At 41.6% G+C, this 576,716-nt stretch overlaps 4 protein-coding genes, 4 long non-coding RNA genes and 2 pseudogenes across 46 annotated transcripts in view, besides 24 other annotated features; 4 read left to right on the forward strand and 6 right to left on the reverse strand.

Moving 5' to 3' along the window:
* Positions 4,236 to 4,530: an enhancer, noted in NCBI's record as "tiled region #13907; HepG2 Activating non-DNase unmatched - State 22:ReprW, and K562 Activating non-DNase unmatched - State 4:PromP". NCBI's record gives its function as "activates a minimal TATA promoter and a strong SV40 promoter by Sharpr-MPRA in HepG2 and K562 cells {active_cell/tissue: HepG2 | K562}" and the evidence as "EXISTENCE:reporter gene assay evidence [ECO:0000049][PMID:27701403]".
* TMEM108 (transmembrane protein 108) lies at positions 4,542 to 363,926 on the forward strand. Of its 3 annotated transcripts, none has more exons than NM_023943.4 (6): positions 4,542 to 4,586; positions 12,053 to 12,171; positions 195,417 to 195,502; positions 345,903 to 347,312; positions 356,331 to 356,485; positions 362,015 to 363,926. In NM_023943.4, exons 3-6 carry the CDS (start codon positions 195,463 to 195,465, stop codon positions 362,135 to 362,137), a joined length of 1,728 nt encoding a protein of 575 aa, NP_076432.1. In that variant the 5' UTR covers positions 4,542 to 4,586; positions 12,053 to 12,171; positions 195,417 to 195,462; the 3' UTR covers positions 362,138 to 363,926. The 3 variants fall into 3 exon arrangements, with proteins under 3 accessions (NP_076432.1, NP_001129941.1, NP_001269794.1); NM_001136469.3 differs by having other exon boundaries at positions 195,421 to 195,502; NM_001282865.2 differs by lacking the exons at positions 4,542 to 4,586; positions 12,053 to 12,171; positions 345,903 to 347,312 and adding an exon at positions 91,005 to 91,300.
* Positions 7,416 to 7,710: an enhancer, noted in NCBI's record as "tiled region #9074; HepG2 Activating non-DNase unmatched - State 12:CtcfO, and K562 Activating non-DNase unmatched - State 12:CtcfO". NCBI's record gives its function as "activates a minimal TATA promoter and a strong SV40 promoter by Sharpr-MPRA in HepG2 and K562 cells {active_cell/tissue: HepG2 | K562}" and the evidence as "EXISTENCE:reporter gene assay evidence [ECO:0000049][PMID:27701403]".
* Positions 212,599 to 223,272, reverse strand: TMEM108-AS1 (TMEM108 antisense RNA 1). Its single transcript, NR_110812.1, has 3 exons — positions 223,176 to 223,272; positions 219,513 to 219,603; positions 212,599 to 214,748 (listed from the first exon to the last, which is right to left on the reverse strand). It is a non-coding gene; the product is annotated as a TMEM108 antisense RNA 1 (long non-coding RNA).
* Positions 243,531 to 244,730: an enhancer, noted in NCBI's record as "BRD4-independent group 4 enhancer chr3:132996224-132997423 (GRCh37/hg19 assembly coordinates)". NCBI's record gives its function as "activates an origin of replication core promoter dependent on BRD2, P300/CBP, MED14 and CDK7 cofactors, and independent of BRD4, by STARR-seq in HCT116 cells {active_cell/tissue: HCT116}" and the evidence as "EXISTENCE:reporter gene assay evidence [ECO:0000049][PMID:35650434]".
* On the reverse strand, positions 299,557 to 347,944 carry LOC101927432 (uncharacterized). Of its 2 annotated transcripts, NR_189053.1 has the most exons (10): positions 334,614 to 337,763; positions 331,082 to 331,396; positions 327,774 to 327,963; positions 326,788 to 326,908; positions 325,960 to 326,074; positions 325,749 to 325,838; positions 301,917 to 302,097; positions 301,317 to 301,416; positions 300,520 to 300,813; positions 299,557 to 300,262 (listed from the first exon to the last, which is right to left on the reverse strand). It is a non-coding gene; the product is annotated as an uncharacterized LOC101927432 (long non-coding RNA). The 2 variants fall into 2 exon arrangements; NR_189054.1 differs by lacking the exons at positions 301,317 to 301,416; positions 331,082 to 331,396; positions 334,614 to 337,763 and adding an exon at positions 347,814 to 347,944 and having other exon boundaries at positions 299,557 to 300,813; positions 326,766 to 326,908.
* BFSP2 (beaded filament structural protein 2) lies at positions 366,207 to 441,359 on the forward strand. Of its 2 annotated transcripts, NM_003571.4 has the most exons (7): positions 366,207 to 366,723; positions 413,468 to 413,550; positions 414,640 to 414,796; positions 416,454 to 416,615; positions 432,979 to 433,110; positions 438,496 to 438,716; positions 441,120 to 441,359. In NM_003571.4, the coding sequence occupies exons 1-7, from the start codon at positions 366,235 to 366,237 to the stop codon at positions 441,121 to 441,123; spliced, it is 1,248 nt and encodes a 415-aa protein (NP_003562.1). In that variant the 5' UTR covers positions 366,207 to 366,234; the 3' UTR covers positions 441,124 to 441,359. The 2 variants fall into 2 exon arrangements, with proteins under 2 accessions (NP_003562.1, XP_016862804.1); XM_017007315.2 differs by lacking the exon at positions 441,120 to 441,359 and having other exon boundaries at positions 438,496 to 438,720.
* Positions 390,003 to 390,052: an enhancer, noted in NCBI's record as "active region_20541". NCBI's record gives its function as "activates an Ori minimal core promoter by ATAC-STARR-seq in GM12878 lymphoblastoid cells {active_cell/tissue: GM12878}" and the evidence as "EXISTENCE:reporter gene assay evidence [ECO:0000049][PMID:35858748]".
* BFSP2-AS1 (BFSP2 antisense RNA 1) lies at positions 392,553 to 457,260 on the reverse strand. Of its 13 annotated transcripts, NR_135276.2 has the most exons (6): positions 457,053 to 457,260; positions 421,480 to 421,614; positions 414,932 to 415,046; positions 411,556 to 411,726; positions 403,549 to 403,646; positions 395,437 to 395,860 (listed from the first exon to the last, which is right to left on the reverse strand). It is a non-coding gene; the product is annotated as a BFSP2 antisense RNA 1 (long non-coding RNA). The 13 variants fall into 13 exon arrangements; NR_135278.2 differs by lacking the exons at positions 403,549 to 403,646; positions 457,053 to 457,260 and adding an exon at positions 421,896 to 422,173; NR_189059.1 differs by lacking the exons at positions 395,437 to 395,860; positions 414,932 to 415,046; positions 421,480 to 421,614 and adding an exon at positions 392,553 to 393,486.
* Positions 408,109 to 408,388: an enhancer, noted in NCBI's record as "active region_20542". NCBI's record gives its function as "activates an Ori minimal core promoter by ATAC-STARR-seq in GM12878 lymphoblastoid cells {active_cell/tissue: GM12878}" and the evidence as "EXISTENCE:reporter gene assay evidence [ECO:0000049][PMID:35858748]".
* Positions 432,902 to 433,171: an enhancer, noted in NCBI's record as "active region_20543". NCBI's record gives its function as "activates an Ori minimal core promoter by ATAC-STARR-seq in GM12878 lymphoblastoid cells {active_cell/tissue: GM12878}" and the evidence as "EXISTENCE:reporter gene assay evidence [ECO:0000049][PMID:35858748]".
* Positions 434,732 to 434,781: a silencer, noted in NCBI's record as "silent region_14745". NCBI's record gives its function as "represses an Ori minimal core promoter by ATAC-STARR-seq in GM12878 lymphoblastoid cells {active_cell/tissue: GM12878}" and the evidence as "EXISTENCE:reporter gene assay evidence [ECO:0000049][PMID:35858748]".
* Positions 435,644 to 435,803: an enhancer, noted in NCBI's record as "active region_20544". NCBI's record gives its function as "activates an Ori minimal core promoter by ATAC-STARR-seq in GM12878 lymphoblastoid cells {active_cell/tissue: GM12878}" and the evidence as "EXISTENCE:reporter gene assay evidence [ECO:0000049][PMID:35858748]".
* Positions 439,372 to 440,031: an enhancer, noted in NCBI's record as "OCT4-NANOG-H3K27ac hESC enhancer chr3:133192065-133192724 (GRCh37/hg19 assembly coordinates)". NCBI's record gives its function as "activates a minimal SCP1, AML or CMV promoter by ChIP-STARR-seq in primed H9 embryonic stem cells {active_cell/tissue: H9 hESC(primed)}" and the evidence as "EXISTENCE:reporter gene assay evidence [ECO:0000049][PMID:30033119]".
* Positions 441,615 to 441,684: an enhancer, noted in NCBI's record as "active region_20545". NCBI's record gives its function as "activates an Ori minimal core promoter by ATAC-STARR-seq in GM12878 lymphoblastoid cells {active_cell/tissue: GM12878}" and the evidence as "EXISTENCE:reporter gene assay evidence [ECO:0000049][PMID:35858748]".
* Positions 443,532 to 443,651: an enhancer, noted in NCBI's record as "active region_20546". NCBI's record gives its function as "activates an Ori minimal core promoter by ATAC-STARR-seq in GM12878 lymphoblastoid cells {active_cell/tissue: GM12878}" and the evidence as "EXISTENCE:reporter gene assay evidence [ECO:0000049][PMID:35858748]".
* Positions 453,530 to 454,030: an enhancer, noted in NCBI's record as "H3K4me1 hESC enhancer chr3:133206223-133206723 (GRCh37/hg19 assembly coordinates)". NCBI's record gives its function as "activates a minimal SCP1, AML or CMV promoter by ChIP-STARR-seq in naive H9 embryonic stem cells {active_cell/tissue: H9 hESC(naive)}" and the evidence as "EXISTENCE:reporter gene assay evidence [ECO:0000049][PMID:30033119]".
* Positions 455,182 to 455,231: an enhancer, noted in NCBI's record as "active region_20547". NCBI's record gives its function as "activates an Ori minimal core promoter by ATAC-STARR-seq in GM12878 lymphoblastoid cells {active_cell/tissue: GM12878}" and the evidence as "EXISTENCE:reporter gene assay evidence [ECO:0000049][PMID:35858748]".
* Positions 455,252 to 455,381: an enhancer, noted in NCBI's record as "active region_20548". NCBI's record gives its function as "activates an Ori minimal core promoter by ATAC-STARR-seq in GM12878 lymphoblastoid cells {active_cell/tissue: GM12878}" and the evidence as "EXISTENCE:reporter gene assay evidence [ECO:0000049][PMID:35858748]".
* MAF1P1 (MAF1 pseudogene 1) lies at positions 456,786 to 457,911 on the forward strand (annotated as a pseudogene).
* Positions 507,404 to 507,463: an enhancer, noted in NCBI's record as "active region_20549". NCBI's record gives its function as "activates an Ori minimal core promoter by ATAC-STARR-seq in GM12878 lymphoblastoid cells {active_cell/tissue: GM12878}" and the evidence as "EXISTENCE:reporter gene assay evidence [ECO:0000049][PMID:35858748]".
* Positions 507,574 to 507,693: an enhancer, noted in NCBI's record as "active region_20550". NCBI's record gives its function as "activates an Ori minimal core promoter by ATAC-STARR-seq in GM12878 lymphoblastoid cells {active_cell/tissue: GM12878}" and the evidence as "EXISTENCE:reporter gene assay evidence [ECO:0000049][PMID:35858748]".
* Positions 512,222 to 512,423, reverse strand: FAM76AP1 (FAM76A pseudogene 1; annotated as a pseudogene).
* Positions 517,788 to 518,287: an enhancer, noted in NCBI's record as "H3K4me1 hESC enhancer chr3:133270481-133270980 (GRCh37/hg19 assembly coordinates)". NCBI's record gives its function as "activates a minimal SCP1, AML or CMV promoter by ChIP-STARR-seq in naive H9 embryonic stem cells {active_cell/tissue: H9 hESC(naive)}" and the evidence as "EXISTENCE:reporter gene assay evidence [ECO:0000049][PMID:30033119]".
* Positions 538,826 to 539,065: an enhancer, noted in NCBI's record as "active region_20551". NCBI's record gives its function as "activates an Ori minimal core promoter by ATAC-STARR-seq in GM12878 lymphoblastoid cells {active_cell/tissue: GM12878}" and the evidence as "EXISTENCE:reporter gene assay evidence [ECO:0000049][PMID:35858748]".
* Positions 538,826 to 539,509: a biological region, named in NCBI's record as "NANOG hESC enhancer GRCh37_chr3:133291701-133292202".
* Positions 539,008 to 539,509: an enhancer, noted in NCBI's record as "NANOG hESC enhancer chr3:133291701-133292202 (GRCh37/hg19 assembly coordinates)". NCBI's record gives its function as "activates a minimal SCP1, AML or CMV promoter by ChIP-STARR-seq in naive H9 embryonic stem cells {active_cell/tissue: H9 hESC(naive)}" and the evidence as "EXISTENCE:reporter gene assay evidence [ECO:0000049][PMID:30033119]".
* Positions 539,166 to 539,335: an enhancer, noted in NCBI's record as "active region_20552". NCBI's record gives its function as "activates an Ori minimal core promoter by ATAC-STARR-seq in GM12878 lymphoblastoid cells {active_cell/tissue: GM12878}" and the evidence as "EXISTENCE:reporter gene assay evidence [ECO:0000049][PMID:35858748]".
* Positions 539,716 to 540,255: a silencer, noted in NCBI's record as "silent region_14746". NCBI's record gives its function as "represses an Ori minimal core promoter by ATAC-STARR-seq in GM12878 lymphoblastoid cells {active_cell/tissue: GM12878}" and the evidence as "EXISTENCE:reporter gene assay evidence [ECO:0000049][PMID:35858748]".
* Positions 539,837 to 556,425, forward strand: CDV3 (CDV3 homolog). 20 transcript variants are annotated; one of them, XM_005247588.6, is made up of 6 exons: positions 539,837 to 540,435; positions 541,190 to 541,266; positions 550,153 to 550,301; positions 552,714 to 552,873; positions 553,310 to 553,312; positions 554,047 to 556,425. In XM_005247588.6, exons 1-6 carry the CDS (start codon positions 540,196 to 540,198, stop codon positions 554,195 to 554,197), a joined length of 780 nt encoding a protein of 259 aa, XP_005247645.1. In that variant the 5' UTR covers positions 539,837 to 540,195; the 3' UTR covers positions 554,198 to 556,425. The 20 variants fall into 20 exon arrangements, with proteins under 20 accessions (XP_005247645.1, XP_005247646.1, XP_011511263.1 ...); XM_005247589.6 differs by having other exon boundaries at positions 550,156 to 550,301; XM_047448524.1 differs by having other exon boundaries at positions 540,397 to 540,759.
* Positions 540,276 to 540,385: a silencer, noted in NCBI's record as "silent region_14747". NCBI's record gives its function as "represses an Ori minimal core promoter by ATAC-STARR-seq in GM12878 lymphoblastoid cells {active_cell/tissue: GM12878}" and the evidence as "EXISTENCE:reporter gene assay evidence [ECO:0000049][PMID:35858748]".
* Positions 540,416 to 540,805: a silencer, noted in NCBI's record as "silent region_14748". NCBI's record gives its function as "represses an Ori minimal core promoter by ATAC-STARR-seq in GM12878 lymphoblastoid cells {active_cell/tissue: GM12878}" and the evidence as "EXISTENCE:reporter gene assay evidence [ECO:0000049][PMID:35858748]".
* Positions 556,426 to 564,325: 7,900 nt separating the features above from the next.
* Positions 564,326 to 565,228, reverse strand: LOC124909437 (uncharacterized). Its single transcript, XR_007096110.1, has 2 exons — positions 564,707 to 565,228; positions 564,326 to 564,613 (listed from the first exon to the last, which is right to left on the reverse strand). It is a non-coding gene; the product is annotated as an uncharacterized LOC124909437 (long non-coding RNA).
* Positions 565,229 to 566,388: 1,160 nt separating this feature from the next.
* The window catches only part of TOPBP1 (DNA topoisomerase II binding protein 1), a 61,704-nt gene continuing 51,376 nt past the window's right edge, over positions 566,389 to 576,716 (reverse strand). For all 4 annotated transcript variants that reach the window (XM_047447355.1, XM_017005636.3, NM_001363889.2 and 1 more), the window contains exons 26-28: positions 575,024 to 575,113; positions 574,686 to 574,847; positions 566,389 to 567,544 (exon numbers count right to left, since the gene is read on the reverse strand). In XM_047447355.1, coding sequence (XP_047303311.1) covers positions 567,401 to 567,544; positions 574,686 to 574,847; positions 575,024 to 575,113 — 396 coding nt within the window. In that variant the 3' untranslated portion in view covers positions 566,389 to 567,400. The remainder of the gene's footprint in view (positions 567,545 to 574,685; positions 574,848 to 575,023; positions 575,114 to 576,716) is intronic.

Here is a 576,716-nt window from a genome sequence, read left to right on the forward strand (position 1 = left end):
CAACCCATACCATGTAGCCCTAGATTTTACTCATAATCACTATAACAGAGTTGAATACTATGATTGATTATCTGCCATATGTACAGGAGGAGGGAGGAATGGCATATCATGCATTTGCAATTTTTCAATTCTGGTCTTTGCCCCACCTTTCAATCATCATTTTTTCCCCTTCTCCTGTTAAACCCAGTTAAATAACACTACTTTCTCTTTCCCAATGCTCTATGCTCTTATGCTTTCATGTGGGCTGTTCCCTAGGCCCAGAACACCCTTTCTTTTGCCCTTTGCTGGCATCTTAGTCCATTCGGGCTGCTATAGCAAAGTGCCATAAGCTGGATGGTTTATAAACAACAGAAATTTATTTTCACAGGTCAAGAGGCTGGAGATCAGGGTACCAGCATGGACAAGTGCTGGTGAGGGACTTCTTCTGGATGACAGTCTGCTGACTTCTTATTGTATCCTCACATGGCAGAGAGCAGAAGCAAGTCTCTGGAGACTTTAAAAAGGGCATTAATCCTATTCATGAGGGCTCTACCGTTACAACCTCATCTAATCCTAATTACCTCCCAAAGGCCCCACCTCCCAACATCATCCACTGGGGATGGGAGGTTTCAACATATGAATTTTGGGGAGAAACAGTCCACAACACCTGGTTAACTCCTACAACTCCGGAATTCAGTTCACGTATAATTTCTTGCAGAAAGCTTTCCCTGATTTCATCAGTCAGAATTGGTACTCCATCTCTACGCGATCTTACAGTGTTATGCGCCTCGCTTGTAACATAAAAGTTTTTATTTTGAATTGTGGTAGCTTACCTCTCTTAAAATGAGCTAAAAGACAAGGCTCATGTAGTGTGTTGATTGAAAGAATGAAACCTGAATCCTTACCTCATCTCTGCTCCAAACTGTTGTTTTCTGAAGCTTACCTGCTTCCCACGTCCAGTTTGTAATTGTTAAGACACAGGTTTTGAACCACAGGTGATTTCCAGCTTTCTTAGCTTTTTCTTATATCAGTTTGGAATGTCCAAACATTTTATTCAGTAAGACTTTTGCCCATTTACACTTGTATTGCCTATTACATGCATGAGATAGGTGTTCCTTCCATAAACCATTATCTCTCCTTGGTGAATAAGCTTGCAAATTTTGAAATCTCCATTTAAAAAAAATCAGCTTGTTGGGAGGGGCACATGAGGTCTTCAACTGTATGTATAATGCTTGATTTCTTAAGTTGGGGGAGGTACAGAGAGGTATATATTATCTACACATATTTTAAGTCTAAATTGTTTTGTGAAAATATAAAAGCGAATATTAATATTCTTAACATTCGTTATAGAGAATATAAAGAAAACCAAGTTTTCTACAAAAATGCCTTGTGGTTGGGTTAAATCTGTACACAGTCACAGTAAAGGGATAAAAGTATCAGTTATTAAAACACAGATACATAGACACAAAATGTTATCCTGCCAGGATTTGTATGACAGATGGAGACTAGAACCTTGGGTAATCTATCGGTCTTCATGAATGAAATCAATTAAGTTTAGAGAAGCTATTTATTGTCAGAGAGATAAAAAGGTAATTAGCAATTATAAAGCAGTCTATGGGGGTTCTAATAATAATACAACAATGGGTGGATTTCTGGGACTTGGCAAAATGGTGGATGGCTTATATCTTATCTTTTTCTTTCTTTTCAAATATACCTAAATCTCTTGCTGGGCAATTTCTGGACTAAGGGGTAGGAAACCTGGTTTGAGCTAACTCATATCAAGTTACTAATATATCCATTTCCCAAGACAGGAAAACCAGGTTATATGTATGAGGCAAGTAGACTGAAAAACAGAGGATGAACGACAGCCTGGATTTTTTTTTTCAAATTCACATCCTCAAGCAAGAGTCTTTGTTTCTTGTTGCTTCTTTCTGTAATAATGACACCCACAAAGAGAAAAATAAATGCTTTTTTCCTAGTTAAAAATTTACATTACTCAGTTAAGTAGCAGTGAAAACTGTCCTTGTTTTACTCAATAGATAAAGCAAGTTTACAAGGTGAGAAAAATTTCTCCCCCATTTGAATGCTGTGAAATATATTTTTAAAAGTGTCACAGAAGGAGGGAAGCTAGTTTGCAGGCTCACACATTGGGCTTCCATATTTCTGGTGTCACAAATAAAGTCACTTTTGAGTAGGATGGCTGGTGTTGGTAGAATGTTCTGAGGGATCTCACTAATTTAGTTAAAATCTAAGTAGGTCATATTCCACTACATTGAATATCACACCATAAAAAAGTTGTACAATAGTTTTCCAAGGTGCAGGCACTAATCACTTTTAAAAAGTAACAGAATTTGGTAAAACGCCAGTAAAGAGAATTGGGAACCCTTGGAATCTTTGAAATAGACTCACCTAGGTGATGGGTTGCTAGGTGCAGCAAACCACTATGGCACACGTTTACCTTTGTAACAAACCTGCACATCCTGCACATGTACCCCGGAACTTAAAAAATAAAAAATAAATGCTCAAATGGAAATCTGTTTTAGTTAAGAAGGGCATAAAACAAGTAAAGCTATTACCAGAGAGTTTATCAGTTTGGCATGGTTAACAAAAGGCAATACGTTCTTTTAGAAATATTTAGTTAATCAATTGAAATTAAACCTAGTTGTGAACCTAGCTTTTCAATTTATTCCATTGACTAGTCTTTGGAGTATTTATTACCTATGAATTATTTTTGGCCTTTAAAAATCAGTTCTCAAAAATTATGTGGAAACTTTCTTCTGTTTTCAGAGTGTGTATGTCATTAGTGATTTGTGTTGCAGAGTTTAGTTTTCCCTGTTAAAAAATGCGTCTATCGATCTAGCAGCTTATGCAGGTGTTCTCAAGCATGGATGGATATCAAATTGCCAGTAGAACTTTTTAAACCTATAGCTGCCCAAGCCCCACTTCTCATCCCAATCAGAATCTCCAGGCACAGGGCCCCACAACCTACTTCCATAAATACTTACCATCCAGCTAGGCTTGAGAACCACTGGTTTAATGACAGCAAACAAACTTTTTTTGAGGCTTTCAAAACATTTTTCTTGCTTAGACATTTCTTTACTCCTGCTGTAGCCAGAACCATTGCTGTGACAGGTTTAACATGTTCCCAGAAACTCTGAATTTTGTGCGATGCCATCTCTGATAGGGACAATGTGATGAACAATGTCTGAGATTGCTAGGTGGGCTTCACTTCTGGGGATGAGAAGCCAGAGAAGTTCAGGACACACTGACAAAGGTGAAGTTTTCTCTAAGCGACAGTTTGATCACCTTGATAGTGAGAGAGAAATGCTGAAGCAGGGTTATACCACCTGGTTTCAAGAGATGAGAGATGAAGGTTTTGGAGAATTCAGCACTTAAGAATCTTGAACCACGGCGGTACACTACTGGGTAATAAGAGCTTGGCTACGCTGAACGACAAAGGTTCTAGCTGGCCAGTCCGAAAACACTGAGTCCTTAGGTCAAATTTGAGAAATGACAGGGCCAGTGGGAGTCCTAACTTCTAGACTCTGGAATTACTGACAGAAGAATATTTGGACAGTTTTTAAGACCCTCAAGGCATATTATTTTACAACCTCTTTAGCTTATGCCTGAATTTGTGCTGTGACTGTTAGCTTCCCGGATGTTTTCTCCACATGCTTCTTTCTGAACTAGCCTGTATAGTTCTACAACAAATTGTTACGTTTTGAGAAGCAGGGACCACTTATACCACTTCTCTGGCCAAGTGTCTGGCACCGCGCCACTCAGACACACACGCCCAACCCTTTAGGATTAACGTAGACACAGTGTTCTCTTCCATGGCCATTCCGTCTCCACTTCTGGTTCCACACTCCAGTCACCAAGTTGGCATGATTGCTGCTCCATAGACCAAGGGTGGGTAATGTGGGGATTAAACACACCTTCCCTCAGCTGGTGCCCAAACTGTAAGCATCACCGGGACACCCCATGTAGCCACAGGAACGCTTCTCATCAGTGGAAGAAGGACAAGAAAGGTCGTGCAAGTTTCAAATTACGTGGAGCTGGGGCTACAGCCATTACTTTCGGACAGGTGCAATTCAAAGCGTGATCCTCCGACCAAGAGCTTCGTCATCGCCACCTGGGAGCTTATTAGAAATGCAGGATCTCAGGTCTCCACCCCAGACCTTCTGGATCAGAATCCGCATTTTAACAAGAGAGTCAAGTGATTCTTATTTATATTAGAATTTGAGAAGTCAATTGATCTGGTAATTGATCAACTGAGTGCCACTTAGCCCCCGAAAACAGAGACCCTTTGTGCCCGCCTCGCACCCGCTCTGCTAGGTAGCAACCGAACCCCCAGAGACATCGGAGCGGGCGCTGCCGAGGGCAATTTGGTGATTGGCTGGTCTCACCACGTGACCGGCGCTGAGCCTTCCGTGCGACCGGATTGGCTGTCGCGGACGCTGACGGACAAGGCCGGGGCGGGCCAGAGCCTGGTCGGAGGGGCGCGCGCGGGGGCCCGAGGGGCGAAGGCGCGAGTGCGCGAGAGCGCGTGCGCGAGCGGTGGGGCTTTCTCCTGAGCCGTCGGAGGGAGCCGGAGCGCTTCTCCCGAGGTAAGCGGCGCTCCGGGGCGTCCCCCCAGTCCTTCCCATGCTGGGTCCCGGCAAGCGGGTTAGGCTGGGCTGGGCGGGGCTCGGGGAGGTGTGGGGTCAGCTTGCCCCGGGAGCCCAGCTTCAGGGAGGATGCAGCCCCGGTTGCCTTGGTTTCCCTTTTCCTATCCTCTCAGGCACCTTCCCATCCTCCCCACTGCGTGACGGGTCTGCCCGAGGGGAGTTGCCCACCTGGCAGCCCTGCCTCCGCCTTTGTTTCCCGCCTGGAGGGTTGCTGGCATGAACCCCCTCCCCAGGTGGAGGGTGCGGGTGATGGGGCGCGGGCGTCAGGAGCGCTGGACCTGGGCTGGGGCCGAGGAGGAGGTGGCTTTAATGCAGGGGGACCTGTCACATGGGGAAACGAAGAAGAAGAAATGTAGTGTCACTTTGGCCAGCCCGAGGGACTCGAACTAATCCTGCGGCCGCGAGCGGAGCCGAATTCCTAGCGCAGCTGTGCGAAGAGCCCTCCTGCCTAGGTGCCGGCGGCCTCGCCGGGGACGGAGCCTCCGTGCTGCCCGGGAGGTTGCTCTGCCGGCTGGACCTGGCGGTTTTCACCCCAGAGTTGCAGCGAAATTGAACGCTTTGAGCCTGCTGGAGGAATCCAGAGATTGGTTCAGGGGCTATTTTTTTTTTTAAGCAGTTGGGCACCGGTGGAGCCGGTCTAAATGAAAGTCTACAAAAACCAATTTCAGATGCAGCGTAACTGATGACTGGTAAATGGTGAGGAGGGAAATGCCTGCAGTGAACTGCAGACCACCACACTGAGATTCTTCCTTAAGAAGATAGGGGTTTTTTTCGGAGGAAAGGTTGTAGTTTCTGCAAACAGGTTTTTCTGGGGGTACCCAGGAAGGTTATTACTTATTTTCAGCATGTTACTGGGTTGTGGGGAGAGGGAAGGCAGGGTCTAAACTAAACCTACTCACACGTCCTTAATTCTTTGAAAAGTGTGTGCTCGATGAAGACCATTTGGCTGCCAAAAGAGGTTTGTATGGGAGTCCGGGGGAGATGGATTGTTGCCTTTAAATCATACTTTAAAAAGGGGAAGGTATGTCCAGGAACTTAAGAGCAGGTCAAGCTATGGAAAGTATTCCCTGCCTCTCCTCCATTTCCCCAGACAGCTCATAGGCAAACATAAAAAGTCCCTTCAATTTTCCACGGGTTAACTTCTTGATTTGTTGGATACACCTGGTAATCTACTCTGTAAGAAATGGTTCAACTAACTCATTATGAAGATATTACTGTGTTCTGGACTTTCCACGTAATTTATTCAGAACTCTTTCTGGTATGAGATGGATAAGGGTCTCTCTACCTTGTCCCTTGGAGACATCCTGATACCTTCAAAGCCCTTTATAGCTCTTACATTCCCTGTACAACAACATGTTTCTTTAGGAAATGACCTGATTTCAAACCTCTAAAACACACCCCATGCCTGTGAAATGCCTACACTTGCCAAGAATTCAGTTTACTAGGCAAGATAAATATATTTTTTTAAGAGGGAACACCTAAATTTGTTAGGGGTATCAAATTCAGGTTTATCAGCCACCGGAAATCAAATTTTGTCGGTTTTCTGAGATGAATGAAAGTAAAAGAACAAGTTGCTGCAAAGCTCATTTAGAATATCACAAATGACCCTAGTAAAGTGAAATATAGGTTGTCACCTGATAGACTTCACACAAACCAAATTAGTGGGAATAATTTAAAAACTTTATCACAGTTTTTTTTGTTTGTTTGTTTGTTTTTTTTTTTTTTTGAGACGGAGTCTCCGTCTGTCACCCAGGCTGGAGTGCAGTGGTGCGATCTCGGCTCACTGTAACCTCCGTCTCCTGGATTCAAACGATTCTCCTGCCTCAGCCTCCCGAGTAGCTGGGATTACAGGTGTGAGGCACCATGCCCGGCTAATTTTTGTATTTTTTAGTAAAGACGGGGTTTCACCAGATTGGCCAGGCTGGTCTTGAACTCCTGACCTCGTGATCCACCTGCCTCAGCCTCCCAAAGTGCTGGGATTACAGGCATGAGCCACCATGCCGGCCAGAAAATTTTTTTTTTTAAGTGGCATGGAGTAGAGGGGAGAAAAGAATGCTGAGGGTGAGGTAGGTGGCATAGTATACACTTTTATTTTCAGAGGAGAGAAATTAATCTTTGTTCCATAAACCGCAAAGGGTATGCATTGTTTGTTTGGCCTGCGGAAGGGAGGCAGGGATTTTGAAAAGGTTGGGAAACACTGATTAGGTTATGCAAGGGACAACAAAAAGATTAACAAGCTTAGTCCATCTAGCAACGTACTTCAGTGACCTATAGGACAAGGTTTTATTCTCTGATTCAATAAAAGCCCACTAGTGTTGCTTTCAAAGCAGCAACAAAATCATTTCCTTTCTGTCGTTTCTGTCCCCTGGGTCAGGGACGGGGAACATAGAGAGTGAATGAGAGAGATTAGAGTCCGACCTGCATGCCTAAGCAGTAGTGTCCTCTGAGGAGGATCTGTGTCACATTGTGTAAGTATAAGAGCCTTCATATTGAGAGGGATCTGAGTACCTTCCTTAGGACACATGCTGTAAGATACAGCTGGATAACAGAGCCACAGGTGGGGGCACTGGGTGAGATCATCTGATAGGGAAGCATTGGGGAAAGAGGAGAGCCAGGAAATGTTTAATTCAGTGGGGCTCTGCTGGCTGCTTTTGGATCCTTGAGGAGGCATTTCAAGGCAGAGCTGCCTCATTGGCTAGCCTGGCTGGCTTTATGTGGCTTCCAGAGGACCTGCCATTCACAAGATGAAAGCTCCTGTGGTAGTTACACGTCTCAGGTTGTAAGCATCAGTTATGCTTGTAATGTGCTTGAGAAAAGAAGGGCTCACAGAGACCTAAATCTAGGCTGCCGTTCCTTCACTTGGCTCATGTCACCCCCCAGGGCTCCCAGAAAACAAGTTGTACCCTCCTTACCAGTAGATGGCACTGCTGCCCCTGGGAATTCCTGGAGGAGCTGAACTATGGAGCTGGCAAACCAGCAGTGTGTAGCCTCTAGTCAGAAGATTTTGAAAGGCTATGTCAGCCCTCAAACGAAATCTCAAAGAAAATAGTTCTGAAAGCCATAACTGTTTACATAAGGTAGGAATAACGTGTGTCATGGGGATTGAGGAATGGCTGTGATTACATTGACTGTACATGTGCGTTTCTGAAGGGAGAAGGCAGAGAGTAAACTGACAAGCATCATAGCATAGGCTTTAAACGCACCCGGCATATGTATTGGTTAATTAAACATAATAATCATGATTTGATCCAACTTTCCAACAACTTAATCGTTTCTAATTATTTGCATGTGAAGCTAGTCTACACACATGGATGGGACTATGGAAATATACATGTGACTTTTAAACCTGAACAGTAGCTGGTAAGTACATGCTCTGAAGACAGCAGTGAGAGTATTAGTAAAAATAATGCTGATAAAGTAGTCACTATATTTCAGGGCTGTCCACAGAAGATAGGTCAAAACAATTCTTAATTCGTTTCTTCTAAAACTTGAAAATTCCTAATGTGTTTTTAGATCTTCTTAGTTAATGTGGACCTTTCAATATTATATTAGCAGCCCCAAACTTGTGCTTTGGTTTTAATGATGTTATTAGTCAGGGTTAATTCATCCATCCACCTATTTTGAAATAACTATTCTTTGTTCTCTAGCTGTTATTTACTGTTCTTTGAGATGGGAAGGTTATAGTGTATAATGAGGGCCCCGGCTTTGACTCTGCCTGAGGTATAGGATGCTACCTCTAGGTGCAATTACCCCAGTCACCTGCTGCTTTGTGTAGTTCCCATCCTATGGCTTAGGTTATTTGAGGTTTCTTTCTGTCTCTCAAGTGAACTGATGAGCTTGTCTTTACTACCAATGCTAAATACTAAAATCCTGCTTGTGCTAGGTAGTGGTAGGCCAACAGTCCATTAATGCCATCTTATTATGTGACTAAAAATAAATCTATTCACCTTTCTGAACCTTACTTTTATCACCTGAGATTGATGAGATGGTGGATGTCTCTTAAAATCTCTTCCAAGTCTAAAGTTATATGGTTAGGTGATTCTCATAAGTTATTTCTGAAGACTAAAAATTATTTATAAAATATTTTCATACTGTGAGCTTAGGGCAAAAAGAAGTCTTGCTAATGTTTCCTCCCAGAAAAGTGGTTGTGCATTACCTTAGGATCCTAACAGTTCAGAGTAGGAAGAAACTCTTGAAGATGATTTAACTTAACCTTCTCAATTTATAGACAGCTCAGTTCAGAGTTGAGTTTCTTGACCAAGGTAACAGAGCTAGTTAGTGGCAGAGAACTAGTTAGAGGACTAGGATGCAAGCTCAGGACTCAATATAGTTTTCCCTTCTCCAATGCTGCTTTATTTCATCTGCCATCAGGCCACAGAATATGCTGTGTCTACAGGGCTGGGGCCAAGAAAATTTTCTGAGTAATTCCTTAATGTAGGGCTTTAAAGCAACAGCATGAATAGCTTTGAGTTTTGGCAGAAGTTCAAGGTCAGGCTTCTCTTTGCAGCTCATTCTTTTCTTCACTGATTGATTGTGAGCAGGATTTTTCACTGCGCATCTTTAGGCTTTAAAAACTTTTCTGCATATGCTGTTTCCTGTAAGAAAAAACTTTCATCATCCTAGAAGAATCATTCCTCAATCAGATGTTCTTAAGTTGGGTCCATGGACTCCCCAACATCTCTCTGGATAGGAGAATCTTTCATATAATTCACTTCATTTGTAATCTTATGTATTTGATCTTATACATTTCACACATAATTCTGAGAAGGAGGTCCTTAGGCTTCAAGAGACTACAAAAGAGGTCTGTGGCACACACACACAAAATAGGGTAAGAATTCTGAGTTCTTGTCTGAGGAGCTAAAAGACATTAGGGTGGAAGAGTGTTAGGGGTAAGATATGGGGTAAACTTATTGAAGTTTGTAGGAACATTTTTACCTTTTAAAAAATTGCTCACTAAATGATGCTAATAGCATTTTACCCATCTTAAATTAATAATGTATATGCGAGTATTGATTTCCATTTATCATTCCTTCCTCAATAAGTACTCTTTCCTAATTTTACCAAAACACTTTCAAATTCATGTTGCTTTATTGGCGATGACATGCATACTAAGAGGCTCCCTTCTCCCCCAATCTGACTTGATTTCCAGATGTTCAGTTCCCTTCTAATTCATGACTTGGAGTTTTTGACTTCTGAGGTAGTACACCTCATGTTCAACTCTAGGCTCCTAGGACTCACCATGATCCCAGAGAGGCAAAATAATTTACATGCTAGGAATTAAAAAAAAATCCTTAGGTTCCTTTATTTGTACCCAGGGTTTACCACAGAAATTGCTGCTCCTCCTTGGCTAATTATTTTCCTTTTCTATTTGTAATCCCAAATTCTCACTTTTCCTAATTGTTTCCAAATAAGAGTGACTGGGAGTTTGTATGTATTGGAAATAAAAATCCTTGTTTAAAACATGCAAAATTTTTGAATTTTGAAGAACATTTGCTTGAAAATCTCTTGCTTTGTGTCCTGTGACACCTTGCCTACTTTTGGTGCCATGGTGACCCATGTTGGTGAATTCACCTGCTGGCATCTTTTTGGCTATGTATCTTTTTGGCCAAAGTAATATTTATTATTGCTTTAGTAGAAGAATAGAAATTACCTTTTCTTCTTTAGAAGGTTATATTTGGGTTTATGTAATAACCTAATTATGTTATGTAATGTCAATTTTCTGCATTCTAATCTCAGTATATTGCTGAGTTATTTTGAGATTTTGGGGGCATGATTGATTTCTCTGAGCTTGTTTCCTTGTTTGGAAAATAAGGGGAGAGAGTAGGAGAGTCGTGACTACTTTGTTTCCTGTTCCAAAATCCTGTGACTCTAAGAAATTGTACCTGGTACCCAGACTAAACATATCCTAAAAAATGCTGCCTAATTGGGAATTTATTTATAATCAATTAGTGCCAGGATAATAATTCTTTATATCTGCAAATCATTTTATGGTTTTCAAAAATGTTCTCTAATCCTGTATCTATTTTCTACTCAAAATGCCAAAGGACAACAGCATCAGTATTATGTGGGAGCTGGTTAGAAATGCAGAATCTCTGGCTTCACCCATGACCTAACAAACCCGAACCTGCATTTTTATCAAGATGCCTTGAGGATGCACATGCACCTTAAAGTCCAAGAAGTTGGTGGCTCGTGCCTTTGAGAAGAAGCTGGTGCTTTGAGAGGCTGAGGCAGGAGAATTGCTTGAGGCCAGGAGTCTGAGACCACCCTGGATAACATAGTGAGACTCCATCACTATATACATTTAAGAAAAAATTAGCTGGGCCTGGTGGCACATTTCTGTAGCCCTAACTACCCAGGAGGCTGAGGTGCGAGGATCACTTGAGCTGAGGAGTTTTAGGCTGCAGTGAGCTGTGATCACACAGTACATAGTGAGACCCTGTCTCTTAAAAAAATTCTGAAGTGCTGCTTTTTTTTTTTTTCTTTTTTTTTTGAGACGGAGTCTCATTCTGTTGCCCAGGCTGGAGTGCAGTGGCGTGATCTCAGCTCACTGCAAGCTCCGCCTTCTGGGTTCACGCCATTCTCCTGCCTCAGCCTCCCGAGTAGCTGGGACTACAGGCACCCGCCACCATGCCCGGCTAATTTTTTGTATTTTTTAATAGAGACGGGGTTTCACCATGTTAGCCAGGCTGGTCTTGATCGCCTGATCTTGTGATCCGCCCACCTCAACCTCCCAAAGTGCTGGGATTACAGGCGTGAGCCACCGCACCTGGTCCTTTTGAGTCTTACATTGGCCCTATGAGAGAGGAACAGTATTTTACAGTTGAGGAAACTGAGACTCAGAGTAGTTAAGTAACTAAGTCAAGGTTACTGTGCTAGTGTCTCACTCAGAACCCTCTACTCTAAACTTAATGCTGTCTTTCTTCATGATTGGGCTGAAGTCACTTTTGTACAATGGAGTCTGGTCACTGCCCTGCAGCCCATAAGGTTAAGTGTGACTGTGTAATTGAGTTTTAGCCAACCAACAGAATGTGATGGAAGTGGAAAAGTATTGTGATCCACTTCTAGGAAAAAAAGCACAGAGAATGCTCATGCAAGCTTCTTCATACTGTTTTCCATTCTTAGCTGACTGGAATGGAGAGGACCCATAGGGCAACCTTGGAAATTATGTTTTAAACATGGCAGGACTTTTGTCAGCGTGGGTACCTGGATCACTGCATTAGGTCCACCCCACCTACATATTCACCTGTCCAGTATGCATACATGAATCAGAAATAAATTTTTATTGAACTTGAGCTATTATACATGTTTGGGTAAGCACTTAGTCTACTCTCATATTCACTTCAGCAGTGACTTGGGACTTGAAGTTCCTTTGGCCTAATGCATTTTTTCATTTTCATCTTTGCCAGTTGGTGATAGATTGGTGGTCATCCAACATGCAGAAATGAATGAGCAGTGAAAAGCAGCAGAGCCGATGGGTCATGAGGATGTAAGTGCGTTTGAAGGCTTCCACACCCTCTACTCCAGGGTAAGGCAAAGGCATTCTCTGCCATTGTTTTTCTTGCTTTTCCAATTCATAGAGGCTATTGTCTCACCTGTCTCTTGGAGTCAGTGCAATATGATGCCCTGTCTGTGAAAGGCTCCTAAAAGCCTTTATTGATTCAACTCATAGATACCATGCAAATCAGCAGTTATGAAGAGAAAACCATGACCGAGGTGATGGGATGGAATCTATGCATGGAAATATTTCAAAACAGGAGTTTTTAGTGAGTTCGTTTAGGGTGTGATTTATATGGGAGGGGCTGTTGAGCCCTCTTGAGGTGCACTGTAAAGATGGGAACAGGGCCTGATTATCATTTCCTTATAGCCATGTCATATGTTAGCTCTGGTAGCTCCTGTTTCCCTCACCTACCACCTTCTTTCTTCTTTGATTACTCTGCTTAACTTTTGCTTCATTAATCACTTTTTTAGTGAAGGAAATAACTTCTCAAAGTGTTGAAAATTCCAGATTTGGTGTATAATAGCACTAGCAAAGTACATGGTTTTGCCTGTTCCATTTTATTTTATCCAGCATCACTGGAAGTCACATGCCCATTCATGCCTCATCTATTTGCAGCCCCTAGTACAATGCATGTGGGCACTGGCAATGTTATAACCAAAACTGGTTTTGAATTTTCACTTGTGCTGCAGATTTTTGAGACCAGAAGGAGAAATTAACTGTTTGGTGTGGAAAGGACATCACATCCTTTCTGAGCTCTCCAATTTCTAGAGCTTAAACTAAAACCAGCCTCCTTGAAGGGAAAATTATGATTCATATAAATATAAGAAAAGCTGAGGATGGTTAAGAATGAGGGATAGGAGGTTAAAGAAACATACTTAACTGAAGGGTTGTTTTAAGCAGCTTGGCTCAATACTGCTGAACCTTTGCTAGATAATGTCCCATTATCCAGGCTCAGACAGAGGGCACCCAGAAAAGGCTGGTATCTTTCGGGGCCTCATGTGGCTCAGTAATGAGTACAATTTACTGAACAAAATAGACAATTAGAGGATGGAGATCTCTGGAGATTCCAATAAATGTACATCATTATTGCTCTAAAGTGATGCACATGCTTGGAGATAAAGCAAAGAAAGGGCAGCTGCAAAGTACGTCAGCAGAAGAGTCCAGGTGAGCAGCCCGATGCAGACTATAGCTCAGCACCTGGAGGTAGCTAAGAAAAGGAGCTGGTCTTTTCTAGATTTTCTCATTAAAAGAAAGGAGCTGGTCTTTGCTAACTTTGCTCAATTTCCTCTATATCCTGTATATCCTGTATTTTAAAAGTATATCCTGTATATCCTCTATTTTAAAAGTAACTAAAAAGTATAGCATGTCAGAAATAGCACTTGGCTGGTATGTTGCTGTGTAAATACTATACAAGGACTACATTGTGGAGGGAGCCATTCTTTAATTATTGATTTGGGGTCAAATAAAGTAATGCTAGAGATGCCAGTGGACCAGAGTTAGTTTCTCAACCTTACACTATTTATTGACACTTTGAGCCAGGCAATTCTTGTGTGGAGTGTCCTGTGCATTGTAGGATGTTCAGCAGTGTCTTTGACCTCCACCCACGAAATGCCAGTATCTCCCTCCCTGTTTGTGACAATCAGAAATGTCTCCAGACATTGCCAAATGTCCCCTGGAGAGCAGAATTGCCCCTGGTTGAGAAACACTGCTGAAGGGATATAGTGATTCAATCTTGCTCTGAATTTCTCTGGTATCGTATTTTAATCATTTAACTTCATTTTGTTTCACTTTCCCTATCTGTAAAATATACACACATAAATAGCTAAATAGTCTAATGAAGTAATGTACATAGTACTGTGTGACTCCTTGGGGGCTCTGTCATTTCTAAGAAGCGATATTCGTCTTCCCAAATTTCTAGGACCCAAGGGTAATTCTTAATTCTTGTGATGGCACTAACTGAGGAACAGTGGAGTTTGAAGAAGGGCGAAGGTCTGTGGTATGGGAAATAATGAAGAATGCTGGACTCTTGAGTTTATTCAAGGGCTTCATGTTCTGGTTCATTGTGATAATATATTCTGGATGAAAACTTTCCTTTGCAAAGTTAAAAAAAAGGGAAGAGTGGATGAGGCAGAAAGAAGGCTGTTCAAAAGAGCAGTCAAGGAAATTGCATTTGACAAGGTGATCTGCTAATGTTAAAGTGACTCATGTATAATTAGACCAAAGGACATAAAGAAATAGCCTCCAAAGGAAAACTATCGTCCCAAATGACTGCTAGTCCAGATCAGTTTTTGCAGACAATACAGTAAAGACCAGAGAATGTTTGGAGATCAGTGTTTATTCTAGAAACTTTTACATTTCTATTTCTTCTCTTCTTTAGGAATATGGAAAGGGATTATCTTTAATATATGCCCTTTGAATTATAAATGTAAATGTTTTAATATGACATGTTCTTTTGACAGTTTTCTAGTACTATGTGTTGGAATGGTCAAAGAGGCCATAACTCTGACCTAGACCTGAAGTGTAACCTGCATTATTTTAATTAAAAGGCTCAGTTTAACTCTAAAACAAGGCCAGTGCAGGGATTAGATGTAAACTGTCCTGGCAGGTTTGCATTCCCCCTTGCTGTGTTTCTGGTCCCTGTGATTATTAGACTTGCTTACAAAGTTTCCAACAAATGCACTGTATTTTGGATCTACTATGTAGAGAAGCCATCATGTATAGCCTTGTTTATTTGCATTCTTCATACATTTTTAGCCCTAGGTGTTAAGCAAAACTTATAAGAATGTTTAAGAAGGATTCCATGTACCTTGAAGAAAGAGGCACTTTGGTGTGGAAGAGAGGTGAAAAGTGAAAGAAGCTCCACTTTGTTAGGAGTAGGCTGGTGTTTGAATGTTGAAGTTTTTGTTCTAGTACTACTCAAAGTGTGGCCTCTGAACCAGCAGCATGAGAATCATTTATACTTGTTAGAAATGTACAAACCTATTAAATCAAAATTTCTGGGAGTGGGCGTAATAATCTGTGTTTTAACAAGACTCCCAGTGATCCTGATGGATGCTAAAATTTGAGAAGCATTGCTTTGTTAGTGGTTTCTGACGTAGTTACTTCTTACAAATGATGTCTGTGTGTGTTTATGATGGGGAGGGCGCAGATAAAGTATTTTTCCAGGTGGTCAGAACATATATAAGCTTTTCTTGTGATAACCTCTTGGATAATTTTCTCAAATGATGCCTTAAGCCTTTTCCTGCATTGTCTAATACAGTAGCCACTAGCCACATGTGGCTTTTTCTTATTTAAATTAATTAAAATTAAATTGAAATTCAGTTCTTCATTGCACTAGCCACATTTCAAGTGCTCTGTACCCACTTGTGGTTAGTGGCTACCATATTGGACATTGCAGATAGGGAGTATGTCCATCATCAGAGAAATCTGTTAGACAGCACTGTTTTAGCCTGTGAAGACCCCTGTTTGTCAGAAACTTACATTTAGAATGATAGTATGCTCTTGTTATAACAAGACCTCAACTCATTTAAAACAGAATTGAGTTTTGGGCTTCTCCATCCTGGGGAAACTTTTCAGTCTGTGACTCTATCTTGCTGAACTTTTTACCTTGCTCTGGTATCTGTCTGCTACAGAAAGTGCCATGGGTACATCTCTGACATAATCAAATCCGCAGCCTCTGAAACATTTGCCCTTTAATCCAAGGCTGCTGAGCTGTCTTTTTCCATTTGGTCTCTCTATGCCCTGACCCTTCGTGGTGAGGCTTGTTTGTGCAAGGTGTCTCTTTTGATACTGCCTAGAGCTTTACAAAGAGTCTGGAAGAGGTGGCAAGAAAATTTTCACCTCCCCTACTTCCAATTTCCAGCTTGGCTCAAAAAAAGTGTTTCATAAGAGGGTATTAATACTCAGACTTCACCGCTGAGGAATTATCCCCTGAAGAATTAGTCTCTAAAGCAAGTTTTCCAACAGACATATTACAGCACAGATTTAGTAATTAAGCCCTTTGGCAACATGGAAGAATTTTCAGTTGATATTATGTATTAATATTACCAATATTAGTTGCTCAGAAATTATAATTAGAACAAATGAAAAGATGTGGAAATATAGACACACAATTTTTCAAAGATATAAAGTTTCCTGAGCCCAAGATTCTTGTGCATAGGAGAGGGAATAGGAATAAGGAGTTTGTGGCAATTAGTAGTATTGCTGGAGTTGAGGGGAAGGAGGTGGATAGAACCTGGACTTGATCCCTGAATAGTCTTAACCCTGCTGTTTTTCTTTTGATGGATGCATTGCTTGTTCTCTTCCTGCCTTTCTTTCTTTCTCTCTTTAAAAATAGTTTATTCACTCATTTGTTTATTTGAACAGTTTTAAGTTCAAGCAAAATTGAGAGGAAGATACAGATTTCCCATATACCTCCTACTCCTCCTACTCCCTATACATGCATGGCCTCCCCCAATGTCAGCATCACCCACCAGAATGGCACATTTGTTAGAACTGATGAACCTACATTGACACATCATAATCACCCAAAGTTTATAGTTCACATTAGGGTATATTCTTGGTGTTGTACATTCTTTGGTTTTAGACCAATGTATAATCACATGTATCCATCATTATAGTCTATAGGTATTTTCACTGCCCTAAAAATCCTTCATGCTCTGCCTTTTCATATCTCCCACCCCTTTGCCCTTCACTAAACCCCAGAAACCACTGATTTTTTTTTTTTTACTATCTCCATAGTTTTGCCTTCTCTAGAATATCATGTAATATGTAGCCTTTTCAGATTGGCTTATTTTACTCAATAATCAACATGTAAGTTTCCTCTATGTCTTTCATGGTTTGATAGCTCATTTCCTTTTAGCACTGAATAATATTCCATTATCTGGGTATACCACAGTTTGTCCATTCACCTACTGAAGGACATCTTGGTTGCTTCCATGTTTTGGCAATCATGAATAAAGCTGATATAAAAATCTGTGTGCGAGTTTTTTTTTTTTTTGTGGACATAAATTTTTAACTCCTTTGGGAACATTCCAAGGACCATGATTGCTGCCTCATATGGTGAGAGTATGTTTTATTTAGTAAGAAACTGCCAAACTGTCTTTCAAAATGACTAACATTTTGCATTCTCACCAGCAATGAATGAGAGTTCTTGTTGCACCACATCCTTGCAAGCATTTGGTATTGTCAGCGTTTCAGATTTTGGCCATTCTAATAAATGTGTAATGATAGCTCAGTGTTGTGTTGTTTTAATTTGCATTTCCCTGATAACAAATGATGTAGAACATCTTTTGATATGCATACTTGCCATCTGTATGTCTTCTTTGATGAGATATCTGTTAAGGTCTTTGGACTATTTTTTACTCAGGTTGTTTTCTTACTGTCGACTTTTAAGTTTTTTATAGATTTTGGATAATGGTCCTTTGTCAAATATGTCTTTTGAAAATATTTTTTCCCAATCTGTGGATTGTCTTCTTATTCTCTTGACCTGATGTTTCAGAGAACAGACATTTTGAATTATAAAGAAGCCCAGCTTATAAGTTCTTTCTTTCATGGATCATGCCTTTTGTGTTGTATCTAAAAAGTCATTGCCATACCCAAGATCATTTAGGTTTTTTCCTGTGTTATCTTCTATGAGTTTTATAGTTTTGTCCTTTACATTTAGGCCTGTGATCCATTTTGAGTTAATTTTTGTAAAGAGTGTAAGGTCTGTGTCTAGATTAATATATTTTGCATTGGATGTCCAATTTTACCAGCATCATTTGTTGCTTTGTTGTACTGCCTTTACTCCTTTGGCAAAGATCAGCTGACTATCTGGATGTAGGTATATTTCTAGGCTCTCTATTCTGTTCTATTGGTCTATAGGTCTGTTATTTTATCAATACCATACTGTCTTGATTATGGCACTTTATAGTAGGTCTTGAGGTCAGGTAGTGTCAGTCTTTCAACTCAGTTCTGCTTTAATATTGTGTTGGCTATTCTGCGTGTTTTGCCTCTCCATATACACATTAGAACCAATTTGTTGGTAGCCACAAAATAACTTGCTGGGATTTTGATTGGGATTTTGTTGATTCTACAGATCGAATTGAGAAGAACTGATATCTTGACAATATTGAGTCTATAATGATCATGGAATATCTATTTAGTCTTTCTTTGAGTTCTTTCACCAGAGTTTTGTAGTTTTCCTCATATAGATCTTGTACACATTTTGTTAGATTTATACCTAAGTATTTCATTTTTGGAGATACTAATATAAATGGTATTGTGTTTTTTATTTCAAATTTCATTTGTTTATTGCTGATATGTAGGAAAACAGTTGACCTTTGTATATTATTCTAGTATCCTGCAACCTTGTTATAATTGCTTTACTAGTTCCAGAGGTTTTTTGTTGATTCCTTCAGATTTTCTACCCAGGTGATCATATTATATCATCTGAACAAAGATACTTTTATTTCTTCCTTCCCAATCTGTATTCCTTTTATTTTAATTTAATTTAATTTTATTTTATTGTTCTATTGCATTACCCAGGACTTCTAGTACAATGTTTGAAAAAAAAAAAAAAAAGTAGTGACAGTGCACTTCCCTGCTTTGTTCCTGATCTCAATAGGAAAACTTCTAGTTTCTAGTTTCTCACCATTTAATATGATGTTAGCTATAGATTTTTAAAATGTTCTTTTCCTTTTGGTTTGCCTTTCTTACCCATTTTTTTCTGCCCTAAATGTTGGAGGGGGCTCAGTTTTCTCAAGGGGGGTGCTATTAGCATTTTGATGGAATGAATCATTGTTATGTAGAATTTTCCTGTCTGTTATAGGATGTTTGGGCTCTCTGGTCACAAAATGCCCATATTATTCTAACCAAGTCATTGTGTCAATCAAGATGTCCCCCTACATTTCCAAATACCCTCTGATTGAGAATCACTGACTGCTAGAAAGAGATGAGTTTGATGGGTTTTCTGTTTGTTTCTTTTTTGATGGGGAGAGGGAGGAGTAATTAGAGTCAGGGAAGATGCAGGTGCTCTGAGTGTCTGGTTCATTAATTTCTAATATCACCTAATCTTTCCCCGGTGCTGGCAGTGCTGTTGGTAGCCAATATTATTCTATTGGGATCAGGAGAATCAGGGTCTCCTACTGCAAGACTTGCTTTCAGAGGCTTGATACCAACCCAGAAACCACAGGGGGTTGTCTGTGCCACAGAGAGTAGAGGAACTACTGAGGCTCCCACAAGATGCTGCATTTTTATTTTGATTCACTGCAGCTAAATCTCCTACATCTACTTGAAAGTAGACTCTTGTCTACATGACAGTGATCTACTGAGGGAAAAATCAATAAGAGAAATTTACAGACAATCCAAGGGAGAAAGGCTTTGCCAGCCATTTACTTTTTTTCTCTGTGATTGCACATATTGGCAAAGTAGCCCCTAAATTTGTGAGGTTATGTGTAGACTATTGAGAGGTCTGAGAATTGTTCTACAATTAGCAAAGAAAAGGAGAACACTTTTAGACATCTTGCCAAGGGGCCTACATAGCCTATTTTGATTACAAGAGTGGAAACTCAAGTTACTTTAAAAAATGGAAGGCTTAACTAAAGATGCACGAGAAAATAAGGAAAACAGAATTTCAGTCATGTGGCAAGTCTGCAAAGAATCTCAGGGGTTTTTAGGATGAGAGAATAGTCTGGCTGGACCTCATGGAGTCAGGACTTAGGAGCAGGAAGATTGTTCTGATCTTTTGTAACTCCAGGGTGTGTCTGCACTAACAGTGTTGGTCAGTCCATATTCTACTTTTAGATCATTAATGTGGTTCAGCATTTCCATTTTAGATTCTCTCTTGTTCCTCATGTTCTTGCTTCCATTTATCGTTCCCACAACCTAACCAATGATCTGTGTATAGACCAAACTCCAAAAGAAGAAAAGGAGTATGATAGGTTTTGTAGTAACTATCATCCTGATGGTTAAACTTTATACCATGCAATTTTAGAGCTGCTGATGCTCTCTCCTGGTCCAAACAGCTGTGATTTAAGGGTATTTGCTTTAGTAAGGGCTATGGGCCTGGCAATTTCTCTAGAAGAAGGTAATGGTGGGGTAGGCTGAGACCCCACTGGGGTAGAGCAGTGCTGGGGTAGAACATGAGACCTCAGTCTAGTTTAATTACCCTGAATTCTTAACTCTTGGAATCAATATAAATAGTATTTGTGGGTTATATAGACAACAAAGAACTGGAAGATTATTCAGAAAGGATACATGTTTAGTAGCAATTGTGAAAAAGCATGAATCTGTTTTTTTGAGAAGTCTGATTCTATCCCAGTGCTGAGTGGTAGGGAAATTGCTGGGCTGGATGATTGGGAAATGGGGAATTGTATTTCCCATACAGATATCTTATTTTTTATATCTGTCAAATTTGATTCTTATGGCCACCTGTGTGTTGCACAGGAATAATGGCTAGGTGACTTTCTAAATGTTGAAAGACATTTTGACATCTTCGACAAGTGTTGTTCAACAGCTGGGTTTGTAAGACTCCAGTTGTGATAAAGGAAAATAACTTGGCTTATTACTGTAAAAATAAGTTCCATACAAATGTTGACATTTGGTGGATTACTACCTCACATAGTGTGTTTTGTTCACTTTCTCCCTGAACTTGGAGCATTAGTTTCATTTGAGCCAGTGATTGAGTGTGACTTTATAAGGGAATGCATTCTAATACTGCAGAAGGCTCTGTCTTTATTTATGACTCTGTGTCAGGGTAAGAATGATGGTCCTGGCTCTATTTGGACCTGCACAGCTGTGAGTGGAGTGACCCATGGCAGCACAAACAGCCCGTCATTTCAATGAATTATTTAAGGCTCTTACACTTCCCTTCAAGTAGCTGGATCATGGTGGCACCACATACAGAGAACAAGTTAGTGTTTCCTTAGAGAAATGCAGCTTTTGTTGAAAGAGAGTCTGAAGAGAAGAGATTCAGCAGGGCTTCTTCAACTGCTGGTTGAGGAAAGAATGTAGTTTGTTACTGAAGGGTGATGGAGATTGGGATCAACTTTCTCAACCCAGCTGCTGACTGCTGAGGTGAAAACAGCAGAGATAAAACATTTGCTCCAGTTTCTCTTCAGACTCTGTGAAGATCCCCATCCCCTGTATTGAATTTTTAAAAATAAAAAGCAAAAAATATAGAATTGTATCTAATTGGTCTTAACATATATCCATGTTTCTTCTGAACAGGAAGATTTGTATGTAGATAACCACACGTTGCCAGAAGATTAAAATCTTCAATTTTAACTTTAAAGAAGCATTAATCTTACAGTATAAGTGAAAGATTAACTCAAATTTGTGCATATATAATTTTTCTACAAAAACAAAACAAAATTATGTTTGTTCTCATAGAATCAGGAATTAATTTGAAGCCCTTGTTGAAGATTCTTTAGCAACAATAAAGACATCTGCTCTCTCCAGGGTATAGAGAGATTCTGAAAGATGGCCAAGAGCCAGGGATCCTGAATCCTTTATTCCCATCCTGCCATAGGCTACTCCCCATGAGGTTCCTGCAGGATAAATGTGCACGGGGGGTGGTGGAGGCAGGACTTTGGATGCAGATCCCTGAGGGCCTAGGACTGAAACCCCCAGCCCTGAACTGCCCTATTCTTCCTATGAACCACAGAAAGAGGCAGCTCCTCTCAGCCTTTTTCTTTCCATGCCCACTGTTGAATCTTTGCCTTCACTTTTCAAACAAGCAAAGCTGTGGCTGATGCCATGTCCTCAAACATGACCCATTCCTATCAGCACACCCCTTTAGAGGGCCCATCACAGACAAGGAAGAAGGCAGACAGGGAGGAATATGCTTCCCTGACTATCAAAAGCTGTTTCTTTTCCACTGGAAAGAACTTACTGGATCACTTCTGAAATTAATTATTGTCATTAGAACAGTATTTACCAGGCATTAAATGTTAGACATTATTTAGAGACTCTCAACTTAGAAAATCATATTTTTACTTTGAGAGAGCAAAATCCCATATTAATACAGTCCTGGATTTTAACTTTTGGTTTCCTCTGGTGTTTCTCCACATACCCCTCCATTTTTTCCTTCCATTAACCCTGTTACCTTAAGTTCTTTAGTCTCTTTGCCTCAATTCTTATATCTTTATTTTATTTCCAGAGTTCTATGGTTCCCACCTGGCTGCAGGACAAGGTGCTTTATAAGTTGGCATAAAGACACAGGCTGATTCCAACTTCTCTTTCTGAATTTCTTTCTACTCTTTCTATGCGCAAACATCTTTTACCCAAACTGGTCCTTGGTCCCGTTCTCTCCTCCCTGTGTACAGTGCTCCTGTTTCTTTTCAGTGACCGCTTGGTAGCATTGATAGACTTTGAGTCCTGTGGCCAGATAGATCTGCATTTCTATCCTGTCCCTATCATTTTTTAGAAATGTGACTTTGGGCAGAATATTTCATTTCAGCCTCAATGTTTTTATTTTTAGAATGGGAATCATAACTACCTTATGGGATGCTTATGGGCATGGTACTTAGGGAACTGTCCTGCCCAGGTTCTATTTTCTGCCTTTTCATCCCAACAGTATGCATACGTGCTTGCTGATGAAGTTATTGAACATCAGAATTCCAGAGCTGGTCTACATCACAGTTCGTGGTTAGCCATTCTCTACCTGCCACTTTCACACCTTCCCTAACCACATCTTCCTTTGATAGGACCTAATCCTATCAGTGAGCATCTAAAGATACATTTTCCTCCTTCTACCTATGATCGTGAAAACTATGTTCATGGACATTCAGAATGTCCTGGTATATCTGCCCATATCAGAAATTGACAGCAATTTCATGGCCACTGTCTGCAACCTTGAGCACTAATTCATTTTCTCAGCATTTGTTTCCTTTCATGTAAAGTGAGATTTATCGTGAACGTCGAATGCTCTGATTGCAAAGAATACCTCTTTAAAACGAAGTTTTCCAACAGCTTTTTATTCTGAGTATCATTTAATAAAGTGCAACATGACATTAACAAGGTTGCTTAGACAAGCCCTCGGAGTTTATTTAAGTAGACTCTGCCCCATATTGATTCCCAATTATAACATGTTTAGCATGAATTAAACCTGCCAGTGTTCTCAGACAATGTGATGCTCTCCCTGCAATTCTGCCCTCGTCTGTCAGCTACAAGAGTGTCAGTGTTTCCTTGTTCATTCTATTTAAAACGTAATTCTCAACCTCTTGCTCAAATGATTTAAGCCATATGTGAAGTCTATAAATTTTGTTTTCTCAGACGACCACCTTCTTTCCCTTCTTACTATTTCTTACTCCCTTTTCTCTATTTTCCTTATTGTCTCATGTACTAAAATAAGACTTTAAATTTTTTTTCTACTCAAAGTAAGAATAACAATGCTTATATTTTTCTAGTTTGATCTACTTTTTAGTAATAAATATGGGCTATTAGTTGTGTGTGTGTGTGTATATATATATATATATATATATATATATATATATATATATATATATATATGTGGGTTTTCATGGAATTAACTTTGTCTCTTTTTGCCCATGAGTTTATTGGTGAGAAGACACAAGTATAACTGTTGGGGTTCTTCTGCATTCTTTGGTTATTCATGATATTGCTAACTGAACCTTTACTGGTTGTTTAAATTTTGTGGTCATGTGTGTTTTTACCATAGGCTCTTGAGGGAAATATATAAAAGGCCATGGGAAAATTGGTGGTATGAAAAAAATCTATCAGTATATTCTTCTCAGATACCCTTTTCGAGAAAAATTAAGATACTTTGAAAAAGATTCATAATCAGAAATATTATCTAGTTTAACTTTTTTGAATGGAGAGATTTTATAGGCTGGCAACGGGAGCTTCTGACTTTTCTTCTGCATGAGCACTGATGATGGAGGGAGTGACTGTGTTTGAGTGAATTTTAGGTAGAAGAAAGGGAGCCTGGTAACAACAAACTGTGAGACTGGTTGTATTACGTTACTTGTTAATCCTTCTGAAGGAGAGATACCAGGGCCTCTGCCCTGCATCCTTCCATGCTAGAAATATTCATAGTTGGAGGAAGCAAGAAATGCAGCCCTTGAGCACGTTGGATTTTTTTTTAACTATTGATTTTGAAAAAAAAATTGTTTTTGTAATTATGAGTACCAGGAAAAAAAAGTAAATGAGAAGAGAGATGTATAGCAGATTAAATATGTGGCTGCCTTTTTGACTTGTGTAACATCAGATATCCCACTCCACCTTCATTTTTAAATAAACCTCTCTGTTTCTTGCCCTTTCAGCTAATCAGAACTTTTCTCCTGCTCTCCCCTGTTGTCTCAGGATTTAGGAAGAGAGCTGATGGGATTGGGCTGGGCCTAGGAAGGATTGACAGCACCTCTAAGGGTTTGCTCCTGAGGAGAGAATAACTTGCCTCTTGCTCCTCTTCAAGCCTCAGACGGGAGCTCACCCCCAGCCTAGCAGTTAACATTGCTGCTGCAGTCAGGTGTGCTTTCTCTGTCCACCTTTTCTGTCTAGGGTTCCCTTCCTGTCTTTTGTTTGGCTGTGAGACGTGGTTAAGCCCTTTGGCTACTCCCGTGCCTACAGGCCCTATTGCCCTGGTTGGAAGGGATGGGGTGGGAACGCACTTGAGGGGTGAGAGGCCCCCAGAGAGGAGACCAAGAGGTGCCAAGGGCAAAGCCCTGTTTCACAATTCTGTTCCAGGCCTCCATGTTTACCTGGCTTTGCTTCTTAGGCTGGGGGACTTTGTTACTTATTAGAATTTTTTTTTCCTCAATTACATATTTTGTTTCCCCAATTAGATAAGGAGGCCTCTACAGGCATGGATCCTGCCATGTGCTTCTCTTGTATTCTTTGTGTTGCCTGCACTGTGAGAGGCACATAGCAGGAGCTGAGATATGGGGGTTTCATTGCATTAATAATGTCTCTTTGTAGTTGTGTTAGGGCTCTTACAACAAAGACTGGGTGGCTTATAAACAACAGAAATTTATTTCTCACCGTTCTGGAGACTGGAAGTCTGAGATCAGGGTGCCAGCATGGTTAGGTTCTGGTGAGGACTCCCTTCCGGGTTGCAGACTGCCAGCTTCTCATTGTGTCCTCCTCACATAGTGAAAAGACAGCGGACTGGCTTTCTGGCTTTGGATTACAAGGGCGTTAATCCCATGTGTGAGGGCTCTACCCTCATGACTGAATCGCCTCTCAAAGACGCTACCTCCTAAATGCTTCACAATGGGGGTTAGGTTTTCAACATATGAATTTTGGGGGAACACAAACATTCAGTCTGTTGCAGTAATTTGTCTTATTCATTCCCTTTACCTTCACTTACTTACCATTCTTATATATTTTTTTAAACATATATTTAGTAACTACTTGCCTGGTTCTTGCTGGAGTGACTTTTTTTTGGAAGGGTCCAGATTCTGCATACCTCCAAAGCAGTCTGCCTAAGATTGATTTGTCCATTTCTGCCTTTATTTGTTGAGTTGAATCTTAAACTTTCTCTTTCTTATAACTCTGTGAAGAACCTGCAATCTCAGGAAACATGAGCTCCACTTTCGAATGAAAGGGCTTTACTACTAGGAAATGAGAGAGGCCTAGGTTTTCTTCTTTCAGACCTCGCATAAATTGGCTGTGCGGCTGCGGAAGAGTTAGGTCGCCTCTCTGTATAGTGTATTCTCAGATAATGTGAGTTAGGCTCATAATTGGGAAGTTTAGTGTAACTCCTGTAACTCAGATTATTCTCTCTGTTACTTAGGTTCTCCATTACATACAAAAATCATTGTTTTTGTTAAAGTTGTTCTGTTCCTTTGTTCTAGTTGTTTAATGCATTTTTCCCCTGGCCAGATCATTTTTTTTGAGGAGCAAGGACAAGAGCTAATTCTCACATATCCTTGGCTACCCTTTTTCTCCCTGTAGACCAAGCATGAGAGTCCATTCAAAGTAGGTGATCCATAAATGTTTTAACCTAATTAGACACAAGCATTTTTAGAATTCAAGAGGAAGAAATTCCCTAAATACGTTAGCATTTAAGCACATCGTAGAGGTCATCTGGTTTACCACCTCATTTTTTGATCATCAGTTTATTTGTTCTATTATTCTCTCCTTCCTTTCTTCATCCCTTTTGTGCCAGGCACTGTGTGAGGAGCAGGGGATATGAGGTGAGGATAGACATAGAACTTCCATCAGGTGGAGAGGATAGACATTAAGCAAGTATTTAAAAGTCTGAGGAGAGCTTTAAGTACCAAAAGCTACAAAAGCCCATGTTGGGGAGCTGCCTTGTGGTCTGAGAAGGCTGTTATGAGGACGTAATGTTTAAGCTAAGGATTATCAACCCAGAGAAGGGAAGTAGCTTGCCCAAGGTCAGTCAGTAGCTCACACGTAGTAGAGCATGGCCTGTAGCACAGATTTCTCCCCTGCCCTGGGCTTATCCCTATGAGTTTTGTGGGGGTGCTGAGAAAACTTCATTGTTCAAGTACTTTGATTTTGCATTTCACTGGGGCATATGGCTTAGCTATTCTATGAATAGCTTACAGTTTGATAATTTTATGGACTGTTTGTATACCCCCCAAATTCATGTTTTAATCTAATCTCCAATGTGATAGTATTTCCAGGTGGAGTTTTTGAGAGCTAATTAGGTCATGAGGATGAAAATACCTTCTAGAATTTGTCCACCAATTCAACTTCTAGTATTTGTCCAACTTCTAGTATTTGTCTATGCTGTTATCTTTCTGGAAGGCAGTTTGGCAAGATACATAAAAGTGTAAAATGTGTGTACACCTTGACCCAGCAATTCAGCTTCTAGTATTTGTCTAACTGCATAGCCATGAAACGATACATGCACAGAGATACCCACTACATATTTGTGTTTGTACGAAAAAAAACTAGAAATAACCTAAATACCTATTAGTGGGAGACTTGTTAACTAATTTATTATTAGGAAACTAAATACTTATACAGGTCAACTGTGGAATACCATATGATTTTTTTAAATGATGTAGTAGTTCTTTATTTGTTTTTAATGGAAGGATATCCCTGACATGTTATTTAAAACAATTCTGATCACAGACAACATAAATAATATGAGCCTATTTACATAAAATTGTTTGTAAATGTATGGATGTATATGAACATGCAAGGCCTGTTCAATAAAATCTTAGCAGTGTTTTTTCCAAGTGATTTTTAGTTTTGTTTCGGCATTTTGCTGTGTCATTTGAATGTTTGTACAATGGGCATGTCTCCTTTTTTTTTTTTTTTTTGAGACAGAGTCTCACTCTGTCGCCCAGGCTGGAGTGCAGTGGCACGATCTCTGCTCACTGCAAGCTCCGCATCCCGGGTTCACGCCATTCTCCACCTCAGCCTCCCAAGCAGCTGGGACTACAGGCGCCCGCCACCACACCCAGCTAAATTTTTTTTGTATTTTTAGTAGAGATGGGGTTTCACCGTGTTAGCCAAGATGGTCTCCATCTCCTGACCTCGTGATCCTCCCGCCTCGGCCTCCCAAAGTGCTGGGATTACAGGCATGAGCCATCGTGCCCAGCCGGGCATGTCTCATTCTTAAAAGTCACAACAATATTTAAAACATGCATTGCCCTACTGACCAAGTGCTTGCAGCATCGTCTAATTAAGTCAGAGTATTAAATGGGTACAGAGGATTGGACATTGCTTTCATAGAGCATTTATTAACTGTATATGCCCTATAAAACTAGGGGATATGAATACAGAGAGGTGTCCTTGTTCCCTAGGAATTTAAAGTTTAGAATAATTTCAAGGCTATATGTTACTAAGTAGGCATACTGCACTGGTGTGTGGAATATGTAAGTACCCACCAAGGAGAAATTTTATAATGGCATGTGGATTCAGATTTATCACTTTACCTTGAGGATTTACCCAAATATGAAAGGAATATTAGTGATTGCTTTGCGTTCAAGGGAAGGGGTTTGGGCATAATGTGTAGACCTCCAGTACCATTTAACTGAGTGTTGCTACCAGTTGGGGCATGTATTTTTCAAAAGGAACTAGTAATTTCCTTCATTGGCAATTAATTAGGTATCCTAAAAACGTGCAATTTAAATCTGATAGCATGGATGGTGAGTCTTCTGGATGGCAGTGTTGGAGAGAAAGTCCAAGAATGCATTTTCTAGGAGAAAAGGTCACTAATTAGCTTTGCAAGTAAAATCAATGCTTAGTCATTCCTTCATCCAGTTTTTCTTTTCTGATGTTCCTTTAGCAGCATCATATTAGTTTTTGACATTGGAAAATCATAACCTGTTAACCCAATGGATAAACAATAGCTAGGAAAGCTTTTTAGAGTTTTTGATAATTTTATTAATTTTCTATTAACGTCTCATCTTTATTGTAATTTTCTTTAGGCTCAGAGAATAAAAACATCTGTCTCTAGCTAATGGACCAGTAGAACAGTCTTTGGAGCCAGTAGGATATGAGCCTGTGGTCTGAAGAATCAGGATAGATTTAAAGGAATTTGGTTAGTGACCTTGAATCTTTAATGTTCTCTGCCACACATTCTCCTCTTTTATAGTCTTACCATAAGAATTTGTGCTAAGAGGAATCTCTGGAAACATTCTAACCCAGGACACAAACTGCCTTTGAAATCTGAAGTAAATCTCATATAAAATGTATTTACACATAATTAAATTTGTTTTAGTCTAAAATCTGGTGATGTTACTTAATGTCAGTTCATTTCCACAAAGATTTATCAAGCTTCTGTGGATTCAAGTGAGAATGGAAGGAGAAGGTTTGGAGACAACACTTCTGAGGACTTTTGCCAATCACCTAAGCAATGTGAGGTTCCATATTGTGGCTTTCGAGTGAGATCATTCAAAGGTGTTATGTGTTTTTCTCCCTCTGGGCCTTCATGTGTATGAGTGGAGTGTTGAAGTGAACGAGGCCATGTTTTTGCCGAGTGAGCAGGTCCACACTAGAGTGGGGATAGAGTTCAGCATGTATGGAAGGGAGTGGTTATGACAATTGACTGTGGAATTTAAATTGGCTAAGGAGGTGAATTTGGACATGAGGAGGGTGAGGGACAGTGAAAAGCTGTAGTATCCAATGGGTTGGAGGTCTCCCTGGGGTCAGAGACTTGCTGAAGTTGTGGTATCAGAGATGGGAAACTGACAGGAGATGTTGGTGGTGGGAGAGCAACATGGAGGAATTTCAGCTAAGAAGTGGTGTGTGACCTTGGAGTTAGGGCAGAGAACAGGGACTGAAAAGCCAGGGTATTGGAATGATCATCTCTGTGGCTACTGAATTCACTTAGAGTCATGGCCACAGGAGTGATGAAGAGTGACAGGGAACCAGGAACCCAGATCTTCCCAGAATGAGGGAGAGTGGGCAATATAGTCTGATTTTGTGTGAATCAAAGGTCAGGATTTTACAGAAGAAAGGAGGGACAGTGGTATAGATGTGATAAAGATAACCCACTCTACCTCTAAGCCTTGAAGTTCAGGGAATGTGGGGAGAAAATAGTCACCACATAGGGGGGCTAGAGGTGGAGTGAGCAGTGGGATCTTGCTAATGACTATAAGTTCCAGACAGCACAGGGAAAGGGTTTCAAGCATTGGGAATGGTGGGTGATAGGGTCAGGAAGAGGAATGGAAAGAGCCATATGGTGGTAAAAGTGTAAGGTTGAGAAATGACTTGTGAGTCCTTGAGGGCTTCTCCTTGTATTCTTAACAGGGATAAAAGATATGATTAAGTTAGTCCTGATATTCCCAAGGCTATTGATTTATAGACTGGAATGGGAGAAAGGACAGCACCCAGGGTTTTGGGTCTCCCGCTGGACTCCTGCTTGAGGGGGTGGTCTTATACAGAGCACATAGGGCCCCCATTTAACCCCAGCCAGAGGAGGGGCTGCCTTGAGACCAAGCATTCATTACCCCTGTCCAGGGAAGTATAATGAACAGTAGAGGTCATGGAACATTCTCATGTTTTATTCAACTTTGTGGATCACTTCACGTATTTCACCACATAGACAGCATTCCCTTGTGCCATATTTCTGATTACTTTGTGCCCAGTGAGGATCCTTCATTCATTTATTGCTTCTTTCCTTCCCAGTTACTTGTGTTTCTTTTGTCTGGACAGAAGAAAGCGGTAATGTCTGCCAGTCTGAGGACAGAGCGTGTGTGATGGTGCCCTGTAAGACTCTATTGAATTGAGATACTGTCTGCAGGAAGGCCATTTAGTCTAAAACCAGTTATCACTTCTCCTGAGCTAAAAAGCATTCAGTTCTATCTTCTGGTCACTCCAGAAGAGATTCCATAGTACAAGCCAAAAGAAATTAAATACATGAAGTGACCTTTAATCTATATTAGGGAAATTAATATACGTTTAACTCTTTGGAAGCACTAGATTTGAAATTCAAAATGAACTCCTTAATAAATCCTTACTGTCTCCTTGTGGACAGATGCGTGGGTCTTTAATATCTTTATTCTTTATGTCACAGTCTGTTGAGCCCTAAACATATTTGTATAAATAAAGAGATTCAGGAAAGATTTGCCAAAAGGACTTAATTTTATTTCTAATTCCCCTTTCTGGAATCCTGCTTCCTTTACAAGGATATTGTACAGAAATGTGATTTTATGAAATACTTGAATTGTTTTAATACTTCACTTTTAAAGTTCCACTTTGTATGTAAGAGGACTTCTCAGATTTGAGTCACAATTTTCAAAACATAGTGAAGGACCAAATGGGAATATAAAGGTTGGTTAGAGAAATAAACCTTTTTTTTTTTTTTAATGGACAGTTAAGCACGTGATAGAGGTTCCAAAGGTAGATTGAAGTAGGGGAAGATAATGCTGATGAAATAATGGTTTCACTGGTGTCCCTTCATTCTTTACAAATAAATCTATCCTAGAGATCACTTATGCAGTATGTAAATAATAAACACAGCCAAAGTTGGTTTACTGGTCTTTTTTCCAACCAGAACTTTACACTGATACTTCCTCTCCTCTGTGATAGAGTCATGATCATCAGTCCTTTGGAAGATCTGGAAAGTCCTGAGATAGCAGGGTGAAATCAGACCCCTTCCAGCCTGTAAACTTTTACAAGGCACAACCAGGCCTTTTATGTCTTACATGGTGAAGTTGGGGAAACTATCTCACCATTTGGGAAGGCATAGATGCTAAAGTCACAATGATGTGATCCTCGAACATAGAGCTATTCAATGTGTATTTGTTGGATGGATTAAATTGTCACTGCATTTTTTTTAGCACTATGTATTCTTTTTTAATTCTGTGGACTCCAAAAGTGTGGTTGTGTGTAAGGATATGTACAAATAAACACTTACATAGGTAGCCACACACACACACACACACGCACATGCACACACACATGCACAGAGATGTTCGCATATGCAGAGAGACACCTGACTGTTGGTTCACACAGTTTTCCATTACAGAAGAATGCCTTTCCCAGCTATGGTAAATAAGTGCGGTTAGTCTGATCTCTCCACCTCTGACCTAGTTTTGATATTTTGTAGCTCTAGTTAGTATAAAAGAAACCCAATTTTTTTTTCATGTTCCAGAAACAGGTTCTTTCTTCCTAAAAATAAATGAAAGGACCTTGACATAAGGTGCATATTTTCTAATTAAGAACATCTATGCTGCATTTAATTAATAGCTTCTCAACCTTATTTCCAACAAGTTGTTTTATTCATAACTGGGCCAATTCTTATTAAATTTAAAAAAAATTTATGTCCATATGGCATTCTAGTGGTATGCGCATTTGTACATAGCATTCTAGGAATGAAAATATCATTTTAAAATGGAAATTACAATACCAGTATGTGCCTATTTCTACATAGTTCAGCCATTTTCAAGGCTTAAAATGGGTGGGACCGCACATCTGAATTTTTCAGTATAATCGTTGGGTTATTAATGCATGGCAATTTTAGTTCCGTGAACAAGGAAATACACTGTGCTGGAGTTTCTTCTTTGATGGGTAAATATACTCTCTAAGTTAAGTGTAAGGATTCAGAGCAACCACAATAGCTACATAAGGCTACTCTCTTTTGCTTCATTAGTGTGGTTTTTTGAGGATTTTATTGTCATAATTCTTCACATGTACTTATATTCCAATTACTTTACTATATTTGGTGGCCCAAACGTGACATTCCTTATTAGATTCCCATTGGTCTAAGTAATTCCCATTACTTAGACTCGTCTTTTCTCTATAGTAAAGACTTTCTTGGAGCTTGGAATTTAATTGGTGTTATGCTGGGATAACTACCAAGTTCATTCCCATTGCCATCTGGTATGAGCCTCTTTAGTGTTGTGTGTGCCTGGTTGCACAGTGATCTCTTCAGTCTGTTTTGTATTACTATATTGTTATTTATAATGTACATCTCATTTATTTTATACCTTGTTCTAGAAAGGATTTAGGATGGTTTACAAAGATTCATAAAAAATAATAACTTAAAATTTAAGAGTGTAAGCAATAGAAGAAATAAGAAAAAAAAGCAAGATAATAAGAATAGAACTTGAAAAGGTCTGAGAAAATTGCTGGCTTTTAGGGCCGATATTCATGCTTTTGCATGGACACATATATGAAGCGTTGGGCATCCTAGAAACCATTTAAAAAGGACCTCTATTCCATTACGTGATATCCTTAGTATAGGAGCAAACCATTTACCTTCCTTCTTCTATAGTTTACTCAGTGTTTGTTAATCTTTAAAAAGTTAATTTATTATACATAGAAGAGCAGTTATAATGTATATATTATTTATGAAGAATAAAGTGCATACCCTCTGCCTAGCTTAAAAATAAAACATAACCACTGCCTTTGAAGCCCCCAATGTGCTCTTTACCAATTGCATTCCCTCCCTCTCTCCCCTACTAGAGGTAATTAGTACACTAAAATTTGCAGTTATTCTTTACTTTTGTTATATTTTAACATCTCTTTACAAATGAGTGAAAATGAAACAATAATGTGCATGTTTTTTTCTGTGATCTTTGCTTCTTGTGCTCAGCACTGAGATTCACCCATGTTGAAATTTGTACCTATAGTTCATTCATTTTCACTTGGGTAAACATGTACTACTTATCCATTTCCTTATGAACAACAAACAATGCTATCAATATTCTTATTTGTGTCTCCTGGTATGACTCCCTTTTGTATGTCTTACATAGGCATATATGTGTGAGACTTTCTCTAGGTTTTAGAATTACCAATTTGTTGTGTCATGGGGATAATCAGCTGTGCATATTAAGCTTTACTAGATAATGTCAAATTATTTTCCAAAGAGATTTCTGCTCCCACTAGTGTAAGAGGAGCTCGTGTGCTTCACAGCCTTATGATACTTGGCATTGTGTGGCTTTTTGATATTTGCCCATCTGGTAGGTATTTGATGCATTCTTTATAAAGGTATTGCTAGGCCAGAAGCCTGGCACCAGAGATGAGTTATATATATCCTGCTCATCTTACTCACCAGACCTTCCTTCACAACTTCTCTCTTGTCCCTGAAGTTTTCCTTCATAGCATCCATCTAAAGCTTGACTACATCTCACCTGCTTTAGCTCTCTGAATTATGAATGTTCATCTGCTACTACTTGCTTACATTAAAAATTTAGAACACATTTCAAGTGTCTTCAGTCGTGGTTCTCTATTAATTAGCTCAACACATAAGTTGAATAATTCATTGACACTGGACCTGGTATATGTTAAGGTAAGTACTTTGCTCTCAGAGACTTTTGTCTAGCTAAGGTGGTGAGGGCCAATAGGACTGTAAACAAGTATGTGATAAGTTAAAATGCTATGAAGGGAACATCAGGTGCTGAGATGAATAACATGGAAATGAACTTTAGCTGGTGTCTCAGTTTTGTGCTGCTGTAACAAAGTAAGCTGGGTAATTTATAAGGAACAGAAGTTTACTTGTCTCACAGTTCTAAAAACTAGAAGGTTAATTTGTACAGCAGCATAGAAAAAAAAAAGAAACTGGAAAGTCCAAGAGCATGGTTCCAGCATCTGGTGTGGGTCATCCCACCGTGGAAGGCAGAAATGAGCACATAAGACAGAGGGGAAATCAGGCTAAACTCATCCTTTTATCAGGAGCTCATTTTCATGGTAACTAACCAATCCCTGAGATGTAACATTAATATATTAATGTTATATAATATATTAATGTTATATAATATATTAATATGTTAATGTTATCTCTTAAAGGTCCCACCTCCCAACACTGTTGCATTGGGGATTAAGTTTCCCACATGAACTTAGGAGAACATACTCAAATCATAGCAGATGGTGTGGCCAAGGAAGGCCTCTCAGGCAGGTGAACTTAGCTGAGACATGACCAATGGGAAAAGGTTAGCCAGGTGTTGTGACTACTATGTGTGGGGCAGGTTGGAGGGAGAGAAGGAAACAGAGGCAGCACTTCGGGCCAAGAGGTTAAAGTGTGAGGAACTTGAGGCAGGATAAAACTGGCATGTTTAATAGTTGTAAGAGGGCAGGTATGGCTGGAAGGCAGATGCTTGTTTGGAGGACTGTGGCAAGAAATTAAGAAAGAGAGAAATCTTATACCACCTCCTAGTCAGGGTAAGGAGTATAGATTTATACTTAAGGGCAAGAGAAAGCTGATGAAGGGTTCAAAATGTGGATAGGAAAGGGAGAATGATATGATCTAGTTGAAGTTTTAAGATAACTTTTGCTGATATGTGAAGATTGGATTGAGGATCATGATCGAGTGATTTTTTTGTGTGTTCAAAACAATCACAAAATTTCAAACATTTGCAGCACCTGTTACCTGTGAGGATATAAAGTGGGGTCCTTGTCCTCTAGAAGTTGTTCATAATCATTTGGGGTGGTGAAGCACATAAGAAAACCGTTAGTACTAAATGCCAAGTGAGCTGTACAAAGAAGACTTGTTACAGGATTAGAAAAGGAAGAAATAACTGTTGCCAGAAGCCATCAGGAAAGGCTTCCTGGGGCAGCTGTGAGGCTCAATATAGACAGGGAAGGATGAGTAAAAGTTAAATAGTAGGGAATAGAGAAGGCATTCCAAGCAGGACAAAACAGTGTACATCCATGTTTGGATAGAACAAAGGAAGGCTGGGAAATGAATTTAGAGAGACAGAGAAAGCTGTTGCCAGGTTGTGAGAGCCCTTGAATGACCTCTTTTCCCTAAAGATGGCACCACCAGTAGAATAGTGAACTAACACACTTCACATTTTCATGAGGATGGAGCCGATGGCTCTGGTTTAGAAGACTTTACTTAAGAATGCAATTTCTTTACAAACAATACCATTGCATTTATGATTACAGACTTATTTTATTGGTCCTAGATTAATATCTTACAGGTCTTTGCTGGGTCACATGGTTGATTTTGGTTTGGCATTGGGTCTTTACATAAGAGAACCAGTTCTTTTTTAAAATAAACTAAGAAGTAATTAGACAAATGCATGTCTAGCTAATAAAATAAGGGCACTTACTTTACTCCCTCAGGACTCCTTCGTTTCAGTGGTAGTGCAAAGAAATGGTGGAGGCAGCATGCATCTGGGGGACTTATTCAAATTAACTAGTATAAAGTCATATCTTTTAAGGTCTTACAGGAACTTAAGGTCCAGTTCAGTACAAGTCCTTTTATTTAAAACCCAAGCTGTTCTCCTCTATATTTGATCCTTTATTTAATACCCAAACTCCTCCCTTAGCCTGCCCTTAAGGTAGAATTAGTGGCATCATGTGATACTCCATTCTGGCTTCTGGCTTCCAGCTTCCTTCATTTCTTAAGACTTTATATTTACCCATCATCCTGTAGCCAGGATTGGTGCATGATCTGTCCAGGCTTTGTCTGTCTGTTTGGTCAAAGTCCCGCTGTATAATTGACTCACCTCACTCTTACGCTTCCAGGAATGTGTACATTGTTCAGTCTCCTTGTCTGCTTTTCCACAGTATTTTGTATATTTACATATTCTTTGAATGTGTTCATTTAATATATCCTATTTTTATTCACTATTTTTACTCACTAAATGTCTTTCTAAATTTCTCATCTTCCTATCAGAGCCCACTGCTGCATTTTTGCCCAGTCTTCTCTCATGGCTCAGTACCATACATCATACCTCATTCAATGGTGAGGAAATGTCCATGAAGACCCTAAACAGTACAGAGCACTTGTTTCTTTTCCTGCTTCCTCTGGAAGCACTGAGTGACATCACCAGTATAATAACAATCCTGGGTCATTGCCAGCCTTACCACACCTTTTTTTCAGATAATTCAAACATTTTGATAGCCTGCCACAGTCACAGAGTTAGAGAGACCCTCAGAGTGTCAAGTATGAGATATTGTGCCTGTCTTCTGGAAAGGTTCTGGTCTTGGGAGAGGAGGGCTTACACAAGTGAGGACAAGAGAGGAGTACAAAATGGCTTTACCAAGTTATCTCTGACATAAGGCAGTTCAACTTTGGCACTTGCAGGGCTGTGGTGTACCTGCTGCTGCTGCCTTTCTCTCCCCTTAACTTGTGGGCAGTGAGCTAAACAAACTGAGGAAATTTAAAGGTGGATTCTCCATTGGAAAAGGCTTAGAACCCTAGTGCAACCTATAAGCAAGTGCTGCAACTACAGATATAAAGGAAACACATAATAATCCCTGAAGAGTGTATTAAGAAGAGAGCATGATTTAAATCTCATTGCAACATTTCATTTCATACCAAGGACTCATTCTTTGTAACAAAGCAATGTCCCTGTCCTGGTAGGCGACCCACAGAAAAACCATTTTGTTTCTCTGAGTACAGTAAACTCTTTGCAGTGAATGCTTTCTCTGATGTATGTGTGTGTGTGTGTGTGTGTGTGTGTATCTGTGTGTGTTTGTGTGAGTGTGTTTAACAGTCTCTTGTCGTTAAAAAAGAATCGCATTCTGAGCTGAAGATGGGTATGAGGGTGCTAGGGTACTGCAGCTGCTCTGAATGTTATGTTGCCTTTAAAAAAAATTCAACATTTGCTGTCTTCAGGGAACTCCCATTGAAGAGATGGGGACACCAGACAGCTTACTAATGCAGCTCTGATCTCATTTAAGGTAGGAGCTCAGGAATTTTTGTTTGTCCCCTCTCTGTTACCAGCATATTGTACAATGCCTGGTGTGCAAAATGTGTTCAGTAGGAATTCACTTTTTTGTTTGGAAATAATTTCAGGATTTTAAATAAGTTGCAACATAGGCTATAGAGTATACCCATATACTCTTTACTCACTGTTTTAGTTTGCTAGGGCTGCCATAGCAGTGTATCACAGAGTGGGTGGCTTCAACAATAAAAATGGATTTTGTTATGATTCTAAAGGCCAGAAGTCCAAGATCAGGGTGTCAGCAGGGTTGGTTTCTTCTGAGCCCTCTCTCCTCATCTTGTAGATGGCTGTTTTCTCCATGTGTCTTCACATGGATTTCCCTGTATATATGTCTGTGTCAAAATTTCTTCCTCTTATGAGAACACCAGTCATATTGGTTTAGAGCCCACTCTAATGAAATCATTTTAACTTAATTATCTCTTTAAAGACCCTATCTTCAAATATAATCACATTCTGAGGTTAGGACTACAACATGTAAATTGGGGCAGGAGGATCATAGTTTAGCCCATAACACCCAGATTCATTTAATATTTTTCCTCACTTGCATGATGATTTGTGTGTTAAACATCTGTTCATATTCTTGTTAGCCATTTGTGTATTATCTATGGAAATAATACACAAAATCCTTTGCCCATTTTTAAAAAATTGTGTTGACTTTTTTTGTTGAGTTGTGGGAGTTCTTTCTGTGTTCTGGATATTACCCCTTTATCAGACATATAATTTTCAAATATTTTATCTCATTCTATAGGTTATTTTTTCACTCTACTGATATTGTTGTTTGATGTACAAAGGTTTTAACATTTGATGTAGTCCCATTTGTCTACTTTTGCTTTTGTTGCCAGTGCTTCTGATATCATATCCAAGAAATCACCAAGTCAAATTCCAATGTTACATTTTCTTCTGGGATAGTTTTAGATCTGACATTTAGGTCTTTAATCCATTTTGAGTTGATTTCTGGTATATGATGTAAGACAAGCGTCCAACTTCATTCTTTTGCATGTGGATGTCCAGTTTTCTTAGTACCATTTATTGAAAACACAGTCCTTTGGTGTTGGTACCCTTGTTGAGAATCATTTGACCATGCACAAGGAGTTTATTTCTGGGCTCTCTATTCCATTTCTAAGCTTACCAGATCATTAGGAGAATCCTGATGACATTTGGGAAAGAGATCCCTGCAAATGGCATCTAAAGATATTCACACAACAGTGAGGTCAATGAGGTAAAAATAATGATTAAGGACAGATTTTAGAATTAAGAAGTACTTATTATAATGAATATGACACTGCTAAAACCTGTCAAGTAAAATATGTAATAAAGCCTCAGGATAATCAGAGAATGGGTTATTCTCTGTTTACCTCAGGATTTAGCCAAAAGTGCTTTAGTTTTAAACCTTCATTAATATAAAATTATTAAGGATAATATAATATAAATTATTAAGTATTTCACAAGATCATGGGATCATAACTCTTATGTCAGTTACCACATTTAATGTAGAAAAAGGGGAACACAGAATACACGTGGCCAAAGAATACCCCACGGAAGTTATTTGCTTTTGCTCTTTACCGCATACCTTATGGTACTTTTTAAAGCAGGCCTTCTTTTTAAAATAACAGCTTTATTGAGTTATAATTTACGTATTATAAAATGCACCTTTTAAAAAATGTACAATTCAGTGATTTTTAGTATATGTAGAATGTTGTGCAACTATCACCACTATATTTCAGAACATTTTTGTCACCCCAAAAGAAACCTCATACCCATTAGCAGTCATGCCCTACCCCGTTTCCCCTAAGTCCCTGACAGGCAGTAATCTACTTTGTATCTCTGGATTTGCTTATTCTGGACAATTCCTATAAATGGACTCATTCTATACGCAGCCTTTTGTGTCTGGCTTCTTTTACTTAGCAAATGTTTCCAAGGTTCATTCATGTTGTAGCATGTCTTGGTACTTCATTCCTATTTATTTGTTTAAATTGACAGATGGAAATTGTATATATTATTTTATAAAATATGTTTTGAAATATGTATACATTGTGGAATGGCTAAATTAAGCTAATTAAAATATGAATTATCTCACATATTTATTTGTGGTAAGAACACTTAAAATCTACTCTCATCAATTTTGAAGTATACAGTACATTGTTGTTGACTATAATCACGTTGTTGTATAATAGGTCTTTTGGATTTATTAGTCCTGTCTCATTGAAATTTTGTATCCTTTGACCAACATCTTCCCAGTTCCCCGTTTTCCCAAGTCCCTAGTGTCCACTGTTTTACTCTCTGCTTCTATAAGTTCTCCTCTTTTATTATAGATTCCACAGGTAAGTGCGATTATGTGGTATTTGTCTTTCCGTGCCTGGCTTATTTCACTTAACATAGTGTCTTGTCCATGTTGTTGCAAATGACAGGATTCTCTTTTTTTTTTTTTAAGGCTGAATAGTATTCTATTCTCTCTCTCTCTCTCTCTCTCTCTCTATATATATATATATATATATATATCACATTTTCTTTATCCATTTATCTGTTGATGGTCACTTAAGTTGATCTCATATCTTGGCTATTGTGAATAATGGTGCAATGAGTATGGGAGTGCAGATATCTCTTCTACATACCGATTTCATTTCCTTTGGATATATACCCAGTAGTAGGATTGTAGGATCATATGGTAGTTCTATTTTAATTTTTTGAGGAACTTCCATACTGTTTTCCATAGTCACTGTATTAATTTACATTCCCACCAACAGTGTACAAGAGTTCCTTTTTTCCACATCCTTACCAACACTTATCTTTTATCTTTTTGATAATATTCATTCTAGCAGTGTAAGATGATATCTCATTGTGGTTTTGATCTGTATTTCCTTGATGATTAGTAATGTAGAATATTTTTTCATATTTGAAAAATATGGTCATTTGTATGTCTTCTTTTGGGAAATAGCTCTTCAGGTCCTTTGCCCCCCATTTTTTAATCAGGTCATTCATTGAGATTCATAGAGATTAGTCAACTTTTCCCAAGTAATATAATTAAAAAGTAGTAGAGTTGGAGTTTCAAGTTACTTGTACCTGTCTCCAAAGTTGAGGCAGGTTTTTTGTTTTATTTTGTTTAAAATCACAGGCACAGAGAGTTGAGTGAATCCTATTTCTTGGTACATGGAACCAAGAAATAGCATTTTATTAGACTCCCTCTTGATTATTTACTTAAATATTTATTTCCTTTTATCTTCATATTTCATTTGATTCCCCCCCAACAAGCAATCATTTTAATTTGTTTTCATGTACAGATGCTTTTCAACTTATGGTGGTGTGACATCCTGATAAACACAATGTAAGTTAAAAATGTTGATAATGTATTTAATATACCTAATTTACTGAACGTCATAGCTTAGCCTACCTTAAATGTGTTCAGAACACTTACAGTAGCCTACGGTTGGGAAAAATCATCTAACACAAAGCCTATTTTTTTGTTTGTTTTTTGAGACGAAGTCTTGCTCTGTTGCCCAGGCTGGAGTGCAGTGGTGTGATCTCAGCTCACTGCAACCTCCTCCTCCCAGGTTCAAGCGATTCTCCTGCCTCAGCCTCCTGAGTAGCTGGGATTACAGCATGTGCTACCACACCCAGCTAATTTTTGTATTTTTAGTAGAGATGGGGTTTTGCCATGTTGGCCAGGCTAGTCTCGAACTCCTGACCTCAGGTGATCCACCTGCCTTGGCCTCCCAAAGTGCTGGGATTACAGGCGTGAGCCACTGCACCTGGCCACAAAGCCTATTTTATAATAAAGTTTTTATAAATAATTTTGAATCAAAATCCAAAATTCAGAGTAGATTTTCTACTGAATGTGTATTACTTTTGTGCCATTGTAAAGGCAAAAAATAATAAGTAGATCCATCATAAGCCAGGGACCATCCATACATCTTTTTGAGTATATTATAAAATATGTATTGTGTTGTATTCATGTGTTATAACAAATCTTATCTCTCTTTTTTCCCACTAAGCCTTGCAATTTTAGGCTCTATCCATGTTGCTATGGGTACATCAAACCTGCTGCGTCTCTTTGCTGTGCTTCTCCACAGAGCATCCACCACATTTTTATCCATCTGTTCGGCCAGGGATGCTCACTCGATTCCCTCAAGCTCCCCTTCCCCACAAACAATACTGCTGTCAGCAGCTGCTTTTGATTGCACATCAACATTCCTCTGGGATATATACAAGGGAGTCAAATTGCTGGGTCATACTTAATTTAACTAAGTAGTATTGGATTGCTCTCCAGGATAGCTCTACCAGACTTCGCTCTACTAGCAGTTCTTGGGGGTTACTGTTTCCCCAACACTCCACCAATGCTTGGCATTATCCAGCTTCCTAATTTTTGCTAGGCAAATAAGCACAAAATGAAGTCTTGGGGGATTTTTTGGCCATTTCTTTGATCACCAGTGATTTAACATTTCTTACTATTTTGCTGTGATTTCTAGCAAGTGAAAACAACCCTACTGAATAGTAATCCTAACCCTCAAGAAGTCCAGACCATCACTAGTTTTCTGTTGTTGTCCTTCATCACTCCTCCTCCTTAGCACATCCCCGTGGCTTTTCCTTCTCTGCTGTAATCCCTCCTCCCTTGCACCTATCCTTTTTATCTTTTTGATAATATCCATTCTAACAGGTGTGAGGTGATATCTTATTGTGGTTTTGATCTGCCTTTCCTGGGAAAATATCAGAAAAGATCCCTGGGGAAAGATCAGAAGCTATTTCGCCCATCCTGTGTTTTGTTGCTGTGGGAAACAAGGAGATTCTCCTGCTTTGTGCCAGCAGTGAATCAAATAAGAAGTAGTAGATAATTTGAAGGGTGAGGACAAAGACAGGAGGCCACAAGCAAGTGATGTTCCTTTAAAACACAGCATTCAAGGAGAAGCAAGTGAGTGAGGCTGAAAGAGTGAGGAAAGATTGCTAGGTAAGGGGTCAGGTGGTATCTGGAGACCACCAAGGTCCAAAAGAAGGAGGAGATGATCCACAAAGGAATGTGGTGCTGAGTAATGTGGGGACCCTCGAGATTTGGGTAAGGAGGAAGGCAGGAGGAGGATTTAAGGGTCTAGATTTTTAAATACATGTACTTTTAATAAGTCCAAACTCATCAACATATATACATTAAATGTGGGCAAATTTTTTTATCAGTTATGCTTTGATAAAACTAAAAAATAAGGAACTTTTCCATAAAAGTAGGTCGTGACCCTAATAATAGTAATAATAACCCCTTCTGTGTGTCTGTTTCACAGTTTAACATTCTGCTTGCACTTCGAGGAGTCAAGGATGCCACTGCCTCATTATGCATGTAAAGAGACCGTGATATAGATGGGAAAAAAGACTTCCTCGAGGTCTTTTGGAAGTTGAGATTGGAACTTGGGTCTCAAAGCCCAAGTCGCTTACTGCTTATTTCTGTAACATGATGTTGGAGATTGGGCAGGACTGCTTGGGAGAAGCAATTGACTATAACAGAAGGGCAGAAAGGAGATAAAAGGAAGAGAAAAATTGCAGATGCAGTATGTGTAATAAAAAGTAAGCTACTCTGCCCTTAAAGTTTATGTCCTATAATCTTCCACTTTAAATTATTCTCTCAGATTTTTCTAGTGTAAATAGGTTGAGAATATTAGAACTGATTACCTTTTCAGTTCTATTGCCCAGCCATCCTCATTTGGCCAAAGGCCAACAGACAGTTTTCTGGGTTGAGATGTAGGAAGGCTTTGGCAATGGGCAGCAGTCTTTCTTAGCCCGTCTTTGCCATGGGGCTCAGTCTCTTTGGGTTGCGCCACCTTTACAGGTTAGCTGGAGTCAAGCTTAGGTCACATACGGGGATCCAGATCTGTGGATAAGCCAACGAAAGGAAGAGAAATCAAGTGCAAGGCCAAGAAATCAGAATTCAGTTACCACATCAAAGCCAGAATGACAGCACTCTGAGCTGGGAGGGCTGGGGCACTGCCTCAGTTCCTCACATGAGATAGTCATGCTAGAGCCCAAGAAGCAGATAGATCCAAGGCAAAGAGACAAGGACTTGGGAGGGCAAGGCTCCAGTTGTTTCTCATTCTTTGTCTGGCTGAGCCAGTCAAAGACTCAGACAAAGGGCAAGAGAAGTAAGCAAGTGGGTACCTGGCCGTTTGGGGCTGTGCTGGCGGTGAGCAGAGGAGGCAGCCGATGTTTTATAAATTGTTGCAAACAATACTCCTAAAGTCTTGGGCTTTATTTTTGCAGAGAGGAAAAAGGGCCCATTTAATTGTGCTTTGTTATTCTCCTACTCATATTTTTTTCTCTTTTATTGTAGTGATGGCAGTGGTGTTCAGCCAGGAGCAAGTTATATGAGGTAGGGTTCTGCCCAGGGGAGGTGCCAGGGGCAGGCGGTGAGATAGGGCGTCCAGGCTACCTGGGTGTCTGCAGAGCACCCTGGAACACCCATTTCAGTGAGTTGTCTGACCCAGGAAGGTCAGCACTCTGCTCTCCCCACTTTGTTCTTGGGGTGAAGGATGGATCTTGTGAAATCCTGAGCAAGAACAAAGGCTGACTTTATCCCTAGGAGGGATATTTGGGTCACTTTTCCTCTCTGAAGACTACTTCCACAGTTCTCAAAGTGAGAAGGCAGAAATGAAAGCACTTTCCCTTTTCTGTTTGTGCCCCTAAATTCCCCTGCACCTTCAGTCTTCCTTTGGCCAGGTAACTTCCTTTTGAGTTGGCTAGCTTCCTCTGCCTGCTGCTTAGGGATACAGGAGAGATGGTCCATTCGAGAAAGGACTCTAATCTTTGTCTTTTGTGTATAGAGTAAATAGGTACTTGGCCAGGATTCCCTGAGCTCTTGCTCCCAGGCTGACTCGTTTGCCTGTGTTCTGAGGAAACAGGCAGAGTGTGTCTTCCCAGGACAGCCCGGGGGCATTCAGAGTGATCACCCCAGATGCTGCCAGGTTTTTGTGTGTCTTCCAAACTAAGACTTTTATACAAACTAAAATTAGCCTTTGAGGATAGAGAACTCCCTAAATGGAAACATGTAGCAAAGTGGATGGAGGGATGGCAAAATGGGGCAAGGCTGTCTCACCTGCATGTTTTGGCGAAAAATGGTGGAGTTTATGGAGCTCAGTGTGTGTGTGTGTGTGTGCACGCGCGCGCGCGCACACGTGTGTGTGTATATCTCAGATCTTTGTTTTTAGTGACTCACATATGTGCTCCTGAGTTGCTTTTTGTGGACGACAGGGCATATACCTCCCTATTCTTCTCAGTCCTTTCGGACATGCACTCATTTTATATCACCTCAGGGATGGCTCCAGCCTTCCTACCCAATTCTTAAGTATTAGAAGACAGGTTACTCCCAAACAACTAGGCGGTGTCTGATACCCTTGTGGCAATCAAGTGATGCTCTACAAAGCTGCTTTGTAGAGCTGACCTGAGTGGCTAGGGTCTTTGTAGAGATGAGCTGAGTGGCTAGGGTTAGATTAAGGCTTGGAGGGGTCCAAGAAAAATGAACAAGTTACAAGGCTGTAACCCTCTGAAAGGCCACAGAATTATTAGTGATATTTTGAGTTTTAATTATTGATAGCAACTCAGTAATTTAAGTAGTTAATCAACTCAAGAATAAATACAACTTAGCAGGAAGTAATTAAAAAATTGAGATGTTTAACTGGAGGAGTTTTAAGCTTTGAAGTTATCTATTCAGTCAGAATAGTTGCACAAAATACCAAATTATTCATTTACTAAATATGAAATGTTTTTTTCTTTCTCTTTCCCTCTCTGATGCACACACACATATATTTTATCATAGTTGGATCTTGTAGGAAAAAGACTTTGAAGGGACTGATCATTTTCAAATCATTTATCCAGCGAATAGATATTGACATATTATTTTGCATGTTATTCTCTGCTCAAAACTGTAAGGGTGTTAAGATGCTTAAAACATGATTGCTGCCTTTCAGAAACTTTCAGCCATTAAATTGAGAAGAGAAGACAAACTTGCAAAATATAATAATAGTTATATAAATATTGAATTCAGCGAGAAGTGCCGGTGGTATATAATTAGGTTCTAGAAGAATGGATCAGATAGCTGTGACTTACGAAGGGGAAGACATAATTGCTGACTGCATTTTACTAAACCATTTATTTCCTCCTGGATTTGTTCCCTGTGTGTAAAGAGGGGCCTTCAACCCTGGTCAGGTGAGATGGAATATGCAATGCATATACATTTATCTGGAACTTTGTCCAGAGAATGGGTCTTTCAAAAAACAGAGTTACATAAATCCTCTCAGTGATTCTTTGGGGATTGTTGAGATGTTCGTCATTATCTTTATTTTGCAGGTGCCTTAGTCCGTTTGGGTTGCTATACCAGAATAATATAGACTAGGTGGCTTGTAAACAACAGAAATGGATTTCTTACAGTTGTGTAGGCTGGAAGTCCAAGATCAAGGTGGCAAGCTGATTCAATATCTGATGAGGGTCCGCTTCTGGTTTACAGGTAGCCATCTACTTTCTTTGTCCTCACGTGGCAGAAAGGAGCAAAGGTCCTCTCTGGAGTCCCTCTTACAAGGGCACTCATCCCATTCTTGAGAGTTCATGATCTAATCATGTCTGAAAGGCCCTATGTCCAGGTACCATCACATTAGGATTAGGTTCAGCATGTGAATTTTGGGAGGACACAAACATTCTGTTTATGGCAGCAGGTAAGGAACTGCAGGTCAGAAGGGCCCCAGCAAAGTATCATTCTGAAATGAATGACAGATGGGACAGGCACGAAGCTTGAAAGCGAGGAATAAGGGTGTGTCTTGCTTGACTGTGACCGTCTTGCTTACCTGCTGAGGCAGAGGTGCTAGGTATGCCTTCTCTTCAAGGCAGGGCCTCATCATGTAAAGGAGCTTCTGGGTGGAGGCTGAGTGCTTTCTCTATATAGCCAGAGGCCTCACTCCAATGCTTGGGGTGTGAGATCTAAGTTTTGCACAGATGTCTTCTTGCTACAGGCCAAGGCCACAATTAGGGGGAATGGACTCTTTCCACATACTTACTTGTCATCTCGTCCAAGGTAGATGCTTGATAAAATAGTGCTGTATGCTAAAGTGAGCTGCCTAAGCTTCCCTACACATGAAAAAGAAGCCTAGAGGAGAGCACAGATGGGGGACCGTTCAACTGCATTCCCAAGAGCATTATCCCTAACAGGGATAATGGCAGGATGTCCACTGTCTGCGGCCCCTTCTTTTGCCATTCTTTTACATTCATTGCTGTAGAGGGTATAAATAGGAATAAGGAACTGATGGCTATGTGAAGGTGAATTTCAAACTCTTTGAGTTGTGATTAACTTCCAGAGGCCTCAAAATAACTGATTTACATAAAGTATGATGCAGAAACTAAGCCACTCATTTACATCTTCACCATATTTTTTGCATGTAAGGACATATGTTGGTTACCTTTGGTCTTGACAATAACTTCAAGGAAGGAATGCTTTGTCTAATCCTTGTTCCTTCTTCAAGGCCCAACTCAAACACTTTCTCCCCTGGAATCCTTCCCAGAGCTCTTTAGTCAGAATTAATGATCCTATATACCTTTCCATAGCTCTTTGTTCATATCTCTTCACATATTTGGTTATTCACATGTGTGTTCATTTCCTTCATTCAACTCATATATTGTTTTTTTTTACACTCAGAAGCTGAAATTAGTAGACACTTAGTGCTACATGCTGATTGTAAAGTGTATATCTAGAGGAAAGCCAGTACAGTTCAATGTACCCAGTGTGAAGTACTTTCATCCTAGTACTTAATATTTGGATATTTTCTCCATTTTTTTTAAATACTAGGACTTGCGTGAATGAAAGCTTAGTCTCTAGATAGACACAAGTAGGGTCTCTTCACATGAAAAAGGAACTCATCCTCTTCCCCTTTAGCTCCTTAAAGCTTCTCCTCTGGGTGGCAGAGTCGTTTGATGAAAGGAACATGAACTTTAAGCTGACCAGATGGGTGATCTTGGGTAAGTTATTCTTATCTTTCCACATAACAACTTCTCGGATATAAAATGTGGATAATTACAGTTTCCTTGAACAGTTCCATAGCACAGTGTCGTCACTTCTCATGCCTTCATCCATACCTTCATCATTTCTCATCTGGACGTTTCACTGGAAGATGACTGTCCTAGCTCAGGCTGCCATCACAAAATACCATAGACTGGGCGGTTTGACAAGAGAAATTTGTTTTCTCACAGTTCTGAATGCGGGAAATTTGAGATCAGGGTACCAGTATGGTCAGAATATGGTGAGGGTTTTCTTCCCAGTTTGCAGATGGCCACCTCCTTGACGTGTTCTCACACGGCAGAAAGGGAAAGAATAAGCACTCTGGTATCTCTTCTTATAAAGGCACTAATCTCATCATAGGGGCCTCACCCTCATGACCTCATCTAAATCTAATTACCTCCCAAAGACTCCATCTACAAATACTATCACATTAGGGCTTCAACATATGAATTTGGGGGGAACGCAATTCAGTTCACAGCAATGATTGTGCCATTCCTTCAATCCATTCTTGCTATATGGAATATAGATCTGTCACATTTCCCTGCAGGCCAGAATAAAATTCACATTTCTTTGCATAACACTTGTAACTCTGACTCTTATTTAATGCTTCAGCATTGTATCTCTCTGCCTTCATGTTGGTTGGTTCTTCCAGGAAGCAGACACCAACATGGGATTAGAAATGCAAAAGATCTATTGGGGAAAGATAATAGGGAAAGGGAAAAAGAGTAGGTAGGGAAACTTTAGACTGCAATACCAAGTGAGACACATGAAAAAGAAAGGAATCAAGTACAATCAGATAGGAAGAGCATTGTACTGCAATGTAACTCTGAGCAACAAGGAACTTTTGTGCAAAGATCATCTATAGAGGAGTCCCCATTGGTTGGGAGTGGCAAGCCTTGCTTGGTTATTGGCTGGAGCTACCTTAGTAGAGCATGACCTCAGCTTCAAAGCCGTGGCAGATCCTAAAGACACCCACAGCTAGGAGCTGTCAGCTAACTCTACTCCTTGTGGCAGATTTTGTCTTGAAAATAAATCTGAGCAGCATACTTTATGACCTCTGCAGTCTGCTTTGTGCTCTCTCCTTTGCCATGCCAAGTTACTTCAACAGCCATTCTACAGATATTTGAGTGCCTGCTTTGTGCCCATAACCAAGCTTGCTGAGCAAAACCAGGCTTCTCTGGAGTTTACAGTCTACTGGGGGAAATAAATGCTAATCAGATATTCACAATGATGGTGCATAACTGCCAGCGGCACTGAATGCTCTGCAGGAAAGGAAGTCCATCTTACAGGAGTGGGTGGCAAAGGAACCTGAATTCCTTGAACTCACCCCAGTTTCTTGACTCTCTGTCGTTGTATGCGTTGTTACTTCTGCCATAACGTCCTTTCCCTGCTTCTTTGCTTAGCCAACATCATTCAATAATAACAACCATGAGCACATATTGAGGGTAGCCAAATGTCCTGATTTGACTTGGACGCTTCTGGTTGACTCCTTTTGTCATAGTGTATTAATTAGTATTGCCCTCTTTCCTGTTAAAAATATCCCAGTTTAGACAGTATATTATATGGTCACTTGTTTGCCAAGCGCTATTTTAACCTTTTTATTTATTATTATTATTGTTGTTTTGAGACAGGGTCTCACCCTGTCTGCCAGGCTGGAGTACAGTGGTGTAATCATAGCTCACTGCAGCCTCAACCTCCTGGACTTAAGGGATCCTTTGGCCTCAGCTTCCCAAGTAGCTAGGACTACAGGCAGGCACCACTGTGCTTGGCTAATTTTTAAAATTGTTTTATAGAAACAAGGTCTCCCTCTATCGTCCAGGCTGGTCTTGAACTCCTGGGTTCAAGCAATCCTCTTACCTCGGCCTCCAAAAGTGCTGGGATTACAGGCGTGAGCCACCATACTTGGCCTGTAAACTTTTTGTACAAAATACTCATTTAATGCCCACTATACGTCTAAAACAGTAACTTTTTCAAAAAGTTGCAATTTTACAGTACAAGAAGTTAAACAACCCACTAAAAGTCACTGAGCCAGTGGTGCTGGGATTTGAGCCCAGCAAGTCTGTTCCTGAGCCTGTGCTTTCAACTACCAAGCTGTTTCGCCTCTCAAGAGACATTACTTGGAAAGCCCCCCCCCACCCCCCGCCGCCCCACTCCTCAGCCTGGCTTGACTGTTTCCCATGTGATCCATCTGTATCCTGTACATGCCTCTGTTACAGCACATTGTGATGGCACTGGAAACTGTCCCTCACTCCTCATCCCCCTCCCAGCACCTCACACATACTGAGTGCTCAGTCAATCTGTTGAATAAATGGATTGAGACAGATGAGAGAGTTGCCCATACATGGCACATGGACTGTTAAGCTGGAACAGGACGTTGGGTAAGTTGTTTTCTCCTTTTTAGATGTTTTTGCCCTTGTCCAACCTTCAGAAGTTTACTTCCTCTCTGGTTTAATACTGTTCTTAGACATACTGAATTATAAGGACTGTGGACTGAAAAGGGGCAGCTTTGAAAGAAGTGTATCTCATATAGTTCTTTGTTGTGTCTAATTCATTTTGTGGTGTCACATTCATTGGGCAATTTATATTTCTTTTCATGTCCCTGAAGTAATGTTTTATTTTTAGATAGTTCTAACCCTGAGGACATTCCAAAGACAATGGTATTTCTGTTTTTTTAAAATAAAGGAATACATAATTTTTTAAAAGCACATTTTGCTAAGGGACTTTCAAAGGGACAGGACAGTCATGTAATTGGGGGGTGAAGGTGATTCTGTTCACTTTTATTCTATTGTTTTCCCCTTTCTCCTCCATAGGGGCTAGTCCTGAGATAAAGTAAAAAAAAAAGGCATATGGTAATCCATTCTGAATATGTCATATTCCCTTAGTGTTCATAGCTGAGACCTTCCATAAACTATTTCTTAAGACACTGAAGATGAATCTCTTGACACGGTTATAGGGAGCAGAGATAAGGCATCCAAGGGGTTGCTTTTCAGCTAGGAAGTTTTTGGTCATCTGTACAATGCATACCCCAGTATCATAAATGATAAGATTTTATTTTCAACCATTCTTTTTCTTGAATTAAAAAAAAAAACAGTGATTAGGAAATTTTCAACTAGAGGAAACCAAAGAACAGCATCATAAACCATGTGTATTCAGCTTCAACATTTACCCACATTCTTTTAATCCTACTACCAGACTTGCCTATCTGAATCATGAATGTTAGGCCCTCTGGTCAACTAGATTTTCTTCAATGCTTGATTTTTCCCTTCAAACAGACTTCTGTTACTGTCACTAGAACAATCAGTATTAGACTTATTCCAGCCACTCTTCCCTTCTCTCTCCCACTCTAGAGAAGAAATGGCCTCAAATTTAGTTTGGAGTAGGGTGCTGTGCACATATCTCATTAGGAAATGGTGTAGATATTCAGGTTCTATCTAAAGATAGTTCATAGGAGAAAAGGGGAGGCAAAGAGAGGTGATTCATGTGCTGGAATGATGAAGGTACCAGCGCTGCTCCTTGAAGGATTATTAGCTTTTGGATGGGTGATGGAATTAAAAATTATTAATTGTAATGGCAACAATAGCTAATATTTGACGTGTTTACTATGGTCCAGGCACTGTTCCAAGCACTTCACATATATTACGTCATTACTATATGCAAAGGTGAGGAACAAGAACTATTAACATCCCATTTGCAAATGAGATGGAACCTGAGGTACAAGGAAGTTAATTCCTTCAAGGGCACACAGCACAGGGAGATAGAAGTTCAAATATTCGTGAGATCATAGAGTGGGAGTGAATGTCATCAAGACCAGCTCTTTTATTAAGGAAACCATAGTGCAAAGGGGGAAGGGGTTTCTCCAGGACACGCAGTGAGTGGGTGGTGGGTTTGAGACTCTTTTCCAGGAACCTAGATTTGAGTGTGGTGTGTTTCAGTTATACCAGACAGTCGTCTTCACTAACAGAAGCACCTCGCGAGGCCTCATGATGTCAGTTCCCTACCTTTCAGCTTTTGTTAGGATTGACTCTTCTTTTACTATTTCTTTCTTCGAGGAATAGTTCTTGCTTTTTATATTTTTAAATCTCATCTCTGCAAATTATTGAACTTAGCTAACATTTAGAGAATACAGCCTGTTCAAAGCATAGTCCAAAGACAATGTAAAGTTAGGGGAAGAGTCTCTTGCCTCTTTATCTGAAATTCCAAATATAAAATGAATGTTTTCATTTTTTTACCCCATTTCCTCTGCCTTATAGTCTCAAAAAACTGATGGATGTCTGAAGGATAATTTCTTTCTCTGCCACCAAAGGCCTTGCCCACTATGGTGCTTATTCACTTTATTTTACTTTTATAATGGAAAAAGTTTATATACAAAGCAAAAATTGAGCACTGAAACAGATCACTGATTCTCAATCAGAGGCTACAGCAAGAGATGGGAAATAATTGTGTATAAGGATTTCCCCTTTCACTTTTAATTTTTTAATGCACGTTACTGTGTACTCAGGGGTTTTCATCTATTCAGTATGTTACAATCAATTATAGTCATTATTATTTGGACCAAATTTGGCCACCAGAAGCCTCTTCAGTCTGATTCCTTTGTCCTTTTGGCATAAACCCATTAATCTTTGAATCCTTTCTTGTATTCAGTGATAATAAGATGTCCCATTAAGGTGTCATGTTGTACTTTCTTGCTAGACTTCTTCTTTTTTGTAATAATTACTTTTATTTTTTTTTCTTTCATAGAAGAATGGTGGTTTAGATTGTATGGATTTTAGAAACTCTTGAAAAAAATTGAAAGCCATTAGTAAGATCAATGTACCATTTGAGATTTTTAAAAAAGTATTTCAGCCTTCAAGAGCAATATTTTTAGAGTGAGACTTATTTTGGAAATGGAATCTATAAGGTTTCTAAATCAGGGGTTTCTATTTTTCACTAATTTCATCTTTTCTCTTGTTCAACTCTTCTAATTTCTGTCTTTGACTGCTGAGCCACATTAAAAAAAGAAAGCACCATTATTGCTTACTAAGGAGATATCATATGGAAAGAATTCTCAGATCCTGACCTTGTCCAAGGAGTGGTGAAAGGGATGGCATCCCAAATGTTAGCTGTCCTTTGTGGCCTTTTCTGCTTCTGGAGTCCAGAGGTTCTCCCTCTGTACCTTGTGACCTATCCATCATTGAAATCAGCTTATTCGTTTCAGTGCCAGATGTGTCTGGAGTCCACCTTAGTTCCCTTCTTACTTAATCTCTCGAGCATTTGAGCTTTTTTTTTTCTTTTGCCATCTGTAAAGTGAAGCAAAACTTGTAAGTTTGAGGTAAGCATTAAATGAACAATGTTTACACTATAAATAAGGGACTTGAGGCATAGTGAGGGTTTTGTACCTGTTGAATTCCTTCTTCCTTGTGTTATATTTACTTACACATGCAGGATATGTGTCTGCTTCATTTCTATAAATATTTTTATTGTTAAGTATAAGACAAATACAAAAACCTCCTAAAATAATTGTACAGTTTAATGAACTATTACGAGATGAGCATTTTTTAAAACGTTATCCATGTGAAACAGGCCCTCTCTTTATTAGATGAGGTACACTCTGTGGTGAACAAGATAGGGTCCTGCTTTCACAGAGCTGATGATTCTGTAGCATCTGGTACTGCCAGAGATCATACATAGGAATGAGAGAAGACATTTAATTTGGCTAAATTAACATTGGCTCAAATCCAGCAAAAGACCTTGTTAGCAGAAGGTAGAGCTCTTTGTCCACTATGGTGTAGTTTGGGCATTACATGGATGTGTGCGGTTGGCCATACAACCATGAGATAACATGAGATTCCATGTCTCACTTCCATGGTTACAGAAGGATCAGCATGCTTTATAGTTTTACATCACAAAATGATTCAGAAAAATGCAGATGTTTACAAATCCTATACTTGTCCCAGAAACCTTAAACTCCCACTTGAAAAGGAAATTCAAAATGTCAGGAATCCCTGGGGAGGAACATTCAACTTTAGGATCTTGGCTCTGCTTGACTCTCACTCAGGGGTAGCCACCAGCAGTTGGGTGCAGCCCTGATAGAGATTAATGTAACTCAGCCTAGACTTCTTCCTCTCTGGGCTCCTCCCTTGTCATGTCCTCCGACTTTGACTCTGCTGTGTGTGTCCTTGACCTGCTTCCCACTCTCTGGGTCTCTGGACTTGATAGAAAGCCTTGGTGAGTTCTAACTGCTACCTCTGGGAGTTCCTCTGAACCTTACCATCCCATGCACCTCTCTTGTTCTGTCCTATTTAGATGTGATAACGCTGCAGGATAAATCTTCTGGAACTATCTCCCAGGCTTCATGCCTTATAACCATAGGCAATGCTAACTTGCTTTGTTGTATAGCCCCAGTCTGGGAGATCAGACAGTGGTTTCCACTGGCTTGGGGTTAACCACAGAGATGTCTTTTTGTTCTCTCTGATTTTGTTTCCTTGCTTGTTCTTTATGCTGATCCTTAAAAAATGTCATGAAACTGTGGCATTGTGACAATTAGCCCTTGGCATTGCTGTTTGGGAACAGATAAGGGAAGTTTCTGACATTAAGATTGGTTATGCCAGGACCATACTACCTGTCTCAGGTATCCTTCTTGGGCTCCCTGGCGTTGTTGGTTAGCTTGCTCTGGACCTTGTCTGCCTAACAGGGCTTCGGGTATCTTGAGAACAAGGACTGTGGCCATCTTTCTTCCCTGGAACCTGAGCACTGAGTGTTGTCACCTTTCCACTGTGTGTGGCAGCAGCAACCAGAGAAGAGCTGTGGGTTTGCCTGTTTTGTTGCCTACCCATCATCCAGGAGGGCAGCCTCTGTCGTGTCATTAGAGTCGAGGCCCAACTACGTGGTGCCTTTGAGAGAGCCCACTCTCATAAAGTAACTTTACAGAGAGATGCAGATGAATACTATAATCTGGGTATTGCACTCTTTTTGGCAAAGAGAAAAAAAGAAGATTGTTACTGTGTCTAGAGTGTTGAAATTGACTTTAGCGTGTTCTTTATCAGTGGGGGCCGAAACATTTTAGCCTGTTATAGGCCTTTGGAGAAGTAAAAAGAAAGATGTCTGTGGTCCTTGTTGTCATGGTATCTGTGGTGTTGTTAAAGGGACAAGGCCTAAAACAGCTATCCAGCAGTGGTAGGGAGCCTGAGAAGTGCATGCTGGGACAGGCATTGTGGGCTACAGATTGACAGGAGGGCAGGAAAGGCCCACAGAGGTGGCAGAACATGAAGGTGTTGAGTTGGACCTTCACGAATGGGAGGAGTCACAGGGGAGAGAAGAGGGCTTTGGAGGAGACCATGGCCTGAGCAAAGCTAATACACAGGGTGTGTTTGAGAAAACTGAGTGAAAGTGATATAACATTAGCCTTGAAAGAGCATGTGGGGTGGTAGGAATAGAGCAATGCTGAGAAGAAAGTAATTGAGAGGGAAGATTGCTACTGGGGCTGGCTTTTTGAGTAGCAAAGCTTAGGTCCTTGTATTCTGCTCCTAAACTAATTCTGATTCATTTTTATAGATCTGTGCTAGTAGTTCATCCACAAAGAAGGATTTGGTGCTAAGCAGTATATTCACACTGTATTTGAATACTTGACTTGGAATAAATATTGGCATTAATAACAGTTTTTAAGGATGTTTCTGATTGATAATAGACATTTGAATCGCTGCTTGCTAGATTGACTCCAAGAGCTGTGGCATTATGACAGCCTTGGCATTGTTGTTTGGGACCTCTGTCATTAAGATTGACTGTGTCACAGCCACAAATGCTGTGAGCAATTGTCTGATCCATGGAGACCTGGTGTGTTAGTCCATTCTTGCATTGCTATCAGAAAATACACAATGCTGGGTAATTTATAAAGAAGAGATTTAATTGGCTCACAGTTCTGCAGGCTGTACCAGAAACATAGCAGCTTCTGCTTCTGGGGAGGCCTCAGGAAGCTTCCAATCATGGCAGAAAGCAAAGGGGGAGTGAGCTGTCTCACATGGCCAGAGCAGAAGTAAGTGGGGGCGGTGTTATACACTTTTAAACAACCAGATCTCACAAAAACTCATCATCACGAACAGCACCAAGGGGATAGTGCTAAACTAATTATGAGAAACTGCTCCTGTAATCCAATCACCTCCCACCAGGCCCCTCCTCTAACATTGGGGATTACAATTTGACATGAGATTTGGGCAGGGACACAGATCCAAACCATATCACCTTGTCAGTGCACAGGGAGGCATGGGAAGGTCACCACTGAAATGATGTCAGTTCTCTGGTCAAATTACCAGTTTATGTTCGGTGCCTTTTCTATAATTTTAATATATTAGCATATTGAGTTTTTTATTAAAAATAAATTTTACTCTCATGTCCTTTGAAAGAAAATGCATATGAATCTTATTTTTGGCTGTAGTTAATTCATTTTTGATAGTTGTTTTTTGGTCCACTTTACTCTGAATGTGCCTCATGGACTCATGTGGTGCTCTATGGGCAGGTGAGTCTAGTGACACCAATTATAGGTTGTCACTTCATATAAATAGTAACTGAAGAAACAGTGAACTTGACAAGGACAGAGAGGAGAAAAGATGTTTGGGAGCAGGAAAAAGGTTGGCTTAATGATTGTCTACCTTCTATAATCCCAGATTAATACCAGGCTGCATGGTTCAGAGGTGCAAGCTATCTCTTGTTTTCTGATTCTTAGGAAAAAATGCTAATGGTCTGGTTGAAAACCTAGTTCATTCATAAACTGACCTGCTGAAGGCAGGTCTGACTATCTTGAATAGACAGCAAATAGATTTGTTTGCTGGCTGTATATCAGCATTTGTAAGAGTTTCAAGTTCAATTAAATGTCAATTTAGCATGTGTTTAATATGTAGAATTTATTCCTGAATCAAACTATGCAAAAATGAAGGGCTCAGCTACTGGAATTTAAAGGCAAGTTCTTACTCTGTCAGCCCTGTGGGTTGAACATAGGTTGTAGATTAAAATGAGACCAGCAAGCATGAAGAACACCTTAACAATGGAAGGTGGTGGCCAGTGGGTTTTAGAGGCATGTTACTGAAACCCTGGAAACTTTGTGGCCAGTGCCTAAGTACAAAATGAATCATTACCTGAGAGAGAGATCATTGTTTTAAAAACATGTAGATTGTCACTGTAGGATCTGTAGTCTTTCCCATTAAAACGAAACAAAAAACTTCCCTGAAATCTTTCATACAAAACACCTGGAACCAAGCAAAAGGTCATCAGGGAGCATTTCTTGAACTCTCTGGCATTTCAAGGCAGTGATGTCATTCTTATTGCTTGATAAACATAACAATTCTTCAGGAGTCTTTTTCCTCCCATTTAATTTAAAAGGGAACTATTACATAGCTGCTGTATTGTTGGGATTAAGTAATAGGGGCGTGAGGCCCTTGTATCTTTAGGATTCTTTCCCATCTCAGCTGTAGGCAGACACTTTTGGGACAAAGCCATCAGTAAGCATCAGTAAGTCATTTCGCATTACTATAAAGAAATAATATATTCATATATTGCCAAGTAAAGCTTGAGAAGTCAATGCACTACCATTCTCTTAAGAATTATCGTAAGAAATTTCAAAGGCGCATTTTTAAGAGTGGGGCAATCTCCCATGCAGTCAGCATCCACAGAAACTCATTGGTTAGCAGTTTGGAGTTTTTCCTTCCGGTATAATTTACATGCATATAGGGATATATTTTTATTTTATAAAATTAAGATCATACTGAATTTAAGGACATATATCTTACATTTTCACACATCTTATAATTTACTATGTCACTAAATATTCTTAGAGAACTTGAAAGTATTCTATTATATGGAGCTCCCAGAATTTATTAACATACTGCTTTTGTTAAATGATAGTTATCTGCTGTTTTTTACTTTTATAAAAGTGATGATCATCCTTGCACATTAGATTAATATTTGTGAATTTTTAGGGTAAATCACTGTAAGTAAAACTATTGGGTTAAATATATACATTTTTAATAAACATTGCCAGAATACTTCCAAAAAGCTGATTCCAATTTGTAATTCCTGTAGAAGTACATGAGAGTATCTATTTCAATGTAGTCTACTGACACTGTTACTGTTAAAAATATTTCCTAGATTCTTAGATAAAACATGGTATCTTATTTTAATTTGTATATCTTTGATTACCTGAGAAATTGAACTTTTCCATATATTTGTTACTTGTATTTATTATTGTCCTGGCTTTTTCTGTACTCTAGATCCTCTTTACAGGGATCTTCTGTTCAGGTAGGCTTCCCCAGTGAGTGTGAATTATGGGGCAATAATAGATTGTAACTAACCACAAACCAGGCCAAGGGACAGCTATTCTTATGGACTTGTTGACTAGATCAGTGGCTTTTATGTCTACTTAATGCACATCTGTCATAACTTTCTGTTTCTTATTTATTCTTCCCCTGACATTTATTGATTATGATGCATAATATGGTTTAGTAAGCTGCTAAGGAAACCATGTGATGGGTGGGATAATTTTTCTTATCAGGAATTTACAAATTAATTAGTATCATACTTGAAAACTTTGCATTTGTCATTAAAGAAGTTAAATACCACTCTACTTATTCACCAGCTACTTATTCAAATACTTTGGCCTAGGGAAGACTGTGAGAGGTTATCAAGTTCATTTTTCTGCCATTAGGCAAAACCTAATCAAACGAGGCTAGAAGAGGCAGTAGAGAAATGTAAAGTATTGCCTCTCCCAGCCTCATTTGATTAGGCTTTGACTAAAGGCAGAAAATGAACTGATGAAGAAATATTTCTCTGATTTGAGAGACTTCTTATAAAAAAAAAACAAAACCCAAACCATCATGGTAGCATAAGAGCATGAATGTATCATGATTGTTTTGAGCCTCTCAGAGAAAACGCATTATTTGGTATCTACTCTTGCTAATCATCAACTAGTTTGTCCCTGTCTAATAAGATGCTGAGTCTATAAAGTATGATGACTTCAGTAGTACTTGGAGCTTCCAAATTGCAAGGCATGTCTTGGGAGGAAGACGACAGCTTTTCCTCTTCTGCTAAACTGAGGCACTCTTCTCTGATACCTATTGAAATGGTAGAGATGGTAGTCAAGAGGAAACAACCCATCATTTGAGCCTTGATTTTATAAACAGTTTAGTAATACATAGAAGTCAACTTCATTCCAGATACAGCCTGACAAGGAACCAGCTATGTAAAAGATAGCAGATGTCTAGAACTTTCTTCTACATTGATTAGTTGGTATACCCAGAGTGATGTGAAACATCTCCAGTGTTTCCCAAACTCCAGGGTCTAATATTTTCTCCTAACCTCTTTTACCCAAGTCATATTTAAAAGTTTTCTTTCTGTCAAATTTTAAATTTATAATTTTTTAGTTGGACAGTTTTAAGCATGTTAAAATATTATAATAACTCACTTTTAGACTTTTAGAATTTTTTTTATTCCTTGTAACTTTACAGCTGACACAATGGCCATTATTATTACTTTGATTTTTAACCCTGTTTTTAGAAGACATGGTTTTTACGTAGTGTGATCGTAGGTTGTACTCTGTATTGTAACTCAGATTTTTTTCACTTAAGATTAAATCCTAAAATATTTTCCTAATTCATGGTATAGTCTTGATAATGTTAATAGCAGCAAAATCATTTTCCATTAAGTGAACATAACTCCTTAACCATTGCCTATTGTGGGACATGTCCATAGCTTCTAATTCATTGTATTCAGTGTTCCTTGAAGCTATATTTATATTATAATACATTCATTCATAGAGGCATCAAGTATTTAAAAGTGAAGAGCCGATTTAAGTAGAAGGAAACAGAACAAAGCTGTGTAATCATCTAAAATAGTTCACTTAGTCATAGCTGAAAAAGTTCCTCTGCCATGTCTGTGGCTTGAGAGGAAAACACAAATCCCATATTTTATATATGTAGGTAAAGTTTTTTTTTTTTTTTTTGAGATGGAGTCTTACTCTGTCACCCAGGCTTGAGTGCAGTGGTGCGATCTTGGCTCACTGCAACCTCTGCCTCCTGGGTTCAAGTGATTCTCCTGTTTCAGCCTCTTGAGTAGCTAGGGCTACAGGAGTGTGCCACCACATCTGGCTAATTTTTTGTATTTTTAGTAGAGACGAGGTTTCACCATGTTGGCCAGGCTGGTCTCGAACTCCTGACCTCAAGCAATCCACCTGCCTTGGCCTCCCAAAGTGCTGGGATTACAGGCGTGAGCCACCGCGCCCGGTCATAGGTAAGGATTTGAAAAGTTAGAACTGAAGTCCCACTTGGGTGGGGAGCTGGAACTGATGCTGTTTGCAGTTAGAACTCTTGGGACACCACACTCTTGGTAAGGGCAGTAGGAGCTTCCTCCCACCTGGCTTGTTCCTCAGGCCTGAGGTGTGCAAACAGAAAGTCCAGAGGAAGATTTGCTTCTAGGACTGGTTCTCCATCTTTGTTATGTATATGGTCTTGGCCAAGTCACTGTATTTCTCTGGGCTAGTTCCATCTTCCATAAAAATAGAAGCATTACATCAGATCTAAAATGCTTGGCAATATTCTCACTTCTGTGACTTGTAGACAGTCTATCAGCTCAAAACTGCTCTGAGTGGTCTGGAATTATGGGGAATTAATATGACTTACTGGGTGGAAGAAACTTAATTCTGATGGGGACGGAGATGGACAGAAGGCTCCAACATTTAATGTTGCTTTAAAACATTTTTATGCCTTTCTTGATATTTCATTTTTACTGTTAGGTCAGTATATCTTTCTGAATTAGAAATCTAGCTATAAGTAGAGATGGTTTTCATTCATTGAAAGCACAAATGATGTCTTTGTGGATGGCTGCAACTTTTCTGCTTATTCAACCCCCGGCCACCTAGGAACCTGCCACTTGCATTTATAACATCAGTCATGACAGTTAGGTGTGTTGACATGTGAAGCAGACACCTGGGTAGATTAACAAGGCCTGAGGAACTTGAGTTGTTACAGTTAATAGGTCAGCTGTTGTATAGATAGTAATATTATAGCCAAAGTTTCCGGTTTAGTCCTTGTTTCCAAAGGAAATTCCTCTCATGGTGTGAAGATATGCAGGTCTGTTTCTTAACCCTCTCAGTACCTGTGTCCCTTCTGATGAACCTCAATGTGAGTCATTCTTTCTTTCTCCCCTTCCCACCTCCCACCCCACCCCCCACCCCCCCCACACACACGAGATGCTGCTGACCAGGTTGATAACCCTTGATACAAATGGAAGGAATACTAGATTCATTCATTTCAGGGCTACTCAACTGTAGTTTCAGATCAACCCCTTACCAGCCCCGTGGCCTTGGATAAGTTAGCAAATCCCTCTGTTTTCTCTTCTAAAAAATGAGGACTTAGGTCACAGAATCTTCAAGAATCACAAAATTATACTTTCAGAAGAGTAAGACCTGACGCATAAATAAATACATGCCTGGCCCCAGGCATACCGATAAAACAAGACATGCTGTTTGTTTGTGGAACTTTCTTGTCTCTTGTCCCTTTCTGCACACCTCATCATTTGTTCTCGCTCCCTCCATATCGCCAGCATATGGCACCCAGTAGACTTCTTCTGCTGCCACTGCTGGCCTGGCCCCTTGCAGGGATAGTTAGCAGTTTCTCAGCCACCTTTTCCACTTGTCTTGTTTGTATTCTAGCCATCCTTCAACACGCAGGTTAAATGGCTTCTCCATTAAGCCACATAGATCCCCTCATCTAGCCTTAATCTCTTCCACCTACTAACTTCCATAACACTTTATCTTGTTTTTTTTTAATTCAGGGTATTTATTACTTCCTCTTTTGTGGATACAAATATTTCCTCTACTGGATTGTAGTTCCTCTGAGGGTTTAATTTGTATCCCAATGCCTGGTATATTTGTTGAATGAGTGAACAAATGAATGAGTGGGGAGTTAGTAAGTGACTAAGTGAATTAATTAATTGTATTCCCACTCAGTACTATGCCATTCACTAGTAGACCCTCAAAGTTCTGTTTTTCTTATCATTCCCTTAGGCCCTCTTTAGATAACTAGCTTCTTAATTTCTGGTTAATTAATGAAGAGATTGTTAATGGCTGATATACTGATACGTTGCTGCTTAAAAATTTGTGTCTTAATAGCAGATCCAAAGAGATGACTCTTTAGTTCACATAATGGAGTATAAGAGGATTATGAGATGTGTGGATGTAGTCAGGGATGGGGAGGTTCCATCTACCAAAGGTGATGGTCTCAGCCTGTGTAGAAAGCTTGTCCAAGTTACATGTATTAACTTTTAATTTATAATGCAAAACAAAAATTCTCCATAGTACAGCAAGCCCCAGCCTTTTTGGCACCAGGAACTGGTTTCATGGAAGACAGCTTTTCCATGGACTTGAGGGGTGGATGGTTTCACGATGATTCAAGCACATTACATGTATTGTGTACTTTATTTCTATTATTGTTACATTGTAATATATAATGAAATATTATAGTTATATAACTCACCATCATGTAGACTTGGTGGGAGCCCTGAGCTTGTTTTTCTGCAACTAGATGGTCTCATCTGGGGTTGATGGGAGACAGTGACAGATCATCAGGCATTAGATTCTCATAAGGAGGATGCAACCTAGATCCCTTGCATGCACAATTCACAATAGGGTTTGTGCTTCTATGAGAATCTAATGTTGCCACTGATCCGACAGGCGGTGGAGCTCAGGTGATAATGAGAGTGATGGGGAGCAGCTGTAAGTACAGATGAAGTTTTGCTTGTTCGCTCACCCGATGCTCACCTCCTACTGTGTGGCCCAGTTCCTGGCTGTCCACAGACCAGTATCAGTCCATGGCCTAGGGGTTTGGGACCCCTGCCATAGAACACTTAATAATTGTGGCAAAGTTGACAGCTGCCATCTCTTTGTTGCCTCGCAAATATTCTTTCCATTCAACAGCAGCGTTTTAATTTTTGCTGTGTGGACCATCAATCTGTAAGCTGCACTCAAGGAAAAAGACTGAGGCTCTCCTAAAAAATGATAATTGGGTCATCTTGATGTCTTAGACAGAATATTCGTATAGCACAGGTGGGCAGTGTTCAAAGGCTCACCTGTATTCACTCCTGAGGATGCAGTGGTGGTTTTTGTTTGGTTTTTACAGACAGGGTCTCACTCTGTCACTCAGGCTGGAGTGCAGTGGCACAATCATGGCTCACTGCAGCCTTGAATTCCTGGGTGCAAATGATCCTCCCACTTCAGCCTCCCAAGTAGCTAGGACTACAGGCATGCACGACCACATGCAGCTAATTTTTAAAAAATTTTTGTAGAGATGGGGTCTTGCCATGTTGCCCAGGCTGGTCTCAAACTCCTCACCTCAAGCAATCCTGCCTTGGCCTCCCAAGGTGCTGGGATTACAACTGTGAGCCATTGTGCTCAGTAGTTGTGGTATTTTAAAGTGAGACATGGAGATGAGAGAGACTCATAGGATGTCTCTACTAATTGATCAGCACAGGCTTTCTTGTCTCTTCAGATTATATGCTGAATGGCCTCACCTCATCCAAACACACAATGCTGACGCCTCTGCCTCCCCTACCACCATGCACTGTGCCTTTCCTATAATATGTATTAAAATAGATGACAGATGGTAAAGAGCAAAGCCGATTCTGTAAGCCTTGTTTTGTGGGTGCTTGATCTTTTATTTCAGTCACTGTGCAGTTTTCTGTGGATTATGTTTCTCATATTCTAGAAGACCAAGTATATCTAAATAATTTGGTATAATACGCAACAGAAGACTGTGGGTGAACTGACACTGAATAAATGATTTACTTTGAGAGAATGGAGTTTTACAAATATGACAGCCAAGGAACCAGGGCAACAGTTAACTTGAGCAGTTGGCCCCAAGAGGAAATGTCTTGGTGTCCTGGCAGAAGAGAGCCAGTTGTCTGTGTTAGTACCACAACTATCTCCTACTTCTTTTCTCTTCTGTCCGCACCCTTGCATGTCACGGGAAGGACTAAAACATGGTTAGATTGGCCATTCCAAATAATGTTGTTAAGTTCTGTAGAGGCCATGACCTGGGTCATTGTAGAAACAGCAGTCTTTAATCTGTTTCCAGAATGCAGTGTGCTTAGATAAGCAGTCTACTCAAGGTTAATATCTCTGCATCTGTGGTGTTTGGTATTTAAAGAATCAATTTAAACACCTTTTATTCAAAGAAAAATCTTAATGTTCTTTGGAGGTTAATGAATTTCAAGTATACTTGGGATTTAAGGAGTAGACAAAAAGAAGTAGATTTTTCATGGCTTAGATGTCTGGTGATGAAAACATAACTGCTTTCTAATGTTTTAATGTTCTTCCTGTGGTAATTCCAGAATGCATTCATTGTGGTTCTGTGTCATTAAGTACTGGCACAAAGGAGTTGTTGATAATAACCCAACCTGGGCACGTTTCCCAGCCTATAAGTTGATTTACAGTTACAGATTCTCTGCATGTTCATCACTCCCTAACCCCACAGACTATCATTTTTGAAGGAACTAGAAAAATAACATTAATGGCATTTGAAAGGATAACATTAGAAAATTATCTGTTATTATAGTAATATCTGTTATATTGACTACTACCTATTTTATTGTTCTACTGTCTGAATGTTAGACTTTCATGTAGAATTCATTTGTAGTTTGGCTTGGTTTAATTTTTATCCAGAGAGACATAGAAATGTGGTTTACTGTTACTTTTGAGGATGAGGTCTATTAGTAAAGAACTATGTGGCCCATTATAACCCATTACTGTCTATGTGGATCCTGCAATACACTCCTCCATCACTTTACATGAAGAACTAACAGTAGAATGCAAAATGTAGGAAAATTTGCTTTAGGTTTTACACCTCAGCCTTCTAAGTTTCAGTTTGGTTCAGTCTGAGAAAGGCCTAGTAAATCAAGGAAAGAGAAGGGCTGCCTTGTGAGGCGGTATTACAAAAATGAGAATTGCTCAGCCTGGATGGATACTCACCAATAGGATACATTACCTAAATCCAAAAGAGGACAGGTGTAGCAGCTTGTATTAGTTCTTTTTCACACTGCTGATAAAGGCATACCCAAAACTGGGAACAAAAAGAGGTTTAAATGGACTTACAGTTTCACATGGCTGGGGAGGCCTCAGAAACATGGTGGGAGGCAAAAGGCACTTCTTACATGGCAGCGGCAAGAGAAAAATGAGGAAGAAGCAAAAGTGGAAACCCCAGATAAACCAATCAGATCTTGTGAGACTTATTCACTGTCATGAGAATAATTCAAGAAAGTCCGGCCCCCTTGACTCAATTACCTCACCCGGGGTCCCTCCCACAACACATGGGAATTCTGGGAGACAAAATTCAAGTTCAGATGTGGGTGGGGACACAGTCAAACCATATCATTTTGCCCTTGGCCCCTCTAAATCTCATGGCCTCACATTTCAAAACCAATTATGCCTTCCGAACAGTCCCCCAAAGTCTTAACTCATTTCAGCATTAACCCAAAAGTCCACAGTCCAAAGTCTCATCTGAGACAAGGCAAGTCCCTTCTACCTATGAGCCTGTAAAATCAAAAGCAGGCTAGTTACTTCCTAGATACAATGGGGGTACAGGTATTGGGTAAATATAGCCATTCCAAATGGGAGAAATTGGCCAAAACAAAGGGGTTACAGGGTCCATGCAAGTCTGAAATCCAGTGGGGCAGTCAAATTTTAAAGCTCCAAAACGATCTCCTTTGACTCCAGGTCTCGCTGATGCAAAAGGTGGGTTCCCATGGTCTTGGGCAGCTCTGCTTCTGTGGCTTTGCAGGGTACAGCCTGCCTCCTGGATGCTTTCACGGGCTGGCGTTGAGTGCGGCTTTTCCAGGCACACAGTGCAAGCTGTCAGTGGATCTACCATTCTGGGGTCTGGAGGATGGTGGCCCTCTTCTCACAGCTCCACTAGGTCACTGCCTACAGTAGGGACTCTGTGTGGGGGCTGTGACCCCACATTTCCCTTCAGCACTGCCGTAGCAAAGGTTCTCCATGAGGGCCCCACCCCTGCAGCAAACTTTTGCCTGAGCATTTAGGCGTTTCCATTCATCTTCTGAAATCTAGGCAGAGGTTCCCAAACCTTAATTCTTGACTTCAGTGCACCTGCAGGCTCAACACCACATGGAAGCTGCCAAGGCTTAGGGAATCCACCCTCTGAAGCCACAGCCTGAGTTCTGCGTTGGCTCCTTTCAGCCATGGCTGGAGCAGCTGAGACACAGGTCACCAAGTTCCTAGGCTGCACGCAGCATGGGGACCCTGGGCCTGACCCACAAAACCACTTTTTCCTCCTGGGCTTCCAGGCCTGTGATGGGAGGGGCTGCCGTGAAGGTCTCTGACATGGTCTGGAGACATTTTCCCCGTGGTCTTGGGGATTAACATTAGGCTCCTTGCTACTTATGCAAATTCTGGCAGCCAGCTTGAATTTCTTCTCAAAAAAATGGGTTTTTCTTTTCTACTGCATCATCAGGCTGTAAATTTTCTGAACTTTTATGCTCCGTTTCCCTTTTAAAACAGAATGCTCTTAATAGCACCCAAGTCACCTTTTGAGTGCTTTGCTGCTTAGAAGTTTCTTCCCCCAGATACCCTAAATCATCTCTCTCAAGTTCAAAGTTCCACAAATCTCTAGGGCAGGGGAAGTATGCCACCAGTCTCTTTGCTAAAACATAATAAGAGTCACCTTTGCTCCAGTTCCCAACAAGTTCCTTGTCCTCATCTGAGACCACCTCAGCCTGGACCTTATTGTTCATATCACTATCAGCATTTTTGTCAAAGCCATTCAACAAGTCTCTAGGAGGCTCCAAACTTTCTCACATTTTTCTGTCTTCTTCTGAGCCCTCCAAAGTGTTCCAGCCTCTGCCTGTTACCCAGTTCCAAAGTCGCTTCCACATTTTTGGGTATCTTTTCAGCAACACCTACTCCTGGTACTAATTTATGGTATTAGTTCATTTTAACGCTGCTGATAAAGACATACCCAAAACTGGGAACAAAGAGACGTTTAATTGGATTTACAGTTTCACATGGCTGAGAAGGCCTCAGAATCATGGCGGGAGGTGAAAGGCACTTCTCACATGGCAGCGGCGAGAGAAAAATGAGGAAGCAAAAGGGGAAACCTCTGATAAACCCATCAGATCTTGTGAGACTTATTCACTATCATGAGAATAGCAGGGGAAAGATTGGCCCCCATGATTCATGGGTTCCACCCACAACACATGGGAATTCTGGAGATACAACTATAGTTGAGATTTGGGTGGGGACACAGTCAAACCATATCACGGGTCATGCCTATAATCCCAGCATTTTGGGAGGCTGAGGTGGGCAGATTGCTTGAGCCCATGAATTTGAGACCAGCTCTGGCAATATGGTGAAACGCTGTCTCTACAAAAAATATTTCTAAAAATTAGCTGGGCATAGCAGTGCACTCCTGTAGTTAACAGCTACTTGGGAGGCTGAGGTGGGAGTATCACTTGAGCCCAGAAGGTTGAGACTGAAGTGAGCCATCATCATGCCACTGAACACCAGCCTGGGTGACAGAGCAAGACCCTGTCTCATAAATAAAATAAAGATTCAAAAGATGGTGAAGAGTTAAGGATTTGTTCAATACCTCCAAAAGAGTATTCTTTACAACTTGAAATAAGCATGAGGACTTTGATTCCACCATCCATCCATTCCATGAAGTCTGAAACCTGGAAGCAATTTTTTTTGTAAAAATCTTTTCTGATTATAGAAGTAATGTTAATTGTAGAAAATATTGTTAAGCACAGTAAAGAAAATAACCTGTAACCCTACATTGTAGAGATAATTTTTACAATAATCATAACTGTAATCATTGTGAATCAAGCTTTATTTTGTGTATGTATCTAGATATTTATTTCTAGTTGTGTGTATAATAACTGATTTTTAGAATTGAAATTGTATTTTTATACCTACATTAAGAACATTTCCTCATTGTCACATACACATGTGAAATATCCATCATTTAGATGAACCATAATTTTCTGTGTCCTATTTTTGATTATTTAAGGTTATCTCCTAGTTTTTGCTTCTGTACATAATGGAGCAATGAAAAGAGCCTTGTATGTAAAAATGTATGTGAAAATTTCTAGTTATTTTATTATGGACAGTGCCTAAAACTGGATTTTTTTGGGTGAAAGCTCCTGATAGTTTTAAGGATTTTTGAAACATATTTCATTGTCTTACCAGCTTGCCCAGTGCTGTGTGTATCAGGCGTTTTACTCTACAAATGATGTTCCCTTCATCACCCCTGCCTTGGTTAAAGCCTTAACATTTCTTCACTGGTTTACATCAACAGCCTCTAGCCTTGACTCTCTCCAAGCACTTTCCATATTTCCAACGTGATCCTTCTTACATAGGAATTCATCACATCAGTGGCTCCTCTGTAGCCTTTACATCAAACCACATATCCTAGCATGTATGTAGAACTTTTGGGGATTTGAGCAGTCCTGACCTCCCCAACCTTCATCTGGAAATAATTGCCTGCCTACAGTCTGGGCTTCATTCCTGTTAAAATATAGTAGAAGCCGTCTAATCTGAGGCATGATTTTTAAATTTAAAAATATTGGCTAAAATAATGAGAGATTAGTATCTTAAAATGTTTATTTTACATACATCTCTTAAAATGTTTATTTTAACTTAAAACATATAGTTGGACATTGTTCACCAATCCTTTGATGTAGGAACAAGACCTTTCCTTTGAATGTGGTTCCACCATTGAAATCTACTCATTGGAATCCCATGTCATTTTTCTTGTGTAACCACACCCATAATATGTCACTTACAAGTTCCAGTTTGGGATTCTTTTAAACAGAGTGAATACAAGGGCAGAATTCTTCCAGGTTGTTATGATTTATTTTCCAGTCTTGTATGGCTGCCTCACTCCTAATTTGACAGTAATTTTTTGGGACCTAGTATTTTTGAGGCTATTCTATCTAGCTTTATAGAAGTACTAAGTCTTTTGATTCATATTCATATTCCATTGGTTTCTATAATATGATTAAGTTACGTGATTGTAATGCCAAGCACAACTCGCACAAACATATTGAGAACCAGTATAAATAACCTTTGGCACACATGCCCCTCAACTGGGAAAGCATAAATCCTCCCAGCATACTGTAGAGATGCCTTCAGGCTGAGAGCACTTGACTTGGTATGGGTACTGGTGAGCGCATCTTTCAGAAGGAGTGGAGAATATTTGTTAATTTAGGAGCTGGTTCAGTGGAGGCCAGTGAAAGAAGTTTCTGTTGTGTTTACAGTACCCTAAATATGTCGTGGTCTCTCCCTTCTTTATCTTCAGCCTGCTGCTTACTCTGAGATCCTTGCAAACTGGACTGCAGCATCCTAAGTTACTGCAGGAAGTTTTCTCTTTCATAGCCCCTCCCCTTCCAGCTAGCTGCTGCTCCTGTGTGCTCATGTACCGCCACATGCTTTTCTCTGTGTAAGTGCCTATTGTAATTTATTTGCTTAAAGTCTCCCTAGAATAGACTGTGAGTCCAGTGAGACGAGGGGCCTTGTCCTTTACCTCTGACTCCCTAGCTTCTGACACAGTCTTGGCTCTTGGAAAATATTGGATAAATGAAAATGAATTTCTTTAGCAAGTGGTATAAGCTGAAAATATACGTATCACATATCCTCATTCTAAGACACATTCAGTGTCCCTGAAATTAGAATAGGACTTACAATAAGTGTGTTCACTTTCTCAATAGCTGTTATTCAATTGATGGTAGGCCTTAAAAGTCAAAGAAATGAGAGGGCATGTGAAAAAAAGCTCAACATCACTGATCATTAGAAAACTTCCATTCAAACCCCCAATGAGATACCATCTCATACCAGTCAGAATGGCTATTATTAAAAAGTCAAAAAATAACAGATGCTGGCAAGGTTGTGGAGAAAAAGGAACACTTAAACACTGTTGGTGAGTGTAAATTAGTTCAGCGATTGTGGAAGACAGTGTGGCAATTCCTCATACCTAAAGACAGAAATACTGTTCGACTCAGCAATTCCATTATTAGGTATATACCCAAAGGAATATAAATTATTCTCTTATAAAGACGCATGCACACCTATGTTCATTGAAGCACTATTCACAATAGCAAACACATGGAATCAGCTGAAATGCCCATCAGTGGCGGACTGGATAAAGAAATTGTGTACATATACACCATGGAATACTATGCAGCCATAAAAAAGAATGAGACCATGTCTTTTGCAGGGACATGGAATGAGCTGGATGCCATTATCCTTAGCAAACTAATGCAAGAACAGAAAACCAAATACCGCATGTTCTCACTTACAAGTGAGAGCTAAATGAGGAGAACACATGGACACATAGAGGGAAACAGCACACACTGGGACCTTTCAGAGGGTGGAGGGTGGGAGGAGGGAGAGGATCAGGAAAGTAACTAATGAGTACTAGGCTTAATACCTGGGTGAGGAAATAATCTGTACAACAACCCCCCATGATACAAGTTTACCTATATAACCTGCACTTGTACCCCTTTAGTTAAAATAGAAGTTAAAAAAAAATGTTAGATCACCTCAGGGACAACTATAGTGAGCATAGTTGTTGGTGTGGCAGTGTTCTTCCATAAACACCCCTCCATGTTTCTGTCAGAATCCGCTTTCTGGGCCTTCAGTAACCAGTGCAACATTCCTTGATTTCTAATTCCTAAGGGTGGCTCAGAGTAGGGAGGTTGTGTAGCCCCATGGTTATGAGCATGAAGACTGGAGGTCAGATGTAGGCCATGCCTCTTAGGCAAGTCAGGTCCTCACTTTTCTCATCTATAAAATGGAGAAAGTCATGACTTTGGGATGATGCATGAAACCACTTAGAACTGCTTGGCATGCAGTATGCCTTCAGTATATTCTAGCAGTTGCTGTTGCTATTGTGAAACCAAAGAGTTCATAAAAGTGATCCTATAAATAATATAATCAAAGAAGTATTCATAAGATGCTTCTATAAATAATATCATTTCTGTCACACACTCCTTGCAAAGAATTCAAGGAGAAAGTACTACTGGGTAGATGTTTGATTCTGGAATCTACCATTTAACAACTGTAACATGTCTGGGATATTTTCTTAACTTCTCTTAGCCTTGATTTCTCTACCTATAAAATGGGATGATAATAATAATGCAAAACTTAGGGGGTTATTAAGCATAGCAAATTATAGGATACATGTAAAATACAGCTCCTGGCAGATAATAACTGCTCAATAAATGTTAGCTATCTCTGGCAGTTATAATTCACAGTCACAGACTTGGATATGCAAAATAGAGCTTTATTTGTCTGTAGCTGAATGTTTCTCACCTCTTGAATTTCCATTTCCACTGATGGCAGAAATCATAAATCTTGCCAATTTATGATAAATTCAGTGACTTTCAGGCTTTTTTTCTTAATCTCTAGTTTGAGTAAATTCTCAGTTGATTTTGGATTCTTTCCTTTTGCTTTCTCCCAAAGGGTGAGGTCCTGGGGAGCAGGTGTTTTTCTGATATCCATATGCTTCTGTTCAGATGTAGGGCTCCTATTGGTCTTTGGCCCTGCTGTGTGCACAGCTGGAAGTTTTCATTTCTCTTCTGCCTCCTGGGATCCATCAGGGTCCTACAGATCCCTTTGGTTCCCTGAAGCCTGGTTCACCTGCCTAATCACTGACATTTTGGGGAAAACTCTCAGTGTTCTCTAGCACCTCACAGGAGAGCCAAGAACCTGTAAGACGGCCTCCATTCATTTCCTTGCCCACACTGTGCAGCCATAGCTCCTCCATCCCTCAGGCCCCTGCTGGGTGCTGAGCTTTTCTCAGAGCTGCTACTTTCCTGGATTTCCCAGGCACAGGCATCTGCCTGAACTTACCTGGTGTTTGTTACCTAAGGATTCATCCCCTATCCACCTGGGCTTGACTTAGTGTGGATTGGGAAAGAAGAGTACTGCTTCCTTCTTAGAAGCCCACAAGAGGCATCTGTTAGTCTTTGTGTTAGTTTTCTATTGCTTCCATAACAAATTACCACACATTTTGCAGCACAAAATACTACAAGTTTATTATCTCACAGTTCTCTAGGTCAGAAGTCCAGCTTGACTCTGCTGACATCTCTGTGTCAGGTGGCATAGGGTCAAAACCAAGGCCCACTTCCGAGCTCACCAGGTGGTTGGCAGTTTCTTGCCATTGTGGGACTGAGATCTGTTAGCTGGCTGTCAGCGGCAGGTCATTCTCAGCTTCTAGAGGCTGTCCATGTTCCTTGGTCCATGGCTCTCTTCCTCCATCTGCAAAGCTAGCAATGGTGGGTTGAGTCCTTCTCATGGTTTGAATCTCTCTAACCTTCCCTTCTGCCTCGTCTTTTTTGCCTTCCTCTTCCAATGCATCTCTCTCAGTAACTCTTCTGGCCTTCCTCTTCTGCTTTTAAGGACTCGGGTGATTACATTAGGCCTACCCTCATAATTTCCCTGTCTTAAAGTCAGCTCATTAGTAATCTTAATTCTTTCTGCAAAGTTCCTTCACTGCAGTACCTGGGTTAGCAGTTGATTGAATAACCAAGCAACAGGAAACCTTGGGGGTATGTGTGTGCGTGCACATGTGTGTGTTTCTTTAGAATTCTGCCTGACACACTCTTACCCCCAAACTTCCACGACTTTCTCTCGTCCACAAGTAGAGGGATAAACTGGCTTGGCATATATTCCTTGAAAACTATTGCTTCTGCTAGAACTTCAGTTTTTGAACCTGAGTACTTTTAAAAGTGTCAAACTATTTTCTCTACAGCAAGCCTGAAGATGCTTTGGATATCTAGAAATAAAACCAATATTTTTCTCTGTTATAGCCTGTGTACCCCATGGGCAGTGGGTACAAAGAGGTCTCCCGGTCTCTTAGGGTGGTGGCTAAAGGGTAAAGGTCCTTCTAAAGGCACGACAGTTCAGTTAATCAAATGTTTATTGATTATTCTGTTGACAGTGCTGTGGGAGATCCTGCCCTCACGGAATTTATAACCTAATAGGGGTGAATGTCATTTAAATACATACTTATAATAAGTGCAGAATATGGGAAGACTGTGGGGAATATGCAGTGTTGTCAGAGCCTATAAGAGGAGGCTGGGACTTCCAATTGAGAGGTTAAAGGTTTTTTTTTTTTTTTTTTTTTTTTGGCTTAAAGAGTGGGTGGGTTTTGAGAAATAATGTTACGTATTTGTAGTCTACAATGTACTTTCTATACTGGATTTCACTTAGTACTCACAGTTCCTTTTTGTGGCAGGGATTATACTGTTTGTGTTACAGATGTGGGAGCTAAGCCTGAGAGACTTGGCTCAAAATCAGATTCCAATCATTGACTGACTGAGATTGAACCCAGCTTCACCAACTCTAAATCAAAACCATGCAGAGAGAACTGCATGAGTGAAGACAGTGAGGTGGGCTAGTGTATCATGTAGAGCTAGCCTCCAGGGTGGCCAACCATGATCCCCAGCTACTGGTACTCACACTTTTGTGTAGTTTCCTCCCAAACTGAATGGGAATGGCCTGCATAACCAATAAGATGTAGAAATAATGATGTGTGGGTTATGTCTGAGGCTAGGTTATAACAGATATTGCAGCTTGCAGCTTGCTTTATTGGATCTGTCATTCCAAGGGAAAATAGCCACCATGTTGTGAGGACATTTAAGCATCTTCTTGGAGAGGTCCATGTGGCAGGACTATGCAAGATCCATCATGAAAGCAGATATTCCAGTCTCAGTCAAGTCTTCAAATGATTACAGTCCGAGGCAACAACATGACTATACCTTCATGGGAGCCTCTGAGCGAGAACCACCCCAGTTAAGCTGCACTCAGAATCCTAACCTGCAGAAACTATGTGAAATAATAGACGTTTATTGTTGTTTTGAGCCATTGTGTTCTGGGCTAATTTGTTTCACAGTAATAGATAGCTAATACAGCATGGGGTTTAAAAGAGTAATTTTATTTAAATAACGTTGAACAGATTGTAAAAAACTTGCCTGCCAGACTGAAAACCATATTTTTTATTCTGATGGCATGAGGGAGCCACTGAAGGGTTTTGAACAGTAGAATATTTGGAAAAATAGGCTATTGGAGAGTCTCTTGCATATAGAGTATTTACAAATTAACTGAATTCTATGTCATTTGGGCCTGGAGAGGAGTCACTAAGAAATTAAATACCCCCCAAATACTTCCTGCTTCATCTTTTTTGTTCTGAAAATCTTAAAATATGTATCTGCCTTCTTTTGCAATCCTAGGAATTGTGTTTCATTTTTAATCTTTTTCTAATTAGTGGAGATTTTTCTACTTCTAGCATTCATAGAAGATTAGAGCCCATGAAAGATAAAACAGCTTATTCCAAGAGTATGCCGAGGCAAATCTGTGGGTTACCACCAGGATGAAGTGTATGTGGTGTGTGTGTGTGTGTGTGTGTGTGTGTGTGTGTGTGTGTGTATAAAATGATTACATTTCAGCCAAACACAGACATAGCAGGGAAAAGTGTGTAGTGGAAAAATTCTGATCTTGAGCCTCTGTTCTCTAGCCTTCTAGTGGAGTCAGATTACAAAGGGGATTTAATTGCCAGCAAGATCTTGATGTTAATTCAGCTGCCAAAAAAGGGATTGCTCATGATTCACCAGGTTACCCAGGAGAAATTGGGTGACACATCCTGAGTCTCTGAGAACTTTAGGTCTTGGGAGGCCTTTACCTGATCCTGGTCACTGAACCGCTATAGCCTCTAAGCCACAACCTTTTTGGAAGACTGATCTGGGTGTAATGAATACTTTCCTTTTAAGTAGATTTCCTAAATCCAAGTTTTGAGGAGGTAGTCTAAAGTGGCTCCACATCTTTGGATTTTGCTTAAACCTTGTAAGGACTGACAGATCTCCTATAAAAATGTTGTTTATAGCTGGGCACGGTGGCTCACGCCTGTAATCCCAGCACTTTGGGAGGCCAAGATGGGTGGATCACTTGAGGTCAGGAGTTCAAGATCAGCCTGGCCAACATGGTGAAACCCATCTCTACTAAAAATACAAAAGTTAGCCAGGCATGATGGTGCGTGCCTGTAATCCCAGCTACTCAGGAGGCTGAGGCAGGAGAATCACTTGAACTCGGGAGGCGGAGGTTGCAATAAGCCAAGATCACACCGCTGTACTCCAGCCTGAGCGACAGAGTGACACTTCATCTTAAAAAAAAAAGTTGTTCGTTCCTATTTCTCCACATCCTCTCCAGCACCTGTTTTTTCCTGACTTTTTAATGATCGCCATTCTAACTGGTGTGAGATGGTATCTCATTGTGGTTTTGATTTGCATTTCTCTGATGGCCAGTGATGATGAGCATTTTTTCATGTGTTTTTTGGCTGCATAAATGTCTTCTTTTGAGAAGTGTCTGTTCATATCATTTGCCCACTTTTTGATGGGGTCGTTTGTTTTTTTCTTGTAAATTTGTTTGAGTTCACTGTAGATTCTGGATATTAGCCCTTTGTCAGATGAGTAGGTTGTGAAAATTTTCTCCCATTTTGTAGGTTGCCTGTTCACTCTGATGGTAGTTTCTTTTGCTGTGCAGAAGCTCTTTAGTTTAATTAGATCCCATTTATCAATTTTGGCTTTTGTTTCCATTGCTTTTGGTGTTCATGTCCTTTGTAGGGACATGGATGAAACTGGAAACCATCATTCTCAGCAAACTATCGCAAGGACGAAAAACCAAACACCGCATGTTCTCACTCATAGGTGGGAATTGAACAATGAGAACACATGGACACAGGAAGGGGAACATCACACTCCGGGGACTGTTGTGGGGTGAGGGTGGGGGGAGGGATAGCATTAGGAGATATACCTAATGCTAAATGACGAGTTAATGGGTGCAGCACACCAACATGGCACATGTATACATATGTAACAAACCTGCACATTGTGCACATGTACCCTACAACTTAAAATATAATAATAATAATAAAAAAGTTGTTCGTGAAGATGACCTTTCTATATCGTGGGTACACTTGGCCTTGCAGGTGACCTCAGAGACTGTCATGCCTGTTTTGCTTTGCTTGGAGTTCATTGGTAGAATGATACGGTGGAAAGAATAGTAGGTTGGAGAGTCCAGAGGTGAAAGTGCTGGTTCTCACTGTGCTCCTAACTAGCTGTGTTATTTTGGGCAAGTCACTGAATTCCCCTGGGTCACACAGCTTTCTTGCCCATAAAATGAGGAAGGGTTGCAATAGATACTTTCGAAGGTTCATTCTAATTACAATACTCTATAACTTGTGATTCCTTTTATGAACTATCTTCATCAAATTTGAGGTACTGCCAGGCATAGTGGCTCACGCCTGTAATCCCAGCACTCAGGGAGACAGAAGTGGGAGGATAGCTTGAGCTCAGGAGTTTGAGACCAGCTTGGTCAACATAGTGAGACCCCGTTCTCCACAAAAAGAAAAAAAAAATTGAGGTACTGTGTATCTCTGGGGAGAGTTCAGAGTGATAAGCTAACTCTGTTTCTAAAGAGAATAGGGCAAACGTTACAACCAGAGATATTCCTTGGAAACTTTATGCACTGTTATTAGACACAAATACCCATTCATTAGTTTTCCAAGGTTTTTGTGTAAGATGAGTGTTCCTTTGTAACTGTAAGAAATATTTAATTTCTAAGACTCATAAAGGTATGGAAAACATGAGAAAGGCTGTCATTGCATGCGTTGACAGTGAGTAAGTAAGCAAATCTGTGCCATATTGTTCAGTGTGTTTTATATTGTTTAATAGCTGCAGTTTTAGTCAATTATGATTTGTAGCATATTCTTAACGTTATGCAGGGGGTGCAGCCTCCTGCCTAATAATCAGTGTGACCTTAGTTTTGGTGCAACATTAGTATATAATACGGTACTTAGGAATTGTGATTTGTAGCTATGACAGATTTTCTTTTTAGGATTGGTAAGTACAGACAGGGCCCCCTTCTGGAACCCTTACAGGATAACTGAAATCCACCAGTTAATCAGAAATCCTCTATTTTAGCTTCCACTGTAATTGCATCTCTTCTTCACCAAGCCTGTTTTGCCTGTTTTTTTCTCTTCCCTCAGAGGATCAGTGAAAATGCAATCAGATGAACAAGCAGACAAGTAAAAAGGAGGAAAATCAAGGAGCCTATATGTTCTCTGAGAGAGCTACATAAACTTAAACTCTGTTGCTTCTGGAGTTGATTTGAGTGTGGGGGAGGGGGAGGAAGAGAAGGTCACCAGGTACAGCAGCTTGTCTTGTTTGAGCATTCAGCCACAGCTTCCAACACTGAACAGACAGAAATAAAAAGTTGGTGCTGGCTATGTGCGTCAGGTAGCTCTACATCAGTCCTGCCACTGTGGACCATGTTTACACCAGTAGGTTATTTTCTACACTCCTTTCATTCTAAGAGGATTACATCCTCCATTGCTTTCTGTCCAGGAATCCTTCAATTCCATCTGAAAGGCATGTTCGTGACATTTCTAGTTGGATCAGGAATTGACTTTGACCTGTAGTGGTCTGAGGAAGTGTCGAGTTGCTGGGTGACCTGCATCTTGTTGTCACATAGCCAGAGAGTATTGTGAATCCATTGCTGATCTGTGTTATATCACAGGGCCAGAGGGATACTGAGATTTCTTGAACTAAATCAGACATTTTCTAAACTCTGATTTGAAACAGATACAAACTCCTGAACCCACTGAAGCGAGACTGTCTCCTAAGGCTGTGGTTCTCAAAATTATGTGAGCATCAGAATCTCCTATAGGCTTTGTTAAAGTCCATTTGTTGTGTCCTCACTCCCAGAATTTCTGATTCAGTAAGTGTGCAGTAGGGGCAAATATTTTGCATTTCTACCAAGTTCCCAGGTGATGCTAATGCTGCTGGTCCAGGGACCACTTTTGACAGCCATTGTCCTAAGGGGCTTCTCAACATGGAAAGATTTGAAGTCAGGCCATAGTCCTTTTGAGGTTTCTCAATCCTTTCACTCTGTTGACCCAGCTTGTCTCTGACCTACTGCCCCTTGGGTATGGGGGCCATAGATGTGTGCTCATATCCTGTCTTTCAGTTCCATAGTGCCCAGACAACCAAGATTGTGTCTGAACTATGGTAGCCATCTAGTCTGAATTTTTGAATGTAGTGTAAAAGCCAGAGATTTAGGGCAGAATTTATGTCTCCTATTGCCTTAGGAACATTAATCTTGAAAAAACAGTCTTAGGTGGGGAGGATTCTCATTTTTATCTATGAGGAATTGAAACTCAGAGTTTAAATTATTTGCCCAGGAAGTAAATGGCAGAGTTGATATTTGAACCCAGGACTCTGGCTTCAGTGATGATTTTCCTTCACCTAAGCTTCTCTTTCTCTTGGGTTCCTTTTGAACTGAAGATTTTCTTCACCCTTTCTTCTCATCATGAGTCTCTTTAATTAGAGTGTGAATTTTGACTTTAATATAGATATATGTGTGTATATATATATCTGTATGGAGGCCCATTTTCCAACAGTTTTATCAAGTCAGTGAAGTCCTCAGATGTGTGTGTATTCATATATATTAATATATATGCACAATACATTGCTTCATTTTTAATATTTTGCGTGCATTTTATCATACTATATAATATGCATCTTTGTAAGCTGCCCTGAAGCAGTTAGAAACAGGGCAAAGAATACATGTAGACCCCCAACTGTAGTCAACACATACACAAACACATTATTTATCCACCCACAAGGTGGCTTGTTCTTCATACCTTACAGTCTAAGAAAATGTCTCTTTGGTAGCTAAAGACTTGTACTAGGTTCCAGCTATGCCCTTGACTGTCATCAGTAAATGGAGTTGAAAGTGGCTTTGCTTACCCTGCTTCCACCCAGTAACTTTCTATAAAGGAGATCAGGGCATCACTTAGTTCTGTGGGGAGAGAGGTGGCAGGTCTGTATTGACACTTTCATCTGTTGGAAAACAAGAACAAACCCTGAGGGCTTTTAAAGTGTGTTCTGCAGTGAGAGTTTATATGCTTTATCCACATTAAGAGCAAGACAGTTTTTTTTTCTTTCCTAAAGAAAACAGTTCTTTTTCCATTGCGGGGGAAACAAAAAAGAAAGAAATTCTGGCATCTCTTGCTGAAGGCTGTAATGAGGCAAGGAGCTGGATTGCAGGAGAATGGTAATAAGAAGTTAAAAATGATGGTCATGGATACCCCTCCAGGAACAAAATGACTCTGGGAAGATATAAAATTGCCTGTTTTTGTTTTTAAATTATCAAATAATATGGCAAAATGTATCAGTGACCCTTACTCCATTCCCCTATCTTCTTCCTAGTTAGATGGCTTTTTTACTTTTCCCTTCACTCATGTTTTGTGAGTACAATTTTTACTGTCAGCAAAACATAATGAAGATATTTGTTAAAAACCTGTGACAACGGTTAGCTTCCAAGGGGGTCTCAGTTATGCCAACTTCTATTATTATAAAGAAACTTTCTGATGTTTAATAACATGTATAAAGAATACTAAAAGAAATTCTGTGTCGTCTAGAACTGAGAATAAGGATCATCACATGAATCAAGCATTCTTTTATCTTCCCTCAACCCTATTCACACATGGTGATTGGTCAGACAATATTAATGTACTTAGGGGCCTATAAAAATTAGAGTTATCCAGCACCTAGATATTCCAATGGGAAGCAGAATGGGTTCTATAATTAAGCAGTCAAATGTGTTTATCAATTGAGAGTAAGTTAATTTGGCTAGTGCTGCTTTAAGGGAGAAATCAGAGAATTGAAGTTGCAGAAAGATATAGTCAGTTCTGCTATAAAGTGACGTAAGTGTTCTGAGAATCACCATGCTATGCAAAATTGTGCAACAAAACCCACAGGATTTATGGTTAAAATGGGCTTAGTGGCACACATTTAAAAACTTTGTCAATAAACATTAAAACAAAAAGAAACCTAATAAAAATGGTAACACTGTTAATATGGTTAAATGGTTAAAGAACACGTAAGAAAGACTTCAAGAAGTATGTCATTTTTCCTTGAAAAAAGAACCACTAAGTTTGCTTGTGGAAGTAGACATTGGAAAGGTTGCTGCTTGTGAGTTATTATGAAGTGGTGGAAGGAGGGTTTTCCTGAAATTGGAAGGAAGGTTGTAGACAGCAATGTGAATGGATGGGTGGCTCATAACACTCAGTGACTTAGGTATCCGATAGGTGTTAGAGGCATGTGCACCTGCTTTGGTTCAGCTGGGTGTGGTTTTCTGCAGTCACCTAGTATTTCTCATGGATGAAATAATGCATAAACCCAACATTTGCATTATACTTTAAGTGTTCCCTAATATATCAGTTGTGTTGAAACAAATTCATGTTTTCAAAATAAGCATTATAGAAGAATTGACAAGTCAATCCTCAGAGGATAAGTGGAACCCTTCACCCACCTTCTCATTTTTTAAATACTGATGGTCATCTATGAGCGATGAGCCATATGAGAATGACTCTTTTATGCATGTTTATATCATATGTCTTATAAAATGTTAAATAATATTAAGAAACATAAACATGTAAAGTCCTCCTTCCAGCCCCACAAGACAAGTAATAATTTTAGGCCAAATCAAAAATATCCCATGTATCAAAATGGCCTTGTCAAGATGACATGTCCTCACCTCAACCCACCCCTACCCTTGAGTTGAGCCAAATAGAGGCTGAGTCACCGATGACTGGATGTTATTCGTTTTCTCACTGATGATTTTCCTTGACTGAGGTGGCAACTGTTGAACTGGCTCTGTATTGTTTGACGAAGTATATATATATAATCATTGGTTCTGGGTCCCAAGGCAGTTCCCAGGGTCTTGTTTGTTGATTTTCAGGATGTGGCTGCATGTACTGGACATTTCTCAGCAGATCCTGCATACAGAATGATTGATTCTGGGGCTTTCTGGATGTTCTACTCTTTTTAGGTCCACTTTGGGAAAAAAAGGGAAGCTACTACTTTCACATGAAGTGAAAGTAGCCTGCATTTGCAGGGAAGCCATGTCTAGAAAAAGCATAATCAAAATGATGTCCTTGGAGGAAGCACCTGGCTGTTTACAACAAGTGAAATCCTTGTCTTCCAATTAGAGGGGCAGCTGGAGTCTCATGTGTGCATTCAGGTTGCAAAGAGATGAGCCACTATTAGATGAGCCACCACTAACAGAACTGCTGGGATGATGTAAAGTAATAAATTACACCACTCATGTAAGTATGATAGCATCAATGTAAGCATGTAGGAAATTTTGTTTTAATTCTAGATTTAGGTATCAACTATAAAACCCTAGAATCTATGGCAAGTAGGAAATGAGGAGAGTATATTTTATCCCACATCTCATCTTACAATGAGGTGAGGCCTGCAGAAGCAACAGTGACTAGCCAGGAGATGCTGGCGAGTCATAATGTAACTAAACAATAACATAAACGCTAGAATTCCCAACTGTTCTTTTAGTACCATAGTATTGATTTTTGTAATTCGGTGAGTTTTGACCACTTACTTAAGATTCCAGGCAGCCCTCCTGTTGTTGTTGCTGCTCTCCTTTATGCCAGCATTTGTCACACTTGCTTGATTTGATTCCCTGCCTCCTGCCTTTATTTTATTTTATTTTTTAAAGCTGAAAAAAATGAGGGTTGCTTGTATTCAGGCCACGGTTACCACCAGTTGGCTTTATTTCTTTGGTCAATATCCTCTCTTCCATGGATAGAAATATGAATAAGAATAATCCTTGTACAAAGAAAACAAAAGTGCTAGCCTACTTTGTATGGAGGCCCATTTTCCAACAGTTTTGTTTTATCTAGTCAGTGAATTCCTCAGATGTATTACTCGAGATGCAAGGAATACATTGGGAAAAACACCCCAGAAAAGTAGTAGCTTCCCTTTTTTTCCCAAAGTGGACCTAAAAAGAGTAGAACATCCAGAAAGCCCCAGAATCAATCATTCTGTATGCTGGATCTGCTGAGAAATGTCCAGTACATGCAGCCACATCCTGAAATCAACAAACAAGACCCTGAGAACTGCCTTGGGACCCAGAACAAATGATAGTCTTGATAATTAAAATCTTGAATATTTATCTTTCAAGATTTTTCTTAAGCCAAATTGGGAAAAAATGGATTATGAAAAGTGCTTAGAATTAAATCCAATATTTAAGATATATTAAGTGTTCATATGCTGTTGTATAATCTTTAACTTTTCAAAATGAATTCTAAAAACCACACAACTGGAGGACATTCATGAAAGACTGTTTACAGTGTCATTTAGCACAATTCCCACACACCAAGGATAAGCTGACTAATAATAATATTAATAGCAGCAGCTAAAACTCACTGAGCACTTACTAGATGCCTGGCATCATTCTTCATGGATTACGTGGAACTATTTAATCCTTAACCCCAAGAGGAAAATGCCATCATTATTTACCCCATTTGAGGGGAGGAAACTGAGGTTCAAAGAGGTGACTCCTTTCATAAAGCCAGTCAGCTAACAAGTTGAGAAGCTGGAATGCAAAACCAGGTTATCTACTTCCAAGCTTACACTGCTAATAGAAATAAAGGGAGGAACCAGTAGCACTTGAGTTAGCCATGCCTCTCTCACTGATCAGGCAAGAAAGGCCATGCCTCTAGGCAGTTTTGTTATGCATTAAAGAGAAATAAAAATAATACATGTTTTTTCTTTCTTACAGATTTGTTGTGATAATCTTAGAAGATAGGGGGAGGAAGTGGTGTTTAATGAATATCTGCTATATGCAGGCACTATATCAGGTATTTCACATAACATCATTAGCTGTTGCTGTCCCTGTTATTGCACAGGTCTCAAATTCACTTTTGACTGTAGAGTCACTGCCATTTTCAAAGGATAGAATCATTGCCATCTGTTCTCATGTGTGAGTTTTTCTTGTTGCCTGTCTTATTCAACTGATTTCAGTGGGGGTGGGGAGTTATTTTTAAAGCAATACATGTTATTAGTAGAAAACTTGAGCAAAGGATTTGAACAGGCAGTTTACATAGCAGGAAACTTCACAGGCCATCAAGTATTGGAAAAGATACTCCAAGTCTTTAGTAATGAGAGAAATGTAAATGGATGGTCTGCCTCTATGGGCTTCATCTTCAACATCATCTCATCTCTTCTTAAAATGAGTTATCCATTTGTAAATTGCTCATTTCTCTGGGGCATTGTCTTCGTAAACATTTTGTGATGCATCAGTAATTTCAGCATTCTTCCACCCAAGAATCACAGTAAATTTGATGTTTGCCCTTCAATTTTAGCAGAATTCTTGTTGCTTGGATAGGGGCACTTTGCAAACTGATGTCTTATACTTCTTAGTGCCTTAAACTAGATCCTGTTTAGATATGTTATAACAACTTAGTATGAGTTTATTTTGGTGCAAAAAAAATTTGAAATCCATGTATAGTTTTTTCTTAATATTCATTTTTCATGAACTTTTTGAAGACTTCTTGTATTTTATTTACATAAATAAATGAATAAAATGGGGGAGGCATATTACATATGCTTTTTTTGTACCCTGGCTATGAAGATGGACTAAGTTATCTCTAAGATGCCTTCCAACTCGAAGACACTCTCCCCTCAAGGCAAATATCAGATCATCAAATCCAGTCAAGTTATAAATTGACTTGGGTTCAGCATAATCCAAAACTTATTTTGCCAAGCGCTCTTGTTGTCAACTGTATGAGATACCAGTGTACCAGTGCATTCAAAGGAAAATATATCTGTATTTTGATTTATCTGCATTTATTTATTTATTTTTTGAGACAGAGTCTAGCTCTTGTCACCCAGGCTGGAGCGCAATGGCGTGATCTCTGCTCACTGCAACCTCCTGGGTTCAAGCGATTCTCCTGCCCCAGCCTCCTGAGTAGCTGAGACTACGGGCGTGCACTACCACACCTGGCTAATTTTTGTATTTTTAGTAGAGATGGGGTTTCACCATGTTGGCCAGGCTAGTCTCCAACTCCCAACCTCAGGTGATCCACCCACCTCGGCCTTCCAAAGTGCTGGGATTACAGGTATGAGCTGCCGCACCCGGCCTGATTTACCTGCATTTAATTCAAACAGTACACATTTTGACTTGGTATGCTGAAATCGTTTTAGTGTATTCAGACCATTTCATAGGCTGATAGTTTACTCTAAAAATAGAATATACAGCATCAAACAAATATTAGTCCTCAATGGAACAAGTGAGGTTGAAACTTGATCTAATGTACCAGGAAACCATCCCATCTGAGTGATCTAGTGGCTTTTCATAGGCTAGAGCTGAACAGTTTCTGATGACTGCTCAAAAGCAAGTCAATCAGCGAGTAATAGAGTTCAGAATCTTTATTCTCTGTTTTGTATCTGGACTGTGAACAACCCTTAATAAAGAGTACATTCCTTTCTGCCAGAACTGCCCAATGGAAGACAACAAGTCTATCTAGGCTTCTTATAAAAGCCAACAGAAACCTCCCAAGGGAGACTCAAACCTCAGATCATTGCATTAGGAGCTGAAAATTAGAGTGCCATTGACTGTTGTTGCCATGGTAATCACTGCTGACCTGGCAGGTTCTTCCTCATGATAGCCTTCTCAACAGGTTCACTTCTGCTAAGGTGTGAGGTGTGTGTCTCTGTTTGTTTGCTTGTGGCAAAGTTGTCATGTTTTACTCTAAATACAAAGTAAGAAGACAGGAGCCACCAATGTCTTGCACACAATAAATGTTAAATGAAGATTTTTGGGGTTTGATTGGGTGCACCGGGTTTGGAAAAAAAATCAGAGGTGTCAGTCACTATGCTCAAAATGTCTGTGAAGCCCCCATTGCTGGCTGCTGTTTCTCTTGAACAGTTCCCGTTGCTTTTTGGAGTAATCAGCACCTGGGTAAGATTTGCAACTCTCCAATCCACAAAATTCTGTAGGTGTCCAGAGAGGCGGGAAGCTGTTTTAAAACTGTCCTTCTTTAGAATCTATTATGAGGCCTTTTTGGGGGAGGAATAGCATGGCTTCTGAGTACTCATTCTATTAGGTTGTCTGGTTTTGGGGAGTTGGTAGAGTACTAACTCTAGGTTCTCTGATTTCTAGGAGTTGGTAGAGTACTACCTCTAGGTTCTCTGATTTCTAGGAGTTGGTAAAGTACTTACGCTAGGTTCTCTGACTTCTGGGGACTGGCAGAGTACTTACTGTAGGTTGTCTGGTTTCTGGGGCCCTCCTTTGGGATTTTTATGCCCATCCAGGTGTGGAAACTACTCAATGGTAATAGTCTTAAAATCATCTTAAGATTTTCCAGTCCTGAGATTTCCCCAAACCTAAACTGATATTAATAGTCTTATCAGATTTTTGCCATGTGTTCATTGAAAAAATAATCTCCTTCATGTTAATGCAATATTTATGGAATTATTCTTTCCAAGAAGAAGGGAAAGATAACATCCAAAGTTTTGGAGGTAGTTTAAGCATTTGTCTTAAGTTTTGTGTTTGCAAAATACTCTTCAGTTGCCTCTCATTTATCCTTACAAGCCTAGCCACACCTGCCCCCAGTGAACATCTCATATTTACTGAGAAATAAAAATTTAGTACAGGTGATTTGCCTTGGGTATTGTTACCAGATTGTGTTTTTGCCCAGTGGAGAAGCAGATGCATTTAAAACTGCACTTGACACCTGAAAAATCACTGTCCCAGAAGCTACTAAGTCCTTTGTGAAATTACAATGAGGCGGCGGGCTGAACCACTGGTGGTTCTCCTACCCAGGGCTCGGCTTCCCACAGACATAAGTGAATCAGATGCCAGGGTGTTTCAGTTTACCGTAGGGGGTGTGTAAAAAGACGTAAGATTATTTACTTAGGCAGTGTAGTGTGGGGACATCACCACAGACCAATAGTAAGAAGGTTGGCCCTGATGCTGGGCTTTTTCTAATAGCATAGACTTGATCACATCATTAACCTCTCTTACCTGTAAAATGAAGACACCTGCCTTTCCTATGCCACAGGTGGTTGTATCAAATGAGGTAATGTTTGTTAACATTTTTTTTGCAGCCTCCGAAGTACTTTGGAAACGTACTAGCACCATTCTCCGAGGCCCGATGATCGTACAGTGGCTGGAAACGGCATTTTCGCATGTGCTTTTCCTGAGTCTAGGTTGTCAGGTGGATCCTTCTTAGGCTCCTCAGTTTGAACAAGCTGTCAGAGTGTATCAAAGAATACCAGATAGGAGGAGAAGAAAAAGTAACAGCTGAAAAAAAAAAAGAGGGAAAAAAGAGTAGGCACTCCCCTCCACCCACTCTCCGGTTCCATTCAGCACACTGACTTCATTCAGCAGTTTTTTTCCTGCTTTGTATGCAAAGACAGAGCCTCTCATGAGAACTTGGATGGTGGAGTATAAACACTCATTTAAAAATAAATCCAGATGTAGTTGGCTGCAGTCATCTGACAGAACCCTGATTCTCTCTTCAATAATGACGTTCATTTGTACCTCATTAATTGAGAGTTTTTAATAATTTCTCCAGGGTAAGTCTGAAGTTTACTTTGTTTTATCTATGAAGAAAGGACCCACAGAGCAAATGAATAGTGTAAATAAGTTTGCTAGGAAACATTTAGCCTGCTTGAGAGGAAGGGCCATTTTCAAATGCCTTACTTGCATCTATTTGCATCCTAACTATCTACTGATTATGAGTGATTCTAGTCATTAAAGTAGTCCTAGGAGGATTTCTTCTTGGCGATGTTTTATTAGCATTTAATTTGAACTCTAATAAAACTCCATTTTTAAAAACTTGCCCATAATTCAATATTGTCACACATCTTCCTTCCATCAGTATAAATTTGTTGTAAGGCATTATTGTAATTAATTACGTGCCCCCAAATCTCTTGCATATCATCTGGTACAATTACATCCTTTTGAAAAAGATTTTCTATTTTCCTTTAGTTTCTTAAGATTGAAGTGTCCTGACATAAATAGCATCACTAAGGCTTGGACTTAGAGAAGACCTGCCTGTAAGAAACCAACTAGGGAGGAATGTAATTAGTTATTTCCACTATGACTAGATTCCAGCCCAAGATAGAGACCAACTTCTTCTTCTAAAAACTTTAGATTTCTGTAATTGCATAAACTAGACTTTATTCATAAAACAACTTCTGTACCATGCTTGAGATACAGTGAATACTAAGTATTTAATGAATTAAGGCATGAGTGCACATCTTTTGGGTTTTCGTTTGTCTTTTGTGTAGACACCTTTTAATATCAAGCAGTCTGTATTATAATAGGAACTCTGCAAGAAGATTGTATTGAAAGCAGTGTGTTCAACCCATCTATTCACTCATTTTTCAAATATTTTGAGGGACAACTACTATGGATCAGCCAGACCTAGAGGTCAGAGGAAGTGTGTGTGCCTCTGTACATTTCACATTTAGCGTTCAAGCCCCTTAACCTTTAAAAGTGAGATTGATACACTCTACAGTCTTTGCCTCTTACTGTACTTTGAGTTGCTGTGTGCCTGGTTCAAATCCTTTCCCAGCCATCCTCCTATGGTTATTGCTTTATGCCTAACTAGACCACTATTACAACAAAGCAGATGCTCTGGGCATAGCTCATCTCTCTTTATGTTTGTGTCTAATTTTTCACTTTGTTATACTTCTGTCACATTTTGAATATCTGCGGTACTATGGATCTACACTTCTAAGTAAATAAAGTACCTTTGTACCAAAGGTAACAGCTAATATTTTTGTTATTTATCTATGCTAGGCACTCTTAGAAGAGCTAACATATGCTCTTAGAAGAGTGCCTAGCATAGATAGCACAGATAGAGCAAATGATAAAAAGCATGGATGCATGCATCTAAGAGCATCTGTGAAATGAGTGTTTTTATTATTCCCATTTTACAGGTAAGAAAACTGAGTCACACAAGGATATATTTGTGTAACACAATTTCAAAAAGGCAAACTCTTGCTCTTGTTAACGGTAAGGCCTTTTTGGCATCCCATATTTGTGAACTGTATCGATATGTTATCTCATTTGATCTGATACATCCCTTCCCATTTGCTCACATAGAAGAAGTGAAACAGATGAAGGTGAGTCTCTGCTTTCAGCAGCTCTGCAGGTTAAGGACTGTACAGCACTTGAACCCAGGACTTCTGAATCCTGATCTTGGACTCTTCCCTCAGAAACAAGCTGCCTTTCTTTTGCTGGTCTGGCCAGTAGATCTGTACTAAAGATGGGGGCCTCTCAATCTGAATGGGAGATTTGGAATCATGGGGACCTGAAGCAGTTAATGGAGGAGTGTTATAATAGAACATGTTTCATAGCCAGTCCATTTAGTCTAGGATCTAGAGTATTCCAAATAAACACCAACTCCTAATTTGTTTTTTGCTCCTGTGTTGAATCAATATCTAGAATATGCTCTTGACAGCTCTGGAGCAAAAAGCCAAGTCTCTGACAAAAGAATCAGTACTAATTGGGAAATAAATCAGAGTTTGCTATAGCTAAAAGGGAAAAACTCCCACACATTTATCTGTCATTTTGATTCGTTCTTTCATCCTATGTAGTACATTTTCAGGGTCTCAAAGAAGCTCATCTGTCTATGAAGGTGCTCATGGAAGCATCTTGTTTTACATATGATGAAAATGGAGAGAGCACTTCTTTTGACAGGAAACTTCACTTCTTGTTACTGAAAACCGTCACAACAGTCATTATGTCTGGCTTTCAGAGATTTCCTGGAGTTAGGAGAACAATAGACAGTTAAAATGGCAATGTCAAGAGCATTCTGGGGTTTTATAATGAGTACCAAGGGAAATTTTTTCTCTCGAGTTTGTAAGAAAAAAGTAGGAGGACTATTTGGGAAGCTGGGGATATGTGGAAATGAAAGGCAATGCTCTATTTTTTTAACGGAGTGTTCCTTCTAACCTTTGTAAGCTGAAAAAAATATTATACCATGGTTTCCATGTTCTTGTTATTGAGTTGCCAGTGAAGAAGAGAAGTTTCTCTTCAGTTGTCCCTCTCTGTAGGTTAAATCAGCCCCTGAAAAGACACATTTGCAGCTTTCTGTATTTTTCTTTGATTAAACATCAGTTAGAATTCTTGGATCCAGTTTTTTAATTCTTGTTGTATATGTACGGTGCTTCTGGGGCTTATGATTTCTAATTTAGCAGCAGGAGTTACTTCTCTTTTCCCTCTACCTCCAAAAAAAAAAGATGACTCAAGCATTAGGAATATGTTTTTGGGCTTATTGTATAATTCAATGTGTATTTGGATTTGCACAATTTTTAATCTTGATTTATGTAGCCCTAATGTGATTTCTAATTTTTAATAAAGTTTTTGAGGTACTAATGTCTAACACATTTAAAGTATAAACTTCATAAACAATTTATGTGACCTGCTGTTTTCATTTCTGTAGTTTCTTGCTTGCTGCTAGAGCTGTGGATGGTTTTAAAGACCCCTGTGTTAGTTACGCAGGGATACCTGAATGGTAAAAATAACCTGCTATCTTTATATTTTTTTGAAAATCTAACAATACAAAGGCAATTATGAATTATTAACATGTTTTTAAAATATGAGTAGAATATTCCTTGTTTTAAAAATTGGTCAACATTGGCCAGGCACGGTGGCTCACGCCTGTAATCCCAGCACTTTGGGAGGCTGAGGTGGACGGATCGAGGTCAGGAGATCAAGACCGTCCTGGCTAACACAGTGAAACCCCGTCTCTACTAAAAATACAAAAAATTAGCTCGGTGTGGTTGCAGGTGCCTGTAGTCCCAGCTACTCGGGAGGCTGAGGCAGGAGAATGGCCTGAACCTGGGAGGCAGAGCTTGCGGTGAGCTGAGATCACGCCACTGTACTCCAGCCTGGGCAACAGAGCGAGACTCCATCTCAAAAAAAAAAAAAAAAAAATTGGTCAACATTTTAAGATGCTATAAGGTGGAAATAAAAGTTTTCCTTCCTATTGTCTCAATCCTAAATATCATTCCTTAAAGGTAACCACTGTTAAGTCTCTGCAAATTCTACCAGAAATGACCTAATGTTCTATTTGTATACAAGCACACATACACGTATACATAAATACCTATATACATGTAACACACATCTATGCTTACATGTGTATGTACGGATACATATATGGATTCCATTGTGGATATGTTAGCATATACCTTAGACATCTGTTCACATCAGTATGTATAAATCCATTTCATTTTTAATGGCTATATTGTATTCCATTGCATTGGTTTGCCATAATTTAGCTTACCTTCTGTTTATCAACATTTACGTTTTTCCAGTTTTATCTTGTTGCAAACAATACTGCAATAAATATTTTTGTATATATCTTTTTGCATTTTTGTAAGTATATTTGTAGGATACATTCAAGGCAAGGGAATTACTGGTAAAAGAGGGTGTCCGTTTTTAGCATCACTAAATATTGGCAAATTGTCCTCCAAAATGGCTGCCCTAATTTATACTTCCATCAACAGTGTAGAAGAATGTCGTGTTTCTCCACACCCTTGTCAACACTAAATATGACAAAAATTTCAGTTTGTAAATACAATAAGTGAAAATAGTATCTTATTTTGACATTCTGTTGCTGCTGTATTTGAGGTTCATTTAAGCAAATGCTTACTGAGCACTCACTGTGTGTCATCACTGAAATAGGAAATGGCAATAAAAAAATGTCCTTGTTCTTGAGGAGCCATGGAAGTGAATAAGAAGCCTCTTTTTAGAAGAAATTCAAAGGTTGCAAAACTAGAAAAGTGGGTCTTTTGCACCCTACCAGCAGGAAATGTTGTCTATAAAAGATAGTGTCCACCCATGTCAACTTTCAGTTCTGTTGTCGGCCTAAATTGGCAACTCTCTGCTTCTGCAATAGTGGCCTTGCTTTCATTTTGGAAGAAAGTTGGCTGCAGGTAGGAGTAGAAATGCCTATCTAGTAGCTTTGGTTTTTCTCCAGGACCTGACTTGATTATCTCACTGGTTGCTTTTAGGAGAAAGCACCCACTGTTGGCTTCTGTTCTGAAAGGGCACCAGGCAAGCATGGAATCCTATCAGCAGAGCAAGCCAAGAGCTCAATAAACTGTTTATTCATTGTTCAAGCTTCTCCACCTATATGGATTATTAGAAGAAGTATTTCATCTTAGGGTACCCAGATTAGATTATAGATACTTCAAGTATTCTTTAGAATTCACTGAGGGGAAAAAAATATGGAAAGCAGCATCAGTCATTTGGGACCGTGTTGTTTCCTGATACCAAAATAACCGAAATGAAGAAACTACAATCTGTAAGTTAAAACAGCTGGTTTCCAGCCTGTTAAATAAAAACCAAAAGGTGTGACGTACATGGCAAAATGGGATAAACCTGGTTTTCTGAGTGGAGGCAGCTATTGATAATTTTACTTTTCTTATAGCTGAAGATGAAGGAGATTTGAGGTTCTCTGAGAATTAAAATTCGGCTGGAGTTAGCCTAGGGTGAGACCCTCAGAGCTGTCTGTTCATGCCATTGCCTCAAGCCTGTGGACGTTTTTTCACCCTGGGGCAAGAAGAGGCTCCAGTTTGCCCAACTGCTGTGTGTGTTCCAGGCCAGTGTCCAGTGAGGCTGACTTGGCAGCTGCCCTTTCCACAGCCAGCCAGCCAGCCCCTGAGTGTGTTTTAAAAGATAAGCGACAAAAAGCCAACCCCTTTTAGAGGGGCTGGAACAGGCTAGTAGTTGCTAGGCAAGTTAAAGTAATTCAGCGTCCTTGCCAAACGTCTGCCAGGCAAATAGGGAACTTTCAGAGAAGGGGAGTGAGATGGTGGTGTGTGTTGGTTGCCATAGGAATGTTTCCCTGATTGGAACAAGACCACAGAGTGGGGAGAGCAAGACGGCAGCATCTACGGTTCTTTCTGCTCAGGAATGGGAACCCAGAGTGGGCAGTAGAGCGGAGGCAAGCCATGCAGAGGCAGGAGCAGATGAGACCCTAGATGCCACGAGAAGCTAAACATGTGGGGAAAATAAAGAGCAGATTAACTCAGGAAAATTATATGGGGAGCTCTTATGCTACTCTGAAGATCTGAGACTCGTTGGAGAATTTACAATCCCAAATTAACTCAGGGAGAATTCCAACTAGACTCTGAAATGAATTAGATGGAGATTTAAAATAGGGCAATTTAGTGGGAAGAGATACTTAATTTGAAGGTAGGTATTTTGTATTTATGTAAATATTATGTCAGATTATGTCTTTATTTTAGCTCTTAAGGTAGTAATTAAATATCTGTTCATGAATTATAGTTTTTATCGAGTTCTGATTTATAGGGGGAAAAGGCACAGTTGACCAAATTGTATGAAACCTTGGACCTTGAAGAGACCCTCTGATGTGGGCTTTACTGCCGCATTAACAAGCACCCTGTGCATCTGGTGGCAGCTTCCAGAATGACAGCTGAGGGTCTGAGTGGAAATAAGTGGCTTTTAGCAAATGTTGAACCTCGAATGTGCTATTTAACCTCCCTGATTAATTGATTATCCAGCTCCGAAAATAAGAGGTGATATAGCTATCCCCTTATCTCAGCATGGATGCTGTTCTCATTTGAATACAATTTGGGGGGTAGGTGGGGGTAGTATCAGATCCTAGGGTACATGCTATGATAATGACAGGCTTAATTATCAGTCAGTCAATATTGTTTAGAACAAATGTTTTCTTTTAGATCACAATCTTAAGGAAACCTTTCTTTAACGGATAAAGTTTTACTTGTGCATATGAAGTGTATATATAAATTTATCATTTGCCATATATTTGATTCATGTTCAGAGGGTATTTAAAATAGTATCTTCTTCAGAATGTATATGTTGGGATTATATATTGCTGTTTCCTTCTTATGTGGTTTCTTTTTGTGGTCATGTAAAAGAAGACTAAAGGGATGTGATATTTAGTCTCAAATATTTGAATTATAGTCACTGTTTTATTTCAGGGCTGTTTCCTTCTATCAGTTCCTTTGATCTGGAACACCAATGTCATTTTTACTTTACAGTTGACCGTATGCTGGCTGACTGACATCAATTAACTAATCTGAGGCAAATTTGTAAGCCAAATGCCAAATTGTAATTTACTGGGAGAGTATAATCTAATAAGAAAGACTATCCTTGGGCTTTTCACATGGTGAACCCTAGTGTGATTTTGACAAAGAAGCCCAAGTATATACTACTATAATCTTTTTTTTAAAAAAGTGATGTTCTGACCAGGTGCGGTGGCTCACGCCTGTAATCCCAGCACTTTGGGAGGCTAAAGTGGGTGGACCATGAGGTCAGGAGTTCGAGACCAGCCTGACCAATATGGTTAAACCCCATCTCTACTAAAAAAATACAAAAATTAGCCAGGCATGGTGGCGAGCACCTGTAGTACCAGCTACTCGGGAGGCTGAGGCAGGAGAATCATTTGAACTTGGGAGGCAGAGGTTGCAGTAAGCCGAGATAGCGCCACTGCACTCCAGCCTGGGCAACAGAGTGAGACTTTGTCCCCGCCCCCCCCAGAAAAAAAAAAAAAGAAAGTGGTGGTCTTATCTAGACCCTCCAGAGTCTAGACTAGCATTGTCCAATAAAAATGTAATATAAACCTCAAGTATGAGCTTTATATATAATTTTAAATTTTCTAGTGGCCACATTAAAAAATAAAAGGAAACATGAAATTAATTTTAACAGTATATTTTATGTTGCTTAATATATTCAAGATATTATTTCAACATGTACAGTTGTCCCTTGGTATCCATGGAGGATTGGTTCCAGGACTCCCCACAGATACCAAAATCTGTGGATGCCCAAGTCCCTTATATAAAATGAAGTATTTGTATATAACCTGTACACATCCTCCCATATATTTTAAATCATCTTTAGATTACTTAAAATACCTAATACAATGTAAATGCTATGTAAATAATTGTTGTGTTGTATTATCTGTATTATTTTTTGTTGTATTTATTTAAAAATATTTTTACTGGGCAGTTGCATATGTAGAACCCATGGATATGGAGGGCTGACTGTAATTAATATAACTATTAATGAGATATTTTGCATTTTTAAAATACGAAGTCTTGAAAGTCCTATTGAGATGTGCTGTAAGCATATTTTTACACTTACAGCACATCTCAATTGGGACACTGAAGTTTCATGGACAATACTTGATCTGTACTTAGATTAAAACTTACAGTAGAAAAAGTAGATTCACATATCCAAGTCATTCCAAACATGCATATCAGTTGTCCAGTAACTGAATCAGTGTCCATTTCTAAATTTAAATTTAACTTTAATAAAATTAAATAAAATTTAAAATAAAATTTGGTTTCTTATTCACATTAGCCACGTTTTAAGCACTCAGTAACCCCCTGTGGAGTGGCTGCCATGTTGGACAGCACAGAAAGGACTGCTTTCTCTAGCCTTTTCCTTCACTTCCACATGTCTCAGATTGGAAGACCTGTGTGAGAACTCGGATGGGAAGAGAATCTCATTTCGTAAGTGTGGAACCACAGACAAAGAGTTGATGTTCTTAAAAGGAAGTTTCCATTCAGGCTATATTAGAACCTGCCTGGCAAGGAGTTATCTGTCTGGTAAACCACACTATCTCCACCCTTGTTCCTAGATACACCCCTCATTGTCTCCCCAATAGATAAAATCATGCCAACCTTGACAGTCTGCCTCCCTCAGGCTCCTCTTGTCTTCCACTCCAGGCTGGCTCATTTCCATTATGTCAGTGTATTTCCTGGTTATAGGCCCCCTTTATCTTTCTCATTGTTTCAATTTCCACATTTGGCCTTAATTTCTATGATACCTTAGTGTAGCATTCAAATGTTTAAATTCCAGTTTAGTTCTTAATTAAGATCATGTATATCAAGGTCAATGTTGTTGATTTATGTTAATTTGAATAAGAAACATTTCCTTTGCCCCTTGCTCCAGATTTCTAGAGTGGCTGGGCCGAGAAACTTTACTTCCTGTTCACCTAGGTAGGTATCTTGCTTTGGGCAAATCAGGATTCTTGAATATAATCACTCTGTGGTGAATCAGACCTGTGAAACTTAAAGAACTTATCTGTTCCCTAAAGAGGAAGAATTAAGAAATATCAGGTGGATGGATAAAGACTTAGCCTTGCCAGAAGTTTTGCCCCACACCTTGCTTGGGTCTGAAACTTGGTTGGTACATAGTATAACAGTAACTCTATCACTCATAGGTTAAAGAGCACAGAAGTCTGTCATTTTCTCTTGGGTACCTGGCACTTGCAAGGGACATCACTGATAAAATTCATCCACTCTGTTTTGAATATATCAAGTGAAAAGCACTTACATTGCTTTTTCAGGTCTGGAGAATGATGACCTTAGAATGGGCCCTTGTTCAAGACAATTCCAAGTCCTCCCTTAGCAAGAAAGTTAGCTTGGAAATTAGGAAATAAATATTTGACCTGTCGAATCATTTTAAATTAACCTGAATAGAAATGCATATTGTGTTCCTTCCTCATTACCATCAGAATCAAATCATTTTAGAGACAGCTAAGGCTTCGTGGAAAGAGGATCTTTATTGCCTGTAAAATAAAGAGGATCTTTATTGCCTTTATTGGGACTGGATGCCAGTCCCAAGTCTCTTGGCTGCAAGGACTGTGACATCAAGAAAGCCATTGAATTGTTCTTGGCCTCACTTCTCACCTGTCAAGTGAGAACATTAGACTAGATGATCTTAAGGCCTTTTGGTCATCACATAGTTTGATCATCTACTCTAATCCCATGGTTTCTTGGGTGAAGAAACAAAGGCCTGCAAAGTTACTTCCTAAGATCCCACAGCAAGTGTGAGGCTGGTCTCTGGTTCTCCGTCATGCTCTGTCTACTTCAGGAAACTTCATTGTTCACTTAGAGGTTAAGCTTGAACCAAGTAAAAATACCCAGATGGATAGCTGATTGTCTGTTCTTCCCATAATGTCATTTTGTCTGCTCATATATTGAGGTTGTTGGCCAAACACCTAAAATCCATAGGTTACCTGTTAATTTTTTGCCTCCTTAATATAGCCGGCCAGTAATTCAGGTCAGATACCTCTCTGGCATAAAGTCCCCAATGACCTCCTATTTAAAACAAAACAGGCTGGGCACAGTGGCTCACGCCTGTAATTCCAGCACTTTGGGAGGCTGAGATGGGTGGGTCACTTGAGGCCAGGAGTTCAAGAACAGCCTGGCCAACATGGTGAAACCCTGTCTACCAAAAATACAAAAATTAATTGGGTGTGCTGTTGTGCACCTGTAATCCCGGCTATTCAGGAGGCTGAGGCACAAGAATCGCTTCAATCTGGGAGACAGGGGCTGCAGTGAGCATCGAGATCGTACCACTGCACTCCAGCCTGGGTGACACAGCAAGACTCCGCACCCACACCCCCCCCCCCAAAAAAAAATAAACGAAACACTAAATTAGTTCTTTGCTGGTGAAAATGCATGGTAACAAAAGAAAAAGCAGTAGCTGGGATGCAGAGTTAAATTTGCTCAAATATTTTCCATTAAAACAATAACTACCATAAACCCAGAGTAGCTGCTCTGGTTGGAGGCCAACTTTCAAGTGTTGGAGCATCACTCACGGACAGGAAGCAGAGCCTGACTTTCCTGGGAAGGCTTCTTTTAGCTGGGGCAAACCTAGGGACTTTCATTCTCCTTTAGCCTTTCATTCAATGAAAAAGGCCAAGAATGCCAAGGAAAGGAAACTTGTTGATTGTCTATTATATACCAGGCATGCTAAGTATTTTATATATAGTGGCTCATTTAATTCTGTAACCACCCTGTGAATAGATAGGTATTATTTCCATATTACAGATCAATAAAAGTTGTGTAGCTTGTCTAGGGCTACACAATAAGTGATCAGGGATTTTACTTAGCTCTAAAATCTGATTACTTTCTAAATGTATTATTTGCAAAAAAAGTCCTTTAATATTTTTGCTTTTAGTCTTCAAAAGATCGCTGATGCAGGTTAACAGCCTCTGCTTGTTAACCTGCATCAGCGATCTTTTGAAGACTAAAAGCAAAAATATTAAAGGACTTTTTTGCAAATAATACATTTACATACATATCCACTAATCGGCATTGTTGGTGAGTGGCAAAAGGTGTGTGAATCTTAAGTCAAATTTAACTTTCAGAAGTGGTGCTTGCACTTTTTGGGTAAAATACAGTGCTATCATTTTGGTTTTTAAGAAATCCTGTTGTTTGGGCTTGTGGTTCTGTCTTTTATCCTTTGGGTAGATGAAGGGATGACATTTGCATTCAGTGTCCCTCCTGTTCCAGTTAATTGGTGCTGCATAACAAACCACTCCAAAACTTAATGTCAGCAACAACCATGTGTATTTGACTCATGAATCTGCAATCTGGCCAGGGCTCAGCAGGGACAACTCATCTCTGCTCGCCTCAGCATCAGCTGGGTTGGCCTAGAGGCTGTGGGTTAGAATCATCTGAAGCTAGCCCACTTACATGTCTGGAGCCTAGCTGGGAAGACAGACAGCTGGGCTCCTCAGGCATCTCTGTTTGTGGTCTCTCCAGCATGATAGCTTCAGGGTAGACAGACTTCTGTACCAGTTCACTGCTCAGCACATGACCCAAGAGAAAAAAAAGCAGGAACCTTTCATGATCTACCTTAGGAAATCAGACAGCATCACTCCACTATGTTCTATTAAACTGAAGCAGTTACAAAGGCCACTTAGGTTCCATGGGAGTAGAAATAGATTCCATCTCTTGATAGGGAAGTGAAAAGTTTCTCACAATCTTGCAGTGGCCACTATTGGAAGATATAGACTGCTACACAGATAAACGAGATTGCAGGTAATGTGCTGGTGCCCAAACCAGATGCATCTCTGGGCCTTTCTCTTCAGACCAAGGGAGCATATTGGCATTAAAATGGAATATAATCTATCCATTATAATTTAACTGACATAACTTATACTTTTCAAGAAAATTATCTGAAAATTTATGACACTCTATCTACTGTTAAAAAGAAATTACTTATGAAATACCAATGGATTAGGCTAATGTGGTAGATGGTTGAGTCTTTCCCTAAATTTTTCATCATTTTTGAGCTGGTGTCTGTTTAGTGTTCCTGAATTGTCATCAGGTTTCTGCTTTTCTACCTTGTGTGCAGAGGTAAACAGCTGAATATTTATGTAAACAGCTTTGTATAGAAACTTTTCCGTTTAAAACTAAAAAGGGAAGGCAATTGCACTTAAGATTGAATGTTTCCTGAAGGGGTTGTTTCAGCATTTTACAGCAGCTGCTGCCTCCTCTTTTGGAGATGAAATTATTATTCAAGACACATTTCTCAACGTTTACAAACTTAGTACACGCACACCTTATTTTATTATGCTTCACTTTATTGTGTTTTGCAATTTTTATAAATTGAAGGTTTATGGCAACCCTGCATTGGGCGAGTCTATCAACACCTATTTCCAACAGCATGTGTTTAATTCATGTCTCTGTGTCACATTTTGGTAATACAATATTTCAAACTTTTAAATTTTATTATATCTCGTATGGTGATCAGTGATCTTTGATGTTACTACTATAATTGTTTTAGGGCACTGTGAACCATGCCCATATAAGACAGCAAATTGATAAATGTTATGTGTGTTCTGACTATGCCACCAACCAACGGTTCTACTTCTGTCCCTCTCATTGGGCCTCCCTATTCCCTGAGACACAACAATATTAAATTCGACCAATTAATAACCCTAAAATGGCCTCTAAGTGTAGGAAGCCTTGTTGAAAGCCTAAAGGCCAAAACAAAAGCTAGGCCTCTTGCATCAGCGAGACAAGTTAGGAATGCAAAGCAAAAGTTCTTGAAGGAAATTAAAAGTCCTACTCCAGTTAACACACAAATGATAAGAAAGCAAAACAGCCTTACTGCTGATAGGGAGAAAGTTTTAGTGATTCAGATATATATAGAGAGAGTGAGAATATATAGAAGATAGATAGATAGATAATATATAGAGAGAAGATTAAATCAGTCACAACATTCCCTTAAGCCAAAGCCTAATCCAGAGTAAGGTACTAACTCTTTTCAACTCTCTGAAGGCTGAGAGAGGTGAAGAAGCTGCAGAAGAAAAATGGAAAGCTAGCAGAGGTTGGTTCATTAGGTAAGAGGAAAGAAGCCATCTCCATAACAGAAAAGTACCAAGTGACGCAGCAAGTGCTCATGGAGAAGCTGCAGCAAGTTATCTAGAAGATCTAGCTAAGATCATTAAACACTAAACAACAAATTTTCAATGTAGATGAAACAGGCTTCTGTTGGAAGAAGATGACATCTAGGACTTTCATAGCTAGAGAATAGAAGTCAATGCTTGGCTTCAGTGCTTCAGAGGGCAGGGTGACTCTCTTGTTAGGGGCTAATGCAGCTGATGACTTTAAGTTGAAGCCAATACTCATGTACCATTCTAAAAGTTCTAAGGTCCTTAAGAATGATGCTAAACTATTATTGCCTGTGCTTTATAAACGGAACAACATAGCCTGGATGACAACACATCTGTTTATAGCATGGTTTACTGAACGACTTAACCCCACTGTGGACACTCACTGCTCAGAAAAAGAAGATTCCTTTCAAAATATTATTGCTCATTGACAATACACATGGTCACCCAAAAGCTCTGAGGGGGATGTACAAGGAGATTCTTGTTTTCATGTCTGCTAATGCAACATTCATTCTGCAGCTCTTGGGTCAAGGAATAATTTCAACTTTCAAGTCTTATTATTTAAGAAATTCATTTCATAAGGCTATAATTGCCATAGATAGTGATTCTTCTGATGGATCTGAGCAAAGTAAATTGAAATCCTTCTGGAAAGGATTCAGCATTCTAGATGCCATTAAGAACATTCGTGATTTATGGGAAGAGGTCAAAATATCAACATTAACAGGAGATTGTAAGAAGTGGATTCCAATCCTCATGGATGACTTGGAAGAGTTTAAGACTTCAGTGGAGGAAGTCACTGCGGATGTAGTGGAAATAGCAGGAAAACTGGAATTAAAAGTAGAGGCTGAACATATGACTGAATTTCTGCAATCTCATGATAAAACTTGAAGGGATGAAGAGTTGCTGCTTATGGATGAGCAAAGAAAGTGGTTTCTTGAGATGGAGTCCACCCTGGTGAAGGTGCTGTGAACATTATTGAAATGACAACAAAGGATTTAAAATATTACATAAACTTAGTTGATGCAGCAGCAGCAGCAGGGTTTGAGAGTATTGACTCCAATTTTGAAAGAAGTTCTGTGGGTAAAATGTGGCAAACTTTATTGTTTAAGAAATTGCCACAGCCACCCCAAACTTCAGCCACCACCCTGATCAGTCAGCAGTCATCAACATTGAGGATCCTCTACCAGCAAAAAGATTACAACTCACTGAAGGCTCAGATGATCATTAGCATTTTTAGCAATAAATTATTTTTAATTAAGGTATGTACTTTTTTTAGACATGTTATTGCACACTTAATAGACTACAGTAATGTGAACATAACTTTTATAGGTACTGGGGAAACAGAAAATCTGTGTGACTCACTTTATTGTGATATTCACTTTATTATGGTAGTCTGAAACTGGACCTGCAACATCCCTGTGGTATGCCTGTAAGGAAGATCATATGCCATTTGTCTTTCTGTGCCTGGCCTATTCACTTAACATAATGCCCTCCATGTTCATGTTCATCCATGTTGTCACAAGTGGCAGAGTTTTCTTTTTTTTTCCTTTTTTTTTCTTTCTTTTTTTTTTTTTTAGACGGAGTCTCGCTGTATCACCCAGGATGGAGTGCAGTGGTGCAATCTTGGCTCACTGCAAACTCTGCCTCCCAGGTTCACGCCATTCTATCGCCCAGGATGGAGTGCAGTGGCGCGATCTCGGCTCACTGCAAACTCTGCCTCCCAGGTTCACGCCATTCTCCTGCCTCAGCCTCCCGAGTAGCTGGGACTATAGTCACCTGCCACTGCCCCTGGCTAATTTTTTGTATTTTTAGTAGAGACGGGGTTTCACCTTGTTAGCCAGGTGGTCTCGATCTCCTGACCTCGTGATCCACCCACCTCAGCCTCCCAAAGTGCTGGGATTACAGGCATGAGCCACCGCTCCCTGCCTCAGAGTTTTCTTTTTTAAAGCTGAATACTATTCTATATATATATACAGTATAGATTATATATATATGTATAAAATCTCACATTTGTGCATTCTAGTTATCTTTTAAAAATATATTTCTAATATTGCATTGTAAGGGAATGTTGGTATATCAGTCCTTTGCAATTTATTGAGGTTTTCTTTATAGCTTAGTCAGTTTTCAGAGTTAATATTTCACTAATTATTGTATTCAATATTCTATATATGTTCTATACATCTAAAAGTTAATTATGCTATTTAAATCTTTTTACTGACCTTTTTTTATCTGCTGAAGTTATCAATTACTAGGAGAGTTGTACTGCAGTTTCTCCCTCTGGTGATGGATTTGTCTATTTCTCTTAATTGCCATGTGTGATATAATAAGAAATATATATTTGGTCACTGCCCTCAGTTTCTGACACAGAGCTCCTAAAATGCTTGTAATTTCCTGAGTAATAGGGGTGCTTATTAACGCTATTTCTTTCCCCCTCTCTTCTTGCTGTCTCTTGTTTTTTTTTAAATTATTATTATTTTTATGATAAAAGATTGTTTTGTTTCAACAGCTTTAGGAGTACAAGTGGTATTTTTGGCTACATGGATGAGCTGTAGAGTGGTGAAGTCAGTCTGGATTTAGTGTAACTGTCACCTGAATAGTGTGCATTGTACTCAGCAGGTATTTTTTCATCCCTCACCCCCATCCCAACCTCCCCGCTTCTGAGTCTGTAGTATCCATTATACTACTCTGTCTGCCTTCGCATACCCATCTTGCTGTCTTTTGAATTGATAAGTCTTTCTTCCTCACTCCAAGTCCCCCCTACCTGTTTAGAGGTTGTTTGCTCTATGTCTGTCTGCTTCCTTAGTAGCTGCTCCTGCTATTTTAACAGGCATCCTTTAAAAAAAAAATCTCTATTTGAATATGCTCCAAAATTCAAAGACATATCTCTCTGGCTTTTCTATTTTTCCTCCACAAATTACACATTTTTCTTATAGTTTTAAACAATGTTTTTCTTTTCCCATCTGTTTATCAATATCTTCTCTCATTGTTACTTTCTTCCATTTCGAGGTTTTCATCTGCTATCGTTTTTTTTTTTTTCTTTCTTTCTGCAGTACGTACTTTAGAATTTCCTTTAGCGGGTCTTTCTCTCTTCTAATAGCAAACTCCGTAATAGACATCAGTGATAACAGAGATAAATAAGGCTCACTCCCATACAATATGTAATTGCAATGTAAACTAAGTACAAAATTAGAGGTTAGGACAAAGTGTTGAGAGCACAGAGAGGGGAGACTAACTCTAGAGAGTGAGGAGAGCGTCTCAGGAACAATAAGTGTACATTAAATTATGGAAGGCTATGAGTATATTCATGGAACATTCATCAGCTCAGTGGGCTGGAGCTTAGGCGCGGGTTGGTGCCAGATGGAGCTAGAGAGGTGAATTAGCTAGATGGTGGGCTGTGACGAGCCTTAAATGCCAAATTGAATGCAACAGGGAATTGGGGGAGGTTTTAGGCCGGGGACTGGCATGATTAGATGCATTATTTAGAGGTAAACTGTGTGACTGCATGGAGAGCCATGAGCTGCAATAGTCACCTGAGAGGAAGCTGAGTAACTAAAGCAAGGCAAAGCAAGGATAATGAAGAGAAGAAAAGAAATTTTAAAAGACATTCGTGCGGTAAAATCTTAACAGATTCAAAGTGTAGAGCACTGGAGGATGTACTCCAGGGACTCTAATTTGGAGGACCAGCAAGCTTGAAAGCACAGGAAGGAGTGCTCTTGTTTGGGAGTGGAGGGAGGGTGGCATTAGAGATGATGAGTTTAATGTGTAGCATAAAACGTTTTATGTGCTTCAGGACAAATGGTGCGTTGGTTTTAGAAGAATTAATATTTGAGATGTTAGGGGGGATATCTATGTGCTGAGAACTCTGCGACATTTTCTGATTATATTTGGCTGTTGTGGTCATTACTATTTTTCTTTTACTTTCTGAATTGGAATACAGATCTGGGTTTCAGGATGCAAAGTCTATTTTCTGCAATAAAGTGTAATTAAATAATAGTTGGGGTGCAGTTACATTTTAAGTCAGAAACTTGAAATGTAGTCCTGCCTTCACTGTGTTTTGCAAAATTATTGCTTCTGAGCACTGATTGCTCTTGACTGGTAGGACCTCTTGTTTTGTGTCTGTTTTTATCTTAGCACTGTTTTCAGGCTGACAAATGTAACCCAGATTGTCTAAGAGCATCTGTCAAGACAGGAGAGAAGGAAGACAGGGCAAGAGAAGAGGGGAGGGAAAAACATACTTCATTTAATTAGAAAAGTATTTGCAGGGCTTATGCTTCCTACCTGCTCTTTTTAGCTAGCAAGATCAGATTCTCCCCTGGAGATTGCTTCCTGGCCTGTAAGCCCAGACTAGGGCTTTCTTTTTGATGTGTGAGTCATCACAGTATTTCTGTGACTTATTATTTACTCACATGTAATAATTGCAGTGGGCACTACTGAGAATTGAGAGGAGCTTCTTCCCACCAGGGTGTGAAGTAGTTTTGACAGCAGGTGTGGTGTGTCAGCCTGAAACCTGAACAGGGCATCACCTTTTACCTGGTGCCATCACAGAGTGCTCCAGATTTGGGTAGGAAGAGGATCCCGTCACATCCAGGCATCTCTTGGCAGAGGAAAGGGAGCTGGTCAGGGAGTTTTGAAAACAAAAATTGTACTATAAAATGTTTTATTTGGGGAGCTGTGCTCTGGCAGCATCCTGATCTGAAATAATTCCTAGCCTTTTGTGTGGTTGGTGGTGGCTGATCCATGGAATCCTGCTGTGTCGCTCAGCTGCTGTTAAAATATTGGATCAAAGAAATGACTCAGGAGGAAAAGTGTCAAGTAAAAGTTAATCATTTCATCCTTGCTGAAAGATAGAATTTGAGTTGTTAAATTGCAGAATTAGTCCTGGAGTTTTTGTAGTTGTTGTTGTTGTTAGAAATTAGTTATGATAAGAAGTTGTATTCCTACATCTGCATAGAGACGGTGTTTATCACTAGCACCTGTCTCTGGTTGGCATCAGTAAGGCAGAAAGTGAGAAGTGGTGACATATGTGAACGCATGAACAATGCTAGGCATTGTACCTAAATTATCTCATTTAATCTATTGTGCAATAAAGGAAACTCAGAGATGCTCAGAGACTAAAGACGCCATCCGAAGTCACTGAGCAGGCACATGGCAACTACCGTTCAAACCCAGTGTAATTGTTGGCAAAATCTATACCACGCTGCCGTCAGTCATCTTTCAGTATGTTTTTCTAATTTGAAAGAGCAGATGAGGTTTCCATGATGAATTAGTTTCACCCAGGTGTTATCCCTTGATCGAAACACCATCCTGTCACGCCTGCCCCAGATTCCCAGCCTTCTATCCCCAGATGCTGTCTTCAAGTAACAAAGGAAGGAAAACATCTGAAGGGGCTCACTCCACGGTGCAGCAGCCAGCCCTACTTCATTCTTTGCTTTGAACTGTTTCTTGACTGCCTGTTAGACCATTTGTCAGATATGTTTTTAAACTATTACAGTTTCTGGCTATCCTTGTCACAAGGATAGATTACACAAGGTTCTCAGCAGCAAAGATGTCAGCTGTACAAATACAAGGATTTGGTCCTTGTTTTTCCTAGTGGTTTAAAATTGACTAAAGGCTACGGATGGGCCAAATGGGACAGCCAAGGATGGGACAGCTTGAGCTGTCAGGAAAGGAACATATAAAGGTTGTCTTGGGAGCAGGTCTCCTTGGTGCCCATCCAAAGTGGCTTCCTGCATTCTACAAAGCTTAGGGGAAAACAGCATTTAATTTACATGGAGTGTTCTGTCGTCTCCAAGAGAACTTAAAATCACTTGCTTGAACAAGCAGAATTTACAATAAGAGGGCTTGAGAACATGAATGGATAGCCTTTTGTTATGGAAACAAGTTGTGTTATACAGATTAAAATGTTAATAGTTTTGGATGGCAATTGGAACTGGAGCTTATATCTATTCATGGTTGTTTTCCCTGGGACTTGTAGATACCCAGCCAAAAGAGTAGAGTATTTTTAGCCAGGTTGTCACCCACAAAGAAAATAAAATGAAGATCTAGAACTAGGAATCCGGAGTTGAGAAAAAGAGGAACAGAAAGTGGGAGGATTGGTTACAAGCAATGACCATTTACAGAACAGGTGTGACTCATTCTCCAAGGTAGAGTTTATCACCTTACCCCACAAGGAATGACTTTCTGGAGAACCCATATTAGTCTCTTCCTTTATAAGACTTCACAGGAGAAAAAGGAGTGAAAAGGAAGAGAGACTATCAAACTTATCCAACCCAGGGCCTGTGGGCTGCATGCGGCGGCCCAGGACAGCTTTGAATGTGGCCCAACACAAATCCATAAACTTTCTTAAAACATTATGAGATTTTTTTGTGTGTGATTTTTTTTTTCTAAGCTCATCAGCTATTGTTAGTGTATTTTATGTGTGGCCCAAGATAATTTGTCTTCTTCGAGTGTGGCCCAGGGAAGTCAAAAGATTGGACATCCCTGCCAAAGGTTGAGGAAGTTCATGTATAACCGTGTATTCAGATAAGTTCTAACTTACCTGACCAATTTTTGTTTGTTAATTTTATGCCACCTTTTTGCAGTTAAGTGGATTTTGGCATAGTTGCAGGGGCCATTTGTACTAACCTCTGTTGATTTTTTTTTTTAATACTTTAAGTTCTGGGGTACATGTGTAGAATGTGCAGGTTTGTTACATAGGTATACACATGCCATGGTGGTTTGTGGCACCCATCAACCCGTGTTCATCTACATTAGATATTTGTCCTAATGCTCTCCCTCCCCTAGCTCCCCACCCCCCAACAGGCCCCTGTGTGTGATGTTCCCCTCCCTGTGTCCAAATGTTCTCATTGTTCAACTCCTACTTATGAGTGAGAACATGCAGTGTTTGGTTTTCTGTTCCTGTGTTAGTTTGCTGAGAATGATGGTTTCCAGCTTCATGTCCCTGCAAAGGACATGAACTCATCCTTTTTAATGGCTGCATAGTATTCCATGGTGTATATGTGCCACATTTTCTTTATCCAGTCTATCATTGATGGACATTTGGGTTGGTCTCAAGTCTTTGCTGTTGTGAATAGTGCTGCAATAAACATACATGTGCATGTGTCTTTATAGTAGAATGATTTATAATCCTTTGGATATATACCCAGTAATGGGATTGCTGGGTCAATCTATCTATCTGACAAAGGGATAATATCCAGAATCTACAAAGAACTTAAACAAATTTGCAAGAAAAAAACAACCTCTGTTGATTTTCTACTAACTTTTTAGAAACTCTTGTTCTTAAAGTGTTCAGAGGCCTTGTGTTTCTCATCTGTGTAATAAAGGAAGTGATATAGATGACCCATAGTGTATGATTTGTAACTCCAGAAAATAGTTATAAGTGAATTCAGTTATCATTTGATGTACTAGACACCCAATGACTAGGGGAAAATCAGCAAAGGATAGGTAGTTCTCTAGAGCCCTGTCTGGTCTTTCCTGTGTACGCACAGCTTTAAGCATTTGCCCAGCCTTGTATACCTTTAGAGATAAGGGGATCTTTAAAAGGCTGTCTTTAGTTCTTTCCTTCCCTGGATTTTCTTATTAAATTTCTGGCTGCTCTGCCATTTTGTGTTTGCTCGTTCCAACCAGTATCAAAACCTAGGCTAGCCTTGATGTTAGGCTGTCCTGATTGCTTGCCACTGTGACATCTCTTATTTCTGATAGTACCCTGGGCACTGTTTTCCATGCCCTGTTCCAAATATAGTCAGCCCCCTCCAGCAGGGCAGTGAGCTGCCAGCCCACATAGTCTTCCTCATCTGCTGAGGCTGGGGTAGGACTTTCAGGTAATGGAGCCTAAGGTGTGAGGGGGAAGAGGATAGGAGCAGTCTCTGGGGAAGATGTCACAGATTCCACTGTTGTTACTAAGATTCAGTAGGTGTTCTTTATAAATCCTTTTCAATTTGTTATATGCCATTGATCAGTTTTTAGAATCTTAATTTGGTTGTTTTTGACAACTGTGCCCACTTTTATCATTGCCCTTTGGGGAAAAGATTTGCCGAGCTCCTCATTAAGCCATTCCAGAAATCCCACCTCTTTTTCATATAATTTATAAGTTTTCTTTAAAACTTATTTTACAATTCTGACTTCAGATTAGTGCATAGACATTATAGTTGTAAACATCTTGAGTCTCTTCTATTATCTCCTACGAGCCCTGCAGGTGCAATTTACCATGACTTGGCCCTAAACCATATTGATTTAATGAACACAGTCAGCTATGTATATTCCTTGATGATCTGTTGGTAATTTGAAAGATCATATCAACAGACATTATCCTGAATGGTAGAGTTGTGAAGAATTGTGTCCTGTGAATTTTGCAATTCAGAGGACAGATTGATTAGAAAGAAGATATTCTGCTGGATAATATTTTACTTCAATAAATCTGGCAAATTTATAAGATCTTTTTTTGAGAAAAAGTCTAGGCAGGATACAGTTGTGGTAAAGAGTCTTTTAAAACCATCCTCACAAAACAGAAATTAAGTACCAAATTGGTTGCCGTGATCTCAAAGTAGTCATTTATTCCCTTCTATTTTCTGTACTCCATAAGAAGTCTTAAGCCTTAATCACATTTGAGTGATAGAAACATATCACAGTACCAGAAGACAGAAAATTAAAATGAAGTCTGGCTCTAAGAATGGGATAGAAACTAGTCATAATTCTAATCAAAAGTTATTTTATTTTCTAATTTTTAATAATTATATATTGTGATTTAAAAAATTTTAAAATATGTGCACATGCCCCTCTCCTTCAAATTTTATGTGTGCCAAGCATGGGCTCCATTTTGGCAGTGAAATGGCTGTGCATGCCACAGTAGACTAGGGGAGAGGTACTGACTATAGAGGTTCACTCCAAAAGGATCCGGCCTACCAAATCATAGTAATGTTGCTCATATCTTTTGTGAATCTAAATTATTAAAATAAAGGTTAAAATCATACCATTTAAGGGGTAAAGTTAATACTCAGGAGATCTTGAGGCCAAATAGTCTCATTTCTTTTGGGCACAGATCTCTCTAATGGTTAGGTTGTTTCCAGAGCTATGGTGCCAGCAGGGCCATTGTGGTTGAAGCAGGCCCACAGCTGATGCCTTGGATACTGAGAGCAAGGTTCATTTCCAGGTCAGTGAAGCTTGCTGAGAGCCAGAGATAAAGGATGAGGACCTGAACTATAGGGCTGTACTAGAACTCATTTAGGAACATAGACATAAACCTCATTCACAGGGATGGGGCAAGTGTGGCAGGACTGGCAAAAGAAAACTGCAAGGAGATAAGCAGGTGGTATGCAGGAGTCCACTTCAGTCACCTTAGATATACCTGGGCAAGAGCAGAAAAAGTAACCTCAGACGCTACCTGTCCATGGGATGGGCTGTATTAATATTCAGATAAGTAAGGTGGGATGAGCCTGCTGGTAAAAGGCTTTCAGAGCATGTAACTGGATGAAGTGTAAGCCAGGGACTGACCTGTGTGGTCTACCCTTTGCCAAGGAGATGTCATTGTCTCTATTCATAATGACAATTGAACAGTCCCTGCTGCTGGCACAAATACCACAAGGCCCAAACAATATAAAACAAAATATATCCACTTTTATCTTCATGGTTATCATTATTGCTATTAATAAAAAGAAAGGACCTTGGGTTAGTGGACATGACCCTGGAATGGAAGTTGAAACTTAGTGCTTGGCCCATTAAGACATTACAGAAAAAAATCATGTAATTGGAATGAATCTCATTTTCCCACTGTCCTTGGTATTATTGGACAGGATTTCTCAACCCTAATACAATGAACATTTTGGACCAGACAATTCTTTGTTATGGGGAGAAGAGGGGCAGGCTGTCTTGTGTGTTGAGTATTTAGGAAGGTCTCTAGTCTCAACCCACCAGATCTCAGTAGCACTCCCCTTCCCCATCATGACAACCAAAAATGTCTCCAGACATTGTCATATATATTCTGGGGGGCAAAATTGTCCCCAGTTAAGAACGGCTGCTGAAAAGATACAAAATAAGCTTGTGTAAGATATGACTTTGTCCTTAAGGAATTCACAAACCTGTTAGGTGAACACACCTAATATAATATAATCCATGTACATGGATAATGTGGTAAAAGTTAAATTTGGAACAGTGAATTTCTCAACTTACACATAAAAAGAGTTAAAAGCAGAATATGAGACTAGCTACGGACAGGAAGGGTGCTGAGGAGCCAGGGATAGAAACAGCATTTGAGGATGGACAGCATTCAGCATATTTAGGGGAGATGAGGAGAGCAGCTCAGCTGGAGGAACAAGAGCAAGTATGTTTGTCAAGGTCCGTGAGAACATTACCTGCTCAGGGTGGATGTGTGTGCTGGGAAGTAGAGGCAGGAGGCTGCACCAGGCTGCTGCTATCCTGGAGCACGGTTTCACACTCCACACTCCACATGTCCCTGCTCCCTAAAACATCACATCCCAGGCATAAAGTTCGTTCTAGAAATCAGGCCTTACAAGTATTAGTGATTCTACTTTTCTCCTCTCCCCATGTGATTAAGTGTGATAATAAAACACCTGCTAATACTTTAACTCACAATCTGTGCCCCCTCATTAGGGATTCTACTTGATAAGGCTGTTAGTGTAGTATAATTATAACTAACACTTATTAAGTTCTCACTATGTTCCAAACAGTGTTCTAAATGCTTTACATGTCTCAATTATTTTCCCAACAGCCCTAGTTGTAGTATGTTGTCATTTTCTCAGTTTTCAGAATGAGGAAACTGAGGTGTGAAGAGGTTATATCTTGAATATGCCCAAGATTATGCACCTAATAAGTGGCATAAACAGCATTTGAATCCAGATGGTCTGGCTCCAGTGTACTTTTAACCCATATTATACCCCTTCTCTATCCATGCTGATAAAATTGTGTATGTGACATAGATAGCAAAAAAACTACATAGAAAAAAGAAACAAGTGTATGGTGCTGAAGGAATTACTGGTTCATACCCAGAGCTCTGGCCTCTGAAAAATCCAAAACTGTCCTTGAGGCATGGGCTTATCTGCAGGGAGTTTACATTCCAGGGGTGAATTGAAAGGAAGCTCTGGGTTTGGAATTAATATCACATAAATTACTTAGATATATTCAGTATTAGGAATATTGGTGTACCTAATCTGAATCTTTTAAAATGGGAATGCTTAGATCTGACTTATTTCCAGATTTCATAGATTAATGTATTCAATTCATATTCCCCAGGATATTAAAGTACAGTGCATTCATCTGGAGCTGTTTAAAAAAGAAAAAAAAAAAGAGTGCTTTATGTTTGTATAGGTCATTTTCAATTGCATCATTTAATTTTATCATAACAGCTCCAGAAGCAAAACTGCTTATGAAGCATAAGAGTTTGCATTAATCTTTTCATTCCTTTGCCTTTTATTATTGCCTTGTATGGCGAAAAGATGTCATAATTCTGTTTTACAGATGAGGAAACAGGTACAGAGAGATGAAGCCAATTACCCAAGAAGGCAGAAACAGATTTAGGTGTGTAATTCTCCTAAGCCCCCTGGGTAGATTCTAAATCTGCTGCACTGAAATGGGCTGCAGGGGAGGCCAGACAGCCAATATGGTTTCCTTCGTACACAAAGACTCCATGCTCAGCCTTGACCACGCTGGTGTCTCGCCAGCCCCAGCACATGCCCTTCTCTGCCTTCACTCATTCTACTTCCCTGACCTGCATTGCTTCCTCTCTTCTCTGATACTCTAAGTTACGAACATTCTACAAGGGAAAGGAAGGCTCACTTTTATTTTATTTTATTTTATTTTATTTTATTTTATTTTATTTTATTTTATTTTATTTTATTTTGCTTTGCTTTAAATTCTGGGGTACATGTGCAGAACGTGCAGCTTTGTTACATAGGTATACACATGCCATGGTGGTTTGCTGTACCCATCAACCTGTCATCTATATTAGGTATTTCTCCTAATGCTGTCTCTCCCCTAGCCGCCCACACCCTGACAGGCCCTGGTGTGTGATGTTCCCCTCCCTGTGTCCATGTGTTCTCGCTATTCAACTTCCACTTATGAGTGAGAACATGCGGTGTTTGGTTTTCTGTTCCTGTGTTAGTTTGCTGAGAATGATGGTTTCTAGCTTCATCCATGTCCCTGCAAAGGACATGAACTCATCCTTTTTAATGGTTGCATAGTATTCCATGGTGTATATGTGCCACATTTTCTTTATCCAGTCTATCATTGAGGGGCATTTGGGTTGGTTCCAAGTCTTTGCTATTGTGAATAGTGCTGCAATAAACATACGTGTGCATGTGTCTTTATAGTAGAATGATTTATAATCCTTTGGGTATATATCCAGTAATGGGATTACTGGGTCAAGTGGTATTTCTAGTTCTAGATCCTTGAGGAATTGTCATACTGTCTTCCACAATAGTTGAACTAATTTACAGTCCTACCAACAGTGTAAAAGTGTTCCTATTTCTCCACATCCTCTCCAGCATCTGTTGTTTCCTTTTTAATGATCGCCATTCTAACTGGTGTAAGATGGTATCTCATTGTGCTTTTGATTTGCATTTCCCTAATGACCAGTGATGATGAGCTTTTTTTCATATTTGTTGGCTGCATAAATGTCTTCTTTTAGAAGTGTCTGTTCATGTCCTTCGCCCACTTTTTGATGGGGTTGTTTGTTTTTTTCCTGTAAATTTGTTTAAGTTCCTTGTAGATTCTGAATATTAGCCCTTTGTCAGATGGATAGATTGCAAAAATTTTCTCCCATTCTGTAGGTTGCCTGTTCACTCTGATAGTTTCTTTTGCTATGCAGAAGCTCTTTAGTTTAATTAGATCCCATTTGTCAATGTTGGCTTTTGTTGCCATTGCTTTTGGTGTTTTAGTCACAAAGTCTTTGCCCATGCCTATGTCCTGAATGGTATTGCCTAGGTTTTCTTATAGGGTTTTTATGGTTTTAGGTCTTTCATTTAAGTCTTTAATCAATCTTGAATTAATTTTTCTATAAGATGTAAAGAAGGGGTCCAGTTTTAGTTTTCTGCATATGACTAGCCAGTTTTCCCAATACCTGTTATTAAATAGGAAATCCTTTCCCCATTTCTTGTTTTTGTCAGGTTTGTCAAAGATCAGATGGTTGTAGATGTGTGGTGTTATTTCTGAGGCCTCTGTTTTGTTCCATTGGTCTGTATATCTGTTTTGGGCCAGTAACATGCTGTTTTGGTTACTGTAGCCTTGTAGTGTAGTTTGAAGTCAGGTAGCATGATGCCTCCAGCTTTATTGTTTTTGCTTAGGATTATCTTGGCTATACAGGCTCTTTTTTGGTTCCGTATGGAATTTAAAGTAGTTTTTTTTCTAATTCTGTGAAGAAAGTCAATGGAAGCTTGATGGGGATAGCATTGAATCTATAAATTACTTTGGGCAGCGTGGCCATTTTCACGATATTGATTCTTCCTAACCATGAGCATAGAATGTTTTTCCATTTGTTTGTGTCTGCTCTTATTTCGTTGAGCAGTGGTTTGTAGTTCTCCTTGAAGAGGTCCTTCACATCCCTTGTAAGTTGTATTCCTAGGTATTTTATTCTCTTTGTAGCAATTGTGAATAAGAGTTCACTCATGATTTGGCTCTCTGTTTGTCTGTTATTGGTGTATAGGAATGCTTGTGATTTTTGCACACTGATTTTGTACCTTGAGACTTTGCTGAAGTTGCTTATCAGCTTGAGGAGATTTTGGGCTGAGACGATGGGGTTTTCTAAATAGACAATCATGTCATCTGCAAACAGAGACAGTTTGACTTCCTCTCTTCCTATTTGAATACGCTTTATTTCTTTCTCTTGCCTGATTGTCCTGGCCAGAACTTCCAATACTATGTTGAATAGGAGTGGTGAGAGAGGGCATCCTTGTCTTGTGCCGGTTTTCAAAGGGAATGCTTCCAACTTTGGCCCATTCAGTATGATACTGGCTGTGGGTTTGTCATAAATAGCTCTTATTGTTTTGAGATACATTCCATCAATACCTAGTTTATTGAGAGTTTTTAGCATGAAGCGATGTTGAGTTTTATTGAAGGCATTTTCTGCATCTATTGAGATAATCGTGGTTTTTGTCATTGGTTCTGTTTATGTGATGGATTACATTGATTGATTTATGTATGTTGAACCAGCCTTGCATCCCTGGGATGAAGCTGACTTGACTGTGGTGGATAAACTATTTGATGTACTGCTGGATTAGATTTGCCAGTATTTTATTGAGGATTTTCACATCAATGTTCATCAGGGGTATTGGCCTGATGTTTTCTTTTTTTGTAGTGTTTCCGACAGGTTTTGGTATCAGGATGATGCTGGACTCTTAAAATGAGTTAGGGAGGAGTCCCTCTTTTTCTATTGTTTGAAATAGTTTCAGAAGGAACGGAAGCAGCTCCTCTTTGTACCTCTGGTAGAATTCAGCTGTGAATCTGTCTGGTCATGGGCTTTTTTTAGTTGGTAGGCTATTAATTACTGCCTCAATTTTAGAACTTGTTATTGGTCTATTCAGGGATTCGACTTCTTCCTGGTTTAGTCTTGGGATGGTGTATGTGTCCAGGAATTTATCAAATTCTTCTAGATTTTCTAGTTTATTTGCATAGAGGTGTTTATAGTATTTTCTGATGGTAGTTTGTATTTCTGTGGGATCAGTGTTGATATCCCTTTTATCATTTTTTATTGTGTCTATTTGATTCTTCTCTCTTCTCTTCTTTATTAATCTGGCTAGTGGTCTATTTTATTAATCTTTTGAAAAAACCAGCTCCTGGATTCATTGATTTTTTGAAGGCTTTTTCATGTCTCTCTGTCCTTCAGTTCTGCTCTGATCTTAGTTATTTCTTGTCTTCTGCTAGCATTTGAATTCGTTTGCTCTTGCTTCTCTAGTTCTTTTAATTGTGATATTAGGGTGTCGATTGTAGATCTTTCCTGCTTTCTCCTGTGGGCATTTAGTACTATACATTTCCCTCTAAACACTGCTTTAGCTGTGTCCCAGAGATTCTGTTACGTTGTGTCTTTGTTCTCATAGGTTTCAAAGAACTTATTTATTTCTGCCTTAATTTTGTTATTTACTCAGTAGTCATTCAGGAGCAGGTTTTCAGTTTCCATGTAGTTGTGTGGGTGTGAGTGAGTTTCTTAATCCTGAGTTCTAATTTGATTCCACTGTGGTCTGAGAGACTGTTTGTTATGATTTTCGTTATTTTGCGTTTGCTTATGTGTTCCCTTTTCTTTGAAACTTCTCCAACATCTGTTCTTTTTTGACTTTTTAACAAAAGCCATTCTGACTGGTGTGAGATGGTATCTCTTTGTGGTTTTGATTTGCATTTCTCTAATGATTAGTAATGTTGAGCATTTGTCCATATACTTGTTGGCCACATACATGTTTTCTTTTGAAAAATGTCTGTTCATGTCCTTTGCCCACTTTTTAATGGGGTTGTTTGTTTTTTGCTTGTAGTAAAAATATTGGCAACTTTCTTAACCCTCTTGAGCCTCAGGTTTCCCACCTGTAAAACGTAGTCAGTACAACCTACTACCTATTGCTGAGAAGATTTTTTTATTTAAAGAATCTCAATGACCACATCAGTATTTTCCCCTCTCAGTCTGGCCTAAGACATACCTGCTTTGAGAAATCTTTTCTTTGCTTGAAATCCTTGTCTGATTAAAAACTCCTCTGAATGCTGTGATAAATCCTATGGTGCTGGATTAAAGTTAGAAATATCAGTATGAACTCCTGTTTATTTTAATGCATATTTGGATAGCTAGCTACAGAAATACAGAAATCTTTGTCTGATTAAAAACCCTCCTCTGAATGCCGTGATAAATCCTATGGTGCTGGATTAAAGTTAGAAATATCAGTATGAACTCCTGTTATTTTAATGCATATTTGGATAGCTAGCTACAGAAAAACAGATATCTCTGTATACCTGCATTAATATACATACAAATATTTTCCAGCTGTATCCATGAAGAGCAATGAACATTCCTAGTACCCAGATTTTGGTTTCTGAATATCATTTTCTGATAAAATAGCCCAGGGCTCCTTGGAGAAATGGCTGATTCTAAGACTGGGAGAGGAAAATACAAGAGGAACTGAGAGCATCTTTTGGTGCCAGAAAGTAAGAAAATGCTCAAGATTTTAAAAGTACACTAAAAGGACACAGAAGCCAATCTGAAAGAACATCTAATGGCCAAAGCTAGGCAAATATAATAGCTACTTTTCTTGGGGAAGTTGGAAAATGTACAGGATAACTGAGGAGCCAGAGAGTCTGGTTTTGTTGTGGTAGTATTGCACTTTCATTTCTAGGAGCATTAATTAATAATAAAAAAAAATCTTCCATGAGGATATGGACTGCTTACATCATATCATTATGCTTTCATTTAGGTGATGCTAACACTGGAAAAAGTCCAAGATTTCACTGAAAAGTCTTCCATGTGTTCAGAATATAAATCCTATTAACAGGACTTCATCATGATACTTCTTAAATTACGTTCTTGATAGCAGTCATTCAAGAGAGTCTCTCAGCTTTTAAATGTGCCAGTAAGGTTTAAAAAAAAAATCCAAACATTGGTCAGGTATGGTGGCTCATGTCTGTAATCCCAACACTTTGGGAGGCTGAGGTGGGAGGATCACTTGAGCCCAGGAGTTTGTGACCAGCCTAGGCAGCATAGTGAGACCCCATCTCTACAAAAAATAAATAAAATCAGCCAGGCATGGTGATGCATGCCTGTGGTCCCAGCTACTCAGGAGGCTGAGGTCAGGGGATCACTTGACCCTGGGAGGCTGAGGCTGCAGTGAGCCAAAATTATGCCACTGCACTCCAGCCTGGGTGACAGAGGGAGACCCTGTCTCAAACAAAACAAAACAAAAACAACAAGAAAACACAAATATTTAACCTAGCTTATATAATAAGAGAAGAAAACACCTACATCAGTCAAGCTGGACTTCACTACCTGATATTGCTCCATAAAAGAATGACCAATAGGAGCTTAGGTTTTAGGCCTTACTCAGTTGACTCAGCACCCCACAGGCCCTCAGATGAAACAGTTCACCTTTCCTGTCTCCCCCAACCAGCTTTCCTGAAAAATAATTGACAAATAAAAAATGTATATATTTAAGGTATACACTGTCACGTTTCAAAATGTGAATACATTGTGAAGTGATTACCAAATCAAGCAAATTAACATCCATCACCTCATATGCTCACCTTTTCTTTGATGTATGGTGAGAACACTAAAGATCTCTTAGCAAATTTTAAGTATACAATACATTATAATTAACTATAGTTACTATGCTGTATATTTGATCACCAGAACCCATCTTATAACTGAAAGTTTGTATCCTTTGATCCAAATCCCCACATTTTTCCCAGCCACTGACAACCACCACTCTACTCTGTTTCTATGAGTTCAACTGCTTTAGACTCCACATGTAAGTGAGATCATACAGTATTTTTCTTTCTGCACTGGCTTATTTCACTTAACATAACATCCTCTAGGTTCATCTATGTTTCAGCGAATGGCAGAATTTTCTTCTTTTTAAAGGCTGAATAGTATTCCCTCAGGTATATGTACCAGATACACATACATAAGGGAATATATATATGTCTCAGGTACATATACATAAGGGAATACTATTTTTTACTCATTCATGTATGTGTACCAGATACATATACATAAGGGAATATATATATATATGTCTGGTACATATACATAAAGGAATGCTATTTTTTACTCATTCATCTCTCAGTGGACACTTAGGTTGTTTTCATATCTTGGCTATTATGAATAGTGCTGCAATAAATATGGGAGTGCACATATCTCTTTGACATACTGATTTCAGTTCTTTTGGATATATACCCAGAAGTAGGAGTGCAGGATCATATGGCAGCTCTATTAGTTTTTTGAGGGAATATCCATACTGTTTTCCACAGTGGTTATACCAATTTACAATCCCAGCAAGAGTGTACAAGGGTTCCCTTTTCTCTACACCTTCACCATCACTTGTTATCTTTTGACTTTTTGATAACAGCCTTTCTAATAGATATGAAGTGATATTTCATTATGGTTTTGATTTGCATTTCTATGATGATTAGTGATGTTGAGTACCTTTTCACATACTTTTGGACATTTCTTTGTCTTCCTTGGAAAAATACCTCCTCAGGTCCTTTGCCCATTTAAAAAAATCAGGTTATTTGGTTTTTTTTTTTTTTTTGCAATTGAGTTGTTTGAATTTCTTATATATTTCGGATATTAGCCACCTATTAGATATATGATATCAGATATAATAGCAAATATTTTCTCCCATTCTCTAAGTTGCCTTTCCATTTGTTGATTGTTTCCCTTCCTGTGCAGAAGCCTTTTAGTTTGATGTAGCCCCACTTGATATTTTTCTTTTGTTGCCTGTGCTTTTGAAGTCATAGTCATAAACTTGTAGTTAAACTTTTTTTAACCTGTATTCATCTACTTGAATAGTAAGAATAATTAGAGAATTAGAGCGTGTGAGCCCCCAGACCAAGAACATGATGGATAGCTTAGCTTTAAAAAAAGCCATTCTGTGGTTATAAAATATCTATAGAAGTTTCTAAACTGAGGTGAGATCAGAGACATGATGAGAGAAGTAGTCTGATGGCGCAGTGAACATCGATCCAATAAGTACAAGATGGCAGGAAGACTAGGCCACAGTCAAGAAGACTCCCACCTTCCTTTCCAAATACCTTTAATGCCTCCCCCATACTTTTAAGGAAACTCAGACACCTTCATTTGGCTTATACAACATTTCCTGGTCAGTCCCCAGTTTACCTCCTTTGAGCTCATTATCCCAATGTAAGTATATGAGTAATGAGTTTCCATTTCTTTCTCTTGCCATGCCTTTCTTTTCGTGGCCTGTGTACCTGCTACCCCCTCTTCCAAGAACCCTTTTTTATTCCTTTAGCTCTCCTGTTTCACCACCATTTTTTCCAGGATATCTTTTATGAACCCTGTCTGGGTAAGGGGACCTTGCTAGGTGCTCCTTTAGCATTGATCCTCTCCTGACATTGGCACTTGACATGCTGCATTGTATTTGGCTGTTAATTTTCTGTTGCCCCCTTAGGACTGTAATCCTGAGGGAAGGGAACATGTTTGTTTTGTTGTATCCCTAGCCCCTAACCCAGTTTATGGCACCAAGATGCCCAACAAATAACTTGTCGAATGAGTGGACAAAGTAATGAATGAATGAACAATTGAGCAATATTAAATATGAGCTAGCTTACTGAGAAGACTTTCCGAAGTCCACTCCAGAGATCTTTAATGGGAAAACCATCATAGAAATCAAATACAAGTCACCTTTGCTATGAAGCATAAATTTTCTTTGTAGAGCCATTTTATCTCTTACATTCTGAGAAGCCCTCTGAACAGTAAGAAGAAGACTCTTCTTCTTAGAAGAGGAGGAACTCGAGGGGAAAATCATTGACATTAAACTAGGATTTTAATGCTAGAAATAAATAATAGTAACAAAGAGCCTATTGTAACAAACCAGGCTTAATGGTTTATAACCTAATTTAATGAAGTATTTCATTGACAGATCTTACTTTCTTTTGTGTTTATATTCAAATAGCAATAGAACCATTATATAGAGTTTCTAAATATTTTAATTGTAGATTGTCATTAAATTTGTGGTATCTTGTCACTTTAAATTAAGTAGAGGTTTATTTGTTAAACATTTCACAGCACCTCCGTATCCTGAGTGCCTCACACTTCAGTTGTCTCTTTCTATGGCAGAATAGAAGAGAGCCGAGTAAGAGAATGGAGAGTTGAATGTCATGGTTGATGCCAACCAGAGTAGACCATATGCTACTGTATGCATCTACAGCTGACCTGCACAAATCGGGTGATGACGTATTTATTTGTCTGAGACTTCCGTTGACCAAAACAGCATCTGACTCAACTCCATGAATGAGCTTCATCAGTTGAGTGCTTCCAAAATGCCAGTAGAACATTCACTTTAATCAGAATCTCAAGTCATACTTTAGATACAAGGGACAGAAGAAGGTATTTAACTCTTCATTCACAGTGCCTTTGAAGAATGGCATTGGTTGCTAAGGAACAGCAATAGCATATTCTTGTGCAAACAATTGGTCTGCTGGGAATTCACGTTACTGTTTCAACAGGCTCTCTTAGAAGGAGGCAATATCTGTTTCTTTGTTTGCTAGTGTAATGGCAACGTATGCTGACTTCACTTCATCTATTTTGTTCAAGAAGTATCTCAGTTGAACCTTCATAAGGGCAGAAGAGAAGCTAGATGGCACACTGCTCTCTGTTGTATAGTGATTTGATTTTGGAAAGAAAGAATAAAAACAGGAAATCCGTCTTTATAGTTGTTTTAGAAATTGTCGTCATCTATTTGGGTTATGCCTTTGTCACATGACCCCTGTATATCTCCCCTGGGTTACCAGGGTCATGATTTCTGTTTCACAGATAAGGCAATTCAAAGGCTTACTTTGAATGGAGGAATGAGAATATAACTCTTAGAGCCTGGAGAACATGCAAACTTGCTGGAATTTCCAGACCCCTATTACCTGGAAAAACATGTTTAAGCTGCTTTCTGAAATGCCCTTATCTAAGCCTTTTAAAAGAGAACCAATTTAAATTTTTTCACTTTAAAGTGCATTGGAACACAACAAGCATTTCTGCCAGCTCTTAAAATTCATTCAGTGTAGCAATTAAGGGCGACTTAATTAAAAAACAACTGACAATATCATTAAGCTGGTGAGCAAAATAGAGCTAATTTCAGGCTAGAGTCCTACCTCTAGGCTGCAAAGAGCTTTGATTCAATGTTTGGGCCTGTTTCATTTTGTACTCAGGCCAAGATTTAACAGTCATGAGGGTTGGTTGTGTTCTCTGTGCTTAAATAGATGGATTTTCAGAGGAAATGAACACTAACCAAAGAAAATCAAATTTGATTTGTGCAGAATCAAGTAGACCATTGTGTCAAACACCATTCTAAATAAAACATTCCTCCTATACATAAAATTACATGAGGCTAACAGTCAGGAAACTCAGATTTCATCTTGGGTCCCTCATAAATTGTTCGATTCCAGACAAATGCCTTAAATTTCTTTGGAGCAGATAGACTCCAAAGTCCCTTCCAGCCCTAAAATTTCATTATATGTTAATATCTGAGTTCAGTTGGCTCAAGTGGAAGCATTTGGCAAAATTCAAATGAAAGTAATACCTACAACATTTAGTGAGTGCTTACTATGTATTAGACATTTTCTGTGTTTTATGCATTCTCATTTAATCCCCACAACATCCCTATGAAATAAGTACTGTTATTATCCCACTTTTACAGTGAGGAAAGTGAGAAATTAAGTAGCATGCCCAGGTGAGTTTTAGTCTGTGGTTAGATTAAGACAGATCAGACAAGCTATCAGGAAACTGGTTTCACCATTATCACTTCTCCTTTTTATTCAGACTCTGGTGCTAATTAAGCACTTGGCTTTTGATCCTTCCAATCTTGCCCTGTGCAGGAGCACTACATTCATTCCAGGGTTTTCAGAAAAAATCTGCCTTTGGGGAAATTATGGAAATGACTTAATGATGGAAAAATGACTTTTAGTGAATTCACAAAGAGGAACTTTCAGTGTCAAAACAAAGGCAAACCGAAGTCTGCAAATGGGCAATGGTTGTATATAGTAAGAATGATGTGTTGTCTGTAGTGTGTGACGTGATTTGATGTGATGGAAAAGGGAAGCACATATATATATAGTCACACTTTGCAGGCACTTTACACACACCATGTATTTACAAATACAAAACTTTGTATTTGTAAATGAAGGTGGTATATGGAGGACATCTCCAAATGGAGTAGTCTTAAGTTCTCCAAAACAATAAATTAGTAGACTTTTTTTTTCGTTTTTTAAAAAAAAATTTTCATGTGTTTTTTGGCTGCATAAATGTCTTCTTTTGAGAAGTGTCTGTTCATATCCATCGCCCACTTTTTGATGGGGTTGTTTGTTTTTTTCTTGTAAATTTGTTTGAGTTCATTGTAGATTCTGGGTATTAGCCCTTTGTCAGATGAGTAGGTTGCAAAAATTTTCTCCCATTCTGTAGGTTGCCTGTTCACTCTGATGGTGGTTTCTTTTGCTGTGCAGAAGCTCTTTAGTTTAATTAGATCCCATTTGTCAATTTTGGCTTTTGTTGCCATTGCTTTTGGTGTTTTAGACATGAAGTCCTTGCCCATGCCTATGTCCTGAATGGTATTGCCTAGGTTTTCTTCTAGGGTTTTTATGGTTTTAGGTCTAACATGTAAGTCTTTAATCCATCTTGAATTAACCCAAATGTCCAACAACGATAGACTGGATTAAGAAAATGTGGCACATATACACCATGGAATACTATGCAGCCATAAAAAATGATGAGTTTATGTCCTTTGTAGGGACATGGATGAAGCTGGAAACCATCATTCTCAGCAAACTATCGCAAGGACAAAAAACCAAACACCGCATGTTCTCACTCATAGGTGGGAATTGAACAATGAGAACACATGGACACAGGAAGGGGAACATCACACACTGGGGACTGTTGTGGGGTGGGGGGACGGGGAAGGGATAGTATTAGGAGATATACCTAATGCTAAATGAAGAGTTAATGGGTGTAGCACACCAACATGGCACATGTATACACATGTAACAAACCTGCACGTTGTGTACATGTACTGTAAAACTTAAAGTATAATAATAATTAAAAAAAATTATTTTAACTTTCATTTTAGGTTTGGAGGTACATGTGCAGGTTTGTTATATAAGTAAACTCATGACTAGGAGGTTCAGTATAGACACTATTTCATCACCTGGGTACTTTTTTCCTGAACCTCTCCCCACTTCCACTTTCCTCTCAAGTAGTCCCCAGTGTCTGTTGTTCCCCTCTTTGTGTCCGTGTGTTCTTATTATTTAGCTCCTATTTATAAGTGAGAACATGTGGTATTTGGTTTTCTGATCTTGCATTCGTTTGGTAAGGATAATGGCCTCCAGTTCCATCTGTGTTCCTGGAAAAGAAGTGATCTCATTCTTTTCTATGGCTGCATAGTATTCCATGGTGTGTATATATACCACATTTCCTTTATCCAGCCTATTGTTGTTGGCTATCTAGGTTGATTCCATGTCTTTGCTATTGTGAGTAGTGCTGCAATAAACATAATGTGTGCATGTGTTTTTAAGGTAGAATGATTTATATTCTTCTGGGTATATACCCAGTAGTGGGATTGCTGGGTCGAATGGTAGTTCTGTTTTTAGTTTTTTGAGGAATTACCACATCCACAGTGGCTGAACTAATTTACACTCCCACCAGCAGAGTACAAGTGTTTCCTTTTCTTGGCAGCCTCACCAGCATCTGTTATTGTTTGAGTTTTTAATAATAGCCATTCTGACTGATATGAGATGGTATCTCATTTTGATTTTGATTTGCATTTCTCTAATGATCAGTGATATTGAGCATTTCTTCATATGCTTTTTGGCCACATGTATATCTTCTTTTGAAAAGGGCCTGTTCATATCCTTTGCCTGCTTTTCAATGGGTTTGTTTTTTGCTTGTACATTTGTTTCAGTAGATTCTGGATATTAGACCTTTGTCAGATGTATAGTTTGCAGATATTTTCTCCCGTTCTGTGGGTTGTCTGTTTATTCTGTTGATGGTTTCTTTTGCTGTGCAAAAGCTCTTCAGTTTAATTAGGTCCCATTTATCAATTTTTGCTGAAATTGCTTTTGGCATTTTTGTTATGAAATTTTTGCCAGATTCTATATCCAAAATATTATTTCCTAGGTAATCTTACAGAGTTTTTATAGCTTTAGGTTTCACATTTAGGTCTTTAATCCATCTTGAGTTTATTTTTGTATAATACGTAAGGTGAGGGTCCAGTTTCAATCTTGTTTTTATTTTTTCTTTTATTTATTTATTTATTTATTTATTCTTTTTGGTAGGGATAAGGTTTTGCTATGTTGCCCAGGCCTACACTTAATTTTTCTAGTTAACTTCTTTCTCCTGAGATACTCAAAGTACAGGCTTGGTGTTCAGAAAATAGTGATTCTGTAGGTGTTTTACAAATCAACTAAGACAACCTTACAAATATTTGCCTTTTATGTCTCTGCAGTAGCTGAGATACTGTGGCGAATGCAAGGAACTATGTGACAATATATCTTCAGGAAGCACAGAATTTAGAGATACCGTACATGTATAGTATATAGGAAGAGATGAGTAGCATCAGATAACATTTAATGAATAGTACAAATAACAAGTTAGAATGTACTTCAAACTATGAGAGCAAAGATTTGTACCACAATAGCCTTTTAACTGGAATATTATAATATGGAATTCCAAAAGCTGTTTGACTTACTATTTATGTGATTTAAGCAAGTCACTTAATCTCTCTGAGGCTTGGCTATTTTTGTTTGTAAAATGGGATGCAGATAGAACCCAAACTACAAGGGTGGAGTAGAAATCGAATGAGATAACAGATGAGAAAGAACAATGCAGGATTCTTATATAAGATTGTCATTTGTGATGTACAAAAATGTCCACCTCTGTGCCTTTTAAGCGTGTGGCAGAACTGTACTGCCTTGCCTCCTTTGCAGTTAGGTATGGCCATGTGTCTTACTCTGGCCAATGAAATGTGGGCCCAAGTGGATATATGCCACTTCTAGGTGGAAGCTTTTAAGAGCCTGTGTGTGAATCATTGTTTTCCCCTTTTTTTCTCTGCCACTGGGATTGTGGAAGCCATGTGAAGCCTTAATTCACCGGGGGTCCCTTGAGTGCCTATGATGAGCAAAGCCCCCAGCTACCTGATGTTAAGTATAAAACATGAACAAGAAATTAATTTCTGTCATTTAAAGTAATGAGATATTGGGGTTGTTACTGCAACATAATTTCCTGGAACAGTCTGGCTAGAATGTTTACCAATCATTCTTAATATTACTTGAGTACCTGGATATCCAGGTTTTAGATATGTTATACATGTATGTGTCTGCTGCATGTTAGATTTGTTAATATCTTTGCTACCGTTTTTAACTTCAGTTTTCCAAAAAAGATGTTGGCCTCAACCCAGTCATGTCTTTTTCTCTTCTTTTCTGTTAAGTATTTAAGGTATCTACAGACCAGGACTAGAACTGGGCTTTTCTGTCTACTTCTATTTTTCAAAAGTTTAATTGGAGGGAAAAGTTACTGGTCAAGACAAAGTTTCTATGTAGATCATAACAATATTTGGAAGAGTGGTTGAATATAATTAAAGACAAGCTACCTTTATGTGTGTACACATACACACACATATATATTTAACAAGTCTGTAGTTATTACCACAAAATTAAACCTGAGTCTTATAAGTTTGGGAAAAGTAAACTCTTGCTCAGATTTTAAGTTCTCACTCTCCTTGACACCCTTTTCTCACTTAGAGAAAATTGGACCCATTTTAGAACATGTGGCCATAAACTGGTGCTTGAGACCCATGGAAGGAATGGTATTCTGCTTAAGAGTACTTTTAACAAGTTAAGGATAGCAAGTTCTCTTGGAGGGTGCCTAAAACAGAGCTACTTTATATTAAACTCTTATCTGCATTAAAGAATATAGTAAGCATTCAGTGTAATAGTCACTCTGATGATCCAAGCCATCAGTTATAATGAGGATTTACGTGTATCCTGTTGAATATAGCTCTCTCAGGGTGTGTGTAAGCCAGGGGAATGAGCTCCCCCGGTTCTGGATAACAATTAGCTGAGTGTGACTCTGTTGAAAGGCTGGTTAGTGCTAGCACTGCAGACTACAACATGGCCTTTTGAGTGCTTAGTCTCTTTAGACTGAACAGATTAACCCTTCTTTTTGGAGTAAAGCCTGCATTGCCATATGCCAGGTACTAGACAAGTGGGTTATCTCCTTTAAGCCTCTTAACAATCCTGTGAGTCCTTTTAACTCCTTTTTATATAACAGATTCAGACAACAACAAACAAAAAAACAGAGTTGGGTTCTGCCCTCCATATTTATCTCTGTGGTGTCTCATGTATCTTAGAAACTGGTTAGATGGGCTAGGTGTGGTGGCTCACACCTGTAATCCCAGCACTTTGGGAGGCCAAGGTGGGCGGGTCACGAGGTCAAGAAATCGAGACCATCCCGGCCAACATGGTGAAACCCCATCTCTACTAAAAATACAAAAATTAGCTAGGCATGGTGGCATGTGCCTGTAGTTGCAGCTATTTGAGAGGCTGAGGCAGGAGAATCACTTAAACCCAGGAGGCGGAGGTCACAGTGAGCCGAGATCGCGCCACTGCACTCTAGCCTGGCAACAGAGTGAGACTCTGTCTAAAAAAAAAAAAAAAAAAAAAAAAGAAAAGAAAGAAATTGTTGTGACGTAGGTCGACTTAAGGAAGCAAACCTTTTACTTCTTTCACATCTTTGACATTTGTTTCATAGAAAATCAAAAAATGCCAGAGTCAAAGAGAAACTGCCCATCATTCTGCCATGCATAGTGAAGTGTGATTGAACTTTGGCATGCAGTCCCCTTCCTGAGCCTAAGTGTGTGCAGTGTTTGTGGCGGGAGATGTGAAGGAGCACTGTCCATCTTCCAGCAGTACTTGGAGAACTCAGCATCTCAAGGATGAGGGACAGGAGATTTAATTTAGTTAAATAGTCAGTCATGAGAGGAGCTATCACAAAGTTAAATGTCCATGGTTACTGTCTCCTTTGGCCTTTCCCACAGCTGGCTACTGTCATCCAGCTGCCAATCAAGGTTTGTGAACAGGTGGCTAACACAGCAGAATAACAGCTCAGGCCATGTATATGTGTTTAGCAGGCTGTAAAAATTCCCACTCTTTCCCATTCAGGGAAAATGTCACAAGCATGCTATATCTGTTGGTGAATGTGATGAATCACCCAGAGAAGGACAGCAAAAATGCAGGCTTTCCATATAAAAAGGGAAAACATTATATTCATTGTCTCCCCACATCTTCACTCATGACATCCTTGGTTTCTGATAGATCATCCTCTATGATTCCCCACTATTGTAAGGAAGTAGGCGAGCTGCTCTGTGTGTCCCTTATCACACCAGTCGATAGTGATGAGTAGGAATTTATCACTATGATATACTTCATGGTTTTCCAACTATAAACTAGTTTTTATTCTAGTTTTGCTAATCTAGTTAGGTAAGTCTCCATGGCCCATTCCCCTGGAATTTAGCTGTTTTAAAACATTAATACATCTGTCATCTGTGCATTTCTCTTTCTTCTCTTTGGCTGCATTTATCCATGCTCTGAGTAGCTAACTTACTTTCCTCCGTTCACTGCAAAGGATCCACCCCTTTGATGACCTGATCTTTGAGGGCTCTTGCACCTTACTCAGTGTCTTTCTGGTATAATTTTTTCCAGGAGCAGCACTACAGGTTTACGTTCAGATTTAAGAAGCCCACTATGATGATGATAACCCATACGTACCTCTAACTCTGGGCCAGGGACTGTTCCACATGTTCATGTTAACTTACTTCTCATAGCCCTGTGAGCGGATATTGTTGTTATCTGCATTTTGCGGATGAGGGAGCTGAGTCACAGAGACGTTAAATGACTTATGCAAGGTCACACAACTGTTAGTGGCAGATCTGGGACTTGAAGCCAGGCAGTGTTGCTCTAGGACCTCTCTTCTTTAACTGCTACTCTATGCCCATCCTGTATCCCTTCTGTTTTCATTTTCACTTTTTCTGAAATTTTCTTCATAAACGATGTGAAATCTCTTTCTGTTTTGTCCTGCTTTGTTTAAGAGGACCCAGCAAAGGTGCAGAGAGAATGTAATGGCTTGGCTCCTGATGTCACAGCAAGTAAGAATCCATGTTGAGAAGCATGGGGAGAGGCCAGAATCAAACAGCACATGCTAGGTTCACAGTCACCTTCTTTGTTGACAGACGCCTTCTTTGTGGAGGACTACAGGATTTTCCTGTGGTGTGCTTAAGAGGGGGCTGGCTTTCTGGCCCATCTGAGGCAGAAGGCACCCTCCAGGTAGGCAGGCTTCCTTTAGGGCTGCTGCTCCTTTTGTGGGTCACTCAGCCTCAGTTAAAGTCCCCAGAGCTGGTTCTAGAAAGCGGCGCTGCTGCGAGAAGAGGAACTGACGCTGCTCAGTGGAATCACATGAGGAACCAATAGCAGTGTTTCCTTGGTTAGTGGGTCTGGGTGTGAGACTGTGAGAACATGTGTGTGTTCCCAGACCTCAACATAGGCACACCTAAGGAGCTGGCCTTGGGTCTAAATGATGTTCTCTGTTCCTCTGTCAGGAACCAGACAAGGCCTAAGTTCCACGCTGTGTTTTTGAAATCACTGAGTCCTAGGACTCATTCAGATTGAATGCTGCTTCTCCAGGTTTAGGTTAAATATTTTAGCCTTGGATGCTGGGGCCAGGTTTATTGCAATAGGGCATAGCCAGGCTGGCCTGGCCACCTTGGGCTGCCACTTTCAAATGCTTTCCATTTACAGAAAAATTGATGGAGCTTCTCCCAGGGTAGATCTAATCAGTTGGCAATTCCTTGCTGTCACTGCTAACCTATCTGTGCCTTCAAACCTCTGTTGACTTTGAGGACCTATCTGCCTACTTTCTGCAAGCCACTCAGCCCAGCCATCCTGCTCCACTTCTTATGTATCTGGTATCTGGGTCAGTCCAGCACCACCTTTGGTTCCAAGCCTTTGTCCTTGTGCAATTTTGTAGACTTCTTTGGGGGGTGGTTTAAAGATTTGATGCAAAGCATGATGTCTGACATTGATATTACACTGTCACCTGAGCCCCTGTAATGGCCTCCTAACTGGCCCTCCTGCTTACACACCCCTCCCTGCAATCTTCAAAAGCAGTTTTGTACCTATTGCCAATATGATCTTTTAAAAATGAACATTCTATCATATCGGTTTCTTGCTTAAAATCCTCCAGTGACTTCTCAATTTTTGGCATATTGAATAAAGCCCAAGCCTGCATAACCCCACATGATCTGGTCCCGCCTCTACCTTGGGCACCATTTTGTACCAGGCCCTTTTGATTCAGCCACACCAACCTTCTGTTTTAACACTTCAAGTACTTGCATTGGTACTTGTGTACATGCAGTTTCTGCTTCCTGGAATGCTTGTCCATTGATCTTACATGGCTGGCCTCTTCATACCATCAGCTCTCACCTTAACATCCTCGAGGGGCATTCTTTCATCACTCAGTCTAAAGTAGCCACTCTGTCACTCTTTCTGCCTCTTGTATATTTGTCTATTGTCTCTGTACTCTCCTTAGAAAATAAGCTCCATGAGGCGGGGACCTTTCATGTCCTGTTCTGTTGTATCTCCAATGCCTAGAATAGTGCCTGGAACATAGTAGATAGGTGTTCAATTAATAGCTATTGAATGAATAAATGATATATGGTAAGTGCTCAATAAATGTTAACTATTATTATTTTGTTAGATAAAAACAAAAATGTGAAAATATAACTGGGGTTCCATTGAGTCCTGATTCTTTCCAGTGATATGTTCAAAGAAACAACTGTGTGGCAGAAAAATATGATTAAAAATAACTTTTACTCATTCCCTCAAAAAAAAAAAAAGCCCAAAGTGAGAGGGTGTATTTTTCACCTATAACAGAACTTGTTGAAATCTTGTCTCGCCATTTCTGATACTCACAGCATTCAACACACATGGCAGCTCTGCCAACTGTGTCTTTCTGTCTGTTTGCCAACCCCCAACCAAAGAGCTCCTCGAAAACCTGGCTAAGTGTCTTCAGGTGCTGTTGTTACCTCGTTTTTGGCCCCAGTTTCTAAATCAGCATTCAGAAAAGGTCAGGAGCCACACAGGCACATTGAAACCTAGAGTGAAGTTGGGGGTGGTGGAAATGAGGTTGGGAATACTCAAGTTGATAGTTTTTTAACCTGCTAGACATATAGCAAAAATAGGGAACTGATTAAAGATATGAGTGTATTCTAAACTGAAGAGTACTTAAGACTATCCTAAATAGCTGTACTTGTGGAGCATTGAATCCTAGACTTTTTTTTTTTTCATATATACAAAAGGTTGATCTCTTTAATCTTGGTATCCCACTACAAAGCTTTGAACCCAGAATAGAAGGAGATCTCTACTATCACAAAGCTTGTGCATTAAAACCATTTGTTTACTCTATAGGTCCTCCTTTGGAACCTTATTGACTTGCTTTATTATTTTGTTTGCAACTACTTTAGGTTAGAAACTGGACCTAAAAGGGAAGGGGAACTATTAGAGACAAGGAAAAGAACATGATACTAGTCAGCCTGAGTGAGCAGACCAAGATGAAAAATGCTCTCATTACACAGTGGTAACAGTGACCCTGATTCCTAAAGTGGGAGTCAGATTAAAGACAGGAGTGTGTCCTGGTCACTTTTTATCTCTGAATTGTTTCTCCAGTAGTGGGTTCTGTCTTCCAGAGCCATTAATGCCCTCTGTTCAGCTTTCTTATGTCCAGCACACATTTGCAAGACAGATCTTTAAGATTACAGGATGTGGTCTTGGGAAAGCAGGTCTTTACTGTGCAAAATATCCAGGTCTGCCAGAGCATCTTTTCTGAGCCCTTGGCTTCATTAATACACTGCTTCAACCTGCTGGCCTCAACTGATTCATCAGGTTATAAACGGAGTTGGGAATAGAAATTATTTCCCTGGGGGATCCCAGTTATATAATAGCTGTCATTTGTATGCAGTAAAATGATTTGCAGAGTAGCACAGCTCAGAGTTCCCAGCTGCATTCTGTTTGTTTATTTCTGGCAGCATATGAAACAGTTTGCTGGGTATGTGGTTTCCAAAAGGTAACATGGACATAATAGTAACATCTGGGGCTGGGGTTTTCTCCCACCCCATATAGATTTTAGTAGGAAGTCTGCATCTAAGGAATTTGAGTTTAATGTCTGTTGCTTGCTTTCTAACTTCATGCCTGTCAGTTCTCCGTTGCTTTTACTGGCCACAGTCTTGAGCCTCTCAGCTGCCATCTCCCAGAGAGTGCCAAGCTAAAGAGCTACACATAAATATTCATGAGGGAAAGAGACTCAGAAAGCAGAGGACAGGTTGGGGAACCCTTTTTTCTGAGATGGGCTACGGGCTTCTTGCCTTACTTTCTTTTTCCTCTCTCCATCCCCCCTAGAGTAAATTAACTTATATACTGGCCATTGTCTTCCCTGTCCAGTGGGGAAGAGGCAGGACAGAGTGGAAGGCAACAGCCAAGAGAAGTGTGGGAACTACACGTTTCCCTGGGATGGCATGGTGTTGTCCAACCAACTTATGCCACTGAAGGGTGCATTGTCCAAATAGTCCTTATATACCATAGGGGTCAAGGAGGGTGTAATGAGGACAGCAGAGAATCATGAGTGATAATAGCTATTGTGGTGGACAGCAGAGGGGTAGAGGAAGGAGAGATGCTCTTGTTTGCCCTAGCCAGGCTAGTGGGGACTGTGCCTTGGAGACAGTTATACAGGGGCTCACACTCATTCCTCTAACCCCCTAAACCTTTCTCTACCAGAAAATCAGATGTAAATGAACTACAGCTGCAGCCTTGAAGACTATGGAGAGAGGGAGGATATTTTAGACCTCCGTGCCTCACTGAGAGGTGGGAGAGTTGATGCTCAGGGGCCTGAATCTATGAGTCTTCTGATAATTTTGCCATTGGGTGTAGCATCCTCCTCTTATTGTCATCTTTCTCCTCCCTCTGCATTGAAATCATCCCTAGCTACCAAGTTTCCCACAGCTTAGGCTGCTGGTGAAGGCCCCAGTTTGTTCCACACTTGGTTGTTCTCTGACAGCTACTTGTCTCAGTCTCAAGTTCCTGATTTTCGGTTTTCACAATATTCCGAGCTAGGATCTTGCCTATTTCTAGTTGCCCTTACCTAGGTTTCCATTTTATAACTTCCTATCAAAGATACACAGTCTGATTAACTCTTCATAATATTGTTTTCTCTTTGTAAGCAGTAGAATTGGACTCTTAGATCAATTTATAGAATAGTTGTCACAACCATCTCTATGTGTCTGCCTTCACATGGACTATATTTTTAGTGCCGTTTTCTACTATATAACAAGAATACTTTTATTAATCTCAGCAGACAAGACCAAGTGTCAAGTCACAGCAAGGGTGATGGGAGCCAGGATTTCTTACTGACTTGACTGAACACCTCTGACTAAGGATAGTTCTTCAGGTAATTGAACACACACCGATGCTTTAACACAGTTTCTAGCCTAGCCTGTCTCCTGAGCCTGATAATTTGAATAAGTGGGGAGTCTCTCAGCTGGACACAGAATACCCTGTGTCATATGATTGGTGGGTCTGAATGAAAATCTTTGTATTGGAGCTGGAATGGCAGGAGACAGTGCGATATAGTAGAAGCAACACTGAACTTGTAGTGAGAATCTTAGGTTTGGGAGCATCCTTACTCTGGCATCTTACTGTCCACATGATGTGGTCAAAACACTTAACCTGATGTTGTTCAGCTGTTCATGAATCCTGTGTACCAGACACTGCGCTTGGCACTGCTGACACAGTGGTGACTGTGGCAAGATCTTGCAGCTAAGTATGACAACCCTGGCTATGTTAGGGGCCTCTTGTGACCCTTGAATGAGATAATGTTAAGGGGTTCTTGTGCACCTTAAATGATAGAAGAGTCACTTCTTTTGTGAACTTTAAATGTTCACAAGAGAGGTCTCATTTTTATTGAAAAAAACATTAATAATGTACATAATTTAAAGTCCACATGGGAGAGCATTAATGTATCCAACCAGAGCATCATATTGAAAAAAGTGCATAGCTACACAGATGGAGAATGTACATTATCTAGTGGGAAAATATTTTTTACACATTTGTACACTTACAGTAACAAAGTATAAACACTACCTGCCTTTGATCCAAGGAATATAAATACTTATTAAAAATAAATTATATGAAATGCCATTTGATTCTCTTAGAAGCTATTCTTCTGTGTCATCATTGAACACCCAGAAAGACTACAGGCTTATAAAGAAACATCTCTATTTACATGGTGTATTTCTGTATCACTCTTCAGGCTCAAAAGAGAAGCAGAGCAGAGTGGCTGTAAGGCATGGATTGAGGAGAATCTTCAGACCACCCTTTCCTGGTGAGGGAGGGGCTTTGTGAAGGCTTATGTTCTCCTTTGGAACCTAAAAGGCAGCTCTTGAGATCCTCCTGAGGGACTAAATACCAAAGGGAGATTAGGCCTGGGCAGACTTAAATGCACCACACATTGGATGATTCGAAGTGACAGAGAAGAGCATTTTAAAATTATATACTGTAAGACAGATTACAGATCTATAAAAAGACAATGTCCCATTAAAAACTCCTCATGACATATTGGTAAGTGGAGAAAAAAAAAGACTATAGACTGTTTTGTGCATATCTCACTTTTTGGAAAAAGAAGTATTTGCAGGTTTATGTGTGTTTCAGTCTGTTTTGGCACCTTAAAAAACACACAGTTTATAAATTTAGAAAAAGGAGACTTTATTTTTTCTTAAGAATTATAGCTTGCAAGATGACCATCCCGCAGGCTGAGAAGCCTGCCTCTGACCAAGACCCACTTCGGAGGAGGTGCGTTTGGGATAGGAGCTTTATGTTAAACAGGTTGGCTAAACATACATGTTGAACAGGTTACAGAGGGGGCTATGAATATTCATGAAGGTGGTCCTAACACATGTGTATTAGACAAAATGCATGTAACATACACCTATGTTCACTTTGGGGTGGACACTTAACATTTAAATATATTACAATTAGGCCCTATATGTCCAAAGGTCTTTTCAGGGCATGAAGGCACCCAAGTGGGCAACATCTGTGAACCAGCCAGAATCAGTCCATGGTTGGTGGTCTTCTCATCAGGAGAAAGTTACTGAAATCAGTCTTGTCCAATAAAGCTGTATTTATGGCTGATAGAACAGGGGTTCAGTTAGCATCTGTGAGCTGGATGAGTTGTAATTGTTTTAATGTTGCTTATATCAAGGCCAGTGTTTGTAGCTGCTAGGGAAAAATAAAAACCTTGTGACAATTAAAACATAGTTTTTGTTGGAGGGTAGGGTTGGGAGGAGGGAGAGCATCATTAGGAAGAATAGCTAATGGATGCTGGGCTTCATACATAGGTGATGGGATAATCTGTACACAAACCACCATGGCACACATTTACCTATGTAACAAATCTGCACATGCACCCGTAAACTAAAAATAGAAGTTGGAAAAAAATCGTTTATTTTACTCATAAATAAAGAGTTTTGTGTCCAAAATTGGTGGGTTCTTGGTCTCACTGACTTCAAGAATGAAGCCGTGGACCCTCGCAGTGAGCGTTACAGTTCTTAAAGATGGTGTGTCCGGAGTTTGTTCCTTCTGATGTTCGGACGTGTTCGGAGTTTCTTCCTTCTGGTGGGTTTGTGGTGTCATTGGCTTCAGGAGTGAAGCTGCAGACCTTCGCAGTGAGTGTTACAGCTCTTAAAGCGGCGTGTCTGGAGTTGTTCCTTCCTCCCGTCCAGAGTTGTTCATTCCTCCCGGTGGGTTCATGGTCTCGCTGGCCTCAGGAGTGAAGCTGCAGACCTGCGCGGTGAGTGTTACAGCTTATAAAGGCAGTACAGACCCAAAGAGTGAGCAGCAGAAAGATTTATTGCAAAGAGCTAAAGAACAAAGCTCCCACAGTGTGGAAGGGCACCTGAGTGGGTTGCTGCTGCTGGCTTAGGCAGCCTGCTTTTATTCCCTTATCTGACCCCACCCACATCCTGCTCATTGGCCCATTTTACAGAGAGCTGATTGGTCCGTTTTACAGAGAGCTGATTGGTCCGTTTGGACAGGGTATTGATTGGTGCATTTACAATCTCTGAGCTAGACATAAAAGTTCTCCAAGTCCCCACTAGATTAGCTACACACAGTGCACTGATTGGTGCATTTACAAACCTTGAGCTAGACACAGAATGCTGATTGGTGTGTTTACAATCCTTTAGCTAGACATAAAAGTTCTTCAAGTCCCCACTAGATTAGCTAGAGAGAGCACTGATTGGTGCGTTTACAAACCTTGAGCTAGACACAGAGTGCTGATTGGTCTGTTTACAAAACTTGAGCTGGACACAGAGTGCTGATTGGTGCATATACAATCCTCCAGCTAGACAATCCTCCAGCTAGACATAAAAGTTCTCCAAGTCCCCACCCAACTCAGGAGCCAAGCTGGCTTTGCCTAGTGGATCCTGCTCCAGGGCCATGGGCAGAGCTGCCTGCCAGTCCCGCGCTGTGCGCCCGCACTCCTCAGCCCTTGGGCGGTCCATGGGACTGGCTGCAGAGCAGGGGGTGGTGCCCGTCAGGGAAGCTCGGGCCGTGCAGGAGCCCACCGTGGGGGGACTTGGGCATGGTGGGCTACAGGTCCCAAGCCCTGCCCCGCGGGGAGGCGGCTGAAGCCCAGCGAGAATTCGAGCATGGCACGGGTGGGCCGGCAGTGCTGGGGGACCTGGTGCACCCTCTGCAGCTGCTGGCCCAGGTGCTAAGCCCCTCACTGCCCGGGGCCAGTGCCACCGGCCGACCGCTCGGAGTGTGGGGCCCGCCGAGCCCACACCCACCCGGAACTTGCGCTGGCCCGTGAGCACCGCATGCAGCCCCAGTTCCCACCCGCGCCTCTCCCTCCACACCTTCCCGCAAGCAGAGGGAGCTGGCTCCAGCCTCAGCCAGCACAGAGAGGGGCTCCCACAGTGCAGCGGCGGGCTGGGCTCCTCAAGTGTGGCCAGAGTGGGCACCGAGGCTGAGGAGGCACCGAGAGCGAGTGAGGGCTGCCAGCACACTGTCACCTCTCAGTTTATTCCAAGGGTAGGAGTGTGTGACTTAACCCTTTCCTGTCATGGCCTTACGTCCTGTTTATAATTTGGTATCTTAGTGCCACAGAGAGTCTGTTTTGTCAGTCTTATGATCTCTGTTTTGACATTAATGCTGGCCAGTTGTGTCTAAACTGAAAAAGGGAAGGGATGTAATGAGGCATGTCTGGCCTCCCATCCCATCCTGGCTGGGAACTCAGTTTTAAGATTTTTATGGGGTTGCCTTGGCCACAAGGGGGCCTATTCAGTCAGTTGTGGGGGCAAGTAGGATTTTATTTTTGGTTTACACACTGTAACAGAATACCACAGACTGGGTAATTTATAAGGAAAAATATATTTCTTACAATTCTGGAAGCTGAGAAGTCTAAAGTTAAGGGGCTCACATCTAGTGAGGGCCTTCTTGCTACATCTTCACATGGCGGAAGGCTTGAAGGGCAAGAGATCAGGGGAGAGAGAGGGAGGCGAGGGGGATTGAACACATCCTTTTCTTAGGAACCTACTGAGAGGTGAAGCTGGCTGGGCTTCTGGGTCGGGTGGGAACTTGGAGAACTTTTCTGTCTAGCTAAAGGATTGTAAACACACCAGTTAGCACTTGGTAAAAAAAGGACCAATCAGCACTCTGTAAAACGGACCAATCAGCACTCTGTAAAACAGACCAATCAGCTCTCTGTAAAATGAATCAATCAGCAGGATGTGGGTGGGACCAAATAAGGGAATAAAAGCTGGCCACCTGAGCCAGCAGCGGCAACCCACTCAGGTCCCCTTTCACACTGTGGAAGCTTTGTTCTTTCGCTCTTTGCAATAAATATTGCTGCTGCTCACTCTTTGGGTTTACTTTGCCTTTATGAGCTGTAAGACTCACCGTGAAGGTTTGCGGCTTCACTCCTGAGGCCAGCGAGACCACAAACCCACCGGGAGGAAGGAACAACTCTGGATGCGCCGCCTTTATGAGCTGTAACACTCACGTGAAGGTCTGCAGCTTCAATCCTATAGTCAGCGAGACCACGAACCCACCAGAAGGAAGAAACACTGGACACATCCGAACATCAGAAGGAGCAAACTCCAGACACACCATCTTTAAGAACTGTAACACTCACCGTGAGGGTCTGTGGCTTCATTCTTGAAGTCAGTGAGACCAAGAACCCACCAATTCCAGACACACTACTCCCAAGATAACAGCATTAATCCATTCATGCCCTTGTGGCCTAATCACCTCTTAAAGGTCCCACTTCTCAACACTGTTACATTGGGGATTAAGTTTCCAACAAATGAACTTTGGGGTCACATTCAAACCATAGCAGTATGCAATATTAACTTTGTTTATCACTTGATGATATAGTTGTGTACTCATCTTTGGACTTTCTGTATTTCAGTAAGCATGTATTTCTTTTGTAGTCAGAAAAGTAATTATTGTAAACAAAATCCTATTATAAACAGAACTCTAAAATATCTATACAGCAAAGGGACTGTGTTGTTCATTATTTTATTCCTAGTGTCTGGACTATGCGGTGGAATCACATGAGAGAGCTTGTGAATGCTGCAGATTTCTGAGCCTCAGCCCTAGAGATGCTGGCTGATTCAGTTGTTGTGGAAGGAGATGCTGCCAGGGAAAATGGAAGCAGATTCTAGAACAAATCATACTATGGAATATTATCAAAGCTATCATTTCCCATGTAACTCCAGATTTATTATAACCGGGGACAAAATGTGTACCCCAGTTGAAAATTACCACTGTAGCCTTCCCTCCATCTTGGCTCTAGTTGTTGCTCTACCTGAGAAGAATGTATCTAGTTCTGTTTCCCCTGAGATGCTTTTCAGGCTCTGTGGGACTTAGAAAAAGCAATTATCTATCAAATACCAGATGGCTGTGTAGATTAGCCCCAATGAGTAAAAACACAGTGATGCGAACAAAAGATGGTGATTAGCTGGTTGAATAACAACAGACGATCTCAGCGCAGATGCACTGGAAACAAGGGCGGGATCAGATACTATCATTTTTATTTTCTTGGGTTCATTAACAATGCATTCATTATTTCAGTACTGCTCTGATGTTAACAGAGAGATAAGGAGAGGGGGATAACTTTTACACCACAGCTTTCTCATTTTTATTAAAATAACATTTCCTTAAAACTTCATGGTAAGAGATGACTTAATGTTGTTTTCCATCTGGTTGTAAAGAATAGTAATGTGTGCTTCCTGGGAGATTAAAAAAAAGAAATAATTCCAAACTAAGCATTTTTAGCTCAGTTTACATAACTGTTATAGAAAAACTAATATTCCCATAATATTCACATTGTCCACGTATGCAAACACAGGACTAAGTTGTATGAAACAGAAAAGACAATGGAGGCCACCCAAATGTTTTAGGCCATCATTCTGGTTCTGTTCAGTTAAAAAAACTTGAAATTTTCTAAGATGCTACCTATTCAAAGCTCTGCTGTAAACTCTAGGATCTCCCAACTCTCAGCTAAGGTATGAGTGAAGGAAGAAAAATCACAGGTTTAAAGCATGGTTAAACCAAAACTAGTAAAATGTGGTAACAAAATTTTAATTGTAAAAATACTTAGTTTAAAATGTAGCCAATATTTAGAAACACATTAACACACTCTAAGACATCATCCAAAAAAAAGCATTTAGGTATTGGTGGTGTACAAGCACTAAACATCGTTTTACTTCAACAAAGGAATGGTCAAAATATTAAAGTCAGAGTTTTAAAAAGATCAAAATCTGTTAAAATACACTGCTTTTTTTAATGAAAGAAGAAACAGATCTCCAAGGTATGATAGGAGATATATCAGTATATATCAGTTAATACATATTTCTAGGAATAGATGCCTTCAAAAATATAGGTATTGTTGCTGAATTGTGGAGGTTTAATTTTTTGGCAAATGCATTATCTTAGGTGTGGTCAGTTTGATTTGCCTACCCCTAGAGAATCAATAGTTAAACCCCGTATCACCCAGTCCATGTTCCTAACATTCAGACAAGTGATGAAGATTAGGCAACTAAAAACAGATATTGTTAGCAGGATGTATCACTGAAAGGCAAGCTGGTCATGAGTAGATATTTTTTCATTGTTTTATTTACTCATTTGTGAGCCTGGGGTCATTGGTTCCACCTAACTTCTCTCTCTGACATTTAGATAATTCACCACCAGATAGATGGTGATGGTGATGACTGGCTTTCTGTTAATCTGTGTATCGACATTATAGTTTGTCTACCCATACTAGGTACATGAAAGAAGTTAGCAAAGCTTTAGTATAAATGGATGCATGTGATGTGCTTTCAGAGAGTATCAGTTTTGCTTAAGGATGTTAGGGGCACAATAATATAAACAAGTTTTATTGCTAGTATATAATTTTAAAATTATATTTTTATTAAAGTCATATTGCCTACTGTGGAATATAAAGCAAAATATGCATGTGTCTTTAAGAGATGGAGTCTTGCTCTGTCACCTATGCTGGAGTGCAGTGGTGCAATCATAGCTCACTGCAACCTCAAACTCCTGGACTCAAGTGATTCTCCTGCCTCAGTGTCCCAAATAGCTGAATACAGGTGCACACCACCATGGGCTCAAAGTACACATTTTTGTAAAGATGAAACAGGAGATTTCAGGGACATTTCCTGCTTAGAGAGGTCACTTTCCACTGTACCTCAGGACTCCAGAATGTGGGATTAGGGTGATATATATTAGTTTACTCGCATCTTTTATTAGAGACTCTTCTATAAAAGGATTTGAGAAGCACTGCATGGGGCAGGAAGAAAAAGAGCATAAAATTTACTTAAATAGATGTCTATTCAGTTACAGTTATGAGAGGACTCCATTAAGTTACACATTTTTTGAAAAAACCTAACTCTTAAATGAGCCAAGCATACATCACTAAGTATTCTATTTAAGAGGATTCAACGTTTAGAGAATCAAGAAGTACCAGTGGCTGCATTCTCACAATTTCCTGCAAGAATGAGTCTCTCACTTATCTACTTTAGTGTCTCATTTACCACTTTTGGTGTGAAAAGTTCCCATGATTTATACATACCTAGACTCTTACTGCTAAAGATTCTTTACATACTTTGATGATAATGATTATAATGATAACCCATACATAGTGTTTAATGCATGCCAGACACTGCTCTAAGGTTTTTGCATTTAACGCTCACAGGGATGCAATTGTCCTCATGTTTTCATTTTACAGATGAGGAAACTGACTCATAGAGAGTTAAGTAATTTTTTTCAAGGGCATGTAGCTTACAAATGATAGAACAAAGATTGGACCCTGGACAATCTGGTTCCAGGGTCCTGTTCTTAAACATTACCTTTTCCTGCTTCTTACAGAAATTATTAAATGTTTACTGTTTACAAGGCTAATATTTATGAAGTCATTAGAAATGATGTTGGAAAACTGCTTTGAATCACATAAGTAGCTATTAACAAATGAGGTTCTAGTAGAATTTGACAATAATGACATGGTAGGTACCATTTGGCTAATAAAGGAAATAAAATGAAGCCCTGAAATAGATTTTTTAAATTACTTTCATTATGGTTTTGCTATGCACATCTTGTGTTAAGTAAAGAATGTTGCATGGTGCTTTTGGGCAGGGGTTTTTTTGTGCTTTTTAAAACTTTATTTCAACATAACTATGCTTACAGAAATACAGTCATATTGGTTAATAGAATGCAACTTAGGTTTAACTTATAATACACAATTTGGACCAAAAAGTTGGTACATGGTTTAAGATTTTAAAAAAGGACTTGCAATCTGATTTATTTTTATCTATTACCAATTGATATGGTTTGGCTGTGTCACCACCCAAATCTCATCTTCAATTCCCATGTATTGCAGGAGGGACCTGGTGGGAAGTAATTGAATCATGGGGGCAGGTCTTTCTCATGCTGTTCTTGTGATAGTAAATCTCATGAGATCTGATGGTTTTATAAGGGGGAGTTTCCCTCCACAAGCTCTCTCTCTTTGCCTGCTGCTATTCAGGTAAGACGTGACTTGCTCCTTCTTGCCTTCCACCATGATTGTGAGGCCTCCCTAGCCATGTGGAACTGTAAGTCCATTAAATCTCTTTCTTTTGTAATTGCCCAGTCTCGGGTATGTCTTTATCAGCAGCATGAGAACAGACTACCACACCAATGTAAAAAAGTTGAGATCCTCCATCAAATGCTGCTCAAGAAGGCAGCAAAAAGAAGGCAGCAAGAACTTTGAGAAACTTAGCTTTGGTTTGCCTCAGAAAAATAACGTTGCACTGTATAAGTTTGTAAAAATGGTGCAACAAAACATTGTAATCTTTCAATGCCAGTTTAGAAAGTTCAGTAACTAATGAATATGGAAAAGGGTTGGAGGGAGCCTATGTACACATGTGAAATTTGTAAAAGCTATCTGATTTAGATAATACTGCATGTAGGTTGTATATCTACACAAACCAAGATTCAGATCATTTCTTCAACCTGAATTAACACTATCTGTTCATCTGCTGAGGTCAACCAGAAAACTGGGCACACTAGCTGTTAAGTTTTTTTGACTTATGGAAAAAAGAAAATTAAATTTCTTCTTCAACTTTTCAGTTCAGAAGTGAAGGTATATTACAGGCAAGGTATTCCTTCCATTGTCCACATTAATGAGGTAGCATGCAATGTGGTCTACTTGGGTTTTAATTTGTATCAGCACACATATGCAAAATGGTCTCCAAAGTTAATGACCATATAGCTTTAGAAGTGACCCTAAAAAATAAAATGGCCAGGGGGTGGAGCCAAGATAGCCAAATAGGAACAGCTCTAGTCTACAGCTCCCAGCATGAGTGACGCAGAAGATGGGTGATTTCTGCATATCCAACTGAGGTACCGGGTTCATCTCACTGGGGAGTGCTGGACAGTGGGTGCAGTGCACCAAGTGTGAGCCGAAGCAGGGTGAGGCATCACCTCATCTGGGAAGCACAAGGGGTTAGGGAATTCCCTTTCCTAGTCAAAGAAAGGGGTGACAGACGGCACCTGGAAAATCGGGTCACTCCCACCCTCATACTGCACTTTTCCAATGGTCTTAGCAAACGGCACACCAGGAGATTATATCCCGCTCCTGGCTCAGAGGGTCCTATTCCCACGGAGCCTTGCTCATTGCTAGCACAGCAGTCTGAGATCAAACTGCAAGGTGGCAGCGAGGCTGGGGGAGGGTGCCTGCCATTGCTGAAGCTTGAGCAGGTAATCAAAGCAGCCGGGAAGCTCAAACTGGGTGGAGCCCACCTCAGCTCAAGGAGGCCAGCCTGCCTCTGTAGACTCCACGTCTGGGGACGGGGCATTGCCAAACAAAAGGCAGCAGAATCCTCTGCAGACTTAAATGTCCCTGTCTGACAGCTTTGAAGAGAGTAGAGGTTCTCTGAGCACGCAGCTGGAGATCTGAGAATGGGCAGACTGCCTCCTCAAGTGGGTCCCTGACCCCCGAGTAGCCTAACTAGGAGGCACCCCCCAGTAGGGGCAGACTGACACCTCACATGGCCGGATACTCCTCTGAGACAAAACTTCCAGAGGAACGATCAGGCAGCAACATTTGCTGTTCAACAATATCCGCTGTTGTGCAGCCTCCGCTGCTGATACCCAGGGAAACAGGGTCTGGAGTGGACCTCCAGCAAACTCCAACAGACCTGCAGCTGAGGGTCCTGACTGTTAGAAGGAAAACCAACAAAAAGAAAGGACATCCATGCCAAAAACCCATCAGTACATCACCATCATCAAAGACCAAAGGTAGATAAAACCACAAAGATGGGGAAAAAACAGAGCAGAAAAACTGGAAACTCTGAAAATCAGAGCGCTTCTCTCCTCCAAAGGAACGCAGCTCCTCACCAACAATGGAACAAAGCTGGATGGAGAATGACTTTGATGAGTTGAGAGAAGAAGGCTTCAGACAATCAAACTACTCCGAGCTAAAGGAGGAAGTTTGAACCCATGGCAAAGAAGTTAAAAACCTTGAAAAAAAATTAGACGAATGGATAACTAGAATAACCAATGCAGGGAAGTCCTTAAAGGACCTGATGGAGCTGAAAACCAAGGCACGAGAACTATGTGACGAATGCACAAGCCTCAGTAACCGATGCGATCAACTGGAAGAAAGGGTATCAGTGATTGAAGATCAAATGAATGAAATGAAGTGAGAAGGGAAGTTTAGAGAAAAAAGAGTAAAAAGAAACGAACAAAGCCTCCAAGAAATATGGGACTATGTGAACAGACCAAATTTACGTCTGATTGGTGTACCTGAAAGTGACGGGGAGAATGGAACCAAGTTGGAAAACACTCTGCAGGATATTATCCAGGAGAACTTCCCCAACCTAGCAAGGCAGGCCAACATTCAATTTCAGGAAATACAGAGAATACCACAAAGATACTCCTCAACAAAAGCATCTCCAAGACACATAATTGTCAGATTCAAGTTGAAATGAGGGAAAAAATGTTGAGGGCAGCCAGAGAGAAAGGTCGGGTTACCCACAAAGGGAAGCCCATCAGACTAACAGCAGATCTCTTGGCAGAAACTCTACAAGCCAGAAGAGAGTGGGGGCCAATATTCAACATTCTTAAAGAAAAGAATTTTCAACCCAGAATTTCATATCCAGCCAAACTAAGCTTCATAAGTGAAGGAGAAATAAAATACTTTACAGACAAGCAAATGCTGAGAGATTTTGTCACCACCAGGCCTGCCCTAAAAGAGCTCCTGAAGGAAGCACTAAACATGGAAAGGAGCAACTGGTACCAGCCACTGCAAAAACATGCCAAATTGTAAAGACCATCAATGCTAGGAAGAAACTGCATCAACTAACGAGCAAAATAACCAACTAACATCATAATGACAGATCAAATTCACACATAACAAAATTAACCTTAAATGTAAATGGGCTAAATGCTTCAATTAAAAGACACAGACTGGCAAATTGGATAAAGAGTCAAGACCCATCAGTGTGCTGTATTCAGGAAACCCATCTCATGTGCAGAGACACACATAGGCTCAAAATAAAGGGATGGAGGAAGATCTACCAAGCAAATGGAAAACAAAAAAAGGCAGCGGTTGCAATCCTAGTCTTGGAAAAAACAGAATTTAAACCAACAAAGATCAAAAGAGACAAAGAAGGTTGTTACATAATGGTAAAGGGATCAATTCAACAAGAAGAGCTAACTATCCTAAATACATATGCACCCAATACAGGAGCACCCAGATTCATAAAGCAAGTCCTTAGAGACCTACAAAGAGACTTAGACTCCCACACAATAATAATGGGAGACTTTAACACCCCACTGTCAACATTAGACAGATCAACAAGACAGAAGGTTAACAAGGATACCCAGGAATTGAACTCAGCTCTGCACCAAGTGGACCTAATAGACATCTACAGAACTCTCCACCCCAAATCAACAGAATATACATTTTTTTCAGCACCACATCGCTCTTATTCCAAAATTGACCACATAGTTGGAAGTAAAGCACACCTCAGCAAATGTAAAAGAACAGAAATTACATTGTCTCTCAGACCACAGTGCAGTCAAACTAGAACTCAGGATTCAGAAACTCAGTCAAAACTACTCAACTACATGGAAACTGAACAACCTGCTCCTGAATGACTACTGGGTACATAACGAAATGAAGGCAGAAATAAAGATGTTCTTTGAAACCAACGAGAACAAAGACACAACATACCAGAATCTCTGGGACACATTCAAAGCAGTGTGTAGAGGGAAATGTATAGCACTAAATGCCCACAAGAGAAAGCAGGAAAGATCTAAAATCGACACCAACATCACAATTAAAAGAACTAGAGAAGCAAGAGCAAACACATTCAAAAGCTAGCAGAAGGCAAGAAATAACTAAAATCGGAGCAGAACTGAAGGAAATAGAGACACAAAAAACCCTTCAAAAAATCAATGAATCCAGGAGCTGATTTTTTGAAAAGATCAACAAAATTGATAGACCGCTAGCAAGACTAATAAAGAAGAAAAGAGAGAAGAATCAAATAGACACAATAAAAAATGATGAAGGGGATATCACCACCAATCCCACAGAAATACAAACTACCATCAGAGAATACTATAAACACCTCTACACAAATAAACTAGAAAATCTAGAAGAAATGGATAAATTCCTCGATACATACACCCTCCCAAGACTAAACCAGGAAGAAGTTGAATCTCTGAATAGACCAATAACAGGCTCTGAAATTGAGGCAATAATAAATAGCTTACCAACCAAAAAAGTCCAGGACCAGATGGATTCACAGCCGAATTCTACCAGAGGTACAAGGAGGAGCTGGTACCATTCCTTCTGAAACTATTCCAATCAATAGAAAAAGAGGGAATCCTCCCTAACTCATTTTATGAGGCCAGCATCATCCTGATACCAAAGCCTGGCAGAGACACAACAAAAAAAGAGAATTTTAGACCAATATCCCTGATGAACATTGATGCAAAAAATCCTCAATAAAATACTGGCAAACCAAATCCAGCAGCACATCAAAAAGCTTATCCATCATGATCAAGTGGGCTTCATCCCTGGGATGCAAGGCTGGTTCAACATACACAAATCAATAAACATAATCCAGCATATAAACAGAACCAACGACAAAAACCACATGATTATCTCAATAGATGCAGAAAAGGCCTTAGACAAAATTCAACAACGCTTCATGCTAAAAACTCTCAATAAGGTATTGATGGGACGTATCTCAAAATAATAAGAGCTATCTATGACAAACCCACAGCCAATATCATACTGAATGGGCAAAAACTGGAAGCATTCCCTTTGAAAACTGGCACAAGATAGGGATGCCCTCTCTCACCACTCCTATTCAACATAGTGTTGGAAGTTCTGGCCAGGGCAATTAGGCAGGAGAAGGAAATAAAGGGTATTCAATTAGGAAAAGAGGAAGTCAAATTGTCCCTGTTTGCAGATGACATGATTGTATATCTAGAAAACCCCATCGTCTCAGCCCAAAATCTCCTCAAGCTGATAGGCAACTTCAACAAAGTCTCAGGATGCAAAATCAATGTGCAAAAATCACAAGCATTCTTATACATCAATAACAGACAAACAGAGAGCCAAATCATGAGTGAACTCCCATTCACAATTGCTTCAAAGGGAATAAAATACCTAGGAATCCACCTTCCAAGGGATGTGAAGGACCTCTTCAAGGAGAACTACAAACCACTGCTCAATGAAATAAAAGAGGATACAAACAAATGGAAGAACATTCCATACTCATGGATAGGAAGAATCAATATCGTGAAAATGGCCATACTGCCCAAGGTAATTTATAGATTCAATGCCATCCCCATCAAGCTGCCAATGACTGTCTTCACAGAATTGGAAAAAACTAAAGTTCATATGGAACCAAAAAAGAGCCCACATTGCCACATCAATCCTAAGCCAAAAGAACAAAGCTGGAGGCATCATACTACCTGACTTCAAATTATACTACAAGGCTACAGTAACCAAAACAGCATGGTACTGGTACCAAAACAGAGATATAGACCAATGGAACAGAACAGAGCCCTCAGAAATAATGCCGCATATCTACAACCATCTGATCTTTGACAAACCTGACAAAAACAAGCAATGGGGAAAGGATTCCCTATTTAATAAATGGTTCTGGGAAAACTGGCTAGCCATATGTAGAAAGCTGAAACTGGATCCCTTCCTTACACCTTATACAAAAATTAATCCAAGGTGGATTAAAGACTTAAATGTTAGACCTAAAACCATAAAAACCCTAGAAGAAAACCTAGGCAATACCATTCAAGACATAGGCATGGGCAAGGACTTCATGTCTAAAACACCAAAAGCAATGGCAACAAAAGCCAAAATTGACAGATGGGATCTAATTAAACTAAAGAGCTTCTGCACAGTAAAAGAAACTACCATCAGAGTGAACAGGCAACCTACAGAATGGGAGAAAATTTTTGCAATCTACTCATCTGACAAAGGGCTAATATCCAGAATCTACAAAGAACTCAAACAAATTTACAAGAAAAAAACAACCCCATCAAAAAGTGGGCGAAAGATATGAACAGACACTTCTCAAAAGAAGACATTTATGCAGCCAAAAGACACATGAAAAAATGCTCATCATCACTGGCCATCAGAGAAATGCAAATCAAAACCACAATGAGATACCATCTCACACCAGTTAGAATGGCGATCATTAAAAAGTCAGGAAACAACAGGTGCTGGAGAGGATGTGGAGAAATAGGAACACTTTTACACTGTTGGTGGGACTGTAAACTAGTTCAACCATTGTGGAAGTCAGTGTGGCGATTCCTCAGAGATCTAGAACTAGAAATACCATGTGACCCAGCCATCCCATTACTGGGTATATACCCAAAGGATTATAAATCATGCTGCCATAAAGACACATGCACACGTATGTTTATTGTGGCACTATTCACAATAGCAAAGACTTGGAACCAACCCAAATGCCCAACAATGATAGACTGGATTAAGAAAATGTGGCACATATACACCATGGAATACTATGCAGCCATAAAAAATGATGAGTTCATGTCCTTTGTAGGGACATGGATGAAGCTGGAAACCATCATTCTCAGCAAACTATCACAAGGACAAAAAACCAAACACCACTTGTTCTCACTCATAGGTGGGAATTGAACAATGAGAACACATGGACACAGGAAGGGGAACATCACACACTGGGGCCTGTTGTGGGGTGGGGGGAGTGGGGAGGGATAGCATTGGGAGATATACCTAATGTTAAATGATGAGTTACTGGGTGCAGCACACCAACATGGCACATGTATACATATGTAACAAACCTGCATGTTGTGCACATGTACCGTAAAACTTAAAGTATAATAAAAAAATAAAATAAAATAAAATGGCCCTTCTTAGAAGACTAGAGCAAAATGTCTAGCCATACTTACAAGCCTTATCAAAAAAAAAAATGCAACCCCTTATGAATTACACCTCAATTTTAAAAAGTAGCCTCAATATAAGAAGCAGCTTTGAAAAAAAGAGAAAAACATATAACTTAAAATATCTCGAAAACCATTATGAATATAGGTTCAAAAGATAGTTAAGAAATTAATTTTCATAAGACTCCCTTGGATTAAGGCTTATAATATATTCTAGTATTTCAAGTTTATCACTAGTTACTAAATATCAATTTTTAAATAACATGTTCTTTTTTGCTCTTTTATCAAAAGGGAAAATTCTAGCTTCATTCTATCTAATGTGGGGGAGAGGGACTAGAAAATAAATAAATTCAAAATGTTCTGTGGGAATATTGCATTTTTCAAATGGAAGAACTTCCAACTGACCAGAAGTTCATACTGCCAACATACTTTTCACTGAAACAATTTTTAATAAATACAAATACATGGCATTGAGGTTTTGAACCTAATATAGGCCTGACAGTTAAGTCCTTTTTTTCTGGAAGAAGGCCTCAAGTCCCAATCAATTTCCAGTAACAATGTTTTTACAAATCAATGTAATAATAAAGGGTTTTATTTTCCTTCATATTTTTGTTTTTAGCATTCTAGTCTTAAATACTAGATTAGAATTTAGTTCAGTTCCCCAGAAGCAAATAGCTTTTCTTTTGCAATATGAGAGAATCCACAAAAAACCTTTCCCCAAACTAATTCCTAATATTTAATATGTGTTTAAATGAATCTTTTTCTATACAATGTAAATGGTAACTTTGGTAAAATGTTCCCATGAGTTGTTAGAAAGATTTAACTAGCTTTGTAATTTAAGTTTTAAAACATAAATATTTGCAGCTTGATCTTCTTTTGATAGTGATTGTTGGAGCCCAGAATTCAACATTTATAAATTCTCATTCATGCAAACAAAACACAGACCATCATCATACAACTTACTCCTCATGTCCTGAGAGAAGAATCTTCTACTTCTTTCAGTCTTTGGCCTCCCAGTAAATTCCAATTTCAAACAACTTTTAACACAAACTTCACTCTTAGATTTTTAACAAGCTTTTCACACATACATCATTAATGCTTCCCCTAATCTTTCATGTTGTACTGGCTATTGGGCAGTTGTGTTAAAAAAAAAAAAAAAAAAAAAAAAAAAAAACAGCACTCCCAAAGCGCTTGATTTATTTTTATTTGGAGAATAAGAGACCTTTTCTCAATTGTCTTTCGATAAAGATAATACATATTAGATAAACTGTAGGCTTGAAAGTCATCATCAGCCTCGTTATTGACACAGGAAGCTGGGCAGCATAGGAAGGTGATAATTCCGTATCAGTAAAAGTATAGAGGAGGCTCATCTATGAACCATCATCCTGTCCCAGAAAAGAAGAGCCTGAGTGGTCTTACCTATGCCCCATTACTCCAGATTTCTACATTTATCTTCATCATAGGAAAAGAGAGAACTCTTCTCCAGCAATCACTAGGGGCTACATTATTCCTTGTGACTACCATGAACTTCTTTTCCATATCAGGAAAGTGTATGTGTGTGTGTTTAATTTCCCTCTAGTTGACATCTTTCTTCCTTAGTTCTATGCCTTTTGAGGACAAAATCTGCATGGTTTTTAAATTAGATCTAATGTTTAGAGTCACTTCATCACTAAGGTTTCCCTTCCCACAGCCCAGACCCAGACAGAGATTGATTGCCCTCTTATGAAGAAATCCCATTGCAAAGAGATTTTCAGGCACATTTAAATGGAACATATGGGGGGTTGTCAAGGAATGAGAAAAAGTAATTATGCTCCAAGAAAATTAAAATTTTAGCAGACGAGATTCAGAAGCACAAATTTTAGTTAAACCGAGGAGCAGACATTAATTATCATCATGTTAATCTTGGACTTTGGTAATTGCAACAGAGATTAACCAGCTAGTCAACTGAAAGTAGTTCAGAGTCCAGGCTGGAGAAATTCTATTACCAAATAGCTTAATGTGATTAAAATTAAACTTCAGCTTTTATGCTTTAGGCCCTGAAAATTTGAAGATGGTTGACATTGAAACATTGTAAATATTCAGAGAGGTCTCTTTGCCCAGAGTATGGAGTCACAGATATTTTAAGCCAAAATGGGCCTTTGGCAATAATCTTTGCCATTAAGCCCCAGATCTTCCCTATCTCATAGTCTGCCCTGTAGATCTCAACCTGTCTGGGAAACATGGCTTGATCTGCCACCAAGCTGCCATTTATCTGTCAGATGTGTCAAGATTAATAATTTCTACATGCTGGCTTTTTTTTCCAATTTTAATGGAAGCAGAGTCCTTTCTTCCCAGTGGTAGATCGATTAACCAGACTACATTGAAGGCAAGGAAGGTTAACTTTTCCCTTCAGGACCAATAGTCCTAAGTCGAATATAAAAGATGAAATTTTGTTTTGATCTAGGAAAATACATTGGTTTGATTTCTCCCTGGAGAGCTGCTCTGAATTTAAATGTGAGTAGGTTCTTTTTAAAAACCTGCTGAGTATCACCCTTCAGAGAAAGCCGCCTGAGATTCTAGTATGGGTTTATCACTGGGTGCACCTAAGCATTAGCAAAACATGAGAAGGGAATCCTGGGAATCCCCTGATCATTAGGTGATAGTATACTGATGTCACGTTGAGGTCTTTATGTCTGCTGGTTTGAAGGTTCATGATAAGGCAATTTCCTTTCATGTTTTAGTAACCTTAAACATTGGCTTATGTCTTTATTTGCCCATTGTGTGCTGGAAAAACTGCTACAGCAAGCAGACCTCATTTTTCCTTCATCCCAGAAGCATAAGGCCCAGCTAGAGGCTTGGTGGGATCCACCTCTCCTTTCGATGAAGCCTTCTGGAATTCAAGGAAGATACCTCTTGTGTAATAATAGCACCCAGGTCAAAATATGTCTTGAGAAGATAGTATTTCAGCCAGTGGTGCATCTAACTCAGTTTTTCCTCTCTGGTGCCAGCATTCTCACTGTACTGTCCAGTCCAGACATCTATATATAATAGCAACAGGTATTAGTTCTTAACTGAAGGTAGAGGAGATTTTATAATAACAAAAGTATTACAAGTTGAGTATCTCTTATCTGAAATTTCGGGAGCCAGAAGTGTTTCACATTTTGGACTTTCTTTAGATTTCGAAGTATTTACATATAACCAGTAGAACATCCCTAATCCAAAATCTGAAATCCAAAATGCTCTAAGGAGCATTTCCTTTGAGCATGATCTTTGAGTGTCACGTTGACATTCAAAAAATTGCAGGTTTTAGAGCATTTTGGATTTCAGATTTTCAAATTAGGGGTGCTCAACCTATAGTTGGGAATGTTTGTACCATCACTTTGCAATGATAAGTAAATATATAAATGAAAACAATAAATGTGTTTTCATAAATATGAAACCAATACATTTCCCTCTTCCTCTTAAAGTCTTATCTTATTCCTAAGGCATATGATTCCTAAGTCACAGTGGCCTTAGTACTCCAGCGTAGGAGATGGTGGCACTGGGGAGTGAGAAGTCTTGGTATATTTATCTTCTCCTTAGATATAGAGAAGATAAGCCTGGAGGGATCAGCTCACAGGCTTCTCTTACAGTGTGAAGAAGTTTGGAGTCAGGAAGAAGGATGATATGATGTAAAAAGAAAGGCCTGCTTCTGTCCTGGCCAGGGTAAGGATGGAGAGGAAAGAGAATGAAAAGGGGGTAGAAGACAGAAGTGAGCACAAGTAGCATCTCCAGAGTTCTCTGTGAGCTTTGATGTTGGGAGACTGGGGAATTCAGGAAAACACCACAGGCACAGGCACAAGATTCTACCCTACATTCTTGTTGAGGCAGGGAGTGGGCAGGAACCTGTGCAAGGCCCTTCAAGCCCAGGTGAAGCAGCTCAGTTTCCATAGAGCTGGGATGCTAAGGTGAGCAGCAGCATCATAACAGATGTTAGGGCCGAATGGTGCTGTGGAACAGACTCCAGGGTCTGCAGCCAGCCACAGCTGAGGGAAGCTGAACCAGCAAACGGGAGATGGCCGTACCTACTTGGGGGCATTGCAGGAAGGGAAAGACAGGGCCAGCCTGGTATTTTACCATCAGAGACCATAAGGGCACATGATGATAAGGGAACAAGGGCATTACTGCAGGCCAGTGGATGCCAGGCAGTACAGACAAAAGAACTGGCACAGCCTGCGTAACTCCCAACTCCCCACCAGACACCGGGAGGACTGAGATACCATTATATGAAGAGGGGATGCTATCAGGAGTCTGAATATTTTCTAAAGGGACTATTTAAATTATTAGACCAAATTTGAAGCTGGCTTGGATATTTACTTAGAGTAAAAGCTGTTACATCAGATGTGATCGGAACTAATTTTTAAAAAATGATTAAGGCAGAATCAGAAATAATTTATGTATATAACATTTAAATTTAATTTAATGTAAATGTACATTAGCAATATTTTAATTCACAGCCAAGACTTTTTCTTTTCGTATTGGTTTTCCAATTAGAGTTTTGCTTCTTATTTCTTGCATAAATCATCCTCTAATGTATCAGCTACATTTCTACTTGCATTTTCTTTACTGGGCAAAGAACTCTTTAAGATACTTGCGAAGAAATTTGAGTGCAGAATCTTAGATTTCTACAGTTAAAAATTTTTTTTACCATTGCCTTGACACCTAATTGAAAGTGTTGTTAAAGAAAACTTGCCTTAATTAAGTCTATTCAAATCATTCAACTTAGTTTTCATACAGACAACTCCCTTCAGTCATTTTTTTCTCATTTGGCAGTATTTTTAAATTATGTAATTAAAAGAACAAAAGAAATGGATGTAAACAGACTTGTAGACAAAACTGACTCTTGAAAGCAGACAGTGTGGAGGCATCCCAGAGAGAAACCCTGTTACCTTTAGCTTCTCAGTGTTCTGGGGAGAATCAGTAAGTATGATGTAGAAAAGGAATGAGTTAATTCAGCAAGACAGTTAAATGCAGATTAATCTCTGTAACAGCAGATGAAGGCTCAAAAGGAAAGTCCACTTACAGTTGACATCTTTTTAATTGTATTTAGTTGCATGTATTGTAGGTTAACTTTGCAAACCCGCCACATATATTCTGTAATAAATTAATCAAACCATAAATTATATAGCTAATTTGTAAAGGGATGTTTAGTGGAACACTGATTTTTCTGCTGATCATTTTCCATTATATTCCTGATCCCATGATGGTAAACAATAAGATTTTTCTTTCTTGTCTGTAGAATTTATCCTAGATTCTACTTATACACCTTATCAAAGATCTTTTAAAATATTATCTTTATTATCGTATTTGTTAGAAAGCTTGCTTCCTGCCACAAATTCTCCAGAAGTGTCTCTGCTCTGAAAATAGACTAAATAGGAGAAGATGTTTTAAGCTTCTTTCCGTGGGAAAAGTAACTTCCTAATTGGGGTCCAAGCTAGAAACAATTGTTTCCCCCATTGAATGGACATGTGGATGCTTTTGGTTTAACTACTGCATTTCCCTCTGCCTCTTACCCTGCCTTCACTTCTGCCTATCTCCAAAGATGCTGTTGTTTAACTATTTCATGTCCAGTACCTACAGGCTTCTCCCGTTCTATGCTCAGACATCATTTACCCATCTAGTAGCCTAATCTCAACTCTCTATGGCCACCTGAGTCTGCAGTGGAGCAGGCTGAAGGGAGAGTTGGTAAGCTTCTTGACATTTTGCCTCTGTGTGTCAGGTTTGTAGAGCCAGAAATTCTACAGGCCAACCCCTGGCTGTAGAGCAGGGAGCAAGACTTCAGTGAGTGCTCATTGATTTATCCAGCTGTCAGAAAACTTGCACCCAAGAATGAGCAGGTGCCTCCACTGCCTTTGGCCAATGAATTGGGGACCTTGCGTTTCTTTTCTTTTCTTTTCTTTTCTTTTTTTTTTTTTTTGAGACAGAGTCTTGCTCTGTTGCCCAGGCATGAACTCAGCTCACTGCAACCTCTCCCTCCCAGGTTCAAGTGATTCTCCTGCCTCAGCCTCCCCAGTAGCTGGGATTACAGGCACATGCCACCACGCCTGGCTGATTTTTGTATTTTTAGTAGAGACAAGGTTTCACCATGTTGGCCAGGCTGGTCTTGAACTCCTGACTTCAAGTGATCCACCCGTCTCAGCCTCCCAAAGTGCTGGGATTACAGGCATGAGCCACCGTGCCCAGCTGGGGCCTTGCATTTCTAATCAGTCAGAGGATGCAGTGTCAAAAACAGAGTTGACGTTATTTCCAGGCTGGGTGATCAAGGTAAATAACCCATTTTCTTTTGTTTCATTGTGTTACTGTTTTCTCTAGAACTAACACTGTTCACTTCATTAGGAACCGTTAAAGGTGGCTTCACAGTATTGATTACTATTTGTGATGAATTTGTGACACATTCTTGAATCTTACTTTCAAAGTACCAAAGAGAGAATGGTTGCTTAACAGAGAGAAGTGTTGCTTAACTTCCCAGAAACCATTTGAGCTGATACTACTGTTCTATTATAAATGCAACTTACATAATTTATTCCTTACTGTCCTATCTCTGAAACGTGCCTACAAAGCTGCGTAATGTAAACTGGTTTTAAAAGGCATAGCATCAGCTACTATGCTGGGGTCAACTTTTAATATCCTGAAAAGGCTTAGGAATCAAAACCCAGTTTAAAACTTAGCCCAGTCTATTTGTAAGTGGAAACAGAAATGTCAGTCTGAGAGCATATTGTGACATATCTCTGGGAAATGTGTCCTCCATTGATTTGTGTCATTGTCCCTGGAAAGAACATGTGAGGAAATAAGTCTTCCCAATCCAAATTTCCTTTTGATAAAACCTTGGCAAAAGCTTTTCTAATTGTAGGTTTCAAGTCTTTAAGAATAATTTTGCTGGATGATGCATGCTTTGAGGATATGATATTTTAAATATCATATTGCTTCCAGACATCTGAGAGTTTAACATGCAAATTAATATATATCATTTCTCCTCTCCTTCCCTACACATATGTGAATGTGTGTGTGTATGTGTGTGTGTGTTTTCTGTCATATGAAACACACTGGTTTTCTTCAGTCTGGTTTTCTGTCAGTCAGAAAACCAGACCTTGGGCAAGTCACTTAACCTTTACAGGCCTGTCTTCTCACACTATAACGTGAAGGAATTGTACTATATTTGATTGTAAGCCCTTCACAGTTGTAACATTCTTTTATTCTACTGGAAAATAATTTTGAGTCCACATGCTTATGTGTGTCCTCCATATGCAGATAACGTAGACTAGGCTTTATCTCTGAGAGCCTAAAATAATATGATTCACATATGCAGAACTGTTTTCTTAACTTTTATCTTATATTTTAATATGTAAACTAGAAGGAGAGATTTTTAAAAGATTAAAATCTTTTTGACAAAATATTGCATCTACACCTAAACTCAATCTTCACCATCACCCTTCCACTACCAACTTCAGTGTTTAGAAACCATGAGAAGTTCTGTAATAGATTGGTGTTATACGGAGCTCTTGCAGGGTTGAGAAGTAGCAGGGAGAAACTCTCAGCCTGAGTCTCCAAGGCTGTCACTAACTGATTAGCATAAAAAGTGGTCTTGGGCCGGGCATGGTGGCTCACGCCTGTAGTCCCAGCACTTTGGGAGGCCAAGGTGGGTGGATCACTTGAGGTCAGTAGTTCAAGACCAGCCTGGCCAACATAGTAAAACCCTGTCTCTACTAAAAATACAAAAATTAGCTAGGCATGTTGGCAGGTGCCTATAATCCCAGCTGCTTGGGAGGCTGAGGTAGGAGAACTGCTTGAACCCAGGAGGCAGAGATTGTAGTGAGCCAAGGTCATGCCATTGCACTCCAGCCTGGGCATCACATCGAGACTCTGTCAAGGAAGGAAGGGAGGAAGGGAGGGAGTGTGAGTGAACAGGACAACATGACTGGTTTCCTGGTTCCCATCCACTTTCAGGAGAGTTTCCTTCTAGATTGCTTTAAACTTTATGCATATCAGAGTAACGGTTGCTGCAAAAAAAAAAAAAAAAAAGACAGGAACAAATAATCAATAGGCTATTTTTAAAAATCTGATACCTCATGTACCTCTACTTCCTAGAGCCACTAAAGGCTGTCTTTTAGAGTTAATTTTTTATTGCTGCCTTGCTAAGATGAGAACCATAGCTAGTCTTTGCCTGCTTTCTTGATTCTCACACACCATTAAGATTGAAGCTAATTTGTCACATTGACACTGAGGAATGTTATTATTCAAAGCTGAGTTAAAAAGGGAATTTATAGAGAGCAAAACCAATAAGCCAAGCAGCTCTGACATTTAATTTTCTTGGAAACCTTTCCCATCGAACCAGGCGCGTCTGCACACTACACATTTGCAAAATGAAAAGTGGTGTTGTAGTAGGATAATCTCCTCATATAAATGATGAATGAATAATTTGAAAGAGATTGGATATTATAGGGGGCCCTTTCTCCTTCTTTTGTCCTCTCCCATCCTGCCCTGAAATGACATTTGTGGGTGGGTTCCAGCTTTTAGAGGTGATATGTTAAGTTCTGTTTTGTTCCTTTTTTTTTTTTTATCCTTAGGAATGGAGGGTTTGGGGAAGTGAATACGGATAATTTTTATTTATGTTTTTGGCCACCAGTTCCAGGTTTGTACTATTAAGAAAATTACTTCCTTGGACCATGAGCCCAAAGGGCAATAAACACTGTCCGTCTACCAAGAATTGCTTCAAAATCCTAATACAAACTAATTTAGGATTAGTTCAGGACACTATTGGCTTCCTAAGGTAGGCTAAGCTCACAGGAGAAACCATATTTGAGTATCCATTTAGCTTCCTGTTTTAGACAGGCTGAGTAATGCTAGTTGCTTTAATAAAAAGCCAAAATCTCAGTGGTTTGACATAATAAAAATTTATTTATTGTTAACATCCTGGGCCCAATGCAGGTTGACAGGAGGTGAGCTGGAGAGGGTTCATGTTCCGTATAGTCATTTAGGGACCCAGAACTCATCTATAATGTAGGTCTGCCATCTTCTGAAATCAGCATTTCTCTGCTGAGTTCAGTGTCTACCTGAAGGAAAGTGAGAAAGCTAGTGGATGGCGCATCATGCAGGGTAGGAGTGGGTGGGTGTGGATCCAGGCCATTAACTGGAACTCAGTCACATGGCCCCACCTAACTGCAAGGGAATTTTGGAAATGTAGTTTAGCTCTGTGACCTGAAGAAGGAAGAAGCAAGTTTGGTAAACACATCATATTGACTCTTCCTTGGTTCTCTTTCCTCTTACTACCTGTACTTGCATATGTACTCCTAGTCCCAGAGAAATCTACCTGTGATGTCACCAAGGCATTTAATTTAACTGATCTAGTGGTTTGGCAAATATCCATCTGCTTCTGTATTATTCTATTTGCTTTTCTTTGGAAGGAGATGACCTTTACATAGAGAGGAGGACTTTCCTGCTATGAAGGGTAAACATGTATAAACATGGACCCTCTTTAAATCATCGTATTTTTAAAGTGGAATTGTACAGGGAGTAAATGCCAACTGTTCATTATATACACATGGGAAGAGGGGATATCATCCATTCATCCATTACATTGGGAAAAGCTTTGAATGATTGTTCCTGTCTACCAAGTCTTTCCTCTGTGTGGTAGAAGAGAGAATTCTAGGGCTTCAGGATGACCAGAAGATAATCACATGATTTTTTAAAAGCTAGAGAGATTTCAGCTTGAATAATAATGGAACAAAGTATCACCAAGATGTCTAGTTAACAGAAGTTTACTTGACAATTTGAGACACAGTGTTCTAAAGAGATTGGTTTATGCCCCTTGACTGTATTCCAAAATTCAGGATCTAAGAAATTCTCAACTCAAGTTGGTTCTTGATTAAGGAACCATTTAGACACATGAAGGACTTATTAAAGGCGGCCAAAAGTAGGGAAGAAAATTGACAAGGAACTAACAGGAGCTATGGATTGTTTTACATGCATGTGAGTTTTTGGCTTGTATATATAAATTTTCATCAAATCCTTCAGCAAAGCATGATAAAGGCATAGTTTGGCATTATTATTGGGTATGCAAATTTCTATCCATGGACATTTTGGGACCATCAAATATGGCTCTCTTTGCTTTTGGTTGGAAGCCCGTACCCCAAGAGGGATGTAGAAAATGAAGTATTGCTTTCTTATTGATTGTAGTACTGACTTCATCTGCCAGGAAAAGGCTGGCACTGCAAGGAAAAAAAAAATCTCATCACCATGGCAACAGAAATCTTAACTTTGATATCATATGAAAAGGAAATTATTTTTTCTCTGTTTTTAAGAATTGCAATTTTGTGAATGTGGAAGTGACCTTTGATAGCAGTGTTTTCTTAGAGCATCTGAGCCAGAGGGCTAATGTCCAAGGTAAAGGCCTTTAGGACTTTTAATATGGCAATCCTGATTTTATTTATATCAGGGGAAGAAACAATACTTAGACCATGCAAGATATCATTTTCCTATCAAGAAAATGACCTCATTTTTATGCCACAGATATTTCAAGGGTAGAAGAATAAGAAATTTCATTTGCTGAACTTTCCTGGATATTGCCAGGCCCCCAGAAATGGGGTGAAGGAGGAGGTAATTAAATTAATCTATATTGAATGTTACTATCCTCTTTTCCTGCTAAGTCAGTGACCACCTTCTGCTGTCATTAAACCCTTTAAGATGGTGGAACCAGTCCTATAAAGGACATCTGATTACTCTGGTTGAGAAAACTGAGCTTCTTTAAAAACAGAGCTGTGGAGAAATCACTTGCCTTCCTGTTTTAAAACCTTAAAATGACAGTAAGTCTAATCAGCCATATCTCTTCAGTAAAGCAGCAGGTCAGGGGCTGGGTACAAGAAGAGACCTGGCATTTATTGGTCACACAGTCTGTGCTGGGCACTGTGCTAGCTGCTTGAAGTATTCAGACAATATATTTGTGTTTTTCTTCCTCGCTCTTATGAACAAAGAGGAATATTGGCTCATACGGGATGTTACTGGAGGTAATCACTGCTATATGAGGATCTAAACTAATAGTTCAAGATATTCTTTAGCCATTGGTGCCAGATATGTTATGATTTGGTCAGAGTTATTGAAGAGCTGGTATTTCAATTAAATGGTAGTTCTTAGCAAAGAAAAAAAAAGTTCCCAGAGTACCAATGTGGTTCATTTTTATTCTTAATGATTAAAAACATTAAATCATTTTTCATTAAAGTTAATTGAAGTGACAGACTATATTTTTGAGTAGTACTGTTATGAATAGAACTCAAGGATTGGGGTGGGAGGATCTATAAGCAATACAACCATGCAAAAGTGGTTCTTTTAAGAAAAATACATAGAGGGAGGCAGACTCAGAGTAGGCAATTAGTTTCAGAAAATCACAGTCCCCTCCAGAGCCTTAATACCAGGTTTTCAATTCACCAAGTTTTCTCTCTCACTATTCATTATTTTAGCTTAGTAAGCAAACTTTCACCTATGTTAGTATGAAATAAGCCCCTTCTCCTCTGAAGTTTTGAGAAATGTTTATGAAAGTCACTATATCTGGCAGGGTACGCTGGTTTATTCTATGGTAAAAATCAACCACAAAATAACAGTAGGTGACAATCATACGAGTATATTTTTCACTCATGCCACATGCCAACAAGGATGGGCTTCAGCTCTGTTTAATGTCATCTTCACTCTGAGACCCACGCAGATGATATCACCTCTATCTGGAACTCTGCCAGTTTTGTGGTACAGGTAAAGAAAATATTCTCTCGTCAATCTTGCACTGGCCATTAAAGTCTCCTTCCCAACTTCCTGCTTCTACCTAGTCAAGATTCATATGTTATCACTGCCCAGTGGAAAGCTACTGAATAATTTGAGGTGTACTAGTGTAGGAATCAGATTGGATTTTTAGAAGCTAGGAGGTAGAGGGCAGGAAACCAGTGGGAGGCTATTACAAGTGCCTGCTGCTGGACGTGGACCCTGCTGTGAATGAATCGATGGGGTAAAATCATGATGCTGCCATCCTGTTATTTAAAACCTGATTACTGATGCACCCAGACTGCTTGAATATGTCTCTGTGGTGCTGACATGCCAGAGTGGCCCAACTTCTCAAGACCAATCTTTCCAATCAGATTAGTTTCCCAGCTCTGCCCCTATCCCACTCTGTCCCAAAATAGCTCCAGCTGGCTATTTTGCTGAGATCATGTATGTCCCATGGCCAAAGCTGCACAAGCTCTGACAGCTTGAAGAACCAGTGTTTGGATGCAGGAGGAAGAGTTACAATTGCAAGGGAAGGATACACTGAGGTTTATTTCCTAGTAAGATGTAGAGGGCAAGAGTTTCAGCTTGGGTTATTGAAAGAGTAAGTCCATTACCGAAATATAAAAGCAGTTGAAATATGTATTGAAACTAGTTTACTCCTCTTATTTTGGACACATTGAGTAGGAGATTTGAGCAGTACTTTTCTGAGGAGTTGTCCAGCAGGCATGTGGGAAGCTCAGGGAGGTGTCCGTAGTTAGAGGCATCACTAATGCAGAGGTAACTAAGATTTGAGAGTTTTGAAGTAATTGCCTAGGGAGAGTGTTTAGAGGAAGAAAAGAGTGTGGAGCCTAGGATAGGCAGGAATGTCCATTTAAGAGGAGTCAGAGGAGGAGACAGAATAATGAACTGAGAGGAATGTGGAGTGAGGAGAAATGCATCAGGAAAGTGGAATGCCTAGGAAGCTAGCATTTCAGTAGCTAGCTAGGGAGGAATTACAGCAGGAAGGGGTTTTGGAGGAGGAAAGTCCTGAAGGAAACATGTTTGAATCGCCACAGGGAAGGAGAGAGGACATTTCCTGTGGGGAGTTAATACTGAGGTGGAAATGAGCGGCTCCAGGCTTCTTTGTGAGTATGCACAGGAGGAAGCGGGTGAGGCGGCCAGCTTCATGAGGAAGGAGAATGCATTGGGAAGCAAGAAAAGGTGAGATCGGGCAATGCTGAGGAAACTTCATATACTAGTCAAGAGGAGGCCTATATGGATTCCTGAAAAAGAAGTTTACACTGTGTGTGTGTGTGTGCGCGTGTGTGCGTGCATGTGTGTGTAGAAAAAGAAGCCAGTAGCTTCAGCAGAAAGGTAGAAAAATCCATGAGAAATCTTTTTCAGGAATCCATACCTGAAGTGTTTGTTAGCCTAGGTCAAAGTACATTCTTAAACTAGGAGAGAAGGCTCTAGAAAGAATTTGAGCATTGCTTTACAAAGCAACATTTCCTTTTTTATGACTAAGGGAGCAGAAGTGTGTGGATCTAATCTTCAGTGTGGGAGGCTAAACAAGAGGCAAAACTTTGTCATTAAGTCAACATAAAAAGGCTTTTTAACAGTTGCACTTTCCCCTCAGTTAAAAAAAAGCTATCAAAATCAAAGATAAATGATGTTCTTTTGGTCACTTTTTAGAAAGCCTAAAGAAATAAATGTTCAGAGATAATTCAATGAATGAAAAGCATTTATGAGGAGCCTGTGTGGTTACTGATGATGTGGGCATTTGGTAGGTTTGGGTTTTCAAGGCTAATTTTTAAGAAACTCTACATTTTTTTTTATCTTGTAGGAAGAAGCATGGTTTGATAGAAGGACAGTGAGCTTAGCAAAGTCCTGAGTTGGAATCATGGCTCTGCTTTATGACCCTGAGTAACCTAAACTTTCTTAGCACTCCAAAAAAATAAGATTGCCGATACCTATTTTATGAGGCCTATGTGAAGCCATCAGTGAAACAGTCCCATCTGGCATGTTGCTGGGCACACAGTCATTGCACAATAAATGTTCATTTCCTTTGCTTTTACTTACAATTCCAACATAGTACCCAGATAAATGACAGGGCTTTAGGTATACTTTCAGGTCTCTTTCTCATATTACTGATCAACTGGAATAAGGAGATGGGCATTTTTCTTTTACATAATTAGGCTTTTTGTATAAAAATTGAGTTTACTATTAAACTGATTAAATATAAACATTAGCTGAAATCAATCTTATTTATAAAATATTTAATTGTAAGGTTTAATGAAATACAAATGCTTAGGAATAGTAGGAACATTGATTCTTTTTTTTTTTTTTTTGAGACAGAGCCTCACTCTGTCACTCAGGCTGGAGTGCAGTGGTGCGATCTTGGCTCACTGCAACCTCTGCCTCCCAGGTTCAAGTGATCATCCTGCCTCAGTCTCCTGAGTAACTGGGACTACAGGTGTGTGCCATCACACCCGGCTAATTTTTGTATTTTTAGTAGAGACGGGGTTTCACCATATTGGTCAGGCTAGTCTTGAACTCCTGACCTCGTGATCCGCCCGCCTCAGCCTCCCAAAGTGCTGGGATTACAGGCATGATCCACCATGCCCAGCTGAACATTAATTCCTAAATCATATCAACTTCTACTTAATTTAACCTTATCTTTTTTCCCCACAAATTAGTAATATAAGCAATTTCACTGGACACTTCCTTGAGATTCTGACTTCTTTGAGTGTGTTTATGCCAGTTTTTCTGTGGACAGTTTTCTGAATTCATTAATACTATTTTTTCAAATTGCATCTCTTCTGTAGAAACTAGATTCATCCTAACAAAGAAAAATAAGTTGCCTTTTCTGGTAGTTTTTTAAAAAATTACCTTCCTGAATGTTCAAACTTACCAGAATCAAAAATGAAAACAAAAGCCCCATGATGTGTTTTCAGTGTGAAATTCCATGGTTTTTTTTTTTTTCTGATCAGCAGGGGAACAAATTCACTTTATCTAAGTTCTACCATCTCTACTGGCCAGAGAGGCTACCTAGGTGTGTGCAAAACACAACATGGGTTGGGACCAATTTCCTTTCTAATAAGGAGCAGCTTTCTTATGTTAAAGGCTTTAGATCTCCTTCCTGGTTTTAAATGCAATCTCATGAAATTGTAACTATTTAAATCCTGTACAGCAAATCCCAAAATCATAGAAATGTAAAAATTTTAAATACAGAGATCTGTTCAGATATGGCATAATAGTTACCATGTATACTGACATAGTGAGATACAGTGTCTGCCCCCCGGCACTAACACTTGACATGTGTGTGCATGTCTCTCAAAGGACAATAGATGACAGATGACTATTTAAACATCCATTATGTAAATCATGTATGATCTTAAATCTGGAAAGAACAACCTTGTTATTATTTATAAAATATTTCTTATAAACAAAAAGTTCACATCCTGAATTTTTTCACATTTGAACTTGTTAATCCTGTTTGCTCTATGTGGAAGAATAATAAAAACAATCATAATAAGAAACGACAACTAATTATACTTCTTTATAATTTAGAGGATACTTCCACATGTATTGTCTAATGTAATACTTGTAATGAGCAATCCCTGAAGGTAATACCGTGTCTCATTTTTAAAGGTAAGCAAACTGAGGCCCACAAAATTTAAGTAATGTATAATATCTCATCCTAAGGGAGAGACTAAGACAAGATCCAAGATCTCATAATTTTGTACCCTACTTTTTTTCTATCATATTTATTGCTTTTCTCTTCCAAACATTCTTCTTGACATCCTTTCCACCATTCATGGTTCATCTCAGCTATCATCTTCTTTATGTGGGTTTCCCTCTAGTCATCCCGTCTGGAGGAAATTTTTCCTATTCTCTTGTAATGCAGCATACGGTATTTCTGTTGTGGCTCTTAACCTACAGTGCCTTTGTGTTGTCATTATTACTGTATGTGTCAATTACCACTCCTAGATGGGTAAGCTCCTTGAGTCCGCGGGATATATTGTACCACTTATTGGTAGTAGACATGCAGGAAAAGTGTGAATGAGTGAATGAATGGATTAATATGAATAAATGAACCAGTGACATTCTAAGAGTCTCTGCCAGGAAGCAGTGTTGTTATGACTTAGCCAAGGATCTTTCCTCTTAGAGTTGCTAATAAAGTGGGAAAATGAGCTCAGATATAATCTGAAGTGGAGCTTTGAACACAAACAGTACATGACAAACCTATACGTGGTGAGCACACCTATTTTGCTGTGGTCTTCTCTTTACCAATGTTTCTTTAATTTCCCTTTCCATGCCAGTACTTCTTGCAGGCCACGTTAGCTCTGGGGCAATCAGATAGATATGTCTCACCTTTTTCTTTTGCTATCTGACAGTTCTTTCATTTGGAATGCTGAAGAGACTTTTCAATCTTTGTCCACCTTTTACAGATATAGCAAATCCTTTAGCTGTTGGTAAGCCATTGGCCACACTGGTCTCCTTGTCATCTTCTCATTGTTTTTAATCTTCTTATGTCTATGGCCTCCTTGACCACTGTGTTCTAATTGGAGCAGCAAGGAAATTCTTTTTGAAGGAGGTCACACTGGCTGTCCTGATACCCTGTGATACAATCATTGTAGGAATATTATATGTGCTGCTTTTTTGAGTAGGAAAAATACCAAGATATTTTGAATAGGGCTCCCACAGAGCTTTTTATCACCACGTAGCCTATGAGCTTGGAGCCTACCAGTGGTATACAAGATTGCTAATCAAAATGGAAACCAGTTAGCAAGATAATTAGAAAACAAGTACAATATTTCTTTCCAGAATAGATAGTTTCAAATGATGATGGTGGCCATGTAGCTTGATGTAGTCCTTTTTGAAAGTAATTTGGCAGCTATATCATAAATTTACATGTTTATACCTCTTTTGATGTGACAGTTTTCTTCTGGGAGTCTAGTCAAAGGAAATCTAAAGTTAATAGTATAAATGCAGTGCATCAGGTAGGGGATTGCATTCAGCAGTGTCAGAGAAACCATCACAGTGGTTTAACACAATAGACATTTATCCATCTCAAGTAACAAGAAGTGAATAGACCAACATTCAGGGCTGCTGAGTCAGCTCCATGATGCCATTGACATCCCAAGGCTCCTTCAGTGACTTTTGTCCTCTTTGTGCTTTTGTGATTGTAGGATGGCAAGTTTATCACATGTCATTCTTCCAGGTGGGAAGAGAAAAAGGGAAGGAGAACAGGCAAAACTTACCTGGAAATCCCGGGTAGACTTCTCGTTTCTCGTTAGCCAGAATTGTGTCCCTGCTACCAGTAAGAGAGGCTGAGAAATTAATATTTGGGTTAGGTACACTGTCAGGTTAGACAAAATTAGGAAATTGAGAGAATGACTATTAGTAAAACGATGTATTAGTAATGTCTTCTATGGAAATCAATGTGCTGATGATAACAAAAGTAAGATGATGCAGGCACACAATATCCATTCACAGAGTAACAGATAAACAAAATGATATAACATAGACTACTATGTAACTGCAGTATATTAGTCATAGTTTGTTCAGGAAAACAGAAGCCACTCTCTGAGGAATAGGAAACATTTTAGTACAGGTAATTAAAGGTTTTTGTATTACCTTTGGAGGGCTGGAGGAGTGAAGATCAGAAAGGGCTATCATCATAGCTTGGATCCTTTCAAAGCACAGCCTAAGGCAAGGAGTTATGAGCAGGCGGTTTATTTGGGAGGTGATACCAGGGATCCGCAGTGGTAGAGTGAGGAAAAAGGAATGGCCAACATAGGGGTGTGTTACAGAGGTTGCATTTGGTAGGTAGGAGCTTGATTCTATCAAAATCTAATGAGAAGCACACAGAGTACCTTCCAGAATTGTCCACCCAAAGTATGGAAGGTAGGAGGATTTCTCTATTGGCTCCTAGGACTTGCCCCCAGGGATATTAACTCCCTGTATTTCTGAGCTGTACACACGTATGTGGGCCCAACTAACTCCCATGGCATCTGCATTGTTGGAGAAACTCTACAACAGAAAGTAGAAATGTGGAGCCTGCACCCGAGGTAGAATACTTCCAGCATGATATGAGTTGAAGGCTGTATGGAACTGTGCAGTCATGGCTGAAATCAGAGGTGAAGCCAAGAAAATATGAGCCAGGGTACAGAGGTATCTGCTACAGCAAATTTCAGAAACTCAGACATGAGAGTCATAAGGAAGTGACCACCAAAAGTCTTACTTCCTTTCTGTAATCAAATGACTGGTCCTCTGGTTTGTTAGAAGCCTCTGACAAAACCTTCCATCTTTTGTCTACCACTACCCCATAGCTGACACTGGAGAATAATGGCTTCTCCTTCTCTTTCATCTTTCTAATGACATGCAAGTATCTTCAAATGGTGGGATTAATGCAAATCCTGAGAGAAAAGTCTCTGAGAGATGTAGTTTCCAGGCGTCATGCCCCTGAGGTACAAGAGAGAGCTCAGAAGGGTGAGCGTTGTCCTGAGTATTGATAAATGGTACCTGGCTCATCAGCAACTGATGAATTATTTATGAAGAATTTTCGTATAACTTGTTTTTATCACCTCTAGTTAAACCCACTGGCGAGAGAGGGATTCCCACCCTAGGATTATGTGGATTTTGAGAATGGCAAAACACACAACTCCTAACACTAGATAGATGTGGTCAATAGACATTTAGTAGTCATATATACTCATAGCTTTGGGAGAAGCTTTCTTTATACCATTCAGGGCCACATGGGAGTTGCATATGGTAAGAGTGTGAACAACCAGAGGCCATTTTATAGGATCAAGAGGATGGGGTACCCCCTGGTTCCCTCAAGAGGATAAAATTGATTTCTTTGAATAATTCTACTGACTGACAAGTAACTGCAAACCACTACTCAGGGATAAGCAGGAACTGCACCTGGTCGTTTGGATAAGGAGGGCAGTTTGGCCAGGGGATCTTACATGTGAACTGAAGCCTCAATTTTAGACCTTACATCATGTGAACAGCAAACAGTCTTTACTAGTTTGGGTAGAGAAAAAAAGGGCACATCTTTTGTAAAGATTAAAATTAAGTGACACTCATTTAATTATCTCATTTTGCAAAGAAATCCTTTCTCCTCAAGATTTCCTCTATTATGTGTCTTGGCATTGCTCTTCTCGAGGTGTGTCTTTGTGGCGTTCTCTGTATTTCCTGAATTTGAATGTCGGCCTGCCTTGCTAGGTTGGGGAAGTTCTCTTCCAGGAGTGGAAACACTCCTGCAGAGTGTTTTCCAACTTGGTTCCATTCTCCCTGTCACTTTCAGGTACACCAATCAGACGTAGATTTGGTCTTTTCACATACTCCCATATTTCTTGGAGGCTTCGTTTCTTTTTACTCTTTTTTCTCTACACTTGTCTTCCCACTTCATTTCATTCATTTGATCTTCAATCACTGATACCCTTTCTTCCACTTGATTGAATCAGCTACTGAAGGTTGTGCATTCGTCACCTAGTTCTTGTGCCATGGTTTTCAGCTCCATCAGGTCCCTTAAGGACTTCTCTGCATTGGTTATTCTAGTTAGCCATTCGTCTAATCTTTTTTCAAGGTTTTTAGCTTCTTTGCAATGGGTTCGAACTTCCTCCTTTAGCTCGGAGAAGTTTGATCATCTGAAGCCTTCTTCTCTCAACTCATCAAAGTCATTCTCTGTCCAGCTTTGTTCTGTTGCTGGCGAGGAGCTGCATTCCTTTGGAGGAGAAAAGGCACTCTGATTTTTAGAATTTTCAGCTTTTCTACTCTGATTTCTCCCCATCTTTGTGGTTTTATCTACCTTTGGTCTTTGATGATGGTGACGTACAGTTAGAGTTTTGGTGTGGATGTCCTTTCTGTTTGTTAGTTTTCCTTCTAACAGTCAGGACCCTCAGCTGCAGGTCTGTTGGAGTTTGCTGGAGGTCCACTCCAGACCCTGTTTGCCTGGGTATCACCAGCGGAGGCTGCAGAACAGCAAATATTGCAGAACAGCAAATGTTGCTGCCTAATCGTTCCTCTGGAAGCTTCGTCTCAGAGGGGCACCCAGCCGTATGAGGTGTCAGTCGGCCTCTACTGGGAGGTGCCTCCCAGTACCCCACTTGAGGAGGCAGTCTGTCCATTCTCAGATCTCAAACTCCGTGCTGGGAGAACCACTACTCTCTTCAAAGCTGTCAGACTGGGACGTTTAAGTCTGCAGAAGTTTCTGCTGCCTTTTTTTCAGCTATGCCTTGCCCCCAGAGGTGGAGTCTACAGAAGCAGGCAGGCCTCCTTGAGCTGTGGTGGATTCCACCCAGTTCGAGCTTCATGGCTGCTTTGTTTACCTACTCAAGCCTCAGCAATGGCAGGCACCCCTACCCCAGCCTCACTGCCACCTTGCAGTTCGATCTCAGACTGCTGTGCTAGCAGTGAGTGAGGCTCCATGGGCATGGGACCCTCCAAGCCAGGCACGGGATATAATCTCCTGGTGTGCCGTTTGCTAAGACCGTTGGAAAAGCGCAGTATTAGGGTAGGAGTGACCCGATTTTCCAGGTGCCGTCTGTCACGGCTTCCCTTGGCTAGGAAAGGGAATTCCCTTACCCCTTGTGCTTACCAGGTGAGGCAATGCCTCGCCCTGCTTCTGCTTATGCTCGGTAGGCTGCACCCACTCTCCTGCACCCACCGTCCAACAAGCCCCAGTGAGATGAACCCAGTATCTCAGTTGGAAATGCGGAACATGGGATTGGAAAATATTTGAATGAATGCACACCTGAACCAGAAAGCGAGCTCAGCCAAGAGAGAAGTTCTGAGCTCACTACTTATGCTTCTGCAGGCACTTGCTGTCCCTAGCCATCCAGCAGTCGTTCTCACAGTGGCCATGATGTCCATGGGTTAAACACCACTTTGTCCCTGGTCGGAGAAGAATACAGACTCTTCTCGTTGAATCTGAAACCCAATCCTCCCTGCCTCAACAACTGCTGCCACAACTTTTAGCGGATTTAAAGGAAAGCAAAGAGAATCCAGAGCCTAAGAAGCATTGCCCACCCAATCTGCTCTTATATCAATGACTTCCCAGGGTCAGAAATTGTATATAATGGTTTTCTGTATTACACACTCATTGTTTTTGTCTTATGTTGTTGTTTCCTCCCTAGTCCCCACATTTGTCCCAGCCTTTATTAACTATGTTGTCCAATATGGTAATCATTAGCCACATGTAGCTGTTTAAATGTAAATGAATTAAAATTTAAAATTTGGTTCCCTAGTTAAACTAAACATGTTTGTTTTAAATGCTTAGTAACCACATGTAGCTAGTAGCTACTCTATTGGACAGTAGAATTTATAGAACATTTCTATCATCACAGAAAATTCGCTTGGACAGCACCCCTTATGTTAATTTTGGAGGATCATTTGGAGGATCATTTGGAGGATCACCAATATACTAAAAAACCACCGTGTGCCTGAACTTATACCAAGTACAAAGGATACTGCAGCAGTCAAGACACATGAAATTTCTGCCTTCCCAGAACTTACATTTTAATTTACAAAGCCTGTATCAAAGTGTCTGTGTATATCCACAGCTTAAGCCTGGAAACAGATGGCTAGTTGTTTATTAAATTTTAGACTCATCCCCACTCTGATTTCTTTGAGGTATAGCCAATTTTCTTCAACTTTTAGACCTGAATTTTAGACCTCTAATTAAAAAAAAAAAATTTATACTTTAAGTTCTGGGATACATGTGCAGAATGTGCAGGTTTGTTACATAGGTATACATGTGCCATGGTGGTTTGCTGCACCCATCAACCCATCATCTACAGTAGGTATTTCTTCTAATGCTATCCCTCCCCTAGCCCCCCACCACCTCCTGACAGGCCCCCGTGTGTGATGTTCCCCTCCCTGTGTCCACATATTCTCATAGTTCAACCCCTATTTATGAGTGAGAACACATGGTGTTTGGTTTTCTCTTCCTGCATTAGTTGGCTGAGAATGATGGTTTACAGCTTCAGCCATATCCCTGTGAAGGACATGAACTCATCCTTTTTTATGCCTGTGTAGTATTCCATGTTGTATATGTGCCACATTTTCTTTATCTAGTCTATCATTGATGGTCATTTGGGTTGGTTCCAAGTCTTTGCTGCTGTGAATAGTGCCGCAGTAAACATACATGTGCATGTGTCTTTATAGTAGAATGATTTATAATACTGTGGGTATATACCCAGTAACAGGATTGCTAGGTCAAATGGTATTTCTGGTTCTAGATCCTTGAGGGATCGCCACACTGTCTTCCAAATGGTTGAATTAATTGACACTCCCACCAATGGTTTAAAAGCGTTCCTATTTTTCCACGTCCTCTCCAGCATCTGTTCTTTCCTGACTTTTTAATGATCACCATTCTAACTGGCATGATATGATATCTCATTGTGGTTTTGATTTGCATTTCTCAAATGACCAGTGATGATGAACTTTTTCTCGTACGTTTGTTGGCTATATAAATGTCTTCTTTTGATAAGTTTCTGTTCATATCCTTTGCCTACTTTTTGATGGGGTTGTTTTTATTTCCTTATAAATTTGTTTAATTCCTTGTAGATTCTGGAGCCCTTTGTCAGATGGATAGATTGCAAAAATTTTCTCCCATTCTGTAGGTTGCCTGTTCACTCTGATGATAGTTTCTTTTGCTGTGCAGAAGATCTTTAGTTTAATTAGGCCCCATTTGTCAATTTTGGCTTATGTCGCCATTGCTTTTGGTGTTTTAGTCACAAAGTCTTTGCCCATGCCTATGTCCTGAATGGTATTGCCTAGGTTTTCTTCTAGGTTTTTATGGTTTTAGGTCTAAAACTTAAGTCTTTAATTCATCTTGAGTTAATTTTTGTATACGGTGTAAGGAAGGGGTCCAGGTTCAGTTTTCTGCATATGGCTAGCTAGTTTTTGCAACACCATTTATTAAATAGGGAATTCTTTCCCTATTGCTTGTTTTTGTCAGGTTTGTCAAAGATCAGATGGTTGTAGATGTGTGGTATTATTTCTGAGGCCTCTGTTCTGTTCCATTGGTCTATATATCTGTTTTGGTACTAGTACCATGCTATTTTGGTTACTGTAGCCTTGTAGTATAGTTTGAAGTCAGGTAGCATGATGCCTCCAGCTTTATTCTTTTTGCTTAGGATTGTCTTGGCAATGTGGGCTCTTTTTTGGTTCCATATGAAATTTAAATTAGTTTTTCTAATTCTGTGAAGAAAGTCAGTGGTAGCTTGATGGGGATATCATTGAATCTATAAATTACTTTTGGCAGTATGGCCATTTTCATGATATTGATTCTTCCTATCCATGAGCATGGAATGTTTTTCCATTTGTTTGTGTCTGCTCTCATTTCCTTGAGCAGTGGTTTGTAGTTCTCCTTGAAGAGGTCCTTCACATCCCTTGTAAGTTGTATTCCTAGGTATTTTATTCTCTTTGTAGCAATTCTGAATGGCAGTTCACTCATGATTTGGCTTTTTGTTTGTCTATTTTTGGTGTATAGGAATGCTTGTGATTTTTGCACGTTGATTTTGTATCCTGAGACTTTGCTGAAGTTGCTTATCAGCTTAAGGAGATTTTGGGCTGAGACGATGGGGTTTTCTAAATAGACAATCATGTCATCTGCAAACAGAGACAGTTTGACTTCCTTTCTTCCTATTTGAATACTCTTTTTTTCTTTCTCTTGCCTGACTGCCCTGGCCAGAACTTCGAATACTATGTTGAACAGGAGTGGTGAGAGAGGGCATCCTTGTCTTTGTGCCGGTTTTCAAAAGGAATGCTTCCAGCTTTGGCCCATTCTGTATGATATTGGCTGTGGGTTTGTCATAAATAGCTCTTACTATTTTGAGATACGTTCCATTAATTCCTAGTTTATTGAGAGTTTTTAGCGTGAATGCGTGTTGAATTTTTGTCACAGGCCTTTTCTGCATCTATTGAGATAATCATGTGGTTTTTGTCATTGGTTCTGTTTATGTGATGGAGTACGTTCATTGATTTGCATATGTTGAACCAGCCTTGCATCCCCGGGATGAAGCCGACTTGATCATGGTGGATAAGCTATTTGATATGCTGCTTGATTAGGTTTGCCAGTATTTTATTGAGGATTTTCGCGTTGACCTTCATCAGGGATATTGGCCTGAAATGTTCTTTTTTTGTTGTGTCCCTGCCAGATTTTGGTATCAGGATGATGTTGGCCTCATAAAATGAGTTCGGGAGGAGTCCCTCTTTGTCCATTGTTTGTAATAGTTTCAGAAGGAATGGAAGCAGCTTTTCTTTATACCTCTGGTAAAATTCAGCTGTGACTCCATCTGGTCATTGGCTTTTTTGGTTGGTAGGCTATTAATTACTACCTCAGTTTCAGACCTTGTTATTGGTCTATTGAGGGATTTGATTTCTTCCTGGTTTAGTTTTGGGAGGGTGTATGTGGCCAGGAATGTATCCATTCCTTCTAGATTTTCTAGTTTGTTTGTGTAGAGGTGTTTATAGTATTCTCTGATGGTAGTTTGTATTTCTGTGGGATCAGTGGTGACTGATCCTCTCTATCATTTTTTATTGTACCTATTTTATTATGCTCTCTTTTCTTTTTTATTAGCCTGGTTGGCAGTCTAGCTATTTTGTTAATCTTTAAAAAAAAAATAGCTCCTGGATTCATTGATTTTTTTTTGAAGGGTTTTTCATGTTTCTATCTCCTTCAGTTCTGCTCTGATCTTAGTTATTTCTTGTCTTCTGCTATCTTTTGGATTTGTTTGCTGTTGCTTCTCTAGTTCTTTTAATTGTGATGATAGGGTGTCAATTTTAGAGCTTTCCTGCTTTCTCCTGTGGGCATTTAATGCTATAAATTTTCCTGTAAACACTGCTTTAGCTGTGTCCCAGAGATTCGGGTACATTGTGTCTTTGTTCTCATTGGTTTCAAAGAATTTATTTATTTCTACCTTAAATTTGTTATTTACCCAGTAGTCATTCAGGAGCAGGTTGTTCAGTTTCTGTGTAGTTGTGTGGTTTTGAATGACTTTCTTAATACTGAGTTCTAATTTGATTGCACTGTGGTCTGAAAGACTACTTGTTATGATTTACATTCTTTTACATTTGCTGAGGAGTGTTTTACTTCCAGTTATGTGGTCAATTTTAGAATAAGTGTGATTTGGTCCTGAGAAGACTGTATATTCTGTTGATTTGGGGTGGAGAGTTCTGTAGATGTCTGTTAGGTCCACTTGGTCCAGAGCTGAGTTCAAGTCCTGAATATCCTTGTTAATTTATTGTCTCATTGATCTGTCTAATATTCACAATGGGGTGTTAAAGTCTCCCGCTATTATTTTGTGGGAGTCTAAGTCTCTTTGTAGGTCTCTAAGAACTTACTTTATGAATCTGGGTGCTCCTGTATTGGGTGCATATATATTTAGGATAGTTAGCTCTTCTTGTTGCATTGATCCCTTTACCATTGTGTAATGCCCTTTTTTTGTCTTTTTTGATCTTTGTTGGTTTAAAGTCTGTTTATCAGAGACTAGGATTGCAACCCCTGCTGCTTTTTTTTTTTCTTTCCATTTGCTTGGTAAATCTTCCTCCATCCCTTTATTTTGAGCCTATGTGCGTCCTTGCACATGAGATGGGTCTCCTGAATACAGCACACCAGTGGTCTTGACTCTATCCAATTTGCCAGTCTGTGTCTTTTAATTGGGGCATTTAGCTGGTTTACATTTAAGGTTAATATTGTTATGGGTGAATCTGATCCTGCCATTATGGTGCTAGCTGGTTATTTTGCCCATTAGTTGATGCAGTTTCTTTGTGGAGTGGATGGTCTTTATAATTTGGTATGTTTTTGGAGTGGCTGGTACTGGTTTTTCCTTTCCATATTTAGTGCTTCCTTCAGGAGCTCTTGTAAGGCAGGCCTGGTGGTGACAAAATCTCTCAGTATTTGCTTGTCTGTAAAGGATTTTATTTCTCCTTCGCTTCTGAAGCTTAGTTTGGCTGGATATGAAATTCTGGGTTGAAAATTCTTTAAGAATGTTGAATATTGATCCCCACTCTCTTCTGGCTTGTAGGGTTTCTGCTGAAAGATTGCTGCTAGTCTGATGCACTTCCCTTTGTGGGTAACCCGACCTTTCTTTCTGGCTGCCCTTCACATTTTTTCATTCTTTTCAACCTTGGTGAATCTGATGACTGTATGTCTTGGGGTTGCTCTTCTCAAGGAGTATCTTTGTGGTGCTCTCTGTATTTCCTGAATTTGAATGTTGGCCTGTCTTGCTAGATTGGGGAAGTTCTCCTGGATAATATCCTGAAGAGTGTTTTCCAACTTGGTTCCATTCTCCCCGTCACTTTCAGGTACACCAATCAAATATAGGTTGGTGTTTTCACATAGTCCCATATTTGTTGGAGGCTTTGTTCATTCCTTTTCATTCTTTTTTCTTTAATCTTGTCTTCACAGTTTATTTCATTAAGTTGATCCTCAATCTCTGATATCCTTTCTGCTGCCTGATCAATTCAGCTATTGATACTTCTGTATGCATCACGAAGTTCTCGTGCTGTGTTTTTCAGCTCCATCAGGTCATTTATGTTCTTCTCTAAACTGGTTATTCCAGTTAACAATTCCTCTAACCTTTTATCAAGGTTCTTAGCTTCCTTGCATTGGGTTAGAACATGCTCCTTTAGCTCGGAGGAGTTTGTTATTACCCACCTTCTGAAGCCTACTTCTGTCAATTTGTCAAACTCGTTCTCCATCCAGTTTTGTTCCCTTGCTGGCGAGGAGTTGTGATCCTTTGGAGGAGAAGAGGTGTTCTGGTTTTTGGAATTTTCAGCCTTTTTGGGCAGGTTTTTCCTCATCTTTGTGGATTTATCTACCTTTGGTCTTTGATGTTGGTACCTATGGATGGGATTGTTGTGTTGACATCCTTTTTGTTGATGTTGATGCTATTCCTTTCCGTTTGTTAGTTTTCCTTCTAAGAGTCAGGCCCCTCTGCTGCAGGACCATTGGAGTTTGCTGGAGGTCAACTCCAGATCCTCTTTGCCTGGGTATCACCAGCAGAGGCTGCAGAATAGCAAAGATTGCTGCCTGTTCCTTCCTCTGGAAGCTTTGTCCCAGAGGGGCACCCACCAGATGCCAGCTGAAGCTCTCCTGTATGAGGTGTCTGTCGACCCCTGCTGTGAAGTGTCTCCTAGTCAGGAGGCACAAGTGTCAGGGACCCATTTGAGGAGGCAGTCTGTCCTTTAGCAGATCTTGAGCACTGTGCTGGGAGATCCACTGCTCCCTTCAGAGCTGGCATGTAGGAACACTTAAGTCTGCTGAAGCTGGGCCCACAGCCGGCCCTTCCCCCAGGTGCTGTATCCCAGGGAGATGGGAATTTTATCTATAAGTTCCTGACTGGATCTTCTGCCTTTCTTTCAGACATGCCCTGCCTAGAGAGGAGGAATCTAGGGAGGCAGTCTGGCTACAGAGGGTTTGCGGAGCTGTGGTGGGGCTCTGCCCAGTTTGAACTTCCCAGTGGCTTTGTTTACAATGTGAGGGGAAAAACCCGCCTACTCAAGCCTCAGGGCCCTGGTGTTGCGAAGACCATGGGAAAAGCATAGTATCTGCATTGGAATGCACCGTTCCTCAGGATACAGTCCCTCAAGGCTTCCCTTAGCTATGGGAGGGAGTTCCCTGACTCCTTGCACTTCCCAGGTGAGGTGACGCCCCACCCTGCTTCTGCTTGCCTTCCATGGGCTGAACCCACTTTCTAACCAGTCCCAGTGAGGAGCCAGGTACTTTAGTTGGAAATGCAGAAGTCACCCGCCTTCTGCATTGATCTCACTGGGAGCTGCAGACCAGAGCTGTTCCTGTTTGGCCATCTTGCCAGCCCTCCCCTGGACCTCTGATTTGAGCTGATTTGTCAGGCGAAGTGGCTTACATGTTTGATTTACCTGTAAGTATTGGCTATCATCGTAAAGTTTTTTAGGTTCTGGATGAGAGGTTTATTTGAAAGTAGTTGTTCCAGGATTTAATTATTTAAATCAATTCTGACTGCCTTTGTTTAGAATTTTAATTCAGTGAAAGGTCTAGTTCTTAATGGTTATATGTAACCACAACAGAGACAAGAAATTCATTGCAATTAAATTGTTGGTTTTCCTCACACAAAGCTCATGTTTTAATGCTCCCCTCCATATGGGGGTCAATCATATAGCATTAACATTAATAGCCTAATAAGTCTAATAATGAAGATGTGTAGCATGTTAAAATTAGCCATTAGAATTCAAACATACCACACTCAATGCATGCAACAAGATCCACAAATGCCAACACTACCCATCTGTTTGAACTAATGAGCTGTAAACATTTCCCCCACTGGTGAACTAATAAATTATAGCATGTTACAATTGAAAGGGACCTTGGAGATAGATCTTTCTGTTCCAGCTACCTCTTTCTTCATTTTGTTGGTCCTATATAAAGGTATATTATTTATCCAAGGTCACAGTTGTACAGTAAAACCCTGCCATGGCATAATAGGCCCAGAAATTCCTGTGTGTAAAGCAGGGGTTCCCAAACGTTAGTATACATCCTGGAGAGCTTGTTGAAGCACAGATTACTGGGCCCCACCCTTAGAGTTTCTGATTCAGTGGGTCTGAGGTAGAACCTGATCATTTTCATTTCTAACAAGCTCCTGGGTGCTGCTTGTGGTCTGAGGACCAAACTTTGAGAACCACTTGTGTAGACCACGTGGTAACATTACTGTGAAGTTAATGGAATGATGAAAGCCAGCCTACATAGTTAGCCAGCCTTGAGTTCTGAGGATCTAGCTGCAGGAGCCAGATCTATCCAGGTGTAAACTTGGGTTTGCCACCATCTAGTGTTAGTCATCTAAAGCTGTGTAAACATTGATGGGGATGATTCTGGATCCTGTAGCTGGCTGGGGCTTCCAGCTATCCCATGGTTAGTAGGCATTTATTTCTTCTATTGATTTGGGAAGATTGTGCTTTGGGGACCCAGCTCCCATCTTGCTGATTTCCAACTACCACCAGCTACTTCCCTGTCAGTCTTGTCCTCTCCTGAATATATTCTCCCCTCCTCTAGAAGACAAGAACATTGGCCCAACTCTTTCAGAAGCTGGAGAGCCAGTCACATTACATCCAAAACTGTATTGGGGAAGGCTTTTACAGCAGCCAGTGGTAGATCTCCTGTTGTTTAATGTACTCATTCTCAAACTCCTGCCTCACTGTCTTACCTCTGTGCCTTTGCATTTTCCATCACTCTTAACCTTCAAGGTTTAGCTGAATTTCCACCTCCTTCAGAAACCTTGTCTTCCTACTCTAGAAGATAACAACTTTTCTTTTAAAGAGAAAATAGGGCATGATTCTGGTACTTTTGCGTTCCAGACTTTGTGTGGATGTTCGTGTCATTTTATTCTCAAAACTATCTTGCAGTATAGACGTTGTACCCATTTTATTGATAGTAATGCTGAGACTCAAGAAGGGTAAGGCTTTTAAGAGACAGGGTCTCACAGTTGCCCAGGCTGAAGTGCAGTGGCACAATCATAGCTCACTGAAACTTCAAACTAGCTCAAGGGATCCTGCTGCCCCAGCCCCTTCTAAGTAGCTCTGACTATAGACACAGGCCACCACACCTGGCTAATTTTTTTTTTTTTTTTAAGGAATGGGGTTTTGCTATTTTGCCAAGCTGGTCTCAACTCCGGCCTCAAGCAGCCTTCCTGCCTTGGCCTTCCAAAGACCTGGGATTATAGGCATGAGCCACCATGCCTGCCCCATTTTCTAATTTGTTAGAATATAATTTGCTATGATATACCTTGTCTAATACAAGTGCATTAGACAAATACATAGGCAAAGCTGTCTATAGAGTGGTTTTTGACAAGATAGTCTCTCTCCATGCCATGCTGCAAGCTCTTAAAGATGGGGAGCATGTCTCATTTGTTTTTATTCTCAGCCCCAGCCCCTCCTATTAGCACAGTGCATGTTAAGTTGTGGCACTCAGTATTTTCCAAAATGGATCTCCTGGCTTACTGCTGTGTATACTGCATCTTCCTGCCCCGCTTCTCTGTGCAGTTGGCTATGGTCCCCAGCGGGGAAGGAGGTTCCTTTGGTGTAGTCTCTCCTCCATTGCCCCCACTCAGAATTTGCAGCATCAACTGTTTTCTCTCAGTCTATCTTCTCTATGAATGCCATCTTCAGGAAAAGGAGCACTTTTCTACCCTGAGAATGAATGATTTAGAGATGAGGGTGGTTTCAGCTTCATGCCAAGCTCATAGTCTGGGGGTGGCTTCCCACACCCTCTTCACTTCCCTGAACCTCATCTCTCTCCTTTTCAGTCACTATCTCCTTATTCTTCAAGACATCCCTATGAATCAAGCAGTAGGGACAAGTGAGAGGCTTATCAGAGTTAGAGATTGGGTGAAAGATCACCAAAAGCTCATGTTGCTTAAAACTTGAATTGCATGAAAGGCATTGGATCCAAATGTTTAAGAAACACTGACTCACTCCTTTGCTGTTTTGAATATAACTTGCAAATGTGGTTTCATTTATCATCCCACTTCCTCCATCTCTCGTAAAACTGTCACTTTCAGGGAAGAGAATAAGTGGGCCTGGCCTCACTGTGGCTCTAGTACTCTCTGAGGATGGAGTAAGGATTCCTGGTTCTCAACCCAACTATACAGTAGAATCACTTGGAAGCTTCCTACATTCCTTCAGGGAGTCTGATTTCCTTAATCTGGGATGTAGCATGGCATAAGCATTGCTGTGTTCCTCCATTGTTCTAGTGTTCAGTCATTGTTCTAGTGTTCACTCAGCATTAAGAACTGCTAGATTAGGTTTTTGGATTCCAAGACTTGCTGATCATAATAGCCATATTGGGAGCCTTTTAAAATTTCTCCATCCCATAACCTGGGAGTCAGAATTTCTAAGGGAAAGACCTAGGGATATATGTTTGAAGTAGATTCTGGCCATCAGCTAGTTTGGGAAATTACCAATCTTGGTACTTTCAGATATTTCTTCTAGCCTTCCAGTCATCAAAGCAAGGTAGAATTATCAACATAATGATATAAAGCTATTGTATTATTTTATGCATGCTTCCTGGAGCAAGACATAAAGATAAAACTCATTCAAAATGTTCGGAATATCATGAACTTCACTGTGGGACTAAGCATTCCTGCACAAGTCCAAACAGTGAACTTAATTCATACTCTTCAGATGATAGCTGTGTCTGTTTAATATTGGCCCAACCTACTCTTGCTCACGTATTTTCCATTTCACTGTAATTTTTATTCCAGCTGTATATTCAACAGACTGCCTGCCAACCCTGTGGAACCACTTGACATAAATGATGTATTTTGAAAGATTAAACCAGAAACACGTATTAAAACCATCTTTATACTAGCTTAAGACTTAAAGAAGTTTTTATGTGGATTCAAGTGGAATGAGAGGAACTAAGAACGGGGAATGAGGCCCCAGAAAAGCAAATTTGAGGTTAAAGGTAAAAATTAAAATTAACTAATTTTTAATCAACATGCCACTTGGTAGCAAAAAATTAAAATTTATTAATGACTATAATATTATGAATAATTTCACATGCTGAAGTGTATTGCCTCTTCAAAGCATGCCTCTTGGGTTTAAATGTTCTTTTCACATGTAAAACGTTCTGGTAAGAACTGTGCCTACTTTCTATGACCTTACCTCCCTTTCTACTGTAAAAACATCAGCACATCTTTCAGGAAAATTGACTGCTGCCCAAAGGAAATACACATAATTTTTAGGTCCCTGAATTCAATTTCTGAAGATATTTTTCAGGCATTGCAAAAGAAAAAAGAAAAATGAATGAGTTTGCTGTGTACAAGAAATAATCTTTTTCATAAGCAGTGCAGTCAAAATGATAGAACATGCTCCTTTAGTATTTGGCATCTCTACAATATCATTTAATTCCCTGACCTCAATATTCAGTCTTTAACACCAAAACCATAAAAAGGGAAGTATGATACGTATTCTTCACCCTGCACAAGCAACTTCCTGTCTCCTCAAAGGAGATAAATGATCCTAATTCACTTTAATGCCGGAAGAAGGAGGTTCTGTGTCATTCTAATAAGCCTCAAACTCCTGGTACTATTTTTACCCCATTGCTGACCTCAGTGGCTGTGGAGAGCAGAACACCCTCCCTCAACAAATGCAAATAGACTCCAGCAGCCTTTCTTGAGGAGCACTCAAGCAATTACTTCTGAGTCCTCAAGTAGAATTCACATTAATTGATTCCCTTTTGTAGGCTTTTCCTTAGCAGGAGATTTAACAGTTTTTCTCTTTTGTTTGGAATTCTGCATCTTGGTGGAACTGACAACCTCCTTTATTTTATTTTATTTTATTTTTTAGAAAGGGAAATATGAAAGAGAAGAGCAGAAAGGAGCTCTATTACAGGTGGGATTTTTTTCCCCCTTGAAAATATCCTGAGTGATAGCCTAGACTCCAGGCTGGCTGGAGGACTTGCAGAATGCAGGGAGGGATCTGCTCTGCCTCCTGCCTCAGTATAAATCCCTCCAGGGACAGGCACTCTGCTCCTCAGTTTTCTAGAAAAGTGCCCATGTACATTTCTGAATTATGAAAGCCTCTCTAAATCAGGAATTACACAGTCCTCTTTCATCTGGCTTGTAGTCTTGGCCTACATGAATTAATTGTCAGCATTTTAAAATAGGGAAATTCCATCTAAATATCCGGATTTCTGACTTTTCTTAAAAACTTAGGAGAAAATTTTTGAGAGAATTTTCTGTTTTCTTAAGAAAAACAATAGAAAAGATCTGTTTGGTGTGAGTCAAAAAACCACTATTCCCATTTGTTTTCTAGTTCATTATACTCCCTGTAATCTCACAGAACTGCCACAAAGTGACAGTTATTGTAATTGTACCCACACTGTTGATCATAAGTTCAGAGGACAGTGAAATATTTCTTGTACAAAGTATAAAAATTTAAAAGATAGACTAGGACTAGCACAGATTTCAAGGAAAATGAGAGAGAACGGCCAGGCATGGTGTCTCATGCCTGTAATCCCAGTACTTTGGGAGGCCAAGGCAGGTGGATCACCTGAGGTCAGTAGTTCAAGACCAGCTTGGGCAACATGGCGAAACCTGTTTCTGCTAAAAATACAAAAATCAGTCAGATATTGTGGTGCATGCCTGGAATCCCAGCTATTCGGGAGGCTGAGGCATGAGAATGGCTTGAACTCGGGCGGCGGAGGTTGCAGTAGGGCCGAAATTGCACCACTGCACTCCAGCCTGAGTGACAGAGGGAGACTCTGTCTCAAAAAAAAAAAAAAGGAAAAAAAAAAAGAAAGAAAGAAGAGAAAGAAAATGAGAGAGAACAACTGTTTCTTTATGGAAGTGAAGGATATTCCTGCGTTTAATATGCAAAGCATCTGTATCAAAAGAATTTGACTAAAAATGCCATTATAACCCAAACCCAGCCCTGTGGACACATGCATTCATTTGTGACTTATGCTATAAAAAAGCCTGAGAGACATTCATATTTGCCTACCTGTTGCTCATGGAACAAGATGCTCAGGCCCTGAGATAACATGATGAATATTCATTCCTTCTGTTTTCCCAGTTCTGTCTCTTGCAAATAACCAAAAGCAGCATGTCTGTACACCATTATTAGCCCAGGAGAAAGGGAGAGACATATGATGTGCAAGACACATGGTAGGTGTTTTAGTACATTTAATTCCCTAGGAGTGCTCTAATTAGGTATCAGCCCCATTTAAAAATGAGAAAGTTGAGGCTCCAGAGAAATTAAGTAACTTACCCAAGGTCACAGAGCAAAGCTACTAAGTGGCAGGCCTGCCATTGTGCTTGCACTACTCATTGAAATGCTTTCCCTGAATTACTACTTAGCACAATGACTTTAGTTTTTATTGTGGGTTGATCAGGAGTAGCCAAACAAGAGTATTCTGTTCATATTCTATAAAACTGCTATTGAGGATGCTAATGTTTGTCAAAAGATCTGTCTAATGATCTTTTCTTTGCAGTGAGTGACAGATGAAGTTTGTGTTTCTGAACAAAATAAAAAATGTACTTCTGTTTATGTAGCCAGAAACAAATGATACTAGCTATCCTTTTTGCCTTCATTTCCAGGAAGCTCCAAGGGAAATGTATTGTCCCATTCCATCTTATGGTAAAATTAATCCTCCCTTTTGCCACATTGTTTTGGACCTTTCTTCCTGGAGTCATTATTGTGCTTTGGTGTGTTATTAATTCTGTTATTCAAGTTGCATCTAGTTGTAAGCTTCCTCAGATTCCTTTTAAAGAAGGCAGAAGTATAACTTATAAATAAGACCCTTAAAATTCAATTTATACCCCTAAGAGTAATTAATAAATCCAATTTTAATATGACACTAGATTTAACAGAAGGGGCTATTTGGGGAATGGCCCAAAAGCCTTTGGGTCATTTCTGGCTTCGGGGAATCACAATTAACAGAGACAACTCTCTCAAATTGAGCTCTGGCCCAGTTTGTCTTGCATTCTGCTACTGGGCGATAGTTGCTAACTTGCACAGAGAACTTACTGTGTACCTGGCCCTGGGCCAAGTGCTTGACATGCCTTGTCTCCATCTTTGCAGCAAGTATATCTAGTACCATTCTTACCCCTATTACAGGAAATTCAAGGATCAGAGCTCAAGAAACTAGTTTACAGGCACATAGATAATAGGTTTGATCTTGAGCAAAGACCTTGACTTCTTGGTGTCCATGTCCCCACCTGTAAAGCAGGCATATGCTCCTTTCTCAATCTCCTCACAAATCTGTGATGTTAGTCACTTCTGTCCTCCCCGCCCCCACTGCAAGGAACTAGATCCAAAGGAAGGGTTATATTCTATATCTCAACCTTCCTAGTCTTTTATTTTCCCTGAGGGTTCTCTCAGGCACGTTGGCCACCAACTTAATCGAATCTTCTCTTTTCCTAGGGAGACGGAAATCTCATGTTCTGTCTTTTCTAAGCTCTACTATTGGCCTAGGTTGTTGGTTATCATCACGCTTTGTCTCACAAAATATTTTAAATCTCAATTCAACTACAGTCAATTCTTGTTATTCATGTTAGTTACGTTATATAACCGGCATCCCCCAACCCCTGGGCCACAGACTGGTACCAGTCCATGGCCTGTTAGGAACCAGGATGCATTAGCAGGAGGTGAGCTGCAGGTGAGGGAGCATTACCAGCTGAGTTCCACCTCCTGTCAGATCAGTGGTGGCATTACATTCTCATAGGAGCAGGAACCCTATCGTGAACTGTGTGTGTGAGGGATCTAGGTTGCATGTTCCTTATAAGAATCTAATGCCAGATGATCTGAGGTGGGACAGTTTCATCCCAAAACCATGTCCCCCACCCCAGGTCTGTAGAAAAATTGTCCTTCTCGAAACTGGTCCCTGGTGCCAAAAAGGTTGGGGGCTGCTATTGTATATAGTCTCCATGAATGTTGAATTATCTAATTTGGAACCATTTCTCATAAGAGAAATAGAAGGTTAGTTTCCTTTGAGCCTCTCACAAACTTTTATCAACTGATCAGTATGTACCCTTCTTTTATGTGTTTCTGATTAAAGACACCTTATTTAGTATGTATTGTTGATTCACTAACATTGAGCTTATGGCCAACAGCACTGTAACTTATGCCTGAATGAAGCTAATCTACAGCATTTTCTGTAAAAGCTACATCACAACTTACTGTGCTTAGAAACACTAAACAGCATCTCAGCACTTTGCTTGCAAGCCATATTTAATAGTAAAATCACCAACACAAAAGCATAAAAATGTAAAAAAAAAAAAAAAAGCACTAAATAGTCCATGGAGAGGACATTTGTTTCCAGTAAAGAGCTGAAACAAGAAAGATGGAGCATCACCTTGTTCATCTTAAGCTGGGAATGTATGCGTTGATTGACTGAAATTTTTTGCCACTCTATGCGTGTCCACTAATGACCATGAAAGCATTGCAAGTATTTATTTTGGGATTACAAAGAAATTTTAGGGATATTAACCCCTTGCCTGTTATAAGTTGAAGAGTTTTTGTTTTTTTCATTTTTACTTTTGCTTTGTATTTTTACTGAATTTATATGTATAATAAAGTTTATCAGTCTTTTTCCTTATTGCTTTAGATTTTGAGTCAGAATTAGCAAAGCTTCTGTACTCACAAATAATAGTAGAATATACCTGTATTTTTTTTCCTAGTGCTTTTATGCTTTTTTACATTTAAATATCTGATCGATTTGGAATTTAAGTTGCGGTATGGTGTTTGGAATGAGTATAGTTTTACCATTTTCCATATTGCTCAACCAGTATCTCAACATTTGTTAAATGCTTATATTTTCCCCAACTGATTTGATATGCTGCCTTTATCAATCCTAAATTTTCATATATCATTGGGCCTACTCGTGTGCCAATATCAAATGCTTTATAGAGGCTTTAGAGTATGTTTTAGTATCTGATAAGGCCAGCAGTTGCCCCCACACCACCTTGTTTTTTTTTCCCCAGAGATTTCCTGGCTGTTCCTCCTTACTTGCTCTTCATGTACTTGTCATTTCAAGTCAATCTGCATATCAAATATCAGAGCTTTTCATTTGGCTCTTTATGGCTATTTTCTGACACCATAGACATTTTTAATTAGAACATTTTTAGTGTTCTATGAAATTGAGAAGTATTCCTTCTGACTCAGTGCAAGTGATATATGACTGTCCCACTTAAGCTTGAGAAGCAAGGTTCTATTAGGCTCACTCTCCTTAAGTAAGGTATGGTCCAGGTTACTCATATCCCTGTGTTTCTCTTGTGCTAATAATCAGTGAAGTCCCCACCTGTGCCACTATGTCATATGTGTGGTCAAATGCTTTCCCTTGCATATTTTTTATGGTGAGAACACTTAAAATCTACTCTTAGTGATTTCCAAGAATACAATATGTTATTATTAACTATTGTCACCATGTTATACAATAAATCTTTTGAATTTATTTGTCCTAACTGAAACTTTGTATCCTTCAAATAACGTCTCCCCAACTCCCTCTCCCCAAGCCCTTGGTAACCACCGTTCTACTCTGCTTCTATTAGTTCAACTTTTTTAGATTAAACGTATAAGTGAGATCGTATGGTAGTTGTTTTTCTGTGCTGGGCTTATTTCACTTACTATCTTCCAAGTTTATCCATGTTACAAATGACAGGAATTGCTTCTTTTTAAATGCTGAATGGTATTCCATTGTGTGTATATATATACCACAATTTCTTTAACCATTCATCTGTTGACAGATACTTAGGTTGATTTCATATCTTGACTGTTGTGAATATTGCTACAGTGAACATGGACGTGCATATCTCTACATACTGATTTCATTTTCCTTGAATATATACCCAGTAGTGGGATTGATGGATTATGTGGTAGTTTTAGTTTTTATTTTTTCAGGAACCTCGCTACTGTATTCCATAATAGTTGTACTAATTTACCTTCCGATCAACAGTGTGCAAGAGTTCCCTTTTCTTCACATCTTTGCCAAAATTTATCTTGGATCTTTTTGGTAATAGCCATTCTAACAGATGTGAGTTGATGTCTCATTGTGGTTTTGATTTGTATCTCTCTGTTGTTAGTGTACAGTGATGTTGAGCATTTTTTCATGAACCTCTGGACCATGGGTATATCCTCTTTTGAGAAATGTCTATTCAGTTTTTTTGCTCATTTTTTAATCTGGTTGTTTTCTTACTATTGAGTTGAGTTCTTTATATATTTTGTATATTAATCCTTTATCATATGCACAGTTTTCAAATACATTTTCCCATTCCATAGATTGTCTCATAACTCTGTTGATTGTTTCTTTTGCTGTATAAAAGCTTGTTTGTTTGATGTAATCTGATTTGTTTATTTTTGCTTTTGTTGCTTGTGCTTTGGGGTCATATCCAAAAAATCATTGACCAAACCAATGTCATGGAGATTTTCCCATATGTCTTCTTCTAGTAGTAGATTTACAGTTTCAGTCTTATATTTACATCTTTAATCTATTTGGAATTGAGTTTTATATATTGGTGACATAGTAGTCTAATTTCATTATTTCTGCATGTTGATATTCAATTTTCCCAATGCCATTTATTGAAGAGATTGTCCTTTCCCTGTTAATGTGTTCTTGGCATCTTTGTCAAAAATCAATTGGCCATAAATGCACAGATTTATTTCTGGGCTCTCTGTTCTGTTTCATAGGTCTGTTTTTATGTCAATACCAAACAGTTTTGATTACTATAGTTTTGTGGTGTATTTTGAAGTCAGGTAGTGTGATGCCTCCATATTTGTTCTTTTTGCTCAAGATTACTTTGGCTATTTGGAGTCTTTGTGGTTCATTACCAATTTCAGGATTGTTTTCTCTCTTTCTGTAAAAAATGTCATTGGAATTTTGATAGGAATTGCATTGAATCTGTATATTTCTTTAGTTAGTATGGACATTTTAACATTAATTTTTCCAATCCATGAACATAGGATGTCTTTCCATTTATTTATGTCTTCAATTTCTTTCATTAATAGTTTGTAGTTTTCTGTGTACAGGTCTTCCATCTTCTTGGTTCAATTTATTTCTAAGTATTTTTTTATAACTATTGCAAATGGGATTGTTTTATTGCTCTCTTTAGATAGTTTGTTGTTAGTGTATAGACATGCAACTAATTATGTGTGTTTGTTTCTTGTATTCTGCAACTTTACTGGATTTGTCAGTTTTAACAGTGTTTTGGTGGATTCTTTAAGGTTTTCTATATATAATATTATGTCATCTGCAGACAGAGACATTTAATTTTTTTCTTTCCAGTTTGGATGCCTTTTATTTCTTTCTCTTGCCTAACTGCTTTGGCTAGGACTCTAGTACTATATTGAATAGAAGTGACAGTAATGGCTTCTTTGTCTTGTTCCTGATCTTAAAGGAAAAGCTTTCAATTTTACATTGTTGCATATGTTAGCTGTGGGTTTGTCATATATGGCCTTTGTTGCATTGAGTTACTTTTATTGTATACTTAATTTATTGAGAGTTTTTATTATCATGTTAGGATGTTGAATTTTTTCAAACGGTTTGACTTTTGAAATGATAATGTTATTTTTGTTCTTCATTCTTTAATTAGTAGACTTGTGTATGTTGAAGCATCCTTGCATCTCTGGGATAAATTTCACTTAATCTTGGTGAATAATCCTTTTGATGTGCTGTTGAACTTTGTTTGCAAGCATTTTGTTGAGGATTTTTGTGTCCTATATTCATCAGGGATGCTGACCTATAATTTTCTTTTCCTGTAGTATCCCTGTCTGGCTTGGGTATCAGGGTAAGGCTAGCCTTCTAAAAATGAGTTGTAATTATTCCCTCTTCTTAAGTTTTTTTTGGAAGAGTTTGAGAAGGATTGGTATTAGTTCTTCTTTAAATGTTTGGTAGAGTTAAGTAGTTAAGTCATCAGGCCCTGGGCTTTTCTCTAATGGGAGACTTTTAATTACTGATTCAATTTCCTTACTTGTTACTGGTCTGTTCAGAATTTCTATTTCTTCATGATTCGCTCTTAGTAGGTTGTATGTCTCTAGAAGTTTATCCATTTCTTCTAGATTATTCAATTTGTTGGCATATAATTGTCCACAGTAGTCTGTTATGATCCTTTGTATTTCTGTAGTATTCATTGTAATGTCTTTTCTTTCATTTCTAACTTTGAGTATTCTCTTTTCTTAGTCTAGCTAAAAGTTTGTTGATTACCACCTCTCAGTTTCATTGATCTTTTCTATTGTTTATATGGTCTCTCTGTCATTTATTTATGCTTTGGCCTTTATTATTTCCTTCCTTCTAACTTTGGGCTTAATTTGTTCTTTTATTTCTATTTTGTTGATGTATGATGTTAGTTTATTTATTTGAAATATTCTTTTTTGATGTAGGCTTTTATTGCTGTAAATTTTCCTCTTAGAACCGCTTTTGTTTTGCATCCTTCAAGCTTTGGTGTAGTATGTGCTTATTTTCATTTGTCTCAAGATAATTTTTATTCTTCCATTTAATTTATTCTTTGGTTGCTCAGGGGCATGTTGTTTAATTTCTAAGTGTTTGTGAATTTTCTGAAATTCCTCCTGTTATTGACTTTTAGTATTATACTATTGTGGTTGGAAAATATATTTCATGTGATTTAGACCTTCTTAAACTTAAGACTTGTGTTATATATAGTCTATCCTGGAAAATGTTTTATGTGTGCTTGAGAAGAATGTGTATTCTGCTGCTCTTAGGTGGAATGTTCTATATATGTCTGTACCATTTGCTCTAAAATGTAGTTTAAGTCAATGTTTCTTTCTTAATCTTCTGTCTGGATATCCATCCATTGTTGAAAGTGGAGCCTTGAAGTCCCCTGCTATTATTAAGAGTCTATCCTTTCAGATCTATTAATATTTTTTATGTATGTAGGTGCTCCAATGTTGGATGCATATGTATTTATAATTGTTATATCCTCTTGATGAATTGAACCTTTCATCCTTATATAATGATGTTTTTTGTTTCTTCGGTTTTTTTTTTTTTTACGGTTTTTGACTAAAAGTCTTTTTTATCCGATAAAAGTATAGTTACCCTGCTCTCTTTTTATTTCTGTTTGCATGGATTATTTTTCCATCCCTTCACTTTCATTTTGTATGTGTCCTTAAAGGTGAAATGAGTCTCTTGTAGGCAGTATATAGTTGAGTCTTTTTTATTATTATTCATCCAGTCATTTTTTTTTTAAGAGATGAAGTCTCACTGCGTTGACCAGGCTGGAGTGCAGCAGCATGATCATAGCTTATTGTAGTCTCAAACTCCTGGGCTCAAGTGATCCTCCTGCCTCAGCCTCCTGACTAGCTAGGACTACAGGTGTGCACCACCATGCCCAGCTTATGTTTCTTGATTTGATAATGTAATCCATTTATAATCAAGGTAATTATTGATAAGGACTTTTTAGAAGGAGTTTATTCATTTATTCTACGTTATTCCACTTTTGAATAAAAAATATTCAAATAAATACATTTGAATAAATTTATGTATTTATTTACCTTTACTCTCACACTACTCAACACTTCTGACACCAAATGTGTGAGGGTATTTCCCTACACATGAAGCAATTCTCCCATGGACACCAGCTGAGTATCCTATAATTCAATTTTTAATTCTGACAGTAGCTACCTGGAGGTAGGATTGGATCCTACAGGTTAAGGGCTCAGTCCCACAAGACTGCTCCCTACTTTAGATGTCAATCAGAAGTAGTAGGTTGTCACCTATACTTCTGACCAACTGGCTGTAAATTGGGACCACCACTACCCTCTCCTTGGGTTTGATTAACTTGCTAGAGTGGCTCATAGAGCTCAGAAAGTGCTTTACTTACATGTACCAGTTTATTAATAAATGAAATAATAAAGGATACAGGTGAACAGCCAGATAAAGACATAAATAGTGTAAAGTCTAGAACAGTCCCAAGCATAGGAGCTTCTGTCCCTGTGGAGTTGGGGTATACCACCCTCTCAGCATATGGAAGTGTTTACCAACCAGTAAGCTCTCTAAACCCTGTAGTTCTTGGAGTTTTATGAAGGCTTCATCACATAGGCATGATTGATTAATTAACTCAATTTGTAGCTCCTCTCTTCTCTCTGGAGAATGTAGGATGGGGCTGAAAGCTGCAAGCTATATTCATGGCTTGATTTTTCTGGTGACCAGCCCCCACCCAGGAGCCCACCAAGAATTGCCTCATTAGAAAAAAAGATGCTCCTATCACTGAGGAATTCCAAGGGATTTAGGAACTCTGTGTTGAATGCTCCTATCACTCAGGAAATAACAAAGGTCATAGGGGCTTTGTGTCAGGAACTGGTGCCAAGACCAAATATTAGAACAAAAGATTCTCCTGGCACTCCTATCACTCAGTAAATTATAAGGAGTTTTGTGCAATGACTAGGAGAAGGGTCTAATACATATTTCTTATTATTTTACAGACTTACTACTGTCACTTTGTTAATTGTTTCATGGTTGTTTTGTAGATCCTTTGATCCTTTCTTCCTCTCTTGCTGCCTTCCTTTGTGATCAGGTGTCTTCCTCTAGTGGCATACATTGATTACATTGATTCCTTTTTTTTTTTTTTTTTTTTTTTCACTTTTGTGGCTCCACTATAGTATTTTGCTTTGTGTTTACCATGAGGCTTACATAAAGCAACTTATAAAAGCCTTTTTTCAAGCTGATAACAACTTAACTTTGATTGCAAAATAAACCTTTACAATTTTACTCCACTTCCCTATATTTTAAATTTTTGATGTTACAGTTTACATCTTTTATATTGTGTATCCTTCAACAAATTACCATAGCTCTTATTATTTTAATAGTTTTATATTTTAACCTCCATACTAAAGATAAAGGTGATTTACATACCACCATTATAGTATTAGAGTATTCTGAATTTGACTATGCACTTATTTTTACCAGTAAGTTTTATGCTTTCATATGTTTTCTTGTATTAATTAGTGTTCTTTTAGCTCAGAGAACTCCCTTTAGCAGTTCTTGTAAGACACGCCTGGTGGTGATGAACTCCTTCAGCTTTTGTTTGCCTGGAAAAGTCTTTATCTCTTCTTTATTTCAGAAGGACAGCTTTGCTGGTTTCAGGGGTTTTTTTGGCAATTTTTTTTTCCTTCAGTACTTTGAATATATCATCCCACTCTCTCTTCACCTATAAGGTTTCTGCTGAGAAACTGCAGCCTTTTTGGAACTCCATTTTATGTTATTTGCTTCTTTTCTCTTGCTGCTTTCAGGACCCAACAGTTCAATTATAATATATCATCTGTCTTGTTTCAATTGAATCTTATTGGAAGCCTTTGACCTTCCTGTACCTGGATATTTATGTCTTTTCCCAGATTTGAAAACTTTTCTATTATTTATTTTTAAACTTTGTGTTCCTTTGTCTTTTTCTTAACCCTCCTATAATTCAAATATTTGCTCTTTTGTTGTTGCTCCACTAATCCCATAAGCTCTCTTCATTCCTTTTTATTATTTTTTTCTCCTCTGACTATATATTTTCAAATAACTTGTCTTCAAGTTCACAAATTTTTCTTCTGCTTGACCATTTCTGTTGTTGATGCCTTCTATTGCATTTTTCATTTCTTTCATTGTATTATACTTTTCAGCTCCAGAATTGTCTACTTTGTTTTCTTGTTTTTAAATAATTTCAATTTCTATTAAATTTCTCATTTTGGTCATTTATTATTCTCCTGATTTTGTTGAATTGTTTCTCTGCACTTAACTTCCTTCATACAATTATTTGTACTTTTTTTTTCTCACTCTGTCACCCAGGCTGGAGCATGATTATGGCTCACTACAGCTTGAACTTCCCAGACGCAAGCAATACTTCTACCTCAGCCTCTCAAGAAGCTGGGACCATAGGCACACATCACCATGCCCAGCTAATTTTTAAATTTTTTTTGTAGAAATGGGGTCTTGCCTTGTTGCCCAGGCTGGTTATACAATTATTTGAATTCTTTGTTAGGCAGTTTATAAGTCTCTGTTTCTTTAGGGTTGGTCACTGGTGCATAATTTTATTCTTTGGTGGTGTCATGTTTCTTTGATTGTTCCTCATCCTTGTTGCCATGTGTTGGTGTCTGTGCGTTTGAAGAAATAGGGACTTATTCCAGTATTTGCAGACTTGCTTTGTTTGGGAAAGCCCTTTTTCAGTCAACCTGTCCAGAGATTCTGAGCAGGTCGTCTGATGTTGTCCATTAGCAGGCATGCTGTTGGAGTCTTCGGGCAGCCTGGCTTCATATCTCGGTCAGCAGGTGGTCAGCCTGGTACCCGAGTGTATGGAATTGAACCTGGAGCTTAAAACTACTGTAGTAGACCTGTTATTGGGTCTATAGGCATGGGCCTGGAGCATGGGTTGCAAGGGTGGGTTGTTTTTCCTTTATGCAGTGCTTTTGGATGTAACTCTGTACTTTCTTAGGATTTCATCCCCCAAATTGTTATCCTCGTAAATTATTCTCTGAGGGACCAGACTGATGTGATTAATATTTTCTATTATATGGTTGAAAGAGGCTTCTGATGGAATCTAACTGTGGCTTGCCATCTATCCAAAGCAGCGCAATTGACCCAAGAGATTCAGCTGAGAAACCATCATTAGAATAGTAAGTTAGTTCAGTAAGGTCACAAAATTAATGTCAGTCATTTTTATATAGAGGCAATTAGGAAATATAATGGAAACAGAAATTCTATCACTGTGAAAAAATAAATATAAAATGTCTAAAAGCTATAAAACTTGACAGGACTGTAGAACTTAAAGAAAAACACTGAAGCTCTACAAGAAGACCTAATTAAGATTAATTTTTAATAAATAGCCAAATGGTGCTTCTAGTTGGGATAGCCCTGTGTAACCCAGTTGATCCCAAATCTCCTAGATTTATAGGCTCAGTTGTTTTTGATAACTGAATAAGGTGAACCTGTTCCATGTATTATGGGAAGTCTGTCACTTTTTCAAAAATCTTTAAGAATTTCCAGAGACTACTGAAGGGCTTATAATCCCCTTGATCAATATATTAAACCACAACTGTTTCTCTCTTCTCTTGTTATTGATCATTTATTTATTCATTCATTCATTGTTTATTTACTAAGCATTTATTGAATGCCTACCACATTCTAAACGCTCCATAGATACCCACTAACCATTGCTGTGGCTCCTAAGGCTGCTGCCTCTGACTGCTTGTGGGTCGCCCTTGACTTGAAACATGGTCTCTTCTCTTTCATTGCCCCTGTCAAGCATCACTAATACAAGGCTGTTTTGTGTCAGACTTTTACTGAGGTTTTGACAATACTGGTTGTGGATGAGCATTGTGGAAAAGGAACACAGATGTAGCATATTGATACAGTTTGGCTGTGTTCCCACCCAAATCTCATCTTAAATTGTAGCTCCTATAATTCCCACATGTTGTGGGAAGGGGGACTCAGTGGAAGATAATTGAATCATGGGGGTGGTTTTCCCTATACTGTTCTCATGGTAGTGAATAAGTGTCATGAGATCCGATGGTTTTATAAGGGGAAATCCCTTTTGCTTGGCTCTTTTCTCTCTTGCCCGCTGCCATGTAAGATGTGCTTTTTGCCTTCCACCATGATTGTGAGTCCTCCCCAGCCGTGTGGAACGTGAGTCCATTAAACGTCTTTTTCTTTATAAATTACCCAGTCTTGGGTATGTCTTTATCAGCAACATGAAAGCAGACTAATACATATATAGTGTATATGTGCATAAAACAAGAAGCAATGAAAAATTAAATATTAGACATCTTAACATTCATGGGGCATCTCCTGTGGGGAATTTCTCACTTTATCCTTCATCCTTAGGTCCCACCTGCTACCATCTTTTGGAGTTGCCTCTCCTGTCTCAATATTTCTTGTGTATCGTCTCCTCAGCCTCTCTAATTTCTAGACCCTTTAACTCCTTTTTCCTAGCCATAGCCTCTGGAAACTCAAACCTCCTAATTTTTTTTTTTTTTTTTTTTGAGTTGGAGTCCTGCTCTGCCGCCTAGGCTGGAGTGCAATGGCGTGCAATCTTGGCTCACTGCAATCTCCACTTCCTGGGTTCAAGCAATTCTCCTGCCTCAGCCTCCTGAGTAGCTGGGACTACAGGTGCGTGCCACCATGCCCGGCTAATTTTTTGTATTTTTAGTAGAGAGAGGGTTTCATCGTGTTAGCCAGGATGGTCTCGATCTCCTGACCTCGTGATCCACCCACCTTGGCCTCCCAAAGTGCTGGGATTACAGGCATAAGCCACCGCGCCCAGCCCCTAATTAATTTTTGTGTAATGTAGAGCACTTTATCTTTCTTTTTCTTCCTCATACAAATCACACTGGTGGTGGGGGACGAATTTGCCTAGCCAAAAAAGTCATTGAGCTGTTGTACCCCCCTCCCCCAAAGAAGAACACTTCCCAGCCCCTGAAAGGAATTCTTCTGATTTCCAGAGCAATACGTTTTGGAATACTTATGTTCTTCCTCACCCTAGCTGGATTTTGATGAGATCAAGTCAGTCTCTCCCAAATTAATAAAGCAAATAGAAGGTAATTCTGACTATAATCCCAATGTACCTTTTCTGGATTTTAATAAAGTGATCTTAAAGTCAATTTTGGAGGGGGGTAAAAAAAAAGCAATCTCAAGTAACAAGTCTTTTTAAAAAGAGTAATAATATAGAACTCACTGTACAAGTGGTTTAATTTAAACACTTATTGTTCTAGTTGAAGAATGAGCAAACAGAAAAATATAAAACTTAATACAAAGTCCAGAAACAGATTGTTGATGAAAAAACCAAACTCCATAAAATATTTGAAGAGATTTCTTCTGAGCCAAATGTGAGGACCAAGACCTGCGACACAGTCTCAGGAGGTCCTTAGAACATGTGCCCAAGATGGTTGGGTTACAACCTCGTTTTATAAGTTTTATAAGACATCAGTCAATACATGTGAGGTATACATTGTTTTGGTCTAGAAAGGTGAGACAACTCAAAGCAAGGGCTTACAGGTCATAGGTGTATTCAAAGATTTTCTGGTTGGCAGTTTGTTGAAGGAGTTATTAATATTATTTGAAGACCTGGAATCAATAGAAAGGAGTGTCTGGGTTAAGATAATTGGTGGTGGAAACCAAGATTCTCATTATGCACATAAAATGGCTGCCCTTAGAGGTAATAGATTGCAAATGTTTCCTGTTCAGTCATTTAAAAGGTGCTAGACTCTCAGCTAATCTTTCCAGGATCAGAAAAAGACCTGGAAAGGCAAGGGAATTCTCTGCAGTATGTAAATTTCCTCTACAAGAGATAGCTTTGCAGGACCATTTAAAATATGTCAAAGAAATATATTTTTGGGTAAAATACTTTGATATTTTTCAGGGCCTGCTATCTGTCATGTGATGCTAAACTAGAGTCAGGTTGGAATTTGGTATCTTGTTACTACAAACAATCTGTTCTGTGAGTTCTAAGATCACTGTTTTAATGTTAATGCTGGTCCGTTTTGCTTCAAATCCAAAGGGAAGAAAGTATAATAAGGCATGTCTGGCCCCCACTTCCCATCATGGCCTGAGCTAGTTTTTCAGGTTTCTTTGGAATTCCCTTGGCTGAGAGGAGGGAGCCATTCAGTCAGTTGGGGTGCTTAGAATTTTATTTTTGGTTTATAATATCTAAGAATAGGAAAATATTTAGAATATAATAAATGAAATAAAAAATACTGGAAGTGTATTAGTTTGTTTTCACACTACTAATAAAGACATACCCGCGACTGGGAAATTTACAAAAGAAAGAGGTTTAATGGACTTACAGTTCCACATGGCTGGGGAGGCCTCACAATCATGGTGGGAGGCAAGGGAGGAGCAAGTCACATCTTATGTGGATGGTGGCAGGCAAAGAGAGAGAGCTTGTGCAGGGAAACTCCCATTTTTAAAACCATCAGATCTTGTGAGATTTATTCACTATCATGAGAACAGCACGGGAAAGACCCACCCCCGTGATTCAATTACCTGCCACCAGGTCCTTCCCACAACATGTGGGAATTCAAGATGAGATTTGGGTGGGGACATGGCCAAACTATATCAGGAAGAAAATATGCGCAAGTATTTATATAATCTTGGACTAAGGAAGGCCTTTCTTTTTTTTTTTTTTTTTTTTTTTGAGACAGAGTCTCGCTGTCGCCCAGGCTGGAGTGCAGTGGCGCAATCTCGGCTCACTGCAGGCTCCGCCCCCTGGGGTTCACGCCATTCTCCTGCCTCAGCCTCCCAAGTAGCTGGGACTACAGGCGCCCACCACCTCGCCCGGCTAATTTTTTGTATTTTTAGTAGAGACGGGGTTTCACCGTGTTAGCCAGGATGGTCTCGATCTCCTGACCTCGTGATCCGCCCGCCTCGGCCTCCCAAAGTGCTGGGATTACAGGCGTGAGCCACCGCGCCCGGCCTAAGGAAGGCCTTTCTAACCATGGTAGAGTGTCTGTGAGGTAGGTAGAATTCTTATTAAAAAAAACACTTGAAAACCTAGAATGTTATATAACATTGATGAGCCTTAAAAACATTATGCTGAGGCCAGGCATGGTGGCTCACACCTGTAATCCCAGCACTTTGGGAGGCTGAGATGGGCAGATCATGAGGTCAGGAGATCAAGACCATCCTGGCCAACATGGTGAAACCCTGTCTCTACTGAAAATACAAAAATTAGCTGGATGTGGTGGTGTGTGCCTATAATCCCAGCTTCTTGGGAGGCTGAGGCACGAGAATCACTTGAACCCAAGTGGTGGAGGTTGCAGTGAGCTGAGATCACGCCACTGCACTCCAGCCTGGCGACAGAGTGAGACTTCGTCTCAAAAAAAAACATAAAATAAAATGAAAACATTATGCTGAGTGGAAGAGCCAGACACATATGATTCTGTTTATATAAAATGTCCAGAATAGCCAAATCCATAGAGACAATAGATTAATGGTTGCCAAAGGAGGGGAAATTGGGGAGTGACTTATAGTAAACATGGTGATTTCATTTTTGAGTGATGAAAACATTCTGGAATTAGGTAGTGGTGATGGTTGGACAACTTTTGAATATATTCCCAATCACTGAATTGTATACCTTAAAGGCTGAATTTTATGTATGAGTTATATCTCAGTAAAAAAAAAAAAATTAAAGATAGATAGATAGTTCTACTTGGGATGTCATGAGAAAACAAAAAACCTGGCATGCTAGTAGAGAATTGTTAAAGAATGTAAATTTTAAAAATTTTATATACAAATGACCAATAAACATAAAATGCAAATTAAAACATTGAGACCGAATATTTGCCTCTCGGCAGAGATGAAATTATTAATTTCTTCCTTGGGTAGAGTGTAGTCTAATGATTATTCTAATATACTAGTATTGGTGAGGAGCAATTTGGTAATATATTTATTTCAAAAAGCCTTAATTTATGTCCTTCCATAATGTGTTTCCATTTCTAGGAATTTATCTTAAAGAAACACATTTGCCATGTAAAATAAAATTGTAAAGTAATAGTAATAACACAAAGCTATTTCTGCTGCTAAGGAGAAAAATTAAATTAAAAATTAAATATAAAATGAAACAGACCAATAGAAGTGCACATTCAAAAGGCTAAAGAGATACACTCTAAAATGTGAGCAGTAATCACCTCTTATTTGTGGGATTATGGATAATATATATTTTCTTGTTTATTTTTATCTGTATTTTCTGTTTACTTTTTCTAAATAATCCATACCAGAAGTATCCTTGTAATCAGAAAATAATAGAAAAGTTATTTAAAATAATACAGTTTCAAGTGTGGCGAAGCTTTCTGGCTTGTTTTTTGTTTGTTTTATTTGGGTGTTTGCTTGTTTTGTGAGCACCTTAGCAGAAATGAGATGAGAAAATAAATTTTTTGTTTCTCCTGTGATTACAGAGATTCATGAGAGATTCATAAAAAGTCTTCAATTCTGAACCCAGATTCTCACTAGCTACCCCTATGAGCTTCCTTCAGTGGGGTGTATAGTTTCAGGGTTCGACCAGTTGATTAGTTGGTAATTTTATAACATACACCATTGTAAATTAAACTGTGGTGTATTTATCCCAAGATTTTTTCTCTTTGAAATTGGGTAAGTTAGGCATTATAACCAAGATCCTATTGAGTGGAGTTATTTCTGATTTTTAAATTATGTTCCTCAGATGTAACAATTTTCTTCTCCCAATTTCCTAGACAGAATCATGAATAAACTGGAGGATAAGCAGGACCAGATGATACCATGAAGAGAAGTTTACAGGCCCTCTATTGCCAACTGTTAAGTAAGTTGACACTGTATTTCTTCTTTCCTAAAATATACTAATGTTATTATTTGCTGGGTACCCACAACTTACTTTTTGGACGGAGACCAGGGTTGGATCGGTGAAAGAGGACAGTAAAGTTTCACTCTGCTTCATCTAGATGAAGTATCAAGCGTTAAGTCATTCTAAGATCTCTGTTTTAATGTTAATGCTGGTCAGTTTTTCCTAAATTCCAAAGGGAAGTTTTAACATCAGTTATAGTTACAACTTGGACATCAGTTATAATTTAAACTCCATTATAATAATTCTAAATTGATGTATTAAGCATAGTTAATTTGGGAATGAGTGTCCAAAAACATTATTGCCTTTAGTTTAGTATTCTTCCAGGATGACCTGCTGTAGATTCCTCATGAAGAGGAAATGGTAGGTTGTATTTTCTGTATTTTAACACATAGAACCTGTTGCCATACAGCCTTTGGCTTAAAATGTTATGCATAGCTATACATGGTTCTCAAATAACAAGTGGTGAAAATGTGACTTCTTGGTTTTGTGGTGGAATAAAGAGTGTTCAATTATGACTTTCTTTTTGCACATCACTCATGTGTTTTGGGTATAGTGCCACAAAGCACCAATTGCCATGTAGTGATTGTACTTTCTTTGGGATTAGAATTGCTACTGAATGAATGTAAAAGCCAAAACCAATTGGTGGGTTTGATGTTCCAGTTAACCCACTTAAGACAATAGGCATTACCCGCTCCAGGTCAAACCAAAGCCAGTGAGTTGGAAAATTGGGAGTTATTGTTTGTCTTGTTCTTGCTAAGGTAAATGAAGTACCTATCTTTCCTAGGCTGAGTGGCTCCTTGTTAACTTTTGTTGAGAGAATAAAATGAAAAGATATTGAGATGCAAATCACCAGTCAGTCAGCCCTTAGAATTTAGTAATTCAGCTTATGTTGTACCCCCAGTGCAAAGCACTTCATCTACAGACAGCATTCTGGCCGGGCGTTTTAATTGACTCATTTCTTCTGCTGAATTCTAATCCCTAAAACACATATCACGTCAGCCTGTTTCAGCCTGGTGGAAAGTCGCCAAGTGTTATAGGGACTTTCTCATGTTCCTTTTCCATGTGTTCTATGGGACTGCCAGTTTGTTGCTTTTTAAAAAATGATAAGCTTGTTTGTTAAAGAATAGGCTTTAAAGATTAAAGAAGCAATGTCATCAAGGAATGATTAACTCTGCCTTGATGGGAGAGGAGACATATGAAGGATAAATAGGATTTTACATACACACATACACACATACCCCTCAGAGAAGGGTAGGAAGGCTTTGTAGCCAGAAAAACAGGAAATAAAGAACAACAGAGTAGATTTTGGAACAGCAAAATGTTTGTTGAGTTCACCTATGCCGATTGTATGCCCCAAAGTTTGCATAATATTTTAGGGTCGTATGTTATTTGAAAGGCATCAGTAAATTATCCTGCAGTCCAGAGAGACAAGACTTATCCTATGACGAGGTCCATCCTCTTATATTGAGCAACTCTGAATGCTGAAGGGGGTTCAAACATCATCTGGCTAGCTACAGAAAACGACTGTGTCTTAACACCTTGCTGTTTGCAAAGCTTGCTGGGAAATGCAAACAGTCCAGAATATGTAGTTTCCTGCTGGTTAGGAGGTAGGTAGTGGCCCTCACTAAACCACCCTGATTACTGACATGCATATACACACAATAGCTCCTATATGTCACTGGTCAGCCAGTTATTAAGTTATGTGTATGTTAACATTGTCCACAAACAGAATGTTTTTAAGACATTTAGTCTGTGTCTAAAATAGACTTGAGAACTAGCATCAACACACACAATATGTTATTTTATATAACTCATATATTTTATATAACTCATGATAAAAATATATATATTTTTAATTTGGATAAAAAATCATGATTGAGTATTCTGGTTTTTCATTATTACATAACAAACTAGTCTAAAACCTTGTGGCTTAAAGCAAATAACAGTTATTTATTTCGTTCATGAATCTGTAATTTGAGCAGGGCTTAGCAGAACCTACTGTCTCCACTGCAGAGTGTTTGGGACCTAGGCTGGAATGACTCTAATGGCTGAGGGCTCCCTGAGGTCATCTCACATGGAAAGTTTGGGCTCCCCCACAACATGGTGGCTTCAGATTGGTCAGAATTCTTATAAGGCAGCTACCAGTATGAGGCTTGGGCAAGGCTTAGAAGATTTATTATGAATTAATCTTGAAAGTCCCAGAATAATACGCATGCCACATTGTACTATCTGAGGAAGTAAGACCAACAGTAACTCAGGGGAAGAGGAATTAGGCTTCACTTCTCAAAGAAAAGAGGAGCAACAGCTTATAACAGTTATCTTTAGTCTGCTACAGAGAATATCTATTTGTTTAAAAAAACAAAAACAATTACTAGTGGACATTAGCCAGTTCATAAGTCATTATTAATATAGAAGCTATACCCTCCTTTGTGCCTACTATGTTCACAAGGATTTGCTGACAGTTTACCTAAGTCTCCTCAATTATTCCAGAGGCAGATGCTTCAAGATGAAGAAGCATTACAGATGGATAAGCAAGGACTGGCCCAGGGTGCTCAGTGAGTTCAGTTCACAGCCATGTCTCTCTGACCCCTGCATATGTGCCCTTTTCTTCATTCTGCCATGGTGCCCTACCACACACAGGAAAAATCAGCAGTGTGGTCCCTCTGCTGCCCTTATAGCTAAGATAGGGAGAGTTCTAGCCCATAAGCAGTAAAGTTTGCATCTTGCGAGTGATGTTAGATGAGTGCTGGGGTTTGGATATCTGATCCCTCCAAGTCTAATGTTGAAATTTTATCCCGTTTTGGAGGTAGGGCTAAATGAGAGGGGTTTGGGTCATGGAGGTGGATCTCTCATTAATAGATTAGTGCTCTCTCTGGGAGAAGGAAAGTGAACAAGTTCTAGCTCTTTTGTTACCTTGAGAGATGCCCCAAGAGCTGGTTGTTTGAAAGAATCTGGCACCTCCCTCTACCTTGCATCCACTCACTCACCATGTGATCTCTGCACATATTGGCTCCCCTTTACCTTCCACCACCAGTGGAAGCAGCTTGAGGCCCTTATCAGATGCAGATGCTGGTGCCGTGCTTCTTGTTTAGCCTGCAGAACTGTGAGCCAAATAAACCTCTTTTCTTTATGAATTACACAGCCTCAGGTATTTCTTTATAGCAACACTAAACAGACTAAGACAGTAAGACCAAAATAAAAAGATGTTCTTTAGATCACTGAATCATAATCAATAGTCACTGAGGCTTGTATGTGCCCAGCTGGGGCTAAGGGATGCAGTCTTTGGCAGGCAATGCTATTGAGGTTTTAATTGTTTACTTTTGTTACAACTGACTATCTCTGCCTTTGTTTTTATTTCCTGAGCTCTACTCAGGAATGTGGTACTGAGTGTTTCATCCCACTGGCTTTAGCCCTTTCAGAAGGTTTAACACATTTTACATGATATCTTGGAAAAGCTGAAAGCTTGAGTATGAGGGTGGTGATGAGAGCCTTTATGGTTATATAAAAACCAGATACTGTCATTCATTTTTCTTTCTGAGACCTAAATAATCAATTAGATGTTAAAGCTAGTCCTAAGAATACTTGTGTTTTTGAGACATCAGACAGGTTCAAATCCTAGGTTTACCACTTTCGTTTTTTTTTTTTTTAATTTTATTATTATTATACTTTAAGTTTTAGGGTACATGTGCACAATGTGCAGGTTAGTTACATATGTATACATGTGCCATGCTGGTGTGCTGCACCCATTAACTCGTCATTTAGCATTAGGTATATCTCCTAAAGCTATCCCTCCCCGCTCCGCCACCCCACAACAGTCCCCAGAGTGTGATGTTCCCCTTCCTGTGTCCACGTGTTCTCATTGTTCAATTCCCACCTATGAGTGAGAATATGCAGTGTTTGGTTTTTTGTTCTTGCAATAGTTTACTGAGAATGATGATTTCCAATTTCATCCATGTCCCTACAAAGGACATAAACTCATCATTTTTTATGGCTGCATAGTATTCCATGGTGTATATGTGCCACATTTTCTTAATCCAGTCTGTCATTGTTGGACATTTGGGTTGGTTCCAAGTCTTTGCTGTTGTGAATAGTGCCACAATAAACATACGTGTGCATGTGTCTTTATGGCAGCATGATTTATAATCCTTTGGGTATATACCCAGTAATGGGATGGCTGGGTCACATGGTATTTCTAGTTCTAGATCCCTGAGGAATTGCCACACTGACTTCCACAATGGTTGAACTAGTTTACAGTCCCACCAACAGTGTAAAAGTGTTCCTATTTCTCCACATCCTCTCCAGCACCTGTTGTTTCCTGACTTTTTAATGATCGCCATTCTACCTGGTGTGAGATGGTATCTCATTGTGGTTTTGATTTGCATTTCTCTGATGGCCAGTGATGATGAGCATTTTTTCATGTGTCTTTTGGCTGCATAAATGTCTTCTTTTGAGAAGTGTCTGTTCATATCCTTTGCCCACTTTTTGATGGGGTTGTTTGTTTTTTTCTTGTAAATTTGTTTGAGTTCACTGTAGATTCTGGATATTAGCCCTTTGTCAGATGAGTAGGTTGTGAAAATTTTCTCCCATTTTGTAGGTTGCCTGTTCACTCTGATGGTAGTTTCTTTTGCTGTGCAGAAGCTCTTTAGTTTATTTAGATCCCATTTGTCAATTTTGGCTTTTGTTGCCATTGCTTTTGGTGTTTTAGACATGAAGTGCTTGCCCATGCCTATGTCCTGAATGGTAATGCCTAGGTTTTCTTCTAGGGTTTTTATGGTTTTAGGTCTAACATTTAAGTCTTTAATCCATCTTGAATTAATTTTTGTATAAGGTGTAAGGAAGGGATCCAGTTTCAGCTTTCTACATATGGCTAGCCAGTTTTCCCAGCACCATTTATTAAATAGGGAATCTCTGAATTTTAGACCAATATCCTTGATGAACATTGATGCAAAAATCCTCAATAAAATACTGGCAAACCAAATCCAGCAGCACATCAAAACGCTTATCCACCATGATCAAGTGGGCTTCATCCCTGGGATGCAAGGCTGTTTCAATATACGCACATCAATAAATGTAATCCAGCATATAAACAGAACCAAAGACAAAAACCACATGATTATCTCAATAGATACAGAAAAGGCCTTTAACAAAATTCAACAACGCTTCATGCTAAAAACTCTCAATAAATTAGGTATTGATGTGACGTATCTCAAAATAATAAGAGCTATCTATGACAAACCCACAGCCAATATCATACTGAATGGGCAAAAACTGGAAGCATTCCCTTTGAAAACTGGCACAAGACAAAGATGCCCTCTCTCACCACTCCTATTCAACATAGTGTTGGAAGTTCTGGTCAGGGCAATTAGGCAGGAGAAGGAAATAAAGGGTATTCAATTAGGAAAAGAGGAAGTCAAATTGTCCCTGTTTGCAGACGACATGATTGTATATCTAGAAAACCCCATTGTCCTCTCAGCCCAAAATCTGCTTAAGCTGATAAGCAACTTCAACAGTCTCAGGATACAAAATCCATATGCAAAAATCACAAGCATTCCTATACGTCAATAACAGACAAATAGAGAGCCAAATCATGAGTGAACTCCCATTCACAATTGCTTCAAAGGGAATAAAATACCTAGGAATCCAACTTACAAGGGATGTGAAGGACCTCTTCAAGGAGAACTACAAACCACTGCTCAATGAAATAAAAGAGGATACAAACAAATGGAAGAACATTCCATGTTCATGGATAGGAAGAATCAATGTCGTGAAAATGGCCATACTGCCCAAGGTAATTTATAGATTCAATGCCATCCCCATCAAGCTACCAATGACTTTCTTCACAGAATTGGAAAAAACTACTTTAAAGTTCATATGGAACCAAAAAAGAGCCTGCATCACCAAGTCAATCCTAAGCCAAAAGAACAAAGCTGGAGGCATCACGCTACCTGACTTCAAACTATACTACAAGGCTGCAGTAACCAAAACAGCATGGTACTAGTACCAAAACAGAGATATAGATCAGTGGAACAGAAGAGAGCCCTCAGAAATAACGCTGCATATCTACAACTATCTGATCTTTGACAAACCTGAGAAAAACAAGCAATGGGGAAAGTTTTACCACTTTCTAGGTGACTTACCTTAGGTAAGTTACTTAAGCCTCTGTGAGCCCTAGATGTAAAATGGGATGTGATCACTCACTACCTGAGGTGGTATTGAATGAGATGACATGCCATATAGAAGTCCTACATAAATGCCAGCTTTCTTACTGGCCTTCCTGCCTGGAAAACATAAGGACAATCTAACCAGGAGCTCTGCTCTAACTAACATTTGTGTGGAACCTTCTGGTTCACAAAGCATTTTCCCATAATTTGGTCCTCACAACAACCTTGTAAGGCAAGTGGGGCATTATTATTGACCCTATTCTACAGAGAAAGGAATTGACATGATCAAGACTGCTTTTGCCAAGCCACATCACAATTTTTTGAAAAAGTTTTTAATAATGGAAGGTAAAGAGCGTCATCACAATCCCTGAAGACCATGCCACTGCTGAGGAGGGTCTGAATCTGAGTCTTGATTTAGCAGATGTGGTGTTTGCTTGGGTACTGTGTACTGGAAAATTGTTATGCTACTTTGTTAAGAAGACTAAGGCAATTATTATTTTATGAGAATATGATGTTTTTACATATCAATATCTATTCAAATCAGAATAGTTTAAATACTTAGAATTAAGCAGTGATTATGTTTTGTAACTTCAGTGTTTGCTATACACCCAGACATTTGAATTTCTTAAATCATGCTCTGTATTGTTACTCTAGTACACCCTGCTAGCTCATTCATGCACCCTTTGCATCTACTGGTCTGTGTCAAATCACACAAAGTAATTTTTTGTTCAACTCAGATAACTGTCTGTAGGTCCCTATCTTAGGAAAAGGAGGGGAAGAAGGAGAAAAAAGAACTACTGGTATGGATTTGGACCCCTACTCTATAGAATTTAGAAGGAAAATACACCCCCTTTTCTGCCATCTTTACCTGGGGCATGGAGATCATGTCTCAGTCTCAGATTTGAATTATATGTATGTATACGCACAAACACACACACACAAATCCATATTACCTGTCTGTAGATTTTTCTGGGCCTAATGAGAAGCTGCTTGGGAGTTCATTTCCACTTGAAACCTATTTTCTGATGGGATGATCTGCTTCTCATGTGATCTCTGGAACTGAGTGGAACCCTTGAAAACACTTTAAAGTGAGAGAACTCTCTTTGGTGCCTTTTCAACTCTAACCATTCCTTCTTGCCTACCAGCTACCCAGTGACTATTCTTTCTTCCAGTTACTTCTTAAACTAGAAGGATCCACATAACTATATCTTTTTCAAGAGACTGACATTTCCCCTCTCTTTTTCTTCTTCCATGCTTATTTTTGTCCCATATTAGACCCAAAGCCCCCAACATGCTACCTTCTCATCTCAGATGTCCTCCTGTGGTCTGTGATCTGAAGTTCTCATGTATTCCATTAAGATGGAAAGCAATTTGACTAAACTAAGTAATACCAAGATGTGCTTACTGGTTAAGGAGAGTTAAGGAGCTCCTCCCTCCTTAGCTGTCAGAGATATTTGCATTTTGAAGTGATTTGGTATTGTTTTAAACAGCATTGAGTACAGTAGTTTAAAGAGGTAAGCTTCCTAGGGTCTGCGCATTTGTCTGTGTCTCTCAGAGTCATGGGTCAGGAATCTGCATATTTCCCTTGCTGGCTCATTTCTTCTTCCTTTTTTTTGTCCAGCTAACACCAGAAATGATCTTCTTATGCTGTATGTACACCTTTGTATTATCACCATCCAACCAGATTTTGCAATCCCAAATACATGAAGCCATCCTTGACTTTCCTCCCACCCTACCCTGGATGCATTTGGATACTAGCAATACTAGCTCCTGTTGAACTTAACACATGAATCCATTCATGTCTCTGCATCCCCATTGTCTCAGCTTTAGAGAACAGCTTTCTATGTTCTTTCTGGACCATTTTAATAGTCCTCTGTTTATTGTCCTATTCTCAGGTCTTCTCCTTCTAATTCATCTTCACATTACTGCCAAATTAGCTGCTTGTCATCTGATAATCTTTCCATGGCTTTGCATTACCAAAAGCAGCAGTTCTCATAATGTGATCCAAGAATCCCTAGGGACCCCTGAGGCTTTTACAAGAAGTCTGTGAGGCCCTTCTTTTTCCAACTATACATATTTATAAAGCCAGATTTTTTTCCATGTACTGTACTTCAACCAAAATAACATATCTCAACAGATTGAATGCAGAAGCTGATAAGAGAACCAGCTGTCTTTCATAAGCCAGACACTAAAGAGATTTACAAAAATATAAAACAATGCCATCCTTCTAATTTTTTGTGTTAGCAAATGCTTTTTCATTAAAAATGCTATTTGTTAAGAGTAATGAGTTTGTCATGAGTTAATATTTTTTGTTTTACAGCTTTAACTTTTAATATAGTAAATACCAATAGATATAACCTATATTTTGAAAAGCTCTTTGGGGAGTCCTCAATAAATTTTAAGAGTATGAAGGGGACATGAGACCAAAATGTTTGAGAACCTCTGACCTAAAGGATAAATCCTAAATTCCTTAGGTTAGTGTTAGAGTCATTAATAGTCTGGTCCCGGACTACCTTTCCAGCCTCATCTCTTATCCCTTCTCCCTTTCATATCCCTCCTCCCTCACTCACACACATACACCACACAATTCTACCCAATAGACAAACACAGTGTGTTCCAGCCATCATAACACATACTCTGTCCACCACAAAATATTTAGCTCTGATTATACATGTGCTTGTTTTCTTTTTGTCTAGCTTCTCAGGCATGGGAATTCTATTTCATCATCCATTCCTTTGTTTCCAGTCTAATCGGGAGCTTGATTCATAATGGGAGTCATACATGTTTGATTTAATTAACATATTTCGTCAAATCTAAGATGCTAGTAGTTTTAAGAGCCACTGTTATTTTATGAACCACTAAAAAAGACAAAACGTTTCTTAAACAATCACACACTATCAATTACATCTTACAATATGGAAACACAAGTATAGATAAAATACAGAATTATTTGGATTGTGGCTAACTGGGAAATGTACTTTCTGAGCCTCTGCCACTAAATTCTCCTTTAGTATCAGGTCTCAGCAAACCCATCTGTAGTTCTAGCTCCCACCCTAGGTGGGCCTCATGGAACAAAAGAATTTCCCTTCAGAAACTAGAGAGAGATTCAAGGAGCTGGGTCATCTCTAGCTGAAGCTGGCTCATGTATTTTGTCTTCATGGCTTGTTTCTCATGATAAATGAGAGGAAATTTTTCCTGTAGTTGAGGAAGGAAAGTTGATATGAATTATAAATGACATAGTATTTAGGTCCAAACAAATTTTGACTCCAAAAATACGTGACCTTTTAGATGTTACAGACAATCATACAGATATTGCCATTCTGTATACATAAGAGTCAGAGTCATTTCCCTAGTGTGAGGAGATGAACGGAACTTCACCATTCTTTATGGGGTCTTCCTTTCCTCCTCCACCTTTCCCAGTGAAGTTGTCTTCCCTTGTGTTTTACACTGCTTGGTCACAGCCTTCATGGACAGTGATTAAGACTGCGTGAGTTCAAGTCCTGGCATACCACAAATTATTTTCCAAATTATTTTCATCCTTTTCCATCCAAAACATACCACTGCTAAATAGGTGCTGGGTTTTGTGTCCCCCACCCCTTACAAATTCATCATTCCTGAGCTATCAAAGACTCATTGCTCTTGAGGAAATAAACAGCATTTAGTGGCGTAGACCAGTTCATCAGCCTGCAGTTCCCTTGTGCTACTAGCAGTGGCTGCAGTAGCAGTAATGACACTTCTGGTCATCAGTTGGCCTTATGGATATTGGAGGGCATCCACTTCATTGACACTAAAATTCAGTATTTTAGACTAGATTAACTTGATTGGCTTTGATTAGTGTTTCCCAAATCTGGCTGTACACTAGAATCACCTCGGGAACTTTTTTTAATAAATCCACTTTCCCAGACCCCGTCCCAGAGCAATTAAATCAGAATCTTTGGGCATGGGGCTGGGGCATCCAGTGATTCTGATGCGCAACCAGGGCTGGGGTCACTAGCTTTGATCTCTGGTTCTTAAACTTTAGTGCACAACAGAATCACCTTAAGGGCTTATTTAAACACTGATCACTGGGCCACCCCCAGAGTTTCTCATTCAGTAGATCTGGGGCTGGGCCAAGAATTACATGTCTAAGTCTCTAGTAGTGCTGAAGCTTTGGTCCAGAGACCTTGAGAATCGCTATTGTAGACTTATGAAGGGCTATCCAGGAGCAGGAGACGCTTTTAGCTTCCCTACCTCACTTGGGCTACATGATGGAGAAGTGAGTTCTGGAATAAAACCAGGATCAGTTAGGAAGGAGAATGGAGAGAAGGTGACAGAGAAGGAGCTAGCAGAATTCCTCTCAAGTGTTGTGGGATTAGGAACTGTTAGAACTTGAAGTTTCATGTTATTCTTCAGGATGTACTGGAAGTTAGTTTTTACTCTGTTTTAAGAATGAGAAGGGCACAAGGAATGGGCTGGCTAGGGTTATAAAGCAAAAGGAAAACACCTTTTGAGTAACTCTTGGTCTTGACTGCTTATTGCAGCTGTCTCATTTTAGAACTTGATTTTATAAGACTTTTTTTCTTATGCTGTGTAATTCTTTTGCAAATCAAAAATTAGAGGCTGTTTTTGGGGGGCTTGATTATGAAGAGATTTGCAAAAGTTCTCTAGGGAGAATAGATCTCTTTACTTCTGAGGGGTAAGTCATTCACATAGAAAATTTGAGGAAGTGACTCTTTCCAAGATGATATTAACCCAGAAAGTTTAGGCATACCAGGTCCTTGAAAGTGTCATGTTGATTTAATGTCTTATGTTTTAGGTAGTGATTTTAAATTTGCATAAGTCAACAATTCTCTTCTGCAGATAAAACAAAAGTTTAATAAGACATTCTCATTGTAAACAATGCCAATGGGGACTAAGAAAAAATATTTTAAAGAAATTCAATTTTATGAATTTAAGTACATTCCATTACACTGTTGGCAGAAGAATGTAGGTGAGGGAAGTAGTGCTCATACTTAGGAGAGCTGTTGATTTATGTAAATTCAAATGTTAACCCTTAATGAGTAAACCCAATTTTCTATAGGAAAGTATTTTTGCTAAAATATATGGTGGGAGAAAGCATAGAATTTCAAGCTCTCATGTTGTCTCTTACTAGCTATATGACTGCACAGAGTGCTTCAGCTCCCAGAGCTCCCTCATTGTCCTCAACTACAATGCACAGGTGACCAGTATATTGTCTACCTTAGGGATTGTTGTGAGAGTTAAATGGGTAGGGTATAAAAACATTTCATGTGTTGAAAATCCCTTTCAAACATGGGTTTGCTGTATTACTATCATTAAATAACATTACTTTTGTTGTAATATTGTAAGCAAATCTTATTTTTGTTTGGCAAATCTTATTTAAAAAAAAAAGAAAAAGAAATGTGAAAGGTAGTCTAGATGTCCTCACCCAGATTTGAATTCAGTAGAATGCTCATTAATACACATAAACCTCATGAATTGGGGCTATTTTTAACCAACAGAGAACTGTCGTCTTTGTTAAAATCTGGTATAATTCTGGGAGATTTTTCTGAAGAAGGAAAATTCAAACAGAATATTTTAAATGAAAAAAGAGTTTTTTCCAGCAGTTTCATATTGTCTTTGTAATAAATATCTGAAACATTTTTGAAACACTTAATCATTGCCTTTATATATGTGATGGACACTGGAGATTCTTCAAGCTAGAACCCCAAAAGCCCCCCAAACCTAAGATACATTGCCTTTGCAGCATCTTCTTTCTTTTCTCCCTCTCCTGTTCATCCATTTCCGTTCCCTTCCTTTGGGTCATTTGCATCACCAAGCTTTCTCATCTCTTTGCTCCTCCCCTCAGAAGTTTTCTAGCCTTTCTGCTCAAGGGAATCAATTATCTGCTGCAAGCATCCTAGCAGCTCCTTGAAGATAAATCATTTGCCTTTGTTCCGACTGTACCAGGATATCACTCAGCTATGAGCTGTGGGCAGCCGCATTGCTCATGTCCTCCAGAGCATCTTCATCAGTTTCCCTGTCTGTAAAATGAGTGTTTGTATTAGTTTCCTGTGGCTTTTTTTTTTTTTTTTTTTTTTTGAGACAGAATTTCGCTCTTTTTGTCCAGGCTGGAGTACAATGGCATGATCTTGGTGCACTGCAACCTCTGTCTCCCAGGTTCAAGTGATTCTCCTGGTCAGCCTCCCAAGTAGCTGGGATTACAGGTGCACGCCACCACGCCCAGCTAATTTTGCATTTTTAGTAGAGACAGAGTTTTACCATGTTGGCCAAGCTGGTCTCAAACTCCTGACCTTCGGTAATCCACCTGCCACAGCCTCCCAAAGTGCTGGGATTATAGGCATGAGCCACCACCCCCGGCCTCCTGTGGCTTCTACAACAAATTACCACAAACTTTGTGGCTTAAAATAGTAGAATTTTTTTTCACAGTTTTGGAGGCCAAAAGTCCAAAATCAGGGTGTTGAGGGGAGGCCACACTCTCTCTGAAGGCTCTAAGGCTCCAATCTCTGCCTCCGTTTTACATGGCCTTCTCCTCTTTTCCATGTATCTCTCCTCTGTCATTGGATTTAAGGCACACTTGGATAATCTATCATAAGCTCATCCCAAGATGCTTAATTATATCTGCAAAGACCATTTTTCCCAGTAAGATCATATTCAGAGGTTTCAGGGTTAAGATGTGGATATGTCCTTTGGGAGACCACCATTCAATCAACTACACTGTGATACTGCTATTCTGCATAGAGTTATTAATATATGACACACTTAGCATAGTGCCGAGTTCAGAAAAGGTGCTCAGTAAGTGGAGGGTACAGGCCAAGAAGTAAGTAGAAGGTGAAGAGATGGAACCATGAGTTTATACAGTTTTTTGGAGAAGTTTAACCATAAAGTGAGAGCAAGAGAAGGCTACAACTGGCAGGGATAGAGAGCTGAGTGTTTTAAAAACCAATGTGTTGAGCTGGTCTAAAAGCTCCCGGGAAGGGTGTGTGGGGACTGAGTGCTATAGGCATGTGAGCTTCAGATGAGGTGAGATGCACACTGATGGGCAGGAACTGCTCTACACGTGATTCTCATGCTCACATGTAGCACTGGTGCTCAGGGTCTCTCCTGCCCTTGTCAACCAGTGCTAGTGCTAGATGCATGATTGTTCCGTGTTTGATGAGAAGAGGCAAGAATGAGAATCCCCTGTCCTGTGATCAGTGAGTCAGATTAACACTGAGTGTAAGTGCTTTGAGAGAACAGTGTAAGATGTTCTCTCAAAGTCACACAACTATTTTTCCACAGAACAGAGCCCAGGCTCTGTGCTGGCAGCTTGAGGTCAGCTAAGTATACAGCAGCTCAGGAGAGAGCCCCAGAACCCTCTGAGATGAAAAGAAATGCAGCAGTTTGCTTTGAAATTCCTTGGTTAGATGAAGAAATTGCAATGTGCCCACTTTGCCCAAAAGGCAGAGAAACAAGGGTCCAAGAATCACCCAGGGAAGCAATATTGTGCCAGGGAAGCAATATCATGCCTGGGCATCCCTGGAAGCAGTGGAAGATGAATGAGATGGAAGGGCTGGAAGCTCTAGAGTGGGCCGCTTGAGAAGGGATGGTAATTGTTCAGATTCCAGTTGCTGGCCCGGAGGTCACTATGAGGTAGGGACAGCCCCTGAGCCTGAGGAGTGCTGTTTAAAAGCAAGTGAGAGTGGCTGGGCAGCTTGCTTGTATAAACACATGGGGTCACATCTAACCAGTTCTCACTGTGACACAGGAGAATCCCTGAAGGAGGAAAAGGAGGCTTAGACAAATATAGTTAACGTTCTTTAATTGATGTTATTGTTATTTTGACCTGCAGTTAAGTGTAAAATAATTGAGCTAAAAAATAAAATATAATTCTTATTTAAATAACCTAGCTATACAAATTTCATAAGGAAAAATGTTCATATTTCACACTAAAATTGGTCTGATTGGGGAAATATTCATGTCTTTTTTTCTGGGGCGGGGGGTGGGGGGGACGGAGTCTCGTTCTGTCACCCAGGCTGGAGTAGAGTGGCGCGATCTCGGCTCACTGCAAGCTCCGCCTCCTGGGTTCACGCCATTCTCCTGCCTCAGCCTCTCGAGTAGCTGGGACTACAGGCGCCTGCCACCACGCCCGGCTAATTTTTTGTACTTTTTTTAGTAGAGACGGGGTTTCACTGTGTTAGCCAGGATGGTCTCGATCTCCTGACCTCGTGATCCACCCGCCTTGGCCTCCCAAAAGTGCTGGGATTACAGGCATGAGCCACCGCGCCCGGCCTCATGTCTTTTTTAATGAGTGTCGTAGGTTGGGCGGTCCCTAGAAGCAGACCTAGAACCCTGAGACCAAGAGTCCTGTGGAGTGACTTATTAGGAAGGTTTCCCAGGAATAACTGATAGGGGAAAAGGGTAGTGGGCCTGGAAAGGGAAGAAAGGATGAGTATCAAGCAAAACTCCACAGAGATTGACTTTGTTGCAGTCTGTCTTGAGAGTTCTGGTGAGATTATAGGTCACACCTTGGACTTGTCTTCATCGGGTGACAGAGTATTATAATCTCGGATCTCTCAGTCATTGGTTAAGGGCACTGAAGATGTGCCAAGCTCTGTTTAAACATTTTAAATTAGTGACCTACATGTTAACATGTTTGATTGGTTTAATATATACAAAGCATTTTAAAAAGTGCTATAAATGTTGGGCTGATGTTATTCTTACCATCATCATCATGTGCTCCCCTACTCCTCCCATCTCTCTGAATATAAAGTAAAACCTCATCTCGCTTCCATTGCTAGGACCTTGTTCCTGGTTCTCATGTATCATGTTACAAATACAACTTACTGCATCTTCCTCCTCTCCTCTATGAACCCGTCCTAAGTCTCATTCTCTGAAAACCAGTATGGAGGTTCCATGTAAGGGCTGGAGATGGCTGGTGAAGGGCTGATTGTTAAACATTTGTCATATGCCCCTGGGTTAGAGATGTAATTGAAGTTCGCCCTGGATGTAGTCCCATGGGCCTCTCTTTTGCATTATTAAATCATAATGATAAATGAGTATGACCAGGTATTTTATTCTTTCCCTGGAGATGTGGCTTTTATAGATGTGGTCTCCTTGATAATGTTTTGCCACAGAAGAAACTTTTGGCAGAATCATTGCCAGCCTGACAATCCTCCAAATTTCCCGAAGTTCAAGGAATACTTCGAAAACGTAAAGTTCTGAAAACTAGAAAATATTGACTTTCATAGGAATTGTAGTCTAATTATAAAGAAGGGCAGTCTCTGTGCAGGACATCTGATTGTATTTGTGAGGAAGGTGGTCCAGATTTTGGAGGAAAACATTCTTGTGTGTACAACAGGGAATTTAGAAGTTTACCCTTTGATGTTATATGAGAGTGGGTTGGCTAGATGTCATGTAATTTTCATTTTTTTAAAGAAGAGGGAGAGGAAGAGAAAGGTAAGCATCAGATAAGCAGTTGCTAAATCTTTAAAGGGTCAGAGTGTTTCTGTTTGTTTCCTCTTTCTTTAATTTTCTAGGACAGGACTTTTATTCCCTAGAATATACAGAAGAGTCACAAAAGTCTATGCCGTCAGACCTGAAAGGAAGATCCTTTAGTAATTGCCACTGTGTTTAGTGCATGAGGAAATGGAGGCCATCCTGAGTGGAGAAGTGACTTACCCAGGATCCAAGCCTAGTTGATGTGAGAGAAGAGGCTTAAGCATGAGTCCAGATTCTCAGTGCAGTGTGCATGCTAGGATGTCCTCTCCTACATCCCTCTGCACAGCAGTACTCCAGTCACACTGATGTTCTTTTCCTTCTTCAAGCACTTCAACTTATTCCTTGCGAAGTTCTTTGACCAGTTGTTTGTCCCAGCCTGGCATGGGTGGCTCCCTGCTGTTCAGATTACAGCCCCAGGACCTCCCCACAGCAGTTCCCCTCACCACTCAGCATAAACACATCACCCAGTCTCTCTCCATTACTTTTCCCTAGTTTAAGTTCTGCACAGCACTTGAAATTATACAATTTTTTTTGTTGTTCTTTGTTTATTGCCTACAGTCAGTTAAGAGCCCACATGGTGTATTCTTAGCCTAGAACAATGCCTGGCACATGGGAGACCAAAGAAACATGGCATTAAAGTGGAATGAACTGGACAGAGGAACAATGAGCAGGTTTCTCAAGTGGTCCATATTGTTGGATGAGACTTCATTAGAGAGAATGAGAATTATGGTCTAGGTTGGCCCAGTCTAATGGACATAGAACACAAGGCACATATGTAATTTCAAATTTTCTAGTAGCCACAGTAGAAAAAGTGAAAAGAAATAGGCAAAAGCAATTTAAATAATATTTGTATTTAAACCAATGTATTCAAAACATTATTTCAACATATAATCAATAAAAAAATCTAGTGAAATATTTGCTTTCTTTTTTTTTTTCAGACCAGGTCTTTTAAATCTCCTATATAATGTGCATTTATAGCACATCTTCAATTTAGACACTGAATTTTTTTCATAAATAGTTGGTTAGATTTCATAAAACTTACGATTGGAAAAGTAGACTTACATACTTAAAATGTTTCTAGTGACTGAATTAGCTATCACCTTTTAAATTTAGTTAAAAATAAGTTTTAATAATTCACTTCCTCAGTCACACTTGCAACATTTCAAGTTCTCAGTGCTACATGTGGTCAGTGACTGCACAGGTCCATATCAGTTGCACCAAACTATTAGTTTTGAAGTTCCTTAGCCCTTCCTGTCCCATATCAGCTCTGTGGAAATAGTCTGGCATGTGGGGCTCATTGAGTTAGAACACCCAGGCAGGCCTTATGCCAGGAATACATGACTGTGCCTTGAGTCCAGCAGTTTTTTGGCCATTGTGTTAAGAGATAGGAGTTGGTGAATCCTTTTAATACCTTGAAAGTTGAATTGTTTTATTCTGATTTGTCCTAAAAAAAAAAAAGCAAAGTTAGGGGATTCTCACAGCGTCCACAGAGCATATAGTCCAAAATGCAGTGCACAGGTGCAGACATCTCTGGAAGCACAGCTCAGGGCTTAAAAAACACAGAAACAATCACATAAAGCAGAGGACCTGACTCCACAACAACCCTGCCCAGGTGGCCACAGCTGAGTAAGCCACATCTCATGCACTCACTCCACTGAGGCACCGAGAGTTTATCTGTATAGGAAGGTTTGTTGTCTCAGATCCTCTGCAAGGCCCTGAACTGAGGAGCAGCATACTTCACAAGAGTGTTTTGAGGTCCTCACCCCTTACAGAGACCTCTGCATGCCATCTCATCTTAGATATTATGTTAGCAGATTCTACCAGCAACTCCAAAGGAAATTGTTTCATGGTGTGTGCATCCCTTGGGAGAAGAACAAGGGTTGTTATATTCTGAAACATCAGATGTCACAGGCTTCTGTCATGGCTCTAACTTAATTACCAAGTGACAGTTCCTCTCTGCTATGGACATTAGCAGACCAACTCTAATTAAGATGTCCAGGGCTCAGATGCCCAGATAGCCAGGGTGCCTAACAAGTAAACAGAAGCTGAAGTTTCTCCTGGGGAAAACTGTCTCAAATAAAACCTTCAATCACAATAATTTGCAGGTAGTGCTATTTTCCAAATGAACAAACTGTCAAGAATGGGATCCTTAGAAGACAGCCCTCCTTTAAATCCCTCTCTGCTTAGTTCATCGTTATTTTTTACTTTATAACATGGTTGAAGAAAAGTTTATATCAAGAATAATAGAAGTGTCAGCCTGCCTTTTGCTTGTTGTTCACTTGTGCTTCCATTATTAGCATTGCCTTCAATCCAGTGTTTATTTCAGATGTCTTTTTAAGCTACCTGCCCATGTTTTAGGAGCTAACATTTCAAAGTAGATAACAGAATAGGCAAATCCCCTCACTTGGATACAAGTAAACTGCAAGGCTTCCTAGTGTCCTGAGTGTTAAGGAAATAGGGTAGGCCCCACTTCTGAGCCTTCCCAGATGGGGAGCTTCCCCTCTTTCATTAAGATGCCACCTGTCTCAGAGGCCAACCAGAAAATTTTGAAATCACCAAAAGGACTATTTTCAATCCATATTTATATTCACTGTTATTCATAATAATCCTAAAAAAAAAATAAAAAATAAATAAATCCCTCTCTGCAACCCCTGGGTGGCACCAGATCATTTGGTACCCTTCTGTTTTCATGATCTTTCAACACACTTTTATAAAGAATCTACTATGTGCTAGGTATTATGCTAAGCACTGGGAATGAAAAGACATGAACCCTGCCCTCCAAGAGTTCCCAGGCCAGTGGAGAAAAAAGGCTTCACATAGAAAACTGTGGTACAAATGCAGTCTCCTTTATCAGATAGCACACCTGCTGGGGTTATGGCTGTGTGAAAAACTCTAGGGATGCAGAGAGATATAAAGCATAATTTCTTCTCTCCAAAAGCTTATAGTATAATCAAGGAGAAAGGGCAGAATATGAAAAAATAGTGTGTTATAGGATACAGTAGGAAGCTATAAGTCAAGCCATGTTCTTAAATCCAACTTAACTAGTAATAAAAATAATGTTTGATCCACCTCTGACTCCTCTATGTATGTTTGAATTAGTTCTGAACTTGGAGAGAGGCAACAATTAGTCCTCTTAACCAATATAACAACCAAAGGAGACTGACGATAACAAGCCTTTTGTACTTTATGGTGTTTTCCCATCTAATATGCTGTTGACTCATCCTGACAAGCCTGTTGATAGGCATCATTTTAATACCATGTTACTATAAAGAAAATACAATGCCCTAAAAGCCAAGTGTTATGCCTAAAATCCTAGAACTAGGAACATGGACTGAGATTGTCTTACTCCAAGTCCAGTATATTTTCCAGAATCCCAGAGCTTCGGTAGGCACCGCCTTTGTATTTGGAAAACTGTGACCCACTGAAGACAGTTGTGCCATCTGATTGTGTGTCTCTTGATGGAGTTTATAACTTCAGCCAGTGAACTGCTCCAGCCTTTCCCTTGCAGTATGCTTTATCTTGTTTTAGCAGCTTTAGTAGTTGGTCTTTTTGTTTCTCCCCTGGGTCTGTTTAAAAAAATAAAACAAACAGTAGCAGGATAGAGGTACTGGCTCTCAAATCAGATATTGGCTGGGTAATATTTAGGAAAGGAAATGTTGCAACCCATTATGGCAGTGGGTTATTCCTTTTATAAGCTGAGGAATCTGTAGCTCATTTAGCCTCATTATTTTTTGGTTAGCAGGCTCTGGTTGTGCCATCCTTATGGCTGTATTTTTAGAAGTCTTGGATTATTATAGCAACTGTGAAAAAGGATGGGGAAAGAAATCTGGCTTCTAATATACATCCACTTAATTGTTTCTTGAATTAAATTAGCCTTCATCTAGCCCTCAGAGAATGCACTCACTCCTGCTGCTGATTAAAAGCTGCTACCTTTGCGTGGTCACTGAGGGGGTTATCAGATGATGAAAGAGGTATTTCAGGGTGCTGGTGGGCCTCCTCCTCATCCAGTTTATTCCAGGTACCAGCTGGGCCTGGGAGGGTAGAGGTAGGAAAGGCCAGAAAGGAAGCATGTATAATCATGACATCTCCTTCACAGTGCCAAAAGAAATATTCACAATTTGCGTCAAGTCTGATACTCTAGTTGTGGAACTTAAGCCTCTTCATTGAAGCTGATGTGATAGGAGGAAGAGACAGTAATGGGACAGCCCCACTGTGTTTCAGAGGGTGAAAAGAAACTGAGGAAATAAATAAAGACGGAAAACTATTAGGCTGCATCAGTGCAGTAAAGGGCAGAGAATGTTAGCCCTTAAACTATTTCTGTCACACTGTGGTTAATTATAGAAAAGCTTTGAAGGGGTTGAGGGGAAAAACGAGAGTAGGGAACACTCTGAGCATGACAGATGTAAACCGATGTTTTACTGCTCCTCCTTCCCTCCACCTTCCAGTAGTCTCCAGTGTCTATTGTTGCCATCTTTATGTCCATGAGTACCCAATGCTTAGCTCCCACTTATAAGTGAGAACATGTGCCATTAGGTTTTCTGTTTCTGCATTAATTCACTTAGTATAATAGCCTGTAGCTCCATCCATGTTGCTGCAGAGGACATGGTTTTATTCTTTTTTATGGCTGTATAGTATTCCATGGTGTACATGTACCACGTTTTCCTTATCCAGTCCACTGTTGATAGGTACCTCAGTTGATTCCACGTCTTTGTTATGGTGAATAGTGCTGAGATGAACATATAAAGTACCATAATTTTAAATTAACTTCTGTGGTGAATAAATTTTCACTACATTAAGGAACAAAGAGCTTTTAAATTATTTGAGTAATATGGTAATTTAAGTGACTATCATGCATATAATAGAAACATTTTTAATAAGAAAAGGAAATTTCAGTTTATGAAAATCATTATATGTTTTTAATTTTTTTAAGAGAAAGGGTCTCACTATGTTGCCCAGGCTGGCCTAGAACTTCTAGGCTCAAGCAGTCCTCACAACTTGGCCTCCAGAGTAGTTATGTGTACTTTTTAAACTTCAAACAATTAAGCTCTTGAGGTGTCAGTAGAGTAACATCAAATGATCTAGAAATATAGGACTCTGGCTTAGTTCTAGATAGGACTATGCTAGGAAATAGACTTCTCATGCATTATACAGTTGGCCCTTGAACAATGTGGGTCCACTTCTATGTGAATTTTCTCCCATCTCTGCCACCCCTAAGACAACAAGACCAACCCCTCCTCTTCCGCTCTACCTCAGCCTACGTGAAGCCAGTGTGAAGACAACAAGGATGAAGACCTATATGATCATCTACTTCCACTTAATGAATAGTAAATATGTTCCTTCTTTCTTATGATTTTGTTAATAACATTTTCCTTTCTCTAGCTTACTTTATTGTAAGAATACAGTATATATAACATACAAAATATGTGCTAATCAACTGTTTTGTTATCAGTAAGGTTTCTGGTCAACAGTAGGCTATTAGTAGTTAAGTTTTGGGTGAGTCAAAAGTTATATGTGGATTTTCAACTGTGCAGGGGGTTTGCACCCCTAATTCCTGCATTGTTCAAGGGTCAACTCTATTCTTGATGTTAGCATGTCCACTTGTACAGTTAGCAGCAATAGCCTCAGTAATTTTTCAATAGGATTTTGTGCTATATTTGCAAATCATGAAATGTTAAACAATTGTGTTTTTCAGGCTACCATATGATTTGGGGGGATTTCTGTTCTGATATGGAAATAATACTGAGTAGCAAATATAATAATTTACAACATAACTATTATCTCTAACCATAGGGGTGATGGTGTATTTTTTTAATGTATCCATCCTTTCAACTCTAAATTTACTTTGCCTCTCATTTTTCTTTCTCTTTCTCTCCCATCTCTTAAAGCAGAATTCTTTGGTATTGAGCCACTTGTGTTAAAATTGTATAGCATGTTATCAAGACAAGAATCTCTTGAATTTTGTTTGCTTGCTTGTTTGTTTCACTTCATTTGAGGTTTAGTTTTTGACTCATATAGCTTTGCTGGGTAGTCTGGGCTGGTGAACTTTCCTAGGATCTCAGCCAGTCCATGATCAGTCATTCTGTAACCCAAAGGGACATGGAATGAGATTGATAGACAAAGATAAGCATTAGTTTCATTTATTCAACAAATATTTCAATGTCTGTTATATGTGCAAGTATTATATGTGCTATATCCTGGGCATATCCCTTAAAAGTCAATTAAAACAAACAAAATTTTAAACTCTCAAGAAGGATGGCTTTAAAAGATTATCCTTCTCCAAATCAAATTGTTATGGACATTTATTAAGCACTTACTATAAAAGACACTGCAGAGGTTATAATATGTTAAGATAAGGTCTCTAAAGAGTTTCATACAGCCAACCAACAGATATTTATTGTTTCAGTCAGTATAGGCCATCTGCTATAACAACTCAAAGATCACTATGACTTAACATAAGAAAAGTTTGTTTCCCACTCATAGGAAATTTCAAAACAAACATTTCTGGTTGTCTGGGTTTCCTCCAAGATGTAATCAGGGACTCAAGCTTCTCCCACTTAGAATCCCATCATCTTCAATGCCGGCCTTCAAGGTTATCATAGAAAGGGAAGAGATATTGGATAGGTATCCTCCTCTGACTAGAAGTGATACATATAAATTTTTGCTCCTATCCCACTGTCTAGTCACGTGGTCCTATCTAGATGCAAGAGGACAAGGAAATGTTGTCTAGATTTGGGGAGCCACTTCCCAAGAGCAAATCTACACTGTGGGAAGGAAATGTGAATCTTGGATAGTCAACTAGTCATCTCTGTTCTTAGCTCTAAGCTTAAAAAACTCTAGGTGCAAAGAAAACTAATGAAATAAGACAGACTGTCAAGCATTGGATTTTTCTGACGGCCTATGATATGTAGTAAAATAAAGGTAATAGGCATGTTTTTCAGACATAACTAATTCTAATCACTGTTGCTATGAAACTCCTACAGCACTGTTTTATTAATAGTTTCCTCTTATGGAGTTCTGTTGTTACTGTCACCATCGATGTATCTGTTGATGTGGGTGTCCTTGAAATAATGACTGACTGACCAGAACCACCTTAATTTCAAGGTTTGATAGACTCATGGGGGTAAATATTGCTATTCACAGGATTGAAAAGACTGAAAGAGAAAGAAAAACATGATTCATTTCAACTCTCTGTTATGGTGGTATTAAAAGAATTGAAAAATTCTGGGTATGTGAGATGAATGAAAACAGGACTACCATCTAAGGTTATTCAGGTTGTTTGCTGCACAACTGTGGGGGCACCATTCACATTCTAAGCTGTATAAATTGTGTCCTCCAGGTGTTGTGTGGCTAATATGTAGAGAATCTGAATGAAAATTTTAGCAATGGAGTAACTAGGAAAACAATAGCATTTTAATCACAATTCGTGAGCCTGCAACTATACATGCACACTGGAATCTAGCTGATAACTTGCTCTTTAGGTTTTGCTAATTCAAGTTCTGATCAACATTTCTTAAAATAGTATGTAAGAAAGTCTTGTTTCTTAAGCAGATATTTCATGTTTCTGTAGAGAAGAGGCAAGAAAAATCAAGAGGAAGAGAGTTTGAGAGTATAATGAAAAGTAGAGAAACAAAAAAGAAAAGATGAAGGGGTCAAGGAGTTATGACATTTTGAGAACTAAATGAGTAGATTTGGAGACTTCTCTGAACCTCCGAACTTCTGATCACTTATCTGTAAAGTGGGAGGCTTAGACTAGGTGATCTCCATTCTTGCATACAGTGTTCAAAGAAACATAAAACACCATATGTATTTTCCATCTGCAGTTGATTGAATGTGCAGATGTGGAATCTGTGGATATGGAGGGCTGACTGTACTACCCAATTTTATATAAAAGACTTGAGCATTCATAAATTTTGATATCCAAGGGGAATCCTGGAACCAATCCCTTCTAGGTACAGAAGGCCAACTGTATTATGTGTTATAAGTAATCAAGAAACTATTTGAAGTATACAAGAGGATGTGTGTAGGTTACATGCAAATACAATGGCATTTTATTGCAAGGAACTTGAGCATCTGTGGATTTTGTTTTCTTCAGGGGTCCTGGGACCAGTCCCTCAAGTATACCAAGGGTTGACTGTACAGAGAAACCTATTACAGTTGTTGTTTTACTCAAGAAATACCATATAAGACAAGAAGAGTGGTTTGGTGGCAGAAACATTTGTCTGAGATTCAGAAAAGATAGATTCTAATACTGGCTCTCCTACCAACTTGTTGATCATTTCACCTTTCTGGACCTCAGTTTACCCATTTATAAGAAGTCTCAGTTTACTCACCTATATAAAGTGCATCAAGTGATCTGTAAGGTTGTTTCAACTCTTCCTAGTCTCTGATTCTAGAATTCTTAAATGGATGTATGTTTTTGCCCTAAAAAAACAACAAAAATTAGCCCAGAATGTCATCAGATCTGCACACTGGAATCATATAACATGGGAAAAGCCCACCAAAGGCCAAAGAAGAAACATAAATTATGACAGTATGTGGTCTCTTCAAGTTAGTCCATCCCAGTTGTTACTGCTTACTAAATTTATCAAATTCTTTAACTCTTTAGGTATTATTAGATTTGTACAGAAAACAGAAACACATACCACCCTTTCTGATAGGGTTTTTGAATTCTAAATCCATAGGAAGATTTCGTGTTGCCAGTGGTTAATTTAATTTTACCTGCTTTCATTGTTTACCAGGTTTCCCTTGGTTGGCTGACAGCCATCTTCAAAAATGTGTTCTGAGCATCTCTTGGGCATATTGCACTGTTGTAGTCATTATGAATTTTAAAGAAAACAAAAGGAAAAAGATAACATGCCTGATCTCACATAGTTCAAAATAATTCCAACAAATTCGGGAGGTAACTAATTAGATAATTTTAAAGACTAAATTGTCAACCTGGCTGCAGCACTACTGGGGTTCCTAAATATGTCATGTAAAGGAATATATGTCATATTCCTATAAAAGAACATTAAAAAGTATTCAAGCCAGGCACAGTGGGTCACACCTGCAATCCCTGTGCTTTGGGAGGCTAAGGCAGATGGATCCCTTGAGGCCAGGAGTTCAAGACCAACTTGGGCAACATAGCAAGATCTCATCTCTACCAAAATAAATAAAATTATTAAATAAATGTTTGTAGGTTGAATGAATGTACCTAGGAAAATTTCATCTATAACAAAGGCAGCCAGTGAACAAACCTATTGGTCAGTAGTGGCTCTTAGTGGAGAAAAAAATAGTGACAACAAAGGCTTCCCTTGAGAATTGGAAACCATAGGCCTGCCCTCTTGTGGTTTTGGTTTTGATTCCTATTAAATATGCAATATGAATAACTCTAAGATGCCATGTAAATAAAAATAGTTCCAGTTGGTAACACCTTCTGGGACCCAGCTAAAACAAATGGAAATTCTCTTGGTAGGAAAATGTTCTCAACCAAGGTGCCTCAAGATACTTGCATATTAACGTCAGTCGAATATGTGATCTCAGTAAAAAGTTACCAAATACATAAGAAAGCAAGCTATGATAAGCAAGACTCAGCAAAAGGGAGAGGAGAAAAAAAAGAGATTGATGATTGATTGATTAAGACTGCCAAAAACTTAGAATTATCAGATACTGAATATGAACTACTTGATATTCTCATAATCTATTAATGTTTAACAATTACCCCAGACCTTCGTGGCATAAAACAACCATGTATTATGCTCATGGAGTCTGTGGGTCAGTGACTTAGGATATAGGAAGAATGATTTGTCTCTGTTCCATGTTGTCTGGGTCCTCAGCTAGATGGCCTGAAGGCTGAAGTGACTTGACAGCTGACTGCTGCAATACTCTGAAGTCTCATTCATTCATATTTCTGGTGGTTCATGCTGGCTGTGAATGGGACCTTAGTTGGAGTTATCAACCACACACCCAAATGTGGCCTCTCCATGTGGCCTTGACTTCTTCACAGTATGTTAATTGGTTCCCAGGGTGTGTGCAGAGAGAACCAGATAGAAGTCATATAATCCTTTCTAACCTACCTTCAGAGTCATGCAGCATCACTTCCACAATATTTTACTCATTAAGGAGATTACATGGCCTAGCCAGGCTTGAGGGAAGGGAAAATGTATTTCATTTCTTGATGAGGATTGGCAAGGTTCTGAGAAGGCATTTGGAGCCAGAGTATTGTTGCATCCATTTTAGAGACAGTCTGTTACACTATATAAAAATACTGAAACAAAAGATGGAAATAGGGGAGGAAGATTATGAGACGATAGACTACTCAACTTGAAAAAAGACCCAGCTACAACTTACAAAATTAAAAACATGTAATTATTGGAATTTAAAATTCAGTGGATGGCTTAACTAGCAGATTAAACATCTTCTTTAAAAATATCAATGTACTAAAACAGAGCTTAAGAAATTACTTGGAATATACTATGGAGAAATAAGAAAGTAAAAAAATGAGAAAGGGTAATTGAGACACAGAAGCTAGTATGAGAAGGCCTAACATAAGTACAGGTGGGGGTTCAAGAACGAGAGAATAGAGACAATGGGGGAGACGTATTTGAAAACATAATGGCTTAGAATATTTTCTAGAATGTATGAAAGATATGCATACTCAGATTCTGGGAATACTGTGAGTCTCAAAAATAATAAGGGCTGGGCGTGGTGGCTCACGCCTGTAATCCAAGCTCTTTGGGTGGCCGAGGTGGATAGATCACCTGAGGTCAGCAGTTCAAGACCAACCTGGCCAACATGGTAAAACCCCATCTCTACTAAAAATATAAAAATTAGACAGGCATGGTGGTGCACGCCTGTCATCCCAGCTACTCAAGAGGCTGAGGCAGGAGAATTGCTTGAACCTAGAAGGCGGAGCTTGCAGTGAGCCGAGATCATGCCACTGCACTCCAGCCTCTGCACTGGCTGACAGAGTGAGTCTCCTTCTCAAAAATAAATAAATAAATAAACAACAAGAACTGCATGCATGCCTGGTTATAAAAACAGCAAATAAAGAGATAATCCTAAAAGCAGCCAGAGGAAAATGTTCCTTATAAAGGAATAATATTTAAACTGATGGTTGACTTCTCAACAGCCACCACAGAATCAAGGAGACAGTGAAATAATATCTTTAAAATGCTGATAGAAAACAACCAGCAACTTGGAATTAAAGATCTGATCAAATAATCATTAAAGCACGAGGGTAAAATAAAGACATTTTCAGATATTTTTTAAAGTAGAACATTTTCACAGATGGACATTCATTTACAGAACTTCTAAAAGATATGCCTCAGGAAAAAGAACATTTCTTCTGAGAAACAAGGTCTTAAATATAAGAAGGAATAGCCAGCAAAGAAATTGGCAAACATAGTAGTCAACCCAAGCAAACATTTTCTGTATGAAACATATAATAATGTCTAATATGTGGGGTTAATGAAAAACAACACAGAATAAATATACTAGACAATAATAGCAGTTAAGTTGGGAGGGGATGAAGAGAATCAAAGTCTTATAAATTCCTTGTATTGTTAGGATGGAAAATATATCAATTAACTTAGGCATAGTCAAGTTTTAGTAGGCATGGCAAAATTTCAAGGAAACTACTAAAAGACATAGAATTCATAACTTCCAAACCAGTAAAACAGAACTATTAGAATAAGAAAGAAAAAACTCAGTCCAAAGGAAGGCAATCAAGAAGGGGAAAATAGATATAGAGAAATCTGGATAAGTAGGACAAGGCAGAAATAAATCCAAATGTCAGTAAGCACAGTAAATGTAAATGGACCAAACTAGCCAGTTAAGTGCTCCACAATTCACTTCATGAAATTACTATAACCTTAATGCAAAAGCCAGAAAATGATAGTATGAGAAAGTAAAATTACTGAGTCAGTCTTACCCGTGAACATAGTTCTAAAGTCATGGCTTGGTGAGAGGGATGACAATCATGAAACTGAAAGGGAAACAGTGCCTGTACTTACCATCCCTGATGTCAAAATGCCTGCAAGGACACTGCCTTCCTTTAGTTTATTTCTTGGGTAGAGACGACAGGAGGTCTTTATTGATATTATCTCATTTGAGATTGTCTCTTAATATTCATAACCTAAGGCTGCTATACAGTGCCTGTGTTATATAACAGCACCTCTTTTACAACTCAGGATGTCACAGTATTATGAGTAATGAGGTGCTTGTGGGAGTTATTGAAGGATTAACTATAGACTTGTAACCAATCCAAGAATTGCAGGAGATGAGGCACCCTCGTAAAGAATTTATCAAAGTAATTTGTCTATGTTGCTGTGGACAGATTACATTCTTATTCACTCTCTGAAAGTTTATTGCCAGTCTCTGAGTAGTTACAAATGCATTATTAATAATCCTTAGAAAAGCAATACATTGTTGCATGGCTTAAGCTTTGCTCGTGTCTAGAAATTTGGAACAGTTGAACCTGACTTCATTTCACTGCCTCTTAAAACTTGATCCCCCTGAAACAAAACCTAAAGAAGTATTGTGTTTCTCCCTCTAAATTCAGTGAATCTACTTGTCATTTATTCAGTGGTATTTGAAAGCTTAAGTTGGCAAATTAGACTAATATTAAAAACTTAGATATGCCTCTCTTCCTTCCCCATCTTTGAGAGCTGTTACTGAGTAAAGGAGCAAATGAAAAGGGATGAAACTCTCTGGTAGTTAAGTAGTGTATCTAAACTAAGTGGAGTAGATACTGCCTAGTTGTAAACTTCAGCCAGTTGTCTGTTGAGAAAGACAGGTGCAGGGGCTTTTCTTTTTTATTTTTCATGCAACAACTTACTTAGTGTATAACACTGAGCTATCCCTGTTTGGAAGAAGCCAGAGGCCCAGAAAATTTTTGCTAAAGGAGGGGTTGCTTTATGTATCTCCTTTAAAGGGAGATGGGTAGGACAGGATTCAGATGCTCCTGAGTCCCATAGTGAAAATACCATTTATAACCTGCTGTAGACTGTATGTTTATGATCCCCCCAAATTCATATGTTGAAACCTGAAGCCCAATGTGATGGTATTTGGAGGTGGGGCCTTTGGGAGGTGATTAGGTCATGAGGGTGGATCCCTCGTGAATGGGATTAATGCCCTTATAAAAGAGACCTTAAGGAGCTTTCTCACCCCTTCCTCCGTTTGAAGACATGGTGAGAAGGTATGGTCTATGAACCAGCCAGCGGGCCCTCACCAGAAACTGAGTCTGCTGGCACCTTGATCTTGGGCTTCTCAGCTTCCAAAACTATGAGAAGTAAATTGCTGTTGTTTGGTATTTTATTATAGCAGCCCTAACAGACTAAGATCCTCACCATAGTTTCCATCAAGCTACAAGAAGGGCATGTTGTGAAGGCAGGAAAGCATACCATGTGGTGGGCCCAGGCTGAAAGGAGCCAGCTGCCCACACCACCTCGCTTTTGATAAAGTTGGATGGAGGGGGGTGATGGAAGTCCAAAGGAATTCCTTAGGTGTTTGTGTCTCACATCCTTATCTCTGAGGCAGCTGCTGCCAGCTCATCTCCCTGTCCCTGCAGCTCAGAGGGCAGAGAGGTGCATTCCCTAGAACCAGTCAGCATTCAGAGCTGTTTGGCATCACCACTGCCTCATACTGCTATTCTTCATCCTCTTCAGACTGTATCCACTCTGACTCAGTGGTCATCCCCAAAACTTTGCATGAAGCAAAAGGAACTCTTCATTCAGACAGAGAGAGAGTTGGAGAGGGAACCAGGTGAGCATACCTCATGGCCTGAAGAACGTTATCCAAGAGAAAAAGTTTATTCTTAGAATTGTTATGTAGGCAACAATTCACTGATCTCTGCCTCCAAGTGGCTTAAAATTCACTGACAAGATATAGAAAAGTGAAATGTAAGATTGAGAGAATGATTTGAAAATAATTGCTTTTGTTTTAGTATTTGCAGGCCCATATGCAATAATCCTTTCATTTTTCCCTTGGTTTATCCTTCAGTCTCAGACTGTCCTGATGGGTAGCTTTTTAAATATAGGGTAGCAAGTCCACTAACATTTCTCCCAGTTACCAAGGAGACCTTATTGGCCTTAATACATTACCACCACTAAGTCAGAAGTCTTACATAATTAAGTGTTGTCATCTGTTTCACTTCGTACTTTAATAAACCTGGACTGATTCTTTCATTTTGCTTCTAATGCTTGCTTCTCTAGCCTGTGGTGAGATGTCATTCTTTCCTTTATAAGAATTGTGTTTTGATGACCGAAGAAGGGTTTTTGGTGTTGTGAAATTCTTCTGGAGTTCTGGAATTATCTCTTTCCTATGAATGCTTGAGGAACCACTAGAGGAAGCCATTGAGAAGTGGGCAAGACCACAGGTTCTGGACTAGCCTCCCTCCTTGGCTCAGATGTGGAGTACCTACAAAGTGCATGCCCCACTGCTTTCGCATATTTACGTAAGAGGTAGGTGGTGTTATCCCCATTATACAGTTGAGGAAACTGAGACTCAATAAGGTTAAATAATACTCAGGGTTAAATTGGCTGCAAATAAATAATTGAATTAAGATTTTAATTCCTGGCCTCTGACTGCAAGCCCGGTGTTCTTTCAGCTATTTGATATTGGCAGTTAGGAGAAATAATGGGTTCAAGGAAATAGAATTTTTCAATAGGAGGACAAGAGTACCTTTGGGTCCCGATACAGGGCCCAGTGGCCACTAGTGATGATATCTTACCACAGAGGCAAGGAAAGTTTACTAATACCTGGAGTATGGGTGTGATTCTTAAAAACAGGACAAACCTTGGAGGAATGGGTCTCTCAGGAGATCAGTTCTTTATTTGGCCCAAAGAGCCAAGGAGGCAGTTCCTGTGTCAGTGCAGAATAGGCGGATGCCCACAGAAGGCTCTTCAGAGTCCAGATAGGTGAAGGCGTGTGGTAACAGAGCCCAGGAAAGGATCTGCAGGGCCCAGAGCCAAGAAGAGTAAGAACTGGTTTTATAGGCACAAAGAGATTAGTGAGGCTCCTGCCAGATGTGGAAACAACCGTACCAGTTCATCTGCACCTTGAGCCAGGTGTTAAGCGTCTTTGCTTCAGTAAAGCATTAATATTTTCTTGCTTGTAAAGCTGCTCACCTGTGACTGTTTGGGTCTTCTTTTCATTTTTTCACTAAGAATATTGGATACCTACTGTGTGCCAGTCATCATTCTAGGTAGCTAATAAGACAAATAAGATATCTTCCCTCCTGGAGCATATAGACTAGTTAGGGAATCTAGACAATAGTAAAAAAAAAAAAAAAAATTTATTATCAGCATGAGATCCCTACTAAGCAGAGAATTAATGGGGTTACTATGATGGCATGTGATTAGTAGCTAGTTTGGGTGGTCAAGAAAGCATCTCAGAATCGATGACATTAGGTTGCTTTGTGAATGACACCTGCCAAGGTGAATAGAAAAGAATTTGCAGATAGAAGAACAGCAGAGGTAAAGGCCCTGAAGTAGGGACCTGCCTGAGATTGTTGAGGAATAGAAAGAGGGCCAATTGTGGTCAGAGCATAGTGGTGAGAGAGAACCAGTGGAATGAGATGAGGTATGCATGCAGTTGGGCAGCAAAAGTAAGAAGTTTGGGTTTTATCTTAAGTGTAATGAGGAGCCCATTGGAAAATTCTAAACAGATAAATAACATGATATTCTTTATGTCTTGAAAAGATACCTGACTGCTTTGTGGAGAATTGATTGTAGGAGTTTAGGAGTGGAAGCAGTGTTTCCAGTTAGGAGTTGATTACATAGTCAGGCAAGAAGAGATGGTGACAAATTGGACTAAGGTGGTAGTCATGGATATGGGGCAATATGAGAATCAGGAAACATCTTGGAAGTAAAGTCAAAAGGATTCGTTCATGAATTGGATGATATAGAGTGAGAGAGGCAAGTTCAGTCAACCCAGAGAGTCAACAGAGTAAAAGATGTCCTAACCAGATAGGTTTTAGGTCCAAAATTGCTCATTATAAAGAAAGAGATAATGAGCTTTTTGTGACCTCAGTGCTGATGGCAACAACAGCATCATATGTAGATCCTGTTGTGGTTAGAACACACGGACAGTGAGAAATCACAAGGACAAAAAACTAGGGCCATCTCTGGAAGTGGTACCTGTTTCATTCATTTATTCATTCATCAAATATGTAATATCTGCTAGGCATAGATAAGTGTTCTGAATATAAAAAGATAAATTTCTACCTCAGATGCTCACACTCTTATTCCTTATGGGAATTTTCACAAACAGTCCACCATGAAGTCACACCTTTGGATTGAGACCTCTGTGGACATCAAGTTAGTTGATGTCTGCAATCAACAAAGCAGCCCTTTAATTTCTGGATTGGTTTTGGTTTTTCTACAGCAGTAATAACTTAGACCCTTTTAAAAATGCATTTCTGAAAAGAAAGCAGACATCGTCACTCTTCCTGGCTGTGCATCAGTGATTGTGCTCCTCATACTCTTACTTACCTCTTCTCACCTGCCCACTCCTGAGACTTACTGGCATATAGTAGCTGAAAGTATTACTGTTTTCCTGGAGGATTGTAAAGGGTGTCTGAAAGCACTCTATTTTTCCCTCTCACAAGATCCAAACTGCATTAATTTATCATTGAATATTTCCATTTTAAGAAGCTGTTAATTCCAATAAACGTTGATGGAGGTTTGAAGCCCAAACATTTTAATGAAGCCATAAATCAAGAAGCCATGGTGGCTTTCTTCAAATGTCCTCACACAAAATGATCTGCAGGAGGGAAGGTTTTCTATGGTATTTTAGCGGCTGCTTCAGGCAGACAGATGCATTCCCAGCTTGGATGTTAATATGTTATAGTTAGCTCAGTGTAAAGCTGGTGTGGAAAACCATGAGTTTGTGGTTCAGTTGTCAGCTACTTCATGTCCTTTCTCCCTCACCTGTCTCAAATTCTGGCATTGGTCATAAAGAGCCTTGAAGTTGCACATATCAGAGGGCAAGTATCATTAACATATGTATTTGTTTCCTTAGGTTATCCCTGCCCTTCATAACTACATTTGCCAATGTACTTTACCATTCAGGTTATAGCTCAGTTTAATATTCTGCCTCCACTCAGCATAGTCTCATACACTCATTTTTGGAATTCTGCAGCTATTACCTTTATGTGTTGAAATGAGTGAGTGTCTTATCTGCCTGTGGACTAAATTCTCACTGGTATTTTTTCAAATGTCTTAAAATATTCACTTGCTTATAATTTCATACTGAATGCAGTTTTCCTGGGCTCAGTGGATCTGTTTCAACATATTGTATCTATTCTGTATAGTGTCATATATTATTTAAATGTATTTATTATAAAATAGGACATGCACAAGTTTTGCAGATTGCCAAGGAAGTTGCCCTCTGGGCAGATTTTCTATGAACTACATCAATCTCATGATCTCCTCCTCCTCCCTACTTTCATTTATAGAGCATCCTGGTACCAGACGTTACCATAGTGATGTAGAAAGATTGCTCAAACAAAAATGGGAGAGACATAGCAGTGAGCTTTTATCTTCACTGCTTTGGGTTGCTGTGCACCCACCAACTAAGATACAGCATGTGGAAAAGCAGGGAGACATATCCTAGAGGCTACTAACTGTCATTAGAGATGAGGGTGTTGTAATACTTGTGAATTCCTGAGAAGTCAGTTCATTAGCTAGTTATTAAGTCCCCGCTGTGTGCCAAGCCCCACTAGGCGGGGGATGCACACAAGAGAAGATATGGTTGCTCCCTTCAAAGAACTTACAGTCTAGTAATTGCACCCCTTTCACTCAAAAGAGTTGCTTTGCAGAAATCTTGACAATTCCAAATATGTTCCCTTTTCTGACAGGCGTCTTTTCCAAATCTCTTGAGAATAGATTCCTGAAGTATATGATTATAAATCAAATTTTTGTCCTGAATACCTTGCTAATGGAGTGAAAATGGGAACCTGTATTGAAATACTTAAAACTTGTGTATTTTTGGAAGCTCTCTGTTGCTGTAGATCATAGGCAAGGGTTTGTAACACTTTGTAAACCAATTGCTATGTTCCCTTGCAAAAATCCTGACCTATTGAGAATGCCCCAGGTGAGGTAGAGACCATATGTGTTGTAAGACTCCAGACAACCTTGTGTGGTGAACTGGAAAGCTTTTACTTTCTTAGAGAAAAATAATTGAAATACTGTAGTGGTAAATTAAAGGGAAGGAACTGGAGTGGCAAGTGAGAAATTAGGTGAATTCCATTTTCTGCATAAGCAAGTAGGTAGCAAAGAACATGCCATCTGAAGCTAAGTTATTACCTGAGTGTTTGCTGCCTTTAAAAGCTCCATCAATTCTTCTAGTATACTTTGTTTGGGACTGTTTGCTACGTTTCTATTCTATCCTGATCACAATTAAAGTAAAATAAACCATTTCAGTGCTTGGAGAATCCCATAAATATAACAATGAAATTTTTCCCCAAATCTGTGAACACTGTAGCCTTGTTCCCTGACCTGTTGGAAAGGTGAAAAGAAGCTCTTGAGTGATAATACTTAGAGATTCTAATAACACTAAAAAGTCAAATTTGTTGCTTAAGTTTGAATTTTACCATTCATGTCAACCCCAGGAAGGACAGACTTCTAAACAGTGAAGTAGCCCAAAATTAGCAATGGAAGAGAGAGAAGGACACAGATAATCCCAAAACTATGTAATCAAAACTTGCAGGCAGCATTTGGGCAGGGTGGAGAAGTCAGTCTGCCATGCTGTCTTTTTCCAGACCACACAGCTGCGGTGAGAGGACAAGGGATAGGAGAGCTACTGCAAAAGGCACATCCAGTTCAGAAATAATTGTTTTTTTCCTTTAACTTGAGCCTTTTTCAGAGCAGTTATTTTGTCTGTTTATGGAATAGACATTCTTTCATCCTGCAAAGGAAATAATCATTTTCCAGCTCAGAGGTGAATTATGGAGTATCAGGGAAGTAGAAGTGAAAATTTTTAGATATTCTACTTTCAAGAAGTAAATAACAGACCAAGTGTGATGATGCATACCTGTAATACCAGCCCTTTGGGAGATCAAGGCAGGAGGATCGCTTGAGGCTAAGAGTTCAAGACCAGTCTGAGAAACGTAGTAAGAACCCATCTCTTAAAAAAACAACAACAAAAATAGAAAACTTTTTTTTAAAAAATTAGCTGAGTGTGGTGGCACATACCTAGTCCCAACTGCTCAAACTCCATGAGTTTGAGGCTGCAGTGAACTATAATTGTGCCACTGTATTTCGGCCTAGGCAATAGAGCAAGACTGAGTCTCAAAAAAAAAAATTCACCCGAAGAAAGCTATCTATCATGCTATTTTCCCAGTTAATAATAGATTACTTCAGCCATCTATGTTCTCTTGTCCAGATTGCTCATGAGCAGGAGCCACATTTGCAGCTGCACGTCTGTGGTTAGAAGTTTATTCTATTAACTTGAAACTGTGATATTCTCAGCAAGAAGCCAACTAACTTGGGATTGAACTAATGTCCACAGATGTAACACCGTTTTGTAGCAAAGATAGCATCATTCCTCTGCAAGTTGTCATTATATTGTTTCTGTCTGATTTGGTCACAAATTCATCACACACAAAAAAAAGTAGTGATAGTCTAAGTGCATGCACTGGCTTTTGGAACAGTCCATGAAGCAAGTATAAATTTGTGGAGAAAACATGAGTTCATGAATATGCAAAGCACTTACCATAAAAAGAACAGGGTTTGAAGGTCATTCGTAAAACAAGCAGTGATGAAGTTACCTACCCTATAGGCTTACTGAAGGGACCAAATGAAATAATGCAGGCATGTCAGTCAGGAAAACAGTGCAGGAAACAGAAATCACTCTAGGTATTTCAAGCAGAAAGGGATTGCATATAAGGAATTATATGCTTCCAAAATTACTGGGAAGGCTAAGGCAGTAGATGGTGGGAACTGTGGTGTCCAAGGACACACTCCACTGTAGCAGCAGTCCGGAGGTCAGGAATGACTCTTGCTGGGCACCAGCACTCACCACAGTCATCTCTAAACACCAACAAGATGGTGACCAAGATACTGAAATGCTGAATACAGCTGCCTCACTGCTGGTCATTCTGAACACTCACATTAATCAAAGATTACATATACCCAGATGGATCCGATTAGCATAGATCTGCTAGGAATCATCATAGCCAGACGTAGGCAAGACAGGATCCTTTGGTTATGTGTTCTATTAACTTACTTCCTCCAGACAGCTTTTGTTCCTGTCTCTAACATTTTGTATGTCTTTGAGGTTTGATGTTCTACCTTGAAGCTTTGAAATAGTTCATTTTAAAATGGGTCCTTGAGCTCCCAACCTGTTGGTAGGCAGAACACATACTTTGGGTTGAATGTGATCACTGTAGCCTGCAGTACAGTGCAGCACTTTCGGCACTAGCACTTGCAGATAAAATATAACTATCCTCCTATCATTTGCTGAGGCTGCAGTGCAGTGATTCTGAACCCAATGTGTGGGAGCCTTTGCGAACCAATGTGCTCACATTTAATCCACACCTCTAACCTTTCCATCTCAACCTGCCATCCTTGACAAGCAGAGCTGCAGTGAGAGAAAATCCCAAGTTTGGACTTCCAAGTAAGGAGATGGAATGAAGAGGTGTCTGCTGTTGGGCTTTTGCGGAAAGCCTGAATGAGATCATTGAAAATAAATGGAATATGCATGCTTTTTCCCCTCCAGATTCCATAGTTCTCCTATATCAAGGCAGATAACAGGGAAGCTATATACTTTATTATTTGGCTCTTTGTAGAAATACCTTCACCAACCTAAAATTTAACATTATGCTTTTGACTTTTTCTTGAAAATGGCTGTATGTGAAACATTCCTATACTTTTTTGTTTTTAAAAAGTTTACCAAAGATACCATTCATTGTGTTGTCCGGTGCCTCTTATATCAAGACCTGTAAGATAAATTCCTCTTATAATTCAATACTAGGACAAAGGTTGTCTTTACTGACAAACTTATATGCTACTCCTTGCAAATATTGATAATAGTGTAATATATTCAGATCTCTTTTTGCCTTGACTCCAAGAAAGCTCTTAAAAAATTAGTTCACTTGCAGTAGTTTCCTTAGCCTAGATTTTCTGGATAATATTCTTCCTCCACCCAGCCTTATCATCACTTGTGGGGGTTGCTGTTAGGTTTTTTTTGTTGCTGTTGTTTGTTTGTTTTACTAATTGTATTCTTATAAACCACCTATCTCCCTTGGGGCATAGATTAGATATCAAATTCATGAATATCAATATTGGTATGAAAAGTCACCTATAGAATTCAAATATGCATGTCTGGAGCTTACCACAGGACTAGTGACTTAGAATCTTTGGGATCAGGACTGAGATAAGAATATAGGAAGTACTCACATAACATTGTCCATAGGTTTTTGGCAACTGTGACTTTAAGCAAAACCACATACAGTAGGTCCTCACATGACACATTCAGTGTTGTTTCGTCATAGTGTAGAAGAGAAAATAAAATTGGTTTTGTTGTAAGTTGTTTTGCTTGAAGTCTCAGCTTCGAAGAACCTGTGGATGACATTAAATGAAGGTTTACTGTATAGTTTTTAAATCTCCACAGGTAATTCTGATATGTTCTCCTGATTAAGTGCACTAAAGTCAGTCAGTCAGTGAGTGGTGTGAGCAAGAACCGGAAATTAAACAGTCAATGGATTGCATATTGGCTGACCCATGTGACATGGCTGGTCAGGCGAGTAGTGACAGTTGTTTAAAGAATGCCCAAGGTGGCCGGGCGTGGTGGCTCATGCCTGTAATCCCAGCACTTTGGGAGGCTGAGGCGGGTGGATCACAAGGTCAGGAGATCGAGACCATCCTGGCTAACACAGTGAAACCCTGTCTCTACTAAAAATCCAAAAAAAAAAAAAAAAAGCCGGGCGTGGTGGCAGGTGCCTGTAGACCCAGCTACTCGGGAGGCTGAGGCAGGAGAATGGCGTGAACCCAGGAGGCGGAGTTTGCAGTGAAGTCGAGATCGCGCCACTGCACTCCAGCCTGGGCAACAGAGCAAGACTCCACCTCAAAAAAAAAAAAAAAAGAACTCCCAAGGTAAAGGGATATAGTTGCTGTAGAGCCACCATTCTAGTGCAATTGACTCGTTCATTTATTTATTCCAACATGTAGTGAGTGCCTACTATGTACCAGGTACTCTGGCACTGAGGATACCAAAATGATATAGTCCTCTGCCTCTAAGGAGCTCACAGAGTCTAGTAGGACTGTCAGACATATAGATAATAACTACACATTATAGCAAATACAAGAATGGAGACATGCCCAGGGCATCATGGCAGCCCAGCGGAGAGGCGTCTGCTCAAATCTTGCAAGAAAACGTCAATTAAGGCTTCCTGGAGAAAGCAGCTAGAGAGTGGATCTCAAAGGATGAACAGGAGTTATCCTAGATGAAAGATATCCCAAGAAGAAGGGCCAGCACTATGTGGGAAACTATATACTGTGAATAGGAGAAGTCAACTATTGCTGCATAACAAATTACCCCAAAACTTAGTGGTTTAAAACAATAAAAAATTATTACCTCACAATTTCCATAGATCAGAAATTCAGGAGTGGCTTAACTGGAGATTCTAATGAAATGTCTCTCATATGATTATGGTTGTGGTCAAGGGGTCAGCAGGAGCTACAGTTATCTGAAGGCTTGACTGGGGCTAGAGGATCTGCTTCTAAAATCTTTTACTCATGTTGCAATGGACAGGAGCCCTCCTCAGTTCTTTACCATGTGTGTCTCTTGATAGACCTACTCACATGTCCTTGTGACATGACAGCTGTCTTCTCCCAGAGTGAATGATTGAAGAGAGGGCAAGGTGAACACCAAAATATCTTTTATGTAATAACCTTGGAAGTCACACAGAATCCTAGAGGTTACACAGATCAGCCCTATTCAGCATGGGAGGGGACTACACAAAGGCACGAAACAGGGATCATTGAGTAGATCTTGAAGCTGGCTACCACACAAGGCCATCAAGCTTATGATCTGGAATGGCAGAAGCTGGCTAGGTACAGAGCCCCATCCTGAAGGAGCCCAAAGACCATCAATAAGGAGCTGAGACTTCATGTGTGGGCATCACGAAGCCATTGCAGAGGCAGTAAGAAGAGAATTGATGATGTCAGATTTACATTTTAGAAAGGCTTCTTGGACAGTATGGAGAAAGGTCCTTGGAACAGAAGGGCCAGTTAGTTGTCACAGAAATCCAGCAAGATCATGTGGGCCCATATCAGGGCAGTTGTGGCATAGAAATATAGTCCTTTATTGTTCAAAATGTGGTACATGGACAAGCAGCTTTGACATTACCTGGGAGATTGTAGAAATGCAGACTCCCAGGCATCAGGTTAGACATAATAGAATCTGATTCATGTGGACCTAAAAGTTTGAGAAGTGCTATTATAGAGGATGTTGTAGAAATAATTAGGAACACAGAGGAGAGGAGACCGACTCTGAAGTCATGTTTATTCTACTTCAAAACTAGAATGCATATTGTAAATTTTTACTGAAATCTACAGAATAGATCCAGAGAGCTTTGGGCATTCACAGCATCAGTAATGATATGGTATGATCTAATAACAGAAGGGCTTTCTCTGTTATTATAAATGGTAACCATGTAAATAAATGTTGCCAGCAGAGGAAACCTACTGAATACTTCTCTGCTCTAAACTTTACATCATTTTCCAACCAGCTTATTTCTTTTGTCTCAGAGTCTGAAGAACAAGATAGCTAAATTTTCAGAAAAGGGGCCATGGGGAATGGAATAATGTGATAAACAGAGATTTGGAAAGCTACAAGATAATGCACATTCTGGAAAATATCCTGATTTCCAGATGACCTTTCCAAGCATTGTCTTTTCTGGGATTAGATGTGGGAGCCAATTAACTACTGGGCTTCACACAGTAAATGTCTGCCAGGAAATTCATTACTTGCATATGGTCAACAGGAACCACCATCCAGTAGTTTTTTTTTAACTTGTTAAGCACAAGTGCATCTTGTGATGTTCTCCTGGTCTGCCGGCTGGCAAGTGCCATCTGCCAACATTGGCCATGTGTCAATCTTTGTTTTTCCCCCTCCATTCTTCCACCTACCTCTTTACAGTTAAGAAAATTATATAAATCAATTAATGCTGGATCTCAGAACTCAGATGAATATGCTGCTAGTTCTGCAAAGAGAAATAGAGAAAGAGGGGGAGGGAGGGAGGCAGCAAGAAACAGATCTACCTTTTAAAAACTGATAAATGAGCATTGAAACAATGAGAATACTCCATCAATACAATTGATGGAGGAGGGAGAGTTTCCTCTTGCAGCATGTTCAAATGCTTTGGTGGCTAATGATTTCAGACCTCCCAGAGCCTTAGTCCCATTCTTCTCCAGGCATGAACCGTTGTCCCTACTACTAATCAGGAGGTACTTTATGTAAACTCATCAAGGAGCACTGGGGTCACTGGCTCCAGGAGCTGCTAGAGATTAAATGGCTTCATTGGCATATGTCCAGATAGAGGAAAAGTGAAAGGGAAACTGGTACCTTTTCCTTGGCCCTTCTGTCTGACTCCCTCCTGTGTTCCAACCCCTGATAGTTTGGTTTCCAATGAGTTATTGCTCATTTATTGAGTCAGTTTTTAATTGGACTCTCACATGATATGAAGTTTTCATTGCTATTTAGAGTGGTTAGACATGTTTCTGACTAGTAAATCTGAGACTGCCAGTAATTACAGAGCCTTAGGGAGAAGAGCTCAAAGCTGCTTGTCACCTATAAACACCTCCTCCTCTGGGGTTCCCAAGGAATATGTAGGGAAGTTTGCAATTGTACCACCCCATCCTGAACTTCAAGGACTTTCATGTCAATACTCCCACACCAAACCTTGAGTGAGTATTAAAAATAAGATCTACTTCCTCCTCCTGGAGTGAGCTAGTGTTGGGGGAAGGGATGCTAATTAAGAATATTCCCAAATCTTGTGAAAGATAAACCTCTTTTTCCTATTTTTGATTATCTCAGCTTAATAGGCATCATATCCCCATTTCTCAGAGGTTTGCCTTAGAAAACATTCTCTGAGATTCCAGAAAATAAGATATTAGAGATTTTGCAGTTCTCCCCTCCCCCAATCAAAGTCCTCCTTTCCTTACTCGGCTCTATTTCATCCCACAATACTGGTCACCTTCTAAACTACAGTATAGGTTATTATTATCTTTACCCTCTGCCTCCCACCACTAGAATGCAAGCTGAGGACAAGTATTTTAGTCTTTTGTGTTTGCTGCTGTATTTCCAGCACCTAGAAAGTACCTGGCACATAGTAGGCACTCGATAAATGTTATTTGAATAAATTTAAGATTCTAAAGGACCTTGAAACCTGTTTAGTATCTTTATTTGGAGATAAACCAATTAAAACCCTGAGAGTTTGTGACGTTCCCTAGGTTGCATAGCTGATCTGCAGAGGCAAGTCTAAAAGGTGAATCCAGATCTTTCTCCTAACCCTGTGTCCTTCCTACCACCTGCTGCTGCTTTTGGCTGCTGGATGGAGCTGGGAAGAAGACTGGAGGCTACTGGTCCTAATCCATAGAAGGGATTTTCTGAGTCCTGCCCAGAAGTAGGCAGGTATCATGAGCATCTTCTGCCCTCAAGAGGATCTTGGCAGTCAAATATGGCTGCAGCCTGGCTCCATTCCTTGGTCATAATCTCCAACTTCTGCTGCCAGGATTTTCTCCCTGTTTTTTTTATAAGACTGCCTGTTCGAAGAATGTACACACACACACACACACACACACACTCACACACTCACACACACACACACCCCTACCCCTCCAGGCTCACTAAAGCAACATACAGCTCTGTCAGGAAAAGGATCATAATCTCAGCCCTCACTCACTCTGGTGCAGCTTGGGCAGAGGGATTGCTAATGAAATTATTGAAGTTCCAAAGCCCCCAAGCCATCCTCTTGACACAACCACTGTTTTGGCACTACCTTCTGTTATTCTTTGGTTTTTGCTACTCCTAGTTACCTCAAATGAACACGCTACCCTGCTTTCAATCCACAAACTCTACCCCAACATCTGGCCAATCTTGCCATGCCCTTCCCCCAACACCATGCCCTCCTCACCATCCCCAAGGGGCCAAAATGGACAATTGTAGAGACCAGGCAAGACTCAGCTCACTGGTTGAGAGAGGAGGTCAAGAGTTCTGCTGTAGAACGGAAAGAGTTGGGAAACAGGAGGAGGACCAGAGAATAGGCAGTGCTTGAAAACCCTGTGGAGGCAAATTGTCTGCGGAGTTGGAAACAACCACAACACATTTGTCCTTAGAAAAATATTAATTTTTTAACCTTTTCAATACTATGTTCAAAACCTCTCTCACAAGGTCCACAAACTTTCCTACTACAAGGCTGTCATTTTTGACTAGGAAAATTTGAATTCAGTATTTCAAAAGTGATTTCTTGGAAATAATTTCTTATGTGGTGTCAAGTCTCTGGAGAAAAATGCAGAAGGTCTTTCTGCCCATTAGATGCTGTTCACGAGAGAGAAATAGCAGGAATTAACAGTATGGTGGCTTCACACGATTGCCCAGATAGTGTGTGAGTTCAGGAAGTGTCTTGTTTGCAGGGAGAGAGTGATTAACACAACAGACGCTGCTCTGACTCTCCTATAGGAGTCAGAGGAGACAAAGCTTGGAGCCTACATTTACAAACTGTCATGAGCCAGCCCCACCTAGAAGCACGCTAAGCTTGTTTTAGTCATCTCATTTCTCTCTAGCCCATGGGCCAACCTTATTCCTGCTTTTTTGCATTTATCTGGGTCTCTACTATGTTTCAGCCTCTGTGCTGGGCTTGTATCAACAAGGCAAAGAGAAATTTTACATGATCTCTGTGTTCAAAGACCTCATGTACTTGATACAGAGGTAAATAGATTAGCAAATAACAGCTATTGACAAAATTAATGAATCAATAAAAATGCATTTAAATTATGTTTTGAGCGCTTAACTCTGCTGTAGGAGCTAAAGGAGGCCTCTTAGAGGAGTTAACAGCTGAGCTTTGTGCCTCACAGTTTCCTTAAGGCTGTGCAGATTCTTGGATTCTCGTCAATAAGGCCAAATAGGATATTCCCTCCCATAAGACTTTTTCTCTTAGGCATCTCATTTGTGTCATCTAACACTTAGGGTAATGGGGCGGAGGGGTATGTGGAGTATCTTGCTCTGACTCAGCCTTATAAGAACACCATACACGTACGTGTGTGTGTGTGTGTGTGTGTGTGTGTGTGTGTGTGTGTTTCCTAAAGGAGGACTTATTTTAATATCTGAGAATAGACTTCTAGGAACTTCCTTGATGTACAGAAATCTCATAGACCCTATGGTCATTACTGCAAAGAATCATCCCATTTTAGAGCTGGCATTTACCTTCTAAATCAACTCATCCTTTTTACAGTTGATGGAGGTTAAAGCCAGGGATGCTAAAGGACTGCCCAAAGTCACGCAGCTAACCACGGGCAGAGCCAAGTCTAGGACCAAGGCCTCAGTTCTATGCAATTTTTATGGTACCTTGCAGGTCCCCCCAAGGGGCACACATCTGTCAGCATAGTGGGATGACTAGGAGCAAGCATTACACTAGGGGCAGGGGTTAGGAGTGATGTATGAGATACTACTGAATCATAGAGCTGGAAGGGCCACTAGAGGTCATCTCGCTTACCTCCTGCATTTTTCTGATGAAGAAAGAGAAGATGGGGAAAGTGAACCTGATCTTCTCAGCCAGGGGAGGTATTGCCCTCTAAGAGGGATATGGAAATGTATGGGACCATTTTTGGCTGTCACAATGACTGGGAAATGATATTGGCACTTAATGGGCAGATGCCAGGGATGCTTAACATATATTGAGTGGAACAGTTCTACCAATGACAAATCACCCAGCCCCAGATGTCAACAGCGTCCGCATTGATAACCATGAAAAGAGCCCCCATTACAGACAGAGAAGGGACCAGGCTCTGAGGTGGTTTGCCCAGTAGTTTGTCATTGTGTGTACATTTAGGGGTGGGTCACAAACCCCTCTGAGAATCAAATAAAAACTTCCTTTTCATAGAAACCTACACATACACAAGAACTTTGCCCTTAATTTTAGTGGGTTAATGAGCCCCTTTAACCCATCAATGAACCACAGGTAAATAACCCTAGTCTTAAAAGAGACTTAAAGGTGGAGAAAATTAAATATGTATGTGTTTTCTTATGGATAAAAATTGTCTTATGATGTGTCCAATGGAATGAAGAGTAAATGTGGGTTTTTTCCCTACCAAGTGAACACAGTGGTATCCAGACTCTTAGATTCTTTCTTTTGTTCATTCATCAGAAGCCTTGGATTTTTATCCATCACTTAAGAAGTATAGCTATTATTTCCTATTGATAGTCAAACTAAACACCACGTCTACCTCCCACACCTTCCTTCCCTTTCTCTCCCCACAGTAAGTACTCAGCAGGACTGACGTAGGAAGCAGGAGTGGGTGCTGACTTCAAAGGGTCCCTCTCCCTGAACTTTGGAGAGTCCCTTCTTCAGGAGTGTGAGTTCTGGGTGAGTGGTGGAAGAACTGCAGGCTTTAAATGCTAGTCAAGGTGTAAATCAGATACTGTGTTTTAAAATGTGCTGAGTAATTTCTGACTCATTAAATCAGTTAAATTACAAAATGCTCCATTTCAAGATGCTCTATTTCATCCATTTGCAACAAGTCATGGCAAACGGAAGAAATAGATTAGCCAATCATGCCTCCATGGTGTTGTTGAAGAGAATAGAGGAGAGGAGAGATGGACGACTCACTACCACTCTGTGAGAGAAGACTTAGGGTCAGGCGTAACAGTCAGACCAAGCAGTCTTATAGGATAGATATTCTTCAAGGGTTTTACATCTCATTTACTCCTGACAGCAATCCTTCGGGGCTTATTTTCTTGTCTATTTTACTAATGAAGAAACTGTGGCTGAGAGAGGTTAAGTACTTTTTCAGTTGAGTCAAAATTCACACCCAGTCCTATGTGACTCCTAGGCCAAGTTCTTTTCACCCCAATGCTTCCCAGCGAGTTTGTATGAACACAGGTAATGCTGCTCTCAAACAGCTAAAATTATCTGCACAGCGGATGCATGCCCCACTGCCTTCCCATCTACAAGATCCATCTCAGATTGTTCTTGGTTATTCCAGTATGCTGAGGACAAGCCTTCTGACTTTGGTTTCATTTTGTTTTGTTTTTCATAAACTGTGCTTCTGTCGAGGCTGTAGAGAATCCTGTTAGGACAGTATGTCGTGATTTAAACTGTGGCTGATGAGTGACTCCCTTCTTTCCTTCTCTTGCCTCAAACCTTTCCTTTCTCTTATGATGGGAGAGACCAAGTGTACTTCTGCATGCACAGTGCCTGGAGGTCTTCCCAAGCCTGGCTTGGAGGTATCAAAAAGGAATCTGTACCTAACTTTCACAGAATGGTTTCCACTTAGCTGGGGGCTTTGTTTTGTCCCCCAAAGTAGCTGGTGACTTTGTTTTGTCCCCCAAAGTGTTTCATTCTTTTTCCCTTGTAGATTTGTTTCTCTGTGAATTTATCTAAAGACAGTGGTGTGCTGTTGGGCAAGAAGTCCTTTCCTACTGCCTCCTGTAGGAGAGCTGTAGTTACTGCTGAACAAATGACAACCTGCCCACTGCAATAATAACAACCATTTCCCTGGGTGACAAGTATCTAATTAAGTGAATGCCTTGGGTCAAGGGGTCATATTTCTGCAGGCAGTGGACCTTTGTACCATTTGCCAGTCAGGGGGTTAGACACATTCCCTACCCTCCCTGCTGGGTGTGAGTTTCTACACCTGAGCCATTGCCAGCAGAGCTGATGAAGGAACTTACCTCAGAGTCTCTAAATGAAGTCCACTGCTCTTAGATCTGCTAAGAAATATCTCAAAACCATTGGTTCCAAGTTGATTGATTGATTTTCCTATTTCCATCAGCAAAAACCATAAATACTCAATTAAACTCTAAAAGTGGTCTTAGAATTCCAACACCAAGTATAGAGGACTTAATTATTTTAATGGGGGAGGGGAAAGAGCGCTAGATCAGGAGTCAGAAGACTAAAGGTTTAGCTCTGACTCTACAACTAACTGCCCACATGACCCCAGTAACTTTCTTATCTAGTTTCCCCAATTGAAAATGGGAGTTTTTTCCTTAGATACTCTTTAAAAGCAGTACTGTCCACTAGAAATATAATAGGAATCACATATGTAATTCTTAATTTTCTGAATTTTAGCAACATTAAAAATAAAAAGCAAGTAAAATTGATTTTAATAATATATTTTATTTAACCAGTATATGCAAAATATTATTTTAACATGTAATTGGATTTTTCACATACATTTTCCATATTAAGTTTTTGAAATTCAATGTGTATTTTACACTTACATTGCATTTAAGTTCAGACTAGACACATTTCAAAGGTTCAGTTTGGCCACATGTGGCTGATGGCTACTGTATTGGATAATGCAGCCTGGACTCTTTTCTGGCTATTAATTTTTTTGTGTATGTCCCAATCCGTTACTTGCAACTCTTGAGGTTAGATGGATAATTTAGAATTTTTTATGTTTTAAAATGAAATACAGTATTTATTATTTATTAATACCCCAGGGGGATCTGGAGCAGCACTCCATGATCAAACAAATAAATATTTCTGTAGCAAAAAGTATGACAATACACACTGAGATAAAGAAAGACAATAAATAGCTTTATATAGGTTGGGTATTGCTGCCAAGTGAGTAACAGGAAAAAAAAACTTTCATTTTTCAGAGGATTTGCCTTTTGAAATTGCAGATAAAGGATTGTGAGTCTGTATCACAAAAACTGTTCAGTATTAGGTTCAGTATTTGCTTAGTTGCTTTATTTGTCAAAAATTGGCCTAGCATTACTATGACAGTGCAGTTGTCCTTTGACTAGCCATGGACGTGGCATTCTGGTTAAATCATCTCCCTTGTTTTGACTCTTAGTAGTGGTAATTGTCTCCAGCAAGCTGAAAGGGTGACCCGTGGAGCCATGGAGACTTAGGATTGCTAGATTAAATATAGGATGCCCAGGTAAATTTGAAATTAAGATAAATAGCAAACACATTTTAAGTGTAAACATGTCCCATACAATATTTGAATTTCATATAAAATTCAAATTTTACTGGGTGTCCTGCATTTTGTTTTAACTCTGGCACCTCTACCATGTTAAAAGCCATTTCAGCAAGTGGTTACTGATTCTTGTGGGGCCAGCCAAGGGAGTGTAAGGGAAGACTTTCTCATCTTGTATCACGTTTGCTCAGAAAGACCATATAAAGCAGGCTGGATGGTTAAGGAGAATGGAAATCTGGTTGTTTTGATTCTAGAATCCAAAAAATTAGGAATGACAAAGAATTCAGCTACAGGTATGGCATTTGCAATCCTGATGTGGGCCTTGATCATGGCAGAAGGCTAATCTAACAGGTGTTCTTAATTGACTGTCTTAAAGCCCTTAAGAATCTTGTCAGGTCATAGCCACATACCAATTATGTAGCCCCTGATTTGGGGGTTTCTTAATCTCTATCAAGGATTCCAGAAAGAAAACCGAAGAGAGTAAACTAGGAACTATCTCTATTTTTTTAAATATGGGGTGGGAAGTGGTGGGCGTTTGTTGAGAGCATAACTCTTTCTCTAAATGCCTCAGAAATTAAGAGGTGCCAAGAGGAAGTGCTGCTTTAAGAACCATCTGGCTCACCCAGGTGCAGGGCTGGGGAGGCTCAGAGCCTGCATCAAAAGTGGCTTCGGCTTCTGTAAACAGCGTCATTCCCAGCATTCCTTGCCAAGATGGGGCTTTATGTGTCCCAGAGAGAGTCAGCAGAAGCAGGTGGCAAATTTGACAGACTATGGAGAGGATGACATGATATCTGTTCATTCAGTGGGGTACACTCAGGGTCCCTCAAACTTTAGTGCCACCCTTTCTAATGACGTGTGAGGTGCTGGATCAAGAGCAGTGACCTGACTGAAACTGTTTCAGATCAAAGGAGACTAAAAGGACATGACAAGCAAATGCAGTATGTGTTCTTAGATCGAACTCTGGACCAGAAAAAAAAAAAGTTCCTATAAAGGACATTATTGAGACAATTGGTAAAATTTGAATATAGGTCATTTATTAGACAGTAGTTTTGTAATTGTTAAAGTTTCTGATCATAATTGTACCGTGGTTATGTAAGAGAATGCCTTTGTTCCTAGTTTTTAAGGGTAAAAGATTTCTTTATAGTTTCAAATGGCTCAGAAAAAAAAATACAGTCATGCATATCCACTTTAAAATGTGGCAAAAAGTTACGTATTAGTAAATCTCTGTAAAGAGTACAAAAGTTTATTATACTATTCTTGTAACTTTTCTATAAACTGTTTAAATAAAAGATAAAAGAATAACAGCATGACACCATCCAAAGATAGATGTTCCAAAGGGATAGCCATGGGAGAGGTGAGGATCCCTGACTCCCTGAATCAGGAGCTGCCCAAATTAGAACTTCACTGACTTTCAGTTTCAGGATTTGGTGTAGTGGTAAGAGCCCAGGCACCAGACTCAGTCAGCCCTGGCATTCCGCCGGGCACCGCATTGTTCTATTTAACCTTGCTGAGCCTTAGTTTCCTAATCTGTAAAATGGGGCACTGTAACTTACCTCACAGCCTTTCTGCTGAGATTGGAGGTGATGTTTGCAAGGCACCTTGCTGAGTGCCATGCAACAGATATTTCCCCAAAATTAAATATGTCTTTGTTTCCATAGAAAGACCATGACTTGATGGCTCCAGAGTCTTGTATTTTCATCAGGTGCAAGGAGCAGCAATCTGTCACCAAATCTGTGGACCAGAGACTCAGGCTCTGCCCCATTTGAAACATTCTTATTGCAAACCCCAGTGGAAAGCCTATTCAGCTGGCAACTTCAAGCAGTATTTCCAAGCATGATTCATTTCCTAGTGGCATAATCACTTTGAACAAAACTACGGCAAGCCTTTTCAAGAATGCTTTTGAAAATCTTTTCTTCCACAGCTGCCACACGGCATGAGAAGCAAGGTCAGGTTATAGGCTTAAAAGTTTTGAAAAGGATGGAATTAACTCTGGACTTTAACCTTCAGACAAATGACCTCACAAGACATGGGAAGTAAAAGTAAAGAGAAAAAAATGTCTGGAGCTGTGAGTGAATAGCAATGATGCTGAACTAGAAATCAAAAGACTTGAATTAGAATGCTGGCTCTGCCACTTAGTAGCTGGTGATTTTAAAGCAGTCCATTCCAAGCCTATTGCTTTATTTGTAAAATGGGGACACTGGTGTTCCATATAGTTGGTGGATTAATCAAGTGAGATAAAGTACAGTGCTGCATTGCTTCACAACAGGATATGTTCTGAGAAATGTGTGTAGGTGATTTCATCATGCTAACACCATTATGTGAACATTGTAGAGTGTATTTACACAGACCTAAATGGTACAGTATACTACACACCTACGCTCTATGGAATAGCCTATTGCTCCTAGGCTACAAACCTGTACGGCATGTTACTGTACTGAATACTATAGGCAATTATAACACAATGGTAAATATTTGTATGTCTAAACATATCTAAACATAGAAAAGGTACGATGAAAATCCAATATTATAATCTTATGTTACCACCATCATATATCAGTCCTTCACTGACCAAAATGTCCTTATGTGGCACGTGACTATACATGGAGACAATTGGTAAACTGTAAGGGGCTATGTAATGTACAGCCTAGCTACCCAGTGTAGTTCAGCATTGACATCACCAGGGATAAAACGAATAATGCAGACTCTCAGGCCCCACCCAGACCTAATGAATTAGAATTTACATTTTAACAACATGTAAATTGTCCGGAGCATTCATGAAAAGTTTGAGGACATACATGAAAGTTTGAGGAGCTCTGAGGTAAAACACCACCCTTGAGTTGATTCTTGAGGTGGCGCCTTTAAAGAGGCCTAAGGGGGCTTACTTAAAACCAGGCCCTTCAAGGCCTAGTGTTTTGCCTATTCAGACTATCGAGTGTATCTTGTGAGGGTTGGGCAAACCAGCCTAGTCTGTAGTGGATGTTAAAACACCCTGTGTCAAAGTAAGCACTTGCACTTAGACACAACTTCTGCCTCAGCACAGGTCTACGTGCATGGACGAAATCCTCTGTTCTACCTCCCCATCATCACTGTGGTGTACGACAATCAGCTATGAGTTTTGAGACACCTGTTACTCCCAAGTCCTGCTTTCTGTCTGGGTCTGGAGACCACCATGTCTATCATGAGACCATCCTAGTTTTGATGAGAAAGGAATGTAAAGACATAACCCAAGGTCACTTGCAAGTAAGAATTAGGACAGCCTGTCCGGTCTCCCTTTGCTGCCGGAAGTGGCAGATAGTAATGACCCTAAATGACCCTGCTCACCCTTGGGTAGGTTAAAGGAAAATATTCTGGGGCCTCTCGTAACTCCACAGTTTCTTGAATTTGCTCTACTTCGGGCCATCCCTTGGTTGGCTAAGGCAGACCCCTCAAAGGCAGGAATTGAGGGGACTTTATCTTCATTCCCAGCAGCCATGTACCACACTCAGTGCCTGGACATGGTAGATGGCTGCCTAATGAATGAATCTGATGAAGACTCCAGCACAGCACTTTATAGATATTAGGTGCTCAGTAAATGCCTGTTGTTTGATTAACTAGGTCAGGGTAACTTTCCTGTTAAGCACTTACAGGCACAAAGCCCAGAATAGAATCTATGAGCTTGTCAGGGCCTATGAAAATGTTTCAGACCTGAACATTAACAACAGAATGACTCCAGGATACAAAAAGGAAACTGCAAAGTAGATACTAAAATGTGTAATTAGCTGGATGTAAAATATAATATTATGCCAACTAGTCAAGTGCAAGTTGCCCCTTAAGAGTTCTGTGTAGATTATATTAAATTTTGAGATGTGGGCACATTTTAATATGTTAAATGTGGCATGAAGGAAGCCCCAAAAGTTAGTGTCTAGAGCTTAAGAAGGATTTAAAAGATCCCCAGTCAGAGGAGTCAGGTGAGGTGGTGTTTCTTCTCCCCTGCTGAGGAGTCTGAAGCAGGGCAGACGAGATGCTGCCTATCTGAGATAGACTCCAAGACAGAGGGAAAGAAACAGTGCAGCAAAAATCAGGAAAGTCAACATGTAGGAAAAATTACACGGTTTTCACCCTGTCCCCAGATGATTTTCCCCAATATATATTTTGTATGGTTTTGTGTAAAGAGAAAATTTTCTGCTTCTTGTCTTACTACCCTAGCATTGATTAATGGCATGCTCTATATCCTGTGCATTTCTATTTATTTCCTTAATCACAGGCGGTAGATGTTGGGGTGGGCTGAGTGTAGGGGGAAAGTGAAAATCAAATGTTCATCAGTTTTTCCCATTTTCCCATTCCCTTCAAGAAAATTTTTATTCTAAATTTTCATTACTCATGTAGATAATGTACAGAACTAAGTAGGAAACGTAATCCATTTGCTCTGTGAGGCCCGATTTAATTAACATTCCTGTGGACACAAATAAAGGGATCTATATCAGTTAGCTTTTCCTACATAACAATGCCCCCAAAAACTTAGTGGCTTAAAACAACCATCATTTATTTGGCTTACAGTTCTACAAGCCAGCAACCTGGACCAGATTCAGCAAGGTAGTCCTTCTGGTTTTGACTAGGTTCACTCATGCCTCTGTGCTCAGCTGCCAAGTGAATTGCAGGGATGGCTGGTCTCAGATGACCTCATTTGAGACTACTTAACTTTATCCACATGGTTTCACATGGTACAGCAGGCTAGCTCAAACTTATTCACGTGGAGGCTGAACAGGTGTCCCAGAGAATAAAGATGGAAATATATGAGACTTCTTGAGGTCCAACCTTAAAGCTTTCACACTGTCACTTCTACCATATTCTGTTGACCAAAGCAAGTCACAAGGCAAGCCTATATTCAAGGAATGGGAAAATAAACTTCACCTCTTGATGGGAAAGAATTTCAGAGTCACATTGTAAGGGGCATAAATACTATGAAGGGAAGAACTGCAGTCCTTTTTGCAGTCTACCAGAGTCAAACACAACGAAGGAAATACAGTCTTGAATGAAATGAGTAAATAATGTTTAAACTGCAGGGCAAAAAAAGAGAGGATGGGAATCAGAGGGTTCCCATGTTTAAATATAGTCAGATCAAAGCGGGAAAATGAGAGCCAGGGCCTGGTCATTCTGTTGGAGTTTCTAAATTTGGTTTTGATGGGAAAATAAATAACCACTTTAGAAAAAATAGGGTGTGCACACACAGGTGTGTGTATGTGGTTTCACCAAAAAACCAGGCTTCAAGAGTATGCAGAGTTATAACGTCAGATAAAAGTTAACCTTTGTGGTAGACACCATACACAGCTAAGTACAATTATAGCTGTTAAGCATCTTTTTCTTTGCATTGTAACCAAGGACAGCGTAGTTTAGTTTAAACAAAAACTGTTACGTCACGTGGCTAAAAAAGTGATGAGCAGAGGTGGTACTTTGAGGCAGAAGTACAACGGCAGCTGGCACACTGGGTGGTGATAATGAGGCATGCTACAGTGAGCAGCGGAGGGCTGGTTCAGGGTAGCATTTCTCCTGGTCTTGCCTCTGCTGCTAAGCAGCTCTGTGACATTGCCCAAGTCACTTTCCCTCTCTGGGCTTTGGTTACCTTCTCTACTGCGTAAGAGGGTGGGTTTGATCATCCCTATGACTCCTTCTACTAGTAAGACTAAATCGGTTGAATATCCCAGCACATGATGGCTTATCCCAAAAGATAGACAAGGACAGGCTGGGCTTGGTGGCTCAAGCCTGTAATCCCAGCACTTTGGGAGGCCAAGGTGGGCGGATCATGAGGTCAGGAGATCGAGACCATCCTGGCTAACACGGTGAAACTCCGTCTCTACTAAAAATACAAAAAATTAGCTGGGCATGGTGGCAGGCACCTGTAGTCCCAGCTACTCGGGAGGCTGAGGCAGGAGAATGGTGTGAACCTGGGAGGCGGAGCTTGCAGTGAGCCGAGATCACACCACTGTACTCCAGCCTGGGCGACAGAGCGAGACTCCGTCTCAAAAAAAAATAAATAAAATAAAATAAGACAAAGACAAAAGAGTATTTTTAGAAAAATTTTGATTTTGACTCCAGCTGAGTTTTCTTGGCCACAGGCCTTTCTGCCAAACGTACTTTTGCTGCTTTTCTTTGAGGTAAGAGAGTAATTAAGGAAATAAGAATCAAAAGGGACTCTAAAACGGCTTTACAAGGCTCTCCTTCCCAGGTTTTCCTAGTTGTATTTAAAGCTACATGGAGCTCCCTGCTGGATTCCAGAGATACAGGATCACAGTCTCATTTACATTCTTCTCCCACCACAACATATCCATGTTTCTTTACACAGTCATCTTGTTTCTTACATCTTTGCGTAAACTCTTCATCTCTGGTGGGCTTAGAACACTTTCTTCAGCTTGTCATTTTAATTCATGGATGTTTAATTCAAGTTTTCAGGTGGTACCCAAGAAGAATCCCCTGTACCTGGCACCAGTTGAAAACACGCCATTGTTTTGCTATTGTGCTTCTCCATTTGCCCATCATAATTTTATTTCTCCTTCTGTTTTTTGTAAAGTTAAAAATGTATTTACTCCCTGTCTCCATGCCTCTTTATGAAAGGTGAAGTACATTGCAGCATTGTTTGTAATAATGAAAAGTGGGGCATAATGCCCCGTAAATGCTCATAAAGAAAGAAATTATTTGATTTTAAAAAAAAAGTACCACTATTTAAGGGACTACTAAGGAGCAGTTAAAAAGAGCAAGGTTCATTGGTATTAACATGGAACGTTTTCCAAAACATATGGATAAATGAAAACCAATGCATGGTGTTACTTGTGTGAAGGCTTATCTTAGTGTAGACACGTATGTGTGTAAACAAGAAAACTCAGGAAGGTCACACAAATAGGTAGCAACAGTTTACTCTGGGCAGCAGAGTAGATGAGGGGTAGCAAGAGTGGTGAGAATTTTTGTCTTATCTGCATTACTTAGATTTTAAATGTTAAAAATATAATTATTTATGCCATTTAAAAATATTTTTAAATAGGATTTTTGTAAAGAGTGAGGTGGCGGTGGTTTATATCTACCTCTGGATTTAAGCAAATAAAAGGGAGAGAAAAAATTTCTTCCCCAGATTAATAACCCAGCATCCTATGCATGGAGGTGTGGTAATCTTTCTGATTATCTACCAGTGTGAGGGAAAATAATGCAACGAAGATTTCAGGAAATAACCATGTATTCCATCCTGGACAAGAACCATCTGAAAACCTCTGCATTTCAGGTCTTAATTACCCTGTCATTTCAGTTTTATTCTCAGAGCTAATTCTGAGAAGTGACAGATTTTCTCATATGCTGTGCAATTTAATTACAATTAACTCCTTACAATTTAATTACAGGAAAGTGCTATTTTTTCAGAATCTGAGCAACCAGAAAGTTAGCAGTTTTCCTCTATAGTCTGCTTTTTGAAAGTGAGACAAATAAGAGACTGAATCAGGGAACTCTTCCAAAAACACCTTTCAAGCCTCTGTCATAGGGTCAGTCCAGATGAAGCTTAATTTCTTACACCTTCAGCAATTATAGTACTGTGTGCTGATAACTGATGTTTCTAACAATGGCAGTGAGATAGCGCATGCGAACTTTGAAATTTCAAAGAAAGATAAAATTGTAGTTGGTGTCTGGTGTTGCTGTCTGTGTTTTTGAAAATTATAATTCATATGCCACGTATTTAGTGTCTCTCAGATACTCAGAAAACTCAGCAATAGCATTTCTGAACCAAGAGATGTAAGAGGCAAGACTTGTGCAGAATGTTTCCAGGTAGCAAACGTGGACAAGCCACATTTTAAGCACTCAGTCGTCACATGTGCCTAGTGGCTACCATACTGGAAAGCACAGTTCTAAAGCATTCTGACAGGAAGTCTTCTTGACCACTGGGCTATTAGAGATTGCATGGTGCTTCAGGGTCAGAGGAGGGTGTAGCTTGCCCTGCAGCCAGCTATGTCTTTCTCATCCTTCTGTTTGGGCTCCTCTATTTAGTCACCAGCTCCAAGACAGCAGGAAGAGGCAGCATATATCCCCCTGCAGGGCATGTCATGTTCCAGCCATTTCTATTGCTCAGCTCTTGACACTACCTTCAGTCTCTGTCAGAGAGGTGGAATCATGCTGGATTCTGCAGGGTTAGCCCTTTCCTCCACCTTCACACCCTCTGTTGAAAGTCTCATACTTCCCAGAGTCCTAAGTAATTTATACATAGAAAGGGCCGTTTGTTCAAGGGGCTAGCAGTGCTTAGGCCTCCCACCTGGGGGCCTACCTCTCTCAGGCAAACTAGTTTCTAAGCACCAACAACAGATTCTCCTTGTTCCTTCAGTCTGTCTTCAAATGGCCACCTTCACTACACAATGGCTGACATTCCTACCTTGTCCTCTTTGCATAGGATAGGAGCCTGAAAGGTCACAGCCAGCACATCCCTGGAAATGATGAATCCCAGCTCCCATGGCTGCTGTGACTAAGAACTGTTTGGTGATCAGCCAGCTGTTTTGAGTTTACCTCTTCCAAAAAACGGCTTTCTTCTCTTCTTTGCATATTATTTTTCTGAATTGCTGCCTCTGTTGTTCAAACCATCCCGGATTAATGACAAAACACTATCTTATTCAAACCAAGAATTATCTACAACCCTCCTTCTCAACTAGTTTTTGCAAGATCATTTCAGTTTTTCTTTTTGTGCTACATCCTGGATTAATTCTTCAGTTTTGTCTTCTCTTGAATCACTACCTAAGGCTTATTCCATGTTTCAAGTTTTTTGTTTTTTGTTTTTTTTTACTTTGATGAGTATGTTTACCAACGCTTTCTTATTTATTTGTTCTTGCCTCATTTTGGCATTCTTTGTTTTATAATTTCTTTTTTCAAGTGGAAGATATTTCTTCATTTATCTTTTGAGCATCATAAATTTGTTTTAAAATCCTTGCTGAATTGTTTTGTAAAATATATTTCATCTACAGTGCTGTGCAATAAAATAAATTATATCTGCACTGTCCAATATGGTGGCTATTGAGCCCTTGAATTTCATTTGATTTTAATTAATTTTTATTTAAATGTAAATCATCCATAAGGCTAGTGGCTACCATATTAAATAACACAGACGCAGAATAAATTTTAAAAGCAATCGCTGATTTTGTTAGTATTAGGTTTCCTCTTGTGTTTTAGAATTTTGATTTTCAAGCTCATTTTAAGTGGAAGATAATTTATTTTTTCTGTGGCTGGGGGAAGCGGAGTTGGGAAGGAAGTCCACCCTTCCTATTTAGTGGTTTTCAGTATTCTCCACTGGGACAGCAGTCTAGAATTATGTCTTTAAATGGTGTTTTGAAGCTCTTGCCTCAGAGAGACGTTGTTAATATTGAAGCACGCACAGGCAGCTTGGTTCAGTTTCTGATCAGACCGTGTCTTTGTTCTTCTTTTGTAGACCTACCACTTGCTAAAAGCTATAGCCCCTAGCAGTAGCAAGCAATGGCACATTTTTTTACTCTACTTTTTCAAGCAAAAGAGCCCTATCTTAGCCCCAAACATGAGGCCATGAGCCTAATCCCGATCCCCTAGTTTTTATGAGTCACTTTAGTCCCTTTTTCCTGCAAGAGCTAGACCACCATCACTGCCTGCCTGCCTCCAGACTGGGCGCCCAGCTGCTTCAGCCCCCATCACTGCTTTGCCTTTCTGTTCGTTCTGGCCCTTGGATATGTTTATCTTGTTTTGCAGTCCAGTCATATCTTTTTAGTTTTCTATTTTTGTATTATAACTGGCATTGCTATGTGTTTGAGGTGGAGGGGGCACCTCATGACATGAACTTACGAAGCTATCTTGACCCAATGGTGTCCCCTCCAATAATATTTCCAGTTATAGCACACACATGAAGACTTTCACAACTACCTCATCATTCCCTAAGCATTTGGTCACTTGTGTGACAGAACACAATAGGTTTTCCGTAAATGTGCGTTGAATTAATAAATGAAATATCAAACATCAAGACAAACATTACCTCCAGAGTGGAACCCCATAAATTTTCAATAAACTCCTTCTATAGTATCTCAATGGGATGATGTAAAGTGATAAAACTCTCTTCTTCTGAGCCACACAAACCTGTAGAAATAGAACAAACACATAATTGGGAGAAGCAGCAAAGAATCTGTGGTCATCTCTAATTTACCACACCCAGCTTTTATTTATTTATTTTTTTTTTAGAAACAAGGTCTCACTCTGCTGCTCAGGCTGGTGTAGAGTGGTGTCTTCATAGCTCACTGTAACCTTGAACTCCTGGGCCCAAGGGACCCTCCCACCTCAGCCTCCCAAGTAGCCAGGACTACAGGCACATGCCATCACACTCAGCTAATTAAAAATTTTTTTTTGTAGAGATGGGACTCTCACTATGTTGCCTAGGCAGGCCTCAAACTCCTAGGCTCAAGCAATCTTCCCGCCTTGGCCTCCCAGATTGCTGGTATTACAGCTATGAGCCACTGCACCAGGCCCATACTCAGCTTTTCAACAATTCTGAAAATTCTCAAATGTGATTTACATGTTCCTACCTCTATGAACCTTGGGCTACATAGTATAATAGCAAGGGGAACAAAACAGTAGTGAAATATCTGGGCCGTTGGCCACTAAATGGTCCTGAGCACACCTGTATATCCACTGAACACTGACATAGATCCTATCTCTAGATCCCCACTGCCTTAGTAACTAAAAAAACTTCTCTTATCAGGAAAGCAGAAAACAGACCAATATGAGTTGGATTGGTTTGATTTTTTTAGGTAGTCTCTTTCTGCTATCTGCTTCTCTAACCCTATTTTCTTAGATTTGCAACTAGTTTATACCCACATTTGAGTATTCTCTATTTTTCCGCTTCCAACAGTTGAATCCCGTGCTCTTCTTTGCTGTAAAAACAGGCAGGGAGCTTGGACAAGTAGGAGGCTCAGGTCCCTCAAAGACCTGCCTTGGTGCTACTAGAATTGAGGCTGTGGCTGGCTGGCAAGATGGTTTTTGGTATTCTTAATAACTCACCTGCTCCAGACATTTTTATATAGTGAGGTTTAGGGCTAATGAGCAGATCACTTATAAAGAATATGGATTAAAATTCTTCCCAAACCTTACTTATAAAACCTTTTAAAAAAAGGATCAAGGTTGAGTATATCTATGGGTATGAGTGACCTCAGTTAATGATTCTATTAACCCAGTAAAAACTGGGTTTAAACAAAGCACCATGGATTAGTCAAGTATCTAATGCAGTATATCATGCGTATCTACTCCCTGAACAAGCTACTGACAAATGTGATTTTATTGAATCCCAACCCTCTCTTCTGTAGGTTGTCCTGGAGGTTAATAGAGTTACTTCTAGCCAGTTCATTCTGTTTGCCAAAAAATGTTTTTGCTTGCTCCTTTGTATGGGATTGTCAGTTGTCTCTGGGAGGTGCTAGATAGAAATTACAATATAATGATGGTAGATGATAAAATGAACACTGAGAGAAGATATGTTGATAAGATTTCAAAACATCTTCTAAGATATACTTATCACCTAAAACAAATAGATGTTTGCTATAGATGGTTTAATTTTAAAATTTGCTCTTAAACTAAATAAAACCAAAAAAGTTTTTAGTTAGGGCCTCTTTTAGATTGGTTACCAAACACTCTCAAAATAAAAATATATAGATCAATAATTTGTTTAACTTTGTTGAACACAGATAATCACTTAGGTTCAAGAGCAAGCAAATTCAGAAGCACTGAATGGAGAATTTTGCTGCTGTAGCATAAAAATCAAAGATATACTTTATGTTCCCAACGTCATCCCTTGCTCACTGGGAGCCTTAGGCTGGGTTCAGCATGATGGACCTGGAGATCCCAAAAGAGGGACAATTTCAGTTGCATTTTAATCAAGCCCCAGGATAGAAGGGAGAATTATGTGAAATTGTTAATAAAAAAGAGCATTTGTTTCTTGCCCGCATGGTCATTTATACACCTCATGCCTGAACAACTAGATAAATTAGTAGCTCCACCTTCCTCACAATCAAATGTGTATGCAGGACAGTTTCAGGAAAGTTCAACCTCCTGCCCTAAACTGATTTTTCCTAATACTTCTGAATTTGTGCTATAACAGATAAGCAGCATTCTGATGCAGTTAATTAAGTAAAACCTCACTGCATCCAAAGCAGCAGGAGTTAAGATAGATGGATGTGGCCTTAAGCTTTCCCTCACCCAAAGAATATTTCTACCCAGAACAAAGAAATCAGACCAAGCTTGATGTGACTTGGTTGTTTATATGTATTCTTTAAATCGGATGCCTTTAGAACATAATGTGTTCTCCATGGGGGGGTGAATAGAAGTTCCTTGTGGAGAGAATGTTTGCTCAAATACGCTAGTGGTACGTGCATTTGCAGCAGTCCTGTTCCCTGTGATCATGGGTGTACCTTTATGTTGTGGAAAATCACATGAAACACTCCACCTCCTACCTGTCTGATGATGCTTCCCTGCAGAGGAGGCATTGAGTGTTTATATATAATACCTAACACTTTAGGATGCTCAGCACTGTGCTTAATGCTTTATGTATATTAATTCATTAAGAGGTATTTTTACATATAATAATTTGGGGGTTTTTTGAGATGGAATCTTGCTCTGTCATCCAGGCTGGAGTGCAGTGGTGCAATCTCAGCTCTCTGTCCTCCATCTCCTGTTTAAGCAATTTTCCTGTCTCAGCCTCCCAACTAGCTGGGACTACGGGTGTGTGCCACCACACCTGGCTAATTTTTGTGTTTTTAGTAGAGATGGGGTTTCACCATGTTGGCCAGGCTGGTCTCAAACTCCTGACCTCAAGTGATCTGCTTGCCTCGGCCTCCCAAAGTGCTGGGATTACAGCCATGAGGCACCATGTGAGTCCCCATATAGTAATAGTAATTTTTACATATTTTAAATATAGAAATATTTCCAGATGAGATCTGGAATTTATGTCCTAACTATGGGGAGTGGAGCATAGAAGTATGTTTGGAACAGGGTTGGCCATGATTTAATGGTTCTTGGGGCTTGGGGATGGGATTTGGGGGTCCATCATTTTATCCTGCACACTTTTATGTACGTTTGAAATTTCTCCATAATAAAAAGAATAACCAAAACTTTGAGGTAGATATTATTCTTGTCACTTTCTTATAGATGGGAAAATTTGCCCAAGTTCACACAATTTCAGAGAATCTGCATTCAGCCACTGTACTCAAGGTTATGAAACAGCACCAAAGTGCCCTAGGGTACTACAGTGAACTGACTGTGGATGGAAGCACAGCAGTACTCGACATCAGTCAGACACCACGTGAACTACCATACTAGCTCAAATTCACAGTTTCCACATTAGATCTCACTACCTTCCTTTTGATGATGTCATTTCTTTGGCAAGCTGGGTTTTCAGCACTTGTCATTGAGGGCAAGCACCATGTGAAAATCAATGTGGAACAGGAACTGTGGGTAATGGTGTGCAATCCGACTGTGAGGTTTGAAAAGTAGTGTAGTGCCCTTTAGGTATACATATCCCATTAGGAAGTAAGGGCAGATTTAAGAATGAAATCATTTTTCTCTCACTTTATATGTAATTTTTTTCAAACGGCTACTAAGTTGTTAGGCTATAAATTTTTAAGTTTTTTGGACCTAACCAAGGGCCACTCGAATCAAAAACATTTGGGAATCCCTGCATTACGTTATGCCACCTAAGATGTGGAAGCTAAAACATGGACCATCCAAGTATTTGTTCCCTAAGCTGGCTCACCCCCCTCATTAGAAGCAATGTGTGTTTATTCACATATCCATTCAACCAATACATGTTGAACACTTACTATGTTCCAAGCACTGTGCAGATGGGGGCATATAGCAGTGAACAAGACAGCAGAGTCCCTGCCCCGATGAGTCTGCTGGGAGGAAAGACAGACAATAAACAGGATTAACAGTAAGCATGCATCCTATTAGATTGTGGTAAGTGCTAAGAAGAGGGGGACAGAGCAGGCTAGGGGATAGGAAATGTGGAGGGCAGGGAGGAGGTGAAATTCTAGACAAGGTGACCAGGGAAGGCGTCCCTAAGCTGACAATTTGGTAAAGACCTGAAAGAGGTGAGAGAACTATCAACCACTTAGCTATCTCTCTCTTTTTTGTTTTCTAACCCTTTTCTATGAGACTTAGTTCTTCTCTTCATAAGCTGATTCAGCCAGGTGCAGTGACTTACGCCTGTAATCCCAGCATTTTGGGAGCCCAAGCTGAGTGGATCATCTCAGGTCAGGAGTTTGAGACCAGACTAGCCAACATGACAAAACCCCAGCTCTACTAAAAATACAAAACTTAGCTGGGCATGGTGGTGCACTCCTGTAATTCCAGCTACTGGGAAGGCTGAGGCAGGAGAATCACTTGAACCCAGAAGGCAGAGGTTGCAGTGAGCCAAGTTAGTGCCACTACATTCCAGCCTGAGCAACAGAGTGAAACTGCATCTGAAAAAAAAAACAAAACAAACAAATAAACAAAAAAACCGATTCAGAAACAGAACCCTGAAGTTAAATTATACAACAAATAGGAAACTGACAGGAACTAGCCTGCATCAGATAGAGTGATTAATGAAAAAGCAAAAGAAAATGGCGTGTAACTTTTTTTCTTCTCTGTGGATTACCTTCACTTTTTCCAGTGGAACCTGAACTTTGGAGCATGAGGGAACAAAGGTAATAAAAATCACACCAGCTCAGCCCTATACCTCATTTGCAATGAGAAATGAAGAAGGGCCCAGAGATTTTATGCAAATAAGTCATGTTATGATTTCAGATGGTAAATGACACTAACTAAAATGGTGAGATGTTTTAAATGGGATCAACACTGTGTTAACACCAGCTGCTCATATAATAATATTTTGCTTTTGTATGGAGATATTTTGTGAAGATGGGAGCAAAGGGCCATAAGGAGAATTTTTTAATCAAGCCATGTATAACATACAGAGGTCAATCCCAGAAATGTTGTTCTAATAGCAATTTAGAACCATCAATCAAAACAAGCAGTGGGTTGTTTTCTTTCTGTCACCCTATAAAGCCCATATAAATGGAAATACCAGAAGAAAAAACAAGTTTAAATTACCACCGTGGAGTTTTTTTTTTTCTGTTGTTGTCGTTTGTTTGTCTATTTTTGAGACAGGATCTCATTCTGTTGCCCAGGCTGGAGGGCAGTAGCACCATCACAGCTTACTGCAGCCTCAACCTCCCAGGCTCAAGCAGTTCTCCCATCTCAGCCTCCCGTGTAGCTGGGCTCATAAGCATGTACCACCACACCCAGCTAATTTTATTTTTTGTAGAGACACGGTCTCCCTGTGTTGTCCAGGCTGGTCTCAAACTCCTGGGCTCAAATGATCCTCCCACCTGGGGCTCCCAAAGTGCTGGGATTACAGGCGTGAGCCAGCACACCAGGCCTACCAGTGAGTTTTTTTTAATGGGACAGCAGCAACCTTCATGGAGCTATGGAATTTCTCTGAGCCTCATCCAAGAGAGAGGTGGAATTTTTATTATTATTATTATAAGCCCCTTAGATGTCCTATGTCCCTGAACTTGTCCTTAATGAAGCCATCAAACTCATTATATTACGCTGCCTAAGATGCAGAAGGCAGGGTTCCTCAAGGTACCTGGAGCCGTTTCAACTCCTTTCCCATCTATCTCGGCCTTTCTCAGCTCCAGACTCTTGACAAAGTACAGACATACACGATCTCTCTACTGCCTTCCTCCCTTCCCAAAACATTCAGAGTTAATCCCACTGTAAGTCATGTCTTGTTGAAAATCATTTGGCTGAGCAGGATCTGCAGTGGTTCCCAACCCTGACTGCACATCTGAATACATCCCCTCAGGAGCTTGATAACAAGAGAAATCTAGATTTAGTACATTTGGGATGAGGCCCATGAATTTGTATTCTTAAGAAGTGCCTCAGATGATTCTGTTAGAAAACACTTTGTGGGAACCTTGATGGTTGCGTAGAAGTTTACCAGATTGGTAAAGGGAAGAAGAGAATGTTTTTTTTATACATGGGATATAAAATGCCATGTGTGCAAGTATGGATAAGGAAATATGTGTGGCAAGTTCAAGGTTTTCAAACTGTGCTCCAAAAAACTGCTCAGGTAGGACAGAAGTTGTTTTATAAATATCAAGGTTCTTCATAAGATTTCTTCAAATAAAGGTTTCACTGCTAAGCTCCCCTCCAGTTCCATTGTTTTTACCTCACAAAGTGATGGTTTCCTTGCCCAGTCCTCATTAGGCCCATTGCCAGGGTTTCGGTTGATCTCAGGCTCTCCTTTGATCCTACCATTGTCTGCCTCTTGCTTGCTGTTAGCTTTGGCACTGATTGTCATCATAAGAGAAATAAACAACATGCGTGGAACTTGGAATTCTGCTGCTTATAAAATGTGTCAGGCATGAACAGCCCACCCAAGTGTTCTGCAATTAGGTGGTAGGCACGTGTGGTTTTGTTTCAGAGCCTGCCTGCTATGGGGACCCTGGAGACAGTTTTTATAAAGTTTTTTTTAAAGCATCTGTTTCAAACTCTAAAGCACCAAAGCCCTCTCCTTTTCTCAGAGACACAGATGCCTTAGCCACAACTCCCCTGCTGTAAAATTCTGAACTTAGCAGTTTGATCAAGCAAAGCTTTGTAGAGAGCTCTGGGCTTGAGATAGAGGATGCTTGGCTTCCAGTTCTATTTCATATGCCACTTGCTTACACCAACTTAAGCCAAATAACTGGCCAAATGAGACATTCTCTAGGTCATAGTTTCCCTATCTATAAAGTTGGTATACTAGCATGCTTTTATTTCTGAGACCAGGAATAACAAGTGATGTCTTAGGTGAATGGAGCTTTGAGAGAAAAGAGTAACATTCTATAAACATAATATTCTTAAGAACAATAGGGAACAGAATTGTGCATAATTTAACCTTGTAAGACAAGTTGCTTTTTCTGAGACACAAAGAGGAATTAGTTTACCAGTAAATACCTTTTAGGAAATGTTAATTCTCATTGATAGAGTATTCATTTAAACCATCTGCCATTCATCAAAGGATCCAGCCTCCAACTTTCTTCAACACTGAGTCCACAGATGAATCAATCATGCCTACCTTTGAATTCTCATCAAATTTAGCACTTCTCTCCATGAAAGCCTTTATCACACTCCTCAAGGGTAGAAACCTTCTTCTTTGTATCTGTTCCCAAGCCTAACACAGAGCCTGGCACATAGTAAGCCCTTGACAAGTGTTGGCTTACTATGTGCCAGGTTCTATGTTAGGCTTGGGAATTAAATTGTTGGCTATTAAATGAATGAGGTTTGGACACTGTCCAGTATTGAATTAGATGCACTCAAGACCAAAGATTAATAATAAAATACACATTCCTGGATTCGAGTGGATCTTAAGGATTCATCTCACCAACTTCCTGCCTTATGCCAGTGCCAACTTTCAAGCATAACTAGGACCCTTTATTTTTAGTTCCTTCCTAAGACGGATGTTGAGTGGTTTTGCTGGCTAACTCGTCAAGCATGAGCATTCTTTGTGCAGCTTAAGTCCATTTTCTTTTTCTCCACTTACATGAAATTGAAGTAGAACATGCCTACATCTTGTGTGTGAGGGTTTTTTTTTAACATATTGAAGATTCCTCTTATCTCACAGTGTCTTGTCTAGTTCAGATTGGAAGCAGAGACCATCACCTCAATTAGAGTATAACAGAAGAGTTAAGAGGTTGTCAACTTGAATTTTAAAATTGCATCCAGTGGCAGCTGGCAACATAGAAATCAGCTTCCGTACACCAAGGGGAGATGTTGCAAACTGGAACACTGCCATCCTTTGCCAAAGATAGACCAGGCTACTGTGCAGAAAGTCTCAGATTTGTTATGACTGAATATTAATGTACCACTCTCTGTAAGTGTTTGGTCCTCTTTGCCTTATTTGATGTGATTTGAATGAATTTAATTTACTAGAAGTGCTTTTCTGGGTAATAAGCATTTATATTTTTCATCCTTATAAAAAATGCACGGCATCTTCAGGCAGAAAATAAGTGATAGTGTTAAATATAAGGAAGAAAGCTTTATTGTACAGTAGAAATCTTCCAACCTTAGGGTTATTTTGAGCTGATAGCAACATGGCACTAAAATTCTCAGAACTTCTCAGAAGAATTAGGTAATAAAAAGTGAAGCCACCATTTTTGTGTTATTTACTTTTTAAAAAATGCAATTTAGGGTTGAGAAGCTAAAGAAAACTATGAGAATACAAAAACACACAGCCTTATGTCCCAGAGCCATCACCTCATGATGACTCATCTCAGGATGTTTTCTCTACTTCCTTCAAATATGATTCTTTCCGGATAATTTAATTTAAATACCAATATAATGATTATTTCTGGAGATGGGGGATTTGCCTCCTATGATAATTCTCTTATCTGCAGAAGGATAGAATCAATTTAATTCCCAAGTAGCAATATTGAGATGTATTTTTATTGGTTTGCTTAATTATTTTTTAAACTTCTGTAACTACTGATGGAAACTAATTAAAACTAAATGCACATTAGCTTTTATTAAATGGCTGCTACTGAGATGGTGAAGTTCAGGAAATTGTAGGCCAGCACATTCCCTTTAATAATGTTGGCTGATTCACAATTGGGGTAATTTCAGATTTATGAGATTTAAAGCATCCATATGTCCTATTTCCTGAAGAATTTTTAATAAAGAAATTAATGTATGTGCCATTTCAATCTAATGAGAACAGAACCACTAACTGAATAATGTACATTCTTTGCCTGAAATCAAATTTCACCAACCTGGGAGTGTTACAGTGGAGAAAAGTACTTGGGGTTTATCTATCAAGTAAACGGAAGTCTTTCACCACTGATTTATGAAGTATCCCCTCCCCACTAGGTACTTTTGTAACAACAAATTATGGTAAAATGATGAATTTAAATAAAATTTGAGATGCTGCAGTCACATATTATTAACATTTAGATCATAAGCACTTTTTTAAATGTTTATTTCATTAAAAGGGCAAGTTTGGAGATTGACATCAGTTATCCAAATTTTTTTATGCAGAAACTAGAAAAAGTTTGCCCGGAACCCTGAGAACCATAGCATTTGAGATCTGGAAGGAGGCTTTGAGCAAAGCTTTTCTGGAGGGAGGGATGGAGAAGTAAGGAGAGCAAGGAGCTGAGAACCTAGAGCTTTAGCTTCCCTGCTCACCATCGTCTAGCATGTGGTGGTAGGCCCATTAGGGAACTCCTGGGCCCACTGTTTCATTCTCTGTAATTGGAGAGGCTGATGACTCATATGCCTACCTGGCAAGTAGTCAGCATGAAATGAAACATCCTGAGAGCATTTTGTGAACTATAAAGCCCCTTGTCAGGTTGAGTTGTTATTATTGTTATCTAGAAAGGCCCTCCTTACTTTTCAGAAGAGCAGAAGTGTGCAGTGACTTGCCCAAAAGCATTATTTGGTAAAACCAGGCTTGGAATCCAAGATGTTCCAACCTCCAGTCCAGATTCTTCCTGATCCTGTGGGACATTGAGAGAGCCAGGAGGGAGATAGTGAGTGCAATGTTAAGGCCACCACTGGCTTCTGGGCAACTTGGTTACATTACTTTGCCTTGTAATTTCATGGGAAAACGTAATTACAGGCCAGAAGTTATGATGTTGGATAAGCAACATCAGCATTGCAGCTGGGCCCGCTGAAGAAAAGAAAACCCACATGTTGGTGGGGTACACAGTTCACCAAGGCCCCCTGAATGAAAATAATTTGTTGCCAAAAAACGGTAACAGGACTGTCTATTGGGGAACAACCTCTCTTACTAACATGAAAGAGCTGGACGGATAACTTTAAAACTGAGAAGGGCTCTTGTCCAAATTGACTATTTTCCCCCCAAAAAAAGTATCCTTGTCTTGTTTTCATTCCTGCTGTTTCTAGCATGTCTAATGTCTGAGTGCATATCTACCCTTAATGTCTAGTTCAAACATTAGGAAAAGCACCCCCCTTTTTTTGTTTTGGTTTTCTCTTAGTCATGTTTAAGTTTTCTAAAGAATTTTCCTATATATCAAAGGCAGGCAAAAAACAAAGCAGAAGTAATAGAAGAATCGTTAAAGCTGTCAAATTGGTGGAGCCAAGATTTAAATCTCGGAGTATCTGCCCCCAGAGCCCTTGCTTTTTTGAGTTCATTAAATGCAGAATAACATTTGCATTCTTAAAACAGGAATTACACACACACCAGAGTCAAGGGGCTTAGAACCCTCATGGGGATTTATATTTATGCACAAAGAAATCACATGTTTTTCCCTGTGTTCCCAGACCCGAAATATCAACTAGCCAGGCTAACGAAGTATCACATAAGTATTAAGCTATTAATACCAGGTTGCTAGGCTGCCAAAAAAAAAAACACACACTAATAAAAAGCAGTAGTCTGATGTCTTCATTGAGCCTTATATTTGTCCAGATCTCTGTCCCAGTCCTTGTAGGGAGATGGACAGGCTGGAAAAGGAACATCCCTAATCCAAAGCAACCCGTGTGTCAGTGAGTGGTAGAGTAGGACAGGGGGGACTTGGGGGCTGTTGATGGACAGTGGGGCTGAGAGCTGGCATAGAAGGATTAGGAGCACACATAGAGGGAGTGTCCAGCATGACTGTCAGAAATTAGGTTAGAATGCAAAGCATGTCTAGCTAATTCTCAAGTATAGAATCTCTGCAGACAATTTTCTCATCAGGTAGAAGGAAGAATAGAGGGTACTAGCCAGTGAGAATGATAGCCCCCCTAGTGATATCAACTATCCCCACTTTCTTAATGGTTGGGGGGATGGTGGTGGTCTAGTCCCCAGATAACCAGTCAAGACAATAGAACAAGGCCCAGGTCTGAGCTTAAATTCTCAGATCCTCTTGGTCTCTGAAGGAGGTCCGAACAATATCAGGCTAACAGTAGCTTTTTCTTAAATGCATGCAGATACGCTAATAATGCTCATTAGGCTTATAGCTCACGCAAATTTAATTCAGAGTATTTCATTTGTGTCTTCGCTGTAGTTGCCAGGACAGATGTGTGCGTGGCTGAGGCACACTTCCCTCTGCCTGAGACAGATGTCAGGGTATTGGACCATGCTGACACAGCACCAGCATGTTTATTAGCAAAAATAGATTGTCAGCCTTCTTTCCCCCAACTGAGGGTTTTCATTTTTGTAGTTAAAATGCAAATCCCAGCTCAGAAAAAGAGACAGATTTTAAGAGATGTAGAGGAAGATGGACGAAGTACAGTGAAAGAAGAGAAGAAAATAGAAAGTGATTGAAAGAAGAAAGAGGGAAAGCTTCAGGCTCGTCGCTTCCTCTCACTAAACATGATCTAGATGATTTCTGATTCTCACACATAACTGAGATTTACCTGGGGGTGGGGGGAGACTAAAAATGCAGAATCCTGGGCCCCACCCCAGAACTGCTACTTCATAAGGCCAGGGAACTTTAAGTTCCCTGGGAGATTCTCAGTCACTTCAGCAGTAGGCTATGGGTCAGTCTTGAGAGCCAGTGGGCTGAGGCAATCTCTGAGGTTTCTTTCTAGTCTTAAGAACTGTAAGAAGAGAGCAAAAGGAGTGGTGGGGACCACATGAACACAGAGGGCGCACACTGCTGTATTCATGTTGCTTTACACTGCAGAACAAGCACCCCTCCAGGCGAAAGCTGATAAGATACTGAGATCAGAGAATGAGGAAAGGAAGGAATGTTTGGCCTTGACATTGGTAGTTTGTGTTGATGTTGGTATTGACACCTCTTTCCCATTATTGGAGATACTTATTTCACTAAATGTGCACAAGTCCCTGACAAATGAGAGTAATGCATCCCTACCTTGTAAGTCTCAGATGCTTTGATCTCTTTGTCCAGCCATCTAATCTGCCAGGATGCTCTGAGCTCCTGCCCTCCCCTGATGAGCCACGCTACTGGAGAGAATTGGAGCAGGTAGCAAGGAGGTGGCAGCCCCACTGACTTTAGACTGTCTTCCTGGCTTCTGGCTGATGAAACCTCTCTCTTCATCTGTCTTTCTCTTTGAAGATAGTTTTTATTAGTAGGATTCTATTAACTCTCTGGGTAGAGCAGACAACCCTCCCAGCTCTGCCAGAAGGACCAAGTGATTTGTTTCAATCAGAGGCCCAAGAAGAATGTTTCTTCCAGCGCCTTCCTCTTCTAACCCTCTCCAAGCCTCCTCAAAACTTCTTTGACTTACAAAAGCAATACAGAATGTCTGGAAAGCAGAAGATCCTCTCAACCCAATACAACTATGTTTATTTCATCTAGTCCCCTGGTGAATTTTCATATTCGTATTTTACCTAGAGTGCTTGTGATTTTATGGGACTTTTTTCTTGTTTCTTGATAATCATTTGTAAAAGCTGTAAAATTCTTCTTCTAGAACAGGTACCACTTTGTTTATCAAATGCTTGCATAGTGCTTCCTGTGTATCAGGTACATAAATATTATAATAAATATTAATGCAGTTCATTCTCATAATATTTATAAATTCGTTTCACACTCAACCATATTATGCCCATGTTACAGGTGAGGAAACCAAGGCTGAGAGGTTAGGCTACCTGCCCAAGGACACAGAGTTGTGAGTGACAGAGATGGGCGTGTGCTCAGCTGTGCTCATAACCACTATGCTATGCTGGCATTTTATTTAACCACCTTTCTACTGTTTAATATTTAAACTGCTTATAGTTTTTTATAATTATAAAAAACTACAAAGACCATCGGCTGCCTGTGGCATTTTATTCTTCTGGATTATTTGTTTAGGATAGGTTTTCCAAGAGATCTGCCTGCCACACTTGCTGTTTTGAGCTGACAGACAGGGGTGACAGTCTTACATGAATTCCCATTGGGGAAATCTGAACTGTGGGGAGAAGGAACACTTTTTCATGAGTTTGTTAGTGCTTGATTCATGGCCAGTGTAATCTAGGAACAATAAGGGGAAACTATATAAAGCTCACAGTTTAGTGAAAATGAAGGCTTCAGATGTTGGATGATACCTTGCAGCCAGCTAGTGCTCAATTACTGTCTCCTGGTTGACTTGGCAGCCGTAAAGCCACTCTTCAAATAAGAAAAACTGTTTTTATTTATTTCAGTAGGGAAATAAAAACAGAATAGCTCTTTAGTGGCAGATAGATTAACCAACAGTTGAGCTTAGTCTTTCTCCTTCAACCTTGATGTTTTGACATCCTGTAGACAGAAGTTTGGTTTGGAGGTCAAGCCGTGTTCTCTAGAATTTCTGTATAGACGGGGTTGGAGTTGGCAGTCCCTTTGGAAGGAGGTGCTAAGGGGACTTGTTGTGAAGCCGTGTTTGCATGGCAAGCATAGGTTTTCCCTTCTGCAGTACGTTTATATAGAAGATGACTTGGAGCAGAGGAGCTCATGAAGATTATGCCCTCATCATGCTTAAGGTTTTCCAGCTGATGTTGGGCCAAAATTGTCACAGGTCCTGATATCTCACAGGGCATTTCTTTATGTTTTCTCATATATGGCACAGGCCCACTGTTCTTCTTTGCTTAGAATGATATCATAATATCAAAAACTGAAGACAATTTCCATTTGGGAGAGCCAGGCCATCATACGTCTTCAACCCAACACACACACACTCTTCTGGCAGAGGGACGTTCTTCTCCTGGACCATCCCAGTTTTAACAATCATACATCTGTTCCCCATTCTTCCCAATTATAAATGTAATTACCATATCCCATTAGCACATTTTATTAAAACAGTCTTCCTATCACATAGAAGTGATAAATCTGAAAATCAGAGTGGAGAAAAGTGGAATGTCAGAGTAAGAAGAAATAGAAACAGCTGATTTCTACCCCTAAGTGTTCAGGTAAATTGCAGTGAGCCAAAGAGGCCTCAATGAAGTGTGTTAATGGCATAGTTAGAATCGGTAGACTACTTCATTGGTCCACACCTTCCCTTACTCCATAGCTCACTGTATCATTTATCAAGCATTGAAAGCCTCCAAAATGTTTGTTTAAATAAGCAAGAATACCCTGTGGCTGGTATGGGGGGGTGGGTGGTGGTCCTGACCACATTTAAGAATGTAAAATGAGTAAGTAAATAAGACCTGAAAGAGACGGATTAATGTCCGTAGGCAGTATGCAGGATACCTGATGGTGTTGCCTGGCAACCTACAGCCAGTCCTGCAGCAAGAGTCCCAGACAAAGAGGGGAATTGAGGATGTGTTCAGATGAATTAGGTTTATCACCCCACCCCTGTTTTTTTACTTTGGCGGCAACTGGGTAAGGGACCTCTTTTTAAACATGTAGCTGGGATTTGTTTTCATCAGATGTGGTAAGAGTTGCAGACGTGGAAATGACTGTCATGAAGGAAGAAGTTTATACTCAGAAAGATCCCTGGAAAGAGGAGGTACTGCACACCATGCAGTGCCACATGGGGAAGCACCAGGTTTAATGAGGACGCAGAGAGCCTTTTTGTGGTTTTTATAAAAAGAAATGGGTAAGGCAGGGTAACCATGGTAGACAGGTTTAGTTTGAATGATTTTAGTGGGCTCTGGGCTATAGGGATTGTCCCTGGTTGCCAGGTACCTAGCCCTGGAGTGATTAGGGCTGAGGGATAGTGTCCTGGACTGCAAGAGACTGATTAAAGGAGATGGGGGGTGGGAGGTATATGAACTCTGGTTTGGTGGATTTGCACATCAAAGGTGTGCTTGCAGACAAGTTTACTATCTCTAGGAATTATCTAACCCTGGAAGGGTCAACCCCTACCCAGATGCAGAAGGTCTCAGATGCCACAGCGTAAGAATAAAGAAAAAAAAAATACAATTAATACAGACCCCAGTACACACACACACACACACACACACACACACACACACACACACACACACACACACACACACAAGTTCTACTTTGTTTTGAGACATAAGAGGCATCTCTGTTTTAGAGGCTGATGTTCACAGAGCGTGTAAGGAACCTTAAAGAGTATTATTGGAAGATCTCTTATTCCCTGTCCCTTTGATGCCAAGTACACATCCTGCAAGTCCGCAGTCAGTTCTAATGCCAAGCAAGGTGCCTCACTTCATTCTTCTTTCAAGATTTGCTCTTAGGACCTAATGAACATTAAAGGATTTTATACAACAGCAGCATGTATTCCATGAGTCACAGGCTTGAAAGAATAACTCCAAGAAGTGCAGGACTCCTATCTGGTCATTTTGGTTGTCTCGACGCAGGAAAGTGGAAAATGCATTTTTCTCAGCTCACCTCATAGGTTTAACCACAGTTCAGGAATGAACTGTGTCATTTCCTATCATGCACAGTGGGCATTGCTGAAAAGCATTATCTGGAAATACTATATTATGCCATTTTTGAATTAGTTTCAGTAATGAGAATAAACATTTGCAGAGCCTTTTGTGTTTGTAAAATGATTTACAAGCACCGGCTAGCTCACTTGTTAATAATTACTTTGGGGGATTCTTAACAATGCATATTTAGGAGATAAAAGTGATTATTTGGATGGGATTAGGGGAAAAAACAAGTAATAGAAAAGCATTTAACACAGTCATTTTCAGTTTTATACTCTCTGCAAGCCTGTACCGACTAACTTTATCATTTTCATTGAATTTCATCCCATATTCCTAATATTCAAAGACCAGCACAAAAACACTCAATGTTGGGTAGAATCATGGTTTAAGCTTTACATTATCACTCTTCCTTGTTGCCATTTCCTGTCTTGATTTGCATATAGAGTGGGTGCAACTCAGGAAGCCCTCCACAAACACACCCACCCAACTCCCATGGAGACAGGAAACTCAGCTCCCTGCCCTTCCTCTGCCTCTGATGTAATGGATGACCCTAAGAATTTCACTGCATCTCTAAGCCTCAGTGCTCCCACCTGTAAAATGGCTGAGGAAGGAAGGATGCAGGGCAAATGGGGGAGTCTATAAATTCACAAATCTGTGATCTTGCCACTATCATTGTCTAAAGCTCAAACTGGCTCTTAAATCTAGTGAATCCATGATCTTGCCATTTTTGTTGTCTGAAGCTTGGAATTGTGATGCCGTGCATCTCACTGCTCATTTTCTTGTTAAAACCCAAACTGTGACACATCAGTGTAACCACATGAGTGCATGCGTGCGCGTGCACGGGTGTGCACACACACACACTGCTTACCAGACTTTACCTAGGAGGGAATTTACACCATTGGTGAACTGCAGATATTCCAAAAACACTTAAAAATGTAAAATTTCAAATATCTCTTGAATTTTCTTTTTCTTTCTTTCTTTTTTTTTTTTTTTTTTTTTTTGAGACAGAATCTTGCTCTGTCGCCCAGGCTGGAATGCAGTGGTGTGATCTCGGCTCACTTGCAAGCTCTGCCTCCCGGGTTCACACCATTCTCCTGCCTCAGCCTCCCGAGTAGCTGGGACTACAGGCACCCGCCACCATGCCCAGCTAATTTTTGTATTTTTAGTAGGGATGGGGTTTCACCGTGTGAGCCAGGATGGTCTCGATCTCCTGACCTCATGATCCTCCCGCCTCGGCCTCCCAAAGTGCTGGGATTACAGGCGTGAGCCACCGCCCCCGGCCAGTATCTCTTGAATTTTCTATTCTAATCTCAGTTTAATATTACAGTATTTTTACTCGAATTGTTTGGTAACATTGACCCTTTAGATCAATGTTATCCTACAGCATTTGGGTATCTTCGGGCCACCCCACACGTGCACCATGCCTGCTCTCTGGTATAAGAAGAGTAGTTGAAGCCTCATGCTCCACTTATTTCACGCCTTGGTGAACCCTAAGTCTGAAGTTAGGTTGCAGATCAAACAGTGGACTCCATTTCCTCTGCTCTGTTTTTAAACTGTCTCTTGATGGGTTCTTAAACCCATCTACTGGTAAAGCCTGAAGTGTTCCAGGAAATATGATAAGAACCAAAGACATGTTTGAGAATAAAGCTATTCTATGGGGAGGTTTTCCATGACGCTCATCTTCAACTTTACTGTATAACTCTTAACTGATTTTTTAGTGGTGGTACATATCTCAATAATAATCACTGTATTTATCTATTATTTAGGGTTATCTATGAAGCACTTGTGATGTTTTTGAGCAGTAACCACCATTTTTTGAGTATGTACATGTTACACAGCCTGTCATATACCAATCATGTCAGTCAGGATCCCCACAGGGAGCAGATGGCACTCAACTGGGGTAAGTGGGTAAGTTTGGACCTTTCAAAGGTAGTGTTTCATAATCACAACAAATCTCATGGATAATGAACCTTATCAAGGTTTTCCATAAACAATTCTTTTCTGGTACCTTCCTAAGCATTTCACTATGTGTAGAAAATCAGTGTGATTTAATAAGCTGCGGATTCAGTATCCTGAAAAGAACTTCCTAATGTCCCCCTTCTAAAGTAAAAAAATCTTAAGCCCCAAAGGAATCTGGTCATTGTTTATTCATTACTCATTCATGAATTATGTTATCTTAATGAACATGAAAGCATGCCCTAGTCATAAACACACACACACACACATCCTTAAAGATGAATATTATTAACTTACCCTAGATTGATTGATCAAATCACATGTAATAATATGATAATTCACTTTGAAAAACTTTCTGCTATCATAACAAGATATCAAATAAGTCCAATTTTAATTGATTAAAAAATCTATTGGAAAGACAAATGATTCTATAGTAATGTGGTTGCTGTTTCCTTCCTGCCCAAGCAGGAAATTGGAGTCTCTTTCTGTTAATGTAGCTTCTGATTTTATTCTTGGCTTGGGGCTTTCCTTTTCCTAGGCTCATGCTACATAATCCAGCATAGCCATGTGGTAGCTGTTATTTTCAGTAAGTCTCACGATTTGAGATCCAGCTTCAACCCATAGTAATATGGCTCTGCCATGCTAACAACTTCTCTGAGCCCAAATCTGCAAAATGGGAATAATTCTCAATTTTGTTGGCTGTCATGATGTTTAAATAGGACAATGTAAGAAAATGAACCAGCATAATACCTAGTACATAAAAGGAGTTCAAGAAATGCTCAATTCTTTTCTTTTCCCTCATGTGTATAATACGGCTGTGGTCATCTCACTCTAAGACAGTGGTTTATGGACATTCTGATTCAGCCATGATCATAAAGAATGGTCTGACAGAGAAGTCTCATATATTGCATGTTCCTTCTAAACTTGGCTATACTGACATTTTTAACAGCTTTAGTTAAGTATTTATTGCATATCGTCAAATTTACCCATTGTAGGTATACAGTTAAATTATTTTCATAAATGTATGGGGTTATGTAACCCTCAATATAGTCCAGTCATACATTTCTGTCACCCCAAAAAGTTTCTTTATTGTGCCCATTTATAGCACTTCACTCCCACCTCCAGCCCTATGCAACCACTGAGCTGCATTTTTCTCTGTAAATTTACCTTCTCCAGATTATTCATATAGATGAAATTATACATTCTGTATAGTCTCTTGCATCTGGCTTTTTTACTATGCATAATGTTTTTGAGGTTTATTCATGTTATAGCCTGTATCAAAATTTTATTCCTTTTTATTGTGTAATAATATTCCATCATAAGGATACGCCACAATTTGTTCACCTATTCACTAGGCAATGGAAATTTGGATTGTGTCCAGTTTTTGTCTGTTAACAATAATGTTAGGCCTGGTGCAGTGGCTCATGCCTGTAATCCCAGCACTTTGGGAGGCTGAGGCAGGCAGATAATTTGAGGCCAGGAGTTCAACAGCAGCTTGACCAACATAGAGAAACCTTCTCTCTACTAAAAAATACAAAAATCAACTGGATGTGATGGCGCACACCTGTAATCCCAGCTACTCGGGAGGCTGAGGCAGGAGAATCGCTTGAGCCTGGGAGGCAGAGATTACGGTAAGCCAAGATCGCACCACTGCACCCCCAGCCCAGGCAACAGAGCGAGACTCTGATTCAAAGAAAGAAAAGAGGAAGAGAGAAAGAAAGATGCCTATGAGCCACATTTTCTTAATCCAGAAAATGTGGCACATATACACCATGGAATACTATGCAGCCATAAAAAATGATGAGTTCATGTCCTTTGTAGGGACATGGATGAAATTGGAAATCATCATTCTCAGTAAACTATCGCAAGAACAAAAAACCAAACACCACATATTCTCACTCATAGGTGGGAATTGAACAATGAGATCACATGGACACAGGAAGGGGAATATCACACTCTGGGGACTGTGGTGGGGTGGGGGGAGGGGGGAGGGATAGCATTGGGAGATACACCTAATGCTAGATGACGAGTTAATGGGTGCAGCGCACCAGCATGGCACATGTATACATATGTAACTAACCTGCACAATGTGCACATGTACCCTGAAATATAAAGTATAATAAAATAAATAAATAAATAAATAAAAGAAAGATGCCTATGAATATTCATATACATGTCTTTGGGTGTACATGTTTTCACTTCTCTTGAATAGATTCCTAGGAGTGAAATTGCAGTGTTGTGTGGTTTGTGTTTAACTCTTTAAAACTGACAAATTGTTTTCCAAAGTGGCTGTACCATTTTACATTCCCATCAGCAATATATAAATATTACAGTTTCTCCCCATCAACACCAATACTTGTATTGTCTTTTTTGTTACAGCCATTCTAGTGAATATGAAGTGATATTCATTATGGTTTTAATTTACATTTCCCTAATGACTAATAATATTGAGCATTTTTCAATATATTTATTTGCCATCCATACGTCTTCTTTCGCGACATGTCTATTCATGTATTTTGCCCATTTTTTAATTGGGGTGTAAGAGCCCAATTTTTTATTGAGTTGTAACAGTTCATTATATATATTCTAGATATAGGTCTTTAGCAAACCTATGTTATGCAGATATTTTCTCCTGTGGCTTATATTTTCTGTCTGTGGCTTATATCTTTATTTTCTTAATAGTACTTTTCGAAGCACAAAACTTTTTAATTTTTATTGATAAAGTTCGATTTATTGAGTTTTTCATTAATGGTTTATGCATTTGTTCTCATTTTTGACAACTCTGCCCAACACAGAGTCACAAAGATTATCTCCTGTATTTACTTCTAAAAGTCTTAAAATTTTAACTCTTACATTTAAGTACCATATTGTGTTAATTTTGGTATATAGTGTGAGGTAAGAATCTAGTTCATTACTTTTGCATATGGCTTTCTAGTTATCCCAGCATCATTGGTTGAAAAGACTTTTCCCTCCTTCAATTTTTTTTATTATACTTTAAGTTCTAGGGTACATGTGCACAACGTGCAGGTATGTTCCATAGGTATACATGTGCCATGTTGATTTGCTGCACCCATTAACTTGTCATTTACATTAGGTATTTCTCCTAATGTTATCCCTCCCCCAGCCCCCCACTCAATGACAGTTCCCAGTGTGTGATGTTCACCGCCCTGTGTCCAAGTGTTGTCATTGTTCAGTTCCCACGTATGAGTGAGAGCATGCGGTGTTTGGTTTTTCTGTCCCTGTGATAGTTTGCTGAGAATGATAGTTTCCAGCTTCATCCATGTCCCTGCAAAGGACATGAACTCATCCTTTTTTATGGCTGCATAGTATTCCATGGTGTATATGTGCCACATTTTCTTAATCCAGTCTATCATTGATGGACGTTTGGGTTGGTTCCAAGTCTTTGATATTGTGAATAATGCCACAGTAAACATACGTGTGTGTGTGTGTGTCTTTATAGCAGCATGATTTATAATTCTTTGGGTATATACCCAGTAATGAAATCGCTGGGTCAAATGGTATTTCTAGTTCTAGATCCTTGAGGAATCACCACATTGTCTTCCATAATAGTTTAACTAATTTACACTCCCACCAACAGTGTAAAAGTGTTCCTATTTCTCCACATCTTCTCCAGCATCTGTTGTTTCCTGACTTTTTAATGATTGCCATTCTAACTGGCGTGAGATGGTATCTCATTGTGATTTTGATTTGCATTTGTCTGATGACCAGTGAAGATGACCATTTTCTCATGTGTCTGTTTGTTGCATAAATGCCTTCTTTTGAGAAGTATCTGTTCATAACCTTTGCCCACTTTATGATGGGATTGCTTGTTTTTTTCTTGTAAATTTGTTTAAGTTCTTTGTAGATTCTGGATATTAGCCCTTTGTCATATAGGTAGATTGCAAAAATTTTCTCCCTTTCTGTAGGTTGCCTGTTCACTCTGATGGTAGTTTCTTTGCCGTGCAGAAGCTCTTTAGTTTAATTATGTCCCATTTGTCTATTTTGGCTTTTGTTGCCATTGCTTTTGGTCTTTTAGACATGAAGTCCTTGCCCATGCCTGTGTCCTGAATGGTATTGCCTAGTTTTTCTTCTAGGGTTTTTATGGTTTTAGGTCTAACATTTAAGTCTTTAGTCCATCTTGAATTAATTTTTGTATAAGGTGTAAGGAAAAGATCCAGTTTCAGCTATCTACATATGGCTAGCCAGTTTTCTCAGCACCATTTATTAAATAGGGAATCCTTTCCCCATTTCTTGTTTTTGTCAGGTTTGTCAAAGATCAGATGGTTGTAGATGTGTGGTGTTATTTCTGAGGCCTTTGTTCTGTTCCATCGGTCTGTATATCTGTTTTGGTACCAGTACTATACTGTTTTGGTAACTATAGCCTTGTAGTATAATTTGAAGTCAGGTAGCCTCCAGCTTTGTTCTTTTTGCTTAGGATTGTCTTGGCGGGCCCTTTTTTGGTTTCATATGAACTTTAAAGTAGATTTTTCCAATTCTGTGAAGCAAATCATTGGTAGCTTGATGAGGATGGCATTGAATCTATAAATTACCTTGGGCAGTATGGCCATTTTCACGATATTGATTCTTCCTGTATATGAGCATGGAATCTTCTTCCATTTGTTTGTGTCCTCTTTTGTTTCATTGAGCAGTGGTTTGTAGTTCTCCTTGAAGAGGTCCTTCACATCCCTTGTAAGTTGGATTCCTAGGTATTTTATTCTGTTTGTAGCAATTGTGAATGGGAGTTCACTCATGATTTGGCTCTCTGTTTGTCTGTTATTGACGTATAGGAATGCTTGTGATTTTTGCATATGGGTTTTGTATCCTGAGACTTTGCTGAAGTTGCTTATCAGCTTAAGGAGATTTTGGGCTAAGACGATGGGGTTTTCTAAATAGACAATCATGTCATCTGCAAACAGAAACTATTTGACTTCCCTTTTCCTAATTGAATAACCCTTTATTTCTTTCTCTTGCGTGATTACCCTGGCCAGAACTTCCAACACTATGTTGAATAGGAGTGGTGAGAGAGGGCATCCTTGTCTTGTGCTGGTTATCAAAGGGAATGCTTCCAGTTTTTGCCCATTCAGTATGATATTCGCTGTGGGTTTGTCATAAATAGCTCTTACTGTTTTGAGATATGTTCCATCAATACCTAGTTTATTGAGAGTTTTTAGTATGAAGGGCTGTTGAATTTTGTCGAAGGCCTTTTCTGCACCTATTGAGATAATCATGTGGTTTTTGTCTTTGGTTCTGTTTATGTGATGGATTACGTCTATTGATTTGCGTATGTTGAACCAGCCTTGCATCCGCGGGGTGAAGCCTACTTGATCGTGGTGGATAAGCTTTTCGATGTGCTGCTGGATTCGGTTTGCCAGTATTTTATTGAGGATTTTCACATCAGTATTCATCAGGGATATTGGTCTAAAATTCTCTTTTTTTGTTGTGTCTTTGCCAGGCTTTGGTATCAGGATGATACTGGCCTCATAAAACTAGTTAGGGAGGATTCTCTCTTTTTCTATTGATTGGAATAGTTTCAGAAGGAATGGTACCAGCTCCTCTTTGTACCTCTGGTAGAATTTGGCTCTGAATCCATCTGGTCCTGGACTGTTTTTGGTTGGTGGGCTATTAATTATTGCCTCAATTTCAGAGCCTATTATTGGTCTATTCAGAGATTCAACTTCTTCCTGGTTTAGTCTTGGGAGGGTGTATGTATCCAGGAATTTATCCATTTCTTCTAGATTTTCTAGTTTATTTGTGTAGAGGTGTTTATAGTATTCTCTGATGGTAGTTTGTATTTCTGTGGGATCGGTGGTGATATCCCCTTTGTCATTTTTTATTGCGTCTATTTGATTCTTCTCTCTTTTCTTCTTTATTAGTCCTGCTAGCAGTCTATCAATTTTGTTAATCTTTTCAAAAAACCAGCTCCTGGATTCTTTGATTTTTTGAAGGGTTTTTTGTGTGTCTATCTCTTTCAGTTCTGCTGTGATCTTAGTTATTTCTCACCTTCTGCTAGCTTTTGAATTTGTTTGCCCTTGCTTCTCTAGTTCTTTTAATTGTGATGTTAGGGTGTCAATTTTAGATCTTTCCTGCTTTCTCTTGTGTGCTTTTAGTGTTATAAATTTCCCTCTACACACTGCTTTAAATGTGTCCCAGAGATTCTGGTACGTCGTGTCTTTGTTCTCATTGGTTTCAACCTTAATTTTTTTCTACCTTAATTTTGTTATGTACCCAGTAGTCATTCAGGAGCAGGTTGTTCAGTTTCCGTGTAGTTATGCGGGTTTGAGTGAGTTTCTTTTTTTTTTTTTTTTTTTTTTTTTTTTTTTTTTTTGAGACGGAGTCTCGCTCTGTCGCCCAGGCTGGAGTGCAGTGGCGGGATCTCGGCTCACTGCAAGCTCCGCCTCCCGGGTTCACGCTATTCTCCTGCCTCAGCCTCCCAAGTAGCTGGGACTACAGGCGCCAGCCGCTACGCCCGGCTAATTTTTTGTATTTTTAGTAGAGACGGGGTTTCACCGTTTTAGCCGGGATGGTCTCGATCTCCTGACCTCGTGATCCACCCTCCTCGGCCTCCCAAAGTGCTGGGATTACAGGCGTGAGCCACCGCGCCCGGCCTTGAGTGAGTTTCTTAATCCTGTGTTCTAATTTGATTGCACTGTGGTCTGAGAGACAGTTTGTTGTGATTTCTGTTCTTTTACATTTGCTGAGGAGTTCTTTTATATTTGCTTTACTTCTAATTATGTGGTCAATTTTAGAGTAAGTGTGATGTAGTGCTGAGAAGAATGTATATTCTGTTGATATGGGGTGGAGAGTTCTGTAGATGTCTATTAGGTCCACTTGGTCCAGAGTTGAGTTCAAGTCCCGGATATCCTTGTTAACCTTCTGTCTCGTTGATCTGTCTAATATTGACAGTGGGTTGTTAAAGTCTCCCATTATTATTGTGTGGGAGTCTAAGTCTCTTTGTAGGTCTCTAAGGACTTGCTTTATGAATCTTGGTGCTCCTGTATTGGGTGCATATATATTTAGGATAATTAGCTCTTCTTGTTGAATTGATCCCTTTACCATTATGTAATGGCCTTCTTTGTCTCTTTTGGTCTTTGTTGGTTTAAAGTCTGTTTTATCAGAGACTAGGATTGCAACCCCTGCTTTTTTTTTTTTTTTTTTTTTTTTTTTTTGCTTTCCATTCTCTTGGTAGATCTTCCTCCATCCCTTTATTTTGAGCCTATGTGTGTCTCTGCACATTGAGGTGGGTCTCCTGAATACAGCACACTGATGAGTCTTGACTCCGTCCAATTTGCCAGTCTGTGTCTTTTAATTGGGGCATTTAGTCCATTTACACTTAAGGTTTATATTGTTATGTGTGAATTTGATGTTGTCATTATGATGTTTGCTGGTTATTTTGCCCGTTAATTGATACAGTTTCTTCATAGCATCATTGGTCTTTACAATTTGCCATGTTTTTGCAGTGGCTGGTAGCAGTTGTTCCTTTCCATGTTTAGTGCTTCCTTCAGGAGCTCTTGTAAGGCAGGCCTGGTTGTGACAAAATCTCTCAACATTTGCTTGTCTGTAAAGGATTTTGTTTCTCCTTCGCTTATGAAGCTTAGTTTGGCTGGATATGAAATCCTGGGTTGAAAATTCTTTTCTGTAAGAATGTTGAATATTGACCCCCACTCTCTTCTGGCTTGTAGGGCTTCTGCTGAGAGATCTGCTGTTAGTCTGATGGGCTTCCCTTTGTGGGTAACCTTATCTGGCTGCCCTTCACATTTTTTCCTTCATTTCCACCTTAGTGAATCTGACAATTATGTGTCTTGGGGTTGCTCTTCTCGAAGAGTATCTTTGTGGTGTTTTCTGTATTTCCTGAATTTGAAAGTTGGCCTTGCTAGGTTGGGGAAGTTCTCCTGGATAATATCCTGAAGAGTATTTTCCAACTTGGTTCCATTCTCCCTGTCACTTTCAGGTACACCAATCAGATGTAGATTTGGTCTTTTCACATAGTCCCATATTTCTTGGAGGCTTTGTCCATTTCTTTTTACTCTTTTTTCTCTAAACTTGTCTTCTCAGTTTATTTCATTGATTTGATCCTCCATCACTGATACCCTTTCTTCCACTTGATCGAATTGGCTATTGAAGCTTGTGCATGTGTCACAAAGTTCTCGTGCCATGGTTTTCAGCTCCATCAGGTCATTTAAGGTCTTCTCTACGCTGTTTATTCTAGTTAGCCATTCATCTAACCTTTTTTCAACGTTTTTAGCTTCCTTCGAATGGGTTAGAACATGCTCCTTTAGCTCAGAGAAGTTTATTACCAACCTTCTGAAGCCTACTGCTGTCAACTCATCAAAGTCATTCTCCGTCCAGCTTTGTTCCATTGCTGGCGAGGAGCTGCGACACTTTGGAGGAGAAGAGGCACTCCGGTTTTTAGAATTTTCAGCTTTTCTGCCCTGGTTTCTCCCCATGTTTGTGGTTTTATCTACCTTTGGTCTTTGATGATGGTGACCTACAGATGGGGTTTTGGTGTGGATGTCCTTTTTGTTGATGTTGGTGCTATTCCTTTCTGTTTGTTAGTTTTCCTTCTAACAGTCAGGTCTCTCAGCTGCAGGTCTGTTGGAGTTTGCTGGACATCCACTCCAGACCCTGTTTGCCTGCGTATCACCAGCAGAGGCTGCAAAACAGCAAATATTGCAGAACAGCAAATATTGCTGCCTGATCCTTCCTCTGGAAGCTTCATCCCAGAGGGGTGCCCGCCTGTATGAGGTGTCTGTCAGCCCCTACTGGGAGGTATCTCCCAGTTAGGCTACACAGGGGTCAGGGACCTACTTGAGGAGGCGGTCTGTCCATTCTCAGTGCTCAAACACCATACTGGCAGAACCACTGCTCTCTTCAGAGCTGTCAGACAGGGATGTTTAAGTCTGCAGAAGTTTCTGCTGTCTTTTGTTCAGCTATGCACTACCCACAGAGATGGAGTCCTAGAGTCAGTAGGCCTTGCTGAGCTGTGGTGGGCTCCACCCAGTTTGAGCTTCCTGGCCACTTTGTTTACCTACTCAAGCCTCAGCAATGGCAGACGCCTCTCCCCGCCACAAGGCAGCAGCCTCGTGGGTCAATCTCAGACTGCTGCACTAGCTGTGAGCAAGGCTCTGTGGGTGTGGGACCCACCAGGCATGGGAGAGAATCTCCTGGTCTGCTGGTTGCTAAGACCATGTGAAAAGCGCAGTATTTGGGCAGAGTGTCCTGTTTTTCCAGGTACAGTCTGTCACAGCTTCCCTTGGCTAGGAAAGGGAAATCCCCTGACCCCTTGTGCTTCCCAGGTGAGGCAATGCCCTGCCCTGCTTTGGCTCGCCCTCTGTGGGCTGCATCCACTGTCCAACCAGTCCCAGTGAGATGAACCAGGTGCCTCACTTGGAAATGCAGAAATCACCCATCTTCTGCATCGATCACGCTGGGAGCTGCAGACCAGAGCTCTTCCTTTTGGGCCATCTTGGAACGGAACCCTCCCTCCTTCATTTTATTGTCTTAAGAATGACATTCTCTTACAGAACCACAGTAGAATTACCAACTTTACTATATCTTTACTATATCTAAAATTGTTACAATGCTTTCATCTAATCTATTATCAATATTCTAATTTTATCAATCAGTATGTGCTTTATAACATATTTTCTTCCTGAGCAAGACCCAGTCTAGGACCACAAAATTTACTTAGTTTTCATTTCTCTTTAATCTGGAACGTTTGTCTAGCCTTTCTTTGCCATTTATAGCATTAACAGTTTTGAAAATACATTTTCAAAATTTCTGGATAATTTCTGCAAATACATATATATAATTTTTTTTTTTTTTGAGATGGAGTCTCTCTCTGTCACCCAGGCTGGAGTGCAGTGGTGCGATCTCAGCTCACTGCAAGCTCCGCCTCCCGGGTGCACACCATTCTCCTGCTTCAGCCTCCCAAGTAGCTGGGACTACAGTTGCCCACCACCACGCCTGGCTAATTCTTTGTATTTTTAGTAGAGACGGGTTTTCACCGTGGTCCCAATCTCCTGACCTCGTGATCCACCTGCCTTGGCCTCCCAAAGTGCTGGGATTACAGGCGTGAGCCACCGCGCCTGGCCAAATTTTTTAATAATTTAAAATGTGCTTTAAGATACATTTTTAAATAAATATTCTTTCTCTTGTCTTTGTCTGACGTTTCCTCCTGATTCCATTCATGCTGTGCCTCCCAAGTCGGAATACCACTTAGTTGATGACATATCCTTCTAGTGCACCCTTTCTGGACACATGCAATGTCCATCTGCCCTTCATTGATGTTAATTTTCATCACCCAATCAAGATGTTGTTCAGTTTCCCCACTGTGTAATTACTATCTTCCCCTTGCATTTAGTAAGTCCTCCGACTTCTTTTTTAGACCAGCACGTTTAGATTTTTCTCAGTGTCCCTGGAAAAGAGAGGAACTGCTCTTCTGCTTGCAACACAGTAATTGCTAACCCCTGTGAAGAGAGCATTTATAATGGCATTAATGCCTGAAGACCTTTTTAATGTGAATTTAAGGATTTTCCCTAATGCATGGATGATTAGAATTAGAGAAAGCTGCTACCAATTGGATGACAGTTTTCTTATCCGCTATAATCTAGTACAAAAATAACTCCTTTCTGCTGTCTTATTAATATCTCTAGTCAAAAAAACTTCTCTGATTTGATTCCTGCCATGCTTGTTCATGAATAAATGGATGGAGCTGTGTTCCTGCAGGAATTTTTAAGAGTTTATTTTTTTCTGTTTCATCTAATGAAGATAAATGAACATCTTGAAAGAAAAGAAGTGGCTCGGACTTTACTGGAAAGAGTAATACTTGGAAAAAATATTTCTAATAGCTTGGGAAAATAAAAAGGATGATGACAACTCTAAAGTGTATGCCATCTCTCATCAGTATCTCTCATCCAGTTAATAGGAGAGGATGGCAGCTTTGTTATTAAATCATGTAGATGCTAATTGAAGGCACAACCAAATAGAAGGATCAGTTGCCTTCAAAAGCGCTTTTAGATTATTAGCTGTGATTTCAATGATGGAACGCAATTTCCAGATCAACTCCAATTCTTAGACTGATAATTTTCCTAGGAACATGCATGCTTTGGGAAAGAATGGTTGTATAGCTGGTCCTCATTAAGAACCCTCATTCTCCAAGTCACTTTTGCCTCTAAAGTCTAAGTATTCCCATTATACATTACAGCCAAGGTCACCTGAGAGCTGTAATGTGCACACTAAAGCCATTTCTCCACCTAGTCCCTCAGATGTCTATGATTGTTTGGGATCTGCTGGTGCTTTGTAGCATGGAATCCATCCTGGTAATTGGTGGATGGATAGCTTTGCCCAAAAGTCTATGGGACAAGAACAGACAGCATGAGTTTAGATTTTGAAATGGCCTAGTCCTTAGAAATAGCTCATTCCAACACCAAAAGCTTATTACTATTGATATAGCTCTCTGAAAGAAATAACAGTGACAACGACAACCTGGATTTGCATAGCTCTTTGCCCTTTCAAGACACTCTTGGTAACATCTTTTTTCAGGCAATATAGCCAAAATGCCTTAGTTTAAAACTTGGCATCACCATCCACTGACTGTATAATCTCAAACAAAGTTACTTAATCTTGTTTTGTCTCGGTTTTCCTGTTTGTAATATGGAGACAATAGTGGATCCCTATTAATAGGTTGTTGTAAGAACTAAAGATAACATCGATCAAGTGCTTAGAGCAATGCATACAGGAAGTGCTTAATAGAGGTTAAGTATTGTTGTCCTTATCCTATTATTCTACTGAAGAAAGTAAAGGCATGGATTAATATCCTGTTTTTATGGTTGAAGAAGTAACCAGTGGTTCAGTAACTTGCCTAAGATCACATAGCAATTGATAGGTGACCCGCAATAAAGAGAAGCCGCTCAGAGCTTTTGAGTCCTGCTTTATAGGTCCCTGGGGAGGGTCCCTCCTCCCTCCAATCTTTTGTGCATTTTGTTACCTTAAATGACTTTGAAACACAGAAAGCCCTGAGGACCACACCTGGGTCTGTGGAAGGAGGCCTGGACCAGCCTGTGTCCCCACAGAAATGCTTGGCCCCTCACCCCAGCCCCCACACCCATGAGAGCTTGGGTCTGTGGTATCAGCCAAACACAGATTCCATAAAGAGCCAGACAAGATGGGGACACTAACAACACAATCTCCAGTGCTTCTGCCTCTTCCAGGCTCACAGCTACCCCAGCAGGAAGTCTTGCTGATGTGCTGGTTTCACCAAACCCAACAGCCACAGTGGCTGTAGCAAAAGTAGTTAAGTCTGTCTCAGAAATAAAGACCAACGAAGTAGCCGAGAGATGGATTTTGTAACTTTAGATCTTTGGGGAATGAAAACTAAATTTAACCCAACTTTGGCAATGGACAACCCCTACAAATACTTGTTTGCAAAATCACTTTATTTTATATTATAGATTAACATTAAATGAGTAAGGAATACATAATTGAGTGAACATTGGTGTTATACATTGATATTGAGACATAAAAAGCATGTATACATACTCTGCAGCTTTAGCTAGCACATGTCCTCAAAATAGACCTCCGCACTACTAAGAACCAGAGACGACTTAAAGCCCTGCAGCCTTTCTTGTAACACACACAAATGATAAAATAAAAAGAGAGACTAATAAAAAGACAAACATTTCTTCTGGTAATCAGCTGGTCTGGAGTCACTGTTTCATTAGGTATTCCATTCATCACACAAAATAAGGCGAATAAATAGAAACACACATATGGGGAAGAGGGAGATAAATAAACATGAAATAAAACAAATGAAATACGTACCCCACATTCTTGCAAAAAATCATTAGGTTGAGTGATTCCCTTTAAGTGGTGAGACTATGGGCACTCAGTTTGTTTCCCTTCTTTGTATAGATATCCTCCATATTATATGAACATATTTTGCAATGGAAACTGAAAAAAGTACATTTTTAAAATACCTTTAAAAGAAAGTTGGTACCCATTGGGTACCAGTTGTAAGGGTATACACTGAAGAGGCTATATCTTTAGCATCATCACTTAGAGAGCTGTGTGGTCATTAGGTTTATCCCAGTGAAAGTGTGCTGTACTATCACTTGAACATCATTATGCCTAGTGCTTGTCGAAAAAGGTCTGAACCTTAGATACTGAAGAGCTTCCCATTATAAGGCAGGGAGAGGAGAAAGATTTAAAAACACATATAAACATCTTTTCTTTGTGGATAAAGAAGTGTGGTCAAACTCTATACCTTACCTGTAACTCTGGAATGTTTTGAGAATGAGCCAAAATGTCAGATTCTTCCCCCTATCCAAACAGCCTAGCTGGCAAGGTCCCCAGGGACCCAAATCAGACCCAAGGTGAGCATGCTGGTCCTCAGTTTGTAGTGGGCAAGACCTCAGGGTGAGCTGAAGAACAGGGCCTTGGGTGATGCAAAATTGAAAGGCCAGACAGACCGTCTAAGTGAGTTGACATAGACAGAGCAGGAAAATCTGAATACCAAGCCAGAAGATAGAGCCCAGGGAAGTCAAACTGTGGGTGGGAGAAAATTCCCTCTGTAAGTAAAAGGGATCTGCAGCAACCTCTTTTAGCATAAAAGAACGCTACTGAAAATTCCAGTGTGGCCAGGATGGGAAGGTTTGTAGATACCTTTGTGCTTGTCAAAGTAAGGATTTATTCAAATGTGAACTACAGCTGTTATTGTGAGTGATTGAAAAGCATTCCAAGTTCCTGGACTGACAAACATTCTCTGTGTATCCACAGCCCTAATATTACCCATCTAATTCAATGATACGGACGTTGAAAGGGATTTGTATCCCCAAGGAATATATGCATTGCTGTTACTGTATTACTATGATGGCCTTTAAAAAAAACTGTGTATACTATTCTCTTGATACAAGATACTTGACAGGCTCTCAGCAAAATGCTGAGCTTTTACCACCTTTACTAAGTCAGCAATGACACTATCTCACAGGGTGAAAAAGGGAAATTTTTGCCAACTCCTGAAGATCTTGGCATGTATCAATAATATGATTTTTATAAGAAATGAGATTCTAAAAATTGTGGGTAATAGATTTACACATTTCCCAGATGGCTTACAGAATAACAGACTGGAAACAGAACTTAAATTATAGGCAGGAACATAAACACCAGACCTAATTTTGAAAATAAGCAGAATAGAAATGTGATGAGCATTAACAATAGTAATTGCTTGCAACCTTTAATGTCATCTTGGCTAGAGATGTTATATGGTGTGAATGCCCCAAATAATAAGAACCAAAAGGGTCTATTTTCAATATAACTCCATCCAGCAGATACTAATTGAGTACTTTCTATATGCCAGACACCATTCTAGGAGTTGGGGACATAGCAGCAAACAAAACCGAACAAATCCTTCCCCTCGTGGTACTGATATTCTAGAGGGGAAAGACTAGTGAACAGGAATAAAGAAGTAAAATGTATAGTATGTTAGATAGGGATACATGCAATGAAAAAAATGTAAAGCCAGAAAGGAGAATATATGTGTTGAAGGATGGTGCTTCAGTTGGAAAGGAGAAAAATTCAGCCAGTAGTCTAATTTTGGAATAGAAATGGGTTCCAAAGTGGGAGGCAAGAGGCCAGTCATTTCACTCTCTGGATTTCCCTGTCTATCAAGTGAAGCAGACTGTGGGATCTTTGTCACAAACAAGCTCTTACAGTTCAGATTGCTGGTGGTGCTTTGCTGTGTGACACAAGGGAAATTAAGAAACACATTGGATTTCAAACTTTAAAAGTGACACACCAAGTAGTGTTCTTTTGTGCCAGTAAAACAAAGCTACAGATTGCCCAGAGGGAGACTTCTGCCTTGGAGTGAACGCCCCTGGAAGACACTACACTGGTACTTTCACTCCAGTGACAGCATAGGGGAGGAAAAATGGGGATAGTAACTGGTTTACATCTCAAGGATATTATAGTCTCATAGTTGCTTCTTTTTAACATTTTTTCCTTAGAATTACCATCTGTTAGGCACTGTCATTTTTCAAACCCATTTTATAGATTAGGTAATTGGAAAATGAAAAGTATCTTGCTGAAATTCATATAGCTAGTTGCAGTCCAAGAATTTAAAACCAGATCTCTCTGATTCCAGAATCTATGAACTTTGCATGACACCCAGCCATGTTCTCATAAGTACCTCATTTTTTACTCTAAAAATCTCTCCCAGATGAGGGTGCACTCAACAAAATCTGAAGTGGGACAGTATACAGGACAAATGACCTGTCTTTCTCAGCAAATAAATCATAAGAAAAAAGAGAAAGGGAAAATAACATATAGATTAAAAATTACTTAAGAGGGGGAGTTCTGGGAAGATGGTGAATAGGAGACAGGACTGACATGCAGCTCCCATTTGGATGGACAGAATAGCATGTGGAGACTCACACCATGGAATTTTGTTCCAGGAACCACTGCAGGAGCATAACAGGAAAACCAAAATAATTTCTAGATCCTTTGAAAGAAGCAGCAAATTCTGCGAGATAGGCAAAAAAAAAAACTCAGGGGAAGTGTATAGCCTGGGGCTAGGTCTGAGTCCTGTGGACAGGCTGCCTGGAGATAAACTCAGCGCTGTTTGCAGGCCACAGTGGGAGAGAGATTGGCCTCACCAAATGCATGGGAGCTGGGTGAGGCCCATCACAACTGGCTTTCCCCCACTTCCCTGGTGACAGAGGCAACCCTAATCCCCTCTGGAACATAACCCCGTTGGCCCAAGAACCACCCCTTTATCCCCCATGGTAGCTACGGCAAGCCCTTGCCCAAGAAGAGTCTGAGCTGGGTCCTGCCTAACACTGCCCCCGCCTGATGATTTTTCTCTACCTGTCCCGGTAGCCAATCACGAAAGACATAAACTCTTGGGAGCTTTATGACCCTGACCATTGCCTCAGAAACCTGAATACTTATCCTGGCCAACTTAGGGCAAGCTTATATCCCACTTCTGTTGCAGCTGGTGCTTTCTTGAAAGCACGACCTCCTGGCTGTAGGCCAACCAACTCAGGACATTACGGAAACTCATGACAGAACAACCCTGCTGCAAGGAAGGAGAAAACATCTAATTCCATTGCATGCAACATTCTGGCTGACCAGTGGTCCTGAGTCTGTCCACATGACAACTTCACTGCTAACATAACTAGCATTCAAGAAAGCTAGTACACTAAACATATCTAAAACCAAGGACTCTCACAGAGTCTACTTCACTCCCCTGCCACCTCCACCAGAGCAGGTGCCGGTATCCATGTTTGGGAGACCTGAAGATGGATTGCATCACAGGACTCTTTGCAGACATTCCCTAGCGCCAACCCAGAGCCTGGTAGCCCCACTGGGTTGCTAGACCCAGAAGAACAACAATCACTGCAGTCTAGTTCACAGGAAGCCCCATCCCTAGGGGAAGGGGACCCTTCATGGGACCTTCATGAGTCCTTCATGAGACCACCTCATGGGACAAAAGAATCTGAAGAGCAGCCCTTAAGTTCCAGATTTTTCCACTGAAATAGTCTACCCAGATGAGAAGGAATCAGAAAAGTAATTCAGACAATATGACAAAACAAGGTTCTGGCTGGGCGCAGTGGCTCATGCCTGTAATCCCAGCATTTTGGGAGGCTGAGGTGGGAAGATCACTTGAGCCCAGGAGTTCAAGACCAGCCTGGGCAACATAGACTCCATCTCCACATTTAAATAAAACAAGGTTCTATAACACTCCAAAAAGACCATACTAGCTCCCCAGCAGTGGATTCAAACCAAGAAGAAATATCTGAATTGCCAGATAAAGAGTTCAGAAGGTTGATTATTAAGTGACTCAAGGAAATACCAGAGAAAGGTGAAAACCAACTTAAAGAAATTAAAAAATATATACAGGATATGGATAAAAAATGCTCCAAAGAAATAGCTATCATAAAGAAAAAAAAAACAATCACAACTTCTGGAAATGAAAGACACACTTAGAGAAATACAAAATATACTAGAAAGTTTCAACAGTAGAATCAAACAAGTAGAAGAAAGAACTTCAGATCTTGAAGACAAGTTTTTCAAGTTACCCAATGAGAAAAAGACAAAACAAAATGAACAAAGCCTCCAAGAAATTTTGGATTATGTTACATACACAAATGTAAGAATAATTGGTGTTCCTGAGGAAGAAGAGAAATCTAGAAGTTTTGAAAACATATTTGGGGGAATAATCAAGGAAAACTTTCCTGGCCTTGCTAGAAATCTAGACATCCAAATACAAGAAGCTCGAAGGAAACCTGGGAAATGCAACACAAAAAGGTCATCACCCAGGTGCGTAATCATCAGGTTATCCAAAGTCAAGACAGGGAAAAAATCTTAAGAGCTGTGAGGCAAAGTCATCAGGTAACCTATAAAGGAAAACCTATTAGATTAACGGCACATTTCTCAGCAGAAACCCGACAAGCCAGAAGGGATGGGAGTTCTATCATTAACCTCCTCAAACAAAATAATTGCTAGCCAAGAATTTTGTATTGAGCAAAAACTAAGCTTCATAAATGAAGGAGAGATAAAGTCTTTTTCAGACTAACAAATGCTGAGAGCATTTGCCACTCTCAAGCCAGCACTACAAGAAATTCTAAAAAGAGATCTAAATCTTGACACAAAACCTTAAAATACACCAAAATAGAATCTTCTTAAAGCATAAATCTCACAGGGCCCATAAAACAATAACACAAAAAAACAAGGCATTCAGACAACAACTAGTACAATGAATAAAACAGTATGTCACATCTCAATAACATTGAATGTAAAATGGATTAAATGTTCCACTTAAAAGATAGAGAATGGCAGAATAGATAAAAATCCACCAACCAAGTATGTGCTGTCTTCAAGAGACTCACCTAACACATAAGGACTCACAGAAACTTAAGGTAAAGTGGTGGGGAAAGATATTCCATGCAAATGGTCACCAAAAGTGAGCAAGAGTAGCGATTCTTATATCAGACAAAACAAACTTTGAAGCAACAACAGTTTAAAAAGACAAAGAAGGACATTATATAATGATAAAAGGATCAATCCAACTGGAAAATATCACAATCCTAAATATATATGCACCTAACATTGGAGCTTCCAAATTTATAAAACAATTATTACTAGACATAAGAAATGAGATAGACAGCAACAAAAAAATACTCCACTGACAGCACCAGACTTCAGTACTCCACTGACAGCACCAGACAGGTTATCAAGACACAAAGTCAACAAAGAAACAATGAACTTAAACTATGCCCTAGAACAAATGGACTTAACAGATATTTACAGAACATTCTACCCAATAACTGCAGAATATACATTCTTTTCATCATCACATGGAACATTCTCCAAGACAGACCATATGATAGGCCACAAAACAAATCTCAATGAATTGAAGAAAGCCAAAATTATACCAAGTGCCCTCTCAGACCACAGTGGAAAAAAACTGGAAATTAATTCCAAATGGAACCCTCAAAACTATAGAAATACATGAAAATTAAATAATCTGCTCCTGAATTATCTTTGGGTCAACAGTGAAATCAAGATGGAAATTAAAAATCCTTTGAACTGAATGATAATTTTGACACAGCTTATCAAAACTTCTGGGTCACAGGAAAAGTGGTGCTAAGAGGAAAGTTCATAGCATTAAATGCCTACATCAAAAAGTCTGAAAGAGCACAAAGAGACAGTCTAAGGTTACACCTCAAGGTACTAGAGAAACAACAACAATCCAAACCCAAACCCGGCAGAAGAAAAGCAATAACAAAGATCAGAGCAGAATTAAATAAAATTGAAACAAAAAAAATACAAAAGATAAATGAAACAAGCTGGTTCTTTGAAAAGATAAATAAAATTGATAGACCATTAGCAAGATTAACCAAGAAAACAGAGAGAAAATTGAAATAAGCTCAATTAGAAATGAAACGAGAGATACTACAACTGACACCACAGAAATACAAAAGATCATTCAACACTACTATGAACACCTTTACATGCACAAACTAGAAAACCTAGAGGAGGTGGATAAATTCCTGGAAATACACAACCCTCTTAGATTAAATCAGGCAGAAGCAGAAAGTCTGAACGGACCAATAACAAATAGTGAAATTGAAAAAGTAATAAAAAAATTAACAGCAAAAAAATCCAGGACCAGACGGATTCACAGCTGAATTCCATCAGGCATTCAAAGGATTGATAACAATCTTACTGAAACTATTCCAAAAGATAGAGAAACAGGGAAACCTCCCTAAATCATTCTGTGAAGTCAGTATCACCCTAATTCCAAAACCAGGAAAGGACATAACAAAAAAGAAAACTACAGACCAATATCCCTGGTGAATATAGATGCAAAAAACATCAACAAAATACTAGCTAACCAAATCAAACAACGTATCAAAAAGATAATAAACCATGATCAAGTGGGTTTTACACCAAGGATGCAGGGATGGTTTAACATATACAAATCGATAAATGTGATACATCACATAAACAGAATTAAAAATCATATGACCATCTCAATAGACACAGAAAAGCGTTTGACAAAATCCAGCATCCTTTATGATTAAAACCCTCAGTGAAGTCAGCATAGATGGGGCATACTTCAAGGTAATAAAAGCCATCTATGACAAACCCACAGCCAACATTATACTGAACAGTGAAAAGTTGAAAGCATTCCCCCTGAGAACTGGAGCAAGACAATGATGCCCACTTTCTCCACTTCTATTCAACATAGTACTAAAAGTACCAGCCAGAGCAATCAGACAAGAGAAAGAAATGAAGGGCATCCAAATCGGTAAAGAGTAAGTCAAACTGTTACTGTTCCCCAATGATATGATTATATCATTCATCCAAAAAGATTCATCCAAAAACCCTGAAGATTCATCCAAAAAGCTCCTAGATCTGATAAATGAATTCAGTAAAGTTTCAGAATACAAAATCAATGTACACAAATCAGTAGCACTGCTATACACCAAAGTGACCAAGCTGAGAATCAAATCAAGAACTCACCCCTTTTACAACAGCTGCAAAAAAATAAAATACTTAGGAATATACCTAACCAGGGAGGTGAAAGATCTCTACAAGGAAAACTACAGAACAGTACTGAAAGAAATTATAGATGACACCAACAAATGAAAACACACCTCATGCTCATGGATGGGTACAATCAATATTGTGAAAATGACCATAATGCCAAAAGCAATCTACAGATTCAGTGCAACTCCCATCAAAATACCATCATCATTCTTCACAAAACTAGAAAAAATAATCCTAAAATTCATATGGAACCATAAAAGACCCCACATAGCCAAAGCAATACTAAGCAAAAAGAACAGATCTGTTGGCATCACATTACCTGACTTCAAACTATACTACCAGGCCATAGTTACCAAAACAGCATGGTACTGGTATAAAAATAGCCACTTAAACCAATGAAACAGAATAGAGAACCCAGAAATAAAGCCAAATATTTATAGCCAACTGATCTTCAACACAGCAAACAAAAACATAAAGTCAGGAAGGGACACCCTGTTCAACAAGTGGTGCTGGGATCATTGGCAAGCCACATGTAGAAGAATGAAGCTGGATTCTCCTCTCTCACCTTATACAAAAATCAACTCAAGATAGATCAAAGACTTAAATCTGAGACCTGAAACCATAAAAATTATAGAAGATAACATCAGAAAAACTCTTCCATACATTGGCTTAGGCAAAGAGTTCATGACCAAGAATCCAACAGCAAATTGAACAAAAAGATAAATAGATGAGACCTAATTAAACTAAAAACCTTCTGTACAGCAAAAGAAATAATCAGCAGAGTAAACAGACAACCCAGAGAGTGGGAGAAAATTTTCGCAAACTATGCATCTGACAAAGGACTACTATCCAGAATCTACAAGGAACTCAAACAAGTCAGCAAGAAAAAAACAATCCCATCAAAAAGTGGGCAAAGGACATGAATAGACAATTTTCAAAAGAAGATATACAGATGGCCAACAAATATATGAAAAAATATTCAACATCACTAATTATTAGGGAAATGCAAGTCATTACCACAATGAGATACCACCTTATTCCTGCAGGAATGGCTATAATTTAAAAAATCAATAAATAACATGTTGGCATGGATGTGGTGAAAAGGGAACACTTTTACACTGTTGGTGGAAATGTAAACTAGTACAACCACTATGGAAAACAGTATGGAGATTCCTCAAAGAACTAAAAGTAGAGCTACCATTTGATCCAGCAATCTCACTACTGGGTATCCACCCAAAGAATAAGAAGTCAGTGGCTGAACGCAGTGGCTCACACCTGTAATCCCAGCACTTTGGGAGGCCAAGGTGGATGGATCATGAGGTCAGGAGTTCAAGACCAGCCTGGCCAAAATGGTAAAACCCTGTGTCTACTAAAAATACAAAAATTAGCTGGGCATGGTGGCGGGCACCTGCGATCCCAGCTATTCAAGAGTCTGAAGCAGGAGAATTGCTTCAACCTGGGAGACGGAGGTTACAGTGAGCTGAGATCGCACCACTACACTCCAGCTTGGGCAACAGAGCAAGACTCCATCTCAGAAAAAAGAAGAAGAAGAAGAAGTCATTATATGAAAAAGACACAAACACATGCATGTTTATAGCATCACAATTCACAATTGCAAAGGTATGGAACCAGCGTAAATGCCCATCAACCAACAAGTGGTTGGTTGATGAAATATGGTATATGTACACCATGGAGAGCTACTCAGCCATAAAAAAGGAATGAAATAATGGCATTCAAAGCAAGCTGGATGGAGTTTGAAGACCATTATTCTAAGTGAAGTAACTCAGGAATGGGAAAGTAGACATCATATGTTTTCACAAGCGGGAGCTAAGCTATGAGGGTGTAAAGGCATAAGAATGATATAATGGATTTTGGGGATTCAAGAAAAAGGGCAGTAGGTGGGTGAGGGATAAAACTATGCATTGGCTACACTGCTTAGGTGATGAGTGCACCAAAATCTCAGAAATCATCACTAAAGAACTTTTCCATGCAACCAAACACCATCTGTTCTGCCAAAACTCATGAAATTTTTAAAAAGTCAAAATAAAAATTACTTAAGAGACAACAAATATCAATATTTGCACCTTATTCAGATCCTGACTCAAACAAACTGTTTAAAATCAATACATGTTAGCCAGATGTAGTGGCATGTGCCAGCAGTCCTAGCTACTTGGGAGGCTGAGACAGGAAGATCACTGGAGCCCAGGAGTTCAAGGTTGCAGTGAACCTGGGCAACAGAGAGATTATCTCTAAAAAAAATTTTTAAATAAAAATAATATATATAAAAAATAATAAAATAAAAATAAAAAATATATAATTTTTAAGTGTGTATATGTGTGTATATATATGTAAAATCAATATATGGAATATGGCTGGGAATTTGAATACTAATAACATTTGATAATATTGAAGAATTGGGTTTTTTAAGGTGCTATAACATTATGTTTACATTTTAAAAGAGAGTCATTTTAGAGGTACATGCTAACATATTTCCAGAAGAAATATGATGTCTGGGATTAACTTTAGAATAATGCATTGAAGGGAGTATAAATAAATAAGATTGACCACATGTTGATCACTGATGTAGCTGGGTGATGGGTTCATGAGGGTGGTTATACTTTTATTCCCAATTTTATAGATGAATAAGAATTTCCACAACAAAAAGTAAAACAAAAAAACACAAAATTTTCACCATGGTGAATGTGGAATTTACTGACCACCTGCCACTTCCGTAAGTGCTGTCTCTTCCATTAGATTGGGGGCAAGCCTGGGCACACACCCCAGTCTAATGGTCAAAACACATGTACTAGTGCCCCTTCCTGCCCTGGTTTATAGAGCTGACCTAGACATTGGACTTCCTGCTCACTGTAGACTCTCCTATTCTGGGTCTTTGGCTTTTATGCAACCAGCCCCAAGGACGTGTCACCCAAGGATCCCAGGAGGCAATTTGATATAATGAAATAAGTTAGTCCTTTGGAATTATAACAACCTTCACCGGGAGTCTCACCTTCCCTTTAGTAGCTATGTAATATTGAGTAAAGCCCTTCACCTTACTGGGCCTTTATGAGTTGTTGTGATGATCAAATGGAATAGTATAAACAAGGATTCTTCCCGAGAATCTGGGCTCCTAAATGTACTGGTCTTCTAAGACCCAACAATGAATCGATGAAGAGGTGGTGTCTATAGTGGGAGTGACTGACATTTTCCTAGATCACATCTGTCTTCCCCACTGGACTACATCTCCTAAAGGAAGGAACCGTACTTTGTGCTTTTGGTGTTCCCAAAATGGTTAGATGGGAAAAACATGGCCTTGGTGTCAGAAAGTCCTGGGTTCAAATTCTGTCTTCATCGATTACTAACTGTGGAGCCTTTGACATGTTTTAGCCTCCTTATCTGTGAAATAATATGTCCACTTAGAGGATTTAATGAAAGAAGACATTCAAGTGCCCACAGTATAGTTGGGGCATGAGAAGTATTATTTTCCCACCTCCGTTAGGTGCTCTCTTGATACTTGCAGAATGAATGAGTTTAACAGATGCTTCTTTGAAACATGAATGCCTCAGAAGCCTTTCAGGTACAGCTTTTCAGGTTTTTCACTGAACATAGGAACCTAGGTGGACTCCCCAGGCTGTGAGTGTGTGTGACTGTTTGCCACAAGAAGGGTGCCTTTGTGTACTTTGTGAAGGATGCTGAGTGGACAAACATGTCCCTGCTCAGAAGAAAAATGCCAGTCACCCAGAGAAAGGAATTTATAAAGAATGATTGAGACTAGTGCCAAGGTCAAGAGGAAAAATAATTCTAATTGATATTGTCAGAGCACTGGGCTTTCTTTGAAGAAAGCCACATTTTTTGACCATATTAAAGTTTCTTTGTGGTTAATTCAGGTCCCTGGCCTGGGCCTCATGGTGTTAGGGTTATTATGAAGACAGAAGTATGTAAATACCAGTTATCCAACTAGGCCTGACTGCATGTTGGAATTGACTTTTCCCCAGGCTGCCCTCAGGTCCCAGTCAGCTCTGCTCAGCCAGAGCAGCATCAGGTCGTACTAATGCCAGGCAAATCCTGAATAGTGATAGGAGCCCCCCAGAAAATGTCCATTGGCAGGAGGGCCTGAGGGCTGTTGCTTCTGTTGAAGTGTTTGAAGAGGTGCTGCCACCTCAGACTGGTGTCAAGGTCAGAATGGATGTGCAGTTAACATCTTCTTTTGCCCTTGTCAGTCTTGCTACTTCATTGCAAAAGTTCAAGGCTACAGAGGCTCAGGGGCAGGGATCCCACCTTTCTGAATGGAAAGAGCAGAGGTAAGGCTCATTTCTGTGGATGGGCGGCAGGGTCAAAGGATTCTAGAGTCTGTCAGGACAAGCAAAGACAAAAGAAGAGTCAAGAAAGTTGTGAAAAGCAGCGGTGAAATTCAGTGAAGGAAAAAGTGCAGGCAGGAGGGAGGTAGCTGTAACAAGGGTATGGAGTGAAATACGTATCTCAGTATTTTTCCCCACATGCTTAACTGATAGCCCCAATTCCGTTTGTTGGACAATTATTCTTCTCCTTGTTTTCTAATACCACCTTTGTTGTGGACTAATTTTTCATCTTTTGGGGGCTTGCTGTTTAGTTCCATTCATCTGTCTCTGATCTCATGTCAGTGTGTTGTGTTGGAGTCTAAGAGTGCAAGTCCAGGGAAATTCAGACCTACATTCAGAACTACAGTTAGATGTGTGCTTTCCCAAATAGGAGACTCTTCTGTTCATCATTTTAAATGTTGTATCCTAATGTCATGAGGTCAGAAGGAACTGTTTAGGACAACGGTGTGTGCCTAATAGGGAATTAATTATTTGTGCCTGAGTGTAAGACCATGTCATGACCTTCCGATCACAAGAAAATGAGGTATCGTTGGAAAAAAACTCTAAGCCTGTCACCTGGATGTAAAAGTCGGGTTGGTGAGATCAGGCACATTCAGGGTGGTACGGTGGTAGACTAAAAGCCTACTAAAGATAAATGAAAGTCCCAGTAATTTGATTAGTTTTTTCTGTTTCTGCAAGTCACCAAAGTACATGAGCACTCAGTGGCCTTTATACTGTATGGTGGCCCCAGCCTGGTTCAGCAGGGTGTCTTCCCTCTCTATCACTCTGTGAGAAGCAGAGGGACTCTGATTGTTTCTACTCAAGCAGGGTGAGAACAATGTTATCAGGCATTTCCAGGCAGATAGCAGAGGTGGATTTTCCTAACCTCATCCCACCCTCTCTCATCTCATGCTGTCAGACTGTCATGCAGCTGCAGACAGAATCCATCCCCAGAGAACAGTGGATGGTGGAACCACATGTTTATTTTACTTTTAGTTTCCAAGTTTGCAGTAGGTTAGATGTAACATAGGAATGAACCCTGAACAATGCTTTCTGAACCTTCTATGCCACAGGTTCCCCCAAATAATTGGGAGTGGTTGGAAGGAATCAAGGAGGAAGATGGTTAGAGGTAATTATTCACTGCTCTCTTTTCAGTCTCATCGTGCTAAATCCATGCCTCTGTTTTAAACCTTATTACATCATGGTGGTATTTATTTATCTGTATGTCTTCACACCCACCCCCAACCCCTGCAGGCTGCCTAAGAGTGTCTGGACTGTTTTAACCATTTTCGGAATCTAGTGTGATGTCTGGAATATAGTAAATAAGTGTTTGAGAAATTGTGACATGCACATGTCTAGGAATGTATGTGGCAACACTAGTACTTTGTGAAAACCCCATTTCTATTCAGTTCAGGCTTATGGTTTGTGTGGTAGTTGTAGTTGGGAAGGGGAGTGTCTGCTTTAAAAAAACATTAACACCCCAAATTGCCTAATGCCTGGGACTATTTTCCAAGTCGCCTTCACTAGAATCAGAGATGGAATCTGGGGAAAGAGGTTGGGGCTCTTTGCTGAGAAAGGTAAATATTTTTCCCTATGCAGGTGACACATTACTGCTTCAGTTCATTGATGCCTAGATCCTATGACAGCCTGGCAGGTGACTGGCAGAATTTTGCTGTGTCTTGTCCCGGCAGTCAGGATTTCAGGCCTCAAAGAAAAGCTCCAGTGAAAAGGAAGGGGGAAATCCTGGGAGTGGAAGAAACCCAACCTCCAGCGGCTCCTTTTCCCTGCAGGTTCATCTTTGAGCAGCTTTGCTAATCAGACAAGAAGGTCTTTTGGGAGAGATTTTACTTATCCTTTCCTTTCCTCAGAAAGCCTCCTTTTTTTTATTTATTTTTTTAAGGCAAAGAAAAAGTTTCAACAATTCTTATCATAGCCTGCAGGCACACAAGAGCAGGAGAAAAAGCAAATTGCAAAGTGAAGACCCAGCACCCTGTGTTTAGCCTTCACCCAAAATTGCACTGCACGGTGAACACTTAATTGCTGAGTAAACATGTTTCTAGGCTGTGATCTAGATTCCCTAAGAGAAGGGTTATAGGATAGTGTGTGGTTATATTCCCTCTACCTAGAGAGGATTAAGTCTAAAATCTCCTGCATCAAGAATCTTGGTGCTGGGAAAGATGCAATACAGGTTCTCCAAGGAATGAGTTTCCACCTGTCTTTTTATGCTTTGCATCTGGCAGTTTCCTGCTTTTGGAGAAAAAAAAATCTGTGACAGCATACAGGAGGAAAAGGAACATTAAAAATGCCATAAATACTTCTAGCTATTTACCTACCCTGAAATGTGCTAGATCAGTTCCCTTGATGAAGACAACTTTTTAAAAAATAAGTTTCCTTTCAATAGATAAGAAGCCTTCTCTCTGCTGGCCATGCTTCCCCTGCGGAAGCCTGTGGTGCAGTAGCTGCTGCTGAGACTCCTCTGCCAGTTGCTATGGAGAGCAGCTGCAGGGGAGGGGATTCCTGGAGAGGCAAAGAGGTGGAGAGGAAGCTCTCCTGTCTAAATCCAGATTCTCCATCTGAAAAGGTTAAGCAGGAGGGAAACAATATTCAAAGATGGGTGTGGGTTTGGAGGTGGGGTGTGTATATATGTGTGTGTAAGAGAGAGAATATGAGAATATGTATTATTTTGATATGTGGGTTATAGCTAGTTTTCTTGGAAAAATCCTTTTCTAGAATGACATAGGAGAAAGTCTTGGGTAGTAAAACCATCTGGTTTTACAAGAAAGTGATTACACAGATTATATCTTGTGTTTATCTTTTTGTTGGTGGTGGTGGTAATAGTGTATTTGCTTTGTTCTGTTGTTTAGCAAAAATAAAGTGCTTGTGTCTTCCAATTATATTTAGCTTTTTCTAGACAATGGAGCCAGCTTTGTTGGCCTCATGAATTCTGACTCATATTTTGATGCTGACCAAATTGCATCTGTTTTTTTAATGTGTTCAATTCTATGGAAACTAGTTAAACAAATAACTTTATAACAGAGTATATCAGGCTAAGAGGAAGAAAGGGATTCCTTAAAAGTATGATGTTTGGGATTTACCTCAAAACAAAGCATTAGAAGTTAAAAGTAGACAACATAACATAGCAGAGAAAGAGGATCAAATAAATATATAAAATAGTTATAATTATCTGATGGAATTTACCTTAAAACAACATAGGAGAGGAGGGACGGGGATGGGGATTTAGATGAAACTAGACTGACTGGGGGCTGATAATGTTTGGTGCATGGGAGGCTTATGATACTACATAGAGGTTTACTTAAACCTCTAATAAAAAATCAAAAAGTCATAAAGTAAAAAGAAGCAGTTGTACATGTGTCTGTCAGCTCTTAAATATGGAAGAAATCATGGTAGGCCTCAACAAAATGAGGCTGCAGGCTAGAAAAACATTTTACTAAAGGGAATATACTGACGTTTGGTGTGGGTGGTTGATTGGTTTGGAGACGCTCACTGTCATCAGATGTCTTATTTGTAATGAAAAAATGCTGGTTACACAGGAGGGAAATGATATTCAAGGGTGAGTATATGGATTTGATCTAGGGTTAACAGGTCTCTCCCATTGTTGATTATTTTATGGCCCAAGCATTAGCATCCTAATGGAACATTCCTCTGATGGAACATTAATAGAGGCAGAGAAACTAGACAAATGACTGTATTTCCTAAAACCAATGACAAACTATCCAGTGTGGGCTACAGTATATGGGTTGAACAGCCAAAATATTGCCTTTCTTAGCCTATCAGAACCCTCTGAAGAGCACAAGGCATATAGAAACTGCCCTGAGCAACTATGTCAGTGCCATTTATAGACTACAAGCTATGTATCTACTGGGACTCCCAAGGACCCGTACTGATTATCATTTCTCATCTGATTTTCCCAGGCATGGCCCTCTGTGTTCAATGATACACATATTCAAGAACTCAGAAGAAGCAATCTTATTAGTACTTGTCAGGGGAATTCTAGTGATGGAGGATGGGGAGGCCTCAAGACCCAAGAGGCCAGACCAGAAGTCAGCTTATGTCAAAAATATGTACTGAAACTTTGAGTTCAATTTTCTGGCTACAGGGTTTGGATCGTGATCTGGTCTTATAGTCAGACCTGATATAGCCAGGTCTGAACGTATAGACCATAGTCACACTTAGGGGACTGCAACCTTGAGTTTCTACAGCACATTCTTGTGCTTTTTATGGAGTTACATGTTGGTTGGAAGAAAACTTGTGCACATGTGTGCTTGTGCGCGTGCGTGCGCACGTGCACACACACACACACACACACACACACACACACTTACCTAGACACTCTCTAAGTTTAGCTTAAGGACCTCACCCCATTTAGTTAGCCAAGAGGACAAAAATATCATCTGAAGTCTTATAGGGGAGGGGTGCACAAGGAGCAGAAGATGATAAATGGTACAGTGAATCTCCAGATGGCTCCCTGTAGCTCCCAGGGTCCCTCAGTTGACTTATCCAGGCAGATCATGATCCAAAGTGGCTGAGGTGTCCAATTTGCCACTGGAACAGCCACTCCTCATATTAGGAAGGACAGTGTATGAGGGAGGAAAATGGTTTCATCTATTTCTACCTTAAAGTCTCGCTCTGAAAGCTAGTTAATGCCCACTAAACAGGGAAAGCTGGGAGAGTTGTAATATGTGGCAGGAGATACCAACAGTGACACACAGGGACCAGAGAGATCCATCTCAGTGTGGACCCTGGCTTTTAGGCAGGTAGGTAAAATAGTGTTAGAACAAGATTCTTCTGATGCTGTGGTAATTAGCCTTATTAGGAAATGCTTATAGCCCCAAACTTAAATCTTGGGTGCTGGTATATTTCAAGACGTTTCTCAAAATGGGAGATAGAGGGTTATACCTTGTAGCCATTCTATTTTAGTCATTTTCAATCAGCTCGATTCAGTCTTCTTCCTATCCTTTAAGTTGATCATTCACACTGCATAGCATGTTCCTTTAACCAAGAAACCATTAGGAAAGTGAATGACCATTTGTGTTACTTTCACAAACTATTTCAGGAAGATAAATTGACATACAGAAAGAGAGTTTATCCCTTGTAGTGCTCCAAGTATCAGATCCCTGAGGGTTTGTCAAAGAATTAGACCATCTCCTCAGTCCCTAACATGAATCCACCATGACCCCATCTGCGGCCAGAGTGGAATGGCTGCATATGCCATGGTGACAAGGCCCTAGCAAGCTCTATGTGGGTGCAGCACCTCTCCTTCCTTGTAGGGTGAAGGTCTCTTTGTGGGAGCTTGTGGCTTTTTTGAGGGAAGCCATGCCTCTAGTTCTATGATGAAAGTTCTAGACCTGCACTGTCCAGTATAGTAGCCATACACTGGCTATTAAATTTAAATTTTCATTAAAACAACACACCCTTGGATGTTCTTTCTCTCCCTCACCTTTTCATTCTTTCCAGTCCCCCATACCTGTTTTCTGAAATTACTCTCCAAAATAAACTCTCTACATTTTAACCATGTATCAGACTACTTTTTTCACCTTCTTTACTCTGCTTATCCATTCCCTGGCCCCTCTTTCAAAAAAAAAAAATCAAATAAACTTAGAGCCAGAAAGACCTTTAGAAAACATTTATTTCCATACCTTTTGGCTATAGATAAGGACACAGAGGCCCAAAGAAAGTAATATGCCCCTGCTATAAATTGTCTTTCTTGTAGAAAAGATGTGTGAATCAAAAGTAGAGAATCAAAAAATAAATAAACAATAAAGGACCCCTTAGCTTGGCATACAGTTCCAAAGTCAAGAATAAGACTTTATTAACAGAGAGAAAAGAGAGCTAACCTTTGACGTGGCATAAAAGGCTTAAGAGTTGAAATAGAGAAGTAACTGTACAATTTTGTTCAAAAAAGAAAGTTTTAAACATAAAAGATATTCAGAGTTTTGGGTCAACTGCATCTTTCTGGAGAGTTTAGTTTCTTGTTAAGTCAATTTGTGTATTTTCATTGAGCATACATCCTTAACAAGGTTTCATACATGCTGGCACTTTGAGGGACAGTCAAGGGACATTCTGAAAGAACTCCCAATAGACTGGGGATCAGGAGATTGAATTTCAAATTACATTTCGTCCATTAATTGACTCTGTAAACTTGAAAAAGTCATTTCCTTTCTCTGGGCTATGTGGAAGTTCCTTTTTTTATAAATGACAAATAGCCTTATCATGGAATCATAGAATATTAACTTTAGAGGTGGTTTAGAGCCCATCCTCATTTTGCAGGTCCAAAGAAATGAAGTGAGTTTCGTCAGTTAATACGATAGCTCCTCCTGGGGAAAAAAAAAGAAAAAAGAAGTGAGTTTCTGCAAGTTGTTGAGTTAGAATCAGACCACATACTACCTGATCCTCAATCTAGGATTAATTTGACGAATATTCCTAGCCATGAAATCTTGTGACTCCATGATCACAAGATAAGACAGTATTTCTGCCGTGAAGGATCATAGCCAAATTGAGGAGACACTTGATACCCATAAATAGTTATTATTTAAGACAAAAAACGAGACCCAGTAAGACTGACAACCCTCACTTAAATTAAGGCCATTGAGAGAAGCAGATTGTCAGGAAAATCCGTGAGGTTCGAGCTGAGCTTTTAAAAAATTGAGTAGATGGAAAATGTCATTATGGGTGTATGAAAGTAGCCAGAGCAAGACATGGACATGGGATCAGCCAGGAGGACAATGACTGTGTCCATCTGGCAGGAGGAGGTGAGATGGGGTTCGCAGGTTATGGTCCTTGGAGAGAAGTTCTTGGTGTTGCCCTTCCTCACTCCTTGGGGCAGGTCTGAAGATATAGTGAAGGGATCTGACACACGCTTTCAAGTCTGTAACAGAGAAGGAAGTAGAATGTGGAAACTATGACCAGGAGCCCTTAAAGTAATTAAATAGTTAAATAGTTAAAGATGCTAATTTCTGATTTGTCCTCAAGCAATTTTATTTTTAAATGACATTTTAGGCATAACTGATACATGGTGTTCCTGGCATCAGGATAGTTAGAAAATTCAATTAGTAGACTAATGAAGAACAGTTCACATTTTTGCTGGTAGTTGTTTGGAACAGATTGTTTAAATAAGCATAATTGTTTGTTTAGAAACAGGAATGGGTAAGCCCTTTATCAAGCCCACCAGCTTGATAAATTTCTTATTTTACATAGGATTGGTAAGGAAGAGATTCAGAGTTTCATATTTGTAATTAGAGAAATGTAATTATGGTAGGAAAATAGCAGTACATATACTTTAAAGATGAAGAAATAAGGAAGCATCAAAATAAAAGCAATACAAGCAGTAAAATAGAAATTGTAAAGCAAGATGAGAGAAATAAGACCTACCAACATTTATGTCAATAAATGTAAATGAATTAAAGTCCTCCGCTGGATGACAAAGACTTTCATTTAAAACAAAGCATAGCCATGTGCTCCATTCACCTAACTCAAATGACACAAAAGATTTACAAATAAAGATAGAGAAAAATCAGACAAAAATAAAACAAATATATTTTTAAATCAAAAAAAGCAAAAGTCAGAACAAGGTAGTAGTGGCACTATTAATATTGGTTAAAATAAAACTCCAGAGGAAAATGCTTTGGATAGAGGATTGTTTTATAAAAGTTGCAATCCACAATGAATGTGTAATGTACTATAACATAGCACAGAAATACAAAAGCAAAAGCTATTTGAAGACAAAAAAGTGGGATAAAATATAATTGTTGTGAAAAACTTAGCATATCACATTTAGTCTTTAGTAAATTATGGAATCAAAATTAAATAAGATTTGATAAAGAAAATGTGGTATATAGAATGAGCAGAGCAAAATGATCAAATAGAAGGCTCTATCAATTGTTCCCCCATGCGGGAACACCAAATTTAATAACTATCTACACCAAAAAACACCTTCAAAAGAACCAAAAATAAGATGAGCACTCACAGTACCTGGTTTTACCTTCATATCGCTGAAAGAGTCATTGAAGAGGATAGGAAACACAGTGCTGAATCACCGATGGTACCCTTCCCTCATCCTCTGCCGGGAGCTGCACGGCACGGAGAAAGAATCTGTTCACTTCAGTGTGAGAGTGCAACAATTGTGGGACAGTGTGTTGAACTCAGTGCTGCCCTGTCACAACAGAAAGCAAAACTGGGCTGAACTTAGCCGACACCCACCCATCAAGGGAGTATTTAAACCAGCCCTAGCCAGAGAGGAATTGCCCATCCCAGTAGTTGGAACTTGAGTTCTGGCAAGCTGCACCACTGAGGGCTAAAGGCCTTTGGGCCCTAAATAAACTTGAAAGGCAGTCTAGGTCACAAAGACTCCAATTCCTAGGTAAGTTCTGGTGCTGAACTGAGCTCAGAACCAGTGGACTTTAAGGCGCATGACCTACTGAGACACCAGCTGGGAGTGCTTATGCCACCTTTCCCCCAACCTAAGGGTTGGAGATTTGCTTATCCCACCCTTCCCCAAACCCCAGTTGCACAGCTCATGGCTCCAAAAATGACCCCTTCCTTCCACTTGAGAATAGGAGAGGGAAGAGTTAAGAGAACTTTGTTTTGCCTCTTGGATACCAGCTCATCAGAGTGGGATAGGGCAACAGTCAGAGTATGAGGCCCTCTTTCCAGTCCCTAGCTCCCAGTTGGCATTGCTAGACACCCTGGGCCTGAAGGGAACTCACTGCCTACTAAAGAGTCCTTGGGCTCTAAATAACCAGCAGCAATACCCAGGTACTTTGCCATGGGTCTTGGGTGGGACTCTGAGACTCACTGGCTTCAAGTGAGACTCAGCACATTCTCAGGTGTGGTAGCTATGGGGAGAGACTACTTCTGCTTGAGAAAAGTGGAGGGAAAAGTAAAAGGGACTTTGTCTTTCATCTTGTGTACCAGCTCAGCCACAGAGGGGCAGAGCAGCAAGGGGGCTCTTAGGGTCTCTGATTCCAGGCCATGGCTCTTGGATAGCATGGCTGGACCTGCCTTGGGCCAGAGGGGAGCCCACTGCCCTGAAGGGTGAGTCCCCAGGCCAGGCAGCATTCACAACAAGCCAACTGAAGAGCTCTTGGGCTTAAAGTAAATGTTGGCAGTAGACTGGCAGTACTCCCCTGTGGCCTATGGTAGTAGCGGCTGTGAGGTGAGGCTTCTCTCCCTGTGGAAAGGGGAGGAAAGAGTGAGAAGGACTGTGTCTCATGGTTTGAGTGCCAGCTCAGCCACAGTACAGTAGAACACCAGGTAGGTAGACTTCTGAGGTTTTTGACTCCAGCCCCTGGCTCCTGGGTGGCACCTCTGGACCCACCTGGGGCCTGGAGAAACTTGCTGCCCAGAAGGAAAGGAAACAAACCTGGCTGACTTCTCCACCTGCTGATCAAAGAACCCCAGGACCTTTAGCAAATGGTAGCCAGGTAGTAGTTATAGCAGGCCTTGGGTGAGATCCAGTGCTGTGCAGGCTGCAGGTCTTACCCAGCACACTCCCATTGATGGTAGCTACAGGGGCGCTTGTGTCATCCCACTCCCAGCTCCAGGTGGCTCAAAACACAGTGTGAGACTCCATTTATTTGGGAGAAGTTAAGGGAACAGAACAAGAGTTTCTGCCTGGTAATTCAGAGAATTCTTTCAGATCTTATCCAAGACCATTAATGCAGTACCTCTATGAGTCTGTAAGAACCACAGCGTTACTGGGCTTCAGGTGTCCCCTAACGCAGATATGGCTTAGATCACAATACCTAACTCCTTTTGAATATCTGAAAAGCCTTCTTAAGAAGGATGGTTACAAACAAGCCCACACTGTGAAGACTACAATAAATACCTAATTCTTTAATGCCCAGACGTCGAAGAACATCAACAAGAATCAAGATCATATAGGAAAACATGACCTCACCAAATGAACTTAAATAAGGTAGAAAGGACCAATCCTGGAGAAAAAGAAATGTGTGACATTTCAGACAGAGAATTCAAAATAGCTGTTTTGAGGAAATTCAAAGAAATTCAAGATAACACAGAGGAGGGATTCAGAATTGTATCAGATAAATTCAACAAACAGATTGAAATAATTAAAAACAATCAAGCAGAAATACTGGAGTTGAAAAATGCAATTGACATGCTGAAGAATGTATCAGGGTCTTTTAATAGCAGACTTGAGCAGAAGAAAGAATTGGTGAGCTTGAAGACAGGCTATTTAAAAATACACGTCGGAGGAGGCAAAAGAAAAAAGAACAAAAAACAATGAAGCACACTTATAAGGATCTAGAAAATACCCTCAAATGGGCAAATCTAAGAGTTATTGGCCTTAAAGAGGAGATGGAGAAAGAGATGGGGTAGAAAGTTTATTGAAAGGGATAATAACAGAGAACTTCCCAAACCTAGAGAAAGATATCAATATCCAAGTACAAGAAGGTTATAGAACACCAAGCAGATATAACCCAAAGAAAGCTACCTCAAGGCATTTAATAATTAAACTCCCAAACGTCAAGGATAAAGAAAGGATGCTAAAAGCAGCAAGAGAAAAGAACAACATAAAATGAAGGTACAGTACATCTGGCAGCAGACTTCTTAGTGGAAACCTTACAGGCCAAGAGAGAGTGGCATGACATATTTAAAGTACTGAAGGAAAAAACTTTTATCCTAGAATAGTGTATCCAGTGAAAATATACTCCAAACCTGAAGCAGAAATAGACTTTCCCAGACAAACAAAAGTTAAGGGATTTCATCAACATTAGATCTGTCCTACAAGAAATGCTAAATACAGTTCTTCAATCAGAAAGAAAATGACATTAATGAACAATAAGACATCATCTGAAGGTACAAAACTCACTAGTATTAGTAAGTACACAGAAAAACAGAATACTGTAACACTATAACTGTGGTGTGTAAACTGCTCATATCTTAAATTGAAAGACTAAAAGATGAACCAATCAAAAATAATAACCACAACAACTTTTGAAGACATTGACAGCACGATAAGATATAAATAGAAACAACAAAAAGCTTAAAATCAGGAGGATGAAATTAAGGCATACAATTTTTAATAGTCTTATTTTTGCTTGGTTATTTATGCAAAGAGTGTTGTTATCAGCTTAAAATAATGGGTTATAAGATAGCATTTGCAAGCCTCATGGTAGCCTCAAATCAAAAAGCTAATGGATACACAAAAAATCAAAAGCAAGAAATTAAATAATAACACCAAAGAAAATAATAACACCAAAGAACAGAACACAGGAAGGAAGAAAAGAAGGAAGAGAAGACCACAAAACAACCAGGGGGCAAATAACAAAATGACATGAGTAACCCTTACTTATCAATAATAACATTGAATGTAAATGGACTAAACTCTCCAATCAAGGACATAGAGTGGCTGAGTGGATTAAAAAAAAAACCAAGACCTAATTATCAGTTGCCTATAAGAAACACACTTCACCTATAAAGACAAAAATAAACTGAAAATAAAGGGATGGAAAAAGATCTTCCATGCCAATGGAAACCAAAAAAGTGCAGTAGCTATACTTATACAAAATAGATTTCAAGACAAAAGCTTTAAGAAGAGACAAAGAAGGTCACTATATAATGATAAGGAGTCAATTCAGCAAGAGGATAGAATAATTTTAAATATATATACACCCAACACTGGAGCACCCAGATATTTAAATCAAAGATTATTAAAACTAAAGAAAGTGACCCCAATACAATAATAGCTGGGAACTTCAACACTCCACTTTCAGCATTGGACAAATCTTCCAGACAGAAAATCAACAAAGAGACATCAGACTTAATATGCACTATAAACCAAATGAACTTAATAGATATTTACAGAATATTTCATCCAGTGGCTGCAGAATACATATTCCTTTCCTCAACATATGGATCATTCTAAAGAATAGACCATGTGTCAGGTCACAAAACAAGTCTTAAAACATCCAAAAAATTGAAATAATACCAAGTATATTCTCTGACCACAATGGAATAAAGCTAGAAATCAATAACAAGAGGAATTTAGGAAACTATACAAATGCATAGAAATAAACATTATGCCTCCTGAATGACCAGTGGGTCAATGAAGAAATCAGAAGGAAATTGAAAATTTTCTTGAAACAAATGATAATGAAAACACAATATACCAAACCTGTATGATACAGTGAAAGCAGTACTAAGAAGAAAATTTATAGCTATAAGTGCCTATATCAAAAAAGAAGAAAAATGTCAAATAAACGACCTAATATTACATCTTAAAGAACTAGAAGAGCAAGAGGAAAACAAATCCAAAATCAGTAGAAGAAAATAAGAAAGCTCAGAACAGAAATAAATGAAATGAAATGAAGGAAACAATACAAAAGATTAATGAAACAAAAAGTTGTTTTTTTTTGAAAAAATAAAATTGACAAACCTTTAGCCAGACTAGCTAAGAAAAAAAGAAGACCCAAATAAAATCAGAGATGAAAAAGGAGATTACAGCTGATACTGCAGAAATTCAAAGGATCATTAGTGGCTATCGTGAGCAACTATATGTCAATAAATTGGAAAATCTAGAAGAAATAGACAAATTCCTAGACACATACAGCCTAACAAGATTGAACCATGAAGAAATCCAAAACTTGAACGGACTAATAACAAATAACAAGAGCAAACCTTTAGTAACAGTTCTCCTAGCAAAGAAAAGCCCAGTCTCTGATGACCAAACATTTAAAGAACAACTAATACCAATTCTACTCAAACTATTTCAAAAAATAGAGGAGAGAATACTTCCGAACTCATTCTATAAGACCAGTATCACCCTGATACCAAAACCAGACAGAGACACATCAAAAAAAAACAAACAAAAAAACTATAGGCCAGTATCACTAATAAATATTGATGCAAAAATTCTCAATAGAATATTAGCAAACTGAATTCAACAATATATTCAGAAGATCATTCATCATGACCAAATGGGATTTATCCCAGGGATGCAAGGATAATGCACAAATCAATTAATGTAAAACATAATATTAACAGAATGAAGGACAAAAACCATATGATCATTTCAAATGATGCTAAAAAAGCATTCAACAAAATTTAACATTCATGATAAAAACCCTCAAAAAAGTGGGTATAGAAGGAACATACCTCCACATAATAAAAGCCATATACTACAGACCAATCACTAGTATCATACTGAATGGGGAAAAACTAAAAGACTTTCCTCTAAGATCTAGAACACGGCAAGGATGCCCACTTCCACATTGTTATTCAACATAGCAGTGGAAGTCCTATCTAGAGCAATCAGACAATAGAAATAAAGGAGATCCAAATTGGAAAGGAAGAAGTCAAATTATCCTTGTTTGCAGATGATATCCTATATTTGGAAAACCCTAAAGACTCCATACACACCAAAAAAACTATTAGAACTGATAAATTCAATAAGTTGCAGGATACAAAATCAACATACAAAAATCAGTAGCATTTCTGTATGCCAGCAGTGAATAATCTGAAAAGGAAATCAAGAAAGTAATCCCATTTACATTAGCTACAAATAAAATAAAATACCTAGGAATTAACCAAAGATCTCTACAATGAAAACTATAAAACATTAATGCAAGAAATTGAAGAGAACACCAAAAAATGGAAAGATATACCGTGTCTATGGATTGAAATAATATTGTTAAAATGCCCTTACTACCCAATGCAATCTACAGATTTAATGCAATCCCTATCAAAATACCAATGACATTCTTCACAGAAATAGTAGAAATAGTCCTAAAACATATGTGGAACTGCAAAGATCTAGAATAGCCAAAGCTATCCTAAGCAAAAAGAACAAAACTGGAAGAATCATATTACTTGACTTTAAGTTATACTATGGAGCTATAATAACCTAAACTACATGCTACTGACATAGACACATAAATCAGTGGAACAGAATAGAGAACCTGGAGAAAAATCCATGCATCTACAATGAACTCATTTTTGACAAAGGGGCCAGGAACATACATTGGAGAAAAGACAATCTCTTCAATAAATGGTGCTGGAAAACTGGATATCCATATGCAGAAGAATGAAACTAGACCCCCATCTTTCACCATATTACAAAAATCAAATCAAAATGGATTTAAAACCTAAATCTAAGACCTCAAACTATGAAACTACTAAAAGAAAACATTGGGGAAACCCTCCAGGACATTGAACTGGGCAAAAATTTCTTGAGTAACACCCCACAAGCACAGGCAACCAAAGCAAAAAGAACAAATGGGATCACTTCAAGTTAAAAAGCATCTGCACAGCAAAAGAAATAATTAATAAAGTGAAGAGACAACCCACAGAATGGGAGAAAATATTTGCAGACTATCTATCTGACAAGGGATTAATAATCAGGAAATATAAATTTCAAACAACTCCATAGGAAAAAAATCTAATACCCCAATTTAAAAAATGGGCAAAATATCTGAATGGGTATTTCTCAAAAGAAGACATACACATGTCAAACAGGTATATGAATAAGACCCAGTATTTGCTAGTACAACCGGGTGACTCTAGTCAAAAATAATTTAATTATACATTTTAAAAATAACTAAAAGAGTATAACTGGATTGTTTGTAACACAAAGGATAAATGCTTGAGGCAGGATGGATACCTCATTTACCCTGATGTGATTATTATGCATTGCATGTCTGTATCAAAATATCTCATGTAATCCAAAATATATACACCCACTATATAACCACAAAAATTAAAAATTAAAAAAGTTAAAAAAGAAAATGTGGTATATATATATACACACACACACACAATGGAGTACTCTGCAGCCATAAAAAATGAAAATTCATGGCAACACAAATAAGCCTAGAGGACATTATGTAAAGTGAAGTAAGTAAGGCACAGAAAAATAAATACTGCATCTTCTTAGTCATGTGGGAGCTAAAGTTGTTGGTCTCATATAAGTAGAGAGCAGAATTGTGATTACTGGAGCCTGAGAAGGGTGGAAGTAGGGAGAAGAGAATAGGGAGAGGTTGGTTAAGGGATACAAAATTACACTAGATAGGAGAAATAAGATCTAGTGTTATTAGCACTGCAGAGTGACTATAGTTAACAATAATTTATTGTATATTTTCAAATAGTTAGAAGAGAATTTTGAACGTTCCCAACACAAAGAAATGATAGATGTTTGAGATGATGGATATGGCAATACCCTGATTTGGTTATTACACATTGTATACATGTATTGAAATATCATTCTATAGCCCATAAATATGTGCAATTATTACATGTCAAGAAAAAATGTGCAAAAGATACAAAGCAGCATTTCAAAAAGATATATGGGTGGCATGCATATAAAAAAAGTGCCCAAGACTATTTGTCCTTAGAGAAGAGGAAACTAAATCCAAAATGAAATACTGCAGCACAACTGTTAGAATGGCTAAAACATTGACAGCAACAAATGCTGGTGAGAATGTGGAGCAACAGGAACTCTAATTAATTGAGGATGGGAAGAAATGATGATACAATCACTTTAGAGACACTGTAGACGTTTCTTATAAAGCTGAGTATATAGATATTATTCAACCTAGCAATCTCACTGTTTGGTGTTTATCCAAGTAAATTGAAAATATATGTTCTACAAAAACTTGCATGTGAATGTTTAATAGCTTACAGTAGCTTTATTCTTAATATCTCCAAACTGTTAAGAACCAAGATGTCCTTCAGCAGGTGAATGAGTAAACAAACTGTGGTACAATCATGCAGTGGAACACTATTAAGCAATAAAAGAGAACAAGGTTGCTGATTTGTGCAAAGACATGAATAAATCTTAAGTAGATTTTGTTAACTGAAAGAAGCCAGAGCCAAAAAGAAAAGGAAACTATATGGACAGAAAATAGATCAGTGCTTGTCAGTGATTGGGGGAGGAGGGTCAGGGTGACTAAAAATGGGCTGTACAGTGAAATGTTAGGGTGTATAAACTCTTACTAGGGTTGTGGATATCTGATGGTATGCATTTACCAAACCCTTATAAGATGTTTATCACAAACAGTGAGATTTAATATATGCAAAATGAAAAAAAATCAACTAGATTTGAGAGTCCAGGGTTGGACTGCAGACTGGGGAAAGTGAATATCCAGTTGACCCTTGAACAACATACGTTTAAACTGCATAGGTCTACTTATACACAACCTTTTTCCAACCAAACCATATCAAAAATATAGTAGTCACAGAGTGCCATCCCCCTGCACTCTCCATCCACAGAAAAATTGTCTTCCATGAAACCAGTCCCTGGTGCCAAAAGGTTGGGAACCACTGTTACAGATGATATAATCTTCTTTTCAAATATCCATGGATCATTCATTAAAAATTATTCTATACTGGACCAAAAAATTAAAAACCCTTAAATTCAAAAAAGTAAAACCTCTCCTTAGTGCAATAAAAACTAGGATTAGAAATTTAAAAAATAAAAAATTTAAACAAAAATCTCACAGCTATTTTGGCATTAAAGCAAACTTACCCTAAATAAATATTAGATATTAGAAAAAGTTAAAAATTCAAATATCGATTGCACAGAAAATAACATCAGTCCAAAAACTACATGTCAAAACTTATGGTTGAAAAGTGATCACAATATACTATTTTATAGAAATACTTAAGGCATAAGTAACAGAAGGAAAGAAGATGCATTAGTAATAAATTCTGAATGCAAAGCAAAAAGATATATATCCTTCCAGACAAAGCTTTCATCTTTTAATAAGGAAGAATGAAGATAAATTACCTATTAATTCAGCCCAAAAAAAAATCAAAAGATAACAAAATGAATTTAAAGAAGATATGAAGAGAAAATGGAATATAATTAGAAATTAGAAAAACAATCACACTTATGAATTATCCAGTAGTTGATTGGGAACAAAATAATAAAATGTGCACCTTTCAGTCTAGTAAGGGAAAATGTGAATTTAGTAAGGCAAAACAAAAAAATTTGGTATGAGAAAAGTATATTACAGATGAGGAAACTTTAAAGCAATTGCTACACTTTGTACTATACTTTGTATTACATATTTAGTGTAAAATTTTCAACAAAATTCAAAATCTCCTAGGAAAAAAATCAACCAAAATTATATAGGAAGTCAGAATTATAAGCATGGATGGTATTTTTAAGTTTTTAGGTTGTCAAAGAATTATTCCCAAAAAGAAGTTTTTTACTATTTACAAGTAGGCTTTTAAAAAGAAAAGTTTAATGAACAAGCATTTCAGATGATATATAAAGAGGCCTATGTCACTGAAAATATTTAAAGCTTCTTGGTTTGTATTATACAGCTCATGTAACCGAGTTTCCAAAGCCAAACTTGAAACCTTAAACACACACACATGCACACCCAACAAACTTACAAACCAGTCTTAATCATAAATAAAGATACAGCAATCTGAAACAGTTTTGTCAAATTATATACATCAAGATCAAATGAAGTTTATTCTAAGAATGCAAAGATGGATTGCTATTAATCCATAGATTGCCATTAATATAGATCATGAGGTCTAAGGAGACCCAGAGCTAGATGACCATGTCAAAATATTACAGAAAAATTATTTGATAATTTTTAATATTTATTCCTTTAGGGGAATAAAAGCTCTCAATTAAATGTAGAAAGATATGTTCTTATCCTAACACCAATAGCTCTTATTATGTGTAGTCATTATCATTAAAACCAGGATTAAAACAAGCATGCCTTCCACCATGATTACTAGATAACCGTCAAACAATTCCAGACACTCAAATAAATGCAATATGATGAAAGACAAAAATAAGAGTTACAAACTTATGAAAGTAATACCAGATTATTATTCAAAGGAACATTATTGTTTTCCTGAAAGATCCTAACCCATGAGAACTGAGACATTAGCAAAATATATGGTTACAGAGTTAACATACAAAAAAATTAATAGCTAATGATTCTATTCAAATTAAGTTCTGCTCTGAAAGGCAATATTGCTTGAAAAGGAATATAAAGTTTCCAGTGACAGGTGATGGAGATGTTCTGCATCTTGATTAGAATGCTGATTAACAGATATATAATCCACATTTAAGATATATGAATTTTGCTGTATGCAAATTGGAGTAATACAGTATGTAGCCTTTTCAGACTGGCTTCTTTCACTCAGCAATATGTTTAAGGATCTTCCACGTCTTTTTGTGCTTTGATAACTCATTTCTTTTTATTGCTGAATAATATTTCATCATACGGATGTACCACAGTTTCTGTGTTCGTTCACCTATTCAAAGACATCTTGGTTGCTTCTAGTTGTTGACAATTATGAATAAAGTAGCTATAAGCATTCATGTGTAGGATTCTGTGTGAACTTAAATTTTCAATTCATTTAGGTAAATACCTAGGAGCACAATTACTAGATCATACAGTAAGACTATGATTAACTTTGTAAGAAACTGCCAAACTTTCTTCCTTGGTGGCTGTACCATTTTGCATTCCTGTCAGCACTGAATGAGAGTTCCTGTTACTTCACTTCCTCACCAGCATTTGGTATTATCAGTTTTGTTTTGTTTTTGTTTTTGTTTTTGTTTTGGATTTTAGCCATTCTAATAGGTGTGTAGTGGTATCCCATTGTTGTTTTAATTGACAGTTCTCTAATGACATATGACATTGAACATCTTTTCATATGCTTATTGGCTATCTGTATTATCTTCATTGGTGAGGTATCTGTTCAGATCTCTTGCCCAATTTTTAATTGAATTTTCTTATATTAAATTTTAAGAGAGATTTGTATATTTTGGATTCAAGTCCTTTATTGAATGTATGCAATTATTTTCTTCCAGTCGATGGCTTGTCTTTTATTCTTTGAATTTATCACAGCAGAAGTTTTAAATTTAATAAAGTCCAGCTTATCATTTTTTTCTTTCATAGGCTTTGCTTTTTGTGTTGTATCTAAAAACTCATGAAACCCAAAGTCACCTAAATTTTCTCCTATGTTATCTTCTACAAGTTCTATAGTTTTGCATTTTACATTTAGGTCTATGACCCATGTTGAGTTAATTTTTGTGAAAGATGTTAGCTCTTTGTCTAGATTCATGTTTTGCATGTGGATGTCCAGTTGTCCTGGCACCGTTTATTGAACAAACAGTCCTTTCTCCATTGAATTGCCTTAGCTCCTTTGTCAAAGATCAGTTGACTTTATTTGCGTGAGTCTGTCTCTGGACCCTATTCTGTTCTGTTGATCAGTTTCTCTGTTCTTTCATCAGTATTACACTGCCTTCATTACTGAACCTTTATCGTAAGTCTTGAAGTTGGATAGTGTCAGTCTTTCAATTTTGTTCTCCTTCAGTATTGCATTGGCTATTGGTCTTTTGCCTTTCCATATAAACTTTATAATCAGTTTGTCAATATCCATAAAATAACTTGCTTTGGGATTTTTATTGAGATTTTGTTGAATCTGTAGATCAAGTTGGGAAGAACTGACATCTTCACAATATTGAGTCTTCTCATCTGTGAACATAGAATATCTCTCCATTTCTTTAGACCTTCTTTGATTTCTTTCATCAGAGTTTTGCCATTGTCCACATACAGATCTTGTACATATTTTGTTAAATTTATACCTAAGTGTTTTCTTTCCTTCCTTTTTTCTTTTTGGTGTTAGTGTACATAGTGTTGTGTTTTTCATTTTAAATTCCAATTGTTCATTGATGGTATATAGAAAACCAACTGACTTTTGTATATTAATATTGCTTATTAGTTCCAGTATTTTTTGTTGTTGTTGTTTTTTGTCAGTTCTCTGAGATTTTCTACGTTGGCAATCATGTCATCTGCAAACAAAGTTTTATTTATTCTCAATCTGTATACTTGTAGTTCCTTTTCTTGCTTTATTGCATTAGCTAGGGCTTCCAGTGTGACATGGAATAGGAGTGGTGACAGGTAACATTCTTGTCTTGTTCTTTATCTATATGTAAATTATACCTCACTAAAATAAGTTAATAAAAACGTAATACTTCCCCTATATAGCAGGAGTGACTATGTAGAATATATAAAGAAATTTTTTTCATAATTGCAACAGAAAAACTTAATATTTAACCAACACAGAAAGAAAACTATAAAGCCTCACTGCAAGAAGGAGCATAAAAGAAGATTTGAATTAATGAAGAGAGAGATCACATTCTATCTCAAAGGGAGATTTAATATTGCCAGGATTGCCCAAATTAGTTATAATAAATAGCCTTATTGAAATCCAAATCAAAATTCTAATAATGGAATTCTTAATTAACCTATGGAAAATGAGTCCAAAGTTTATCTAAAAGTATAAACAGAAACAAGTAGTAAAGATATTTTTGAAAAACAAGAGTAATGAGGGGGGGGCCAGATTTGCTTTACCAAAAATCAAAACATGTCATTAAGTAATATTAATCAAAATATTGTATTACAAATATAAGAGAACAGATTAGGGTAACTAGATAGCCCTGAAACAGTTTGTTTATAACAGTTTTATTATATTTTTAAAATTTAAATATAATAAAGGTAGCAGTTCAAAATCTGGGCAAAGGATAAGTCAGTAAATGGTATTAGGAGAATTAATTACTTGGAAAAAATAAGTTAGAGCTTCATCACACACAGTATATCAAGGTAAATTACAAATGGATTGAACTTTTTGTCTTTGGTTTCTCAGGAAACCTTGGGGAGAAGTCTTAGTATAGGGCATTTAGTGTTGAGTGCACTGGGAGATAGAGTGAAGCGGAGTGGAGGCGGGCAGTCCCTCTAATACATGCTAATATGAAGAGCTCAGCTGACTCCACAGGTAGCTGGGGAGCTGGGCTAGCCCATCACAGCTGTCCCAAATTGAGACAAGGGCCTGTGTTCCCTGACATCAACCAGGTGTTGAATGTGGGATTTACCCTGGAGGGGCATGGTGTAGGGTGAGGCAACTCCCTTTGGCTCAGTGAGATTTCTGGGAGAGAGATTGAACAATGAGCCATCAGCATCCAACAGTCCAAGAAATTCGGGAATGAGAGCCTAAGTCTTCAAGAGGGGACCTGAGTGGCACACAACATCCACTACATAGTGTAGAAGATGAAATTATAAAACAAATAGAGGAAAATATTGGTAAATATTTCCAAAAACAGGATTGGGAAGGACTTTTCTTTGGTCAAAAACAAAACAAAACTCCATAGACAAAACAAAATCAAAGGCAGACAAACTATTGGGGGAAAATATTTTCAGTAAACATGATTGTTACCAAGTTTCTAGCCTTGACATATTAAAAAATACTCACAATAGATTTTTAAAGACTAATATTACAGGAAAAAAGCAGACAGTGCTCTTGAGCAAAAGAAAATATACAGGTGAGCAATAAACTTCTGGAAAAGTGTTCAATTTCATTAATAGCCAAAGGAATACAAATATAATACTATTTTTCCCCTTTAAGTTGACCAAAACTGAGGCCTATAGAGTTTAAGTAACTTCTTCAAAGTCCCATCACAGGAACATAACAGAGGAGGCATTCAAATCTAGGGTTGAATGCTGGTTTAATGTGGCACAATATAAACACATGTAATCAAAGCCTCATTAAATAGTAAAGGGATTATTTAAAATAGTAGACCAGAAGAACAAAGAAAACAGGAGAGCAAACACAGCAATATAATTTAAGAAGTTAAAAGCACAGGCAACAAAAGCAAAAATAGACAAATAGGATTACATGAAACTAATAAACATTTGCACAGCAAAGGAAATAGCAGAGTGAAGAGATGGCCTAAAGAATGGGAGAAAATATTTGCAAATTATACATCTGACAAGGGGTTAATATCCAGACTATATAAGGAACTTAATAGCAAAAAAAAAACTAACCTGATTTTTAAATGAGCAAAAGACCTTCACAGACATTTCTCAAGATAAACAAATGGCCAACAGATACATGAAAAAATGCTCATTACTAACCATGAGGGAAATACAAATCAAAACCACAATGAGATACCATCTCATCCAGTTAAAGTGACTATTATTTTAAAAGAGACAAAAGAAAACAAGTGCCGGTGAGGATGTGGAGAAAAGAAAACACTTGCACACTGTTGGTAGGATTGTAAACTAGTACAGCCATTATGGAAAACAGTATGGAAGTTCCTCAAAAAATTAAAAATAGAGCTACCACATGATCCACCAATCCCATTACTGTATATATATCCAAAGGAAATCAGTATATCAAAAGATATCTGCACTCTTAGGGTTATTGCAGCATTATTCAAAATAGTGAAGATATGGAATCAACCTAAGTATCCAACAATGGATGAATAAAGACAATGTGGTATATGTACACAATGGAATACTATTCAGCCATAAAAATGAAGGAAATCCTGTCCTTTGCAACAACATGGATCAGCTTGGAGGACATTATGTTAAGTGAAATAAGGCAGCCACAGAAAGACAAATACTACATGATCTCACCACTCATATGTGGTATCTAAAAAAAGAAAAAGAGGTGATATAGAAGCAAAGAGTAGAACAGTGATTACTAGAGACTGGGAGGGGAGGAAGGAGAGAATGGGGAGAGGATGGTTAATAGGTAAAAGGTTACAACCAGGAGAAATAGGTTCTAGTGTTCTATTGAACAGTAGGGTGACTATGGTTAATAGTAAAACATTGTGTATTACTAAATACTAGAAGAGAGGCTTGTGAAGGTGGTTCTCACCACAAAAAAAAAGATGATAAATGCATGAGGTAATAGATATGCTAAATACCCTGATTTGATCATTATACAATGTAGATATTAACCAAAACATCAAATTGTTCTCTATAAATATGTACAATTCCAATTTGTCAATTAAAAAATAAAAACCAAAATCTAGAAAACAAATGGAGAAAGGGTAACTTCCTTGGAAACCTGATGAAGTTGAATCCTAAACTAGGAGTCAGGAAGACCTAGAACCAACTATAGAACCTCCCAAAACCTTAAGATTCGGCAGTAATTCCAGGAACCCCTGGGAATGGGGGTGGAGGTGGAACTACAGGTCAGAGAATTGGTTGAATGACTATGGAAACACCAAGCATTGTATACAAAAATAGGGTGTAAAGGCAGTTTTACATACTGAATGCTGAGACCCTGGCCCTCTTCCTAGCTTGCTGGCAAAGTATCAGTAACCAGAGCCACACCCTCCAGGCAGGAGACTGAAAGGAAAGATATGACATTGACATCCAGGATTCCCTAAGTTATATTACAAAGCCTGTTTCTTTCCCACCACACCAGGTTGTGATATTCTCCAAATCAGATTTAAAGAGTTGTAAAACAACAATCTTGACAATTGGTTTTATTGAGGTTGGGGGTATAGGTGGGAGAAGAAAACAGTACAAAAAGGCACCACACTGTGGTCCTAGTGTGACCTTGCTTGCCTATGAGGACTGGCCTTTCGTTCCAGCACTGCTTTTCTCAAACCCTAAAAAACAGGCTATGCCTTGGTTTTCAGGTTTTCAGCCTGAGCTGTTTGCTCCTGTGAGACCTCAAATTTATTTCACCTGTGTGTCTGGTGGGAAGGTGCTGATCTTCAATCACCCTTACGGCCCTGCTTACTTCAAACTCAGCATGTGGTAAAGAGAGCATGGCCTCCAGGGAATATTCTCCCACCGGCTCCTTCCTCTCCCTGCAACTTGCACATCCTGGGTGGCCTCTCCCCACTTTTGTTTGCCGGTTTTAAAAAGTTGAGGCCATAGAGACTGTGGAACATGAAGCACAGGCTTTTTCTGGAGGCCCTGTCTTGGTGTCCCAGGTTCTCACTTGCTACATTGCTCTGAGCCCTTGGGAAGGCTGAGGGAGGATGAGATGATGATACTCTAGGAAGGAGGAAGACACCCTCAGGATTAATAATAATCGATCATAGCAGCCATGATGGCTGTACCAGACACTGTGAGATGCACTTTCCTATATTATCACAGAAGTCTTCATAAGCCTCTATTTCATGGATGAGGAAAGTGAGGCACAAAGTGATCAAGATCACACAGCTGAAAGCACTCTCCTGAGCCACCTGGATGTGAACTAAGTCTGTCTCATTCCAAGGACATCACTCTCCCTACCACCTCCAGTTCCTCTCAGGCTATGCAGCTCATCAGCAGAGGACTTAGTGTGCAGCTGTTATTAGATCAGTGACTTTCAGTCTTGGCTTCACATTATATCCACTTGGGGAGTTTTTAAAAACCCCGTTGACTCCATTGAGAAGCAAGGTTGAGAACTACTTATCATATACACACACATAACCCTAGAATACAAAGTTGGTATCATCTTAAAAGCTAATGTTAACCTCATTCTTAAACTTTAAGATTACACCTTGGGTAATCTCATGACCACTTTGAGCATCTTATTTACAAATTTATTTTCATGTCAAGCTAACAGGCATGGTAACTAAACAAAAACACAGAACATAGCTTCATTGGGCTTGGGAATTCTAGTTGCTGCCATACATGCCCATGTGTGATAGGGAGTCATAATTCTGAAGAGTTAGAAAACGCAGGTTCAAGTTTCAACCCTTTTACTAGATAGGAAAAACCAAACTGCTTTTCTTTGTGCTCATACTCAACACACAACTCTTCTGACATCAAATGTTGGGGGCAGTGGGTTCCCACACTAGCCAATTCTCCAACTTCCAGACACCAACTGGGTGTTCTACAATTTAACTCAATTTTTATACTGTCTACCTGGCAATAGCATGAGATCCCATAAGTTAAGAGCTCAGCCCCACAAGACTGCTCCCACTTTAGATGCCAGTCACAAGTCCAGGTTGCCACCTATGCTTTTGACTGAGTGGCAGTAAATCAGAGGTTCCCACAACCCCTTCCTCGGGTTTAATAATTTGCTTGAACAGCTTACAGAATTCAGGAAAACCATATGCTTAGTAGCTTACTGCTTTATTAGAAAAGAATACAACTCAGGAACAGCCAGAAAGAAGACGTGCCTAGGGCAAGGTATATGGGAGGGGCACAGAGCTTCCATGCCCTTTCTGGGCATCCCACCCTCCTAGCACTGTTATGTGTTCAGCAATCCAGAGGCTCTCTGAACCCTATCATTCTGGGTTTTGATGGAGGCTTCATTACATAGGCATGCTTGGTTAAATCACTGGCCATTAGCAATGAACTCAACTTCTAACCCCTCTCCTCCTCTCCCCAGAGGTCAGGGGTTCCGGCTGAAAGTTCCAGCCCTCTAATCACTTGGTTGGTTCCCCTGGCAACCAGCCCCCATCTGGAGGCTTTCCAGGAGCCCCCAGCCACCATCATCTCATTAGCATACAAAAAGAAGCTGTGTGCCAAGAAACCAGGCAGAGACCAAATATATATTTCTTATTATGTCACAACCACTTAACCACCTTTGTGATCTTGACCTTGAAATGTCTCGTGAAACAAAGAAGCCAGCGTGATTTTTGAACAGAAGAATGACATGCTGGGGGTGGAGGAGATCCTTTCCCAAATACTGGAAAGCTAGAGACAAAGATGTTTTCAGGGAAGTCAGGGTATTAATAATGCCACCCTTATCCACACATTCCAACCTCCATGAAGTTGAAGCTATGGAGTACAATCTAATGCTGATTCTGTCTTAAGCATCAGGAGAGCCTTCTTTGTAAGAATTCCTTAAATAGAAGCATATGCAGTATACTACTGGTCTTCCAAAATGGAGATTTAAGTTCAAGCCTGCAAGAGCAGTGGCAGAGCAAGAATCCAGTGTGACTTCATATTACCATAAACGTCTTATCCATCAGGGAAATGAATGCCAGGAGGGGCCCCATGACAAGGACTGCTGTATCTGCCTTTGCCTGTGTGGTCACACGTCTCTGACCCAATAAATTAGGATCTTACTCTAACTTGAAGTGGGTGTATGGTCTGTCTCAACTCTATATCACCTGTATGCTTGTAGACTGGCAAAGAAAGTCCTGGATTTGAGATTTTAGTTGGGGGAAAGAAAGGTGGTACAAGTGGGAGGAAGTAATCACTTCTTAAACTTACACACATAGAGGTGGTTTAGGAGCCTGCCAAGAACCTTTTTATCTTCCCCAATCTTTGTTCAGGCTCTCCCTTTCAGAAAACGAACAGTGTGTCTTGCCGACGATTCAATTTAATCATACAGCCTATTTGCCCAAGCTTTGCTTTATAAGCACCAGGCAGGCACATGGTCTCTTCCAAACTTTGTTTCTTGACATTCTGGAGAAGCATTAGTTTGCTTGTGTCCATTGATTTGCTTGTGTCCTTTAAGCTTGCTTAGCAATAAGGCTGCAGGAGGCAGGGTGAGCAGCATGGACTTTCACAGGTGGCTCTTGCTTCTCCCTGCTGTGTTTATTCCACCTCTGCTTCAGCTCATTTTAGACTCCTATTTCTCTATTAAGCCTTGACGTCAGTTTTTATGTTATAAAACTTATGTCTGTGCCTGTTCTGTTATAAACCACCTTGAAGCCTTTTTGAAAAAATGAAAGACATACATCACAGACCAACATTGTCATCTCAGACCTCCATGTCTGTGGTGAGAGCACGATATACACCACATCAGGGGTCTGCTGGTAAAGCTCTCAGCTGGGGATGTTGCCTGGCTGGGGCACATCTGGAGATTCAGATCATGTGGAGCCACCCAAGAGACCTGGCCAGGCATCTGAGACTCTAGCCACATTACAGGGGCACAGAATGGTGAGCTGACATCTAGAACATTGAATCGCTCAGCCCCATCTCCACGGGAGCTTTGCAGGGAAGCTTGTTTGCTACAGTGAGTTGTACAGAACAGAAGTATTGGCATTTTTATATTGGATTCTTGCAGCACCTCTGTGAATTAGCATAAGATAGAAAGAACAGAGGTTTGGAGTAAGACAGACCTTATCCTTGAGCAGGAGAAGGACACAAGGTCTGTGACAGAAGAGGTTGGCCATATAGCAGGGTACTTTTCCTGCCACCCCATCATGCACCCCCTCCCCCATTAAACAGAACCCAGCAAGCCCAGCTCAGAGAGGGGCATAAGGAGCCAGGCAGACTTTTTCACTGGTAGCAGAAGCTTGTCACATTCTACTTTAAATGTCATATAACCATTTTTTTTTCAAATGGATATAAATTCCTAATTTGGCTTTTTCCTTTACACATTCCTTTGGCATATGTACTAAGCACATGTTTAAAAAAAAAAAACTAGCTGTAGTTCACTTCTGATTTTCTTACTTTAAAATGATCGTCACTTCATACTCATGCATATTTCATTATGTAAACCGTAAGATCCTTTTTGAACTCATGGGAGGAAGGGTAGGCAAGTGTAAAGATACAGTTTTGTGGGTCATACCAAGTTCGCACCTACAAGAATTCCATAGTGAGACCTATTTCCACCCACGTGACTTCCAGTGCACAGATATTCAGCTGGGTGTATCTAAATGTCACTGCACAGCATTTGTGAATGGTTATAAAGAAGAAAAATGATACAACATGCTGCTTTGAGGCCATTGGTTTTTTCCTTTTTTTCTTTTTTGTTTTTACCTCCTAAAGTTCAAAATTAGAACTTTGTTTAATTAAATACACATCTTCATCTAGGCTTATGTTGTTAGAGAAACTCCTGTTTATCTTAATATCTCTGAAACCAGGATGTGTCTTATGGTCTCTGTGAGCCAGACTCATGACGTAGTTACCATTGCCTGTGATGGGTGAATATTGGTTGTAGTTGTTCACCTCATCATCTCTCCATTTGAGGCAAATGCATCATTGGTGCTATGTGTATTTAACTGCTGTTTTAAAAGCCTTCACAAAGATTTACTGTGATTTAGCATTGAAACAAAAAGTTGTTGTGTGTGCAGAAGGGCAAGCAGACCAGCAGGCCAGGAATTTGATATTCATGGAACAAATGTCATCATTGTGAGAATGGTCTCCATTCCATATTCCAAAGCAACAACCAAGTTCTACAACGGAACAAAGGAAAGAAGACACTCACGGAGCAGTTGAAACTAGGTATTTTGTTGCTGAGATGCTTGCAAAAAGATTGGCAGTTACACACTACTTACTATAACTGAAGGCAGCAGGGATGTATGATAAACTGGTTAGATAAGTCTAAAGGAGTTCTTTCAATAAGGATAGAATAAAGATTGTAAATGGAAGAAACCATTGTGACATAGTTTAATTGCTAGCTTTTTTCTTTCTAACTGGCACAAAAAAATAGTGTATTTCTTCTTACATTTGATGAAATATGGGACCTAAAAAAGAAGAACTAGGAAGTCCTACCCACAGCAATCAGTCAAGAGAAAGAAATATAGGGCATCCAAATTGGAAAACAGGAAATCAAACTGTCAGTGTTCTCCAATGATATGATCATATATATAGAACACCCTAAAGACTTATCCAAAAGGCTCCTAGATCTGTAAACAAATTCAGCAGAGTCTCAAGTTACAAAATCAATGTACACAAATCAGTAGTACTGCTATACACCAAAAACAACCAAGCTGAGAATCAAATCAAGAACTCGATCACTTTTACAACAGCTGAAAAAAAAAGAAAACCCTAGGAATATACTTAACCAAGGAGGTGAAAGATCTCTACAAGGAAAACTACAAAACACTGCTGAAAGAAATGACACATAACACAAACAAATGGATTCACATCCCATGCTCATAGATGGGAAGAATCAATATTGTGAAAATGACCAGACTGCCAAAAGCAATCTACAGATACAATGCAATTCCTGTCAAAATACCATTATAATTTTTCACAGAACTAGAAAAAACAATTCTAAAATTCATATGGAACCAAAAAAGAGCCCACATAATCAAAGCAATACTAAGCAAAAAGAACAGATCTGGAGACATCACATTACCAATCTTCAAATTATACTACAAAGCTACAGTTACCAAAACAGCATGGTACTTATATAAAAACAGGCACTTAGACCAATGGGACGGAATAGAGAACCCAGAAATAAAACCAAATACCTACAGCCAACTGATCTACAAACCATGCAAAAACATAAACTGGGGAAAAGACACCCTATTTAATAAATGGTGCTGGGAAAACTGGCAAGTCATATGTAGAAGAATGAAACTGAATCCCTATCCCTCGCCTTATACAAAAATCAACTCAAGATGGATCAGACTTAAATCTAAGACATGAAACTATAAAAATTCTAGAAGATAACGTTGGAAAATCTCTTCTGGACATTGGCCTAGGCAAAGAATTTATGACCAAGAACCCAAAAGCAAATGCAACAAAAACATAAATAAATAGGACCTAATTAAACTAAAAAGCTTCTACACAGTAAAATAGGCAGTGTAAACAGACAGTATTTGCAAACTGTGCATCCAACACAGGACTAGTATCCAGAATCTACAAGGAACTTAAATCAGCAAGACAAAACCAATCCCATCAAAAAGTGGGCAATGGACATAAAAAGACATTTCTCAAAAGAAGATATACAAATGGCCATTAAAAATGAAAAAAATGTTCAACATTACTAATCATCAGGGAAATGCTAATTAAAACCGCAGTGAGATGCCACCTTACTCCTGTAAGAATGGCCATAATTTAAAAGTCAAAAATCAATAGTCGTTGGCGTGGATGTGGTGAAAGAACACTGTTACACTGTTGGTGGAAATGTAAATTAGTAAAACCACTATGGAAAACAGTATGGAGATTCCTTAAAGAACTAAAAGTAGATCTATCATTCTATCCAGCAATCCCTCTACTGGGTATCTACCAAAGAATAAGAAGTCATTATATGAAAAAGATACGAGCACATGCATGTTTATAGCAGCACAATTCACAATTACAGAGATATGAAACCAACCTAAGTGCCCACCAACCAACGAATGGATAAAGAAAATGTGGTATACATACACTATGGAACACTACTCAGCCATAAAAAGAAACAAAATAATGTGATTTGCAGCAACTTGGATGGAGCTGGAGTCCATTATTCCAAGTGAAGTAACTTAGGAATGCAAAACCAAATACTGTATGGTATCACTTATAAGTGGCAGCTAAGCTATGATGATGCAGAGACATACAGAGTGATATAATGGACTTTGGGGACTCAGAGTGTAGGGGGACGTTGGGAGGCGGGTGAGGGATAAAAGACTACATACTGGGTACAGCATACACTGCTCGGGTGGCAGATGCACTAAAATCTCAGAATTCACCACTGTAGAACTCATCCATGTAACCAAAAACCACCTGTACCCCAAAAATACTGATTAAAAAATATAGCTTAATAATAGAAAATGAAAAACAAAGACAAGCTATAGTTTCTTCAGATAACTATTGTACCTGTTGCCCAGTTGTTACATGAAAAACTCATAAAATTTACTCCCAGAATCACATATGTCTACCACTTACCTGGCCACAAGCTCACTTGTCCTCAGATGGTTTTGACTTGGGCAACAAAAATTTCATGGCATCTTTGAAGAAGGAAGCTATTAAGGAGTCTATGGTCTTTTTTTTTTTTTTCCTTTTGAGATGAAGTCTTGCTCTGTCACCCAGGCTGGAGTGCAGTGGTACAGTCTCAACTCACTGCAACCTCTGCCTCCCAGGTTCAAGCAATCCTCCTGCCTTAGCCTCCCAAGTAGCTGGGATTACAAGCGCGAACCACTACGCCTGGCTAATTTTCGTATTTTTAGTAGAGACGGGGTTTCACCATGTTGGCCAGATTGGTCTCGAACTCCTGACCTCATGATCCACCCACCTTAGCCTCCCAAAGTCCTGGGATTACAGGTGTGAGTCACCGTGCCTGGCCAAGTCTATAGTCTTACAGATGGAGATGCTGAAGCCCAAGCCCAAAAGCCTCCATTATGTATTTATTCACATAGAGCATGAGAATGTGCTGCACGGATGCCTTCGTCCAGTGCTCCAGGTGGACTCTCTGGGCATAAAGGGGAATAGAGGGGAAGGAGAGGAAAAGAGGGTAGGGAAGTGGTTTCTCTTTGAGCAGTTATTCATTCTGCTCTTGGAAGTTTTTATTTTCTCCAGCCTCTGCTCCAGGACACCTTCCCTCCAATTCACTCTCTCCTGTCCCTTCTCCCCTAACCCACAGCTACTTCTTTTGCTTCTGTTCACTTCTCTCCTCCCTTCCCATCCCTCTTCTAAACTTTGTGGTGGCAGATTAGTTGGGGTGGAGAAGGATATGGGAGCATGTAGGGAGAAAGCAACACAAACAGGCCTTGGGGAAACACTTTGAAAACTTATTGGGAACCTTCCCCACCTCAACCCCTGCCATCTCTAGATCAGGAGTTGGCAAACTACAGCCTGCCATCTCTTCTTATAAATAATGTTATATTGAAACAGCCACACCCGTTCATTTACATCAGATCTGTGGTTTCACCCTACAGTGGCAAAATTGAGTACTGTAATTTTGGTCAGGACCATATCCATCAAGCCTATAATGTTTACTATCTGATCATTTACAGAAAGTAAAGTTGTTGACTCCCATAAGTGCCTCCCTGAGAGTATTCTACAGAATTCTCATTCTGCAAAATGTTAAATAGGTATTGCTGGCAAGAAAATTCTATAGTCAAATCATTTTGGAAACCCTGCTTTTTAATTCCAGGACTTCTTAGAGTTTTTAATAAGTTAATGTGCATTATGAATTTCTAAGAGGTTGCCATAGTTTGCAGCATTTTCCCAAGTTTATTTGGGAACCCTTTTCTTACAAGTACAGAGTGATGGGTAGAGCTCCTGAGAACACACTTTGGGAAATGGCTCTTTAACAATAGCCAAGATACATTGTTAAGTGAGAAAAACAAGGTGTGTCCAGGACACACTCATCTGTGTGAAAAGTAGGAGAGGGAAAATGTAGCTAAGTGTTTGCTTGTGACGTTTTAATTGTGTCTGGAAAGGTCCATGAGGAACTGGTAATGCTACTCACCTTCAGGCGGGTTAAAGCTGGGAGAGAGACATCACACAGTAGTTATTTTCTGCATCTTGACTCTTGCATTATGCCAATATACTTTATTACCTAAACAATCAATTAATCCATCTGTCAGTCAACATAATTAAATTTTTAAACCAAAAGGTAAAATAGTAAAGCACTTGGAAAACAGTTTGGCAGTTTTTAATCAAGTTCAATAGACACTTACCATGTGTCCCAGAGTTCCATCTCTAGGTATTTTCCCAAGATAAATGAAAACATGTGTCCTCACAAAGAACTTGTAAACAAGTGTTCATAGCAGCTTTATTCATAATAGCCCTAAACTGGAAACAATTCAGCTGTTTATCATCAGATGAATGAATATACGAATTGGTCATATCCCTGTAATGGAATACTACTCAACAGTTAAAAAAAAAAAAAAAAAAAAGCAAACCACTGATACCTGCAGCAAATGGATAAATTTCGCAGATGTTAGGCTTGGTGAAAGCCAGACACAAAAGATTCTATTTAATTTCATTTTTGTAAAAATCTAGAACACACAAAAGAAACCTACAGTGATAGAAAGCAGATCATTTGCTTGGAGTGAGGGTTGGGGAGGAGATTTAACTGTAAAGGGACACAAGGGAACTTTATGGAGAGACAGAAGTGTTCTGTGTCTTGATTATAGTAGTGGCTACACAAGCGTATACTTTTGCCAAAACTCGCCAATCTGTGCACTTAAAATGGTGAATTTTATTGTATGTAAATCATACCTCAATAAAGTTAATTTTAAAAAGAAAAGAAATGTCTCTTAAAAGGGAACAATGAAGGAGTAAGGGATATTCAATAATTTTAAAATGGGGTCAAGCAGCCCTACAGTTGATTGCAGAAGGTTACTGTCACCCTCTAGGCATCCATTCTCTGGAACTCCCAGAGAAATACAAATGAGCAGCCCGTAACTGCATTTGTTCTTTGTCCAAGCCAGCTGAGGGATCTGGTCTGAAAACTAGTTCTGCAGAAGCAAAGCTGCTTCACCTGATTGAAGGTTCCCACTCACCATGAGTGAGGCTGGTGACCTTTCTCCCACTTTTTGTGCGCTGTCTCTGATGATAGTCCCTCTGTTTTCTGGAACCTTGCCAATTCCAAGTGTAGCCCCAAAGTCATTTTGGGTGTACCACCTGGTGAAAATGTAAGCAGCACATCAGACCTCACTGCAGCCTTGAAAGATTATCCCCAGTGGGCTATCTCCAGTTTACAAACCAACTGGACTTCAAGGTAAGAGACAGTGAAGAAGCTATTTGACTCTTAGAACACATTTCCTGATTAAAATACTATTATGAATGGTAAAAACAAACAAAAAAATATAGGCTGATCTCTAAAAGGCCACTAGAGTTCTAGGACATCACAGCCCTCATGTAACCTCAAGACCACCTGGATCCTTTGTTCCTATTCCCACTTCAAGATCGTGTCTCTTCATACTGGACATAGGAATCAACCTTACTTGCAGACCTTTAAGGATAAGTTGTCTTTCCTATGACACATTTTTAAACCTTGCAATCATTTCTGCTTATAGCTGTCTATCTAGAGTCATATGTAATCTAGCAGACATTTCTAGGCATTGCGACAGACCCACTAGGGATTGTAGCACATGCATTAGAGTGTGGCCAAGCCAGGTAAGGTGTGACTCAAAGAGCCTGCACTAAGAGCAAGACAGTCCTGGACTGTGGCTCAGCTCTGCTACATTCCAGCTGTGAAGTTTTAGGCAAATTACTTAATCCATTTGTATGTTTCCTCATCTGTAAGATAACTATGATCATAATACCTAGTTTAAAAGGTTATCATGTGGGTTTAATGAGGTAGCGGAGGAGTTCCATTTACTAATGCTGAGCAATAAAACCACCCCAAAAATTAGCATCTTAAAATAATGACACCATTCATTTTGTTTGAAAGTGTGCAATCTGGAAAATACTTAGTGGGGACAGCTTGTCTCGGCTTCCGTTGGCATCAGCTGGGCTGAAATCACCTGAAGATTTGCCCACTCACATGTCTGGCAGTTGCTGCTGGGAAGATTCACATAGCTGGAGGCTTGGACAGCTGGGACTCCTAAGCATCTCTCTCCATCTCGTGTGGTCTCTCAAGCATGGCAGCTTCAGGGTAGCCAGATTTATTACAAGTTATCTTTCATGACCTGGGCTTGGAACTCATGGAATAACTTCTGCATAGTCTCAAAAACCTGGCCATATGAAAGAGGAGGGAATGCAGACACCACTTCTCAGTAAATAGCAACATCACATTGTAAGAACCTATGGGATGAGATATTTTGGTACAGTCATGTTTGGAAAATATAACCTGGCATAGTAGAAAACTGCTTAACACCTGGAAAAAGTAGGACCAAATAAATGATATGTATTTGACCATTCCTATCACCACCCCCCCACCTCACTATCACTTCTATAATTAGCATTATTAGTGCTATTGCCAGTAAACCTGATGCACCTTTCAATACTGATGATGTGATGCTTGCCCTTCCTGCTGTGGGGAGATGAGGGTCACAGACCCAAGGATACTTCCAGGAAATGCTGTAACAGAAACTTTGCTGCAGGCCCAAAAGTTCCGCAACATAATTCGCTGTGCATGAAGATGATATCATTGTTATGAGCAAAGATGCCTGCAAATACACAAGCTGAAAATAAAAAGGAAACTGGTTGTGGGTGGGGTGAAAAAGGCTTTTGTAGAAAGATGAGTTTGTTCTGAACCTGCAGCCTCCTCCACAGTGATGATGTCCCATGGAGCCCCTTCTTTCCAGCCCTCCACTCCTACTCCCCCAGGGAAACAAATGTGGCCAGAGCTACCAAATCCTTTAATTCACAATGTGTCATACCCACACCATGGTGCAGGGGCTTCTTTGGACTCATGTCCCTCTCTATGACCCTACTGAAGACCAAGGGCAAATTTTGGGCTTTATCAGCTGTAACGCATTCATTTGGTAGGAGCCCAAAATAAAATAAAGGCTATAAATACGAAGTGCAAAATCATGGAGTTAGTGTAGAATCTTTTCCTAATAGGAAAGGAGCTCTGCAGCCACCTCTAATCCTCCCCTAGCTTATGGTGCTCTCAGGAAGCAGCTCTATTTAGAGGCTGATCCGCTTGTCACAAGCTGGCTCCTGAGCTCTTGCTGCTTCTCTCTTGCACTCTCTCTGAACCTGGGTTGTCCATCTGCCCCACATCCTGCTGGTGCTAGCACAATACAGGAAATAATAAACACACCTTTTGAGGTCACGCTTTACAAATGCAAATTATTTTCATTGAGGGCACACAGTTTAGATCCAATTTGTTCTTGGCTCTCTTTAGATTAAAAAGGTGCAGAGGGCAGGGGACCCAGCCGGGCCAGAGGGTGTTGTTTCCAGAAAAAGCAGCATCTAAAGGAGCCAAGCAGAATGGGATGGAGATGTGCTGTAGGCCACCTAACTACTTTTATGTCAAACTTACTACATGCGTGGACCATTTCTGTGTGGCCTTCCCTGCCCTGCCTTTTCTCCAATACTATTGTGATGAACAACTTGGTCTTCTCCTCTAACTGAATTGGTTAGTGATCCCTCTGTACTCCCTTAGGGAAGTACCTCTTACACTTTGGTCAGATCCGAATCACCTGGACACATAGCTTGCTGAGCCTTTCCCCAGTGTTTCTAATTCAGTCCATCTGGAACAGGGACCCAACAGTCTGTAGTTCCAACAAATTCCCAGGTGATACCGATGCTGGTTGTTCACTCTTAGAATAGTTTTTCTGGCAGTACATATACCTTTATGATGGTATTTCTTATGTTCTGCTTTTCATTATTTTTTTTTTTTTGAGACAGGATCTTGCTCTGTCATCCAAGCTGAAGTGCAGTAGCGTGATCACAGTTCACCGCAGCCTCCTGGGCTCAAGCGATCCTCCCACCTCAGCCACCTGAGTAACTGGGACGACAGGTGCGCACCACCACACCCAGCTAATTTTTTGCATTTTTTTAGAGACAGGGTTTTGCTATGTTGCCCAAGCTGGTTTTGAACTTGTGGGCTCAAGCAATCTGCCTACCTTGGCCTCCCAAAGTGCTGGGGTTATAAGCATAAGCAACTGCTCCCGGCCTGTTATTATTTTTATAGCAAAGACTTAGGTCAGTACTGTCCAATAGAAATATACAAGCCACATATATAATTTTAATTTGTATAGCAACCACATGAATTAAAGTGGAAAATTAATAATTAGCCCAATATATCAAAAATAATTCAACATGTAATCAATACAAAAATTAATGGAATATTCTACCTTGTTTCATACTAAGTCTTTGAAACTGCATATATATTAATATTTTATACTTAACGGTACACAACTACATTTAGAGTGCTTAATAGCCAAATGTGGCTAGTGTCTACCATATTGGGCAAGGCAGACTTAAATAATGCTTACTGTGTACCAGACAGTGGTACAGACTCCTTACATGTTAACTCCTTTAGTCTTCACAATAATCCAATGAGGTGGCTACTGTTATAATTCTCATTTTACTTGTGAGGAAACAGGCACAAAGAGCTTAAATAACTTGTCCCAGGCCACTGAGCTAGAAATTGGGAGAGAGAAGTTTGAACCTTGGCAGTCTGGCCTCAGGGTCAGCCACTTTACCACAAGCCTTTCCTGCTCAACTACAACTCCCTGAACAGTAGGAAGGAAACATTATTTCTTTGTGTGTCCCATAGCATAGGCAATGCTTAGCTCAGACAGGACAGCCAGTAAGTGTGTGCTGGATGAATTAAATGAGTGAGAAGAAGGTGAAGCACTGACAAGGGATTTGTCAAACATGTTCTTCCAACAGGATTAAGTGCCTCCAACCATCACTGTATATGACTGAGAGGAAATATTTTAAAATTAAATTTGAAATCGCCTAGTCATAATGAGCTTCCAGGATAATGGAAGGATGTGAGAAAATACATAATGACAAGAATAAAAGGCTTATATACCATCTATTAGAGTGGCAGTCATGATTAGAGTGACCAGAACCTGGAAGGAGTACATGAAGGAAGCCTACCTGAAAGGGGTAAATCCTTAAAGGGATGTTAAATTGGATGAAAGGAATACTGTGGAGAAAGACATGGGAAAGGATTGACAAGAAGGAAGAATTGTCTCCCTCATCATGAACATTAATTGAAATATCATCTGTGGCAGACCTGGTTCCCAGGAAGCAGATTAGGACCTGGAAATCTGCATACAGGAGGTTTTCCAGAAGTACTGCCAGAATCAACACCTTCAGGAAAGTAAGAGAAGCCGGATCAGGCAGGGGGGGAAGTTGGGCTGCAACACAGTCACGCCAAGTCCTTACCCAACCCTACGGAGAACTCCAGAGCTGGGATGGCTCTTCATAGTCTTCCCAAATTGAAGCAAGGCAGCTCTTTTAAGGCAGCTCCATTCCTTTTACAGGAACCAGTCATTGGATACTGGTTTCCCAGGAAAGGCGTGTAACCTTGAGCAAGGCAGCTTTCTTAATCTGAGGGCAATAGCTGAAGAGAAGTTCAGCTGTGTGCTATTATCTGGCATCCCTCCTAGCAGCTCCGGAATGAGAACCTCATTGTTGTGGGTTGGGGAAGGAATCTGGGTAGTGGACTACAGCATCCACTACATCAACCCGATGCAAAATCTAAAAGAACCAAAAAGAGGACATCATGATAAATGGAAAGAGCTAGACAGAATCCCAACCCTGCCAGCTTATATGGGAAATAGATGCAAGGCCATAAAGCTAGTGAGTAGATTTATACCTAGTTTTCTGTAATTCTGGCATTTATTTTCTCTCCATAACTCCTCAGGAAAGAGAAAAGGGAGGGCACAGGAAATACACATAGGGTGGTATTTATATTTATGCGTACCTGGGTTTGTTAAGAGCTATGGTTGGGGTGAGGGAGGATCAGCTAAGCAAATCTCAGAGGCAAGGAGCCACTTTCTCTTACTCCCGCTCTCTAGGACATAGGGGCAGCTACCCTTCTGTTACTGAGGAAGGTGTTTCTACAAGAGACAACATCCCCAAGTTGGGTTGTGGTGCTCTGTCTCCCCACTTCCAAGCTTAGCCTGGAGATAAGAGCCTTTCAGGGGATGCACTTAAGCTTTCATCTTGGTCTTATTTTCTTGGGCTCAACTCAGAGTCAGGGTTTGAACTATATCCCCGGCTGGAATGGGGGCCAGACCAAAATGGAACAGCCCTAGAGAGCCTGCCTCTCCAGGGTCATCTGTTTGTCATCTCCAAGGTCTGGTGAAGCTAGGAGCCCTTTAATCAGGTGATGAGCTCACCAGGAGCAGAAGTAATCAGGAATAACTACTAAAGAAGTTTGCAGCTGGCAGAGTCTGCAGCTGAGAATAGAAAGAGGGAGACAGAGAAGTGGGGGAGTATGAAAAAAACAGTAATAGACTTAGTTGTGCATCTTGGCTCCACCTTGAATGTGTGACCTTGGATAAATCTTTTAACCTCTCTGAACTTTAGTTTTAGGGAATGAAACACACCTTACAAAAGCTGCTTAAGTATCAAATCAGTTTTTGGGAGTAAAGTTATTTGCAGATGTGGTAGGTGCTTAATAAATGTGTGTTCCTCTTCTGAGCATAACACAGGGTAAAGTGTTTATGCCTATGGATAAACTTTACAAAATTTGCCAGAATTTTCCCTACCAGTATGCATCTTATTGCCCATGGTGGGGAATGAGATAGTAGCAGCTGAGATCCATGGCTAAGATCAGGATACTAGTTTATCTGGGATACACAAAGCCACACTCAGCCCTCAATAAATGTTTGTTGAATATGTACATGAGGACATGAACAAATGGTGGAGTGGTGATAAGAGAACTCAGCTTTCCCTTCTTCCAGGAAGCCTTCCCAGGTTCCTCCAGCTTTCTTGGGTTCCGTGACAAGCTTCTACATGTGCAATATGCTCCACCCAATGTGCTTCTGAATTATAGGCCATCTTCCATTGTTCTCTCCTTGTTCTTTGTATGTTGAGCTTGTCTCCTTGGCTTGACATGGACAAATGGTGTTATTAGTTTTTCTACCAGAAAGCCACAGTGAATCATTCAGGTATGCAGATCCACAGATTTGTAGCCCAAAAGAGAATAATTAAAAGGTGGAGGGTGAGTACCCTTATAATCACATAGGACATGGGTTAAGATTTGTCCTTTTCTACCTCATAGGGTTTTGTGAAGATTAAGATGATACAGGGAAATTGATTAGTACAGTGTTGTCATGCTGGACCCTTGTTGACTTCAGTAGTGATGGTACCATGTTCAACAGGCTGAAAAAGAGACCTGCAGCCAGCAAATGAGACATCAGGTTTATTGAGGGGACTCACATACAGAGGAGTCCAGTGGTGATGAGCTGGATAGAACTGCATCTGCTGGTAAAAAGCATGCAGTTGATATAGCATTTTCACTTAGCGCCCTCCCCCTAACAACCTCCACCTGTCAACTTTCATTTAACCCAAAACAAAGGGCTTCAGTCCCCTGTACAGCCTGCATTCCATGAAATGGGCCAGAGGTTTAGATGTTTCCCATAAGTAAGGAATGAATCTCCAGATCGGCCACTTCCAGATTTCTTAGCTTGGAATTCCAAGCACACATTCTTCTTAGACCATAGTGTCATTCTCAGGATAGGCTTAAGGTAAGCCATTGCTGTCAGGTGCAGCCATACAAGTGCCTAGCACATAGTAGACACTCAATAAATAGAAATTTAACATTAATGATGGTATCAGTATTGATATTGGGGAGGGTGGTAGATAGTGGAGGAGGGAAAAGGAGAAGAAAGCTTTTTAATTCCCAAGCACGCACAGCCTGGAGGGCTGAGTTTCAGAATTCAGTTGCAAAATTCAGCTTATGCCCAAAACTCAAATTACACCTTGGGGTATGGCATCCTGCCTTGAAATGGGAAATTAGGCAGTCTCACAAGGATGCACAGCTGTGTTGCCTGAGCTGTTTCGTTCCAGGCAAACTGGAGCCGGCAGTGAACCTTTGGCAACTGAGGAGAGCAGGGCCAGACAGCTTTGCAGCCATCCAACAGAACCAAGTGAGAATACCAAGCAGCTTTGCACAGTGCTCCAGGAGAAGCCACAGGGTCTCAGGAGCAGGCAGGCTGTGTGCCAGAGGGAGCAGACCCCCTCCTTAGACATCAGCCCTTCCTCAGGTAGGCCTGCCCATCCCCTCTTCCTGGACACTTGGCCACTGTCTCTGCTAACCACTAGCCGCTGCCTCTTCTCCTTCCTCCTCAACAAGTTCTTTTGTGAGGGGAGAGAAAGTGCTGAGAGATGTCAGCATGCCTGGGAGGATGTCAGGTCAAAAGCCCCAATGTTCTTTTTAGGTAAGTGATTCTCAGGCATGATCAGGCCAGGACATTGTGTCTTTTTCCTTTTCTGGCTTTGGAGAATTTGAAGCTAAGGGTACACAGATGCTGGTGTGCTCAAGTCAGGTACTTTAGGCAGGTCCCAGGACTCTCCAAGAGGTTCCCTAGGAGTCCCAAAGGTCCTGTTATGCTCTCTGACGAGTGCACTGGACCAGACCCCAAGCCATGGGCTGCAAGCTCTGGGGATTCAGTGCACTGGGTTTATAGGAGCCACCACTGCAGGCCTGTCCCTTGCATCTCTAGGGTGTGCCTAGGTCCTTCATGAGGCTGTTCTATTAGCTGCCCCCCTAACAAAAACTCCTATTTGTCCTATTTCCTGCTGCTGTCATCACAGCCTTCCAAAAGCATAAACCTTGAACCAGAAAGCAAAAGCTGAGACTTGTCTCTGTAAAATCCAAATCTTGGCAGACACTCTCACACCATCCTTTAGAACTCTGGAGAGAAATGCAGGCCAGTTTGCCTAGGTAATTAGGAATGGAGCTTACCATGGCGGGAGCAATTGTGGAATGAGAGGGTCTCTGCAGCAGATCAACAGGAGTTAGGTTCCAGCTCAGCTTTCTCCTGCCTCACTCTGGCCTGTGGGATGTGTGTGCATTTGATGCAGTTAATGTTAATCACAGAAGCAAGCAAAGTAAAAAGATAAATACATGCACTCACACACACACACACACCCTGAATTGGCATGTCACAGGACTGATGTTGTTTACTGCTTGCTTTCATTGACATTGTCTCCAAAGAAATAAACATCTATGATTTTGTGGTAAGCATTCAGCTGCAAATAACTCAAATGTGTGGAATTATTCTTTCATTCTCACATGGTTTCAAAAGTATTATTGTGCTCTTATGATGTATCAGATAGTGAACTAAGCTCTGAGGCTCCAGATGGCTCCGTTCAAGAACTCACAGCCCCATGGGAGGGTATAAGTTTAGTTTAGAAACTAAAATAAGAGTTATCACCTATTTAATGTGAGGCACTGTGTGGGGCTTTCCAAGCATCTTAATCGCATATTCCTACCCTAAAAGCACTCTGCACATAGGCATTATTTTCCTTCTCATACAGCTGAGAAAAACGAAGCTTAACTAATTTGCCTGAAGTCTACAACTAGAAAATTACAAAGCCAAGATTGAACGCAAATCCCACTGACCCCAAGCCCATGGCCCTCCCACTATGCCCTCTACCGAAGGTCTCTGCGGGGAAGAGTCACAATAGGAACAGGAACAGAGTGTCTGGGAGCACTGGGCAGGGAGCCACCATTTCTACCTGGGGAGTTGAGGGACCTTGACCTTGCCAAGACAAAGAGACAGTCAAGTTGGGTTTTGGAGATGAATACATCATCACCGAGCAGGAAGGGAGTATGGGCAGAAATTGTGAACGAGACTGGACGTATCCGTGTCCAGCATCGTATGTGGCTTCCACATTTAAGCAACAGGGTAATCTAGCCCCGTGGTACTGACAAATAAGCTTTGATTTTCATTCAGCCTGCTTGGTCAAGAAAGTAGTGGCTGTTTATATTACATGGGTGGTGTTTACCCTGACTCCGCAGTTGGAATTTGAACAGGTTAAAAACTGTATGTTCAGGTTGTTGTCTCTCTGACCATTTCACCTAACTCCATACTTTGAATTAGAATGTTTAAAAAGAATCAGGAAATATAGACAGATAAAGCAAGTCTTAGAATTTTCCCTCCTCTCTCTAAGTGGACTCCAAAGCACATCAGTAGGTAAATTTGATTAGAATCTATCAACTAGGCTAAAAGAGATCCAAGGATCCAGAAGCTGGCATTAAGGCAGGGAGCATCTCAGCAACCATACCCTTACTTTGCCACCTGCATGCCCGCATCTGTGGGTACATGATCTCACACCAGGGTGCTGGGAAAGATGCCTACAAGCCTCCCTTCAGTTATGTCCCCTTCTAGAGCCCACCCCACGGGGTAGCCTTCACATTGCATTGTCCCTGCTGTCTGCCATCCATGCACCATTTTAAAAATATATTTTTAAAATTTAGAAGTTTTAACTATACAGAAAAGTTGCAACAGTAGTGCAGAGTTCCTAGATGCCTTGTTTCTACTTTCCTCTGTGATTAGCATCTTATATTACTGTAGTGCATTTGTCACAGTTAGTAATATGGATACATTATTATTAACTGAAGTAGCACTTTGTTCAGACTCCCTTTTTTTTTTTTTTTTTGCCTAATGTCCTTTTTCTCTTCCAGGATGTCATCTGGGATACCACATTACATTTAGTCTTCATGTCCCCTTACACTCCCCTTGGCTGTGACAGCTGCTCAGACCTTCTTTGCTTCTGACCCTTTGCAGTTTTGAGTACTGGTCAGCTATTTTATAGACTATCCCTCAATTGGGATTTGTCTGATGTTTTTCTTATAACTATACTGGGATTATAGGTTTGGGAGGGGAAAACTACAGAGATAAAGCACCTCTTTCATATCAAGGGTACATATTGTCATCATGACATTATCACTGTGGATGCTGGCCTTGACCACCTGGCTGAGGTCGTGTCTCTCTGGTTCTCTACTGTAAAGCAGGGAACAGTTTTTATGAGCTTCTTCCTTTTAGTTTGGGAGGGTACAAGGCAGTCTGGACTGATGCATTTGTGTTCTTTCCCATGATGTCAGAGAGATGTTCCATGAATATTAATGATCTTTTTATTTTATCAGAGGCTGAGTTGACCTTTTCATCCATCTAATTTGACTCTCATTTTTGTTTATGTGAGGCAAGTCTTTGAGAGAACACTTTTCGTATGTGAGTTTATGCTCCTGTCACCGCAAATTGTATTTCCTTCTATACTATTAGCTCCTTAAAGGAAATGGCTATGTCCTCAATATGCAGACACCATATAACAGCCTCCAGCTTTATTCCGTCTGTTTCCCCAGCCCATAGTGTGTGTGTGTGTGTGTGTGTGTGTGTGTGTGTGTGTGTGTGTGTGTGTGCCAGGAAGCTTCATGGCCCTCCTAGTATGCATTTGTTCCTTATTTCCCTGAGGGAACCTGTGGCTGTTGATCAGAGAAATCATGATGCTGTAGAAAGAGCCTGGCATTGAGATGTTTCCCTTCTCTGAGTCTGGTCAGGAAAGGAGGACAGTAAGGAAACCCAAGTTAAAATCAGCCCGTTGAGCTCCAGCACTTAAAAGCCCTTGATGTCTCAATCCAGAGTGGTCACTGAAAGAGCTTTGATTTCACTTCTACATGGATGGTATTCCAGTTACTGCTGCTGCCTAACAAACCACTGCAAAACATAGTGGCTTAGATCAATAACAATCATTCATTTTGCTCATAAGTCTGTAGCTGGGGAGGAGTCACTTGTCTCTGCTCTCCCCAGACTCAGCTGCATGGGCTGAGTCTAAGTCAGCTTGATGGGCTGGAAGGTCCACTTTCAAGATAGCTCATTCACATGGCCAACAGGGTTGTATTGCTATCATCTGGAAGTTAGGCTGAGGCTGAAGGCCGTGAACCTCAGTTCCTTTCCACATGGGCCCCTCTCTGGGCTGCTCAGACTTCCTCGCAGCATGGCAGCTGGCTCCCAAGAGTAAGCACCACAAGAAAACCAAGAAGTAGCCATACCACCTTTTATGATCTGACCTTAGAAGTCAGGTAGCATCACTGCAGCCAGTCACAAACCCACAAAAAAAAAAAAAAAAAAAAAAAAAACCCACCCAGATTTAAAGGAAGGAACATAGACCTTACCTGTCAACAGGAGAGCCAAAGTCACATTTAGGAAGAGTAAGCACATTGGAATGTACTGTGGTGGTCATTTTTGGAAAACACCAGCTGCCACAGATGGCTAGTAAGTGATTTAGGAGGGTTTCTTATTCTTCAGCGAATATGTCTTGTAGCCTAGGTGCTAGACTAGATATGGGCATATAACATGGAATCAGACATGGTCCCAGCCCTGGCAGCTTCCACTTCAGACAGGGAAACAGACAAGACACTGGCCATTTCCATTCAGAGAGGTGAGAGCTGGAGTAGAGATAAGCTTATAGGTTATAAGCACACAAGGAGGGATTCCTAACAACAGTTTCAAGGCCCAGGAAGAATTCTCAGATGAGTTCTAGGTGAGAAATGTTTGTACCAAGTTGAATCAAATGACTAAGGCAAAAAAGCTAAAGCTGAAGATTAAAGGCAGCATAGTTGCCCCCAAGTGTTGCTGCATTTGGGGAAAGATTTGTTTTTTTGTCATGGTCATCACAGCTGTTACTATTATTATCTTCATCAAGCATTCCTCTACTCATGTAGGACATTTTCCTGGATCAAAAATTTCTCAGTTTCCAGGATTTCTTGGGCAGTCAGGATCAGAGAAACCTGGGTTTAAATCCTGGTACTGCTACATGGTGGTCATTTTGACCTCAGACAAATGACTTTAACCATATGTGAATGTGGAGATGATGGGGGACTTGAGCTGAAAATTTGTCATTCTTCCCTGTTTCTTACCCCTGGGAAAAGGCCTATGCTTACTCTGTGTGGGTGTGTGTTCACGTGTGTTTGTTCATATGTTTTTTAGGAGACCATGGTCTGTCAGCCCCCTAGAGCTTCAGCACAAGGTGAATTCATGTTGGCTGAAGGCCATAGGTGTGTCTGGGGCACACAAGCCCTGTCTCACATGACTTTCTTGCTGGAATGTATTCAAGAGATTGTACTCTGGGAAGCAGTTTCCCAAAGTACAAGTCATGGACCTCATCAGTCTAGCTGTTGAACCAGTAATCTCAGAGATGTCTGTAATCTACCAAACAATGGTCCCAGTTAGCTCTAAGCAGAACTTTCTGTCCTTCAGCCTTGTTATCTGAGGCATGTTCCCAGCAGGATTTTATAGTAGGGAACATTTTAAATGTGGCAACCTGTAGTGAGGGAAGCAGAAAAGATTTGCACTCAAAACTCCTTGGTTTCATAAAGAAGTGAAGTCACAGGCATGGATTGCCTCTTAAGATCAATCACCCAGCTCACCCTGAAGTCAGTGATACATATTTATTTTTGGTTAAGGGAAACCATGCTCCAAGGAATTAGAAGTTTATATTTGATCTTTAATAAAAGGAATCATTGGAGTTCAGAGATGGACCATACTAGAACACTGGAACCACAGTGAGTAGAAAAAGAACACTGGCCAGGCACAGTGGCTCACGCCTGTAATCCCAAAATTCTGAGAGGCCAAGGCAGGCAGATTGCTTGAACCCAGGAGGTGGAGACCAGCAACATGGCAAGACCCCATTTCAAAAATTAGCTGGGCACAGTGGCGTGTGCCTGTAGTCCCAGCTACTCGGGAGGCTGAGGTGGGAGGATCACTTGAGCCCAGGAAGTCAAGGCTGCAGTGAGCTGTGATCACGCCACTGCACTCTAGCCTGGGTCACAGAGTGAGACCTTGTCTCAAAAAAAAAAAAAAAAAGAAATTTAGATAGATAGATGATAGATAGATAGATAGATAGATAGATAGATAGATAGATAGATAGATAGATAGATAGATACAGTATGAGTTTGGCACCTTAATGGGATTGGCAGGCAATGAGTTGGCCTGAGTCCCTCCCTGTCCCTAACCCTGTGTGTAGCTGTGTGGCCAAGGTAAATCATTTCACTTTGTTGGGCCTCAGCTTTCTCATCTGTAAAGTGGAGGAGCTGATACCAGAGTCCCAACATCCCTTCCAATTAAAGAACAATAATCTTGAAATTAGAAAAGCCCATTTCCTGGCAAGGTTGTGTGCTGTTGCTCATGCAGAAAACAAACTCCCTGATGGTCAGACTTAGTGTGCTTAGATGCTCTTTTCTTTTGTTGTTGAAACATCAATTGCAGAAGCTAAATTCCCAAGTGTTCCAGTTACCTATTGATAATAGAAACCAAAACAGTGGCTTAAAGCAGTAACAATCATTTATTTTGTTCAAAAATCTTAGGGTTGACCAGGCTCAGCTAGGCAGCTCTCATCTGGGATCTCTTGGGTGATTGCAGTCCAGCAGTGGCCAGGGTCATCTTGCAGGCTCTTCACTTTCATGTCCGGTGCCTGGCTGGGGCTGGGACAGCTGGGTCTCCTCAGGCGTTCCTGTTACTCTCTGCAAGGTCTCTTTATGTGGCCACCTTGAGGGAACTGGAGTTCTTACGGGGGGCCAAAGCCCCCAAGAGAAACCTGTAAAAGCTGCATGAGCTTTTTGGCTGTAGCCTCAGAAGGGATGTAGGGTGTCACTTCTGCCTCATTGTATTCATCAAGGCAGTAACAAAGGCCTACCTAGGTTCAAAGGGAGGGGAAACAGACTCTACCTCTTGGTGGGAAGAATGTCAGAGAACTTGTAGACACAATTTAAAATCACACCAAGAGTCCAGGATGGTTCAGAAGACTTCTCAGACTGCTATGATTCGCTGTTAAAAGGGTTTAAAACAGCAATGCACAAAATATCTTGCAGTAGAAAACCTAGTTTAATGGGGAAGGAAGATCTACTTAGAAGAAACTTAAAATTATGAAAAAAAGATAAAATTCTATTTTTATGAATTTTCTGTGTAACAAATATGCCTTGTGTGTATATAAGCAATTTTAAGAGAAAGTGTGTATGTATATGTGTGTATATATAATTTTTGTTATATATATATATATATATATACACACACACACATATATAATTTTGTGGTTTTTATATACATAATTTTTATTCTACCAAACAATGGAGTGTATGAGATGTTAGGATTGGGGAAGAGGAGAGAATTAAATCAGGGGCTTCCAGTCCTTTTATTGTACTACTACAAGCTCCCCCGGTTACTTGCAAAATGAATTTAATTTACTGGGTTGTTAAAAGAACACCAAATATGTCATACAGAGCCCTGGAATAGAGATAGAAAAAAAACAAGACAGAAGAAAAGTCAAGAGACCAACAATAGAGAATCAGTTCTCCAAAGATGTGAATCATTGCTTTTGAATGGCAGAGCCCCCTGGGGAGATGGGTAGAGCAGAACAATAAATGAAAGTAGTCGAGAGCATAGACTCTGCAGCCAAGCTGCCTAGGAACAAATTGCAGCTTGCCATTCCCCAGCTATATGACCATGGGCAAGTTCCTGTACCTCTCTGTGCTTCTTTTCCTCAATTGCAACAGGGAGCTAATAATACTACCTGCTTCATGAGGTTGCTGTGAGAATTAAATATGTCAGTACAGGCTTAGCCCTTTGAGCAGTGTATAGTACATATTAGCCATTTCTCTTTTCATCAATTCCCTTGTTGCCTTTGCCAGATGCAAATGTCATGCCCAATATGGACTGCAGGCAGCCAACCAAATAAACAGAAGGAGGAGGACCTTTCCTTCCCTTGGGTCCTGAGCTCATGTATGCATTGGAATTTTCAGTAGGAGGAGACCTTCTTGTGATGTCTGGACACCCATCAATATGTAGATTCCACCCCACAACAATTGTCCATATTCAGACACGTTTTAAAAATCGGTTCCACATTTCAAGCATGTGAAGCTAGGTTTTAGCTTTAGTCTCTACTACATATTTGGAATTAAAGCCTCTAGAGTCCATTATGCAAATCCATGCAAATAATATGCAAAGAGGCAGTAGCCTCAGATTGTGGGGAGGGGGAGTGTGTAGTCCAGCACAAAGGGCCTTGAATGAAAATTTGCATGTGTTAGGGAAGCCCTGGGTTGAAGGCCTCAGATGTTTATTGTGACAGTGTGCATAGCATTCAGTTGTTAACCTTTTGTGCCAAAGAAGAGAGGTAAATGCTTGTCTGATTTCCATATTGAAGGTGACAGTAGAGGTTGGAGGTGGTATTTGGCTAGCACAACATTGTAGGGATTTTTATTATACAAATGAAAAGTTGCTTTGAAATAATGGCTGTGGTCCAGGCTGTGTCCCCAACCAGCAATGTGTTCTTGGACAAGTCACTTCCCTCCTTCTGTTGCCCACTCTGTGAAATGAGGGGATTGGATTAGGTGAAATGCCAGATCCCCTCTCACTGTAACATGTAAACATCATCCTCCAGGTAAAAATCCCTTGGCACCCACGGTGGCAGTATCCGTTCATTGTGCCAAAGATGATGTACTCTAAAGTCCAAAGAAGAAAGGGCTAAGAGGTAACTCTACAGTTCTAGAGAGAACAATAACTTCAGGGGATGCTGATAGCTGAGTGGGGGAAATAGGCAGCAGCAACAAAGACAAACATATTTACTTAGGCTGTGTATCTTACAGCACCAAGGATTCCAGTCAAAGGCTTCCCAGCTAGGAGGATGTTAGTTCCTGGAATGCCAGTGATGGGAAAGTCAGGGGAATTTTTTTCCCTGAGTGTTTTAAAGATCAGTCTGTATTAACCCCTCTCTCTGCCTCTGGAGTGCCGCAAAAGTTCTCCTAGAGGCCATGGTGGCTCCTCTCCCACCTGAGGGCCTGTCCCTGGGGTCAGCCAATGTTGCTTCCAAAAGACTGCTGTGTCCTTGGTCTCCGGTCTTTTATTGTATCTGACACATCTGGTGCCTGGCCCCAGAGATTCCCCGGGCCCTTAATTTTAACTCCAGCTGTTGCAGCAAACACCAGCTGGGTGCAGGCAGAACCTGACAGCCCTATGGCCCAGAACTTCTCTGATCCAGCTAATGGAGACCTGGCGTCAGTCAGGAAGTGCAGTGATGAGCATCCCAGGAGCAGCCCTTGATCAGTGAATATGGGAGCCTCTGGGTGAGTGTTCTTTTCAGGCAGACAATTTGAGGTGCAGCCTACTCAGCTCCACTGACGTCCCCTGTGAGTTTGAGGTGCCCACCTGGACCAGCTCATAACCTGCCCTCAGATTGGTTTTCCCTGTTTCACTAATCTCAGACCCCCACGGCTGACCCCACAGATCATTTTCCAGTATAAACTTCCTGCACAAAAGCCCTGTCTCTGTCTCTCCTTTTTCAGAGGATCTCTTAACATAAGGCATGTGTATTAGTTTGCTAGGGCTTCCATAACACAATACCACAGACAGAAATGTACTTCCTCACATTTGAGGAGGATGGAAGTCTAAATTCAAGGCGCCAATAGGGTTGGAGTCCCCCGAGTCCTCTCTCCTTGGCTTGCAGATGGCGTCCTCTAGCTGCCGTGTCCTCACATGATCATCCCTCTGTGCACACGTGCTCCAGATGTCTGTGTGTCCTAATCTCCTCTTCTTAAGAAGGACACCAGTCAGATCGAATTAGGGCCCACTCTTTTGGCCTCATTTTACTTTAATTACCTCTTTGAAAGCCCTATCTCCAAATATAGTCACATTCTAAGGTACTGGGAATTAGGGATTCAACATAGGGATTTTGGGGGTGCATAAGTCAGTCCTTAACAACACTTAACACTTGTGAGCTAAACAGACACTTGAAAGGGAATGTCCATCAAAACATGGAGGTCACCACCACTAGCCCTAGGAATAGATTGTCTCTCTGGTGTTAAGCTGTGGGCAGGATAGGGGCACCAGAATAACCCTGAGCAGGTCAGAGCATAACAGCACATTAATTCTTCTGGGATGCAACATACTGTCCTCTTCTTCCTCCTTCTGCATCATTGATAGTGGTTGACCAGGATAAGCATGCACTTTAAAGACAACCCTTGTTTCACATACTTCTGCTACTGTGTGACTTTCCACATGTTGCCTAATCTCCCCAAACCTCAATTTCATGCTCCACCAAGTGGTCATATGGATTAAAGCATGAAAGCCTGGGCCAGGGCAAGTGTTCAGTAAACAGGTTTTAGGATTGACTCGAATACACAGAATGTGCTGTCGGTGTGTGGTCTAGATCAGGGGTCCCCAACCACTGGGTCACAGACCAGTACCAGTCTGTGGCCTGTTAGGAACCAGGCTGCACCACAAGAGGTGGGAGGCCGGTGAGCCAGCATCACCACCGGAGCATCACCGCCAGAGCGTTACTGCCAGAGCTCTGCCTCCTGTCAGGTCAGCGGCACCATTAGATTCTCATAGGAGCACAAACCCTATTGTGAACTGCACATGCAAGGGATGGATCTGGTTGCGTGCTCCTGATGAGAATTGAATGCCTGCTGATCTGAGGTGGAAGAGTTTCATCCCAAAACCATACCCCCCCCGACCAACTCCAGTCCATGGAAAAACTGTCTTCCACAAAACCAAGTGGAAGACAATTTGTCCCTGGTGCCAAAAAGGTTGGGGACCGCTAGTCTAGATCATGAATGAAAGTTTAGAAAAAAATAGATTGTTTAGGGCAAATTTTTGGTCCTAGAGTTGGTGGGTGCTACAGCCTCAGTGCAATCTAAAGTCCCCCGCAGCCTCCCACTCCCCACCAATTTAGAAGTGCAGGGTGAGGACACAGGCCCATGCCCAGGCTCCACCACACACCAAACGGTGATCCTGGGCCTTGTGTCAAAGGCATGCCTGGAGATCTCCTCCCCATCTCTGCTTCTCGCCAGGGCCCTGCCTTCTCCATCAGACACCTGGGAATCACAGCTGGGGCCCCTGCTTTGGCCGTTTGTCCTGCTGGAATCTGATGGAGGAAAGACGCTCTGAGAGAGTAATTAGACGCAGACAGAGATCTCTCTCCATAGTCAGAGGAGCCTAGCAGGGGCTGAAGGAACTGCCTGAGGATGACAAAGAAGGGGATCCATGAACAAGGAGGTGCTAACAGGTCAGAATCAGGCCTCAGAGGACTGTTGGCCCTTCCTCAGCCGTAGAGACAGGCTCTTCCCAACCCATGTGTTGTCAACGGCTCCTACATGTCATGCTTGCATGAGGTACCATTTTTAAAAATAGGCACATGCTATTGTGATTGATAAAATCCACACATAACTAGAAATGTTTTTAAACATATACGTTTTTGTCCTTGTGCATTTTCTTGAACTGCAAGTATGCACATTGGCTATCATACAAAATCCTTTTTTTTTTTTTTTTTTTAATGTTCAAAAGGGCTCCTTCTACTCAAAAAGGCTGGATATCACCAATGACAATTTTTCAGAGTTCAGCCACATGAATGCCATAGGAAAAGCAGTTAATAACAACCATGACACCAGCCGGCATTTGTAGAAGGCACCTTCTGTTCCAGGCTGTGCTAAGTGCTTTTATGGGCTCCAGGTCTGGTTGCTCTTCTCTAGACCCCGGTCCTCTTCTGCCTGTCACTCTTCTATGGCACTGAGACATCTTTGTCTTATTTTAGGATTGTTTGTGGATATGTGCGAGCTTATCCAGGGCCAGAGACTGCCCTGTTCGTTTTTGTGTCCTCCAGGGTCAGGGAGAGGGTTGAACCTCCATAATTGTTTGGCGAATGGTCCTGAAGGGACAGAGGTCTGTTTGCTTGTACCTTTGTGTAGTTTATAAATGGAAGATTCAGAAAAGGGCATAAGAGTTGGTACATACTGCCACCCAGGCCTTCCTCATTTGGCTTGGGGTGGCTCACACAGAGTTCACACAGGCTTCCCCACAGGCAAGCTGTCCTTGACCACTCCTGGCTGCAGAGGAAGAGGCAGATGTGGAGGCCACAAGCCTTCTACACCTCCAGCCCCAGCCTGTTCTGAAAAGTTGCCCTTGTGGGGAGGGCTGATGGCGTTTCTGAGGCATGTGGGAAAGGAGGAGCCTGGCCAGGGTAGCTGCTCTGCTTCCCCTGGTGCTGGTCTCTCTTTCCAGCAGGTACCAGGCAGCACCTACCTAATAGACCTGCCCCAGCTCCACAGACAGTTCTGGTTCAGTGTAGGAGCACTAGTGTGGGCTCAGGAATGCTCCTGACGTTTCCTGAGTTCCCAGCACTGTCCTAGGCCACAGGTAAGAAAGGCCCAGGCTGTATGCTGCTCCCCAAGTATTTTACCTCTTCTCTCTGTCTCCTTTTCAAGGTTTCCTGCTGATCTTGGCACTGACCGAAGCGCTGGCATTTGCCATCCAGGAACCATCTCCCAGGGAATCTCTTCAGGTCCTCCCTTCAGGCACTCCCCCGGGAACCATGGTGACAGCACCCCACAGCTCTACCAGACATACTTCTGTGGTGATGCTGACCCCCAATCCCGATGGACCCCCCTCACAGGCTGCAGCTCCCATGGCAACACCGACACCCCGTGCAGAGGGGCACCCTCCTACGCACACCATCTCCACCATCGCTGCGACAGTAACCGCCCCCCATTCTGAAAGCTCCCTGTCCACAGGGCCCGCTCCAGCAGCCATGGCAACCACATCCTCCAAGCCAGAGGGCCGCCCTCGAGGGCAGGCTGCCCCCACCATCCTGCTGACAAAGCCACCGGGGGCCACCAGCCGCCCCACCACAGCGCCCCCCCGCACTACCACACGCAGGCCCCCCAGGCCCCCAGGCTCTTCCCGAAAAGGGGCTGGTAATTCATCACGCCCTGTCCCGCCTGCACCTGGTGGCCACTCCAGGAGTAAAGAAGGACAGCGAGGACGAAATCCAAGCTCCACACCTCTGGGGCAGAAGCGGCCCCTGGGGAAAATCTTTCAGATCTACAAGGGCAACTTCACAGGGTCTGTGGAACCGGAGCCCTCTACCCTCACCCCCAGGACCCCACTCTGGGGCTACTCCTCTTCACCACAGCCCCAGACAGTGGCTGCGACCACAGTGCCCAGCAATACCTCATGGGCACCCACCACCACCTCCCTGGGGCCTGCAAAGGACAAGCCAGGCCTTCGCAGAGCAGCCCAGGGGGGTGGTTCTACCTTCACCAGCCAAGGAGGGACACCAGATGCCACAGCAGCCTCAGGTGCCCCTGTCAGTCCACAAGCTGCCCCAGTGCCTTCTCAGCGCCCCCACCACGGTGACCCACAGGATGGCCCCAGCCATAGTGACTCTTGGCTTACTGTTACCCCTGGCACCAGCAGACCTCTGTCTACCAGCTCTGGGGTCTTCACGGCTGCCACGGGGCCCACCCCAGCTGCCTTCGATACCAGTGTCTCAGCCCCTTCCCAGGGGATTCCTCAGGGAGCATCCACAACCCCACAAGCTCCAACCCATCCCTCCAGGGTCTCAGAAAGCACTATTTCTGGAGCCAAGGAGGAGACTGTGGCCACCCTCACCATGACCGACCGGGTGCCCAGTCCTCTCTCCACAGTGGTATCCACAGCCACAGGCAATTTCCTCAACCGCCTGGTCCCCGCCGGGACCTGGAAGCCTGGGACAGCAGGGAACATCTCCCATGTGGCCGAGGGGGACAAACCGCAGCACAGAGCCACCATCTGCCTGAGCAAGATGGATATCGCCTGGGTGATCCTGGCCATCAGCGTGCCCATCTCCTCCTGCTGTAAGTGCCGCCCTCTCCCACCCATCCTCTCCCTCTACCACATCACTGGCTCAACCCCAGCATTCCTTTGTCCCTGATTTGGCATCCTTGCCAAGTGGGCTACAAAAATTCCCAGAATCTCAGGAAACTAGGTATCAGGACAGGTTATCCCTGACCCTAGTCCTCAGCTCTGCCTGGCCATGGCTTGAATGCCTGCTGATCATAAAGTCACAACTCCCAGGAGCTGGGGGAGGACCTTACAGGCAGTCTAATCCAACCCTGCATTTTGCAGAAAAAAAATGCCAAGCTAGCAGTGACATGGTTCACCCAGGATCCCAGAATTAGTGAGAGGCAGGGCTGGGCTGAGAGCTTGTAGCAGCTGTCTTCCAGCCCAGTGCCCTTGTCATGACACCACTCTGCCTCAAGGTAGCCTGCCAATGCCTCTAGCAACCTGGCACCAAGACACCGTAGGTCAATGTCGATGCTTCAAAATTTACAGCCTCCAACTAGCAAACCCCTCACCTTCCTCTTTATCTTCCATCCTCTTTCTTGTGTTTTCTCTCCTCCTGCCCCTCTTCTCTCCTTCTGTCTCTCTTCTCCTAAGAAAGAAAAAGAGATAAAGCTTTCATCTGGTGGGAAGTTCTATAGCTTTGGCAAAAACCTAGTTCTTGCAGCTAAATTAAGGCTTGAGAGTTACGTAAACTCTAGCAACTCTCCACCCCCACCCCACTTTATTTGTTCGTAGGTGATGTGAGCTGATTGCATTGTGGACCTTGTCCTTAGTTTTTGCCCTCCCAAGGCCACCAGCTTCTCCTTGCTGCTGCCTGGCACTCTGTGAATGAGGAGTCAGGAGGCATTCTCTCTGTATTCTCCATAAAGAATCTGGTACAACCTCTCAGAACTTTAGGGATTTCATTATGTCTTCCCTCATGTACTTGAGCTTTGATTCTTATGATTCTTAGAGTTTCTCTGATAGCCTTGCAGGAATCCTCAGCCACACCCCACCCCAAATGGTTACCATCTGCCACTCCCTTACCCCTTCCAGGGATGGCCACACTGCCCCACCCTCATATCCCCGCTCCTTGGACAGCCCATTCTCCTCTGACCCTCCAGGTTGTTGTCCAGCTCTCCTGGGGGCCTAAAGTTTGCCTTCTTGTGATTCCCACTCTATGGCCCTAAGCTGTGCCATCTGAAGCCATACAACTCTAGTTTGTCTAGCAACGTCTGAAACATTTGAAACAGCTCTGAAAGGCAGCCTTCTCTTCATCCAAGCTGCTCAGCCCCGGCCCTTCAAGTCTTCTTTGTAGGGCTGCATTGCCTGGGCCTGTCTCCCATCTGCCCCCTCTGGGGTAGCTTCTGCTTTGTCTCCCAAAAGGAAGCACAGCATTCCACCTGTGTCTGGCTACGGAAGAGGGAGCCGATGGTGGACTCTTTCTTTAGTAGCACTCAGGCAGCCAGCACTGGCATCAGCTCTGCTGGTTGTATTGGCTTCAGGTCATACATAGGCTTGCCCTGATCTCAAGAGGAACAAAGCCCCGAAGGCTTCCCTCAGGGAAGGCTGCTGAGCCAGGTCTCCCAGCTTTTCCTCCTGCTCTGGGTTGTTAGTGCAGGAGGTTTATGCCTTTAATGCGAACCATGATTTCCACTTGGCCTTGTGTTGCAAGATCTTTTTATATCCGGAGTCTAGATTCTTTTCAGGAGCCGCCTCTCATAGCTTTCGGTCTCCTTCAGGTTGATGAGCAAAGTAAACTTTCCATGTCAGGGCTGGGCAAACTGCTTCTGCTGAAGGACCCAATTCAAGAAAAGTAAAAGTGTTTGCAAGTTGCATATTTCATTCTTAATGAAAACAGCTTTATTGTCTCTCATGAAAACACACATTTACACATTTATTCTTAAAACTGCAGTTGCCCACTTCTAAAACAGAAGAATGATCATGAGAAAATGTAGCCCTATTAGCCAATGAATTCTTAATAATGGTTGGTCATATCTGAGAAGTAACTACAGTAGAGACAGCTTTCTAATTTTCCAATCTTTACATGTGTCTAGGATGCTCTCGTTTACAAAGTGCATTCCGTTATTTTTTTATCATTCCATCTTAGACCAGCCAGAGACATAAAAGCAGGAACAAGCAAACACACTGCTAAACACACAGGTGCCACAGTGACTCCAGCTGTCCTCCACACCTTACAGGTAGGGAGTGAGTCACCAGGTGAAGTGATTGACCCAAGGTCCTGACCACACAGTGAGTCAGCCTAGATCTGGTAATACAAAATCTGTTTGATTCAGTGCAGGATTTCCTGTGTGCCCATTGTGTGCCAGACACTGTGCCGAGCATTAGGGAATCTGAGATATGGGCCTCCCTCTTTGAGCTGGATAGCCTGCACCCCACAGGCTACACCCACCTGGATTTTGCAATTCTAAAAGAACTCCTACTTCTCCCCCAGCCCTTCTGTTATGTATAAGCTTGAAATTAGATCAGATCTTATTGCAAAGCTGGAAAGCCCATGGGCTGCCTAAACCATGCATAAAAATGTCAGCCAAGACAGGAGGAAGGACACAGCCTGGGACTGTCCCTTGAGGATTCTTCTGGCACCCTGAAAGGAGCCTTCAGGTGCTGGAGATGGAACATATTACTTTCTAAAGAAAGACACAAACTTTTAATAAAAGTGGACTCTGGTAGCCCCTTGGGAACCGCACACCCCACTCCCTTTGATGTCTGTCTTGCGTTTCCACTATACACAAGGAGGCTCTTGCCTTGGCCCTGACTGCCTCCACATCAGCTCCATGTCCTCAGTCATGGCCCCAACTCCTGCGGGACCATCGTTAACCCTGTGAAGGCTCCAGTGAGAGGGCCATTAAGGTGGAAGAATATTTGTCCAGCTTCAGAACCCTGTGCTCTCAGGAACTATCCTCATCTATTTGGACTGTTTTCATAGCCCAGCACCACTCTAGTTATCAGGAAAGCAGACCTCTTCCACGTCTAAGGGCCCCTTGTTTTGGACCTTCTCAGTGGCTTCATTTATCTTAAAGCTACTCTACAGACCTCAAAGAAGGGTTTCATCCTTTGCCAGTTTGCCAGATATTTCAGGCACTCTGAGTCAGGAGTAAAGTGCATGCATCAGTTTCCTCTCATCTGGCATTTCATACCAGCACTGGCCCCTACCTTGCTTCTCTGAAGCCACCAGAGTCAGAATTCAGATGGGCGGGGTGCTGGGCAGCGGTGATCCTCTGCTCCTGGTAGAAGTGGGAGTTGAGTAAGGCAGATCCCAGGCCTGTGCAAGGAGGGAGGGTGTCCGTTCACCTGCCCTCCCAGATTGCAAGCCACAACCAGTGCCTGGAGGCATATATGTGTCCCGGGGCTGAGAAATGCTTTTCTCTCCTGAGCCCTGCCAGACACTCTAAGCCACGCACGTTTTCAGAAGTGCTGAGAACTGAAATTGATTGGATTCAGGCCATAATGGGCTAGGGCAGAGGAGCCAGGTGGCTCCCAAGCTGGTCTCTGCTGCCACCATCAGGACGCACAGAGCCCACCACTCTTGCCAGAAGCCTCCACGCCTGGCGCTGAATTGGTCGGCGCTCACCATTGTCAGCGGTCTGAGTTTTCATGAGCGTGTCAGTTTTGTGGCTCTGTCAGGGTCCTTTGCCTGTTTGTCACATGTGATGTCCATTTTTGAAAATGCCTTCACCCATCCTCCCTGCAAGAAGATGGGGCTGTTTGGAGGGTGAGATTAGAAAAATAGACTAGCTGCAGATGTTTGTCATCACCAACTCAAGTTCACCCTGGCCAAAGTGGAGTAGCCCCTCTCTCTCTGACACTAGACACTTGAGGGCACCCTCTGCACCTGGTCCCCAGAGCAGTCTGGCCTCCTTCTAGACAGTGGAGCATTAGTGCAGCATTCAAAGAGGTCACATACCATTGTGCTGATGGTTGCTCAGTGAATATTAGACCTGAATGTATATGTGTGCCTTTTCACTCACAGGCCCTGAATGAGTTTATAATTATTATATAAGAAAACCCGGGTGAGAATGACTCTTGCCAATGAAAAGAGTAGAAGAGATTGGGATCAGAAGGCATTATGGCTGGGAAACATGTCTCCTTGGAGCTTACGGATCAAACAGGGATGGGAGAGCCTCAAGGCAATGCAGGGATATCCAGGGAATGTCCCCCAGCTGTTCCAGTGTTAGACCCATACCCTGACAGCTCTTCCCTGTGCATCCCAGCCAGCACCTCCAGGCAGCACTCAGTCCTCACTTCATGGCTTCTCCCCAAGAGGGCCGTGGGCTTCTACAGGCACATTCCCGCCTGCCAGGCTGGTGGGTCAGACACTAAGCCCCCCAGCCTGACCTCCCTCCATACCCTGAGGCCTCCCTGTGACCTCCTCCCTCAGCCTCCAAAGGAGGGAAATGGCTGTGCACAGCCCAGGTGCACCCCTCCCACTGGCACCCATGGGCGAATCCTTTCCCTCACTGGTCTCAGGTTTCTCATCGACAAAACAAAGGGGCCAAACTGAAATGTGTCATCACTCCCTGTCCTCACAGTTAAGCCTGCATAGATCATTAGAGAGGAAGCCTAGTATGCTTCTAAGACTTGGCTTGTGGAATCAAACATACCTGCACACAACCCCAGCTCTTAACATTTGTTGGCTGTAGGACTTACACAAGTAACTTCATCATTGATCCAGTGTCTGTCTGCAAAATGGGACTCCTGTCCACTGTGTTAGTTCCTTCGAGATGCAGGCACCAAGATGGGATTAGGCATATAAGAGAATTATTGGGGGAAACACCTGTAAAATGTTCAGGAAGGAACTGAAGTAGGCAGAGGAAGCCCCAGACTGCAGTGCAGGCCTGACCCCCATGAAAGGAGAGGGAGAAGGAAAGAGAATTCAGTAGGAAGAGTCTTAGACTACAGTGTTGTTCTAAGAAAGTTTCTGCCAGCCAGTGGGAGTCCTTAAGCCATTAGAGGGGTTCCATGTCCAGCAGGAACAGGCCTGCACTAGTACCCCTGTCATGGTCAATCATGGCTGACCAGGGCATTTTCATGGCTGCAACCTCGAAGACTTGTAAAATCAGAGATGATGCATGTTAGGTCTTATCTTAGCATCTGCCATGGAGAAGGTACTCAATAAATGGCAGTGATCAAACAGTGATGATTATTCATCTTATTGTTTTTAAGATTTGCAATGCCTGCTCAAACAGGCCCGGGAAAGAGCAATTCAATAGTTGTTTGAAAGGTTGAATCCTCAGGGGACCTGCAGGGTTTCATTTCCATTTCTCATCACACAGCAGATCCTATCACCTGAAAGCATGCCCTTCCACAAATGTGAATACAGTACTCAGGGCTCCATCTGAAAATGGAGTGACCCCTCTTCTTCCTGTCACACATCTGACAAGCCATGGATGACTCCCCAGTGACATTCCTGGGAACCCAAGAGAGCTTAATTCCCAACTCTGTTTTAAAACTCAAGGAAATTGGGACTCCATGACCTCCTCCAGAGTCTTGATGGCTACTGCCTCAGGAGAAACAGAGCAGTTGAAGCTTTTCAACTAAATGGGAAAGGGAACAGTTAACATCTTGTGTTTGCATAGAGCTGCGCAGTTTACAAAACGCTTCTGCATATGTCATCTCTATACCCTCCGGTGTTCAGGACAATACAGGATAGTGGATATCAACTTGAAGATCATCAAGACCTGGACTCAAGTTGCAGTAATTAGTTGGGTGATCAAGATCAATACTATTAGCTTCTATGACCTTCAGTTACCTGTTCTGAAAATGGGAAGAGCAATAGTGCCTTCCTCAGGCAGTTATCATGTGGGCTAAATAAGCTTCAAAGTGCCTGGGTCAGTGCTGGGAATATAGTAGAGACCCTGTAAGTCTGACTTGTACTTTTCTTTCTTGGATGAAAGGTGAGACCACTGAAATAGTGAATGTTCTAACCCCTAGGTGGAGCTTTGTCCTTGAGCCACCCAATAGTCATATAACACAGTTTTTCTTTCTAGATCTCTCTTGTAGAGGATGTTGGGAGAACAAGAAGAGAACTGTCATTAATTAAGCATCCATTGTGTGTCAGGCATTGTGTTTGGCATTTTGCATCCATGATCTCTTTAATTCTCATTACAAGCCTATGAAGTTCATCTTAAGTGACTTTCCAGGTGGAATACATGGCAGAGTCACAATTTGAACCTAGGTCTTTCTGTAGCCAGGCTGGCTTTCAGTAAGTAAATGAAATGGTGTTTGAGAAGCACTGGAAACTCCCTGAGAGAAATATAATCAGGCCAGGAGCATGAACATGTGAGGGGAAGACAGCGTGGAGCAGAACTTTCTGTTCTGACTCCCAGGCCTTCCCGCAGGGCAGGATCTCTGCATCTGGCATTCTAACAACATGGGCTGTTAGAGCACTGGACTCGGGGGCGGAGGACTTGGATTCTGCAACCTCTACCAGCCCAGGTTAGCAGCATGGCCTTGAGCAAGTTCACCTCTCTAGGTTTCCATGCCCCACCTTCTAGAATAAGAATGTAGGCTGGGGGAAGGGGCTGATTTGTTTCAGCACCTACTGTGCACCAGGGACAATTTGAAGTGCTGGCAGATGTATGACTGCATTTAATCTTCCCAAGGAAGCTGACGCTGAGAGAGGTTAAGTAACTTACTCAAGTCATGCAAGTAATAGATTGTCACCTAGATTCTAATTCTAAATTCGATGTCCCTTTTGCCCTATTGACTAGGCCTAAGATGGCATCTGTCACTTTGATTCTGTTTGCTTATAACTGCTCAGTAGATCAGAGGCACAAATATCTTTCTACCTTAGAGAGGCGTGCAAACTATACAAATCTGACTCACAGATACACTTTTCCCCTGCCAGCCTGTGTTCTGTGTCTATGGCAGTGTTTTGTGGGGCATGATGGGATGTGCCCCTACAGGCTGATAACTGAAGAGCTGTTCTGTTTGTCCTGATTGCTCCCCTCCCTCTAGCTCTAACTCTACCAAAACTGAGCTGGAGCTGAGGAAACAGCACTTTTCCCACTTCCCAGATGGTTCCCTCTTTATGGCTTCTGTCACACCAGCTAGAACTCCTCCAGGTGTTTCACCATGCCAGCTGCAGGAGCAGAGTGAAAGGTAGTGACAATGAAGAACAGAGACACCAGAGAAGGGGACAGGGGACCCGGGATCTTGTCCCAGCTCTGCCACTCACATACCTGTGACCTGTGGCAAGGCGGCCAGCACTTTAGGCCACAGTTTTTCCTCTAGAATAAGGAGGCGGCCTGAATTAGCAAGTTTCAGGCTGAGCACCACAGCCCCCTCCTTGCCCCTTTCCTCTTCAACCATCTGAAGAAAGGGTTTTTTGGAAGGAAGGGAGGGAAAGAGGAAAGAGATCCACAATATTTGAAAAGTTCTGTACCAGCTAATCTCTCAAATCCCCGTTAGCCCTAACACTCAGAAATTCCTTCTATGTTTTAAAGATTTTTTAAAAAGGATCTAGAAGACTGAAAAGCAAATTAGAAGTCTTTTTGATCAAAGCAGATAAGATAAAGTAGAAACTTACCCTATCTCCTAACCTTGTACAGAGACCTTTCCAGGTTGAGAGGCCAGCAAGGCTGGCAGCTGGAAAGAAAGCTACAGAATTCCCCAGGCAGCCTACAGGGCCCTGGGCTCTGGGCTGTGAGGTCTCAGCCTATACAGGTGCCAGCTTGTGCAACTGCCCCACACCCTGGCATGAACCCACCCCTGATGCTGGCCAGACCCTCAGGCTGCTGCGAACAGAGCTGGCCCTCTGCCAACCCCCGGTGCTGGCCTCTCTGGACAGCCCAGCCTGGGACCCCGACTCCCCAGCACAGAGATGGTTGGCACCACCAGGATGTCAGATGTGGCTCTTGGCTTCAGCTCTCCTCATCCCCAGAGGCTCTGGTGATGATGAACCTGGGGCAGGATATACTCAGTCCTCACTTCATGGCTTCTCCCCAAGAGGCCTCTGTCACCCTTGTCCTTGTGTTACCCTTCTGCAGTGTGAATCTGGACAGGCCACCCCACCTCTCTGACCTCAGAAGCCTTCCCTGCTCACAAGCCACTCAATTCACACATGGTTAATCAACAATATCGAGACATAATTCTTCCTCCTGGGCCCTGGGAGTCTCAGGGATGAACAGACAGGGTCACATGTCACACTGTGCTCAGTCAAGCTGTGTGGAGCCCACCTCAGGCCATCTGTGCAGGTGGGCTTTTGCATCAATCTAAGGCAGGAATCAGCTGGTAAGAGCATAGACTGGCCAGGTGCAGTGGCTCACACCTGTAATCAATCCCAGCACTTTAGGAGGCTGAGGCAGGCGGATTACCTGAGGTCAGGAGTTCGAGACCAGCCTAACCAACATGGCAAAACCCTGTCTCTACTAAAAATACAAAAATTAGCCAGACATGGTGGCAGGCACCTGTAATATCCCAGCTTCTTGGGAGGCTGAGGCAGGAGAATCGCTTGATCCCAGGAGGCAGAGGTTGCAGTGAGCCAAGATTGCGCCACTGCACTCCAGCCTGGGCAACGGAGCTAGACTCCATCAAAAAAAAAAAAAAAAAGAAAAAAAAAAACCATAGACTTTGGAGTCCAGATGTCTGGGTTTGCTTTTGGGCCTATCACTTTACCTCTCTGAGCTTCAGTTTTCCTATCTGTAAAATGGGGATCCTAACAGTACTGACTTTATGGGGCTAAATAGAGGATTAAATGAATATTTCTATGTCCTTGGAACCATGCCTGGGACGTAAGTCCTATATAACTATTAACACAGGATTTTTTGATGATGATGATGATGATGATAGTACCAGAAAAGCTATTTTATCAGCATTCAAGACTTCTGCCCCGTGATTTTGCTCTGTGAACTTCTGCTGTAAAGGTCTTCTGTGGAATTAAGGCTCACTTTGTACAGTTCACCATGCCCTGCCCCTTTTCCCACCATACACTTACTCCAGCTGGGAACTCTCCTCATCAGTTCGGTGGTGCAACCCAGGCACCATCCTTGCTGCCTCCCTCTCCTCTCTGACTTGCACTCTCTCCATAGCTGTCCTGCTGACGGTGTGCTGCATGAAGAGGAAGAAGAAGACCGCCAACCCGGAGAACAACCTGAGCTACTGGAACAACACCATCACCATGGACTACTTCAACAGGCATGCTGTGGAGCTGCCCAGGGAGATCCAGTCCCTTGAAACCTCTGAGGTAATGAGCTTGAAAGTGCTGGCCCCACTGCAGGGAAACCAGGTCCAAAGAGAGCCATGGGGCATCTGCTCATTTCTGAGTGCCTTGCTCCTTAACGTATGGCCCATGGACCAGCAGTATCAATAACACCCAAGAGGTTGTAGGCCCTACCCTGGTCCTACTGAGCCAGGATCTGTGTTTTAGCAAGAATCCCCAGGTGCTTTCTGCACAGTAAATTTTGGAAGCACTGTTCCTGGGACTTTTGGTTTCTGGGAACAAGTGAACAAATACTCAGTGAGGACCTGTTTTGTGCCGAGCACTCCCAGGGCACTATGAAGATGAGAGCTTGCTCCTAAGGGGCTCAGGTTCTGAGATGTGGCTGGAGGACAAACCCCAACATCACCCAAAAACAAAGCCAATTAGGGGAAACACAAACACAGACGAGTTATAGACAAAGAGCTGTGGAAACCCAAGGAGGAAAGCCTTCCCAGTGCAGATGCTAGGAAGGATTAATGGATTTCAACAGGCATTCCAGCAGAGGAGGTAGCCTGAGGAAAGGTGAGGATACGTGCTGGATCTGAAGGGAAAGAAGAATACACTGTCAGCATATTTGCCCAAGACACCTGGCTGGTCAGTGAGTGAGCTGAGCTTTGAACCCAGGACTTTAACCACAGAATCCATACTCTTTCCATCCTCACACGGAGGGTGGCGTAGAGGCCAGAGTGAAACAGTAAAGAAGGATAAAGGCCCAATTAGACACAGCCTTAATGGGGTATTATGGCATTGGGACTCTAGTTTGGGGCAGCAGAGAGTCACTGAAAGTTTTGATCTTTGGGTGACCCAGTTTTAGAAGGATTATGCTGATGGCCTGGTGAAAGCACCCTATATGTGATCAGCGAATGGATAAGGAAAGAAAATAATGGCTTGATGGATGAGTAAATAGATGGAATGACACAGAAAGACAGACTAAAAATAGGTAGCTCAACTAGGATGCAATTGAGATGGCCCAGGAGAAAGATAACAGACATCTGAGTAAGGCAGTGAGAGCTGAGAAGAGTTCTTGTGGAGGTGCAACCCCACCCCTCCTTCCCGTGTGGGTCCCTTCCCCAGAGCAGCCAAGGTGAGCTTTTGTAAACATAACTGTGGTCACATCGCTCACATGCTTAAAACCTTCTCATTTCTCTCCAGTTAAAGTTCAAAGTCTTGTATAGGACCTGCAAGGTAGACCTAGACCCAGGCCAACTTTCCAGCCTCACATCACACCCCTCTCCCCATCTTTTGCTAAGCTCCAGCCACACTGGATTTCTTTTTGTTCCTTCACAGCACCAGGTTACATCACACCCACTCCAGGTGTGTGCATGGGCTGTCGCCTCTCCTACAACATCTTCAGGCTCTCCCCAGCACCCCCTTCACTTGCTCACCTCAGTGACTCCAACCCATCCTGCTGCAGGGCCCAGTCTAAATGTCACTTCCTCAGCGAGGCCTTCCTTAACCTGCCAGGCTGGGTTCAGCTCTCCTGTCACGTGGTCTTAGCTCCCTGTGCTTTTTCATTGTGACCCTTTTTAGAGCTGTGATATGCTACTGGTCTGATATTAGTTTAGTACCCCTCTCCCCTACTTGAGTAACCAGTTGCTTCCACATCGCTAAACCCAGCAGCCAATTCCGAGCACTCATCCTACTCCATCTGTGCAGCACTGGCACTGTCACATGGCAGCAGAGGCCCTGCCTTCTCAGGCTCTCCCCCAGCTCCCATTACTGATTCCCTGTCCTTTCCCCAACCTCTATTCACTGGAGCGCCCCATCTCGGTCCTGCCACCACTTCTCTTCTTTTTTTTTTTTTTGGTTGTTGTTTTGTTTTTGTTTTTTGAGATGAAGTCTCAACTCCGTTGCCCAGACTGGAGTGCAGTGGTGTGATCTCAGCTCACTGCAGCCTCTGCCTCCCAGGTTCAAGTGATTCTCCTGCCTCAGCCTCCCAAGTAGCTGGGACTACAAGCACACGCGACCACGCCCGGCTAATTTTTGTGTTTTTAGTAGAGACAGGGTTTCGCTATGTTGGCCAGGCTGGTCTCGACCTCCTCACCTCAAGTGACCCGCCCACCTCAGCCTCCCAAAGTGCTGGGATTATAGGCGTGAGCCACTGCCCCCAGTCACTTCTATTCTCTTTCTACTTAGTCCCATGACTTAAATACCATCTCTGCACTAGAGAGTCCAGATTTCTACCTGTAACCTTAATGTCTCCCCTGGCCCCAGACTCACCTACCCAGCTACCTGCTGCACATGTCTAATAGGCACCTCAAACTCAACACACCCAAGATTGAACCCTTGATTTCGCCCTCCCAACCCCAAAACCCAAACCTCACATGCAGCTCCTGATTACGTAGATGGTACTGCCAGCTGCCTTTCCTTCCTGCACACCCCACTTCTAGTCTGTCAGAAAATTTCATTGGTTCTCCCTAAGGACCAGCACCTCTCATTGCCTGCACCTCTGCCCCTGATCCAAGCCAGTCTCCTCCCTCGCACCATGAGTGCTGCAATGGCCTCTAAATTAGGACTCCCCACTACCATCTTGCCTTCTGCAGTCTGCCCTCTGCACAAGAGCCAGATGATCTTTTCAAGGCAGGATCCCATGTCCGCCACAGCTTCCACTTTCAAGTGGCTCTTCTCTACATTTTGAATAAAATCCAGACTCCCATTCTCATGCCCTTCACAAGTTGGCCCCTGCCCACCACCTGAGCCCCCACCACACTTCCCATTGATCACACACCAGCTTCAGTGGCCTCTTTGCTCTTCCTCCTGCACAGGAAGCTTGCCCCCACCTTAGAGCTTCGTTCTTGCACCCTATCTGAAATGCTTTTCTCCTGGATACCTTGAACCCTCAATTCCTTCAGGTCTCTGTTCAAATGCCACCTCCTCTGGGAGGCCCTCCCTCCCTTACCACTCTGTATTAATTAAATCTCCAACCTCATTCTGTTTCCTCTTCCTTACTTTACTTGTCTTCAGAGCTCTTCTCACCACTTGACATTGCATCATTGTCTCTCTGTTGATTGGTTTGTGGTCTGGCTGTCCTGCTGCCTGAGGCAGGAGCATTGTTTGTTGTGCTCACTGCTCTATTCCCAGCACCTGGAGCAGTGCCTGGCACATGGTAGGTTCTTAGTAAATGTTTATCATGTGAATGAACTATAAATGTTGTTCACCACAATTTACCCATCACCCAGTCAGAGCCTAACACACAGTAAATGCCCAAGAAAAATTTTTAAGCAGAGGACAAACGAGGGGCCAGCTTCACTGCAGCATTGACCTTTAGTGTGGCCTGTACACATTTTGCATGGAAAAGGTGTTCCTGAGATCTGTTGTAGTAAGTGGAAAAAAATATGTAACTTGACAAAGGGGCTGGTCCTACTTTAGGTATGGGCTGTGAACCCCTGAACTTTAAATTTCTCATATTCTCTTTGCAAATTGGTAAATGAAAACCAAAGCCAAAGGACAATACTCGTGAACGCACTATAGAAAAGGCCCTTGCTTTTAGAACATCCCAGTTAGTCATTTGGCACAGAGCACGAGGGCTGCCGTCCAACACAATCCAGAGGCTCTGGTAGAAAGGGCTGCCCCAGCCAGTCGTGATCTTCAGACCAGGAGGGCGCCATAGGACCTGCAGCACAAAGCTCAGCTTGGCTTCAGAGTGGATTGGATTTTGCTGTTTCCCTCCCAGCAAGCCGTTCCTCTTGTTCTGCTTTATTTAGAGTAATATTACAATTTGTTCCAATTCTCTGGGCTCACACTATATGAGGGTAAATGCAGGCAGCCTAGGGCCAGGATGAAGCCAGCCAAGCACACACACACTGCTGACCATCTCTAGAGCAATCATAAGGTCCCAGTTCATATTCCACCATGTTCCACATCCTCAGGACATGTACTCACCACCTGCCCTTTAGCTGCTAACTTTGGAGACTGCCAAATGGTTTGCCTAAGCAAGTTCCTCAGTTGCCCTGCCCCCACTGCTGTGTTGATGCAAGCAGCAAAACACAGATCCAGGGCTGTACAGACAAAATTGTGATGCCCAACAAGTGCTTGGAAACTTCCATTCTTTTTTCTTTTTCCCACCTCCTCCTCCTCCTTCTCCCTGTTTTCTCTTCTTCCTTCTTTTCTCCCTCCTTCTCTCCTCCCTTCTTTTTTCTTCTCCTTTGCTTTGGTTGTTTCCTGAATAACTCTCTCTTTAATGCAGCAAAACATACCCACATGGTTTTGCCTTTGGTGAAGACTTGCTTTGTGAAAGCTATAAAATGACAAGCCAAGCTCAGCCTCCACAGTTAAACCCAAAAGCATGGTGGAGGAAAGGGATTTTTGTCTCCTCTTTGAAGTGCTCCACTATTTTCCTTAGATGGCTGGCCCCATATCCACCCTTAGATAGGTGTTGAACTAATTCCAGACACTGAAGGAAATTCTTGTCTTCTGAAAAGACATTTTATCAACAATGGCATTTCTTCCTTACCTTATGATTCATACAGCAGTAAGTACTCCTCAGAAAGTATCTGTTATGTATGTTTTGTTTAAAAATAAACTTCAGAGAATTAATTGTGGCTAAGCAAATCTGGCATGAGCCAGTATACCTAGGCCTATAGTTGAGTCTTTGTCCTGAAATGGCTTGAAGGTTCCAAGACATTAGCTGTTTTAATTGGAAGAAGCTATGACTTTCTTTTTTTCTCTCTCTTAATTAGTACCAGGGCCCAAATCCAAGTACAGCCATTTAGTAGCCCGTAAATGTTTGCTTGTCCTTGGTAAGTGAAACCAAAACCCTGCCAAAGCCATACAGATTACCTTCTGGGCAGTGGATGGCCTATTTCTAGGCTTTTCTGCTCCTGCAACTGAACATACAGACTGAAATTTTCATCTGTCACTTATTATGCAGTCACACAGAGATGCAGATCCATTCAGCTCAGCATCACTAGTGCTATAAGAAATGGGGCAATAATTCTGACCAGGCTCTGGAAGGACTCAGAGCGGGAAGGAATTGGCCCTTGAAGCCTCTTGACAGGTCTGTTAGATCCTGACAGGTGGGTAGCAGGAAACAGGCGAGTGAGTCTAGGTGTATTCAGGAAGGAAAAGCAGAGAAGTTTCCCAGAAGTCTGTGAGAAAGAGGCAGGAAGTAGTCTGGGTGCAAGTGGACTGAGTTTTGCCACTAGTGCAGTGAGCCATGCACTGTATGTGTGTCATGCATGGCAAGTCCCCTCAGACTTTGACAAGGAAAGCAGTACCATCTCTGGCAACCTGGGATTGGGGTGATTCCAGAAGCAGGGAACATTTTTTGAAAGCTGCTATAAAAATATGAAAGAACAGCACAAAAATTAAAATATACACATACACACACACACACAAATTAATTAAAAGAATGGCATAGAGGGCTGTGCACCTCAGCATTAGCAGTAGGGATGATGAAAATGTGCACCAAGCCATCAGTGCTGAAATAAATGTTCCCATGTGTACATTTCTTTAAGAATGGCCACCTCTTAAGCCTTCTCCAGCTCACTCCATCTCCTCCCTCTCTCTTCCCAGGACCAGCTCTCAGAGCCCCGCTCCCCAGCCAATGGCGACTATAGAGACACTGGGATGGTCCTTGTTAACCCCTTCTGTCAAGAAACACTGTTTGTGGGAAACGATCAAGTATCTGAGATCTAACTACAGCAGGCATCACTTTGCCATTCCGTATTTTTCGTCTCTAAATTATAAATATACAAATACATATATTATAAATATAACCTTTGTGTAACCCTGACTTAATGAGAAACATTTTCAGCTTTTTTTCCTATGAATTGTCAACATCTTTTTTACAAGTGTGGTTTAAAAAAAAAAAAAACTTTACAGAATGATCTGTGGCTTTATAAAATAAAGGTATTTCTAAGCAAAGCAGTTGCATTGATTGCTTCTCTTAATAACTATTCTTGAGCACCTGGGGATCCCAGGAACCCTGGTCAGGTGAGGTAAGAGACTGACCTCCTGTAGAAGCTGAATGTTACAGTGCAAGCGCACGATTCTTTGAGTGATTCTTAAAGCTCTGGTTCCTCTTGATTTGGTGTGACCCCATTTCCTCCCTTCTCATACGCACACCTGTAAAGGGAACTGGACCGCCTCAGGGGAAGACGGCAGACTCATGCACAGAGAAGGAAAAGGGAACATCTCATCACCTCTGAGGATGAGTACCCTGGAGCCTTATGACGGCACCATTGGATGTCATGTTTAATTCCATCCAAGTTGTGGATGGCAGGCAGGAGCATGGAGCCCTCAGGAATCCATGGAGGACATCAAGGCATCCCAAGGCCATATTCCCCTAACATTACTTCCACTGCTAACAACAGGACTGCCTTTCCCTGGTGGGAAAATGCTCCCTTTATGCCCATTCCTGTATCCCCTCCAACACCCACATCTGCATTAAACACCCGTGCCTTTCTCTTGGAGAGGGTTTAGATGCAGATCCCGGCCCTGGAGCTTTAAAATGCTTGCCCTTCCTTCTTCAAGGATCAAATGTTTATTGGGGTTCAGCTTTGTTTTCTCAAAAGGCCATGGTATCGTGCCCCTGAGGAACATGTTTATCTAAGAAGCTTTGAGGTAGTAGAGCGATAATTTTTGAAACCTTCCTCCTGCAATCTTTAAAAAAGAAAAAAAAGATTGCCCAAACAAATCATTTGGGAGAAGACATCATTATACTCCTACTTGGCACTGCAAACCTGCTCGCAGCACCAGCCGGTGGACTTGCCATCCAGCTCTCAGCTTCCACTGCTCCCCTTGTTCCCGGCCGGCTGGCTGCCTCCCCGTGCTGTGTCCAGCACGGCCAACAACGTCAGACCCTCAGAGACGCCCAAGGGGCTTCCAGAGGTGGCCGCTTCTCTATTTTTTCCTGATTGTGGCTGAGAGAGATGATTACTGCTTTGACACTTCCTTTCTCTAAAAGAAAAATAGTTTGATAGTATATTTTGAATATAGATGCTCTTATAGTCAGATTGGGAATTGAACTTGAATATTGGGTCATATGTTTGTGTTGTTGCTGTAGTCTATCATGACTTTTTTCTTTCTGCATTTTCCTTAAAAAAAAAAAAAAGATGGCCTTCAAAAGTGTGTTCTCAATGTTGTATGAACCTCCTTCACATGAGTTCGGTTGTTGTCTCTCTTCAAAGACTCTTCAACCCACAAAGAAGCAACTAAATGTTTCTCTAAGTTTAATTTTCTAGCGTGTTGTTGTCTTACCTTTTTAACCTTACCATAATATTTCTGTTAACTGTTACATTTAATATACCAATGTGTGTAAGTATACAGAGAAAAATCTGTTTGTAAAGTAAAATTTATATATAATATATGTAATCAAAGATACATATGTTATATATACATATGTGGATGTATGACTTATTTTTCCTTATCCACAGATTTCAGCTACCATGTATATATAAATAAACTTATTTTATTAGCCAGAGGATTCTGTTGCTAATACATTTTGCATTCTTTTCAAGATAAGCTCTAAGTCTTCCTTAAGCAGTACCAACACCACTTTATATCCATCTGTATTTTTTAATCTGATTTAACAGTAAGTTGAGTTTTATGTATGTGATGAGCTAATAGGATTAGCAGTTTATCATTTGATAAAATAAATCTTTTTGAACATGTTTGCAGTTTCTCCAAAACAGACTCATCTTTCATCAGGTCTTTGGAGACAGTGGTGTCAAAGTACATCCCCCCCTCTTTCTCCCTGTCTCCAGGGCTGAGTGGATTTATATAGTAAATATCTTTGGTCCGGAGAAGTCTGAAGTTAACCTGGCCATTGAGTGTTACCATTCTGTAGAGAATAACAATGCCTAAACATGACACATTTGTGCACAACTTAATCAGTAGCCTGAACTTTTCATTCAGCCTTGGACAATACATCTTGGAATTCACAATAATGCAGATCCTCAGAACCAAGTCAGTGTCATCCGTATAGGAGGCTGTTACTGTAACACAGGCTCGCATGCCCCTTCTGGGTGCATCAGGGGTGGTGTTCACAGCATTAATGCTACATCTGAATAAACAAGGACACTACTGGCCTTTACTTAATCCAATTGGTTCTTTCATCTGTTCATCAAATAGCCAACACTGATATTTATAAAATACCTCCCAGGCCATCTCAGAGAGACAAAGTGGAAGACAATAAAGAAAGGAAGGGTTGGAGTGTCCTGGTCAGTAGGAAGGAAGTGCACACAGGGTCCTCTAGTAGGCGACCAGGTTTTTTACCTCTACCTGCGTGACCTCAGGTAGGTACTCTGCTCTCTGGGTGGTGGGCAACAGGGAGGCTCCTAAGTAAGTCAGTGGCCCAGAGTTTGGAAGAGGTTGTCTGCCCCCAGCTCTGCTACTTTCTGGACATAGAACCTTGGGCAAGTCATTGCAGCTCTCGGGGTCCTCCTCACATAAGAGGACAGTGGCCAACTGTAGGACATGTCATTTTAGAGCTGTGAGGTACACAGCCCATATGGCAGTACCTGTCAACCCTGGACCTCCTTCCTCCTGAGGTTGAGTTGAGAATTCCACGAAATAAACCATAGGATTCATGCACACACCAGGCTGGATCTGCTACTCACTAGAGATTGACTCCCTTCTCCTTCTCTCACCTGAGGTACATTCCTACATTACAGCATCTGGAAAAGTATCCAGCTCTGGGGTTTGGTGACCTGGTTTCTCCAGGGTAAAACTTATGTACAGAGGTTTTTAGGTCCATGTTGTCATCCTGTAACTGGGGGAACCTTTCTGATCCTAGAGAAGTGATTGAGGTGTGACCCTTGGTGGCTTAGTGGATGCCAAGGTCAATAATTAAAACCCAGGGGTGTCATCATATCCTAACTTGGGGCACCCTTGGAGAGGCTTACCAGAAAACACCCTCGTTGTTGTTTTTATTTCTCAGTTTTCCAACAGATGGAGAAGCAGAGGTGTAGGGAATGGCCGGAACATGTGTGGGATCTGAATTTGCCCAAGGTCCTTATCTGGTGCATCAGAGAGTTAAAGGCCCAAGCCAATGTTCAGACAGTGAGGTCCAGAGGGAGGAAGCATCCTGGCCAACAGCAAGCAGCTGATGAACAGCAGAGCATTAGAGGACAGAGATGAGGAGGAAAGGAGAGAGGTGAGGGAAGGACCTGAAGCTGCTGCCAGGACTGAGAGAGGAAACCATAGGCAAGTCTTTTCTCTTGGGTCCCTGGAGCTGCCTCCTGCCATTTTTCATCCTCTATTGCCTGTGTGGACATGTGTTCACATTCACATGTGCCAGCACACATAGGGATGTAGAAAGCCCTGAAATAGCTAGATTGAGTCCTAGCTTGTAATCTGAGGTCTGGGGCAAGTGATCAGTACACTTGTCATCTGAGGTCCTTGAGCCTCAGTTTACTCATCTGTAAAATGGGGTTGCTTGATGCCTGCCTTGCCCACTTAGGTAGTAAAATGCACAAACCCAAATGGTCTACCTCCACAGCCTGCACTGATCCAGCCTCCCCCACCACCAGCAGAATAATCTGGGAGGTTGGGCACATGACCCTGCATCAAAGAATGCATGAGTGCCTCTCTGCACACAGCCCTGGGCAGTGCCCATTTCTCTTTCAGCTCAGTGAATGATGGAAACTCATGGAAGACAGCAGACAAAGCAGCCCCAGGGATAGGGGAGATTCCAGAGAGGCCCGTGACCAGGCCACAGGGATGCTGGGGCTGTAAACCAAAAGCCACTGGACTCTGTAAACCCACTGGGCACCACAGAGGCAGAAGGGGTGATGAGTGAGAGGCGAGTGGTAGTGGACTTGCCCACCAGTGCCAGCTCCAGCATGCCCCTCCAGAGGCGCAGGGCGTCCTTCAGGGGGCCACGGTCATCATCCTCCCTGGAGAGCCCCCCAGCCTCCAGGACCAATGCCATGAGTGGCCTTGTCCGAGCACCCGGGGTCTATGTAGGAACAGCACCCAGTGGGTGCATAGGTGGCTTGGGTGCCCGTGTGACCCGCCGGGCCCTCGGCATCAGCAGTGTCTTCCTTCAGGGCCTGCGGAGCTCAGGCCTGGCCACCGTGCCGGCTCCAGGTTTGGAGAGGGACCATGGTGCTGTTGAGGACCTAGGGGGCTGCCTGGTGGAATATATGGCCAAAGTGCACGCCCTTGAGCAAGTCAGTCAGGAGCTGGAAACACAACTGCGGATGCACCTGGAGAGCAAAGCCACACGCTCGGGAAACTGGGGTGCCCTACGGGCTTCCTGGGCCAGCAGCTGCCAGCAGGTAAGTGTCCAGGCTGTGCCAAGGGCTTTGCAGAGGGCTGGGAGGGGCTGCTGAAGGCAGCGGGTAGGGTTGTGAGTAGGCTGAGGCCAGAGAAACTGACCATAATCCCCTACACTTTCACACTTAAAATGGTAATGATAACAACAATGCTACCTTTTACCGAGGTTTACTAGGAGCCCACGCTAGCCCCCATACGTGCACTACCCACTGTCTTCTTTAAACTTCAAAGAAATGCTATGCAGTGGATCATTCACTGATTGCATTTTTCAGATGAGAAACTGAGGCATGTAATTTGCCCAAGACTTCAAAGCTAGTAGAGGGATGGAGATGAGATTTGAACCTGAATTTTTGTGCCTCCAAAGTTGCATTTGCCCCATTACCCTGGGGCTGCCTCAGTCACCTTTACTGTTGAGAAGGGATTTTTACAGCTATTATCCAATCAAATACCATTGGATGGATGAGGTGTTAAGAACAATGAATAAATGGAGGTGTGTTCCTGTATCCACCTACAACCACGCTGTTCAATAGAAATATGAACTACATTGGTAATTGACAAGTTTCTATTACCCACAGTAAAACACGTAAAAAGAAGCAGGTGAAGTTAATATTATAGCTTATTTAACTCTATATGTCCAGAATGTTATTTCAACATGTAATCAATACAAAATATATTAATGAGGTAATTTACATTCAAGTAGAGCTTTCTGCGTGATGGAAATATTAATATCTTATATCTGCACTGTCCAATCTGGCAGCCACTAGCCATATATGGCTATCAAGCACTTGAAATGTGGCTAATGAGACTGAGGAATTGCATTTTTATTTTATCTAATTTTCATTAATTTAAATGTAAACAGCCACAGGTAGCTAATGGCTATCTTATTGGACAGGGAAGGATGCAGAGGTTTCATCTTTCTCCCTTGCTTGGTCAGCCCTGCTTTTCCCACTCTCCAGGGTGATTTCTGCGGAGTCTGGAGCACATCCATCATGTCTGGCCTGCAGCCTGTAGTTCTAATGCTGGGACTCCAGCCAGCATTACACCTCTCAGCTGGTCTCTCTGTGGATAGCTGGCTTCACCTCTCCTCCTCCTCTTTCTCTCCAGATGCTGGCCTTGGGATCCCTCTGAGCAAAATCAGTCTCTAACCCACCAGGGACTGCCAACTCAGACCCTTGGCCCCCTGGAGTCCAGTATGCAGCCTCCCAAGAGGAGGTCACAAAATTTTATTTGTGTATAGCTGGGGGAAGCTAAGCAGTTGCACACAGGGACTCCCCATTTGCCCCTCCTGCCTCCCACTTCATCCCAGGATGCTTCTCCTGCACTGCTGTCAGTGCCCACTGACAGCACAGAGTGCATGATGAACAGCACCATCCTCTCAGGCTCTCCCCCTGGTGCTGCTGTTCTGCTTGCATCCATCTGGGCTGCAAGGGAGAGCCATCTTAGAACAGTCCAGGGCCTTAACGCCTGTCAAATCTAAGAGGCAGCCATTCCTCCAGGATTCTTCACAACTGTCCTTATTCCAAATATTGTGCCATAACAACCACCAGAACATCCCTAGATACTCCAATATGTCAGCATCTGCTGGACAATCGCTTGCAATCAGATGCCACACAGACTTGTCAGGAGAAATCAGGTATCCCAATGGCTAGGTTAAAAAGTAGGGCCACAAAACTTAGTTTATACTCAATAGATACTGACTTGTTCTGGCTCCAGATAGCTACAAGAGCCTTTGCAACTTACTAACTTCTCTGGGCCTCAGTTTCATTATCTACAAAATGGGTATAACAATGCTTACATATTCCAGCAAATCTGTAGACAAATAAGAGCCTGGCTCCTGCTTACAGGTAGAGTACAGACTAGGAAGCTCTAAAATCCTGTGAGAGCACCACAGCCACACACCAAGACATGCGACCTCTGTAGTTGAGGGTCAGGATCCCACATGGGCTCACTTTCCTCTTAAGTGACTATAAATGAGGGCCTGGGTATGAATAAAGTTCTCTTTTTCTTCTTTTTTAAAAAATCATGGACTTGAAGATAGAGTAAGACCAATTGATAAAATGGAGTTATTATTTCTTTTTTTTTTTTTTTGAGATGGAGTCTCATTCTGTCACCCAGGCTGGAGTGCAGTGGTGCGATCTCAACTCACTGTAACCTCCACCTCCCGGGTTCAAGCAATTCTCCTGCCTCAGCGTCCTGAGTAGCTGGGATTACAGGTGCACGCCACCACGCCCAGCTAATTTTTTTGCATTTTTAATGGAGATGGGGTTTCACCATGTTGGCCAGGCTGGTCTTGATCTCCTGACCTCAGGTGATCCACCCGCCTCTGCCTCCCAGAGTGCTAGGATTACAGGAGTGAGTCACCATGCCCAGCCTGGAGTTACTTTTTCTATATTGCACAGCCCAGCCTTTCAGCCATATTAAACTCTATTCCATCAAGAAGAACAAAAGAAAACTCCATAATTGAGAAATGCTCCTGATTTTTTCAGTGAATCTGGCCTCGTGGAGCTGCAGGAGGCCCCCACCAGGCCCCCACCCCTTTCCAGGCCTAGAGGAAAGGCCACCTCCCAGCCCAGTCCTTCCACAACACGCTGCCTTCATCTCACTTGGGGTCAGAGGCAGCCACTCTGCGGTCCTGGGCCCCAGAAATCCAGAGCTCTCTCCCTCTGCCCTCACTTAGGCCACTCTGGCTGGGGCTTCATGCCCACCTTTCCAGACTCTGGGCTCTGGTGTTCCGTGCTCCTCACAGCACTCCTTACCCCTCCTGTTTCTCCACCTGCAGCTGCCTCTTCCCCCCCTTGTCCACAGAACTCCTCCTGGTCCTGCAGCTCAGTTCCATGGCAACCCTCTGTGACTCCTCAGGGCCCATGCAGGGCCTGAGGCCTCAGAGCAAGCTCTCAGCAACTGAGCCCCAAGTTGGCACCTAGAGAGAAATTCGACCTCCTTAGCCTGGGCCCCAAACAGAGAATCCAAGAGAGACCTCAGTCACTCAATAGCACGGTGGGGATGTCCATTTTGGTGGCACTTTCTTGGATCAGGCTGGAGCAAGCAGTGGGGAAGGTCAGAGCAGGCAACAATTTCCATAAATGTTTGGGAAACAACATTTCCTCTTGCTTTCAGAGGGGGAGAAGAGTTGGAAAGGAGACAGGCTCTCCTCCCTGCCATCACCACCCCAGCTAGCACAGAAAGCTCCTGGGGCCATTCTGGGGAGTGGGGGTCCCCTGTCCCCTGGAATCTCCCCACAGCCTGTCTCACCCCCACCCAGAGGAGACAAAGACAGGTTTTCAGAAAAGCCAGGAAGAGGAGCCAGGAGGAGGGAAACAATTGCTGTCACTGTGCAGAGAGTCACATCATGGAAAGCAACACGAAACTAGGGTGCCAGGAGGGCTCACACCATGGCAGAATCAGGAAGGCCGTCCTGGGGAGGGGGGAATCTTCCTCATCCTTATATCACTATGTAAGTTTGGGGCCAGGGTTGGCTCCATGGGTGCACCACCAGTGAAGTCTCATAGGATGCTGCACTGGAGTGCAGCGATGCCATCAGAGATCACTGCAACCTCAAGCTCCTGGCCTCAAGAGATCCTCTTGCCTTGGCCTCCCAAAGGGCTTGGATTATAGGTATGAGGCACCGTGCCCAGCCAATAGTTTTATCTTTGAATTTGTGTTTTAAAAGTGAAGTCTTGTGGGACAATGGAGTATGGACCAGGGGCTCTTGAATGGTCCTACCTCCCTCTGTCTCCCTACAACAGGTTCTTGGCCCACCTCTCTGCCCCTGGGAGCCCCTTCTGACACCTGCTCCAAGCCCCTGGGTGGCAGCAACTGGAGGGAGAGGACAAGCCTCTTGCTCACCCCCAACCCAGGTACCTACAGGTGGCACTGAGGTCGTAATATTCTTGGGGGTTATCACCCCACCCCACCAGCAGGACATGGTACATCGGTCCAATGGCCGGTAAGAAAGGTACCGCAGCCATTGGTGGGGTATGCACATGCCCAGAATCATGGAGCGAGGCCTCTGGATGCCTATAAAGGTCTGCATGAGCATCCCCATTCCCCAGGGAGTGGAAATTAAATAGCAGATAAAAATTACCATAACAAGTTGAAACATGACAGAAGAAAGGAAAAAGCATTATATTTGAGTAACTTAAATCGCACTTTGTTCCTGCTCTTTGAACATGGGGCCCCACATTTTGCACTGGGATCCGCAAATTATATAGCTGGTCCTAGTTAGGGTTCATGCATATGAAGTTCTGTTTCAATTCCAAACCTCTCTCCTCCCACTCCTCAGCTGTGTTAGAACCTCCAAGCCTCGCTAAGTGGTGAAAACGGACAGAAAAACCCCAGGTGGCAACTACAGAGGCTGAGGAAGACCTGGGCCATTTCCCTCTCCAGCCTTGCTCTGTGCTCCTGACTTTTCTTACCAAATGAACGATGCTGACAATAGGCTCTGATGGCAACATCAGGCCCTTTCATCCTCAAATAGGCCAAACACAAGCTTGGAATAAGGCAGCCTTGTGCCTCGGAGCTGCAGATGAAAGGAGAGTGGGGTCAGAGGAGCAGCCCTCAGAGACCAGGTGTCAAAACAAAAGGAACAGCTGAAGCCAGGGGGAGAATGAAGCTGCCTGAGGAAGAAAGGGGAGCGCAGAGGTTCTAAATTAAGGAGCCAGGACATTTGTCTAGGTCTCCATGGGAGAAAACTGCAGCTTATACCTCCAAAGGATAAGGCTGTCAGCTGGAGAAAATGGGAAATCAAAATTGTTGAAAGGCAAAGGATTAGAGTTTAAAATGGACCTGATTTGACTATTTTTCCTGCTGTTCACAGCCCGTCTTTCTGTCCCTTGCACAGAGACAGCCCATACTCAGGGAATCTGCCTACTTGAAGAACATGCTGGAAACTCAGGCAATCCAGATCTGGGCCAGGTTTCTCCCACAGAACTTGTGGTCCTAGAAGGCTCTCTTTTTAGAAAAAAAAAACAAGAACTAATCCTTCTCCACTGAGAATAAATAAAGGCAACAGGGTTTGTTGTTCATGATTTACAACCTGGTATCCCTGGAAAGTAGGTGATGGGGGCAGAATCATAATCTGCAAAGGCCTGAACACATTTCCCCAAGAAAAAGTCACTCAGCCTGTTTCTTAATCAGTGCAATTTGTTTGGTCAGAGCAGGCCAGTGGGGCGGTTTCTTTGTCAGCCAAGCTATAAGGGACACTACAGTATGGTTAGAAATGTAGCTACCAGAGAAAAGTCCGTTAGAGAGATTCATTCCTCTTAGGAAGAGTGAGGTATATGATTGGAAGAAATATTTTGATGGGAGAGGGGGAGAAGGAGGCATGAGCCTGCTTCCCAAGGGTCTTGTTCATATAATACAGGTGGCCACTAAGCCTCTTTATTTATTTTTATTTATTTATTTTTTGATATGGAGTCTCACTCTGTTGCCCAGGTTGTGGCGCAATCTCGGCTCACTGCAACCTCCGCCTCCCGGGTTTAAGCGATTCTCCTGCCTCAGCCTCCCAAGTAGCTGGGATTACAGGTGCCCACCACCATATCCAGCTATTTTTTTTTTTTTTGTATTTTTAGTAGAGACAGGGTTTCACCATGTTGGCCAGGCTGGTCTCAAACTCCTGACCTCAGGTGATCCACCAGCCTTGGCCTGCCAAAGTATTGGGATCACAGGCGTGAGCCACCGTGCCCAGCCAGTCACTAAGCTGCTTTCTAAGAAAGGTGGTTTCTGGAAGTTGAATGTGTCTGGAAAGCAAGAGAACTGCTAAAGAAAACAGAGGGAGACTAGGGTGTGGCACTCAGGGCCTCTTTCCATGCCCCTCTCATACACCACACTCGGCCACTCTTAAACCTCTTAAGATCTCTTAAAATGTGAGTTCCATGTTGGGAAATGGAAGACAGGGGGTGGGGTCAGTTTTCCATGAAAACTAGGGAAAATTAGATGTGATGCAAAGACTGGGGATTTTGAAGCCAGACAGCCCCTAGCCTTGCCGCTTGCCATCTACCAACCGTGTGATCTTGAGCCAAGGTCTTCATTGATCTCTGCATCTCAGTTTCTCATCTGAATAATGAGGATGATTAGAGACTTCCTTTGACATGATAAAATATCTCTAAGAAGGAAACACTAGGCCTTCCACAGAAATTAAGAATGAGAAAAAGATGCCCGCTCTCTCTCGTTGGTTAGAGGCAGTAGTCAATATGATTAGACAAGAGAAAGTACTTGGTATAAGAATTGGAAAGAAAGAGGGAAAAATTTGGTCTTTCTGGAAATCCCAGAAGGAACAATGTAAAAACTATACGACAAAAAATAAGATGATTTAGTGAAGTAGCACGTTATAAAATAACATCAAAAAGCAATGCTGAGGCTGGGCATGTGGGCAAATGCCTGTAATCCAAGTACATTGTGAGGCCAAGGCAGAAGGATCACTTGAGCCTGGGAGGTTGAGGCTGCAGTGAGCCATGATTCTACAACTGCACTCCAGCCTGGGTGACAGAGCAAGACCCTGTCTCTAAAAGAAAAATAAATAAATAAATGCTGCTGGGCATGGTGGTACAAACCTGTAGTCCCAGGTATTCAAGAGGGTGAAGCAGGGGGATTGCTTGAGCCCAGGAGTTCAAGACCAGCCTGGGCAACAAAGCAAGGGCCATCTCAAAACAAATAACAAACAATGCTATTTATATATAAACAAAAAGATAAAAGAGATGAGAAAATCTTATTTATGATAGCGTAAGATGAATCACCTCTAAACTTCAGAAATGTCCAAAGTCTATATTAGACAACAATCAAATCTATCTGAAACACACAAAATAGTCTTGAACAAATGGAAAGAAACACCATGCACTCAAATAGACTCAATAGCATAAAGATGTCTCTTCTCCCTAAGTTAATGTATCAATTTAATGCAATCCTAATTTTTAAAATTCCATTTTTTTTTCTAGAGTTAGATGAGTTGATTTTAAATTCCCTTTGTAAGAACAGAAAGACAAGAATGGCCAGGAAAGAAAAACTAAGAAAGAGTGGAGGGGAGGAGGCTGGGGAGGGGACCAGCAGCCCCGCCAGACATTAACATATTATAAAGTCTCTGTAATTAAAATAGTTTAGCGTTGGCACAAAAAAGATGAGAAAACCATGGAACAGAATAGAACATTCTATAGTAAGCTCTACTGTGTTTGGAAATTGAGTATTGATGAAGGCAGCATTTGAAACCAATAGAGGGAAGGATGGACTTTTTAATAAGTGATATTCAGACAACTAGATAGTCATAAGGAAAATAATAAAATTAGATCCATTTCTTGCTGTACCCTAGGGTCAGTTCTAAATGTATCCTAGATATAAAATCAAAAATGAAACCATACAAGTAGAAAACATAGGTGAATTCCTTTATAACTTGGATGTGGGAAAAATTTTTCTTGTTACAATTCAAAATACAAAAGCAACAAAGGAAAATATTGATAAATTTGATTAAGAAAAATTTTAAAATGTTGCATTTCAAAATATCACCATAAGCAAAATTAAAAGATAAATGACAAACTAGAAAAAAAAATGCAATGTAGGATACAAAAGGTTAAAATAGCCCTATTTTATACACAGCATTTAAAATTTGAGGTTAAAAAAAGCCGATAGCACTCTTTTATTTTTAAATGTTAGAGATATGAACAGACAGTTGACACAAAAAATAGATGAAAATGGCTCCTAATGTCTCAACTGCACTCATAATAAGAGAAATTTTTAAAATCTACCTGAGATACCACTTTTACCTATCCAATTAGCAAAACTCTAAAAGTATGTCAAACTATTTGTTGGTGAAGCTCTAGGGAAACAGGCAAGTTTATACAGTGTTGATGGGAATAGAAAATGTTACAACCCCTATGGAGAAAAATTTGGCAACATCTAGACAAATTATATAGGCATTTATGTATACATAATTTGACCCAGCAGTCCTGTTTCTAGGACACACTCCCAATGACACACTGGCAAAAATATGAACAAGAAGTATGTACAAAGCTGTTCACTGCAATCCTATCTGTAATACCAAAATACTGGAAAAATCCAAATACCTCCCAGGAGGGGACTCGTTGAATAAACCATGATGCATCTGCAAAGGAACAAGAAATCGCTCTATAGCTACTATGGAGTGATGATCTCCAGGATATGTTATTGAGCTAAAAGGCAAGATGGAAAGAGTGTGTATTTCATTCTACCATCTAGCTAAGAAAAGGGAAGGATATGAATATATACATACATATGTGTTTACATTGAAAAAATGGAATAAAACAAACCATAAGTATTTTTAAATGTTACTTATAGGAGGGTGGAGGGGAAAAAGTAGCAGGGAAAGGTAGGGCACTAGAGTTCTTCTAATTTATCTTGTTATGTGGAGATGACTTTGGAACCATGAAAATATTTTACAGAATTGTATAACAAAAATAGATTTCAGAAAGCCAATTCTAAGAATCAAAAATAAAAAGAAACAAATGAATCCAGCTATGTACCAAGTTGATAGCATAGTCACACGAAGAAGAACTATTCCAAGTGGCTTTTTAAACCACAGGAATTTAACTGTACATTCCTAGTGGAGATGCAAAAGACAACAGAAAAAAACCCAACAATTTTTCAGTAATCACATTGGTGGTGGTAGCACTGGCACTGTTATTCTGACACTGGTGTGTGTGTGTGTGTGTGTGTGTGTGTGTACTGTGGGACAGAGTAAGAGAGTAACTATATTTGTGTTATTGAAAACTGAGACTTGAATGTGAGTGAAAGGAGATACAGTTGTAAGATGCATGACGTTTAGTGACAATTCTTTAGTCTTGAATTTAAATCAGAATTATCAATATAAAGTCATGATATATGTGATCATGAAAATAAATATATGCCTATTTCCAAGTCTGACCACTGAAAAGATCTAGAAGCAATGGCCAACTTAGCGACAATGAACATTTTTAGCCTCAGATTTGGGTCTCTAACAACCATCTTTCACTAAAAGAATGGGGGGCTCCTTGTAGAAATGGCTGAATCCAGGTTCGAGGATAGGAAATATTCAAGACGAGTCTGAAACACCTTGTCATACCAGAAAGCAAGGACGCTATGAAAAACTACTACAGTCATGTCAGAAGACTTAGGAGTCAATTCAAAGAAGCTCCCACTAACCAAAGATGGTTGGGAATCAATAAGAATATTATCAGGGCTTCCAGTAAGGTGAACAAGAAGACATCCATGTGCTGGGAGGGTGGCTACCCCAACTCCATGGGGACAGAACTCCTGTGCTCAGGACTCTTCTACACCTCATGCTGTGGAATCTAAAGCAACAGCAAAGCTGAGGTCCAACTGCCATAAGGATGGACACCAAGGAGGCTGCACTGGGGAGAAAAAGAAGTCAAGATAAGCAACATGAACCATAAAGCCCGGACCGTGGCGGGTATGAAAGAACAAGAAAGGCGGGATCAGGAAATTCAACAGGACGAAGTTGCCTTCCCACCTAGCTCTCTTCTCTTTGCTGAGCCATACAAAACTACTAGCAAGGAAGATAAGTTATCGAGTTGTATCCAGAGTAGGCTTGGAAACTATGGTGAAATGAAAGATTTTATAGGAGACAAATCTATACCAAGGCTTATTGCAGTTTCCAAGCCTACGGTACCACCTATAACAGATGAAAATGGACCCCAGTAGGACCTCTGCACCCAGCATTTCTGTCCCAGAAACAGTCCTCAGGCTTACAGAGTGGACATAGTAGCCAGTAGACCGGTGCAGGTGGCAGCAGTGGCACTAACAGTCGTGGCCAGAGACATGACTGTGACTCACATAGCAGTAGTGGGAGCAGAAGACCAGAGAAAAATGTCAGCATGGATCACAGCACTCCAAGCCGCGCTCTTCCAGCCCTGGGAAACCCCAGGCTGTCTCTTCGTTAAGCTCCAGTCATTCCAGCTCTCATGGGAATGATCAGCATAGCAAGGAATATCAGCGCTCCAAATCACCTGGGGACCCTAATGCAAACGGGGATTCTCCCTCTCACGTATCTTTTCCAAGTGGGCAGCACTCAAATCAGTCTTTCCCACCTTCGTTGATGTCAAAGTTCAGTTCAATGTTACAGAAACCTATTGCCTGTGTGCAGCCCGTGGGCGGACAGGAGTCCGTGGGCGGACAGGAGTCTGTGGAACCAGAGCTGTCCTCTGAGCGCTACAGTAGCCAATCCCATGGTGACAGCACAAATGAGCTGCAGCCCAGCAGCAAAGCACATCTCGCCAGGCTGAAAATACCTTTCTAACCGCTGGACCTAAGTCACACATTCAGAGCTTTTAATATTGTGACTATGTGAAGCAATTGAACATGAAATTCTGATTGAACTTGAACTGCCTTTTTGCCTTAATAGTAAAGAATGTAAAAGTTTAGAGATGTTTTAAAGTTTAAAGAAAGACTTGTGAGCCACTTCCAAGTGAATCCATAGAGACCTGTTAGCTCCCCTCTTGGGAAATAGACAAAATGTCATTTACAGTTTTCAAATATTAAAGTAAGTCAGTTATAGAATAAAAGCATGATCCATCAATTTTTAAAAGAATATTATTAAGAACATTAACTGCAATAGATTGAAATCCATCAAATATGTCAGTATAACACCGAAAAAAAAAAAAAAAAAAACTAATTAATCACCTTTGGAGCCCACTGAGGAACCAACTCATTTTTAAAACTGGTAAATAATGAGAGAAAATAAAGCATTTTCCTGCCTTTCTTATAAGACCTATAGGTATATCCAGTAAGAAAAATAAATAAAGAGAGGAATTATCTTTTTATAGATGTATTCCAGCTAATAAAGAAAAATAATAGAATTATTAATTTTATTTATATCTATAATAAAACAATGGCTCTAGGCAATAACAATAATCAAATGGCTATGACCTTCACAAAATGCGACCAGCAGCCGTTCTGCATCTCCTGGTGGAGTACACATCACCACCTATGAAGTAGTCTTGCAAACAAACAAAAAACCTGAATATGATTAAGCCTCAAGATAAAACTACTAATTTACAGAAAAGAAGGGGGTCAGATGAACGGGTTAATTCTATAGTAAGCTCTACTGTGTCTGGAAATTTAGTTTTAATAAAGGCAGCACTTGAAGCCAATAGAGGGAAGGGTGGACTTTTTAATAAGTGATATTTAGACAACTAGACAGTCATAAGGAAAATAATAAAAGTATTATTATAGAGATGAAACCAGCAAAATCCAAACTCTGGGAAACTATAAGACAAAAGACCCAATTTTTTAACAAATAAAAATTGCAAGGGAAAGAAGCAAGATGGTAAGAGAAATCTATACAGTAAAAGAGACTAAATTAACATATCAGCCCATCAAAATGGGCTTTATTTGGATCACTATCCAAACAATTAAAAAATATATTAGACACGAGAAAAGATAAACACTATTTGATAATTGAGAAAGTATTACGAAAGTATTATTAATTTTTAGACGTGATCATCGTTGTGAAGTCATGTGTTCTTTTTAAAGCATTCTTATAATTTGCCAGTACAGGCTGAAATATTTGAAGAAGAAATAATATGATGTCTGGGATTTGTTGAAAATAATCTCAGGCAGAGTGGCAAGACGTGTGGGCACAAGTAAAACAAAATAGGCCACGTGCTTATAATCAAGGAAGCTGGGTGATGCATATATGGGGGTCCACTATAACAGATTTCTTGTGACTGACATTTGAAATTTTTGTAAAAATGCAGCTAGAAGACCTACCTCATCGGGTTGGTGCAGGAATGTAAATGAAATGATGTGTGTAAATCGCCTGGCACATAATCAATGCTTTAAGTTTGTGGAATTGAATAAACTTGAAGACATACATTAAGTGAGCAGTAACACAAACAGCTGCTTACATGAGCGCGTTGATCAACCGACATACGCTGTGGGAGTTTCCAGAAAGAGCAGGGTATTGATTAGTTCTCAGCAAGGGTGCCCCAGGAAGTGGGGACTGAATGTGGGTCCCAAGGAAGATGCCAGAAGATGGCCCTTCAGAGCGGGGCCCCGCGTGGACCAAGGTGGGAGCCGGGCATGGCGTCCTCAGGGCAGTCTGGGTGCCGGGCAGGCCTCCTACCAAGCGCCAGCTCTGCCGGGGCCACTGCTCTGTCTCCCTCCCTCTCCACTTCCAGAGCCTGGCACAGGGAGGCATACCTCGACACACAGCGGGTGTTCAAGAAACGGCCGGTGGTGAAAGGTGAATGTGGAACCAGACAGGCTCCAGGTTTCAATTCAGAACTCCAGCTCAGGGGTTCTCTGAAATTCCAGACCAGCAGTGAGACAGGAAGCGGCTGCAATGTCTGACACAGAGAAACAACGCAGCAGAATCCTCTGCCGCTGTGAGAAGAGAACCAGGATGCTGGTTAGATACTGACGTGGAGCTGGCGCCAGAATGTATCTGAGTAACCACGTCTGTGCTCTGCTACTATTTCTGTTTCTTAGAAAGTGGAGGGCAGACCCTCTCTGGAAGCACACATAGGGGCTGCGGACAGTGGAGGCTTCTGGTGAGAGGGCTGGGGCTGGAGACAGGGCAGGAGCAGGCTTACTTTGGGGTATATACTCTTTGACACTGTTTGGAGGTTTTACCTTAAATAAAATATGCAGTAATAAATAAAAGTCCTGTCAGTGGCTTTTGGGGTGGGGGAAGCAGTAATTCCTATCAGGTCTTGGGGCAGGGGAAGCCTTCAGAACTCCACGGAAGCAAGAGAACCTTTCTACTGACGTGTCCCGGTGGGAGAGAAGACCCATCTCCACAGCTCCTCTCAAAACAAACCCAGCCAAATTAAACAAGCGTACAGAAGAGCAATAGGAAAGATGTTCTAAAGGGCTACACTCTCCAGAAGAGCTAAATTAAAACTAATCCAGGCAGCTGGCACAAGTGCTGAGGACAAATGTGGTGGCTTTTTACGGGGGAATTAGTGAAAGAATGGCTGAACCAAGCAGAATGTTACTCAGGGTCCCCAGCGCTCTCCCAGAGGGTTTATGCTGATCCACCGAATTTGAGGACTCAATTTAGGCAAATAAAACCTAGTTTATTGTCGTCTGGCTGGGGAAAAGCACATAAAGACTCATTGATCTGGTTGTAAACGAGCTAGTAGAGCTGGCTGTCACAAGTGCATTATTCAGCAGAAACGAGAAGTGATTTCAGCAGTCCTCAGGAGGGAGTGAATGCAGGGCACAGGAGTGGAAATCTCCACCACCAAACTGACCACCACTGGAAAACAACTTGTCCTTTTTAGTTACATGTTTATTGCAGGACCAACGAATAACCATCTAAATAAGCGCTAACTAAATAACACTACAGTGTGGAAGTTAGAAAGCCCCCGCATTTCAGCAGGCTCTGGGAAAAATTATGCAGAAGACAAAGTCCCCTGCTGAATGTAACTGCCCACGCCTGCCTGGCCCCTGTACTCACGCCCTACTCATCCCTGTCCGCTCCCGTCTACTCACCCCTGCCCTCTCTCCCCTACTCACCCCTCTACTCACCCCTGCCCTCTCCCCTCCACAAACCCCTCTACTCCCCCCATCCTCTCCCCTCTACTCACCCCGTCCTCTCACCTTACTCACCCCTGCCCTTTCCCCTCTACTCACCCCTGCCCTCTCTCCCCTACTCATCCCTCTACTCACCCCTGCCCTCTCCCCTCCACAAAACCCAGTACTCACCCCTGTCCTGTCCCCCCTACTCACCCCGTCCTCTCACCTTACTCACCCCTGCCCTCTCTCCCCTACTCACCCCTCTACTCACCCCTGCTCTCTCCCCTCCACAAACCCCTCTACTCACCCGTCCTCTCCCCTCTACTTACCCCTGCCGTCTCTACTCACCCCTACCCTCTCCCCTCTACTTACCCCTATACTCACCCCTGCCCTCTCCCCTCTACTCACCCCTGCCCTCTCTCCTCTACTCACCCCTGCTCTCTCCCCTCTACTCACCCCTCTACCTGCCCCTGCCCTCTCCCTTCTACTCACCCCTCTACTCACCCCTGCCCTCTCCCCTCTCCTCTCTACTCAGCCCTGTCCTCTCCCCTCTACTTATACCTGCCATCTCGTCTCTACTCACCCCTCTACTCACCGCTGTCTCACTCCCCTCTACTCACTCCTCTACTCACCCTGCCATCTCTGCTCTACTCACCACTGCCCTATCCCCTCTACTTACCCCTGCCATTTCCCCTCTACTCACCCCTATTCTCTCCCCTCTACTCACCCTGCCACCCCCCCCCCGCTTACCCCTCTACTCACTCCTACCACGTCTGCTCTATTCACCCCTGCCCTCTTCCATCTACTCACACCTGCCCTCTCCCCTCTACTCATCCCTGTCCTCTCCCCACTACTCACTCCTGCCCTGTCCCCTCTGCTCACCCCTCTACTCACCCTGCCATCTCCCCTCTACTCACCCCTGCCATCTCTCCTCTACTCACCCTTGTCCTCTCTCCTCTACTCACCCCCCTACTCATCCCTGCCCTCTCCCTTCTATTCACTCCTGTCCTCTCCCCTCTACTTGCCCCAGTCCTCTCCCCTCTACTCAGCCCTGCCTCCTCTGTTCTACTTACCCCTCTACTCAACCCTGCCCTCTCCCCCGTCCTCTCCCCATCCTCTCCCCTCTACTCAACTCTGTCCTCTCCCCTCTACTCACCTTTGCCCTCTCCCCTCACCTCTGTCCTCTCCCCTCTACTCACCCCTGCCCCCTCTGCTCTACTCACCCCTCTACTCACCCTTGCCCTCTCCCCTCTACTCGCCCCTGTCCTTTCCCCTCTACTCACCCGTGTCCTCTCCCCTCTACTCACCCCTCTACTCAACCCTGCCCTCTCCCCTCCACAAACCCCTCTACTCACCCCTGTCCTCTCCCCTCTACTCAACCCTGTCCTCTCCTCTCTACTCACTCCTGTCCTCTCCCCTCTACTCACCCCTATAGTCACCCCTGCCCTCTCCCTATTCACCCCGTCCTCTCCCCTCTACTCAGCCATGTTCTCTCCCCTCTACTCACCCCTGCCCCCTCCGCTCTACTCACCCCTGCCCCCTCCGCTCTACTCACCCCTCTACTCATCCCTGCCCTCTCCCCTCTACTTACCCGTCATCTCCCCTCTACTCACACCTGCCATTTCCCCTCTACTCACCCCTCTACTCACCCCTGTCCTCTCCCCTCTACTCATCCCTCTATGCACCCTGCCATCTCCCCTCTATTCATCCCTGCCATCTCCCCTCCACTTACCCTTCTACTGACTCCTACCACCTCCCCTCTATTCACCCCTGCCCTCTTCCCTCTACTCACCCCTGCCCTCTCCCCTCTACTCACCCTCGCCCTCTTCTCTACTCACGCTTGCCCTCTCCCCTCTACTCACCTCTGTACTCAGCCCTGCCATCTCCCCTCTACTCGCCTGACCTCTCCCCTCTGCTCACCCGTCTACTCACCCCTGCCCTCTCCCTTCTATTCACCCCGTCCTCTCCCCTCTACTCACCCCTGTCCTCTCCTCTCTACTCATCCCTCTACACACCCTGCCATCTTCCCTCTACTCACCCCTGCTATGTCCCATCTACTCACCCGTTCTCTCACTCTACTCACCCCTGCCCTCCCCCTTCACCACTGTCCTCTCCCCTCTAGTCAGCCCTGTTCTCTCCCCTTTACTCACCCCTGCCCCCTCCGCTCTACTCACCCCTCTACTCAACCCTGCCCTCTCCCCTGTCCTCTCTCCTCTACTCACCCCTGTCCTCTGCCCTCTACTCAACTCTGTCCTCTCCCCTCTACTCACCCGTCCTCTCCCTTCTCCTCACCCCTGTCCTGTCCCCTCTACTCATGCCTGCCCTCTCCCCTCTACTCACCCCTGCCCTTTCCCCTCTACTCTCCCCTATACTCAACCCTGTCGTCTCCCCTCTACTCATGCCTGCTATCTCCCATCTACTCACCACTCTACTCATCCCTGTCCTGTGTCTGCCCTCTACTGACCCCTGTTCTCTCCCCTCTACTCATCCCTCTATACACCCTGCCATCTCCCCTCTACTAACCCCTTCCATCTCCCCTATACTCACCCCTGCCATCTCCCCTCTACTCACCCCTGTCCTCTCCCTTCTACTCACCTCTGTCCTCTCCCCTCTACTCACCCTTGCCCTCTCCCCTCTACTGACCCCTCTACTCTCCCCATCCTCTCCCCTCTACTCACCCTTGCCCTCTCACCTCTACTCACCCCTTTACTTGCCCCTACACTCTCCCTTCTACTCACCCCTGCCCTCTCCCTTCTATTCACCCCTGTCCTCTCCCCTCTACTCAGCCCTGTTCTCTCCCCTTTACTCACCCCGCCCCCTCTGCTCTACTCATCCCTCTACTCATCCCTGCCCTCTCCCCTCTACTCACCCGTCCTCTGCCCTCTACTCACCCCGTCCTCTCCCCTCTACTCACCCTCTATGCACCCTGCTGTCTCCCCTCTACTCACCTCTGCCCTCTCTCCTCTACTCACCCCTCTACTCCTTCCTGCCATCTCCCCTCAACTCATCCCTGCCCTCTCCCTTCTACTCAGCCCTGCCCTCTCCCCTCTACTCACCCCTGCCTTCTCCCCTCTACTTACCCCTGCCCTCTCCCCTCTCTCATCTCTCTACTCACCCCTGCCATCTCTCCTCTATCCACCCCTCTAGTCACCCCGCCTCTCCCCTCTACTTACCCGTGTCCTCTCCCCTCTACTTACCCGTGTCCTCTCCCCTCTACTCACCCTTGCCCTCTCCCTTCTGCTCACCCCTGTCCTCACCCCTCTACTCGGCCCTGCCATCTCCCCTCCACTCACCCCGTTCTCTCCCCTCTACTCACCCTGCCCTCTCCCCTCTACGTACCCCTGCCATCTCCCCTCTACTCACCCCACCCTCTCCCTTCTACTCACCCTCATCCTCTCCTCTCTACTCACCCCTACCCTCTCCCCTCTACTCACCCCTGCCCTCTCCCCTCTACTCATCCCTTCCCTCGCTCCCATCTCCCCTCTACTCATCCCTTCCCTCTCCCTTCTACTCTCCTCTCTACTCACCCCTGCCATCTCCCCTCTACTCACTCCTCTACTCACTCCTGCCATTTCCCGTCTACTCACCCTTGTCCTCTTCCCTCTACTCACCCCTGCCCTCTCCTCTCTACTCAACCCTGTCCTCTTCCCTCTACTCACCCCTGCCATCTCCCCTCTACTCACCCGTCCTCTCCCCTCTACTCACCTCTGTCACCTCTCCTCTATTCACCCCTCTACTAGACCCTATCCTCTCCATTTTACTCACCCCTGCCCTCTCCTCTCTACTCACCCGTCCTCTCCCCTCTACTCACCTCTGTCCTCTCCCCTCTACTCACCTCTGTCCTCTCCCCTCTACTCACCCCTGCCATCTCCCCTCTACTCACCCGTCCTCTCCCCTCTACTCACCTCTGTCATCTCCCCTCTATTCACCCCTCTACTAGACCCTATCCTCTCCATTCTACTCACCCCTGTCCTCTCCCCTCTACTCATCCCTATCCTCTCCCCTCTACTCACCCCTCTAGTCCCCCATGCCCTCTCGCCTTAACTCACCCCTGCCCTCTACCTTCTACTCACCCCTGTCCTCTCCCCTCTACTCACCCCTGTTCTCTCCCCTCTCTTCCCACCTCCTCAGCTCCTACTGCTAGCCCTACTGCCCAGAGTACTTCCAGGTACCATTCCCAGCTTTCAACTTTACTTCATTTTCATCATCTTCATTCCCACCCCCCAGGTAACCTTTCTCCAGCTCTGAGGAGAAAGGTTAGGTGATGGAGAGATTTATTATCACTCACCCACCAGGGAAACACGGGCCTTGTTTTGTTCATCTGCGCAATGAAGATGAAACCATTGCTCTCACATGAGGAGTAACTGGGACAAGGAGGAGAAGCCCCGGGAGGTCACGGGAGTTCACTGGGTGTGGGTACCCAGCGTCCCTGAGGAGATTGCCTGGGAAATGAGGCGCTCATGGCAGCATCCAGCCCACCCAGGCCAGGAACGTCTCCAGGGACAGCCTTGGGTAGGCCCCTGAATTCCTGGGTGCAGTTGGCCCAGATCCAGCCACCCCCCGGAATGGGCACAGGCACTCTGGGAGTTCTCTGGGTTCATCTTCTGTGAGGCATGTCCCTGCTCAATCCCACCAGCCAAAGACCACTGAGAACATACCTATGTTTTTCCTAACAAAATCATGTTCCTTCCCTAACAAAATCATTTACTTCCGTAAGACTCATGAGGATAAAACCATCCACAGTCTTCACTGAACTGCAGGCCTCTGATATGACCCTTGTGTTGCGTGACGTCTGCAAACGTTAACAAGAACTTTCACTCTCTGTCTTAATTTGGGCCTCTCCATAACATACGGGGCTACCTAGGAAGATGGGATTATGTGCAGTGTATTTGTCACCTTGGGCTGCCAGAACAAAGGCCCATGGACTGTCTTCAACAACAGAAAGGCATTTTCTCCCTATTCTGGAGGCCAGAAGTCCAAGATCAAGGTGTCAGCAGGATTGTTTCTTCTGAGGCCTCTCTCCTTGGCTCATGGAAGGGCATCTTCACCCCGTGTCCTCACACAGGCTTCCCTCTGTACATCTGTGTCCAAACTTCCTCTTCTCAGAAGGGCACCAGGCATCTTGGAGTAGGGCCCACCGTCAGGACCTCATTTTAACCGAATTACCTCTTTAAAGACCCTTTCTCCAAATACAGTCACATTCTGGGGTACTGGGCCTTAGGATTTCAGCACAGGAATTTGGGGGAGGAAGGACACGATTCAGCCCGTAATACCCATTTTACAGATAAAGAAACTGAGGCCACAGTTAGTGTTCCAGCCAGGATCAATTCAGTGTTGTTTCTACCCCTAAAATACTGTTTAAAAACTTCCTGTCACATTCATCTATAAGGCCCGAGTTAGTCCTGTCCCAGAACCCTGAAGGGTAGGCGGGCCCACAGTCTATGTAGAGTGCCCGTTTGATAAGATAGAGCTATAGTCGACACAGGCCCCACTCTGTGAGTTCAGACTTTGGGATGTGCCTCTTTTTCTGTCCTTCTCTGCCTCTTTTAATTTGGAAGAAACTGTCAGAAAGGGTGATTGATCCTTCTGCAAGCACATCTCTAACTGGAACTAACTGCTTTAACCAGGACGCATGAGGCTGGGCGGCTTCCGACCCATCAGATGGCTCAGAACTGAGACTTGCAAGTTTAATAGCTTTGCTGCTGGGGAATAGCACAGCCCTCCTCGGGATTTCTCATTGTCTTTTTCAGTGATTTTAATACTCAGAAAAATGTGCTGAGCAGTCAGCACTCAAGGCAGAATGACTTTATCTGAGTAGAGTTCAGAGACGCCCCATGGTGTGTGGCTCCGGCTCCGCCAAACCACTCCGCCACAGGAGGTGAGCACCTGCTCGGGTGGGCGAGGCCTGGCATGAGGGATTTCCACAGACTGCTGGGACCCCTGCCCCCGACAGGGGCGATCACCTCTCACCACCACCTAGCCCAGTGGTAGGGGCCAAGATGCCAGTCTCCACGGAGTGAGGCACGGCTCTGTTAAATCCCACCAGCCAAAGACCCCTGAGCACATACTCATAGGTGGAAAGAGTGTATTAGCATGCCGCAGCAACAGAAAAATGTACCAGGAGAACCCGGGACATCTCAGGAAAAGGGAGTTGGGAGGGGCTTGTTATGAGGTTTAGGCCTGTGTTAGGTTGTTGGGGAAAGGTTTAAGAAAGGCTTGTTCTGCATTTGATGCTGTCAGGAAGTAGGGGCAGTTTGATGATTGGGGATCTTAATAATCTTTACACAAGAGGTAGAAGGAATGAAGCAGGCATAGAGCTGCTGTTAGTAAAGAAGCAGCAGTCATCACTCGAATCAGCTGGAAGAGGGGATGTTGAGTTTTTGTGGTTGCAGAGCGTCCTTGCCTCTCTGTCCAGATAGAATCACCGCGTGCCCTTGTCTCCATCTCCTTCCACCATGATCACAGAGTGAGCTGGTCTGATTATTGCTGATATTCTGTAAACGCTCGTGCATAGGTGAGAATACTCTGGTCTAGCTGTCAGCTGCCAACGGTCAGGGCCATGGTTTTCCTTCCTTACAGCAAGCAGGCATCCTCAGCCTCCTCCTCCACAGTAGTGGGAGGACCACGGAGTCAGAACGGAGGTGCAAGCGACCTCTCTTCTCACGTGTCCTGTGCAGCCCCTGTGAGGCTGGGGGCTGAGAGGTAATTGTTTGGGCTGTGCTGTGACTTTAGGAGCAGGGCCCACTCTGTGCCTCTCACGTGCTGAGCAGAGTGTGTCCCTGGAATCCACACTCCTACCTGTCTCACCCATCTCTCCCCCAGAGTCTATCTTGGCAGTCCTGCATCTATGCAATCAACTGAGTTAGAACATAGCAAGTCCAGCTGACTCCTTCCCACAAGAGAGGCCCTGGCCCTGTTACTAACCCCTAAGAGTCCATTTCCTTATCTACACATTAAGGGAGAATAATCCCTGTTTCATAGGATTGCTGTGGGGATGCTGGCTGGAGATAATGCATGTAAACTAGAAAGTATGCGTCGGGAAGGGAGGAACCTGTCCTCTCTGGCTCCTGCTGTTTCTCTATCACCCAGGATGGCGGCCAGCACATAGATGCATGATAAATATTGGTTAAATCAACAAATGGAAGTGCCCCACAAAGTAATCAGTTAATAAGAGGCAGCTATGTTGGTTTCCCAGGGCTACCATAACAAAGGATTACAAACTGGGTGGCTTAAAACAACAGAAAGCTATTCTCTCACAGGCCTGGAGACTAGAGGCTGGAAACCAAGATGTTAGCAGGGGCAGCTCCTTGTGAGGACTGTGGGAGAGAATCGGTCCCAGGCTGCTCTCCCAGCTCTGGTGATGGCGGGCAATCCTTGGCCTTCCTTGGCCCGTAGATGCATCACCCCCATCTCTACCTTCATTCTTCCATATGTCTGTGTCCAAATTTTCCTCTTTTCATAAGGATGCCAGTTACATTAGATGAGAGCCTACCCTAATGACCTCAACTTGATGACATCTGTAAAGATCTTATTTCCAAAAAAAAGGTCACCTTCACAGGTACTGGGGGTCAGGACTGCAACTTATCTTTTGGATGGTACACAATTGAATCCATAACACTGGCTATTGTTCTTTTCACATTATAGTCCTGATTCCCAACATTTTGTCCTGTTTTGTCAACTGTCATTTAAAAATGTTGCAGAAATATCAGTATTTCTGCACCTAACCCATTTCATCCTCTCTTCCTTTTGTACTTGAAATTAAATTCCACATCCTGGCTGGGCGTGGTGGCTCACGCCCGTAATCCCAGCACTTTGGGAGGCCAAGGCGGGTGGATCACAAGGTCAAGAGATCAAGACCATCCTGGCCTACGTGGTGAAAACCCGCCTCTACTAAAAATACAAAAATTAGCTGGGTGTGGTGGTGCGCACCTATAGTCCCAGCTACTCGGGAGGCTGAGGCAGGAAAATTGCTTGAAACCGGGAGGCAGAGGTTGCAGTGAGCCAAGATAGCGCCACTGCACTCCAGCCTGGCAACAAAGCGAGACTCCATCTCAAAAAAAAAAAAAAAAAAAAATCCACCACATCCTATCAAACTACTTGGGCTATTGGGGTCCAGAAAGGAAAGCTGTACAGAGAGTCCAAGAGAATGCTGTTCATATAGTAGAAACACAGTAAATGCCACTAAGCTGCTGTGTGACCTTGGACAAGTTACTCCACCTCTCTCAGCCTCAGTTTTCTTAACTGTTAGATAAAGGCATTGGATCTCACTGACATCTCCCTGCACACACACAGGGAATAGGCAAGATTCCCTTTTAGAATTCTGGTAGGTAGATGAGATGGATCGTTTCCCTGGACATGCAGAAACCTGGTGCCACTGACTCCTACCTCTCTCTTCACTTCTGTGTACCCTGAGATGAAGCCCTCTCCCTCTGAGGCTCCTCATCTGTAAAATCAGAGGGTGGAATGTTCTGATCTCCCAAGCCCGCAGCCATAGAGGAGGCTGTCACTGCTCCCCATCATCTCTGAGCAGTGGATGAAGCCTATAGAAGAGAGGCAGCCTCCGATGAGCTCATTGTCCCCATTCTTTGGTTGGCTGGCTGGAAATGGGAATGTTCAGTACATTTTGGGCACCTCCTTCATTCCTGAGGCTCAGGTGGTAGCCTATGCCCCAACATTAATGAAGCAGCAGTTATATTACCCCCAGCCCAGCACCTGCCAGAATATAGCCCAGGTGTTGCCAAATAGCAGGGTAGGGAGAAACTGTCCGGACAGGGGGGTTGCCGAGAGACAGCAAAGCCAACGCCTCACCCAAGTTCACAAAAGCCCAGATTAAACCAATGAACAGCTGGAATTTCTAACTTGGACAGCCCCAGGATTGTGCCTGCCTATACCTGGTACTGAATACGTGAGCCTTCTTGCTCCTTCTTGGACACACCCTGTCATGGTTCCAGATACCCACTGCTGTGATTTTGAGCTTCTTTGTTACACTGAAAATCCTAAGAGCAGAGGTATAGTCTGATTATTTCTGAACCTAAAACCTAGCACAATGCCAGGCACAAAGAAAGAAGAGAAGGAAGTCAGGAAGGCAATAAGGAAAGTAGGAAGGATGGAAGAGGAAGGAAGAAAGGGAGGGAGGGAAAGAGGGAGACTGCAACAGAATATCACAGTGGCTAATGGTGCAAGCCGTAAAGTGCAAAAGAACTGAGTTCAAACTCTGGTTTTGCCATTGACTGGCTTTGTGACCCAAGGCAAATCGCTTAACCTCTCTGAATTCCAACGTCCTGTACTATTCACTCCACCGGGTTGTTGTGGGAATTAAATAATTCACTTAGAACACTTAGCATAGTGCTTGCCCATGGTAAGCATTCGGCAAACTGTGGTAGTAATCTGCGTCATCATTTATAGTACTTAAAACAATAATAACCGCATGGACTACACAGCCCTCTGACATCACCTGCCCAGCCAACTTTTCCGTACTTTGGGGGCGGGCGGTGGGGTGGTGGGGGAGGCGGCGGGGGCGGGGGTAGGAATGAGCATTTGCACAACGTTACACAGGGATGGTCCCGCTGACTCAGGAGCATTCCACTTTGTGGCAGCGATCTCAGAGTGGCCTGCAGGCCAAATCAGATTTGCCAGAGCCCCTTTGAGATAGGGGTGTCCCGGGCTACCGCCTCTGACCTGGTTCTCTTGGCAGGTGGCGCCACCTGCTGGCTGCTCTAGGAACTGTCTTACATACCTAGTCACTCAGCGGCAAAATGTTCTTTGTGTCAAGCCCTGGACTCCTATAATCACCTCCTGACTGCCAAAGCCACCTTGATCCTGGGAAGCCAGTCACGCAATTCATACTGCCCTGCAGTCGTCCGCTTCACGTCAGAATTTCCAGGACAACTCCCAATTTCCTGAGGATTATAAATCAACCATAAAATTTCATTTTCCCCTGAGACTTTGCATATATCGACCAGCTAGTCTGTTTCTATTCTCTTCTGCTTTTTTTTTTTGCGGGGGCGGGGGCGGCGGGGAATGGAGTCTCACTCTGTCACCCAGGCTGGAGTGCAGTGGCTCAATCTCGGCTCACTGCAACCTCCGCCGCCCGGGTTCAAGCGATTCTCCTGCCTCAGAAGTAGCTGGGATTACAGGCGCCTACCACCGCGTCCAGCTAATTTTTTTTTTTTTTTTTTTTTTTTTTTTTGTATTTTTAGTAGAGATGGAGTTTCGCCTTCTTGGTCAGTCTGGTCTCGAACTCCTGACCTCGTGATCCACCCGCCTCGGCCTCCCGAAGTGCTGGGATTACAGGCGTGAGCCACTATGCCCGGCCTTCTCTTCTACTTCTATTCGTGACAGAAGAAACCTCGTTTCTTTCCTTTTTCAGGTGCATTCTGGGTTGCTGTGGAGCTTAGGTCAGACCTTGAGTTTAGAGTCAAAGGTCCTGAGTTCCAGTCTCAGCCCACCAAATACTTTTGCCCAGGTCCCTAATCTCTCCCACCTCCAGCTGCTTTATCTGGAAAAGGAGAGTTATCATTCCACCTGCCATCATGGTCCTGATCCTTTTGTGGGTTTGTTTGTTTTTTGTTTTTGTTTTGATTGTTGTTGTTATTGTTTTTGAGACAGAGTCTCACTCTGTCACCCAGGCTGGAGTGCCTTGGCACAATCTCGGCTCAGTTCAACCTCTGCCTCCTGGATTCAAGCAATTCTCATGCCTCAGCCTCTCAAGTAGCAGGGATTACAGGTGCACAACACCACTCCCCGCTAATTTTTGTATTTTAGTAGAGACAGTGTTTCGCCATGTTGGCCAGGCTGGTCTCAAACTCCTAACCTCAGGTGATCCGCTAGGCTCAGCCTCCCAAAGTGCTGGATTACAGGCGTGAGCCACCATGCCTGGCCTGGTTCTGATCCCTTTGAAATTTAAAGGAGAATGAAATCAGTGGGAAAAGGCTTTGTTAGTGTCACAGATAAGGCTACAACTCCTTAGCCTGTGGGTGTAACTACTGTCACGTGTAAATACAGAATCCTGGGTGACGGTGGCATGCATTGGCCCTGCCTTCTTCCTCACCAGCAGTCTCTCAGTATGACATTGTCATGGTAGCTACTATAAGGCTGGCACAGGTTTCGGTTTTATTATGGTCATTCATGAGATTTTTAATGAGGGCTTACTATGCACCAAGCACTATGGGAGTTCAAATATTAGAGCCAAAATTCTTGGACTCTGGGACCTGGAGGTCTAGAAGGGATGAAGTGTAAACAAATCCACACACTGGTCCATCCCTGTTACATGCCAAGCACTGTGCTGGGCACGTGATGGATGTCAACCGTAGGTCAAACAGGAAGGACTCACGAAGTACAGTTACAAATGCAGCTTTGGTTTGATAGGGCCCTCTCCCAAGATCCCTTTCAACTTGCTCAGTGGGTGGTAGACATTCTTCCCAGCCCCTGGGCGAAAACATGGAGGGTCCCATGATTTTTCTGATCACTTGCAGGAAACTAAAAACATCACACTCGTTTTAAGCCACAAAACAGTATCAACTCAGGAAATAGAATGTCCAGTTGATATATTATTCAACATATCAACCCTCACTTTCTCCCCTGCCCAGGTAGGGCCAAGCACCTAGCAAGGATGCTGAAGTCAGTTCCGTCTCTCTTTCCTGCTATTCTCCTCACTCCCACTTCCCTGTGGCTGTTTCTAGCCCAGTTGAAATCTAAGCAGGACAAAGGGATGGGAAAGGGAAAGGGAAAGGGAAGGGAAGGGAAGGGAAGAAGGGAAGGGAAGGGAAATAAAGAAGGGAAGGGAAATAAAGAAGGGAAAGGAAGGGAAGGGAAGGGAAATAAAGAAGGGAAGGGAAGGCAAGGGAAATAAGAGAAAGGAGGGCAAGGGAAGGCTAGGGAAGGCAAGGGAAGGGAGGGGAGGGGGAGGGGGAGGGGATGGGGGAGGGGAAGGCAGGGCAGGGCAGGGCAGGGAAAGGAAGGGAAGGGAAGGGAAGGGAAGGGAAGGGAAAAAGCTCTTCCTTGTCAGATATTGTTTTAAGTTAGTGTCACAGCATCTGGGTCCGGCTAACATTAAAGTCAGATTCTTTCTCTTGGGGACACTTTTCTGGATTCCTCTTAGACTCCCCTCTTGGAGCATCTGCAGGCACAAGCCCCTTCTTCAGTTGACCGCCTGTGACCCCTCCCCCAAGTTTCTGCCTCTGCAGTATGGCCCACTGGCATCCCCTCACCCTCGCAGGCTGCCCTCCCAAATGCCCCCTGCTGACGTGCCTGTCAAGGGCTCCACACCTCCCAAAGATGGAAGCACCTGTCAGGCATTGTAAGAGGAGTGCAGTGACTTTGCAGTCATCTCAGCTCAGACAACTGAGCATCCCTTTATACATACATCTCTTTTAATCATCTTGAAATCCAGGAAAGAAAGCTCCCTTATCCCTTTTCTACAAATAGACTTTTAGAGAATTACACAATCACTAAGTGACAAAGATGAGGTTTGAGCCCTGTCTCTCCAAGTCAAATCCCACGATATTCCCATGAGTCCTTGCTGTTGGATTCCAAAAAGCAAAGGGTCCACTCTGGGGCCTGGGACAAGCCATCAAACTTCCATCTTGATTCTTCATCTTTCATGATTTCCAAGAGCTCTTCACATTCTAAAACTCTATAATAAAATTTCTGAGTTGAGGAAGCCTAGAAGCACATGGCAGAGAATTCTGCAGAGGCCTCCCTCTTCTGCGTGGGAGGAAGTCCCCACAGCTCAGCTCTTCCTAAGAGCTCTCTGCCCTGACACCCTACGTGATATGGGCATGTGCCTCCAGCAAGTACAGGGCAGAGAGAGAGAAACATCATTTAAGTGGTGCTGGCATTAAGTGGTGATGACATAGCTTCATGTCCAGTACTGAGTGGGAGATGGAAAGCATGCATTTGCTTCCTTTCCAGACAGGCTGGCTCATTTCCCCTGTGCCTCTCATGATGAGAGGATTATGCATGCTGAGTATGATGCTGGTGATTCAAGTGAGGAAGTTTCCAGATACCATGCATGACTCCTGGTTTAAGCCAATTATCTCATCATGGTTCAACCAAAGAAACAACAATTTATTCAAATGCTGGAGAAAACTCCCAGCCATGCTGGTTTTATTGATTCTGGGTCTCCAAGATGGTGCCCTTCTAAAGAATTTCCAAGGATCATTTTGTGCAATTGCAATGTTCTCCTTAGACCTTCGTCACCATTGGTGGGACTTCAGTGCTTAGCAGCTCAAGGAACCCAGCATGTTCTCCGTAGCTGTATCCTCTAGATCCTCACAGCCTCCCTTTAGAATAAGCAGAACAGGTGTCATTACCTCCTTTTTACAGGTAAAGAAACTGAAGCTCAGCAGTGATAAATACGATGTCTGGTGAAAAGCAGAGCCAGGACTTGAACCTTGGTTTCCCAATCCAAGCCTAACACTTTGAGTCCTATACCTTCTTTTTGCTGATGTTCACACAAGATCAAGTGAGCATTTCCCTGCCCTTCCTAATCCTCTACTTACCAGAATCCCACCTCCCTGCTCCTCAGCCAGCTTGGGGTTGGAGAATGGGGTGGCATTTCAGGCAGTGTAAGGTTGAGGATTCTTTCATGATTCTTCCAGTAGGACATCAGACACATCCATCCTGGCAACAACACACTAAACTGTCCATTACGTCCCACTGGAATCAATTGAGGTTATGTTTCTGACAACAGAGAATAGTTTGTTCCCTTCGTTACATTAGCCTGGGCCAAGGGGTAAAGCATATCTATCCCTTTATTGCCCGTAAGTGTCCCTTAGTTCCAGTGGAGATTAAGAAAACTGGAATTTATTGAGCACATACTATATGCCAGAATTTGTTCTGAGGGTTTTGCACATCTTAAATCATTTAACCTCACAAAAACCCTATGAGGCCATTCCTTGTATGATTCCTTTTTATAGATGAGGAAACTGATACACAGCACCAGTTAAATAACTTTTCCAAGATTCACAGGTTGAAGTGATAGAGACAAAACCTTTAACGTGGGTAGTTGGATTCCAGAGTCTGTATGCCCGGGTCCACTCTCGACAGACTAAAGCTCAAAACAGTTTGACCTTGAGGTTTTCCAGGAGGAAAAGCATGAGGCTGAGGAGAACACTTATGTTAGATTGGATTCCTGAGACGCAAAGCCCAAGCCTAGGGTTCTCTTGTGGGCCACGTAGTATGGAAGTGCTCCTGGAGAAACCCGCAAGAGGCAGGGAGGCAGGACACAGAGGGAAGACCAAGCAAGGGAGCCACCTCAGGGCTGCCCCACCCCCAAGCCAGGGCGCTGGGCTTTCATGCCCCCAGCTGTCAGACAGAGCCAGTAAGTCAAGCTCTGGGGCCCTAGGGCACTGCTCCACAAATGAGCCACAGGGCCCAGCTGTGGGGAGTGAATGCACATGGAACGTGGGGACACAAAAAAATAGTTCCAAAAAAAAAAAGAGGATGGGTCAGAGCAGTGACAGTACCTGCTGCAGCAGCCACGCCTGGGATAGGAAAGGAGCACCTGTGATCTGCCGTAAGCCTCAACAGGTCCCACGCGAATTTCTGAGGAACTTAGATTCCTCTGATGTTGGCAAGTGCCCAGGAAATATCTTGTCAGAGGAAAGTCGGGGATAACTGTCTGTGCAGGGCCACCTTCGGGTAAACACGCAGGGCCTGTTGGAGAGCCACCTGGGTGACTGGGACTGCGTCCACATGACCTCTGCAGTCACCCCGCCCACTGTTCCCTAAGGCCACACTTCCATACCGCCTGCCCTCGCTCTGACCTGCCTTCTCCATCAAACTTGTCCCAGCCAGTCTCTCCCTGTGTCTGTCAGGGTCCCAAGATGTATCAGCCACTGTGCTAGTTTTCTTTTCCAAGTTGATTTTATTTATGCGATCGATCTCATTCTGTTCTTAATTATGAAATATTTTTAACACATAAAAAGCCACCTAATACTCAGCATTGTCAACTCAGTGTTATTTGTTAAAAAACCTTTTTTTAAAACCTGAAATCAAAGATTTTAGATATAATTGAAACTCCCCTTGTACTCTGTCCTGATTGAATTCCACCCCCACCCCCCCAGAGGTCACTGCTGCCCTAAATTTGGTGCTTACCACTCCCATGAAAGTTTTACTACATATGTATAAAACCTTTCCTAGGACTATTTTGCATTATTTTAAACTTTATGTTAAATTGTGTTATACTGTGTATTAGTCAGGGTTCTCCAGGGAAACATAACCATAGAATGTGTACAGAGAGAGATTTATTTTAGGGAATTGGCTCACACAGTTATGGAGGCTAGAAGTCCAAGATCAAAGTGTCAGCAGGTTGGGAGGCCCAGTGAAGAGGTGACACTGCAGTTCAAGGCTGAAGGCTGTCTGCTGGTGGAATCCTATTTTCTCAGGGGACCTCAGTCTTTGCTCTGTTAAATCCCGCAACTGATTGGATGAGAATACCCACATTATGGCACGCAGGCAACCTGCTTTACTCAAAGTCCACCAATGTCAATGTTAGTCTCATCCAAAAACACCTTCACGGAAACATCTAGATTGTTTGACCATCACATATTATTTCCATCTGCAACTTACTTTCTTCACTTATTGTGTTTTTGAGATTTATCTGTGTTGACAAATCTATCATTTCATTGTATATGAGGGGACTTCAAAATGTTCCTGGAAAAAAAATGGAATTAAGAGATAAAAATACAAAATGTAAACTTTTTTTTTTTTTATTATACTTTAAGTTTTAGGGTACATGTGCACAATGTGCAGGTTAGTTACATATGTATACATGTGCCATGTTGGTGTGCTGCACCCATTAACTCGTCATTTAGCATTAGGTATATCTCCTAATGCTATCCCTCCCCACTACCCCCACCCCACAACAGTCCCCGGTGCGTGATGTTCCCCTTCCTGTGTCCATGTGTTCTCATTGTTCAATTCCCACCTATGAGTGAGAACATGCGGTGTTTGGTTTTTTGTCCTTGTGATAGTTTGCTGAGAATGATGGTTTCCAGTTTCATCCATGTCCCTACAAAGGACATGAACTCATCCTTTTTTATGGCTGCATAGTATTCCATAGTGTATATGTGCCACATTTTCTTAATCCAGTCTATCATTGTTGGACATTTGGGTTGGTTCCAAGTCTTTGCTATTGTGAATAGTGCCGTAATAAACATACGTGTGCATGTGTCTTTATAGCAGCATGATTTATAATCCTTTGGGTATATACCCAGTAACGGGATGGCTGGGTCAAATGGTATTTCTAGTTCTAGATCCCTGAGGAATCGCCACACTGACTTCCACAACGGTTGAACTAGTTTACAGTCCCACCAACAGTGTAAAAGTGTTCCTATTTCTCCACATCCTCTCCAGCACCTGTTGTTTCCTGACTTTTTAATGATCGCCATTCTAACTGGTGTGAGATGGTATCTCATTGTGGTTTTGATTTGCATTTCTCTGATTTTCTTCTGCAATGCCGCTTGACCCCAATACATACTCGACAGTAGTTCCAAATAGCCAGAAAACGGCACTTTCAATTTTTCCACCCTACAAGATCTAAATAATTCTTGTCATAAAATGGGCAAATGGTCTGAGGTGCCTGACGTCCAGGCATTCTTTTACGCATCGGTCCCTCTCTAGTCTCTGTTCCCAATGCAACTCATCCCAAATCTTCCTTCTTTCCCTCCCGCCTGTCCCCTCAGTCCCAACCCCAAGCGTCGCTGAGTCTTTCTAATCTTCCTTTTCTACAGACCCATCTGACCTCTCCCCTCCTCACCAGGCCGAGCTAGGTCCCAATTCTTCCTCAGCCTCCGCTCCTCCACCCTGGTCCGCTCCTTTTATCACCTCCCCTCCTCACACCTGGTCCGGCTTATGGTTTCATTCCGTGACTAGCCCTCCCCCACCTGCCCAGCAATTTACTCTTAAAAAGGTGGCTGGAGCTGAAGGCATAGTCAAGGTTAATGCTCCTTTTTCTTTACCCCAAATCAGATAGCGTTTAGGCTCTTTTTCATCAAATATAAAAAACCCAGCCCAGTTCATGGTTCGTTCGGCAGCAACCCTGAGACGCTTTACAGCCCTAGACCCTAAAAGGTCAAAAGGCCGTCTTATTCTCAATATACATTTTATTACCCAATCTGCTCCTGACATTAAATAAAACTCCAAAAATTAAATTCCGGCCCTCAAACCCCACAACAGGATTTAATTAACCTCGCCTTCCAGGTGTACAATAATAGAAAAAAGTTGCAATTCCTTGCCTCCACTCTGAGACAAATCCCAGCCACATCTCCAGCACACAAGAACTTCCAAACACCTGAACCGCAGCAGCCAGGCGTTCCTCCAGAACCTCCTCCCCCAGGAGCTTGCTTCAAGTGCCAGAAATCTGACCACCAGGCCAAGGAATGCCCGCAGCCCAGGATTCCTCCTAAGCCGTGTCCCATCTGTGCGGGACCCCACTGGAAATCGGACTGTTCAACTCACCTGGCAGCCACTCCCAGAGCCCCTGGAACTCTGGCCCGAGGCTCTCTGACTGACTCCTTCTTGGCTTAGCGGCTGAAGACTGATGCTGCCCGATCGCCTCAGAAGCCCCGCAGACCATCACGGACGCCGAGCTTTAGGTAACTCTCACAGCGGAGGGTAAGTCCATCCCCTTCTTATCAATACGAGGCTACCCACTCCACATTACCTTCTTTTCAAGGGTCTATTTCCCTTGCCTCCATAACTGTTGTGGGTATTGACAGCCAGGCTTCTAAACCTCTTAAAACTCCCCAACTCTGGTGCCAACTTAGACAATACCCTTTTAAGCACTCCTTTTTAGTTATCCCCACCTGCCCCGTTCCCTTATTAGGCCGAGACACTTTAAATTATCTGCTTCCCTGACTATTCCTGGATTACAGCCGCATCTCATTGCCGCCCTTCTCCCCAACCCAAAGCCTCCTTTGCGTCTTCCTCTCATATCCCCCCACCTTAACCCACAAGTATGGAACATCTCTACTCCTTCCCTGGCAACCGATCACATGCCCATCACCATCCCATTAAAACCTAATCACCCTTACCCCTCTCAACGCCAATGTCCCATCCCACAGCACGCTTTAAAGGGATTAAAGCCTGTTATCACTCGCCTGCTACAGCATGGGCTTCTAAAACCTATAAACTCTCCTTACAATTCCCCCATTTTACCTGTCCAAAAACCGCACAAGTCTTACAGATTAGTTCAGGATCTGCGCCTTATCAACCAAATTGTTTTGCCTATCCGCCCTGTGGTGCCCAACCGGTACACCCTTTCGTCCTCAATACCTTCCTCCACAACTCACTATTCCGTTCTTGATCTTAAAGATGCTTTTTTCACTATTCCCCTGCACCCCTCGTCCCAGCCTCTCTCTGCTTTCACCTGGACTGACGCTGACACCCATCAGTCCCAGCAGCTTACCTGGGCTGTGCTGCCACAAGGTTTCAGGGACAGCTCTCATTACTTCAGCCAAGCTCTTTCTCATGATTTACTTTCTTTCCACCCCTCTGCTTCTCACCTTATTCAATATATTGATGATCTTCTTCTTTGTAGCCCCTCCTTTGAATCTTCTCAACAAGACACACCTCTGCTCCTTCAGCATTTATTCTCCAAAGGATATCGAGTATCCCCCTCCAAAGCTCAAATTTCTTCTCCATCGGTTACCTACCTCGGCATAATTCTTCATAAAAACACACGTGCTCTCCCTGCCGATCGTGTCCGACTAATCTCTCAAACCCCAGCACCTTCTACAAAACAACAACTCCTTTCCTTCCTAGGCATGGTTAGCGCGGTCAGAATTCTTACACAAGAGCCAGGACCACATCCTGCAGCCTTTCTGTCCAAACAACTTGACCTTACTGTTTTAGCCTAGCCCTCATGTCCGCGTGCAGCGGCTGCCGCTGCTTTAATACTTTTAGAGGCCCTCAAAATCACAAACTATGCTCAACTCACTCTCTACATTTCTCATAACTTCCAAAATCGATTTTCTTCCTCATACCTGACACATATACTTTCTGCTCCCCGGCACCTTCAGCTGTACTCACTCTTTGTTAAGTCCCACAATTACTATTGTTCCTGGCCAGGACTTCAATCTGGCCTCCCACATTATTCCTGATACCACACCTGACCCCCATGACTGTATCTCTCTGATCCACCTGACATTCATCCCATTTCCCCATATTTGCTTCTTTCCTGTTCCTCACCCTGATCACACTTAGTTTTTTGATGGCAGTTCCACCAGGCCTAATCGCCACACACCAGCAAAGGCAGGCTATGCTATAGTACAAGCCACTAGCCTGCCTCTTAAGAACCTCTCATTTCCTTTCCATTGTGGAAATCTATCCTCAAGGAAATAACTTCTCAGTGTTCCATCTGCTGTTCTACTACTCATCAGGGATTATTCAGGCCCCCTCCCTTTCCTACACATCAAGCTCGAGGATTTGCCCCCACCCAGGACTGGCAAATTAGCTTTACTCAAAGCCCCGAGTCAGATAACTAAACTACCTCTTAGTCTAGGTAGACACTTTCACTGGATAGGTAGAGTCCTTTCCTACAGGGTCTGAGAAGGCCACCGCAGTCATTTCTTCCCTTCTGTCAGACATAATTCCTCAGTTTAGCCTTCCCACCTCTATACATTCTGATAACAGACCAGCCTTTATTAGTCAAATCAGCCAAGCATTTTTTCAGGCTCTTAGTATTCAGTGACAGACTAGCGGTCTATTAAAAACACACCTCACCAAGCTCAGCCAGCAACTTAAAAAGGACTGAACAATACTTTTACCACTTTCGCTTCTCAGAATTCAGGCCTGTCCTCGGAATGCTACAAGGTACAGCCCATTTAAGCTCCCGTATAGACGCTCCTTTTTATTAGGCCCCAGTCTCTTTCCAGACACCAGACCAACTTAGACTGTGCCCCAAAAAACTTGTCATCCCTATCTTCTGTCTAATCATACTCCTATTCACCGTTCTCAACTACTCATACATGCCCTGCTCTTGTTTACACTGCCAGTTTACACTGTTTCTCCAAGCCATCACAGCTGATATCTCTTGGTGCTATTCCCAAACCGCCACTCTAAACTCTTGAAGTAAATAAATAATTTTTGCTGGCAGGACTATGCTGAATCTCCTTAGGCACTCACTAATCAGATGTCCTAGGTCCTGCCAATTCTTAGACCTTTTATACCTGTTTTTCTCCTTCTCTTATTCCATTTAGTTTTTCAATTCATACAAAACCGTATCCAGGCCATCACCAATAATTCTACACGACAAATGTTTCTTCTAACATCCCCACAATATCACCCCTTACCACAAAAATCTTCCTTCAGCTTAATCTCTCCCACTCTAGGTTCCCACGCAGCCCCTAATCCCGCTCGAAGCAGCCCTGAGAAACATCGCCCATTCTCTCTCTCCATACCACCCCCCAAAAATTTTCGCCGCCCCAACACTTCAACACCATTTTATTTTTCTTATTAATATAAGAAGGCAGGAATGTCAGGCCTCTGAGCCCAAGCCAAGCCATCGCAACCCCTGTGACTTGCATGTATATGCCCAGATGGCCTGAAGTAACTGAAGAATCACAAAAGAAGTGAATATGCCCTGCCCCACCTTAACTGATGATATTCCACCACAAAACAAGTGTAAATGGCCGGTCCTTGCCTTAAGTGATGACATTACCTTGTGAAAGTCCTTTTCCTGGCTCATCCTGGCTCAAAAAGCTACCCCACTGAGCACCTTGTGACCCCCACTCCTGCCCACCAGAGAACAAACCCCCTTTGACTGTAATTTTCCTTTACCTGCCCAAATCTTATAAAACGGCCCCACCCCTATCTCCCTTCGCTGACTCTTTTCGGACTCAGCCCACCTGCACCCAGGTGAAATAAACAGCTCCATCAAGTTCAAGACACTTTTGTAAGCAATGATAGCAGCCATTTAGTTCATCCCTAAAGAACTGAGGGCCTTGGGAATTTAGCAATGTTAGTGCAGTCTTTTCACATTATTAACTGAAGAAAAATGAGTGCCCTTTAAAGATTTTTTAAGATTAGGAAACAAAAAGAAGCCAGAAGGAGCCAAATCAGGACTGTAAGGTGGACGCCTAATGATTTTCTACTGAAACTCTTGCAAAATTGCCATTATTCAATAAGAGGAATGGGCAGAAGCATTTGTCATGATGGAGGACTCTCTAGTGAAGCTTTCTCAGGTGTTTTTCTGCTAATGCTTTAGCTAACTCTCAAAACACTCTTATAATAAGCAGATGTTGTCATTTTTTGCCCTCCAGAAAGTCAACAAGCAAAATGCCCTGAGCATCACAAACTGTTGCCATGACCTTTGCTCTTGACCTGTCTCTCTTTGCTATGACCGGACCCCTTCCATCATTTGCTAGCCATTTCTTTGATTGTGCTTTGTCTTCAGGATTGTACTGGTAAAGCTATGTTTCATCTCTTGTTACAATTCCTTGAAGAAATGCTTCAGAATCTTGGTCTCACATGTTTAAAATTTCCATTGAAAACTCTGCTCTTGTCTGCGGCTGAGCTGGGCAAAACAGTGTTGGCACCCATTAAGTGGAAAGTTCGCTTAACTTTAATTTTTCGGTCAGAATTGTGTAAGCTGAACCAATGGATATGTTTATGGTGTCAGCTATTCTTTCTGCGATCAATAATTGGTCCTCTTCAATTAGGGCATGTACAAGATGAATTTTTCCCTTGCAAATTGTCTGCTGCTATGGCCTTCGTCTTCAACATCATTTTATTCTTTCTTAAATGAATTATCCATTTGTAAACTGCTGATTTCTTTAGGGCATTGTCCCCATAAACTTTTCATAAAGCTCCCATGATTTCATTATTTTTCTACTCAAGCTTCACCACAAATTTGATGTTTTCTCTTGCTTTAATTTTTTCTGAATTCATGTTGCTATGATAGGGGCTCTTTCCAAACTGATGTCTTATACTTCTTAGTGCCTCTTATATCTGATTCTGAACTATTCTGTTCAGATATAAGAACTTAGTATGAGTTTATTTTGGTGCAAAAAAATTTGAAATTTAGGCTGGGCACGATGGCTTATGTCTGTAATCTCAGCACTTTTGGAGGCCGAGGCAGGTGGATCACTTGAGGCCATTGCTACTAAAAATACAAAAAATTAGCTGAGTGCAGTGTCGTGTGCCTGTAGTCCCAGCTACTGGGTAGACTGAGGCACAAGAATACCTTGAACCCAGGAGGTGGAGCTTGCAGTGAGCCAAGTTCTCTTTGCTGCACTCCAGCCAGGGTGACAGAGAGAGACTCTGTCTCAAAAAAAAAAAAAAAAAAAAATCTATGTATTGTTTTTTCATAATACACATTTTTTTCCATGAATTTATTGAAGGTTCCTTGTCTATATGATAGGTTATGACTTTTTCTGTTGATAGGCATAGGTTGCTTCCAATTTTTCTATCACAAACAAGAGAGAGCATAAGCTCTCTCTAGTGAGGAACTGCCATGGCATAATACATAACAAGTGCTTAAAAAGCATTTGGGTTTGACTTGTTTGGCTTACTATGCACCTGGTACTGTCAAGACAAAGCAGCTCAATTTTATTTTTTATTATTATACTTTAAGTTCTAGGGTACCTGTGCACAACGTGCAGGTTTGTTACATATGTACACATGTGCCATGTTGGTGTGCTGCACCCATTAACTTGTCATTTACATTAGGTATATCTCCTAATGCTATCCCTCCCCGCTTCCCCCACCCCACTACAGGCCCTGGTGTGTGATGTTCCCCATCCTGTGTCCAAGTGTCCTCATTGTTCAGTTACCACCTATGAGTGAGAACATGTGGTGTTTGGTTTTCTGTCCTTGCAATAGTTTGCTGAGAATGATGGTTTCCAGTTTCATCCATGTCCCTACAAAGGACATGAACTCATCCTTTTTTATGGCTGCATAGTATTCCATAGTGTATATGTGCCACATTTTCTTAATCCAGTCTATCATTGTTGGACATTTGGGTTGGTTCCAAGTCTTTGCTATTGTGAATAGTGCCACAATAAACATACGTGTGCATGTGTCTTTATAGCAGCATGATTTATAATCCTTTGGGTATATATCCAGTAATGGGATGGCTGGGTCAAATGGTATTTCTAGTTCTAGATCCTTGAGGAATTGCCACACTGTCTTCCACAATGGTTGAACTAGGCAAAGCAGCTCAATTTTATAAGAAAAGGAACTGAGGGCTGGGCACAGTGGTTCACACCTGTAATCCCAGCACTTTGGGAGGCCAAGGAGGCAGATCACCTGAGGTTGGAAGTTCGAGACCAGCCTGACCGACATGGAGAAACCCTGTCTCTACTAAAAATACAAAATTAGCCGGGCATGGTGGCACATACCTGTAATCCCAGCTACCCAGGAGGCTGAGGCAGGAGAATTGCTTGAACCCAGGAGGTGGAGGTTGCGGCGAGCCGAGATCACGCCATTGCACTCCAGCCTGGGCAACAAGAGCGAAACTCAGTCTCAAAAAACAAAACAAACAAACAAAAACCAAAAAAATGAAAACAAACGAAAGGAAGGAAAGAAGGAAGGAAGGAAGGAGAAGAAAGAAAAAAGAAAGAAGAAAGAGAAAAAGAAAGAAGAGAGAGAGAAAGGAAGAAAGAAAGAAAGAAAGAAAAAGAAAGAAAAAGGAACTGAGCTATTTAACATTAGAACCATGATTCAAACATGGGGGTAATGGAAGATGGCTGAGCATGGGTTTTACAGGCCTGCCCTGGAGAGGGAGCACCGTGAAAAATAATCAAATAGCTGGCATTATTCTGCAGGCCTGAGAATGCTCAGTGGGGAAGCAAAACAATGATTTGGCTACCCGCCCATAGCTTCTGACAGCCAGGGGCACCTACATCGTAATTCTTAGCAGAAAGGACCTATATTTCACAGAAGCATCAGCAGAGTAGCATAGTAATTAAACTGATTTTTTGTCTTCCGTTTTGACCTTAGAAAATAAAACATCTGAGATTATAAGAGAGAAAGTGTGAGTATGAGGAGGAAACTGTCTATAGTTGATACAAGAAATAGAGTTCTATTATTTAAAGTGATCAAAACAGCCAGTAAAGGGAAAGGGAGGTGGAGGGTGAGTAAGTTAAATATTCATTTGTCAGCTAGAAGTCAGTAAACGATGTCTGTGGCAGATAACTTGAGCAATCAAGAAATATGTGGGCAGGCTCTGGATGAAAGAAACAGTAAGGCCAGGCACGGTGGCTCATGCCTTTAATCCCAGCACTTTGGGAGGCCAAGGCAGGCGGATCACCTGAGGTTGGGAGTTCGAGACCAGCCTGGCCAACATGGTGAAACCCCATCTCTACTAAAAATACAAAATTACAAAAATTAGCTGGGTGTGGTGGCACATGCCTTTAATCCCAGCTACTCAGGAGGCTGAGGCAGGAGAATCTCTGGAACCTGGGAGGCAGAGGTTGCAGTGAGCTGAGATCACACCACTGCACTCCAGCCTGGGTGGCAGAGTGGGACTCCATCTCAGAAACAAAACAAAAAAAGAAAAAAGAAAAGGTGAAAGTGCTGACAGCAGGGTGCGGGGAGAGGAAAGTGTGGGTCAGGGAAATGTTGGTCTCTAGAAGGTCTTCAGTGCTGTTTAACTTTTTAAATCAGGTGATAATTAAATTATCACTTGAATAATTTTAAAATTAAAATAGAAGAACTACAAAATAGAGCAAGGACTACTGAAATATTTACAGATTTTCCAAGTGATATATGCATAATAGCCTCCCAGATGGGGTGGAAGCTGGTAGGTAGAGATTGTAAAATTTAGCCATGATACTTCAATTGCTGAAGTGGAGGGATGGGGGGGTCATTATTCTAGACTCTTTCTACCTTTATATATAGTTATACATAGTTGAAATTTCCCATAGTTAAAAGGATATTTTTTAAAACAAGCACAGTCTGTGAGGTCAGACAGGTGTGAGTTAAGTTCTAGCTGAGCCACTTAGCAATGTGGGCAAGTTACTTAAACTCTCTGAGACTGAGTTTCCTCATCACATAATGGAAGTAACTGCTGTTCACCCACTTAGTGTGACCACTTACTTCAGATGTAGGGATGAAATGAGATTATGCCTGTGAAGGGCTGACTGTGGCATAAGTGTAGTAAGTGCTTTAAAAAATATTTTGGTTTGGTCTGTTTTGTTGCTTCTATGCGGGGTTTTTATAAAGAAGGTTTGGCTGTAAAATGTGAATTCTGCTTCTCAGGCATCTTATATTTGTTCTGTACCTCTATTTTCTGCCTTATGTGTTTGCTGTTGTTTAGTGTTATATTTCTCTCCTCAGCTAGCTTGCTTAGTCTATTCTGTTAACAAACATTTATTGAGCACCTATGTGCCAGGCACTGAACTGGGTGCTAAGGAAGCAGAGATGAGAGACTGTCCCTGATCCAAGGTCACACAAATCAGTGATGGAGAAAGGCAGGAAAAGATCAGAATAACATGCAGCATAAAAACTGCAGAGATTGATATACCACAGTGAGTATGGGGAGTACTGAGGATACCTAGCACAGCCTGAGCCAGGGTTTGAAGGATGGATAGGAGTTCACCAGACAAAGGAAAGTAGGAGGCAGTCTGCCATGACATGCCGAGGTAGCAGCAGGAGTCAAGGTCTGGAAGCTAGAAAGGCCTGAGTCTGTTCAGAAAAGTAACTCAGTTCATGGTTGGGGAGTGAGGGAAAAATAAAACTAGACTGAAGAGCAAGGTCCAAATTGTGCCCCAGGCTACAGACTTCATAGGACAAGGGGACATGGGAAGGTTCATTCCGGAGCACAGCTTCAAATAAAACATGAGTTCAAAACATGAGTTCCAATCTGCATCTGAGTAAGTTCATTCCAGTAGAAAGGGAGAGGGTGAGAGGTTAGAAAGCAGAGACAGACAGAGAGAGAGAGAGAGAAAGCAATGTCACAGAGGGAGTATAAGTCCATTTTCCTACTGCTGTGAAGAAATACCTGAGACTGGGTAATTCATAAAGAAAAAAGGTTTAATGAACCCACAGTTCCCCACGGCTGGGGAGGCCTCACAATCATGGCAGAAGGCAAAGGAGGAGCAAAGGCACATCTTACATGGTGGCAGGCAAGAGACCATGTGCAGGGGAACTTCCCTTTATAAAGCCATCAGATTGTGTGAGACTTACTATCTTACTATCATGAGAATAGCACGGGAAAACCTACCCCCATGATTCAATGATTCAATTATCTCCCACCAGGTCCCTCCCACAACACGTGGGGATTATGGGAGCTACAATTCAAGATGAGATTTGGGTGGGGATACAACCAACCATATCAGCAGGAGATGCTGGCTGTCTAAATAGATCCCCGTCAGAATCACTGTATCTGGATGTGCCTGGGGCTCAAAATTTGATTTTGTTGGGGCATCTGGAGAAAATTAAGCCCTAAAGGGCTGTCTCACAACAAACTCATCTGACATAAACAACCAGGACTGTGTTATAAATGGTAGGGTTTAAACCCTATATATGGTAGGGGTTAAACCTCTTTAGTGACCAGCACTGATGCCTACTATCCAAAGCAAGCCCTCGTATTTCTGAGGTTGCTGGAGGTGGAAGTCTAGGTGGGCCCAGAATCAGAACTTGGGGGGACAGAGAGGCTTCCAGGGAAAGAGGAGCCTAAAACACTTTGTCCTCAGCATGACAGACTTCTAGGGGCCAAGGTGATCCTGTTTGCCCAACAATGGCAAATAAACCCCGGCCAGCAGTTCTAGCTTCTCACTGCATGCTCATCTGGCCCCTCTACAATGACGTTCCTTCCCAGCCACAGCATAGTCTGATGAAGTCAGGGTTTATTTACAGTACAGGCTCAGAAGTGTATTGTGGCTTCCAGAGTGAAATCCAACCTTAGCCCTCAGATGTCTCTCATTCTCCTTGGACACCCAGTGGCTGTGACTGTGCTTGTGAGTGAACTGTCTCAAGAGATGGCTAGACTTCTCCATTACTTGAAGACATTTCCCCTAAATTCACTTTCAGATGCAATCTTTTTTTTTTTTTTTTTTTGAGGGAGTTTTGCTCTTGTTGCCCAGGCTAGAGTGCAATGGCGCCATCTCGGCTCACTGCAACCTCCGCCTCCCAGGTTCAAGCAATTCTCCTGCCTCAACCTCCTGAGTAGCTGGGATTACAGGCACACCCACGCCGGGCTAATTTTTGTATTTTTAGTAGAGACTGGGTTTTGCCATGTTGGCCAGGCTGGTCTCGAACTCCTGACCTCAGGTGATCCGTCTGCCTGGGCCTCCCAAAGTGCTAGGATTATACTTCGTAATCCCCTGAGCCACTGGTGTGAGCCCCTGCACTCGGCCTCAGATGCAATCTTAACTCACTGTGCTTGGGCTTCTTAGTTTTTGTCCCCAGGTAACAACTATCAGGTTAAACCAGAAAAGAGATGATTAGGACTTGAACCAAGCTGGATAATGGAGTGGGAATGGATTTGGGCACATCTACTTGGGGAATTGTTGGTTTTTGACTTGGGGGATGAGGAAGAGAGAGATGTTTAAGGTGATTCTCAGGTTGGAGCTAGGTAAGAACCTGGCTGTTCCCTGAGGGTAGGCACTGGGTCTTCCCTGCTTGGGTTCTCCATAAAGAGGTAGCACTACTGCTGGGCTCATTAATTCAACTAATACCTGCTGTACCAGACACTGTGCTAGGGATGGAACAACAAACAGGACAGAAAGGCAGTGCCTGACTTCCAGGAGGTTATATTCTAGCAGAAAATACAGATAAAATAATTTAAAAACCATAAAATTGATAATACAAGCTTTGGTAAGTGTTTTAAAGAAAACTAACAAAGCAGAAAGGGGCAGAGTAAAGGGAAGCACTGCTCGCAGTAAGGTGACCAGAATGAGGGAGCTATTCATGCAAAGGGGAAGGGAGGAGTGGGCCAGGCAGGGGAGTCGGCAAGTGCTAGGGCCTTGAGCAGGAGAGGGACTGGTATGGTCCAGAAAGACCAAGACCCACATGGCTGGAGCCTTTGGAGCAATGGAAGAGTAACAAGCATGCAGGGCCTTGAAGGCCACTTCAGAAGACTGGGTTTTACTCTAAGTATAAGAGACACTTCTATAGAGTTTTGTTTTGTTTTGTGTGTTGTTTTTGTTCTGAGATGGGCTTTCACTTTCACTCTGTCTCTCAGGCTGGAGTGCAGTGGTGCAATCATAGCTCACTGCAGCCTCGACCTCCTGGCCTCAAGAGATCCTCCCACATCAGTCTCCCAAGTAGCTGGACTGTGGGTGCACATCATGACACCTGGATAAATTCTGTTTTTTTGTTTTGTTTTGTTTTTTGGAGAGATAGGGTTTTGCTATGTTGCCCAGGCTGGTCTCAAACTTCTAGGCTCAAGCAATCCACCCACCCTGTCCTCCCAAAGTGCTGGGCTTATAGGCGTGAACCACCACACCTAGCCCCTCTGAAGAGTTTTAATTTAGTTTAATCAGAGTGACATGATATGATTTTAAGAGTTTAAAAAGCCCACTCTGGAAGCAGGATGCAGAATGCATTGGAGGAGGGAGGTACAGATCAGGGAGTTGGAAGGATATTACAATGGGATATTATAATGGGATAGGAGAGCATGATGGGGACTTGCACTAGGGTGATGTCAAGAGAGGTAGAGAGAAATAAATGGATTTGAGATACATTGTGGGGGTAGAATTGACTAGACTCAGTGATAAATGAGATGTGGGAGATGACAGAAAGTGAGAGATCAAGATGATCCCTTGGTTTCCGGGTAGACATTGGGGTTGTTTACTGAGATGAAGAGGATCAAGGGGTGGTGGGGAAAGGGAAGATTTGTGGGGAAATTATCTAGATTTTCTTTTTTTTTTTTTTAATGGATTTTCACTCTTGTTGCCCAGGCTGGAGTGCAGTGGTGCGATCTCAGCTCACTGCTACCTCTGCCTCCTGGGTTCAAGCCATGATCCTGCCTCAGCCTCCTAAATAGCTGGAATTACAGGTGCGTGCAACCACGCCCAGCTAATTTTTTGTATTTTTAGTAGAGGCAGGGGTTTCACTATGTTGGCCAGGCTGGTCTGGAACAACTGACCTCAGGTAATCCACCCACCTCAGCCTCCCAAAGTGCTGGGATTCCAGGCGTGAGCCACCGCACCCGGCCAAAATTATCTAGATTTTCATTCGGGGACATGTTAAGTTTGAGATGTCTGAGAAATAGCCAAGTGAAGACCTCAAAGAGAGGGTGAGTATGCAAGTGTGGAGCTGAGCAGAAAGTTCTGAGATAGACATTTAAATGTGAAAGTCATTAGCACATACAATGCCATTTAAATCTGTGTGGATAGATCAGACCATTTAGTGATTAAAAAAAAGAAGCACCAAGACCCAATCTTGAAAAACTTTAACATTTAGAGGTCAGATAAGGAAGAAAAACCTGGTGAAGCAGAGAATAATAAGAAAGAATGGTCAATGAAGTAGGAGGAAGTCCAGAGAGAGTGGTGTCATGGAAGCCGAGACAGAAAAGTACATCTGTGACAAATGCAACCAGCAGGTCAATATGAGCACAGAGAAGCATCTGCCGGGCTTGGTAATACGGTGGCCTTGTTATTAAGAGCAGTATCACTGGGGTGCTAGGGACTGAGAATTATTTCTCATTCCTTTATTGCTAGAAGCAAGTTATGCTGAACATCCATCCTAAACTTGAAAGTCAAATAAATGTGGGAAGGGTTTCCAAGGGAATCTTGCATCTTGCCACTGCACCAGCTGAGTTTAATTTCCCAGGAGCTCAGTCTTACCCACCTCCTCCCCACACCTGCAGCTCTAGCTGCCAGAATGCCAATATCTTTACTCCAAACAAACCATTCATTGTACCCTTGGGCCCAAATGATAACCTTTTTTAAAACGCTGCTTGTATTTGCCTTTCCTTTAACACAATGATGGTCAAATCTCTCATCCACCACCACCAGCTCATTTATTTTAATAACTACATCCGCAGTGAAAACAGGAGTAGTATTATAGAAAGAGATAAAGTCCTCACCATCATGGTACAAATGACTAGGACTTTTCAGATGACTATGGACAGGAAAAACAAAGGAAAAAAATATATATGTATATATATACATATATATATATCAAGCCACTAGATGGAAGTCTTCATTCAACTGCCTGTGCACTTCAGAAAAGTAAAGCAGGATCAGTGCCAGACTGCACAAACCCATCAAATTCATTCGACATTCATTGAACAACTGCTTTGTACAAAGACAAATAACAATGATGATAATGGCTACCGTTCATGCAATATTTACTCTGTGCCAGGCAATCTGCTGAGTCACACATACGCTGAGTCTCACACACCTTGGCTCATTTAATTCTCCCAGGAGGAAGGGAGTATTATTATCTTCATTTTATGGGGGAGGAAACCAAATCTTAGAATTACTTACTCTAAGCAACTGACCCATGCTTGTGAATGGAGGAGCCAGTTTCCAGAATAAGAAAACACTGTCGTTGTCTACAAAGTATTTATACTAAATGTGGTAAGAGAGGGATAATGTGCCACAGGGGTGGGCTGTGACTCAGATGCAGGAACCAGCCAATGAGGGAGGAAGAGAATCAGCAAAGGCCCCACCATGCTCTCTACAGCTCAGGATGAAACGGAGCGGTCACCCCTAATTGTTTTCCCTCACTCTCCCCATAACTACTGCACCACAAAGAACCGACTGTTCTATCCCCCAAATGCATCTTAAACTAGTCCACATTTTTCCACCTACCCTATGATCACATCGTTCGTCCAGGCCACCATCATTAATAAAATGGGCTCCCTGGACCACCGCAAGAGCCTCCCGACTGGTTCTTTGGCATCTTCTCCTGCCTCCTCCAATCCTCTCTTCCCACAGTAGTCAGAGGGTCCACTTAGTGCACAGATCACCTCTGTAACCTGCTCAAGCCCTTTCAAAGGCTTCCCAGTAAATCTCAACTCCTTTCCATTGTGCCCAAGGCCTTCCCTCTATGGTCTGGTCTTGTCTACCTTTTTAACCTCATCTCCTACAGTAGCGGCTGGTTTCTCAACAAACAGGACAGAGCCTGGCATAAACAGTAATTATGTGCTGAAGAAATTAAGGCAAGAATGAATGAGTGAATAAATAGAAAAGTTTCATGGGGAAGCCGTGTTTGAAATGAGCATTATACTGGAGCAGGCTTTCTCAGACTGAGGGCTGGGAGTGGGGAGGTAGTGAAACAAGTTGCTCTCAATGGAGGCAGCAGGTGCAAAGGCACAGAGGGATTCCAGGTGCAGCAGGGAGGCAGCTAGAGCAGGCCTGGGGGCAGGGCCATGTGAAACCGGGGTTCTCAAGGTTGAGTATGCATCATAAGCCCCTGGAAAGCTTGCTGAGACACAAATTGTTGGGACCCACCTGCAGAGATTCTGATAGGTCCATCTGAAACAGGAGCTGAAAAGTGCATTTCTCACAAGTTCCCAGGTGATGCTGCTGCCACTGGTCCAGGGCCCACACTTTGAGAACCACTAGTGCAAAGTACAGTCAGTCCTTCACATCCATGGGTTCCACATCCATGGATTCAACCAACTGTAGATCAAAATATTTTTTAAAAAATAGATGATTGCGTTTATACTGAACATGTGGGCTTTTTTCTTGTCATTATTTTCTAAATAACACAATAAATAACAACTATGTACATAGCATTTCCATTGTATTGGGTATCATAAGTAATCTTGAGATGATTTAAAGTATATGGAAGGATGTGTGTGTAGGTTATATGCAAATACTACATCATTTTATATAAGAGACTTGAGCATCCGTGGGGGACTGGAACCAAGACCCCATAGATACCAAAGGACAACTGTACATAGGTTTTCTATAAGCTTTAATTTTGGAGGGTAGGAATTGTTACCTTAAAAGAAGGATATAAATCACTATTTTAAGCCAATATTAGTCCTTTGATACTTAAATGTGAATGAGTTGCAAGTTCTTTATCAACCAGAAGGAGAACTCCAGGCACCAGAGGTGAGAGACAGGAGTGATTAAGAACTGGGAAAGGGAGACACCCTAGTCTGCCTGCTCCCCAGTGTGCCCCAGGCCAAGCTGGAACAGAAATGATTAGCTTTGCTAGTGGGGAATTCAATGAAAATGGCAGGGTTTGGTGGCTTACACCTGTAACCCCAGGACTCTGGGAGGCCAAGATGGGTGGATAATTTGAGGTCAGGAGTTCGAGACCAGCCTGGCCAACATGGTGAAACCCCATCTCTATTAAAAATACAAAAATTAGCTGGGCGCAGTGGCACATGCCTGTAATCCCAGCTACTCAGGAGGCTGAGGCACGAGAATATCTTGAATCTGGGAGGCAGAGGTTGCAGTGAGCAGATATTGTGCCACTGCACTCCAGCCTGGGCAACAAAGCAAGACTCTGTCTCAAAGAAAAAACAAAAAAAGTAATTCAATGAAATGAAACAAAATAAGACAGCCACACTGGAGCAAGGGGAAAGCAGTTATTTTCTTCTCCCATAGCTGGGATTTGGCTCCACCCTGCAGGCTCCCCCTATCAGAGCCTTCAGCTCACCATTTATATATATATATATATATATATATATATATATATATATATATATATATATATATATATATATATATATAAAGGAGTTTCTTGGGTTGAAGGGAGGACACCCCTCATTCCCTACCTGTGGGAGATCCTGAGAGGCTTGGGGATTCAAGTTTGAAAAACCACTCCTCAAGGCTCCATGAAACCCCTAAACTATATCCACAATGTTTATGTTCACGTGTATGTTTTGGGGGAGACGAAACTCTAGAGCCACGCTGCCCAATACGGTAGCCACGGGTGGCCACCATGCTGGACAGTGCAGACAGAGCATTTCCACCGTCACAGGAAGCTCTCTCAGCACTCATCTAGAGCTTTCACCAGCCTTCCAAAGGCATCCATGACCAGAAATTTTAAGAGCTGCTAGGCAAAGCCAGTGAAACTTCATCTAAGGAGCCGGACTCTGCCCTGGAGAGATGAAAGCTTGTCACTGTGACAGAGGCTATGAACAAGTCTGCCTTTGAATAGTCTTTTTGTGCCAAAAATCCCACTCTAAAAACTCTTAGAAGATATCCAGATTTTATGCCTTATTATTTATATCCCCCCACCCTGACCATTGTCCAAAGAGAGGGACATCTTAATTCCACAAATATTTGCTGTAAGAAAGGTTCTCTGAGGTCCCCCAGAGCCTCTGTGCCTAACACAAGTCATGGTGGTAAGTGATCTTGACGCTCCCAGTGACCTTGTCTCCTTTGGTGTGTGTGATCGCTCTAGGTGGGTGAGGCAGTCTTGGAAAATGCCCGGCTCATGCTGCAGACAGAAACTATCCAGGCCGGAGCAGATGACTTTAAAGAGAGGTAATGTCTTACAGCAGAGGCGACAGTCCCTCCACATCCCTAGACTCCTAGGCAAGTGTGGATAATGCTGTTCTGGAGCCTGCATCATCCACCTTCTACCTCAGGGGAAGCTGGCAGGATAACAGAGCCATGATTATCCAGCTCACACCCCTCCTTGTAAACATAAAGTAGGCCCCAAGGGCTCAAAGATTTTGCCCACTGTCAGTTGGTTTAGAGCAGGGTTCTCAAACTCTGGAATGCTCAGAATCACCCAGGGGCCATATAGAAAACAGAGATTGCTGCGCCCCACCCTGTTGAATTTCTGACTCAATGGGTCTGGAGAAGGGCCCCAAATTTATATTCCTAACAAGTTCCCAGGGATGCTGATCCTGCTGGTCCTGGGACTCAAATACTTTGAGAACTACTAGCTTACAGTAATGATTCTCCAACCTGGGCATATCAGAATTACCTGGGCACTTAAAAATGTCAGTGCAGTGCACAAGCCATAGACTAATTAAATCAGAGTCCCCAGGGGTTGGGTCCAGGCTTCAGCAGTTTTAGAGCTCACCAGGTGACTTAATGTGCATCCAGGCTTGAGAACCGTGCTCAGCTACACCTCCCACTCAGTCCCTGAAGGCATCTGGGTTTGCAGCCACTCTCCTGGAGATGGACACTTTTAACATGGGTGCTTTGGAGACAGAAACCACATTTCTTATTTTGGGGTCCCCACCCTGGTGCTTAGCAGGTTGTCAGTAATGTTTGTTAAAGGATCCTTGGTTGAAAAGGAGGACAATCAGGATAGCGATGAAGATGCCGGATCCCCTAACCTGGATCTGAACTCCTGAGTTTTCCCTGGAGTTCTGTGTTGCAACACTCCCATGAGGCTGGTAGCCCGGGAAGCCAGGTTATCAGAAGTTGGCTGCAATTGCCTTCATTTTAATAAATCAATGTGTGACAACTGCACTAACAGTGCCCTCAAATCTATTGAAACAGTGACTTTTACCATTCATTGTCTAACTATCACATAATTGGCCTGTTGGTAACATTTATAATCTGATTCTTTTTCTTTTGGGCTACTCAGTTATGCTAATTAAGTTCCTTTATCTGCAGATATGAAAATGAGCAGCCATTTCGAAAGGCGGCAGAAGAGGAAATTAACTCTCTGTATAAAGTCATTGATGAGGCTAATTTGACTAAAATGGACCTGGAGAGTCAAATAGAAAGTCTGAAAGAAGAACTTGGCTCTCTATCAAGAAACTATGAAGAGGTAGGAGGGGGCTGGGGTTGCTGGGTTGGCCACAAGACCAGAAGTTCACATCTGTCTGCCTGTGCTTCATAACAAGGCCACAGTAGCTCATTTCTGACTCTCCACATTGCGTGCCCAGGACTGCAGGGAACATACCTGTAAAATACTTTCAGATCCTTGAAGTGGGTCAGGTTACCCCAGCAGTCTCAAACTCAAATAGCTTCAGGAACCAGTGTGGTACAGAAACAGGGGAAGGCAGCCAGTCTTGGCACTAGCAAATGAGGGAACTTGTGTTAAATTAGAGGGAGCAACCCCTCCTCAATGCATTCTATGTCAGGTTTTTTTTTCAACACTGTATTATACAAACAAAACAACTCTGAGGGTAGATCCAAGCTGTGGTTGACATCTACTCATTAACAAAACTGGGTCAGATTATTGAGTGACAGAACTGAAGAGGACCTCCAACAGTTATGGGGTCTAGTTCCCTGCGAGACTTCAGCAATTCTAAACCACCTCACACATATTACTGTCTGATCCAAGATTTAGGCTGCTTCAAGTTGAAAGAGTCAAAACCCACTTAACGATGCTCACATTGGGAAGTTCTTTCTTGAGACCAACTTAAGCTAACCAGCAACTGTAAGCCCATTTCTTCTTGTTCTTAGCTCAGTGATTTAAGACTACTCTCCAACAGTAACCATTTAGAGATGCCAAAGTTATCTTTTAAGTCTCTTTCATCCTTGTCTGGCTTTATGCATAAATGCCCTGTGCTGTTGTTGCTTACTTTGTTTTTGTTTTTGTTTTTGTTTTATTTTACTTTAAGTTTTAGGGTACATGTGCACAATGTGCAGGTTAGTTACATATGTATACATGTGGTTTTTTGTTTGTTTGTTTGTTTGTTTGTTTGTTTGTTTTATTTTGATTTCTGCTTTGGGCCTGGGCTTGTGGAGACCAACCTAAGAAATGCATCCTTGGTGCTAGGCATGGTGGTTCAAGCCTGTAATCCCAGCACTTTGAGAGGCCAAGGCAGGGGATCACTTGAGCCCAGGAGTTCAAGACCAGCCTGGGCAACATGGTGAAACCCTGTCTCCACTAAAAATACAAAAATTAGCTGGGCATGGTGGTGTGTGCCGTGCCTGTGCCTGTAGTCTCAGCTACTCAGGAGACTGAGGTGGGAGGACTGTTTGAGCCCAAGAGATGGAGGCTGCAATGAGCTGAGATCATGTCACTGCACTCCAGCCTGGGTGACAGAGTGAGACCCTGTCAAAAAAAAGAAGGAAGGAAGGAAGGAGAGAGAGAGAGGAAGACAGACGGAAAGAAAGAGAGAAAGAGAGAGAGAAAGAGAAAGAAGGAAAGAAGGAAAGGAAGGAAGGAAGGAAGGAAGGAAGGAAGGAAGGAGGGAGGGAGGGGGAGGGAAGGAGGGAGGAAGAAAGAAAGAGAGAGAAGGAAAGGAAGGAAGGAAGGAAGGGAGGGAGAGAGGGAGAAATGCATCCTTGGGAAAAGAGAAATTACACTTACGCTGGGAAGAAGGTCAGGGACTTTCCCAGTCTCTGTGAAGCCTGTGTCTGGCAGTTGTGGAATGAGAAAAGAATTGCCCACAGAGCTGGTTTTCTGCTGGCTAGAATTCTATGCCATTTATTTCCCCCCGTAACTCATCTAAGATGTATATTGTTGTTTTCAGGATGTGAAGCTGCTGCACAAACAGTTGGCAGGGTGTGAGCTGGAACAAATGGATGCTCCCATTGGCACTGGTCTGGACGACATCCTTGAGACGATCAGAATTCAGTGGGAGAGAGATGTTGAAAAGAACCGGGTGGAGGCAGGAGCCCTGCTCCAAGCTAAGGTGAGAGGCAGGACCAGCATCCTCCACTCTGCCCTATGCAGAAGGAGGCCACGCTGAGCTGCAAACTAGTCAATGTGCAGACGAAGAAATAACAACGGTTTAGTAACAAGTTCAACCTCATTAGAAACAGAAGAAATGAAAATTAAAATAATAGCTTTTTGTTTACCTATCTAAAAGTAGAAAATGTTTAAAATGGTAAAAATGCTGGCAAGTATGTGGAGAAGTAGGTTCTCTACTGTATTACTGAAGAGCATAAACTAGTGCACTGCCTTTGAATAAGAAATTTAGTAATATGCACCAAGAGTGTTAAAATGCCCCTAGCTACCAACTGAATAATCTGAATACAATCCTGAAAGAATAATTGAGGCCGGGCGTGGTAGCTCACGCCTGTAATCCCAGCACTTTGGGAGGCCAAGGCGGGCGGATCATGAGGTCAGGAGATCGATACCATCCTGGCTAACAGGGTGAAACACTGTCTCTACTAAAAATACAAAAAATTAGCCGGACGCATTGGCAGGTGCCTGTAGTCCCCGCTACTCGGGAGGCTGAGGCAGGAGAATGGTGTGAACCTGGGAGGCGGAGCTTGTAGTGAGCCAAGATTGGGCCACTGCACTCCAGCCTGGGCAACAGAGCAAGACTCTGTCTCAAAAAAAAAAAAAAAAAAAGAATATTTGAAAAAATAAATCATCTGTGTCCAAATATACTCACTGAAGCATTATAAGAGTGAAAAAAACATACACATTTACTAGTAGAAGAAAATCTAAGCCACAACCTACCTATGTGCAGTAAAATATCAGGCAGTTATTAGAATTAATGTTTATGAAGCATTTATAAAATAGGAATGTGTTCATAATATGAGGTAAAATGAGGAGAAAATGAGAGTACAGAATGGTATATGCCAGAAGCCAAAAAATATTCTCTGTAAAGGACCAAACAGTAAATATTTCAGGCTTCTTGGGCCAGATGGCCTCTGTTGTAACTCCTCAGCGCTGCCACTGCAGTGTAAAAGCAGCTGTAGCCAATAGGTAGCTAATGAGCATAGCTGTGTTCCAATAAAACTTTATTTACAAAAATAAGCGGTGAGATGGATTTGGCCTGTGGACTGCAGTTTGCCACTTCCTGGTATATACAGTAGGGTAAAGCATTCAAACAAAGAAACTAGGCATTGAGAAAAAATTTTAGAAAGAAAAGACTAAAATGGGATTAGCAGTCGTTGCCTTTGAGTGATGGATCAGTCTGACACTTTGAGATGTTTTTTCTTTTTTGTTTTTGAGTATTTCTCAAGTTTTTGTTAAATAGTATACATTATATTCATGGAAGAAAAACAACTTTTATTAAACCTCATAAATAATACAGGAATTAACCAGAAAATAGGATGCATAGGGTTTGTTCTTCCCTTCTCCATCTCCCACCCATTTCTGACTTTGTAATCTTGAGACAGAGGATGAAAAGTGACAAGGAAGGAAAATGTGGAAAAGTAGAGAAAATAAGGTAGATGTCTGAGTTAAGGCAAAAGGCTGTTTCTGAGCTCTTGATTACTATTTAGTGGTTCTTGATCCTGGCTACGCAGCAGAATTATTTCAGAGCATTTTCAAAAATCGCCATCCCAGACCAACCAAATCAGACAGAGGAGAGGGACTTTGTGATTTTTAAAGCTCTCTGGATGATTCTAATATGCAGCCAGATTTGAGAACCATAAGAATTATAAAAAGCTATGAAAAGAAAAATAGGAGAGGCTTTTCTGTCCTTTCTCCCACCATACTCCCTCTATCCCCCAAGTATCAACAAGAACCTTCCCAGCAGGGTCTTCATCAATTCTGGATTCCCAAAATGTTCTCCAGCCTAGAAAACATCCTTTCACTCACCCATTTCTCCAACCCCTACCCCGTTTCAATAGCTTCCTTTCTTTCTAACCACCAATCATTGAGCCAGGTCACTACAAACACTTTTTTATGGCAAATAGAGCCTAGTTATTCAAAAAATGACTTCCCCTCGCCCCACCCAACCTGATGAGAAGTGGAGCAACACAGAGGTAAAGTGAAGCCATAGATTTGAGTTTGGTCCATTGCCTTTTTTAACAGACTCATGACAGATAACAGATAATTAATGGTCCTAGAGACCATCTGATCCCATTCCCTAATTTTAGGTGTGAGGAAACTGAGACCCAGAGAGTGCAGGTGACTTCCCACGATCACACAGCTGGTTGAGAGCTCCATAGTTCAACTCTCCTGTTCTTGGTCCAGAGACCTTTTCTCTGCATTGGGCTGCATCGTTTCTCCCCTGGCTCTGCTTCTAAAGCTAAACCTCAGAGGCCCAGCAGTTTGCAAACTTTGCTTCTGTCCCAGCCCTCCTGCGGTGTGCACCACACTGTGGTAACTGTTTCTTTGGGAAAGGACAGACTATTATAATTATCAGAAATAAATCCTTCATAGTATGAAAAAGAAAAAAAAAAGGTCATTATTATCTCCTCCTCACCCCTTGGAGAATCATCACTAGCCCAACAGTAACTCAAACATTAATTCTGAACAGATTCATTAGTGTTTTTTTAATAGAGTAATCTGAAAGCTACATCTCAGAGAAAACAGACAGTATTTGTTTTAGCTTGGCCAATGCTGCCTGGGCCTCTTGCAGAAAGGCAGAGCTCAGAAAATATTTGCAGAATGAGTGAATTCCTCTGATCATCAACAGAGATCTGAACTGACAGCCAGAATTCCTCCAATAAATAGTTTTGTCAGTTGCAGTTGTGCCCTCAGGGGCTGACATTTGCCCATCCTGAGCATCTCTTGTCGGTTTCTTGGCGGCATAGCATAAATGTGAAATGGCTTAGCACACACAGCTTTCAAAAGCTTTTGTAAAGAAAATGCAAGCATGCATTTAATTACCTTTCGGACCACAGAGGCTGAAAATTAATTAACATGATTAATTTATATCTTAGTTTAGGTTCCTTCAGAAGCAGATCCTGAAACAAATATTGGAGTTAAGGTAGTTTACCTGGAAGTTGGGGAGTTAAAAACCAACAAAATACCAGTAGAGGAGAAGCAAAGAAGGGAACCAACAAAGAATGCCTAATCAAACCAGTTACCACTGTGGGAGACTGACGTGTAAACCAAGAAGAATTGTGAGAAACGGTATAGACTACAGGAGAGGGGAAAGGCAAGGGAGCTGAGATGTTAATACCATCTCCCAACAGTTTTCTGCCATCTGCTATCAGAGTGGCCTTCCAAAGGCTTCAGAGAAACTCTCAGGCAAAAAGATGCAGAATCTGGCAGGGGGAACAGGAGAGCACTAAACTGCGAAAGCCTAAGGGATAAAGGTGGTACCATCAGCATCTGCTAGAACTTATCTGCCAATTCTGTTTATTTTTTCAGTCATTAAAAGCTTAATAAAATAGAGACATAAAAAAATTTATTAAGAGGTTCTGGCTAAGGTCAGTGCAGTATTCATATTCTTTCCAGCTATGGTGTTACGAATGTCAGGAACCTCATGGTCCAGTTTTTGAAGCTTCTGAAGTTGTATGATTCAGTGATGACAGGATCAGATTGGTCCAGAGAATTTCTGGAGGGTCTTAAAGTCTAGTTCTTCCTTGTCTATTTGTTGTGGTTACCTAATGCAGGGTACTCAGGGATGCTTCAGGAACCTCAGACAACATGCCACACCACACTCTAGACCTCCTAGTTAGTCAAGTAAAACAAAACAACTTTTTTTTTAAGTTGGGCACTGTGGCATGTGCCTGTAGTCCTAGCTATTCAGGAGGCTGAGGCAGGAGGATTGCTTGAGGCCAAGAGTTCAAAGGAGAAGTACACTATGATCATGCCTATGGATAGCCACTCTACTCCAGCCTGGGCAACATGGTGAGACCCCATCTCTTTTTTAAAAAATCCTTTTTGTCCCCTATGCTCTTACAAAATGCTTCTGACACCAAATATGTAGGTTTGTTCCACACCAAGCAGATCTCCAAACACCAACTGAGTGTCCTATAATTCAATTCAATCCTGACACTACCTGCCTGAAGTAGTATCAGATCCCACAGGTTAAGGGCTCAGTCCCATAAGACAGCCCTCACTTCAGATGACAAGTCTGGCCCTCCCATACTTCGGATGAACTGGCTATAAATTAGGGGTTCCCACAACCTCCTCTGCAGAGGGATAAGTAGATAGTTTGCTAGAACAGTGCCCAGAACTCAAGGAAACACTTTACATATTTTTGCCAGCTTATTATAAAGGATACAATTCAGGAGCAGCCAAATGGAGGAGATGCTTAAGGCAACGTATGTGAGAAGGGGCACAGAGTCCCCAACTCCAAATTTTTGACTCTATTATAATAACACTTGGCTTAAAATGCAAACACGTCATACAGCTATACAAAAATATTCTTTCTTTTATCCTTATTCTATAAGCTTGTTTTCTATTTTTAAGAGGGGGTTTTTTTAACCTTTTAAACTTTTTTTGTTAAAAACTAAGACACATACATACACATTAGCCTAGGCCTACACAGGGTCAGGATCGTCAATATCACTGTCTTCCACCTCCACATCTTGTCCCACTGAAAGGTCTTCAGGGGCAGTGACATGTGTGGAGCTTTCAGCTCCTGTAACAACAATGCCTTCTTCTGGAATTCCTCCTGAAGGACCTGCCTGAGGCTGTTTTACCGTTAACTATTTTTCTTTTTTAATAAGTAGGAGTATGCTAATGATAAAAAGTATAGATACAGTAAATACATAAACCAGTAACATTTACTATTGTTAGCAAGTGTTATGCACTGCACATAATTGTATGTGCTAGACTTTTATATGACTGGCAGTGCAATAGGTTTGTTTACACTGCATCATCACAGGGTCTCACAAAGCTGCAATCAAGGTACCCACCAGGGCCGCATTCTCATCTTCAGAGTTTGTTCGGGTTCTTGGCATCGTTCAATTCCTTGCAGATGTAGGCTTGAGGTCCTCAACTCCTAGAGGCCAGTCCTCCTCAGAGGCCATTTACAACATGGCTGTTTGCTCCTTCAGGGCCAACAGAAAAGCATTACCATTTTAAGCCTTTAATCTGATTAAGTCAGGCCCACTCAGATACTCCTCTTTTGATCAGCTCAGATTTAGCTGATTTGGAACCATAATTACATGTCAAAATCTCTTCATCCTTGTCATCTAACATAATTTAATCATTGGACATAACACCAGAGAGCAGAGATCATGGAGGCCATCTTAGAATTCTGCCTACCAGGCCCCTCAGTGTTGAGCAGAGAACTAAAACTCTGCCCCTCCCCAAACCCCCACCATCTCACCTCCTCTGCCAGGCAAACAGCTCTGCCCTCAGCCCACCTCCTGTAGGGGAGCACGGGTCCCGTCTTTCTTGTCCAATTTCTCAGCCGGGGCACTGAGACGTCTTTGTTCCCTCACCCTAAGCCTGGTCTGAAGTCTGCCTCCTGCAATGCAAGCTCTGTTTTGCCTTCTTAGCCTTCTTCCTGAGATGCTCCTTCCATTCAATTTCCATTTGCCCAAAGCTGACTCCACACTTTCATTCCCAGAGGCCTCATTTCTCCATCCCTTGCCTGCTGCAACTGGTTGATGTATACAATACCCAAAGGCTTAATCAATCACCAGCACAAGTTGGTGGTTGCCCGGATGTGAGAGAACTCAGTCTGTCTTAAGAGTCCCCAGGGTCAGGAACAAATGGATTGCTCCCATGCTATCTTCTCTAACAGCAGGTCTGCACTTGCCTCAGGTCAGTTTGAGGCATCTGCGGTCAGGAACTTTATCTGAGCTGTAACCATCATGCCTTCATGTCACATGTCAGGATGACAGATTGTGCAAACTATTAAGAATGAAGACAAGTGAATAGATTGAAATGAATTGTGAGGTTTCTGGTTGTTGATAGTCTTAAGGCCAAAAGAAACATTCAAGATCATCTAAAGCCGGGCCATCTAACTGAAATATCGCAATGATGGGCATATTCTATAATCCATGCAGCAATCCGGTATGGTAGCTACTGGCCTCAAGGGGTTATACAGGTGCAGTGGCTCATGCCTATAGTCCCAGCACTTTGGGAGGTCAAGGTGGGCAGATCGCTTGAGCCCAGGAGTTCAAGACCAGCCTAAACAACATGGCAAAACCCTGTCTCCACAAAAATACAAAAATTAGCCAGGTGTGGTGACATGTGCCTGCAGTCCCATGGAAACTACTTGGGAAGCTGACATGGGAGGATCACCTGAGCCTAGGAGGTCGAGGTTGCAGTGAGCTCTGATCGCACCACTGCACTCCAGCCTGGACAACAGAGTGAGACTCTGTCTCAAAAATAAATAAATAAATAAAGCTGAGGAACTAACTTTTAATTATGTTTAATTTTTATTTCAGCAGCTACAGATGACTAGTGACTGCTCTATTAGAGGACAGCATAGGTCTAGATTTACCCACGAGGAGAATAGAAACCTTGAATAGCATCTCTCCATGTCATCTACACTTACAAACAATAATTTTCCCTGTAAACACAGACATTTTATACAAGCTACTCTGTCTAGACTTTTTCTATTCTTGCTTTTACCAACAAGAGTCAATATTTTCTAAGATATATGAAGCTGAATTAAAACAGGCACTGCCACTCTGACTCTAGACTACAAGATGACCTCTTGTGCTATTGCCATGTTAACCACCTGGGAAAGTTCCTTTCCAGGGGAACAGCAAAAGCAGGACGCCTGACAGCATCTGTAATCTAGAGGCTCCTGTGTGCCAATGAGCTGGCTGGACTCCCTGAGGGCTCTTCAGTGAAATAAGCCATGGCTGTAGCCAGTGTGCTCAAGGCAAACACTGAACGGGGATCCCGAAGCATCTTCATATCTCTGAATCTCACAGAGAGCTTCACAAAAGGGCCCTGTTTGCTTTTATGTCTTTTTAAATTGACTTTTATTTTATTTCAACATGTATAATAGATAATACATTCACTTAGTTCAAAATTCAAAACATACAAAAGATATAAAGTGAAAAGTGCTATCCAACCCATGTCCTAGCTACCGTTTTTTTCTATGGGGGTCAATCAATGTTATCCTTTTCTTGTATGTCATTTCAGAAACATTTTACCCATATACAAAGAAATATATATATTTTTTTTCCTGTCTTTTTACACAAGTAGTATTCAGAACATACTGCTTTATGACTGTATGATATTATACCACAGGGGGCAGCAAACTCTGGCCCACAAGCCAAATCTGACCCATTGCCTGTTTTTACAAATAAAGTTTTATTGGAACATGACCATCACATTCATTTACATATCATCTATGGCTGCATTTGCACTACACAAGTGGAGTTCAATAGTTGCAACAGAGACCATATGGCCTGCTAAGCCTAAAACATTTACTATCTAGCTAGTCACAGAAAAAGTTGTCAACCTCTGTTCTAGCTAACAGATGCCCCAGAATTTGTTTAGCCTGTTCCCTACTGCTGGGCACTGAGGGTGGTTTCCAATCTTTTGCTATTAGAAGAAATTAGTCACTAACATGGTATACCTCTCATTTCCATATATAGAAATGTATCTGTTAAATGAACTTATAGACATGGAATTGTTGGCCCCAAAAGTGTGTGCACTGGTAATTTTGATAAATATTGCCAATTGCTCTCTACAAAGATTATAACAATTTACATTTCTATCAGAAATATTTGAGAGTGTCCATTTCCCCATATCTTCACCAATACTTTGTGATCTTTGCTAATACTATGGGTTAAAATGCATTTCTTACAAATTGCTTTTGTGTGTACTAGCAGATCATATCTTTTGCCCATTTGGGTTACTGTAGTTGTATGCTATAGTAGCATATACCAGTTGGTGCGGCTGCAAAGAGAATAGGGAAAATCAAGAATCAGAGCAGATTTTAAAAGGAAAAACCAAAAGACTGTCTCATTGAGGTAGGTACTGCCTACTCTTTGCCTCTTCTTTTCTCTAGTTAAGACAACACACAGGCTGGGTGTGGTGGCTCACTCCTGTAATCCCAGCACTTTGGGAAGCCAAGGCAGGCAGATCACTTGAGGTCAGGAGTTCAAGACCAGCCTGGCCAACATGGTGAAACCACGTCTCTACTAAAAATACAAAAAATTAGCCGGGTGTGGTGGCACACACATGTAATCCCAGCTACTGGGGAAGCTGAGGCATGAGAATCACTTGAACCCAGGAGGTGGAGGATTGCAGTGAGCCAAGAACACTCCACTGCACTCCAGCCTGGGCGACAGAGTGAGACTTTGTCTCAAAAAAACAAACAACAAACAAAAAAACACAGACATTGTAGAGCGCTCTCTCAGGCCCTTATCTTCTTATGTTGTGTGTTTAAACTCACAACTGGTTGACTACCAATATCTGGGTAACTACATAGGGGATCACCCAACATTGCAACCTCTTTCTTACATCTTCTACCAAGGAATCTCCACTCACTTATTCATTCAAAATCTGTTTGTCAAGGACAAACCAGGTGCAAGGCCCTGACTTGATGCTATGGTTCCTGAAGTCCCTGACTTCAAAGAACGCTCGTCCCAGACTACCTGACTGTGCTGATCTCAAAGCATACCTTAGATATTTTTTAACAGATTTTTCCCATAAAAAGTGTAAGGACTGGCCAGGCACAGTGGCTTATGCCTGTAATCCTGGTGCTTTGGAATGCGGAGGCAGGAGGATCCCTTGAGGCCAGGAGTTTGAGATCAGCCTGGGCAACATAGTAAGACCCCACCTCTACAAAAAAAAATGTTTTTAATTGGTCAGGTGTAGAAGCACGCAACTGTAGTCCTAGCTACTCAGGAGGCTGAGGCAGGAGAACTGCTCGAACTCAGGAGGTCGAGGCTGCAGTGAGCTATGATCTTATCGCTGCACTCCAGCCTGGGCAACAGGGTGAGACCCCGTCTCAAAATAAAATAATAGAAAAATCTATTTTTCTCTTTAGAATTAGACTCATTGCTGAGCCTCTTCAGCTGATTTTATCAAGAGGATGAGCTTACTTATTACAAGGGGGCAGCAAGGTCACAAAGCCATTTACTCCTCTGTGTTTTGTTTGGCAGCTCCAACGGAGGCTGGGAATTGGTCCTACACTCAAACAGCAGCTTCAATAGCTGGGCAGTTCTTGTGTAAACTCACAGAGAAACTTGTAGCCCAGCCGGGCCAGCTCCTCTGCCAGTGTTGAAGTTTCATTGAGTGAGGCGTGCACTTCTTTTTAATCCCCGCTGAGGAGAGCCCATGTTGCTAGTGCAGACTGGATGGCATCCAGCCTTCTCCCAAATAAATCCTACATCTGGCTGAGGAAGGTCGGGAGTGTGTGCTGCCTGTCAAAAGCTATCCTTAGCTAAATAACATATGACACCACGTAACTGTAAAATGACTTACAACTGTTATAATAACGATAGCTGATCCTCTTAATGAAAAGGAGATTTGATCTCATCCTATTCCTGGTAGATCCTCCTCTTCTTCCCTAGTCCCTAGCATGTGCCTGGCCTACATTGTAAACCTTCAGTAAATATTGTTGAGCACATTCTAGGTGTAAAAAGCTATGTTAGGTCTCCAAAAGGGGCAGAGGGGTGAGTAAGAAGTTGTTCCTATAAATAAGGAACCCACAGTCCAGTGTGGATGTTGGCTGGTGTACCTGTGGGAGGCAAGAAATGGGTAGAAAGGCTACTCTTATACAAGGCAGGATGAAATTTTCCACAAAAGCAGAGCCAGCCAAGCTTTTATGGAGCATCTACCAAGGGTTCTAAGCACCCGACAGGTACGTTCTCATTTAATCTTCCCAACATGAGATAGGTATTGCGATTTTAGCATTTTATAGAGGAGGAAACTGAAGCACAAAGAGGTTAGGTAATTTGCCCAAAATTACACACTTAGAAAGTGGCAACACTAGGATTCAAATTACACATTCTGACTCCAGAATCCACACTCTTAACTGTTAGTTTGAACTGGACAGACCACATGAATGGGGGGACCTTAATTTGGTTTTTAAAAGATTTTTTTGTAGAAACAGGATTTCAGTATGTTGCCCAGGCTGGTCTTGAACTACTGGCCTCAAGCAATCTTTCTGCTTTGGCCTCCCAAAGTGCTGGGATTGCAGATGTGAGCCACCATGCCCAGCTGATTTCTTTTTTAAGAATAAATAAGTGACATCTTGTGGAATGTGAGGTTGGAGAGGCCTTTGTCCCCGGGGGGCTAAAAGTTATGCCAGACTTCTGTTGGGAGCTTTTCAAACCAAGCGTCTGTGCCCTCCTTGTGGGATTCTTCTATGACACAAGATAGGGAACCCCTGTATTCCCACGGGACCATTGTTTACCTTTCTCCATGAACAGCACGATGAGATTAGCATGATCTCATGAAATCTGAAAAGTGCTTAAGAGCCAAGGCAGGTAGCTGCATTCTGCAGTAGAACAATGCTCATATAAAGCAATTGATCACCAGTTGCAAAAACCAGAGTGCTCGAGTGACTTGCTCAAACCTGCACAGCAACTGCTTAGTGAAAGGCAGAAGACACATGAGGCAGACAGCTCATCTGGATACATGATCTGCTGAGAATGCACTTGCAATTTCAAAGACCAGGAAGTATCAACATTCTCTCTCCTCACTCTCCCTCCTCCTGAACACTCGCCTTCCCCTCACATTGCAAAGGTAGCGTTTCTGTCAGTTCTGGGTCATTGCCAAGGGTGTTTTTAGGAATGGCCATCCTAATCAGCAAAGTGGGTCAGGCTTGGACTTGGAGATGGTTCTTTTCCTCTTTCCCAGTCCTCATTTGTATCTTCAAGAGTCAGGCTCTCAAATACTTAATTATTACTTACTTAGAACACATTGCTTTTCTCTTCTCACATCCTTCATGTGCAAAAACATGCTAATTTAATTTGAAATTTTTGAAATTTGAAAATCTTTATTATGTTTCAAAATGTCGACATGCTCTCCTGCCCCAGAAGTAATTGCACTCCTACCCTGCTGGAGTGCAAACACGGGCGGCTCAGGTCCTGTGCAGTTTCAAAGCCTAGGGATCAACATATCTGAATTTCATCACACACCCTAACAACTGCACCGGGCAACAAAACACAGCCCCACCTTCCTATCCTCAGGGGCTAGATGACACACCTACTCTCTGGTCTATGAGAAGAAATCTGGAGGCACAGGGTTGAAATGGAAACAGAAATAGAGTTATAATAACCAGAAAGCACAAATCTAAAAAGCCATTGGATAAAAATGTGTAATACTTTTAGGTGAATTACTTTTAGCAGTGGTTACTTTAGGTGAGTTAAAGCAATTAAGTGGGAAGTATCTCTTGTGGTGAGATGATTTGAGAAGGAACACAGTGACATTAAAACTTGTAGTGATCAAATTACATTCTTTTGCTCTTTCAATCTTAAACTAGAAGAAAGCCTCTGTTCAGTGCTGGGAGGTCTTTAACACCTCTGTTGTACTTATTTATCTCCCCTTTCCACAAAGAGAAAGCAGGCCTCAGGACTTAGCAGCTTGGCAGTCAATGGTAGCTGGAATTTAATAACAGTGGTTGGTTATAACTTTATTAATTTTTTAGTTATCCTCTACCCACTGCAAGGGATACTGTTTCATTGGTTTCTGCAGCGATCTAGAATTTTGCTTCCATGGACCAGGCAGGCATGGACCTGGGAGTGCAGATTTCTGAGCTGTACTCAGGATCCCCTGCATCAGAGCCCACATTTTCTCAAGATCCTAAGGTGACGCTCATGCGCATTTAACCTATAGTTTCCATTTTAAACTAACCTACAGTTTACAGATAACTAACCTACAGTTTCCATTTTAAACACGTTTATTTGTAAAAAAAGAGTGAATTGGTTTAAATAAAAATAGCATGAATGAGTATTAAGAGAGTGTGAAAAACCATGTCAGTGGTGCAAGAACATTTGAGAAACACCTAAATACAGTATTTTTGCTAATGAAACTAAGACATGGTGTTTCAGCCAAGAAACCAGTAAATATCACGGAAGCTGCTCACTGGATTGAGAGGGGACAAATCATGTGAGGGACTGTGGCTATAGCCTTGGCCAGCAGCTTTACACTAGACCTGCACACCAAGGCTTTGAAACTTGCCTCCATTCCTTCCCTGGCTTTTCCGTATGGAGTGATGGTAAATGTTTCACAACTGCTTTCTGGGTGAAATATATGTATATGTATATATGTGCCAATCACATTCACAATACTGCTTAAGGGTAATGTAACAATTCCCACTGATTTTTTTATATATAATTTTAGAAATAACACAAATTTTAAGACAAAATACTTTGCTATTTCAATTACACCTATAACTTCAGCATGACTTGCTATTTCTTGGAAAATTCACCAACCATTTTTTATAATTCTATCATCAACAATAGTATCACAAAATCAGACTACAAAAAATGCTTGATTACTAATTTCTGATTAAGCAAAAAGTCACTCACATTATTTGTTACTGGTGGCAAATCTGTAGGGGGTCTGAAGCAACCTCAATTCTTGCCTCCTCAGAAGAAAGAATTCAACTGAAGGGCATAAAGCAGAAGAGACGGAGGCAAGTTTTAGAACAGGAGTGAAAGTTTATTTAAAAACTCTAGAGCAGAGACCGGGTGCGGTGGCTCACGCCTGAAATCCCAGCACTTTGGGAAGCTGAAGCCGGCGGATCAACTGAGGTCAGGATTTCGAGACCAGCCTGGCCAACATGGAGAAACCCCATCTCTACTAAAAATACAAAAATTAGCCGGGCATGGTGGCAGGCGCCTGTAATCTCAGCTACTCGGGAGGCTGAGGCAGGAGAATTGCTTGAACCTGGGAGGCAGAGGTTGCGGTGAGCTGAGATCGCACCATCGCACTCCAGCCTGGGGGACAAGAGCAAGACTTCATCTCAAAACAAAACAAACAAAAAACTCTAGAGCAGAAACAAAAGGAAGGAAATACACTTGGAAGAGGGCCAAGCAGGCAACTTGAAAGACAAGTGCGCAGTTTGACCTTTTGACTTGGGGATTTATACGTTGGCATGCTTCTGGGATCTTTCATCCCTTCTCCCGATTCCTCCCTTGGGGTGGGGTGTCCGCATGTGCGATGGCCTGCTAGCACTTCGGAGGGGAGCATGCGCAGTGTGTTTACTGGAGTTGTACACCTGCTCATTTAAGGCATTCTTCTCTTACCAGCTAAATGCCCCTAGGAGGTCATATACCAGTTTAACTCTGCCATTTTGCCTTTTAGTGTGCATGCTTGAGCTCACTTGCCCAACTCCTGAGATCTTATCAGGAAGTTGCTGATCACCAGTTTCAGGTTTTTTCTATCTTTAGGGAGACTGCTTTTCCCTGCCAGCTGTGACAAGTTATTATTTTAGAGAGACTGTTAACAACCACCTGACCATCACCTGATGGTCACCTGACATTCTTAGTTGGTTGTGGGGGTGCCTCTCCCGCCCTGTTCATGTCTGACTGGCTACCTATTAGCTACCTCTGTTACAGTTACCAGTAACAATGTAATTTAATTTCTAATGATGGCTGTGTTTAGCAGTCAACTTACAACATTCCTGAAAATTTAAAAATCAGCTCCCGTGAGCTGTTAGGAGCAAGTTCTAGCTCACTACTGCTCCCCGCCACCCTCTGTAGCTACATTGTCTGACTCCATTTGCCTTCCAGGATGCCCCACCTCCTGCCTCCTACCTACCTACACAGCCCATCTGGCCAGGAACCCAACCCCAAAGAGGGGAGAAAAACTGGGGTATTGATCATAAGAACTTGGAAGACAAGGAGTATACTTCAGAATGATCCACCTGAGTTTGGGGAAGATACCTCCAATTTTAGGGATCTTAAATTGGTAGATTGGTGGAGATGACAACATTAAATACTAGTTGAGAGCACATCTCTGGGTCTGCTGCTGGGCTGGAATCCTCTTTCTGTCTCTCACTGGCCATATAATCTTGAGCAAATAACTCAATCTCCCTGTGCCTCAGTTTCCTATGAGGATAATAATGACATCTCCTTCATAGGGTTGTAAAGATTAAATTAGATACTTGATTAAAACTGTTAACAATGTGCTTGGCACAGAATAAGTGCCTAATACATATTCTTTATTATTAGTAGTATTTAACTATTACTATTTAATTGTTACTAAATATTTGACTCTTCATAGTAGCATTTAACTATTACCACTTTGTTATTTAACTATTAAATAACAAAAGTTATTTGTTGGCCACTATTACTTTTTACATTTGGAAAATATATAGTCAGTGTTTTCATGCTTTTAAGATTCTAAAGGCTTCAGCATGCTTAATCTGCTGGAAGCCTCACAGTGACCACAGGAGGGAGTCATTATATGATAATGAGTATTATTCTCCATTCATTGTGGTCTGTGTTCCATGGGCAGAAATTGAGACTCTGAGAAGCTGAATGATGGCTTAGGGACACAAGCTGTTGGCTAACCAGTCAGAGCTGGGTCCAAGGCTTCTGTTCTCCTTCAGCGACTCCAAAGCCTTTAATGGTCATTCTTTGGGCTCTGTAAAGACCAAACAGTAAGAATTGGAGGTGCTACTACTGAGCTATGAGCCACTTGACTTGGGGTTTCTTTTTTTTTTTTTTTTTTCTTTTTGAGATGGAGTCTCACTGTCACCCAGGCTGGAGTGCAGTGGTGCCATCTCGGCTCACTGCAACCTCCGCCTCCTGGGATCAAGAATTCTCTGTCTCAGCCTCCCGAGTAGCTGGGACTACAGGCTCACGCTACCATCACGCCTGGCTAATTTTTGTATTTTTAGTAGAGACGGGTTTTCACCATATTGGTCAGTCTGGTCTTGAACTCCTGACTTCAGGTGATCCACCCACCTCGGCCTCCCAAAGTGCTGGGATTACAGGCATGAGCCACTGCACCCAGCCTTGACTTGGGGTTTCTAGCCAGTCCATTAGATTGGACTGTCTTTGGACTATTCTGTAAATAAATATTCATATGTGGTAAAAATGGTAATTCCAGAAAACCGTAACCTAGGAAAGTAGAGTTTTTTCCCTCCTCCATTCTTGGCTAGGAGACGTTCCATCAGACTGCATCGAAGAAAATGGGGATGATCTCTCATTTTTCATCTTTTCCCCAGAACAGAGGAGTAACAATGACCTGTTCCCCTGAATATATGGGGAGGGATCAGACTCTGTCCATCTTGCTCTGGGGAGAAGTTAAAAACACAGAGCTTCCCTTTGTCTGGGTCACAGTTGTGACTAGACACATGGTTTTCACAAGGAAACAGGCACTATCAGATTGACAGAGATCAAGTTGGATAACTCCTGGTTTGAGGGCGGTATGGGACAACTGGCACTGTCTTACAATGCTGAAATGGATTTCAAGTTTTCCGAAGGGAAATTTGCCACTATTCACCAAAATTAAAAATATATACCCTTTCTAATCAGCAGTTCTACTACAAGAACTACTTTCTCAAAGACATGCTCTTGTATGAAAAATAAGGGATCAAAGCTTTTTCTTTGCACCATTGTTTGTAATAGAGAAAGAAAGACTAGAAACAATCTGAGTGTCCACCAGCAGAGACTTCTAAATACATTGCAGCCCTTCCAAACAAGACAACACTGTGCAGCCGCTATAAAGAATGTACTCAATTTCTATTAGGTTGGTGCAAAATTAATTGCTGTCTCTGCCATTGAAAGTAGTGGCGAAAACTGCAATCGCCTTTGCACCAACCTAATATGTACTGATATAGAATAATTTCTAAGATACTTTAAGTACCAAAGCACGGGGGGGGCAATACATATTTATTTATAAATATATAAACTATTTCTGGAAAGAGGAATAAGAAACTAGAAACAAGAGAACTGGATAATTAAGACACAGGAGAAAATGAGACTTTATAGTCTGTAGGAAATCTTTTGAATTGTATTTCATTTGCAGGCATCGTATGTTCAAAATAAATACATTTTTGTATACAAGTTGGTGAAGGGACCTGTTTAAAAAAAAAGACATTTCCAGCCAGGCGTGGTGGCTCACGCCTGTAATCCTAGCACTTTGGGAGGCCAAGGCATGCGGATTACCTGAGGTCAGGAGTTCAAGACCAGCCTGACCAACATGGTGAAACCCCATCTCTACTAAAAATACAAAAAAAATTAGCCAGGCCTGGTGGCGGGTACCTGTAATCCCAGCTACTCGAGGCAGGAGAATCGCTTGAACCCAGGAGGAGGAAGTTGTGGTGAGCTGAGATCGCACCACTGCACTCCAGCCTGGGCTACAGAGCGAGACTTCATCTCAACAAAAAAAAAAAAAAAAAAAAGATGTTTCCACGTGACAGCTGTATTTCCTCTGGTTAGAGGCAGTGGAGTGGTGATTAGAAAGGCTGGGAAGGAAGGATGGGCTCAGATTTCTGATCATCACCGCTCACACTGAGACCTGACTCTCCACAGCAACAGGCGGAGGTGGCCCACATGTCCCAGACCCAGGAGGAGAAGCTGGCAGCTGCCCTCAGGGTGGAGTTACACAACACTTCGTGCCAAGTCCAGAGCCTCCAGGCTGAGACAGAATCCTTACGTGCCCTGGTAAGTGGGCCAAGGAAAGACCTGGTGTCCTTGTGCTAATTTTAACTCTCTACTGTCAAATTCCAGTATTATGGATCTTAGTTTCCAGGGGATTCCCATCTCACAGCATATGAGTTTTGAGGCCTGAAATGTCTTCTGACTCCCAAGGATCATCAGATACTGAATCACAGCAGGTGCAATAGACACTGTAGTGCCCCACGGAAATATCTCTTACCAGGCTGCTGCAGTAAATGTTGACTGTTAACATCTGCAGCCGCCCCTTTTCAGCTGCCCCACTGCTCCAGAGACCTGCCCTTACCCACACTGAGGACACCTGGCCCAGAAGGTTAGGCCCTGCCCCCCAAGGCTCAGCCAGTGACTAAGAGGGGGCTTTAAAATTAAAAGCCCAGCCCTTTTGCTTCAACATGGAGCTAGCTCCATGCTATAGAGCTCTCCATAGGACCAGGCTGTAGCCAGATTCCAGAGACCACATCCTCGCTTAGTGCCTTCCTCTGCCCTGTCCTGCTTTCCTCACTCCCCCTTTTCCTGAGAGTACTCCTTAATGATTTGCGAGTTCCAGGATCCCTAACTCAGGCTCTGCTTCTGGAGAACCCAACCTGAGACATCTAGTAAGCTCTCAGACTCACTGGGATTTGCAAGCTCGTCTCTTTCATTATTAATTATTTATTAAAATATTAAAATAATAAAATGTATTAATAATGAAGCAATCCACCCTCTGATCTCTGGAATGGATTGAAGTTCTATTTGGGTATTAAACATCTTTTCTTAGATGTCCCCTCCAGGAGGTCATTTGCATTGTTCTAACTACAGCTTCGTTGGTGCAAATCAAAGGTTGGTCCATGTAATCCTTGTGCAGCTGAGATGGCCTGGAGTCAATGAGGCGCATGATAGGATGTAGGTCCGTGCAAGCATGTATAAGAAAAGGATCTGAGGATCTGAGGGGAGGAAAATCAAGAGTAATAGAGTCAGAAGGGCTCAGCTCCTCCATTTATCCCTTGGGTAAAGAGGCAAATCCCTGAACCACAGTTTCCTCTTCTGCAAAATGGGTATGATAGTCACAGTCCAGCCCACTTCTCAGTGTTTCTAGGGGGATCCAATGTGTGGATGCACATGAGCATGCTCTTCTGACTCTTAGCATTATTTTGAGAACTTGCTATGTTCCTAGAACTGTACCAAGTGCTTTGGAGACATAAAACTAATGAGATATGGTCCCTGCCTCCAAAGAGTTAATGTGGCTTCGGTGGAGGAGCTGATACAAATGTGAGGGAGGGGCAGATGGGAGAGAGCACCCCTGCTGTGGGAGTCAGGAGGTAGACTTCGTGGTGGGTGCTCTCCTCACTCACTAGCTATGTGAATGAACAGCTTTCATTTTCTCACTTGTAAAGTGAGGATCTATTTTGGCTATCATATCTAGTTACTGTCTTAGTAGCTTAAGACAACAGTGAATCACTTGTTCTCTCATTCTGTGATTTAGGCAGAATTCAGCAGGGATAACTCTTCTCTGTATCATGTGGCCTCTGCTGGGGCTGGAACACCCAAAAATGGCTTCTTCATTTAGCTTCTCTGGTGACTCAATTGTGCATCTCTTTTTCTCTCTCCCTGTGACCACTCCGTGTAGCTAGCTTAGACCTCCTCATATCATGACAGCCTGACATAGTCAAACTTCTGATATAGCACCTGAGTGAGCACAGAAGCTACCAGGCCTCTTAACACCTGGGCTCGAAAGTCTCTGGACATCACTTATACCACATTCTAGTGGTCAAAGCAGTCACAAGACTATCCTAGATTCAACAGGGAGAGAAATAAATTCAACTTCTTGATGAGACAATGGCAAGGTCACATTGAGAAAGCGATTGTGGAGTGGAGATAATTGTTGTAGCTGCCAATGCAAGTGTGAGCCACTTTAGGATCGTAATAGAATTTACCTCATAACGTCATTGAGATGATTAATTTGATAATGTATGTCAAGCCCTTAGCACAGTGCCTGGCAGTTAGTGAGCAGTCAATAAATGCCATCTATTATTAATTATCATATAAAATTGCTATAATAGCTACTAGTACAGTAACTCCAAGTTGGCATCACCAGCCACCTGGTCACCTCACTTAAACCCAGGGTCCTAACCATTGGGGAAAAAAATGGAAAAATAATTTACACTCTCAACCAGAAAACTTCAGAGTAGTGCCATTCTGTCTATGCCCATAGCCCAGAACAGGCTGCCTCTGTTCCCTGCTGGTTCTAGTAGATTATCGTTCTGGTCACGGGGCCTTGCAGCCAAGGTGAGGAGCACAGATTGGGACAAAATAGGTAACAAACTCTCATACAGTTTTCAGATACAGGAAGTTCATCCAGCCATTCCTGTTATTCTGTCAGAGCGATCTGTGCACACACAAGGCCCCCGCAGCTTATATAAGCTTCAGACAGCCAAGCTGGCGAGACTTTCGGCCCCCTTTGCCAATAAGGCACTATTTGCATTGGAAGCTAGGCACAAATAATGGTGCTTGAGACCTGCTGAACTCTGTGTCCAGTCAACTCAAATCAGGAATGGAATTCAAGGCCAGAAGTCACAGAAGGTCACTATTTTACTTTCTGGAGGATTTTGCAATCCCAGAAAGTCCCTTCAAATCTCCAGAGACCTGCAGAATAAGTGTGCTTCTGTGATCTCAGCTTGTTTGCTGGTGCTGTCTGCGTGGCTGACTGAGCCAGTGTACTTGCCTGCAACAGTAGCCTGATCATAGTCACTCCAGCTCAAGCATCTCTGGGAGAACCAGGCATCCTCTCTTTCTGCCATAATGTCAGGGACTTAGGTGGGGAAGCTGGATTCGGACTTTAAGGGTGAGATGGAAGACACATATAACCTTTGGCTGGGGTTCCAATGAATGCCCTGTTGGCAGTGGGTCCTAAGTCACCATGGAAAAACCTCAGGCCACATGAAGAACTCACCTAGAAGATGGAGCAAAAACTATAGACAGATGATCCAACCGTGATTCTGTGAAGCGTGTTCCCAAATCACAGATGTTACAAATCCAATGTCAACAACAACTAGTCACAAGTTAAGTACTTTCATGCATAAACAAAGAGAGAAAACCCAGGGAGGTTGGAACAAATGATGCTCAAAGTCAAGGTGGCCATTTCTGCATCCTCACTGCTATAGAAAGGTTTCCAGATTCTATTAGTTAAATAATAACCCTAGACCAGATACTGATCTAGATTTATTTTCTAGTGATCACGTTTTGCCTCTTATAAATATGCCTCAGACAGATGAGAATCTGACTCAACATTCTCATATCCTATGGAATTAAGAAGATTTAAATAAGGTAATATGGTGATCCATGCTAACAGCAGTCATGATTCAAGATGGTGTCGTGACAGAATTTTCTGTTTCATCCATAGTGGTCATAAGGGTGTAAAAAGTCTCCTCCTGGAGGACAGGGTACAGAAACTTGTTGCATCAAAATTTAATTCAATCCAATTTAGAAAGATATTTGTTTTTTGTGTGTTATATTAAAAAGCCAGATGCTAAAGTATAGGTGAACCATAGTTAAAACTATTGGAAAATGTTGAACACAGATACAGTTTTTTAAAGGGGTTTATTGATTAGCTCTGTAGTTTTCAGGACATGGTGCATGGGAAGATGAGAAGAAAGAAGTTTCCAGTCTAATGGGGAGACATAGATAGTGCAATAAGTGTAACCATAATACAAGTGCTATCATCCAGGGCAATCTACACATACCAAGAACCTATTCTGTGCCAGGCCCTGACTTGTGTGCTGGGACTACAGAGACTTGGTTCCTTCCAAGTCTCACCATCTGGTGGAAAAGACGTGCCCATAAGCAAGCTTAGCCCACTGTGATAAGTTCAAGAGCATGCATGAGCTTGGGGAGCCATGGAAATACAGAGGGTCTCCTAACCCAGCTTGGTGATGGTAGCGGCAGAGGAGTTTCAAGGAAGGCTTCCTGGGGCAGGTTACCTCTAAGCTTGGACTTGGGGATGAGTAGGAGTGAGTGAGGTGAGGATGCTGGAAGGAATGGAGGAGCATGGTGCAGGTGGAGGAAAGAACACAGACCAAATAAACTCCAAGACTGGAAGTGTTGATGCTGCTGTAGGGTGGGGATAAAGATGGAAACATACTGGGCCAGCTGTGTGTGCCATATCAGGGGCCCTGGGGAGCCATCAATGGAGTTTAAGCAGAGGAGATACAGGCCCAGGTTTGGGCTTTGGACAGAGTACTGTGGCTATTTGTGTGTGGAACTCAGGAAGAGGAGGAACTAGAGGTGGGGAGATGAGCTAAGAGGCCACTGAGGGTACCACAGGTGAGAGGTGACAAGCTCCCAATCCCAGACCATGGTGGCTGCAGAATGTGAAAACTTCTCAAGAGATACAAGAAGCAGGACTCATAATATACAGGAGGCCATGATGGTTGCATTTGGAAGGAAGAGAAGGAAGGAAAGCAGGAACACATCTTTCCCTGGTTTCCAGCTCACATGGGTTCACCCGTTGAAGCATAGACTAGGGGGAGCCAGCAGGTTCAGGAGGCAGCCAGTGGCTTCATTTTGGACACCTTGATGTGAGGTCTGAGTATATGTTTCCAGTAAGAAGTTCAGTGGCAGGTCCATAGCTACTGAAGGAAAGATTGGTGGTGGAATTATCAACGCAGGACGTGGCCTGGAGACGACTCATGAGTATGTTCAAATCATGAGTATGATGGAGACCAACACAGACCCAGGATGCGCTCCTTGGAAAAAAAGCGGGCTCAGGGTGGGCACTGGGAAGCCCAAAGTGAAGGGACGGCAGAGGAAAAGGGATGGGCAAAAATGTGCTACTAAAACACCAAAGGGGAAAGCGCTGAGTATATAAAGGCCAGAGACATTCATTCTAAGGACAGTGATCTGGGAAAGAAAGCTGGAGGAGATGGTGTTCCAGCCAAATGATGGATGGGGTTTCAGCAGCAGAGGGAGAAGGGGTCCCCCGGGGAGTGAAGAAATCAGAAGAAAAAGCCCCGGAGAACAAGATTTCTTTGAAGAAACGCCTGCAAGCTGCCTCTCATTTGTCTCTCTCAATCCCTATCCCTCTTGCCCCGCTCCTCTCTCTCCTCACACCCCCTTTCTTTTCTCCCTCCCTCTCTCCTTCTCTTTTTCGCCTCCCTCACCCTCTCTCCCATCAAAAAGATCAATCAGACTAATCCACAGTCTGACCTGAGTGGGATTCCTTATTTTTCCCACGGAGCCACTAAGAATAACCCCCATCAGTCTCCATAACTGGCAAGGTCCCTGCCACGAGGGGAATAGTCCAGGCTACCACCAGCCCCTGCCACTGCTCTGCACACCTCCCTCTTCAAGGGCCCGGCCTGTTGTCCTCGGGTTTGGACCGGGTTCGCTCTTTTGTAGAAACGAGGCCTGGAGAACACCTTGCACGATGCCAAGCACTGGCATGACATGGAGCTCCAGAACCTGGGCGCTGTGGTCGGCCGGCTGGAGGCGGAGCTCAGGGAAATCCGAGCGGAGGCGGAGCAGCAGCAACAGGAGCGCGCGCATCTGCTGGCCCGCAAGTGCCAGCTGCAGAAGGACGTGGCGTCCTACCACGCCCTGCTGGACAGGGAGGAGAGCGGGTAAGCCTCGCTTCCGCGTCAATTATCCAAGAGATGCATATTCATGGCTTTAAAAATAATTATTTTCCAAACACTGTAGAAGTATTTAAGAAGAAATCACCCCAGACTTCCTCTCACATAGGCACCCATTCCCACAGCCTAGCTGTGTCCTTCCTTTCCTATTCACATACAAATAATATATATAATATATTCACATACTAATACATTTTCTATATGTATGCATATTTATGTATGTATATATACACACATACATTCACATACATGTGTATACCTAGGACGTACATAATAGCTGTTAGGAATGTTTCAGTTGCTTGTAATAGAACCTAATTAATGAGGCTATAAACCAGTGCTCCTGAAACTAATGTGCACTCAAAACCCTGCGCATCTTTTTTTTTTTTTTGGATACAGGGTCTCGTCTCGGTATGTTGCCCAGGCTGGTCTCGACTCAAACCCCTGGGCTCAAGTGATCCTCTCACCTAAGCCTCCAGAATAGCTGGGGTTACAGGTGTGAGCCGTGACACCCCAGCTGGGCATCTTTTTTAAATGCAGATTCTGCTTCAGTACGTCTGGGGTGGGGTCTGAGAGTCTTCCTTTCTAACAAGCTCCCAAGTGATGACTATACTGCTGCTCCACAGACTACACTCTGAGTAGCAAAGATGTGTAAATCATTTATTTAAGAGTCCCAGAAACAGGTGATCTAGGCTGCTCAAAGATTTCATTAAGGACTCAAGCTCTTTTCATCTTTCTAACATACCATGACAACATTGGCTTTTTGTCTTTATCTTTGTCACCCCATGGTTACCATATGCCAGCCACAGATCCAAACATCACATCCTCATTCCTGGCCGGAAGTGGGAGAGAAGAGGCAGCAGCAAAAAAAAAAAAAAAAAAAAAGGCTTTTTCTTTTTTTTTATTGATCATTCTTGGGTGTTTCTCGCAGAGGGGGATTTGGCAGGGTCATAGGACAATAGTGGAGGGAAGGTCAGCAGATAAACAAGTGAACAAAGGTCTCTGGTTTTCCTAGGCAGAGGACCCTGCGGCCTTCCGCAGTGTTTGTGTCCCTGGGTACTTGAGATTAGGGAGTGGTGATGACTCTTAACGAGCATGCTGCCTTCAAGCATCTGTTTAACAAAGCACATCTTGCACCGCCCTTAATCCATTTAACCCTGAGTGGACACAGCACATGTTTCAGAGAGCACAGGGTTGGGGGTAAGGTCACAGGTCAACAGGATCCCAAGGCAGAAGAATTTTTCTTAGTACAGAACAAAATGAAAAGTCAAAAGGCTTTTTCTTGAATGATCCTCTCCTTTAATCAGTGAAGGAAAGACATTTTGAGGCTTGCAGTGGACTGTCCCTTATATCTCATTGGCCAGAACCTGCTTATACTGGCCATACCCATCTGCAAGGGAGGCTAAGAAAGCAACTCTTTAGCTTTTCCAGACTCCATAGTGGAGGCAGGCAAGGGGTTGGGACTAGGAGTTGAGTTAGTCTGCCATAATTACACACACACACTTGCACTCACTCTTTTTTTAATAGATAAGGATTCCAGAGGCATATACATCAGCCTTGGGCCTTAGCTTCCTTGCCAACTCTTTCCAGAAACCCAGGCCCTTATTTTGTATCATAGTTCTATGCCTTCTTATTTCCCTCCAAGACTCCTTGTCTGACATATGTTGAATAAGGAATAGAGACAGCTTAGTGATTGTATCATCCAACCCCTCCTGATTCAAGAGAGAACACAAAGACCCAGAATGGAAAAAGATTTGCGCATGATCACACAGGAGGCGGAGACAGCACTGGGATGGGAGCCCAGGTCTCCTGCTCTCTCCAACTGTGTAACCTCTCTTTATTCAGAAGGCGGGAGAGCCTCAAGGAAGCGACCTAACCACGCCCTGCTTTCAAATGGAAAATATGTCATCCAGCTCCTCTCCAACTGTCTTTTATTGAATTGATTTTTGTTGATTATAAAAGCCAGATGTTCCTAACAAAGTATTTTTTTTTCAGATGCCTATGAGCATCTGTATAAACACACAAAGTCAATTTAAACAAACAGCAAGAGCAGTGAGTTAGGCCGAGTTACTTCTTAAGAATCTATGTGCTACGTTCATTTAGTGAGTGCCAAGGCAGACCTGACTCTTGATTATTTTTGTTTATCCTCCAAACCCTGCCAAGACAACCTCATGATCCGTGTTTTAGAGACAGGAAACAAAGCCTCAGAGAGCTTAAGTCATGGCCCAAGGTCTCACAGCAAATAACCATGGAGTAATTATTTAAAACCCAAAACTATCTTGTTCCAAAGGCCAGATTCTTTCATGAGATGGCCCCCTTTCTCGTAATCCTATTGTGATAGAATGACCGATTTTCCTCACCCATTGCTTCTGACTCCTATGTGTTTCCTTTCAGCTGATGGAGAAACTTCCTCTTTTTCATGAAGAAAACACCCTTCCTCAACAGCTGACCCAAGAAGTTGCTTGAGGAGCTTTCTCCTGAGCTCCAGTCCCTGCTGGATTCCCTGGTTAATTCAGCTTGAGCTGAAAAGCTTCCTGGAAGTGGAGAGGATCCTTCTGCTTTAATCTGAGTAGTCTGTAGCTTGAGCAATCTCCCTTGTCCTCCTTCAAATAAATGCTTTGTGCGCAGCGTCCAGTTTGCCCACCTTGTTCAACTCACTATAGGGTCGAGATGGATATCACTTTGTCTGTCTGGCCTTTGCTCACAGAGCTATGCTTGAAGGCTTCTGGAAGGATTCCCTTGAGTGTGACGCCATCTGCCTCCCTAGGGTCACCTGCTCTTGGGTTTGTCAACATAAAAGTGCTGCGGAGGCAAAAGCAGTGCTCATGGCATGCAGGATTGACGCAGTCTGGGACAAAAAACAACACTCTTGCTCGAGAGGGGATTAGTGTGGTGCTTTATCACATGTTTCATAATTACAGGCATCGTGGAGTATTCAGACCTCTTTAATATACTCTGCATGCATATTCATGTGCAGACACACACATTTCACTTGCTATTGGCAGAGCATCTCTCAATCAGTTAAAAGGGAACTTCAATCTAAGCCCAATCTAAACCCATTCAATCTAAGTGGGGGATTAATTACACTGTGGTTGCTCACCCCACTTACAGCCTCAGAATTTTCTTCCAGGGTCCTTTCTCCAGTTCTCTCAGGGCCTAAGCCAGCCAAATATAGTTCATGCATCTGCCACCTACCCAGGCAAGACTCTCTTGCCTTCTGATTAAAATTGAAACCACCACCTGTGTCCTACCACAGGTTCTCAGTGTCTCTAAAACTGAAAGGAAAAAAAAAAAAAAAAAAAGCCCAACTTTAATTTTGTCATTCCTCCCTCAAACTTCTGTTGGTCTACCTATCACACAGAATTACAGACCAAAATATCCAAGCTGAGTCTTTGTGTTTGTGAGCTGCTAATCCAGACAGGGGGATGTATCCAACACTGGTACATTTGAAAACCCCCATACCCGAGGGTCCAAATAACCAAGGCCCACACAAAGAAAAGAACATTTATTTATCCTTAAGGATTGCTTATAAGAGAAGCAAGGTGGCCAGGCGCGGTGGCTCATGCCTGTAATCCCAGCACTTTGGGAGGCCAAGGTGGGCAGATCACAAGGTCAGGAGTTCGAGACCAGCCTGGCGAATATGGTGAAACCCCGTCTCTACTAAAAATACAGACGTTAGCCAGGCTTGGTGGCGGGCGCCTGTAGTCCCAGCTACTCAGGGGGCTGAGGCAGAAGAATCGTTTGAACCCAGGAGGCGGAGGTTGCAGTGAGCCGAGATTGTGCCACTGCACTCCAGCCTGGGCAACAGAGCAAGACTATCACACAAAAAAAATAAATAAATAAAAGGCAAGATATATGGTATCCTGGTTGGAATTGCTACAACTGGTTTTCCTTTTTGGCCTGCAAGAGCAAAGGAATTGTATTAAAGATCACATGAGCAGAACCACTATTTACAATGTGCATAGCCCCTTGACATAGGTCAGTTTGTTGTTTGAGACATGGAAATAGGCAAGACACCCTAAAACTACATTTTAGCAAAGTATCCATCTCCATAGCTGCACACTATGGGGCTGCCCATAATTGAACCGCCTGGGTACAAGAGTCTTGCCAGAAAACAAAGTGGGTGGCTGGCCTTGCTATGTTGGATGCACAAGACACTGACGTCTGTTTCTTTTCTGTCTTTCTTGTTACTATTAATTTTTGGTCCCTCAGGCAAGACCTAAATTCCTAACCTAAATGTAGCTGGAGGCTTCAAAGGTGACAGTCCCCAAAAGGTCAGCCATCAAAAGGAGGTACTTCTATGACCGAATGGCCATGCAGTTTTTAGAACCTGGAAGTCGTTTCAGCCACTGGAAAGACGGGAGAATGTATCTGCGCATCCTCCTGAGTTTCCACCAGACAGCATGCTGTGCAGGGCTGCACACACTTGGTCTCCTCCGCACCATCATCTCAAAGAGCAGCTGCCGTAAATCATTCAGTTAATCACCCTTTGGCAGGGAGAGCCGTGGCAGACTGGTGCTTCCAGTTCCCAGCACAGGCTCTTGCTGTTTCTAATGAGGCTTCATTAACAGGTATGAGAAGGCACTGCTGGCCCCCCAACTCTGCCAGGGCCTCGTTTAAATCAGGCTTCCTCTCACAACATCCCAGTACAATTACGCTTTGGCAGTGGTTCACTGACAGGTGGCAGGGGAGGCTGCTGCTTGTATTGGTGTCAAGGACAGAGCATTTGTTCTGGAGCAGACCAGAGCAGGGCTCCCAATGGACACCTCCTGAAACACAACCGAGCTCTATTTCCACACCAGGCAACTCCACTGGCCTCTGGCCTAGCTTCTGAAGGGCTGTGTGAACTCCCAATGGGATTGCTAGAGCATCCATGGCTTTCAGATTCAACATTCTTTTATATCAAGATCCTTAAATCTTACCTTCATGATCATCTGTAACACTTCTTAGCATGTACTGGTGCCCAGACATTTTGATGCACTTTGGGGATACCAATAAAAAGAAGGCCCAGTTTCTGCCCTCATGGGTTTACAGCCTTGGTGAGTGCAGGTGTGCTCACTGAAGGATCAACAATGCAAAGGATAAGAAAAGCAAAGCAGACAGAGCAGCACATTACAGTTTTCACAACCCCTTCATAGATTCATTTTGTCATCAAAGGTATAAAAATAGACATCTGAGTCTGACCTCACTTGGTTTTCAGCAAGTTGATTTAGCAAGAACCATCAAGCACCATGCCTGTCTCTGATTGTCTCCACACACCCCATAGATATTATTTTATAAACCCTTACATTGTCTTGCTTGTTTTGAGAAAAGGATGGGTTGTTTCTTTGGAGACAAATCTAGAATCTTATCTGGGATTGCCAGACTTAGGAAATAAAAATATAGAATGCCCAGTTTAATTTAAATTTCAGATAAAAAAAGGAAGAGGTTTTTAGTATAAGTATGTCCCACATGTTGCATGAGACATACTTATGCTAAAACATTAGCTTGCAGCTGTAATAATATCAGACAGAAGCACTCCATACTTCGTATTCCCCACATAGTTATCTGACATCAAGCAATTCATAAAGGTTTGCCTAGCACTTCCAGTTGGGACATCCCAATACACAAGAAGGGGAAAGGATGACCCAGACTGTGTCTTTACCCATTCTTGATTGGAAACTCAGTCCCCTGACACAAAAGCACCATCGTGTTTGAGAAATTAGTCTGCTAGTTTAGTGAAGAACTAAAGCAAACTGTTTTCTCAGCTGAAGTAACTGGTTTGATTGGATCATATCGACTGGTTATTTTGAACAAAAGGTTGAGCAGGAACAGGAATAGATCCCAGCATAGACATGTGGTGTTGCAGAGTCGACAGAGTTTTTGCTATCATGCCCAAGAGGAAATATTCCATTTTCTCCTGCTCTGAGAGTGGAAGGTAATTTGCACCACAGGGAGTCCAGTTTTCAGTGTAATTCTGGGATTGGACCAAAAAACATGTTGCATCTTAAAGAAAGGGCTTTGCAAAATGGATGAGCAAAAACTACTAAATTTCTTTGGACAAGTCATGCATACCTTGTTTTTGTTTTGTTTTTATCTACAGCTAAAGTTCTTACTGACATCCTAGACAGGAAAAGTGTATAAATGGGGTTCACAACTTTAAACTAAAAAGACAAAGGCAAACCTGACAAGATGATTAAGACAAGTTGTCACTAACTCCCTGGATGATAATTAATGGTGTTGTGGTTGCTTTGAGAAGAAAACAAAAGGAGAGGGGACAGGAAATCAATAGACTAGTGGTAGGTTCAGCCCCTCATTGTTTAGTACCAGCAACCAAAAGAAAAGAAGCAAGAGAAACACGTAGGGTAATAAATTGTCCTGAGGAAGTGAAATAGTGGGTTTACACATTATTTTGGGAATTCAGTCTTAGCAGTTCACCAGAGCAACAATCATGCTGAGTAGTGGAAAGCTCCCTCCAAAACTAAATCCTTTTCCTCAATAAATATTTATGCAGTCCCTGTTATATGTCAATGCCATGTTAGAGGCCAAGAATATGAAGATGTACGAAATGTGAACCTGCCCTTAAATAATCTAGATTAGCACTGTCCAATAGAAACAGAATGCAAACTACATATGTAATTTTAATTTTTCTAATAGCCATATCTCAAAAAGGGAAAAATAAACAGGTGAAATTAATTTTAATATATTTTAATCATCTTGTTATGTCCAAAATTCTATTATTTCATAATGTAATCAATATTTTTAAATTATTGAGAGTTTTATATTTTTGGTACTAAGTTTGAAATCTGGCTTATGTTTTACCCTAATAGCCCATCTCAATTCACATACTAAATCTTCATCAGAAATACTTGAGCTATATTTAAATTTCATAAAATTTATAGTTGAAAAAGTAAATTGACGTACCCAAGCTGTTCCAAACATACTTAAAAGTTTTCCAATAACTGAATTTAAGATCACAAGATTTGTTTTCCTTTGATCTTCATATCCACATTGACATAAAGTGGTTCATCTTTTTCAGAAGAGTTCGTGTGACTTTGAAGCAAAAGCACATCAGTTTCAAAACCACACCTGTCTAAGTTAAGTAAATTCATTAAGTCTTGCATCTCATTCAGTATTTATTAACATCATGTTCAAGGAGGTATTACATATATTGAGAATCAACTCTAAATGTATCAACATAAAAAATCCCATTTCAAATTTTTCTTATAAGTTTTCAGGACAAATATTTTACACAGCTTAAGATTTTAATTAAATTTTTAATTAATTAAAATTAAATAACACTTAAAATTCAGTTCTTCCGTCACACTAGTCATATTTCAAGAGCTCAATAGCCACATGTGGCCAGTGGCTACCACAATGGACAGCATAGATTAAAGTTGACTAGAGGTGGGTGGGATCTACAATGGATTTGACCAGCTTGTGAAAACAATCGAGGTCATATTTGCACGATAATTTGTGAGAAGTCCTGCTTTCCCACCAATTTTCCTCACCAAATACAACTGAAATTCCTGGCAGGTGAGCGTCCCACCTAGAAACAGAGTGGCTACATTCCAACAGTTTTATAGGCCTCCTAATTGGCCCACGTAATCCTTCTACTGCTGAAATTCCTGGCAGGTGAGCGTCCCACCTAGAAACAGAGTGGCTACATTCCAACAGTTTTATAGGCCTCCTAATTGGCCCACGTAATCCTTCTACTGCACTGCACTGCTTCTCATAACTAGCTCTTTTGGAGGGAGTTTCCTCTACCAGAGACCTTGAGCCTCCCCTGACACAGGCCTTTTGTTTTCTTTCATACCCCTCTCCTTTCCTTAATCTCCTAACCACATAAGCCCTGGGAGAAGTGAGCTGAATCAAAGAGGCCAGCACGGCCTAACAGCCAGCCCCCACCTGCTCAGTCAGACTATTCTGCCAGTCTCTTCTCTCCCTCATGGTGATTTTCTCTCCAAGGTCTCATAGGCTGTCTCTCAATCTAGCTTCAGGACCCACCTCAAATTACATCAGTTCTTCTGACAGCTCTGAACCCTATCTCTGGGCTGAATTCTCATTCCTGTTTCAGCCCCATGCAAATCAAGGCAAGTGACCAGGCATCTGTTTCAACATCCCCAGACACTTTCTGAGCTTTTTTTAAACATCATACACAAATCACTCAATATAATCCATCACATAAACAGAACCAATGACAAAAACCACATGATTATCTCAATAGATGCAGAAAAGGCCTTTGACAAAATTCAACACCCCTTCACGCTAAAAACTCTCAATAAACTAGGTATTGATGGAATGTATCTCAAAAAAATAAGAGCTATTTATGACAAACCCACAACCAATATCATTCTGAATGGGCAAAAACTGGAAGCATTCCCTTTGAAAACCGGCACAAGACAAGGATGCCCTCTCTCACCACTCCTATTCAACATAGTGTTGGAAGTTCTGGCCAGGGCAATCAGACAAGAGGAAGAAATAAAGGGTATTCAATTAGGAAAAGAGGAAGTCAAATTGTCCCTGTTTGCAGATGACATGATTGTATATTTAGAAAACCCCATCGTCTCAGCCCAAAATCTCCTCAAGCTGATAAGCAACTTCAGCAAAGTCTCAGGATACAAAATCAATGTGCAAAAATCACAAGCATTCCTATACACCAATAAAGAGAAACAGAGAGCCAAATCATGAGTGAACTCCCATTCACAATTGCTACAAAGAGAATAAAATACCTAGGAATCCAACTTATAAGGGATGTGAAGGATCTCTTCAAGGAGAACTACAAACCACTGCTCAATGAAATAAAAGAGGACACAAACAAATGGAAGAACATTCCATGCTCATATATAGGAAGAATCAATATCGTGAAAATGGCCATACTGCCCAAGGTAATTTATAGATTCAATGCCATCCCCATCAAGCTACCAATGACTTTCTTCACAGAATTGCAAAAAGCTACTTTAAAGTTCATATGGAACCAAAAAAGAGCCTGCATTGCCAAGACAATCAAAAAGAACAAAGCTAGAGGCATCACGCTACCTGACTTCAAACTGTACTACAAGTCTACAGTAACCAAAACAGCATGGCACTGGTACCAAAACAGATATATAGACCAATGGAACACAACAAAGGCCTCAGAAATAACACCACACATCTACAACCATCTGATGTTTGACAAACCTGACAAAAAGAAGAAATGGGGAAAGGATTCCCTGTTGAATAAATGGTGCTGGGAAAACTGGCTAGCCATATGCAGTAAGCTGAAACTGGATCCCTTCCTTACACCTTATACAAAAATTAATTCAAGATGGATTAAAGACTTAAATGTTAGACCTAAAACCATAAAAACCCTAGAAGAAAACCTACACAATACCATTCAGGACATAGGCATGGGCAAGGACTTCATGACTAAAACACCAAAAGCAATGGCAACAAAAGCCAAAATTGACAAATGGGATCTAATTGAACTAAAGAGCTTCTGCATGGCAAAAGAAACTACCACCAAAGTGAACAGGCAACCTACAGAATGGGAGAAAAGTTTTGCAATCTACCCATCTGATAAAGGGCTAATATCCAGAATCTACAAAGGACTTAAACAAATTTACAAGAAAAAACAAACAACCCCATCAAAAAGTGGGCAAAGGATATGAACAGACACTTCTCAAAAGAAGACATTTATGCAGCCAACAGACACATGAAAAAATGTTCATCATCACTAGTCATCAGAGAAATGCAAATCAAAACCACAATGAGATACCATCTCACACCAGTTAGAATGGCGATCATTAAAAAGTCAGGAAACAACAGATGCTGGAGAGGATGTGGATAAATAGGAATGCTTTTACACTGTTGGGAGTGTAAATCAGTTCAACCATTGTGGAAGACAGTGTGGCAATTCCTCAAGGATCTAGAACTAGAACTACTATTTGATCCAGCGATCCCATTACTGGGTATATACCCAAAGGATTATAAATCATGCTACTGTAAAGACACATGCACACGTATGTTTATTGCAGCACTATTCACAATAGCAAAGACTTGGAACCAACCCAAATGTCCATCAATGATAGACTGGATAAAGAAAATGTGGCACATATGCCATGGAATACTATGCAGCCATAAAAAAGGATGAGTTCATGTCCTTTGCAGAGACATGGATGAAGCTGGAAACCATCATTCTCAGCAAACTATCACAAAGACAGAAAACCAAACGCTTCATGTTCTCACTCATAGGTGGGAACTGAACAATGAGAACACTTGGACACAGGGCGGGGAACATCACACACCAGGACCTGTTGGGGTGGGGGGCGCTGGGGGAGGGATAGCATCAGGAGAAATACCTAATGTAAATGACGAGTTGATGGGTGCGCAAACCAACATGGCACATGTATACCTATGTAACAAACCTGCACATTGTGCACATGTACCCTAGAACTTAATTTTAAAAAATTGTTTTAATTGAGGTAAAATACACATACATAATTTACCATCTTTACCATTTTTTTTCTTTTTTTTTTTTTTTTTTTTTTTGAGACGGAGTCTCGCCCCGTCGCCCAGGCTGGAGTGCGGTGGCGCCATCTCGGCTCACTGCAAGCTCTGCCTCACTGGTTCAAGCCATTCTCCTGCCTCAGCCTCCTGAGTAGCCGGGACTACAGGCGCCCTCCACCACACCGGCTAATTTTTTGTATTTTTAGTAGAGAGAGGGTTTCACTGTGTTAGCCAGGATGGTCTCGATCTCCTGACCTCATGATCCACCCATCTTGGCCTCCCAAAGTGCTGGAATTACAAGCATGAGCCACCACACCCGGCCCCATCTTTATCATTTTTAAGTGTATACTTCAGTGGTAATAAATACATTTGTATTCTCTTTTTTTCCCTTCATTCCCCTTCTCCTGTACCCTTCTTGGTCTCTGGTAACCACCAGTCTATTCTCTATCTTCATGAGACCCATAGTTTTAGCTCCCACATATGAGTGAGAACATGACATGTTTGTCTTTCTGTGCCTGGCTTATTTTACTTAACATAATTTCTTCCACTTCCATCCACGTTGTTGCAAATGACAGGATTTCATTCTTATTATGGCTGAATAATATTCCATTGCATATATACCACATTTTCTTTATCCATTCATCCACTGATGGGCACTTAAGTTGACTACATATTTTGGAAGGTTTTTTTTGTTTTTTTTTTTTTGAGATAGAGTGGCACTTTGTTGCCCAGGCTGGAGTGCAGTGGTATGATCTCAGCTCACTGCAACCTCCGCCTCCCAGGTTCAAGCAATTCTCCTGCCTCAGCCTCCCATGTAGCTGGGAGGTGTGTGCCACCATGCCCAGTTAATTTTTGTATTTTTAGTGGACCCGGGGTTTCACCATGCTGGCCAGGCTGGTCTCGAACTCCTGACCTCAAGTGATCCGTCTGCCTTGGCCTCCTAAAGTGCTGAGATTACAAGCATGTGCCACCAACCCAGCCTGACTACATATTTTGACTAATGTGAATGATACTATAATAAACAGAGTGCATATATCTCTTCAATACACTGATTCCCTTCCGTTGGGGTATATATCTCTAGCAGTGGAATTGCTGGATCAAATTTTAGTTTTTTGAAGAACTTTCATACTGTTCTCCATAATGGCTGTACTAATTTACATTCCCACAAGCAGTGTACCAAGGTTCCCCTGTGTCCACATCCTCTCCAGCATTTGTTATTGCCTGTCTTTTTGATACAAGCTTTTAACTGGGGTAAGGTGATATCTCATTGTGGTTTTGATTTGCATTTCCCTGATGATTAGTGATGTTGAGTATTTTTTCATATACCTGTTGGCTATTTGTATGTATACTTCTGAGAAATATCTATTCAGATCTTTTGCCTATTTTTAAATTGGATGATTTGTGTTTCTGCTATTGAGTTGTTTGAGCTCCTTATATATTCCTGTTGTTAATCCCTTGTCAGATGGATGGTTTGCAAATATTTTCTCCCATTCTGTGGGCTGTCTCTTCACTTTGTTAATTGTTTCCTTTGCTGTGCTTTTTAGCTTCATGAAATCCCAATTGTCTATTTTTGCTTTGGTTGCCTGTGCTTTGGAAGTCTTACACAAAAAATATTTGCCCAGCTCAATGTCCTGGAACATTTCCCAGTGTTTTCTTCTAGTACTTTCATAGCTTTAGGTCTTTCATTTAAGTCTTTAAACCATCTGATTTTATTTTTGTTTATGGTAAGAGACAGTGGTCTAGTTTCATTCTTCTGCATATAATTAGCCAGTTTTCCCAGCACCATTTATTGAAGAAGCTGTCCTCACTCTATTGTGTATTCTTAGTGCCTTTGTTAAAGATGAGTTGGTTGTAAATGAATTGATTTATATCTTGGTTCTCTATTCTGTTCTATTGATTTGTGTGTCTGCTTTTTTGCCAGTGCCATGCTGTTTTGATTACTATAGCTTTGTAGTGAATTTTGAAGTCAGGTAGTGTGATGCCTCCAGCTTTGTTCTTTTTGCTCACTATTGCCTTGGTTATTTGGGGTCTTTTGTGGTTTCATATATATTTTAGGCTTTTTTTCTATTTCTGTGAAGAATGTTATTGCTATTCTGATAGGGATTTCATTAAACCTGTAAATTGCTTTGGGTAGTACTGTTATTTTAACAATATTAATTCTTCCAATCCATTAGCATGGAATATCTTTCCATTTTTTTGTGTCCTCTCCTATTTTTTTCAGAGTTTTATAGTCTTCCTTATATAGATCTTTTACTTTGTTAGACTGATTTCTAGATATTTTATATTTTTGTACCTTGTAAATGGGATTGCTTTCTTGATTTCTGTTTCAGATTGTTTGCTGTTGGTGTATATAAATGCTACTGATTTTTGTGTGTTAATTTTGTATCCTGCAACTTTGCTGAATTTGTTTATCAGTTCCAGTAGTTTTTTGGTGGGGCCTTTAGGTATTTCTAGGTATAAAATCAAGTCATCTATGAACAAGACCAATTTGATTTATTTCTTTCCAGTTTGGATGCCCTTTAGTTTATGTTCTTGCCTAATTGCTCTGGCCAGGACTTCCAGTGTTATGTTGAATAACCATACTAAAAGTGGGCATCCAGCCAGGCACAGTGGCTCACACCTTTAATACCAGCAGTTTGGGAGGCTAAGGCAGGAGGATCATTTGAGCACAGGAGTTTGAGACCAGCCTGGGCAACATAAGGAGACCCCATCTCTATAAAATAAAATTTAAAAAAATTAGCTGGATGTGGTGTATCACACCTGTGATCCCAGCTACTTGTGTGTCACAGGATCCTTGGGGCATTGCTTTTCTCCCATCCAAGTATTAACCAGGCCTGACCCTGCTTAGCTTCCAAGACCAGACAAGATCAGGCCCCTGGCCGGGCGCCGTGGCTCACGCCTGTAATCCCAGCACTTTGGGAGGCCGAGGCGGGCGGATCACGAGGTCAGGAGATCGAGACCATCCTGGCTAACACGGTGAAACCCCGTCTCTACTAAAAATACAAAAAAATTAGCCGGGTGCAGTGGTGAGCGCCTGTAGTCCCAGCTACTCGGGAGGCTGAGGCAGGAGAATGGCGTGAACCTGGGAGGCGGAGCTTGCAGTGAGCCGAGATCGCGCCACTGCACTCCAGCCTAGGCGACAGAGAGAGACTCCGTCTCAAAAAAAAAAAAAAAAAAAAAAAAAAAAAGATCAGGCCCCTTCAGGGTTGTACGCCCATAGATGGGGTGTCACTTTTCTGGCCAGAAATCTCTGTGGTCAGTGGCATCTTTGCTCAAGCTTTGCTCAGGCCCGCTGGGCTCATACCACCTATTCAGCCTGGCAGGCTGTGCTCAGCTCACGCAACTGGCCTGATTCCCATTCCAGCCAAGGGTGAGCCAGGCATGGAGTGGCAAGGGGTGTGTGAGCAAGCAAGTGTGGGGTCTGGCCACTTCTCACAGCCAGGCACACTGGCTGTGGTGGGGTGGGCAGCTCCAGGTGCTGGCACAGGTGCTGGCTCCCTGCGAGTCTGCAGCTGGACCAGGCATACTGCAAGCAGCTTCTACAGCTGTCATCAGGAAACGCTGTGGTGCCCAGAAGCTTGGAGATGCCAGTAACTGCAGAGCCCCAAATAGGGTGTCACAGCCCTGGTTCGGGGAGCTCCTAGGTCTGGGCTCCCCAAAGGGCCACAGCTCTTCTCTCCTTCTCTCTTTTCTCCTTCTTATCACCTGCAATGTGGTGAGCAATGGGTGTGTTTCAGCCCTGTTTGTGTTACAGCTCTTTCAGCCCTGGTACCCCAAGTCCCACGTCCAGGAAGAATGAGGTATGCGGGCAAGTGGAGGGTGAGCAAGGCAAAATGGTGTTTTACTGAGCCACAGAACAGCTCAGAGGAGACCCACAGTGGGTAGCTCTTCTCTGAAGGCAGGTCATCCTGATGAGAGTCCAGCTCTCAGCAGAGAGGAGACCCACAGTGGGTAGCTCCTCTCCGCAGGCAGATCATCTTGATGTCTGCCGAAGTCTGGCTGAGTCCAGGGTTTTTATGGTCTTCAAAGGGGAGGAATGATCAGCAATGCACGCTGATTGGCCTATGGGCGGCCATGGGTGGGGAGAGGCTGGGCAGCAGAAGCAGGCATTTCCAAGCCTGTGAGGGCTTCCCTGGCCCCCAAGACTGCAGGAATGCCCGAGTCTGCAGCCACAGCTGGGCAGCCTCACTTTGCTCCACAATCATAGTGGGTGCCAGGAGCAGAGAGAGGCCAGGCAGCAGGAGCAGGCATTCCCAAGCCTATGGGGCCATGGGGGACTTCCTGGCCCCCGAGAGTGCAGGAATGCCTAGGTCTGCAGGGCAGCTGGGCAGTTGCAGCTGCACCTGGGAGGGTGGGGCTCCTGTCTCTCCAACCAGGAATGAGTCCTGGCTTCCTCCTGTTCCCAGCTTCCACCGGCTCCTGCCAGCTTCCACCGGCTCTTGCCAGCTTCCTGGAGTACACAGCCCTGGTGTGCCTCCCCTACTGCAGCCAGCGTCTTTGCAGCAGCTGCTCCAGATAAGCTGCCACTGCCATCACTTGGAAGGTTGAGGTGGGAGAGATTGCTTGAGCCCAGGAAGTGGGGACTGTAGGGAGCCATGATCATGCCATTACACTCCAGCCTGGGTGACAGATCGAGATCCTGTTTTTAAAAATATAAATAAGGCCAGACACGGTGGCTCACGCCTGTAATCCCAGCACTTTGGGAGGTCGAGACTGGTGGATCACAAGGTCAGGAGTTCGAGAACAGCCTGGCCAACATGGTAAAACCCCGTCTCTACTTAAAATCTAAAAATTAGCCAGGTGTAGTGGCAGGCGCCTGTCATCCCAGCTACACAGGAGGCTGAGGCAGGAGAATTGCTTGAACCCTGGAGGTGGAGGTTGCAGTGAGCTGAGACTGCACCACTGCACTCCAGCCTGGGGAACAGAGCAAGACTCTGTCTCAAAAATAATAATAATAAAAAATAAATAATAAATAAAAGTGAGCATCCTTCCTGATTTTTAAGAAACTCCCTGTCAGTAATTGTTAGGGGGCTAATCTTCTCAGGTTACAAGACAGACCTCTAGGGGGCAGTGTTGTCCAAACTCCACAGGCCAGCCTGCTGGTCTCAGGGGGACCCATCTTGAGTACCCTATTATGTACTATGTTCATGGAACCTAAGGCATCATTGATTAATAGAGATACCATTACTGGATGTGCCACTAAAAATGAAACTACTCCAGATAGAAGTCTATTAGACCCCAGATAAAGCTGAGACACTAAAGGCCTCTGTGGAGGGGGTCCATGAGAAATATACAGAAAAAAGAGAAAGAAAGGGACATGCATAGTAGGACAGCAAGAGAAGTTGCATGTTTCAATTTTGCCATGGATGGAGGAAGTAAAATCTGCCCGTATAATTTGAATCAAAAGTTGGTTCTCATGCAGTTTTCTGGTACTACTTGTGCCATCAAAAAAACCTCAGAGAATTTAATGTACAAATGCACCTCAACTTATGATGATGTTATGTCCTGATAAACCATCATAAGGTGACTATATCATAAGTCAACTTTATCCAGTTGTAAGTTGAGAAGCACACTGAATGCATATTGTTTTCACACTATCACAAAGTTGGAAAATCATAAGCTGAAACATCGTAAAGTTAGGGACCACCTGTAGTTTCACATTATTATGAGTTCCTTGGCAAGGGTAGAACCCAAAGCTTATATAATTTGATGCCCTCTTTTAAAAAAGAAATACAAAATATCTTACTCTTGCAAATTTTATAAAAACCTATGATGAGGCTGAGTGTGGTGGTTCACATCTGTGATCCCAGCGCTTTGGGAGGCTGAGACAGGCAGATCACTTGAGGCCAGGAATTTGAGACCATCCTGGCCAACATGGCAAAACTGCATCTCTCTACTAAAAATACAAAGAAAATTAGCTGGGTGTGGTGGCACGTGCCTCAGCTACTCTGGAGTCTGAAGCATGGGAATCACTTCAACTTGGGAGGCAGAGTTTGCAGTGAGCTGAGATAGCAACACTGCACTCCAACCTGGGCAACAGATTGAGACTGTCTCAGAAAAAAAATATGTAATTTGATCCCATGAAGCTGTGAGGTGGAACCCTTTCAGGACCTTGGAAGGGCCATGCAAATGAGGTGTCCTGAAGCTTTACTCTCATTGGTAACTCAGCCTGTGCCCCAAGTGACAGGCAGAAGCAAAGAAAAATCCTCTACAAATGAACACAATTTTAATCGAAACAACAGCAATCACAACATACCATCAACTATTATCATATCCTGACTTCAGAGATGTTAAAGTACACAACAGTATGCTTCTTAGGAGCAATGAAATATGATATTTCAAAAAGAAAAAAGATAATGTAAATTTTGACCCTGACTTGGCTAAGACAATAACACATGACAACAACAATGATGATAGCTATCATTTATCAAGCTCCTACAGTGTGCCAGCCTTCTCACAAACTTTTTTTCTGCTCCTCACATGAGCTTAATGCCACCACCAAAGACTTGAAAGATACAAGGTAGTGATTCCTACCAAATCCACAATTAACTCACTTGTTTGATCAGTGTACAAATCAAGTAGGTCATAGAAAATGACCACAGATCATCACGGACTAATCCAGTGGTGAGGTGAATCACAACCAGAATTGCAGAGACGGTATTTTTACTGGAGCAAATCCACACAGTCCCTGGCACCTGGGCCACTATTGACCTGGCAAATGCTTTATCCTGCCCACCCCCACCTTAATCCTCTTCTGCCCTGTTGTGGCAGGGACAGCAGTATACTTTTACTGTCCTGCCTCCGGGCTATGTCGGCTTGCCTGCACTTAGTCAGAATGCAATCTGGAGGGACCCAGAAGCCCAAGCTGATCCATTACATATCTTTATCATGCTAATTGGACCTGGAGAGCCCCAAAGAGCTAGCACCTAAATGCCTTAGTAAAGTACCTGCAATGCCAGAAAATGGGAGATAAAGCCTGACAATATTCAGGAGTCTGCCACATGCGTGAAGCCTCTAGAGTCCAGTGGTCTGGGCTTTGTTGGGATAGACCTTCTAACATGAGATTCAAGTTGTACTTTACACCAGAAAGAGCCATGAAGAAAAAGATATGAAGCTTAATTTTCAGAAGTAACACAAACCAGATTTGAGTATCTGTTGCTGTGAACCACTAACTCAAGTAACCCTTAAGGGTACAAGGTTTTTGGCTTTTGTTTTTGAATTTTTATTTTAACATAATTTCAGGCTTACAGAGCAGTTGAAAGAATAGTTGAAGAATTGCCATATACCCTTCACTCAGATTTCACAAATATTAACATTTTCATAGGCAGACAGAAGCAAATTATTTTTAAGTTGAAGTAGTTAAGTTTCTTTTATACTTATTTAGTTCTAGGAATTTTGACTGATAGACATTGACTGGTGGGGGAGGTGGAGGTTGCTGGCTGACCAAGGTGATCTGTGGTGGTTGGTGGCATGTTGGTGGCTAAAGCAGGCAATGTGCAGTGTGGTAAGGATGTGTCATAGTGACCACCTGGATGAGCCAGCAGGGCCAGGTATAATGAAACATTGCCATGGAGTTTCTTCCCCCAGATACAGTGTGGCCCAGGTGGATGCCACGGTGCCACCCTCTGGTGCTGAGGAGCCCACACTGTGCGGAGCCTGCCCTGCCTATGCACCGGTGCCGATGACCCAGCCAGGCCTGATTTAGCCCCACCAGGCAGGCAGCAATGGCCCCTCTCAAGCATGGAGCTCCCTCCCTGAGACAGGAAGCTATTGGAGAACTGGGCTTTGAAGCCATCAACTCACAGCTAACTGTAGAGAGCAAAGATACCCACATTATCAGCAGGATTGAGAGCTACTCACGTAAGATAGCAGGAGACGACAAACACTGTTCTGACAGGAGGGCGGCCCACATACTGAAGGCTCTCTCCCCATCCCAGACCTCAGGCCTCAGCCCCAGCAGCCTGAGCAAGAACCAAGGTGGCAAGGACAAGGGCCCCCCTCAGGGACAAGTGCAATTGCAAGACCCTCTTCCACTTGATTGTCATGCTCAGCGAGTCCTTTCAGGCCTGACTATGACCTCAGCACAGCCCGCAGCCATGGGTTCAGCCGGAAGCCCAGCCTCAGGTGGGTGGTGAATGCAGTCAACCGCAGTCTGTTCTCAGCTGCGTGGGGGGACATCAAGGTCCTAGAACACAGCTGTGGAACACAGTGGATGAGGAGATCCACCTGGCTTAATGAGACACCCACAGCTATAACCCAGACATGGACCCAGATGCCTTCAGAGAAGAAGATACCCTCTGGTCCTTCAACTACTTCTTCTACAACAAAGGGCTCAAGCAAATTGTTTTCTTCAGCCACCGCTCCATTAGCAGCTCCACCTGCACACCCTCAGAGGCAGGCAACGAGATGGACCTGGAACTGGGGGAAGAGGAGGAAGAGAAAGGAAGCAGAGGTGGAGGCAGTGAGGGTGGGGCCGAAGAGACCAGACCAAGGAGGACAGGTTCCCAGTGATTTGTATGTGATGAGGAGTAGCACAGGCCCCAGCTTCATCCAGCTTCAACCAATGCCTGGACCTGCCCACCTGAGAGGCCCTGAGGCCTCCCCAGCTGCAGGCCAGACCCTGGTGCTGTCAGAGTCTCAGCACTGCCCAAGGCCACACCTGCCTGGCCCTTTGGCTCCAGCCTGTAGGTGTCCACTCAACCCCATAGGCTTCTGCTGCCCACGCTGTGGCTGGACTAGACAGCACAGGACCTGCTGCAAAGAGTAACCACCTTGCCCAAACGAACTACCACAGGCAGGGACAGCTAGACCACAGAGTTTATTTTTGTATTTCTGCTGGGCCTGCACACTCCAGCCCAAAGGGCTTATAGCCAGAGGCCCCAGAGGTCATGAGCTCTAGTCTTGGGTCAGCTCTTGGCACCCACCTGTACCCCCACCTCACCCATTTGGCTGCATGCACTGAGTGTCACTTTGCTGCAGCTCATTGCTTTCCAATAAAAATGTTTGTGACTTAAAAAAAATTGAGACAAAAATTTAAAAATTTTATAACATGCTCATGAATGCTGGCAACCTCACCTCCACCAGCACCCCACCCCAGCTGCCACCACCGCCAGTACAAGTGCAACACCAGCAACCCCACGGCTGCCAGTGCCCCAGCCCCCATTTTCCCCCCTACCAATGCACCACCACCACCACTGGCATGAGCACATGCAGGAACACCGCCTCCCCATTTCTGCTGGAACCCCTCCCCAGCTAACACGTGTGCACCCCGCCATGCTGCTGCAGCTGCTGCCATACATCAGTAAGCACAGATCTCACTGACACCACCCTGACCAAGTGCTTTGGCTAGCATCTTCCATCACAGTGCTGTGGCCAGCAGACTGGGAACAACTCAGCCCCTCCAGCAGAATAGATTCCTAACCTTGAGGGTTCAGATAGCACAGCCAGGCGCCCAGCACCAGCCCTCCCAGAGTTAGAGCACGCAGCCCAGGAGTGCTGAGCTGAGTCTGGGCCCCCTAAAATCTTCCAGAAATGAAGCAAGTCAACCAAACCCACCATATACCACAATCAAACCAAGATCATCAAAGAAGATAAAAGCAGAAAACCTCTCCAAAGCACATCAACTTCAAAAATTGAAGGAACATCAGCCCACACAGATGAGAAAGAACTAGTGTGAGAACTCTGGCAACTCAAAAACCAGAGTGTCTTCTTACCTCCAAACCACCACACTAATTCTCTAGCAATCGTCCCTAGCCAGCCTGAAATGGCTGAAATGACAGACATAGAATTCAGAAAATGGATAGGAATGAAGATCATTGAGATTCAGGAGAAAGTTGCAACCCCATCCAAGGAATCAATAAGATGCTACAGGAGATGAAGGATGAAATGGCTATTTTAAGAAAAAAATAAACTGATCCGATAGACCTAAAAAACTCACTTCAAGAATTTAGTAATACAATCTCAAGTATTAATAGTAGAATAGACCAAACTGAGGAAACACTCTCAGAGCTTGAAGACCGTTCTCCAAAATAACTCAGTCAGACAAAAATAAAGAAAAAAAGAATTTAAAAGTATGAATAAAACCTCCGAGAAATACAGGTTATGTAAAGAGACCAGATCTACAGTTCACTGGCATCCCTGAAAGAGAAGGAGAGAAAGCAAGCTACTTGGAAAACATATTTGAGGATATTGCCGGTGAATATTTCCCCAACCTTGCTAGAGGCCAACATTCAAAGGCAGGAAATGCAGAGAACCCCTGCCAGACGCTATAAAAGATCACTATCCCCAAGACACATAGTCATCAGATTCTGTAAGGTCGAAATAAAGAAAAAGTTTTAAAGGCAGCTAGAGAGAAACAGCAGGTCACCTACAAAGGAAACACCATTAGGCTAACAGCAGGCCTTTCAGTAGAAACTATACAACCAGAAAAGATGGGGGGGGCCTATATTCAGCATTTTTTTTTTTAAAGAAATTCCGGCCAGGTGCAGTGACTCACACCTGTAATCCCAGCACTTTGGGAGGCCGAGGCAGGTGGATCACCTGAGGTCAGGAGTTTGAGACCACCTGACCGACACAGTAAAACTCCATCTCTACTAAAAATACAAAAATTAGCCAGGCATGGTGGTGGGCACCTGTAATCCCAGCTACTTGGGAGGCTGAGTCAGGAGAATCACTTGAACCCGAGATGGAGGTTGCTGTGAGCCAAGATGGCGCCATCGCACTCCAGCCTGAATGACAGAGTGAGACCCCATCTCAAAGAAAATAAATAAATAAAATAAAAAAGAAATTCCAACCAAGAATTTCATATTCAGCCAACTGAGCCTCATAAGTGAAGGAAAAACAAGATCCTTTTCAGATAAGTAAATACTAAGAAAATTTGTTACCCTTATATAATTAATATTCTATAATGGTAAAGGTTTCAATTCAACAAGAAAACCTAACTATCGTAAATACATATCCACCCAACACAGGAGCACCCAGATTCATAAAACAAGTTCTTGGAGACCTAAGAAGAAATTCAGATAACCACACAATAATAGTGGGAGACTTCAACACCCCACTGACAGTATTAGACGGATCATCAAGGCAGAAAACTGGTAAAGATGTTCAGGACCTGAACTCAACAAAACCAAATGGACCTAATAGACACGACAGAACTCCTTATTAGAAGCGAAGAAAAGACACTCCCAATATAATAGTCTCTCACTATTACTGTGTGGTGACAAAGACCCTATCTCTAAAAATAAAAAGTTTAAAAAAAAATCAAGAAATTAGCATTGGTGATAATATTATTATCCAGTCTGAATATTCTATTCAGATGTTGCCAGATGTCTCAATAATGTCCTTTAGAACAAAAGAACATTTTAGATCACAAGTAACATTCAGTTGTTATGTCTCTTTAGTCTACTTGAATCTGAAGAAGTCCTCAGCCTTTCCATCTGCATTTCATGACATTGGCATTCTGACAAACACAAATGTATTAGTTTCCTAGGCCGGCCATAACAAATGATTACAAACCGGATGGCTTTAAACAGCACAAAGTTATTTTCCCACTGCTCTGATAGCTAGAAGTCCAAAATCAAGGTGTCAGCGGGGCTGTGCTCCCCCCAGAAACCTGTAGGGGGAATCTTTTCTTGCATATTCCCAGCTTCCAGTGGTTGCCGGCAGCCCCTGGTGTGCCTTGGTTTGCAGCTGCAGCCCTGCAGCCCCTGCCTCTGTCTTCACGTGTTGTTCTCCCTTTGCGTGTCTGTGTCTCTGTGGCTTTTCTTCTCTTCTAATAAGGATACCTGTCATATTGGATTAAAGGCCCATTCTCCTCTAGTAGGACCTCATCTTAATTAATTACATCTGCAACAACTCTTATTTCCAAATCAGGTCACGTTCTGACATAGTGGGGATTCAAACTTCAACATATCTTTTTTTGGAGTCACAGTTCAATCCGTCTCAACAGGGCAGTTATTTTACAAAATACTCCTCAACTTGAGTTCTGGTATTTCCTCAGGTTAGATTCAAGTTGCACACTTTCAGTTGGAATACCATAAAACTCACCAGGAGGCATGTGATATCAATATGTCCCTCTCCTGGTGATATTAATTTTGTTTACTGGGTTCAGGTGGCGTGTGCCAAGCTTCTCCACTGTAAAGTTACTGTTTTTCCATTTGTAATTAGTAAGTATCTTGTGGAAAAATATTTTTAGTCTATTTTGAGTAAATATTGTTATTCCTCAAACTTTCTGTCCCAGAAGTTTTAGTTTTAGCATCAATTGATGATTCCTGCCCACGTCAATTATTACTTATTATGGTTGCCAAATGGTGATTTTCAAATTCCATCATTTCTTCTACATTTTTTAGTTGGCTTTCTTCTATAAGAAAAAATGTTCTGGCCGGGCACGGTGGCTCGCGCCTGTAATCCCAGCACTTTGAGAGGCCAAGGCAGGAGGATCACCTGAGGTCGGGAGTTCAAGACCAGCTTGATCAACATAGAGAAACGCTGTCTCTACTAAAAATACAAAATTAGCTGGGCGTGGTGGCACATGCCTGTAATCCCAGCTACTCGGGAGGCTGAGGCAGGAGAATTGCTTGAACCTGGGAGGCGGAGGTTGTGGTGAGCCAATATTGCACCATTGCACTCCAGCCTAGGCAACAAGAGCGAAACTCCATCTCAAAAAAAAAGAAAGAAAGAAAGAAAGAATGTTCCTTTCTTCCCTATTGTGTGTGTGTGTGTGTGTGTGTGTGTGTGTGTGTGTGTGGTGTGTGTGTGTTTATATCAGCATGAACACATGGAGGGGCTGCAAGTTTTGAGCAGGGCCTAGAGCAAAAAGGCATCTGTAGCAAGCTGAGGTGTGGAGCCAGCTGCCTGCCACTGCACCTATGACCAGCATGCCCAATAATTGTGGAAGTATCTGTTGCAGACAAAGGTAACATATAGAACCCTTGGCACGCCACAGTAGGAGAATAACAGTCATAGGATATTTGAGAAAGGCTATGTCCACCACTGTTGTCAGTTAGTCTCCACTAAAAAGCAACTCCTGACTTCCTCCTGAAACCTCATGGACTGAGCACTTGGCTTCAGGACCTACTCTGTACCTGGGCTATGTGAATGGGTGCTCCTCCTGCTGAACACCAGTGTATTCCAGCAATAGGGAGCACCAGCAGGAGAATGAGGGACGAAAGAGAGTGAGGTCAGTGTATTTATTGCCCTGCCCCTCCCTGCAGCATCACCACAGGCCAGTTCTGATGATGAATTGAGGAAAAAATATCACTCCTATGATATTTTTACCAAAAATGCGTAATCCAAATCTAATCCTGAGAAAACATCAGACAAGCTCAAATGGAGGCACAGTCTACAAAATCATTGGCCTGTACAACCCAAAAAACATCAAGTTTATAAAAGACAAGGGAAGACTGAGGAACTGTGCAGATTAAAGAAAACTAAAGAAACCTGACAACTAAATGCAACCCATGAACCTGGATTGTATCCTGGACCAGAAAATTGTTTTCTTTTGTTACAAAGGACACATTTTGGACAACTGATGGAATTTAAATAAAGTCTGTAAGTTAGATAATAATATTGTATCAATGTTTATTTCCTAATTTTCTTATAACTGTATAAAAGATTAGGTTCATGCTATACATGCTGTTTTTGTTCTTTTGTTGTTGTTGTTTTTGATTTTGTTTTTTTTTTTTTTTCTGAGACAGGGTCTTGCTCTGTCACCCAGGCTGGAGTGCAGCGGGTGCAGCGGTGCAATTTCAGCTCACTGCAGCCTTGACCTCCCCAGCTCAATCAATTAGCCCTCCCATCTCAGATTCTCAAGTAGGGACTACAGGTATGTACCACCACACCAGGCTAATTTTTTTTTTTTTTTTGTAGAGGTGGGGTTTCACCATGTTGCCCAGGCTGGTCTCAAACTCCTGTGTTTAAGCGATCCACCCGCCTCGGCCCCACAAAGTGCTGGGGTTACAGGTTTGAACCACCACACCAGGCCTTAAATTTTAAATAGAGACGGAGTCTTACTATGTTGCCCAGGCTAGTCTTGAAGTCCTGGGCTCAAACAATCCTTCCACCTCAGCCTCCCAAAGTTCTGAGATTATGGAAGTGAGCCACCATACCCAACTTATGCTGCTTTTTAAGAAAACTGAGTTTTTAGTTTAATTTCACTTGAACTTAACACAAGAAAAAATGAAATTAAATTGAAAGAAATGTTAGACTTTTAACACATTTTTTTCACCTTAGGAAATATTCGTTGTTATAGGATTCTTCTGTTTCTATAGGTTTAAAAAAATGAAAGCTGTTAAGAGGTTGGAATGTTATACATTACTTTTAAGTGCATGTTTCATTTTTACATAGTATCAATTCTCTCTATACTATAAAACATGTAATTATTGGCATAGGTATATTTCTTCCTTTTCCCTTCTCTTTCACTCTTGTTTGTTGCTCATATCATTTCTACTTTATCAAGCTTTATAGTCTGGGCACGGTGGCTCACACCTGTAATCTCAGCACTTTGGGAGGCTGAGGTGGGCAGATCACTTGAGGTCAGGAATTCAAGACCAGCCCGGCCAACCTGGTGAAACCCCATCTCTACTAAAAGTACAATAATCAGCCGTGCCTGGCTGATTAGCATCATTCTTAATCAATTTTTCCAAATGAATGCTATGTTTTATCTGCCTGAAAATTCTCTTCTTTTTTCTTCTTGGGGCATTTGTTTTGTATTATATCTCTGAATATATTTTTCTGGTTTTATTTGTTAGACTCTCTACTTCAAAGCCATCAAAGGATTATCTTTGCCCTTTTCTATGTCTATCATTTTCTTTCTAGATTAAAAAATTTTTTTTCTGGCTGGGCGCGTTGGCTCATGCCTGTAATCCCAGCACTTTTGGAGGCCAAGGCGGGTGGATCAGGAGTTCGAGACCAGCCTGGCCAACATAGTGAAACCCCATCTCTACTAAAACTACACAAAATTAGCCGAGTGTGGTGGTGGGTGCCTGTAATCCCAGTTACTTGGGAGGCTGAGGCAGGAGACTCGCTTGAGTCCGGGAGGCGGAGGTTGCGGTGAGCTGAGATCGCACCATGGCACTCCAGCCTGGGCAACAAAAGCGAAACTCCATCTCAAAAAATAAATAAATAAATAAGTAAATAAATAAGTAAATAGATAAATAAATTTTTCTAACCAACCAGGGAACTATTTAAAAATAATAATAAATAAATTTAAATTAAGTTTTTTTCTCTCTTTTCTCTGTATTAATTGTGATTACCAATTACAATCTCAACATTTTGGGAGGCCAAGGTGGGAGGATTGCTTGAGGATATGAGTTCAAAACCAGCCTAGGCAACATAGCAAGACCCTGTCTCCACAAAAAATAATACAAAATAATTAGCCAGGCATGGTAGCACCCACCTAGAGTACCAGCTACTCAGGAGGCTGAGTGGGGAGGATCACTTGAGCCCAGAAGTTCCAGGCTGCAGTGAGCTATGATTGCACCACTGCACTCAAGCCTGGGCAACAGAGTGAGATCCTGTCTCAAAAAAAAAAAAAAAAAAAAAAAGTGGTTGTCCCAAGTGTCTCCACCAAAATTTAGCTTCCAGCCATGTCTATTCAGTTTCTAACTATATTGTTTATTTATTACATAACTAATAATGTTAATTTTTCTTTAGCTCTGCAATATCCTCTTCAACACATTCTGTTGTCTTAGCTTATCATCTCATAGATCTTATTATTTTAAAATTATATTCTATGTGGGGTTTTTTGGGGGGCTTTTTGTGGGTTTTTTTTTTTGAGACAGACTCTCACTCTTGTCACCCAGGCTGGAGTGCAGTGGCACAATCTCAGCTCACTGCAACCTCCATCTCCTGCGTTCAAGCAATTCTCCTGCCTCAGCCTCCTGAGTAGCCAGGATTACAGGCACCTGCCACCACGCCCAGCTAATTTTTGTATTTTTGAGTAGAGACAGGGTTTCGCCATGTTGGCCAAGCTGGTCTCGGACTCCTGACCTCAGGTGACCCACCTGCCTCGCCCTCCCAAAGTGCTGGGATTACAGGCATGAGCCACCGTGCCCGGCCTGTTCTATGTGTTCTTATAGTGCAAAGCATTTGTGGAAAACGTGCCCTTGTTAGAGAGTTATGTTCTTCTGTACTGGTATCTTTGTATGCCTTTTGCGTTCTAATCATTTATTCAACATATATTTGAGTACCTACTACTGTAAGACAGTTTTTGGGCTCTGGTGATACCACAAAATAGAAAAAGTCCTCGTTTTCATGGTGCTTATACTGTGTGTGTATGCTGGTGTGTGTACATAGTGTGTGTGCTGTGGCAGGTATTTGGGTTTGCTATAATATGTTTACATAGTTACTACACATTTCCTGCCATTTTACTGACAGTTAAACTGGGCGGTGTTATCTAAGTCTTTCATCTCTCTAACAAAGTGAAGAGTGAATTCTCCTTGACATTGTGTTCACGGTATCTGGAACCAGTTTGAATTCTATTCAGGGCTTCAGGTTAAATTCTACATGTTGATTTTAACCCACTTTTCTGTAGCCTGAGGACAGAACTGTTAAGATTAAATTTATGGACTTCAACCTTACAAGTGGTAATTCAGTTTGTTGTCACAACAATGTTTTCTTTATAAATTTAATTTTGATTACAAACAATATAACTACATTTTCAAAAAATTGGAAAAGAATAAGATCACCCATATATGATTCAATTGGAAAGCCGTTTTTATACTTTCATAGTCTCTATGGTAACCTATAAGAAAATTCATCATATGACTGTGAAAGCTCTTTATTGACTGTTTAGAAACAAACTACGAGGCTTTTTCTAACAGTTCAACGCAAAAAAAAATCCTGAAGGTGATCCATATCTTAGTTGTATCTCATACCAAAAATAATCTCATTTTTTGTGCCCATGTGCAAGCATAATTTTATTTATGTTCAAATTGGAAACGTGGCCTCTGCCTTCTCATTTATTTTCTTCTTGGTCAAAAACCTTTTGATTTCTTGGGTGAAATGGAAAGGAATGATGTCAAGTATCAGAAATAAAATATTTCCTCTCTAGGGTGTCTCTAAAACAAAAAGGGAAGGCAAGCGGCAGGACCTTTAGCTAATTCATTAAAGACAAAGTTGCCTTAGGCAGCCACAAAGAGACTTGTCCAAGGATGTTTGAGACTCTCAAAGGAATGGAGTACGGAATGATAATATCAGCTTGAGCTAAAGAATATTCCTTCATCTGAGCAGAAAACATATCTCTAGGTTTCCTGGTAGCTAGGGCAGAGAATAAAATGAAAGAGATGTCATACTTCTTTTTGCCTTATAAATGACTGTGTTCCAAAGTGTTGGAAGACTCATTTCTTCCCACCTTTGAACTCTGAAAGGACAATTTTTACATGAATCCTTATATATAGGATCATGCACAATGGAATAGGCAATATTCTTGGTAATTGTTTTAACAAAAAAAAAAAAAGGAGAGATTTCTTTATTTATTACTCTTTCTTCTATGGTCCCAAATAGGAAGACGATAAAACAAGATGAGGTTCTATAGTCATGTGACAAGAGAAATTCTCTAAAGTCCTGTCTAGATTAATAAGTCCATGTGTGATTTTCTTCTTGCCTGGTGTTTTATTTTCCACTGCTCCTGCCTTTGTACTTTTTCTCTGACTCTGTTTCTCTCTTGGGGCTGAAAGCATCAACTGTGACATGTCATTGTTCAACGAACCATCTTGACAGCGAGAAGAGAATGAGAGCTGTCCTCAGAGGCAGGTCCTGGTGGAGGCAGGAAGCAGACACCATTTTTCCTTTGATATTCTTTCGCTTCTCCATGCCATTTCGATATTGCCACCACCTGTTGGTCCTCACTGCTCTCTGGGCATACAACTTCCCACTGCCGTGTCCTAGCCAGGCTCACCTTCTCAAACACTGCCACAGCTTTAAAATTACCTCTTTTTATTTTCTATCAAATCTTCTCTTTCCTCTGGGTTGAGTGAAGCATCAAAAGGAAATTATGTCTATCAATCCAAGTTCGATCAGAGAAGCAGAACTACAAAGAGCTCTGGGATAAGGGGCCAGGCGCTGTGGCTCATGCCTATAATCCCAGCACTTTGGCAGGCTGAGGTGGGCGGATCACCTGAGGTCAGGAGCTCGAAACCAGCCTGGCTAACGTGGTGAAACTCTCTCTCTACTAAAAATACAAAAAATTAGCTGGGTGTGTTGGCAGACGCCTGTAATCCCAGCTACTCAGGAGGCTGAGGCAGGAGAATCACTTGAACCTGGGAGGCGGAGGTTGCAGTGAGCTGAGATCATGCCATTGCACACCAGCCTGGACAACAGGAGTGAAACTCCGTCTAAAAAAATAAAAAAACAAAGAGCTCTAGGATGAGGGATTTGGAATTAGACCTTACACAATGATGGGGGGAGCTGGGAAGTGAAGGTTGGAAAGAAGTGAGATCAGAGAGTCATCCATCTGGATCTGAGAAGTAGATCCCACTGTCAAATTCAAGAAGCTGTTAGAGAAGTCTACAAAAAGCACCTGCCTGCATTGGCTATGGGTCCACACCAAGCATCAGCTGATAAGGCTGGGGCTGCTGCTGGTCATCGGGGCCAGCACTTGATAGGAAAGCTGGTCACAGAGTGTGGAGGGCAAGGACAAGCTGGAACCCACTGGGCACTTCTGCATCTGCCACTGCACCTAACCACAATGACCTTCTGAGAGGAGTGGCTGCAGCTTCTCCTCCACCTCCCAAATTTTGTGCAAATTACTCTTTTAGCGAACTCTAATCTGAGACCACTAAGAAAGAGGATTCTGGGCCGGGTGCAGTGGCTCATGCTTGTAATCCCAGCACTTTGGGAGGCTGAAGTGGGCAGATCACCTGAGGTCAGCAGTTTGAGATCAGCCTGACCAACATAGTGAAACCCCATCTCTACTTAAAATATATATATATAATACAAAAATTAGCTGGGCATGGTGGTGGGCACCTGTAATCCCAGCTTCTCAGGAGGCTGAGGCAGGAGAGTCGCTTGAACCGGGGAGGTGGAGGTTGCAGTGAGCTGAGATCGTGCCATTGCACTCCAACCTGGAAATAAGAGCAAGACTCTGTGAAAGAAAGAAAGAAAGAAAGAAAGAAAGAAAGAAAGAAAGAAAGAAAGAAAGAAAGGAAGGAAGGAAGGAAGGAAGGAAGGAAGGAAGGAAGGAAGGAAGGAAGGAAGGAAGGAAGGGAAGGGAAGGGAAGGGAAGGGAAGGGAAGGAAGGAAGGAAGGAAGGAAGAAAGAAAGAGGCCGGGCACAGTGGCTCACGTCTGTAATCCCAGCACTTTGGGAGGCCGAGTCGAGCAGATCACGAGGTCAGGAGATCGAGACCATCCTGGCTAACACAGTGAAACCCTGTCTCTACTAGAAATGCAAAAAATTAGCCGGGTGTGGTGGCGGGCGCCTGTAGTCCCAGCTACTCGGGAGGCTGAGGCAGGAGAATGGCGTGAACCCGGGAGGCGGAGCTTGCAGTGAGCCAAGATTGTGCCATTGCACTCCAGCCTGGGTGACAGAGCGAGACTCTGTCTCAAAAAAAATAAATAAATAAAAGAAAGAAAGAAAGAAGGAAGGAAGGAAGGAAAGGAAGGAAGGAAGGAAGGAAGGAAGGAAGGAAGGAAGGAAGGAAGGAAGGAACGAAGGAAAAAAAGAAAGAAAGAAAAGAAAGAAAAAGAAAGAAAGAAAAGAAAGAAAGAAAAAGAAAGAAAAGAGAGAGAGAGAGAAAGGAAGGAAGGAAGGAAGAGGATTCTGGAAATGTAGTTCCCAGTTCAACCAAGTTGACAATAGAACAATCCAGCATAGTGTGTTTTGATACACTCCTACTAAGTTACAAATAAATGATATTCTTTGTGAAATCCCCTCAGAAGATCACTTTCTAGTAAAGAAGAAGGTTTTTAGTTCAAAGAGGTCTCAGGCACCGACAGGCCAATATGGGCCAGGGAGTTATTTTCCTGGTGCCCTAGTTTACTTGCTCCAGAGCTTTGCAACTTTTCCACCAACAAACCCAACTCCTAATTCTAGAGGACGGTAAGTGTCCTTTAGTAGACCCTGGATGACTAGGCTCATAGTCCAGAGGAGCCCCCCACGAACTCATAATCTCTTTGAAGTCTTCTGTTCCATCTTCTTTAGTCCTGCAAATCTTGACTCTTACCTTGCAATACAGTATATGTGTGCTTGTTTAGTATAAAAGTAAATTTTGTTTAAAAGACAGGGTCTCACTCTGTCATCCAGGCTGGAGTGCAGTGGCATGATCATAGCTCACTGCAGCCTCAAACTCCTGGATCCTCAAGCGATCCTCCTGCCTTAGCCTCCCAGGAATGAGCCATCGTGCCTGGCTTCTGTCCCCATTAATCTTTGTTGCCACCCAGTAGTGCCAACCTTTGCGTGCTGTACTACCTGTTAGTGTTTTGTCTGGCTTCCTAGGTAATCTGTGAGCATCTCAGTGGCAGATATTGTCAGAAACATACCCATTCCCTCTTCTTCCTTGCTAACAGAAGACCAATGTTATTTGGAGGAATCATGACTAGTCTAAACCAGTCATGGAAATCTCATTGTCCTCTGCCAGTGAGTGATAAGGCTGAGCACCTGACTCATTTCTGGTCATTAGGATGTACAGAGAAATCTGCTGAGAAGCTTCTGGGAAATATTTCATTTCTTAAAAAAAGAAATATACCTTGAGAAATGTCTTATCAAAGAAGAGACTTTTGAATATTACATTCCTTGCTTCCTGCTCTGGACATAGCAGTATGATGGTTGGGGTTGTGGCAACCATGTTGTGACCATGAGAAGATGGATATTATGCCAAGGGGAGCAGAGCAGAGAGAAGGATAGGAAGAACTTGAGCTCTTTGTTGTTGTTGTTGTTGTTGTTGTTGAGACAGAGTCTCGGTCTCTCACCCAGGCTGGAGTGCAATGGCGTGATTTTGGCTCACTGGAACCTCCGCCTCCCGGGTTCAAGCAATTCTCCTGCCTCAGCCTCCCAAGTAGCTGGGATTAAGGGTGCCTGTTACCGTGCCTGGCTAATTTTTTGTGCTTTTAGTAGAAACAGGGTTTCACCATGTTGGCCAGGTTGGTTCCAACTCCTGACCTCAGGTGATCCACCCGCCTCAGCCCCGCAAAGTGCTGGGATTACAGGCGTGAGCCACCACGCCAGGCCAGAGCTTGAGTTCTTGAATGGCTGAGCAAATCAAACCAAATACCTTTAGAAATTTTTCTTTATAAACATGTTCTTAGGGTTTATGTTACCTTTAGAGAACTACCCTGAAGGGACCTGCTATGAGCTGAACTGTATCCCTCAAAAATTCATATGCTGAAGCCCAAAACCCCAATGTGGTGATATTTGGAGATGGAGCTTTGGGAGGTAATCGGGTTAGATGTGGTCATAAGAGTAGGGGCCTCGTGATGGGATTAGTACCCTTATAAGAAGAGACACCAGAGAGGATGCTTCCTCTCTCTTTCCATCAGGTGAGGACACAATGAGAAGGCCACTATCTGCAAGCCAGGAGAAGAGCCCTCGCCACAAACTGAGCCATCCAGACCTTGTTCCTGGACTTCAGTCTCCAGAACTGTGAGAAATAAATATCTGGTGTTTAAGCCACTCAGTCTATATTTTGTTATAGCAGTCCAAGTTGATGAAAATAGGACTCTAATTGGTATATACTTAAGTAGCTAATATTATGCTTACCATATGCTAGACATGCTCTAAGTACATTAAAAGTACCAACTCATTGAAATCTACACTTTTCCAGTGAAGTGGGTGCAATTATAACCATACTCATCACATACATAAGGAATTTGAGGCACGGCAAGGTTAAGTAACATGCCCCAAATCACAAAGCTAGTAAGTAGTAGAACTAGGCTTTGAACCAGGTTTGTCTGGGTCCTGAGTTCACACTCTCAACCACTATCCTCCACTGCATTTTGAGGCCGCCCTGTGCCGTATTCATCCTAAAATTCTCAAAGGCTGGCACAGTGCCTGACACATATTAATGCATATATTGAACACTGATGTGCAAAGCAATCTCCTAATTTTGTCAACAATCATCTACTTTCATCCTCATAACGACCTTATTAACAGGGTGACTAATCACCCTGATTTGCCTGGGACTGAGTGGGGATTTTGGGATGCTGGACTTTCCATTGAAAACTGGGACAGGTTGGTCACCCTACCTATTCGGTCAGTTCATGCTTGCATTGTGACTTTTATTAGCCCTACACACTTTTACCTTCATGAGCCCCTCACACCATCATAAATGTTTGAGTACCCTAGAAAATTAATTTTTTATGATGTGAGAAAAAATTAAAACATTTTCTTCAATGCAAAAGGTTCATTTTTTTCTGATTTTAAAAGAAATCAAATCATTTAATAGATCCTAAAAAGATTTTGGGTCCTAGTCATTGTGCCTATGTGGATGAATTGACTCTGCGTTAGTTCTGTCATAATCCCCATTTCACAGACAGCTTAAGCAAACTGCCAATAATCCTTCATCTAGAAAATGATGGAGCCAGAATTTGAATTCTTGCTGTCTAACTCCAGTTAAGAGCGTATGCTCTTAACTGCTACTTCAGTGTTTTCCAAACATTTTTTATGTTGACCCATAATTAAAAAAAAATAAACCTTATAGCACAGTGCAATACTCATATGCACACACACAACACACATAGGTAACTCAATCAAAAGTTTCATGTAACAATATTTACCTTTGCTACACTAATTTGCACTGATGTTTTCTATTCAATCGTATTTGATTCTATTTCATTTTTTAAAATGCTGCTTACAGCCCAATATATTGAGTTCATGACCCTTCAATATATAGTTGCCCACAGCTTGAGAAATACTACACTCCACTACAATATCATTTAATAAATATTTGTTGAGTAAAGTTCCTGGGTGCAAGGACAGGGTAGGGACATCACCCAACACAAATATTTTTAGCCAAATAACTATCAGTTTCATCTGTCTCTTTAACAACTGAAATAACATGAAAAGGAAACGTGTGTTATTTTAGAAACACAATGCCAATGGTTGATTTAAGATTTTACAGTATCTGCTTCCTGGAAAGAATGTGATGAGAGCTTCGATTTTATACGGGTTTGTCTTGAAGAAGTTTTAATATTTCATCTTTCTTCAGCAGTTCTTAAGATAGGGCATTAAAAGGTCCTTAAGAAAACTCATGAACCCAGAGGCTAAAATGACACAGCTCAGTCTTTGGTCTGTGCATGTCTATTTTCTCCTTGATTAATCAAACACGAGGCTTTCACTGGGTTGCTTTAACTGTGTCCTACGGAAAAATGTGACTTTCAAGCTGACTAGGTAGATAAATAAGGTTACTAGACGCCAAATACAGATCAAGCAATGTAAATACGCTTTCTGGCTGATTTAAAATCACTCTGAAGCCTGTAGGACTTCAGAACCCCTAAACAAAGATGCTGACACATCATTAGTTATTCTCAAGCAACACTGACGGAGTGACTTCCTTCTACGTCTGGGGACTAGTCTCGATACTGAAAGTAGCACAAAGCCTTCATTCACTAGGACCTTCTGACAACCAGCAGTACATTTGACGCCGAAACTAGCACTGGGCACCAAAAGGCAGTTGGTAAATGATGGATGGGAAAAGAGTTGCTTGAAGGAATGAATGAACATTAGTGAGAAGATCTCAAATCAAGGAAGTTCAGACCAAGAAGACATAAAACCCAGGTGTTTGAAGTGGGGCTCAGAAAAGGAGGGAAGGCAAGAAGAGGAAGGGCAAGGAAAGGTTAAGGGTCATGGTGTCATGGGAAGGGCTCAGGGCCAGCAGGGAGGAGCCTACATTCTGTTGACCTTGATGTCTAGCTTGCTGTGATTTTGGCAATAGCCTTCACTTTTCTGAGCCCCAGTTTCCTCAACCGTAAATTGAGGTGTCTACCCAATGACATCAAAGTCTCCTTTCAGCCTTTAATTTCAGAATCCATGGAATCACAGAATCCACAGAATCATGAACTCACAGGCCAAGAGGGCAACAGTTATAGGTAGAAGGCAGGGAGGAGGGCCCCTTGGAAATTTTGACTTTAGAAAGGGTTTCTCGAGCCCAAAGATGTTAGGACCTTACATTTTCACTGAATGCACTGCTTTTCTGGAGCTGGGTTTCAGAATCCCACTTCCTGCACCAATTTGCCAGATACCCTAGGAGAAGCCTCAGCATCCTCTGTACTTCTTTAATGCTCCCAATTGTAATTACAATTGTGCCAGGCATTGTGCTACATTCTGTACGTGCATAATCCCATTTTGTCCTTACAGCAGCCTGTAAGGTAGACTATACTTTATTATGCTGCAGATGGGTAGAGAGGGCTCAGAAAGGTTAAGTGACACACCCTAAATTTTTCAGCTGGGAAGTGGTAGAGGTTGGACTTGAACCCCCAGTTATGTTTGTCTCCAATTTCCACACTCTTGCTACAGCACCAGGCTGCACAAGTCTCAAGGTTTGCAAAAACGAGTCCCTTCCCACCCTGCCTATTTACAGAAATGTCAGGAAGATTAATGATACATCCCATTTGACACTTTTTATTTCTTTATAGTTTATAGCCTACTTACTTTCAAAAATGGATCTGAGGCACCTCAAAATATTAAAACAAGCTGGATGTGGTGGATCACATCTGTAATCCCTACATTTTGGGAGGCTGAGTCAGGAAGATCACTTAAGCCCAGAAGTTCGAGACCAGCCTGAGCAACATAGTGAGACCCCCATCTCCACAAAAAATAAAAATAAAAATAAATTCTCCAAGGGTAGTGACACAAACCTGTAGTCACAGCTACTCAGGAGGCTAAAGTGGGAGGACTGCTTGAACCCAAATCTTTGAGGCTGCAGTGAGCTATGACTGCGCCACTGCTCTCCGCCTGGGCAACAGAGTGAGATGCTGTCTTTAAAAAAGAAAAAGAAAATATTAAAACACATAATATAGGACAGTTTTTAAAATTTAACACACACACACACACACACACACACACACACACACACAAATGAATGTAGGCCTAAAAAAAATCACAAAACCAAAATGAGACTCATAGTCTAGTTAAGAGTAATGTACCAATGTCAGTGTCCTAGTTTGTTATTGTACTATGGCTATGTAAGATGTCTTTTTGCGGGGAAGCTGGGTTTAGTGTACATGAGACTTTTCATGTTATTTTTGAAACTATGAGTCTATTATTATTTCAAATAACAAGTTTTTAAAAATATATAAATAGAGATTAAGGAGAGATGGAATAATTTATGGCAACTCTCTATGAGTCTATTATTATTTCAAATAACAAGTTTTGAAAGTATATAAATAGATAGATATTGAGAAATCTGGAATAATGTAATGAATAAATTTTTACCAGGAACCTGGGATGTCACGTCAGAAACTATGAGCCCCTCATCCCAATCTATTTCCTCTTCTTCCTGGGCACACAGTTAGATTATATTTTTCAGCCTCCTTTGAATTAAGAATGGCCACGTAGCTGAGTTCTGGCCGACAGAATGTGGGGAGTGGATGGGTACTATTTCCAGGCCTAGCCTGCAAAAACCTTTCAAGTGCCTTCTTCCACGCTCTTTCCCTTCCTACTAACTGAAGACAAAAGATTGCCAGGTTCTAGGAGTTGGTAGAGCTGCAACAAAAAAGCTCGAGTGCCTGATCAGAGTGTGAGGGAGAGCTGCCCGGTGACCTTTCCACCTTGGACTGTTGAATGGGCAAGAAATAGGCTGGGGGTGGTAGCTCACACCTGTAATCCCAGCACTTTGGGAGGCCAAGGTGGGAGGATCACTTGAGGCCAGGAGTTTGAGACCAGCCTGGCCAACATGGAGAAACCCTGTCTCTATTAAAAAATACAAAAATTAGCTGGGTGTAGTGGCGCCCACCTGTAATCCCAGCTACTCAGGAGGCTGAGCCATGAGAAATGCCTGAGCCCGAAAGGTGGAGGTTGCAGTAAGGCAAGATTGCTCCACTGCACTCTAGGCTGGGCAACACAGCGAGAATCTGTCTTGAAATAAACTTCTAGTAATTTCAACCACTCTTTGCACATCCTTTTTGCACTCTTAAAGCATATTGAGATCCTACAAAGTTTTGTGTATGTAGGCTATATCCATTGATATTTACTGTACTAGAAATGAAAACTGAAAAAAAATTAAAAGGTTTATTAATTCATTAAAGAAGAATAATAAACCATTACACATTGACATAAATAATGTATTTTATGAAAAATAACTATATTTTCCCCCAAAATTACATTTTTGCAAATCTCTTTAATGTCTGGCTTAAAATAGAAGACAGCTAGATTCTCACATCTGCTTCTGCGTTCAATCTGTGAGATAAATTTTAGTTTATGTATATTAAAAAAATTCCAGCCTCACATATACATAGTAGAAAAAGAGGAGTATTTTAAAAGCTTTTTCCAGATAATTGTGGATATTCCTCTTTGATACTACATCTAAACTGGACAAGTGATCATTTCTTAAAGGTTAGTTTTGCAGTGTGAAATCTGAAACCATATCAGTGAACTTTTCATATTGCATTACCTCAAAATCCATTGGTTTATCTTGTACTTTGAATGGACCTTTTACTCATACATGATTTTGTAACATCATCCTTTGGTCATTTGGAAAATAGTAGTTCACTAAGTTATACAGATCTTCCAAATGTTGACACATTTTATTATGCAATACAGATTTGAAAAGCCTACATTTGTTAATATCACCACCAGCAGTATCAGAAGTCTTCAAGTAGTGGAAAGATGGAAAGTTCATAATGGCAGATACAAGTTTTCCAAAATTCTAATTTTCATCTGAAAGCTTGAATATTATTATTGGCAATAAACATTGTCCATTTATTTTCCTTAAAGTGACAGGCTCACTTTGTTCAAGAAAATGTCTGCCCAATACTCAAGCCTGAGTAATGATAGTGGGGCTGTCAGTCATTCTTTCAAGTAAAACTAAAATTCTGTGAAAAAGCATCTAGTTCATTCAGCTCACATCTCAATTGCATAAGTGCTTTCCCCCAAGACAACCATTGAGTATTTCAGTGTGCAACAGCAGTGCTTTGTGCATCTGTCCCATTCTGGTTCACAGAATATCAAAAACATGGGCATTCAAGAGTAGTAGTTTAATAATATCAATAATTTTTACTGCTTATCGAAGATATTCTTAAGTAAAACTGGCTTTCTTTTTAAATTTATTTTAATTTTATTTCATAGAGACAGAGTTTCACTATGTTGCCCAGGCTGGTCTTGAACTCCTAGGCTCAAGTAATCCTCCTGTCTTGGCCTCCCAAAGTGCTGGGATTACTCTCAGCTTTCAAATGCCTTGAAAGTGCCATGACTGCTCTTCTCTGTAGCTGGATCTTACAGTAGAAACCACAGTCACTCAGTTGGAAAACTTAAATGCAATGGGAGTAATTGGGATGCCAGGAGCCAAGTGGTGGCACTCAGCTACCAAAGGCAAGGTGCACATAGTCACCATAATGGACAGAAAGTCAAAGCAGCAATTGGAATGGTCTGGCTTGGCTGGGCACAGTGGCTCACTCCTGTAATCCCAGCACTTTGGGAGGCCAAGGTGGGCGGATCACCTGAGATCAGGAGTTCGAGACCAGTCTGGCCGATATGGTGAAATCCTGTCTCTACTAAAAATACAAAAATTAGCCAGGCTTGGTGGTGGGCACCTGTAATCTGTAATCCCAGCAATTCGAGAGGCTGAGGCAGGAGAATTGCTTGAACCCAGGAGGTGGAGGTTGCAGTGAGCCAAGATCGCACCATTGCACTCCAGACTGGGCAATAAGTCTCAAAAAAATAAAAATAAAAAGAATGGTCTGACTTGTGTAGACTATGACATTGGCCAGTTAATCATGGAGTTTTTAGAAGTAAAATAGGAAGCCTACTAAATTCTTACTTGATTTGTGTAAGTAGAAATCTTCCAGGTCAAGTCAATGAGAGTCAAACTTGAATCATAAAAACAGAATCATGGCCTCTCAATCAATTCCCAGATTTGAGCCAGTTTAAAGACCCAGAAACCCTTGAATGAAGGCGAGGCCACATCCCCTCAAGGAAGGACCCTGGTACACTACCAAAAATTTATATTGTTAATATTTCTTTCAGCTTCCCCTAAAGGGACCTACAGCATTTTACCAGGGTAACTGTGCATTGGGGAAAAGGAAACAGACATTGCAGGGACTACTGGATACTGGCTCTAAACTGACACTGATTCCAGGAGACCCGAACATCACTGTGGCCCTCCAGCCAGAGTAGGGGCTTCTAGAGGTCAGGTGATCCACAAAGTTTTAGCTCAGCTCTGACTTACAGTGGGTCCAGTGGGTCCCTAAAACCATCCTGTGGTTACTTCCCCAGCTTCTGAATGTTTAGTTGACATAGATGTACTTAGCAGTTGGCAGAATCCCCACACTAGTTCCCCAACCTGTGGAGTGAAGGCTATTATTGTAGGAAAGGCCAAATGAATGCCATTTGAGCTGCGTGTACCTAGGAAAATAATACATCAAAGCAATACTGCATCCCTGAGGGGATTGCAGATATTAGTGCCACTGTCAAGGACTTGAAAGATGCAGGTATAATTATTCCCACCACATCTGCATTCAACTCTCCTAATTGTCCTGTGTAGAAGACAGAAGGATCTTGGAGAATGACAATGGATTATCATAAGGTTAACCAAGTGGAAACTCCAGCTGCACCTGCTGTATCAGATGTGGTTTCATTGCTTGAGCAAATCAATACTTCTCCTGGTACCTGGTATGCAGCTCTTGATATGGCAAATGCCTTTTCTCTATACCTGTTCATAAGGTCCACTAGAAGGAGTTTGCTTTCATAAACCAAATAAGCTCATGAACAAAATGGCCATGGTGGCAGGGATGGAGGTTATTCATGGGCTGAACAACATGGACTTCCACTCACCAAGGCCAACCTGGCCATCGCCACTTTGAGACTGAGTACTCAAACTGCCAGCAGCAGAAACCAACACTGAGCCTCTGATATGGCATCATTCCCAGGGATGCTCAGCCAGCTACCCAGTGGCAAGTTGATTAACAGCTTCCAATCATGAAAGGGGCAGTGTTTTTTTCTTATTTCAACAGGCAGTTACTCTAGATATGGTTTTTTTTTTTGTTTTTTTTTTTTTTTTGATACAGATCTCACTCTGTCACCCAGGCTGGAGTGCAGTGGCACGATCTTGGCTCACTGCAAGGTCTGCCTCCTGGGTTCAAATGATTCTCATGCCTCAGCCTCCCAAGTAGCTAGGATTACAGACATACACCACCATGCCTGGCTAATTTTTTATTTTTAGTAGAGATGGGGTTTTGCCATGTTGGCCAGGCTGGTCTCAAACTCCTGACCTCACGTGATCCTCCTGCCTTAGCCTCCCAAAGTGCTGGGATTACAGGTGTGAGCCATGGCACCCAGCCTGGATATGGATTTTTACCTTCTCTGCACATAATTCTTCTGCTGTAACTACCACCTGTAGACTTAAAGAATGTCTTATCTACCATCATGGTATTCCATACAGCATTGCTTTTGACCAAGGAACACACTTCACAGCCAAAGTACAGCAATGGGCTCATGCTCCTGGAATTCACTGGTCTTTCCATGTTCCCTACCATCCTGAAGCAGCTGGCTTGATAGAATGATGGGATGGCCTTTTGAAGACACGGTTATAGTATGATAGGTGATAATACTTCGTAGGGGCAAGATTCTCCAGAAGACTGTATAAGCTCTGAATCAGCATCTAATACACGGTACTGTTTCTCCCATTGCCAGGATGTAGAGGTCCAGGAATCAAGGGGTGGAAATGGGAGTGGCACCACACACCATGACCCCTAATGACCTACTAGCACAATTGTTGCTTCCTTTTCCCATGGCTTTATGCCCGGCTGCCATAGAGGTCTTATTTCCAGAGGGAAGAATGCTTTCACTAGCAGACACAACAATGATTCCATTGAACTGGAAGTTGAGACTCGCACCTAGCCACTTTGGGCTCCGCACACCTCTGAGTCAGGGGAGTTATGGTGTTGGCTGGAGTGATTGATCTGGACTACCAAGGAGAAATTGGACTACTACTCCACAATGGAGGTAAGGAGGTAAGTATTTCTGAAATACAGGCAATTCCTTGGGCCATCTCTTAATATTACCATGCCCTGTGGTTAAGGTCAATGGGGAACTATGATAACCCAATCTAGCCAGGACTATGAATGGCCCAGAGCCTTCAGGAATAAGTTTTGAGTCATCACATTAGGTAAAGAATCAAGCCGAACTGCTTGCTAGAAGCAAAGAGAATACAGGATGGATGGTAGAAGATGATAGTTATAAATACCATCTAAGACCCTATGACCAGTTACAGAAATGAGAGCCGTAATTGCCATGAGTATTTCCTCCCTCTTTTGTCAAATGTGAGCTAGTTTAACAAAAGGAGGAGGTTTGGGCACATACCAGGGTTTCCTGGAACCAGGCAATAGGGTCTCCTGTGGCCTGGGGCCCAGACATATTTATTTTATTTCCTCTCTTATTATTGTATCAGGTAACATAAAATATATTGACTTTATATCAGCAGTTAAGTATCGTTAATTTTACATTATTTAACTTATGGGATATCGGGAGAAGAGTAAACATCACTCAAAGACTTTACCTCCTCTTCTGGGGAAGGAACTGGTGCACTTTTATTGCGTGTAGGATAGTTGTATCATGTTAGGTGGAACTATGGCTTTAAGAAGATGGGTAAATGTGGCTGGGCGTGGTGGCTCACGCCTGTAATCCCAGCACATTGGGAGGCCAAGGGGGGCGGATCACGAGGCAGGAGTTTGAGACCACCTGGCCAGTGTGGTGAAACTCTGTCTCTACTAAAAATACAAAAATTAGCCGGTCGTGGTGGTGCATGCCTGTAGTCCCAGCTACTCAGAAGGCTGAGGCAGAAGAATAGCTTGAACCCAGGAGGCAGAGGTTGCAGTAAGCTGAGATCATGGCACTATACTCCACCCTAGGTGACAGAGCAAGACTCCATCTCAAAAAAAAAAAAAGATGGGTAAGTGTGCCAAGTTGACAAGGTGTGAACTTTTGATGATTAGTTTTAGGTGTTAATGTGACTGGATTAAGGGATACCCAGATAGCCAATAAAGCATTATTTCTGGATCTGTCTGTAAGAATATTTCTGGAAAAGACTGGCACTTGAATCAGTAGACTGAGTAAGGAAGATCAGCCCTCACCCAATGTGCAAGCACCAACCAGTTGGTTGAGGGCCCAAATAGAAAAAAAAGGCAGAGGAAGGACAATTTGCTCTCTCTCTTCTGGAGGTGGGACACCCATCTTCTCCTGCCCTTGGACATCAGAACTCTAGGTTCTCTGGCCTTTGGACTCCAGGCCTTATACCAGCAGCTCCCCAGGTTCTCAGGCCTTCAGCCTCTGACTGAGAGTTACACCATCGGGTCTCCTTGTTCTCAGCCTCTGACTTTAGACGAAGCCATGCTATCAGTTTCTTTGGTTCACCAGCTCACAGATGGCATACCGTGGGACTACTCAGCCTTGTGATGACATAAGCAAATTCCCTCATAAATCCCGTCTCATAGATCTCTATCTAACTCCTACCTACCTATGTACCTATATCCTACTGGTGCTCTGGAGAAGCATGATTAACAGGTGGACACCTGACTCCAGAGGGTCAGTCCGAATTTTTTCTCCCAAGAATGTGGATTTGATCCTAAAATGAATGAGTCAGTTTCTGCTGGTTGCTTCACTCATAGACGGGCCAGCTCAAGATCTGCAAGTGGGCCTTTCCTCCACAGGGGTAGGGAAGTCTAGAAGTCTGCTCTACAGGAGAGGCAGGAACCTGACACGCAGGCAGAGGAGAGATAGATGTCACAGCTTTGAGGAGTCAGAGGAAAGCTCTGCCTTCCTTTCCAGATTCTGTCCAGCTCCGGGTCCCAGGCCTCAGGAGACCCTATTGCCTGGTTCCAGGAAACCTTGGTATGTGCCCAAACCTCCTTCTTTTATTAAACTAGCTCACATTTGACTAGGACCCACGTTGCTCCTCTTATACCCCAAGTGTATCCTTCAAGTCTGAGCACAAATGCCCCCTGCTTGGAGAAGCCCTCACTCACTTTCAGGAAAAGTAAGCCATTTTCTGCCCAAGACCCAAAACTACCAAATTCATCCTATACTACCATATTCACAACATACTACCACAATCACCCTATATGACTACCTTCATGCTATGCTACCACAGCCATCACCCAATGCTACCACACTCACCCTGTGCTGCCAGTCACCCTATGTTACCACATTCATCCTGGACTACCCCAGTCAACTAGACTACCACATTCACCTTATGCTATCACAGTCACCAGTACTACTGCCTCACATTGTACTACCATTCACTCACTACTGCAATCTCCCTGTACTACCACAGTCATCCTACGCCACCACATTCACCTTATGTACCACAGTCACATTGTATTACCCCTCCACTCACTTCCACAGGCACCCTGGACTACCACATTCACACCCTACTATCACAGTTATACTGCCATCACTTCCCTTGGGCCCATGGGCGTTATTTGTCTTATTATTATACTTGTGCCCTCAGATGACATGATAATGTCCCATTCAAGCCCCTTCTCCTAATGTCTGAAACATCACCTCATACCTAATAGGAGCTAAGCAGATATTACTGAGTAAGTCAGAAGGATGGTAAATCAATGAATGGGGAAATCACTGGACTACTATTTAAAGATTCTTATTCAACTCTGTGGGTTTAAAATTTTCTTCTACTATTTATAAGAATGAGAACGCAGGCACCATGAGAGCAGCACCCAGCACAGCGCCCAGCCTGGCAGACACTCAATAAACATGGGTTGGATGAATGAGTTAGGGAGTAGGTATGTGAGTAGGTGTTTGGACTGCTAAAAACTAAGTCCTAAACTTCTGAAGCTCCTTGCCCGTGGATGGTAATTTCTAAATGCTATCCATAACTCTTACCCTACTATCTGCACCCCCTTTTACGAATACCTACAGAAGGACATTAAGTGGTCATTCAGAAAGAGTGGTGGGGCCCCAGTTAATCCTACTCCCGCTTGCATTACCACACTCCTGAGCAAGGCAGGTCGTCCCTTAAACTCTGCTGTTGTGCCTCCTCTTTCTTTCATCATCTTGGGAAAAAGTATGTTTCTCTGAAGATACCTGGCCTTTCTTGCTGAGGAAGTCTTCTCTCTTTCTCTTCTCTTTCTCTCCTCCTGCACTTCTTCCTTCTGACATGTCTGGGCCCTGACACTCTCTTGTCCCACCTCTCACCATCCATTCTGACCAGGAGCCCCTGGTAAATTCTTTGCCTTGGCTCTGGCTGAGGCAGAAGGAAGAAGAAAGTGTGATTCTATTAACTCCTATAATAGACGTTTGTTGAATGCTCACTGTGCTTCCCATGTTCAGGAGTCGTTGGAAAGATAACCTTGGATTCCACAGTCCTTGTTTTTGTGTGACTTAGTTTTAGGGAGAAAACAGATATTCAACTTCCACTGAATTAAAAACAATACTTTCCCCACAAAGGAGTGGTGGCTAAATGGAATTTTACAAAGATCTCCCAAGTACTGATGGATACATGCACAGATTAGATAAATTTAGACCAAACTAGGATAGTTGTAACAACATGGTGTATGTATTAAACTGCTACGGCTGCCATAACAAAGTACCACTGGCTGGGTGGCTTAAACAACAGAAACGTATTTCCTCCCAGTTCTGGAGGCTAAGTCTAAGATCAGGGCGCCATCAGGGTTGATCTCTTCTGAGGCCCCTGTCCTGGGCTTGCCGATGGCCAGCTTCTTGCTGCCTCTTCACAAGGTCATCTATCTTTTCCTGGGCTTCCCTGATGTCTCTCTGCATGTCCTAATCTCCTCTTCTTATAAGGACACCAGTCACATTGGATTAGGACCCATTCTAATGGCCTCATTTTAACTTAATCACCTCTTTCAAGGCCTAAGAATCTGAGACCAGCCTGGGCAATAAAGCGAGACCCTGTCCCTATAAGAAATAAACAAATATATAAATGCTATCTCCAGATACAGTCACATTCTGAGGTACTCGGGATTAAGGCTTCAACATACGAATCTGGAAGGCATTCAGCCCATAACACTATATAATAGCCAAACACGCTAGACCCAGCCTAAATATCTAAGGACAGGATAACGACTGAGCTCATTCAACAAATATATACTGTGTGCTCACAGGGTCAGCTACTACACCGGATGCAGAGTCCTTCTCCACAGTCTAGTGGTGGCAGTGGGGACAAATTATAAGTGAGGCAGCCTAGCATGGTGCTTGTAGGCATGGACTCTGGATGCAGACTTCCTCGCTCCCCCACCTACCAGCTGGGTGATCAAGGGCAAGATATTTAACTTCTGTGCCTCAGTTTCCTCATTTGTAAAATGGGGTTAATACTGGTACTTACCTCATAGACATGTTTTTTGTAAAGCTTTTGGAACAGTAGCTTAGGCGCATAGCCCTATATGAGTGGTAAATAAATAAATTTGCAAATATCCGTGTGAATCTGGCATTGAAAATGAGGTTTGTTGTAGACTGAAATATTGGCCGCAATGTCACCTCTCCCTGTATCCAGGCCCTCTGCTGTGTAACTCTGCAGTTCCTCCACAAATAGTGGAGTCTACTTCTTTGTCCCTTGACTTTAAGCTCACCATGTGACATGCTCTGGCCACTGGGATGTTAGCAGCTGTGAAATAAGTAGAGGTATGAGGTGTGCCAGCTGGGTGTGTCCCCTCGCGTTTCCCTCACCATCCTAGGATCATGCCAGAACTAGCTTGCTGATCCTAGGGGCAGGACAGAGACGTGGGGACCAGAGTCACCTCAGCTGATCCACAAACACCTAAGTGAGAACTCCATGCTTATTGTTTTATATCCCGAGACTTTGATGTTGTTTGTTATGCAGCAATAATTGACTAATAGAAGGTTGACTGAGACTACTTAATAACAAGGGGAAATGTTCCCAACAAATTATTAAGTGGTAGAAAACCAAATAATAAACAATTTGCACAGTAAGATCATATTTTTCTTTTAAATAAATGCGCACCTATGCGTGTGTGTATGTGATGTATCCCTGAAAAAATATAGACCAAAATGTTATTCAGTAGTTATCCCTGTTGACAGTAATTTTTAATTTTTGTTTATCTTTTTCTATGCTTCAAACGAGCCACATGGCCATATTTTGATTTTATAAATAGATTGTGAAATATTAATTGAGAAGATATCTAGACGAATGAATCACCAAAGGTGGCCAGGTAGGTAGAAGCAGCCCCTCCATGGTGCCTGTTCTCACATCCCCGACTTTGGCCCAGATTCTTTGGTGGTGAATCTTCACTACACCTGCACTACAGTGGGCTTGGAGGCCACACAGAATGTCTGCGATTGTCGGAGTCCAGAAAGCAATGTGTAAGATAGCCTTTCAAGGTGATAACTTGTTAAGATTCCTTGGAGCCCTCTGATGGGTTCCTGTGGGTCTTGGAACACGGAATTTAAATGCAATTTGGGCACATGCCAGGTCAGTGCAGAAATTAAAAGTTACATTTAGTTTAAGAGCAAAACAGGAGAGAACCTGAGGAACAAGTCTGAAATATCTCATCTGCTTGCAGCAGTGATTTCATTTTAGTCTGCAATATTCCAGCCATGCATTGGCTTCCTCAGTGGGACCAGTCCTAGTAAATGGAACCTGCATGGATAAGGCTCGGCTTCTTCAGCAAAGGCAGTCTAAACCGTACGGCCTTCACTCCATCTCACTCTGGATTCAGAATCCAGACTGCCACCGCAAGTGGCTTCCAGATCTTCCTAGAAGAGACTGTTGCTATTTTATTTTTTTAATGAATTTTATTGATGTGTAATTTATAGACAATAAAATTCATTCATTTAAAATGTACAGCTCAATGAGTTTTAAAAATGTATATGCTCTTGTAACTGCCATCATAGTCAAGATACAGAACGTCTTCATCCCCCTGAAATGTTTCCACAGTCCCTGTGCAGTTAAACCCAACCCTCACTCCTGGTTTTAGGTTACCACCAATGTGCTGCCTCACTATAGATTAGGTTTGCCTTTTCTAGAACATTATGTAAATGAAATCATATAGCATATACCCTTTTGTGCTTGGTTTCTTTTGTTCAGCATGATTTTGAGATTTATTCAAGTTGTTTTGTGTATCAAAATCTCATTCTTGGCCAGATGCAGTGGCTCATGCCTGTAATCCCAGCACTTTGGGAGACCGAGGCAGGCAGATCACTTGAGGTCCGGAGTTCGAGACCAGCATGGCCAACATGGTGAAACCCCATCTCTACCAAAAATACAAAACTTAGCTGGGCGTGGTGGCACATGCCTGTAATCCCAGCTACTCGGGAGGCTGAGGCATGAGAATCGCTTGAACCCAGGAGGCAGAGGCTGCAGTGAGCTGAGATGTTGCCACTGCACTCCAGCCTGGGCACTCTGCCTCAAAAAAAAAAAAAAAAAAAAATCATTCTTTTTTATTGTTTAATAGCATTCCATTGTATGAATATACCACAATCTATCCATTCACCTTTTGGTAGACATTTGGGTGGTTTCTAGTTTTTGGCTATCATAGAGCTATTTTTTTGAGTTTCAACTGTACTTATTCGGGCCTTGACAGCTGTTATGGGGCTCACTTACTACTGAATGAATAATTTTCCCTGAAGCTTGCTTTTGCACTAAGCAAAAAAAAAGCTCTGTGATTAAACAAATTGATTATTCATTCATTCAACCAATCAGTCATTCAATTAGCCATTTATCGACTAAATATTTGCCTATCATCTACTGTTAATACCAGTAATAATTCAGTAATATTATTTATGGAATGCTTAATAAACGATGCCAGGCATGGTGGCTCATACCTATGGCCCCTGCTACATGGGAGGCTGAAGTGGGAGAATTGCTTGAGCCCAGGAGTTCAAGTTTAACCTGGGCAACACAGCAAGACCCATTTCAAATAAATAAATAAATAAATAAATAAATAAATGTTAAAGTCACCATGCTTAGACTATTACTGGTAATCGCATTCATTTCTCACAAGAGTTCTGTAAGGTAGCTATTAACTGGTCCCTGTTTTGGGTGCTTCTTAAACAATAAAAGGCTATGCAAATAAGACTGCATTTTTATCAAACAAAGAATTTTATAGACAACTCAAGTTTTTCATTTATTTGTTGGCCTTCCCTCTCCCCTCTCACTCTCTCCAGTTGCTGTGAGTTGATGAGGTTTTATTGCATCTCTTCTCTACTCAGGACCAAATGGTCTATGACTTTGCTCAAGCTTTTATGTTTATTGGGGTTGAAGTGGTGCTTGGCTGACACTGGGAGGAAGACATTACACTCCCAACATCCCTGGTGTCAGAGCAAGATTGGTATTCATTCCAGGTGCACACTGAACACTTCATCTTCCAGACACCCAATTGAGCCAAGGTGCTATATAAGTCAAATAAATAAGTAAAATGCTGGAAAGCCAAGGGCAATTCTGTCCTTATTTGGCAGATGGAAATGTAGTTAACTTTTTCTGAGTTCCTATTGAATGCTAATACTTCCCAAGAACTTTGGAAAAGACAGGAAACAAGAGGATTAGCCAGAAAAACAAAGAGAGGGACAGACTGTCTTGACTCTTGAAAAGTTTAATTAGTTTAAGAGTCAAAACAAGCTGGAAGAATAGATATCAAAATATATATATAAATAACTGCCCAGGCACAGCAGCTCACGCCTGTAATCCCAGATCCCAGCACTTTGGAAGGATGAGGTGGGTGGATCACTTGAGGTCAGGAGTTTGAGACCAGCTTGGGCAACATGGTGAAACCCCATCTCTACTAGAAATACAAAAATTAGCTGGGCATGGTGGCACACACCTGTAATTCCAGCTACTCAGGAGGCTGAGGCATGAGAATTGCTTGAACCAGGGAGACAGAGGTTGTAGTGAGCCAAGATCGTGCCGCTGCACTCCAGTCTTGGCGACACAGCAAGACTCCCTCTCAAAAACAAAAAACAAACATACTAATCCACTGGTTCTCAAACCTAGCCAACCATCAGAATCACCTAGCAGCCTTGATAAAACATAGATTGTTGGCCTGGTGCAGTGACTCATGCCTGTAATCTCAGCACTTTGGGAGGCTGAGGCGAGAGGATTGCTTGAGCCCAGGAGTTTGAGGTTGCAGTGAGCTATGATTGTGCCACTGTACTCCAGCCTAAGCAACAAAGTAAAACCCTGTCCCCCCAAAAAAAACAACAACAAAAACAAAATAAACAAAACACAGATTGTTAGCTTCTCACTCTCAGCGTTTATGATTCAGTAGGTCTAGAGTAGACCTCAAGAATTTGCATTTTTAACTAGGTGTGGTGGCTCACACCTGTAATCTCAGTACTTTGGGAGGCCAAAGCAGGATGATCACTTGAGCCCAGGAGTTCAACACCAGCCTGGGCAATGTAGTGAGACCTTGTCTCTATAAAAAATAATAATAATAATAAGCCAGTATGGTGGTATGCATATGCAGTCCCAGCTACTTAAGAGGCTGAAGTGGGAGGACTGCTTGAACCCAGGAGGCCCAGGTTGCAGTAAGTCGTGATCTCATCACTACACTTTAGCCCTGACAACAGAACGAGAACCTATCTCAAAAAAAAGAATTTGCATTTCTAATAAGTTTCTAGGTGACGGTAATACTGCTGGTCCAAGGACCACACTTTGAGATCCACTCAAATTTGACATGTGCTATATCTCATTTAAACATCCCAAGAGCACTGTGAAGTAGTCTTATTATCCTCATTTTTTGAATGAGGAAAGTAGAGTTCACAGAATTTTTGGAACTTGCCCTAGCTTCACAGCTAGTGAATGGCAAAACTAAACTCTCAATTTAAGTCTGTCTCACTCCAAAAGCTATGGATTTCCCACTATTTCAAACTGCCCCCAGATACTTCCTGGAAAAGTGGACCTAGAATACAATCTGAGCTGGTCAATGTTGTCACAATCTCTAGAGCCCGGGAGTAAACAGGCCTGGTGACATTACTTAGGGCCACATGCTACCAAAATAATAGGATAGTTAACAGAATGACTTGGAAGGGACCCAGAATGTAGGCGTCAGTGACCCCGACCAAAACTCTGTGATCCCCTGAAGCTAACTCAGAATGCAAAAAATCCCAGTGCAACCAGCACTTCTACTTCCTCCTTTAACAACGACAGAGACCATTCAAATCAGATTCTCGTCTGACTTTCCCCCTTCACCTTTCCATGAGCCTTCTGCCACATTAACTCAATACAAGAAACAATTCTATGACAATGTATAAAAGCAAAGACTTCAAACTCAAGTCGATGCTGTATGTGAGCAAAGGAGTACTATTTTCCTGTTGAATTTTTGTCATCTAAAAGACTTCAATTCAGACATAAATTACCAACTTAAGAAATGAAAGAGGACCGGGCACGGTGGCTTATGTCTGTAATCCCAACACTTTGGGAGGCTTAGGCGGGCGAATCACCTGAAGTCAGGAGTTCGAGACCAGCCTGGCCAACATGGAGAAACCTCGTCTCTACTAAAAATACAAAACTTAGCCGAGCATGGTAGTGCATGCCTGTAATCCCAGCTACTTGGGAGGCTGAGACAGGAGAATTGCTTGAACCCAGGAGGCAGAGGTTGCAGTGAGCCAAGATCGCTCCACTGCATTCCAGCCTGTGCGACAGAGTGAGACTTTGTCTCAAAAAAAAAAAAAAAGAGAGAGAAAGAAATGAGAAAGGAGGCTGGGCCCAGTGGTTCACTCCTGTAATCCTAGCACCTTGGGAGGCCAAGGTGGGTGGATTACTTGAAGTCAGGGATTCAAGACCAGCCTGGTCAACATGGTGAAACCTTGTCTCTATAAAAATCCAAAAATTAGCTGAGCGTGGTTGTGCACACCTGTAATCCCAGCTACTCAGGAGGCTGAGGCAGGAGAATCGCTTGAACCCAGGAGGCAGAGGCTGCAATGAGCCTATATCACACCACTGTACTCCAGCCTGGGCGACAGAGCGAGACTCCATCTCACGAAGAAAAAAAAAAAAGGAAATGAGAGAGGAGATACCACCAAGATTAAAAGGATGGTAAGGAAAAGTCACGAACAACTTTATGCCAATACATTTGTCAACTTAGATGAAAGGGACAAATTCGACTACCAAAGACACTTGAGAAGAAATAAACAACCTGAATAGACCTATATCTGTTAAAGAAATTGAACACATAGTTTAAAATCTTTCCACAAATAAAAAACCAGATCCAGATGGTTTCACGTATGAATTCTACCAAACATGTAAGGAAGAAATTATAACAATTATATACTTCTGGAAAATCTAGTGGGGGCGGGGGGGAAATTACTTTTCAACTAATTCTATGAGGCTAAAATTATACTGAAATTAAAAGACTTTAGTTCAAGGCCGGGCAGGGTGACTCATACCTGTAATTCCAGCACTTTGGGAGGCCAAGGTGGGTGGATTGCCTGGGCTCCAGAGTTTGAGACCATGCTAGGCAACACCCGAAACCTCATCTCTACAAAAAAATACAAAAAATTAGCTGCACATGGTGGTGCATGCCTGTAGTCCCAGCTACTTGGGAGGCTGAGGTGGGAAGATCACCTAAACTAGTGGTTGAGGCTGCAGCGTGCCACGATCGTGCCACTGTACTCCAGCCTGGGTGACAGAGCGGTATGCTGTTTAAAAAAAAAAAAAAAAAAAAAGACTTTAGTTCAAGTTGAGACCAAAGACTGTGCTATTATGGGGTGGAGAAAAGTATCACAATTTTGGTAATACTAGGCAAGATGTAACCTCAAGTCTCCAGGCAGCCCCATGAGGTAAGCAAGTTTCCTTCATGTCCCTGTTTTGCCGATGAGGAAGTAGTAAGAGTAAATAGACTAGGGAACCACAACCTGATCACCTCTCTTCTGGTGGTTGGGAAGGAAGAGATAGGCAGACACCCAAAATAAACTTTGTCTACTTCATAGCTTCCCTGTGAATGAGAACAGAAAAAGTTCAGGAGCCACCAGAGGATGTTAAGGAGGCTTCTTAGAGAAGACGTGGCAATGCACCTCATGGAGACGTTTAATTTCTTCACTACAAGGAATTTCAAACTTATCTAAAAGGAAATAGAATACAACAAAGCTCCCTTACCCAATCCCAACAAACAACCATCAATGTCCTATTCATTCATACCTCCATCTACTTCCTCTGTCACATATTATTTTGAAGCAAATCTTACCCATTGTATTTTACCCATAAATGTTTCATTCTATATCTCTAAAACATTGTTTCTAGACCTCAGCACTATTGATGTGTGGGCTAAATAATTCTTTGTTGTAGAGGACAGTCCTGTGTGTTGTAGGACGTTCAGTAATATTCCTGGTCTCTACCCACTAGATGCCAGTATCACCCGTCCCCCGCTGTTTCGACAAACAAAAATGACTCCAGAAATCTCCCCTGGGGGTGTGGGGGTAAAACGTCAAAAATGAAAACTACTGCTCTAATAGACAAGGACTCTTTCTTAAAAAGCATACACATGATATTATTATCACACCTAAAAAAATATAATTTTTTTTTTTGAAACAGTCTCACTCTGTCACCCAGGCTGGAGTGCAATGGCGTGGTCTCAACTCACTGCAGCCTCCACCTCCCGGGTTCAAGCAATTCTTCTGCTTCAGTCTCCTGAGTAGCTGGGATTACAGTCGCGCACCACCACGCCCAGCTAATTTTTGTATTTTTAGTAGAGAGGGGGGTTTCACCATGTTGACCAGGCTGGTCTCGAACTCCTGACCTCAGGTGATCTGCCTGCCTTGGCCTCTCAAAGTGCCGGAATTACAGGAGTGAGCCACCATGCCCGGCCTAAATTCTTGTATTAAATTTCCTCTAATAAGCAATTTATTTAGTAATGGCTACCTGCAAGGTTGGGATGAACAAGATTCTGAAGCTTTGTCCAAGTCCAGTAGAAAGAGTGCCAAGACTGATTTTTCTTTTTAAGATGGTTGGGGGGGGTCTCACTATGTTGGCTAGGTTGGTTTTGAACTCCTGGCCTGAAGCAATCCTTTTGCCAAGGCCTCTCAAAGTGGTAGGATTACAGGTGTGAGGCACCACACCTAGCCAAGACTGATTAATGATGCCTGGCATGAGCATGTGATGGGACAGTGCTAGTTTCTGTCCCTAATCTAGTCCATTCCCCTCTTTTTGAATTGAAGACTCGGTAGAAAGAAATGAGATCACTAAACATAGCTTACAGGGTATTGAGTATGGTTATGGAATCAGGGCAGATTCAAAATCAAAGTGGGATTTTTCTCTTTTTTGTTTTTAATAACTCCAAGTGTTGACAATGTGCAAGGGAATAAGCATGTTCAGATATTATTTGTGAGAATATAATTTGGCACAAATTTTCCAGAGAACAATTTGACAATATATAACAAAAACCTTAAAAGTTTGCTTACCCTTTGACCTAGAAATTCTACTGCCAGAAATGTATTCCAGGGATGTGCAGAGAGACTTAGTGAAGATTGTTTATTGCAAGGTCTGTAATAATAAACCACTGGAAACAATCTAAGGGTTTGACTATGGAGGATTAGCTAAACACAGTATGCTGTCCAACTGATGACCTTGCAGTCACTTGAATATTACAAAAACACATGAGGACATGGAAAGATGTTTGTGACATATAGGGAAGTGAAAAAAAGCAAGTCTGCATATTCAATAAGTCTCAATTACTGAGTATATTTCAGTAAGTAAGTGAGACTTACTGAATATATTTCAGTATATCACTATATATATATTTACTTAATATCAAGCAAATATATTCAGCAAATCTCACTTTCTATTTTTAAAAAATTTTTACACATAAATATATGCACGAGAAAAAAGGTCATAGTAATTATCCAAAATATTAACAGCAGTTGTTGCCAGCTAGTTAAATTAAGAGTAATTTTTATTTTCTTCCTTTTGTTTATCTGGCTTTTCATAATTTTATTTATTTATTTATTTATTTTTTGAGACAGAGTCTAGCTCTGTCGCCCAGGCTGGAGTGCAGTGGCGCAATCTCGGCTCGCTCACTGCAACCTCCACCTCCCAGGTTCAAGTGATTTTCCTGCCTCAGCCTTCTGAGTAGCAGGTATTACAGGTGACTGCCACCAAGCCCGGCTAATTTTTTTATTTTTAGTAGAGATGGGGTTTCGCCATGTTGGCCAGACTGGTCTCGAACTCCTGACCTCAAGTGATCTGTCCACCTTGGCCTCCCAAAGTGTTGGGATTACAGGAGTGAGCCACCGCACTAGGCTCATAATTTTCTGTAAGAATCCCACATTACTTTTTAGGGGAAAAATGTTTAATAACAATGCCTTTTTTTCTTTTTTTTTTTGAGGCAGAGTTTCACTCTTGTTGCCCAGGCTGGAGTGCAATTGTGCGATCTCGGCTCACTGCAACCTCTGCCTCCCAAGTTCAAACAATTCTCCTGCCTCCGCCTCCTAAGTAGCCGGGATTACAGGCATGCGCCACCACCCCCCTCTAATTTTGTATTTTTAGTAGAGACAGGTTTTCTCCATGTTGGGCAGGCTGGTCTTGAACTCCCAACCTCAGTGATCCGCCCACCTCGGCCTCCCAAAGTGCTGAGATTACAGGCGTGAGCCACCGTGCCCAGCCAACAATGCTTTTAACTGGCTTGCCAGATAAAATGCACCATGGGACATACTTACATTAAAATATTATTTATTATTTGTATAAAATTTAAATTTAACTGAGTGCCCTGAATTTTTCTTTACTAAATCTGGCAAGCCCACTTTTAATGTGAAGTAATAAAAGAAAGATCTGGGTGCTGGAACCAAATGGGCTGGCCTCTGTGAAGATAGGAGAGGAATTATTATTCCAAGTCTTTTAAATAAGAACATCAGGATTTTGGTGAAATAAGGAGGGAAAACCAATTTGAGAGCCACACAGTCCTTGTCTCAAATCTGGAGTCTACTATCACCATCACCACCACCACCATCATCCCACCTCACTCCCCTCTCTGTGTCCTGATCTGGATGTCCTGAAGCAAGTTATTTGTTTCCCCCCATTCTCAGTAATAGTGCGTATCTTCCAAGGATTAAATGAGAACATGTGTGTAAAGGCACCTTGTAAATTGCAAACTGCCAAACAGCAGGTTATTATCATGTTAGTAAATTACACACACAAGGACATGTCAAACAGGAACAAAACATCTGCCACAGACAACCACAGAATTGTTCCTTGCAGCACATTTTTGATGGCTCTCTGAGGTCAAAACAACTCAAGGTTTAGTCACTCCAGTGCTGAACCCATATATTAATATCTATCCAAATTGTTCTATGATCCTATTTATAGCTGCACTGATCATTAAATGTTGTTGGAACATTTTGCCTCAAGTCAGTTGTTAAATTGCTTGGCGAGTAGTGTGCAACGCGTGGCTCAGGGGAAGCCTGTGTGGTTTATGAGTTTGGCAGCTCATAACTCCAGGGCCTCACCTTATCCTCACACACTAGTCCTGGTCACCTTGGAAACTGCCCTATTCTAGATGCAGAGCACAGGACGCCCTGGCTGACATGGAATTAATCAGCAGCCACCTTCTCTACTGGTCTCTGTTACTGGAAAAACGTCAGTGCCTCTCAAGCCACTTTAGGGAGGATCCATGGCAGAGTTTTAAGGATCTTCCAGGGAAAATTAATATAAGAGTCTGGGTTTTATGAGAAAATGGAAAAATAAGACAAGCAAGAAAGAAATTAAGAAAGAAAGAGGAAAAGACAGAAATAAGAAGAAAGAGAAAAAAAATAAGGAGAAGAAAAAAACCAGAAGATTATTATCCCATTTTACAGATGAGGAAACTGAAACTCAGATGCCCAAAGTTACTAAGCAAATAAGTATCAGAGCTCTGTTTCAAATCCAAGATAAACAAAATTCCTTCAGGAGAAAAAACTCCCCCCAAGAAGAATGAATTTTACAGATGTCCAAAGACGTAAAGAGACAATCACCTGTGTTTATGTCCTTCAGCTAGAGAGTAAATTCCAAAATTCCATGAAAATATATGAGGATACCCCATTGGATGGACATTTTTTAAAGTGAAAAGGCTCAAAGCCAGCAAAATGTGTTACTGAAACTCGTGCATGCAGATATGGTTGGTGACAACAAAAAGCAATTTGTAAAATTTAACAGGAGTCATAAAAATGTTACTAGTTTGTTCCAGTTACTGTTGCCTATAACAAATTACCCCAAAAATTTAGCAGCTTAAAATAACCATTTAATGATATCCATGGATTCTGTGTGTCAAGAATCTAGACAAGGCACAGTGGGGTGGCTTATCTCTGCTCCTCAATGGGTAGGGCTTCAGCTGGGAAGACTCTATGGCTGCGAGGACTTAGTGGCTAGGGTTGGAACATCCAAAGGCTCGACTGGGCTGAAAAATCCTAGATGGCTGCCAGTTGGTGTTAGCTGTTGGCCAGGAACTCAACTGGGCTATCCTGGAGAGCATCTATCTGTGGCCTCTCTAGCATGGTGATCTCGAGGTAGTTCAACTTTGTGGCTGACTCTCCCAGGAGAAAGAATCAGGCAGCAGCTTCATGGCATTTTCTGACCAGTCACACAGTATCACTTTCACTGCATTCCCTCAATTGAATCGGTCACAGCTGGACACAGTGGCTTCGGCCTGTAATCCCAGACTTTGGGAGGCCAGGGCAGGAGGATCACTTGAGCCCAGAAGTTCGAGACCAGCCTGAGCAACACAGGGAGAACCTGTCTCTACAAAAAATTTTTTAAAAATTAAAATTACCCAGGCGTGGTGGTGTGCACCTGTAATCCCAGCTACTCAGGAGGCTGAAGCAGGAGGATCACTTAAGCCGAGGAGGTCGAGGCTGCAGTGGGCCATGATGGTGCTGTTGCACTCCAGCCTGGGTGACAGAGTGACACCTGTCTCAAAATCAAAATAAAAATTGTTTTTAAAAGTGTTGAATATTGGCCGGGCACAGTGTCTCACACCTGTAATCCCAGCACTGTGGGAGGCCAAGGCAAGCTGATCACTTGAGGTCAGGAGTTCGAGACTAGCCTGGCCAACATGGCAAAACCCCATCTCCACTAAATATACAAAAATTAGCCAGGTGTGGTGATCCACACCTGTAATCCCAGCTACTCGGGAGGCTGAGGCAGGAGAATCGCTTGAACCCAGGAAGTGGAGGTTGCAGTGAGCCAAGATCACACCACTGCACTCCAGCCTGGGTGACAGACTAAGACTTTGTCTCAAAAAAAAAAAAAAAAGGCTGCACACTGTGGCTGACGCCTGTAATCCCAGCACTTTGGGAGGCCAAGCTGGGCGGATTACCTGGGTTGGAAGTTCAAGACCAGCTTGGCCAACACGGTGAAACCCTGTCTCTACTAAAAATACAAAAAATTAGCTGGGTGCAGTGGCACATGCCTGTAATCCCAGCTACTCAGGAGGCTGAGGCAGGAGAATCACTTGAACCTGGGATGCAGAGGTTGTGGTGAGCCAAGATCGTGCCACTGCACTCCAGCCTGGGTGACAGAGCAAGACTCCATCTCAAAAAAAAAAAAAAAAGGGTTGAATATCTTATGGAATTTATTGACTAAGTACTGAATGTGTATTGCTTTTACACCATAGTAAAGTTGAAAAATTGTAAGCCAAGCCATTGTAAATCAGAGTCTGTCTATATATATGTAGAGTCAAAGACCGAGAGGAAACACAAAGATGAAAACAGTTGCTGTTTACAGGACTGGAATTATAGGTGACTTTTTTCTCCCTTCTTTGTTTCAGAATTACTGTTGTTTAACTTCTTTATAATAATTTCTGAAATTGTCAAAGTCTAGGATAAAAAACAGCCACAGAAAATGAGAGCAACAGGGAGAGAGAAGAGGATGTGTGGGGAGTGTATCAGTCAGCTACTGCTATGTAACAAACCACCCCAGAACTCTGCATCTTAACAATTATTATTGATTGTTAAGCTCACTTGTGTGAGTCAGCTGAGGTATGGCCAATCTACGCTGAGCTTACTCATGCATCTGTGGGTTGGTTGGAGGATCTTCTCTAGGCTGGGTTTGTCCGGGGCAGCTCTGTTCCCCATGTTCCCTAGTGGGCTATGGGGAGCCATATTCTTCTCATGGTGATGGCAGAGGTGTACAAAGATAAGCAGAAACACCTGAGGTCTCTTGAGACCTAAGTGCAGAACTCAAGTGTGTTCACTTCTGCATTACTGACATAACCAAACCCAAAGTTTAGAGCCAGGTGGAATTCACAGAGAGAAGACACTGCCAAGTTACATTGCAAAGGATGTGGATACAGGAAGGGATGATAAATAGGGACCAATAACATCATCTAACTACAGGAAAGGAAAGGAAAATGAGAGATTGGACAGGATGAGAAGCAGTTCAAGGCAGGAGGTTCAAGGACACAGTGGATAACAGTTATTCTCTCATACTCCCCAAACCGGACCCCAACACACACACACACACACACACACACACACACACACACACACACACACACAAGAAGCATCTAGTCGTCTACCTAATATCCATTGCTTTTCTCCTATACAAAAAGAAATCTGACCCAGCTCCAGTCAGAGGGGATAGTTCCTACCTGGTCTAAGCTAATCTTTGCAGTCCATTTGCCTGGTGAGTGATTGGTTTAGGATTGGTCACATGATACAGTTCAGGCCAATAAGAAGTGAGAGAAAAATCTGCTGGCCAGTAGAAGGGTTTCTCTGAAATGTTTCTTGACTAAAAACAAAACAAAAACAAGCAAAAATCAGCAGCCCTCCCTCTTCCAAACTTTGTGAGATCTGGACCTGCCACCACCATCCTGCACGGCAGAGTGGACAGAAGGAAAGAACCTTAGACTTGCTGATATTGATAACAGCTGAATTCACTGCCAGAGCTGCCCTCCCTCTGGGTGACCTGACATCTGAGATGAATTTTATTTTCTCCAGTCTTGTCCTCTCTCCTAGACTCCAAATGCTTTCAGCTGCCTGTGGTGGCCTCTACATTCGAATGTCTCACTTAAGTCCAAACAAATTCCTCATGGGATTTGCTGGGATTCCCCAAGAGCAGAACAGAAATCAGGCACTCTGAAAATCGTGCCATGAAAATGCAATTTGTTAGTGAGGTGAGGAGAGAATACCAGTGTGGAGCCCCACAGTCCTCAGCCTGAATCCTGTGGCACTGCCACATACTTACCTGAGTGAAGTCCTTATATCTCCTCTCTGGGTCTCAATTTCCTCATCTGTAAAATGGGGATAATAGAGTCCAGGGGAGGATTACAGAGATAACATACAAAAAGCTCCTAGTGCACGATGCTCAATAAATGTCAGTGGTTCCCTTTGTTGGTGCGGAGAACAATAATAAAATCTCGGCGGGGCGTGGTGGCTCACACCTGTAATCCCAGCACCTTGGGAGGCCAAGGCAGGTGAATCATCTGAGGTCAGGAGTTCGAGACCAGCCTGGCCAACAGGGTGAAACCTTGTCTCTACTAAAAATACAAAAAATTACCCGGGCATGGTGGTAGGCACCTGTAATTCCAGCTACTCGGGAGGCTGAGGCAAGAGAATCGCTTGAACCTGGGAGGCGGAGGTTGCAGTGAGCTGAGATTGTGCCATTGCACTCCAGCCTGGGCGACAGAGCAAGACTCTGTCTCAAATAATAATAATAATAATTATAATAAAATCTCAGTTTGGAAAGGATCCTGACAGGTATGATAAATGATTATATTTCCTGGATGATCATAGCAGGATCATTGCATGTCCTGCCCAAATAACCATCACTGCACACTGCAAGGCATACAGGGCCAGAACCAACTGCACTGGGCATTAGGGTGGCATTTCCTAAGTGTGTTCTTAGAAACTTAGCTCTCAAGTAGTACGAATGTTATGAAGGGGCAAAAGAAATGCTGGAATCAAATAACTTTGGGAAACATTGCGTTAAATAACACCAAAGCAGGTTTCTTTAATGCAGGACCTCTCAGAGCATTGAACAGAGTGGTACACTTTGAAATATCCAATGAAGGATGGAATCTGCAGAGTTTCCTAAACCTCTTGCTCCTGGGAGACCATCCAGCTGGGAAAGGCTGCATCAGGAAATGAGGCATCTGTCCACGTAGTGACGAAACCACAGACAACCACCGAGGTCAGCCTCAACTTTGCATTCACCCCCAATCACTGCATTGTAGAAATTCTCTCCTTTCCTACTTCAGTCTAAATAGTAACTTAAGGAACTCCATTCACTGCTGCTCCGCAGTCTTCCACAGTGTCCCCATTCATCCCCTCTGAATGAAGCAAACCTCCAAGTTCATGGTTTTAGGTAGTCTTCTGAGGCTAAGAGAAGAGGGTCATCTTGTCAGGACAGAGAGAATTCTCCCTTCCTATTCCCGTCCTGAAGCAGGCCCTGAACACAGGTAGGCAAAGCTGGCTTTCCCATCTCAGCCAGGTCTCTCAGCTGCTGAGTTCAGTAAATTTCAAGATAGCTGGCTTTCTTAGGTCCTGCTATTGCCCTCTTGTATGTTAATGAACTTCCTTTAAAAACCCATCATATGTTTTGAGACTGTAGCTAAGAGATATAAGGAAAGGTCAGGATCTGGGGCAGACCAAACAGCCTTAGCAAAACCCTAAGACTCTGGGAAAGGGACTATGCATATATTCAGAAGACCTTGGCCCCAAAGTTCACCTGTAATACGCATGTGAATGAGCTATTCCTTTCTGTTGTCACCTCCCAGAATGGTCAATAATTCTATCTCAGAAACTGACCAGATAAAATGACTCTCAGTTCTCATATAGGCTTATCCTGAATCTTTTTGTCTCAGGAACACTGAGAAAGCAGGCCTTTTCCTGAACTCTTTTAACTAGAATGAAGAAGACATTCCCAGGATGACTCTAAGACAAAAACCACAGGCACTGATGAATCTTTATTAAGCATCTACTATGTGACAGATGTATATGGTCCTAGTCAGAGAGAAGAGCCAAATGCCCACAAATGTGTATGGCAAGGATAAATCCTAGCCATTCCTGGGACCATCGCCAGCTCCTCCGGTCTATCGGGTCAGTTGCAGTTTGGGAAACTGAGCAATGTCTGCAATGTAAAGAATCCGATCCACCCAACCCTTATCAACCCGCTCAGACAGCTGCAGCTGTGGGTGAGGCCCTTGGGAAGATTTACTTAAACATGAAGCTAGACATGGGTTTGTCTTTCATTCAACATACTTGCAGGGAACAGGCATTGGAGACAGCAGAAACAAGGCTGGCCAACTGCTTTGTGGGTGGGCAAGGTGGACATTTGCCTGGGAGGCAGGAGGCCTTTACAGAAACTATGGAGTGGCACGCAGCTCAGGCCTTTGCATGCCCCTGAAACTTAGCTTTTTTGGTAGGGGGTTCTGGGGAGGGGGAGGTTGAGGAAGAAAGGCAGACTGCTGTGGTGGGCTAGGGGGTCAGCAGTCCTAGCCTCATCTCTAACAGGTGGTTGTCTGTGGTTTCACCACTATGTGGACAGATGCCTCTAAATGATCTCGCCAGGTCATTTTCTTTTTTTTTTCTTTTCTTTTCTTTTTTTTTGCTTTTATTTTCTTTCTTTCTGTTTCTTTTTTGTTGTTTTTTCTTTTGTTTGTTGTTGTTGTTGTTGTTGTTCTTGCTGGTATAGACAGGGTTTTACCATGTTGCCTTGGCTGCTCTCAAACTCCCAGACTCAAGCAATCCACCCAACTAGGCCTCTTAAAGTGTTGAGATTACAGGCATGAGCCACCACACACAGCCATCATTTCTGCTGTCTGACCTCAGTTTCCTTGTTAGTAAAAAATGAGATGGTTGTTCTAGATCTGTCTATCAGGATTTTTTTTTATTGTGGTAAAAATACAATTAAAATTTACTGTTACCGGCCGGGCGTGGTGGCTCACACCTGTAATCCCAGCACTTTGGGAGGCAGAGGCGGGCGGATCATGAGGTCAGGAGATCGAGACCATCCTGGCTAACACAGTGAAACCCCGCCTCTACTAAAAATACACAAAATTAGCCGGGCGTGGTAGCGGGCACCTGTAGTCCCAGCTACTCGGGAGGCTGAGGCAGGAGAATGGCATGAACCCGGGAGGCGGAGCTTGCAGTGAGCCAAGATAGTGCCACTGCGCTCCAGCCTGGGAGACAGAGCGAGACTCCGTCTCAAAAAAAAAAAAAAATTTACTGTTACCGACATTAAGTACATTCATAATGTTGTACGACCATTATCACTACTTAGTTCCAGGACATTTAATCATCCCCAAAAGATACCCTATATCCATTAAGCAGTCATTCTTCATTGCCTCCCCCTCCCCCTGACGCTGGCAACCACTGGTTGGCTTTCTGTCTCTATGGATTTGCCTGTTCTGGATGTTTTGCATAAATGGCATCATACAATATGTGGCCCATTGTGTCTTACTCCTTTCACTTCATACACTGTTTTTGAGGGTCGTCCATATTGTAGCATGCATCAGTACTTCATTCCTTTTTAATGCCTGAATAACTCTTTATTGTAGGGATAGATACATTTTGTTCATCCATTTATCAGTTGATAAACATTTGGGTTGTTTCCACCTTTTGGCTATTGTGAATAGTGCTACTATGAACATTACAGGTTTTCAGTTGAATACCTGTTTTCAATTCTTTTGAGTATAAACCCAGGAGTAGAATTGCTAGGTCATAAGGTAAACTTATGAGGAACTGCCCAACTGTTTGCCATAGTGTCTGCATCATTTTATGTTCCCACCAGCAATGTAAGGGGGTTCCAATTTCCCCACATTGTTGCCAAAAGGATAATTTTTTTTTTTTTAAAAATGGAGTTTCACTCTTGTTGCTTAGGCTGGAGTTCAATGGCACGATCTTGGCTCATGGTAACCTCCGCCTCCCAGGTTCAAGCAATTCTCCTGCCTCAGCTTCCCAAGTAGATGGTATCACAGGCATGTGCCACCATGCTCGGCTAATTTTGTATTTTTAGTAGAGATGGGGTTTGTCCATTTTGGTCAGACTGGTCTCAAACTCCCAACCTCAGGTGATCTGCCTGCCTCAGCCTCCCAAAGTGCTAGGATTACAGGTGTGAGCCACTACACCCAGCCAAAAGGAGAATTTTTTAAAGCAGGGAGGCCACTTAGTAATCAAATGTTTTCTTCTAATGAAATATTTCTTGGAAACCCACTATAATAAAACAGATTAAAATAAACTGCTGGGGTAAAAGTGACAGCACTTCTGAGGACTCTTCTGGGTTCCAAAAACACAGTTTTAAAACTACTTGCTCCAAATGAATTTGTTAGATCCTTCCCTGCATGGAATCTGAAGACCCTATTTTCTCCCTTTCTTTCTCCAAGGTTCATCCATCTGGTCCCTGGAAGTAGGAATAGCTTGAAGAAGGTTCTTCCCATCACTATGACATGCTTTTGGGGAAAGTCTGAGGTTACAGTGCTCCTCAAACTGTGGCATGGGGCCTACTTTCAGAAGAAATCACCTGGTTATTACTAAAATGAAAATTCTGGGCTGGGTGTGGTGGCTTATGCCTGTAATCTCAACACTTTGGAAAGTCAGGGCAGGTGGATCACTTGGAGCCCAGGAGTTCAAGACCAGACTGGACAATAGGACAACACCCTATCTCTACAAATATATTTTTTAAATTAGTCAGGCTTGGCGGCACATACCTATGGTCACAGCTACTCAGGAGGCTGAGGTGGGAGGATCACTTGAGCCTGGGAGGTTGAAACTGCAGTGAGCCATGATCGCACCATCACACTCTAGCCTGGCCAAGAGTGAGACCCTGTCTCAAAAAAATAAATAAATAAAACAAATATATAAAATAAAACAAAAAATACTGGGACCCCACTCCAGACTTATAGAATGGGAATCTTCTTAGGGAGAACCTGAGCTTTGCATTTTTTACATACTTTCCAAATGATTTTGATGCCCTAAAATCTGAGCACCACTAGCTGGAAAGGACTGAGAGGTGAGAGATGGGAGAGTAAATGAGGGAGGCTGACAAAGACCAAAAAGCCACCACCTTCCTGTGCCCTTGTGAATACCCTTCTCTGCTCTCTGAATGGGAGGGAGAAGCTGGATTTGCTTTCAGATCGAGGTGCCAGCTGGGGCTGCTTCAAGGTTATCTGGGCACCACTCCCTGTGCACAGAACTATAAAGACTGGTCCTGAAGGACAAGGACCCTCTTATGCCCCTCAGCAACTGTGTACAGTGTTTAGCATTTCTAAGTGCTGTTATTTTTTTCTAATAATGCTTATTATGGCTACTTTTTTGAAATTGGAAAATTTCAAAAATAGCAAATCAGCCATGAAGCAATGACTGTTTATGTGAGTTTAAGCAGCATTAGGCAATGCTTCCTTTGTGCTGAGAATCAACATTATTTACTTTGGGAATCTTGCCCAGATTTCTGTTAACTCATTCATGTACAGTTTCTCCTCCCAAGCCTTGTGACTCAATGTAGTTGTTCCCAGCTGGGGCAGGGAACAAGAAAAAGCACCATACACAGACCCAGCCTTGTGCACTGAACTCATCAAGGCCATTGAAGGTCCCCTACTCCAGCCACTCCCCCAGGAAAGGAATCTCCTCTTCAGACTCTGCTGGGACTCATCCAAGAATAAGTAGCTTCCCCATTTTGGTTATCCATTGCTGTGTAACAAATCTTGCCAAAACATAGTAACTTAAAACAACCACCATCACATTCACTCTCACCACTCTTTGGATTGGCTGAGCTTGACTGAGCAGTTCTGCTCCCTGTGATGTCAGCTGGGGCTGCAGCCATGGGGGAGCTGAACTGGGCTGAGAAGCCCTACATGACTTATTCAGATGGCTGGTTGTTCACTGGGAGCTCAACTAGGGCCATTGACTGAAATGTCTCCACCTGGCTTCTTCGTGTGGCTTGAGCTTCCCACAATATAGCAATACAGCAGCTGGGCTTTGAGCAGGAGTATCCTAAGAGCAAGTGTTCTAAGAGGGAAGAAGTGGTTCAAGGTACGGATTTGGAATTCAGTTCCAGCTCTAGGGTCTTGAACCAGTTACTTAATCTCTTGGAACCTCAGCTTCTCCATCCACCTGATGAAAATAATACCTTCCTCATCAGATTTATGTAAAGATTACAGATAGCATATGTGAAGCCCTTCTCACAGCGCTTCATAAACAGGAGTGGGTTTTGATCATGGAGACTCCAACACCTAAGCCTGGGATCACCCTTGAAAGTACATGCTGGCTGGGCGCGGTGGCTCACGCCAGTAATCCCAGCACTTTGGGCGGCCGAGGTGGGCGGATCACTTGAGGTCAGGAGTTTGAGACCAGCCTGGCCAACACGGTGAAACCCTGTCTCTATTAAAAATATACGAAAATTAGCTGGGCATGGTGGCCAGCACCTGTAATCCCAGCTACTCAGGAGGCTGATGCAGGAGAATCACTTGAACTCAGGAAGCAGAGGTTGCAGTGAGCCGACATCGCACCTCTGCACTCCAGCCGGGGCAACAGAGCGAGACTGTCTCAAAACAACAAAAAAAAGAAAGTGCATGCTGGATCTCTCCACTCTCTCTCTGAGGCTCATACAAATTCCTGAGTTGCCATCCTGACTTTTAAAAAAGTGTGTGTGTGTGTGTGTGTGTGTGTGTGTGTGTGTGTGTTTATGATGTCTTTAATGGGATCCTACAGGACTAGATGCAGAATCAGAAACTATGACCTGACTCCTCAGAATTTATCTTAAAGGAAAAAAACCTTGCAAGTGTTCGAAGATATTTATAGAAAAATGTTCCTTGCAACAGGACAAATATCATGTTATCAATAGCACATTACAACCTAAATATGTAACAATAAGGGATGCAATGTTGGGATATTATACATCCATATTCTGCTGGATATTAGCTGCTTATTAAGATATAAAGTATCTGATCATCATTCCTCTTAGGGGGAAATTCTAAGGTAGGGAAGCTCTCCTGCTTTTCACTACAGAATCAGGAGGAAGGCAGATATACTCACTCCCTGCTCCCTGGCAGGCAAGGTACAGGCATGTGAGCTGAGTGTGGTTGAGTGAGACACTCCTGCCTAAGGCTTTGCCCACAAAGACAGAGGGACCATGAGTGACTTTCGAGATTGCCATGTTGGTAGTAGAGCCTAGCTTCCAGGGGCATAGATGTCTTGTGGTTCAGAGCCGCCTTACCAAGCTAGACTATGAGAAGTGTGATGTGTGAGAGACACACATTGGAACTATGATGTGTGAGAGAAAGAAACTGTATTCATTAAACCACTCTAGGTTGGGGTCTCTTTGTTACAGCAGCTAACCTTACCCTAATTGTGGTGGCTTTAGGGCATGGCCACAAATTCTTTGGCACTCCTCCCATTGAGAAGTAGAGTATGTCCCCTCCCTTCATACCTGAGCAGACTTATGACCACTTGGATCAATGTAATATGGTGAAAGTGACACTATTGACTTCCAAGGCTAGGTCATAAAAGGCCACATATCTTCCTTTTTGTTTGCTGGAATGTTAGCCTCTAGAACACCAAGCAACCTTTTGGAAGAAGTTAGACAACCCAGGCTGGGTGTGGTGGCTCACGCCTGTAATCCCAGCACTTTGGGAGGCTGAGGTGGACAGATCACCTGAGGTCAGGAGTTCGAGACCAGCCTGGCCAACACAGTGAAACCCTGTCTCTACTAAAAAATACAAAAATTAGCCAGACATGGTGGTGGGCACCTGTAATCCCAGCTACTAGGGAGGCTGAGGCAGGAGAATCACTTGAACCTGGGAGGTGAAGGTTACAGTGAGCCAAGATTCCACCACTGCACTCCAGCCTGGGCAACAAGAGCAAAACTCCGTCTCAAAAAAAAAAAAAAAAAAAAAAAAAGGAAGTTAGACAACCCAGAGGCTGCCACACTGTGAGGAAGCCCAAGCTGCATGCAGAGGCCACATGTAGGTACATTGGTCAAGAGTCCCAGCTCAGCCCAGGGTTCAGGTTCTCCTAGCCCAGGACCCTAAACATATGGATGAAGCTCCCAGATGATTCCATTCCCCCTCCCCGCACCCCAGCCTTTCATGTCATTCCAAGTTTGAGTTTTTCCAGCTGAGGTCTCAGACATTGTGGCATCATCCCTGCTATGCCCTGTTAGAATTTCTTGCACACAGAATTTATGAGCATAATGAAATGGTGGTTGTTTTACTCCACCTAAGGTTGGTGAATTATTATACTACCATAGGTAATGGAACACTTAACTGACATATGATAGATTCTGTGGGCTATCCAAAATACTTCCAAAAAATTTCTTTTGGCTGACCGACTTAACCAGTATTGGCTTCTCTTGTCAAAATCAAGAATCTTGGTTGGTATAGGCCGGGCGTGGTGGCTCACACCTGTAATCCCAGCACTTTGGGAGGCCAAGGCAGGCAGATCACCTGAGGTCAGGAGATCGAGACCAGCCTGGCCAACATGGTGAAACCCCTTTTGTACTAAAATACAAAAATTAGCCAGCCATGGTGGTGGGCACCTGTAATCCCAGCTACTTGGGAAGCTGAGGCAGGAGAATCGCCTGAACCTAAGGGGCGGAGGTTGCAGTGAGCCGAGATTGTGCCTCTGCACCCCAGCCTGGCGACAGAGTGAGACTCTGTCTCAAAAAAAAAAAAAAAAAAAAAAAGAATCTTGGTTTGCATACATACAATAAAACACTATGCAACCTTTAAACTAATGATGTAGTTCTATATGAATTGTCATGAAAAGATGTTCCAACTGTAATTTTAAGTGAAAACAATAGGTTCCAAAACAGTATGTACAGAGTAGTTTTTTTTTTTTAAATAAAAGTATCACTTTTGCATAGAATAAATACCAGGGTGCTATCTACCAAAAATATACAGTGATTATCTCAGGATATTGGCATGATAGCTTCTTTCTTCTGCTTAACTGTATTTTCTAATTTTTCTATAGTGAACATCAGTTTCCTATGTAATTTTTATCTTACATAATATTTTAATTAAAACATATTTTTTAAAAAAACAAAGCAAGGGTTACAGATCTAGGAATTTGAGAGTGCCTGAACTACCCCTCTGCCTCTGGGGATTTTGTAAATTTCCCAATGAGAGATCCCAAAGTGCAATCTCTAAAGTGTACGGTAGCCCTGAGTAATTCCTCCCCTCCACATATATATGTGTGTGTGTGATGTATATGTACATGTGTATATATATAAAATACATGTATATGTAGTGTGTATATATATGCATGTACACACACAAATATATACATATGTATATACACATATATACACACACACACATATATATGCTGCTCTTCACTTTAAGAAAGTGTTTATTTCCCCTCTCCTTATATCTGGACTGGCCTGTGACTGCATTGGCCATAGAACGCATCATAAGATGTTCAAGGACATCTGAATCTCAGGCCTCAGGAAGACTGGTAGCTTCTGTTTCCTTCCTCTTACAGTGCCTGTCCTTGGGGTGTTCTTTTTTTTTTTTTTTCCCTTCAACTCTTTTTTTTGAGACAGAGTCTTGCTGTGACACCCAGGCTGGAGTGCAATGGCATGATCTTGGCTCACTGCAACCTCCGCCTCCTGGGTTCAAGGGATTCTCCTGCCCCAGCCTTCCGAGTAGGTGGGATTACAGGCACGCGCCACCACACCTGGCTAATTTTTGTATTTTAAGTAGAAACGGAGTTTCACCATATTGGCCAGGCTGGTCTCGAACTCCTGACCTCAAGTGATCTGCCCACCTCAGCCTCCCAAATTGCTGGGATTACAGGCACAAGCCACTGCGCCCAGCCTTCCTTCAACTTTTAAGTTCAGGGGTACATGGGATGTTCTCTCTCATTACCAGCCTATTCCATGTGGAAAGACCACATGGAGGAGAACCAAGACTCTCCTGCTGACAGCCTCAGCTGAGCTCCAGGCCAATAGCCAGCACCAACTGCCAGCCTGGCAAGTGAGTCATTTTGGATTCCAGCCATGTTGAACCCTAGTTGACTACAGCTTCAACCAATATCATGGAGAGCAGAAGAACTGCCAAGCTGAGTCCTGTTAACCCACAGATATGAGGGATACTAAAATGATTGTTGTTTTAAGCCTAGGTTTGGGGGCAATGTGGCAGCCAGCCTCCAAGATGGCCCCAGTGGTCCCCACCTCCTGGTATTCACACCACTTTATAAGCCCTTTGCACTTTGTACCAGAGCTGGCCTGTGTGACTAATAGAATACAGCACGGTGTGTTACTTCCTGGATTAGGCTATAAAAGACCTTGTGGCTTCTGTCTTGGTCACTCTTTCAGATCCCTCTTCCTGTTGGAAACAGCACCATGGAGAGGCCCACATAGTGTGACCAACTCCTCCCAGGACTTCCCAGGACTTTCCCGGTTCAGCACTGAAAGTCTCACATCCTGAGAACTCCCTCAATCCTGGACAAACCAGGATGGTTGGTCACCATATGCCCATATGGTAAGGAAATGAGACATTTGGACAACAGCCAGCAAGAAACTGAGGCCTCCTACACACAGTCATGTGAGGACACCATCTTGGGAGTAAACCCTCCAGCCCCAGCCAAGCCCTGAGCTGCCTGCAGTCCCAGCTGAAGCTCAACTGCAACCTCAGGAGAGCTTCTGAGCTAGAACTATTTGCCTAAGCTGATTATGGAATCCTGTCCCTGTGATGTATTATTTTAAGCTGCTAAATTTGGGATAATTTACTAAACAACAATAATAGATTTTTTTTTTTCTCGAGATGGCGCCCTGCTCTCTCGTCCATGCTGGAGTGCAGTGGCACAATCTCAGCTCACTGAAACTTCCACCTCCCAGGTTCAAGCAATTCTCCGGCCTCAGCCTCCCAAGTAGCTGGGATTACAGGTGCACGCCACCACGGCTAATTTTTTTTTTTTTGTATTTTTAGTAGAGACGGGGTTTCACCATGTTGGCCAGGCTGATCTCGAACTCCTGACCTCAGGTGATCCGCCTGCCTTGACCTCCCAGAGTGCTGGGATTACAGGCGTGAGCCACCACACCTGGCCAACAAGAGATATCTTATACAGGTTGTTTGTTACACCCCAACAGAAGCAGGGGACATTAGTGGATCATGTTCTCCACCCTGTTGTGTGTATTTTATATAAATGTATGGGGTAAACAATAATTAAAATTTAAAAAACAAAAAAAAACTTTTATGGGGTACGAGTGTAATTTTGTCACATGGATACATCGTGTAGTGGATCTACCTTTTGTGTGTGTGTGTGTGACAGGGTATCACTCTGTCATCCAAGCTGGAGTACAGTGGTGTGATCATAGCTCACTGAAGCCTCAAGCTCCCATGTCCAAGCGATCCTCCCACCTCAGCCTTCCAAGTAGCTGGGACTACAGGTGTGCACCACCATGCCCAGCTAATTTTTTAATTTTTTCAGAGACGGGGTCTCCCTATGTTCCTCAAGCTGGTCTCAAACTCCTGGACTCAAGCAATCCTCCAGCCCCAGCCTCCCAAAGTGCTAGGATTACAGGTGTGAGCCACTGCGCCCAACCTACCCTGTTTTAGACAGCTGTGATGATCTTTCTGTTTGGGGATTTCTTTTCCTTTCCTGAAAATCAACCTAACAGAATTTTGCTCCTGGAGTTTCTGGAGAGCAGTGCTGGGCAGGTCCCCTGGCTGCTGCTGGGTGAGCATTCCAACTCTAATTGTTTTCCAAGCTTTAACCATAAGTCCCTTGGACTCCCTTGGGTCCTCTAACCTCTCTATTTCCAAATGCTCTCTGAGGTGGCCCTTATTTCTGTGAAGGCCTGAGGTGTTTACCTGGGCTGCTTACATAGCCTTCTCTGCTAGAAAAGATCCCTGATGTCTGGCAGCATGAGATCTGTGCAGAGAACAGTACGCGGGGTGCATGGCCTACAGGGCACGCAGGTGTGGGAGTCTGGGTGGGCCCCTCCTTGACCCCAAAATCTTTCCCAACCAGGCACCAAGGAATCAGATCTTAGCATTTGGGTGTGACTCATTCACTTGGGAGGGACAATTTCTTCACTGGTACCTCCTTTTGAGTGAATTTATTGAAGACACTCTTTTCTGCTGGGGTAGCATGAGATGAATTTGAACATAATCCAAGGCCGGCACAGAAGGCAGGCGTGGCCCAAAGCTGACCCTGGCTCCACTTCATAATTCCATGTTAGACCGATCCTGATCTGTCTACAGAGAGTCAGGCTGCAGGGCTACCCCCGTGCTGAGCACCCCAGCATGCTCAAGGGCAGGCCGTGGTGTACACCAGAGACCCAGAGACACCTTGCAAGTACAAAGTAGGTAAGATACAAATTAACATGTACTGAGTGCATTTGCTTCCCAAGGCTGCCATAACAAAGTCCGTAAACTGGGTGGCTGAAAATAACCGAAATGTATCCTCTCACAGCTCTGGAGAGTAGAAGTCCAAAATTAAGGTGTCATGGGCTTGGATCCTTCGAAGGGCTATGAGGGAGAATCTGTTCTCGGCCTCTCTCCTTGCCTCTGGTGTTTTGGTGGCGATCTTTGTTGTTCCTTGGCTTGTTGGCGCGTCACTCCAATCTCTTCATCTTCACATGGCCTTTTCCTTGTGTGCATCTCTGTCTCTGAGTCCAAACTTTCCACCCTAATGTCTTCATCTTCACTTAATCATCTGCAAGGACCCCATTTCCAAATAAGGTCACATTCACAGGCACTACGGGTTAGAACTTCAACATCTTTCAAGGGAATGCAATTCAATCCGTAACACTGAGGAGTTAGTAAAAATAGTTAATATCTATGAAATATCAGGAACTGCCGTGACAGTCATTTTATATACATTATTCTTAAATTTTCTTTTCCTTTTTTTCTTTTTTTTTTTGAGATGGAGTCTCACTCTGTCACCCAGGCTGGAGTGCAATGGCACGATCTTGTCTCAATGCAACCTCCGTGTCCCAGATTGAAGCAATTCTACCTCAGCCTCCCAACTAGCCGGGATCACAGGCATGCACCATTACACCTGGCTAATTTTTGTATTTTTAGTAGAGACAGGGTTTCACCATGTTGGCCAGGCTGATTTCGAACTCCTGACCTCAAGTGATTTGCCCACTTCAGCCTCACAAAGTGCTATGATTACAGGCATGAGCCACCACGCCCAGCCTATATACATTATTCTTAATCCTCACAAAGATGCCCTCATTTTATAGCTGTAGAAACTGAGGATAAGAAAACTTATGGGGCTTATACTAAATTACATAGCTAGAAAGTACAAGCTCTGGAATCAGATAGGCTGGCTTCACCACTTACCTGTGTGAAGCCTTGGGCAAGTTATTTTAACCTCTCTGTGCCTCAGTTTCCTCATTTGTAAAATGAGGATAATAATCATGATTCTTTCATTCATGCTGAGTTGTTGCAAGGATTTTATTTATTTATTTTTTTCTGAGTTATATTATGTGCCAGGTTCAATATTATTGTTTTATATACCTATCTGAATTACATTTCCCCATGTCTTTGTGAGACATGTCTTTGTGAGACAATAACTATTGTTATTCCCATGGAGAAAGATGAAGAAAGTGATGCATAATGCGGCCAAGTAGCCAGGGTCATTCAGCTAGCCCCAGGAGTCAGATGGGACCCAGGTTTGGGGGACTGCTGCTTGTGCTACCTCCTGATTACTAATTAAGATTCTTCAGTATCTTGATACAGGGAAGAGGTGTCCTGGTTGGCAGGCAGGAGTATCCTGGTCAATGGAAAGTTATATCCTTCCATTGTAAGTTAATGAATTTGGTAAGCAAGAGTCACCCCTTGAGCCCAAGCACCTCTTAAAAGCACCTCTGGTCACTGAAAAAGAGTTTCTCAACTGCCATCTTTTATTCAACAAATACTTATTGAGCAGCTACTATGTGCCAGGCCACTGGAAATAAAGCAGAGAATGAGATGGACAAAGAGCTCACATTCTAGTCGGGGTGGACAAACATGTAACCAAATAAGCAAGACTAGTTTTCAATATGTGAGATGCTATGAAGACAATAAAATGGTATGATAAATAATGACTAAGGGAGTCAGTAAAAGGTCACTGTGAGCAGGTGGTACCTGAGCTGAGACCTGACATGATCAGCCAGTTATGAGACTCTAGAGAAGGGTGCATTAGGCACAAGGACAGACAGTGCAAAGGTCGGAGTGAGATCTGCATGTCAGACAGACTACAGGGTGGTGGCCAGGATGGCTGGAGCAAGGTGAGAGGTAGAAAGTATGATGCAAGATGAGACTGAGAGCTGGGTATGGGCCTTGCAGGCCATAGAAGGGATTTCAGTTTTATTCTAAGCACAACTGGAAACCCGTGGAGGATTTTAAGCAAGAGAGTAATATGCCCAAACTCTAAATCATTTTGATTCTATCAAGGTCTACCCTTCCACGTAGAGCTTCCCTCTAACGTAATCTTGTAATCTTGAATTTCAACAGATAGAAACATTTAAAGAGCCAGATAGTAAAACTGGTAATGCCACTCCATCTTGCTTAAGTTACAATCTCTCCTTTACAGGATTCCACAGAATTCTGGCAATCACCATTTCACTTACGTGATGACTGTAATTCATATTCTCGTGAAATGTTAGAATATAATGGTCCACATTTTATGAATGAACAAAACAAAATATGAATATCTTCTTTAAGGTCAATAATAGAACCAGGAAAGAAACTGAGAAATCTTTCTTTGTTACATGTGTTTTTTTTTTTTTGTTTTTTTTTTTTTTGAGATGGAGTCTTGCTCTGTCACCCAGGCTGGAGTGCGTGGCATGATCTCAGCTCACTGCAACCTCTGCCTCCCGGGTTCAAGTGATTCTTCTGCCCCAGCCTCCCGAGTAGCTGGGACTACAGGCGCATGCCACCACGCCTGGCTAATTTTTTGTATTTTTAGTAGAGACGCGGTTTCACCGTGTTAGCCACGATAGTCTTGATCTCCTGACCTCATGATTCTTGCCTCGCCCTCCCAAAGTGCTGGGATTACAGGCATGAGCCACCACGCTCGGCCTATTAAATGTGTTTTTAACACAGTCCACCTTAATTTCTCGTTCCATACAACTGCACGTTCTGAGCACATTTCTTGCATATTGTATTGGTTTTACTCTCCTGCTGGTACTCAGTCCTGCAGTAGGTGCACTTCACAACAGGGTGTGCAATCCGACATTCCTTGCACAGCTGCTGCCCCTGAGACAGCACCTGGAAGGGGAAACGCTGGTGGCACTTGGTGCAGGCGTAGAGCGCCGCCATGTCCGGCCCGGGCCGCGCTCACCGACCCGCCAGCCCGGCCCGCTGATTTATCTCGTTGCAAGGATTTTAAAGATAATGCACAGAGGGCCGGGCACAGTGGCTCACGCCTGTAATCCCAGCACTTTGGGAGGCCAAGGCGGGCAGATCACGAGGTCAGGAGTTCGAGACCAGCCTAGCCAACATGGTGAAACCCCGTCTCTACTAAAAATACAAAAATTAGCTGGGCGTGATGGCGGGTGCCTATAGTCCTAACTGCTTGGGAGGCTGAGGTAGAGGAATTGCTTGAAACTGGAAGGCGGAGGTTGCAGTGAGCCAAGATCATGCCACTGCACTCCAGCCTGGGCGAAAGAGCGAAACTCCGTCTGAAAAAAAAAAAAAAAAAGGTAATGCACAGAGCCTGGTACATAGAAATTACTGAATTCATGGTAGTTGTCGTTATAAGTCGTGGAGTCAAGATTTAAATCCACATCTCCTTAGCTCCAATTTCTTCATTCTTTTCTCTCTGATCCAGCATAACCAGGTGTCAGGCACTTCTGTGTCCATGATCTCATAGAATCTTCATAATACCTCTGTGAGGTGAATATTTCTGGCTAGCTTTTATGCTTGTAGGAAATAAGGCACAGAGAGGTGAGGTGACTTTACCAAGGTAATCCAGTAAATAAAGCATTCTATTCTAGCTCCACGGATTCTAATATTTCTTCCCCTATGTTACCTCTCATCCCAGTGCATGGAGGTTCACAGGCATAATATAAAGGAACATTTTCCTCTACAATGGTTTGCTAATAGCCTCTATATCTAAGGTAGTCAGTCAAGATTATGAGCTAAGTCAGTGGCCCAACCTGAGACTATGACAGGCAGAGTTCTGTTCCCATAAGAGTCAGCTCCTGCCAGGTTCAGAAAGCTCAGGCCACAGAATATGCTGTTAATCTTGAGAAAGTCCTTCAGGAGAAGGAAGCTGTCTCTCCCTCTTTTTCTCCCTCTCTCTCCCCTGCTCCTACACCACACACACACACACACACACACACACACACACACACAATGCTTATAAGAGTCTTCACCCTTGGGACAAGCAACTAACCATTGAAAAGAGATCGGTTATATAAGACTTTTCTGTTCGGAAGCCTGAAAAGTGAAAACCAGCTGTGATATGGTTTGGATCTGTGTACCTGCCAAATCTCATGTTGAAATGTAATCCCCAGTGTTGGAGGAGGGGCCTGGTGGGAGGTGTTGGGTCAGGTTGTCTAAAGTGCGTGGCACCTCCCCTACTCTCTCTTGCTCCTGTGTTTGCTGTGTGACGTGCAAGCTCCTTGCTTTGCCTTCTGCTGAGAATAAAATCTCCCTGAGGCCTCCCCAGAAGCTGAGTCCTGATGCCAGCACAATCCTTCCTGTATAGCCTGCAGAAACATGAGCCAGTTAAACTTCTTTTACTATAAACCACCCAGTCTCAAGTATTTCTTTATAGCAATGCAAAAACAGCCTAACACAAGCTGCCAGGCCCAGTTCATAGTTCCCCAGCAAACCAGTGCTAGGGAGGATTCCAAAAGACAAAAATAGAAAGAAATTCCAAAAATGCAAATACCTCAGAGAGGAATGCTTTTGGGTTTCTTCATCAGGATAGAAAGAAAGTTAGAGCAGCAGAAGCCTTTTGCTGGAGCTTTCTCTGATCCTCCCTGTACCACCTCTGCCCAGCGGCTCTCCACACCACAGCTTAGTCCTGCAGACACCTGGGGAGAACAGACATTTCTGTAGCTACCCAGGGGCCTCATCTGGCACTTAGACAAGTTTTGTTCCACCTGCACACATTTTTAAGTAGTTGCTAAAAATTTTAAATTATGAGATTTTACCTAAGCTTTTGGATTTTTGTTGTTTTGCTTCTTTTGAAAAATCAAAGGTTCTGGCCAGGTGACTGTATTCTTGAGTGGTGTGAGCTGGAGTTGGGTCATGGTTGCCTCCTGATTATTTTTATGCCTAGACCACTAATCTTGTCTAGTCCCTGCAAGAATTCGGGTTTTTCACTTCAGGCCAACTGTGACCTCAGCTCTGCCTGTCAAATGAAACAGATGTGGCTTTGCCTTGGCATTCAAAAATATTTCTAAGCATGGCTTATTCAGACTTACCACTCATGACTACACTTCGTTCAAAATTTTTCTACTCCTTCATCCTCTAACAGATATCTTATTTTCCCACATTAATGGCTTTTCTAGTGATTTTTATTTCCTCTAACATGTCTTCTTTCCGAACTTGGCCTTGGAACTCTTCCATATCCTTTAAAATCCATATGAAGGCCTTGCAGAATCTCCCAAATAAAGTTTTACGAACTTTCTTTCCTTCGATGCTCCAAAACAACCTTTTTTTTAAATTTTTTTATTTTTTACTCAGGCTGGTCTTGAACTCCTGGCCTCAAGTGACCCTCCCACCTTGGCCTCCCAAAGTGCTGGGATTACAGGTATGAGCCACCCCATTCCCAGCCCAACTTGTTATTCTTTGAAGTACTCACTCTGGATTTTCATAACTTCACATATTTGCACATTATGTTTTTTCTTCCTGGAATTGACTTCCCTCTTTCTCTGCCTGTTGAAGTCCTAATTGTTTTATACTCATTCATAAGCCACTCCCTCTGGGCTTCCTTCCCCATTTACCTGAGCAGAATGGGTTGATTCTTCTTCTGTGAGATGCATTTGTAGAAACATATTTAGTATGTAAATATATATACCATCTATTTGCATTATACACACACACACACACACACACACACACACACACACAACATAATAACATATATAGCTTTTGGAGACAGAAAGCCCTGGATTCAATCCCAGCTCCACCATTTGCAAGCTGCTTGATTTCAAGCAAATAAATTATCTAAATCACGTCTGCTTCATCTATAAAAATGGCAGTGACAATGATAAAACCTACACCAAAGAGTCATAGTGAATATCAGTTGCCACACAGCTAACCTCTCAGTAAAGTTTCACTAGTGCTTTTATCCCTGTATTAGCACTAGTTTCTTTGAATAATTATTTGGGGGAATGTGTCTTCCCTATCAGACTGTGGGCTTCAGTGTGGGGACTGTGTCTTATTCATCTTTCTAGGGCTTAATAAATATGTATTGAATGAACCAATTCACTATTATGTATACATTGGTTTCATGACCTCTACTTGAGGGTTAGCTCCTTGAGTTGTCAACTGGGCCTTTCTTTTTATGATGTAAGCTCCATGATCCTCCAGGGCCTACCACAGTGACTTTAATAGGCCCTTAATGTGTAAATACTTAGCGAACGATTGAATGGACTTCCCAGAGTCCAGCTTTCAAAGACCACTGATGAACAAGAATCTGTGTTAGTAACTGCTATGTGCCAGGAACCGTACACATATCATTTCCTTTAAAGAGGACATATCATTTCCTTTGAAGTCAGACCAGGAGCAGTTGTTCATGCTGGTAATCCCAGCACTTTGGGAGGCCGAGGTGGGAGGACTGCTTGAGCCCTAGAGGTCAAGGATGCAGTGAGCTGTGATTGCGCCACTGCACTCCAGCGTAGGTGACAAAACAAGACCCTGTCTCAAAAAATAAATAAATAAATAAATAGATTTCTGTATTAATCTTTACCAACACTTAATCCTCACCAACATGCTGTAGGGTTAATATACTGTTTTAGAGGAGGAAACAGAGACTTAGAAAGGCTAAGTAAACTTGTAAGACTTCAGAATCCCATTTCAGTAACACCACTCTTCTTAGCCAGAAGTTTTTTGTCAATGTCCAGTAAATAGAACAACACTTCTCAACTGTCTCTGTTCTAACCTGGAGCAATGGTTGCTAAAAATAAGGCCCTGCCCCTCACTCCCAGCCCACCACTCTTCTGTTAAGGACTTTTAAATACTTTCTTTTTCTCCTTGTCTTTCCCTTCCTCCACTTTTCTAAAGGAATGGAAAAATCTTCCTTGTGAAGAGGCTTGGAATAAGAGAGCTATGATCATGTTCTCAGGGCCCAGTGCAAAATGTAAATGCAGGGCACCTTGTTCAAAAAAAAAAATTTTTTTTTTTTTTGAGATGGAGTTTCACTCTGTCGCCCAGGCTGGAGTGCAGTGGTGCAATACCAGCTCACTGCAAGCTCCGCCTCCCGGGTTCACGCTAATTCTCCTGCCTCAGCCTTCCCAGTAGCTGGGACCACAGGCACCTGCCACCACGCCCGGCTAATTTTTTTTTTTTTTTGTATTTTTAGTAGAGACGGGGTTTCACCGTGTGTTAGCCAGGATGGTCTCTATCTCCCAACCCCGTGATCCGCCCACCTTGGCCTCCCAAAGTGCTGGGATTACAAGTGTGAGCCACTGCGCCCAGCCCCCTTGTTAAAAAATTATCAAGAATTTAAAGATGGCTGACAACAGAGCATTTAATTGAGTGTCCAAGAGCAATCCTGCCATTTCTGAGAGCAGAGTCCTGGGCAACTGCACAAGGCTGCAGGCCTCTAGAGGCATGCCATGCCCCTAGACCTCAACTGTTTTTCCATCAAAAATCAGTATCACCAGCTTTTGTCCTGCCCAACTTTCCAAACTTGGCTGCCATTAATTTCTCACATCCCTGCATGCACTAGCCACTCCCCTTAAGTAGAGGTGAAGAGAATTCCTCTTCTTCTTCTCCCATAACATGTTTTAAATTTAAAAAAAAGAAATTTAACCAGGAGTGGTGGCTCACACGTATAATCCCAGCGTTTTAGGAGGCTTGAGGCAGGAGGATCACTTGAGCCTAGGAGTCCAAGACCAGCCTGGGCAACGTAGCAAGACTTCATCTCTACAAAAAATAAAATTAGTAGGGCATGGTGGCACGCACCTGTAATCCCAGCTACTCAGGAGACTGAGGCAGGAAAATCACTTGAGCCCAGGAGTTCGAGGCTGCAGTGAGCTGTGATCCCACCACTGCACTCCAGCCTGGCTGACAGAGTGGGACCCCATCTCAAAAAAAAAAAAAAAATTAAGCTGGTGATAGTAAAGCCATGTTATGAGCTTTAAGGACATTGAAGTCATTAAGATTCCTGGAAATGGCTACAAAAAATTTTTAAAAAACAAAAACCAGAGGAGCCAAGATGGCCGAACAGGAACAGCTCCGTTCTACACCTCCCAGCGTGAGCAATGCAGAAGACGGGTGATTTCTGCATTTCCATCTGAGGTACCAGGTTCATCTCACTAGCGAATGCCAGACAGTGGGCACAGGACAGTGGGTGCAGCACACCTTGCGCCAGCCGAAGCAAGGCGAGGCATTGCCTCACTCAGGAAGCGCAAGGGAGTTCCCTTTCCTGGTCAAGGAAAGGGGTGACAGATGGCACCTGGAAAATTGGGCCACTCCCACCCAAATACTGCGCTTTTCCGACAGGCTTAGGAAACGGCGCACCAGGAGATTATATCCCGCACCTGGCTCGGAGGGTCCTACGCCCACGGAGTCTCGCTGATTGCTAGCACAGCAGTCTGAGATCAAACTGCAAGGCAGCAGCGAGGCTGGGGGAGGGGCACCCGCCATTGCCCAGGCTCGCTTAGGTAAACAAAGCAGCTGGGAAGCTCGAACTGGGTGGAGCCCACCACAGTTCAAAGAGGCCTGCCTGCCTCTGTAGGCTCCACCTCTGGGGGCAGGGCACAGACAAACAAAAAGACAGCAGTAACCTCTGCAGACTTAAATGTCCCTGTCTGACAGCTTTGAGGAGAGCAGTGGTTCTCCCAGCACGCAGCTGGAGATCTGAGAACGGGCAGACTGCCTCCTCAAGTGGGTCCCTGACCCCTGACCCCCGAGCAGCCTAACTGGGAGGCACCCCCAGCAGGGGCAGACTGACACCTCACACGGCCGGGTACTCCTCTGAGACAAAACTTCCATAGGAACGATCAGACAGCAGCATTCGTGGATCGCGAAAATCTGCAGTTCTGCAGACACTGCTGCTGATACCCAGGCAAACAGGGTCTGGAGTGGACCTCTAGCAAACTCCAACAGACCTGCAGCTGAGGGTCCCATCTGTTAGAAGGAAAACTAACAAACAGAAAGGCCATCCACACCAAAAACCCATCTGTACATCACCATCATCAAAGACCAAAAGTAGATAAAACCACAAAGATGGGGAAAAAACAGAGCAGAAAAACTGGAAACTCTAAAAAGCAGAGCGCCTCTCCTCCTCCAAAGGAACACAGTTCCTCACCAGCAATGGAACAAAGCTGGATGGAGAATGACTTTGACGAGTTGAGAGAAGAAGGCTTCAGACGATCAAACTACTCCAAGCTGCAGGAGGAAATTCAAACCAAAGGCAAAGAAGTTGAAAACTTTGAAAAAACTTTAGACGAATGTATAACTAGAATAACCAATACAGAGAAGTGCTTAAAGGAGCTGAGGGAGCTGAAAGCCAAGGCTCGAGAACTACGTGAAGAATGCAGAAGCCTCAGGAGCCGATGCGATCAACTAGAAGAAAGGGTATCAGTGATGGAAGATGAAATGAATGAAATGAAGAGAGAAGGGAAGTGTAGAGAAAAAAGAATAAAAAGAAACGAACAAAGCCTCCAAGAAATATGGGACTATGTGAAAAGACCAAATCTGCGTCTGATTGGTGTACCTGAAAGTGACGGGGAGAATGAAACCAAGTTGGAAAACACTCTGCAGGATATTATCCAGGAGAACTTCCCCAATCTAGCAAGGCAGGCCAACATTCAGATTCAGGAAATACAGAGAATGCCACAAAGATACTCCTCGAGAAGAACAACTCCAAGACACATAATTGTCAGATTCACCAAAGTTGAATTGAAGGAAAAAATGTTAAGGGCAGCCAGAGAGAAAGGTCGGGTTACTCACAAAGGGAAGCCCATCAGACTAACAGCGGATCTCTCGGCAGAAACCCTACAATTCAGAAGAGAGTGGGGGCCAATATTCAACATTCTTAAAGAAAAGAATTTTCAACCCAGAATCTCATATCCAGCCAAACTAAGCTTCATAAGTGAAGGAGAAATAAAATACTTTACAGACAAACAAATGCTGAGAGATTTTGTCACCACCAGGCCTGCCCTAAAAGAGTTCCTGAAGGAAGCACTAAACATGGAAAGGCACAACCAGTACCAGCCACTGCAAAATCATGCCAAAATGTAAAGACCATCGAGACTAGGAAGAAACTGCATCAACTAACGAGCAAAATAACCAGCTAACATCATAATGACAGGATCAAACTCACACATAACAATATTAACTTTAAATGTAAATGGACTAAATGCTCCAATTAAAAGACACAGACTGGCAAATTGGATAAAGAGTCAAGACCCATCAGTGTGCTGTATTCAGGAAACCCATCTCACGTGCAGAGACATACATAGGCTCAAAATAAAAGGATGGAGGAAGATCTACCAAGCAAATGGAAAACAAAAAAAGGCAGGGGTTGCAATACTAGTCTCTGATAAAACAGACTTTAAATCAACAAAGATCAAAAGAGACAAAGAAGGCCATTACATAATGGTAAAGGGATCAATTCAACAAGAAGAGCTAACTATCCTAAATATATATGCACCCAACACAGGAGCACCCAGATTCATAAAGCAAGTCCTGAGTGACCTACAAAGAGACTTAGACTCCCACACAATAATAATGGGAGACTTTAACACCCCACTATCAACATTAGACAGATCAATGAGACAGAAAGTTAACAAGGATACCCAGGAATTGAACTCAGCTCTGCACCAAGTGGACCTAATAGACATCTACAGAACTCTCCATCCCAAATCAACAGAATATACATTTTTTTCAGCACCACACCACACCTATTCCAAAATTGACCACATACTTGGAAGTAAAGCTCTACTCAGCAAATGTAAAAGAACAGAAATTATAACAAACTGTCTCTCAGACCACAGTGCAATCAAACTAGAACTCAGGATTAAGAAACTCAGTCAAAACCACTCAACTACATGGAAACTGAACAACCTGCTCCTGAATGACTACTGGGTACATAATGAAATGAAGACAGAAATAAAGATGTTCTTTGAAACCAATGAGAACAAAGACACAACATACCAGAATCTCTGGGACACATTCAAAGCAGTGTGTAGAAGGAAATTGATAGCACCAAATGCCCACAAGAGAAAGCAGGAAAGATCCAAAATTGACACCCTAACATCACAATTAAAACAACTAGAAAAGCAAGAGCAAACACATTCAAAAGCTAGCAGAAGGCAAGAAATAACTAAAATCAGAGCAGAACTGAAGGAAATAGAGACAAAAAAACCCTCCAAAAAATTAATGAATCCAGGAGCTGGTTTTTTGAAAGGATCAACAAAATTGATAGACCGCTAGCAAGACTAATAAAGAAAAAAAGAGAGAAGAATCAAATAGACACAATAAAAAATGATAAAGGGGATATCACCACCGATCCCACAGAAATACAAACTACCATCAGAGAATACTACAAACACCTCTACGCAAATAAACTAGAAAATCTAGAAGAAATGGATACATTCCTCAACACATACACTCTCCCAAGACTAAACAAGGAAGAAGTTGAATCTCTGAATAGACCAATAATAGGCTCTGAAATTGTGGCAATAATCAATAGCTTACCAACCAAAAAGAGTCCAGGACCAGATGGATTCACAGCCAAATTCTACCAGAGGTACAAGGAGGAACTGGTACCATTCCTTCTGAAACTATTCCAATCAATAGAAAAAGAGGGAATCCTCCTCAGCTCATTTTATGAGGCCAGCATCATCCTGATACCAAAGCCGGGCAGAGACACAACCAAAAAAGAGAATTTTAGACCAATATCCTTGATGAACATTGATTCAAAAATCCTCAATAAAATACTGGCAAACCGAATCCAGCAGCACATCCAAAAGCTTATCCACCATGATCAAGTGGGCTTTATCCCTAGGATGCAAGGCTCGTTCAATATACGCAAATCAATAAATGTAATCCAGCATATAAACAGAACCAAAGACAAAAACCACATGATTATCTCAATAGATGCAGAAATGGCCTTTGACAAAATTCAACAACCCTTCATGCTAAAAACTCTCAATAAATTAGGTATTGATGGGACATATCTCAAAATAATAAGAGCTATCTATGACAAACCCACAGCCAATGTCATACTGAATGGGCAAAAACTGGAAGCATTCCCATTGAAAACTGGCACAAGACAGGGATGCCCTCTCTCACCACTCCTTTTCAACACAGTGTTGGAAGTTCTGGTCAGGGCAATTAGGCAGGAGAAGGAAATAAAGGGTATTCAATTAGGAAAAGAGGAAGTCAAATTGTTCCTGTTTGCAGATGACATGATTGTATATCTAGAAAACCCCATTGTCTCAGCCCAAAATCTCCTTAAGCTGATAAGCAACTTCAGCAAAGTCTCAGGATACAAAATCAATGTACAAAAATCACAAGCATTCTTATACACCAATAACAGACAAACAGAGAGCCAAATCCTGAGTGAACTCCCATTCACAATTGCTTCAAAGAGAATAAAATACTTAGGAATCCAACTTACAAGGGACGTGAAGGACCTCTTCAAGGAGAACTACAAAACACTGCTCAATGAAATAAAAGAGGATACAAACAAATGGAAGAACATTCCATGCTCATGGGTAGGAAGAATCAATATCGTGAAAATGGCCATACTGCCCAAGGTAATTTATAGATTCAATGCCATCCCCATCAAGCTACCAATGACTTTCTTCACAGAATTGGAAAAAACTACTTTAAAGTTCATATGGAACCAAAAAAGAGCCCGCATCGCCAAGGCAATCCTAAGCCAAAAGAACAAAGCTGGAGGCATCACGCTACCTGACTTCAAACTATACTACAAGGCTACAGTAACCAAAACAGCATGGTACTGGTACCAAAACAGAGATATAGATCAATGGAACAGAACAGAGCCCTCAGAAACAACGCCGCATATCTACAACTATCTGATCTTTGACAAACCTGAGAAAAACAAGCAATGGGGAAAGGATTCCCTATTTAATAAATGGTGCTGGGAAAACTGGCTAGCCATATGTAGAAAGCTGAAACTGGATCCCTTCCTTACACCTTATACAAAAATTAATTCAAGATGGATTAAAGACTTAAACCTTAGACCTAAAACCATAAAAACCCTAGAAGAAAACCTAGGCATTACCATTCAGGACATAGGCATGGGCAAGGACTTCATGTCTAAAACACCAAAAGCAATGGCAACAAAAGCCAAAATTGACAAATGGGATCTAATTAAACTAAAGAGCTTCTGCACAGCAAAAGAAACTACCATCAGAGTGAACAGGCAACCTACAGAATAGGAGAAAATTTTCGCAACCTATTCATCTGACAAAGGGCTAATATCCAGAATCTACAATGAACTCAAACAAATTTACAAGAAAAAAACAAACAACCCCATCAAAAAGTGGGCAAAGGATATGAACAGACACTTCTCGAAAGAAGACATTTATGCAGCCAAAAGACACATGAAAAAATGCTCATCATCACTGGCCATCAGAGAAATGCAAATCAAAACCACAATGAGATACCAACTCACACCAGTTAGAATGGCGATCATTAAAAAGTCAGGAAACAACAGGTGCTGGAGAGGATGTGGAGAAATAGGAACACTTTTACACTGTTGGTGGGACTGTAAACTAGTTCAACCATTGTGGAAGTCAGTGTGGCGATTCCTCAGGGATCTAGAACTAGAAATACCATTTGACCCAGCCATCCCATTACTAGGTATATACCCAAAGGACTATAAATCATGCTGCTATAAAGACGCATGCACATGTATGTTTATTGCGGCACTATTCACAATAGCAAAGACTTGGAACCAACCCAAATGTCCAACAATGATAGACTGGATTAAGAAAATGTGGCACATATACACCATGGAATACTATGCAGCCATAAAAAATGATGAGTTCATGTCCTTTGTAGGGACGTGGATGAAATTGGAAATCATCATTCTCAGCAAACTATCACAAGGACAAAAAACCAAACACCGCATGTTCTCACTCATAGATGGGAATTGAACAATGAGAACACATGGACACAGGAAGGGGAACATCACACTCTGGGGACTGTTGTGGGGTGGGGGGAGTGGGGAGGGATAGCATTAGGAGATATACCTAATGCTAAATGACAAGTTAATGGGTGCAGCACACCAGCATGGCACATGTACACATATGTAACTAACCTGCACATTGTGTACATGTACCCTAAAACTTAAAGTATAATAATAATAAAAAGAAAAGAAAAAAAGCCCAAAAAACTAGAGGTGAAGTTTATTTCTCTTCTTTTTGAACTTTGTATGGCAGACACACCTGACACCAATAACTTAACTTAAGCATATGCTGAGAATGACCCTATGGTCTAAGAAGAATGTGCATTTGGCGTTCCGAGCTAAGAAATCCGGGAGTGGCCAACCCACAGACTCACTCATTATCAATGAAGGACATTTGAATCCTTGGCCCATTCCTTGGAACACAGGCTATACAGGGGATGAACGCCCTTTGTTTTGGGTTAAAAGAAGGTTGCTAGGTGGAGGCTGCTAAATAAAAATGCTATGTGTAGGCTGGGCGCCATGGCTCACACCTGTAATCCCAGCACTTAGGGAGGCCGAGGCGGGCAGATCACCTGAGGTTAGGAGTTTGTGACCAGCCTGGCCAACATGGTGAAACCTCGTCTGTACTAAAAATACAAAAATAGCTGAGCGTGGTGGTGCGCACCAGTAATCCCATCTACTCGAGAGACTGAGGCAGGAAAATCACTTGAACCCGGGAGGCAGAGGTTGCAGTAAGCCAAGATCATGCCACTGCACTCCAGCCTGGGCAACAGAGTGAGACTCCATCTCAAAAATAAATGTGCTCTGTGTGTGTGTATATATATATTTTTTTAATTAAAAAAAAAATAGAGCAAGCTATCTACCTGCCTTGGCCTCCAAAGGTGCTAGGATTACAGCCACCGTGCCCAAATGCTATATAAACTGCATGCTTTTTACAAACGGTAGTTGTTTTCCCATCCAGCCTGCCACCACTGGAGCATCGCTGTATTTAAGTTCACCCAATACATCCTGTGTCTTGTTTGCTTTCCTTCGGCCTCTCGGACATGATACCATCCCTATTGGAGTTAATAGGGGTCTGGCAAGACAAACTGGGGCTGGTCTCATGGCATGTTATGCCAATGGAATGCAGTCTAAGTAACACTGTGCCAGTTCCAGGCCTGGGCCATAAGAGGTCTCACAGCTTTCACTCTTGCCCTCTTAGGATCCAGTTGTCTTGTAAGAAAGCTCAGGTCTGACTACTAAATGATGAGAGACCACATAGAGAGGAAGGTAACTAGCCATCCCTCAGCTGTTTCAGACACCCCAGTTAAGTCACTAGACAAGTTAGGAAACCTATCTTGGTCATTCTCACCCTAGACAGGCTCCCACTTGAATGTCATCACATAAATGACCCCAGACAACACTGCAGGGAGCAGAACCACCCAGTTGAGTCCTATGCCATCTCTGCCTCCCATGTAACACTTGGCATGTGGCTGGGCAAACTCAACTCATCCTTCAGGAGCTGACTGCAGTATGCCTGCTGTGCCAGACCCCACTGACTGAGCAGGCCCAACAATGCACCTCAACCTTGACCGCGTGTTAGAATCACCCGGGGAGCTTCCCAAAACGCCCATGGTGGTCCAACCCCCAGAGATTTAGCTTCCTTGTCTGAGGCAAGGCAGAGATATTGAGACGAGTGAAGGGTGGAAGGGTTGGGCAATAGTACATGATGAAAAGAAGAAACTGACTCTGCAGTCACAGCAGGCCTAGGTTCAAATCTTGACCCTTCCTCTAACTAGATGTATATCCTCTCTGATCCTCAGCTTTCTCATCTGTGAAAAGGGTAACTATCATCTCCCCTTCCAGTGAGCTAAGGGGAGTCAGCTGCCATAGAACAAAGTGATTAAAAGTAAAGAACTTGGAGGCAGAGAGAATGGGGTTAAAATCACAGCTTAAGCACTACAAAACTATGAGAAATAAGGGTATGCTACGAACAACTGCAACCCAAAAATTTGGCAGCTTAAATGAAATGGATCAATTATTTGAAAGACACAAACTACCAAAATTCACTCAAGAAGAAATAGATAACCTGAATAGTCCTATATGTATCCAGTTGAATTTGTAGTTTAAAATTCCAGGCCCTGGTGGTGTCTCTAATGAATTCAACCCAAACTGTGGGAGACTCTAAACTACTTATGTATTTAAAATCTCAAAAGATAGAGATAATAAAACTTATCCTTGGCTGGGTGTGATGGCTCATGCCTGTAATCCCAGCACTTTGGGAGGTCAAGGTGGGCAGATCACCTGAGGTTAGGAGTTTGAGACCAGCCTGGCCAACATAGTGAAACCCTGACTCTACTGAAAATACAAAAATTAGCTGGGCATGGTGGTGCATGCCTGTAATCCCAGCTACTCGGGAGCCGGAGGCAGGAGAATCACTTGAACCCAGGAGGCGGAGGTTGCAGTGAGCCGAGATCGCGCCATTGCACTCCAGCCTGGACAACAAGAGTGAAACTCTGTCTCAATAAATAAATAAATAAAAATAAAACTTATCCCTGCATGAGCCAGGCACAGGGCTGGACTCTTGTCCTGCTCCGCCTCTAACTGGTGAGCAACTGTGGGTAAATCCCTTCACTTCTCAGTGCTGTAAGATTTTTAGCAGGAAAATGTTAAGATTCTAAAAATGCTCTGCTGTACATCATTCACTGGGGAAGAAATGTGTCTGCTTGATGCTTGAAGGGGAAGTGGGCTGACTCCTGGACAGCAGGATTCTGCCTGGGGCCACAGCCAATCACTAGGTGCCCTTCCACCAGAGGACACTAGCAGAGGGGTCCCATCTAGGCAAGAGAAAGACTTGACAAATGGTTTGCCCCTATAGTCAATGATAAATTTTCAGAAAGGGAAGACATGCTTTTAAAAACAGTTTACAAGGCCAGGTGCGGTGGCTCATGCCTGTAATCCCAGCACTTTGGGAGGCCGAGGTGGGCAGATTACTTGAGCTCAGGAGTTTGAGACCAGCCTGGCCAACATGGTGAAACTCTGTCTCTACTAAAAATACAAAAACAAGCCCAGTGTGGTGGCAGCTGCCTGTAGTCCCAACTACTCTGGAGGCTGAAGCAGGAGATTTGCTTGAACCTGGGAGGTGAAGGTTACAGTGAGCCTAGATCACACCACTGCACTCCAGCTTGGGTGACAGAGCAAGACTCCAACTCAAAAATAAAAGAAAAACACTTTACATATATTATCATTTTTTTTTTCAAGACAGAGTCTTGCTCTGTCACCCAGGCTAGAGTGCAGTGGTGTGATCTCGGCTGGCTGCAACCTCTGCCTCCCCAGTTCAAGCGATTCTCCCCACCTCAGCCTCTTGAGTAGCTGGGACTACAGGCACGCACCACCAAGCCCAACTAATTTTTGTATTTTTAGTAGAGACAGGGTTTCACCATATTGGTCAGGATGGTCTCAAACTCCTGACCTCAGGCGATCCACCCGCCTCAGCCTCCCAAAGTGCTGGGATTGTATAATAGATGTGAGCCACCCCACCCAGCTGTATTATCTTTTCATTTTGTTTCATTTTATTGTTTTGAGGAGTCTCACTCTGTCGCCTAGGCTGGAATGCAGTGGCGCAATCTCGGCTCACTGCAACCTCTGCCTCTCAGGTTCAAGCGATTCCTGCCTCAGCCTCCCAAGTAACTGGGATTACAGGCACACAACACCACACCTGGATAATTTTGTATTTTTAATAGAGGTGGGGTTTCACCATGTTGGCCAGGCTGGTCTCGAACCCTTGACCTTAAGTGATCCACCCACCTTGGCCTCCCAAAGTGCTGGGATTATATGCATGTGCCACCGTGCTTGGCCTATGATCTTTTAAATGATCAAACCAATCATGAAATGCAAACAAAATTATTATCCCCGTTTTAGAGATAAGGAAATTGCAGCTCAGAAAATTTAAGTGCCTGCCTGGCATAAGAACACCAGCTCTGTCTGACTCCAAGAAACCACCACACCCCATAAATCAATGGCCAGGTATCTTCCCAGGGAAACATTTTGATATTTAACTTTAAAACAAATGTTAATATTAATATTATATCTTTCAGACAGTTGCTGAAGTAGGTTAAAAATGGCTCTGAATTCTGCAACATTCCTCCCATGGAGATGTGGGGTCTCTGTACTCTCTCCTTGAATCTGGGCAGGCTCTGTAACCACTTGAACAATAGAACACGGTAGAAGTAAGCCCAGGTGCGGTGGCTCATGCTTGTAATCCTAGCACTTTGGGAGGCTGTGGTGGGTGGATTACTTGAGGTTAGGGGTTCAAGACCAGCCTAGCCAACATAGTGAAACCCTGTCTCTACTAAAAATACAAAAATTATTTGAATGTGGTGGCACACACCTGTAGTCCCAGCTTCTTGGGAGGCTGAGGCAGGAGAATCCCTTGAACCCACGAGGCAGAGGTTGCAGTGAGCCAAGATCGCAGGGCTGCACTCCACACTCCAGCCTGGGTGACAGAGGGAGACTCTGTCAAAAAAAAAAAAAAAAAAAAAAAAAAGAACACAGCAGAAGTGATTCTGTGCCACTCTCCAGGCCCAGGTCTTAAGAGTCTGGCAGCTTCCCCTTCCTGTCCTTCAGACACTCACTCTAGAAGTCCTGAGCCACCATGTAAAAATGCATTTACACTGAGACCTCCATACTGCAGAGGCCACAGGTAGGACTGAAGAGCAAAAAATAAAAATTAAAAATTAAAGAGTTTCAAATGAGCCCAGTACCAGCCCTATGAATAAGGAAGGTATCTTGACCCTCCACACCAGTTCAGTCATCAGATAGACTATTGAGTGGCTTTAGTGAATGCCACAAAGAGCAGAAGAATTCCATGGCTGAGACTTGCCTAAATTTCTGATTTTAAAACTGAAATATAATGAAGTAGTTGTTTTAAGCCACTAACTTTCAGGCCAGTTTGTTACATAGCAATAGATAACTGAAACAGCTGGGAAAATAAAAGAGACCTGCCTGCTTCCACCTTTCAAAGCACTGGGATTACAGGCGTGAGCTACTGTGCCCAGCCTCATGAATTACCTTATCCAATACTGAAAACAATCAAGCTTGTGTTTTACCCATATTTTACTTTTTCTTTCTTTCTCTTTTTTCAGAGGCAGGTCTCACTCTGTGACCCAGGCTGGAGTGCAGTGTCACAATATTAGCTCACTGCAACCTCTTACTTCAGGGCTTATGTGACCCTCCCATCCCAACCCACTGCCTCAGCCTGCAGAGTAGCTGGGACTACAGGCATGAGCCACCATGCCTGGCTAATTCCTGGCCTGAAGCGATCCTCCTTCCTTGGCTGCCCAAAGCATTGGGATTACAGCAATGTGCCACCACTCCTGGCCCACATTTTAAAAGCAAAGATTCAATGATGGTAGTAAGGAGCTTAAAACAAAAGGGAAAACAAAAATAAAAAAGAAGAAAACTAAAGCCCAGAGAAGTTAATGAGCTTGCAGATGATCACACAGCTTGTAAGTGGGGGAAATGGAAACTGAACTCCCAGTCCGGTCTATCCAGCTAGAAAATCCATGTTCTTGTCACCATCTCACATAGCTGCACCACCTTTCTGGGTTCTGATGGTGTTCTTTTTTTTTTTTTTTTTTTTTTTTTGAGACGGAGTCTCGCTCTGTCGCCCAGGCTGGAGTGCAGTGGTGCGATCTCAGCTCACTGCAAGCTCCGCCTCCTGGGTTCACGCCATTCTCCTACCTCAGCCTCCCGAGTAGCTGGGACTACAGGTGCCCGCCACCACGCCCAGCTAATTTTTTGTATTTTTAGTAGAGACGGGGTTTCACCGTGTTAGCCAGGATGGTCTCGATCTCCTGACCTCGTGATCCGCCTGCCTCAGCCTCCCAAAGTGCTGGGATTACAGGCACGAGCCACCGCGCCCGGCACTGATGGTGTTCTACATTCCCCTTAGTATGACATCATGTGTGGTTTTTCATGTGGCTGCAAAGACTCCAAAATCCTCCTTTAATTTATTTATGTTTACCTTTTTTTTTCTTTTTTTTTTTGAGAAGGAGTCTCATTCTATGGCCCAGGCTAGAGTGCAGTGGTGCAATCTCAGCTCACTGCAACCTCCACCTCCTGGACAACACTTCTTTTAAATGGCCACATATTGTTCCAACTATAGTTTACATGCCATCCCCTTTTTGAGTCTTTACATTCCTTCCAAATGTTTTTGTCATTAAAAGGAATTCAGAAATGAACAAGCTGCATCACGTGGACATAAAGCAGAAATTCTAGAGGGAGGACTGTATTATGTATTGAACCTGCTTCCAAATATAACTCAATGAAGAATAGCTCAATTTGTAAGTTCTCAGTAAAATGACAAAGTCAATTAAAGATGCTCAGTGATGGTAAGCCTCTCCCTGCCCTGTAACCCCACTTCCATGGCAAAGCAGCCCAGATCCAAACCTACCCCTGCCCCACCCTGCCATGTTGCAGCAAAGCTGCAATTGTTGGGAGACTGAACCTCTCTTGGGGTTCCTTTGGTATTATCGGCAATTTCATTTACACAACTCCTCCCCATTTTCTGCTTCTTCTCTGTGCTGACTGCCTTAATGAACCTGGTTACCCAGTCACCTAAGAAGGGTGTCCTGGCCTTGCTGTGTCCCAATGTGCAGCAAGGAAGGTAGAGAAAAATGATCCCCTTGGAATTCACATGCCATTCAGGCCAGATAAATTAATCACCATTTAACAACTTAGTGCAGACCTCATCAATCTTAAATAGCTTGGACAGCTGCAAAAATTAAGATTGTCTCAGGATGCTTGTTGGCTTTGAAAAGATTATAAATCCTCTTATCTCAAAAGGGCCAGGTGAAGAATTTGTAAATCCTGTTAAGAATTTTAGTTTTTATCCTGAGGGCAGTGGGTAGCCGTTGAATGGTTTTAAACAGAGGAGTGATGGCCTGATCAGATTTTTTGGTATAGAAAGAACACCTTGGTTGGAGGGCAGTTGTAGGATTAGGTGATCAAAGGGATGGATGGTAGAGAAAAGGGAGGATTCCATCATGCCCACAGGATCTTGCCCAGAACAGCTGGGTGGGTAGGATGAGGAGCAGAAGGGGAGGGAATGACAGGAGAGTGGTTCCCTCTTGGACCATGTGAGTAGGGTACTTGAGGGTAGAGCCCAGGGCTGTGATTAGGGCAGACAAGCAAGCTGACTTCCAGATGCTCATCACCCAGGGCTCTCTCGCTGGCTGGCCACTTGGTCACATGGACCCAGGTCCAGGAGGGAGGGCCCCATAAGCCAGCCTAGCCCAGGGAACTGAGCATTCTCAGAGACCACAGCTGGCCCAGCAGGAGAACTGGGGACATTGGGAAAGATCCTGAGGCTACGAAGGCTGCTAAATCCATGAGACTGTGAACCTCTTCCTTCCTATATAGGGAGCAGTGGACTACCCCATCTTTAGGGGCTGTTGGAAGCTATCAAGTCACTGGAGCTTTTCAATTCAAGGATTCTTGCTTATTTTATACTTAGGGGTAAGCACTATCCCATAGCCCCAGGATGAAAATTCCCCAGTTCCTCCCCTCCCAAAGATCTACAGCCAGTAGGAGACAGGAGCCAAGGTGACACACAATGGCATAGGCTGGGACCAGTGCTTTAAGAGAGGGAAAAGACCATGGCAAACCTGGAGGAGGCAGAGTTTAACCCAAATGGTGGGCATCTGGGAAGGTGTAGAAGGTGATAGGTTTTCCTCTGGGCCCTAAAGAAAGGTTGACTTCCACAGATGGATAGGAGGGGGCAGGACATTCTTGCAAAAGATAATAGCTTGTGCAAACATCCAAAGTTGAAAAAATACAGGACGTGCTGGAGCAGAGGGAGCTTTGCAGAGGCATGATACTTTTTAGATGGAAGGATACACAATTGTTCATACTGCCCAGATTCCCCAGATTGTGAGAATCTGGGACAATGACCTAGCTTTGGCCCTGAATTCAACATTATCATCAGTGGCTGAGATAGAAATTTCCTGGGGACGTCACCTAGGGAAATGCTAGGAAGCTCAGTCCCTGACTTGCCCTGTCCCCAACCCCAAAAAACAACTTCCCAGATCATTAAGACATACATGTTTTGTACCAGCTTCATACTTCCATACATCTTACTTTCCTAAATATATGTTTCTTTTTTTCTTTTTCTTTTTCTTTTTGAGACGGAGTCTTGCTCTGTTGCCTAGGCTGGAGTGCAATGATGTGATCTCGGCTCACTGCAACTTCTGCCTCCTGGGTTCAAGCGATTCTTCTGCCTCAGCCTCCCAAGTAGCTGGGATTCCAGGTGCCCGCCGCCACGCTCGGCTAATTTTTTTCGTATTTTTAGTAGAGACGGGGTTTCATCATATTGGCCAGGCTGGTCTTGAACTCCTGACCTTGTGATCCACCTCCCTCGGCCTCCCAAAGTGCTGGGATTACAGGTGTGAGCCACCGCACGTGGCCCTAAATATACGTTTCTATTGCTTTCTTTCTACTTAAGCCTTTAGAGGAGGAGGTAAGGTATGTAAAAATAACCCCACAAAACACAAAATATATCATATTATCTTTCCTTTTTTTGAGACAGTCTCACTCTGTTGCCCAGGCTGGAGTGCAGTGGCATGATCTCAGCTCACTGCAACCTTTGTCTCCCAGATTCAAGCGATTCTCCTGCCTCAGCCTCCCAAGCAGCTGAGATTACAGGCATGTGCCACTACACCCGGCTAATTTTGTATTTTTAGTAGAGATGGGCTTTCACCCTGTTGGCCAGGCTGGTCTTGAACTCCTGACCTCAGGTAATCTACCCACCTCGACCTCCCAAAGTGCTGGGATTATTGGTGTGAGCCACCATGCCCAGCATCGAATTATCTTTCAAAACAAATCCAGGCCAGTTGAGGTGGCTCATGCCTGTAATCCCAGCACTTTGGGCTGGCGTGCAGTGGCTATTCACAGATGTGATTGTAGTGTACTATAGCCTCGAACTCTTGGCCTCAGCAATCCTCCCTCCTCAGACTCCCAAGTAGCTGGGACTACAGGTTCATGCCTCCTTGCCAGGCCAAATTCACAATTGTTTACAAATACATGACATGCACTTTGTTCCTCCAGGGCCTCTTGGCCCACAGATGCCCACGAGGACAAGATTTGCCAGCAACAAGGGAAAAAGCCCCAGAGAGCTTCATAAAATTTTCAATTTCTATCTTCTGGCCATCCTCAGGTTGGGCTTCCCATTGCATGGAGAGGCCTGCCTGAGGCCAGGAAGGGGTTGGGGGAGCAGATCCCAGAATCACATGGTCTAGGATTAAATCCACGAAGTGGGTTGGGTCACAGCCATCAAATTATTCCATAGGAGAATAATCAGTGATTATCTGAGGCTACTTTTGCCCCCACCCTCAGTCCAGTTCTATTTGGTCTGAGAGGGAGAGTGACTCCTCAGCTCCCAAAAAGACTGAGTGAGAAAGCAGGTAGCAGTAAGGTACTCAGGAATGAGCCAGTGTCACTAACCAGACAGGAAACTTGGGAGTGGTCATTTTGCTTCAGTGATTTTTTTTTTTTTTTTTTTTTGAGATGGAGTCTCGCTCTGTCACCCAGGCTGGAGTGCAATGGCGTCATCTTGGCTCACTGCAACCTCCACCTCTGGGGTTCAAGCGATTCTTCTGCCTCAGCCTCCCGAATAGCTGTGATTACAGGTGCCTGCCACCATGCCTGGCCAAATTTTTTTTCTTTTGTATTTTTAGTAGATATGGGGTTTCACCATGTTAGTCAGGCTGGTCTCGAACTCCTGACCTCGTGATCCTCCTGCCTCGGCCTCCCAAAGGGCTGGGATTACAGACGTGAGCCACTGCACCCAGCCTATTTCAGTCATTTTGAGGTCACGGATGGTTTAGCATGAGGAACAGAAACTATATATAATCAGAACACTTGAGAGAAAAGCCCCAAATACCAAGCTATTTCATATCTAGAAACTGCAAATGTATGGCCAAGCGCAGTGGCTCACGCCTGCAATCCCAGTACTTTGGGAGGCTGAGGTGGGTGTATCACTTAAGGCCAGGAGTTCAAAACCTGGCCAAAATGGTGAAACCCCATCTCTACCAAAAATACAAAAATTAGCCAGGCGTGGTGGTGTTAGCCTGTAATCCCAGCTACTCGGAAGGCTGAGGCAGGAGGATCGCTCGAACCTGGGAGGCGAAGGTTGTAGTGAGCCAAGATTGCGCCAGTGCACTCCAGCCTGGGTGACAGAGTGAGACACTGTCTCAAAAAAAAACTAAAAATAAAAAAAGAACACACTGAGGACACAGTAATGAATGAGTGGCAGAGTTAGGGAGGACAGATAAGAGAATAATCCGGCTGGGTGAGGTGGCTCACACCTGTAATCCCAGCACTTTGGGAGGCCGAGGCGGGCAGATCACAAGGTCAGGAGATCGAAATCACTGACGAACATGGTGAAACGCTATCTCTGCTAAAAATACAAAAAATTAGCTGGGCGTGGTGGCGCGTGCCTGTAGTCCCAGCTTCTTGGGAGGCTGAGGCGGGAGGATCGCTCAAACCCAGGAGGCAGAGGTTGCAGTGAACCGAGATCGCGTCACTGCACTGCAGCCTGGTGACAGAGCAAGACTCTGTAAAAAAAAATAATAATAAATAACCACAGACCCCCCACCGTGTAATTATAAATCAAGATACATGCCATCATCATCATCACCATCATCATCCCTCACACTAATTGTAACATTAATTGGTTTTTCTATTTGCCAAGCACTAGAGCTGAGTGGTCTTAAATTCATGTCCACATTTCATCCTCACAACTCCAGGAGGCAGTTGTGCTTATCATCCATACTTTACAGGTGAAAAAACCTGTGATGCAGAGAAGTTAAGTGACTTGCTAGGAGGAGGCAGAGCTGGTACTCGAACCTAGATTTGACTCTAGAAAGCATGCGCTTGACCACCAAGTAAAAAGCAAGGTCCCCGAGAGAAAGTATAGGATTTGCCTTCCACCCAGCACGCAGAAGGTTTCCCTGCACTCCCTGCACTCTGACCCTCTCTCTGCTTTTTGTCAGCCTAAAGAGGATGACAATACCATTGACCTAGTGACCTAGTAACCAGGAATACGGAGGCTCTGAGTCAGAAGCAGAAAATGCCAGACAATCTCACATGTAGCTGTTGGATCATGAAGTAAGATCAAGAATGGAGCTAGGGTCAGGAACAGAATAATCGTGTCTTGCCCACGTAATTATACCCCTTGCACTCTGTGATCAAAACGATTGAGTCAGAATGTCTTGCTTTGTGCCAGAGTCGTTTGACTGGCTCCCAAAGTGGCCACCCAGAGTAGCTTTTCCTTGGCGAATTTGCCACAGAGCTGAACCTGGGTCATAGTCATATCAGTGTCCTGTCAGGGTTCATCTCCCTGAAAAAGCCTGACTCCCAGCAATCCAACTCATAAGAGGCCAAACTATATAACCACATACATACCAATGTATTCATTAACAGTGTTAGTCTTTCAGTAACTGGAATGTTCCTCTCCCAACTAGGGCACCCTTTTCCCAATATCAGCAGTCTCAGAGAGTCAAGTTAGTCATCAACAGGCTGGTTGGTGAGTGTATCCCAAGAGTTAAGGAAAGCTGACCTTTTGAGGGCTATTTCAGCCAAATCAGGGTGCGGTCTACTGAATCATCTCCACCTTACAGCAGGGCACGTCTATGTGAAAACAAATTTCACACTGCTCTTTCTTGGACAGTGGTGGGTAATAAGTGCCAACTTCTGGCCTCATGGCTTTATCCTATTTCTTTTTCCTTCCTCTTTTCTACTCTCCAGGCTCTTCCCTCATCCTTCAGTTCACACATTCTCCATACAATAAAGTTGATTCGGTTGCTGATCATTCAATTGTCATCACATTGCAGCCCTTCCCTCACCGAGACACTCAAGGAGGTCACCTTGATGGATAGGTTGGTTGTTCCCAAGCTTTTCATTTATTTACAGAACTTTTTGGTTTATTTTCTAATATGTTAGGTTTAACCTTTTGAAATGATTGTTTTTGGCAGGTCAAAAACAGTCAAATAGCAGCAATTTTATGTGGTTCAACAATCAGCAAACCAGACCCATTGGGGGTGGGGTTAATGAGTCTGACTCCCTTCTCAAGCCATGGTGGTGGGTGTATGTGTGTGTGTGTGTGTCTGTGTCTAGGAGAAGGGGGGTGTATGGCAGCCCTTTTCTCTTTCTGGAAATAAGCTCTCCTGGATAGTTGCTGTTGTCTGGGGCCTCCTCTTGCTCTCCATGTATCCTCCAACTAGGACCCTAATGTCAAAAATGAGCTAAGGAGGAACTTGAGGTTGAGGGAGAAGGTTGAATTATTTGTTATGTGTGGCAGAGTTAGCCTATGCTCATAAGCCAACAAGGAAACACTTTTAGAGTCCATGATTTGTGCAGTCCTCTGTTAATGTGGAAAACTGGAGATTAATGGAGACATTTTTCATTTTACAAACATCAGTTAAATGCTTGTGTGATATAGGCTATATGCTCAATGCCATTCCTGCCTTCAAGAGTTTTCAATGTGCTTTTGTAGGTGTTCCTGTGTGTCTCCTTCTAGTTACCAGCTTAGTGTACAATAAGCTCTGTGAAGGCAGGGCTTATCTCTCCTTTAACTCCTAACATAGGGCCCGGCATATAGTAGGTGCTCATTAAATACATGTTTTATATACTTGAGTGAATGAATGAGAGTGGTTAAATAACAAACCAATCATGCGAATACCAGGAAGGCATCAACGATCATACCAAATGAAAAGACTCTGGGCCTCTGAAGTTTAGGAAATCAAGCTGCCTGTAGAGAATAAGAAAAGACTCCCAGAAGAGATGACCTGTAAGTAGTTGCTCCCCAGTTGAAAAGGGGACAGTTCAGGCAGTGGCATAGTTGGCCTTACAGATGTTAGAGAGGAAACCAGAAATGAAAAGAAGAATTCTAGCCACCCATTTCCTGGTGAACACTTTGGCCAGCATGAGCTGCATTCCTTTGAGCTGAGCATGAGTGGAATTTCCAGCCTAGGTAGCAGAATGGATCTTGGATCAAATAGCTCAGCAGAAAAGAACTCAGAAACAATGGGGCTGGGCTCAACTGCCCTTTGCCAGCTCTTGAGCTCATGGAATATTGGAACTCAGCAGGCCTTGTTGAGGGAGATATATGATGTCCTTCGGATTGCACCACTTCAGAGGACCCAGAGGGAAACTGCCATGTTCAGACAGCATTAGGAACCTTGGAAGATGTGCAGAAATACCTGGGAATAGTCTGCATTACTATACAAGTTTTCCATCTGGCAAGTACAAGTGAAAGTCTGTTTGCTTTAAGTATGCAGACGGTCCAAACACATTGGACAGCAGAGGGGAAGACACCTCTGTCAAGAGAGAGCTGGAGGAGCCGGGCACAGCGGCTCCTACTTGTGATCCCAGCTACTCAGGAGGCCAAGGCAGCAGGATCAATTGAGCCCAGGAGTTCCAGACCAGCCTGGGCAACATAGCAAGATCCCTTTCTCTAAAAATGTAAAAAAAAAAAAAAAAAAATTCAGCTGTACATGATGGCACCTGCCTGTAGTCCCAGCTACTCTGGAGGCTGAAGCCAGAGGATTGCTTGAGCCCCGCCTCTTAAAAAGAAAAAAAGAGAGAGAGGGCAGAAGGATGCTTCAAAGATGAGGGGGTGTCTGGTAACGATGATAATGATAGCATGATTCAGGGCACTGTGCAACCAATCTGGAGAAGGGTGGTAGGGGAGGTTTAAAAGGAGCAACTGATGGGAACAGATGCTGTCAATTTTAGGGCAGGTGATTCAAAGAGGAAGGGACCAGCTTCACAGAGGAGAGAATTACTACAAACAATGACACAACCACAAAGACACTGGTCTCTCTACTGGCCTGACCTGAATTTCTTACACATGATCAAGTTCTGGGATCATGCCATCAATCACACTGAAAAATGTAGTGGGAAATTCTGCAGCGTCAGCCCTCAACTACTGTTCCTTCTGTGTATTTTCTCAAGTCATTAATTCTTTCAAGACAATGATGAATTGATAAGGACTTAAGAAAGATATAAATAACTGAAACTTATTTATATCTAGATCTTCTCTTCTAGATTATAAGGGAATTGAATGCAGGAATCACAAATTACTCACTTTTGAATAAAGCACTTTGCCCGAAATATAGCAAAATAAGTGCTTCATAGATGAGGAAAGAAAGAGAGGGAGAGGGCCGGGCATGGTGGCTCACACCTGTAATTCCAGCACTTTGGGAGGCTGAGGTGGGTGGATCACGAGGGTCAGGAGTTTGAGACCAGCCTGGCCAACATGGTGAAACCCCGTCTCTACTAAAAATACAAAAATTAGCTGGGTGTGGTGGCGGGTGCCTGTAATCCCAGCTACTCAGGAGGCTAAGGCAGGAGAATCGCTTGATCCTGGGAGGCAGAGGTTGCAGCGAGCTGACATGCCATTGCACTCCAGCCTGGTGACAAGAGCAAGACTTTGCCTCAAAAAATAAGTAAGTAAATAAATAAATAAATAAATGAAAGAGAGGGAGGGAGGAAGGAAGAAAGAGGGGGGAGGAAGAAAAGAAGGAAAGAAAAGAGGAAGGGAGAAAAAAGAAGGAAAGAAAAAAAAGAAAGAAAATAAATTTGATTAGCGATGGTAAGGGAGGGTGATGGTGATGGGCAGTACTGAACCTGGCCTGCATCACAGGAAGATATATGTTGTCATAGAAGGAAGTCACCTTGGGAGCTGTTCATGTTTGGGGAATAGTATATGTATAAGCTCAAGCTACTTGCTGGCCAAGGCTAGGTCCTTGATTTCTTTTGACATTCAGAAGTTAGACTTTTTTTTTTTTTTTGAGACGGAGTTTCACTGTTGTTGCCCAGGCTGGATTGCAATGAGGCGATCTCGGCTTACTGCAACCTCCGCACCCCCGGGTTCAAGCAATTCTCCAGCCTCAACCTGTAGCTGGGATTACAGGCGTTAGCCACTACGCCCGGCTAATTTTCGTGTTTTTAGTAGAGACGGGGTTTCATTATTTTGGTGAGGCTGGTCTCGAACTCCTGACCTCAGGTGATGCGCCTGCCTCGGCCTCCTGAAGTGCTGGGATTACAGGCGTGAGCCACCGCGCCCAGCCAGAAGTTAATTCTTTAATAGCAGTGTAAGTAGGGGGTAGGAAAAGAGAAACTTTAATGGGGTAACTGTAAAGGAAAAGACGAAGAAGTCTCTCCATTTACTGGCTGGATTCTATCTACCCCATATGGCTACCAACATTTGTCTGAGTCATTTCCTCAATGGTTGTGACAGCTCCCTCTTCTGCTTTTAGAAGGAGGAAGTAGAAAGTTTAAGAGCTTACTTTAGACCACCTTTTGCATATAGAATTCATTTCATTTTCAAGGCCCCAAGGGTATTTAAATGGGCTTTAAACCCATTTAAACCTGGCTTTCGCCTGGGCATTTTGGTCTCCACCCCTATGATAAGACAGTCCCCTCCTTTTATCAGGGATAGAAGCTAAGGATAAACTGTATCATCATCTAGACTCAAGTCAGGGCGTTAAGCAATGTGCTGAGCAGCTAATAATGTTGACTCTCTTCCCTCCATCCCCCTATCTTGTAAGAAATAGTATACCCACTTTACAGATTAGGGACTTGACGATAGGATTTATTGAACTTGACCTTGGTAAACATAATCCAGAGGGTGGAGTTCAGACAAAATCCCTTTCTACCTACCAACCAGCCTATGAAAGATCTTTTAGTAAATGGGACCTAAACTTCAGGCTCACTGCTCCTCTCACTTTCACAATCAACCGGTAAAGAAGAAAAGTAATGGTTGCCACTCCAGAGGGGGTGGAAGTACAGAAGCGATCAGAGGAGAGGAACAATCTTTAACACAGTTGGCTTAACGCAGTGCCTGTCCGTTTCGCGACAGTTCAAACGACTACTATGGGGCCACGGTTTGTTCTGGGCCAGGAAACACACGTGCATCCTGCGCATGCGTCCAAAAGGAACCCACTGCCCCTCCTGCTGGACCTCTTTAGCCAAGTCATCAACCAGCCCTCAACATGCCCGCCCTCAAGACTAAACCCTCGGCCAATCGGGAAACCGGAGTCGCCCGGCACGTCACTTATTTTGCATATGCCCTCCTCTCCCCGCCCCCATGCTTGGACTCCGCCCCGTCTGGGTCAGGGATTGTCACCTAAGAGCTTCGTCCTGGCACCTGATTGGCTCTCTTTCCAGCTCCGCCTCCATCTCCTCCCGCCGCCCGCCCCTTGGCGATCCCACAGCGGCAGGCAGAGCAAAATACGCAGGCGCAGGCGCTTCCTCTCTCTTCTAGCGGCCCGCCCTCCCTCCTCCCTCTCCCTCCCCTCCCCACTCCCTTCCCCTCCTCTCCAGGCCTGCGCGCGCGCCTCTTCCTCCGGCACGCGCCGCTGCTAGCCGAGCACTCTCGCCAGAACCTCTGGCTCGCGCGTGCCTTTTCCCCTCAGGTTGTGGGGAGAGCGGAATCCTGCTCCGCCGTCGCAGCAGCAGCGGCAGCCCCGGCAGCCTCGGGCGACAGCGGCGGCGCGCGAGCCCCCGGGCGGACCGTACCACCGCTCGCCAGCACGCAGGGGGAGCCGCCCGTCTCGCCGCGCACGCCTCGGCGACCCCGCGGGGCTGAGGCGTCGCCGCGCCCGGCAGCGTGAGCGCAGAGCCGGCCTCGACCCCGAGCTCGGAGCCCCGCGGGCCGCGCCCGCCGCCGGCCCCACCCATCCGGGTCGAGGAGGCCGAGGCCATGGCTGAGACGGAGGAGCGGAGCCTGGACAACTTCTTTGCCAAGAGGGACAAGAAGAAGAAGAAGGAGCGGAGCAACCGGGCGGCGAGTGCCGCGGGCGCAGCGGGCAGCGCCGGCGGAAGCAGTGGAGCCGCGGGTGCGGCGGGCGGCGGGGCGGGCGCGGGGACCCGGCCGGGTGACGGCGGGACCGCCAGCGCGGGGGCTGCGGGCCCAGGGGCCGCCACCAAGGCTGTGACGAAGGTGAGGGGCCGGGAGGCCGGCACTCGGGGCCCGGGCCGCGCGCCGGCGCCCCATGTGCCCGCCCCCGCCTGCCGGGGAAGCGTCCGGGAGGGGCCGCGGAGGCCGGGCGGACGGGCGCGGGCCGCCACGTGACGCAGGCTCTCCACCTCGGGCTGGGCTCGCCAGGGCCGGGACCCCTTCCGATATCCGCGGTGGAGCCGCCCTTCCCACCCCGCGTCGCTCGGCGTTAGCCAAGGCCCGGGCGGCGCCACCCTCCGGGGGCACTAGGTCTGGGGCCGCAGTGCCCAGCACAGAGCAGCGTTTATCGGGTGACGTCTAGGCTGAGTAATTCCGTGTGCTGACCTCAGCCCAGTAGTTTGAGCTGAATTTTCGCTTTCAGCAGCCGCATTTGTAGCAGCTCTTTTGTGATGACTTAGTCTCTAAGCCCGTGAAAGAAAAAGAAAACTCTCGGTGGCAAGGTTGAAGTAGAAATGTAGTTGTGAAATTCCTATTGACTTCTTCCTTCGGCTTTTCTTAGTTGCTTAAAGTAACAGCTCCCATGCAGGAACCCAGCGGAAGTATAGTGTTAGCCTACGAGCATGTTTGTCCTCCATTTAGCCTAGTTTGCCCCAGAACGAAGCAAGGGCTTTGACCAGAAGACAAGTACATACTTAGTTTAGGTTCCAGCCACTTGATCCACTTTTCGTAGTGTGTTATTTGCTTAGTTATATGTCTACAAATAGCTTTAATTGATCAAATGGCGTTTGTTTTACAGGACGAAGATGAATGGAAAGAATTGGAGCAAAAAGAGGTTGATTACAGCGGCCTCAGGGTTCAGGCAATGCAAATAAGGTATAGTCTGGTTACAAATGTGTTTAGATAACCTTTGGGATAGATATTGGATACAAGTTAGGTTTTCCTTTGGCCCCAAAGCAGCATCATAGTAGCCTTGTGCTCTAGATATGCTTATTAGGACTCAAATGGGTTCTGTCTACTCTTTCTCACTCCATGGAGGCAGCCCTTCCGTGTGCTCATGAAATTAGCTGCTGACTCTAAAATCCTGTGAGAGCTTGCCTACTTCCAGTTCTGGTTAGGACTTTTCATTTGAGACAGCTAAAGTGGATTTTGTCGCTTCAAAATTTTTACTTTTAACATCGGTGATTGTACTTAGTTTTGGTTTCAAAAGTAATGTGGATGTTTTTCACATCCTCTCCAATAAGCAAGTGAATATATGTTTTTGTAATTGAAGTATATCATACTTACAGAGAGATAGAGGTTTTATGTGTTCACACAGTGCAACCAACCTGTGCAATAAGCACCAGGTCAAGAAACTGAGTATTACTGATACAGAACAAGGTTCCCCTCCTAACACATACTCACTGCATTCACCTTCAACATAACCACTATTCTAACACCATAATTTTTTCTAAAACTTCATAGGAATGGAATTATATTTGTAAACATGTTATTTTTTAAAGTTCAAAAAAATAGTAATTTTTAAAAATTGGGTAGTTTAGAAGATTTGAAATTAACATTTTGTCAAGTCCAGTCTATGGCAGTCAACTTTAAGGTTGATGTTAAGTAAGTGCTATATTTTGGAGGGTTCATAAAGTAGGAAAAAACAAATGAAGATATGGTTCTGCTGTAAGATGAAAAAATCCTTTGCTCCCGGTTTAAAGAAATAAAGGATCTTGATAAACTGTCTCCAGTTTGAAGGTTGCATTTTATAGGCAATGCCAGTGAGTGCGAGGCACAGTGGAGGAAATACTTTCCTTAACTGAAAACTGTCTTTTGACTTCTCTGGATGTTAGTATCTATAGCTTTAGATAACTTACTCAAAAAGCAGGGTTAATATTATTGACATTTGTTGAACACCTACCACAGCTAGGCATTAATGTCCTACTGTGAAAACATCATTTTGTGAGCTTAACCAAAGTGAAACCCCCAGATTGATAATGGGAAACTTTCAGGAACGATGGCTTCTCCACTCTTGAGATTTCTTTGTAGTGGTGTTGAGTAGAAGTGATTAGACTTGAGTTTGATTCCCAACCACTTGTTGGCTTCCTTAATGTGTCTTTCTCTTTTCTGTCTCCTGGGGCTTGACCTGTAAATAATGGGGAGGAGGGAATGTGAGGTTCTTACCATTTGGTGTTGTGGAACTGCCTGTGTGTGTGGCTCCGGTTCTGTTGTAAAGTTTGGCTCTTCTTAAGTCTTTTCTTTCCTAAGTGACTGCAGGTTCTTGAAAACGTGAGTGACTGGAAGAATAGTGTTTGGCCATGTTGAACTTGGCAAAATAGCACTTTTCTGAAGATAAAATTTTGGTTTCAAGTTCACTGAGGATTAGAAATTGATTTTGTTAAACTATGGAGATTATTTAAACAGAACCTGTGTTTTTCTGTTACTGACTATAAATTACATGTTCATCTTCAGGGTTATTTTGATCTTGATCTATTTTGGTTACTTTTGAGATAGTGAAAAGTGTCTTAAATAACTTACATACTTCACCCTTGCCAGGGATATAAGTAAGTATCAGCTAGTACAAGCATTTAAGTTCTGTTCAACCTGAAGGTAGACTAGCTTTTTTTTTTTTTTTTTTTTTTTGAGACGAAGTTTCCCTCTTGTTGCCCAGGCTGGAGTGCAGTGGCAAAATCTCGGCTCACTGCAACCTCCGCCTTCTGGTTTCAAGCGATTCTTCTGCCTCAGCCTCCCGAGTAGCTGGGATTACAGGCGCCCGCCACCACACCTGGCTAATTCTTGTATTTTTAGTAGAGACGGAGTTTCATCATGTTGGTCAGGCTGGTTTTGAACTCCTGACCTCGTGATCCGCCCGCCTCAGCCTCCCAAAGTGCTGGGATTACAGGTGTGAGCCACAGCACCCGGCCTAGACTAGCTTTTATATTGTTTTTTTTGTTTTCTTAGCATCTAGTCATTGGCCCTAAGTGGCCATCCTAGTAGAGGTATTCCACTAACCTGCAACACTGAGAAACACTCCTTCCCATATGTTCTTCACTCAGATCCACCAGTCTCTGCTACATGTGCTTTATCTTTTTCTATTTCTCGGTATACTGAGAGCTGCAGATGTCACATTCAGTCTTTTTTTCTTTTTTTTTTTTTGAGACAGAGTTTCGCTCTTGTTGCACAGGCTGGAGTGCAATGGTGCGATCTCAGCTCACCGCAACCTCAGCCTCCCGGGTTCAAGCGATTCTCCTGCCTCAGCCTTCCGAGTAGCTGGGATTACAGGCATGTGTCACCACGCCTGGCTAATTTTGTGTTTTTAGTAGAGACGGGGTTTCTCCATGTTGTTCAGGCTGGTCTCAAACTCCCGACCTCGGGTGATCCACCCACCTCGGCCTTCCAAAGTGCTGGGATCACAGGCATGAGCCTCTGAGCCCAGCCAGATGTCACATACAATCTTAAAGTTCTTGACCCTGGTCCTTATAGTAGTTAGCATATTAGTTCTTTACCTGTACATTTGAAAGGGGAAATTTTTCATTAGCAGCAAACGTATTATATATTAAGATCCTATTTCACATTTACCAACCAGCTCAAGATTTAAGTACCAAGGTACTTAATGTGCCCAGTTTTGTGTCTGAATTAACAGATCTTATTCAAGGTCATGCTGTTATAGACAGATTCTTGAGAGGGAAGCCATTGAGGTGGTTATAAAGGAGGCTGTCATTTGAGTTAGATCCTTGGTTGTTTGTAGGCCCTGTAGGCCTCTTTCATCTCTATTTTTTCATTTTTTTGAGACAGTCTCACTTTGTCACCCAGGTTGGAATGCAGTGGCATGATCATAGCTCATTGTAGTCTTGAACTCCTGGGCTCAAGTGATCCTCCCACCTCAGCCTCCCGAGTAGCTGGGACTACAGGTGTGAGTTGCCACCCCTGACTAATCTTACTTTTTTTTTCTGTAGATGAGGTCTATTTTACCTAGGCTGGTCTCAAAACTCCTGGCCGCAAGTGATCTCAAAGCAAAGGAATCACACGCATGAGCTGCTAGGCCCAGCCACTTCCATCTTTAAAGTGGATTTTTGGGAGAATGTTAGAAAGATTTAATTCTTGAAGGTATACACTGTTGAGCATTTGTCACGTTTCAGTAAATAATTGAGTTCTTGGAGCCCAGTGGTTTTCTAGAAACTTTGGTGAGAAATCTAGACTTAAACCTTTTAGGTAGAGCTGGTTACATTATCCAAGGTGGATTTATTCTAGCAAATACTTATGTGACTACTCTGCTAGACACTGAGGTTCTCTGGTTGTAGAAATAAGTCATGCTGTAATAGACAACAGTAGATAATTTCAAAGAGATGTGCATGGTGCTCTGGGGCAGAGGAGAGACATTTCATCATCCATGAAGGGGTCAGGAAAGATTCTTTGGATGAGGTGCAGTGCCATTTTAAGCCTCCAGGCCAGGCATAGCTGATCAGGCCATGTGTATCTCCCCATTTTACTGTTGCAGCAATGCTAGGTATAATAGGGACAAACCTGTGGAGATGCCCGGTATTCCAGCAGCTCAATCCAGTCTGATTTTTGTTTTAGCTGCTTCCCCCTAGTGTTGGGGAAGGGGAGTTAGGATGTATAAATTCTCATGTCTCTTGAGGTAAAGAGATAAGGCTGTTCTATTCTTTATAAATATACTGCTGCAGGATGTGTGATCCTATCAGCCTTACTAAAGAAAATGCATTTCTCAAATCTTAGAGAATATTTTTGCATCATACCTTAGAGCTATAAAGGGGATAAAATGAATTAAAAGGTAATGTGAAATAATAGAGCCTCTAGAATCCCACACTATTTTGGCTCTGCTACTTTGTAGCCCTGGGGAAGGTACTTATGTTTCCTCATACATACATACAGTGGGTCTCTTGGCTGCCTTAGTGTTACTGTGAGGTTTAACTTTGTACAGTGGGGTGGAATGCTGCCTGCTGTAGTAGATATTCAGTAAGTCTCCCTTTTGTAGCATCATTATTCTCCTCACCTTACCAGTAGTGCCTTACAGACTTACACATATTTAAGACCGTATATGTGGAATTGTGATGAATTTACAGCAGTATTGTAGTGTTTGTTTATAAAATTTAGCTGATGGGAAGCTATATATTATATTTGGGTCAAACACTGAATTTCAGCCTGTCTCCCATGGAAATAACCGTTTGGAACGTGTTTCTTGTTCTGCTATGACATTTGGAGAGTTGATACTTTCTGAAATATGTAAAGATGAAAAAGTAATAAAATATGTAAATCATTTCTACCCTGCTAACTGGCATTTAGGCAAGCCTCTAAGCATCTCTGGGCTTCAATTCCTTCAATTGTTGGATGAAGAGTGTTTTTGGTTTGTTCGTTCTTTTTTTTTTTTGATAGAGTTTTTGCTTTTGTTACCCAGGCTGGGGTGCAATGGCGCAATCTCCGCTCACTGCAACCTCCACCTCCCAAGTTCAAGCGATTCTCCTGCCTCAGCCTCCCAAGTAGCTGGGATTAGAGGCATGTGCCACCACGCCTAGCTAATTTTTGTATTTTTAGTAGAGACAGTGTTTGACCATGTTGGTCAGGGTGGTCTCGAACTCCTGACCTCCAGTGATCTGCCCGCCTCTGCCTCCCAAGATGCTGGGATTACAGGCATGAGCCACTGCGCCCGGCTGATAAAGAGTCTTGACTAGACAATTTCCACATGTTTAGTTTAGCTAGTATTTCAGAATCTTAACCCAAAATACTTATTTATTTTTATTATTATTATACTTTAAGTTCTAGGGTACATGTACACAACGTGCAGGTTTGTTACATAGGTATATATGTGCCATGGTGGTTTGCTGCACCCATCAACTTGTCATTTACATTAGGTATTTCTCCTAACGCTATCCCTCCCCCAGTCCCCCACCCCCCAACAGGCCCTGGTGTGTGATGTTCCCCTCCCTGTGTCCATTTGTTCTCATTGTTCAACTCCCACTTGTGAGTGAGAACATGCAGTGTTTGGTTTTCTGTCCTTGTGATATTTTGCTGAGAATGATGGTTTCCAGCTTTATCCATGTCCCTGCAAAGGACATGAGCTCATCCATTTTTATGGCTGCATAGTATTCCTTGGGGTATATGTGCAACGTTTTCTTTATCCAGTCTATTATTAATGTACATTTGGAAAAACCCAAAATATTTATTTAAAAAAATTTCTTTTGGCCGGGCACAGTGGCTCACGCCTGTAATCTCAGTACTCTGGGAGGCTGAGGCAGGTGGATTACTTGAGGTCAGGAGTTCGAGACCAGCCTGGCCAACATGGTGAAACCCCGTCTCTACTAAATACAAAAAATTAGCTGGGCATGATGGCGCATGCCTGTAATCCCAGTTACTTGGTGGGCTGAGATAGAAGAATTGCTTGAACCCGGGAGGCAGAGGTTGCAGTGAGCCAAGATCAGGCCATTGCACTCCAGTCTGGGCAACAGGAGTGAAACTCCATCTCAAAAAAAAAAAATAGAGACAGAGTCTCACTGTGTTGCTATATTGCTCAAGCTGGTTTTGAACTCCTGGCCTCAAGTGATCCTCCCACCTTGGCCTTCCAAAGTGCTGGGATTAGGGCATGAGCCACTGCACCTGGCCAAGAATCCAAAATACTAAATTGTCTCCTTGTGCCTTTTATTATTGATGTACAATCCCTCTAATTAAACAGATTATGCTTATTTTTTGGTAATAGTTTGTAAACTAGGTGTATTTTAAATTTGAGATTATTTTATTTTTTAATTTTTTTCCTAAGGGCAAGGAGATGTTAGACACTAGACAGTAAAAAAAAAACTTCCAGTTGAGATACTGTCACTATTCCATCAGACCAAATAGGAGTTTTTATTTAAAAGCTTTCTGTGAGGCTGGGCGTGGTGGCTCACTCCTGTAATCCCAGCACTTTGGGAGGCAGAGGTAGGAGGATCACTTGAGGCCAGGAGTTCAAGACCAGCCTGGGCAAGACCCTGTCTCTACAAAAAAATGTAAAAAAGTAAAATTAGCCAATTGTGGTGGTCTGCACCTTTAGTTCTAGCTTACTTGGGAGGCTGAGGTGGGAGTATCTCTTGAGCCCTGGAGTTGAAGATTGCAGTGAGCTAAGATTGGGCCTCTGTACTCCAGCCTGGGTGACAGAGCAAGACCCTGTCTCTAAAAATTAATTTTTAAAAATAAAAAATGATTTTTTATGTAGGTTATAAAAATAATATGCTTGTTTTTAGAAATTTTTTTGAGAAAAATGTAGAAGCATAAAGAAATATGTAAGAATTATCTGTAGTCTCTTCTATTTAGGGATAATCAGTAAATAGTGCTGATTATTATGGGGTTGTCACCTCCATTTTACATAAGAGGAAATTGAGGTATAAAGAAATGAAGTGCCATGTTCAAAGTTTCCTGGCTGGTAAGTGGCAGAGCCTGGATTTGAACCAGGAAGCCTGACTTTAGAATCTGCTCCTAATTGCTTGCTGCATGAAGAAGATAAAGTCATACATTCTAGCACCCAGAGCTACTCTATAAAACTTTTTAAAATTGTTGTAGATGTTTTTGTATTTATATTAGGTATATAGATGTTGTTTTAGTGAATTTTGGTTTATATGACATGAATACTACCTCCATGTCAGCATAGGGTTTACATTTTAAATGGCTGCATAGAATTCTCTTACATGTTAACGAAAAGGAAAACTGAGAGATGGCTTGGCTATATTTTTATTTTAAATTGCATTTTTTTCTTTCTCAGACCTCTTAGGGATGAATTGCCATATTCTCTATCCTTTTTCCTCTCAGATAAAGTTGTAAGTAAAATCTTGCTGTAAATGTAGACGAGATAAATCTGTTCTTCTTTCCACTCTTCCTCATTGTCACTCTAGCCTCCAAATTCTGCAGTCACTTCTGGTTGGTAGGTAATTCATACAATGCTGCCATTATTTTTTATTTTTTATTTTTGACACGGAGTCTCGCTCTGTCACCCAGGCTGGAGTGCAGTGGCACAGTCTTGGCCCACTACAACCTCTGCCTCCCAGGTTCACCTGATTCTCCTGCCTCAGCCTCCCAAGTAGCTAACCGGCATGTGTCACCACACCTGGCTAATTTTTGTGTTTTTAGTGGAGATGGGGTTTTGCCATGTTGGCCAGGCTGGTCTCCAACTCCTGACCTCAGGTCATCGGCCTGCCTCAGCTCCCAAAGTGCTGGGATTACAGTTGTGAGCCACTGCGCCTGGCCAGTGCCATTATTTTTGAATGGCATTTTGCCACTTACTTTTTTCCTAAGTATCTTTAAAGGAGACTGTCAAGCTAGTCAAGAACTTTGTCTTATAGCCAGCATGTGTCTTGTTTTAATAGAAATGGAAGGAAAGCATCCTTAGATATCCTTTTGCAGAAGCCAAGAGAGGCTGTGATGTTCCTAAGGTTATACAGTTAAGAGAGTCAGGGTGATGAGTAGAAGGCAAGGGACAGAGTTTTGGGAACCAGCCTTTTTTTTATAGGAAGGTGGGGAAAAGGTAGAATGGTGAAGGAGTTGAGAAGCTTGAAGACCTAGGAAAAGCCACCATTGTCATGAAAAATAATTTTATGAAAATGTTGGTAGTTTCTGCCAGGTGTATCTTCGAGGTGAAGAGTTGCAAAAAGGACGTTCGATTTAGCCATTATTGTGCTTTAATATCCCTGTTGTCAGTATCCCTTTTGTCAAGAGACAAAAGATAAATACACTTGGTAATTTAGGACATGTAAAGTTACACAAAATAATAAAAAGTAATCCAGCAAAAAGAGAAATAATCAAAGATGCCTTGGAGAAATAGATTATGACTCAAGTCAATTCAAGAATAAATTAATTAGCATTGAGAAAATACTGCAAGCAGTCTTAAGATGGTATGTTACCACTGAGGGTATCTTTTCCATTTATAACATCTGGAAAGCCAAAGACTGAGATCTTATATATTTTTTTTAAACAGGTGATAAATACATGTCTGGTGTTAGGGGCTAATTCTATCCTCTGTAAACACTGGACACAGACTTGTTTTCATCTGCTGGAATGTGAATTCTAATTCTGAGAGTATTTTATGTGCGAAAGGATTGGCAAATAAAATTATACAACTTTCAAAACTCTTCATTTGCTCACTAAAAATATGCTTACCTTAAATGCCTGTTTGTACACTTTGGTGCAAGGAAAATTTTGTAATTGTGCTCTTAATCCTTCAGCTCACCTTCTTCTCTGCATTTCAGGTTGTATCATCCTCTCTTCCCTCCCTTAGTCGCTTGAGGTGGTAACTGGGGTCTTGCTCTTATGTGGGGCTGCTATAAATGATCAGGCATATTGTCACAGAGGCACATCAGGTTTTTTTTATTTTTATTTTTTTGAGACAGTCACGCTCTGTCGCCCAGGAGGGAGTGCAGTGGCACGATCTCAGCTCACTGCAGCCTCTGCCTTCCGGGTTCAAGGGATTCTCCTGCCTCAGCTTCCCCAGTAGCTGGCATTGTAGGTGTGTGCCCCCATGCCTGGCTCATTTTTGTATTTTTAGTACAGATGGGTTTCGCCATGTTGCCCAGCCTGGTCTTGAACACCTGACCTCAGGTGGTGCACCCATCTTGGCCTCCCAAAGTCCTGGGATTACAGGTGTGAGCCACTGTACCTGGCCTCACTTTTTAAATAAGACGTTCAGTCTCGAAAGAGATTGACTTCTTCAGGGTCGTACAGATAATCATGGATAAAACTAACGATTTGGACTGAAAATTTTCTTGGTGATTCCTTAATGAATTTACATCTTTGCTTTTCCAGCAGTGAAAAGGAAGAAGACGATAATGAAAAGAGACAAGATCCAGGTGATAACTGGGAAGAAGGTGGAGGTGGTGGTGGAGGTATGGAAAAATCTTCAGGTCCCTGGAATAAAACAGCTCCAGTACAAGCACCTCCTGCTCCAGTAATTGGTAATTTTACTATTTCAGTTTCAGAAAGATGTCTAATTTATATATGATTTTATATATGGTCCACTTTCAACTAAGTGCATGATTGTGGTAGGGTGAGGAGGAGAGGCTCCTTTCCATTCCTGGTAGAGTGGGATGTGTATATATCTTGTTAAAGACTTTAAAATCCTAAATAAAAGGAATCTGGAAGTTAAAAGACATGCTTTTGTCCTGTATGTTGCTGTAAAATTTATATAGATATAGACTAGTCGATTCCAGTTTCATTTATTGGAATTGAGCATTTCTTCTAATATTCTCGTTAAATATTAACTACTTGCTAATGGAGGAAAAGGTAAGGAAAAGACTTTAATTTACTAGAATCCAAGGTCAGCTTCATTTAGGATTTTTAGTGGTAACTACCCTAGGGTTGGGTTTAACTCCAAAAGTTTTCATGAGAGAGAAAATTCCTAAAGCTTTTATCATTTAAAATATTTTTGACAGCTGAGTAAAGACAGAAAGACAAGGGGCCCTTGTCTTTCACTTGTGCTTTGTCTTTTTCATTCCCTATTTAACTTTCCTGTTCTTTGAAGCATGAATTCTCAGCAGGGCCAATTTTATCATTCTCAAGGTGGTAAAAGTTGCTTCTTATGGAATGAAGGAATCTTATACCTTAACAGTCATTTGTGGCCCACGAAAAGACTAGAATGCATAAACAGATGTATAGTATATCGCAGTATTAAAATTTCATGGAGTGGGGGGCAGTTAGGAAACAGATGTCTGAAAGGTCTCCTTAGGGCAATAATGAAAGTTTAAGAGCACTACTTTAAAGAAGTGTATACTCATTATTTTATTTAGAATGTTATAAAGAATAACATATCACTCCAAATCTTGTTATGCAGAAATCACAGATAACTACTCTATGTTAAATTTTTATTTTTATATTTTTTAGAGACAGGGTTTCACTCTGGCCCAGGCTGGAGAGCAGTCATGCAATCATGGCTCATTGCAGCCCCTCAACTGCTTGGGCTCAAGTGATCCTCCCACCCCAGCCTTCCAAGTAGACTACCGGGGCATGCCACCTGTTTATTTTATTGTAGAGATGAGATCTTAACTATGTTGCCCAGGCTAGTCTTCAACTCCTGGGTTCAAGCAATCCTCCCACCTTAGCTTCCCAAAGTGCTGGGATTGCAGGTGTGAGTCACCACACCCGGTCTTATGTTTTTAAATCATCTTTAGAATCTTTTTGTTTTGTTTGTTTTGTTTGAGACAGAGTCTGGCTCCTGACTTCAAGTGATCTGCCCGCCTCGGCCTCCCAAAGTGCTGGGATTACAGGCGTGAGCCATTGTGCCTGGCTAGAATCTTTTTTTCTTTTTCTTTTTTTTTTTTAAGACAAAGTCTCACTCTCTTGCCCAGGCTGGAGTGCAGTGGCACAATCTTGGGTCACTGCAACCTCCGCCTCCCGGGTTCAAGCTATTCTCCTGCCTCAGCCTCCCAAGTAGCTGGGATTACAGGCGTGCACCACCATGCCCCGCTACATCTTTGTATTTTTAGTAGAGACGGGGTTTCACCATTTTGGCCAGGCTGGTTTTGAACTGCTGACCTCAGGTGATCTGCCTGCCTCGGGCTTCCCGAAGTGCTAGGATTACAGGCTTGAGCCACTGCACCCAGCCCTGGCTAGAATCTTAAAAAATAACCACACTGGCATTTCATTAAAAAATTCTTTACATATGGCATCTTAATCAGTCCACCAATCAGGTAAAGAAGTAATTCATATTTACTGGTAGGGAAACAGGACTAAAGTCCTATTCTGAGAGGCAGTCCCTGATGAGACCAGTCATCCAAGCCCAGCAGATTCCTTTTCTACTTCCAGTAATTTGGCTTGTGGAACTCATCATTTACGTAGATTACTAAAGTTGTACGTGGAGGAGGAGTTAGAATACTACCCTAGAAAAATACAATGTTTTCACTTTTCTTTTTTCTTTTTTGAGAGCCGGAGTCTCCTTCTGTTGCCCAGGCTGGAGTGCAGTGGCTCAATATCGGCTCACTGCAACCTCTGCCTCCTAGGTTCAAGCCATTCTCCTGCCTCAGCCCCCTGAGTAGCTGGGATTACAGGTGCCTGCCATCATGCCCAGCTAAGTTTTGTATTTTTAGTAGAGACAGGGTTTCATCATGTTGGCCCAGCTGGTCTTGAACTCCTGACCCCAGGTGATCCACCCACCTCGGCCTCCCAAAGTGCTGGGATTACAGGCGTGAGCCACCACGCCCAGCCTGTTTTCACTTTCAGACATTTTCTGAAATGAATTCCCTTCTGTGGTCTGACCCAGAGACCCTGGTATTGTTTTTTCTATAATTGTTAAATGATTGGGAATGCAAGAATAGCTTATTAAAATGCTGAGCATTTAAATAGTTTATCTAAAAATTGTTATAAAATATTAGTTACAGAAACCCCAGAACCAGCGATGACTAGTGGTGTGTATAGGCCTCCTGGGGCCAGGTTAACCACAACAAGGAAAACACCACAAGGACCACCAGAAATCTACAGTGATACACAGTTCCCATCCCTGCAGTCAACTGCCAAGCATGTAGAAAGCCGGAAGTAAGTACTATAATTAATTGCATTTTGTTTGGGACTTCTGTTCCTAGGCCAGGGAGTGGGATATAGGGGATGTGCATACCCACCCAAGGGAGAGACTACTCCTTAACTAATAAAGCCTGAGCTTCAGCTGACAGGCAGGTGAGAATCAGGGTGGGACTTCATATGTCCAGAAGGGAGGAAAGGGGGAGGGCAAAGAGCATTGGAGACACTTTGTCTTCTGTCTGCAAAAGTTTATCTTAGCCCTGGTTTATGTTGTTTTATAGCAATGACAAGTTTTAATGTAGTTAAAATTCTTTTATAATTAAGTGGCTTTTGCTCCTTATAATATGGAAACTAGAAATATAAAAGCGCTGTTTAATTGTATTCCCAGTTAATGTGACTATAGACAGAAGATGTTGGCATTTATAAATCTAATATTAAAATAATCTTATTTCAGCAGGTACTTAAAATGAATGCTACCTGGAATTAAATGACTACATATGGCACATCTACATCTTACTTTAGGGACATGAATTTTTTAAAATAAATAAAATGGGAAGAAATGTAAATGACATCAGATGGAAATGTGTTTTTTGGGGTGGCTTTTAGAATAAATCCCAGCCTTTTCACCACTTTGAGAGCACAGCTGGCTTGAATTTAAACCTCCACGTGGACTTGCTCCTCTGCTCTGTCTTAAAAAATGTGTAAGGGACCTTGGGAGGGCAGTGATTCACCACACTCGAGTTTCTTTACCTGATCTAATCAGATCCACTCCCACAAAATCGATGTGAGGAGAAATCATTGACTAATGAGTAGAATTTACTTGAATGAGAAAATTGTTACCCTTGTGCATAAAGAGAGAGATGTATTATCTATTACTTGCTAAAAGTAAGAGTCTTAGGAGGAATGTCATTACACAGCTTTTAACAGTTTTCTTCAAGTTTGTCCTGAAATAGGGTCACAGTTAATACTGTTCAGTAGAAGATAGGACCCTAGAGCTTCAATACAGCGTTCTGTGTTTTCTGTTTGAATTGAAGCCTTAAAATGGTTTGATAAGGATTTTCTATATGCCTCCACTCCTACCCCTCCCCAGGATTCTTCTAAGGGGTGGCTTTTTTTTAAATTCAAGGACGAATATTTTCAAAAACCCTAGTGAAGAAGAAATATTTACTGATTACATTTCTTTTCCCTTAGGGATAAAGAAATGGAGAAGAGCTTTGAAGTAGTAAGACACAAAAATAGAGGTAGGGATGAGGTTTCAAAAAACCAGGCCCTTAAACTTCAGCTAGACAACCAATATGCTGTGCTTGAAAATCAGAAAAGCAGCCACTCACAATACAATTAAGGAATGGGCTTTGCTAACCCTTCTGAGGTAACTAGACTGCAGCTAACCACCACCAACAGCCATTCATCATCTGATCTCTGCTGGATCTACAGACACCGATGCAGACCACTCGATTTCATGACCGGCCCTATTGCACTATGGAAGTTAAAGTGTCACGACTGCTCTATGCATATTGGATTTAGGGGAATTTTCATTGTTACATAAATGTGTGAACTAGTTTCAACAGTGTTCTTTCATATTTACTCTGCAAATACAAAAAACCAAAACCTGCAGCCAGTGGTCATTTCAAAATCTTTTTATGTTCAGATACTGAGCCTTCATAAGGGTTGACTACCTCAGATTTGCTGCACTCATTGTGGACTTCATGTGGATCACAACTTCTGGATAAGAAGATTACAACTATTAAGTGTCGATGTGAACCTTGCAACCAGCTCTACTGGATTCTTATCAGAAATCCTGCATAAAAAGTCAGCCATCTGGGTTCTGATCTGCTGTAAAAGATGAAGATTTAAGTGACCTTAATTAACCTGTCCTGTGCCCTACCCTTAAGGAATACTCTCTGTAGTAGGCTGTTGTTATATTAGACTTCCTGGAACACACTGCTGAAAAGAACTGATGTGTTCAGATCATCTGTGTAGGGCTGTGATTTGTAATTTAAACTAATTGTATTCTGAGGTAACCACAAAATAAATTCAACCAAACTGGGGTCCACCAAGTGGGGGAAGGGGAAGGGAGAGAATAATCTTGGGGGTTTTTTTTTTTTGGTAATTTTTTTATTTGGATAGTGCTTTTTTGTTTTGTTTTTGTTCTGCATTAAGGCCTTTTTTGCTTTGACTTGAAATAAGTTCTTTGACAGAGCATATTGCTTGGTTAATTAAGTAACCTAAAGTATGCATTAGGATTGTGAAATGTCTCGTGAGTATGCCAATCCTGAGGGTGGAACCAAATAGCCTTTGATGAAAAGGGCAGTGGATTCTGGAGGCTCTACTTCAGGTGCTGCTATAATGCCTCATCTAATCAGGACTAAATTGTGTAGGAAACTGCAGTGGGAAGAATATGCTTTCTGCTCAGGCTAAGAGGGTCACTGATCTGTCCTTAGAAATTCAGAGTAACATGAGCAAAACCTCAGCTAAAACCCATTTAAGTGGCATGGATTGTGCATGATCTTTGATAAGAATTCCTCATGTACTTGTGCCTAGTTTTTCAAGGTATTGGCTGTTCTATAGATGCAGTGATTGTCCCAGCTAGCTCTGTTACCAGCCTTTTGGTGTGTCTTTATGTTCATTTGGAGAGTCAGGGCGAAAGACAGGTGATGTAGCACTTCTGTTTTTAATAATTATTGCTTAAAATACCTATTAATAGTTTTGGGTCATTTAAAGGGACTTGAGGAAGCTACCCAGGATTACAGAAGAGTGTCCACCTAACAAGATGGTCTGGCAGTTTCCTAGTTTTGTATCTGGTTCAATAGAAATATGTGAAAGTGGTAATGTCATCATTTGATGCAGAGTCCGGGTTTCTCTATAATAAATCCCTTTGCCAAATGCATGAGTTGCAGACTTGCTACTGGCAAGAGTGAAGCAAGTGGGTGAGTAAAACTATTTTGACGTGGGAGCGTTTTCAGATAGGAGTTTAGTCTTGACGAAAGTGTCCGTGCAGGAATTGGACTCCGAGGAGGGTTACAGTATCTCCTGACGGGACCTGCCACTCGCATCTGGGCAATGTTGACATTTGAGGTGGCAGGCAGGATGCCTGCCTTCTAATATATTTGGGTGAGTAACTGAGCCAGCCAAGGGAAGGTTGAATGATTAAATCAGAAATGGGATTCTTGGTAAACTGAAGACTTTTATTTGGGAATGAAAAACCTTAAAAAAATCTCTTCATCGTTGAACTGTGCATTTTCCCTGCATTTTTTCCCAACAAAATTTTGTTGGGGGTTATGTTACTGAAGAATGAACAGATGAGTAAGTGGAGGTGTTATGTAAAGGCATATTGTACTCGAAATCTGAAGACCTGCAGCAGATTTAAATTACAACTCTTGTTATAACTTTTTAAAAGATTGTGAAAATATCAAAATATAAATGAATCAAGTTTTAATATACTGTATGATGGGTGGATGAGGCTGTCCATTGTACCATTTGTTTGAATTCTCAGGCATGGTTTGGCAGTGCAAGAATTCTGTAACATTAACAAATTCAATAAAAAGTAAATATATGGATTTTGGACTGTAATGGTTATTTTAAAGCCTTATTCTGTCTTTGAAAATGGTGAGTTGAGGTCACACCTCTCTTGCTGTGGGAAGGTGAAGATGCTCTAAACTCAGGGGTGTACTTTTTTTTTTTTTTGAGACAGTTGCTCTGTCGCCCAGGCTGGAGTGCAGTGATGTGATCTTGGCTCACTGCAACCTCCGCCTCCCTGGTTCAAGCGATTCTCCTGCCTCAGCCTCCTGAATAGCTGGGATTACAGGCGTGCACCACCACACCCAGCTAACTTTTGTATTTTTAGTAGAGACGGGGTTTCACCATGTTGGCCAGGCTGGTCTTGAACTCCTGACCTCGTGTTGCACCTGCCTCGACCTCCCAAAGTGCTGGGATTACAGGCGTGAGCCACCGGGCCTGGCCAGGAGTGTACTTTCTGTTTCAGAAGTGTTTACAGAGTACTCAAGCATAAAAAAGACCGATGAGGATTTAGGCAAACCAAAGACAGTAAAAAAAGAAATAGAAAATTTAAAAAATACAACACGCATGAAAGTGGCTGCAAAGCTGTGACAAATATTTTTGGAAAACTTGAAATACACATTTGTCCTTGTTGCTGTATTAAATTTTGTTACCTTAAACTATGGCAAAGGAATCTAAAATCTTTATATAGACTAAGGATTTAAGGCTTTGTTCGATTAATCTTACAATTCTCAAAAACAGTAATTTTAAATTTCAGGATTTAGTTTGGATTATAGTCCCTCGATTTCTAAATTAGCAAAAGTATATTTCAGTCATTTTGGTAGTGGAGTTTAAATATGTAATGTTAACAATTTACTATTTGATTATTCTTTGTGCTTGATTGAGATCTTTTTTTTTTTTGACAACCTTATTTAAGATAGAACACACACACAAACTCACACTCTATCAGTCTTCCCTGCTTTAATTTCTTCTATAGTTTTAACTTTTTAGATAAAAGTCACTCTTTTCAAAAAGAAAAAAAGAGACAGGGTCTTGTGCTGGAGTGCAGTGGCGCAATCATAGTCCCCTGCAGCCTTTAACTCCTGGGATCAAGGAATCCTCCCGCTTCAGCCTGCTGAGTAGCTGGGATTAATGTGTGTGCTACCAAGCACTATTTTGTTTTTTAAGAGATGGGGTCTTGCTATGTTGCCCAGGCTGTTCTCAAGCTTCCTGGTCTCAAGCAGTCCTCCTCTGCGTCCCAAAGTGCTGGAATGTTTTACAGCCACTTTGGGAGCCACTACACCTGGCCAAAAGTCACCTTTTGAAGTGTACAATTTAAGAATTTCTTATATTCTCAAAGTTATGCAACCATCACCACTCTTAAAATTCTTGAACATTTTCATCACCCCAAAAAGAAATTCTATTGTTATTAGTCATCATTTTCTTCTTTCCTCCCAAATTCCTCAGTCCTAGGCAGCCACTATTGTATTGTCTCTAGTTTCTTTTTTCTGTTTTTTTTTTTTTTTTTTTTTTGAGACAGTCTTGCTGTCACCCAGGCTGGAGTGCAGTGGCACATTGTCAGCTCAATGCACCCTCCGCCTCCCGGATTCAAGTGATTCTCCTGCCTCAGCCTCCCCGAGTAGCTGGGATTACAGGCACCCACCACCACGACTGGCTAATTTTTGAATTTTTAATAGAGATGGGGTTTCACCATATTGGCCAGGCTGGTCTCAAACTCCAGACCTCAGGTGATCCACCCGCTTTGGCCTCCCAAAGTGCTGGGATTACAGCTGCATGAGCCACCGTGCCCGGCCTAGATTTTCTCATTCTGGTCATTTCATATAAACAGGGTTATACAATTTGTTTTTCAGAGACTGGCTTCTACACTTGTTTTTGAGCATGTTTTTGAGGCTTAGCATGTATCAGTGCTTCGTTTTTATTGCTAAACAATATAGGTAATTGTATGGGTATACCACGTTTAAATTGTACATTCATCTGTTGGACATTGGGGTTGTTTCATTATTATGAATGATGTTGCTATGAACTTTCATGTACAAGTTTTTGTATCAACATTTCCAATTCTCTTGGGTATATACTTAGAGATGAAAGGCTGTATCACTTTGAGGAACTGCCAAACTCTTCTAAAGTAGCCTCACCATATTATATATTACTATTCCCACCAGCAGTGTCAGAGGATTCCAGTTTCTCCAATATCCTTGTGATCACTTGTTTCAGATTGGTTCTAGTCTTCCGAGTGGGTGTGAAGTATCTCATTATGGTTTTATTTTGCATTCCTATAATGACTAGTGATGTTGAGCATCTTTAAATGTGCTTACTGGCCATCTGTATGTCTTTGGAAAAATGTGTATTCAAATCCTCTGCCAATTTCTAAATTGGTTTACTTATAATTTTATTGTTGAGTTGCAAGTGTTTTAAATTTCAGGTGCTACTTCTTTGTCAGATACATGAATTGTAAACATTTTCTCCTACCATTTTTCCCTTTCTTAGAAGTGTCTTTTGGAGTACAAAATTTTCAATTTTGATGAAGTCCACCTTTTCTATTCTTTAGTTGCTTGTGCTTGGGTGTTATATCTAAGAAAACATTGCCTAACCCAAGTCATAAAGATTTATGCCTATTTTCTTCTAAGAGTTTTATGTTTTTAGCTCTTTCATTTAGGTCTTTGGTCTATTTTAATTTTTTTTATTGTGACTTAGGGCTCCAGCTTCATTCTTCTGCATGTGACTACCAGTTGCTCAGCACCAAGACTCATAGTTTTTGGGGGATTTTTTGGTGGTTGTTTTTGAGACAGCATCACCCAGGCTGGAGTGCAGTAGTGTGATCATAGTTCACCGCAGCCTTGGCCTGGGCTCAAATGATCCTCCCCGCCTCAGCCTCTCAAGTAGCTGGGACTAAAATGCGTGCCACCACACCCAGCTAACTTTTTTTATTTTTAGTAGAGATGAGGTCTTGCTATGTTGCCCAAGCTAATCTCAAAACTCCTGAGCTCAGGTTATCCTCCTACCTCAGCCTCGCGAAGTGCTGGGATTACAGGTGTGAACCACCATGCCTGGCTTGTAGTTCTTACTCTTTATTTAGCACACTAAACATTTTGGTTGTTTATCTCCCTCTGTTAGAATGTGAAATTGGTCTGGGGTAGGTACACGTAGGTGGAGATGTCAGGAGGTTAAGAGTGTGGGGTAGGAATTTAGGACAGGTCATGCTATGGGTGTCTAGACTGACAAAGGAACAAATGAGGTCACGATTTCAAGTTAGGGAGTGCAAACAAATTAATGGAGGTAGTCAGATCAGAAGGAGAGCCAAGAAGTTAGAAAGTCATATGGACAGGTGTTCTAATAACTAGCATCCTGAAACTGCAGGTTTGTAATGGTTTTAATTCACCAGTTACTACAACTAGGTACTAATGGGGCCTGCAGAATGCAGGCAAGTTATGAATTGCTTCTCCTGGGCTTGAAATAAAGATAATGAATATTATGAGTGATATATTGAGTAAGAAATAATTGCTTATTTTATCTTTTTGACACAGTTTCACTCTGTCACCCAGGCTGGAGTGCAGTGACACGATCCCAGCTCACCACAACCTCTGCCTCCCAGGTTCAAACAATTCTTATGCCTCAGGCTCCCCAGTAGCTGGGATTACAGGCGCATGCCACCACGCCCGGCTAATTTTTTTTTTTTTTTTTTGTATTAGTGGAGACAGGGTTTCCCCATGTTGTCCAGGCTGGTCTTGAACTTCTGACCTCAAGTAATCTGCCCACCTCGGCCTCCCAAATTGCTGGGATTACAGGTGTGAGCCATCACACCTGGCCTTAGAAATAATTGCTTTAAATAATCTTATTTGTATTATCTAAAATAGGAATTATGTTCACATCAGGAATTTAGGATATACATAAAAGTAATCATTAAGGCAGTTCAATTCTTTTGAATTTGCAGCCCAAGTGGGAACTAGAATTCTAAATAATTGGATATAGTAATACAGACGATGGGTAGGATTTAAGTCATCCACTTTAAAAGTCTTTTTAATCCCTCAACCTAACTGTTCAGGGATCCAGTCAAAGCATGCCCCAAGAAACCTCTGTAAAATGGTTCATCTCCAAATATGATGGAGAGTAGCACCCAGCCTTCGCAATTTTAATCATAAGAAGTGGAGCAACTCTGTAAGATTATGTCCATGGTTCTCAAACTGCTGCATTTTGGAATAACCTGGGAATCATTAAAAAAAAAAAAAAAAAAAAAAAACTCGCTGGGTGCGGTGGCTCACGCCTGTAATCCCTGCACTTTAGGAGGCCGAGGTGGGCGGATCACCTGAGGTCAGGAGTTCAAGACCAGCCTGGCCAACACAGTGAAACCCCATCTCTACTAAAAATACAAAAATTAGCCGGGCACGGTGGTGGACGCCTGTAGTCCCAGCTACTCAGGAGGCTGAGGCAGGAGAATCACTCGAACCCGGGAGGCGGAGCTTGCAGTGAGCCGAGATGGTACCATTGCACTCCAGCCTGGGCTACAGATCAAGACTCCGTCTCAAAAAAAAAAAAAGTGATGCCCGACTCCCACATCCAGACATTCTGAATTAATTAGTATGGAGTGTGACCCGAGCAGAGGAATGTTTTTTCAAGTCCCATAGTTCTAATGTGCAGCAAAATCTGGGAACCACTGGGTTATGTCAAAAAATGATAAATTATTTCCCTAGTAGGCAGTTGGAAGACAACCATAGGGCTAGCTCAAGCAGGAAATCCCTTAAATTGCATGCTTAGACCAGAAATGATTATCATATTCCTAAATGCATTTTTGGATACTGTTAAATGAGGGAAAGTGGATACTGAAGTTGGAGGGAAAGACTTGTCAACTGAAATAGTAAATTTCTTTGATTTTTTACAAAACTACACATTTTTGTAGTTCAGTAGTTATCAGTATATAAAGACCATTTTTAATATCTTATCTGTCATTTCTTAGATAACTGCCTCATCATCAATGTAACTTCTGTAGCTACTCGTTATCCTTCTCCAACAATACTTCCATGATGTTTGACTTGTCTTTTGACAGCAGATCTGACCATTCCTGAGTTTACTCACTGTAAATGTTAATCTGCCTTACACTACCCCTGGCCACTTTAAATTTGCCCTTTCATTATGTTGCTCAGTTATAGCACCTCTGGGTTTTAAGAGTTTCTTTAGAATTCTGCTATTCTTCCTGGTGACTATGAATTCAACCATAATTAACCTTACCAGAGATAAGCTTTGGCAGCCGCAGAATCATATAGCTCATCTATTTAAGAATCAGAACCTCAGGCCAAGTGTAGCTTGTACCACCTACACACTCTGGGTCTGTGACTCACCTTACTCACCAGTTCCTGCCTTTTAAAGATCATGTGGGTTATACTTAAGCATCTTTTCATAATGAGGTGTGGGCACAGACTGGAATCTCTTAGGTTTGTCTTTGGTTTTATTATAAATTGCTGGGACTACTATGGCTTCCTTATTGGATTTCTCTGATTTTACAGTTCAAATGTATGTCTTTAATTAGAACCTGAATTAAACAGGGAAGTCAGGGACTCCCAACCTCAGTGGCACCATGGTAATGGGAGTGAAGAGGAGGTTGCAAGCTCCCATTATATTCTTTTGTTCTGTCCTGACATCCTCTTCTTTTTTTAAAACCTTAGCTCCAGCTGGCAAAAGTGTTAAATCACTTACTGGAATTTTAAAAAATTGTATAGTTTTTAACCTTGAGCCAGGCAACAGGTAACAAATGTTGACTCGTTTAACCCTGAAAGCCCCTTAAAGAGGGGAAAATAGGTTCTGAAAGGTTAAATAGCTTGCTGGAGTCATAGCTAGTAATGAAAGAGCCAGGACTCCAACCCAGGTGTTTTGGCTCCAGCATGTTTTTAACCATGAGGCTTTGCTTCCACTCTTCACCTTAGATTTAAGTAAGGGTAGAGAAGGAACATGATAACCAAATGCTCCTTCGAAATGACTTGAAAATGCTGTTTGCCCTGTTCCCATCCCAAGGTCAGCAGGGATGCATTAGAGCCTGACTTCTTCAGTCTCCCCTCAAAGCAGCAGAAAGTTCTTTTTTTTTTTTTTCTGAGACGGAGTCTCCCTCTGTCGCCCAGGCTGGAGTGCAGTGGCACAATCTCGGCTCACTGCAACCGCCACCTCCCGGGTTCAAGCGATTCTCCTGTCTCAGCCTCCTGAGTAGCTGGGACTACAGACGCCCACCACCACTCCCAGCTAATTTTTGTATTTTTCTCCCAGAGATGAGAGTTCACCACGTTGGCCAGGCTGGTCTCGAACTCCTGACCTCGGCCTCGGCCTCCCAAAGTGCTAGGATTACAGGTGTGAGCCACCACGCCCAGCCAAAACTTGATAATTTTCATTGCAGATTTCCAAATGTTAAACAAGCATGAGATGGCTCTGCTTAATGCTACTACTTGTCATGCCAGACTGCTATTGACTCTAGTGGGGATGGTACCACGTGAGGGAGGCTGAAGAAGAGATGTGGAGCCAGTGAATGAGACATAGGGTTTATTGTGGACTTACATTACACAACAGTCCAGGAGCAGTGGGCTGGACAGGAAAATTGCTCCTTTTTTTTTTTTTTTTTTTTTTTTTTTTTTTTTTTTGAGACGGAGTCTCGCTCTGTCGCCCAGGCGGGAGTGCAGTGGCGCGATCTCGGCTCAGTGCAAGCTCTGCCTCCCAGGTTCACACCATTCTCCTGCCTCAGCCTCCCCAGCAGCTGGGACTACAGGTGCACGCCGCCACACCCAGCTAATTTTTGGGTGTGTGTATTCTTAGTAGAGACGGGGTTTCACCGTGTTAGCCAGGATGGTCTCGATCTCCTGACCTCGTGATCCGCCCGCCTCGGCCTCCCAAAGTGCTGGGACTACAGGCATGAGCCACCGCACCCGGCCAAAAATTGCTACTGTTTTTTAAAAGCATGCAGTCTAACATGTCATTTTCACATAGCAACCTCTACCTAACAACTTCCACTTAACCCAATACAAAGGGCCACCATCCCCTATACAGCCTGCATTCCAAGGAATGGGGCAGGGGTATGGACATCCGTCATTGATGATAAGGAGTCAGTCTCTGGACTGGCCACTCCTGGATTCCTTAACTTGGAACTCCAAACATACATTCTTCTTAGACCACAGGGTCACTTCCCAGGGTATGCCTGAGTTGTTGTCAAGTATGTCTGCCATAGACTGCTACTCAGGATGGTAGAAAAGGAGCTGAGTGGCAGGGCGCGGTGGCTCACACCTGTAATCCCAGCACTTTGAGAGGCTGAGGCGGGCAGATCACTTGAGGTCAGAAGTTTGAGACCAGCCTGGCCAACATGGCGAAACCCCATCTCTACAAAAATAGAAAAGTTAGCTGGGCGTGGTGGCACACGTCTGTAATCCCAGCTACTCAGGAGGCTGAGGCAGGAGCATGGCTTGAACCCAGGAGGCAGAGGTTGCAGTGAGCTGAGATCATGCCACTGTACTCCAGCCTGGGCAACAAGAGCGAGGCTCCGTCTCAAAAGAAAAAAAAAATTGAGCTGGGTGCCTTGCTTGTTGACAGATCTAGATTTTAAAATCTTTTTAGGGATAGAAAATAAGGAACAGTCAACTATGGCCCACTGCTTATTTTTGCATGGCCTCAAGCTAGTAATGATTTTTATGTCTTGAAAGGTCAGAAGGAAACCAAGCCCTGATACAAAGCAGCCTGTATTAAAGCACTTCTAGGTGAGAGGTGTAAATGTGAAATAATAGGTTTGCATTAGAGCAGTGGTTTGTGACTTTTGGGTGGAAAGTCACAGATCCAAACTCTAGAATTATGAACTCTACCCTAAAAATGCTCATATACAAAACAGCCTGTTCCATTCCCAGGCATCTCAGGCCCCAAAGTAAGAACCTTATTACTGTTAATATTGTTACTGGTCTGCTCAGGCTGCCACAAAGGAACATCACAAGCTGAGTGGCTTAAACAGAAATTTATTTTCTCACAGTTCTGGAGATTGGAAATCCAAAATCCAGGAGACGGCCAGGGTTGGTATCTGGTGAGACATTTCTTCCTGGTGTGTAAACAGATAGCTGCCCTCCCCGTGTCCTCACAGGGCTTTTCCTCCGTGCCGGCAAACTCCTGGTGTGCCTCCCTCTTCTTACCAGGACACTAGTCCTGGTGGGTTAGGGACTCATTCTTATGACCTCATTTAATCCCCTTATAAAGGCTCTGTCTACAGTCACATAGCAGGTTAGGCTTTAACCTGTGAATTTTAGGGGGACAAGCTCAGTCCTTAACAGTGTAAATACTAAATCTGAGTATAATTGAGTACTGTATTTACAGTAAGGATTCCTACCTCTTCAAGTGCTAAGGGACCATGTGTTCCAGGTGGTTTGTTGCTGAATCCTAGGCACAGGTTGAGGATTCCTACCTGTTGAATTAACGAATGTTGGTGAGATCAGACTAATGCACAGGAAAATTCGTGGAGGGATATAAGGTGATAATTTAAATATCACAGATTAAAATATCGTAGCCATTCAGAAAAGAAACTCATACTAATCTAATCAAGGCAAGTTCTGCCCCCTCCCCTTTTTAAACAAGAAGACTACCTATGCTTGGAATTATTTGTATATAAGAGGATATTGTTGCTGGCATTAGGACATTTACAGATTAACAGCCAAAGCCAGAGTTCAAGTGGCTTATACAGAGTATGGGCAGATGCTGGAAAGTTAGGAGGAGAAACTGAGACCTGGAGCCTTAAATGGTAAACTGTGTGTCTAAGTTTGAACTGGAAAACCATTCATAATTTTGGCAGAAAAGAAAGTGGTATATTAGGTAATTTAAAAAGTAACTATTTCAAAGAATTTTTTTTTTTTTTTTTTTTGAGATGGAGTCTCACTCTGTCACCCAGGCTAGAGTGCAGTGGTGCGATCTCGGCTCACTGCAACCTCCACCTCCTGGTTCAAGTGATTCTCCTGCCTCAGCCTCCCATGTAGCTGGGATTACAGGCACGTGCCGGCACACCTGGCTAATTTTGGTATTTTTAGTAGAGATGGAGTTTCGTCATGTTGGCCAGGCTGGTCTCGAACTCCTGACCTAAAGTAATCTGCCCACCTTGGCCTCCCAAAGTGCTGGGATTACAAGTGTGAGCCACTGTGCCTGGCCTATTTCAAAGGATTCTGAGTAATAAAATTCAGGGAAACGTACTACAATCTACAAAATGATTCAGCTAAAATAAAATAGCTCTGATAAAGACAGGCCCATGTGGTTTTTGTTTGGTGGGAGGGGGACAGTTTACATCATAATGCTACCTATTTCTCTGTGTAGAATTTGTATTGTCCTAAGCTGTGAACTAGCTCAAAGCTGAAAACCCTGTAGGACCAATCCTCTAGCAGCAGGGATACCCTCAACTCCATTTTGAAGAAAATCTGATGAAAATTTAAGGGATTTTGTGTCCAAGTTGAGCACTCTCTCCTTCACTGTTTGAATCTGCCTTTCAAAAAGTCATTTGGAATTGAACGGTTTACATCAAAATTACATTCCTAACGGATTCTAGTTTGTCCTTAAAATGAAATTAGGTGTATTTATAGAGAATTCTGGTAACGCATGTAGTATTAGGTGTTTAGGTTTAGCATAATAAAGGCTAATGCAATACAGAGTTCCAATAACAGTATGTTTTAATCTAATAGGGCAATATTCTAAATAACAAATATCAGAAATGTTAAGCAATTCATTTATTTTTTTTGAGACAGGGTCTCATTCTGTCACCCAGGCTGGAGTTGCAGTGGCATGATTTCAGCTCACTGCAACCTCTGCCTCCTGAGTTCAAGTAATTCTCATGCCTCAGCCTCCCAAGTAGCTGGGACTACAAGCATCAAACAGCATGCCCGGCTAATTTTTTGCTATTTTTTGCAGAGATGGGGTTTCGCCATGTTGTCCAGGCTGGTCTTGAACTTCTGGGTTCAAGCAGTCCACCCACCTTGGCCTCCCAAAGTGGTGGGATTACAAGCATGAGCCACCGTGCCTGGCCTGCAATTCTTTTTTTTTTTTTTTTTGAGATGGAGTTTCGCTCTTGTTGCCCAGGCTGGAGTGCAATGGCGCGATCTCAGCTCACCGCAACCTCCGCCTCCCGGGTTCAAGCGATTCTCCTGCCTCAGCCTCCTGAGTAGCTGGGATTACAGGCATGTGCCACCACACTGGGCTAATTTTTTGTATTTTTAGTACAGATGAGGTTTCTCCATGTTGGTCAGGCTGGTCTCAAACTCCCGACCTCAGACGATCCGCCTGCCTCAGCCTCCCAAAGTGCTGGGATTACAGGCACGAGCCACCGCACCCAGGCCCCTGCAATTCATTTTTTACGTTACATAAATGTTTTGTTGCTTCAACAGAAGAACAGATGCCAGGGTGCTCTTTTAAAAAATTTATCTATGTAAACACATCTTAATACTAATTTGAGTTACTACTTTTATTCTTTATTGTCACATTTTCCAAGTTTTGCGCATTCAAACTTGGCAAACATCATGGAGATTTGTACAAACATACATATACATATATACACACATATTTATAGCCCCAGCTTCCTCATTAAACCTTGTGCTCAGGCTCCTGTTAAAAGAGGTAAAATGGTGAGAAGATAAAAATCAGGGAAAACATGAATAAATGCTGACTGACAAATCTTGTTGTTATGAATTTGTAAGGCAGACATTTTAAAGCAAAATCCATTACCTTGCTAAAATTTCCACTAAGCTACAGCTTCAGATATTTACAAGAAAAATAAATATCTTTTAACAGACTTCAATGTGGTTTAACAGCAAGCTAGCTGAGGAGTTGTATTTTGTTGTTATTTCAGGTAACTTTTTATTAAGAAACAGTTAATATTTCAGTGATTACAATTTCAGGTGTTCAAAACTCAAGAAGGGTCATCATTATACTCTGAAGCAGAATTCTTCAGGTACTCATCTTTAAATTACTACCCAAATCTATCACAGTCACATTCAGGCTTTCAATTTTTAAAAACATTTAATGTTTGGTAACTAAAGGGTAGATGCGATTAGTGTACTCTAGGTCGTTTGATTTTATTTTTTTCTGTAGGAGCTTTCCTCTTTTGTGATAATCCAGTCCCAAGTTCCTTATTATTCTGAATAAATGAAATAGCTTCTGGTAGACAGTAATTTTCTACATGAGGAGGTGATTCCTATAAAAGGAAAAATAAGTGATTTTTTAAAATGATTTCAAACATTTACGTGATCTGGTAATAGATTTTTTCTTTAAATCTCAGACCTCTCAGGGATGAATCTGACAAACTTAAAGGAAAACGCATATTCATTCCTAGGTTCCAGCAAATTAAACAAAATGGACCCTGTGGGACAAAGTCTCACCTTTTATCAAAGAAATACGTGTATGGTTCAGGTAGAGTGGGACTAGCTCAGATCTTACAAACATTTCATATCGGTGTTTTTAATCCCCATTTTTGAGATAAAATAAAAAAGGTTAAATGAAAACAACCAATGTCACATAACTAGCAGGTAGCAAAGCCAAATTTCATAACTGATCTGACTCCAAAACCCTTGCATTTTCCCCCCACAACCATTTCCCAACATAGAAATGGATCTTTTCCTCCTTATTATAAGTGTAATAAAACTTAATTTTCTAGCAATATGGCAGACTGGGCAACCTGAAAATGAATCACCACAAAATACCAAGTAAGTGCCTTTTGATTCAATTCTTCCATGGATAACAGCTACAAATTCTGACCAAAATATATTAAAAGCAACCATAGAGCCTGGAGAATAAACGAACCAAGCAAATGGGGGGCTGGGGACGCAAACACAGTGTATGAAGTAAACTGCCTGTTAAACAACACAGTACTCTTTGGAGGAGCAAAGGAACAATAGAACCTAGAGTTTCTTTTTTAGGGGGAGATAAGGGTCTTGCTGTGTTGCCCAGGCTGGTGGCTGGTCTCAAAAATGACACATTGAATACAAGGGAACAATTCAAATGACCATCACTGATTTCTCAACAGAAACAATGGAGGCCAGCAGACAGTGAAGTCTTTAATAGAAGAAAAAAACCTGTCAATCTATAATTCTGTATCCTGCAAAACTGTCCTTCAACAATGAAGGTAGAATAGACATTTCATACAACAGAAAGCTAGAATTGATCCCCAATCAACCTGCACTCCAAACTAAAGTTAGTTCTTCAGGCTGAAGGAAAATGTTATCAGATGGAAACTCAGATCTTCAGGGAAAACTGACACTCAAACTGGTATACATGAGGGTAATTATAAAATACCATTTTTTATTTTAGTTTCCTCAAAATGCACAGAATTGTTAAAAGCAAAACCTATTTAAAGTAAAATCTTATTTGGGGCTATAAGATGTAGATGTAAAATATATGACAACTACTGCATAAAGCAGAGGTCAGCACACTTTCTGTAAAGGCTCAGACAGAAACATTTTAGATTTTGTGGGATAGATGATTTGTGCTGAAACTACTTAACTCTGCCATTATAGTGCAAAAGCAGCCATAGAAAATACATAAATGAATGAGTATGGCTGTTTTCCAACAAACCTTTATTTATAAAATAGGCAGTGGGCCAGGTTTGGCCAGGTGGCTATAGTTTACTGACCCCTGGTATAAAGGACAGGGGAAGCAAATGAACCAACTTGGATGCAAGAGATCTACCTTTTTTCATTTTTTTTTTTTTTTTTTTTGAGACAGAGTTTCGCTCTTGTCACCTAGGCTGGAGTGCAGAGGCACGATCTTGGCTCACTGCAGCCTCCGCCTCACAGGTTCAAGTGATTCTCCTGCCTCAGCCTCCCAAGCAGCTGGGATTACAGGTGTGCGCCACGACACCCAGCTAATTTTTGTATTTTTAGTAGAGACACGGTTTCACCATATTGGCCAGGCTGGTCTCGAAATCCTGACCTCAGGTGATCTGCCCACCTTGGCCTCCCAAAGTGCTGGGATTACAGGCGTGAGCCACCATGCCCGGCCTCAGGAAGTAATTTGTAATCTACATATAAACACTTCTCCCTCCAAAAGGTAAATATATTTTTGCTTTAGAAGGCCAATGGATAAAATAAAATTCTAAAAATATTAAACTAATACAAAAAAAGCCAAGAAAGACAAAGAAGAACAAGGACAAAGAACAAATAGAAAACAAACAGCAAAAAACCCCATCCCTAAATCCAATCATATCAATAATTACATGATGGACTAAACACTCCAAAGAAAAAAAAAGCAAGGCCCAACTATATCCTATCTACAAGAAAGCCATTTTAAATATATGACACAGACAAGTTTAAAATTAAAAACCATGCAAAGAGATATCATGACACAGAGTAAACAGGAAAAGGCTATATTAACCTCAGATAATGTACATTCAAGGCGGAGTAAGCCCAGAGATACGTGTTATAACAAAGGATCAATATGTGAAAATCAAAGAAATTATATATGGGTAAACAACTAGCAACAAAGTTTGAAATAAATGGGGTAAAAGCTGACAAAATTAAAGAGAAAAAACAGACAATTCCACAAACAGCTGGAGATTTTAGTATCAGTAATTGATATAACTAAACAAACAAAAAAACCCACATACACAGAAAATCTGATCAACATTATCAACCATATTAACCTATTTGATATTTTTAGAACACAACACCCAACAGCTGCAGAATATAAAATCTTTCACATATATGATATGTTCATTAAGATAGATGAAGCTGGGTGATAAAACAAGTCTCAATAACTTTAAAAGAATTAAAATTATAGAGTATTTTCTGTGATTACAATGGAATTCAATGGGCAATCACAAATTAAAAAGATAGAAAAAAAAATCCTCTTATATTTAGGAACTAAACAACAGACTCCTAAATAAGCCAGTTATAAATGAACACAAGTTGACAATATCAGGAATAAACTTATTTATTTATTTATTTATTTATTTATTTTGAAACGGAGTCTTGCTCTGTTGCCCAAGCTGGAGTGCAGTGGCGTGATCTCGTCTCACTGCAACCTCTGCCTCCCAGGTTCAAGCGATTCTCCTGCCTCAGCCTCCCGAGTGGCTGGGACTACAGGCACACGCCACCACACCCCGCTAATTTTTTTGTATTTTTAGTAGAGACAGGGTTTCGCTATGTTGGCCAGGCTGGTCTCGAACCCCTGACCTCAAGTGATCTGCCCACCTCAGCCTCCTAAACTGTTGAGATTACAGGCGTGTGCTACCGTGCCCAGCCAGGAATAAACTTATTACACTAAAAGGATAATAAGAATATTATGAAGAACTTTATGCCAACAAATTTGATAAGATGAAATGGATATATTATTTGAAAAACACCAGTTATTAAAAACTGACATAAAATGAAACAGAAAATAGGAAAAGCGCTGTATCTAGTAAAGAAAATTCGTTACAAAAAACCACATATAAAGAAAACTCCAGGCCGGGTGCAGTGGCTCACGCCTGTAATCTCAGCACTTTGGGAGGCCAAGGTGGGCGGATCACCTGAGGTCAGCCTCAGGTCAGCCTGGACAACATGGTTAAAACCCCGTTTCTACTAAAAATACAAAAATTAGCCAGGTGTGTTGGCTCATGCCTGTAATCCCAGCTACTTGGGAGACTGAGGCAGGAGAATCACTTGAACCTAGGAGGTGGAGGTTGCAGTGAGCTGATATTGCCCCACTGCACTCCAGGCTGGGCGACAGAGCAAGACTCCATCTAAAAAATAAAAATACAAAAAAAGAAAACTCCAGTCCAGGTGGCTCATGCCTATAATCCTAGGACTTTGGGAAGCCGTGGGGATCACTTAAGCCCAGCATGGTGAAACCCCGTCTCTACCAAAAATACAAAAATTAGCTAAGACTGGTGGCGTGCGCTTGTAGTCCCAGCTACCCAGGAGGCTGAGGTGGAAGGATCATTTGAGCACAGGAAGTGGAGATTGCAGTGAGCTGAGATCAAGCCATTGCACTCCAGTGTGGGCAACAGAGCCAGACCGTGTCTCAAAAAAAAAAAAAAGAAAACTCCAGACCTTCAAACATTCAAGGAAGAAAGAGGCATCTTACACAAACTCTTCGAGAAAATCAAGGGAGAACTTCCCAACTTGTTTGTGATGCCAGCAAAACGCTAATACCAAAAGATGACAAAAACATTACAAAACAATGAGAATTACATACCAATATCCCACCCTGAAAACAATTTTAAAAATTTTTACTCAACTAAATCTAGCAATATATACAAAGATTAATATGGCGTGATCAAGTGGGACTGATACATGAAACTTAACATTTGAAAATGTAATTCCCCATAGTAATAGAAGGAAAGAGAAAAACCTTATAACAACTCCAACAGAAGTAGAAAAAGACATTTTATAAAAGTTAACCCCAATTAATGATGAAAAAGAAATCTTAGTAAACTAGGAATAAAAGGACTCTTCCTCAATCTGGAAAAAAAAATCTATGAAGACCCTATAGCTGGTGAAATATTGAACACTTTCCACCTAGGCTAGGGAATAAAGACAAGGAGGCCCAATCTCACCACTTCTATTCAGCAGCATACTTGAGGTCCTAGCCACATAAGACAACAAGAAATAAAAGGCATAAAGAAGGGAAAATCTACAAATCTCTTTGCAGATAAAATGATTGCTTATGTAGGAAAGCCTAAGGTACTAATTGTACTAAGTGAATTTTATTAAGATCATAGGGTATAAAAGACTGACAGGCAAGGCACAGTGGCTCACACCTGTAATCCCAGTACTTTGGGAGGCCGAGGCAGGTGGATTGCTTGAGACCAGCCTGGGCAACCTGGTGAAACCCTATCTCTACCCCTTCCCCTTGCCAAAAAAAAAATTAGCTGGGCATGGTGGCACATGGCTGTAGTCCTAGCTACTTGGGAGGCTGAGGTGGATCTCCTGGGCCTGGGAGGCAGAGGTTGCAGTAAGCCAAGATCACGCCACTGCACTCCAGCCTGGGCAACAGAGTGAGACCTTGCCTCAAAATAAATAAATAATAATATACAAAATTTATATTCTTTTGGATTGGCAGCAAATTGTAGAAAAAAATCTAAATGTAAATCTAGAAATTTTTATTTACAATAGCATCACAAAATAGGAATAAATTTAACAAAAGATAGGTAAGTTCCCTTACTGAAAAACCACAAAATGTTGCTGAGAGAAATTAAAGAAGACCTAAATAGAGACATTCTAGGTTTATGGAATAGAATGCTCAACACTGTAAAGATGTTTACTGTCCTCAAGTTGGTCTATAGAGTCAGTGCAATCCTAATCTTAACCACTCTAGGCCTTTTTTTTTTTTTTTTTTTTGTAGAAACTAACAAGCTGAGTCTAAAGTCCATATGGAAATGCAAAGGACATGGAACAGCTAAATAACCTTGAAAAAGACAACTAAAATTGTAGTCTTAATACTAGCTTCAAAAGTTGCTGTACAGCTACAGTAATCAAGACACAGTAGGAAAGGTATCAACAAGTAGATAATGAAACAGAATAGAGACTCACAAAAATACGATCATTTGATTTTTTATCAAGATGCCAAAGCTTTTGTGGGAAAGGAAAATCTGTTCAACAAATGGTGCTAGAACACCTAGATATCTATATGGAAAAAAACCAGCCCTAGTCCATACCTCAGAGCATTAAGAAAAATTAATTTGTAATAGGTCATAGAGCTAAACATAAAAGCTAAAACAATAACTTTTTAGAAAAAAATATTAAATACACACACACACACCAACAAACAAACAAACAAACAAAGAGACCATGAAAGAAAAAGTGCTCGATGTCATTAGTCATCAGGGAAATACAAATTACAAACACTCTGTACAAATTACAATGTGCTCCCACTATAAACCTACCGCATGGCTAAAAATCAAATGACTGCCAACACTAAATGTTGGCAAAATATGGAATAACCAGAAGGCTTACACAGATTGAGTATCCCTTATCTGAAGTGCTTAGAATCAGAAGTATTTCAGATTTTGGAATATTTATATTTACTGGTTGAGCAACCGAAACCCAGAAATCAGAAATGTTTACGATTTTGTACCATTTCTAACTTTTGGATTTGGGATGCTCAATCTGTATATTATTGGTGGAAAGTGTAAAATGGTAAAAATCCCTGTATATTTTTAGTAGCTTTACTAATGATAACCAAGATGACAAACAGCTACTAAAAATATACAGGCTTTTTTATGGACATATTTTTTCATTTTTCCTGGGTAAATAGGACAGAATTGCTGTGTAATAGAATAAGTAAATATTTCGTTTTTTAAGAAGCTGCCAGGCCTTTTGTCAAAGGGATTTTTACCATTTTACACTTCCCACCAATAATGTACAGATTGAGCATCTCAAATCCAAAAGTTAGAAATGGTACAAAATCCTAAACTTTCGAGCACTTATGTGATGCTCAAGGGAAGTGCTTATTGGAACATTTCTGATTCCAGGAGTCCAAGGGTCCATCAATAGGAAAATGAATCAACTATGGTATATTCAGACAAAGAAATACTACTCAGCAATAAAAAGGAATGAACTACTGGTATACACTACAACTTGAATGAATGTCAAAAACATCACGTTGAGTGAAAACCTTAGATAAAATCGTGGATACTAATCAGTATGCCCTCTGCTCTATAACGGCTTCACATTTGTGTTTTAGGCATTCTATTAAATCCTGAGCAATCTCCAAGCACAGCAGCAAAATCACAAAGCTGACTTTGAGTGTTGGCCTCCCCTTATTTCTGTATCATCCCAGTTGAAATCCTTCATAGATTATGATTATGAAATCTAATCCTTATGATTATGTGTCATGCCTGCTGACTCCTGATGGCCTTTTGGGCACTCTGGTGTCAGAAGATTTTTCTTACCCCATTCAAATTACACAACACAGGCCAATTCTGAATATGAGAGTAGTAAGCCCACCATATAGCAAATGCTTAAATTTACCACAGTGTCTAACATAGGTATTTAATGTACATGAAAGCAAACAGTCAAGAAAACTAAAGGACCTTTGGATAAATGTTTCTCCTTGGACTCCTGGAATCGATTTCTGCTTTATATTCCAACATTTTAAAGGGTATTTTTAAAGCCTTTAGAGGTACCTAGATTTTTATACTCTTCTCATATTTAACTTCCAAGCTAAATGTTTACATAATATGTTCATTATAATAAAAAACACAAATAGAATAAAACTGAAAGGGCTGGAATAGAAGAGAATAACAGGAGACTAATCTTCTACTAATCATGAGCTGAAGGTTTTGTTGTGCAGTTACTTATCTATGCACATAAACGTATCTCTGGTAATGAGGAGGTCAAGGATAGAATCTCACAAACCTGCATGAGATAATCAGCAATGTATTCTGTTCTCAAGCAGTACACGTTCTGGGCAGCAGCTTCTGCTATATTAACTCCTGAGTCATCTGGTTTCAGTTTATTCAAGTCAGAAAAAAGATGTGTGGCCTCTTTAAATAAAGGTACAGAATGACCAGGTAGCACCTAATGAAAAAACAAGGTAGTATCACAATCTACCAGTATTCCAAAGTAGTTCAGCTGTATAATGTGTACTTAAGGATTACCATTTCAAAAAGTAGAGAAAATGAAGAACTCATCATAGCAATCTTGGTTAGATGATTATTCATGTAAAAAGGTCAGTAAATTAATTTGATACAAACCTTTGCTCCTCCTGACTGAAGAAGGCGTTTGAAGCCTGCTTCTCGAGACTGATCCACATGTAAAATAACCTTCCACCCACTAAATGCTCCCTACAAATAAAAAACAATCAGTGGTGAAATCATTTGGAAAATAACAAAATAATACAGATAATGCATGATTTTATCTGTAGACTTAGTTTTGTCAATAAATCTTATAAACTTTACTTTTGCCACAGTATAATTATCTCTGGCCAGAACACTGAAACGTGAATCCATGGTATCTGGCACATAGTAGGCCATCAAGAAATACGTGAGGAATGAAAAACCATTAATGATTAGGTAACATTAAAACAAAGCAGTGTGATTGATGTTTAGTCTTTTCTAGTATTTTTTTCTTTTGATTAATCAAGGGAAGAGCTTCAAGCAGAGCTCCTTAGGTTAGATGAAGCCTGCGTTTCACTTCTCTTAAAAATGTTTACAAACTGGAAACAAAATATTTAGGAAGGGAATAACAACTAACAAAAGCCAGTGGAATTACTCTAAAAGAGAGGGTATCATGGCTAATAAGGATTTGGAGATATCAGAGAACTTAGAATACAACATGAAAGACTATTTAACTCAGGGGTTCTGATAATGGTTTGGCTGTGTCCCCACCCAAAATCTCATCTTGAATTGTAATCCGAATGATAATCTCCAAGTGTTGGGGGAGGGACCTCGTGGGAGGTGATCAGATGGTGGGGGCAGTTCCCTCATGCTGTTCTCCTGATAGTGAGTTCTCAGGAGATCTGATGGTTTTATAAGGGGTTTTTCCCCACTTTGCTCTGCACTTCTCTCTCCTGCCACCATGTGAAGAAGGACGTGTTTGCTTCTTACATGACTGTAAGCTTCCTGAGGCCTCTGTAGCCATGTGGAACTGTGAGTCAATTAAACCTCTTTCCTTTATAAATGACCCAGTCTCAGGTGTTGCTTCATAGCAGCGTGAGAACGAACTAATACAATTAACCTTTTTGTAAGCCATGGATCCCTTTGGCAGTCTGGTCATTAGACTACTCTAAATAATAGCTGTATTGAGATATAATTCCCAAACCTTATGGGTGATTTTTAGAAAATGTTAAAATTAAAATATAAAGGATTACAAAAGGAAGCCATTTTATTGAAAGTTATCAAAATATTAAAAACAAATTTGTTGTGTAATTATAGATGTGCTTTATATTAAAGTAGCAGACAATAACTAATATGGCTTTCAGTGCTTTGACAAAACCTCAGATATGTGGTCTTCTGGCCAAGTGTCTGTGATTTCATATTGTGGGAGCATTCCTTATATCCCTGGGGTTGCAGCTCTCTGTTTGCTGTGGCTGAACCAAAACAGAAAGGACATGCTGATTTCTACAGAAGTTATGATTCCATGAAAGAATCTGAGATGAAGAGTGCTATTATGTTTCAGAGTGCAAAGTGATTTTGGAATATAAAGAATTTCTTTGGACTGAATCATTAATACACAGAAGTTTGTCTTTGACTTGTGTTCCTGAACTATGAAACATGAACATGTGGCCTAATAGTTTCTCTTGATAAATCAACAGTTAACAAATAATATAAATAACTAAAGTACTGATGAACACAAACAGTATTTCAAGATGCTTGCAATTACAATGCAAAACAGAAACATGTGATTTCTGTTAGTGCAAAATTACAGGTACAGTTGATAGTGTTGTGA

Source organism: Homo sapiens, chromosome 3, assembly GCF_000001405.40.
Source record: "Homo sapiens chromosome 3, GRCh38.p14 Primary Assembly".
NCBI classification, from domain to species: Eukaryota; Metazoa; Chordata; class Mammalia; order Primates; family Hominidae; genus Homo; species Homo sapiens.

Coding starts and splice junctions, on each gene's coding strand:
- TMEM108 (NM_023943.4), top strand. CDS start 195,463: ATGAAGAGAAGTTTACAGGCCCTCTATTGCCAACTGTTAA. Junction 195,503..345,902: donor CCTCTATTGCCAACTGTTAA/GTAAGTTGACAC, acceptor CTCCTTTTCAAG/GTTTCCTGCTGATCTTGGCA. Junction 356,486..362,014: donor AGTCCCTTGAAACCTCTGAG/GTAATGAGCTTG, acceptor CTCTCTTCCCAG/GACCAGCTCTCAGAGCCCCG.
- BFSP2 (NM_003571.4), top strand. CDS start 366,235: ATGAGTGAGAGGCGAGTGGTAGTGGACTTGCCCACCAGTGCCAGCTCC. Junction 366,724..413,467: donor GGGCCAGCAGCTGCCAGCAG/GTAAGTGTCCAG, acceptor TGATCGCTCTAG/GTGGGTGAGGCAGTCTTGGA. Junction 416,616..432,978: donor GAGCCCTGCTCCAAGCTAAG/GTGAGAGGCAGG, acceptor GACTCTCCACAG/CAACAGGCGGAGGTGGCCCA.
- CDV3 (XM_005247588.6), top strand. CDS start 540,196: ATGGCTGAGACGGAGGAGCGGAGCCTGGACAACTTCTTTGCCAAGAGG. Junction 540,436..541,189: donor CCACCAAGGCTGTGACGAAG/GTGAGGGGCCGG, acceptor TTTGTTTTACAG/GACGAAGATGAATGGAAAGA. Junction 550,302..552,713: donor ACCTCCTGCTCCAGTAATTG/GTAATTTTACTA, acceptor ATAAAATATTAG/TTACAGAAACCCCAGAACCA.